The sequence below is a fragment of the Macaca mulatta genome, chromosome 14 (genome assembly GCF_049350105.2).
Source record: "Macaca mulatta isolate MMU2019108-1 chromosome 14, T2T-MMU8v2.0, whole genome shotgun sequence".
In the NCBI taxonomy this organism is placed as follows: domain Eukaryota; kingdom Metazoa; phylum Chordata; class Mammalia; order Primates; family Cercopithecidae; genus Macaca; species Macaca mulatta.
Genome location: NC_133419.1, coordinates 86,818,989 through 87,395,704, shown reverse-complemented (window position 1 = coordinate 87,395,704; position 576,716 = coordinate 86,818,989). Strand labels below are relative to the sequence as shown.

The 576,716-nt window shown below is 40.8% G+C and overlaps 5 protein-coding genes, 3 long non-coding RNA genes and 2 pseudogenes across 20 annotated transcripts; 3 read left to right on the top strand and 7 right to left on the bottom strand.

Annotated features, from left to right (window-relative positions):
* Window positions 1-3,638: 3,638 nt before the first annotated feature.
* Window positions 3,639-12,723, bottom strand: PRSS23 (serine protease 23). 2 transcript variants are annotated; one of them, XM_028832623.2, is made up of 2 exons: window positions 12,383-12,723; window positions 3,639-5,188 (listed from the first exon to the last, which is right to left on the bottom strand). In XM_028832623.2, the coding sequence occupies exons 1-2, from the start codon at window positions 12,721-12,723 to the stop codon at window positions 4,024-4,026; spliced, it is 1,506 nt and encodes a 501-aa protein (XP_028688456.2). In that variant the 3' UTR covers window positions 3,639-4,023. The 2 variants fall into 2 exon arrangements, with proteins under 2 accessions (XP_028688456.2, NP_001038202.1); NM_001044737.1 differs by lacking the exon at window positions 12,383-12,723 and adding an exon at window positions 12,139-12,192 and having other exon boundaries at window positions 3,925-5,188.
* On the top strand, window positions 12,323-23,585 carry LOC144334440 (uncharacterized). 2 transcript variants are annotated; one of them, XR_013404247.1, is made up of 3 exons: window positions 12,323-12,458; window positions 12,889-13,050; window positions 22,531-23,585. It is a non-coding gene; the product is annotated as an uncharacterized LOC144334440 (long non-coding RNA). The 2 variants fall into 2 exon arrangements; XR_013404246.1 differs by having other exon boundaries at window positions 12,411-12,803.
* Window positions 23,586-135,522: 111,937 nt separating this feature from the next.
* ME3 (malic enzyme 3) lies at window positions 135,523-360,011 on the top strand. Of its 3 annotated transcripts, none has more exons than XM_015115374.3 (15): window positions 135,523-135,682; window positions 136,048-136,245; window positions 241,271-241,404; window positions 244,401-244,550; window positions 287,293-287,368; window positions 298,356-298,517; window positions 309,123-309,226; window positions 336,804-336,913; window positions 351,706-351,803; window positions 352,104-352,217; window positions 353,859-353,964; window positions 354,922-355,064; window positions 355,613-355,786; window positions 358,295-358,393; window positions 359,765-360,011. In XM_015115374.3, the coding sequence occupies exons 2-15, from the start codon at window positions 136,063-136,065 to the stop codon at window positions 359,924-359,926; spliced, it is 1,815 nt and encodes a 604-aa protein (XP_014970860.1). In that variant the 5' UTR covers window positions 135,523-135,682; window positions 136,048-136,062; the 3' UTR covers window positions 359,927-360,011. The 3 variants fall into 3 exon arrangements, with proteins under 3 accessions (XP_014970860.1, XP_028689727.1, XP_077820293.1); XM_028833894.2 differs by having other exon boundaries at window positions 135,523-135,708; XM_077964167.1 differs by lacking the exons at window positions 135,523-135,682; window positions 136,048-136,245 and adding an exon at window positions 223,951-224,249.
* On the bottom strand, window positions 167,329-174,048 carry LOC144334439 (uncharacterized). The gene is made up of 2 exons (XR_013404245.1): window positions 171,250-174,048; window positions 167,329-169,553 (listed from the first exon to the last, which is right to left on the bottom strand). It is a non-coding gene; the product is annotated as an uncharacterized LOC144334439 (long non-coding RNA).
* Window positions 360,012-367,037: 7,026 nt separating the features above from the next.
* LOC144334438 (protein tyrosine phosphatase type IVA 1 pseudogene) lies at window positions 367,038-367,617 on the bottom strand (annotated as a pseudogene).
* Window positions 367,618-368,352: 735 nt separating this feature from the next.
* Window positions 368,353-450,358, top strand: LOC114672372 (uncharacterized). Its single transcript, XR_013404244.1, has 2 exons — window positions 368,353-368,496; window positions 450,228-450,358. It is a non-coding gene; the product is annotated as an uncharacterized LOC114672372 (long non-coding RNA).
* On the bottom strand, window positions 375,483-425,110 carry CCDC81 (coiled-coil domain containing 81). 2 transcript variants are annotated; one of them, XM_001103107.5, is made up of 15 exons: window positions 424,947-425,110; window positions 414,372-414,433; window positions 412,826-412,982; window positions 407,630-407,886; window positions 405,015-405,094; window positions 402,716-402,837; window positions 399,649-399,772; window positions 392,562-392,649; window positions 392,003-392,146; window positions 390,926-391,030; window positions 387,728-387,900; window positions 385,248-385,326; window positions 384,790-385,010; window positions 380,033-380,158; window positions 375,483-377,791 (listed from the first exon to the last, which is right to left on the bottom strand). In XM_001103107.5, the coding sequence occupies exons 1-15, from the start codon at window positions 425,023-425,025 to the stop codon at window positions 377,650-377,652; spliced, it is 1,959 nt and encodes a 652-aa protein (XP_001103107.4). In that variant the 5' UTR covers window positions 425,026-425,110; the 3' UTR covers window positions 375,483-377,649. The 2 variants fall into 2 exon arrangements, with proteins under 2 accessions (XP_001103107.4, XP_028689726.1); XM_028833893.2 differs by lacking the exons at window positions 412,826-412,982; window positions 414,372-414,433; window positions 424,947-425,110 and adding an exon at window positions 409,253-409,348.
* A 2,462-nt stretch (window positions 450,359-452,820) lies between the features above and the next one.
* HIKESHI (heat shock protein nuclear import factor hikeshi) lies at window positions 452,821-493,820 on the bottom strand. Of its 5 annotated transcripts, none has more exons than XM_015115296.3 (6): window positions 493,570-493,756; window positions 492,518-492,695; window positions 489,583-489,820; window positions 461,213-461,364; window positions 453,971-454,089; window positions 452,821-453,042 (listed from the first exon to the last, which is right to left on the bottom strand). In XM_015115296.3, exons 3-6 carry the CDS (start codon window positions 489,731-489,733, stop codon window positions 452,988-452,990), a joined length of 477 nt encoding a protein of 158 aa, XP_014970782.1. In that variant the 5' UTR covers window positions 489,734-489,820; window positions 492,518-492,695; window positions 493,570-493,756; the 3' UTR covers window positions 452,821-452,987. The 5 variants fall into 5 exon arrangements, 3 of the variants coding, with proteins under 3 accessions (XP_014970782.1, XP_077816683.1, NP_001247909.1); XR_003722290.2 differs by lacking the exon at window positions 492,518-492,695 and adding an exon at window positions 453,427-453,531 and having other exon boundaries at window positions 452,963-453,042; XR_013403198.1 differs by lacking the exon at window positions 492,518-492,695 and adding an exon at window positions 453,427-453,531 and having other exon boundaries at window positions 452,963-453,042; window positions 453,971-454,029.
* A 5,796-nt stretch (window positions 493,821-499,616) lies between these two features.
* Window positions 499,617-500,697, bottom strand: LOC106993412 (protein SET-like; annotated as a pseudogene).
* Window positions 500,698-519,645: 18,948 nt separating this feature from the next.
* EED (embryonic ectoderm development) lies at window positions 519,646-555,352 on the bottom strand. 4 transcript variants are annotated; one of them, XM_015115295.3, is made up of 13 exons: window positions 554,762-555,352; window positions 549,454-549,606; window positions 547,671-547,763; window positions 544,518-544,583; window positions 542,960-543,085; window positions 541,876-541,957; window positions 534,872-534,963; window positions 532,923-533,056; window positions 530,572-530,677; window positions 528,972-529,046; window positions 521,562-521,720; window positions 520,708-520,781; window positions 519,646-519,986 (listed from the first exon to the last, which is right to left on the bottom strand). In XM_015115295.3, the coding sequence occupies exons 1-13, from the start codon at window positions 554,873-554,875 to the stop codon at window positions 519,860-519,862; spliced, it is 1,401 nt and encodes a 466-aa protein (XP_014970781.1). In that variant the 5' UTR covers window positions 554,876-555,352; the 3' UTR covers window positions 519,646-519,859. The 4 variants fall into 4 exon arrangements, 3 of the variants coding, with proteins under 3 accessions (XP_014970781.1, NP_001248195.1, XP_077816682.1); NM_001261266.2 differs by lacking the exon at window positions 528,972-529,046 and having other exon boundaries at window positions 519,675-519,986; window positions 554,762-555,003; XR_013403197.1 differs by lacking the exons at window positions 528,972-529,046; window positions 530,572-530,677.
* Between the last annotated feature and the right edge of the window lie 21,364 nt (window positions 555,353-576,716).

Sequence of the window (576,716 nt, the reverse complement as noted above, 5' to 3'; positions counted from 1 at the left end):
CCCATACCAGGCTGCTATCTCAGCTCTTAATCCTGTTTACCCTTTTTTTAAAATTAAAAAAAAAATTTTTTTTGAGACAGAGTCTCACTCTGTTGCCTAGGCTGGAGTGCAGTGGCATAATTTTGGCTCATTGCAACCACCGACTCCTAGATTCAAGCAATTCTCCTGCCTTAGCTTCCCTAGTAGCTGGGACTACAGGCATGTGCCACCATGCCCGGCCAATTTTTGTATTTTTAGTAGAGATGGGGTTTCACCATGTTAGCAGGGCTAATCTGGATCTCCTCACCTCAAGTGATCCACCTTCCTCGGCCTCCCAAAGTGCTAGGATTACAGGCATGAGCCACCATGCCCAGCCAACCCCTGTTTACTCTTGTTCTGGAAGCTGGTTTATTTCCTCCTCCGGGGGGAACCCCAGACTAAAAACAGATGTGTTGTTGATCTTCCAGAAATGGCCCCATGTCTATGTATATACGATGACCCCATCCCATCGAAAGGATTTTTAAATGCCCTTCCCCTATTGGAGGCCCTCAGAATGCCGAGCCAGGCAAAGAAGGTATCACAGGAATCACAATGGAAGCCCAGAGAGGAGAAACACAGGGAGTTGCAGCCCCACCTTTGTTCCTAGATTAGCAAGGATGGCTGCCAGTCTGCACTCTATACAGTGCTTTGAAAGGTTAATAATTAGGTGACCAAACATGCTTGTTGGCCAAAACATACCTGGCTTACAGCTGCTGCCCCAGCTTCATTATTCATAGCATTCTCAAAAGAATCCCATTCTGAATAAATGAAATGGCTGCCTTATCAAACATCCATAGAAATCAATGGTTAGAGGCAACTTCAAGGTATACTTGAGCTGGTTCATGACAAGAACAAAGAAAGTGCAAACATGAATAGCAGCAGAACCCAGGCAAAGTAAGAAGGAAGCCCTTAGTGTTGGGGATCACTGTCAGAATTCCCTGGATGGCTGCCATTTACCCTTCAGTTAGCAGAAAGTAGCCTAGAGTCATCATTCCAGGACAGGCTTAGTCATCCTTAACAAGTTCTGAGTTAAAGACTTCCTGTAGGGTTTGTTAGGGAAAGAGTGATTCCTTGAATACATGATCCAGGCATCACCGGGTGTTTCCTATCTCCCCAAGCAGGTAGACTGAGCTACAAAAGAACAGGGAATTGGGAGCATGACCTTGAGATATTTCAATCCCTTTTTGGTCCAAAAACAATAAAAAGAAAGAATACACATACAACTCTGCCATTTACTGGCTCATATTTCTTTACCTCTTTAAGGCTATTTCCCCACCTTTTAAAAACACTATCTCCTTTCCAAAATTCAAAATTTAAAGTCTATGTAAAATATGTGTCCCCAGTTCTGCCACAAACTTCTGATTCTCAGCGACTGATAATTTTCAAATTTATTATTTCTAATTTCACGCTGTGAAGACTTCCAAATCCTGGTTACAGGGTCTGGTTAAACCCTAAAGGCACCTGACCCCACTCGGACTCATCATTCTTTCTACATTATCACCTCAACGAAAAGGCTGTTACAGAGATCTCCAGAATGTGTTTATTAGAACACCAGATTGCTCATAGGCATTATATGAGAAAACAAGGGTTTTGTGATCAGAGATGTTTATTTAAATGCAGATTTTACAACCTCAACTTGTCCCTTTACAACAGGTCTTCCCAGAGCTTTTAATGTGCAGACAGGCATGCGAACCTCTGATAAAGAGAGGGAAAATGAAGAGGCATCTTCCTCTGACTTAATATGACCCTTTTTACTTTTGGTAGAAAATCGTAAGGCATGAGTGTTTACCTGCACACTTTGGGAAACGTGGTTCTACTAGTCGAACTAGGCAAATATGCTTCTAACGTGTATAACTAATACATGTAAAGCACTCATTACATTAATAACGCCATGAGTCCTTTTTTCTTTTTCTGTCAACTACTATGATAGTTTAATACCATGCTTTCTTTTACTATCACTAAAAAGATGGACATGTTGAATTATTTTACAATTTTCTTTTACGGTTCTATGAGTTAAGCTGTATACAGCATATGGGTGTATCATACTTTAGTAAATTACATCTACTTGTGAACTAAACATTGATTTCATTTTGACTTTGTGCCATTGTCTAACTTTGCAAAAAATCACAATCAAGGAATCAAGGTGCTTCATAAAAGGAGCGTCTATTTTTTAAAAAAATCCATTCTGGTCTTGGTGTTCAGTGACCTTTTTATCACTAAGCAAACAAAACCCCCAAATACCAGACATAGAAATGGAGACCTCTCTTCTTCCTCAGGCTAGATTCCTGTTAGATTCCAAAGAAAAATGTGTTGGAACTCAGAATTTTCCTGGCGGCTCTGCATCTCCCTGCTATGCATAGTATTTCTTATATGATTTGAAGAAAGCACTGTGGTTGTATATTCCTTGAGTGCCTTATCAGAATTATCCTTCCAAAAAGCTCAAGAAAGCCCTGGAGAATGTCTAAGTGACAGTGCTCCATCTGAATGTCCTCACAAATCGCTACAATGCAGGTTTACCTGGGGTGGAAGAACAGCAAACATGTGCCTTGTAGTCCATTTGCTTTTTTCTCCCTGATACATTTAGAAAGAAGTGCTTACTTAGGCTGAGAGCCATAAAATAAAAACATACAGTAAGTCCAAGTATTTTCTTTATATGCTGTAATTTGATAATATTGATAAAACATTTGTAAAGGCCTTTATTGGAAGGCATGATTCTGATCCATTTTTGCATTTTCCCAATTTTCATTTTTGCTATTATACCTAATCGTTTATCTATAACCTCGAGCATTCCAGCAAAAGGGGCCCTTTTAAAGCTAGTGGGGAAAAGGCTACACTGGTTTTCTTAAAGTAACTTCCAAGTATTTTTACTATAAATGAGAAAGAGAAGTTTCCAAATTGAAGACGTACATAGCTCCCAGAAAGCACACTGAAAACTATGCAGAATAATTTTTGATCAGGCTGGAGGACTGTGCCAGGCTCCAAACAAGTGGTTATTCTGTTGTGACATCTGCCAAGCAATGCTTCCATTGTTCTCTGGAATTTAATTCATTTTAAATTACTCCATCCAAATGATAAAACATGAGATGTGCTATAATCCAGGGGTAAAATGCTATGATTGTTTTTAGTGTGACCACAACTGTTTGCTGGAAGGAAATACAGCCTGTTCTAATTAAGCCCTGATTATTGTCTTCTGAAAAATAGCTAGTTCCAGAAACGTGAGTGAAATCCTGTTAAGTGGAAGAGTTGGGCTAAACAGTCTTGACCACTCTGGTATGACTTTAAAGTTGGGAGGGCCATCTGCAAAGACTTCCTACAAAGCAGAGCAACAGCCTTTGGAAGAGAAACTATTTTTGGAACTAAAAGCAGCTTGGGATACTGGTTTACTATAAGGTATAGTTTAATATGTGTATCAGTATAGTCAACACATTGTTTTACTGTTCAAAGACTACTGTGCAAATGCCTTAAACCCAAAATATTCTAACTTCCTAACAAATGTTGTCAAAGTTCCTAAATAGGAACACTACCTTATGGAAGCATCAATGATCAGGCACTGGAGAAAAAAACGAAAAAAACCCACCACGAAGATGAATCTCAGAAGAAAACACACATGCACACATGAATTCATATCTCTTGTATGCCAAATATTTAATATAAACCTTTGAAACAAGTTCAGATGAAATAAAAATCAAAGTTTTCAAAAATGTGAAGGATTAACTTAATTGTCAAATATTCCTCATTGCCCCAAACATCAGTATTTTTTTATTTCTATGCAAAAGTATGCCTTCAAACTGCTTAAATGATATATGGTATGATACACAAACCGGTTTTCAAATAATAAAGCCAGTCATCTTGCAATTTTAAGAAATTAGGTAAAAGATTATACGACATATTACACACACACACACACACACACACACGTGTGCACGCCAATGACAAAAAACAATTTGGCCTCTCCTAAAATAAGTCCATGAAGACTCTTAACTGTTGCCAGGAAGGAACACTGTGTCACCCCTCCCTACAATCCAGGTAGTTTCCTTTAATCCAATAGCAAATCTGGGCATATTTGAGTGGAGTGATTCTAACAGCCACGTTAAAATCCTGTGGGGAACCATTCATGTCCACCCACTGGTGCCCTGAAAAAATGCCAATAATTTTTCGCTCCCACTTCTGCTGCTGTCTCTTCCACATCCTCACATAGACCCCAGACCCGCTGGCCCCTGGCTGGGCATCACATTGCTGGTAGAGCAGGTCATAGGTCTCATCTTTGACGTCGCAGAAGCGATACACCAAATTGCCTGGTCGGTCATTATCATAACCAGAGAAGTGGATTCTGCCCCCTGGCAGCTGCTTAGCAGGAGGGCTCACCCCAATCTTCATAAATTTTCTCTTGTGGGGCTTTTTGAGTTCCAGGAGGGCATAGTCATAATCCATGCCGATGTCGTTGGCATTGCCCTTGATCCAACCCTTGGGCACATGGGTGCGTTTCACCCGGATCCACTGAAATTTCATCTTCTCGGGCATGGCTGAAGTGGAGTCATTGGCCCCTCGACCACCATCTTTAAACTTGGGCTTCAGGAAGCCCACTCGAAGCTTCTGGGTTCCTTTCACATAGGTTTTTCCATCGTGTATGCAGTGGGCAGCTGTGAGGACATGCTTCTCTGCCACCAGGGTGCCGGTGCAGCCTGTGGATAACTTCACTGATGTTGAGAAAGGGTAGTTGAGCAGGAAGTCCTTCCCAAAAATGCTGAACCTGCTGTCATAGCCATAAATCTGCCGCTTCCTCCGAGACTTTCCTGAAGACCCTGAGTCTCGGTGTTGGGCCCCACCTCCACTACTGCTGAGGATGTAGATGCCCACCTGTGTCTCCGTGCGACTGCCATTGGCATAGAGCGTTTCATAAGACAGATATTGCTTGGCCTCTTCATAAGTGGGCAGTGGAGTTCCCTTATGACACTGGGGTCCACATGAAGAAGATACTTCCAATTTGGCTTCGGCTCCAAAGTCTGGCTTGGCTAAACTGAGGGTAGACTGGGGCAAGACGACAGGGAGGCGGTATGCAGGCCAAGTGGGTTTCCAGGGGGCACTGTAAGGGCTCACTTGTCCAACAGCACAGAGCAGAAGGAAGAGAAGGAAGAGGAGCCCTGGAATCCCTGCCATGCCGAGCACTGTTCTGTAGAAACAAAGACAAGCAGGTCAGGAGGGCAAGGGCTGAACATTCATTTACTGCAGACAGCAAAGCCCAGCAACAGGCCTGTCATTGTTTCTGTCTTTGAACCCTCCTCAGGAATCAGGGTGTGGAGAGGAATCCTTAGATAACGGTCTCACTTTCAATGCAAAGGCTCGACCTTAGGAACGCTCCTGTGGCTGGGTGCCTGAAGTGAAATTGGGTGTTCCTTTTTTTTCTATGTTTAAGATGCCCCTAATGATGGTAGACTACAGAGCAGCATGCATAAAGTCATTAGTCCCCTGGCTAATTGAATGACTGGCCCCAATTTCCATGTGATTTTGAGCCCTCTTTGTGCTTGATTCTAAACCTCCTTCTCTTCTACCTTCCTGATGCCCCTGCCTTTCCCTCGTGCTTCTCTCATTCTCATTGTAACATGTACTTGGATATTTTCAGAGCAACTTCTCAGAGCTCACTCAGAGGGTCAATTTAAATTACATGGCTTACTGAGTGACTGAGACATCAAAGAAGGACCGCTCCACAGTGTCACAATTACCACCACTCCTATGGTTTTTAAATGATGGTGCATTCGAGAAAGGGTATGAGATTTTTTGTTTTTGTTTTGTTTTTTGCTTTGAATTTACAACAACCTTTACTATTATATATATTGAGTTCCAGAGTGGCTAGGCTTCTAATAAAATATTCCTTCTTCCTTTGGATTATGTCGTACACTACCAGGATCTTTGTCAATATCTAAAGTTCTAATGTTGCATCCAGCTATAACACTATGACTGTTACCATTGGTTACTTTTTCAGTTGTTGGTATCTGTATTTCCAGCTAAATCCCTTAAATTTGGGCATGTGCTAACACTTAACAAAGATTTGTTAAATGGATGCTTGTATTAATGGAAAAGTGAATGAATGTTGCATGCTGACTGCTTATGACAATGATGTACATGGATGATGTGGTAGCTCAGAGAAAGAGCTTGAGGCCAGTTGTGGGAGTAAGAACAAGAGAGGCCTTCTAGGGGAAGTGATGCTTGAGAAATAATATGCCACAGCCTCACTCCAACCTCTCAATATAGAGGACCAAATGTATAATTTGGCAAATGCACCCATTGTTTAGAAGCAATAGGAGTCCTAGTAAAGGTGACACTGTGGAGCTGTCCCTCCTTGATGCCTCGGTCATTCAGTAAGCTGTGTAATTTAAATTTACCCTCTAAATGAACAAATTGCCCTAGAAATTTTCCAGGCATCACCTGATGTTTCAGATGGGTACTGAAGTTGAAAAGAAGTCTGCTAACATAAGACAGAAGGGGATACTTAGGGAAGGGAAACAAGAGTCTGTGCAAGGGCACAGCAACATGCAACCATGTGAGTAATTTTGGGAATCACACTGAGCTCAACAAGGGTGGAGTAGAGGAAGTGGTGGAGGCAGCAGGTAAGAGCTAGATTCTGAAGGGCTATGTGTACTAAATGAAGAAGTTTGGATTTTACATTGCAAGGTATGTTTAAATGCCCCAGATCAATCATCCCACAACAAAAACAACAAGGAGGAAGACTGAAAGTGCTTTCGTAAATGTTTAAGCATCAGTTGGCTCTCAGTGGCTCTGACTCTTCTGGTTCAATAGAAGCTGACTCGGCAGGTAGGGTAACTCATTCACAACCAAGCATCCAAAAACAAGGAGCCCGAAGGGGTAGGTCGCGGGAGGCTCTCAGAACACAGCAGAAGTCAGGAAGAAACTGTTTTGTTATTCTCATTCTCTTCCTGTTTGAGAGTACAGATCTACTGACAACTGTGGGTGCCTTTTGCTCCCTTTTACATAAAACTAGAAAATCCCAATGACCTGACGTAGTATAGGGGAGTGTGCCTATTCTCATTCCCAATATCCACACTGTGTTTCTAAACTATGTGTGTGCCCCACCCACCTCTGGGACCTTTTTGCTTGACTCCTCTTGGCTTCCACTTCTGTCAGGGAGAATAGGGATAGGAAAAGAAAGAAATAAGGTCCTGGAAAAGCCGGTTCCTTGGGACTCCCTGATTCTTTGAAATTCTACTTGTCTCCATCTTTCCAAATAGGAAGGGTCCCTGAGCCCTTTTGTAGGAAGGACATACATTTATTTCTTTAAATCCTTGAAGTCATGGGACGCCTGCATATGTGCACACACGTGTTTATATGTGCTTGTTGGGAGTACTGCCAAGACTAAACGTTCTAAGTAGACTAGGAAGGGATGCCAACACTAGCTGAGTCCTCCTCACCAATGGAGAACTGGGCAGTGAGATGGGTGTGGTGACGACAACCCTTTAGGAGATCTGTGGGGCATGGTTCTGTCTGATTATTCCCACCTACTGGCTGAGGATTCATCCTTTGGCCTTATCCAGGACTTGAGCAGCCTTTTCTCTATGTAAGTTGCTGTCTAGGTGACCAAATGCCCCACTCACACCAGAATCCCTGCCAAGTGTGACATGGACTACGAGGAGTAATAGATCTCCCACACGGCTGTATCTTGGGCTCCAACGCACCATCCTCTCCTGCCTTTGAGTAATGTGGGGAATGGTAATGTGGCTTACATTGAGCAGCAGACGTGGTAAGCCAAGTTTTACTTCAGCTTATCTTAAGAAAGAAAACACAGAATGCAGAGGTCCAAGCTGCCAAGTGTTCTTGTTTTTAAAATATGATTCTTGGGGGAGACAGAGTAGGAGATGAGGTAGTATTATACTGTGTATTATCATTAGCTACAGAGAATATTTTCAATGTGCATGAAGAACATGGCAGTTACAATATCCTCTTTCATTAGCCACAGCCTTACTCCAACCTCTCAATATAGAGGACCAAATGTATTCTTTGGCAAAATGATGAATGATTATGTCTCAAGAAACTTTGCGATCAGTTATGAATCACAGAATCCTGTTAGAGAATGCTAAAGAGTCTACTGTATGATAGAATATGACTAATTCAGAGTTCTTACAACTTAAATTCTGTTCATTTAGCCAGGAGTGAAGGAGAAGCCAGCCATCTATAAGAAACAAAACAAAACAAACTGCTAACCCAACACGACAGTGTGAAGCTTTAACTTTGAAGAATAAACTTTTCGGAGACTCAAAAAGTCCTAATTTCTATTAGTTTGCAACTCTGCTTCCAAGTTCTCTACATTACTTACTTACTAACTTGTGTGATGACTTTGTTCTGACAGCATTATATATCTTGCTTAAAGCTTCCATGTAACCCTAAAAGTTATAAAATTGCATTTAAAACACTTTAATTCAGATTTAGAAATGAATGCAGACTTTTAGAAACGAATTCCCATCAAATTATTTCAAATGGTTAGGCTTAGATATTTTTAAAATATCTAATCAGAAATTAGAAGATACAGCTGTAGGTTCTCAAGCCCTTAAATGGGTTTAAACTGATGTCTGTATTAAAGCTACAAGCTTCTTAAGTTGCTTAGTCCATTACCAAATGTTTATTTAGGGTGGTTTAGAAATTCTTCTGAATAGCATCCTCAACCAGATGGTCTCTTTAGCTGGTCTTTTTAGCTCTGGTCTTTTCAGGTCCAGGATTCCCTAATTTTATAATTTTCCAGAATCACAGAAGTCCAGGTCAGGGACGATGCTGTCTACAGTGTCTGTACTGTCATTTATGTCTCAAGACCATTGATTCATGGAATTATGGAGGGTGGAGGCAGAGGAGGGGGAAAGGAAAAGGAAAATGTATCACGCTAATCTCTCACTTATCTGGCAGACAAGGTTTCCCTGATCAGTCTGCAAGAGGACCACTGTTTGAGAGAATGACTTAACTCCATAGCAAAAAAGCGCTGGGAGGGAAAACCTCATCTTTAGTTCATATATTCTCTATTGTACAAATTGTGACTCCAGCAGAAGGCAGCTTTCAAGAACGGAGTGGAGGGATGGCTGGGTGTGTATGCTCTTAAGACAGGCCCCAAAGAAAAGCCTGAGGAAGAAACAACACTCCTGTCCATTAAGGGTCCTTCCTGAGGCATTCGCAGCCTGCCCTGGCTCATCCTCATTAATAACACAACAAATGATGCGCAACTGTGACGCTTTAAAATTAGGTTTGTGGATTTACATGAATTTCTCAACTCACATGATAATGGATTAATTTCTCAGAAGACAAATAATTATTGCTCCCATTTGTATAAACGCTGGGTAAGCCTGTGCTATACCTGTTTATTTAAACATAAACACTCGTCTAAGGCATAAACAGATGTAATGAAAACATTCATAATCCCACACCTGGAAAGGTAACTAATGAGTTATATAATTTTAAATTCTCTCTCACCCTCATAAATGAATGAATCACCATATCCTTGCAGAGCTGCCTGAAAGACTCACACCTTAAAAATGGAATGAAGATTTTCAAATCTTCTCCTTTTACCTAAGTCTGGATGAAGAAAATTTAGGTCTATAACATTTCACCTCTAGGAATAAGCTTTTGCTGAATAAAGATTCCTCATATACATAAATTATCTGCTAAGATTTCCAACTAAGTGTTTCCGTGCATCATTTTACCTAACTGGCAGGGAAGAATGGAAAACGAAGGTAAGAAAATATTTTTTCACCATGCTTAGTAATACAGAAACTATTCATTTTCCAGCTTTGGGTATCTGATTCATAAATGGGTTACACATTCCACCCTCCATCACTCAATATGAGCCACTGTCTGAAAATATTTATACTTTTTGAGGATGCTGCCACTTCATAGGCCCTTGGTGGTGGGACTTCGCACATTTAACAGATATGCAAACAACAATCTCTTCGGAGTCTGGGTGCAGTGACTACTATCTCCTGCAAGGCACTTTAGTCTTGAAAACTGCAACAACACAGGTCTCCTCAAGAGGGCCACTGTTTGAGAGAATGATTTAACTCCTATAGCAAACAAGTGCTGGGAGGGAAAACCTAAGCCTTAGGCCATGTATTCTCTATTGTACAAATTGTGAATTCCTGCAGCTGCTATAGACAGTAATGACAGAAAGAAATGGCAGGAACGTTTGCAAAGATACAGGTTTTGGACACCATTTGGAGAGATGACAAAGGGTCTTCCATGGAATCAGTGGTCAGGGATATGGAACAGTGAAACCATGCTAAATCCTAAAGCAAATGGATAAAAATGAACCAAACTCTGTGAATACTCTGCAGTCAGGCTTGTTCTCGTTTTCCTGAGTCACAGACCCTGTTAAGGCAAAACAGACCTAATCACATAATAGTTTAAGAATTACAGTCTTGTACAGGAAACTGCAAGGCACTTAAAAGTCCAGCAACCCTAAACACAATCTTGTGGTCAAATGAAGTTTAGCTTCTTCTCTATCGGATTTTAGGTAAACTACATTGAGCCTGGGATAAACCTGGCAGGCGAATAAGAACAGAATGCAAAATAACCTCCTAATGTTGAGAACATGAGAAACAAATTCCCTGGAGTCTGTGGGAGTTAGGCATGAATAATGCCTGGTGGATGAAATCCTAAGGGATCTATGAGAAGAGAGATGTGGGAGAACCTGAGACTATTAACCATTGCAGACTGGGGACAAAAATGTTCTCAGACACATTAATGGACACTTACGCTACAGCCAGAAAATGCATCCATATTCACCATCCAGCTGAATAAGTCGTGTTACAAAAATGAGATCCGTATTAGCTACCTTGGAAAAAGGCTTCCTTCCCAGTTTAGACACAAGAAAGGACAAGTTACCACTTGACTTTAACTAGGAAAACTGCAGAGGAAAACTTTTCATATGCAGATGGGGTGCAAACGCTTTCACAAATAAACATAGTGGCTTCTGGGGGCATTTTCTCAGTTCCTTCTCCCCACTTCACCTCCAATCCACTCCTGACAGACTTCATGGTAGACACGGTTATAAACCTGTTGCAAATACCCTCATGCATAAGTAGGATCTTGAAACAACATGCAATAAATATCCTGATACTACTTTGACATAGGGCTTTTGGCCACAGCTGACTTCATCTATAAATTCAATTCTTTCTCACATGACCATGTGAAGAGGATTCCGGCATTGGTCTACCTGCTCCTAAGGAGCGCACAGGGAACCATCAAATTTAGTTTCAGGAGCTGAGAGAAGCAAGCCCTGTTCCAATACCTACACTGAGTTTCTGAATTCTTAAGGATGTCGCCCAGTAGGCAGTAAAACAAACAGAATTTTTATCAGCTGCTTTCTTCTGAGGTGCTGGAAAGCAAACCTAATTTGTATTCTGGAGGGGAGTGGTGGTGTTCCTTCATCTGAACAAGTCTTCTCCCGCTCCTTTTAAAACTTGAAAACTTTTATTTAAAAGTTAACTCGTGAATGCCTACAGGCAGAAGAACTATTTGCTTACAACAACTGTGGTTAGTTGAGACTGTAATGTCTAGGGTTAGCACCCCCGGAACGCACACGGGCATCCACTACGGCTCCAGAGAAAAGATTCTACTTCCCAGCCTGTATTTGCTGCACTTTTGCACTTCTCTTGCTTGCTCAGGTGTGTTCACAATCACATGCCCAGGGTTAAAAATTAATGTTCAGAACTTGATGGAATCGCGTATATGCAAAACTCAAGGAAAAGAAGTAGTGGTGGTGTGTTGGGGGGTGCATGGGGGTGTAGCCATCGCCCCTGCCGAAGGACAGCTTGCCGAGAGCCGGCTCTCTCGCTTCCCAACCAACATCCTGCACTCAAGACAGTAGTCTCAAAATCTTCTTTCCCCATCCGTTTCATGGGTAACACTGCATGAATCCAAATGCCCTGCAGCCCCCGCTGTCTCCCCAGAGCTCCTTCAGGCCCCCAGCCCGCGTCCTGGAACACCGAAGACGGCCCTGGCGAAGTCTCCGGTGCCTCCAGCAGCCCGCAGTTACCCCACCCCGTGCACACCCGGCCCTTTGTCCCGCTCCTCCCGGCGCCTCGCCTCTCCCGCTCCCGGGCGGACGCCCTAGTATGTGCCCGCACTCACCCGCGCCGAGCAGCCCGCCCGGGCCGCGGCTCGCTGCGCCGCTCAGACAGGTGTGGGCGCCGGGAGGGAGCGCGCGGCTCCCATGCCTGCCCCGCCGCACAGCCGAGTGCGAGCGAGCGGGCGAGCAGCGCAGGCAGCTGGCGGGTCCGCCCCCCGCGCCATTCGAGGCCCGCCCGCCCCGCCTCCGGCCTCGGGGAAGCCGCGCGGCCGCCGCCCGCCCCACCGCACACAGACCGTGCCCCACCTCCCCTCGCCGCCCGCCTGCGGCCGGAGCAGGGTCGCGCAGCCCAGAGGGCCCGAGGCCTCGCGGCCTCGCGCAGGTGGGCCCCGGTGGCGCGGCAACACTCGCCAGTCCCGGCCTCTCGGCGCCAGGCAGCGCCGGCTCTGGCGGTCTCTCCTGCCCGGGACCCGCGCGCCGTCACCCTTTGAACATTGCGCATCCCCGGGTCTGGGGCGCGGCCTCCTGAGCAAGACTAAGGCCTTCGCTGCTGGGAGCACGCTGCCAGCTCGCAAAAAGACCAGGTCCCCTACAAAAGGCGACCCCTCCCGCAGCAGCCTAGAACTACGGGGCCACACCTGATGCATGGGGAGCCCTGGGCAAATTTGAAGAATTTGTTCAGAACCTGTGTGCACCCCACCCCTACGTACACTTTTAGCGCCTTAAGGTGTTGACCGAACTCCTAGTTTCTCCGGAGAACAGAAACCTATATTCCCATGGTAGGGCCACCAATGCTTTGCATTTCCTTACAGCACCCAGTGTTCTGCGTGGAGCCCAAAGCACCGGGGGTGCTTGGCAGCTTCTGGGCGGCGGGCTGGCGGGCGAGCCCACTGGCCTCAGTTCTTCATCGGGGCACCAGCTGGTGGAGCCACCTCCTCGTCCAGTGGGCCTGCTTCCCTGAGTCACTCCAAGCGGTCGGTATCTTGGTGGTGGTGGTGGTTGGGGGCCAGGGTAGGGGGTGTGCGGGGAATTCTCTCCTAACCAGGCTGGAGACCTAGCCATTTAAGGTCCTAGTGTTAGAGCCTTCCTATTTAACATAGATTACCGTGTATTGTGCGTTTTCTGTCAACTAGCTTTACATATAGGCCATTGTGGTGAAGAAGGTGCAGAGATTACACTGATTTTATAAGGAACAGGAGGTTTGGAGAGGTTTAATGACTTGCCCAAAGTCACACAGCTACTGAATGGTAGGACAAGATTTTGCACCGAGCCTTGCTTTCTATCAAGCTACTTAGCTTTCCTTTCTCCTATCAAAGCCTGCTCTCAGAAAGGGAAGATGTAAAGTACTATTTCACAGCAAGGTGTTACTGATATGCCTAATACATTGGCGTTTACAATTACTTTTAAATAAGAAAGCCCTGAACACATTATTCTGTGGTCTTTTCTTTTTGAGACAGGTCTCCCTCTGTAGCTCATTCTTGAGTGCAGTAGCGGGATCATAGCTCACTGCAGCGTACACCTCCTGGGCTCAAGTATCCTCCCTTCTTAGCAAGGATTACAGGCGCAAGCCACTGCTCCCGACCTGGTGTTTCCTAAATAGAAAGGAAACTGGTATTTTCCACCATTTTAAGGGCAAAATTTTCTTAGACCTTTCCAGGCTTGGCTTCAATTGTTTTATTTTAAAATGTCACCTTAACATATATAGACAGGCCAGGCTCAGTGGCTCACACCTGTAATCATAGCACTTTGAAGACCAAGGTGGGCAGATTGCTTGAACTCAGGAGTTTGAGACCAGCCTGGGCAACATGGCAAAACCCCATCTCTATAAAAAATACAAAAATCCTAGCCAGTTGTGGTGGCACACGCCTGTGGTCTCAGCTATTTGGGAGGCTGAGGTGGGAGGGTGGCTTGAGCCCAGGAGGTGGAGGTTGCAGTGAGCTATGATCACCACTGCACTCCAACCTGGGTGACAGAGCAAGACCCTGTCTCAAAACACACACAAACACAAAACCAGATATAAGCTTATGTTACAGCTTTTGAGCAACTTACAAATAAAACCAAAACAGATAAAAATTTTCTTCCAGAATAATAACATTGAAATTAGTAACGTTTCCTGGACAACTACCAGCATTGCATGGTACTGACAGCTGAGGCGTGGGTACCTTTGAGTTCCCTGTGGCTCTACCACTCTCATGGTGTGTGAGGTGCCCAATGCAGACTCAATTCTCTCACCTCTTTCCTTCGTTCCATCTACCACATCTCCTTTGCCCACACCATATGTCATTGCAATGGTCTCTCTTGACTCTAATACATTATTTAGGTATTCGTGCTATTTCTTTCTTATTAACATAGCAAGTGAAGTGGTAACTCTTGCTGCCAAAGACTAGTACGCACAGGTGCTGCAATCAAGAGGCAGTACTTGGTATGAGATAGTCATCCCAATGATCCCGAATGTGTTTATATTTATCTTTTATTATAAACATTTTAAAAATTAAATTGAGGCACTCTAAGGGTCTGTAGCTCCCGATTGAAGAAACACCATTAAAAGATAAGTATCTTAATAGAGGAACTGGAGGTATAGCTGGAAGGAGGAGAAGAAGGGAGAGATTTATCAACCATGCTCAAGTCGTATTAGAGTTACTTCAATCCAACAAATATATATTGAACTAGACCTATTACATGGAAAACATTGCGCTAGGCACAAAATTAAAGAGATGGCAATAGGAGGACCATACAGCAACATAATTAAGAGTGGCCAGTGGCATCTGACTATGGGGTACCAATCCAGGGTCTGACGCTTACTAGTTGTGTGGCTTTTCGCTTAACTTTTCTGTACCTCAGTTTCGTCCACTGTAAAACCAGGACTTTCTCATGGAGTTCTTTTAAGAATTGAATGAATATACATAGTGTGCTTTGACAGTTTCTTACATGGAACAAGCCCTTAATGTTAGGAATTATTGTATTTATCACGCTTGGCTCTGCTTGGAGTGTAGTCCTCCAGTACCACCTCAACCAGCTTTGACATTCATTGCTCATTTTTTTTTCCTAGTAGTTGCAGTGTTTCAAGGTAGAGTCATGGAGAACAAGATGATTATTCCCATCATTCAGAGAGAAAAACTGAGGCACAGAAGGGCCCAGGAGCACAATAGTCCCTCAGCTGGTCTCAGGGACTACTGCCTACTATCCAAAGAGCTAATAGGCGGGACTCTAACTACAGATGTTCCACGGGGGCTCAGGGTTTGAACATTCACCACTGGCTTTTGTTCTTCCTTAGAGCTGCCAAGAGTAAAATGAGAGGCTACTTCCTGGCTGTTAGATTGTCACCACGATTGCCATAAGGATGAGGATAGAACTGTATTTTGACCTCTGAGACAAATGACCAGTGTAAACAGCAGTTGTCTTCAGGCTAAGCCTAGAGGTTTGCTTTTCTTTTTGTACTTGTCCCATTTCCCTCCCTGGCGGGGAAGGGGTAGGGGGAACCAAAGCTGAAATCCTTACTGCTTCTTAAGAACTCAGTTCAACTCTATAATTGTAATTCCCAAATACTTTTTATATGCATAGCAATCGAGTTGTTGAAAATGCATTCAGGGCAAAGCCCACACATTTTCTGATCATCCACTCTGTATAAGGTTATTTGGGCTGTCGGGGAGAGAAAGCAAATACCCCTCAGCTCGAGGAATTTATGCAACAGACATAAACAAAATCAAATATAGGAGAAAGCAAGATATTGGCTGGATCAGGATACAGACGTGAGCTAGAGAACATGAAAGAGGGAATCATTAATTCCCACTCTGGCAGGTGCTGAAAGCTTCTCTGAGGTAGAATTTTAGCTGAAGCTCAAAGCATAAAGATCTGGACATTATCTCACTGTGTTCACGAAACTACTTTGTAACATAGACAAGAAGAAAAATATACACTGTATAGATGAGAAAATCAATGCATAAATTAAGGGAGCAGAACTAGGACTAAATTGTAATTGTAGCTATGCTTAGGAAATGCATACTATATGCCAGGTACTGTTGAGTATATTTTATTATGTGTAATCTTTAAGACAAATAGAGAAGCTATGATTTTCTTCATTCTGCAGATGAGGATTCTGAGGTTCAAAGTTTTAAAATAGTATACTGGGTGCCACACTACAGTACAAAGGATCACAGCTGTGACCTCTGCCCAGTCTGCCCCATTCTTTTGCCAGATTCCATTGTGTTATATTGCTTCCCAGACTTGCCTTTTCCCGTGCTGACAATAAGGAGGTTGCATCAGTTTCTGATGTCACTCTAGCTCTAAGTATCCTTTTGATTCTATCTTGCTTTTGTTCCAATTATGTAATAACTCAATAATTACCTGTTAAATGACCCCAAAGCAGGAAACACGATGGGACTGAATGATACTTGGAAACTTAGGGTGGCATGACCAGCACCAACTCTAAACTCAACCTCAATTCAATTTTAGTGCTTATTTTTCGTAAGACCAAGATCCATATGTAGCCTCAACAATTTAAGTCAGTTTGAAAGTTATCAAAAAGGATTATTTCTAAGGAGATAAATGGGCATATTTCAAAATCATTTCCATATGGTTTCATATTTCTTTGATGATAATAACAAAGTATTATGTGGATTTTGTAGTTTAGTCAGTAAGTGGGGGTTTTCGGCTCTGTGTAGTGAGTGAAAAGAGAATTGGAATGAAAGTCAACACAGGGTGGGGCATTCTAAATGTGTCTTGGCCATAGAGGTGCTGTGTGACCTTGGGTAAATCACCACACTCATTGGCCTTAATTTCTTGTCTATAGAGAGCCCAGATAACCTGCTGTTACAGTCTATGAGCTTATGACATAGTAATCCTTATGGGAAGATGATCTACATCATTTTTAAATTTTGGGGCACCCATGGTGCCTACCGTGGGATCCTGGAGTAGTGAAGGATGTGAAATTCTGTGGTCAGACTGACTTGGATTCAACTTAGAATTCATTTATTTGTTGGATGAATGTGGGCAAGTTACGTGACCTTCCGAGCCTCACTTTTCTCATCTGCACGATGGGACTGATTTTGGGCTGTTGTAAAGATTCAGTGAGATAATCGGTACAAAACCCATAGCATCGAGCTCAGCACAAAGTAAATTCTAAATTGACAATACCTATTATTATTATTATTATCGTTACTATCTCTGCTGCTGCTGTTACTACTGTGAGTGCTCAATAAATGTTTTCACAAATTGTTGAATAAATAAATGAATATCATCAATACTAAAAAGTTTAATCCAGACTTTATAAGAAAAAATTTATCCCAGGACTCCTGTTGACACCCCCAAATCTTGTTGTCTTTGGTCTGGTCTATAGGCAAGAGAGTTTTAATACTGAATTTAGGAAGAATTATAGATTCAGATGAAAGCCATGGTTGTATTTTTTGTCTCCTCCTCCAATGTCCTCTGTCGTACCATCAGTTCATTCATTTAACAATTACCTATTGAACCATGAATATTACAAGGTTTATATACTTGTCAGTATTTTTTTTTTTTAGGGCAAAACCACATTTTTCTTATAATGCAGGTTTTAAATGTTTCTATGGTAAAAAAAATAAAACCCCCATAGTAAAATTCCATAATAAAAACAAATTTTACAAGATAAACCACTCAAATCTCTACAGCACTTAATACAGAAAACAAATATATTTGTATTACATTCAAAACTTTCTAAAAATTTCTATTTTTGTTAAGTATACTTATTACTCATTCTAAGTCTTTGGAAACATAGGTAGTCAGGCACTCTGAATGTAAATATATGAAGGTGTCATATATAAACGCTTAACAGGTAAAATCGTTGTAGGGTTAAATTGTCATATTGGTACATATGGTGGGAAAAAAAGAGCTGCACAGCAAGGAAAAGCTTTAATCCTACTTAGAATATGTCAATCTAAAATTATCAGAAAGAAAAATAGACTTGAGTACTCACAATTTCCTGTATACTCTGGGCACTATTGTAAACTGAAATATTAGGAACATTTTGGAATAACTATGTGTTTCTCATTTTCTCTGGTCAAGTATGAAGAGTCTCCAGTGACCTGCGTGGGGTTTCTCTGATCTACTCTAACTTGCATACTGGATCTTATGATCAAGAACAATAGAGAAAATGAAGATTTTATATTGGAATTTTTTTCTAAAATCTTTATAACTTTAAAAATCTTTTATGGAAAATTCTTGTTTTATGTTTATATTTATCCATAAATGTTGGATTCTCTCTTTACTCTTTTATAAGGAGTAAGCTTTCATGTGGTTCAATGTGGGGTCTGGATATTTGAAATTGGGTCTTTTATGAGGTTTCTCCTTTTCTTTCTGGAAAATTCTATTCATCCTTCAAGCTCAAATATCAGCTGTTCTCTGAAGTCTTCCAAACCCTTTGGTACGAGATTTGTAAATTTATGTTTTTTAGAGGGTTGTATTAAAATTATATCTTATGTTGTAATTATATGTATTTACCTGTTGAAACTCAAGCCGTCCAGAGCTCCTTGTGGGTAGGAAATCTGTCTTGTTTTCCTTTATAGTCTTTCTAGTTTTCTGCTATAGTCTAACAGAGAACCTGGCTCTTTGCAAAGGCTTATTTAATGTTAATAAATGATTAAATAAATTAATGAATAAAATTCTAATTAGTTAAAAATATTAGATCAGAAATAATTTAGCTTGCCAGCCACTAGGAACAGGACACAGTGAGTGTACATGAAATTTTACCACTGGGGCTCCCACACTCTCCAGAATGTAAATCTGAACTTCCGTTTAAGATCTGTTTCCCATTGTTTCCTTACAGGTCATGTCAGACAACAAATTCAGTTTCCACTTGGTCTGCTAATTACATTTCACTACTCATGCTATGGCTACATGTTGGCATTCTAGGTGCCATTTGTCCATGATTTATGGCATTTGACTGGCTTTCTGCAGAACTCTTTGCAGTATGCTCTGAATTTGGCCCCTGCAGGGTGTTCGGAGTTGCTCTATGAGGGAGTCCCACAGGATTATAGAATGCTGTTGGACAATATCTGTTTCTCAAACTCTATTCCCTCCCACACTTCTGGAAGAGTTCAACAAATTGTAAAAAAGGTAGTTAAATATGGATATTACCATTTCAAATACTCTAAGAAGTCTTGCATAAAGAAGTCTAGTTAAGTTTGTTTATCTCAAAGGTGCCCACTCTTATTTGACCAAGGAATCCTTTTTTCAATACAGAAGTAACATTTCATACTATATTAGCCTTCTAAGGAACAGAATTGGAGCTCAGGAGCTCAAGACCAGCCTGGGCAACATGATGAAACCCCATCTCTATAAAAAACACAAAAATTAGCTGAGCCTAGTGGCACATGCTTGTAGTCCCAGCTACTTGGGAGGCTTGAGCCTGGGGGGTCAAGGTTACAGTGAGCTGTGACTGTACCACTGTGCTTCAGCCTCGGTGACAAAGTGAGACCCTGTCTCAAAAAGAGAATGGAGTTTGAGAAACATCATCCATAAGTTTACTCCACTTCTGTGTTTTTGCCTTTCTTTCTTTGTTCATACTTGAAACTCTTTCTTTCATACCCATCTGTCTACCTTCTATCTGTTTTTCAAAGGCCTAACACAATGTTACATCTTCTACAAAGTATTTTTGTTGGCCTTTGTTTTCCCATAAGACTTTCTATAACTTTCTCATGGCTCTTGTAATTTTATTTGTTTTATTTTCAGCTTATGTTTCTTCTCCCCTATTGTTGAATACCATGAGTTTGCATCTCTGGCCTACACCTTTTTTGGTAGGGTGTATTATTCAGGGTCTTGGCAATAGCACATTTCACCCTAGATTGGTTCAAATGAAGATACTTTAATGAAGTGGCTACTTACGGAGGTGAAGACAGGGTAGAGGGAACAAACAAGCCAGAGAGGCATCCAGGGTCTAGCAACAGTGAGGAGCCATCACTCCTCTGGGCAAGAGGCAAAAAGGAGGAAATGCTGTCCCAGAGCCCAGTGAGCACGAGCACCTTGGAGGGAAGCCTGCTTCCAATTGCCAGGTAGTCCAGAGAGTTGCAGCTGCTGCAGAAAATGGCTCCCCAAGGATGGAGGGAGTTGGAAAGAAGCACCCTGACCTCTTCTCTTCCTACTCTGATCTCCCGAGGCCTACCAAAGTCAGCTCACAAGGGAGTCGGGTTGGCTGTCTACAAGGACCAGCCTTCTGGGCACAGTGCAGGGTAGAGAAGGTTGGAGAACTCATGAGAGGGAGGCAGACAGAAAATAATCAGCACACTTGGAAAGCCTGCTTCAAAATAGGGGTAGTGACCAGTACTTTCCTCACAGGGCTGTAAGGAGATTATAGGGATTTCATTAGAAAATGCATCCAAATATTAGCATATTGCACAGAGCCTGATTCTCACATTATTTTAGCTATTGATAACAACTCTGTGAATAGCTACTGGTATAGCTGATTGAGGAAGATGTCATGCATTGCTTATTTTGCAGCTCTTACACATACAGCACAGGCCCTCTGAGCAGCAGGGCCATGAATGGATGCCATCAGGTGTGCCATGGGTAGTCACTTTGAACAGAACTCACAGGGAAACTAGTTTGGCTGTTTTGACTGGAATCATCAGTCAGTCTGACCTTGAAAACAGACGGCAGTGAGCTGACTTTAAAACTTATTTTTAACTTTCAGCAGATTGTTCTGGCACTTCTTCCCCACAGTCCAGGCCTCTAGGTTTTCCTTTGTCTCTTTGTGGAGGTGGGAGCTGCTGAAAAACAAGTGAGCTTGTGAAGAGTGCCTCACAGCCATCACTGGAAATGGCACCAATTTGTCACATTTGAAAGCCAGCAAGAGGGGGCTGGCCCAGGGGTTCAGCAGGGGGATTTGTACCTATAGAAGCAAATTGCTTCCTCCTTTTTCAGAAGAGTCACCTGTTTTATTTCAAACACAGGATCACCTGGCTCCTTCAGCCCTCAGCACACAGATTAGGGAAACCACAAGAATAATCATCCTTGTTCTTTTCACTTCAAAGCCCTGCAGAATGCCACAAGGGCTGGTTCTCCCATCTGACACAAGAGAGGCCCTTCCAGGGCTGTGCTGGTTTAAGAAATCCCTTTCCTGGGAGCTGGGGGAGTGAGGTGGGACTTACCACATGAAGGCAAATCTGTGTCAGACAGGGAAGCCACACAGGTACCCTCCACTGCAGCTCTGCGCCTGTTCTCCTGGAGAAAGGGTGAGTTTGCAGAGTGACAGCTCTGTGGAACCTGTCACACTAACAGAGGCAATGAAGGTCACACTGGGACGAGATTCCAGTACTGACACCAGCAGCTGCAGGTAGGGACTTCCTTCAAGGAGGAGTGACTTTTTTCTCCCAGTTTCTGGCAGACAAAAATTACTGGGAAAAAGCCCCTAGATCCTGTGGGATCTGTAAGTAGTTGCTCACATTATCATCCCTGCCCCTGGGAAATCAAGACATAAACCCAAACTCTTAATAAATGGCTCTGATGTCACTGCACCCACAAGCCTCACACTTTCTTAGTGGGCCAATCTTGAGTCTTCTGGCTCTTCCTGGAGCACACAGATATTTGGTCTCTTTGCTCAAGGCTGGCAGGGGTGCTGTTTGGGGAATTGTGTGCAGTCAGGGTGAGCACAGAGTCTCCAGATGAGAAGTGGGTCCACTCCATCAAACAGCAGGGTGATAGGTAATACAGTGGTTTGAGGATCATGCTGCCAATAAAAATGGGCTCTTCCCAGCAATGTGACACCACTCCAAGATGACATGGCAATTTTCCTTGTAATGTGAAAATGAAAAAGTCACTTGGCTGCAATCCAGGAAGACCCAGGAAGTCTAAAGTACCTAAACTACCATGACCTCACAGTTGTATAAATAGCATTTTGGAAAATGAGGTTATCCAAGCTATTTACTCTTTCAGGACAAGAGATAGCAATCTCTCTCTCCCTCTCTCAGTGCAATAAAATTGAACTCTTAAATCCTTAAAAACCTTCCTGCAGGAAAATTAAAAACAAATAAATGACAAGCCTTTGATTTGTTAACCTAGCTTTGAAGGGTTGATTGCGGACTTCAAGGCAAATTCCAGTCTTGGTAGCAGTCCCCCAACCCCAGCTACAATCTGTGATTTTATTATCAACTCTTTCATCCTCTGCCCAATGATCTCCAAGCTTCAGGGAAATGAAGTTCACTCAAAGATTGGGTATTCTTGATCTAAGCATGATAGGTATCAACCTTTGCATTTAGTCTGATCCCTATCTGACAAGAGAAGAATGAGTTAGCTAATAAAATGGTTTCATGTAAAGTTATAGTTTTAAATAGTATAGGTTGGTGCAAAAGTTACTGCGGTTTTTCATTGTTGAAATTTGCCATTTGATACTGGAATACATTATTAAATGTTATGTTATATATCATTTTAATGTACATTCCTTAATGTTTTTTGCTAATGACTTACTTGCTATTTTATATTTATTTTAGACTATAAAAATGATGCCAGACAAAAAGCAAATTTAAGCAATTTTCTTATTTGAGTTCAAAATGGGTTATAAAACAGCAGAGACAATTTGCAACATCAACAACACATTTGGCTCAGGAACTGCTAACGAAGGTACAGTGCAGTGGTGGTTCAAGAAGTTTTGCAAAGGAGAAGAGAGCCTTGAAGATGAGGAGCATAGTGGCTGGCCATCGGAAGTTGACAACAACCAACTGAGAGCAGTCATTGAAGCTGAGCCTCTTACAATGACACGAGAAGTTGCTGAAAAACTCAACATCTACCTTTCTATGGTTGTTTGACATTTGAAGCAAATTGGAGAGGTGAAGAAGCTCAATAAGTACCCATTCATAGGTGCCTCATAAGCTGAGAAAAAAAAATGTCATTTTGTCGTTTCTCTTATTCTACACAACAACAATGAACCACTTCTTGATCAGATTGTGATGTGCAACAAAAATGGATTTCATATGACAACCGATGACGACCAGCTCAGTGGTTGGAACTAGATTCTTCTAGCTCCAAAGCACTTCCCAAAACCAAACTTGCACCAAAAAGTCATGGTCACTGTTTGGTGGTCTGCTGCCAGTCTGATCCACTACAGCTTTCTGAATCCCAGTGAAACCGTTACATCTGAGAAGTATGCTCAGCAAATTGATGAGATGCATCAAAAACTGAAAGGCCTGCAGAAAGGTCAACAGAAAGGGGCCCAATTCTTCTCCACGATGTCGCCCGAATACACATTGCACAACAAATGCTTCCAAACGTTGAGCAAACTGGGTTACAAAATTCTGCCTCATTTGCCATATTCCCCTGACCTCTCACCAGCCAACTACCACTTCTTCAAGGATCTCGACAGCCTTTTGCAGGAAAATGCTTCCTCGGCCAGCAGGATGCAGAAAATGCTCTCCAAGAGTTCACTGAATCCTGAAGCACGGATTTTTACACTACAGGAATAAACAAACTTATTACTTGTTGGCAAAAATGCGTTGATTGTAATGGTTCCTATTTTGTTTAATAAAGATATGTTTGAGCTTAACAATAATAACTTAGAATTCACGGTCCAAAACCGCAAATACTTTTGCACCAAATTTACTTTTGCACTTTTAAAAAAGTCCTTATGGCATTGATATAGTTGGAGTCCATCTTAATAATAATCACTTATAATTTACCACGTGCTAGATACTTCCCACTCCTTATTGCGTTTGACTGGATAACCCTGAGCAGTAGTAACTCAAATCCATCTTTTTACTGGCAAGAACCTGAGGCTCCAAACAGTTAAGTAACATTCTCTGTTCAGAGTGTTGGGAGAGAGGATGAAAACCCAGAACACTCTATCCCAGATTCTCATATAAAGTTCCCTATGTTGTTTCTGTTAAGATGCTTTTACATGCAAGTAATGGAAAACCCCAATTCATTCTAGCTTAAAAAATAATGAAATGAAAAATCAAACCAAGAAGTTCAAGGTCAGGGTGGCTGCAGGTGAGGGGCACTCAAGGCACCCTCTCTGCTTCTCTTGGGGTCCCCTCTTCTGTGTTGGCTCAGCCCTCAGGCTTGTGACAAGATGAAGGGAGAAACAAGCAAACATCGTGTATAATTATATCCAGGAGACAATCAAAAGGGGGCTTTTCTTGTATCTCTTAGGAGCAACAAATTTATACCACTCCCCACAGCTGTCCTCATATTGCAATGGCTGGAATTCAATGGTCATAATACATCCTTTGCTAAACCTGTTATTGGAAAGGGAATGAAGTTACTTTAGTTAGTCTAAGGTAGGTGGTATGGAATAATTAAAAGAGCTCTGGACTAGGGTTCAGAGATCTTGGGTTTTAGTCCTAGTTCTGTCATCTACTTAGTTATGGAAACTCGCTAACTGGGTAGCCTCTCTTAGACCTTACCTTTTCCTTATTGGTAAAACAGGGCCAACAATTCCCACCCTACTGATCTCACCAGGTTGTTGTGAAACAGGAATGAAGTCATGTCTGTAGAAACATTTTGTAAAGTGTAACACACTACTTAAATGCATGTTATGGCTTCTATTAACATGATTCAAAGAGAGCTGTTGATCATGAGACACTTTTTCAATTAAACTCATCTGTGGTACTTGATCTCATCAAGATGATAGTTTAGAATTTGTGAGTTTTGCCAAAGATTTACCTAAATTTTGCTTTTATGCTGGCAGATTTATGGTGTAAAATAGGGGGAAAGTGTGAAATTTAGTACTTAAAAAGCCAATTTTCAAGCATCCAGATGAACTTCAACAGGAAGTCTATATATAAATTAGGATAGGTGAATAAGATTGGTTATTTATAAGTTATTTTAAAGTAGTCATCAAAAAAGTAAGTTTTCTAAGAAGCTATTATACACTTTTCTCATCCCTTCATTTATACCAACTCAATAAACATGTATGGAATATTATCATGGGAGGAGGGGATGGAGTACACAAAAAAGTAAATCTGAAACAGATTTACTGCTGAAAGGACAGTGGCTATCTAGTAGTTAAAAATTCTAGAGAGCAGACTAGATAAAGCAGCTATAATAAAATATAGGAAGATAAGAGGAAGTAATAGCTCAGTAATGAAGGAATAAAGGGCTGTAACCACTCAGAGGGTGGAAACAATTTTCAGCTATGGTGTTAGGGAAGGCTTCATGGACAAGGTGTCACTTGAATTAGAAGCTGGTAGATTTGGATATGGAAATAGCAAGTTCACCTGTTCACGTATATCAAACTTGCTTCAAAAATTTGAATACCCAACTGGAAAGCAAAATCCTTTAGTATAAATTACATAAGAGATGCAGCAAAAAATAAAAGTTGGAAAGGTAAAGATTGCGGGTAGAATACAGAGGGGCTGAAATATTGGACCAGGGAATTTGAACTTTATTCGGTAGGCAATGGAAGTCAGTGAAAGCTTTTGGGCAGTGTGCCTTCATTATATCTGTGCTTTATGAGGATTAATCGGGCAGCTTCTGGAAAGATAGATGCAAGGGGAGAAAGTGAAGGTTGAGAGACAAACTAAGAGTTTGCACATTCAAGCAAGAGTTCATGAGAACCCGAAGTAGATTATGGACATTGAGATGGAGATGACATATGGATATGTGATATTCTGGAGGGAGAAACCTTAGGTCTTGGTAATTTATATAAAAAAGAGTTGGGGAAATGGGGGAGTCAGGGACTTTTCATTAGGAAGTAATTAAAAAAGTCACCCAAACTTGACTTGCCTAAACAGAGAAGTAAATTTGGCTGGGTGTGATGGCTCACGCCTGTAATCCCAACAGTTTGGGAGGCCAAGGCAGGAAGATCTTTTGAGGTCAGGAGTTTGAGACAAGCCTAGCCAACATGTTGAAACCCCATCTCTACTAAAAATACAAAAATTAGCCAGGCATGGTGGTGCACATCTGTAATCCCAACTACTTGGGGAGGCTGAGGCAGGAGAATTGCTTGAACCCAGGAGGCGGAGATTGCAGTGAGCTGAGATTGCACCATTGCAATCCAGCCTGGGCGACAGAGGGAGACTCCATCTCAAAAAAAAAAAAAAAAAAAAAAAGTAAATTTACCTATTAACTTAACTGAAAAGTCCCCAGAATAGGATCAGCCTTGGAACTGTTGAACTACAGGGCTCAAGAAACATCATCAGGATTTGGGTTTCTCTACTGCTCAGTTTTTCTTCTGTGCTGGTTTCACTTTAAGGTAATCCGCAGATGCTATTAACTTTTATTTTCTGAGAATTAAAACCAGCAGAAAAGAGAGTTTGTCTTCCCCATCAGTTCCAACAACTATCCTGGACCCTGATTCCCACTGGCCAGGCAGGGTCACCTGCACATTCCTGAAGTAATCCCTCTGGCTCTGAGATATCATTGCTGATTGGCTTGGACTCATGTCTGGTCTTTAATTTCTTATTCTTGTTTTAAATAATTTGCCCATGAAGACAGCCTAAGTGTAGGCCACTATAAAATGCTGCCCTGTGACCAAGATCAGATCTCATTCTGATGAATTCTTCCTAACCAAAAGACACGATTCAGAACAGTGACAGCTTTTCATTCCATTTCATCAACTGCAATATTTTTTAAGGCATTTCTTAAGGGCCTGGCACATGGCTAACCTCATAAAATGAATAAAACCAAACAGTATTCAAATTGGAGAGTACAAACCTACATAAACGCTAAAAAGATTTCAAGTCTGGGAAAAGGGTACAGATTATCTGAGAGGTGACAAAGGAGTAACTATTAACCTAAGCCTTGAAGCAGCTTTACATCAGAACAATCTAGGTAGGGCATGGTGATGCACACCTGTAGTCCCAGCTACTCAGGAGGCCAAGTTGGGAGAATTATTTGAGCCCAGGAGTTCACAGCCTGTGTAGCATAGTGAGACCCCATTACGTTTTAAAAAGAACAATCTAGGCAAGGCACTGAATGCCAACCAGATGTTGACAAATCATTTGAATTTCATTTGAAATAAGGTAATTGCTTGAAAAATAACATGCACCATCTGCCTGATCTGAGTCTTCTCTTTATACAGCACTTGACTAAAGAGTATACTTAAATTAAAAGTTTACTAAGTGTTTATGTGTATGAAGAAAGCTTATCCCTTCCAGAGAATACTATGAAAATTCCTCTGGTAAAGAAAAGAAGCATTCATTCTGTGAAGTGACCCTTGCCTCAGATCTGATGGGTACACATCCCCATTTCCATGTACTGGATTTGCTTTAAAGCCAGGTACTCACATCTGAGCTGTGTGAAGGAAAAATGTTGAATCCCATTATAAGACTGTTAAATTTGAGCTCTGTTTTATTAAAAAGAAAATGTCTACTTGAAAAGTGTTTAGCTTATGCCTGTAATCCCAGCACTTTGGGAGCCTGAGGCAGGCATATCACCTGAGGTCAGGAGTTCGAGACAAGCCTGGCCAACATGGTGAAGCCCCATCTCTACTAAAAGTACAAAAATTAGCTGGATGTGGTTGTGCCCATCTGTAATCCCAGCTACTTGGGAGGCTGAGACAGGAGAATCACTTGAACCTGGGAGGCAGAGGTTGCAGTGAGCCAAGATTGTGCCACTGTACTCCAGCCTGGTCGAAAGGGACTCCATCTCAAAAAAAAAAAAAAAAAATTTTTTTAAAAAGTGTTAAAGGCACAAATGCAGCTTGAATCAAGTTGTTACCAAAATCCACACTGCTGTGTGCATATTTTTAAACATATGGCAGAGCCACTCCTTCAGTTTTCCAAAGTGACTATCATCCTGCTGGTGCAAACTGCTGTAACGTGTAATTTGGAATGAGATCAGAAGTTTGAAAATTAGAAAAGAATCTGGGTGGAACACTTGATTTTTGATCCTGCAAAGCAGACGAGTGTACTGGTTTAGCCAGAGCTGGTTGTCCCAATACAATACAATCAACAGGTCTTGTAATCAGCAGTTCCCGGGAGGCTGCAGGCTTGCTGCAATATGTCAGCTGGATTTGTGAAGCCCAGGAAACCTCTTGGCCCTCATTAGACTCATAAAAGTCATCCTGAAGAGACACAGATGTTAACAACAACACTGATAGAAGGCCCAGGTTTGGAGGGAATCACTTTTTTCTTAATTATGCAACTTCCTAACTGGGCACTGGGAAGGCAAGGGACAGGTGGACAGGAAGGATGATGATTTTAGAGAGCTGTGTTTCCTTCATTTATGTGAGTGCCCCGACCAAGATATAAAAAGGAGAGGCCAGGGAAGAGTGTTTGCATTTGGTGATCTGCACCTACCATAGTGCCTGACACATAGTTCACGCTCAATAACAATTTGTTGAATAAATGAATGATTGAATAAATCAATAGTGTAATGTGAAAAGTCCCCCATGTTATGTTTCTGGGCATGAACTATACTTGAGCTCTCCACAGGACCACCAGATGGAGACTTATTACTGATTGGCTGGGAGACAAAAAGTTATGCAAAAAATTTACTCATTTTATTCATCTTAAATCTGTACAGGATTCAAACAACTCCTTTCCAAAGTTATTTTGAAATGTTTTCAACCCTTTTCCCACAATAAATAAATTCTAGGGAAAGAATTCAGGAGCCAAACCCAAAAAACAACAACAACAACAACATTCTATCCCTCTGTTGAATATACAACACTAAAAACAAATAGTTGTATACGTTGGATGGACTGTTAGTGATTTAACATTAGAGAACTAGAGAAACTATTCAAAGTCCAGTGCCCAAATGACTCCCTGTTATCCCTGATTCTGTATCTATACTTGATAAACAGCTAGGCTCTGGAGGACTTTTAATACAGGAGGGAAAATACAGATGCAGCTTGGAACAGCCAGGCTGATTTCAGTGTTCTGAGAATCTGATGAGTGATTAAGTGATCATCAGGATAACATCATCTCTTCTTTTCTCATCACTCAAAATTTTAATTTTTGTAGAGGGTCAGGTTTCAACTTTTAGTTTTGTCATTAAGTCTGAACATCAGGAATCAAAAAATTCTGAAGAAAGGACAAGTTAGGAGGAAAAAGGCAGAAGTAAATTCAAGAATCAAAGTGAGTCTGATTCATAGTGAAAGACCCTAAATGGAACGTGGGAAAGAATATTCACAAGCAAGTCTTGGGGTATATGTGTGTGAGTGAGAGACAGAGAGAGAGAGAGAGAAAGAGAACAAATGAATCTCTGAAGGCCTTGATCCATTCTGGTTCAGATGGAACCTGTAAGGAGGGACACACATCCATTTTAAGCAGGTGACTCAATGACTAAGGCCCATGAGGCCCCTCTGCCTTTGCTCTGAAAGTTTGTTTGCTTTAGCTGTTTAATAACCTGAGGCCTGCACTGGCATTCATGAACTTTTCTCTTATTGAATCCTCAGGGTCTCTCTTCAGGCGTTGGAAGTTTGTGAGTTCTGCTCCTTGTGTATCCAGAAAGTCACTTGGCAGCTCAGTGGAGAATGGCCTTCTCCATTCCCCACCCCAAGACCAGTGCCACTTACTCTGTCCCTGGGGAGTCCCAGTGTCCAAGGAACTAATCTCTCTAGTTATCTTGTCCTTGTTGCCCTCAAAGATGCACACATGAGTGGTTTCCACTTTGAGCTTTACTGCTTATTACTCCTGTAGTGTTTCTCAGCCTTCAGGGAACCTGCATGAGAATTATTGGGGTATTGTTTATCTTATGACGTTTGTTTAAAGGTCCAAAAACTGTTCTGATAATATTCTGTTTCTTGATCTAGGTGCTAGGTACATAGGTATATTCAGTTTGCAAAGGTTCAGTAAGGTATACACTTATGAGTACTTCCGGTTGTATATTATATTCTATAAATTTTTTTTTTTTTTTGAAGGAGAGATGGGGTTTCGCCATGTTGTCCAGGCTGGTCTTGCGCTCCTGACCTCAAGTGATCCACCTGCCTTGGCCTCCCAAAGTGCTGGAATTACAGGCATGAGCCATTGTGTGGGGCCCCTAGTAAAATGTTTCTTAAAAACCACATGAACTGGCCGGGGTGGTGGCTCACGCCTGTAATCCCAGCACTTTGGAAGGCAGAGGTGGGCGGATCACCTGAGGTCGGAGTTCGAGACCAGCCTGATCAACATGGAAAAACCCCGTCTCTACTAAAAATACAAAATTAGCCGGGCATGATGACACATGCCTGTAATCCCAGCTACTTGGGAGGTCAAGGTAGGAGAATTGCTTGAACCCGGGAGCCGGAGGTTGCAGTGAGCTGAGATCGTGCCATTGTACTCCAGCCTGGGCAACAAGAGTTAAACTCTTTCTCGGAAAAAAAACAAAAAACAAAAATACAACAACAAAACAAACAAACAAAAAACCATGAACCAGCTACTGATTCAGAATCTCAGTGGTTTTGGGCCCTCTTACCAAACTCCTCAGGTGATTCAAGTTTAAAGGCCTTTGTGCGGAGCGGAAACATATAAAAGGTAAAGAAATTAGAAATACTAAAGAAACATTATGCAAATGCTTATTGTGGTGTTTCCTGGCCTATTTCATCTACCCATTCATGAGCACTTATGCTGTGAGTGCATTGTTTTAGAGCCGAGGATCACTATAGTCCAGGTGATGGCCCAGGTTCCTGCCCTACTACCATTGGCCACTGTCTGCAGAGGGACCCCTGAGCTGACCTAGACACCAGCCCTGCCCTGGAGGAATCCACTGCCCCCTGGAGGACATAACTGAGCTAATAGTGTCAATGCAGGCTGGTTAGTGATCTGGGAACCCACAGGGGTGATCTGGGAGCCCTGGAGAGGGACTAGCCCCAACCCTCTTAGGTGGTGACTACAGGTACCACGGACTTCCGGCTTCTGCCTCTGTTCCTACAATGGCACTCCTGGACTCACCTCTACCCATAAGGCCCCATGCTTCCTTTCCCTGTCCTCTAAGATGGCCCCATCTCTCAACACTCGTGACTACGGGACAGGCAGAGAGGAATAACAGATGTCAGGAGAAGCCATGTGTTGTCATCCTTCAGAGCACAGGTTCTAGAGCCAAAGTCCTTTGGTTCCAATCCCAGCTCAGCTGCTTAGTAGCTATGGGAATGATTATTATAGTACCTGCCTAGGAGGATCATCTACTTCAGAGTGTGGTTATCATGGAAATAAAGGAATTAATATCTCGGTAGTGCTTAGAACAATGCCTGTTACATAGTGCTGTATAAGTGTCAGCTGTTATTATAATTTAGGCTACCTTCAGATGTCCATTGATCTCAAGTGGATAAATAACATTCCTGAGAACTTCCAGACAGGGTGACATCCATCTCAGTGGGATCCTGAGGCCACCTACTAGAACAATCCCCTTGAGATAATCATTCCCAGTCTGTAAGTAGAGCAAAGGAGCAAAAAACAAAACAAAACGAACAAAAACTTCATTCAAACAGAGCAAAAGCACAATGATTCAAATGAGAAAGCAGCAGAATATACTGGTCACAGCCTCTAAGGGCCTTTCCCATAGGCTGCATCACCCTGCTGGGATGGAGGCAGCTTTCTCGCGTGCTTAGCCACACAGCTGTTAATGTTATTCAGGGAAATACTCATAGCAACAAGACATTGGAATCATGTGGTGCTTTGACCATAAAGCATTTAGTGGACTTGTCAGAAGACTATTTTCTTTTTTCCCTCAACACCTGAAAGAAGTTCCTAGAATCATCTTCTATTACTGAGGTGGAAATGGAGGCACATCCAGAGCTGTTAAGTTATTGGCTCCAGGTCACAAAGGTACTGAAGCGCAAAGCCAGGCCTTGCACAATTAGCTTCCAACTCCAAGGAGAATGTGTGCCGTGAGAGAACCAGACAGGTGACCCCGGCAATGCATGAACCCTGGCCTGTAGTGGTTCAGGACAGGGCAGAGCGAGGGACCCAGAGGCAATATGACATCCTGATTCAGCAGTTAGGATATAGGCTTTGGAGCTGGACAAGTCTGGGTTTGGATCCTGGCTCTGTCAGTGTTATGGATTGAATATTTGTGTTCCTCCTACTCCCTGAATGTATATTGAATCCAAAAACCCCAGTGTGGCTGTATTTGGAGACGGTGTTTTTGAGAAAGTAATTAGGGTTAAACTCTTTCTCTCTGCCTGTGCACACTGATCTTGAACTTTCAACCCCCAGAATTGTGGAAAAAATAAATTTCTCCACTTAGTCTATGGTATTTTGTTATAGCAACCCATGCTGACTAATACAATTTGCATTATTTATGTGACTCTGAGCAAATAGCTCTTCTGAACCTCTGTTTCCTCATCTGTCAAAAGAATATGATAGTTATAATACCTGGTAAGATGGTTACAGGGATTAAATGAAACAAGACATTTGAAGAAGATAGCATATAACATATATCTTAAAACTCATTTATTTATTTAACAGATGTTGACTGAGTACCTGTTTTCTTCCAAGCATTGTTCTGGATGCTGGAGATCCAGGAATGACCAAAGGAAAGAAAGTCTCTGTTCTCAAGAAGCTCACAGTCTAGTTGGGAGACCTAGCACTCATAACCAAAGCCTTCAGTGAAAGAGGGGGATGAGCTACTGCCATCTAGGGAGGTAGATATTTGACAACTACAAGGTATTCTTGTAATCTCAAGGGAGGAGCTTCAGTTTTTGAGAGAGGATGGGGGACAAATGGTTTAAAACAGCAATTAGAGCAAAAAGGATACTTACTCCACATCCTAGCCCTTAGAGACACTTAGAATAAGAGAGACCATAGCCTTTAGAAATTTTAGGTGAAGTAGTGGCCTTGGGGGATAACCAAGTTTCAACAAGGCCAGGAGAGGGAGTGGTCAGAGCAATGAGGATGTACTGGAGTTTGTTGATCACAGATCTAGCTCCAGAGGGTTCTAGAAAAGTTTGGGAGGAAAGGGAGGCATAAAGGACTGGATTGAATGATGTACACAGCACCAGCCTTGAACTTCTGTGAGCTCCTGAGATGACTTAATGACTTCTCCCTCGGTAGCTTAATGGGACAGCCCAGAGAGGGCTATGCCATGTCCCCCTTCGAGGTCATCCTGTTATCATTAAGTACAATTTTCATCACATAGCTCATCTCCATGCCTCTGTGCATAACTAAATATTGTTCTATTTTTAAAGTTACTGAAGAGAAAGAAATTTTGTAATTTCTCTCAATAATGCATCCATTCCCTCATTTAACAATTAGTACCAAGAACAGTGCCTGACACACAGTAGGTGCTCAATAAGTATTTTTTTGATCAAATAAATTCATAGTATCAAGATTTCCTTTTAATCTTTTTGAGTGTACTCATGTTCTAACGCAAGTCCATTGTATGGCTTGACAAAATGGATACTACAATTATTTTCCCATTTTGTGATTTCTGGTATCAGAGATAAGCTGTTCTATGCGATCTTGTACTCAAATGTTGATTCTATTGTTATTTGATGGTGTCGTGTCTGTATCTTAAATCTCCTTAGCTAGATTGTGTCATATCTATACGTGTAGATCTTCTCAGCTAGATTTAATTCCCTGAAGCATAGATATTGGTTTGCTGAATCTCTTTCCATGGAGTGTATCATAATAGAGGCATTGATTCAATGCTTAATAAGTGCACTTTGAATAAATGAACACATTCGGTAACTCCTCAGAGAATACATACTTATTTGAAAGTTCATGTATATATCTAGAGAGTCACTGACATGTCCTATGAACGAACACTAACACAACACTCAGCCTGCCTAGGTACAAACTGTGGCCATATCTTTTACTAGCTATGTGAACTTGGGCAATATACTTAGTATTTCTATATGTGAGTATCATCATAAAATAATAATTAAGTTATCACAGATTTGTTGTGATAAATTATGTCAAGTGCTTAGAAAAATGCCTAGCACATAAACACTCCAAAAAAGTGACTTTTGTTATTAGACATATAGTATAGATTCATGGAATACTTTAATACTGTAATAAGTAATAATAATTAACCAAGGATTATAAGTATCAATTGGTCTATTCAATAGACTCTACTGTGACTAAACAGTGAGGCACAACCTCTACAAATAAAATTTGATTAAATGGTTCATTTTTTTTGGTAATTAAAGCAGGATCATATCTGGGAACTTAGCATAAAAAAGCAATGCCCTCACTTCATAAAAAGGAGAAGCATGAGAAAATCTAGTAACCTATACTGAGGCACCCAGAAAAAGGGTCAGGGATTACTGAGAAATGAAGGAGTCAACAGTATGAGGTTTAGAGTTTAGGGAAAAATGTAATTACAAAAACAGAAAATGCTGCATTAAGTCAAACTCTGTAGAGAAAAGAATAGTAATCTAAACAAAGAAAAATGCAATTGCCCCAATTATTATTTGCTTTTTCTCACAAGGATCCCAGAGCCCAGTAGTATGGATAATGAAGAAGTAGTGAAAACACTGTTGTAACTTTTGATGGAAAGCAGGCTGGGGAGCACTTCGCAAATGAGAACTTTGCAGAATCAGCAGAGCTAGATCTAAGTTCTCAGGGGTGTTGGAAGTGGGTGTTTGCATTAACTTGTGTAAAGTAAAGAAAAATGAAGACAATTCTAGAGGACAGAATTAGGAAACTGATTTATATTCAAGGAGGAATGTAGACCCTGTCTTATCTGGTAATAAACTTAATGAAACGAGTATGAAGGTAACAAGTAACCCTAGAGACTTAAACAACATAATAAGCAAAATGCAATAAGGTTTTTTTTTTTTTTTCCCCAAAGAAAATGTATCGAACCAGAGAAAATGCTTATAAATTAGTAGGTCCCTAATGCATTTAATATACTCATTTTGTAATATTAGATATAAAATCTTTAAGCTATTTCTAGGAACATTTTAATTTCAGAGTAACTTTCTCTGGTTTTCTGGGTGATGAAATTAAATGTGATTTTAAATGTATTTTTTAACACTTGATGTATTATTTTTGAAATAAAAAAGTTTACTTATGAAAAGTCACACTGACAATAAAAAAAAACTGATTGAAAAATGGGCAAAGGACAGGCATAGACATTTCTCCAAGGAAGTTATACAAATGGTTAATAATCAGTAGAGCTGTAAATCAAAACCGCAATGAGATACTGCTTCACACTCACTAGGAGAGCTATCATCAGAAAGATAGAACATAATGTGTTGGCAAGGATGAGGAGAAATTAGAACCCTGTGCCCTGTGTACTGCTGATGGGAATCAAAATGTTGCAGCCACTGTGGAAAACAGAATGGCAGTTCCTTTAATAATTAAATATAGATGCGGTGAGCCGAGATGGTGCCACTGCACTCCACCCAAGGCAACAGAGCAAGATGCTGTCTCAGAAAAAAAAAAAAAAAAAAAAAAAAATTAAACATAGACTTACCATGTGATCCAGCAATTCTACTTCTGAGAAGGTATATCCCAAAGAATTGAAAGTAGGAACTTGATAAGTATACACCAGTGTTTATGGTAGCATTGTTCCCAATAGCCAAAATGTGAAAGCACCTCATGTCCATTGATTGATGAATAATCAGTATGTGCTATATATACAATTAAATATTATTCAGCCTTAAAAAGGAATGAAATTCTGACACAGCATGGATGAATCTTGAAGACATTATGCCAAGTGAAATAAGCCAGTCACAAAAGGACAAATATTGTATGATTCCACTTACATGAGATACCTGAAAGTAGTCAAATTCATAGAGAAAGACAGTAGAATGGTGGTTGCCAGAGGCTGGAAGGAGGGGAAATGGGGAGTTTCCATCTGGGTAAGATGAAGGAGTGTGGAGTGTGGGGTTTCCAACTGGGAAAGATGAAAAAGTTCCAGAGAAGTATAATGGTGATGGTTGTGCAACAAGGTGAATGTACCTAATACCACTGAACTACACTTGTAAATGGTTAAAATGGTAAATACTGAGGATATTTTACAACATTTTAAAAAGTCATGTTGACTTAAAATTGACCAAAAGTTCCTAAACAAAGGGGAATTTGATCTGGTTTATCTGTGGGTGGAGGGGCCTAGAGGCTTTAGAAGCTGATGTCGGAACCTGTTTCATTCCCTATATCTAGGCGTGTTATCTGGGAGAAGTCAGCGTGACACAAAAGCAATTTGCAATTGACCCAGAACTGGGAGGTGTGGCACGTATAATCAAGACAGAGAAACGAGAGAGAGAAACGAGAAAGAGAGAGAACACAAGCCTGAAGCTGCGTAACATTTAATTCATCAACATTGATTGGAACTAGCTGTGATATAGTGGAAAAAACACTGTTTATGTAGTAAGAAATCCTGAGCTGAAATCCTAATGGTGTCTCTCTGGGACTGTGTGAACTTTAAAATTAGGATAATAAAACCTTCCTTAAAAGGTTGCCATGAGTGTGAGCTACTCTCTAAAGGGCTATAAAATGTTCATTGTAATGATGACAAAGGTGATATTTACGAGAAACACCAAAATATAGTGGAAATAACAACAAATTTACAATCAAGCAGACCTGAATCCACCAGGAATCATATCACAGATTTTCCTCTTAGAGGCTCTTGGACATTGGATAAGTTTTTCTCCTCTGAGATATCTATAAAAAAGTGCCTCTCTACCCCATAGGGTTCTTAATAAGAGTAAAATAAAATGATTTGTGTGCACAGGGCCTGAAACAGAGAAACTCTGAGTATTAATTGTCCTTTCCCCTCCCAACCAGCAGAGAAAACAGTCTTATAAATACACAGTCTGTAAAATATAGATGTGTCCTTCTGTGGAGTTGGGAAGACAACAGGTAGTAAGTGGCTTGAGCAGAATACAGATTTGGAAGGAGGAAAGCATATAATTTTGTTCTCTGGAAGTTCAAGGCTGACTGATGCTCATAGAAGGGTCATGACAAACAACATAAAAGAGGTGGATTTGAACAAGGCTTCGAAGATAGTTATTTGAGTCAAAGAATTTTCCCACAACTAGAAGAAGGCAGATGAACTGGGGAATCTTAGGCCAGTGTGGCGGGCAAATCATAGTCAATATTGCTTAGCAATGGATTCATTTTCTATTGCTGCCATCACAAATTATCACAAATTAACAGCTAAAATAAATTACCTCAGTTTCTGTAGGACAGAAGCCTAACATGGGTCTCTCCAAGCTAAAATTAAAGTGTTAGCAGGGCTGCATTTCTCACTGGAGGCTCGGAGGAAGAACCTACTTCCAAGCTTGTTGGCTGAACCTGTTCGTTAGAGTTATAGGACTAAGGTCCCTGCTTCCATTCTGGCTGTCAGCTGGGGACCACTCTTACCTCTTAGAGGTCTATCTGCAGTCCACATCCATGGCCCACTCCATTCTTCAGACCACAACACTGAGTCTTTCTCTCATATTTTGAATCTTTCTAACTTCTCCTTCTGCATCCTTCTGCCTCTAATAAGAGAACGTTTTCTGCTTTTAAGGATTCATGTGATTAGATTTGGCCCAATCAGATAATCCAGGAAAATCTCCCTGTTTGAGGATTCTTAAACTTAATTACATCTGAATTTTTTTTTCTTTCTCAGGTTCCAGGGATTAAGGCATGGACCTCTTTGAGGGGCCATTCTGCTCTCCAAAAGCAATTATTATGGTCCAGGCACTTCGCTAAATGCTTTCCATGCATTATATCATTTAAATCTCTTAATGATGCTATGCAATTTAATTCTGTCAGTCACTCCATGACAGAAGAAACTTAGACTCTGAGATATTAATTGGCCTTTCCAAAGTCACATAGTTAGGAAGTATATCCATCACAATCTGAACTAAGGTCATCTGAGTCCAGAGCACATGTCCTTGTAGGGGCTAAAGAATGAAATGCGCATAGCTTCTAGAAGGAAAGGACGTCAGACTGTAGGACCCTGAATGCCAGATTGAGATGTGTGAATGCCAGATTTTTATGTGAAGCAATGCTCCATGTAATTATGTGGAGAGAAAAACATCTCAACTATAGGTACTCTGTGGAGATTGAATGGTATTTGGAAAGCACGGGTTAGAGATTTTCATGGGTCACAGGAGGCAGATTAAAATATTAATAAGACATTGAATTGGTCTCAAGAAATTATATTCTTGGAAGGGATCCAGAGAGGTCTGTCAAGGTGCAGTGTGAAACTATGACCACAGAATACCTAGAAATACAGTTTCCAGGCTGGATTCTAGGAGGGTCTCAAGAGGATATGAAGAAGCCTGTGGTTCAATCTTATTCCATTTAACGTCTCTGCTAGTGATCTTGGAACTTGAAATATTCATCCTTTTTAATGAATTTCACTGAAGATAACATAACAGCTGAAGTTACAGTCACCAGAGAAGACAGAAGAAATGTTGACAGGAAATATTTCTCATTAAACTTGGGGGAAAAAAAGCAAGGAATTCAAAACATTGATAGTCACCAAGATAAGGAGATCTAAACGGAGCCACCATAATTAAAGAGCCCTACAAGAGACAGAAAGGGCAGGAGCAAATCATACTCAAAGCCAAATGTAGCTGGCCTGAGCACTGTTTCCCAAATGTGCAAATTTCCAGATGTCACAAACTTCTGCACTTTGGGGCACAGCTGGAGGGAGGCCTCTGCGCTGTGCAGGCTTCTCGGGCACTGGAGAGCTAGGAATAGTTTTGGGAGAAGCTGAGGTAGAGCTGCCCAGGACTGGGTTAGGAGAACAGGGTTAAAGAATGAAATGCACATCAAGGAGAGCAGCTGTACCTTCTCTCAACTTGCCTGCCCTCCCTCCCTACTCAGTTAAGTCATGCTGGGCCAGTCCGCAGGGCAGTGTAAGAGGACCTTGTGTTTCTCCCTAAAGAATCTTGCAGGGACCACCTACATTTTCCTGATGTCATTTCATGAATCAGTTTGGTGGGTAATTACTGGGTCATTTGACTTTCTCCTCCAAACCATAAGTTCCGCAAGGCCACTTGAGGAAAACACAGGTCAGGAGACTGTCCGATAGAAATGGCTCTTAATCTTCCTGGAGATCCTAGATACCTAGATGTGATCACACAATATTTGCACATAACTCCAGGGGATTCATGAAGCCCTGGGGTCACTTTGAAACCCTCAGGGCATCTCCTAACCTATATCCTCCAGATTAAGAAACTCTGGTTATAGCAATGGCAAATGTTTGGCTCTCTTGCTACGATTTTTAGCATTTTCCTTCCCCACCCACCATGTGTCAGTACATTGGGAAACATTGTTAATTATTGATCACACATTCTCCTGCCAAGCTTTGTTGCTATTTAAAAAACTGTTCACAACTACTGGGACTCCTCCCAGTAGTCCTACCAGTTCTTCAGAATTGGTGCCCAAATTCAACCCTGGAAGTAGGAATAGGAGCTGGGAGAAAGACTTATTGAAGCCCAAGAGGATTTTATAGATAGAAGGAATGTGAATAGGTTGAACAGAATGAGGATGATAAAATAATTGCTGGAATAGGCAATGAGGAAACGTTTGGTGCCCTAGCAGAGGGCAGTTTAAGCACAGTTGTGGGGCTGCAGCCAGATTGCAGTAGGCTGAATTGATGAGTTTCTTTGGATGTATTCTAAATAATACATTAGAATGTATTCTAAATATATTTCTTTGAATGTGTTTTAAATTATCAGTAATATGCATAGGGATATATGTACAAGGATGTTTACTATGGTATTATTAAAATAGTACAAGTTGTAAACAGTCCAAAGACTCAACATTAGGGAATGTGGTTAATTTTATTTTAATGCATCCATATTATGGAATAATATTTTATTAGTGAAGACTCTTTATTTTAAGTAACAGAAACATGAATCAAATTAGTTCAAGCAAAGGAAGAAAAAGAATTTATTGGCTAATGCTTGTGGGGGGGCGCCTGTAGTCCCAGCTACTTGGGAGGCTAAGGCAGGAGAATGGCATGAACCCTGGAGGCAGAGCTTGCAGTGAGCTGAGATCGCGCCCTTGCACTTCAGCCCGGGCAACAGAGCGAGACTCCATCTCAGAAAAAAAAAAAAAGAATTTATTGGCTTGTGCAATTGAAGAGTCTAGAACTTGTCTGGCTTTAGGCAGGCTGGAATAAATGTTCAGATGCTATCCTCTGATCTCTCTCTCTCTCACTCTCTCAATTCTCTCCTCTGGGATGGCTCCCTTTTTAGACAGGATTTCTCTAGATGTAAGAAAGATAGCCCCCAGTGGTTCCAGCATTTCTAGAGCTCACAGTATTTATTAGTAGTTTGCACAGTATCAACAACTAGAGCTTCCTTGGCTTGGCATCCAGACCAGGCCCCTCCCACGAAGAGTCAGATTGGCCCTGCTGGGGTCACTTGCCCATTGTTCAACCAGTAACTGTGCCCCAAGGAGTGGGGTACTGTGACTAGTCAACCTGATCACATGTGCCTTTCTTCCATGACAAACCTTCTGGAATCACATGCTGTGGGAAAAAGGTATCTTCCAAGAAGAAGAAAGATTGAGTTCACACACACAAAAATGTCCATAATAGCTACCAACTTATTTTTTTAAAGAGAGTTTAGATCTATATTTATCAGCATGGAGGCTTTGGGAGTGGGGAGGGAATGAGGTCCCATTACACTTTACTGTTCCCTGTGCCTGGAATCCTCCAACTACCACTCTGCCCCCTTCCACTTCCCTAGGCTACTGACGACTTGTGATAGGCAGAATAATGCCACCCTCCCCCAGAGATGTCTTTGTCCTAATTCCTGCTGGAACATGCGAATATGTTACTTTACATGGCAAAACGGACTTTGCAAATGAGTTTAAGAATCTTGAGATGGGAGATTATTATCTGGGTGACCCCAAAGCAAAGATGTTGAGTAGACTGAATCAAAGAAAAGCAAGTTACAGCATACAATGTAGAATGTGATTTTATCTTTATTTTAAAATCAGTTTAACCTATTTTTGTACATAAATGAATGGAAAACCTTTAGAAGATATATTTCAAGATGATAACAAAGTTATTCCTGAGGGGTTATGGCAGATTTTTTTCTTTTGCTAATATGCAGCTTCTAACTTTTCTATACCATGAATATAGATTACTTACATAATTTAAAACTATAAAGTCCAAGAGGTGAAGAAAAGAAAGTAGCCATAAAGGGAAAGTTGGGATGGTGTTTTCAGAAGAAAATACTGAAAAAAAAAAAGTTGCTGATTCATTTCTGTATTTATTTGCATGGGGAGCCCTGGAACCTGTTTATAAACTGAGGTGATGGGCTGGTGAAGCTAAAGGAGAAGATTCAAGAACAAGGGGGAAGAGACAGGGAGTATGATCTTTAGGACTAGGGTTAGGGATGGGGGAGAGTATCTCATAAAGCCTGGGAGATAGGCCTCCCTGAGAGGGCAGGGAGGAGACAGGAAAAGATGGGAAGAAATGAGGAGGTTTTAACGGGAGAGAAGGACGTCAACCCCAATCTGCTAAGCAAGGAAAGGGAGGTGGGTAAGGAGGCTGGAGTGGGTTGGGCGTTTAACAAAAGGAAAACAGTTAGAAAATGTGCCATGGGGAATGTGATGGGAAGTCACTCAGGATCAATAAAAACTTCTGCGTGTCACTGAGGGCCCAGCTGAGATTAGATAACAGAGATTTGTAGTCATGCTAATCATAGCAGCTGCATGACCTTTTCCAGTGACACTGAGCAGCTTGGGGAGGGAGAACGAAGCCAGCAGAGAGAAACGGAGAGTGCCTGGCTGCATCATGGCTTTGGATTCTGGGTCAGGGGCTCCCACTGAACCTCAGTGGTTCCAGCTGGGCCTCCTGATTCTGCCTGCTCCATGCACATTGATTAGCCCTTAATCAACGACAGAAATTATTCCTGTTCAAGGTGAATCTTGAAGGCACATATTTGGGGCCTAACTTCAAAGGAACAAGTCCTGGAGGGTGTAGTGATGGTTCTGCAGGCCAATCACACATTGGAATTTGAAGATGGATCTAAAGAAAAGATTATTAATTATTAATAGTTTTCAGATTGTTCTCTAGCTGAGATTTGGAAAGAAGAAGTCGTTCTGCAAAATAGGAAAAAATTGCAAAGTAAGGGGCCATTTTATACTTCCGGAGGCAGAAATAACTCCCAACTCAGTCTCTGCTTTTAGGGACTGACCTTGTTGCCACAGTGACAACTGACTTACTGGAAATTAAGAAAGACTAAACTGATAGTTAATGCCACACTGCAACCTGAGGTAATGTGGCTCAAAATAGAAAAAAAAAAAAAAAAAAAAAAAAGATTCTATTATTGGGATTGGTTGAGTGGCTAGTTATACTTCAATCTGTTTCTTATCTTTTCTCTGATTTCTGAATAAATGTTTAGTCAGCGTTCTAATAAGGCAGTATGCTGAGCCCCGCTCCCTTTTTTGCTTATGGCACTGTGGTTAAGAGGTTAAGAGTGCCAGCTCTGCTGCTACACAAACTGGGTTTGATCCCAGCTATCCCTGTCTAAAAGTGTGACCTTGGCAAGTCACATCACTCTCCAAGCCTCAGTTTTCTCACCTATAAAATGCAGATAATATCAGTCTCTGTTCCTAAGGGTCCTTGCGGGAGTTAAATGAAGTAACGTACATATAGCACTTAGCACAATGCCCAGTGTCTTAGTCCATTTTCTATTGCTTATAATAGAATACCTCAAACTGGGTGATTTTTAAAGGAAAATAATCCATTTCTTATAGTTATGGAGGCAGAGAAGTCCAAGGTCAAGGGGCCACATCTGGTGAGGGCCTTCTTGCTGGTGGGGACTATGCAGAATCCCAAAGTGTTATAGGGCATCACATGGCAAAGGGGCTGAGCGTGCTAGCCCAGGTCTCTCTCAAAGCCCCGGTCCTATGCCTATGATAACCCATTAATTTATTAACTCATTAATATATGACTATTAGCTTCAGACTTCCCTATAACTTGTTCTCAGGTTTTTAATGATCTTCCACCTGCTAAGTTGCTCCATTGGTCCATGAGCCACAATCAGACATGGCTCCAGAAGATAAGGCAGCCCCATAGCCACTCTTTTTTGTTTGTTTGACTTTTATTGTTGCTGTTGTTTTCACAATATTACCAGTTACTAAGCTCTGTGGGTTTCTGGGATGACAAATAGATGTCATTCACAGACAAGAATCATCTACATGCATCTCATTAGCATCAGTGTTATAAGAAGGAAAAAGCATGGTCTCTCCTCTGTTAGAGGGGAGGAGGCCACATGATTCCAGCTGAACCCAGTGAATATCTCCCAAGTCCAAAGTCAAAACCAGGTTGCAGCCTCAGTCTCTCTACAGTGTGAGGGAACCATACTCTTCTAGGTAAAGTCTGAGTAAGAATGTGGCTTCTAGTATGGGAGGTTGTTAGGAGGAGACAGAATTTAATAATTATTTATTCATTTATTCACTCATTTATTTATTTATTTACTTTTCAACACTTACTGATTATCTACTATGTGCCAGGAACTGAGGCCACAGAGATAAATCTAATACCTTTGGAGGCTAAGAACATTGTAAAAGTTCTATAGGGCCTATGGCCATACCACCCTGAACATGCCCCATCTCATCTGTAGTAGTTCTAAAGGCTGCTGCCATTTATTGAGTACCAGCTATGTTCCAGACATATACTAGGAAGTCCAGACATATACTAGGAAGTCAACATTTTATTTCAGTGTTCCTTACATCTAGACCTTTGTACATGTGGTTTCCTCTCCTCATTCTTGATCAAATACTACTGCTTCAGAATTAAACTGAGGTGCTATTTTTTTTAAATATTTCTTTGCCTACCCCCTCACCCAAGACCAAGTCCAAGTTAGCCATCCCTCTAAAGTGTCTGCCCAGCATTCCAGATGCCCCCAGTGGCACTTATCACAGTATATAAATAAATTGTCTGTTTATCTATATCTCCCTCTAGATTGGAAGATCAATGAGAATGAATATATCATTTGCCTGGTTCACCACTGTATTCCACCATGCAGCCTGGAACATAGAAGTCACTCAATAAATACATCAGAATAAATTCACGTTAATCCTCATGAATAAAGGAAGTTTGTTGTCAAATAATTTGTCCAAACATACAGAAAATGATACAGGTAGAGATGGAAACCACACAAATTCATAGCATTAATTCTAGCTAGGTACTATTGTTGGCTAAAGGTTCTGAGCTTGTGGTTGGCTATCTCTTAATATTGGGGTCCTAGGAGGAAAAAGAGAGGAGTTAAAGATGTATTGACCCCAAATTGAGACTTTTCCCCTAAAGAATCAGAACAGTTAAAAGAGAACTGAAGAGGGAATAGCTTTTTAAAAATTATTGGTATCAGTATTACTTAATGTTATGTCTTTATGCCACTTAAAATCATCTCACATACTACCAGTTGTATGCCTCTCATGCTGTTTTAATACAGTAGATTTTACTCCATGCTCTGGGAGTACTAGGTTCTTCTGGGGTAGGAGTGAGTAGGTCAAGATGTGGATGTAGCTAAGCAGGTGGGGCTCTGGGGCTGCACCCCTAAGTTACAGTAGCTCTGCTCTTACCTAGTTCTATGAAATATTTCATTTTGTAAAGGTTTACACTGAGGATAAAGAAAAATCTGGGGCCGGGCGCGGTGGCTCACGCCTGTAATCCCAGCACTTTGGGAGGCGGAGGCGGGCGGATCATAAGGTCAGGAGATCGAGACCACAGTGAAACCCCGTCTCTACTAAAAATACAAAAAATTAGCCGGGCGCGGTGGCGGGCACCTGTAGTCCCAGCTACTTGGGAGGCTGAGGCGGGAGAATGGCGTGAACCCGGGAGGCGGAGCTTGCAGTGAGCCGCGATCGCGCCACTGCACTCCAGCCTGGGGGACAGAGCGAGACTCCATCTCAAAAAAAAAAAAAAAATAAAATAAAATAAAATAAAATAAATAAAAATCTGGGAAGCCCCTGGCCTACTAATTAAAAGCGACTACTGGGACCAGATACTCTATATGCTTTCAACTTCTCTCTCCAAAGTACCATTGTTGATGGATGAAGCAATTGACACTGAGAGATTAAGGAACTTGTCCAAAGTCGTCAAGCTAGTAAGTGGCAGAATTGCCGTTCCAACTCTGTCTGTCTGTTCCTTTTCTGTTTTAACATCAATCTTTGGAATCATTTTAATTCAACAAACATTCATTGAGATTCTACTACTTTTTAAGCACTTAGTGGGTTCTGGGGTTGAAAACTCACAAAATCTATTAGGAGAGCCAAGCATGTCAATAAATATTTACACAAAATGATCTGGAATGCTCTGCTCTGAAGAGACAGAGGAGAGTAGTTTGTTTTCCTTGGTGGGGTTAGAGCGTTGTCATTTAGGTGTCTTGCAAATGGTAATGCTGTAGCATGCAGTGGCATGGCAGTGTGTGGGAGAAATGACAATGGAGAGGTGGGAGGCCAGATTTGAAAGGGCTTTTTGTGTCATCCATACAAAGACTCAGAGCCCTATAGCAGGAGGTAGCATCATTTAAATGATTTATACTTTCTTTTTTCCTTTTACTCTCCCTTAATACTTAGTTGTTTTGAAAATTCCAGCCTTAGCTATTGAATCTGTGAGAGGAACTGTTGCCATTTTCAGAGGAAAATGGAAAAAAATGTTTGAAGCAAGAAAGTTTGGAGCAGCAGCACCTCTCCTGCCAAGGAGTATGGACTTAGACAACGGGTAGCCAGTGAAGGATTGAAATGCCAATTTATCATGTTGTAGTTCTGGTCAGCTAGAGCCTCCTAGACCCACAAGATGCAGCCAAACACGAGCCTCACATCTCCATTTCACAGCTTGGGGAAACCATGCCCCTACGTCCAACACCTGTTTCCTGAGGAATTAAACTCTCATGGCCCATTTGCCTCCAGACTTTGTTTCCCTCCAGTGCCACCTTTGTGTTGCACCAAGGATGACCCAACCTGACATGAAAGTCAATGCCCAATAGAATTCACTTGCACAAAAGTACCAAAGAGCATTGTAGACTTTATTAAAGATTTTGTAGGGGAGTTAAAGGAAGAATTTATAACAGTCATGCCAAAGTCCATTTTGAGATATTACTGCTGTCTTCAAATTCCTCCTTTATGTAGCACCCAAACCTAGTAATCTTTCCTCATTTCTTGAATCATCTGTTGGAACGTCAAATTCTTCTCTTTATTACTGAAAAATGCATCCATTGCCCAGGTCCAGGAACAGACCTGGACAGAGGGTAAGGGATTAAGATAAACTTCAAGCTCCAGGGATTCATAAAAGCGTTTTCACCCTACCTCTCACAGCCTTCAGGCCAAATATAATGCTCTTCATAAACCTTATATTTCAATTTACAATTTCCCCCATCTGGTTTTAAAAGAATGGAGACAATGATAGACTCTGACCTGAAAGGATAAACTCATATCAATGTTTACAGTAGAAAATCTACCTTGAAGACTGAAATCTTCCTTGCCAATTCCCGAAGAAGAAATGTGCCTCCGGACCAACCTTAGGTAGGAAGAAGAGACGACTGATTTTTGGTTTTGTCAATGGAAAGAGTCAAGATGTCTAAGAAGAGGTCCTGGGGGTGGGGGTGGCAACAGGATGGGAATTTTGAAGTGAGGGCTTAAGCAAAGGCTCTGGAGGTGATCTGGCCCTTTGGATAGTTACCTTACAGCCACTCATGGATCCCACATGAAATGAGAAGGGGTGAAATCCCAGGGGAATAATTCAGTTTAGGTGGAATAAGACCCCCGTGCTTGAAAGTTCAGGTGGATTAGAGCCATGTGCTTGAAAGTTGCATCATTTAAATGATTTGTATTCCCCCTCCATTTTGCTTCCCCTTAATATATAATTGATTCTTGAAAATTCCAGTCTTATCTCAGCTGAGGAATCTGTGGAGGTGACGTGTTGCCATTTTAAGAGGAAATGGAAAGACATTTGAAGACAGATAGATGCTGAGGAGCAGCACTTCTGCTGCCAGGCATAGTAGGGGAATGCTGCAGAGTAGAAACACTGAGCAACTGAGAAAACCCAAAGAGGAAAATGATACACAGAACCCAGAAGAACAGAAAAAGTGTTTCTAGGTCTAATTCACATTCTCTACCTGGAGATTCTCCTTCCAGGCCAAAGTTTGGAGGGTCTGAGTTTTATTTTATTGGGAGAAGGTAACAGTAAATTTCTTTATCAAGACAACCATTTCTTCATAGTTGCTATAAGCTGAGACAGGCTATATCCTTCTCCCGACCTTTAATAATGTTAGTGAGGTACCTGAAACTTGTGTGCCTGGTGCCCATTCCCACCCTCTGCCATGTACCACCTCCTTCAAAGTCTGCCTGAGTGTGGGGATGTGATAGGGATACTGAGATGCATCCTCCAGCTCAGAGGTTTAAAAATAGTTTTTCTAGCATTGGAAGCTTTTTGCAGATAAAATTTTACCCGAAAACCCAAAATATAAAACAGATAGACTACTCTGGTTGACTTGGGACTGGGGATCAGGAGCCTATCCGTCCTGTTTGGCCTCCTTGTTGCTTACGTGGAGACACTAAGGTTTCTCTTGGGAACTCTAGAGACCGAAGGAGCTCAGTTTGAAGACCAGTACTCTAGAGAGTCATCTTCAAAACCCTCCCTCATGAGTTTGGAGATAGTTATGGATACGCTTTTTGAAATATCCTTTGGTGGAAAGACCGGAGGCTGCTGGGAAAAGAGATTAGGGGTCTGAATTGTGGGGACTTTGGTCACATAGATTCTGTGTCTAAGTGACCTGAAGGGTTTTGGAAGAGGACTTTGTATCTCACTGGTCTGTAAAGCAATCTGGTGAGGTCCCTTGTTGTGTCCCCATGTCCTTGGATGAGGCTGAGTGGAATGGCTCTCTCCATCAGGTCACTATGGAGAAAGCGGAATCCATTACGTATCTTTCTGGCCTTCTTTTGGTTCTTTCTCCCTTGTCGGGCTTTCTGTAGACACTTTCTAAGTTGGAGGAGGCTGAGTTACCTTCTCCCATGATCTAAACCTCTTTTGAATACCCCGGTCATCCGGCATGTCTTTTCCTTCAAGTGGGACTTGGTGTGGACTGTTGGAGAAGAGGAGGAGGAAGGGATGGAAGTGTCCTTCGTGCCTCTGTGGGTCCTGAATCCCATGGGCCTTGCTCTGGTCCTAGATCAGATACATGAGATCCATGGGAGTCTGATATGATGAGACCAGCCCACTGGAGTTTTCTTAGTCCCAGGAGTAGTCCTTGGCACTGAGTCCAGGAACACAGCCTGAAGAGCTGGTGCAGAGCTCAGAACTCCACTGGCAGGAATGTTGGTTTTAACCTTGACCAGTAGCCAGCTGTGGCCCTGTGTCCCTCCTCCTCACCTTCCCCAACTCCCTCACACAGGAAAAAAAAAAAAAAAAAAAAAAAGGGGGTTTGGGAATTTCCTTGCAGATGATCCCTTGAGATGCTAGGGAAGTACCCAAAAGTATTTCATGAAAGAAGGAAACCGATAGGTTGGAAGACACAGTAAGAAACAGGAAGGCTTCACTCTGAAGCAGTGTGGTCTCATATACACGAAATAAGTCACAAGTAACACAAATTTTCCCAAATTCTTGCTTATTTTCATATTCCATGAGAAAGATTGCACTAATAAAGCCCTGTGTTACTTTTCTGCTTCCCAGTTAGAAAAATTGATGTGACATCTCAAATTGTCATAAAGGTGAAGGTCAAGGTCAGGTGACTTGACCTCTCACCAGAGTCAGAACCCACACTAGCTGTGGCCACCAGGACTCTGCCAACACAGGCTCATATTAGGTCACTAGAGCCTCAAGCCCAGACAATTCTGTTCTCACTCTGCATACTAATTACTGTATCTCTTACATCCGCAGCCTTGATCACTATAGTGTAAAGATTTGGGGTTGTATTGTGTTTTGCTTTTGCATCCAGTTGAAGGGTAGCGACTTAACATGTATAATGGGTTCAAATAATCTACAAATATCTTTCTTTTCTGTAACTGTATGTAATTTCTGTTTTGAGCTATCATCCTATCTGGTAGTAAGTCAAAACAGAGCTAAAACAGAGCATGTCCATTTGGTCATGCCTGCTTTTCCCTGGAGGTGCTTCTAAGTGCTAAGTGAGAGTGGATAGTGCATTTGATCTGTGAGTTTATGTGCCTGAGCTGGAATCTGCTGAGATGTCCAGTGGTTCTTTGGGCCCTCAATTGCCTGTCCACTCAGGTATCTAAATTATTCTCCGTTCATATCTGAAATCTCCTTTAGAGCCTGTGGGTTTCATTCCTACATCTCTGCCAGTTTTGATCTCTCAGGAATGATTCTGCGAGTTCAGTGGAGCATAGAGATACGGGAAACTCTGGGAGGCTCTCTAAAGCCCTATCTGCCTACACATAGCAGGCCATCCTTTCTTCTCATAGGTCTCTCTAGCTTCCTGGGCACAAGGAACATCATTCTTTCTCATGCATGGTCTGCAGTGATGGTGAGTCCTTCCAGATTTATATCAAGTTGTCCAGCTTTGGTCTGCAGGCCTTCTTCAAATCCTAGGAAAAAAAGACCAACTGCATGGCAACCTAAGGTCCCAATATGGACATAGAGAGGTTTTGGTCCTCAGGAATGCCATTGGGGCAGTGGGTGATAAACCAAAAATGTTAGTTGGAAAGTTGTAGCCAGATATGGAAGGAATCTGGAAGAATTGAAAATTTGGGCAAGGTAACAGGATCCAGTCCAACTTGCAACTAGGTACCAACCTGGGTTTTCCACAGGAAGGTAGGAAGTCAGTTAATCTCTACCAGACAAGACAAAGTTCGCATATCCATCACCTACAATTTACAGAGAGGTATAAAATAGCTCAAAGACCATGACAATCTCATAAATAAACTGATCAAACCTTAGCCAGCTTTGGCCATGATACATAAAATCCCCTTTTCACAACCCTTCCATAGCGTTCTATACTCATTACATATCCTTTATAGCATAACTTTTCAAAGTGGCAAAAAAAAAAAAAGCACAGTTGTTAACAATTCAAACATATATAGCTCCTCTTCAGTGTCTAAAAATAAGAGGCAAATGTATGTAAACTTAAATTATACTTAGTAACATTCTTTCAGTATTCTATCTTTTTATAAATGATCTATGTATCTATTAAACATCCATTCATTAATTTAGTGTTAGTCCAAGGTTTTAAGTTACATAAACATCTTGGAAATTATCTTCTAGCTAAACACTAAAAATCATAATTCCTATTGAAATAAAGTTTGTCAGAATAATGATTCGATGTGGTTAAATACAAATGTATCTTTTTCATAATTCTTAAATATTTAGTAGAAGTAATGCTAGCTTATTTTATCAGTAAACCTAGATAAATTTAAGACAACCTTAAGTAGAATAAAAATATATACTTATACTTAATTCTAACTCAGAGAAAACAAAGCTGTTTTTATTAAACCAAAATTATTCAACTAGTTTTGTTTGCCAAAGATTTACCGACATCATATAAACGTAATTTTAAAAAGGTTTTGAGTTAGTTTCTATAAGAATATCTATTTTTTCACATTGAAAATATTCGAGGCTCATTTTCCTTTATTTCAGAGCATTTTAGGAATGTTCAATTTATATATGAGCTTACTCATCTCAAATTCAATCAGAGTACACTCAGCTCCATTAAGGAATTTTAGAATTTAATTTGGGTAATACTGCCAGAGGTAGGAAAATACTACATACTCGCATAATGAGAGGTTTTTGAGGCCTGTCTGAATTACAGACATATAAACATGCAGACAGAGAAAGAGACACTTAGAGCTTTGTTTCTAATTTTCAGCTTCATTTTCAGTCATGGGTTAAGCTTTGCTCCATATTGCACTTTGAGGCCCCACCCATTTCTCTAAGCTCATTCTAAATGCAGCTCTCCTTTAAAGCTTCGTCTCAACCCCTAGTAGGACATAGTTGCTTCCATAATCCTTGCACCTTTCTGATCACTTCATCAGTTAACCAGAAATTATAGTTATCTGTATATATTCCTCATCTTTTCTTCAAATCCAAACTCAGGGCCGGGCGCGGTGGCTCACGCCTGTAATCCCAGTACTTTGGGAGGCCGAGGCGGGCAGATGACGAGGTCAGGAGATCAAGACCATCCTGGCTAACACGGTGAAACCCTGTCTCTACTAAAAATACAAAAAAATTAGCCGGGCGTGGTGGTGGGTGCCTGTAGTCCCAGCTACTCGGGAGGCTGAGGCAGGAGAATGGTAAGAACTCGGAAAGTGGAGCTTGCAGTGAGCCGAGATGGAGCCACTGCACTCCAACCTGGGCGACAGGGCAAGACTCCATCTCAAAAAAAAAAAAAAATTTCAAACTTAGTTATGGCAGAGACTATGTTATCTTTTCTTCAACAGACATTTATTCTGTACCTACTATGTTCCAGGCACTATACTAGAAACTTTCTAAAGAGTGAGGGACCAAAGGCAGGACCCCTGTCTTCATGGAGCAAACAGTTGGGAATTCAGTATACATTTTTCATTTCCCACAGGATCAGCAGTGGTTTGTTGAATGAATTAATTAATTAATGAAAATCCTCAGGCTTAGATTCACCAAGATACTGAAAGGGAAGTAGCATTTCCTTGAGGGCTTACTATATACCATGCCTTGGACACTTTGTGCAAATTATGTAACTTAATCCTCCTCATATTCATACTCTGTGCTTTATATGCTTACTTCTAATCTTGACAGCAGCCCTGCAAAGGAAAAAAAGACTGTCCCATTTTACAGAGGAAACAACTGAGAGACTCAATGAGGATATCTACTTGCCCTATGTCATGATGCTATAGGTGTCAACATAGGGATTTGAATCCATGTCTTCCTGACTCCAAAGCCTTGAGACACACTGCTGAGTATGGTTTAATTGCCTTGGAGAAAGCTTAGGTCATATATTCCAGAGAGCAAGTCACAGGTAAGTCTTGACCTAGGGAGTCTGTGCACCTCAGGCACTTAACAGCAGATTGGCCCACACCAGCGACCTGAGGTCCCCTCTAGCCCTCAGTTCCATGAGTCCAGATTGGAGACAAGACCAGGAAGTGGTGGCATGCTGTATGTAGATGGGGTTGGGTTCCTGGGGGTGGAGGGCTGCTCTCACCTGGAACCATGCTCAACTAGGCATTCAGGAGCCAGGGCCTGCCAAGGCACAAAGGGGCCATTCATGCCAGAAGCACACTCCTCCCACTGAGGCTGTAAGTCACATTCGTTGTTTTAAGATCAGTGCCCAAAACTGGGCCTTTCATGGAAGAGATGCTGTGTATGTGAATGAGCAAAATGATAATCAGTTCAACTGAACTTTAACCCACTGGGTTTACAACAGAAGGTTAAGGGACTCCATGTTCAAAACCTTAAGTGGTCATAGTTAGTCTAACTGATGCTGATGTGGAGAAGGAGGGAGACAAAAGTTGTTGCCTTAGTTGAGGGATGAAGTGGCTCCCTCACCTCCTGCAGAAAAGCAGGGTCAGTAGGAAGAGCAGAGAGCTTTTAGGACACATTCACTGTGTGCTAGGAATTTGATGACTGATCACCCTTAATTATCATAGCCACCCTATGAGGAGTTCACTATTAATATCCTCCTCAATTTACCCATGAGGAGACAGGCAAAGAGTGATTTAAGCCCCTTGCCCAGCATGATAAGGCTAGTAAGTGTGACTGGCAAGATTTGAAACTAGACTATGTGAATTCAAAGATTGTGCTCTTAACCACTATATCATATGCTATTTCCAGGCAAAAATAATATGGAGAATTACAATAAGGACCACCCATGAATCACGCTTCCCTTTGTCCTCATCCTTTTGCAACATGTCATTGCTGCCTCTCTCATCAAGATGTGGTCTACTGGTCCACCCTCTTGAAGTTGGGATGATCCTGTGACTTACATTGACTAATAGAATATTGTAGCAGCGACACTGTAAGAGTTCTGGAAATGAGACCTCAAAATGTTTTCCTAGCTTCCACTGTCACCCTTCTGGGATGCTGAGTCCACCATGTTATAAAGAAGTCCAGTGTATCCTCCTGGCATATGAGAGGTCATGTGGAGCAGAGCCAAGGCTTTCCAGCCAATAGCCAGCACCAGTTACCAATTGAGCAAACCCTCTTGGGTGACCCAACTTCAGTTGAGCTCCCTCTGCCTGCATCTGCACTTGAGAGCCCAGGAAAGATCTGCAGAACAATCTCCAGTCAATCTACAGAATTGAAAATAATAATAATAATAATAATCATCATCATCATCATAAACCATTGTTGTTTTAAGCCACTAAGTTTTGGGATGATTTGTTATGTAGCAATAGATAATTGAAATACATCGGTTTTAAATTTCTTTTCTTTTTCTTTCTTTTTTTTTTTTTTTGATATGGAGTCTCGCCCTGTGGCCCAGGCTGGAGTGCAGTGGCACAATCTTGACTCACTGCAACCACCGCCTCCCAGGTTCAAGCGATTCTCCTGCCTCAGCCTCCAGAGTAGCTGGGATTACAGGCATGTGCCACGACAGCCAGCTAATTTTGTATTTTTAGTAGAGATGGGGTTTCACCATGTTGGTCAGGCTGGTATCAAACTCCTGACCTGAGGTGATCCACCCGCCTCGGCCTCCCAAAGTGTTGGGATTACAGGCATGAGCCACACGCCTAGCGGTTTTAAATTTCTTATCTATCTGAGACTAACCACTTGCTTTTTAACAATCTAGAGTTATATAATGTATAGAATCATAGGAAATATGAGCTGGAGAGACCTTAGAGCAGCATCTAATTTGATTCTTCTGTTTTACAGAGGAAGAAACTGAGAGCCAGAGAGGAGAGACAACTTGTCCCGAATCTTACAGCTTGAGCCACGGCTGGACCTAGGTCTTCAGAGTCCTGTGTTTAGAGTTCTCTTTGCTACATGGTCCTGCCTAACTACATATCCAGTGAGAGGAAGAAAAAGTTATTTCCAGCTAATTTCAAAGATAGACTCTAAATGCTGTTTATGGTCTTAAATTCTCAAGACATCCATGCAAAGAGATCCACATACCAAGACCCATAAAATGCCAGAAGCAATTACTGGAAACAAAGCAGTGAATTGTCATAATTGAGTGTATATTGTCTTTCACAGGATCTGTGTATTTATAGATGTGCCAGTTCCCCAGCAGATCAGTTGTTCTCATCTTGGCTGCTCACTGGATCATCTGGGAAGTTTTAAAGAACACTGAAGTGTAAGCCAGGCACTAGCAGTTCAAAAATCTCCCTAGAGAGAATCTAATGAGCAGCGGGGGTTGAGAACCCCTACTCTCGATTGTGAGTTCTTGGAAGGCAGAATTTTCATCCTTGCACCACCCCCCCGGAGCACCATGCCATAGAGTAATTTCTAATCGAAACTGGGGACACAATGCTGAAAGTGCTTACAGAGAGCAGCTATGGCAGAGTGGAAAGGACATGGCCTTTGACATCAAAAATACCTATTTGAGTCTCAATTTTGCATTTAGTACCTGTGACTTCACACAGGACAGTTGCTCTGAGCCATCTATAAAATGAATATAAAGATGATAGCAACTTCCCAGGGACATTATGAAGCTCAGCTAAGATTATTTAGCTTTTAAAAAGGTCCTTGGTAACAGCGAATACTTTGTCAAGTATTGTTACTTCCATTCAAAATGGAAATAGAGTATCTTTTAAAAAAGTGTGTGTGTGGGGAGGAAGCAATGAAAGATGATTGTAATAATTTAGGCAATACAGAGTTATAAAGAAAAATCAAGTAAAATTACCCACAATTCCTCCATAAGTATGATTCAGCATTTTGTTGTTTTTTCTTTCAGAATTTTCTCTTGTCTACATGTGTGTCTGGACACACACACACACATATGCACAAAACACAATATTAAAAAAAAAAAACAAATACAGGATTGCATTGTGTCCGTCTTCCCTGTTACTAGCTAGAGTTCTCCATAACCATGAGTTATAATTACTGTGATACTTTTCTAGCCTAATGATTTTGTGAGTAATTGAAGGAAGATATATAGGATAAAATGGAAACGAGAGCAAAGCCAGTGAAAATCTGCAGAAAAATTACACATTTTGGGGGCCTAGTGAGGCCTGAAAATTATTGCAAGACTCCATTGAGGCTTACCTATTTCTTCATCTGAGAAGACTAATATTTTCCATAGGAGCTTGTGAATTGGCATGGATAAAATGAAGATCTCAGTCCTGCCCTCCCAGAGAAACTTCCCTCTCTAAAAGGCCTTGGCCACAGCCTGCACATCCTTCTGGTCAGCAACGTTTATTTGCACCTGATTTCAAAAGTACCTGATTTCAAAAGGGCCAGGTGCGGTGGCTCACACCTATAATCTCAGCACTTTTGGAGGTTGAGACGGGCAGATCACCTGAGGTGAGGAGTTCAAGACCAGCCTGACCAACATGGAGAAACCCCATCTCTACCAAAAATACAAAATTAGCCAGCTGTGGTGGTGCATGCCTGTAATCCCAGCCACTTGGGAGGCAGGAGAATAGCTTGAACCTGGGAAGTGGAGGTTGCGGTGAGCTGAGATCACACCATTGCACTCCAGCCCGGGCAACAAGAATGAAACTCTATCTCAAAAAAAAAAAAAAGGTAGCAAGAAAGAGAATGGAAGGAAGACCAAAAAGTGCTTATTCAAGTTAACTATTAATTTGGGGAAAGCAATTTTCATATCCAAGCCAACCTAGAGTTGATCCAAAAGTCAACAGTTAAAAGAGCCAGAGCAAACACACAGACCAAATCTCCAAGGCTGATATTGTCTGGCAAGGAATCCAGCTTTAGAAAGAACCTGAAGACATTTGAACCCTTTCCGGCTCAAGCCTCCCCTTTTCCTGGACCTAATCCCTAACAACATCAGAACCTCAACGTGTCTGTTGGCTGGGGGCCTTGCCCATAAGGAGCCTGTGTTTACAGAATCAATGAGGAACAGATGAAGGGTGACTGTAATCTGGAACAAGGAGGCCCTGTTAAGGACGTGCCCAGCATGGGCATGCCAAGTGAGTGTAGCTCCATCAAAACCAGGCCTTTGCAAAAGGGATGGCTTATTTTGCCTGGACACCACTGCTCTCAACAGCTTTGGATTCCTCTTTGCAATCTGTCTTTACAGCCTTACAAGAAATATCCAACTCAATTTTTAAAATAATATCCCCTGATATCTTTTTTTTTTTTTTTTTTGGTGGGGGGCGGGGCATGAGGATCTTGTTTAGAAAAAAAAAGAAAAAAAGATTAGGCTTGAAGTTGGAGAAACCTGTGTGTGAATCCCAATTAATTCACCTAATTGCTGTGTGACCTTAGAGAAGTCACACACCTTTTTTATTTCTTAATTTCCTTTTCTTTAAATAGGAGATCATGAGCCTTACCTACCTCTCATCATTTGTCAAGTGGAAGATTACCTTGATGCAATGGTAACCTCCAAGGTCAAGCTGGTACTTCTTATCAGGAGTCACAGAACAGAAAGGCTCAGTAACCAAATTAAAATGCTCAAATCATACAAGTTATAACGTCAAATTGAAACAGTGACAAGCAAAAGGAATGACATGGGGCATGTTAGCTCTCTGATATAGGGTGTGATCAGCACAGAAGGACCATACTATCCAAGTACTGGGGTAAGCAGTTCATATGTCCTGTCTCCCTGTCTGCCACATCAGCCTTCCCCACTGATGGTTTGGTTACCGGACAAAAGTTGAGGTTTGAACAAAGGGGCCCACAGACAGAAATTGCCCTGGCCAAGGACCCATGCTTACACTATTGGAGAGACACAGGGACAGGTACATCTGAACAATAGCTGTAGCTTGCTTAGCCTGCTGAGCAGCCATGAGTTTCATTTGTGTTTCTTGGGCAAAGAACATGGAGTAAGAAAGGATGCCCTTAATTTATGGCTGAATTAAGGCCTTGTGAACATTGATTGCTCATGTATATTTACCACATCCAGAATATTTAGTGCCTCATATATCTCATATATACTTAAATATCATTTATATATAATATATAAATTTATTACATATAATAAATATATATATATTTATATTTAGTGCACTGTGCATTTATATGCACATTTATATTTAGTGCACAGTGAATATTCAGTGCCTTATTAATATTAGGTGTTTTTTGGTCCCTCTATCACTTTCTATGTTAAATATACCCATGCCATTGTTTCTAACATATTTTATGAATTCCATGGATCTAATTTGTTTTCTCCTCTTCTACAGCATAATTGCATATGCTGAAATAATACAACAAATACATACTACATCATTCTATTGGAAGGCTGGAGTGAAAAAGCACTTTGTAAAGATCTATATAATTTTAAGGGATTATTATTTTCATTAATATAATGAACAAAAACAACTATGGCCATTTACAGAAAATAAAATTTATCCTCAAAGGATAAAGAGGAGGCAGTTTAGCCTAATAACTAAGAGCCACGAACTCTGCCAATAACTGGCTTTGCTAACTTTGGGAAGTTACATAACTTCCTTGAAACTCCATTTCCTCATCTGTAAAATGGGGATAATAACAATAGCTACTTTGTAAGGCTATTTTGAAGACTGAATAAGATGATGTGTGTAAAATACTTAGGGAATTGTTTGGCCCATCATAATGATGATACCTAGCCTTCATTGAGTGCTGACTCTTTCAGAGGCACTTTACGACCTAGGTCCTATTATCATGATCACTTTACAGATGAGGGGTTTCAGACAGAATCTGAATTCAACCCAGGTAATATGACTATAAGCCTATGCTCTTAACCATTTTGCAATATTGACACCTATGTAGTAAGTTTTCAATACATGTTACATCATCATTTTAATAAGGTTGGCTACTAGAGCATATATTCAATATCATGTGCTAAATAAATGACATTGGTGTTGATATTTTGAATTAATTCCCTCAACATTGATTCTACCTTCCCCATGATTCTCCTCTTCCCTGCAGTGTGGGCAGGACTTTGATGTGCTTCTAACCAATAGAATACGGAAAGGTGATGGAACTGTGTGTATAAGATTATGTGGTATAAGATTATAACATCCATCTTACTAGGAGATGCTGTCTTCCTTGCTGGCTTTCAGGTAGCAAGTAACTATGTGGCAAGAAGTTGAGGGTGACCTCTGGCTAATAACCAGCAAGAAACTGATACCCCTATTCTGACATCTTGCAAGGAACTGAACGTACCACCAGCAGCCATATGAACTTGGAGGCAGATCCTGCTCCAATTGAGACTCAGCTGAGACTGCAGCCCCAGTTGACACCTTGATTGCAGCTTCATAAGATCCTGAATCAGGGAATCCATCTCAGCTGTGCCTAGACTCCCAACCCATAGAAATGGTGAGATAATAAATGTGTATTGTTTTCAGCTGCTAAGCTTCTGGTAAAATTGTCATGCAGCAATAGAAAATGAACACACAAGGTTTCAGAGACTAGAGATTACCAGGCAGTTGTGGCGACATGTGTGACGGCAGCAGCAGCAGCAGCCTCCTGACGTGGGCTGCAGCCATGGTGGACTAAATGTCCTTGAACTCAAAAGTCCAGCGGTGGCCCTCAATATTCACTCTTCCAGACCTTTCAACAATTTTATATTTATTTAATTCTCTGCATCAAATCCCTTTCTTCTTGAATTACCCAAAGTGATTTATATTTCCTGTACTGAATCTTAGTTTATATCCTCATCCTGCTACAAAGCCATGGTTCATCTATCCCAATATTTAATCCTGCTGATTACCCAAAACATTTTAAGGAAAAATAGAGTAGTTTCTCTTCAAAATATCAGGTAGGAAGGAAATGATAGTCATTAATCAATGCTATTTCTTTGAATAGCCACAAAAAACCTTTAAGGAAGGTAATACAAATCCCATTTTATAGAGGAGAAAACTGAAGCTCTTCATGTGCTTCTTTAAAATCACACATCTTGTGAGTAGCACATAGGGATGTAATTCTAGGTCTAACAGACAACTGACTGCAAATTCTTTCCGCTACCCCATGCCATAAGGACATCTGCATTGCTATATGTCTTTTCACTCATTCATTCCTCAAATTTCTATTGCATTTCTGCCATGATGGATGCAGGCACAGAATGCTCAGTGTGCAGTGAAGGGGACATCAGAGAAGATTTTAGGAAGAAGGGGCTCAGAGTGGTGGCTGACACAGCTCGAAGAACTCTAGAGCAGTGCTGCCAGGCAGAGACACTGGCAGAAATGCTCACATGCCTCAGCAAGAACTCAGGCAGCCTTGAGCAGACACAGAGCTGACCCCAGTGATGCTCTGTTCACACTACCTAGCCACGATGCCGTTCCCGGAGGCCTCTCGCTCCTTCTCCAAGGCTGCCAGCTGCCAAGCTCCAGCAGGCCATAGGCTTGTTTTATTTAGTGTTGGCTCTTTGCAATTAATGTGCTTCTCATTAATTATGTTTTTCAAAAATGAAATTGAAAGCCTTTGATTTACTTTAAAGACAGATCTGGCTAACCCATTAAAGCTTACTCAGCTCTGCTATTAGGAAAGAAAAAGAGGTTTGAGAATTCAAATCTCAGGCAGAGCTTAAATTAGGTAGAATGCCAAAATAGCTCAGCTTTAAGAATCTATTTTTTTTAACTCTTGTAATACTCAATTTTCTCATCAGAGAAATGGGATAACAATAATTCCTACCTGAGAATATGACTGTGTGTGGACTAAATAAGGTAATATGAACGTTCCTGCCCCTGGTGTGCCTCCATTGGAGATATTTCATGCCCTTCTCCTTCACTCTGTGATGAGCTGCAAGCTGCATCTCTCAGCTCCTGTTTCAGCTCTTCCACCTGGGTGTGGTCAATGGGAGGCACTGGTGGGCAATTGTAGGGGGGAGGATTGTAGAGTGGGAGGCAGGGAGCAGCAGAGTATTACTCCTCCTCCCTTCTGATGAAATCTCTAGCAGCCACTGCCTCTCCTTCATGGGGCCATCTTCTTGGAGGGATGTCCTCCACGGTCTGGTTTTGGCAAGTAAGCCCTTTGCCCGAGGAACACCATGCTACCTCCTCCCTTTCTCCCTCTGCCTAGGGTGCCAATGGCTTCTGGGCAGCCTCATCACTGCTTGTTTAGCTTCTCCCATCTTCCACCTCTCCTTTAGCCATTTTCTGGGTTTTGTTTGTTTGTTTTGAGATAGAGTCTCACTTTGTCACCCAGGCTGGAGTGCAGTGGTGTGATCTCGGCTCACTGCAACCTCTGCCTCCAGGATTCAAGTGATTCCCCTGCCTCAACTCCTGAACAGCTGGGATTACAGGTGCCTGCCACCATGCCTGGCTAATTTTTGTATTTTCAGTAGAGACAGGTTTTCACCACGTTGGCCAGGCTGGTCTTAAACTTCTGACCTCAAGCAATCCGCCCACCTCGGCCTCCCAAAGTGCTGGGATTACAAGCGTAAGCCACCGTGCCCAGCCTGTTTTCTGGTATTAAATTCTCTGTTTTAAGTACTTAAAGACAGCTCTCTTTTCCTTGCTGGACCCTGTCTGCTGCAATGAGTGAAATGCACTTGCCTGGTGGGATTTATTTTCTCAATGAATGATTAGGCAAGATAGCAGGCAAAAGAAAGGGGATAAAGATTAGAACGTGAAGAAGATTGCTTAGAGACGCTGTGGCTTCATAGCCCGGTGTTTGGTGAATAGGTGTTCAATAAAGAAACACTATGATGAAGAGGATTGGTCCCCTTCTGCTTATGAAGAATAGATTGAGAAAAATGCTTTTGAGTGGAATAGAAGGGTAAAGAGACCTCATGTTTCTGTTGACAATTAGCAGCCCTATCCAATGCCTGGAGCCTGGTTCTGGGTGCTGGGAAGAGCTGACCTCAGCCATTGAGCACCCAGGCTGTGATCACTGAGCCTCCTGGAAGGGCTGGTCCCTCCGCACACAGTGTACCCCTAATGAAAAGCAGATTTTTCCACCCCCACAATTGGGGTGAGATCTCCTCCTCCTCACCCTAAGAACAGAGGAAGAATGTTCCAAGAATATTTGCCATAGCTATTCAACCAAGATCTTGTTTTCACATTCCTGTCGACACCTTTCCAGCCCTGGGCCAGTCTGTTGTTTTCGTCCTGTGGCCACCCAACTTCCATTCCGAGCACAACCTCAGTCAGAGGCATCCAGAATGACCCCCATCTCCAGAGCAGTAAGCGCTTGGCAGTCTATGCCACTGGGAAGGAAACAGGACTGTTCCTGGCCTGAGCTTGTGCTGTGAAAGGGAAAGGGGAGGTGAGTTAGTGCATCCTTATAACCAAGTGCCCAGGATGGTGTTTGGCACACTGGGAAGGTAAAAGGATAAACAGTCCCATGGTGTAGTCTCTGAAATAAGCTTTCCTCTGTGGTATCTGAATATCACTAAACTGCCTGAGCAATGACTCTGCAAGTCGCCTTACATACACTGTTGCTTAACCTCATAATCACCCTATAAGGTGGGGTTTTTGAGTCTATTTTGCAGACAATGGAACAGAGACTCAGAGAGGTCACATCTTTCAGATGCCAAAACCTGCATTATTTTAACAATTCCATGCCTCCTCCCTGACATTTTTGTGGCCGAATACTCTGGGCCAGGCCTGGTGTCTCACACCTGTAATCCCAGCCCTTTGGGTGACTGAAGCGAGTGGATTACTTTGAGCCCGGTAGTTTGAGACCAGTCTGGCCAACATGGTGAAACCCTGTCTCTACAGAAAATACAAAAATCAGCTGGGCATGGTGGCAGGTGCCTGTAATCCCAGCTACTCAGGAGGTTGAGGCAGGAGAATTGCTTGAATCTGGGAGGGGGAGGTTGCAGTGAGCTGAAATTTCATCACTGCACTCCAGCCTGGGCGACAGAGTGAGACTCTGTCTCCAAAAAAAAAAAGAAAGAAAGAGAGAAAGAAAGACTCTGTGTGCAGACATATCACATACTTTGAAGCTGCCCTCATCTAAAGCTTGGGTGGACCCCAGTTGACAAAGCAAAAGAAAGAATGTCTCTGAACCCAGTGGAATCCACTGCAATCACTCCCCAGGGTCTCTCCTACAACTTTAAAGCTAAATGCCAGCCATTCCCTGAGAAACCAGAAGCCATCTGCAGAGAGCGTGAGCTCAATGGAAAGAAGGTTCACTTGGATATGCTTCCCACCACCCTGAGATTGCAGTTGTGGGTGCCTTAATGGCTGCGTGAGAACCAGGCTTTTGTTTCTGAGACCAGTTACCATTATACTGAACAACCATTAGAGTAAAAGAAATCTAAAGAACTAAACAACAGCCAATAAATATCTGTTTGAGGAACATTGTCTCCAACTTTCCATTTCTAAAGTCTGAACATTCAGTCATTGCAAAGGCAATCACATTTAAGTGTAGTACTCAAATCTTTAGGGCACTGAGCCTCCACCTATGTCAATGTAGGAGACTGGTCTTTGACAGAAACCCATCCCAAACAATTCTGAGAAGCCCCAGGGATGCTTCCAGGTGTCCAAGAAGCAGTGCTGGTGGTTTCTTGCCAAATGTAGCAGCTGCTGCCTGAGGCTGCATGTGCTACCACTCTAATGAAGAGAGTGAGTTTCTTACATGTCGCACTCAGTGAGGGGTTCATAGCTTCAGCCACAGAGTTGATATGTTTTCTAAAACACCTATTTAAGTTCATACATATATTCCTTTTACAGCTGTGCATCATGACTGGGAAAGGCATGGTCTAATATCAGCTAACAGAGTGGATCTGGAAACACTCCAGATCCCCTCCAGCCCTGTACTGGTTCTGGCTGCCTGCTGGACCCTTTTTCTCTGATGGATGATTCAATTACAGGAGAATTCATAGCCCCTTTTCGCAAAACTGGCTATTAAGTGACAGTTCATATATTGTATTTAAACCCCCTGGTAAAAAGATTGAAGTCCTTTTCCTGTCCTAGTGGACTCCTCAGCCCTCTTGCAAATCAGGGGATAAAAATGAATCTATGGGGAAAGGAGCAGTGCCACTTTTTTGGGGAGGTGGGGCAGTATTACCTGAAGCAGCAGTTCTTGCTCAGCCAGGATTTTTTGTTGTTGTTGTTAGATTTCAAACACAGGCAAAAGAACCAATGCTTAGCAAACTAGTCATAGGCCTCTAATTAAAATTACAGGTTAGTTCTGAGGTGGAAACTAACAGTTAATTTAGGTCAGTGGTTTCCAATTGTGAGCTATATACTCAGAGTCTGTGGATTACAATAGTTCAATGCAGAGGATGCCAAACGTCACCTAGACTATGAAGAAATAGCACATCTTCCCCACTCCACATGCATAGAATACTATTTTTCAAATATATGTGCCACTGCTGAGATTAATAAACTACAAATGCATCGCAAAGTGTTACCACATTCATGATAGTTTTAAACTGTTATGTGTTTTCCTTTTTTTTTTTTTTCGGTTATGTGTTTTCTCAAACAATGAATATAAAAATTCATCTACATATACATAGAGGTGGTTTTGGAAATTTTTTGATGTAAAAAATTCATCCTTATATTGGAAAAGTTTATGAAACTTTGCGCTAGAATTCTACCTGTTGGGGCGGCAGAGGGGGCATTGTAAAATGCAACCCAAGTCTAGGAATCTGTATCTAGCAGTCAAGCCCAGGGATCTGTGTTTTAGTTCAATCTCCCAGTGATTCATCTGCATACTGAAGTGTAGAACCTCAGATCAGGTCAACCCACTTATTCCATGGCTGAGGGAATTCAAGCTCCAGAGAGGGGATGTAACTGGGCCAACATCATAAAACATGTGGCCTCCTCTATCTTGTGTCTCCACCCCACAGCAAAAGGCAGAGCAAGCTACTCCCACCTGGGAGTCCAGCTGGTGAAGGACCCACAGGGTCCTCAGCACATGAGCAAGAGACTGTCTCCAGTGGGTGAGGTGTTCTCCCTCCAAGGCTTTTACTATTCACCCTCATCTCTTACAAATGCCCCAGTTCAGGCTGGCCTGGCCACTGCCTCACTGATCTCTATATGTTCAGCGTTTTCTGTCTCTCCCAGCCCTTGCCAGAGCTTCTCCTGCTTCCTGATGTCCTACCTCATCCTGCCTATTCTCTCCAGTCCCAGTTCTGAATTGCTATGTTCTGAATGCTGTGTCCCCCTCAAATCTGTAGGTTGAAACCTATTCACCAAGTGATGGTGCCAGGTGGCGGGGTCTTTGGGAAGTGACTAGGTTACAGGGCAGAGCCCTCATGAATGGGACTCATACCCTTAGGAAAGAGCCTTGAGGGAGCTCATTTACCTCTTCCACATGTGCGGTCACAGAAAGAGGCATCATCTATGAACAAGAATACAGGCCCTCACCAGACACCAAATCTGCTGGTTCCTTGATCTTGGACTTCCCAACCTCTGGAGCTGTGAGGAATAAATTTCTGTTGTTCATAAGCCATCCAGTTTCTGATGTTTTTGTTATTGCAGCCCAAACGGATTCAAATACCAATTCTGTCTCAAAAATGTTTTTCAGGACCATCCTAAGCTTAAGTATCACTTTGTGGCCTTGAAACCCCTCCACACCCTGGAGTGTGCTTGCGTTTATACTGCTTTGTGTGTGGCGGATGGCTAGGTTGTGTTTCACATAATGTCTAATGCAGAGATGTGCTGAAGTTTCTTACCTGATGAATGAATGTGCCCAAATATGCATGACACAAACTCCAAAACTGTTCAATGTGGAAATAAGCACCATTTAGCCTTTTATTTATTTATAACCACTTTCTGAGCACTTTGTATCATGCCCAAAGATGCAAAATGGACCAACTGTGGTCCTTCTCTTAAGGGCTATGTGTGCTGAGGGTGGTTGAGATCTCTGCTGCTGTTTGATTTTTTTGTATATTAGCATAAACTTAATTTTTTTGTACCCTAATGATTATTTAACATTATAAACAATTAGCAAAATTGTGAGAAAGAGCAGTCATTAATGGAAATAAATCCTTTAATGAATAATATAATATTTAATCAATTATAAAGCATATCCTGTATTCCAGGCTGTTTATGAACAGGATTTCATTTATTCCTCCATTCAACTCTTCAAGTGCACTGTTATTTCTGTTTTAATAATGGAAAAAATGAAGCAAGTGATTTGCCTAAAATCCTGTCAAATGTGACACCAGAATTTAAATCCAGGTTTGTGTAATAACCAAGCCTGTGACCTTAACCACTGTTCTGTCACCTCCCCTGTCCCCAGACAGCCTTTCTGCATCAGGGTTTCATAAACACTGAAGCATAAGCAGTTGCTAGGGGATAATGAATGACATGGAGTCACTAAGGGCAGCCAGCAGATCTGAAGTGATTGATGAATTTGTTATCAGTAAGTGGGGTTAGGGATTACAAAACAACATTAGAATCTTTTGCACACAACTGCAAGCTCTCAGTGAGGTGAGACATGCAACAAGTCAAGGTATGTCTTTATTCTCTGACGCAGTGTTTGGTGTCTCAACAAGTCTTCCCAGCCATTTACCCCAGAGCCTGCTCTTTTTCAAGGGTGGTTCTTTAGAGGCAGTCTGGAGAACTTAGATTATAAAAATTTGTCCCCAGCCTTTTTTGCCTGACTCATTGTGTGGTCTCAAGCCAGTGAGTCACCAATCTGTGACTCAGTTTTCACAGCCTACGCAGGGCTCAGAGTTTGACTGTTGGGCTCCCAGGGATGGCTTTATATGGAGGTGACATAAGGCTAGGAATATGTGGAGAAGCTGGGAGTCCTGGGCTATACTTCTCTCCTTTGGCTTGTAAGAGTATCTTTTAAACTGTCAGAGGTGCTCATGGGTGGCCCAAGAACAAGGAAACTGAAGTGGCCTCACCAAGGGGGTCAGCCTCCATTTCTGCTAATGCTGTGTAACACTGAGTGTGGATCCTCTGCTCTGTGGGTGGTGCTCTGTGGCAATGGGCTGTCAGAGTGGACCAGTACTCTGAAGAGGAAAAAATTATCCGTGTGAAGAAACATGGATTCACTTCATATCTGTCCTTTCTGAGCTACACTGAGTAAACTGGGACAGCTTCCCATCCTCCATCCAGGTCATACCCCCACCCCCACAGTCCTCTGGGTAAACTCTGGTGTGAAATATTCATTTGGGATTTGACCAAGGAGCTCAGAAGTTTATGTGATGGGTAGCATAGACTATATCTTGGAAACAATTAGATCTTCAAGAGGTCCCCATCCTCTGCCTACTTGCAAACAGAACACAGCTCAGGTGAGCATCCTGGGAGACACCACTCCCAGTACGGGTTGTTTCAGCGATGAGACATAAGATGTTTGGAATGGGTTACTTCTTGCCATTAGTTCACCTGATATACCAAATATGATCAATATCAAGATTTGAAAAATGAGCATGACAATATAGCCCCAATATGTGGATTTTCAAAGAAAAGGGCTCATGTACCTTCAGTCTTGGACCTCAGCCAGGTCAAGAGTAGAGGAAAGGGTCAGAAGGACCAACTTGGAGACAGGATTAGAGAAGAGATTCCTTTACAGAGAGCTGTTACAGCCCTTTCCCTTAGAGGGAGGCAGGGAGGTGCTGCAGGAGAACATGAAAAGATATTCCTTGCAGGAGGGACCATAGAGAACTAGTGCCTGAGTAATGTCTGGGAGAGCAGACGATGACTGGGACCTGACTCCTGCCCGCTGTGGGCAGAGGATGAGAGAGGAGTGACTTGCTGTCTAGGTTCAGGAACCAGGAGGTGTGCTGGGTGGGTTTGGAATGCATTCCCAGAGTTGTTCAGGGCAATGAATCCAGTTATTTCTTGTGTACTAGATGTGGGACCATTCTGCGGGCCATCTTAGATCTTGTCTGAAAGTGCCTGCAAGAGAAGTGAAGGGATTTTGGCAGGAACACTGGAAATGTGCTTCTCCTCAATGCCTCAAGTGGCTCCAGGAATAGCGACACATCTATCAGGGTCAAGGCAACTTCAGGACAGAGGTTCCACAAAGGGACCTGGGAGCAACCCATGGCATGGCCCCTATGAGAAGAGTCCTGCTCTGGCTCCTCCAGGGGATGCTTTCTTTGGCCAAAGACCAGGCTCAAGTCAAATCTGTACTATCCCCTTACCTCTTTTCCTGCCCATAGTTTTAACTGTGTTGGATCTGAAACAGGAGAGAGCAAGAGAGTGGGGCAGGAGAGCTCCAGGACAGGAGAAGTCAACAGTGTGTTATGCCACGAGTCATGCTTGTTCAATGTACTGGTTATACAAACCAGAAAAGGTTTTGTCTGTTTTTTCTTGGTTTGTTGACTTAATTACTAATACACATCTTTACTTTTCTCTTAGAGCCTGATCACATCCCTACCTTTCCATTCCTTCTTTCTGCATCTCATGTTTTATATAGGCTTCTATGATAGCACTCCATCTTGCATTATAACTGATTGCTTACCAGTATTTCCATATTAAAAGATGTGTTCCTTGTGGCAGCAGCTGTATTTTATTTATGTTAATATTCTCTGTATCCAGATCAGTGATGCCATATGGCTGGTATGCAATCAATTCTTGTTAAATGAAAGACTAAATGAATATATGCATATTGATAGGAAGAACTTGGCAAAACGGAGATATATTTAGCCTTTTGAAGCTTCTCGACTCTCACCAGCTGCGCTGGGCTCACAGTTCTTACTTGTAGTTCTAATCACATTCCCTGAAGACCTAGGTAGCTCTTTGAATAATTGGATTTGTTGAGGGGAATCCCAATTATACTCATTAGCCAGCACATCCCTGAGGAGTGATGGAAACATTGAGAACAAGCTCTCCATCAGGGTAAATAAAGGAAGGGAACTGAGCCACGCCTGTCCAATCTCAACAGAACCCTCTGTTGTACAGGGAACAGTGGAGAAATTGTTCATTTACATCTCATTCCTGATGGAAATATTCCAACTGCAAAGCCAGTGTCAGCTTTGATTTCCTGCCCTGAGAGGAGGCGTGGACAAAAGGCACAAAGTGGGCCTGTGCAGTCAGAGGAATTAGGTTGGGTAAGAAGAGACCCTCACATACCCATCTTTGTTCAATGGTGGAACTTCTAGCTGGGGTGGTCAACCCAACCCAGCCCAACCTTAGCCTTGGGCGCCTGTGAGGACTCCATTCTCATAGAACCACAAGATATTAGGCGGAAGAGCGAAGGTCAGACCAGGCCTGAGGGTCAGTGCCCCAGTCCTTAGCTTGCTTCCTTGAAAAGAGCAAGCACTGAGAGGCCCTGGAGTTTTGGGAATCTGAGGGACCAAGGGCAGGCAAACGAGAAGCCCATTCTCGGGCCTCCATTCCCAACCATTCCAGGTCCCATGAAAAAGGAGAAATTCAAATAACCTGGAAAAGGCGCTTACAGAGCAAAAGCACAGCCAGTTGCTGTCTTACAGCTAATTTTAAGAATGTCCTTTTCTCTTGAAATTTCATCACCATGACTCATCGCACTGCAGGCCAAAATTCTGAAGCTCTGAGTCAGACTGGGCACTGGGAGCTGAAGCTCAATGGGAGTTTTACCTAAATAAAGCCTGCAAGCCCAGCCTGCTGTGATACATGCTTAGAAATTTGCTGTTTCAGCAATGCACATGCCCTTGCACCTCTGCTGTTCATACAGTTGCCCATTTCTTCCTTCTTCTCTTAGACATGAAACCCCCTTCCCCTTTTTTCTGAACCTTCAGTTAGTATGCTATATCTTCTGTGATAATTTAGTTCCTTTTCCACATCCAGTCTGCACTGCTATAGGTACTTTGGTGCTACTTGCTGCCCGAACAGGTGTGATGATAAAGCACACGTTTCAGAAGAATCTAGGGTTCCCTTCTCTAAATGCCGATCAAACTGATTGGTATTTAAATTTGGATCTTAGAATGTCAGAGTGGGAAAGAGCATCACTCTCATGTCATCCACCCTCCCTGTCACTGTATAGGTAAGAAATCCAAGACTCAGAGATATCAGCCAACTTGCCCAAGGTAACATAGTCAGTTAGGAAGAGAATCTAGACAAGAAGCCAGGGTTTGCTGATGTCTACATCTCTTTATTAGACTGCCTCTTTTTTCTTTATTATATGTCCCAATTAATTCCTAAAAACCCACATCTGGGTACTGGAGGAGGGGGGTCATTGTTTGGGGACCTCTAGGAAAGAGAGTGGAAGGCAATGTTCAGGGCTGAATACCTCTCTTTGATATCCCTTGAGCTCCAGACTGGCGACCTGAGAAGGTGGCTGCTGCACCTGTGGAGGCAGGAGTCCTGGAGATAGGTCATATGAGAAAAGATGGAACTGGTAGGGAGTGGCCTGGAGGCTGAAGACACATTCTCTGCTCAAGGATGGTGGCAGTAGCAGGTTAATCAAAGCAACAGAGATGAGGAACTGGACCTATGGAAACTTTGGCTTGTCAACTGTCCTGGGGCACATGGTGGGTGTGGCTGTTATTGTAAATGAAGACGGGGGCTTGCAGACAGATGGTAAGGTAGCTGTTGCATCAGGCTGTTGAAATCAGAATTTTGGGGGTTGCAACAGAGGCCCATTCATTCACATGAGCTCGGGTGGAAGGAATCATTGTAAGAATATGGAGACCTCACAGGAAGCCAAGGATAGGTGCCATAGTGCAGCCAGAACTCCTTGGGCCTAAAATCAAGACTCTGTCAGGAGCCAAGGTGGCTAGCTCTAGGCTCCATTCTCTTTGGCTCTGTGTCTCTGTCTCTGATTTCTCTCTCCCTCTGTCTCTTGGTGCCTTGTCTTCCCCTTTCTTCTGCCTGCAGGGCTCCTCACTGTAGTTTGCTTGTGGCCCAGAATTGCTGCGCCTATATTGAGTCCATCTCATTAACCTTTGGCTCAACCTCCATAGCTAACTGGCTATGATTTTTCCAGACTCTAAATTGTAAGAGAGGAAGAAAATTGGCCCAGATCTCATATTTGAGTCTGGCCACAGACATCCCAGTGCTCCCCATGGATTAGCTGCTTTATGTCAGATGTCCAATCAGCTGTAACTGTAGGGGTAGAGTCTTCAGGCCACAGCCTGTCAGTAGGGAATGGAAGAAGTTTAGACCATGGAGATACACATTCCAGCTCTGCCATTTACGGGATCTGTGACTTCGGTCAACGCTCTTTACTTCTCTGAGCCTTATACTCCTCCTCATCTGTAAAATAATACCCACTTCACGAGGTTGTAATTGCCTGTCTGTTGGGTTCTTCCTGCCTTCTGCACAGTCAAAATCAGTTCACTGAGACTGGGGCATTGTAGTAGAGAAAGAGTTTAATTGACACAAGGCCAGTCCATACAGGAGAACTGGAGTTCTCACTCAATTCAGTCTCCCTGAAGGCTCAGAGCTTAGGGGTTTTATGCACAAGTTGGTGGGCAGGGGTCTGGGAAGTGGGTGCTGCTTATTGGTTGGGGATGAAAGAACAGAGGTGTGGAAAATGGTCCTCATGCACTGAGTTTTCCTCTGGGTAGAACCACAGGATTAGCTGCGTCATGAGTCAGAGTCCCGGAGGGGTCAGTCTGAAAGATATCTCAAAAAATCAATTTTAGGTTCTACAGTAGTGATGCTATCTATAGAAGCAATTAGGGAAGCCACAAATCTTATAGCCTCTGGCCACATGACTCCTGAGCAGTAAGGGATTATAGAAACTATGCCTACATTTTAGCAGAGTTGGGGCCCTTCCCAGAATTCTATTCTAGTTTACAAAGATAGTTTTCAAAAAAAAAAAAAAAAAATCCACAAAGGGAGTTTTCAGTCCCTGAGCAAGGAGGGAGTTCATTTTAGGGAGGGACTATTATCATCCTTGCTTTCAAGTTAAACTATAAACTAAATTCCATGCAAGGTTATCTTGGCCTACGCCCAGGAATGACCAAGGGCAGGTTGGAGGTCAGAAGCAAGATGGAGACAACTATGTTAGATTTCTCTTACTGTTGTAAGTTTGCAAAGGTGGTTTCAGTGTTGTTGAGAAGACCAAATAAATATGTATCAGATCAACCCATGTCTTGTATACAGCAAATACTCAATAAATGTTTGCTGTCATGCACTAGTATTGATTTAAGAGAACCAGAGTCTCGGGCATTCACAGCATATCTTGGCCTACTGCTTTTTGAACTTCTCTCTCTTTTGTCTTATTCCATTTGGAATCTTTTTTCTTCTCCCTCTTTATGTTTCTTAATTTTTCCTTTGTTGTCAGTGCTGCAACACAATGCATGAGGATTTCACAATAGGATGCACTGGAGCCAATGTTTTCCACTTGGATATGACTTATACACTCTGTCCTGCTGTTGTCAATAACAATAAAGGGGTAGATGGTGTGTTTTACTGTACTGAATAATGCTGTGATCTGTGTTTTTGAAAATTGCTCCAACAAAGGAAGGAAATTGTCTATGGTGACACTGCTGGCTTTTATAATATAAATATGAAGTTCTGTGTTATTGTTTGGCAAAAATCCCAAAATTTCCCTCAAGAATCTCAGGCCAAGTTGAGAGCCATCTACAAAATGCAGAGCTATATTTAATAAAAAGCAAAAATTACTCCAGATGCCAAAAATCCTTATAAACAAATACTTTGCCAAACATACACAGTCTTTTCTCTCTCCTGATCCGTCTCCTATCTGTATACAGTGCAAGGTCACTGGCTGGAAAGCTCAGTGTGTGAGATGTCCATGAGAATGTCAGAGAGTTAGGACTGGTCTGAGGGTAGACAGACTACTGGGAACTTAGGAAATTAGAGAATTAGGTTACAATGGGTAAAAGGGCCAAGAGATGGAGAACAAGTGCTACCAGAGCCATGGTGAAAGTTGACCTGTTCCAGGTTACAGCAGGGAGGTGTGATGCAAAAACAGAAGAAGAATCTATGGTAAAAATCTGGGCCATTCCAAAAATTTCATTAAAAACTGTGCCAGGGCCGGGGCTGGCTTCATGTGCATGTAACTTGTTTAAACACACAGGGTTTCACACTCAGAAAAGCCTCATTCTTGACTCAATGTCCTGTTGCTGCTATCTTCAAATTTGTAATAATTTTTGAACAAGAAAGTCTACATTTTAATTTTGCACTGGGCCCTAAAAATGATGTTACCAATCCTGACCAGGGAGAATTGAACCAAAGACTCATTTCCAGAAATTAAAGCTGGAAGACTGAGGGAAGGATAAATGAGTGACCACTGTTGGCTATCAGAGCAGGGAGCAAGTACAGCCATCAAGTGACTTAGGAACTTGAACAAATGAGGCAGAGGTCAGTGACCCATCTTGAATGGGCAAGGACTGCGGCAACAGCTGACACCCCACAGTCCAGTATGGACTGTGCCCTGAAGTGTGCCTGGATCAGGGTGCTACAGAGCACTGGTCTTAGGAAAGCTGCCCTGTGGCAGGTGTCAATCACTATTCAACCAGCTGTGGCCACGTGGACAGGGTCTCATGCACACAGGCAATTAGCAGGGAGGGAGAGAAGCAGAGGCAAAGTACAGGCAAAGGAGGGTTCCAGACAGACAGAGCCAGATAGAGATTTCAGCCCTGCCACTTACACATGTTGTGACTTTGGGCAAGGCTCCTGACTTCTCTAAACCTTGGTTTCTTCATATGTAAGATGAGGGAAACAATACCTATTCACAATGTTGATGGGAAGATCAGATGAGATATAGTATATAAAGTTCTTACTACTTTGCCTGACACATGTAAATCATCAACAGTTACTATGATAACCTAGGGTTGGCTTAATAGAACCGGGTTTAAGAAAAGTATGTTCAAATTCCACTGACCATGATCATGGGCACGCTACTTTACATTTCTGAGCCTCAGTTTTCTCCTAAGAAACAGGGAGATAGAAATCTAACACCTAAGACAGTGCCTTGTATGTAACATGTACTCACTAAATATACATTAAATGAGTGAATGAAGCTATGCATCCTGCTCCACTGCAATAGGGAATCTGAAAGCTATTTGCAAAGCTGCAAAGAGCTTTACAACCATAATAATTACCTTTTTCTTGTCTCCAGAGAGTCAGATTTATAACTTCTGGGGGGTAGAAATCAAATATGTTTGTGGTCACCTCTCCCTGAAAATAAAATAACTTTCTGAGCATTTGCCTGCTTGGGGATCTGGGTCACTCTTTTGTTACTGGCATCATTGCATAGCTAACTAATCCCAATGTAACCACATTGGGCTGGGAGTTTTTGTATTGCTTCCCTGCCTTCCCCCAAGTGTTTCTTTCTAGCATAAAAGGGAAATAATGTGATCATAAGGATATTACACATCAAAAAATATACTTAATGGCAAGACATTCAATATGCCTGTGCCTAAATCAGATGAATTCAGAGCATGTCATTTCTTTTCATTATAGCTCATGAAGCATGAAGAGTATTTAGGGAGAAAAAAATTCATTCATCAGCCCCAGAGATGCCAAGAAAGGAAATGCCTTATGTATGAATGATAAAAAGCACGTATTTTTCTTGTTCTGAGTTTACATATCTCATACAGGATGAAAGGAAATCCAAGTGTCACCACCATACCAAGTGCCTCGGATAAGAAGAGTTTCTCAATCTTCAAGGATTAATAACAGTGTGGACACCAAAAGGCCAAAGGTGAGCTTTACCAAACTGGTGGGACCTTGAGACTCAGTAGATTCTTAAGGCATTCCATATGTTCTGCTTTGGATGATGGCAGTGTGACATGGTTAACAATTGCAACTGAGGTACATCTGGCTAAATCTCCACGAAAAATCTGTGCTCTTTCTTCCATTCTATAGAGTTGTGGTTTCTCAGGCAAGGGCTATGTCTCCTAGGCCTCTAGCATTAGGTGTGGTTGTACAGGTAAGTTCTCACAATGGAATGTGAGTGGAAATGATGTGTGTATATCTTTGGAGAAATGTCAATACAAATTTTTTGCCCATTTTTATTTGGGTTGTCTTTTTATTGTTGAATTGTAATAGTTCTTTATTGGTCCCTTATCAGATATATGATTTGCAATTTTTTTTCCCATTTTGAAAGTTACTGCTTGCTTTCTTGATAGCATTCTATGAAACACACAGTTTTAAACTGTGAAAATCCAATTTATCTTTTTTTTGTTGTTGCTTGTGCTTTTGGTGTTACATTTAAGAAATCGTTGCCTAATTCAAGTTCACAAAGATTTGCACCTATGTTTTATTCTAAGAATTTCATATATTTAGGCCGGGCGCGGTGGCTCAAGCCTGTAATCCCAGCACTTTGGCAGGCCGAGACGGGCGGATCTTGAGGTCAGGAGATCCAGACCATCCTGGCTAACACGGTGAAACCCCGTCTCTACTAAAAAATACAAAAAAACTAGCCGGGCGAGGTGGCGGGCGCTTGTGGTCCCAGCTACTCGGGAGGCTGAGGCAGGAGAATGGCGTGAACCCAGGAGGTGGAGCTTGCAGTGAGCTGAGGTCGCGCCACTGCACTCCAGCCTGGGCGGCAGAGCGAGACTCCGTCTCAAAATAGCACTTACATTTTGGTCTTTGAGCCATTTTGAGTTAATTTTTGTATATGGTGTAAAGTAGGAGTCCACGTTTATTTTGCATATGGATATCCAGTTGCCCCAGCACCATTTGGCGAAATAACCTTTCACCATTTGTCGAAATAACCTTTTTCTATTGAACATGTTGGCACCCTTTTTGAAAATCAATGGACTAGGCTTTATTTCTTGGTCTGAATTCCATTTATACATATATATAGAGAGAGAGAGAGCGAGAGAGAGAGAATCTTATACTAGTACCACACTGACTTGATTGCTGTAGCTTTGTAGTAAGTTTCGAAATCAGAAACTGAATGAGTCTTTCTATTTTGTTCTTTTTCAAGATTGTTTTGCTTTTTCTGAATCTTTGCATTTCCATCTGAATTTAGGATAAGCTTGTTTGTTGAATTCTGTAAAAAAAAAAAAAAAAATTAGCTAGGATTTTGTTAGGATTGTGTTGACTCTGTAGATCAATTTGGGAAGTATTGCCATCTTAATAACACTGTCTTCCAGTCCCTGAACATAGAATGTCTTTCCATTTATTTAGATCTTTAAATTCTCTCCATAGTCTTTTATAATTTTTAATATGTATTTCTTGTGACTGGGCGCAGTGGCTCACGCCTGTAATCCCAGCACTTTGGGAGGCCGAGGTGGGTGGATCACCCGAGGTCAGGAGTTCAAGACCAGCCTGGCCAATATGGTGAAACCCTGTCTCTACTAAAAATGCAAAAATTAACTGGGTGTGGTGATGGGCCCCTATAGTCCTAGCTACTTGTGAGGCTGAGGCAGGACAATTGCTTGAACCCAGGAGGTGGAGGTTGCAGTGGGCTGAGATCACCCCGCTGCACTCCAGCCTGGGTGACAGAGCAAGACTCTGTCTCAAAAATACCTCTCTCTATATATATAGATATTTATTTTGGTTACATTTATTCTTAGGCATTTCATTCTTTTTGATGCTGTTATAAATGGAATTGTTTTCTTAATTTTAAGATTATTCATTGCTAGTATATAAAAATACAACTGATTTTTTTTTTATCCTGAAACCTTGCTATACTTATTTATTGGCTCTTATAGTTTTATTTTGGTTTTGGTTTTTAGCTCTTTGTTTCTTTGCTTGTTTATATTCCTTAGGATTTTTATATACAAGTTCATTTCGTTTGTTAGTGGAGACAGTTTTACTTCTTCATTTCCACTATGGATGCCTTTTTTTTTTTTCTTGCCTAATTCAATACAACGTTGAATTGAAGTGGCAAGACTGTATACATTCTTGCCTTGTTTTTGATTTTAGAGGGAAAGTCTTGAGTCTTTCACCATTAATCATGATGACAGCTGTGGGTTTTTCATAGGTGCCCTTCATCAGGTTGAGGAACTTACCTTCTATTCTCAGTTGAATTTTTTTTTTTTTTTTAATGAAAGGTAGTTAGATTTTGTTGAATATATTTTCTGCATCTACTGAAATGATTATGTGATATCAATCTCTATTGATATAATGTATTACATTGTTTAATGTTTGTATATTAAGCCAAACTTACATTCCTGGGATAAATTCAGGTCATGGTATATAATCATCTTTTTATGTTGTTAAATTTGGTTTGCTAATATTTTGTTGAAGACTCTTGCATCTATATTCATAAAAGATATTTGTCTATAATTTTCTTTTTTTGTGATATCTTTGGTTCTGCTATCAGGTAATACTGGCCTTAAAAATGAGCTGGGAAATGTTTCCTAATTTTTGGAAGAGTTTGTGAAGGATTAGTGTTAATTCTTCTTAAAGGAAGTTTTTGCACCAATACATCTATCTAGTTTTGGGATTTTCTTTGAGTAAAGTGATTACTAATTCAATCTCTTTATTTGTTATAGGCCTATCCAAATATTTATTCCTTCTTGAATCAGTTTCAGTAGTTTGTGGCTTTCTAAGAATTTCTCCATTTCATTTAGGTTATCCAATTTGTTTACTTACAATAGTTCATAGTATTCATTTACAATTCTATTTCTGTAAGGTTGATAACAATATCTCCTCTATCACTGCCGATTGTAGTACTTTGGGTCTTCTCTCTCTTTCTTCTCCTGGTCTAGTTAAATAAGGTTTGTGGATTTATTCATTTAAAGGTTCATTCTTAATAACTAATTTTTGGTTTTGTTAATTTTTTTTCTATTAGTTTTCTATTGTCTATTTAGTTTATTTTCATTCTGGTCTTTATTATTTCGTTTTTTCTACCTGCTTGGGTTTAGTTTGTTCTTGACGTGAAGCTTTTCTTTTTTGAGGTCTTTATTCTTTTTTTTAATATAGAAATTTATAGCCCTTGTGAATTCTTGCAGCAAACTTAGAAGGGAGTAGAATTATCCCTATTTTCAATGTGGAAACTGAGATAATCTAAAGGACTTATTTAAGGTAATGTAACCAGTCAGTGGCAGAGCAGAAATTATAATACCAGTCTTCTAAATTGAAAATAGGGATTAAAATTTAAACTCTTATATTTTCTCTTTGCTACCATGCTTCTAGAAACATTAACATACACCTCTGAAGAAATGATTCCGTATTTAATAAGTGGTGTTGGGAAAACTGGCTAGCCATATGCAGAAAACTGAAACTGAACCCCTTCCTTACACCTTATACAAAAATTAACTCAAGATGGATTAAAGACTTAAGCATAAGACCTAAAACCATAAAAATCCTAGAAGAAAACCTTGGCAATACCATTCAGGACATAGGCATGGGCAAAGACTTCATGTCTAAAACACCGAAAGTAATGGCAACAAAAGTCAAAATTGACAAATGGGAGCTAATTAAACTAAAGAACATCTGCACAGCAAAAGAAACTAACATCAGAGTTAACAGGCAACCTACAGAATGGGAGAAAATTTTTGCAATCTACCCATCTGACAAATTAATACCCAGAATCTACAAAGAACTTAAACAAATTTACAAGAAAAAAACAAAACAAAACAAAACAAAAAAAACCCCATCAGGAAGTGGGCAAAAGATATGAACAGACACTTCTCAAAAGAAGACATTTACGCAGCCAACAAACATGAAAAATGCTCATCATCACTGGTTATTAGAGAAATGCAAATCAAAACCACAATGAGATACCATCTCACGCCAGTTAGAATGGTGATCATTATAAAGGCAGGAAACAACATATGCTGGAGAGGATGTGGAGAAATAGGAATACTTTTACACTGTTGGTGGGAGTGTAAATTAGTGCAACCATTGTGGAAAACAGTGTGGCGATTCCTCAGGGATCTAGAACTAGAAATACCATTTGACCCAGCCATCCCATTACTGGGTATATACCTGAAGGATTATAAATCATTCTACTATAAAGACTCACGTACACATATGTCTATTGCAGCACTATTCACAATAGCAAAGACTTGGAACCAATTCAAACGTCCATCAATGATAGACTGGATCAAGGAAATGCGGCACATATACACTATGGAATACTATGCAGCCATAAAAGAAGGATGAGTTCACGTCCTTTGCAGGGACATGGATGAAGCTGGAGACCATCATTCTCAGCAAACTAACACAGGAACGGAAAACCAAACACTGCATGTTCTCACTCATAAGTGGGAGTTGAACAATGAGAACACATGGACACAGGGAGGGGAACATCACACACTGGGGCCTGTCAGGGGATGGGGGGCTTGGGGAGGGATATAGCATTAGGAGAAATACCTAGTGTAGGTGATGGGTTGATGGGTGCAGCAAACTGCCATGGCACGTGTATACCTATGTAACAAAACTGCATGTTCTGCACTTGTACTACAGAACTTAAAGTATTATAATAATAATAAATTAAATTTAATTTAAATTTTAAAAAGTCCCCCTGAAAATTGTAGCACCACGTTTTATGCCACACTGTTTCATACTATTCTGTAACCATTGTGATCATTGTGTGTATGTGTGTGAGTGTATTTTGAAAGTTCCAGGAAAATATATTCTTTGAGGACAGAAAGTATTCTATGAACTCCTGTATGTGACCAACTCAGAACAATAATTAGTGTAACATATGTATACACCAATAGAATATACACATTACTCTTTCCCTTGTATTATACTATTTAATTTTCACCTAAATCCTATTGATAAGTGATACTACTGGATCCAGAAGCTCAAAAATGTTAGCATGTGGCCAGACCATAAGAGGTGGGTTATAGACATAAATCCAGGTGCACAATTTCAAATTTTGTGCTCTTTCTATTCTGCATATTTATAATGAAGATAAAATGGAGCACCTTAAAATTATGTTTAATTCATTCATTCATTTATGTATTCTAAAAATATTTATTGATCCTATTATGTGCCAGGCATTGTGCAAAGTACTGGTGATAAGTGGTGAGCAAAATCAGGTGTGATCCTTTTACTCATGGTTCTTACCATCTAGTGGGCAAGACAGGTATTAATCAAGTGGTCACACCAATAAATGTATAGTTACAACTGTGATAAACTGTAGGACATAGACTTGTATCAGATGAGTAAATAATGAGGCAATCTGACTGGTAAACTAAACAGAGTAAGGCTTCCCTATGAAATACTGCTTCATAGAATTCTGAAGTTAAGTAAGTAGAAGCTAAGAGGAGAGCACGTAAAGAGCATTCCAGCTAGAAATAACAGCCTGTGCAAATATTCCGTCGTGGCCTCAGCTATTTGAGAAATCCAAGTGTTTTGTTTACTCTATTTAAGACATTGTATTCAAAACCAATATGACATGTCACAACTGAACAGGAAAACAATGCAATGTATGAAAAAGGCAAGTTAATTCCAGCTTTTGCAAAGCCTGACTTATCTACCCTTCTGCTTAACAAGCACTCACATTAAGGGTAAGGAAAGGAACAAAAGAGGAGGCAATATTACTAAAAATTTTTAAATACAAATCTGTGCATGTCACTCCCTGCTTAAAACATTTCTATCTCTTCATTGTATACAATAAGGGTTTTACACATAAACAAGTTTTAGGAAGCAGAGGGTTGAACAATTTTAATTTTAATAGTAGTATATTTATTTTAAGGTCTAATTATTAAAATTACACTAGTGATTTCACATTTTTTTTTCTTAGGGGGAAGTTCAAGTAGTTATGCCTATGGTAATTCATCTTACAAAGTTGACATGGATTACAGGAACATTTTTTCAGCCGTGCCCAGTAATTTTTTAAAAACCTCAGTAACCAAATCTCTGCCTCTACATTCCAGGGGTATACATTGTGCAGATGATATAAATTGTTACTGTGGATCTTCACATCCTGAATTTCCATGTACAGTGCTATGTTTTTCTAAACCATATATTAAAACATCACTTCCAATGGTACACAGGTATAAAGATACCAGCCAAAGGTTTTTGAATTCTTTTTAGGTGCCAGGCACTGTTTGTAAGCACTTGACATGTAGTAACACATTGAGCCTTTATAACATTTCTGTGAGGTATCATCTCCATTCTGCAATGAAGAATTGAGGCACAGAGAGATTAGGTAATTTTCCTAAGGTCACGCTGCCAGTAAGCAGCAAAGCACAGATACAAACTTGGACTGGCAGCCCTGGTGGCCCTGCTGTTAACCACCATAGCATAGAGTTGGCCAAAACAGTGATGGTGGGACAAAAAGGAACAAAGTTGGGGTAACAGGAATACAGGATGGAGTCTAAATTCCTCATGAGGTACAGAAGCACCCCCTCCCCTGCTATTTTTTAGCCTTGTTTCCTGCCCTTCATCTCATGCTCCACTAAAGTACTCACCCACCCCCAGCTGTGTCAGGACCCATGAGGCCTCTGGCTTCACTGGAGCACTGGCCCAGTGCTCAGGCTCTCAGTGTTTACAGACCCAGACCCTGATCCTCCACTCACTGCTGTATCTGCAGCTTCCGGTGCAGAGCTCCACACATAGCATCTTGTCCAGTGTTGCATCAAAGAATATTATAGCAGAAGGAAAAGTCATGCAGGGCAGTTTTTTGATTTTCTAGATAAGGAAACGGATGAACAGGGAAGGAGAGCACATTGCCCAAAGTCATACATCAAGTCACAGACAGAAATGAGCTGGGTCCTGCTTCTTAAGCAGAGGCCCTTGCTTATACATGTGGCTGTCAACCATTTGTCCCTTTAAGAAACTTGGGGAAAATCCAAGACAAAAAAAAAAAAAAAGAACTAGGACACAGGTAGAAGGGCACTTTGGTTGCCTATTTCAGTGCTTTCATTAACTCTTCAACACATTCCAAGTACATCGAAGTGATTTAGAAACCCCAGAGTAGCCTGGAAGTTGAAGCTGCTGTGAAAGGGATGGATCTCTCTCTTGCCTGTGGGGCATATCTTAAGCAGAAGTACAGCACCTATAGTGTTAATGCACACTACTAATTCGTGAATGAATCCATAATGCATGTGGGAAGATATGAAAGTTTCACTCATGCCAAGGAGAAAACCTTCATGTAGAAAGTAAGAGATTTGCCCAAAGGCACATAAGGACTCACGGGCAGGGATTAAGCTTTAGGTGCCCTTCAACCTGACTCCATCTGACTATCTACCAAAATCACTATCCCTGCAGTGAAGACACAATTCATTCATTCTTCATTCATTTAACACACTGGTTGGGTGACCACTCTGTATCAGGCACTGTACCTGACACAGGAAATTCAGATGACTAAGTAACATTATAGGCAGGAAAGCCACCAGGACACCTACCCACAAGAGAGTGGTGAAAGACAGAACCAGAATTTGAGTAAGGTGCACATGGGATTCCAGAGGAGGGAGTCATTCTGGTGTAGTCTTCACATACTACCTGGTTTGAATTCTTTCTGTCCAACTTTCTAGCTCTGGGACCCTTAGTGGGCTACTTAGCAGCTCTTGGTCTCATTTCACTTGATTTAAAATGGAAAGAAAGTGAAATAATAGTATCTCCTGCATAAGGTTGATATGAGGATTAAGTGAAAAAACACCTGTAAAGCAGTTAGAGCTGTGGTGACTCGTTGGTGCTAATGAAAGGGCTTGTTCATCATCAGAGGTCAAAGGCTTCCTGTGCTAGTCCTATCTCTACCATAGCCATGTTACACAAGTCAGAGACTTAACTTTCCAGTTGGACTCATCTTTAGTAGCAGGATGGTCCACCAAAGACCAAAGATATGTTTTCTCCCCATTCTTGAGCAAAGAAACTACCATAAAAGCACTTTAAATTTTTTTTTTAAATTTCCATAGCTTTGTGAACTGTAGGTGGTAATTGGTTACATGAGTAGGTTCTTTAGTGATGATTTGTGAGATTTTGGTGCACCCATCACCCAAGCAGGATACACTGAACCCCATTTGTAGTCTTTTATCCCTCACCCACTTCCCACCTTTTCCCCCTGAGTCCCCGAAGTCCATTGTATCATTCTTACGCCTTTGCATCCTCATCAGAAAACCACTTTGGACTCCCAGAGGACAGCCTCTAACAAAAAGTAGGTATAGGGTACCCCGTGAGTCTTCCTTCAAAGGTGTATTAGTTTGCTAAGGCTGCTGTAAGAAAGTACCTCAGATGAGTGGCTCAACAACAGACATTTTTCTCACAGTTCTAGGGGCGCGAAGTTCTCTAGAAATCAAGAAGCTAGCAGGGTTGGTTTCTTCTGAGGCTCGTGAGGGAAGAATCTGTTCCAAGCCACTCTTGTTGGCTTATAGATGGTCATCTTCTTCTTAGAACGCATCACACTGTCTTCCCTCTATGTGTGTCTCTGTTTCTAAATGTTCCATTTTTATAAGGACCCTAGTCATACTGGATTAGAGCCTACCCTAATGACCTCACATTAACTTGATTACCTCTGGAAAGACCCATTTGCAAATAAGGTCACATTCTGAGGTGCTGGAGGTTAAGACTTGAACATATGAAATTTGAAGGAACACAATTCAACCCATAATGGAAGGGAAGATAATATTGGAATCTTCAGAAAAGAACTGTTTTAATATAAACATATGGGAGAGTATTACTATTCACTAATACCTATTTCTCTTCTTTGGGATAATTAAATTTCCCTGCTCTCTTAAGTTAGTTTTGCCCATGTAATTGGTTTTGGTCCATAAATGCAAGAAGAGATGACATTGTGTCATTTCTAGGCAGAAATGTATGAGCCAGTTGTACTTTTTCTTGCCACTACTGTTGGCAATGTTTCGAGTGATTCCTGCTCTATCGGCCTGGGTCCCAGAGTGAGGATGACTGTTATGAGTAGAGTCGTGGGAGTGAGTGAAAACTAAATCCTTATTTGTATAAGCAACTAAATTTTTTCAGGTTCTTTGTTACCTCAGCATACCCTAGAAAAGAGACAAACTCTGGCTCTTGGACCTAATCCTGCTTGCCACTGGTTTTGTAAATAAAGTTTTATTAGAACACAATCATTCTCATTCCTTTGCCTATTGTCTATGGCTGCTTTCAAACTATAGTAGTCTTCACTTACCCTTGGTATACATTCCAAGACCTCCACTGGATGCCTGAAACCATAAATAGTACCAAAACCTACATATGCTATGTTTTATTCCTATTCTGTACATACATATGTAAGATAAAGTTTAATTTATAATCTGGCACAGTAAGAGATTAACAATAACTAATAATCAAATAGAATAATTATAATGATATATGCTAATAAAAGTTTTTTTTGCTCTCTCTTAAATCAAGAACTTTCACCTTTTGACTTAAAGGAAGCATTTCACTGTTTCTCTTTGGCTTATCAGAACTATCGGTATCACTATTCTTGTGCATTGGAGCCATTATTAAGTAAAATCAAAGGTTACTTGAACACAAGCTCTGTGTTATCAATCTGATAATAAAAAAGGCTACTAAGTAATTAATGGCCATGTAGTGTCTACAGCATGGATGTGCTGGACAAAAGGATGATTGACATCTTGGTGTGCAGAGTGGAACAGGACGAGCTTTCATCATGCTACTCAGAAAGGTGAGCAATTTAAAATTTATGAATTGTTTATGACTAGAACTTTTCATTCAATATTTTCATACCTCATTTGACCACAGATAACTGAAACTATGGGAAGCAAAATTGTGGATAAGAGGTGACTACTGTATAACGGCAGAGTTAGTTCAGTAAATGTGATAGAGACTATATGGTCTGCAAATACTAAAATATTAACTATCTATGGTTTTAGAGAAAAATTTCACAAGCCCCAGCCTAGGTAATTTTTATTGATACAATCTATTTAAGGCTTTAATTTTTTTAAATTTTTTCGAGATGGAGTCTTGCTCTGTCACCCAGCCTGGAGTGCAGTGGCACAATCTCAGCTCACTGCAACCTCTGCCTCCCGGGTTCAAGCAATTCGCTTGCCTCAGCTTCCCGAGTAGCTGTGATTACAGGCATGCGCCACCACACCTAGCTAATTTTTGTATTTTTAGAAGAGATGAGATTTCACCATGTTGGCCAGGCTGGTCTTGAACTGGCTGGTCTCTAATTCCTAACCTTGTGATCTGCCTGCCTTGGCCTCCCAAAGTGCTGGGATTACAGGCGTGAGCCACCACACCCACCCTAATTTTTCTTTTGAGTTTTGCTATGGCAACATTTCACAAATTTTGATATGTAGTATAATAATTATTTACTTATAAACAGTTCATAATTTGCTTCTAATTCTCTTTTTAATCTCAGTTGTTTAAGAATAGAATTAGTTTGATTTTCTTGTGGATGACTATCTTTCTGTTGCTAATAAGTACTATTACACTGTGGCCAGAGAATGTGGTAGGTATTATTCTATTTTGGAAATTTATTGAATTTTTTGGGGCCAAATTTATATCCTATATTTGCAAATGATCCACATGCTTTTGAAAGGAATGTGTAGTTTCCTATATAAGATGGTGAGTTCTTTCTCTGTCTCCGACTCTTTCTTCCTCTCTCTCTTTATATATATGATCAAGATTGTTAATAGTGTTGTTCAGATCATGTTCATTCTTACTTTTTTTTGGCTTTTTGACTTGCCTATTTCTAAGACAATATGTTAACTTCCTCCTGTATTATTTTGAATTTGTCAATAATTACTTTATAATTTTTTTCTTCATATATTTTGAAGTTATGGTTTTATGTACATACAAGTTGATGCCTCTTATATCTTCCTGGTGAATTGTACTTTTAGCGAGTTTAAAACATCTTTTTTTGGCATTAACATCTTTTACTCTTGAAATGTGCTTTGTCTGGTATTAATGCTTTTATGACTTGCTTTCATTTTGTTAGCATTTGTCTGGTTTGTTTCTTAACATTTCTAACTTTTACATTGATCTTGTTATTGTTTAATTTAGGAGTGTCTTTGGACATTCTTAAAAACCAGGCTGAGAGTCTTTGTCTTCTACTCGAAAAAGTTAATCCATTCATCTTTATTGCCATTACAAATATATTGGGATTTATTTTTTGTATTTTTGTTTTCTATTTAAGTTGTTTTTTGTTTTCAGTTTCTCTTTTCTGCTTTAATTAAATTATTGAAAAAATTTTCATTTCTTTCTTTTTTCTTCTGCTGGTTGGATTAGATCAAACTCCAGTTCTATTCCTCTTGGTTATGGAAGTTAGAATGACACAGTCCTTCTACAGTACAAAGGTTGCTATAAATAAGATCAACTGGGGAAATTAGATTTCCAGCTAGTAAGACAAGTGGATCTCAAAGTATGAATTGTAAAAATAGGAGATGTGATCATATTTGTGCACAAAATTTATAGGAAATTTTTATTACATATAAAATGGAGATAATAATTTGATATGCTTTTCCTGTGTTACAGGAGGAAAAGAAGATAAAAAGGAAAATAAAAGCAAGCTCTATTCTGTTGATGTTTATGTTAAGCTAGCTAGAGTTTTATTTAAGCAAATTATTTAAACTAATGCTCAAAGCTTTAGCCTTACCTATTAATTAAAAGTGATTGGACAAATTTCCAGCACAAGAAAATACATAAGCCTCTCTCTAGGTCAATATTGACTTTTCCCTACCTGCAAAGTTTCCTTTCTACACTGAAACCCCCTGAGCAGATGAAAAGCTACAAATTAAGAGAAATGACTCAGTGTGGTTGCCAAATTAAGAGAAATGACTCAGTGTGGTTGCCTCCCTTAAGGGTTCTAATTACATTTCCTAACCAATTTTCATGAGAAACCTGTGTGATGTTTTTATAAATCAAAAGAGGGAATTGTATCTGTTTAACGGTTGCTTTAGTTTTGTTTATACAGCTCAAAAATTTGTTTACATGTCCTAGCTTTTTACTTTTTCGTCTCTACTCACATCCAGTTCATTCTCCTTTCCTAATGTTTCATCTCACATTTCACTGATTAATTCATTTGTTTATGTGGTCAAGATTGACTGAGTGCCTTTAAAAATGGCAGATACTAATGATACACAGATAAACAAAATGTACTTCTTTCCCTTGTTAAGGCTTGGGAAACAGTACCCTAAAGTATGGCGCTTTGGCATGCTGCGTTCTTGGAACTAAAGGAGATTGGAAGGCCTCAGAAGCATCTTTCTGACCTTTGCCTGCCCTCCTGCCTCCCACTCTTCTTTCTCTTCCAAAGCAAATCATTGAAATCAGAATTCTTCTTCCCAAGATGGGTCATGGAAACTAGAACTCCTCTTCTGCAAAGCAAGCTACAAAAGATGGAAAGAGTTCTCCGTCCCTTCTCCCTTAAAGACCATCATTCCAGACAGGTCCTGCCCCATGCCACAGAGAAATGAATGCTACCCAGAGAGCCCAAGAAAAATCTGGAGAGCCCTTGCTGAGTTTCCCACCTCCCCCTAAGTCTATTTCTGTTAGATCATATCCTTTTGCCCAATCACACTTCTACATGGTTGACCATTCTTCATCAAACCTAAGCATAAGAATGGACAGTTTTCTCCAGGTCTTTGCGTCTTCATTTCTGAAGACTCCCATGACACATAAAACTGTGATTAAATACATGTGTTATGCTTTTCTCTTTTTAACCTCTCTTTTGCTACAGGGGTAATGGCTGTGGTCCTTATCATGGATGAAGAAAGGTATCCCACTTTCCAGTCCCTACACCCTTCAAGGTACAGAAGCTGGTTCTTAAGGGATGAATAGTAGGAATTTTATAGAAATTCTGGAAGTCCAGGCAGAGTTAAAAGTATGTACAGAATCCTTCTCTACCACCATGGTTCTTTTCTAATATGTCTGGGATGACTTTAGGGTACCAGGTGATGACAAAGAGAAGTTTAGGAAAGTCCCTTTACTGAGGAGATGACAAGAAATTCATTCCTCAGCTGACCATTCAGTGTGGGAAAGAGCCCTACTGCCTGGTACTCATTTCCACTCTTGGGAGCACTGGTAGATGGTTCCTGAAATCAGTGTCAGAGACACCAAAGAGGATAAAGATACAGGAGGCAAGAGATGGATTTAAATCATTAACTCTGGGATCATCTGGAGAGATGGAGCCACAATCCTCTAAGTCCAATATTGATTTCTATGCAGAAAAATTCTGCCCAGACCTGGGACAGATCCAAGTTCTGTGGAGCCTGATGATTTTACAACTGGGGGCAGGGATGAGGGGGAGGAGGGAAACTTATAAAGAAAATGAATACAAAGTTACAAGTTGAAAACAGAGGCAGAACCTTAGAAGGGGTCCATATAAGTGAGTGTCCCTGGAGCTCAGATTTTATTGGCTTCCTGGTAAATCTGCTTCTGACCAGAGCTTCATCATTGGAGGGAGGGAAACATTTGGAGTCTTCTTGGGTATCTGTGCTGTGAAGACACTGGGATTTGTTTTGTTAGCATGTTTCACACGATGCAGCCCATTCAGGTATTCTTTAGCATCAACTTTATCCAACTCTTTTGGGTACCAAAGTTTGGATCCATGCAAGTGGCCAAGAAGAATGTGTTTCTTGAGTATCACAGGGACCTTGGGATGCAAGTCTCTTCTCTAGGAGGGTTGTTAGTCCTCAGAAAAACACCACCATTCCTTTCATGGCCTGTGAGAGCTGTGGACCTGCACAAGCCTTCAGAGCCACCAGAAAAGTCTCCAAGGTCTTCCTACTGTGCAGAGTAAGCTGCTTTGTCTTGGGGTGTCAGGCATGCCCCCACATGCAGTTGTGTTAATCAGCTCAAGTTCTGGCTTAAAGGCAGTGATTTACCTTGAGGACAGATTGTGCTGTTGGCGCTTGCAGAAGTTTAGATGGCCAACTTGGAATCCAACACTGTGTTGAATTTAGAGGAAAAAAAATGATATATAAGAAGCATGTTTCTCTCTCCCACCAAAGAAAACAGGATTAATCCTTATTAAGAAGGAGGAGACCTCCCATGATTGGCAGGGAAAGAATGTTTGCGGGAAATAGTAATTTGCTAATTTACTTGATATCTTCACTCCTATTTGACTTTCTTCTTCGTCTAGGAATTTTGGTTGGCATTGTATGTGCTTAGTCATCATTTCCTCTGACTGATGAATGACAGTTGAATACAGGTTCCAAGCACTGGCTGGGGCTACACGGAAGCCTAGGAAAGAGGTTCTGCCTTACAGGGAGTCTTCAGGAGAGAATCTGACTCTGAGAGGTACTTAAAAAGGATCTATAGAAATGAATAGGATTGAGTTAAATTAAATGAGCTCATGGCTTGGAGGAGAGTAAAATATAAAAATGTAGTTATTCTACATGGTAATAATTTTTTTTTCCTTTCCTAAATTAAGGGCTCTAGATTTAGAGAGGATGGCATGAAATCCAGGTTCAAATCCTAGTTGTTATTAATCATCAGTGTGACCTTGAGCTAACTGCTTAATATCTATATGACCATTTCCTCATCTGTCCAATGAGAGAGATTAAGGCTAGTACTTACCTCAAAGTGTTGTAAAGTTGCAAGAAATAATATAAGTAAAGCACATATTAATATTAAGATACCTGATACATATGTTCAATATTAAGAGCATTTTGAGTAGCAAAATATTTATAAGGGCTAAGGGAACACAGAGAAATGGGAGAGAAGGATGTCTTGTATGTGGATGGCAGGGGACTAGGAAGTACCTTGGAATGGATGAGAGGATGGATGGACGGATGGATGGATAGATAGATAGATAGATAGATAGATAGATAGATAGATAGATAGATAGATAGTTGGATATATGGATGGATGGTTGGATGGATGGACAGACGGACGGATGGATGGATGGATGGATGGATGGATGTGTGGATGGATCAGTGGATGATTGGATGGATGGATGGGTGGAGGCAGGGTAATGGTGGTGCAGGAGAGGGGTTAGCACAGGATCTGTTGTTTAATATGGTCTTGACAGAAGCTGTTTTTATGTCCCACTAGCTTTCATGTCATCCAGAGGATGAACAAGGTGTGAAAAAATAATGGTACAAGGGCTCCTTTTCCATTTCTGTATAATCCACAACACATAACTCTGATACAGTGAGACAACAACACACCAGGGATTTGGGGTTTGGGAAGGGAGAGGCAGACAGAGAAACAATGTTGTCAGGGAAGGCATTGGCAGTGGTGGAGAAATTCAGGTGCTTTGGGACAATGAACATTAACAAGGAGGCTGAGGCAGTGGTACACGTTTGGACCTATTCCTGAGTACTGGTAAGACTCAGGGACTCCATCACATAGTTAACAGGCTCTTTGAGGAAGAGTTGAGATCCTGCAGGTGGGGCTGTGAGATTGCAAAATTTGGGTATTAATAACTTATTCATTCCCTCGGGTTGGTGGAACTGAGGACATTTGGGTTACATAAAGTTTTAAGTATTCGCAAGATTATTTATTCCCTTTAGTGGGTCTCCTGTGAATTTTAATCATCTTTTTCACTTGTTTCTGTGATATTTCCAGAAGGAAGAAAACTAACATCAAAGTGCCTCACTACATACTATGTTAGGTTTAGTCAGGTTACCCATATGATGTCTCTTTTTTACAAACAAATGAGAAATTGGGGGATAAAATGGGTCAAATAACTTACCCAAGGCCATGGCTGTTTATTAACAGACTATGATGAATTATTCCCAATGTGTGACACAATCCTGTTGGGGCTCAGACCATGATTCCCCAAAGCACAGAGCTTTGGCATGCTGAGTACTTTGCACTGAAGGAAAATGGGAGGCCCTCAGAGGCAAGAAGTTGTCTCTGACCTTTTCCTGCTCTCCTTTCCTCACCTATTTCTCCTTCAAAGCAGCTCATAGAAACAATAATTCCTCTTCCCCAAAGAAAGCCATAAAACCTGGAAATGTCACTCTCTGTCCTTCTGTCTTCTTCCCTGAAAACCCTCATGTTACAGGTGTCCTGTCCCATACCAGGAGGAAGGAATGCTACACAGAGAGGCTGAAAAGAATCTGAACAAACAGGCCTTGCTGGATTTCCCCTTCAGTTTATTGCCATTTGCGTGTACTTTTTGTCCTATCTCATTTCTACACAGTGTTAACCAAACATAAAATACAGTTTTCTCCGGGTCTTTGCATCTTCATTTCTGAAGGTTCCCCTCTCACGTAAAATGTTGATTAAATAAATTTGTTACGTTTTTCCCTTGCTAATCTGTCTTTTATTATAGGAGAGTTGGCTGTGACCCTTGTGATGAATGAGAAGAGATATTACTTTTTCACCCCTACACTCCCATGGGTATGTCCAGGGTCACACAATTCCTCACATGCTAACTAAGACACAATCCCACAAGAAAGCCTATCAGTAGACAATTGCATGACACTGACATTATTATAATTGGAAACTTAAATCTACTGTTATGTATATTAAATTGTGTTAAAATACACATAAGATAAAGTTTACCATCTTAACCATTTTAAAATGAACAGTTTGGTGATGGTATTAAGTGCATTCACATTATCGTGCAACCATTACCACGATCCATCTCCAGAACTCTTTTCACCTTGCAAAGCTGAAACTCTGTACCCATTTAATACTGTAATATATCTTCAAGAAAATAACTTGCCAACATTGCTTATCTATCTATTATTTCTAATACATTAATTGTGGTGACCACAATCCACTTCTATGTTATGACACCTCAGCTGGAGAGGCTGCTCTGCCATATGCCATTCAAGATGTATAGTAAAAATCTGAAGACCCACTAAGTTACCCACCCATGATGGACCAAACACCCAGGCATTGCCTTGAAAACACAGGGGTGGACTCGCAGAGCCTTTTGTGTACCGGTGCCATGTTCAAAGTTCAGGCCCGGAGTTAGATGGCCTCCCATAGGGAATGGAGCATGGCTACTTTGATTGAGAACTCTTCTCTGAGCAAGAGTCTTTAAACAAAGTCAGTTAAGTTAGAAAAACAAGCCAACTCTCCATACGTTGTGGCCCTAAATATGACAGAAATAGATTCATGTGTACATTCAATTTATTCATGCCCTAGAGACAGACCTAGGAAAAGGATGCACAGTCTTGAATATGGATTCCCTGTCCTGGGATTTTCCTTTCTGGGTCCCTCTACCCTCACTGCAAATTGGGGGACAGGAGTACGGGTCTTCCTCTAATTTTTGCATTCATTTCTCATCCATTGCTCTCTTGGTGTCTTTCTCCCTGCCTTCCATTTCTGAAAACATGGAGGAAATATGTTCATCACTGCATGAAATTGTCCAGCTAAATTAAAACTTCTTGAAGGCAAACACTGTATTTTTTATTTAAATATTTTCAGTATGCATTAGTATTCAATAATAAAGACACAGAATAGAAACCAAAGTACTCCTCTTTCCTCTTTGTATAAACAATCTCTCATTGCTGGTAAGGGATCATGTATAAGTCAGATAAGAATAATAATAGCAGGCATGAATTAAGAACTACCCCTTGATCTAAGGGTCTTTTATATATCAAGGAATCCTGTGTTCCCAAGCCTCACATGTCAGTCAGACTCCAGCTAATCTCATGCCAGGTTTATCAGAAAGAATTCAGGAGTTACAAGAAACATGGGAGCTTAACTACAACATCTGTTACAGTTGTATCAAGCAATTTCAACCTTGAAATGAAGTCTGAGGGTTAAAAAACTGTCCAAGTATATATATTTTATTTTGCTTTTTTGAGACAGAATCTCTCTGTCACCTAGGTTGGAGTGCATTGGCACAATCATAGCTTACTACAGCCTCGACCTCCCAGACTCCAGCAATCTTTCCACCTCAACCTTCTGAGTAGCTGGGACCACAGGCATGCACCACCACACTTGGCTAATTTTTTTATTTTTTGTAGAGATAGGGTCTCACTGTGTTGCCCAGGCTGGTATCGAATTCCCGGGCTCAAGTGATCCTCCTGCCTCCACCTCCCAAACTGCTGGGATTACAGGGATGGGCCACTGTGCCTGGTGTAAGCATATTTTTAAGAGTCTTGTTTCACTATGGAACCTGATTGTCTTGCTCTAGAAAGGCATTTTGATTTCACAGATTCTATGCTTACCTCCCTCACTTTTCTCCTCAGTGAATTATTGAAATATGGAACCAATAAATAGTCTTTAGCATCTAAATCAAACACATTGCAAACCTGGTATCATTAATAGTGTTAATTCATTTGAACGTCACAATAACCCTATGAGGCAGGTACCATCATTACACCCATTTACAAATAAGAGCTCTAAGTAACAAGAGATGAGGACTTATTCAAAAATACAGCTCCAGATAGCATAACTTCAGGTCTTGTGCTTTTAACCCCTATCCATTGTACTTCTGAGTTGGGTCTACTTATGTACATTGCAAAAAAAAAAAAAAAAAAAATCTACTAACTAGAATAGAAAGAAAGGATTGCTCTTATTATATTCTTCAGGTAGATAGAATTATGCATCAAATCGTTTAAAATTTTAGTCATCATCAAAAATCTTGCTTTAGGAAACACAGCGGTTATAATAATGGATTCTTTATTAGACGAAGCTCTGACCACAATAGTTGATCCCTTTGGTTTTCCCATCCTCTTTCTTCTCCATGCCTTCTCTTTGGCCCTATCAGGAACTCAGGTCCTTCTAGCCTTCCTCAAGGCCTCATTCTTTACCAGAGCAAACCTATCCCTTCAGATGAATCACTAACAGCTTTCCTGCTGTGTCTTCAACATCCCAGCAGGCTTATCATTTTGCTAGTGCGATGAGAAATTCACAACCTCTGACCTCAGCTGGGCCTCAGTATCACTGTGCAATGCTTTCCTGTGTTTCTGCTTTCTTGCAAGGGATACCTAAACTCTCCCCACGTTCTTTACACCTCTACCCACTTCCTTTAAACCTCTAGTCCTGTCCTCATTGAGTTGAGTGACGGGCAAGTCATGTAAAAGCTCTATGTCTTACTCTCTTAATCTATAAGAAGATTAACTTAGATTAGTATTTTTCAAATTTCATCCAGATCTATGAACATTGTATGTCTTTTCTAGTATTGGAGCCTTCTTTTGTTTTCCGCTGCAATATTTTGTAGCTTTCAGTGTATCTGTATTGTATTTTCATTTATTCCCAAGTATTTCAGTTTTCATTTATTCCCAAGTATTTTGCATGTTTGATGTTGTTATAAATAAACTTGTAAAATATTTTAATTGCTTGTTGATAGTATATAAGAAGTATAAGTATATTGACTTTGTAACCTACAGCCTTGCTAAATCCACTTATTTGTTCAGTTGGTTGTTACAGATTCTTTACTTTTTTTTTTTTAAGAAGCAGATGTATTTTACCATGGAGCTCACTAAGAAATCCTTAAATAGACAACTGAGAATGGTATACATTGGGTTGTAAGAGACAATTCTACCTCCTGATCACTCAGGAAGTAATGAAAACCAGTTCATTATCAGTTAGTTTGAGTTCCGATGTGTTCAGGTTTCTCTTCTAGAGTTGCTCAAGACTGGTGATGCCTTCACTGTGGGTGGGCTACCTGCCCTTGCCTCTTGCCAGTCTGAGATGCTGCTTCTTGCCTCCAACACTCTGCACCATGCTGGCTGCCAGCTGGGTCTCTACCTCTCATTTGAAGATTAGCTTCTCATACACCCTCTCTTTGCCTCGAAAGCTGGTTGGGCAGTATATTCTGACTCGACAAGCACTTTGTTCCATGCTTCACACTCTGGTAGTCATGGAAGAGAAGAATGTGAGGAAAGAATGGTTTCTAGTGCTTAGAAACTGAGATAAAAAAGAATCCTAGGCTGGGCATAGTGGCTTATGCCCATAATCCCAGCACTTTGAGAGGCTGAGGCAGGAGAATCACTTGAGTGCAGGAGTTTGAGACCAGCCTGGGCAACAGAGCAAGACCCCATCAACAAAAAAAATTAGCCAGATGTGGTGGTGTGCACCTGTAGTCCCGCCTACTCGGGAGGCTGAGGCAGGAGGATCCCTTGAGCCAGGGAGTTTGAGGGTGCAGTGAGCCATGATTTTGCCACTGCACTCCAGTTTGGGAGACAGAAACAGAGCAAGATCCCGTCTCAAGAGAAAAAAAAAAAAAGAATCACGCCTTGAGCAGAACAGACTTCTGATACTTTCTGTGTGAACCATTAAGCTTCCAGGCTGCAGGAGTCCAGTGGCTTTTCTACTTCGCCTTTGCGATCAGTTATCATGTAGGCAGGGTAGGGATGGAGGAGTGAAAGGAGTTACCTAGGAAATCACAATAGAAGGTACACAGAAAAGCAGCCATTGTATTTGACCCCACCCCACACTCTTTCAGTTCTCTTCATTACTCAGTAACAGGAGAATAATCTGAACACTGTACACATATATTCACAGTATTTTAAGATGTGAAAGTATATTCAGGACTTTTCATGAATTTTAATTGGGTTCACCAATATTAAAAACTGGATCTTCTTCTTGCTCTTTGTTTTTGATCTTTCACTTCCGTGGCCTGTTGTCTTTCCTCCTTCACAACATTGGTCGCACTCTATCATAACTGCCTATCCACTACAAGACTGAGTTTTGAGGGGCAGGCCTTATATGTGATATGGTCAGAGGTTATCCCTGTGCCCAGCACACTACCAGGAACAATGGGAGGGGATCATTCCTTAGGATTTTCCATGCAAGCAATCATGTTGTCTGTGAAGAAAGGCGATTTTACTTTGTTCGTATCAATCTTCATGACTTCTTTTTCTTGCCTATGGCACTGGCTAATTCCTTCTAAATGTCATACGGAAGTGATAAGAGCAGACATCCTTACTTTGTCTTTCATTGCAGGGAAAAAACATTTAGTACTTTACTATTAAGAATTATGTTAAACGTAAGATTTCTTCATAAATGCCTTTTATCATCTTAAAGGGCCTTTAGGACACCCTTCCTATTTTAGCATTTAAGCTTCTTCCTATTTTGCCAACCCTTTTAAAAATAAATGAATGCTGGATTTTGTCAAAAACTTTTTTGACATCTATTTTGTTAATCATATGCTTTTCCTCCTTTATCTTCTTAGTCTGGCTAATTAAAATAATTGATTTTTTTAATGTTAAACTACCCTTACATTTCTGAGATAAATCCTATTTTTGTTATAATGTATTATTTGCTGGGTTTTATTTGGAAATATTTTATTAGACATGTTTTTATGTACATTCATAAGGTATACTGATTTTTAGATTTTTTTGAAAATGAAATGTTTTGGTATCAAGGCCATCTGCCCTCTTAAAACAAATTGGAAATTATTTTTCCATTTTCTAAAAAGAAATGTGTAAGATTACTATTATTTCCCTTTAAATGTTTGATACAACTCACTGGTGAAGCAATTTGGACCTCAAATTTTCTTTGTAGAAGGTTTTTAGTTATTCATTTTTTAATGGAGACAGGATTTCATCATGTTGTCCAAGCTGGTCTTGAACTCCTGGGCTCAAGCTATCTGCCTGCTTTATCTACAGGCTCAGCCTGTAGAAGATTTTTAATTATGCATTTTTTTTCACAGATATAGGGCTATTAACAATTTTTTACCATTTCAAAAAGTACCTTTTGGTAAATCATGCTTTCTAGGAAAATTTTTCACTGTCAAATTAAGTGACATAAAGCTTTTGTAATATTTCTTTAATAACTGTAGGATCTGCATATATCCCTTTTTTCATTACTGAAATTGGTAATTTGTGATTTCCCTCCTTCTCCCTCCACTTTTTTTAAAAACCAGTCTAGGTAAAAGTTTAGTAATTTTATTCATCTTTTTACAGAACGAACTTATGGCTTTTTTTTTTTTTTTTTTTTACTTTGTTTCTACTCGTATTTATCATATGCTTTCTTCCATGTACTTTGGGTTTAATTTGCTTTTCATTTTCCAGCTATTTAAGATGAGAAGTTATAGCACTGATTTTCGTCCTTCCTCTAGCCCTCCTTCTCTCTTTCTCTCTGTATCTCTCTCTTAAAAAAGTATTTAAACTATAAATGTCCCTCTAAGTACTGATTTACCTGCATCTCATAAATTTGGATAGACTGCATTTTTATTATTCATTTTGAAATATTTCCAAATTTCTCATGTGATTTATCCTTTGAATCATGAGCTATTCAGAAGATTATTAATTTATTTCCAAATAATTGGAGATTTTTCTAGATATTTTAAATTGAAATTTTATTCTGTTTATTCCATTGTGGTCAGATAACTCATAGTCAGTATGATTTCAGTCTTTCAAAATTTATTGAGACTTGTTTTATAGCCCAGAACATAGCCTATTTTGGTGAATTTCCTGTCCCATTGAAAAGAGTGTGTATTCTGGAATTAATGGTTAGATTTACACGGATTTGTCTACTTGCTCCATCAATTATTCATAGTGAAATGTTAAAATTTCCATCTATAATTTTGGATTTATTTATCCCTTATTTCTGTCAGTTTTAATGCATGTAGTTTGAAAATCTGTTATTAGGTGAAATCCTTTCATCTTTATTAAAAGATCTCTTTAATGTTGATATTATTTCTTATCTAGATACTTACTTTGAGATTACTACAGACACACTGAATATCTTATGATTGGTGTTTGATAGGGTTTAGCTCTGTGTTCCTATCCAAATCTCATCTTGAATTATAATTCAAATTGTAATTCCCACGTGTTGGAGGAGGGACCTCGTGGGAGGTGATTAGATCATGGGGGCAGTTCCCTCATGCTGTTCTCATGATAACAAGTGAGTTCTCATGAGATCTTATGGTTTTGTGAGGGGCTTTTCCCTGCTTCACTTGGTGCTTCTCTCTCCTGCTGCCATGTGAAGAAGGACGAATTTGCTTCCCCTTCCGCCATGATTGCAAGTTTCCTGAGGCCTCCCCAGCCATGCTGAACTGTGAGTCAGTTATACCTCTACCTTTATAATTTATCCAGTCTTGGGTATTTCTTCATAGCAGCATGAAAACGAACTAATGCAGTGTTTGCATGGTACATCTTTTTCCATTTTTGCTTTTAATCTGTTTGAGTCTTTACATTTAACATAAGTTCTTGTAAACTGTATGAAGTTGGACCTAGCTTCTTTTTAGATCTGGCAATCTCTTCCTTTTATTTTAATAATCTAGTTCATTTACCTTTAATGTAATTATTGCTATGATTTGGTTGTAATATTTCTATTTGTTTTTCTTTTCCTGGGTTTTTTTCCCTCCGTTTTTATTTTGGGTTCATTCAATGTTTTTTAGTATTTCATTCTAACTCTTTAATTGGATTTTAGCTATTCCTTTTTCTATTTTTTTTTAAATGACTGCTCTAGGAACTGCAATATGCAGCATTTTGTCACTATCTTTCTTGAATTAATATTATCCCACTTCACATATTAGACACTTAACAACGGTATAATTTTGTTTATATCCTCTCTTGTCTTTGTACTATTGTTATGTGTTCTATGTCTATACATGCTTTAAATCCCACGTTAGTTTGTATTATTTCTCCTTAAACTGTCAAATAACTTTTAAAGAGTTTAAGTAAGCACTTTAAACCATTTGTTTATCATTTCTTTGCTCTTTATTCCTTCCTGTAGATACAAATTTGTTATTATATTCCTTCAATTTGAAAAATTTTCTTTAGAATTTCTTATAGTGCAAGTGAAGTGTGACTAACTGTATTTATTTTACCTTCAGTTTTGCCAGACATTTTCACTGACTAAAACACAGATGCTCCTCACCTTGGAGGACCATCTTGGAGTAACATCCTGATAATCCCATTGCAAATTTAAAATACCATAAATTGAAAATGCATTCAAATGCACCTAATCTGCCTAACATCACAGCTTAGACTAGCCTACCTTAAACATGCTCAGAACATTCACATTGGTCTACAGCTGGGAAAAATCATTCAATGCAAAGCCAATTTTATAATAAGGTATTGAATATCTCATGTAATTTATGGAATATTGTACTGAAAGTAAAAAACAGAATGGTTGTATGGGTACATGAAGTACAGTTTCTGCTGAATGCATATCACTTTCGTACCATCATAAAATTGAAAAATCCTAAGTCAAACCATCATAAGTCAAGGACTGTCTGTATTTTGTAAAATTCAGCTTTCTTTTCAGTCATTCTATTCTCTTCTGACCTTCACTGATTCTGATCTGAGTCAACTCATTCATATTATTGGTTTCCTATATATGTCTTTTCTCTCTCTCTTTTGTCATGTTAGAATTTTCTGTTTACCTTTTATTTTCAACAGTGCTTTCTTTGTATATCCTGCTTGAGGTTTGCTGAGCTTTCTGGGTCTATGGCTGACAAAATGTGTAAAAATTTCAGCCAGTATTTTTTTAACAGCTTTATAAAGATTTAGTTTATGTACTAAACAATTCACCTACTTAAAATGTACAATTGAATGGTTTTTAGTCTACTTACAGATTTGTACAATGATCGCCACACTTATTTTATAACATTTTAATTACTCCCAAAAGAGATCCTGTACCTGTTAGCAGCCACTCCCTGTTCCTCTTCTCCACATTCCAGCTGTAGGCAACCACTACTCTACTTTGTCTCTCTATAAATTTGCCTATTCTGGACATGTCTCAGTCAATGTATTTTTAATTAACTATCTGATTGATACTGTTTCACATCTTACTGAGATTCTGCTTATGCCTATTCTGTTTTAACTTTATTCTTCAGATTCAATTATTTCTATTGATCTAACTAAAAGTTTACTAACTCTTTATTCAACTATTACGCTCATCCTGTGAATCTTAAAATCTGAGATAGTCTTCTTTGTAGTTATAAAATTTTCATTTTTTTCTTTTTAGTTTCTATGTCTCTGCTAAGATTTCTCTTCTATTTATTGATTATGGTAATTTTTAAGTTCCCTGAATGTATTCATAAAAACATCTTTAAAGTCCTTATTCACTTATTTCAACATAGGAATCCTCTTAGGTTGGTTTCTATTTGCTGATTCCTCAGTTTACTATGGGTCACATTTCCCTGTTTTGTTTTCACATGTCTAATTTTTAATGTACACTGGTCAATGTGGATAATATGTCATAGAGGTTCTGGGCTTTATTATCTCTTTCCTTTTTTTTTTTTTTTTTTTTTTAAGGGACAGGGTCTTGCTCTGTTGCCTAGGCTGGAGTGCAGTTGCATGATTATAGCTCACTGTAGCCTTGAACTCCTGGGCTCAAGTAATCCTCCCACCTCAGCCTCGCAGGTAGCTGGGGCTACAGGTGCACACCACTACACCTGGAAAATTTTTAAATATTTTGTAGAGAAAGAGTCTATGTTACACAGGCTGGTCTCAAACTCCTCGCCTTAATGATCTTCCTGATACAGCTTTCCAAAGCACTGGTATCACAGGTGTGAGCCACTGTGCCCAGCCTTTATTATCTCCTTCTGAAGAGTGTTTTGTTCTAGCAAAAACTTAAATTACCAGTAGTTCGCCTTGATATTGTGAAGTTTTGGTTTTAGTCTTTGTTAGAGCATGTCTATTTTGGTTCTGCACTTAGTCCTAGGTCAGTTCCCTTAGTCCTCCTGGCACATGAACTTTATTCCAAACCACTGCCTTTCTGAGATTCTGATGGACAACCCAAGCTTTCTGCCATGCCTCTTTAACATTGTGGAACTCAAACTCCAGAATCTGTCTTGTGGCAGGCAGTTGCTAAAACCTCCGTTGAGCCCTTTTGGCTCTCCAGCTATTATTTGCCCCTCTGCACAACTTGGTGCTTTTCTCTAAACATTCGTGTCAGAGGTGAGCTGAGGATTTGAGGGCATTTTATTTGGGGAGCCATTTCTGTGGCTCCTTCCTTCCAGGATTTCTGACCTCAATTTCTTGCTACTGTGGAAGCCCTGAACTCTGTCATCTGATTTTTAAGGCCAATAAGACTTTGCCTTTCTGCTGGAACTGTAGCCTCTGAATGCTGTAGAGATAAGGGAATGTCTTCAGGTGGAATATCACTAAATTTGGATCTCACCCAACGTGGTTCCTTCTTTCAAGGGCCAAACTGTCTCCAATTTATACCAGGTGTTTGTTGCTGTTGTTATTGTTGTTTGTTTGTTTGTTTAACTCTCTGGGACCTTTATACAGTTGTTTTAGGAAGTATTTTATCCAGAGTTTGTAATTGTCAAAATTATAACACCAGTGTCTTTTACAGTACAATAAAGATTTTATATTTTAAATAGCCAGCTTATCAATGCTATAGAAGGAGAATATCAGAAAGAAAATAACTTCAATGTGAAGGAACGATTTTAAATTAGAAATAACACAGCCAATAACAATATAACAACGATTATACTTCGTTAAGTATTTACTAAGTGCCAGGGGGCTCTGCTAAGTGCTTTATCTTTATTGGTTTATTTGCTAATCATAGCAGCCCAAAAAGTGAGTATCATCAGAACCATTTTAGAGATGAAAAAACTGAAGCATAGAGAGATTCAGGAACTTTCCCAGGAATCGCAACAAGTAAGCTGCAGAACCAGGAGCCTAGCTTGCATGGTGACAGAAGAAGTTCTACGAGCTTTGATGAGCTCTTTAACTTTGGGATTGGTGAGGCTTATTTAGTATGGTTATTTTGAAAAAGCATTTTACGCCAGCGTCTCAGGGTTTCTTGTTGCCCTCTAGGAGAAGACAATGTTGCAAATCCAAGAGATGTTCTTATTCTGGCTCTGGGACATAAGAATTGCTGTATTTTCTGACCACAAAAAGTACCAGCTTCTGCAACCCAGAGGCTCAGGGCTTACGTCTTTTTCTAGTCTCCAAAATGTGCTGAAGGCTAGAATGTAAACAGTCCTTCAGGATGAAACAGAGCAGGGCAAATACATCTGCAGGCACACACAGGCTAAAAAGTTTGCTCAACACACAGAGCTCTAATGGCAAACACAGCAAAGCAAACATGACAATGAGAAGGGGAAAGAAGATGAAACTGAAGAAAGTCTGCTGATCAGACCCAGGGGTTTATTAGCTTGAACATCTGGTTCCCTGGAGAAGTATAGGGAGGAAACTGGGAGACGCATATCTGCCTTCTTCAAACACTTGAACTAATTTTGACATAGCCTATAATTGGGACAGTGAAAGCCATTTGGAGAGGGCTTTGTCCATATCACAATTTGGCATCTAAGATGTAAATATCTTGAATGTTGTCATTCATCCCATCTGAGTCAAAAACAAAAAGATAATTATCAAATTAAGGCACTCTTAAAGTGAGCTCAACAGGCAATGCTCAAGTGGCCTGCTATGGACTAAGGAAAACTCAGCCTAATGCAATCTGGACTTATAACAACTTGGGACCACTTGGCCCAGGGGAACTCCATGGTACCAACTGTTAAAGGTACTTCTTTAGGTAAAGATTGCCTCCAATAGGGGCTCTGTAAATTAGGAGGAGGGACTTCCCCTCCTGTTTACCCACATACACTACCCCCATGATCTTCTTATCCATGCAAACTAATAAATCTTATAATACACAGGTGGCTTTTTCAGTGGATTGTTGATTAATTGGTACTGAAATCTTGAGTGTTGCCAGTTGGTTGTTAAGATAGAGGGTCTTTAATCCTCTTGGTTTTCTATTTACTAAAATGGAAAATGGCATCATTTAGGGATTGGTGAAATACATTTGTCGGCAAGACTGGAAAATGCCCATCACATGAATGGTCAATAGTACAAAAAGGCTAATTCTATAGGGTACAAAGAGACAAGGTGAAGATCAATGTACAAAGCACTGTGTCTCATAGCCCTACCTGCCCATTGGTCTGCCTTGAGAAGTAATGAGTCTCCAGGAGAAGAGGAGCAACACATTGTAGAGGGAGCCAATCATATGATGAGTGTGTGAGCTAATTGATTTTCAGGTGTCCTGCCAGCTCTGAGATCCAGTTTTTCTAAATTGTTCTGAAACATTTCTTGAGCTTTATCTATGGTCCAAGCACAATGCTACGTGTTGGGGGCATACAATTGAAGACAAAGTGCCCCCAAAAGCATGCAGGATGCCTGGGGAGACAGGCACATAGACCATTTCCATTGGGCTTGTAGGTGCTGGACTACGGTTTTTTGCAGGAGACTATGGGAACACAATATAGGGGGCAGCTTAGCCCAGTCTTGGGTACTGGCAAGAGAAGGGGTGGAGAAATGATTCCTGTGAATAAGCTGAGTCTGGAAAAGTTAATAGGAGAGGGATAAATGGAGATGGGGACAATCTGGAAATGAAGGTGGGATAAAAAGTGGGGCCAGGTAAGACAGAAGTATACATGACATAGACATTATTATCTGCATGCACAGATGACAAAAGTGATGCTAGAGCAGGTTGAATTAAATGCCTAAGATTTGAAGTCAAACAGTCCTGAATTCCAGTCTCAGTTCTGCAATTTTCTCATTGAGGCAATACCTAGCAAATTATTTAGCTTCTCTGAGTCCCAATTTCCTCATCTACACACTAGAGCAAATGAAACTGCCCACCTAATAAGGCTGTTGTAAGGATCATATGAAGCAGTGTATGGAAAGCACTCAAAGCCTTCAGTGTCTGTCTCAGCACATTGTAAGCACACAATAATTATGAAAACTAACTTTTAAAAATATCCGTTCAAGATTACACAGAAAATGACACTGTGTGGATCTGAACTTATTTGTATTAAATAGCCAGCACCAACAGTGGAGTGATCTGCTCTGGGTGGCAGCAAGGAGAGGTGCAGGGTCGGTAGAGAATTTCAAAATAATAAAACTGAATAAATATTGGCCTGCATTTCATTATTGTCAAGCCTAGAAAATTCCAAACAACATCAGTGATAAGATACTCTGTCACCAAATATCTTTTATTGGTCTAAAAAATTCTAAACAATTTCTGTGTTGTTACTGTTGGGTTTTAATAATATATTGAAAGCCACAGTGGCCTCTGACAGGTTATAAACCAGAGAGGGTTCCCTGGATCGCATTCAGCTGAGCATAGTTTTCACATTTGAAAGTGTGATGTTTCTTTATTCCCTCCTGATCCCACAGGGCCTCAACAGTCTCCATATCTCTTTTCTTTTTTCCTAGAAAAAAACAACTGACACCCCAACCAGTGGAATGAGTTGTTTGGATTAAATTGTGTCCATCTGAAGCCTCACAGAATTGCAAAGATGTCACCCTGAGATGGGCAACATGTTCATGCTTAGTGACCACGGACAGCTTTGGATGGTGGAGCTCCCCAGAGTAGAGAGTTCTAGATGAGGAGCTAAAATAGGGGATGTGGAAAGAGGACAGACGCAAGGTTTAGAAAGAGGAAGCTGGTCATCTAAGGGTGGGAGTGGAGAAGATGATCCAAGTGGGGAGAGAGAGTAAGCCCAGAAAAGGGAGACAGATGATAGGGTGGGGTCAGGACGAAGCATCACCAATATTCTTCCACCTCACAGTTTTCACCAAAGCAAAGGGCTATACATTTGTTTTTAGTGTTCTGCTGGGTTGGAAGAATTAAAAAAATAGAAATAAAAATCCCCAAAGTCTTGGAACTAATTACAGCAGATGATGGGCACTCTTGTAAACACAGGAGAAGAGAGGAACAGTGCTCTTTTGAAAAGATCATTTGAATAAAGTAGCCAAAAAATTGATAGGGACAAGATTATGGTATTTAGGCACAGAGATCCTACAAACCCTCCTTGTGAAAAGCATATATGTGTGCCTAATCATCTAAGTAGTTGGATTTTAGGAGTTGATGGAAGATAAATGAAAGATCATTGCAGATTTTACAGACATGGTCTACAAAATGGCAGGATACTCCTGTGATGGTCAATGCCACCAACTCTCTTCACTATTTCTTCACATGAAAATATAAATCAATTAGTTAATCAATCACCTTGTATTTGTTGGGCATTTACTTTGCTTCAGGTACTTTACTAAACCCTGAGGCTACAGTTACCTACACAATCCCTAGCCTCACCAAGATTAGTCTAGCAGTGGTGAAAGGCCTTAAACAAACTATTGTATATACAATAACAAATTAAATGACTTCAAGGAGGTAAAGTGCTGTGAAGGAAAAGTACAGGGTGCTAAGGGAGTTTATGGTGGAGTGAGGTCAAAGAGGCTTTACCCAACCACCCTGTGATTAGATATAATGGGTTGGAATAATTCAACCATGGCCAATCTTAATGACAAAGCAAGAGTAACATGAGCCTCAGAGTAACCTGGTGGGATCATATGTGCCAAAATGAAACCCCTGACATTTGCCAAGGGCAACTCCAGGAAGTTCTTTAACACATTCAGACTAAGGTATATTTAGGAGTTATCTGTACTCACATAACTTTATCTTGTACAATGCAACATATCTGGATAAAAAATAGAAATCCAAATTACACACAGGCAATTATATACAATGGTAGCAACTTGCATAGTGGAAAAGCCAACACTGGACAAAATACTTTAAGTGAGTACTAGATACAATTGGCGCTAGGCTCGGGGCCCTAGGACTAGCCAAATGAACTTACAGTGAAAAAAGACACAGTGAAGAAAAAGACTTAGTGGACAGACTCACAGATTCAGAAAAAGACTTACTGGAAGGGGTGTTATTCCAGAAGGGAGGGAAAGGATGCCAAATAGCCTGGATCAACCATTGAGCATTTGAAAATTGGGTACAACAAACTCAACAAATAATTAACCAATATGCTAGTGCTTTTTTTCTCTTTAGCCATGGGTCAAAGACTGCACTGGGGAGCCAAACCTCCGAAAATCATCTGCAAAGCAGCAGCAAAAATAGGGCCCTGCTGAGGTAGGAGGCAGGGCTCCCTTCTGGACAAGATTGAAGACTTGGGAAACAGGGAGGAGGGGAAAGCACCTCTCTGTAAGACACACCCACCAGTGACAGTTTACCATTGCCCTAGCAGCACGCAGAAGTTACCACCCCTTTCCATGGTGATGATCTGGAAGTTACCACCCTTTTTATAGAAATTTCTGAATCACTTGTCCCTTAATTTGCATGTAATTAAAAGTGGGTATAAACGTGATTGCAGAACTGCCGCTGAGCTGCTACTCTCAACACGCTGCTTGTGGGGTAGCCCTGCTCTGCAGGCGCAGCCATGGAGCTGTAACACTGCTGCCTCAGTAAAGCTGGCTTTTTCCTCCACCTGCTCGCTCTTGAATTTCTTCCTGTGTAAAACCAAGAATCTTCCCAAGTGGATCCCCAATTTTGGGACTTGCCTGACCTGCAATATTGCCACCTTAGGAGAGCCTCTTAACATGGCTATTTATTAAGGTCTTTCTGAATGAGCAATCCTGCGCTAAAAGTTTTATATACAGTATTCCATTTAAAGCCTATAACACATATTTTGTGGTAGCAGAGCCAGTAGGTACACAAAACAACAAATTACAGTCATGACTCCATGATTGAACTCAGTAAGTGCATTCCAAAACTAGAACTATAAATTTCAACTTTATGAAGACAAACATTTTTCCATTAGAAAACTTCTGTTAATTTTAGCTGGAAAAATCTAATCCTGCTGTTGATTTGCTAGAGTTTGCTTAAGTGTTCCCTAAGGCAATGGAACAAAGAGATATGCATTTAAAGGCTTCAGTGAAATAATTAATTGCTGCTCTAAAGATATACCAACATTATTTCATGATTTTTGGCGTTCTTCCTCTTTGCGTGTAAGGATAGACAAGGACTGCATGTTTTTCTTTTTTTTTTTTTTTTTTTTGAGACGGAGTCTCACGCTGTTGCCCAGGCTGGAGGTTTTTCTTTTTCAATTATTTAGGAGTGAAAAGAAGTCTATTTTTGGCTCAATATGCTATACTACTGAAAAACTGATCCTTATTTTACACGTTACAGTAACATTTGTGAGAACTGGGTGAGCAGTATTTTTACCCAAGAACTTTCTTTTGTGTCTTGTGTATAGTAACATCATTATAAGGAAAGAAGAATCGCCTTGCTTTGCCAGCTTATGTCTCATAACAGGGCAAGGGCATCTCTGTGGCAGGCTTTTGATGTTCTAGAATGATGTAGGAGGTTTTAAGCCAGCTAGAAGAGGATCCATGAACCTGTAAAATTGCAAATGGTATGTTTTTGTTATGTACATGCTTTTTATCTAGGATGGGTCCATAGCTTCCATCTGAATCTCAAAGATGTCTTGAACAAACCAATGATTAAGAGCACTGCTGTAGAACTTTCTAAAGGCATAAGTAACCAAATTTATGAAATAGAGAATTCTTGTTGTACTAATTATATGTAAATGTAGTGTCACACTTCTTGTTCTCAAAAGAGTATCAAATGAGTTACAAGGTCCATGTTTGTGACTTAAATGTTTTCTCTCTCTGAGGTTCTCTAAGTCTACCCATTTGTTATAAATATCCTATCTTCACCCTTGATATCATATAAGAAGGTTGTCTTTTGTTTGCTGAGATTGTCTAGAGGTGGTATTTTGATTTTTTTCTTCCAATAGAGAAGATGCACTTGTTCCAATACAATCACTTTCACTTGTCAGTTCTTCTTGAATATCAGAAAGCATCTGTAGGTAACTGATCAGGCTACATGATGTATGTGCATATGAAAGCATATGGGTGTATACATGATAACTAATGTTGAAAATGAGTACCACTTACTAATCAATATATAAACCATGTATGTCTCAACTACCTACTGACTCCATCTTTACATGGTTTCACATTGAAAGAAGTTTAATCCTTCATCTAAAATAATCAAAGAGAAATCTACATTTTTATTGACGTCTCTTAAAGAGCACCAAATGGGAAGCACTAATGCAAAACAAAAATGACTTGACATTCTCATTTTCCATCCCATGCACTTTTAACATGTATGTGGTACCTGCTCTAAAGTATTTCTCCTCTCCCACTCCAGGTTCTCTAAAATTTCCCACAGTTCAGTCTATTTAGGCTCTGATATCGCCTCTCTTCTCTCTATCGTAATTCTATGCTATGTATCAATTTAATCTCTCTGGTTTCTTTCTTTTACCTGTTCTGTCACTACCCCAATTCCCCTCCCACCTCCCACTAGAAGCTGATCCAGCAAGCAGCAATGCTTTCTTGGGTGGGGTATTGGATAAAAGGTTTACATTTGAAATTCATTTTGTTTGTTCTGACACCAGTGCAAAGAAAAACAGCACATCAATTTGAGAGCTAAACATATAACGTCAATTTGAGATTTTATATTTCTTGACTAACTCGTCTAATAATTTAACAGTTTCACACCTGATTAATTTGCTAAAATGAACTGTTTATACACATTAGTCAATACATAGTTGCTTCGGATTATTCTCATCATATTAACTCACTATTTATAACAAACACACACACACATCCCACCACCACCCCCACTACCACCACCACCACCACCACCACCCTTTTAATGTTTAATTTTTTATTTTAATTGAACCTATCTTTTACTCTAAGTACCGTGGTACAGAGCTTGATCCAGGAAGGAAGAGCTTTAAGCTTCAGGCAGATGGAAAATTAATTTGAGTAAAAGCATCTCGGCATCAGTGAAAGTTTGGCACATCTAAATCCTGTAAGTACTTAGCCTCTCTTCTTTTCACCATTAAAACCTGGAAACCAAACCTCCAGGGAAAATGTCATGGTGGGGTACGTGGGGCAGGGCACATTGGTAAATGTAAGTTTAAGAAGCCTTCAGTCTTTGTTCCCACAGCAGGGGAGCCCTATATGCCACCTGACATGAGGCCAGGGACATGGACATGCACATACATGGATTTCAGAATGTGCCAGTCCAGAGTCCTGGAAGCCAGTAATCCCAGGAATGATTGCTGCTGAAACCTGCCTGGGTTTTAAGAGCAAAGAGAACAAACAGCACAGGCCCATTAAACCTGCAAATGTCCTTCTGAAGATATCCATCAGAAGTAAGAAACACTTGAACTTGATAAGTCAACAAGTGGCTTTCAGGTGATTGCATTAAGAGTTTCCTATTTGGGGCAGGACGTTTGTCTTGCCAGGAACAATGATCACTCATTGTAAACAGATTACAACCAATCGATCAATCAACAGTGACTAGAAACACCCACAGAAAAAGCCTCTGGTCACAGAAGAAGTACCAGACTGGGAGTTGGGAGGCCATTCTTTTCCTGGCTCTGTCATCAATTACCTGTGTGACCTTGGCCTTAAAGACACCTTTCAGGTCTAATATTCTCTGACACAAAAACCTTCATAGTCCACGATTTGAAACCAAAGTACACATGAAAACATTACATAAGAGAGTGAACAATAGTGACATTTCCTGGCTCTGGGCTTTGGTTTCATCATTTGTAAAATGAGTAGGAGGAGAAGGGGGATTAACATCTAAAGTGTGGTCCAGTTTAAATGTGTGTGTCTGTTTTTACAGAAAGCACCATAACAGAAACTCCGTGTAAAGAAGCATTAAAAAATACCTTCTGCCCGCAAGAGGGTTCCAGCCCAGCTAGCTAGGAAAGATTTACACGTACACACACGCGCAATCAAATAATTTATGAACAAAAATTTGACGATGTAATGTGTGTCAATATTAGCAAGCACTGATTGTTTGGAAATGGCTGTTAGAAATAATAGTAAAGTATAAAAAATGCGAAATGTGTAACACAGAAAACAATGTGAAAGATATTTGTTCTGCATTCCCGACCTGGCTCCCGGCCCTACTGTGTACTGGGTCTTAACTTTTACAGGTGAATCCTGCAATCCATATTTGCATGTAGCTGCAAGCACTGCAATCAGTGCCCTGGCTTAGGGAATGTGAAATGACATGGCAGTAGTTCTCTGTCACAGTAAAGTGTTGCTCCTGCTACTTGTCTTGAAGTTTCCCTTGCCTCCCACCTCATTCATTCATTTAACAGAGAAGGTAGGCACTTTGTTAGGTACTGGGAGTGCAAAGGAAGGTAAGTCTTAAACATCACTTCCTTAAAGATGTCAAATTACATGATGCCTCAGTGTAGGGTCCCATAGTTCCCCGGATTTCTCTTGAATTCCATACCAACTTGTTGCATGTAACAATAGTTCATTATTTTCTTATTGCTGACTAGTATTACAAGGTATAGATGTACCCGAGTTTGTTGAGCCATTCACTCATGGAATGGCACTTGGGTTTTATTTTCCAGTTTTCTGCTATGTACATTTGTATATAGGATTTTGTGTGAACATCAAGTGTACATTTCTCTGGGATAAATGCCAAAGAATGCAACCGCTAGGTTGTATGGCAAGTATATGTTCGTTTTGTAAGAAACAGCAAAACTATTCTCCAGAGTGGCTGTGTTACTCTACATTCTCACAATCAGTGAATGAAAGAGCCAGTCTCTCTATCTTTTCCAGCATTTGGTAAAATCACTATTTTTTATTTTAGCTGTTCTTGTAGGTTTGTAGTGATATCTCATTGTAATTTAATTTGCATTTCCCTAATGAGCAATGATGTTGACAATCTTTTCATATGCTTCTTTTGCTGTCCATATCTCTTTTATTTCACTTCATAATTGGATTGTTTTACTGATGAGTTTTAGAGATTTTTTACATTTCAAAATATAAGGTCTTTGTCAGGTGATTTATAAACATTTTCTTCCACTCTCTAGCATGTTTTCTTATTTTCTGTTAAGCGTGTCTTTTGAAAACTGAGGTTTCTAATTTTCATGAAGTTTCATTCATTTTTCCATTATGAATTGTGCTTTTGGTGTCATGTCTTATAACTCTTCACCTAGCCCTAGGTCCTGAAGATGTTCTTTTATTTTTTTTTCAAAAGTTGTATAGTTTTGTATTCTACATGTAAATCCATGATCCATTTTTGAATTAATTTTTCCATATGATGCGAGTTTTAGATTGAGTTCATTTTCTTTGCCCAAGGATATCCAATTGTTCCAGCACCATTTGTTGAAAAGACCATGTTTCTTCCTCCATCGGGTTGTTTTGCACCAGCAATCAACGTATTTTAAAATTGACTTCCACAAAAGCTGGCCCTCACAGAGCTCACAATCTCCAGAGGGAAACAGCAACAGTCATAGCACTTTAAGATAAAAGCTAGAACAGGGGTCTGCATAGGGTGCTGAGGAAGCCAAGGAGGCTATACCGCAGTAATGGGCTTCCTGTCCACTTCCTTGCATCCACAACTCCCTGTGGGTAACTATCTGTCCTTGAAGTCTGCTTGTAGACCTTCCTGGATTTCTCCTCTTTTGCCTCAGCTTAGAATAGTCGGATCTAACCACCTGCATTGGAACAACGGCTACTGAACTATGCTCCCAGGTTTTTACTCCAGATCCCTGCCACTCCAGGTCAACTAGACTCTCATTCTAGGTCTACTTCAGTCTTGGCCATCCAGTGTCACTTAACATACTGTATTCTAATTTTTTGTTTGTTTTGTTTTGTTTGTTTGTTTTTTGAGGCTGAGTCTCACTCTGTCACCCACACTGGAGTGCAGTAGCATGATCTTGGCTCACTGCAACCTCTGCCTCCTGGGTTCAAGTGATTTTCCTGCCTCAGCCTACCCAGTAGCTGAGATTACAGGCTCACACCACCATGCCTGGCTAATTTTGTATTTTTAGTAGAGACAGAGTGTCACCATGTTGGTCAGGCTGGTCTCGATCTTCTGACCTCAAGTGATCCCCCCGCCTCGGCCTCCCAAAGTGTTGGGATTAAAGGCATGAACCACCTCGCCCAGCCACTGTATTCCAATGTATAAGACCCATGGTTTCTCCCTATTTTGTTTGGGGTTTCCTGCCCAGACCAAGGACATCAGGATGGAGTAAAGCAGAGAGATATGCATTTTCCCATGAGTTGGTGCTGTGCAGGGAATCAGTCAGGTATATTCTAACTCCAGATTTAGGAGACAGTAGATAGAGAAGAAAGGGGTGTTTCTTGCTAGATTGACAGCCTACTCCATTTGAGCTCATGGGTCCTTAATGTGTAAAATGTACATTAATAACAATAATAGCAACAACAATAATCCATTATGTGGCTTAAACAATCTAAAGGGTTGGTCTACATAATTAAATGGATTAGCCGCAGAATTGCTCCACTCTCCCCATCTGAGGATTTGTTGGGCACTGATCACATTAAGCTATCTCTGCTTAACTATTTATGATCTGAACTCCTTTGAAGAAAACTCACCCTAAAACAACTAGTAGGGGTCCTGGCATGGGGGAGTTTCTCTTCTATGGTGACAGGGTCTGCTAGGAACTGAGGAATAATTTTTTTTTTGGCCAGGCTAATAGCTGGAAATGTGATTCATCAATTAAAGACTGGAAACACTGGTCTCTTTCATAACTCCAAATTCTCAGAATGTTAATCAAGCAGAGTCATCCTATTTCCCTGGCAGGCCTGGCATAGAATCAAGACTTAAAAGGAAAATTCTAAACATGACCTGTTAGCAGTGAAGAACTTTCTTTTTTAATAAGATGTATCCATTAATGAAGCTCTCCTGCTTTGGGACGTGTGCTAATTAATCGCAAATGGGGGAGATGATCCCTGTTATGGTAATGCCAGATGCTGTAACATATAAACCCCAAAATATTAATAGCTTAACAAAATTGAAATGTACCTCTTGCTCCCATACATGAGTGTTTCTACTTAAAGGGAGGTTCTAAGTAGTAATTCAGGAACTCAGGCTCCTTCTACCTTGGAGCTCCTCCAGCTTCAATATGTGGCTTCCAAAATTGTTGACCTGAGGGAAGAGCACAGAGGATGGCAATTAGGTGTTTTTATGGGCCAGGCCTGCAAGTAGCTCAGATCATTTCTGCTCATATTCTATTAGGTAGAATCTGGTCTCACGGCCTCACTAATTTCAAGAGTGTCTGGGAAATGTAGCAAATCTCTGTGTCCAGGAGAAAGAGGATCAGGTTTGGTGAACACACTATGGTGTCTGACACAGTCCTGAAGTAACTGCATGTCAGTGTTCTAAAACCAGATACGTGATTTGCAGAATAACTGGAGATCTTCCAGGGTATATAGTCCCATATAGTCTAGCTTGTTCAACATGATGATGATGATAATGAGAGTAGGGTTGTTAATACAGCAAACAGTTTCTGATGAGCCAGTGAGCCCATCACAAAATTTGTTCAATTGTCCTGCTTCTTTCAATCTGTACATGAGTGGGTGTATAAATTGGTGACATATTTCCTTTATCATTGAAATAAATTAATGATAAGTGGCCATTAGTGTGATTCTCATATCTTCACCCAGAACACTGTGCATGAGTTAAGCAATCCTTTAGAAAGGTAATGTAGTGTAGTAGCTACAAACATAACCTTGAATTATACCTGGGTTCAAATTCTGCCATATATTAGTTGTCTTAATTAATACTTCTTAATTGCAAATAATCAACTTTAGCTAGCTTATGCTAAAATGGGGGAAATTATTATAGGACTACCTTGTGGAATTCATGGGTAGAAATACAGCTAGAGCTCAAAAGGGCCATAAATTAGGATCTGCAAGGCTGTCATGACACCTCTCACCCCTGCTTCTCTCTTTGCAGCTGCTTCACTCTCATATTGTCTGCGTCTGATGCTTCTCCAACCACATTATCAGAATCTACTTCTCCAAGCCTGTCAAGCCTATATGTTTCAGCCATAAGCAGGGACTTGCAGTGTCTGAATTCCAGCTTCATATTTCTAGGAGAAAAAATATTTGTTTGGCTCAGGTTGGGTGATATATTCATTGCTGGCCCCAATCAATAATGAGGTTCTGTCCAAAAAATCTCTTTCAGAGACCAGCTTTTTTAGATGTGGGGTTAGTTCTTAGGAGACAGAGAAAGAGAGACAGAACTATGCTAGCAAGTATCTTACCTCTCAGAGCCTCCTTTTCTTCATCTGTAAAATGGAGATAACTACCAAACCCGAAGATTATTTTCAGGACTAAATGAGACAATGTATACGAAGTCTAACATAGGACAAGGCACAAAGGATATTTAATAAACAATGAATGAATGGATGTATATAAACTAACAGTGTATCACTCCATTTATCAAAGGCTGCAAGCTCAAGATAAAGTTGGATAAATAGGCAAAGTTCTGATATGAAGGTTACTGGGTTTCAATGTTATGCAACCGCATTGCTCGTGCTGCAGTCCTGAAAACCTGAGGGTGTTATGCATTAAACAATAAAAATATTAGGAATTTAAACTCTAATATAGATTTGCAGGCTAGCCAGATTCCACATCTGAGCTTTTAAACCGGAATTTATGGAAGTGCAAATACACCTATTACAAAAAAGGAAACTGTTATTGCTAACTCATATGATTTAATATACAATGGGTCAAGCAGATAGCAGTTTTAGAAAAACAATTCATTCCCAGGCCTCCAGACTGCCACTTAGTTGGAAGTTCCTACCCACGGCACTCTTTACTGCCATGTTTATTACTCTGATTTTCCATGCAAGCAAAATAATTAGAGGCAGAATTCCATCAAACTCTATGATGAACTCCATTTGGCTAAAACGATAGACAGCCTAGGTTTCCCTTCGTAACATCTACCACAATATGAGAGTCTCCTACAGAAAACAAAAAGCAGGAACCTCCAAAGCCATAAAAGTCTTGTTCAGAGATATTTCTGAGTTATCTCTGTAGTATTTTCATATTATCATGGAGTGTCAATATGGAAAATATATTCCTCCCTAAAAACATCTGCTATGCTTCCCTTCCATGAGAAAGATAACCCTAAAATTCACTTTCTGAAGACATATGAGGATTTGGCAGCCAAGCAAATATCTTTATTGCTATTCCAATCTCAAAGGAACTGGAGCAATTATTCATACTCATCCAACACACTTGCAATTGAAGGCCCCACAGAAGGCCCCTATCACATCAGTAACACAATTGTCGCTATTTGAAATAAATATATAAACGGAGGAGGTGGGGATTACAGAGTTTCTTTTTTTTCACTCTTGTTGCCCAAGCTGGAGTGCAATGGTGTAATCTCAGCTCACTGCAACCTCCGCCTCCCGGGTTCAAGGGATTTTCCTGCCTCAGCCTCCTGAGTAGCTGGGATTACAGGCGCCTGCCACCATGCCTGGCTAATTTTTGTATTTTTAGTAAAGACGGGGTTTTGGCATGTTAGCCAGGCTGATGTCGAACTCCTGACCTCAAGTGATCCACCTACCCCCGCCTCCCAAAGTGCTGGGATTACAGGCATCAGCCACGGCGCCTGGTCCAGAGTTGCAAAAAATATATGGAGCCATTTCCCTCTCAAGGGCATGGAGCTTAATTCCTCTCCACTTGAGAATGGGGGGCACTTAGTGACTCATATCCAAAGACTAGCTTATGGAAAGGGAAAAAATAGTAACTTTACAACAGAGAAATGTGGCAGACACCAGCTTAGCCAAATGATCAAAGTTAACACCACCCGTGATGAGTCACGACGTCACATACCCTTGTTATGATGGGTTGAGAAGAGTACCTCACCTTGTGTTATTGTTTCCAATAAACTTAGAGTTCATAGTCTAAATATGAGAATATTAGACATACCTAAATTGAGGGACATTCCTCAAAATAGCTGACTAGTACTCTTGAAAACTGTCAATGTCATCAGAAACAAAGAAAGAGAAACTACTACAAGTCAGAGGAGACTAAAGAGACATGATAACAAAATGCAATGTGGTATTGTGGATGGAATCCTTACACAGAAAGAGAATATACTATTGGAAAAACCAGTGACATTTGAATACAGTCTATAGGTGATGTTAACATTACGAAAAGTTAGGTGAAGAGTATATGGGAAGTCTCTGTACTAGCTTGTAAATGTAAAATTATTTTAAAAATTTGAATAGCAATACTATTCCTTACAAATAACCACAATTAAATTTTCTTTCTCAGTTCATTCTTGGCTCAGCAATTTGCTTTTATCATTATGTCTCCCTCCCAACTAAAATATGACCTAGAAATTCTGACTCAAACCTCTGGTATGATCAGAAAGTTGCTAGAACTTGATGGCAGCCCTGAAGCTTGTACCCAAGGGTCTGTTCTTTGAAGTATACAGTAATATTTCAGAGTACCTATATAGACCTTTCCATGAGACTCTAAAACCATCTTTCGTAGAAAACACAAATTCTAGCCTATAGCTAGAAGCAAACATCATGAGCCATCATCCTCCCAGGATCAAAAAGTCAAAGCTATTTTCAACTTCTCACTCTTCTCATTCTCCACATCCTAATGGTCGTCAGGGATTCTCCATCTGAAATGGCTCTTGCAGTGGTCCACACATCTTCAATCCTATTGCCAATGCCATGCACAGGGTCTCGTTGTATCTCTCCCGGGTCAGAGAAGTAGCCCAATCTGTGATTCTCTTTCTACTCCACTGCCACAAACCTTCCCAGGCTTCCCTCTGCATAAAAAGTAAACTTCATACTCTTCGGCTAGGCATTCCAGGTCTTTTGTCATCTGATCCCAGAATATTTTCTCACCTTGTTTCTCTTTACCCTTTATTCAACTCCAGTAGCCTCCTTTCCATTTTCTAAACACTCTTCAATGTTTAGCCTTTATAAATCTGCTTATGCTGAACATTCTAACTGGAATCTCCTATCTTACTTCCCTCTGTTTATTGAAGTCTCATCCACCTCGACTCAGACTTCAACCTCCCCACAAGACTTCCCATAATTACTTCAGTTAGTAATTTCTTTTCTCACCTCTCCAGATACATATTACCTACTGTGACATGTCAGTTGTTTGAATCAATTGTTAAGCTATTAAAATATTGATATTAAAAGTCATCATGAAAATGAAAATTTCATTATTCATTGGTTGGTAGGTCTCTGTTTAAATAAAATTCTGGATGCCAGTAACAAAATCCTGGTATGCTTCATGGGGGAACATAAGTCAATAAGACTTTGGACTACAACTTCTAAAAGTAAATTGCAAAAAAATAGATTAGTGTTGAATTTCTTATTTGCAACATACAGTAGCTAGAACAATATTCATAATTTAGACAAAAGGACTATAATCTAAGAATCTTCCACTTATGAATGCAAAGAGAGTACAAAAAGTTTTAAAGTCATGCAGTGATTAAAAAGGTATACCACCTGTGGCGGGCGCCTGTAGTCCCAGCTACTCGAGAGGCTGATACAGGAGAATGGCATGAACCCAGGAGGCAGAGCTTGCTGTGAGCTGAAATCACACCACTGCACTGCAGCCTGGGCGAAAGAGTGAGACTCAGTCTCAAAAAAAAAAAAAAAAAAGGCTTCATCCAACTCTTGGTTGAAACTGACAGAAACTCAACTAATATACTTACATGTCCATCGATAGACTTCAGACATGTACTGATATAGGTACCTCAGTGAATATCAACTTTGTATTAGTTCTGTCAAAGAAATGTTGAAAAAGTTCATATATATGAGACATATGAAAACCAAACAACAGTAAGGGGGCAAAATTAACATCAGATGAAGTAGAATTCAGAGCAAAAGGCTTAATTAGAACAGTATTTTTTTTTATTATACTTAAGTTCTAGGGTACATGTGCACAATAGGCAGGTTACATATGTATACACGTGCCGTGTTGGTGTGCTGCACCCATTAACTCGTCATTGACATTAGGTGTATCTCCTAATACTATCCCTCCCACCTCCCCCAACCCCACGACAGGCCCTGGTGTATGATGTTCCCCTTTCTGTGTCCAAGTGTTCTCATTGTTCAGTTCTCACCTATGAGTGAGAACATGCGGTGTTTGGTTTTCTGTCCTTGCGATAGTTTGCTGAAAATGATGGTTTCTAGCTTCATCCATGTCCCTACAAAGGACATGAACTCATCCTTTTTTATGGCTGCATAGTATTCCATGGTGTATATGTGCCACATTTTCTTAATCCAGTCTATCACTGATGGTCATTTGGGTTGATTCCAAGTCTTTGCTATTGTGAATAGTGCCGCAATAAACGTACGTGTGCATGTGTCTGTATTGCAGTGTGATTTATAATCCTTTGGGTATACACTGGGATGGGATGGGATGGCTGGGTCAAATGATATTTCTAGTTCTAGATCTTTGAGGAATCGTCACACTGTCTTCCACAATGGTTGAACTAGTTTACAGTCCCACCAACAGTGTAAAATTGTTCCTATTTCTCCACATCCTCTCCAGCACCTGTTGTTTCCTGACTTCTTAATGATCACCATTCTAACTGGTGTGAGATGGTATCTCAATATGGTTTTGATTTGCATTTCTCTGATGGCCAGTGATGATGAGCATTTTTCCATGTGTCTGTTGGCTGCATAAATGTCTTCTTTTGAGAAGCGTCTGTTCATATCCTTCGCCCACTTTTTGATGGGATTGTTTGATTTTTTCTTGTAAATTTGTTTCAGTTCTTTGCAGATTCTGGATATTAGCCCTTTGTCAGATAGGTAGATTGCAAAAATTTTCTCCCTTTCTGTAGGTTGCCTCAGAACAGGATATTTTGAATGACAGAAGGAAACTATAACTGCCACAAACCCTTATGTACCAAACAAAACAGGAATGACCTGTATAAGGTAAAGACTCTTAGTAATAAAAGAAGAATTTGATAAAGTCAAAATCAAAACCATATTTGGGTTCTTTCCAATTTTCAGCTATTTTATTCTTTTGAATAAGTCTGTTATGAACATTCAAAGTAAATATATTTGTGGATATATGTTTTTATTTATCAAGAATAAATATCTAGGAGTAGGATTGCTGGATCATACAATACATGTATGTTTAACTATATAAGAAACTGTCAAACTGTTTTCCAAAATGGTTGTACCATTTTGTATTTCCACCAACAATATGTAAGTCTCAATTGTTTCACTTCTTTGCCTATGCTTGGTATTACCAACTGTCTTTATTTCAGCCCTTCTAGTGAGTGCAGTAATAACATGAGCCTTTTCTAAAGACTTAATGAGAGGGTTTTTAAAGCATTAAGTCCAGGATAAGAAATATAAGCACTCAATGAATATTAGCCATTAGAATTATTATATAGCAGAAAAGGGGATAATAGACCTCCAGTACAAAGGATATCTATAAATTGTTTAAAAAAGATAACCCAGTATAAATATGGATGATAGAAACAAATAATCAGTTTTTAGAAAAGAAATTATGAAGAGACAATACAAATATAAAAAGATTCTCACTCTCACTAGTGGTCAGGAAAGTAAAAATTAAGACAGTAATGAAGTATTGTTGTTTTTCATTCAATTAACAAAAAGAGTACAACTGATAGTATCAGTGTTTTATGGGTATGGAAAGAGGGACATTTTTATGTACCATTAGTGAGAATATAAATTGCTGTAATTTTGAGGAAAGCATTTGGGCAGAATCTATAAAAAATTTTAAATGTGGATATATTTTAAATCAGCACTTGCATTCCTAGGATTTTTGTCATTCATTAAGAAAAGTATCTCAACGTGATAATGTAGTTAATAATGGAAAGCAATAAAAACACTCCTAGGTACCTATGAATAGTAGAATGGAGGAATAAATTAAATCCGACCTCACTAGGGAATACTATGCATCTATTAAATGAAAATGGAAGATTTACATATATTGTCTGGGGAAAATTTATGTGATATATTGTTAAGCAAGTCACAGAGTAATATAGTATGACCCATAGGCAGGAATGACCTCCATGGGTCCCAAACTCAGATGTGCAAAAATCGTCTTTAATTTTCTATGACTGAATGTAAGTTCTGTCTTTTTTAATGGCTAAAATGATAAATTTTACATTATGTAATTTTTTTAAAGTTTTGTCTTGAGTCCCCTTTTGGCCTGATGATAAGAACAGAGTCTTCAGTCGATTCAGAGTAAATTCAGTCAGTGCAGGTTTCCCACCCTCCACTCCTCCTCTTCTTTCTCTATGTTGAGTTTAAGGAGAGACAAGGCCTTGAAGTGTGTGAGGGGGGAGGCTCAGGGCACGTGGTCCTTGGTCATCCCCTGCTATTGTATCCTTCCCTTTAGATGGCCAGATCTCTGGGTCTGCCAGCAGCTGCTGCCACCTCCACACTGATCCCAGCACAAGGGCAAACATTCTGCTGCTCACTAAGGAACACGGTGGGGAGAGGGGCATAAAGACTGCATAGGGGTGCTGAAGACCTATTTTCAAAACACGATCTCTTCTAGTCACTATTCTCACTTCCATTTCTGACTATAACACTGAACCCAACCAAACTTCCCACTAAGGAACAACTGTAAGAGCTAGATAAATTTTTAAAAAATAAAATGCAAATCTGTTTGAAGGCATCTGAGCTCTACACAGGAGCCAGGATTAAGGTCCCAGAGCTGAGGTCCCATAGAGAAGGGAAAGCCTACGGTGAGCACATTCCACCCTGTGTTTCCTATGAGGCATTTACTCATTCGAAAGCAGTGAGGTGTGGAAAAAACCAAGCAGAAAAGCAGAAAGCAGCAGCTGAGCAGAGCAGCGACAGTCATTTGCAGATAGCATTCGAAAGGCAGAGTTTAGAGTTACCCAGTGCTAGACACCGAATGCTTGTGTATTCCCAAAATTCGTATGTTGAAACCCCAACCCTTAATGTGATGGTATTAGGAGGCAGGGCCTCTGGGAGGTGATTAGGCCATGAAGGGGGAGCCTTCACGAAGGGGCTACTGCCCTCATAAGAAGAGACAGGAGAGAGCTCACTCTTTCCTCTCTCTCTCCTTCTTCACCATGTGATGACACAATGAGAAGGTGGCGCCCATGAGGAAGATGGCCCTTGCCAAGAGCCAAATCATGCTGGCACCCTGATCTCAGACTTCAAGCCTCCGGAACTGTGAGAAATAAATGTTTGTTGCTTAAGCCACTCAGCCTATGATATTCTTGTTATAGCAGGCTGAGCTAAGACACAAAGGCATGTAAATATAGAGACCAAGAACCTTGAGGAAGGAAAGTGCAGTGAAGTGAGACCATGAGTCATCTGCCAGCCCTAAGTGGCCCCGAATGGGAAGCAATGGTTACAAGGCTTAGATGTCTAGATGAGCTTTTCCTTCACACCACGTTTTGAAGATAAAAATCAGAGTTCAGGGCCCTCTGAGGAGGAGGGGCACTAGTAGATATCCCCGGCTCTCAGTTGGGGACCCAAAAGGCTGTACTTTAGACATAAGTAAACTAGAAACAGGGAAGGTCTTTATTTTAAAAATATGAAATTGGGAATTGCTTGTCTTTCTTTAGACCATTAGTCCAGGAATTTATATGTTTTCTGTTGTGGGTCAAAATTTACTTTGAAAGTATTCTTCAAGCCTGTTGCTTAGGCTTTATAGATAAGAACCAATTCTCTTGATTCTCTTTTTGTTTCCGCTGCAGTAACCTTACTCTGTGGATACCCAGTGTCAAAGGTGGGTCTGAACACAGGAAGGGCACCAGATTTAAAGATGAAAAAATTAATCGCCCAAAAATATAAATCCATGTATGTTAGACTGAGATGATAGGACCCACTCTACAAAACTGTTGGAGGAACAGAGAGAACAGTTGTGAAATGTCTCATTCAGTGCCTGGCACACACAGTAGGACTACAATAAGTTATTACTCTTATAATTCTCTCTTTAATGATTGTTTCCATGACACTAAAGATAAGAAGTGTGTTCCTTTCAAACTCAGCCAAGTCAATGTTTGGGAATGCATGACACTAAAGTTCACTCTAAGTTTTTCCTTTGACAGTTACTAGTTGACATTTTAGACAGTCACCTATGAGCAATGTTTCCTGGAACCAGAACCTTTGAAATTACAACAGTGTTGAAAACAGCTAAGATTTGGTAACAGAATCAGAGAGACTTACAATAAAGGTTTCTCATTCTCACCTTGGTCTCTCCAGAACCTGAGCTTTTAGAAGACTTTAGGTTCAAAAGCTTTTTCAGCTTTGCAGAAACTGAAAGCGTGTCACACCAGCTAAAACAAAAGGTCAAATTTCTTTAGGCTGAAATAATATCAACTCTGTGTTAACACTACTTAGCTCATGGTCATTAGTAGCTTTGATTGTTTGTCAATGACATCTTTGAAATTTCGAGGAGACAGTCGGTGGGTGACATAATTTTACAGACTGACATTTGCGGTTTCAGTATTCCAATGGACTATGTCCAGAACAGGCATGACCTTGGATGCAAGTTCAGCACAACAGCTGGAGTTAGGCCACTGACTGCTGACTTAACGTTTCCCTCATTATTATAATTAGTGCCACATCTATGACAGAGACTCATGTGATTATCCAATTCATAATACTAAATAAAAATGACATTATTGATAGTCACACAATAACTGCCCAAACAAAAAGCACTGATCGAATAGATGAAAGTTTTCTTAATGAATGTGTTCTTAATTAAGCTGTTACTTGAGTAACATACTTTTTCAAAACGTGGAATTCATAGAAGAGAAAAGAGGGCTTGTTTGGGAGGTCTTGTTTGGGGGTAGGAGGAGGAAGATTTGGGAACTTACTCACTTGAAGTGTAGACCAATACCTTGAGTGATGTGAAAGTTCTGAGAGGAAAGATGTATTAGGCAAAGCTTGCAGGGTAAGGGGGCACATGAACTAGGCCTTAGAGAATGTTAATGGTTTAGACATTGGTGAGTAAAGGGTGCTCCAGGAGAAGGCAATTGCTTAAGCAAAAGCAAGGAGGAGCAAGAGAAAAACCTAGAACAGCAATCCTCAGTGACAAAGTTGGAGAGCACAGCATCAATGCATTCTGGGTGTTCCGCCTCAGAGAAGAAATTCCACGAAACTCAATTTTCAACATACCTTTTTCTGATGAATCTAAATTGCAGACATCTTAAAAGATAACTATGAAATTGTTAATGCCAAAGCAAGTAAAGGAGTATATTATATTTCTTATTCTGTAACTCCTGCCTATTTCTAAGGCACCTACTACTTTGGGTTGCCAATAAAAGAGTTATACCTATAATAAAACCAATAAAAATAATATGTAACTTGTTTATATGCCATTTATTTGTACACATATTTTACACACACACACACACAAACACACACACACGTCTGTTAGCTTTTCAATACCCTGGCTCCAAAGTAAAATGGTTTATATTTGCCCCAAGAAATAAGCAGTAATCTCATTAGGCTTTATAGATAAGAACCGATTCTCTTGATTCTCTTTTTGTTTCTGCTGCAGTAACCTTACTCTGTAGATAACCAGTGTCAGAGGTGGGTCTGAACACAGGAAAGGCACAAGATTTAAAGGTGAAAAAATTAATCACCCAAAAATATAAATCCATAATAATATAATATAGATAAACTTGAGTTACATATATCCAGTATTGGCTGGGTATGGTGGCTCATGTCTGTGATCTCAGCACTTTGAGAAGCCAAGGTGAGTGGATCACTTAAGGTCAGGAGCTTGAGACCAGTCTGGCCAACATGGCAAAACCTCATCTCTACTAAAAATACAAAAATTAGCTGGTTGTGGTTGTGTGTGTCTGTAATCCCAGCTACTCGCGAGGCTGAGGCAGGAGAATTGCTTGAACCTGGAAGGCAGAGGTTGAAGCGAGCTGACATCACACCACTGCACTCCAGTGCAGTGTCACTCTAGGCAAGAGTGATTGTCTCAATAAACAAATTATATACATATAAAAAATATATTATATATAATATATATGATATATGATACATGATATGATAATATAATATATATTATATAATTAAATATTATATTTATGTCATAATATATATTATCATAATATTCATTATAGTATATATTGATATAATATATAATATATAAACAAACTATATATTATATATAATATGATATTATATATATATAATTGAAAGAAACCAAACCTTAATATTGGATATCTGTGTAATCTATACACAGATATATGTATATATACATATATGTATACACACACGTAAGTGTATATATACATATATGTATCTGTGTATATGTATATATACACACACACACATATATATCTCCAGTATTAAGGTTTGGTTTCTTTCATCCTAAGCTTTTAAAGTATCCTAAAAACCAACTAACTCCTTGAACCTCTCATATATGTATGTGTGTGTATATATATATATACACACATACACACATATATATTTCCAGTATTAAGGTTTGTTTTCTTTCATCCTAAGCTTTTAAAGTATCCTAAAAACCAACTAACTCCTTGAACCTCTTAAGAGATCATTGTTGTCCATGGTTTTTCAGCATAGAAAACCCACAGTGCCTTCCATTGCAGCAATCAAAGTTTTAGAGTTAGGAGTCATTATATGCTCATCTTTTCTGCTTTATTAATTTTAGCATTTAGGTATATTTGCCTGTTGGGATTTATCATGTTCTGGCCCTAATGAGCCAGGCAGGATTATGATCAAATCTGCTTTGGGCTTCCCAAGGAACCATGACTGCCTGGAAGAGGCTATGTGGTCCAGGATCCCAGGCACTCTCAGGATATCCAGCGCAGAAGCATCCAAGGGTTTTCGTGTATATACATAATCCACCAATAACAATGGTAAGTCAAGAGGATCCATGCCTGACATGGATTATTGAATGTGATCCAAGCATTAGACACATGCATAGGAAAACTTACTTTAAATCTATATTTCTTGTACTCAGTAATCCTTTTTAAAGCCCTGGTATTATAACACAGCATTAATGGAAATAAACCTTAACACCTCCAAGTTAGACAATAGCATTCGCTTTCTTCCTAATGATTAATAAATTGATCCATGCCTGCTGGGGTGACACTTCCACACAACGGGAGAGTTGAACAGGGAATTATAGAACTCTGTCTTTCTAGTTCAGATGTGTCATCTAATTAGATAGCATTTTTTGTTTTGGCTAAAATTCTCACTCAGAAGGATGCTATCTGGTCCATGAGCTACATCTAACTAAGATGCCTGTGCTCAGAGTTCCTTGATCTCTGAACTTCATGTTTTAATATTATTTACTTCTCTTGTCAGTTCTTCCTTCTATTAAATTATCCCTGCCCTACAACCCCCCTTCCACGATACCTCCAACCATCCTTTAATGCATAGAAAAGAATAGCTTATTTATACCAAAAATCAGATAATAGGGTTATCTGGACAGATGACCCTATTCTCCAGTTAACTCGAGGTTAAATGGATTTTTGAGGGGTTTCACATCTTGTTGAAAATAGATTTATACACTCTTTTATTTTTTCCTTTTAATGATTAAAAGTTATTAAAGTAAAGAGGAATTCTCCCTTTGCAGACCTATAACTACTGTAGGGGCATAAGGGAAAGGAAAGATTGGGTAGAATGCAACCAAGTCCATCCTTACTATGTAGTTTTTTTCTTACTGACTTCTATATTAGCTTATTTTATTAGTGTTTCTCTTAAGAGCCCAATGCTGCAAAAATTACTAAATGAGGGCTTCCCAGTATTGATATTTTGGCTGACTGAATACTGTACCAACTGCCTTTGACCGTGTCCTGTCTCCAAAGTTCCTGGTAATGCAGTCCCAGAAGGCCAGTTTACCAAATGTGTACAATGTAAAACTCGGAGGGACCACCGACACATTGGATTACAAAGTCAATGTTATAAAGATTGCAACAAGCTGAAAACATGAGATGAAATAAACAAAGTTACAGTTAAAAGAAATAAAAGAACATAGAGGTATTTAGGTTTAAAGTTTTTGTAATCCCCAAAAAAGATTGTCAATTATTCAAATAGACAGCTGCCTCATTAGCTATTCATCTGACCTTTGGGCTTCCATTAATAACTCAATGTAGCCAGCAATGTGACAGAGCTCTTGCAAGTTTGAGGTGATTTGAGGCTGCATTACTGGAATTTTGATGGACTGAGGTAGGTAATAGTTCCACTATACTTTCCTTATCAGTCCACATCTGAAATTGGTGGTCAGGCAGGTGGACAAGAGTATCTGCTATTAAAAGAACCGCATTCTTACTCTTCTCACTTCAGTGATTGGCATTTAATACAATTTTATAGTTTAGATTTCCATAGATATTTGTTCCAAACACCTAGTCCTTTCCTAATGTGATATTCACTGAAAACACATATTAGCATGCTTTGCCTCTAAATTGTGCTTTTCTTATGAAAAACAAACAAATAAGCCAGATCTCTTATATTAGAAAAGAATGAGCTATTAGCTAATATTGGTGTAACTAGTTTATTGAATATACTGAACTCAATGGAATACAATAGGAAATGTATGCCTTATCCTTTCCCACCCCTGCCTTCAGTTATGCTTGGTCCAGTCTCTCCTTCATGACGGTTGAGAAAATCTCAGGCAGATCTCAAAACTTCAAAGTTCAGTTTGAAAGTTTAGTGAGGTACAATGTAAAGTTCCAATTTCATTCATTTCAGGGCTTCTTCTCCCAAGCTTGGGCCTGCTTCCCATGGAATGAGGAACCTCCATAGGAGTGAGGGAGGGACACAGTCTGTGCTTCCTTCCTCTTTCCCCTCATCCGGCTAATTCTGATTCCTGCATGGTTGGAGGAGGAAAGGGGGATGGGAATGTAGGCAGTTGAATTGTAACCTCCAAAAATATCTGTCCACATCCTAATTCCTAGAACTGTGATTGTGAATGTATTTGAAAACACAGATCTTTACAGAGGTAATGAAGTTAAAGATCTTGAGTTGAGATTATCCTGGATCATCCAGGAGGGTCCTAAATATAGGGACTTATTATAAGAATCAAAGAGAAGCACACAGAGAAGAGGAGGAGGCAATGTGACTGTGGAGATCATTTGGATGGGTGCTGCCACAAGCCAACACATACCTGGAGTCATCAAAAGCTGGAAGAGGCGAGGAACACATTGTCCCCTAGAGGCCTGACAGAGAGAGAGAGAGAGATTGAGAGAGAGAGAGAACAGTTCGGCCGACACCTTGAATGGCCTCCAGAATTGTGTGAAAATACATTTCTGATGTTTGAAGCCACCAAGTTTATAATAATTTGTTATAGCAGCCCTAGGAAATTAATTTAAGAGGCTAAAGGGCAAAAATCCTTTTCATTTAAATTGTGCTCTTTATAGTTCTCTCATGGCTGCCAATTCCCCATGGGCAAGTGTCCCAAAGCTGGCTATGTTGTTGGGTGCAAGAGCAGGTTTTCTTGGATGCCCTTGAAGGGGCCTGGCTTAGGTAAAGAGCTCCCTGGATGGCCTCTTGTGACCCTTTGCTCAGGTCTAGCTGGGGTGACAAGTTCTACAGCCTCTTACTGCTACAACTTCCTCCCCCAAACAGGCCCCCTCATGGGTACAAGACCCTCAAATGACTCAGCTACTTTCTGTGGTATTCCCTGGCTTTCAAGGATCTCCACTCACCCTAGCCAATGTGAAGAGGAGGTGGTCACTCCACCATGAAACTGCTCTCTTTCCTCCCACAGTCACGGACTTCTCTAGTCCGCCTCTGCCTACAGAATCCCCTACCTCCGGGGCCATGGTTCAGCCTCTCTCATGAGCTGCCTCATGGCAGTCCACCCTGGTGGCCCTCCCAAATTGGGCAGCTCGCTAAGCCTCGAGCCAGAGACTGAGACACCAGGTGCACTCTTACAGCAGACCTCATCTCCATGTGTGACCCCCTTGGAGGCTTCATTCTTTGTCTACACACTCTCTTCAGCCATAGGGTCCAGCCTTCTACTCATAGGGTGGTGGGGGTGAGAGTTGGAGGATCCCTTTGGCTACTCCTTAAAGTACGGGAGGCCATGTCTGGTGTCTCCTTGGTTTCTTTATAGAATGTGGGGCACCACCTATTGACCTTAGCTTGGAGCTTTAGCTGAAATCCTGAGATAATAAGAAAAATCCCATTCAATATCCTGTCGTACTCTCTATATAGAATAGTAAGCAAGATTTGACAAATGCAAACATACTGTTTCAATTTGATAGCTTTTCTACTTACTCTCATTTATTTTTAATCCTTTCTTATTTTCTCTAAGATTTTTATCTTCTTGGCTTGGCTAGAGCTTGTCAGTTCTTGTGATTAGATAAAAAAATTCTTAGAATCTATTAATTGCCATGAACTTTCTCTTTATGATAGCTCTAGTGCTCAGAATATGGGCTGTTTATCAATCGTCTCTCACATTTTTCTTATAAAGGAGAACATGTCTTTTTTTAACATGAGGCTTGATAAAAGCTGAAAAATAAGAGGGTAAAAATATGGCTACCAAGAGCAATCATCCTTTTTTAATGGTTTTCTTCCTGAAAGGAAGGGGTTTTCCCCCATTTCATTAGGTATCCCTCCACTGCTGGCTTGCTGAGCCTCCCTGCCTCTGGAAAACCTCTCAGGGAGCAAAGTCGCTATTCTTGGCAGCATCACTGATATATTATAAAACCTAGATCCCTTCCAACTTTAGAATTATGTAATTTCATATACCCTGTAATTAGCAGGAATTTCAGAAAGCTCAAATTCAATACTTCTGATTTGTGAAGAAACTCCATTCCTCTCCTCATCTCTGTCACATACATCTTGTTAAATGAAATGTTTTTAAAGATATGAGGCAGAGTATCTCAGATGGATATCTTCTGAATTACACAGCTTCCTCCAGAGGTCTGCCATGTGCCCGGAGCAGACAAACATCTTAAATGTGTCAGGGTAGTCAGGGATATCTACGGAGCCATCTGGGTACATCGTTGATTTACAGGGAGCCTTGGAGCCTTTTGAAGAGGAACTTGAGCCTCGTTACAATTGACCGACATGTATGTCTTCCAAACCTGATGGACCTACTGAAGCTTGAATGCAGAGATGGAGAATATCTCTTCTCCAGAAAAAAACATAGTAAGCAAAAAATGTTTGCAGGATAGGCTAGCATTAGAAGCAGGTCCTGGAGAAAGCAGAAGTTCACAATGTGGTATGAAGTTGTCCTGGAATCCACTTTGGTCTGGTCTTTCCCCAGGACCATCGTGTGCTCCGATAAGAAAAAGATGTAACAATGGAATCTGTAGAGGCCCATGCCGTTCTGCTGGGGATCTGCCCTCTTCTGAGAGGGTAGTAAATCTAAAGGGACCATGTTTCAAGGAGTTCTTGACTTTTCTCTCTCTCTTACCCTGCAACATCAGGAGAGCAAGAGTGAGGAACCACAGAAATGCAGAGAGAGGTATTATAGAAACAGCAGAGTTTCAAGCAGCACCAGCTGGGAAGCAGCTATCCAGAGGGCTGCAGAAGTTACGGTAACCAGGGACATAAGTGGGAATCTGGGCTGAGTTCCAGCAGTGCTGGGGGCTGAAAGAGGTGACCACAGCCCCAGTGAGCAAAAAGGGAGCAGAGGAGCTACACCTGTAGCTCAGATTATATAGAAAACTTGCCTATCTGCTAGGTGGACTCCCAGATATGCACAAAATTGGGGTGAGCCAAAGGGGAGCAGAGGAGCTACACCTGTAGCTCACATTATATAGAAAACTTGCCTATCTCTTTGGTGGACTCCCAGATATGCACAAAATTGGAGTGAGCTGAGGTCCTGGTATTTGATAGGTGGTAGAGGTAGAACTAATAAAGGCCAGTAGTGCAAGTAAACCTACCTGCAACGTGAGATGAGTGGGGCCCAGGGGACCTTCACCTGGCTTCCATTTTAATAGAGCCTGACATTGTAGCTAAACCTCTGTGTGTGTGTGTCTAAACCACATGCATTGTGATAATTTAAATATAAGGAAACTCTGAATATTCAACCTCTACCTCTGGGCATTAACCTGCCTTAGAGAGATTTCACATTAAGCCTTTGAAGCCTGGGCCTTTGAAAATTCACTTACGTGCATTTTAATCAATGTTTATTCAGCAATTATTACAAGTCCGGAACTGTTTTGTGGGAATACAGAAGAGGTATTGCAATAGTAATATTTAATATTTACTAAAGATCTGCTATGTGCCAGGCACTTAATCCTCACAACCACCTTATGAACTAAACACTATTATTGTTATCTTCATTTTATAGATAAGAAAATTAAGCTTCAGAGAAATCAAGTAAATCTCCCAGGATCACACAGCTAGTGAGTGGCAGAGTTGGGATCTAGACCCAGATGTATCTGACTTTAAAGAGAAAGCTCCTCGCTACTATACAAAGAACATAAAATTATTTATTTGTTTGTTTTGAGACAGGGTCTCACTCTGTCACCCAGGCTTCAGTGTGGTGGTGCGATCTTGGTCCCTGCAACCTCTGTCTCCCAGGCTCAAGGGATCCTCCCACCTCAGCCTCCTGCATAGCTGGGACTGCAGACGTATTTTTTGTAGAGATGGGGTTTTGCCCAGGCTGGTCTCAAACTCCTGAACTTAAGTGATCCACCTGTCTTGGCCTCCCAAAGTGCTGGGATTACAAGTGTGAGCCACCTTGCCTGGCCAGAACATGAAAATTATACTGGAAAAAATCTGAGCCGACAACCTTAAATGGCAACCTTGGTTTATAGCCTTGTGCAAATCAAGTGTTAAATAACATGCTGCTGGAGCTCAGATCTCAAAATCTGCTTTGCAACAGCAGTGTCAAGCCTGTAAAAAACACAAATAAATTAGTAAATAAAGTGTGTAGCTAATTACAATGCCTGAAAAGCAAAAAGATACCTCTCCACTCCGTATCACCTGTATGCTGCTTAATCAGTCTCCGCTTTTTAGCCTTAGTGAGTCAGTCTTTTAGATTTGATGCTAAACCCAAAATTCAAGCTAAGGAGAACTAAACCCACCTGCTCTTAGAAGCACAAGTATCCCTGAAAATAAAGTGCCTCTGGTGAACAATTGGTATGACCTGGAGGGAAAAACATTAGCTTTGTGGTCAAAATCTTTGCTCCATTCCACAGCTGAGTGAATGCCTGCTCTGTGGGCTGCCTGATGACACAGATAACATCCATTACAATAACAAACTACACAAGCTGAAGCTCAAAACCTGTGAATACGCAAAGGAAACAAACTGCGTCTCTTTGGGGGAATCCTCAGTGAATCAGGCCAAGGGATGGGAGGCTAAATGCAGACTGAGAGGGGGAGTCAAGTGGCTAAATCTGTGAGAATGGAAAACAAAAACCAATTGAGGTGATAAAGAGATGAAGAGAACCCAAATACAATGGGAACAGCCTGTCTTTATCTCACCAATTATACACATAGAAAACACAGTTTGAAAACACTTAAATCAAAAATCCTAGTAAGAACCCCAGGATTCCTCCAGATCACCGATGATTTTTGTCCCACCAAGAAATGACTGTCAACAAGGAAAACTATTAATATTTTTGTTTCCCATTATGGAAGTGTGTCAGGACTATTGCAAAGTTAATTAGGAAACTCAAGGATATACTCATTACAGCTTAACAAGCTTGGAGCCCATGGAAGAGCTAGTGAAGCTGGTGGCAGGGGTCATCTTGTCCAGGGGATGCTGAATGGGCCAGATGGGCAAATCACACCGTGAACAAAAAGCTCTACCCCTATCCTGCTGGGCCACCGCCCTGACCTTCAAACAAACACTAAGGGCACAAATTTGTTCCCCCTTATCAGCTGCTTAGCTCAGCAGCTGCTGCCATGGCTTTCTGTTTCTGCATCTTGCCTTTTTCTAACAGTTGCCTTTTTGTCTAACTTTTGTGTGAGGCAGGAGGCGGCCAAGGAACCCAGGGCATAATGAAGAAATGGTCGGTGGCTATCAGAGGACTGAGTTCTTGAATAGAGTGTTTCAAGAGGGACAGAAAATAGATTTTTTAAAATAACTTCTGGGAAATGTGGAGGCCTGGAAAATACACCAAAAGTACTGGTTACTAGTTCTCTCCCTGGTCACTCTGATTGAGGATAATATTTCCTTCTTGGAACTTCTACAACGCAGTAGAAGTGGGGGGCATGTCTAAAATGGATTGTAAATTGTGACTAAAGCAGCCACGAAAATAAGAGCTGGCCAGGCTAGGAACATAAGTGGGCCTTAAGAGTTAGCTTCAGACTAAATGAGAATCAGTCAGGGGGTCTGAGGGGTAATGCAGTCTATTGTATCCTTCTCTCTGGAAGCAATTATGTTTGGTGCAACCACGACTTGAACAGAAGCCTGAACTAGTTTATAAACAAACAATTCAAGGTGATTTTGTGATAACACTCTGCAGGGATAACTGAACCCCGTGGACCACCTCCATTAGGAATGTGGTATATTTAAAAAATATTTTCTTATTAAAATTGGGTATTAAAAATTATGACAATGCAACAGAAGAATAGGGAAATAGAATGTAATGCAACAGAGAAATAAGAAACATGTTTTCTGCTACCCAACAAAATGGCCTTTTTGTTTTTGCTTTTGATATTTTCAGAATGTCGGAGAATTGTTTATTCTTAATAAATAGAAAAACAGAAGACGCCAAAGCATAGGACAGGGAAAGCATGGCAGGGAGGTGGGGAGAGGGTCAAGAAGAGAGGGAGAATCAGTTACCTTGGAAACAACTCCAAAGGAAGAGTCAGAAGGACAGGATGTAGAAGCTTCGCGGCCCCATTGTCTCCTCCATGCCCTTTTCTAACTCAAGCCCCTTCTATGCCACAGTCCTCCCATATTTAGGTAATCAGACTCAATTTAGTAGGCATTGATTGCACACACCCTGTCCTAGGTGTTGGGTAGGATGAAAGGCTGAAGAGTGGTGATGAGGATGATGATTGGAGATCAGACAACCACTGTTCATTGAGTGCTGGCCATGCAGCAGGCCTGACCAAGCACTTTACAAACACGAGCCCCTAGTGTCCTGGGACTACCATGGCACCTGAGCCCGGGTTTAAATCCAAGCCCACTTCAGGTGAGTTATTTAACTTTCCTGGATTTTGTTTATTTGTAAAATGAGGATAATAATGGTACTGATCTATAACAGATGGGTCCAGTTGAGGAGACAGAACCACACAAAGTATATCTCAACAAGAGGAAGTTGATATAAAGAACTGGTTTCCCAGGTGCTGGAGGGCTGGAAGAGAAGAAAAGGAGTGCTGAGGCAATCACAGGTGGTAACCTGAGGACGCAGTTTCCATCCCCAGGGCTGGAGGAACAAAGGGAAGTGGTTGGACCATCAGAATCTGGACCTGAAGTGAAAAAGACTTGCTGCTAAGTCTGCAGAAGCCTGGGAAGCCTGTGAAAGGGGGCTGGGGGCTGGAGGCTGGGCCCTATGGCTGATGCCAGGTAAATGGCTGTTACTGGGGGGATGCTGCAAGGAGCCAACAGCAAGCCAACAGAAAGGAGAAAATTTCCTCTCTCCCGCACTCAGTCTCCCTCTAGTGCCCCCTATTGGCAGAAATCAACAGGAACCCTGCTGCCAAAGAACTGGTTTGCAGGCCCCAAGCTTCAGCTATAAGCCAGAGTAGAAAAAGGTAGATCTGGAGCTGAGCACAATGGCATAATAACTTATGAGGGTAAATGACTTAGCATTTATAAAGTGCTTAGAACAGTGCCTGGCATGTAGGTGGTAAGTGTGTATTATAATGCATTTTAAATAAATAAATCCTGCAAAAAACGTGAGAAGTGATGTTAGGATCTCAGTTTTATCCATGAGGATGGTGAGGCTTAAAGAGGTCACATAAAATGCTCAAAGTCACTCACTGGTGGAGTCCCGACCATCTGGATTTAAAGCTGTTCACCTCTATGAGCCTTTTTGCACAATAGGAGAGATTTTCAAAAGTGCAATAAAAGTAAATAGGAGAGATACAAATAGCAGAGTTTGTGGGCATCTAGGAGGGAGGGTAAGCTGCTGGTTGGGACTCTGGGGAGGCTCGTTGGAGGAGGTAGTGTTTGAGTGGAATTGTAAAGGACAGACAGGGCTTCAACTGGCAGATGCTGGAAGCAGAGGAAACTGCTGAGCAAAGGCCCAGAGTTCAGGACACGTAAGCAGAGTGATGAGTATGCAGACTAGGAAGAAATAAATGATCCCCATAATTCTCCTTTGCTGCAAATAATAATAATAGAGTTGAAGTGTTTACAAATATTACTAGCAGCAACATGAATTTAAAGAGTTATTTGGGGCAATCATGAACATTTAGTGTTGCGTAGAATGTTATGAGTAAGTTTGTGAAGCAATGGGATTAACTGAAAAATAATGAATTTTATATTCACCTCCTTTTTAAAATCCACGTGTAAGGTCATTATCTGCTTTTAGAAGATAAGAGATCTTGTTTTAAGATAGCTGACTGAGTTAAAAATCTAACTTGAAGCCACTTTGTGCCCTTTTAACAATGTACCAAATTTAGTTTCAATTCCACTTCTTGGAAGGTTATGCACAAATTTGAACCATAATTATATTTAATTCAACAAACTGAGTTAATTCTCAGTGCCAGGCACTTTTCCAGGGACTGGAGCTGCAAATAATTATAAATGGTGGTTCTAGTCCTCAAGGAATTCACAATCTAGTAGGGAAACAAGTAGATATTTAAATCTGTAATCACAATGGAAAAGCAAAAGTATTAACTATACCTGGAATGTAGAATCATTGGCTGGAGGGGATGGAATGCGATTCCTTCTCTGCCATCCCAAGAAGCATCATTACAACGATGGCAGAAGTCAGTAAATGGGATATGAAGGGAGAGAGGCCAAGACAAATTATAGAGACCCATTAGTTCTGTAGAGTGCTGGACCAGATTACCAGATCACAAGCCAACTTCCTGGCTGGCTAAGGAAGTCAGAGTTGTATGGAGTTGGAAAAAGTTCTGGAGTGTTTCCATGTTTCTGAACCTGGTCTCTGAAATCCTATATTCAGCTCTAAAAGTAAGGAAGTTGCCACGAAAGCAGAGATGGAAACCGCACGTGCCAATAATAACAGCTCACAGTTTCTGAGCACCCACTACGGGCTAAGCACTTCAACAGAAAATGAGTATTATATTTAGACTTCTAGTTAGTGGTCCCTAGGAACCATTCTCCTCTTCTTCCTTTTAGTAATAGACTCCCCACTGAGCATTAGTAGAGCACATACATGCCTTTCCTACTACAAACAATATTTTCCGGCCCTCCCTGTAGTTGATGTGAATGTGTGACTTAGTTTTTACCAATGGAATGTGAGTAGAAGAACTATATACAACTTTCATGTCACTTCCATAAAATAGAATTGCTTTGGCCAGGCACGGAGGTTCACGCCTGTAATCCCAGCACTTTGGGAGGCCGAGGCAGGAGGATTGCTTGAGCCCAGGAGTTCAAGACCAGCCTAAATAACACAGTGAGACCCTGTCTCAATTTAAAAAAAAAATAGATTTGCTTTCCCTCTGTTTCCTTGTTCCCCCTTTCCATGGCTGGGATGCTAACCTGATATTAGTGCTGTATAGATGCAAGCAACACCTAAAGAAGAGCCCAGCAGCAAAAGAGAAAACGTGGGTCCCTGGACAACTCTATGAAACTGAGAAGCCACCTCCTCTCGCTACTGCCTTCTGTCACTGTTCCTGGTGGACCTGCCTTGAACCTTTCCTTTCCTGTCACCAAAGAAAACACACACACACACACACACACACACACACACACAAAACAACATTGTAGAATTATGCCTGGGTTAAGAGAATATAGGCCACAGGTGAGGACATGTGAGAGCCTTTTATATGTAAACTGTACAAGCTTTAGTGAATTGATGCTATAAAAATTATATTTGCTTGTTTGGAAACCTTTGTTGTTTACATCCTGGTTTCAGATGACTAAAGTTACCTATTAAATACCCTCCAGGGGAGGGAAAGGTCATTGTATTCAGCAAAGGCAAACTGGTTCAACAATCAGCTTCCAATTATTTGTGTGCACTAGATACCAAAGGTGGGAACACACATGATCTCTGCCCCCCAAAGATGTTATTTGACTGGTGGGAATAAGTGCCAGTATAAAAATAGTGTTGAAAGGATTTAGTTAATACTATTGGTTGCACACAATCACACATCTGACACAAACTGGTTTAAGGCAGAAAAAATCATTTATAAGCTTATGTAAATATACAGTCCAAGAGTAAACCTGACTTCAGGGATGTAAACCCTACTGGATGAGAATCTTCATGGATGGGGCCTGGAAAACTGTATTTTTGCCCCATTCTTATTTCCTACCAGGTAATGGTAATTCTGTTTTGGAAAGAACTATTTTATGTAGATCATTCAAGTTGAAAATTGGATATTACACAGGGAGGGGAGAGACTGCAGGAGACAATTATTCCTGAAGGGATGAGGGAATCCTGAACTCAAGCAGGAGCAGTCCTTAGCACATTATGTGCCATGATGTCTGCTGGGTACTTACAACGGGGCTAATGCTGGCACGGGGAGCTTTGAAGGGGCATCAGCAGAGCACCGTGCCACCTGTCTGTCAGTAAGTCTCAGGGTTCACGATCCTTATGAAAGTGGCTGTCACTTCCCTCAGTTCACCCAACAACTATTTATAGTGCAACCACATACCAGGCAGTGAGCTCGGCAGTGAGGACACACAGGTCCACAGGCAAAGAGCCTCACCTCATGAAGCTTACATTCTAGACAGGAGACAGTCAGTAAACAATCAGAAAAACAGGTGCACTACTGACTGTTAAGTTCTCTAAAGAGAAAAACCCCTTCACTCTGTAGTTCCTAGTGCAGGCTGACATTGGATGGAATAGAGGAAAGGCCTTCGAGTTGACAACTTAGTGGAGAACTGAGAGGTGGGAATGAAGCAGTGGTTCGGAAGGCTGGAGGATGAGCCTTCCAAGGAGAGGCAAGAGCAAGTGCAAAGGCCCTGCAGTGGGAGGGAACCGAGTGGGGTGGAGACACAGGGAGGAGGAAGTATCGCCAGAGATCAGTGAGAAGGGAAGAGTAGAGTAGGGTAAGTTTGAAGAAGTTGGCAGGAGCCAGCTTATGGGAGATCTTGCAGGTCCCGAAAGTTTGGATTTTATTCCGCACACAACAAAGTGTTTGCTTTAAAAGGAATTTCCTGACTACTGTGTGGAGAAAGTATAAAATTAAGTTTGGGGCTAGATGGACCCCAAGATCCCTGTCTGGCCCCAATAACCCATGGCAAGCTCCATGGGGTCCTCAGGAGTCCTCTTAGTAACTGTGGCTCCTATATCAACGATGCTCAATAGAAGTATCTGCAAAAACAGAAATGTTCTGTATCTGCATACAAGTGGCTCTTGAACTTGAAATGTGGCTCGTGTGACTGCAGAACTGGAATGTTAAATTTTATTCTATTTAATTTATTTACATTTGCATAGCCACACGTGGCGAATGGCTATTATATCATTGTATCGGACAGCACAAGGCAGCTCTGAGCACCGAATGCCTGAGGATTTCGACTCCAAATCCTGAAGGCACGCCCTTCCCCCAATGTTGGGAGAGTGCGAGGGTATGCTGACCCCTAAACGCAAACGCAAATCCCCCTCTGTGCATTTAGTCTTGCCAAGATGGAGAGTCTCAGGCGGGCCTTCTGAGCTGCTGCTTGTCACTGGGGACAACCACGTGCACGCAGTGCTGAGGCGCCCCACGCGCGTCCTCAGGGGAAGCCACGCACTGAGAACAAAGGTTGTAGGACCGCTCTTTCAGGAACGCACCAGCTCCGCGAGCTCGCGGCAGCCAGCGCGGTCCACCCATTGGCGGGAGCGGACTAACCGCCTGCTCCGCAGCGGGACCGCGTAGACCTCAGCTCCCAGAGCAGCGCAGGTGGGCCAGGGAAGGAGGGAACCCAGGCAAGCCACCACGCGGGATTGAGGGTTCGGGGACCCCTCGCCGCGCAGTCGCCTCTTTTTCACAGGGATGGGGGCGGGGGTGGCGCCGGCTGTCACCCGCACCGGATCTGCTTCCAGGGCTTGGTTTCGCTTTGTCTGGCTCTTGGCTAGGCCTGGCGCACCGCACGGAGCCGACCAGGTGGCAGCGGAGGAGTGGCGGGGGCTGGAGCCTTTAACCCTTTGGGAGCCCCTGCCCTCTCCCAGAAGGGGCGTCCCCGGATCAGGCCCGGTGCCCCGCAGCGCGCGTGGGTCCTGGCTAGCTGGAAGGAGGCCCTGACCTTGCTTTATCTCCCGTGCCAGGTCTGCACAAGGACCATGGGCGCCGCGCTGGGGACAGGCACGCGGCTGGCTCCCTGGCCGGGCCGGGCCTGCGGCGCCCTCCCGCGCTGGGCACCCTCCACGCCCGCCCAAGGCTGCCACTCCAAGCCCGGCCCGGCGCGCCCTGTGCCCCTGAAGAAGCGCGGATACGATGTCACCAGGAACCCTCATCTCAACAAGGTAATGGGCCCGAGGGCAGGACTGCCCGCGTTGCGGTCCCGTGGCTGCCGGAAAATTGCGCCCCGCCCCCTGGACCTGGAAAGGATCCTCCCGGGAGCCCTTCCAGCGGTTTTTCTGTTTTTGCCTTGCAGGGGCTTGTTGTGACTTGGTTTGGCTTTCTTGTCCCTCCTCTCCCTTTTATGCGCGGAGAGAGGCGACCAGTAATGCAGGGAGCCTGATTTCTTCTGCAATAACAACATAGACCAGGTTTAGATCCTCGCGGTCAGTCTGACCTGCGGTCAGCTCTCCGCTTGATGCTTACTAATTTTGCTGGTCTGGGGCAGTTCATTTAACCTACATGAGTCCAGGTTTCCTTATCTGTAAAAGAGATATAATTGTCTCAGGAATGTCGTGAGATCTAAAGAGAAAAAGGGAGTAGAAAATGGGGGTACCTTAGCACAGTGCCTGGTACCCAGTGGGAGAATAAATAAGGTTGTGATTATTATTCTGGGAAAAAAATTAATTTCAGAGAAAGGACGGAAAACTCTAGACTTACAGAAATTTTAGAGCTTGCAGGAGCATTAGAGATCCTAGTTTAAACCTCTTCTTTTACAAAAAACAAGACAAAGGAAACTTGCCCAAGGTCACCAGCTAGTTAGTTCTGGCTCTGCCACTGGAATCCAGATTTCCAATGCTTTGGTCAAGTTGAACCCACCGCTAGCCCTTTTGTATTTGTTTCTGGGAATAGAGTTTAGTATATTTGGTTTAGAGGATTGGGTGAGAGAAATAGAAGCAAGAGACTGAGATTTAAGTCCTGTCTTCCCCTACCTCCTCAAATTAACTCACACATCTCATTGAACTTATCTGAGGCTCAACTTTCTCCAGCCTAAAATAGATATGATAGACTCAACATTTCTATCTCATTTGGTTATTGTGACAATAAAATGAATCACTGAACTTGAAATCATATTTTAAACTGTATAAAGTGCTGAATAACAATTACTGCAAAATAAAAAATGTTTTATAATTGCTCTGATTCTGGATTGTGAAATTCAGGTGAGGAAATCTGTGTGGAAAATATGTTTTTGAGAAGTAGGAGCAACTATATAATGTGAAGTATTGTGATTGTTTCCTGCAGAATTAATAGAAGCAGCTAAGGAAAAAAAAAAAAATCAACCTCTATCACATTGGACTCCTGCTCTTTCCAAAAGAAACCTTAAATTTTTTGGACACTACCACTTTCCAAAGTGTTCAAGGTATTTGTTATCACCTTGAATTACTTCGCTAGTAAGCATTAGAAAATACAAACTGGCTTAAGCCCACAAAGGCTCCTTTAAAGAATCTAGAGGAAGGGTTGCAGGCAGGGCTTGAACCAGAAGCCCAGATGGCGTTGCTCAAGATGCAGATTCTCTCTGGCTCTCTACTCTGCCTCTGCAAGGTCAGCTTCATCCTCAAGCTCTATCCAGTGAAGTCTCTCACCTCGTTATTGCCACAGTCCTCCATCTCCTGTTCTCACTCCACATCATCCAGGAATAGAAAGATACTCTTTTCTGGTAGCTCTTGTGGAAGAGAAAAGACTCTTTCTCTGACGCCTCAGAAAGCGAATCCTTCTGCCTTATTGACTCTGATTAGACTCTCTTCCCAGTCCCCAACCAAAACCAATCACCAGTAATTAAAGCCAGTCAGAGCCCACCCCTGGAGTTAAAATAGGGTTTAAGGTAGGGCCACCCACACCATCTGGCTTGGAATAAAGGGAATATAGATCCTCACAGTAAATATGGATACTGTCAGCAGAAAGAGGAGGAATGGATGTGGAAAGCAAAACAATAAATTTCCACTACAGGTTCCAATCATTGTGAAAATAATTGCCTTAGAAGTACTGGCATGTTACTAACCAGCACTTATTGCTTTGTGAGTAGTTAAGAAAATGAAGGAAGATCTTTAAGTCTTTCTTTAAAACTTAGGTTTTGGTCCCCTGAAATCACTCTTGCCCCTGTCGTTTGCTTCTGATGTAAATTTTTTTTCTCCCAAGTACTATAAATAAGCTGTTGATATGGTTTGGCTGTGTCTCCATCCAAATCTCAACTTGAATTGTAATCCCCATAATCCCCACGTGTTGTTGAAGGAACCCTGTAGGAGGTAATTGAATCTCAGGGGTGGTTTCCCCCATGCTGTTCTCGTGATAATGAGTGAGTTCTCCTGAGATCTGATGGTTTTATAAGTGCCTGGCACATTTCCCCTGCTGGCACTCATTCTCTCTCCTACCACCCTGTGAAGAGGTACCTTCCGCCAGGATTGTAAGTTTATTGAGACCTTTCCGGCCATGTGGAACTGTGAGTCGATCAAACCTCTTTCCTTATCAATTACCCAGTCTTGGGTATTTCTTCACAGCAGTATGAGAACAGACTAATACAGGTGTTATCCATAAATCTAGTGACCTGACCTTTCCATGATGTTAAACAACGTCTTTTATATATTCCTGAAGTCAGCTGATGCTTGTCTAGAATGAGAAGGGTATGTAGAAGGAGGCTGACAGCCTGTTGGCATCCCCTATTCACTTACCCTTTAGGGACAGAAGGGGAGCAACAGAGGGAGTACTTCCTGGGAGGTGCTGTGAGTGCCCTTCTCTTCCCACTGGAGTGCCACCCTCTGGCTGTTCTGTTGGTCTCCAGTGCTCAGAGAGTCTCCATGGAAGGCTTGAGCCTTGGTACTTTCCATCAGCCAGATGGGAAGATAGTGCTGAGGTTAAATCGAACAATGAGCTTATTACTGAGGAAGCAAAATGGAAGTGCAGTTTTGAAAGAGTCTTCAGTGCCATGCTTAGTGTTCAGGTCTGTGGGTGGATTTTTTTCTGTTAGAAGGAGAGCCCTTCCAGGCCAGGGAATGAGTTTCATCCACCTGTGTTTGGCATGGGGTAGTGCCTGAAAGATCCAGCAAGGGCATTAATATAAAAATTAACATTAAATTCTTGGAATGTGTTCACTAGATTTGCATCTCATTTCGACAGATTAGGAGTGGCATTTAAGTTGCAGCTGTATGACAGAGGGTGGTCAGGAGGTGGAATTCTCTGAGAGAAGAGGTGCCAACCAGGGCAAGCATTGCTGCTATTGTGTGTTCTCTGGGTTCTGGTACCAGCTCTGTCATGCTCTGGCTGCGGGATCTGTGATGAATCTCATAATCTCCTCTGTCCGTGTTATACTACTGCTTTAAGGATCATAGGAGACAGCCCCTGTGTGGTAGATATTAGGTGATAATGAGGATGATTTCCATAATTGGGGTAGGAAGGCCCCTCAGGGATGATCTAGTCTGGAATTGTTCAGACTGTAAGTTACAAACTATGAGACATGAAATTAGCTTAGTGGATCTACCAGCAATTTTCTTAAAAGAAATGTATTAGAATGAAATAGAAAAATAGCAAATGCACTGAAATTAATGAAGATGGATATTTTATCAGGTCAGCATGTAAAATGACTATTTTTACTGTGGATTGTAGTAACAAAAAGTTTTTGAAAATCATTGTTCTCATCCAACATTCTCATTTTCCAAAGAAAAGACAAGCCAAGGAGGAAGCCAAGCAACTCCACAGAGATTATCATTGGTCATAGAAGTGGACAGAGGCAACCTGCCTGCTGTATTTGAGTCTACTGAATAATGATGACAATTCACAACCACACAGACTGATTTAGGCATATTCCTGATGGTGACAGAACTGATACTAGATGATTCCAAACTCCCTCGAGGAGTCTAGATTTTCCAAATGATGCAAATTAACTACCCATGAGCTTCTATTTTCTTTTTAAGACTAATATTCTGCCTTTCTTCTAAAATTTATGTAATAACCTCTTCTATTGTCCATATGGATTTGGCAACAGAGTAAATCTTTGGTTATATGAGCCATCTTTTACTCGCATTAAATAGGCAACTATCAGCCCCATTTCACAGGGATACCTTCATAGGAAGATGCCATCCCCATTCTGTAAATGTAGCAACGTGTTGATGGGCCATCAACATATTTCTGACCTCCATTTACCTATAGCATCTTTTAGGAAGAGCTGTCCTGTTCCCCACTTGCCAAACTAGATCTGAGTCCCCTCCTATTTTTCTTATCACACTGTTTCCTTCTGGCACTGAGCACACTACTAAAATGGCTTGTTGGTTTGTCTTCCACACTAGACCATGAGGACAGAGACTCTGTCTTGTCATGTGGCATTCTCTCTGTCTGACTTGAAATGCTCAATAAACATTTGTTCTTTAAATGATTTCAGTCATGTCACGGCCCCTTTCCTCTCAACTTTATTAGTCTTAATGTCACTACTTTATAGCCCAAAGATCTTGCTGCCTAAATAAATGCCTACATATGGCCCATTTTGGAGGAAATGCACCCACTTGACTCTCATCTTCCCAGACTTCAGGTCATTTAACTGAAGGGGTGCGTTATTTCCCAGAACGCACCAATCTTCCCCCTTTGATCCGTGTGCCAGCAGTGATGTTTTTGCTATGAAATTCCACTGATCCTTCACCTGCTTCTCTGCAGTTTTTTGACCTCTTGAGCTTGATAGTCAGGGAAAGAATGAATGGAAAGTGTGCTTAGTGAAATCACTGTGATTATGGACCAGGACATTTCATGTAGTGGGGCCTCAGAGACTGCAAGGCACCATGGGTGATGGCCTTCCCAGGTGGACTTGATATATTTAGAGCAGTAAACCTGCAAAGGCTTGATGCACAGTGCTGCAGTGTTGGCTGTACATCTGAGACTGCACAGGTTTCAGCTGAATCCCTTCTGTATTCAATGATGATTTATTAGACTCCCACACAGCTAGGATTTGCCTTTGAATAAAGTATATGATTTTGTTCTCTGCTAGCTTAGAACTTGATCTTGTCTCCTTTGGATAAGGGGAGGTTGTTTTCATGGACTTTGGCTCATCAATCAATCAGGAGATGGTAAGTGGGTTGTATGGATAATTAGAAGTTTATTGGTGATGCTGTTTTTTGCCTGGAAGGCAGATTACATAATATATCTTCTTGAGACCTCAGCTTCAGGTATGATGTAGAATTGTACCTCCCAGTTGAGAGAAGCAGCGGATTATTGGGTAAATATTAGCTCCATAAGTGGCAATTTACTCTAGATTTGAGCTTGTGCCATTAATGACTCGGGGCATTGAAGCTCAAATACTGTTCAGATATGTTGGAACAAACTAGCAGAGGCAGGTTGAAATTAAACTTTACTCTGTTGAATACTGTCCTAACTTCACAGGATTGGTAAGTATTGGTATTGGGGCTTTGTTTTTAGAACAGCTCAAAGAATGTTTATTACTTGCTACAGGTTAGGCAGTGACAACAATGTGAACCCCAGATACAGAGGCTTAAACAAGATAGAAGTATATTTCTGTTATGAACAAGTCTGGGCAAGCAATCGTGAGTTGATGTGTGGTTTGACTTTCTTTGTTTCTCTGCCATCCAGTATGCATTTTACATTTCAAAGTCCAGTATGACAGGTCTCACCTCTGCTATCAATTCCATGCAGAAGTCAATTGGGAAGGGGAAATCCCTTTTTTTTTTTTTTTTTTTTGAGACGGAGTCTCGCTCTGCCGCCCGTGCTGGAGTGCAGTGGCCGGATCTCAGCTCACTGCAAGCTCCGCCTCCTGGATTCCCGCCATTCTCCTGCCTCAGCCTCCCGAGTAGCTGGGACTACAGGCGCCGCCACCTCGCCCGGCTAGTTTTTTTGTATTTTTTAATAGAGACGGGGTTTCACCGTGTTAGCCAGGATGGTCTCGATCTCCTGACCTCGTGATCCGCCCGTCTCGGCCTCCCAAAGTGCTGGGATTACAGGCTTGAACCACCGCGCCCGGCCGGAAATCCCTTTTAAGGGCACAACTTGGAAGTTATAAATATCACTTCCACTTACATTCAGTTGGCCAGAAGTTGGTCATATGCCACATTTAGCTGCAAGAGAACACAGAAAATGTAATCTTTGGCTGGGCACCCATGTATTCAGCTAAACATTCTACATTATTAAATAAAGGGAAAATGGAAATTGAAGAAACTACCACAAAATGTTGATATGAAGCTTTCATTGTTTTACTCTGTCAATTTTACCCCAGCCTTTAAAAATTTGTTTCTCTATATCCCCACTACCATCACCCTTTTTCACTCCTTTGCCATCTCATATCTAGATTATGCAAGAACCTCTGAATCGATCTCCCAATTTCCAGTCTTCTTCAGTCTTCTCCTGTGTCTGTTAACCATATCTTGAGATGCTAAGATCTTGGTCCTATCCTTGACCACTCTTTCTTTGAGACCCCTTATGGAATCCACCAGAAAATCCTGTTGCTCTGTCTTCAGAGTAAATCTGGAATCCAGCCCCTGTTCATCATGGGTCCCCACTGATTGAAACCACCAGTATCTCTCTGCTTAATGCCTGCAGCAGCCTCCTGGCTGGTCTCCTTTCTTTCCCTTTAGCTCCTTTTATTTTCAACACAATGGCCACAGTGATTTTTTTTAAACTAAGTTTCAACATGTCACTCTTTCTTAAAACCTGGCCACATCCAAGTCTAAATGATGCCTTTCACATTGACGGTCTCTAACTTCATTTCTTGCTAATCTTCTCTGCCTCACTCACTACCCCAACCCCACTGGCCTCCTCAGTCAGTTGTGCTCCTACCCAGACTTTGCACTGGCTGGTCCTCCTTCCTAGAGCACACCAGCCCTCCATAGCCACATAGTTAACTCCCTCCCTTTTTTAAGGTTTCTCATTTTCTCAATGGGAGCTGCTTTGACTGACACATGTCAAGTCATGAACAGTCCTTTCCACCTTCTTGCTCCCCCTACACATCCTACTATCCCCCATAGTATTTGACACTTCCTCACATGCTGTCTGCTTACTTAGTATGTCTACTGCTTATTGTCCGTTCATTCCTACTGTGATTTAAGATCCACTTAGTCAGGGACTTTGTCTATTTGTTCATTGATATATCACAGGTACTTAGTTGGTGCTCATAAGCAGTTAGTGAATGAGTGAGTCATTCAAAGAGACGACTGCTGAGGCTCCCTCCTCTCATCTCTTCCCTTCACCCTTCCTTTTGCCAGAGCCCCTTCTTTCACCCTGGTGACTCTTGTCCCCCAATGCCCCCATCTGTGGTGCTGACATGCCCATCTGGAGTGTGTATACGTCTTACATCAGCCCTTTGGGTGCCCAAAGGCCCACTACAGAATGAAGTACTGGAGGAGCAGAGCACAGAGATGTTAACTCTATCTCCAGCTTTAAGCAGAGCCCAGGGAAGAAGGAGCTCCTATTCAGAAGACACAGGTGGTGCCTTGGAACCAGAGGTGGACAGGGACAATTCTCGAGCCTACGGAAACCACAAAAGGAGATGTTTAGGAAATAGACCAGAGGTAGGAGACCCCAGCATCTGTCAGCATCTCTAACTTCCTGGAACTCCCACCCTCCATTCTGAATCCTTGGAGACTTCATTCCCGCTCAGAATTTCTGTATTTCCACTGTTCTGTGGGACCCCTATAAAAGTCAAAGGAAACCACTCAGAGCCTTTTCTCCTAGGGGTCCGAAAATCAAGGAAGTATGGAATGGGGTGCCAGGAACACAAGAGGGAGATTTGCTGTTCCTGGAACCTGAAGATGATACTCAGAAAGTGTTTTCTCATAGGCATGTTGTAAATAATTGAATCATCCTCCAGAGAAAGTATATCATGTGTTAAGTAAGCATTTGTGTAATCATTATTAAGACTTTAGAAACATTGGCTTATGCTAATGAATGCTTAATTCAAATTGCAAAATACTAAGTGGAGTGTATACTCATGAATGTTATTGTAAAATGATAGAAATATTAAAGGGCTTGGAAGTAAATGTGTGAACATGATTGTGTTACGTCAGTGAGATTACGGGAGATTTATTTCCTCCTTATGTACTTATCCTTTAATGTTCCATTTTCTTTTCAATTTTAGGTTATAGTTTCTGTTGGGAATTGTTTCTAGAGCCAAGTAAATAATATTCAGACCAACTTTGGGAAACTGGCCCATCTGTAATATATACGTGGAGATCCCTCTGAAGTAGTCTCCTTTCAAGCTTTTATTATTAGTTATCTTCAAGAGGCAATAAAGTAATAACAAAATGTAATAACAAAATGTTAACAGAAGAGCCTGCTGCCTGTTCTAATAGCAATTGTAAACAGCAATATCTAGATTACATCAGCAGCAGCGCTGAAGGGCAAATCCCATACAGAAATATGTGTTTTGCCCATCTTAAGTCAGTCTAAGTCTGGGCTCTATATATGGCATAATTTTGGACACTTTTTCAGGATCATCTCTAGTCTCCCTGTTTCCAATTTATCTTGGCCTTTGTGGACTCTGAGGTTTATGACCTTATTTTGCTTCACATTTTTGTCATTTCTACCAAAGGTTTCTTTTATCATCTACTCTCTTCTTTCCAAATGTCAGTATTATAGTGAGAGGAGGGGGAAAGGCCTTTTGGTTTCTATGGCCATTGCAAAAGGATCTCTAATGTGCAGCACTTTTGTTTGTAAAGTCATGGATTACAGTGAGTTTCAAAAACCTTCACTTTGATGTGTAGAAAGTATATCGGGAAATCCTTTGGGGTGGTGTCCGACTGCCTCTCTGATGTAGAGCACAAAAGATGCTCTATGATTGTGATGAAAATGTGATGGATATCCTACAGTTGGGGGTGCCGAGGTCAGTGGTTAAAAGCATGCATTCATTTTGTATCTGAAAGGTTGCCATGCAGCCTGGTTAAAACACAATTCCTACCAAAAGGACACAGTAAAGAGTAAAATCCACCCAGTCATTTGAGGAGAGGGATTTTTGATGGAAAGATCCACAGCTTTTGAGAAACTTGAATAAGAGAAAGTCAGAGCTGCATTGGCTTTCTAAAAGTGATTCTTGAAAACTAGAGGGATTTTAGAAGATACAGTTGAATGATAAGCAACATGAGATTATTATTTTTTAAAAGCATCGTGTCTGGATTCTGTGTCGTCGTTTGGTAGTGAGCTACCTGAAGTCCATTACTTTATTGGTCCTGAAACATCTTCCCCTATGGTGTGGAATTCTGGAGAAGGCAGGCTCTGTTGATTCCTTTGTTTTGGTCTATTTTGCTTTGCTCTTTTAGAAAACTGAAGGAGGGAGTCCACATCTCTACAAATTGGCATAGCTTCTGAATTATAAGGCTGCCCAGGGACTTCCCCAACAGGAGAGGGATTGCCAAGTGTACAGTGGAGCTAGGGTTCCAATGAAAATAGACATTCTCCATTCCTCTTTCTCTGGTTTTGACAGAGGTGTTGAAGATTCCAATCCAGATTCCTATTATACTGAGTTTTCTTTGGTAACATTATGGAGGGAAGTCAAGTAATAACAGCTAATGTTTTTAGGTCATACATTGTGCCAGGAATTGTTCTAAGCAGTTTATATATGTTAACCCATTTAATACAATACTACAACATTTTGAGGTAGACACTGTTATTATATTATTCCCGTTTTAAATTTTATTTCCATTTTTACTTTTTTAGAGACAGGGTCTTGCTCTGTCACCCAGGCTGGAGTGCAGTGGCACAATCACAGTTCACTGCAGCCTCGAACTCTTGGGCTCAAGCGACCCTCCCACCTCAGCCACCCAAGTAGCTGGGACTACAGGGGCAAGCTACCATGCTCAGCTAATTTATTGGCCAGGCTGGTCTTGAACTCCTGGCCTCAAGTGATCCTCCCACCTCAGCCCTCAGACACTGTTATTGTTCTTATATTACAGACGAGAAAACTGAGGCATAAGGTTAGCTAACTTGTCCCAGGTCATACAACTCATAGTGGCAGAACTGAGTCTTGAACCCAGGCCATCTGATTTTAGGGCGCATCCCTAGGCTGCACTAGCACTTCTAGTGTGCAGGTTCCCTCTGGCTTGGGACTAGTGCATGAAGTCTGATGTGCTGTGGTCTTTCCAGAGAAATACCTAGGGTATTCCCTGCTCCCTACTGTGGGCTTCTGACTAGCTTTTTTCACTTCCACTGGCTCTGTTAGAATTGTAGATTCTTAGAGCTGGAGAGAACTTTAAAGATCACTGGATACCTTTTTCTCACCCTCTAAATTTGTGTAATTCTCCCAAGACTCATTTGTTTGTTTAATTTATTCAATAGTTATTTTCTGAGTTCCTGTTTAGTTTTAGGCAGTGGAGACACTGTGGTCAATATAATACAATTCTCTGCCTTGAAGGAGCTTATAGTGTAGGAAGGGTACGGGTGAGGACCAGTTAGTAAGGGGCAGTTCTAATTCAGCGGGTAGATGTAACAAGAGGTGCATTCATACAAGGACTATGGAAGCATGGAAGAGAGGGGCAGAAACACTTCCAATGGCAGTGTTGGCAAAGCTGACACCCATGGAAGTGTCAGAGGTGGTAGATGAAGATGGTGGAGGAGAAGCTATTTAGGTCAGATCATGAGAGAGAATGGCATTGTCTCTGAGTATAGTCACCCATTACTTTTGTAGCTGAATGTGCAGAAATTGAGCAATAGACATGTACCCTGTAAGAGACCTCATCTTCAGAGAACTGAATAATATGACATTTCTAATTCTACAAATAGAATTAAAGACATCTCTCCAGTACTTTGACATGCTCTTTGGTCTTGTTCTTTCCTTCACTTTTATGTTGTACAATGCCTGGGTGCCCCATCTACACTGGGTCCACTTAAAAACTTTGGCATGCTTCAGGGTTCGGCATCTCCAGGGTCACCTCCGCTATGATGGCCTCCTCAATAATGCCACATGGAAGTGACTCATTCATCCTCTACATTCCTTTGACATTTAGCATTTGTAGTAGTCATGGCTCTTTCCACATTTGGCCTCAGTGTACACTTATTAGCACATGTATCGCCATCAGGTGCATGTGTTTTCTTCAGATCCAGGATACTGTCTTGGGCATCTCATAGCCAGCATGCAATGTCTTCCTCATAGTATAACCTCAATAAAAATTAGTTACATGAATTACTTCTACATCCCCTTCTCCTTGATGTATCAGAAACTATGTGGTGAAGACTGATGATACACCAGCCCCATCTGTCAGCTGTTTTGAAAAGATGGTGAAAATCTTGACCTGACACTTTTAGATCACTCCATAGGGCTCGGAGAATTCTGAAAGCCACAAAAATCTTTTGTTTTATCATACAAATTTTGGAGATACATTTCTTTAAGAGAGTTTTCTGCTCTGATGCTATGCCAGGTGCACTTCGTCTAAAGAATAGCATCTTTGTGATGAGATTATCAATTCTCATCCTTGGGCTGCTTTAAAGACGTTAAATTTAGACCTGTTGTAACTTGCAACAGGTTAGAGGATTTGGGGAGGAAAGGAAAGTAGTCAGCTAGAATCAATTTTGTGTGACCCCCTCAAGGGGCATAGCTGTGACCAGGCATTAGGCAGCAGAGCTCACTGGCTAAAAATCGAGGGATTTCGAGTCAGAAAAATCCAAGATTCCAATCCCAGCCCTGCCATTCACTAGATATGGTTTATTTCTCTGAACCTCCATTTCCTTGTTCGTGAAAGGGATGACAGTAAAACATATCTACTTGACAAGTTGCTATAATGATTAAGTGAAATAATGTGTGTAAAGCAGATGGTAAGTGTCCAATTAGTTCTTGATTAATCCACATCCTAAAGCTTCTGTTCCATTCCTAACACATTGTGAAGCCCTGTGTGGGCTGCAGAAGTCACAGATGTGATAGAGTTTAGATCTGCTACATGCCCCCTGAGAACATCCAGTCCAGAGGGAGAGGGAAAGACTGAAGGATCAAACTCATTCTCCATGGCCATGGGCTACATCTAATTTTGGCAGACTTGATGGAGAGGAGTGAGTCAGAAGAGGCAGACTGGGTGGAGACTTCAGTGATGATTTCCCAGTACTGGATAGAGCTTAAGCCTGGATAATCCAGACATTTGCCTGAGAGAAGCCTAAATTAAAATGTCACTAGCAGCAGAAATTCAAGTGTCATTTAAAGAGCTAGTAGTTTTGGAAGTTGAAGCTGGTGTTGAGGATAGTGGATATCATCAGTAGTCTCAGGATTTTGTCCCAGCATTTTGGCACATTCTAACCAATGTTTAAAAACTAACTTTAAAAAAATAGATCCAGCTAAATTTGGATCCATCTATCGATCCATCCATCCATCCATCCATTCAGCTATCATCTATGTCTCTATCTACTTATCTGCCTGTCACTATTATAATGCTTCCAGTCTCATGAGATTCTGACAGTGAGAGAGCAAGTTAAGAGAATGTCTATTATGGTAATTTAGGATAAAAGTTAAAATGTTGTTTCATAGCCAGCTAAATAGGGCATGGCTGGGCCAACTTCACCCAGCTAGCAGTTAGATTGGGCAGGAAGTTTTAAGATAGTCTCCATCCACACTGCTACGGGTAGTTAATAAATACTTGCATACGCAGCGTGAACCAAACTTTTCTCCTCTGTTGGAACACAAGATGATCATCCCCCCAGAAGACAAAACGGTCATCTTGACTAGGCTTTAGGCTTTGGGCAGATAATATCCTAGCATTTAATCACTATTCTACATAAGTTTTCAGAGGCCCTGAGGGGTTGATGTCCTGTCCAGGAAGTAAGTGGTAGAGGGTAACTCCCTCCTTGAGTGATGTCTGTCTCTTATATCTATCATCTTTGAAAGGTAGCTCTTTGCCTGCCATCCTGAAATAGGGTCTTGAATCAGCCTCAGTCAACTTAGGCAGAGGGCTTTTGAGTCTCTCCATAGAAAAACTTGAATATTAAACAATGCAGATGAAGTGCTTTAATATTAAACAATGTTGTATGTTGCAAACCTAAGCGTCTGTTGAGGTAGCTCCTGCTGTCACTCTTGTGTGTCCATTTGTGATGACTGTATGAGTTCCCAGTTACCACCCTCCTTTTGAATTTTATGTATTTCTTTGCAGTAACATGATCTTGAAAACATTCCACAAACTGACAGAAAGCTTAGCCCTCATGTCATACTCTCCTTTCTTATCTCTTTTATTTTTGGTCTATTCTAGGCAGTAGGTATTTGTTTTGACTGGTAAAATCACTTGAGGTCACAAGGACAGTGAATAGCAATGCAGTTGCTGTTGATGAAACAGGAGTAGGGATGGTTGGTGTAGAGAAAAACCTATTAATAGCCATTTTTAGAAACAGACTTTTAAATCCACCCATCAGAGCTGAATGATTTCCCCCGTTCTCACACTCCCAGAGCTGGCAGCAGTTTCTCCTAACATCTGAGAAGCCTCGGGAGATGCCTAGCCATGCTTATGGGAGGTGATGACATGGGTGCCAGTGGGGCAGCTGGCCAGGTGGTGCCAGGAGCGAGGGCCTGCCAAGCAGAGGGGCAGTCCTGCCTCTGGTAACTGGCCTTGACTGCAGGACTGGAGGGCCCAAGCTGCTCTCTTGTTGACTGAGCTATTCAGTGTTCTGTGATCTACTACTGTCAACTGGACAAAGAGTCAGCTGCCTCCTCTGGGGGCTCAAAATTACTGGCACAATCACATTAAAAATAACAATCACTTATATAATGCCTACTGTGCCAGTTACTCTTATAGGTATGTTACATATATTATTTGCAAGCAGAGGAAAAATTGCAGGCCGGGTGCAGTGGCTCACGCCTATAATCCAAGCATTTTGGGAGGCCGAGGTGGGTGGATCACTTGAGCTCTGGAGTTAGAGACCAGGCTGGACAACATGATGAAACTCCATCTCTACTAAAAATACAAAAATTAGTTGAGCCGGTGGAGCATGCCTGTAATCCTAGCTACTCAGGTGGCTGACGCAGGAGAATCACTTGAACTTGGGAGGCGGAGGTTGCAGTAAGCCAAGATCGCGCCACTGCACTCCAGCCTGGGCAAAAACATGAGACTCTGTCTCAAAAATTAAAAAAAAGATTTGTAAGGAAGGTAAATTTTGCCGGCATCTCTCCCATCTCCTGTTTTCATGGCCTCTTCTTCCTTATAGACTGCCTCATATATGAGGCATATCCTGAGGTTCTTCATGGTACCCCTAAGATGCCGAGGGTTGCCAACCTAAGACCTATTCATCTTACATTATTCTGCTTCCTGTCCTAGAACTCATGTCTTCTTTACTTTCACCCCTGAATCCTTGTCCATCCAATCATCCAACCAATGTTTATTGAGCACCTGCTATCTTCTAGGTGCTGTGAGGTATCGAGAATAACATCATAGGCTTGCCAGCTATGATTCTTCTTATTGTTCAGTGTACAATCTAGTGAGAAAGACAGATAATAAATAAGTGAACAAACAACATTATAAAATGGTTATTATTATTTTTTCCAAAGGAAAATGGTACCTCAGGAGTCTTTCTTCTAGTTTGACCACAAGTTAATACTGTGGCCAGCATGTAATTGGGAACTGCAGATAGGCATTATCTTTTTTTATTATTATTTTTATTATTATTATTATTCTGAAGTTCTGGGATACGTGTGCAGAATGTGCAGTTTTGTTACATAGGTATACATGTGCCATGGTGGTTTGCTGCACCCATCAACCCATCATCTACATTAGGTATTTCTCCTAATGCTATCCCTCCCCTTGCTCCCACCCCCCACTGACAGGCCCCAATGTGTGATATTCCCCTCCTTGTGTCCATGTGTCCTCATTGTTCAACTCTCACTTATGAGTGAGAACATGCGGTGTTTGGTTTTCTGTTCCTGTGTTAGTTTGCTGAGAATGATGACTTCCAGCTTCATCCATGTCCCTGCAAATAACATGAATTCATTCTTTTTATGGCTCATAGTATTCAATGGTATGTATGTGCCATATTTTCTTTATCCAACCTATCATTGATGGGCATTTGGGTTGGTTCCAAGTCTTTGCTATTGTGAATAGTGCTGCAATAAACATAGTTTGCATGTGTCTTTATAGCAGAATGATTTATAATCCTTTGGGTATATACCCAGTAATGGCATGGATGGGTCAAATGGTATTTCTAATTCTAGATCCTTGAGGAATCCCACACTGTCTTCCACAATGGTTGAATTAATTTACACTCCCACCAACAGTGTAAAAGTATTCCTTTTTCTCCACATCCTCTCCAGCATCTGTTGTTTCCTGACTTTTTAATGATCACTATTCTAACTGGCATGAGACGATATTTTAGTTTTGATTTACATTTCTCTAACGACCAGTGATGATAAGGTTTTTTTTCATATGTTTATTGGCTGCATTAATGTCTTCTTCTGAGAAGTGTTTGTTGATATCCTTTGCCCACTTTTTGATGGGGTTGTTTTTTCCTTGTAAATTTGTTTAACTTCCTTGTAGATTCTAGATATTAGCCCTTTGTCAGATTGATAGATTGCAAAAATTTTCTCCCATTCTGTAGGATGTCTGTTCACTCTGATGGTAGTTTCTTTTGCTGTGCAGAAGCTCTTTAGTTTAATTAGATCCCATTTGTCAATTTTGGCTTTTGTTGCCATTGCTTTTGGTGCTTTAGTCATGAAGTCTTTGCCCATACATATGTCCTGAATGGTATTGCCTAGGTTTTCTTCTAGGGTTTTTATGGTTTTAGTCTTATGTTTAAATATTTAATCCATCTTGAGTTAATTTTTGTAGAAGATATAAGGAAGGGATCCAGTTTCAGTTTTCTGCATATGGCTACCCAGTTTCCCCAACACCATTTATTAAATAGGGAATCCTTTCCCCATTGCTTGTTTTCGTCAAGTTTGTCAAAGATCAGATAGTTGTAGATGTGTGGTATTATTTCTGAGGTCTCTGTTCTGTTCCATTGGTCTATATCTCTGTTTTGGTACCAGTACCAAGCTGTTTTGGTTACTGTAGCCTTGTAGTGTAGCTTGAAGTCAGGTAGCATAATACCTCCAACTTTGTTCTTTTTGCTTGGGATTGTCTTGGCTATGTGGGCTCTTTTCTGGTTCCATATGAAATTTAAAGTAGTTTTTTTCTAATTCTGTGAAGAAAGTCAGTGGTAGTTTGATGGGGATAGCATTGAATCTATAAATTACTTTGGGCAGTATGGCCGTTTTCACAACATTGATTGTTCCTATCCAGGAGCATGGAATGTTTTTCAATTTGTTTGTGTCTTCTCTTATTTCCTTAAGCAGTGGTTTGTAGTTCTCCTTGAAGGAGTCCTTCACATCCCTTGTAAGTTGTATTTGTAGATATTTTATTCCCTTTGTAGGAACGGTCAGTGGGAGTTCACTCATTATTTGGCTCTCTATTATTGGTGTATACGAATGCTTGTGATTTTTGCACATTGATTTTGTATCCCGAGACTTTGCTAAAGTTGCTTATTAGCTTAAGGAGTTTTTGGGTTGAGATGATGAGGTTTTCTAAATATACAATCATGTCATCGGTAAACAGAGACAATTTGACTTCCTCTCTTCCTATTTGAATACACTTTATTTCTTTCTCTTGCCAGATTGCCCTGGCCAGAACTTTCAATATTATGTTGAATAGGAGTGGTGAGAGAGGGCATCCTTGTCTTGTGCCAGTTTTCAAAGGAAATGATTCCAGCTTTTGCCCATTCAGTATGATATTGGCTATGGGTTTGTCATAAGTAACTCATTATTTTGAGATATGTTCCATCAATACATAGTTTATGGAGTGTTTTTAGTATGAAAGATGTGTTGAATTTTATCAAAGGCCTTTTCTGCATCTATTGAGATAATCATGTGGTTTTTGTCTTTGGTTCTGTTTATGTGATGAATAACTTATTGATTTGTGTATGTTGAACCAGGCTTGCATCCCAGGGATGAAGCCGACTTGATGGTGGTGGATAAGCTTTTTAGTGTGCTGCTAGATTCAGTTTGCCAGTATTTAATTAAGAATTTTCGCATCGATGTTCTTCAGGGATATTGGCCCGAAATTTTCTTTTTTTGTTGTGTCTCTGCCAGGTTTTGGTATCACAATGATGCTGGCCTCATGAAAACAGTTAGGGCAGAGTCCTTCTTTTTCTGTTGCTTGGAATCATTTTAGAAGCAATGGTACCAGCTCCTCTTAGAATTTGGCTGTGAATCTGTCTGGTCCTGGGCTTTTCTTGGTTGGTAGGCTATTAATTACTGTCTCAATTTCAGAACTTGTTATTGGTCTAATCAGGGATTCAACTTCTACCTGGTTATTGGTCTAATCATTGATTTGACTTCTGGGAGGGCATATGTGTCCAGGAATTTATTCTTTTTTTTTTCTGGATTTTCTAGTTTACATGCGTAAAGGTGTTTATAGTATTCCCTGATGGTAGTTTATATTTCTGTGGGATCAGTAGTGATATCTCCTTTATCATTTTTTTGTTGTGTCTATTTGAGTCTTCTCTCTTTTCTTCTTTATTAATCTAGCTAGTAGTCCATCTATTTTGCTAATCTTTTCAAAGAGCCAGTTCCTGGATTCATTGATTTTTTTTTTTTTTGAAAGGTTTTTCGTGTCTCTATCTCCTTCAGTTCTGCTCTTATCTTAGTTATTTCTTGTCTTCTGCTAGCTTTTGAATTTGTTTGCTTTTGCTTCTCTAGGTCTTTATATTGTGATTTTAGGGTATCGATTTGAGATCTTTCCAGCTTTCTGATGTGGGCATTTAGTGCTATACATTTTCCTCTTAACACTGCTTTAGCTGTGTCCCATAGATTCTGGTATGTTATGTCTTTGTTCTCACTGGTTTCAAAGAACTTCCTGATTTCTGCCTTAGTTCTGTTATTTACCCAGTAGTCATTCAGGAGTACATTGTTCTGTTTCCACGTAGTTCTGTGGTTTGGACTGAGTTTCTTAATCCTAAGTTCTAATTTGATTGCATTGTGGTCTGAGAGACAGTTTGTTATTATTTCCATTCTGATGCATTTGCTGAGGAGTGTTTTACTTCCAATTATGTGGTCAATTTTAGAATAAGTGCAATGTGGTTCTGAGAAGAATGTATATTCTGTTGATTTGGGGTGGAGAGTTCTGTAGATGTCTATTAGGTCTGCTTGGTCCAGAGCTGAGTTCAAGTCCTGAATATCCTTGTTAATTTTATGTCTTGTTGATCTGTCTAATATTGACAGTGGGGTGTCAAAGTCTCCCACTATTATTGTGTGGGAATCTAAGTCTCTTTGTAGGTCTCTAAGAACTTGCTTTATGAATCTGGGTGCTCCTGTACTGGGTACGTATATATTTAGGATAGTTAGCTCTTCTTGTTGCATTGATCCATTTACCATTATTCAATGCCCTTCTTTGTCTTTTTTGATCTTTGTTGGTTTAAAGTCTGTTTTATCAGAGGCTAGGATTGTAATCCTTACTTTCTTTTGCTTTGCACTTGCTTGATAAATCTTCCTCCATCCCTTTATTTTGAGCCTATGTGTGTCTTTGCATGTGAGATGGGTTCTCCTGAATACAGCACACCAATGGGTCTTGACTCTTTATCCAATTTGCCAGTCTGTGTCTTTTAATTGGGGCATTTAGCTCATTTACATTTAAAGTTAATATTGTTATGTGTGAATCTGATCCTGTCATTATGATGCTAGCTGATTATTTTGCCCATTAGTTGATGCAGTTTCTTCATAGTGTCAATGGTCTTTACATTTTGGTATGTTTTTGCAGGGGCTGGTACCAGTTTTTCCTTTCTGTATTTAATGCTTCCTTCAGGAGCTCTTGTAAGGCAAGCCTGGTAGTGACAAAATCCCTCAGCATTTGTTTGTCTATAAAGGATTTTATTTCTCCCTCACTTATGAACCTTGGTTGGCTAGATATGAAATTCTTTTTTTTTTATTTTTTTATTTTATTTTATTTTTTATTATTATTATACTTTAAGTTCTAGCCAGGGGAACTGAGATAGATATGAAATTCTGAGTTGAGAATTCTTTTCTTTAAGAATGTTGAATGTTGGCCCTCACTATCTTTTGACTTGTAGGGTTTCTGCAGAGAGATCCACTGTTAGTCTGATGGGCTTCCCTTTATGAGTAACTCTACCTTTCTCTCTGGCTGCCCTTAACATTTTTTCCTTGATTTCAACCTTGGTGAATCTGATGATTATGTGTCTTGGGGTTGCTGTTCTCGAGGATTATCTCTGTGGTGTTCTCTGTATTTCCGAATTTGAATGTTGGCCTGTCTTTCTAAGTTGGGGAAGTTCTCCTGGATAATATCCTGAAGTGTGTTTTCCAACTTGGTTCCATTCTCCTCGTCACTTTCAGGTACGCCGATTGTAGGTTTAGTCTCTTCACATAGTCCTATATTTCTTGGAGGTTTTGTTCATTCTTTTTCATTTTTTTTTCTCTAATCTTGTCTTCATGCTTTGTTTTATTAAGTTAATCTACAGTCTCTGATATCCTTTCTCCCACTTGATTGATTTCACTATTGATACTTGTGTATGTTTCATGAAATTCTCGTGCTGTGTTTTTCAGCTCCATTAGGTCATTTATATTCTTCTGTAAACTGGTTATTCTAGTTAGCAGTTCCTGTAACCTTTTATCAAGGTTCTTAGCTTCCTCGCATTAGGTTAGAACATGCGCCTTTAGCTTGGAGGAGTTTGTTATTACCCACCTTCTGAAGCCTACTTCTGTCAATTCATCAAACTCATTCTCTGTCCAGTTTTGTTCCCTTGCTGGCAAGGAGTTGTGATCTTTTTGAGGAGAAGCAGCATTCCGGTTTTTGGAATTTTCAGCCTTTTTGCCCTGGTTTTTCCTCATTTTTGTGGATTTGTGTACCTTTGGTCTTTGATTTTGGTGACCTTCAGATGGGGTTTTTGAGTGGTTGTCCTTTTTGTTGATGTTGATGCTATTGCTTCTTGTTTGTTAGTTTTCCTTCTAACAGTCAGGCCCCTCTTCTTCAGGTCTGCTGGAGTTTCCTGGAGGGCCACTCCAGACCCTGTTTGCCTGGGTATCACTAGCAGAGGCTGCAGAACAGCAAAGATTGCTGCCTGTTCTTTCTCTGGAAGCTTCGTCACAGAGGGACACCTCCCAGATGCCAGCTGGTGCTCTCCTGTATGAGGTGTCTGTTGACCCCTGCTGGAAGGTGTCTGTTGACCCCTGCTGGAAGGTGTCTCTCCATCAGGAGGCATGGGGGTCAGGGACCCACTTGAGGAGGCAGCCTGTCCCTTAGCAGAGCTGGAGCGCTGTGCTGGGAGGTCTGCTGCTCTCTTCAGAGCCAGCAGGCAGGAACATTAAATCTTCTGAAGCTGCACCCACAGCCACACTTTCCTTCAGATGCTCTGTCCCAGGGAGATGGAAGTTTTATCTATAAGCCCCTGACTGGGGCTGCTGACTTTTTCTCAGAGATGCCCTGCCCAGAGGGGAGAAATCTGGAGAGTCTGGCTACAGTGAGCTGTGGTGGCTTTGTTTACACTGTGAGGGGAAAACAGCCTACTCAAGCCTCAGTAATAGTGGACACCCCTCCCCCCACCAAGCTGGAGTGTCCCAGGTTGACTTCAGACTGCTGTGCTGGCAGTGAGAATTTCAAGCCAGTGAATCTTAGCTTGCTGGGTTCCATGGGGGTGGGATCCGCTGAGCTAGACCACTTGGCTCCCTGGCTTCAACCCCCTTTCCAGGGCAGTGAACAGTTCTGTATCGCTGGTGTTCCAGGCACCACTAGGTTACAAAAAAAGAAAAAAAGAAAGAAAAATAATCCTGCAGCTAGCTTGGTGTCTGCCCAAATGGCCACCTGGCTTTGTGCTTGAAACCCAGGGCCCTGGTGGTGTAGACACCTGAGAGAATCTCCTGGTCTGTGGGTTGTGAAGACAGTGGGAAAAGCGTAGTATCTGGGCCACATACCTTCATCCATCATGGCACAGTCCCTCATGGCTTCCCTTGGCTAGGGGAGGGATTTCCCCGACCCCTTGCACTTCCCAGGTGAGGCAACGCCCCACCCTGCTTCAGCTCGGTCTCCATGGGCTGCACCCACTGTCTAATAAGTCCTAGTGAGATAAGCCAGGTACCTCAGTTGGAAATGCAGAAATCACCCACCTTCTGCATTGGTCTCACTGGAAGCTGCAGACTGGAGCAGTTCCTATTTGGCCATCTTGCCCGGGAATCCTAAAGATGGTTATTGGTGGTAGGGAATAAATAAACAGAGTACATGTAAGAGAATAACAGGGAATCAACAGAGGACCTCTTAAGGAAGTGATATTTAAGAGGAGACCTAAAGAAAGAGCCAGCCAGGGGAGAAGTCACAGTAAGACTGTTTGGGGCAGAAGGAACAGCTCATATCACGTAGAGTCTGGAGACCACAAATAGCTTGGCATGGAAGGTTCTGGGAGCTGACAATAGACAGTCTAATAGGAGTGTGATTAGTAAAGGGAAATTGTATAATATCAGAGTGGAAAGAACTCAGGGTCTGATTGTCCCAGGCCTGGGAGTCTGCGTATGTGGGCTGGGTTTCATCCTCTGTAAAGCAGGACACTATTTTAAAAAATTATTTATTTATTTATTTTTAAGTTCTAGGGTACATGTGCACAACATGCAGGTTTGTTACATGTGTATACATGTGCCATGTTGGTGTGCTGTATCCATTAACTCGTCATTTACATTAGGTATATCTCCTAATGCTATCCCTCCCCTTCTCCCCACCACCCCACAACAGGCCCCGGTGTGTGATGACTGTTAAATGGTTCTAGCAAGGAAGTGCTTCTGACTTACATTAGTAAAAGATCTCTCTGGCTGCTGTATAGAGAATAGATTGGAGGAGGGAAAGAGTGGAAGCAGCAAGACCAGTTAGAGGTCAGTGCAGTCATTGGAGCAGGAGAAGATGGGTGCTGGGATGGAGGGGTCAGGGAGAAGCAGGAGCGGTCAGATTAGAAATAGAATTAGAAGGTAGAGCAACTGGGGCTGCCCACTGTGTTCTTGGGATTCACCAGAACCCGGTCTGTGTGTTCCGCCCTCTGCCCTCCACACCCCTCACAGTCACCATCACTGCTTATTGCAGTTACTTTCCATGCTTCCTCAGCATTCTTCATAATAATAAGGAAATCAAATATTTTTGTTTTACCTTTATAAAGTGCTCCTGATTGGTCATCTCATCTGATCCCCACAAAAAGCTTGAGAGGCAGGTGTTACTACCTTTGTTATACAGGGCACGATGCTGGGACCCAGAGGACTGAGTTGCCCATGGTCTCCCAGACAGTAAGGGGCATCAGCAAGCCTCAATTCCAGATTCCCTGAGACCATTCACTGACTTATTCAATAAACACTTGTGGAGCACCTACTGTGTTCCAGGCACTGTGCTGGGTTCATGGTCCTTGCTCTCAAGGAACCTAGAGTGCAAAGAAGAGACAGAATAGCAAGCTCATAAGAGTAAAGCAATATAGTAGGTTTCATATTATATTAAAAGTATGTTATTAATAATTTGTCCAAGTTTTGCATTCGTGGGGAGAAAGAAGGGTAAGAAGGTTTCTTAAAGTAGCTGGCCTTTGATCTTAAATTACATAAATAATGTGTTGCACCAGGTGAAAAGGAAGGTTGCTGTAACCTCTTTCCAAGGGTGATTACTTTTTCTTGGTGTGTTAGGGCTAAGACCTAAAAGATTGGGATTTCCTGGGAAGAGAAGATGGGGGAAAGATGTTCCAAGCAGATACAGCAAAGCGGTATGGTTTGAAAGGATTTGTGGGTGGTTCTGAATGGAGCACAGAGTGTGTGGAAGGACGGGGCAGGAGGGAAAGTCATGGGAGTGGGGTGGGGGCTGCTGTTTGCCTACATGAAGAATTGAACCTTAGTTCTGAAGATGAACACTGAAGAGTGACACTATAGGATTTGAACTTTAGACAGATCATCTGGCCCCAGGTAGGAGACAGAAACAGAGTCTGGGAGGCTAGTGAAGAAAGAATTCAGTCTCTGAGGGAGATGAGGACCTTGTATGACCAATAGTGAGGCAAACGCAGACATGAGAGTCCTAAGGAAGCAAAAGACTGGGTTCTTTTCAGAATTCCTTGAGCTCCATAATAGCAGTAATAGGAGTCCAAGAGTTATTGTCAACATGCCAAAAAAACTAATGGAAACCTTACATTTATCCATCATAAATTTACACAGCTTAATCAAGATATCACATTCCTGTCTTTGCCTAGAATTAAACAAAATAAAACTATTAATACTGGTTATCTCATGCGAGTATCAAAAGTTCTGGTTGGCAGTTGTATGTGTCTTAAACATTGGAAAATAACTATTAATAAATGCAGGATTTTTCAAAACATGAAATTCATGAAGGAGTACTTTGAGACTGAGGAATATGTGAGGAATTACGTACTTGAGCCCTTTTTATTTGATTTTATTTTATAAGACAGGGTCTCGCTCTGCCACCCAGGCTGGAGTGCAAGTGGCACGATCACGACTCACTGCAGCCTCTGCCTCCCAGGTTTAAAGGATCCATTCCCACTTCAGTCCCCCAAGTAGCTGGGACCAAAGGCACATGCCACCACACATGGCAAATTTTTATTTTAAGAATTTTATTGTGAATATTGGGGTCATTGATCTTTAACCATCTTTGCTCTGGTTCTGTTTTCATAAAGCAACACTCTGGTTATAATTTTATCTCCCAAAATAGATGGAAAGCACCAATTTGCTGAGTACACTATTGCATGAGATGGCATTTTTGTCATTTTGTGGGCATTGATCAGCCTCCCATGCAGTAGTTGGCATCACTGCCCACAATCACAAACACATGGGTGGGATTCTATTTTCACACCTGTAAAAGCTCAAGAGACTTCCTTCTTTTTCTTAGTCCCATGGAAAACCAATAACTTCCTATACTAAAAATGGAAGTAGTGTTTGTAGTTCAGAAAGTATATTTTCTAGATGAGAATTTCCTTGGCTCTAGTTTTTTAGAAGACTTAGGGTGGAATAAAGACAGGATTTAGAGTTTATGCAACATGAACCTTTCACAAATTTGGCCCTCCATGGGCTAAGTGTTGTCACTTTCTCCATTGGGTTGAATTTTAGCTTGCCTTTCTCTTTTCCAAGTCTTAGTTTGTCTTTATGAACCATGATTCCTGGGGAATAAAAATAGAAAATCAGAAGCTTGCAGGAATGATTTTCTTGGCTAGTTTGATCCAGTATCAGCCACTTGTCCAAGTAAAAAGCTGTTTAAAGTTTTTTTTTAAAAAAAGAGGTGAAGTTTTAATAGCATCAGGAACAAAAATACCATTGTAAGCCAGCTCTTATTTTTTGACATTTTTTTGGTATCATCTGGACAAGGTCATTTGTCACATGGTATGACTCTAACCATGATGCTGCAGACATCATAGAAAGTCCAATGAGGAAAACAAGTTTTCCAGAATGAAAAATCCTTGGGAGACTAGAAGTCTTGTAGTTCTTGCACAATTGTAAAAGATCTTTGGTTTTACACCATGAGTTTTCCAAGTCTTTGATCCTGTATAACTTACTCTGTGTAGTATAACTATAGTGGTTTTCTTTAATTCACTTCCTCTTCAAAAGAACAAATTTTTATAATGGGGTCTAACACTGTAAACATTTCTTAATATTGTAGCTTCAAAGAAGTCAGGCTGTAAACACATTTGCATCCAGTTAGCTGATGGTTTATAGATCTGAGAGACTCTTGGGTCCTTGCTTTCCATGAGGAAGCATTTATTTCACTGGCTTTGCCTCTGAGGTGCAGTTCCCATCATCCCACTCAGAGAGGAAGTGCTTCATTAACATCTTTGGTCAAATAACCTTTTCTGTGGTACTTTCCTTTGATTTTTGATGTATAATTCCATTTCTGTCTTGAGTTATTTTGTTAATTTTGCTGCTGTTTTCTGTTTTTTTCTTTTCAAGTGGGTTAGAAGAAGACTTTTCTCCTCTTTTGTCCTTTTCTACTTGGGGTCAGGACATGGTATTTAGCCCAGAGAATTGCATAAGGGTTAGTAAAAACTATACTTAATTTAAATATATATTATGCATTCATTTTTTTTAGATCTACTCACATGTGCCTTTCATTGACCTCCCAGTGAAATTGAGAGCAGGTTATATGTGTGCTTTGCTTGCTCCCCAGTTGTTGAACATGATGATGTTGGCCTCTGGGAAGTTGGGAACACCTTCTTCCCCATCTTTCCCTCTGGGGAGATGGGGAAAGGGCAACATCCTGGAGATGAGATCCTGGGAGCTGGGCTAAGATAGAGGTAAGTCTCCTAGGTATATCAGTGGGGAAACACTGAATCAGGGAGGAGAGAAAAGAAACTGAATGGATAGGTGGGCCAGTGGGAGAGGCCAGGAATTGGATTCTGTATCATGGAGAGCATAACTGAAGGTATAACATGGCACATAGGAAGAGAGGTGATGAGAGAGAGGAATAAGGATCAAGATCTGCAATAGGCAAAGTGAGATAGTTCAGGATCAGAATGAGTGACTGCTGAATACCCATTGGACATTATTGTTTAGGTGCATCTTGAAAACAACTAGGCCAGATGGCTAAGGCCTGTTCAGTCCGTGTGAGAACCTGTGGCCCCAGGTGGGGTTCTGAGCACGTGTTAGTCATGTGCTAAAGCTGTTGTTCAAATACTGGGACCACAGCCACTTACCTTCACAGACCATGGTAGAATCACCCTGTGCAGCTGCAGCTTGAAGGACTTCAGGGCCACCGAGGTCCATAGAAATAAAAATCAGAGGCCGTCTAGCCTTGGGAAACCGTATATTCTCTTTCTTTCCATACTTTGCTGGCCTTTTGTGCTAGAAGCTAATGTGTTCTGTGGATCTCCACCAAGCTTGAACTCTCCGATTGCAGCATCCTATGTACCAGAAGATGGCCTTGAGGAGTTTGGCCTAAGCTCCAAAACACTGTCATGCAGTCTTATTTTTGTTGTTTCCTCTTCCTATATCAGGGACCTCTCAAATGGTTATTTAATTGTACCTCCTGCTTACTAATAGGAGAATGGTAGAAGCTGGGACAGAAGCCCCTTAGCTATACGGTGGCTAAAGTTTGGCCTTGAGGCCAAAGGTCAATTCTGGTCTCACCCCCACTCTCTGCTCAATAGAAGATGTTGATATCACATGCCCAGAGGTGGGCTTTGATTCCCATCAGCTCTGCTCACTCAGTTGTCTCATACATCCTGCCCCCAATCACCCACTCATGCCAAACATAGTTGGAAGACTGTGTCCCAATTATCTGCCCTTCTTAGAGACTTTGAACCATGTAACCCTTAAAGCAAAACTATGGTTATAGCCTAATTTGAAAGGATATTCAGGTTTCTTTTACCTTGAAGTTTTCTACTTCATTTTTATTCCATTTAGTATCTCAGTTTATAGAAAATAGGAAGCATTTCTGTTCAAGATATCATCAAGATCAACACAACTGAGTTTATGAATTATATTCTCATTTGAGAGAGAATTAGCTTTGAATCCAGACCCAATATAAAGCTTAGATCCAGGATTCTAGGAGAGGCACCACTACACAAGGGTGTCCTCTGAACCCTTGCTTTGGAAGGCATCATTTTATATCCCGGATACAGATGCTTAGATGTATGTTTTTGTGCCAGCAGGAACTGGTTATGGCAACGTGTGGGGGAGATGTTTATCCTTTGGATGAATATTTGGGTGGGAGGTTTGTGTTTCAAGAAACTGAGCACTAATTGTAAATACAACCATTTTGCTGTGATTGAATCACTTCTTTTTCATTCTCTTATAGGATCTTCTGGAAGCACATTATGTACATTAGGGAGACTCAGCTCATGCATTTCCATTGAATAAATCTGCTAAAGGAAAAGGCATTACTCCTCTAGCTCCTTTTCAGACAGGCAAGAATGTAAATCTTGTGATTAAAACAACAATAACAGCAAACTTTTGTGGGAAACCATTAATTCCTGAGACAGGAGATCTCAGATAGATATAGTAATAAGAACATTTGCCACGGAGAGAGAAGACATTAATATAGAGTGAGAGGCTCTGCTTCTCAGCTGTGTTACCTGCAAACTTCTGTTTCTGGGTTATTATAGTTGATCACCCAAGGCTCCTTCCAATCTAACATTCTCTAGACATAGAATGGACACGATGACAGTGACTTCTGGCAGGGCTTTCAAGACAGGTTTGGAAGTACAGTGGTTCACATTTTGGTGAGGAGTTAAGTGGGAGAGTAAAGTGGAAGGAGCTCAGGCTTAGGAACTCAAGGGACATGGATTTACATCCTGACCCTGCCACTTACTAGCAGTGTGATCTTGGGAAGGCTACTTGATCTAGCTTTCCTGAAGTTTGCTATCTATAGAAAGAGGATAACAGTTCTAACCTCCTAAGGTTGTTTTGAGGATTAAAGAGATATTATAGCTATTTAAAGTGCTTGTTTAACACAATATCTGACATATTGTAGGCCCCCAGTAAATGCTAGTTTAAGCTCCCTTACCCTTTACTAGCGATGATGTCATATTAGTAAGAGTTCTAGAAACTTGAAAGATAATGTGTCATCCACCCTCACCCTACACTTCACATGAGTTTTCATCCTTTTCTGAGCAGGAGCTTTTATTTTAACAAAGACACATTAAGTACTACTTATTTATTTAAGTGTGTATTGTGGTTGTGATTTTTTTTGGATTTGTATATGAAAAATCAATAGTAAATGCTGATTTCCTTTCCCTGTAGCTGTAATTGTTATGTAATTTAAAGGTCTGATTACAGAAATGAATGCAGCTGTGTTGCTCTTGCGCTGCACGGCCCTGGATGTGCTGTGCGTATACCCAGGCATGCTGCACTCCCTGTACTTACATCATTTGGGAGGAAATTTCCAGTACCACAACCTCACAGGCAGTATTTAATCACCTCAAACTCTAGCTTTGAGGTTAGCCTGGAAATGGAAACACTTGGGTTTACCACAACAGAAAAGTCAGAGGGTATACCATTTCTAAGACAGCATGTTGGGAGGCACAGCCAGGCCTGGGGGGCTCCTGTGGGAAGCTGGGAGCCATGTGAGTTTCATACCCAGGTGCCATAGTAAAGACAGAACCAGCTTCCTTATGTGTGTGTATGCATGGGCATGTCTGCACATATATATTAATATATTTGCATAAATTCATAGATATATTATTTCTACATGTCAAGCCCGTGCACTGTAATCATCAGTGACTATTTTTCTGTGTGTGCATAGTTCAGGATCTCATCCGGACATTTCTATGGTCTCCGTATTGATTTCCTTATCTCCAATTTATCCTACTCCCAGTTTAACTTCATCAACCTCTACCAGATGAAATTGGTAATACATGAACTCCCTTTCTTAAAAAGCTTCCTGTGCTTCTTCCCACCTACAGCACAAAGTTAAACTCCTTAGCACAATACACGAGGGCCTTCTCGAGGGATGTCTCAATCAAGCCTCATCATCCCTACTACCTAGTCTGTGCCATGCCTGCTACACCAGACTCACCGCTCCCAAGTGCGCACCAGGCTCTCTTGTTCCACATCTTTGTGCCGCCTGCTCCCTTGCTTCTCTTAGCCCTGATGGCTCTAACGTCAGTTCCCATGGAAATCTTCCCTGAGAGCTCTAGACCAAATATGGGCTTTCTCATTGTGTCTGGGTGTTTATTCCACTGCCATGGCATTTATCACACTCCTGTAATGAGTTTTGCTTTTTGTTTTGTTGTTGTTGTTATTGTTGTTTAAGTTTTACTTTCAGTACTATAATAGGATCTCCCAAGGACAGTGACTGTTCTGTCCATTTTTATAACCCTAAGAACCTCGCTTGGTGCTTCACACACATGGTAGATGCTTCATAGTGTTTGTTAACTGAAAGAGTTAATGAAAACTCCCTGAATGTACATGTATAGATATTAGTTATGTATAAGACCCAGCCACTGTTAGTCTTGAAACTAATTGGGGATTCTGGATACAGGTACCATTACTGATTTGCTCATTTTTTTCGCCATTTTTTGCTTCTTTTACTCTCACATAGATTCAAGAATGAAGGAATGCAAACGGTAGATTCTTAACACACCCTTGTCCAGATCTTTGGCTTCTCACTTTCTCTGTAATTCTACTCCTGTGGCCTCACAGCATCCTAAAGCCTAGCTTTTAGACCCTACTCTGCTACTTCTCAGCTGCTGTGTGACTATAAGCAAAGCACTTAAGGAAAAACAGAAACTAACCTTCTTAGGAACACCTTCACATATATTTCTCTTTTAATTCCCATAACACCCTTTTAGATAATCATTTATCAATTCTCTTTTTTAGGATGAAGAAACTGAGGATTTGAGAAGTTAAGTAACTTGTTCAAGATCACACACAGCAAATAGAAAAGCCAGAGTACAAATGCAGCTCCGATTCCAAAACTTGTGCATGTTCTACTGGACTGCTTTGTCCTCTCCAGATCTCACTTTCTCCATCTGAAACATCACCAGGTTGTTAGGGAAGTAAGTCAGGAATGAGGGCTATACATGTCCTGCAGGCTGTCATGTGTGTCTGGGCATAGGGAGTGTTGTCACTCTGGATGTGCACCAAGTGATGCTTCTCCTGAACCAGCGTTGCTTGCAGTAGTCGGGCAGTGCTCAGCCACTACTCTCCAGACCTGGCCATGACCTCAGTCCCTCTCTTTATGAGTATTTATGCCAGGCAGTGTCCTAAAAGCACTTCACAGATGTTATCTCATTTTAAAGACTCTATAAAAGCTCCAAGGGGCAAATACCTTAGTTAGTCTCATATAGATTAAAACAAACAGACACACACAAAAAAACTGGGTTCAGAGAATACAATAGGCATCCCTAAGCTCTCACAGAGGATTTAACCCAGAAAGTCTCAAACCAGACATCCCCCGCCCTGCCCCCAGCACATTTCCCACTACACTGAATTGCCTCCTATTCCTTCAACCAACCCTTCAGAAGCTTCAGGCTTCCACAGGGTCCAGGTTTCTTTCTAGGACTCTTGTAGGCTGGTAAATGATCTCTACCATCTCCCCTGAAAATGTGTGAGCTTTAGCCCAAAACTTCCCAGGATATGGGGACTAGGTTAAACAAAGCAGCCCCAGAAGAACCAGGCAAAGAAATTATCAAGCCAAAAGACCAGGATTCCAGTTCTGGCTCTGCCATTTAACCAGACTGTGCTTATCCCTCAACTTCCCTAAGTCTGTTTCCTCATCTGCAAGATGAGTATCAACATCACTGAGTTGTTCTGGAAAATGACATAGGCTGTGTTAATCCATTTGCTGCTGCTGTAACAGAATATCACAGACCAGGTAATTTATAAAGAAAAAAAAGGTATTTCCTCACAGCTCTGGAGCTGGGAAGTCCAAGAACATGGTTCTGGAATCTGGCGATAGCAAGCCTGCAAGACAGAGACAGGAAATAAAGTAGAACTCATCCTTTCTTTAGAAACCTACTCCTGAGATAACTAACCCACACCCAAGATAATGGCATTCATCTATTCTTTAGGGCTCTAATCATCTCTTAATGGTCCCACCTTTAAATACCATTACAATGGAGGTAAGTAAATTTCCAATACATGAAATTTGGGGGACACATTCAAACCACAGCAGGCTATCATAATAAAATACCATAGACTGGGTGGCTTATTCTCACAGTTCTGGAGGCTGGAAGTCCAGGCTTGGGGTACCATCGTGGTTAGTTTCTGGTGAGGGCCCTCTTCCTGCCTTGCGGACATCCACCTTCTCACTGCGTCCTCACGTGGCCCTCCCGCAGTGTATGTGGGTGGAGAGAGAAAGCTTTGATGTCCTTCCCTCTTCTTATAGAGCCAATCACCCAATCCTCTTCTTATAGGGCCCAGACTCAAGTGATCCTCCCGCTTCAGCCTCCTGAGTAGCTGTGACTACAGGTGTGCACCACCACACCTGGCTAATTATTGTAGAGATGAGATTTCATCATGTTGCCCAGACTGGTCTGGAACTCCTGGGCTCAAATGATCCATCTGCCTTGGCCTTCCAAAGTTCTGAGATTACAGGTGTGAGCCAGCATGTCCAGCCTGTTCCTAATTTTTTTAATGGTGGCTGATGATATCTAGAATGGAGCAAAGATACAATTTCACCCCTCAAGAATTATCATGTGGAGGTTCTGTTTGTTGTTGTTATTGTATTCTCACAATCACAAGTCAATAAAAATGGATAATCCTGTTTAAATTAAATTTTATTGTTTATTATCATCAATCACAGTTTCAGTTTGCCCTAACAGAGAAGCCAAGGATAGTGTTCAAAGGAACCTGCCATAAGGTTTCCAAGAAAGAAGACAATGGACAAACCAGCTGCTATCTATGATGTTTTATTTTCAGAATAAAACACAAAACAAACAAAAAAACCCCAGAACCATTTTCTAGCACGGGAATGTGATACTGTCTCTAACATGAGCTTTCATTCATAGTAGACAGTGCCCCAGGTACACGACTAAAATGCTACCAGTCATTCTTTGTTTTTTGGATGATTTTCTTTTGGCAGCATGATAATTTATTTCAAACCAAATCCATGGCTTTGCTGAGAGACAGGTAAGCTGAGTGACAGTAAGAAAGACAATCTCATGATCTGATTGTGAGCTAAGAAAACTGGGAAGTCTAGAGTTTAAGAAGCTGTCCCACGGGCACGCTGACCATTAGCTGACATGCTACTCACAGTCCGGATGTCAGGAAGGAGGCTGGGAACATCATACCACTCTACATGGCACCCATGTAGAGACATGAACCCAGGCTCTGGCTCCATACAACCCAGTCCATTTGGGAGGGGGATTTAAATCAGGGCCCCCACTTCTGACTGACCAGATGGAGGCCTCCCTGAATACCCCTCTCAGGTTTCCCAATCTCTCCTCCCTCTACTTTTCCTTCTCCTTTTTTTCTTCCTTCTTCCCTTCCTTATGCCCAAGATGGCTATTTGTTGGAATGGAAGGAGAGGGGTGTATTTTGGGAGGGATTTGGGGACTGAGTTAATGGAACATATCAAGGTTAAGGGAGATAATTACAAGAAGGAAATTCTGGTTCCTTTTATTTCCTCCTATCTGGACTCCAAAGGCACCATCATGGCAGAATCAGCACGGGACTGTGAGCCAGTGGCCCTATTCTCATCTCAGCTCTGCCACTGATGGTGGGCCTGTCATTTAACTGCTTGGAGCCCAGGTTTCCCCTCTAGATGGTGGACATGTAACCTCACAGCATCACCATGATACCCTCCCCAAAAGACCCCACGAGGTCTATGGTAGATGCTTCTGTTTGTGAAGCCCTTCATGATTGCATCTGATGGACATACTCTCCTCCTCCTCTGGGCCCCTCTAGCATCGTCTTCTGTTGACCTCTGGCCTATAGAACAGCATGCATTTGGGTTTGAGAGCAACCTGGATTTGCAGCCAAGACACCCATGAGAGTATCTTCCTCTCCCTCACAACCACCCGTCTCATACCAATCAAGTCTCAATGTCCCTAAGTGTCCTGTCTAGCACCTTTTCATTTCTCTTATTACATTCCTCCACCATGCCCTTACTTTCCAGCTATTTTAATGTGCGCAGTGGAATGTGGCATTTAATAGCACAGGCTCTAGAAGCAGCATTACCTGGGTTCAGATTCTGGCTTTGCCTCCCTAGACTGTGGCACCTTTGGGCCAATTATGTAAGCATGTTGTACTCGGTTTCCTGATCTGCAAAGGAGAGTTAATGAATCAAAACATATAAAGCCCAGGAAAGTACTTAGCAAATAGTAAGTGACTAAATGTCAGTCTGTCACTGTGCTTATGTCCTTGGTCACATCTCTCTTGTGGGTGAATGAGCTGCTTGGAGACTGTAATGTGGCCTTGGACTTTACAGAGAGGAGCTTCTGTGGCTAGAGAATAAGCAACCAAACCCTCAGCCTGGCCACACAATGCTGGATGGTGACTCAGTGGTCATTACTGAAATGCATATCAGACCCACAGCAGTTTTCTGTGGGAACCCTCGACATCCTGACTCTGTGTCCCTGGGCACAGGGGCTGTGCGGTGCTCGGGAGGAGAGTGACTAAGTGCTACCATCCAGCCATGGTGGCTGACTCATGCATGAGGACTGAGGGATGCGGATTCTGAAAGCCCTTCCTCACTGTATGTTTCCTGTCCATACAGCCCTGCCCCAGGGCCTGGGGCTTCCATGGAGGACCAGTGCCCAGGAGAGATTCATGTGACTGCAGAGTACCCTGGGTTGCCCTGAAGGAAACCATGGCCTTCACTACCACTCACCACACTTGGGCCCACCCAAGGTCTCTGGAGCGCAGTTCTGCCCCTGTGGCCTCATCTGTCCCCTCCTTCGCAGCGTGGGCTGTCACACATATGGCAGGTTCTCTAACACATAGCCAGAGAATCGGTGTATGCAGTGCTGGAGGGGCCTGAGGATGGTGTCCAGGGCTGTTCCTCATTTTGCAGACATGGATACTAATGTCTGAAGGAGGCAGGGTCTTCAGCAGTACAGTCAGGACTGGAATTCTGAGGACTAATTCCCAAGTCCATGTTCTTTTCAGGAAACCCTGCTAAAGTAAAAGAACATATCTTCTTGGCTGTAGTGTGAGGAACAGGCAGAAGCAGGCACAGGGAAGCGAGTCTGAGATACCTGGTTCCAGAGCCTGCTCTACCCAGCTCCCCTCGGCCATTTTGTCTCCCTTCTTCACTCCCCCATTTAGGCTCTCGGATCAGGCAGTTCCCCACTACTTCCCCAGCAAACCGTGAGGCCCCTGTGAAGCTGCTCTCCCAGAGGCCCTCTGCTCAGGCTGTACTCTCTTGCACCCAGCAGCCCTTGAACACATCACTTCTAGAGGTCTCCAGTCCACACCACTATGCTGTTGGAGTCAGGCAGGTCTGAGCTGGAATCACAACCACTATGTGGCCATGGGCAAGGTACTTAGCCTCTTTAAGCCTCAGTTTCTTCATCTGCAGTCTTCTTCATATAGGTGAAATAAAATAATTTGGCTGGGCGTGTTGGCTCACACCTGTAATCCCAGCCCTTTGGGAGGCTGAGGCAGGAGGATCACCTGAGGTCAGGAGTTCGAGACCAGCCTGGCCAACATGATGAAACCCTGTCTCTACTAAAAATACAAAACTTAGCCAGTCATGGTGGTGGGCGCCTGTAATCCCCGCTATTCAGGAGGTTAAGCCAGGAGAATTGCTTGAACCCGAGAGGCGGAGGTTGCAGTGAGCTGAGATTGTGCCACTATACTCCAGCCTGGGTGACAAGAGTAAAACTCGATCTCAAAATAATAATTTATAGCTATCAGAACAATGCCTGGCAGCCCATAGGCATCCAATGTGCCATGCCTGTTATTATTATTGCCTGTTGTTTTTAAAGCTTCACTCAAATTGTCTTTGTTATGCCCATGGCTCTAGATGCATCAGAATTATCTGAGGAGTTTTATAAACAAGTCAGTCTGATCTATTAGGTCGGAGAAGAAGCTAAGAAATTTTTTTTTTAAGTTCACCGAGGAGATTCTGATATGTATTTGGATTTGGGAACCACTAAAACCCCTTCATTGCCCACGGTTTTCTTATGAGTTTGGCACTAGTTCTCTCACATTCTTGTCACTGCCTACAAGTTACAGGCAATTTTGTAGGTGGACTGACCTTAGCTTTGGAAGACCCCAACTTAGATCTGTAACTTATCTATCCCTCCTAATGAGCTACATCTAACCAAGACATTAATGTGCAGAGAAGGGGGAGGCAGGAGAGTACAGGGACTGTGACCACTGGGCTTCAAAATTGGAAATCCCTGTGTTCAAGTTTTGGAACTTACTGGCTATAGCTCTTCAGGTCAAGCTCCATGACCACTATTTTGTAACTGCTTGTTAAGAGAGATTTTGTTCAACCTAACATCTGCAATTCAGTACATAGCATCCTTCCCCTAATCCAGCAGTTCCTCCAACCTCATGTTTCCCAGGGCCTCAGGTCCCAGACCTGGGCTCATCTGTGACTCGGTTGGTCCTCCCACCCCAGCCCTCCCCCATTTACGTCCTTCCCGCCATCCCTGCCGCCTCCATCAGAAATGAGACTTCCACAAACACCATCTAACCACCGACCCTCTCTCACCCTGCTCCTTTCCAGGTTTCCTCAGGGGCTCCTGATTAGCTATGGCTCCCTTCACTGCCTCCCCACTGCCTGCACACTCTGTGCGGCACTGCACGGGCACTGGCCTCAGCCTTTGAAAGTCCTGACTCAGGTTTCTAACGTTCTACTCACACTTAGTAACATGGTCGTTCAAGAATAACAACAGCTTCTGAGGAGACACTGGGGGTTGGTATTCCGAGAAGATGCCGAAGAGTGTGTTGTCTCCAGACCACAGGCCTGATTTGATCAAATCTGCTTCATCCTTTTGATTTCTCTTGGCATTTGGACTTGTTTGAGGCAAACACTGCAGGAGGTTTGGTTTTTACCTAAAATTATGATGTTGCTTTTGGGTTTGGAAGCTTGTGTGTAAAGTACTTGTGGCTGTTTAAACTCTGTAGCAAAGAAAAGGCCAGGAACACATTCCCGGTGCTCTGTTTCGTGGCAACCCAGAGACAGCACAATCCATAACATCATGAAGGATACAGGAGAGGCTCTGGAGACCAAACCCACTCAGGTGTCAGGCCCCCAGAGATGTCACTGGAGTGGGAGCCTGCCAAGTCCAGCTGCATTCGGAAAATACTTCAAACAAGTGCTGTCAGTCAGGGCCTCGTGACCAGAAATTAACGCTTCTGCTGCTTGCTTTTTCCCTTTATTGATAATAGAGGTAACTCAAACCTTTAGCTCATATGTTATTAGCATGGCCTTGAACTCTCTTCTTCAAAAGAACATTTCTGGGGGGGACATATTGTATGTAAAATAGATCAAAACAACAAAAGGTTCATCAGGGGTTGTAGATCTCTGTTGTTGGTGGCAAGTAAATCACTGCAGAACCTCCGAAGTTCCTCCAGGTCTACAGTTCTGAAACAAGTGCTTGTGTAGGCATTATTCAGACTCAGTTTCCTCTTCTGCATGCTTCATACCGCCTCACTGTCATGGTGCAGGTATAGCAGAATTAAACCTCAACAGTGCACATTTAGAGTGTTATTTACATCCAACTTCAATCACAAGTTCTCAGCCATCTAAGCTGCTAGTGAGGCACCTGGCAGTAGCGGGTGGGTGGTAGTAAGCCCAGCTAGCAGGGTAAGTTCTGTAAGCTGCCTCATTAGATAAGAATGGCTGCTTTGCTCAAAGCCTCAAATACCCCTGGCCTGTGTCCGCAGGGCTACTCTTGAACTCTGGAAACAAACAATGGGACACCAAGACACAGAAGATACCCAAGACAGGAAGAGTTGACTTTAATATTGGAGGACAGCATAGACTGGCTGATATGTTTTCTCTCAGAGAGTAAAACTTCAAGTAGTTTTATCTTCATACAGTGCCTCAGGCTCCAAGTGATGAAGGGAGTTGTAACCAGTATAAGTATACCAGTTCCTGGTGGGAGGAAATGTGTCCTTTACCCACGGGGGGAGGGGAGGGTCTTACCCAAAACGTATTTAGTCAACCTCCCTTCTTCAGCAAAAGAGATTGTTTCTCTGTTTTTAAAAACTGTTTTTAAGTTAAGGGCTTCTTTAGGAAAACAAATAAATGAGTGCGAACCCTGCATCTTTCTCTCGAAATGTGTTTTGAAACCCCACAGACAAAGCCATGCCTCTGGGAATAGTCCAGCTGCTCTGAATGTTATGACAAAGGAATACAAGTTCAGGGACATGAACTCGAGATGCTAGACATTCTCATGACCTGGTGAGAAAGATAGCAGGGTTCCAGTTTCCAGGCCTGGGTTTTCTTTCACCAAAAGACAAATCATCAGTCAGACCCATTGAATTCTCTGTATCACCATTAGGTTTTGCAGGAACAAGGGGCATGCACGTAGCTCCCAGGCCTCTCTTTGCAGACCCTGTTTAATTGGAATTGTTAATGCAAGACCGCGAGGAAGAAGAGCAGACTGGTTCTGTGCTTTGGGAGAATCAGCTAACAAGCACAGCACTTTCTTTATCTTTGATTTTTCCATCCCTTGCTTGTCAATACTAGATTTGGAGGTTTCTCTCCATGTGAAGTTTCTCCTTCTTCCTTACAGACATTTCTGGAAGTAGGACTATGAAACTGAAGCTCACAGGCCCCATAATTGGGTCAAGGCCTACCCAGTGCAGGAGTTGCAACTGTGGTCTGCACGAATCTAAAGTCTGTATTTCCGTTTTCTGATGTGGTTACCTAACCCATTACCTAGAAAGGAGCAGAGTTCCTAGGCAGGTGACCAGAACAGAAACATTATTAAGAGCTTCCAGGTAAGACTGATGTCTAGATCAGAAAATAGACCTTAGTATCAAATAGTCTACGAGGACAGAGCCACTGTAGGACACTGATTCTCAGCCTTGACTGTACCTTACAGTCATTTGAGAAATTTTAAAAAATACTAATGGCCGTCTCACCTGCAGAGATTCTGAACAAATCGGTCTAGCTTATGGCCTAGGCATCAGAATTTTTAAAAGCTCCCCAAGTAACGCAAATATGCAGCCAAAACTGAGAACAACTGCTTAGGAAAGACAGAAATAACATCTTAGATGGGGGAGATGGAGCTGCTTAAACATCTGCTGCCCCAGGAGTAGGGCCCAGAACGGGCTCCAGTGTCTCCCAAAGTATTGGGAGGAGGCTGGAGATGGAGGCAGGCAAGGGAGCTCAGCCAAGGCTGGGAGCCACACGCCACACTGACTGTGTCTCACAGTGGGAGCCAAAGGATTGACTCCTATATACTGGCATGTAATTATTTTATGAACTTAAATCTTAACTCTCCAGATAGAGTATAAGTTCCCTCAGAGTTTGAGATGCAAGCACCCAAAAGATGTCTGGCGTCTTCCCCATTGAATCATCTGCACCGGGGGGCAGGACCTGTTGCTGTTCTTCTTTGCATTCTCTCAGGCCGCGTAGCACAGGACCGCACACATGGTGACTGGACATGGAGGGTGGGGGGACTTCAGCTGGAAGCATAGACATCCTGGAAAGGGTGATATTTTCATCTTAATTGATTCCAGAAGCCATTCTGCTTTTACATCTGAAACTGGGAATTGCTTATACGTGGTGTAACTGAAGCCACCCTTTCCTTGCGAGCCCACAGGCCTCTTGCCCCACATTCAGCTTCCTGTGCTTTTTCTTTAGTACAAGTATGAAGGCTTCTGCTGCACATTAAATCTGCCAGTGAGATGGCCTTGGCAGAGGGGCCTTAAGGATATTCATTGGGTCCTGAGGGTTGTGATTTTGAGGTTGATACTGAATCCTTCAGAGTAAGGAGAGTGGGCAGACTTCATAAATCAGCAGAAAAGCTGCCAAGACTGTGCTTGCCAAATGGGTGTGTACATGATTCTCAGAATCTTGGTAACTTCATTGTGTGTCTGATTGAAAAATTATATTCATGGTCTTGGGCAAGACAAGAATAAAGAAAATACACTTAATATTTGTATGCATATGGATAGAAAGACTTTCACTATTTGAAAAAGCCAACTTTGAAAAGCCAAAGTTGAAAACCACAAAGGGCAAGCAAATTTGGTTGCAATTTTGTCAGAAATCCAGCAACAGTCCTTATAGCCATGGTACAGAAAGGAGATAAAAATGAGAAATTGAGATTTCTTGAGCATCTATTAGATTTATACAAGTTGTTTTCTAAATGTTAGATCATTTAATCCTTGCCACACTCTATTTTACCCATGAAGATATTTTCAAAATACAAATAGGAGCCTATAACCCATGTTCTTAAAACACTTCTCGACTTTCCAGAGCTTTTAGAATAGAAAGCCAAATCTCTAACATTGTCTCCAAGGTCTTGCATGGGCTAACCCCATACTGCCTGTGGTTCTGTCTGCTCTGACCACAGCAGTTCTTAAGTGAGCCTTGCTTCTTTCCACTGCAGGGCATTTATGCACCTACTTTCCTCTTTTGGGAAACCCTTCTCCCTCTTTCCACATCCAAATTCTCCTATCAGCCTTTACCTACTTAGTTCCAACTCTTCCTTCAGATCCCAAGGAAAATACGCCAGTCAGGGTCTAGGCAGGAGACAAAAACCACACCAGCTATTTGAAACAGAGGGGATATAATATAATGAATGATTAAACAAGTGCAAAGTTGTTGGCCAGGTAACAGAAGAAAAAGGAAAACTCTAAGCTGAGATTGGCAAACTGTGGCCCATGGGCCAAATTCAGTTCATGGCCTATTTGTATGACTGGTGAGCTAAGAACGGGTTTTACCTTTATAAAGCTTGTTAGAAAGAAAATGCAACGAAGTTTTTATGTGGCCCTCCAAGTTTGAAATATTCACTATCTGGCCCTTTACAGAAAAAGTTTGACAGTCTTTGCTCTAAGGTATCACAGGGATAGCAACTCTAGGAAGTATCTACCACCTTTAGGTCTACAGGGACAAAAGTTGGAATTGTTAAAAGGCAGAAAATTAGAGAAGAGGCCAAGAGGTCTGAGACCCAGACTTCTGAGGAGAGGGTACCAACTGGCTGGTGCAGGTGTCTATGAGATAGGGTACGATGAGGCTGGTTTTACAAATAGCAGAAAAACTGCTCACTACACTGAGCTGTTGCCACAGGAGGGAACTGCTACTGCCCAGGTGAAGAAGCATTCCCTAGGTGCCACTCACAGGTAGAGGATGCCACAGAAATGTCTCAGGAAGTAGACAGAAAGGAGCCAGTTTCTTCTTTCTTTTCCAGGCTTTTGGTCTCTCTCTATTGTACTCTCTTGGCAGAGCCAAGCATAAAGGCAGTTTGCAATGTGGTTTACAGGGTTCCAGCCCCAACATTGCAACACAGACAATAGAGGAGTAGGTTTGGAGCAATGAGACAATAATTTAATAATGGGCACAGGAAGCCTTCCCTGAACTTCCTGATGTAGTCAGTCCCCTCTATCATATCTATATTGCACTGTATATCTTTTCTCCATATCATTTACTATAATTAGTGAAAATAAAGATGAATACTTATATAGCACAATACGTACCAGCACAATTCTAGGCACTTTTCAAGATTTAATCCTGTAAAAACCCTGTGGAGGTATATACTCATATTATCCCCATTTTACAGATAACGATACAGAGACACAGAGAGGGAAATACCTACTTACTCAAAGTTATGCTGAGGTAGAAAGCGGAAGAACCAGACCTTGAACTCAGACAATCTTGTTTCAGGCTCTGTGCTCTTAATTCTATACTATAGAGCCTCTTAATTTCAGTTTTACATTAATTTGTGAATTCTGACTCAATGTCTGTCTCTCTCATTAGGCTGGCTTCGTGACGGCAGTGACTGGGTTTCTTTCTGCTGATCCTCTGTGCCTGGCACAAAGTCTGACACTTAGAAGGCTCTGGATAAATATTTATTGCATGGTTGAATACATGGAGAAGGAATCTGAGTTACAGAAAGGTTAAGCCAACAGTTACCTGTAAGAGCTGGGATTCAAACCCAGGTCTCTTTGACTCCAGAGCCCATATTCTCCCTAGTCATGAGCTGGCAGACGAGTTCTTTCTAGCCAGTGATACGGGAGGTTCCTGATTATGTAATTGAGGCACTGCAAATTCATCATTGTTCCTGTATTTTGAACAAATGTTGATGTTCCTTGGGGTCTTTGAGTTATCTAGGATGTATGATCAGCTATGCTTCTTCATTCTTGGATCTTGCTGCATGGAAACAATACCTATACTCTGTAGCTATGGTCACCAAACCCAGGGTGCTGGATCTTCTACCCAAGCTTTCTCAGACATACTTTGTAAACAATAGTTAATGTCTGGTGAGGAGTTTGGCAATGGGTGTAAGAACACTTCTATTTTTTATTCTATGTACTGTTTAACTATTTGGATTTCTTATAATGAGAATACTAAAGAAAAATATTTAATTAAAAATACTGAAAACAGAAGTGTTTCTTCTAGCAAATTTGAACATGACTAAATGGTATTCTGTTACTTCAGGACAATGTCCTTTCTCCTAAGCCTGTCATTTTCCAACTCCTATCTACCTCTCTGGTCTCATCTCTCTACACATAGTCCAAATACTTGCAGGGCTCCACATGCTACATTTTCTCTTTTCTCTGTGGCTTTTGCAATACTGTTCTCCAAGTAAAGCCAATGTCCTGACAATGGTACACGAGACCCTCTGTGATCTGGTCCTTAGAGCAGCCCATTTGCCCTTTCTCTCCCACTATCTGATGCCAGAGGAGAAGTGTGGAGGAACCAGATGGAAATAACAGAGAAAAGCAGAAGAATGGTATGTTTCGCAAACATTTATTCATGCAGTTTACCTATTCACCAGCTAATAAAATTGAATCACTCAATGTAATCAGCTAAGTTTTCCACATAGGCTGTTTTTAAATCAACAAAATCAATCTTAGGCAATTTTCTGTGACCAGTTATTTCAGATGTTCCTATCAATAGTAGCCACACCAGAAACTCTGCGTGAGGTATGGCCTAGGGCAGTAATCTGGTTGAGTGGGGCATTGGGAGTAAGGAGAATAGAGGAGTGTTCTCAAACTTATATTTGTATGGTAAACATATTGTTTTTATTTGATTCTGTTTGTCGGCTTGGAGGTGATTTGTCAGAGAATCCACAAATTTCACAGCAACTGCTAGCGAAAGTAAATGCTAAATCTCTGCCGGTTTAAACAAAAACAAACGTATCTAGATTAAGAGGAATAGAGAATAGGAGGTTATAGGGGTGTCTGACAAGAGCCAGTTAGTGGAATTCAGGCAGGCTCAGGGGAACTCAGGGCTAGAAGCCCTCAGAATTGTCCAGCTTCTTTCTTACGGTCGATAAGCCAGCTTCGACTTCCCAGCATCGTGGGGAACATGGCTGCCCCAGAGCTCCCAAAATTTATATTCAACTTCCAACCTCAGAGGTATAAACTCCTGGTCTCAAAAATAAACCATAAGGGAAAGAATGGATTGGCCCAGCTGGAGTTAGGTGGCTACTCCTGGTTTAGTCAGCAGCTGGAGGGAAGGGGTCACATTGTACATCAAGCCTGCTGGAGAGGGAGTGGGCATGTGTGTGTGGGCGGGTGGGGAGGTGTGATTTTGATCTGAGCAGACACTCCAGAAGACGTCTACTCTATTAAGTAAAGGCATTCATCATCTCCAGAGGGGAAAAGTATGTTCTACAACACAGCTGGGCACACACACAACATTTCATTACTGCTTGCTGCTGAACTGGAAAGGCCCTCAGAGGTACCTGTGAAATGATTGGTTGATTGAGCCTTGGATTAAGTTGTAATTTCTATAACGTTGCTATTTCTATAACAATGCCTTGGTTATTTTATTCTCCACTGTCTGGTAGCCTTAAACAGTATGAAGCCAAAAATAATAATAATAGCAACAACTTACATAACACCTTAATATACCACACCCTGTTCTAAGCACTTTAACTTTTGTTAACTCATTTAAATTAATCTTCATAACAATCATGTGGTAGTATATTAGTCAGTGTTCTCCAAAGAAACAAAACCAACAGGACATATACAGATATGCAAGAGGAGATTTATTATAGGAATTTGCTCATGCAATTACAGAAGCCGAAAAGAACACACAATATACCATCTGCAAGTTGGAGCACCAGGTAAGCCAGTGGTGTGATTCAGTCTGAGTTCAAAGGCCTGAGAAAGAGGGGAGCCAGGGTGTAAGTCCCAGAGTCTGAAGACCCAAGAACCAGGAGCTCTGATATCCAAGGGCAGGAGAAGATGAATGTCCTGGCTCAAGAGCAGAGTGACAATGCACCCTTCCTCTGCCTTTTTATTCTATTTAAGTGAGCCCTCAATGGATTGGATGATTCCAGATGAGACTACGCAGAACTTCTTGACTCATTCTACTGATTCAAATGCTAATCTCTTTCAGACACACCCTCATAGACACTCAGAAATAATGTTTTACCAGCTGTCTGGGTATTCCCTGACTCAGTCAAGTTGGCACATAAAACTAACCATCACAGGTAGATACGATTTCCATTTTACAGATGTGTTAACTGAGACACAGAAGTGATGTCATTTACACAAGGTCACTCTGCCAATAAGAGGTGGAGGTAGGGTTTGAATTCAGGTAGTCTGCCTTCAGGGTCCATGCTCTTAACAGTACAGGAAACAAGCTTCCAGGGGGAGTGGTTGGGAATAGGTGAAAACTTCAAAGACAAGACTTGAAGGATCAAACTTAATGGATCAATTCACCAAATAAATAAAAGGAACTCTTTCATCAGCCAATGATGGCAGCCAGAGTCAGGAATAAGAGAAGCTGCACCAAAAAGTTGGAGAAGAAACAAGAAAACATCAAAAAATATACACAGGAGAAAAAGATCCATAGACAGAAGAGGTGGTAAAAAGGACAGTGTGAAGTGGGAAAACCAGGGAACATAACTGTCAGGAAGAAACAAGATATTGTCTCAGGGTTTTTCAACTGTGGTCCACAGACCTTCTGAGCTCTTGATAAAAATATAGTTGCTGAGGCCTCACCTTTGACTGAATCAGTAATCTATCAGATATACCAGAAAGCCACCTGTTTTAACAGACACTATTAGGTACTCTCATCTCAAGAGAGCACTGAGTGAGCAGCAAACAACCTTTTTTTTTTGTTTTTTTAATGCCCTCCCACAATCCCTGTAGATATATCAGGGATATGGCAGTGTCTGAACCATGTAATGCATTTTTAAATGACTCCCATTGATAGGGAGGTGTAAAATGAGAATCCACATGCACAGCTTTTGTTTTAGCTGTGGCACAACCTATCCATGTGACTATTGGCAGACAATTTCTCTGCAGTCTAAGATTTTACCGCTGTCAAGATTGTAGTTTAGACCAGATCTGTGAAAGGTATCTGGAACGTGTCCCTCCACACATATCCTTCCACAAGTCCTGCACCACCTACATTCTCACCTGGCCATGGCAAACATCATTAATCAATCATGACCCTCCTCGCTGAGGCCTGATGAGGCTGCCCAATACAATATTTAACATAGAGCCCTAGGCACCCACTAACAACGCTGGAAGTTGAAACTTTCTTGTTATCTCTGGACTAGAGATAATCCATAAAGCTCCTGGAAGCTCTAAAAATAAACAACTCTCTTAAAGGAAAAAGTAATTTCACATTCTGCTTTACAGGGTTCGTTTTCATTTATATAAAAGTGCATTTAAGACATATTTTTATATTCTGATTTATTTCAAATCTCACTCAGACCTTCCCTCTCCCCATTATTCCAACCTCAATTGTAATTATGATTTGAATGTTATTTCTCCTGAAAGCCCACTAGATCTTCATTATCAAATTATGCTGAGGTTAGACTAACTTTGCCTTAAACTTATATTTTAAGTCAGCTTGAATTTGAATACAACCCTATTCACAAAAACAAGTTTAAAGTTGAGGAATTTGTAGGAGAGAAAGAAAGGAATGAAGGAAAGAAAAAGAATGGAAGGAGAGAAAGAAAAGAAAGACTCCTGATTTAACTTTAGAGAGAGAAAAAAAAAACTTTTTGAAGTGATGAAACCAGTCCTGGCCTGATGATTACTCAAGAGACATTCTCAGGCCAATTGTAAATAATTCAGAGTTCTGCATTTTTGTTTAAGAATTCTGAGAATCATGCTAACAAATTAGCCAAGACTAAGGCGGAAAAAACTTTAAAAACTATGATGCAGCTGACCTTAATTGTTCTTAAATCCATGAATTCTATGCCAATAAAAACAATGTTTTCTTACTGGCCTTAGACCTGGACTGAAATTGTTGAAAAGAGTGACTTTATTACCTCTTATTACCTCAAAGAACATTGTGTCAGGACGGGAAATAAATATTTCAAGTTGGCAAACAATTTTCCCAAAGCAATTCTAGCAAAATTTGGAGATGGCAGGAATAGGTGGATTTTAATTTTCTGATCTGGACTCAAAACTGAAACATTTTGGTCTGGACACTTTATCGTGAGGCTTGGAAGAGTTCCCGCGACATCATTTGTCCTCTGGATCCAAACCCAGACCTTACTTTGGTGGAGGCCTGGTCAGGAGCCTGGGCTGTCTTGTATTAGTTAACCAATCACAAGCATGAGAAACCTCATGCTGTGCTGGGAAAATGCACCAAGACAAGTGGGCCTAGGTCAGATGGAGCCCATTTTTTAAAAACCTCAGGAAACTGGATTGAGGCCCTAGAGGACAGAGAGATTGGCTGAATTAGCAAAATGTCTGAATTTTAAAATATTTGATCAAAAAAAGATGTATGATATTAAGGCACACAAATAGCTGAAATTAACTCCTCAAAATGGGCTACCTGGTAGAGGTGCCGGTATCTTCTTGAAGGCATAAAGGTAACCCCTTTGTAAGCTTCAGAACAAATGTGCAAATGAATGTGAGATAAACTCCCTTTAATGATTGTTCCCTTACATGTGGTTGACATTTTCTCTGTGATCATATAGCATAGTGCTGCAGTTTTAATCCAAAGATCTGATTTCACATGCTAACTCCAAAGCCCCTTGCATATCACTCTTATTTTTAGATGTCATCCTAACAAGTTGATTCTCTGAGTTCCCAATATACAACATATTAGAAAAGAGTAGACCCTCAAAGGAGGCAATGTGACAACAGCAGTGATCACTGATGTCTTTTCAATAAAAGAAGAGATAGAAAACTTTAAAAACAAGCTGGAAAAATTAAAATATTACATGTCTGAGACAATTTCATGAAGGCAAATTGCCCAAAGGACTTCACTCACCTGAAATGATATATAGTTATTGAGTTAAGAATAATTATTATAGTCATTGATAAGATTGGATCATATTCATTAACTCTGTTTAAGAAAGTAGGGATATATGTCATACACTTTAGTTTAATAAAATGTTTTTTGAACATCTAGTACATGCCAGGCGCTGTGCTAAGTGTAGAGATTTAAGGGAAAATAGGATTTGTGTTTGTAATCTAGAATATGAAACAGATAATGTAACTAACTTTTTATTTTTTATTTTTGTCCAAAAAATATTGACATTTTAGCACTGAACAGGGTAAGATAATTACACTGGAAAATTTACTTGTATGGAAGAGCTTATTCCCTGGATAAATGGTTTGTAGCTGTGAATTACTGTGAATCCCATAGTTGGAAGAACATTAATAAGTTAATCAGGCTCACACTTAAGGGATGAATTTGTTGCCCTAATTAATGTATAATATTTAATCCAAGCCCTTCCTTATTTTCACTTATAAAAGGTATCATGTTGACAAGTGTATTAGTCTGTTTTCATGTACCTGATAAAGACATACCCAAGACGGGGTAATTTATAAAGAAAAAGAGGTTTTTTTTTTTTTTGTTTTTTGTTTTTTGAGACGGAGTCTCACTCTGTTGCCCAGGCTGGAGTGCAGTGGCGCGATTTCGGCTCACTGCAAGCTCCACCTCCTGGGTTCACACCATTCTCCTGCCTCAGCCTCCCAAGTAGTTGGGACTACAGGCGCCCGCCACCAGGCCCGGCTAATTTTTTTTTTTTATTTTTAGTAGAGACGGGGTTTCACCGTGTTAGCCAGGATGGTCTCGATCTGCTGACCTTGTGATCCGCCTGCCTTGGCCTCCCAAAGTAAAGGTTTAATGGACTCACAGTTCCACATGGCTGAGGAGGCCTCACAGTCATGGCAGAAGGCAAAAGCATTTCTTAATGGCAGAGGGCAAGAAAGAATGAGAACCAAGCAAAAGGAGTTTCCCCTTATAAAACCATCAGATCTCATGAGACTTATTCATTACCACGAGAACAGTATAGGGGAAACCGCCCCTGTGATTCAATTATCTCCCACCAGGTGCCTCCCACAACATGTGGGAATTATGGGAGCTACAATTCAAGATGAGATTTGGGTGGGGACACAGCCAAACCATATCAACAAGTAAGATCAAATTTGGCAGCCAGAAGAAAACTGAAGTTAATTAGTACCTTATTTTTAACCCTCAATTTAGTACTTTATTATACGATTTCAGTATTCTATAATTTCTCATATTAATAGTATTTTTCACCAACAAGATTGCATATTTAACATTAGAAACTGTATTAGGCTGTTCTTGCACTGCTATAAAGAAATACCTGAGACTGGGTAATTTATAAGAAAAGAGGTTTAATTGGCTCATGGTTCTGTAAGCTGTACAGGAAGCATAGTGCTGACATCTGCTCCTGGGGAGGCCTCACGGAGCTTCTACTCATGGTGGAAGGCAAAGTGGGGGCTTAGCAAGAGCAATGGTGGGCTGGGGAAAGAAGATGCCACACACTTAGAAATGACCAGATCTCGACCAGGCATGGTGGCTCATACCTATAATCCCAGCACTTTGGGAGGCCGAGGCGGGCAGATCACAAGGTCAGGAGTTTGAGAACAGCCTGACCAACATGGTCAAACCCCGTCTCTACTAAAAATACAAAACTTAGCTGGGTGTGGTGGCATGTGCCTGTAATCCCAGCTACTCAGGAGGCTGAGGCAGGAGAATCGCTTGAACCCAGGAGGCGGAGGTTGCGTGAGCCAAGATCATGCCATTGCTCTCCAGCCTGGGCAACAGAGTGAGACTCCATCTCAAAAAAAAAAAAAAAAAAGACCAGATCTCATGATAACTCATTTACTATCATGAGGATAGCACCAAGCCATGAGGGATCTGCCCCATAACCTAAACACCTTGCACCAGGCCCCACCTCCAACATTGAGGATTACAGTTCAACATGAGATTTGGGCAGGGACAACTATCCAAACTATATCAGCAACAATGTTATATATGTGACCAGCTCTAGGCTGTGTATGTTTAGATTTTGACTTAGCTAATATTTCTTCATTGCTTCCTATATGTGACATCTGTGGAAGGTGTTTTTCATAGACATTATGTCATTTAATCCTTGTATTAGCTCTATAAGAATTTTTGATGTGAATATTACCACAATTTTTGGAGTAAGAAAACTGAAGCTAGGTGATTCATGTTAGGTAGTTTATGATCCTACTTTTTTTTTTTTTTTTTTTTTTGAGACAAGGTGGGAGTGCAGTGGTACAATCTCAGCTCACTGCAGCCTCCACCTCCCAGGCTCAGGTTATTCTCTCACCTCAGCCTCCCAAGTAGCTGGGATTAAAGGTGCGTGCCACCATGCCCAGCTAATTTGTTGTATTTTTAGTACAGATGGGGTTTTGCTATGTTGCCCAGGCTGGTCTGGAACTCCTGGACTCAGGAAATCTGCCCACCTTGGTCTCCCAGAGCGATGGCATGAGCCACTGTGCCCAGCCATGATCCTACATCTTGTAAGTGAATTTGAACTCAGGTCCGAGACTCCAGGTCCAATATTGAATAATAGATTTTGACCATGGTCATTTATAGTCTTTGACTGCAGTTTAATGTCATCTCAAAATAGTTTTTAGATTTTTGGATTATTTATTTTTCCTTTGTCATTTAGACCCTAACTTGTAGATAAGGTTTCACATCTGTGCTGCGGTTTAGCACCCAAAAAAGAAATTTTATATATGAAAGAGCCAGAGTATATTTTTCTTTATCCTTTGGTTATTTTTCCTTTCCTCTTCACATAGCTTGTGGTTAAATTATTTTCCTTAGACTTTCATACTAAAATAATTTGCCTTTGGGTAGAGGCCAAGCACAGACCATTTTCAATTCTCTACAAGATTGTTTTTCTAAGCAGCTCAAATGAAAAAATTCCCATGTCTTACAGTGGGCATTTGTAAGTTGGTTATTTTGGGCAATCTGTGCTAAAATGTAGAGTCTCTTCAAAATCTTGCATCTTCTCAGTATACCTACCCTTAGGAAGCAACCTAAAACATAGAAAACAAGAGCAATGACCCCAAAGCCCACATCAGTTATTCTTTCCAGATTCATGCAACAGTTTTTCTTCTTTATATTGAGTTTAACTTTTAAATGAGACTTTAATTTTCTACTTTTTACATAGTTGTGCATTTGTTTTATAAAATTCTTAGTTACCTTAGAGGAAACTAAAAATTGGAAAGAAGAACCTTCAAACTAAACAAAATAAACATATGGCTTACATTTGTTGAGTGCTCACCTTGTGTCAGGAATAATGCTCAGTGCTTTAACTGCATTATTATTTTCAAAACCTACAATCCCCTGTAGTAGGTAATTTTTTATGTATATACTAGATGAACTAAAGCTCAAGGAAATAATTTGTCCAAGGCCACTCAGCAGTAATAAATGCCAGGCCCAGAACTGAAAACCAAATCAGACTGGCTCCAGATCCTTTGTTCTTCATCTTTTTTTTTGTTGTTTGTTTTTAAACTAAACTTCTATTTTGGAGTATTTTAGTTGTATAGAAAAGTTGCAAAGCTAGTACAAGAGTTCATGTACACCCCTTACCCAGTTTTCTCGCATTGTTGACATTTCCGTGGTCTTATCATTTAACATTTATCAAAACTAAGAAATTAATATTGCTACATGACTATGAACTAAACTCCAGACTTTCTTTGGATTTCACCAGTTTTTCTACTGGTGTCCCTTTTCTGTTCTAGGATCTAATCCAAGGTACCACATTCCATTTGGCTGCCATGTCTCCCCATCTCCTCTGGTTTATGACAGTGTCTCAATCTTTCCTTATTTTTCATGACCTTGACAGTCCTGAAGGGCACTGGCTAGGTATCTTGTAGAATGTCCCCCAACTAGGTTTATATGATGTTTTCCTCATTATTAGACTGGGGTTATGAGTTTTTTAAAGGACTGTCACAAAGGTAGAATTCTTATTCTTAACCACTTTCTAATACTGTGTGACTTTCAGATGTGCCTGTGCTATTAGTAATTCTATTTGTCATTCTACCAAAGAATGAACTATAATACTGGTATGATTTAGGGAAAAAATAGTTCATTTAAGAAGACAATATAATTTAAAATCCCAAAATGACTTGCTTATTTCCATATAGACAGTTAACAGTTTAAGAATTAACATCAGCACTGACAAGTTCCTCATAAAGTGATGTTTCCAGTGAAGAGAAATTCCAGTATTTTCATGTTGAAAATATGTCCAAGATAAGTAAGCCTAAATATCATAAAAGCTTTATTCATAAAAGTTCTTTACAGCTATTTATGATAATGAAACATTTAGAAAATAGCACAAATGCCTAACAATAAAGGAATAATTAAGTAAATTCTGGCATATCCCCCATCATGGTATATTATACAAACTTTAAAAAAGATATTTACCAAAGGTGGGTCATAATGCAGACAATATTTAATGGAAAAAGCAGGATATAACATTGCTTTTTGTTTATAGTCACAACTAACAATATATGTGCTGTCTTAAAGTGACAAGAAGAACATATACCAAAATGTCCAATAGTGGTTGTGCTTTGGTGGTGAGACTATAAGTTTTACTTCCTTCTGCTTATCCATGCATTCTATGCAATTAGGATGTTTATGAGGGTTTTTTTTGTTGTTGTTGTTGTTGTTAGTGATGGTTTTTAATCTTTTCAAAGAAGTATGCTCTGAAATCACTGCAAGAACATTTTGTGACTTTAAGAAGTGGTTACACAAGAAAATCTTTAGGAGCAAAACCCGTGACTTAGGTTTCACTCTGTCCCCCAGTCCCAACCCCCAAGCCATAGCACTCTCAAGGTCAGCGTGCTGAGATTCTGAGTATAGGAAGTTGAGAAGAGGAAGGAGGTGCTTCACTACTGCTTACCTCACACCACCACCAACACCCCCATGTATATGGGGTAAGTAGTAATGAAGTACCTCCTCAGTAGCTTTCTGAAAGCAAGGTGCAGACTCAGACAGAGGTGAACTCTTACTAGCTCTGTGATCTGGAATAAGTCATCCCACCTTGAGGCCTGTATTTCTACCTTGATCAAGATGCAGTATAAAGATATGGTTAAGTGGAGTGTTACTACCTGACGTTGAGTCTTGGACAGGTTACTTAATTCTCTGTTTCTCCATTTCTTCATCCATAAAATGGGAATAATACCAGAATATATGTTATGAGAATTGGGGGAGCACAAAATAAGTTTATGTATGTAAAGTGCCATTCATGATTGAATCCTTACTCACCAGACGTTTCAGAATCCTGTACTAGATGATTTCTTGGATAACCTCCAACTCAAAAATTCCATAATTCCAATTATCCAGAGGCTAAAGCTTCTCAAATTGTGGCCTTGAAAAAATATGTGTAGGGTCCAGATGTGGCTAGAAGCTCACTAAGATTTGTACCTATGGAAGAATAGTTCATAAATTCCTGTTTTGATTTCTGAAAGTAAAAAAAAGTCCCAAAAGGACCTCCAGCCAAAGTCTACAGCTCTTGGTTTTTCATACTCCATCATATTTTTTTAAAAAAAGGATTTGGTTCTGCCAGAATGTGTGTATTCTTATGGGCAAAAACTCTAAAAGTCATCTCATGGCCACATGTGACACGATTTAGTATGTTAGACATTTCATTAAAAAGCAGCTCATTAATTTATTGGAAGTGGTAAGTGGTATGGAGCTGGGAGTACCAAGCTCTTAATATGCAATACAATATGAAAAATAATACCAGTATCAGAGAAGTGGTTGGACCTGTTTATAGGCTAGGGGGATACAGAGAAGATATTGAAAAGCTTAATTTCCAAAACACTTAACTCAGGGAAGTGTTGGCAAATCAAGTGAATATTTGGCGTATGAGGACTTAGCTTTGAGAGACTATGAAAAAAAATCCATAGGCACCTGGTTGGTGCCTGTTGCTAAGAAGCTAAGACAAGGAACTGAGGTCGAAGATAAGGCACCACCCTGGGAATTTGGAGACCTGGGTCCCTCCGAGAAGGTTGTGCCTGCTTTGAGAAGGGGTTGGTGTCTGTTTGACCCATTGAGGGCCCAGACAGAAAGGAAAACAGATCCCCAGTCTGCTCAGATGGAGCAAAGAGGGGTTCTGGACTCACAGCAAAGGCAAAATTCATCCTGTGTATTTTGGGTTTAAGTTAACTCCAAATCAGGTCAGTTCAAGAGGGGATGTTTTAACTGGCTGAAATGAGTTTATAATTTCTACATAAGTAGTGAAAATACATTCTTAAAGTACTTTGCAGTCTCCAGTGCTGTAATAGTCTTTGGAGTCAGCCAGACATGAGTTTGAATGCCAGCTCCACACTCTGTATTAGCTGAGGCAATAAGTGACTGGGGCAAATCATTTAAGCTCTGTCTCCTCCAGTTCCTTTTTAGAGGTCCTGGGAAGATGATGTGAGATTCTGATTCAAAGTGCTGAGCATATGTCTGTTTTGGTACCAGTACCATGCTGTTTTGGTTGCTGTAGCCTTGTAGTATAGTTTGAAGTCACATAGGGTGATGCCACCAGCTTTGTTCTTTTTGCTTAGGATTGTCTTGACTATACAGTCTCTCTATTGGTTCCATATGAAATTTAAAGTAGTTTTTTTCTAATTCTGGGGAGAATATCAATGGTAGTTTGATGGGTATAGCATTGAATCTGTGAATTACTTTGGGCAGTATGACCATTTTCACGATATTGATTCTTCCTACCGATGAGGATGGAATGTTTCTCCATTTTTTAATGTCCTCTCTTACTTCCTTGAGCAGTGGTCTGTAGTCCTCCTTGAAAATGTCCTTCACATCCCTTGTTAGCTGTATTCCTAGGTATTTTATTCTCTTTGTAGCAATGGTGACTGGGATTTCATTCATGATTTGACTCTTTGCTGTCTACTGTTGAAAGAAATGGTTGTGATTTTTGGACATTGGTTTTGTATCCTGAGACTTTGCTGAAGCTGCTTATAAGTTTAAGTTTAGGGGCTGAGATGATGGGGTTTTCTAAATATAAAATCGTGTCATCTGCAAATAGAGACAATTTGGCTTCCTCTCTTCCTATTTGAATACCCTTTATTTCTTTCTCTTGCCTGATACCCTGGCCAGAACGTCCAATACTATGTTGAATAGGAGTGGTGAGACAGGGCATCCTTGTCTTGTGCCAGTTTTCAAAGGGAATGCTTCCAGCTTTTGCCCATTCAATATGATATTGGCTGTGGGTTTGTCATAAATACCTCTTATTATTTTGAGATATGTTCCATCAATACTTAGTTTATTGAGAGTTTTTAACATGAAGGGACATATAGATCAATGGAACAGAACGGAGACCTCAGAAATAACACCACACCTCTACAACCATCTGATCTTCGACAAACCTGACAAAAATAAGCAGTGGGGAAAGGGTCACTTTCCCTGCAAATGGTGCAGGGAAAATTGGCTAGCCATATGCAGAAAACTGAAACTGGACCCCTTCCTTTCACCTTACAAAAATGAACTCAAGATGGATTAAAGACTTAAATGCAAAACCCAAAACCATAAAAATCCTAGAAGAAAATCTAGACAATACCATTCAGGACATAGGCATGGGCAAAGACTTCATGACTAAAACACCAAAAGCAATGGCAACATAAGCTAAAATTGACAAATGGGATCTAACTAAACTAAAGAGCTTCTGCACAGCGAAAGAAACTGGCACCAGAGTGAACAGGCAACCTACAGAATGGGAGAAGATTTTTGCAATCTACCTATCTGACAAAGGTCTAATATCCAGAATTTACAAGGAACTTAAACAAATTTACAAGAAAAAAACCACACCATCAAAAAGTGGGCAAAGGATATGAACAGACACTTCTCAAAAGAAGACATTTACATGGCCAACAATCATATGAAAAAAAAAGCTAAACATCACTGATCATCAGAGAAATGCAAATCAAAACCACAAGGAGATACCATCTCACGCCAGTCAGAATGACAATTATTAAAAAGTCAGGAAACAATAGATGGTTGCGAGACTGTGGAGAAATAGGAACACTTTACACTGTTGGTGGGAATGTAAATTAGTTTAACCATTGTGGAAGACAGTATGGCAATTCCTCGAGGATCTAGAACAAGAAATACCATTTGACCCAGCAATCCCATTACTGGATATATATCCAAAGGAATATAAATCATTCTACTATAAAGACATGTGCACACATATGTTTACTGCAGCACTATTTTCAATAGCAAAGATTTGGAACCAACCCAAATGCTCATCAATAATAGACTGGATAAAGAAAATGTGGTACATGTATACCATGGAATATTATGCAGCCATAAAAAAGAATGAGTTCATGTTCTTTGCAGGGACATGGATGAAGTTGGAAGCCATCATTCTCAGCAAACTAACACAGGAACAGAAAACCAAACACTGTATGTTCTCACTCATAAGCTGGAGTTGAACAATGAGAACACATAGACACAGGGAGTGGAACATCACACACCAGGGCCTGTCGTGGGGGAAGGGGGCAAGGGGAGGGAGAGCATTAGGACAAATACCTAAGCATGCAGGGCTTAAAATCTAGATGATGGGTTGATAGGTGCAGCAAACCACCTTTTTTTGTGTGTTGAGAACACTTAAGATCTACTGTCTTAGCAAATTTCAAGTATGCAATTCTTATTAACTATAGTCACCATACTGTACATTAGATCTTCAGAACTTACTCATCTTTTTTTCTCTTTTTGTTTACAAGTGTCTGCCATAAGGAGAGGCTTTATTCATAATTAAAAGTTTATATCCTTTGACCAACATCTCCCCATTTCCCCACACCCCAGGCCCTGGCAACCACAATTCTATTTTCTGTTATGAGTTCAACTTGTTTAGATTCCTCAAGTGACTGAGATCATGCAGCATTTGTCTTTCTATGTCTGGCTTATTTCACTTAGCTTAATGTCCTCCAGGTTCATCCATGTTATGGCAGATGGCAAGATTTCTCTCTCTTTGGGGCTAAATAATATTCACATATATATGAGGTTGAGACCCAAATTCAGAACTGTGTCTGGGAAGTCAGGTTGGCTCGAAGCGATATCTGGGGTTTGGGACTGTCCAGACCCCAGTGCTACAGCTGCCTGACAACTGGATCGTCTGCAGTCGTCCACTGTGCCTGGCTTTTCTGGCCAACAGTTGGTGCTGTTTTGTTCAGCAAAACACTTTTCACCTATTTGTTGTCAGCCAGTCCCTGACTGAGTCTTGAGGTGCAACAAGTCCTCATTGTTTCTTCCAAAGCTCAAAAGCAAATACTCTGTCAGTTATTGTTTGTGCTTGTGAGCACAGACCCTGTCCCCTGCCACCCCCCATTGCAGCAATCTGCCTTTGAGTAGCAGACAAGAGTACTGCCCCCACAACAGCCCAAAAGAGAACTACAGGATGCCAATAGATTCATGCATGCACAGCCACCCTAGCAGCGAGGGATGTGAGTCCCTCAGGCTGGGCTTCCCAGGGCCCATGGAATGGAAAGTGGAATTTCCTTCTGCTGCACTTTCTACCTTTGTGCACGGCATCACTCCCATGGCATATGCACTGATTTCCACGTTTGCTAAATTTTTAGCACTGTCCTGCCCATAATATCTAGTCTCAACTTAAATGCCCCTTTCTCCATGAAATATCAGGAGTAATGGTGCTTTCCTTTGAGGTCTCGAGGTATTTAGTTTCTGGCTGCAAATCACTTCATTATAAAGTATTTCAGACACAGGAAAAAATAAAAGATAATATGAAAAATACTCATATACCAATCATCCAATTTTTTAAATGAAACATTATAAATACATCTGCTGCCCCCTCTATTCACCTCTCTGGTCATGTTCCTCTTCCTTTCAGCACCGCTAATGTAATCACTGTCATAAATTTGGTGTTTAATGATCCTCTTCCATGTTTTTACACTTCTACTACACATGGAGGAATTCTTAAACTATAGCCTTTTTGCATATGTTTAAACATTTTAGACATTACACCAAATGTATGTAGCCTTCCTCAACTTCCTCACTTCTAGGATGGGTCTGATGATAGTTTATACCCTTGAAGGGTTGTGAGGACTAAATGGGTTAACAAATGCAGCACACATAAAGAAATGCTTGGTGCATAATGTGTTGAATAAGTGTTAGCTATTATTATCATTATATTTATATATAATTTTGCTTATTGTGCTTCTAGAGTTATCCATTTTATACATTTGGTTTTAGACCATTTATTTAGCATTCCATCATATCAGTAAACTGAAACGTACTTCTCCATGACTGTGTTGAAGAACATTTAAGTTGTTCCCAATTTTTGCTATTACAATTTTGTAATCAATATTCTTGTACATGTCTTTGTATACATGGGCAAGTTTTCTGGCTTAAGAGTGCAGAATTGCTGATATATGTTCTTCAGTATGTTTTCACTCACTTCTGACTAGTATTATACTAGGATTTGGTTAGGGGGGTGTGTGTGTGCATGCATACGTATGTGCACACTTATCATTCCTAGCAGATTGTAAGCTCCTTGAAGAGAGGCCTAATTCAATCATTCACTGATTCGTTGAGCAAATATTCATTTGGCAACCAGTATAGGCAGTGTACAGGTCTAGGTGACAGAATGCTAAGATTAAATGGCACAGGCTATCTCCCAGGAATTTTTCTGCTCTGGAAGACACACTCAGGACACATGTAGTCAGAATTGTGGTCATTTCAGAGGGTAAGGGACTTGATTTTCACTGAATATTCATGACGGACCAGGCACTGTATATACAGTCTCAATCAACCACACGTTAATGGTACCACTTACTAGTTGGGTACCTGGGACTACTCATTAATCTTGCTGAGTCCTGTACCTCTGGTGAGAAAACACTATTTTATTGTGTTTAAGAGAATAAACCTGAGTTCAAATCCAGGCATCACTGCATGTCAGCTGTATGACCTTGTATGAAGGAATTAACTTCTGTAAGTTCTTGCTTCCTGGTCTGTAAAATGGTGCTAACTATAGAATCTATCTAAAAGGGATTTTTGAAGATTACATGAGAAAAATGCCAATAAAGTGTTTACACAGTGCCTGACACATAAGAGCTCAATAATTGGTGGCTATAATCATGATCATGTCAATTTCTATCCATTATCCCAAAAAATACGTGCCTTTTTAGAAGTAAGCATATCTGGGAAGTCATTATGGAATTTTTGCTTTCTTCATTGCACCGAGACTTACCAGTGAATTATCTGATATACCAATTAATTATCTGATATACCAGTTACTACTACTTCTATATGAATGTATATTCACAATGTATTTTATCTCAGCCTTACTGTATTTAGAGAATAGTAAAGTTTTACTTTATTTTTAATTTTTTCAGCCAACAGATTTTGCTCTAATTGACAGAAAGAACCGATAACTGCTTGTATTCATCTTGACTGCCCTCTGGACATGGGCCGGCTTCCAAGCCCACAGGTTTTGCCAGCAGCTGCACATTTTAGCCTCTAGAGGGAGTTGAGAGGGAATTTGAGTCCCTTGCTCTGACTGAGCAAAATGGCATTTAAATCACACCTGAAAACATCACTATCCACTATTGTGAGTGCATCCTCAGAGAAAAATTCTGGGATCATTTCCCCAAATCGATTCAACATTGCCCACATTGCTTCCATCTCATGCATACTTCGTTTTAGTAGAACTGGGCTTCATTACAGAGTGGTCTCCAGCTCCCCACAGTGGCCCCTCCTAGGAATTTTTTCTAAATTAAGCAAGCGTGCGTGGACTCAAGAGCTATACGGCCGTATTTCTTGGCTGCTGCAAGAAACAGGAATAACATTTCACAAATAATGAGCTACAGCTGAACTTTAATCTGCTAGATCCATTTAAAAATATTTGGAACCTTCCCTTCTCTCTAAGAATTACCTTCTGGGTTTTTTTAGCTTTGTTTTTTGGTTTCTTTTGCATTGTAACTTTATATTAAGGAGTATACTGCTTATGTTTAAGTTAATCAATCCTGAAATAAAATGTATTTACTTTCTCCCCAAACAACAGCCTGGTGCCAAGCATGTGGGAAATGCCTGATAGGTACTTTTGGCGCCCGGGGACAGTCATTGCGTGATCAGTGTCCCAACAGGCCAGAAAGAATGATTCCAGGGCCCCATTCTCTTTCTGAAGGTCAAAAGGCAGATGGGTGCCCTCCTCTAATATCTGAAGGGCCATCATGTAGAATGGGGAGTAGACATATTCTGCATGGCTCCAGAGGCCGACCAAGGACATATAAGTAGAGTTCACTGTGAGACCAACTTTTGCTCAATGTAAAAAAAATATATATATATATATATATTTCTTTAAAAAAAAAACACTGACTTCCCTCTCTCTAGATGTGCTCTGTTGGAAGCTGGAAAAAAAAAAATCTATCAAAGAGATTGCAGAAGGGAGTGGGAAGTACCTACACTCTTAAGTCCCCTCCCACTCTAAGATTCTGCAAGACTTTACAGGAAGGCCTTACTCTCCTAGTTTGCCTTTTTTCTGATGATAGTCACTTGGCTCTATTTGGAGATTTTCCCCTGAAATTAAAAAAAGAAAAAAAAACCTACGTCTCTCAACTCATTGTACGTGTATGCAGCTATGAATCAGAGAGGAAGGAATGCCCAACAATGTGTATGGTGGGAAAAGGGAAAGAGAAAGGGGTTAGGGAAAATTTTGTATGCCTGAGAACACTGAAGGATGAGAGGAGTTAAAGTTCAGCCCCGCCAGTATGTCTGAAGTATCCCAGTTACATCCAGGATATCCCAAATAAGAAGTAGCACCATCACATTTGCAAATTTAGAAAGATCATTCAGAGGGGAGAATAGATTGCTAGATTTCTTAATGGCTGTGAATATGTTAAGTTGATGGAATTTATTCAGCAAGTTGTTTCAGGAAGCAGTGCTGCACTTAGTAATAAACTCAGCTATGAAAATAAGCCTGTACCTCTATCCAGATCAACAACAGTAACAACAACAATAACAAAACCCGCGATGTGTCAATGAAAATCAGGCTGTTGGTTTACAAGAAATGTAACCCTATCTCCTCTTTTTGGTGCTTGTTGTTGGTTTTCAGGCAAAGCCTGGTTTGGCATTGAATCCTGAATGAATTTGCTGAAAACAGCAACCTCACATATTTACATTTCTTTCTCCTGGTGACACATGGATTAGAAAAAGAGGTAGGAATGATTAAAACAGGAAGGGTAAGCATTAGTTAACCCACAGTCAGCTCTTCAAGACAAATAACATCTAAATCAAAACCAATCAACCAACCAAAGACACCACATTCCTCCACTGAAATTCCTCCACACTTTTCTGTATGGGGAGAGTCATAAGCACCATGGACTATTGGTCGCTTCCCAGTATGTAATGATTTTCCCATTATACCCATGTAAGAACATGAGGCCTGAGCAGCATCTGATGAACATCACTCACTGGGGTTGTTAGAAATATTTTGGAAGACTGTCAAGCTCATGGGGCCAAGGGGGACTCCTGGTGGAATGTGAGAGCACCAAAAGGGCCCTGAAAATAGCTTAACTGGAGGCAGACCACTAATTGATTCTTTAGGGTCAGGGCCAGTGTTCTAAGAGGCACTTGTGTGTGTGGCTATAAGTGGCCAGAAATGCACCTATCCCTTTGCTGTCCACAACAGACAACTGTGATGGTCACGTACCTGGCTCCAAGTACACTATTTCCCTCCAGGGCCTTTGCCATGCTGTGTTGAGCTGCAATTGGGGAAAAATCTCAGGGACATGCCTCATCAGGGTTGTCTGTTATATATATATATATCCCCATTATATAGTGGAGATCAATGGATAAATTGACCATTGCTATGTAAGGGTCACATGATGTTGTTGTAAGCTGCGGTAGCTTTGGGGAGGGAGGAGGGGTGGAGTCTTCTCTCTGCAACACAGGGTGAACTCCCAGATCCTTCACTGGAAGGGATGCACACAGGCTCCAGAAGCTCTTAGAAAATGGCTGGAATGGAGAAATAGTCCGATTTTTCTGGGCACTTGTGAGAGACCCAGGGGACTTGGGGTGAGGTTGGGGGTAGGCAAACTTAGAGAATAGAAAATAATTGAAAGAGTGTCCTGGAGGCAGGGATTTGAAGTGAAAAAACAAAACAAAACTGGTGTTTGGAATCGGGCTGTCTGGGTTTGAGCTCTAGCCCTTCCCCCTCTGACTGTGTGACTCAGGGAAGTTACTTGTCCATTCCATTTGTAAAATGGGTGTGATTTTTAATAAATCTATTTTAAAGGGTTGTTACAAAGATTTTAAATAATAAAGTTAAACAGAGTCTAAAATAAAAAACTTTAATTATTAATGACTATTTTAAGGATCATTGACTTCAATGTAATTCAACAAAAAATACTTGTTCATACAGAAAATGCCAGATCATAGATTGTCATGGCTAGAAGGGACTCTGAATATATGAGATAGCTAATGTCCAGAGAGACTGGCCTTATGCTAAATTAAGCAATTTTTGGTGGCAAAGCTGAGCCCCCAACAAGAGTCTTCTAAAACCAGAGTAATTTTTTCTATATGACACCCCTAAAATGCTTTTCACGACCAATACCTGGTCACAGGTTCTTAAGTCAAAGGCCCCATGACTCAGAAGCACATTCAACTTTCTAATTGTGAATAGCATGTGCAGATGCCCTGAGGAGGAACTGGTAGTGTAGATTGAAAATCATATTGGTACAGTGAAAACCAAAAATAAAATTTGAAGCCCTCCACCTCACCCCACAACCATCTGAATGGACTCCCTCCTTGACCAGGGCATTCTAAAATTTAACCTGAAAGACTGATTCACGACCCAACAAGAAATGGGGGCTGGGCACACCTCATTTTACCCCTCCAGTTTTAACAGCAACACAGACCTTAAACCTGATAAGAAACATTTACAGCCTGTTCTCTCTGAAGTCTGGAGACTTCATCTGCATAATGAAACTTTGGTCTCTAGAACTTCTTATCGCCACCCAGACATTCCTTTCTATTGATAACTCTTTCAACCAATTGCCAGTTAAAGACATTCTAAATCTCCCTATAGATTTAGACATGAGACATCAATCAAATACATATAAGATACATATAAGAGATGTCTCATGTCTCCCTAAAATGTATAAGACCAAGCTGCACCCCAACCACTTTGGGCACATGTTGTCAGGATCTCCTGAGGGTCCTGTCACGGGCCGTGGTCACTCATATTTGGCTCGGAATAAATCTCTTCAAGTATTTTAAAGAATTTGATTCTTTTTGTCAACAGTAGCAAGATATACTTTCTTGCTCAAAGGCATTTCCCATGTAGGTATTAACAGGTAAAAAGGTCATGCTGTGTCTAAAGCTGCACATGCTCCAGAGAGCATACTTCACAGAGTTGGGGTGAGAGGGACAAGGAGCTAACAACAGGCTTGTTCCCAAAGACTTCTAGTGTTCCTCCTTCCCTTTCCAACAAAAAGAGGTTTGGTTGTCATGGTTTCTACTTCCTCTCAAAGTCCTTTGACCAAAAATAGTCACATGGCCCCAATCCAGCTACAAGAGAGGGTGGGAGATGTGTGGAAGTATATGGACTATTTGTTAAGCTGCTAAATGTCTCTACCACATTGCTCTGAGATAATGTAAGGAACTCTGGACCAGAAGCTCATTGCTGGTTCTGCTGTGACTTTGGAACGTGTTCCTTGGAACTGAGCTCCAGATTTTGATTCCAGGTCCCTGGGGACCCTGCGATCATATCCCTGCCTTGGCAACGCACCTTAGTTCTTATGAAGTGGAGTCCTGCTGCTGAAATGTCATTCACAAGTCTGGGGCCCTGCTACCTGCTGTTACCTAATCTGCTTACAGCACTTCCATGACCTGATGTCAGATTCCCTGCTCTGCCTGTGCCATCTGTCTAACCAGGGCCTCTGCCTTTTGCTGGATTTCTCAGCCAGACTTGTTCTGGCTGCCTGTTACCAGAGGCTTCCGTCTATGATCTGCTTTCCTTTGCTGAATTTGATGTTCTCCACAACCTGGTCCACTTTGGTTTGGCCCATCCCATCATCATCTATGACCTGGTTCTGACAGGGAAAATGGAAAACATAAAGAAAAAAGAGGGAAATAACAGAAAAGGAGAGCAGAAGGGAGGCCAAGTGATATAATGAGTTACACATGGAATAAGGTTCAAGTCTAACCCTTGTCACTTCTTACCTATGTGACCTTGGCCAAGTCATCAAACCTTTCTGAAATTTCAGTTTCTTTATCTATAACATGAAAAAGGTAGGGGGGGCGGAGCAAGATGGCCGAATAGGAACAGCTCCAGTCTCCAACTCCCAGCGCGAGCGACACAGAAGACCGGCGATTTCTGCATTTTCAACTGAGGTACTGGGTTCATCTCACTGGGGAGTGCCGGACGATCGGTGCTGGTCAGCTGCTGCGGCCCGACCAGCGAGAGCTGAAGCAGGGCGAGGCATCGCCTCACCTGGGAAGCGCAAGGGGGAAGGGAATCCCTTTTCCTAGCCAGGGGAACTGAGACACACAACACCTGGAAAATCGGGTAACTCCCACCCCAATACTGTGCTTTAAGCAAACAGGCACACCAGGAGATCATATCCCACACCTGGCCGGGAGGGTCCCACACCCACGGAGCCTCCCTCATTGCTAGCACAGCAGTCTGTGATCTACCAGCAAGGCAGCAGCGAGGCTGGGGGAGGGGCGCCCGCCATTGCTGAGGCTTAAGTAGGTAAACAAAGCCGCTGGGAAGCTCGAACTGGGTGGAGCTCACAGCAGCTCAAGGAAACTTGCCTGTCTCTGTAGACTCCAGCTCTGGGGACAGGGCAATAGCAAACACAGCCGAAACCTCTGCAGACGCAAACGACTCTGTCTGACAGCTTTGAAGAGAGCAGTGGATCTCCCAACACGGAGGTTGAGATCTGAGAAGGGACAGACTCCCTGCTCAAGTGGGTCCCTGACCCCTGAGTAGCCTAAGTGGGAGACATCCCCCACTAGGGGCAGTCTGACACCCCACACCTCACAGGGTGGAGTACACCCCTGAGAGGAAGCTTCCAAAGCAAGAATCAGACAGGTACACTCGCTGTTCAGAAATATTCTATCTTCTGCAGCCTCTGCTGCTGATACCCAGGCAAACAGGGTCCGGAGTGGACCTCAAGCAATCTCCAACAGACCTACAGCTGAGGGTCCTGACTGTTAGAAGGAAAACTATCAAACAGGAAGGACACCTACACCAAAACCCCATCAGTACATCACCATCATCAAAGACCAGAGGCAGATAAAACCACAAAGATGGAGAAAAAGCAGGGCAGAAAAGCTGGAAATTCAAAAAATAAGAGCGCATCTCCCCGGGCAAAGGAGCGCAGCTCATCGCCAGCAACGGATCAAAGCTGGATGGAGAATGACTTTGATGAGATGAGAGAAGAAGGCTTCAGTCCATCAAATTTCTCAGAGCTAAAGGAGGAATTACGTACCCAGCGCAAAGAAACTAAAAATCTTGATAAAAAAGTGGAAGAATTGATGGCTAGAGTAATTAATGCAGAGAAGGTCATAAACGAAATGAAAGAGATGAAAACCATGACACGAGAAATACGTGACAAATGCACAAGCTTCAGTAACCGACTCGATCAACTGGAAGAAAGAGTATCTGCGATTGAGGATCAAATGAATGAAATGAAGCGAGAAGAGAAACCAAAAGAAAAAAGAAGAAAAAGAAATGAACAAAGCCTGCAAGAAGTATGGGATTATGTAAAAAGACCAAATCTACGTCTGATTGGGGTGCCTGAAAGTGAGGGGGAAAATGGAACCAAGTTGGAAAACACTCTTCAGGATATCATCCAGGAGAACTTCCCCAACCTAGTAGGGCAGGCCAACATTCAAATCCAGGAAATACAGAGAACGCCACAAAGATACTCCTTGAGAAGAGCAACTCCAAGACACATAATTGCCAGATTCACCAAAGTTGAAATGAAGGAAAAAATCTTAAGGGCAGCCAGAGAGAAAGGTCGGGTCACCCACAAAGGGAAGCCCATCAGACTAACAGCAGATCTCTCGGCAGAAACTCTCCAAGCCAGAAGAGAGTGGGGGCCAATATTCAACATTCTTAAAGAAAAGAATTTTAAACCCAGAATTTCATATCCAGCCAAACTAAGTTTCATAAGTGAAGGAGAAATAAAATCCTTTACAGATAAGCAAATGCTTAGAGATTTTGTCACCACCAGGCCTGCCTTACAAGAGACCCTGAAAGAAGCACTAAACATGGAAAGGAACAACCGGTACCAGCCATTGCAAAAACATGCCAAAATGTAAAGACCATCGAGGCTAGGAAGAAACTGCATCAACTAACAAGCAAAATAACCAGTTAATATCATAATGGCAGGATCAAGTTCACACATAACAATCTTAACCTTAAATGTAAATGGACCAAATGCTCCAATTAAGAGACACAGACTGGCAAACTGGATAAAGAGTCAAGACCCATCAGTCTGCTGTATTCAGGAGACCCATCTCACACACAGAGACATACATAGGCTCAAAATAAAGGGATGGAGGAAGATTTACCAAGCAAATGGAGAACAAAAAAAAGCAGGGGTTGCAATACTAGTCTCTGATAAAACAGACTTTAAACCATCAAAGATCAAAAGAGACAAAGAAGGCCATTACATAATGGTAAAGGGATCAATTCAACAGGAAGAGCTAACTATCCTAAATATATATGCACCCAATACAGGAGCACCCAGATTCATCAAGCAAGTCCTTAGAGACTTACAAAGAGACTTAGACTCCCATACAATAATAATGGGAGACTTCAACACTCCACTGTCAACATTAGACAGATCAACGAGACAGAAAGTTAACAAGGATATCCAGGAATTGAACTCATCTCTGCAGCAAGCAGACCTAATAGACATCTATAGAACTCTCCACCCCAAATCAACAGAATATACATTCTTCTCAGCACCACATCGTACTTACTCCAAAATCGACCACGTAATTGGAAGTAAAGCACTCCTCAGCAAATGTACAAGAACAGAAATTATAACAAACTGTCTCTCAGACCACAGTGCAATCAAACTAGAACTCAGGACTAAGAAACTCAATCAAAACCGCTCAACTACATGGAAACTGAACAACCTGCTCCTGAATGACTACTGGGTACATAACGAAATGAAGGCAGAAATAAAGATGTTCTTTGAAACCAATGAGAACAAAGATACAACATACCAGAATCTCTGGGACACATTTAAAGCAGTGTGTAGAGGGAAATTTATAGCACTAAATGTCCACAAGAGAAAGCAGGAAAGATCTAAAATTGACACTCTAACATCGCAATTAAAAGAACTAGAGAAGCAAGAGCAAACACATTCGAAAGCTAGCAGAAGGCAAGAAATAACTAAGATCAGAGCAGAACTGAAGGAGATAGAGACACAAAAAACTCTCCAAAAAATCAATGAATCCAGGAGTTGGTTTTTTGAAAAGATCAACAAAATTGACAGACCACTAGCAAGACTAATAAAGAAGAAAAGAGAGAAGAATCAAATCGACGCAATTAAAAATGATAAAGGGGATATCACCACCGACCCCACAGAAATACAAAGTACCATCAGAGAATACTATAAACACCTCTATGCAAATAAACTGGAAAATCTAGAAGAAATGGATAATTTCCTGGACACTTACACTCTTCCAAGACTAAACCAGGAAGAAGTTGAATCCCTGAATAGACCAATAGCAGGCTCTGAAATTGAGGCAATAATTAATAGCCTACCAACCAAAAAAAGTCCAGGACCAGATGGATTCACAGCTGAATTCTACCAGAGGTATAAGGAGGAGTTGGTACCATTCCTTCTGAAACTATTCCAATCAATAGAAAAAGAGGGAATCCTCCCTAACTCATTTTATGAGGCCAACATCATCCTGATACCAAAGCCTGGCAGAGACACAACAAAAAAAGAGAATTTTAGACCAATATCCCTGATGAACATCGATGCAAAAATCCTCAATAAAATACTGGCAAACCGGATTCAGCAACACATCAAAAAGCTTATCCACCATGATCAAGTGGGCTTCATCCCTGGGATGCAAGGCTGGTTCAACATTCGCAAATCAATAAACATAATCCAGCATATAAACAGAATCAAAGACAAGAACCACATGATTATCTCAATTGATGCAGAAAAGGCTTTTGACAAAATTCAACAGCCCTTCATGCTAAAAATGCTCAATAAATTCGGTATTGATGGAACGTACCTCAAAATAATAAGAGCTATTTATGACAAACCCACAGCCAATATCATACTGAATGGGCAAAAACTGGAAAAATTCCCTTTGAAAACTGGCACAAGACAGGGATGCCCTCTCTCACCACTCCTATTCAACATAGTGTTGGAAGTTCTGGCTAGGGCAATTAGGCAAGAGAAAGAAATCAAGGGTATTCAGTTAGGTAAAGAAGAAGTCAAATTGTCCCTGTTTGCAGATGACATGATTGTATATTTAGAAAACCCCATTGTCTCAGCCCAAAATCTCCTTAAGCTGATAAGCAACTTCAGCAAAGTCTCAGGATACAAAATTAATGTGCAAAAATCACAAGCATTCTTATACACCAGTAACAGACAAACAGAGAGCCAAATCATGAATGAACTTCCATTCACAATTGCTTCAAAGAGAATAAAATACCTAGGAATCCAACTTACAAGGGATGTAAAGGACCTCTTCAAGGAGAACTACAAACCACTGCTCAGTGAAATAAAAGAGGACACAAACAAATGGAAGAACATACCATGCTCATGGATAGGAAGAATCAATATCGTGAAAATGGCCATACTGCCCAAGGTAATTTATAGATTCAATGCCATCCCCATCAAGCTACCAATGAGTTTCTTCACAGAATTGGAAAAAACTGCTTTAAAGTTCATATGGAACCAAAAAAGAGCCCGCATCTCCAAGACAATCCTAACTCAAAAGGACAAAGCTGGAGGCATCACGCTACCTGACTTCAAACTATACTACAAGGCTACAGTAACCAAAACAGCATGGTACTGGTACCAAAACAGAGATCTAGACCAATGGAACAGAACAGAGTCCTCAGAAATAATACCACACATCTACAGCCATCTGATCTTTGACAAACCTGAGAGAAACAAGAAATGGGGAAAGGATTCCCTATTTAATAAATGGTGCTGGGAAAATTGGCTAGCCATAAGTAGAAAGCTGAAACTGGATCCTTTCCTTACTCCTTATACGAAAATTAATTCAAGATGGATTAGAGACTTAAATGTTAGACCTAATACCATAAAAATCCTAGAGGAAAACCTAGGTAGTACCATTCAGGACATAGGCATGGGCAAAGACTTCATGTCTAAAACACCAAAAGCAATGGCAGCAAAAGCCAAAATTGACAAATGGGATCTCATTAAACTAAAGAGCTTCTGCACAGCAAAAGAAACTACCATCAGAGTGAACAGGCAACCTACAGAATGGGAGAAAATTTTTGCAATCTACTCATCTGACAAAGGGCTAATATCCAGAACCTACAAAGAACTGAAACAAATTTACAAGAAAAAAACAAACAACCCCATCAAAAAGTGGGCAAAGGATATGAACAGACATTTCTCAAAAGAAGACATTCATACAGCCAACAGACACATGAAAAAATGCTCATCATCACTGGCCATCAGAGAAATGCAAATCAAAACCACAATGAGATACCATCTCACACCAGTTAGAATGGCGATCATTAAAAAGTCAGGAAACAACAGGTGCTGGAGAGGATGTGGAGAAATAGGAACACTTTTACACTGTTGGTGGGATTGTAAACTAGTTCAACCATTATGGAAAACAGTATGGCGATTCCTCAAGGATCTAGAACTAGATGTACCATATGACCCAGCCATCCCATTACTGGGTATATACCCAAAGGATTATAAATTATGCTGCTATAAAGACACATGCACACGTATGTTTATTGCAGCACTATTCACAATAGCAAAGACTTGGAATCAACCCAAATGTCCATCAGTGACAGATTGGATTAAGAAAATGTGGCACATATACACCATGGAATACTATGCAGCCATCAAAAAGGATGAGTTTGTGTCCTTTGTAGGAACATGGATGCAGCTGGAAACCATCATTCTTAGCAAACTATCACAAGAACAGAAAACCAAACACCGCATGTTCTCACTCATAGGTGGGAACTGAACAATGAGATCACTTGGACTCAGGAAGGGGAACATCACACACCGGGGCCTATCATGGGGAGGGGGTAGGGGGGAGGGATTGCATTGGGAGTTATACCTGATGTAAATGACGAGTTGATGGGTGCAGCACACCAACATGGCACAAGTATACATATGTAACAAACCTGCACGTTATGCACATGTACCCTACAACTTAAAGTATAATAATAATAAATACATTTAAAAAAAAAAAAGATAATAGTAGATATTAAAAAAAAAAAAAGAAAAAGGTAGACCAGGTGATCCTTAAGGTCCCTTCCAGCCCTAGCTCCTCATGATTCTACATGAAGGTGAGAAGTCTTCTTAAAGTCTCAAGGGCTCCTCTGAGAGTAAGGGAGAAGGAGGTCAAGGCATAAGCACTGATTGGGAAGTAATTTTGGCAGAATTTTGAGTGGGAACTACTTAGGAGTATCCAGTACTCCTGGTTAAACATTTTCCTGGGCTTCACTGAAAAAGCCTGAAACCTGTACTTTGAAAATAGAGGGAGGAGACAGTTAGCTTTAATTACATTTCATCTGACCATGATGAAAGTATTAAAATTGTACAAGTAGGAAATTTACAGGGCGCTTTACATTCTGCCCATTTTTTTCACTAGTCAAAAGAGACTGAAATTCAGTATGTTCTCAAATTAGCTAAAGAAAAACCTTGTCAAAGACCCCTCTATCCATCTGGTTATCATTATTAAAGCATTATGGAGTATGTATGCTTTCCATTGGAAAAACATGAATAATCCCTTCAAATATATAATTTCATAGGTTTTGAAATACAAAGTCAACTGCTAAGGGAACTATCAAAGCAGTCTGAAGTACAGTGTGAGTTGTCAAGGGAAAAATATAAAAGAATTTTTAATAACTGAAAGTTCAACAAATTCTAATTCCAAAGCCTGGGATTGTGAGAACACTTCTTGGAATTTCTAAAGACTGTTGTTTATTGCATGGAGGCATCTGAACCCAAAAGGTAAATTCTGAATCACCTGGACCATATTAGAGTATCTGAGGCCGAGAAGGTATGGTGAGGGGCCCACCCAGAGGCGCCCTCTAACACAATTACTTTTCCCATAACAGCATACCTGGGAGCTTCTGTTCTCGCCGTGGCATTTTGTTCCAAGAGCACTGCACCCTGTGCCAGCCTTGCCTCTTACACATCAACCCATATGCAGAAGCATTTCCCTTTAAGCAGAGTGTAATAGAAGTCGTGAGGGCCTGGAGTCAGGCAGATCTTGAGCCAGATCCCAGTTCCCAGCATTTCCCCTCATGAGCTTTGTGACCTTGAGCCAGCACGGTGCCTGATTTATAGCAGACACTCAATCAATCCTTCTTGCCTGACCTTTTGTACCACGGCACGCATTTACTCGATCTGATCATCAGTTTCCTTCTTACAGGGTAGTGTTTAAGAGCACAGACTCTAAAAGCAGACTAATTGGGATCAGATCCTGGTTTTATAAGTACTTAACTCTATGCTTCAGTTTCTTCATCTGTCAAATGGAGAGAATGCTAGTATTTACCTTATAAGCCAATTATGGTTACATGAGTCAAAGTGCTTGGACCAGTGACTGATACATAATAAGCTCTCTCTGTCTCTCTCTCTCTCTATATATATATGTATGTATATATCTATATGTATATATGTAAAATAGAATATTCTGAAAATTGCTAACATGTGATAACACCCCAAAAATATTAAATACATATTTTTACTTATTTTATTAATATTTTATTTACTTATTTTTATATTTCCATACATATGCTTATCCCCTTTTTCTTATTATAAGCCCCTGTCAAAGTCCTCAACATCCTCCAAAGGCCTCCATTAAAAAAGAGCAAAGCTCCCTTCTATTGTTAATGCTCTATAGTTGACCAGGAGCTTTCATGAAAGAGCTTCATTTGGTCCTGACCTTACCACCCCTGCAGAGTCCCCACCTGGCTTGTCCTAGCTCATCCCCCACAGAAGTCTGTCATTTGATTGGAGAAACTCATTGATGACTCAGTCCCCAGACATATCAGACCCTAACAAGGCACGGATTTGTTATCATTATTTTTTGCTACCTTCAAGGGCTACCTTGCAAAGTATCAGAGGCATTTCCACTCTTGCCATCCCTGCTTTGGGGCTGGGATTATTTTCTCACTGCAGGCAGGAAAAATCCTTTGAAATTTGACATTTGGAGAGCACACTTTGGTTTTTTTGTTGTTTGTGTTTTTTGTATTGTTCTTTGAAAAAGGGTCTTGCTCTGTCAGTGGTGCAATCACAGCTCACTACAGCGTTGACCTCTCGGGCTCAAGTGATCCTCCCATCTCAGCCTTCCAAGTAGCTGGGACTACAAGCGTGCATCACCACACCTGGCTGATTTTTTTATTATTATTTTGTAGAGACGGGGTCTTTTTATGTTGCCCAGGCTGGTCTCAAACTCCTGGGTTCAAGTACTCCACGCACCTTGGCCTCCCAAAGTGCTGGGATTACAGGTGTGAGTCATTATGTCCAGCCAGGAGACCAACTTTGGATAAGAACTTAAATGTCTCTTCAGTGTACTTGTATTTTATGAAGAGGTGAATATATGGGGGTAGAGAGCAAAGGAGAAAAATCTCTAAGGAATGCAATATTTTTATTAAATGTTACACATTTGTAAAAATATTTAAATCATAATACTCAGTATTGGTGAAAATGTAGTAAGACAGCTACTTATGTACTGAGAGTAGAGTTTAAAATAGCTCCACCTTTCTAAAAGTGATTTGACAATATGCCTAAAGATACTTAAAATTGTTGATATCTCTCTAGAATGTAAGATTCATGAAGGCAGGGATATCTTGTCTGTTTTTTTTTACTTTGTTTCCTTATTACTGTATCGTCAGTTTATAATGGTGTCCAACACCTAGTGGGTGCTTATTAAATATTTGTTGAATGAATGAATGAGTCATCAGTCTCTTAAGTACACTTACAGTTCAATCTAAAGAAAAATCACAAACAAAAAGTTTTGTGCTCATTACAGCACAATTCATAGTTGTTGAAGTTTGGAAACAATTACATAAAACAGGAATTACTAGATAGAGCATGCTGTGTTTTTCTGTTTTTTAATAACATTTTAGGCTGAAGTTTTAGTATGTGGGAAAATGCTAATCATAACATTTTTAGTGGGGAAAAAAGAGTATAACATTTTATACTTAGTATGATCTCAAGTTTGTTTAAATAAAATCTTTTGAAGCATAGAAAAAAGATTGGAAGAAAATAGAACAAAACAAAATGATACAGTGGCTATCTCTGGGTGATGAAAATAAGATGTGTTTTTGTTTTGTTTTGTTTTGTGTTTTTGTGGGTTTTTTTTTTTTTTTTTTTTTTTTTTTTTTAGACAGAGTCTTGCTCTGTTGCCCAGGCTGGAGTGCCGTGGCGCGATCTCGGCTCACTGCAAGCTCCACCTCCCGGGTTCCCACCATTCTCCTGCCTCAGCCTCCTGAGTAGCTGGGATTACAGGCACCCGCCAACATTTTTTTAGTAGAGACAGGGTTTTTGTATTTTTAGTAGAGACAGGGTTTCACCATGTTAGCCAGGATGGTCTCGATCTCCTGACCTTGTGATCTGCCTGCCTTGGCCTCCCAAAGTGCTGGGATTACAGGCATGAGCCACCACGCCCGGCCAAGATGTGGTTATTTTTTTTCCAACTTTTCTGTGTGTAATAAGCATATATTACTTTCAAACTTGGGAGAAAATGTATCAGAAAATTCCTACTGAACTTAGGGAGATGGAGGCCGGGCTTGTGATCCAGTTCTGCAACTTACTGGTTGTATGTTGAGGTTCTGGAGCCTTTGTGGGGCTCTTATGATACATGTGAAAGTATTGTTTTACAAAATATTAAACATGAAACCCAAGTACGAAATGATAGCTGTTGCTGTCCTTACTACTCTTGCAGCAAGTGACAGCTTTTGAGAAAGTATCCAAAGCATCATGAGATCCTTTTATGACAGGTGTTAAAATTCCAACAGGTTGCGAATGACTTTGTCAGTTCCTGGAGGAGGAGCCTACAGTTTCATGTGGTACAGTGCCTGGTATGTTGCAGGCAGTAGCTAACTTTTACTATGTGAGTGAAGGAGGGTGGAGGAAATCATGGGTCTTCCACATTCATTTGTCAGGGTAACAGTGAACTATAACCCTGGCATACAGAAATGAGTCATTTTCCTGGCAGTGAGCCGAGGCCACAGTCATCTCCATGAAGCTTCTTTGTTCTCTTTTCATACACAGTCATGCTGAAACCTTGTAACCCTATGCAGAGGGGTCTGCATTTCACCAGGTTAATAGATAAGGGAGCTGAGGCCCATGGAAGGTTAAATAACTGGCCCATGGTCACACACTTAGTAACTCATGGAGCCAGGACTCAAATGCAGTGTGTTTGACGCCTGAGTTCTGTGCTGTCCCCCATCACTGTGCCCCTTTCTGGAGGAGGGACTAGGTGGTATATTCCCCAAATCTTGCTGAATTTGGGGGTTCCTGGGATATTCCAGATTGAGCTGTTTTAATTTCTTCTGTTGTTGCTAGTCAGAAACAGGGGAAACTTGGCATCTCTAAATCTGAGTGGGAATTGGGTAAAGTGCTCCTTTTTGCTGGCTTAAGTAGTAACCCTTAGATAAATGGTTTAATCTCAGATCTGGAGACCCACCTAATCACATCCAGCAATTGTCTATGAAAACCTTGCCTTCGCACTGGTTACAATGAGATTCCCAAACACTGTCTCTATGTTTACCTAATTAAGCTCACACTTCTCTCCCCTCAGATGTAGTAATGAAGTCACTGTGGCTAGAGAAACATGGGTTTTGTGAAGTGCTCCTTGACCTTTGCTTCCTTGAAGATGGATTCCATTTACATTATTCTTCCAAGTGGTATTTTGTCAGCAAAGCTCAATAGTCATTTGAGTTTAAATAGGGTATTTTTCCCCCTCAAGGCCTAAGAAACTGGCTTTGAGCAAGTGGTGAGAGCTGAGTTATTGGGAGCTTTGTGAACGAATTGACTGGTGCTTTAGAAAAAAAAGCAGCAGCCTGAATGTTATAACCCAGGGACATTCTTGTTTAAGTGATTGAATTCCCAACACACCTGCCCATCATTGTCATCGTGTTCATGTCTGTAATGCTAGAGTAAGTTAGTGGAGAAGCTGGACTAGCTGGAGCAATTAGAACAAAGAATGTGTTGGCTGGGCGCGGTGGCTCACGCCTGAATTCCCAGCACTTTGGGAGGCCGAAGTCAGCAGATCATGAGGTCAGGAGATCGAGACCATCCTGGCTAACATGGTGAAACTCTGTCTCTACTAAAAATACAAAAATAAAATTAGCCGGGCGTGGTGGCGGGCGCCTGTAGTCCCAGCTCCTCAGGAGGCTGAGGCAGGAGAATGGCATGAACCCGGGAGGCGAAGCTTGCAGTGAGCCAAGATCGTGCCACTGCACTCCAGCCTGGGTGACAGAGCGAGACTCCGTCAAAAAAAAAAAAAAAAAAAAAAAAAGTCCCAGTTCCCAGGTGGTGCCTTTTATCTCCTGGACCAGACAGGCTTGGACTTCATGTGCGATTTTCTTCATAGGAAGTGCATTAGTTTGCTCAGGCTCCCATAACAGAACACTACAGACTGGGTGGCTTAAACAATAGAAATTTATATTCTCACAGTTCTGGACTCTAGATGTCTGATAAGGTTTGGCTGTGTCCCCACCCAAATCTCATCTGGAATTCCCACGTGTAGTGGGGGGGACCTAGTGGGAGGTAACTGAATCACGGGAGCAGGTCTTTCTCATGCTGTTCTCGTGATAGCAAGTCAGTCTCACGAAATCTGATGGTTTTAAAAAAGGGGAGTTTCCCCCACAAGCTCTTTTTGCCTGTTGTTATCCACATAAAATGTGACTCGCTCCTCCTTGTCTTCTACCATGACTGTGAGGCCTCCCCAGCCATGTGGAACTGTAAGTCCATTAAACCTCTTTCTTTTGTAAATTGCCCAGTCTCAGGTATATCCTTATCAGCAGCAGGAGAACAGAGTAATACAATCTCCAAGATCAAGATACTGACAGCTTTGGTTTCTCCTGAAGCCTCTCTCCTTGGCTTGCAGATGGCCACCTTCCTGCTGTGACCTCACATGGTCCTTGTCCCTCTGTCTGTGTTGTCTGTGTTCTAATCGCCTCTTGCTATGACACCCATTATATTGGATTTAGGTTTACTCTAACAACCCCATTTTAATGCATCTGCCTTTTTAAATGACTTATCTCTAAATACAGTCACATTGTGAGGTACTAGGGGCAAGCACTTCATCTCATGAATTTTGGGAGGACCCAATTCAGCCCATAACAGGGGCCTGTGGAGAATCCAGATAAAGTAGTATTGCCATATTCCAGACCCTAAGGGCTGATGTCAGCAACTCCTCCAGAGCTATGGCAGCTAATCTGACCCCTACAAAAGGAAAAATATCTTATTGACCCATAGGATTCCAGCATAAACGCCAAAGCAGTGCTTAGGAACATAAATGGGACCAGCTCTAGCCCCCTAGGTTTGAAACATCCAAGGCTTGCATGTCTTCTGCCTTGCCCACGTCGCCCAACACACAAGAAGGAACCTTGTCTTGTTTTCTCTTTCTCTGAAATGTACCTTGATTCTATCTTTTCACCTCTACTCCATTTGCACTGGTAGAGCATCTTCTTCCTTCACATGGACTGTGGCAGCAGCCTTATCACTGCCTCACAGGGCTAGTGGGCTCATCAAAGGGAAAACTGGAAAAATCCTTGCCTGCTTGACGGCCTTCACCATTGCCTTCAGTATTATTAGCTGTTGCTTAGCATGGCACAGGAGGCCATGCTTTAAAACCTTTAAAACCTGGCTGTGTTGCCCTTCAGTGGCTCCCCACTGCCTCCAAAGTAATGTAATTAACAAAGCATTCAGGACCCATGTCATTCTGGTCCGACCTACCCCTCCAGCTTCCCTGCCTGATGCACAGTTGTCCTATCAGCCTCACCTCCCAGATAGCACAGCACTCAAATCTCCTCTGCCTTGAGGTGCTCTGTGGCTGGTGCCTCCATGCCTGTCCTACTTCCCTTCTCCCACCTCCAGCTTTGAAGAACTGTCCAAAATTAAAGCCTAATTGAAAAGGTACTCTTCTGTGAAGCCTTCCCCACCGCTCCTCCCAGCCCGCAGGGAGAACTATTCTCTCCCTTCTCTGCAGTCCCATAGCATGTGACACATTTCTGTGTCTGTGCTTATCATCTTGAATTGTATCACTTTCTTAACCTTGCTTTCTCACTGGGATGTGAGCTCCTTAACAAAGGCACTCTCTCTTTCTCATGTCTGTATCTTCAGTGCCACAGTTAGCCCCACATAGTAGATGCTGGGTAGGTAGGTGCAGCATAAGTAGATAGATGAAGTCATGGAAGCCTCTGCAGGACCATGCTGCTGTGGGATTGTTGGGTTGTCTAATAACGTCCTTTGCAAACTTGAGTTACAAACTCCCCTTTGATACTGTCTATGACCAACCCATCTGTGGCAACGCTTTAGTCCTCCATGGGCCAACTCTCTTGCCTGGTTTGGGAGAGTCAGCAGAAGAGATATAAAGTGCTGAATAAGTTATATTAAAATTAGATGTGAGAAAACAGAGCTGGAGATAGAGGCTAAAAACACCACTCACCTCAAAAGTCCCCACATCCCATCACTGTGATGTAGGGCAGTGCACACTTAAAAACACCAGGACATGCAGGTGTCAGGCAGCAGCTGTTGGAGCTCTGGTCCAAAGAGAACATGTGGATATTTACAAGCAGGCCCCTTATTTGTGTCATGCTTCATCAGAATGAGATGCAGAAATGTTTTCCAATAGTGGTCAAACACAGAAGCCGTACATGTACTTGCCCATCACAGAAAACATCCCAGTTGGAAGAGACCTAAGGCGGGGGGAAAAGTCTAGCCCAATAGATTTTTCAAATAGTTCTCTTGGTCACAGAATCTTTTATTAGAACAAAATCTCAAATAGAGAGACCAATGTCTAAGACAGATTAATATCATAAAAGCTGGGTTAAACCACAGTTGGGGAAGTAAGACAGGCCTCTGTTTTCCTGACATGCCTTTTCCCACTCCCCACTTGACACCTCTGTAGAATCTCTGAGGATACGCTAGAGTCTTAATGTCCTTGGTTGGCATCTCCTAATCAAGTTGAGGACTGATATTCATTCATTCATTCATTCATCATTCATTCATATATTCTCTCTCTTTCTTTCTCCCTCTCCCTCCCACAACCCCACCCCCATTTATTTAGCTCCTACTACAAGCCAGGCACTAAGGTAAAAATAAATAAGACATAGTACCTGCCCTGAGGAAACCTAAGAGTTTAAATGGGGAGACAGACTTGTAAACAAACACTTGCAGTAAATCTGATAAATATTTTTAGAGCTCTAGGGCTGTGCAGGTGGCAGCAAGTTTACCAAGAAAGGAAAGGGCAATTGATTCTCCAGTCTGCACCCAAAATGAGGTTGCCTGGATTCCCAGGCCAATGAGATTTCTTCCCCACCCTGCTGCTGCTAAAGGAATAAAAGAGGAAGCTTTTCTATTAAGGGCCTTCCAGCTCAGCCGTTATCCCCAGTGGTGCAGAGTGCATGGAGCAGACCCTGGGAGGTGAGGGAGGGCAGGGGGAGGAAATCTCTCTCCAGCATTGGGGACACACAGCTGCCACCTTACAATGAGCAGGGCCAGCGCCTCAGCCCAACTCTTTTGTCTCAGGCTCTGGGGAGTTAGGAAAGGCATTGTGCCCAGAGATCTTTAAATAATGTTGTCACTCATGAGTAAACCTTAGGGAAACCCAGGCTTTCTTTCACTAGAAATGAATTGAGCCCATTAATAGGGGAAAGGGCCCTCCCCTGCCCTTCATACTTTAGTGGATGGACAGGCTATGGAGCGGGTTAGGCCTCTGCATTCAGTAGCCGCGTTCCAAGGCTCCACTTGAGGCGGCTGTTTTTCCTCCACAGCCTGAGTCCTGAAACAATGGCTCACCCTGCAGCTTGCTGTGTTGCCCTTTCTGCTCTAGTGAGCCAAACGTATTGGGGTTGAAATATGGCATTTTCTATGGGGTCTCCTTTGACTTAGGAGCCTTGGTAGGACATGAATTTAGTCACCTTTCCATAGTTTCCCCAGCACATCATCTGTATTTGTGTGAGCCTGAGATAGGCCCCACTTAGAGTGTGAGAGCCTCTGACAATTAGTTAAGTAATTAATGTGTGTTAGCAAACAGCTTTTTATATTACTTGTTATATTATTATTACTTGTTATAGTACTTTGAGAGAACTTAAGAACAGAAGGGGACTAATGGATATTAAAGGTGTATTGTTGCCAGGCTTTCTACACTATGATACTGCCAATTAATTGTGAAACTGTTTGTCTCTCTCTCTCTCTGGTCTATAGGCTCCAGGAGGGCAAGACTGTGCCTGTCTTGTACATGCCACAGCTTAGCTCCTAGCACAATGCCTGGCACATAGTAAGGCATACAATTAATATGATGCATAAACACACAAATGACTTTGTATGATCTTCTGGTGATCTTGTGGAATTAGTATTATTAGCCCATTTTACAGATGAGAAAATTGAGGTTCTAAGAAGTTGAGTAACTTGCTTAAGGCCACACATCCAGGCATTAACTGAGACAGTATTAATCCAGGACTTTCAAACAGAACCCTTATTTATACTTGAGCCAGAAGGCACTCATTTTTGGCAGTGAAAAGAAAAAAGAAGGAAATCCTTTATTTTCTGTTGTTCTAAGAGTAACTCAATTTGTGTTCTGTTATCTTACTAAATGAGAGAGACCGGTTATTCTCCCTTAATTACAGTAATTTTATGTCCTACCAGGTTTCTCTCTAGCTAGGTGGGGAGGATGCTTGCTAACACAAACCATGAATGACAACTTTTTCCACTGTCTTTCTCTTGAAGTGTGATTCTAACTGGAAGAATAAAAACATTTGGGGGAAATGAGGAAGGTGTGGGCTACAGTAGTCATGAAGGGCTTTATTCCAGGGGTAAGACTTGAGTTAGGCCTCAGGGATGAGTAAGATTTACCCAGAGGGTTGCACATCACAGCGATCGTGTGAGCACAGCATGGTGGGGCCATGAGGAAAGCGAAGAGACCCACCCATCTGGAACAATGACAATCACATCTCGGCCCTGCTTAAAAGTCCACCCCTAAGCCACAAGGCTCCCCAGCTGGACACCAAAGCTCTCCTTGACCTGTGCCTGCCTGCATCATGCCCGCCCAGGCCTGATGAAAATGGTCTCAGGGAAAGACCTCCTCCTTTACCACTGGTCCTCTGGGAGTCTGCAGAGCAGCCATTCTGAAGCAAACTGCACTGGCCTCAAGCCGCGTGCCTCCTGGGCCTCCGCATCTTTGTGCCTACTGATTCTTCTACTTGGATGCTTTTCTTCTCCTTTGCTCATCAGCAGAACTTCTACTTGATCTCAGCTCAGCTAAGACCTCCTTTGCAAAACCTTTCCATCTACCTCCTTTGTAACCCTAAGCAGTTAGTCCCATTCTTCACACTCTTGACTCATTCTTTATTTGCATCTATTTCTCTGTCAGACATTCAGATCTGCACATCCTTGCCACTTCCATTCTCCACCCCATTTTACTTGGCTTTTAGGAACACTTTTCTGTTATATCTTCAGTTATTTTCACAAGTTCTATCCAACTCTGTGTATCAACTAAAACCTACCCTTACCCTGAGTGACTGCTTCATCCAAACCCCTCTCTTATGGAGGTTATCGTTTCACTCTTCAACTCCCAAGTCAGGACACAGCTAGGTATCCTTTCTTTCCCTAAAACCATTTTCAGAGCTGTATTCCCCCATCCTCTTATTTAGAAAAACAGCCACCACCACAACAAAATCTGTTTTTCTACTCCTATTTGAAGAGTTGTGCCATTTAGAGATATTGACCTTTTGTCCTTTTCATCACTGTCATTTGCCACCTTTCAATTATTCAGGACTTTGGCACCAGCTTATAGACCTTCTCCACCCAGTCTTGCCATCACCCTGGGTGACTTCAGCATCAATATGTTGGCTCCTCCAACACCCTAGTCTTGACTAACTGGAATACCTTTCCTCAGCTTCTCCCAGATGGACCTTGGCATCTTGTGAAATTCCACCATGTCAGAAATCAGTGATTCTAACAACACACTGTCGACCAGAGATGCTGCTGGGTCAGCTATGCCCTCAGACCCCGCCACAGTCTCCAATCCTACTCAGCCCTCCACTTTACATTTTCCCATTCACTTACTCCAGCCATTGCTCCTATCCACTAACCTAATCCAACCCAGCTTGGGTTCCATAGGCCATCATTCCCACTTTTCCTGACAACACCATAAACTGTTTGCTCCTATACCTGTGAGGATTCCATCCCATAAGCATTTAAACATGCTCATATATCTCCACCTTAAACTACCCCCTTTAGTAGCCAAGCTTTTTGAAAAAGTTTTGTGCATTTGCTGTTTCCATTTTGTCACAACTTTCCTCAAACCACTCCAGTATAACTCCATCAACTCTTCACTGGGTTACGGAGAACCTCACTTTTCCAAATCCAGTAGATGATTTTCAGTCATCCAAATGATTTGACCTTTCAGAGCAACTCAGCAGTGTTGGTCACGCCTTCCTTCCTGAAACACATCCTCCTTTGTAACCTGGTGACAACCCATCTTATCGTTCTTCTTCTTCCTGTCCACTGTTCCATCTCAGTCTCCTCCTTTATCCAGCCTTCAAAAGCTGGAGCTTCTCAAAGCTCAGGCCAGGCTCTGTTTTTGATCTAAGCTCTCTCCATAGAGTAACACATACATCCCCATTACGGTTTCAATTGCCATCTTTTTGTTCACCATTTTCAACTTATTTCTTTACCCTCTAAGACCCAGACTTATAGATATGCAACTGTCCACTGACACCTCCAGATAAATGTCTCAAAGGAAAACTCAATGTATATAAAGTAAAACTTGAGATGCGCTCCTCTCCTTCCACTCCCACCCAAAACCAGTCCTGGTCCTCACATTAGTGTCGCGTTTCAGTGAACCCCACAACCATTCACCCAGTTGTGATGGCAGTGATCCTTGACCCCTTTTCCTCACTCGACCCCCAAATCTCATCTATCACCAGATCCTGTGCATTTTTCCCCGCATGTATCTCTTATCCTCCTTCTCTCCATCTGCATTCCACCATCCTAGCACAAGCTACCATTGCTTCTTAACTGGACCATTGCAGGAAACTCCTAATTTATCAGCACATTCTTGGACTCTTCCAAAAATTCTCCTCACTGCAGCCAAAATGATCTTTTCTAAAGAACACAGATTTAATTATGCCTCTTCTGTTCAAAAATTTCAGTAGTTTCTCATTGCCCTGTGGCTGAAAACCTAAGTCCTCAGCAAAGTCACCAGCACACTGCACTGTCTTGGTCCTGTCTGTGCACCTTCCCTTTTCCAAGCATTGAACGAGGTGTTTCTTTGCCTAGAAAGTTGCTCAACCCCACCCCCACCTCGAGCACCACCACTTGACCTAATTAACTTTTTTGTTGTTTTGTTTGAAGATATTTTATTAGTCTTTATCACAGTTTTTTTTTCACTGTGGTGAGAACATTTGCCATGAGCTCTACCCTCTTAACAGATTTTTAAGTGTATAATATAGTATTGTTCTCTGTAGACACAATGTTATAGAGCAGATCTCTAGAACTTCATTTTTCATAACTGAAATTGTATACCCATTGATTAGAAACTTCCCATTTCCTCCTACCCCTAATCCCTGGAAACCATTTTATTATTTGCTTCTATGAGTAGGATTATCTTAGATATCTCATATAAGTGGAATCATGCAGTATTTGTCCCTCTGTGACTGCGTCATTGCGTTTAGCATAATGTCCTCAAGATTCATCCATATTGTTGTATATTGCAGGCATTCCATATTTTTAAGGCTGAATAATATTCCATTTTATGTATAAGCCCTTTTTTCCTCCATTTATCTGTCAAGGGACATTTAGATCCTTTCCACATCTTGGCTGTTGTGAATAGTGCTAATATCTCTTTGAGATCTTGATTTTAATTATTCTGGTTAAATACTCAGAAGTGGCATTGCTGGATCATATGGTAGTTCCATTTTTAATTTTTCAAGGAACCTCCATACTGTTTTCCATGGTGGTTACTACCATTTTACACTCCTATCAACAGTGTACAAGGGTTTCATTTTTTCCATAGCCTCACCAACACTTGTTACCTTTTGTTTTGATAATATCCGCTCTAACAGAGGTGAGGTAATATCACGTTGTGGTTTTAATTTGCATTTCCTAATGATTAGTGATGTTGAGCATCTTTTCATGTACCTGTTGGATATTTGCGTCTTCTCTGGGAACATGTCTATTCAGGTCCTTAGCCCATTTTATAATCAGGTTATTGGGTGGGGGGGTTGCCATTGAGTTGTAAGAGTTCCTTATATATTTTGGAAATTAACCCCTTATCAAATATATGATTTCCAAATACTTTTTCCCATTCTGTAAGGTTGCATTTTCATGCTGTGAATTGTTTTCTTTGCTGTGTAGAGGCATTTTAGTTTGATACAGTCCCACTTCTTTATTTTTACTGTTTTTGCCTGTGCTTTTGATATTGTATCTATAAAATCATTGCCAAGTCCAATGTCATAAAGTTTTTCCCCTATGTTTACTTCTAGGAATTTTGTAGTTTCAGGTCTTACATTTTAAGTCTGTAATCCATTTTTGAATATAAGATAAGGGTTAATTTCATTATTTTACATGTGGATATACAGTTTTCTCAATACCACTGTTGAAGACAATTAACTCTTTATTTATCTGTCATATCTCATTTTGGATATTGCTTCCTCAGAGAAGTCTCTTCTAATCACATACCATTCCCAACACAAAAAAATGACATCAGGACTCCTGGAGTTCCTTATGTCCCTTAATAGCATCCTCTGCACCTGCTTTGTAGTATTTCTTTGAATGAATTAATTAATTGGGTGATTATTTATTTAATAGCTGTCTTTACTATTAGAAAATGAACCTTTGTTTTTCCCAGCTAACAACCACTGCCAGACATACTTCATTATACAAAGTAGGTGCTCTACAAATTTTTGAGGAATGAATAGCATCATTTTGTTTGATGACCATTTTTGTTTGAATGACAAATCACTACAGCTTGTATTAGGTTGGTGCAAAAGTAATTGCAGTTTTTGCATTACTTTTAATGGCAAAACCCACAATTACTTTTGCATCAACCTAATATCTTCTGTGTCAACTCCCTCTAATGGAATGTGAGATTTAGGCTTCATCATCTTTCTTTCCACCTATACCTAGCACTATGTATTTCACACAGTCTGTGCTCATTAAATGAAAGAGGGAATGAATGAATGAATGAATGAATGAATGAATGAATGAATGAATGATTAGGCTGAGCAAGCAGGGTGGGTCTGATGGTGGATAGCTCAAAAGAGACAGATAACCTTTCTAAGATCCTTATCTGTAAGCCTTGGGTTATCTGGTTTGTATTAACTTTCAGCCATAAAAATGCTTTAGAAATTTGTTCCCAATAAAAAGCCAGCCTCTGATCTTGGTTTCTCACCAAGTTTTAACTGCCACTAATGCCCAGATACTTAACTGGAAGCTTCTGTTCGTCGTCTTTTTTTTTTTTTTCTTACTGTGGAAAATACAGAGAAAGCCTTTTGTTTCAGACTCGGTGGAAACAACTGGGCCTCTGTGTTGTCTGTAGGTGAGGCAACTGATTTTCTCTTTGTTATAAAGTTAGCCAGTGACAGGACTCCTGTGGGGTTTTCAACTAGGGTAAAGAGATCTCACTACAACAGTGTCGGATCAGTGCCATCATTGTACTTTAGCACTATGCAGTTTTTATATTTTAAGGCAATAACATTAATAGATAATTACATTAAGTAGCAGTATTTTTCCTTCTTGTCATTGCTACTCATTTAAAAAGACCCATCTTTACTAATAAGTCAGCACTTATCCACTCCCCTTAGGAAATGCTCCAAATTGAATTTCTATTGAGATATTTCCCAAGGACAAGGTTGTTACCTCTACTCCTGCATGTGTGTTAAGGATTAGCATTTGTACAGAACTTTTATCTTTCTTCTGGTGCAGTTTCTCATAATCACCAGGGGTGCAGGCAAAAAGCCCTGGAATCAACATTTACAGGTAGGGGCCAAGGACTTGGATTTTAACCCACCAACTAAGGTGCTCCTGATGCACACTGAATTTTTAATTTTAAATGTAAGTTTGAATCAATGTCTTCTTCATCCTCTAATCCACTATACTGATTAGCAGATGGGCACAGAAGGCCATTCCCAACAGAGGAACTACCACGTGCACACAAAGAGCTATGAAAATGCCTGCTTCTTCTGGGAACGGTATCGTTTGCTATATTAAAGGCCACCTGTGGAAGAGTGGCTGGTGGCAAAGCCAGAAATGATGCACAGCTTATGAAGAGCCTTGCAGGCTTTGCTAAAGATGTTTTGAGTTAGCAAGAAAATGATCAGATTTGGTTTTTGGAAAATGGCAGTCTGGCAGAAGTTCTAAAATGTGTATTCCAGGGGCAGAACAGTGTGAGTGAAGACTAGAATTCAGGAGTTGCAGGATTTTAGTTTAATAACAGACAAGGTGTGATTTCAATATTGGAAAGAACAGGGATTATGAGGAGGATGGATAACAGAGGAGGAAATTAGAACTATGCAGGAGAGAGAAAATCACTGAACTTATTAATGACTTGACTGCATACATAGGTTGAGTGGTGAGGAATCCAGGGTGACTCTCCAGTTTTCACTGGGTTACTGGGTAGCTGGTGGTACCATCGTTGAGTAGGGAATGCAGGAGTGCTTAAGATGAGTTTGGTTTGGGGCATGTGGTGTTTGACATGCCTCTGAGACGTATGTGAGGATGGCCAGCAAGCAGATAAATGTATGCATCTGGAATTAAAATGATTCTGAGGCCATAATGCAAAGCATTGCTCTTGCTTGCCATCAACTTTTTGCCCAAACTGCTTCACTAAAACTCAATAGTTGACATTAATTTAGTGAGTCCTTTCTAAGCATCAGGTACTCTGTTGCACACTTTACACACATTATGAGTTATTTTTTTTTCCTAGGAGAGAAAACTGAAACTTGAAAAGTTAAAATATACATACCTAGGCCATGCACCTAGTAAGGGTCAGAGTTGACATTCAAACGTTGGCATTCTGATCCATCACTCATAATCATTATCCTATGCTACAGTATTCCTCAAAATGTTTAAATCACAACCCATCATTAAAAGTACACTTTATACCACAAGCTAGTACACACACATACATATTACACATGGATGCATGTGTATATACACACATACATATGCAATTAAGCCAAAGTTTAGCAAAACAGTACTTTTATTAAATGTGAGGCAACCTGATATTTTCTACTTAAGTCTATATTATTTTTTTAGATGTTGGTTTCTCCTTACTATTTCACAGCCAGAGTTGGATTGAGTTTGACAAACACTGCTGTATTTTATTCTCCTGGGGAGAATATTTCACTTCAACTCCCAGACTTTGTCATTCCCACCTTTTGGAAGAGAACATTTAAATGTTGTTGTATGCTTTCTCCTTTTCCTCTAGAGAAGGTATCCAAGGTTAAAAGCTGGGATATTGTGGGATAAGGCTGACCAGGAAACACCTACTTTGGTAGACTGATCAAACCTTGTCTCTAGTGTGGCTGACAAAGGTGGTTGCAAAATGTCCAAAATCATAACAAAGAATGCAGTGCTTAAAATTTGTGCAAAATAATGATTATTTTACACAAATGGACTTCAGTGGCCAGTATGGATGGCAGTGGTCAGAGGCACACACACCTGGGTTTACATTCCAGCTCTACTACTTATTAACTGTATAATCTTGGGTAGGTTTCCTATTTCGTAGGGATATGGCAGAAGAACAAAACTGAAATAGTGCCTTAGTTCATTCTATACCTACCACAAGAGTATTTGATAGTAAGACTGAAGAATAGTGTTAATATTTTTATTAATTTAAGTTATAAAATACAGACCCACAAATTGAGCATTCATCTATAAAAACAAATTAAAATTTCCACACTATTCAATGATGACCCAATCAATCATTCAGTCATGTATTTAGTCAATCAGCATTAATTTAGAATAAGCTATTAGTAGGTAATTAAAAAGAGACTTTAAATATTGACTTTACTTACCACAAGATATAGGTTTTAGAAGAACCTGGTAGCCAAATGGCACTAAATGTAGTCTCAGGCATGCCGTCATTTATTTTGAGGCATTTGGAGGAGAGGTCACTCTGCAGGTCTCTGTGAACGTCAACATCACTTCCTTCAGGGTCGACAATGTCAATCTAGAACAGCAGAGCCACACTTACAGGAATTCCAACGACCTTTCCAGAAACCGAGAATGGAAAAGAGCAATTTGACAAGGTGCATGTAGCCCCTAAACATATAGATTCTAGAGCTAATCATGTTCATGAAATGAGAAAAATATTTTTAAAGATTCTCAAATTCATAAGTGCAAGAATTAGATTCTATCTCAGAAAGGGACAAAGAAAACACCTCAATGTTGATTGTATCAGCTAAGCACTGGAAAGAAGGAAAACTCAAAAGTTTGAAGTTCCAAGGGTTCCATATTTTCGTTTCACTTTCTTTTAATATAAGTCTAATAAAAAATGGAAATGCCATTCAAAAAGCATTCCCAGTAGTTGAACTTCTAACTTGAAATCCAGTCACCTGTGAGTTTCTCTATTAATTTTAGATCTGCATTAAGTCACTATCACCAGCTAAAATTTATCAACCACCTATCCTTAAATTCCAAATAAGTGGTACCCAAACTGTGATTATTAAGGAAAATGAATAGAATGGATTGAGGATAGAGATTAAAGGAGGAGGAATAAACAGGGCAAGAAATTCTAAGGACATCCCTAGGCTGCTGTGCCTCTCAGAAACACCAGGTTCATGAATCGGTTGTTCTCCACAGTACTCAGCATCTAGTAATGATCTGGTCACAGCTGTGTTTAGTGAGTGCCTCAGATGTGCCAGCCAGTAGCCAGACACATGATACTCAGGGAGCTTGGCTATTACAATCTTCAGTCCCTCACTGAGGACACTGAGAACAGAGAGAGAACTTTAGAAAGTTCCTCGTGATCACATGGCCAGTTGGAGCAGAGACACTATTTGAAGCCAGGAACACCACCTTCAAGGCCTGATCTCCCTTCTCTGTGGCCGACTGCAGTTTGGACCTGCACACCTGAACTCTAGTAAATGTACCACTTGTGCTATTCTGCTGAGCATTGAGCCTGCTGGGCACTAACCCAGCCTACATAATTTGAAATTAATTCTGAAATATGAAAGAGTATAAAGAATACTGGTTCAAATGGAAAGATCATTAGACCGAAACTCAGTGAAGTCAGGGGCTACATATATTTAGTCTCTTAATGTATATCTAATGCCTAGTACATACCTGCTACTCAAAACATACTTGTTAAATGAATATTTCATTTAATATGAATGAATTAATGAGCCAACAAGGTGAAATAGAACTCCAAATTCAAGTCTCATTTCTGGAACTTGCTAGGGCCATGATTTTAGGCAAATCATCGAATTCTCTTAGCCTCAACTTTCCTATCTGCAAAATGGGAATGATACTTTCACAGCTACCACATAGGGCAGTGGTTCTAATGAGTAGCAAGGTTTCAGAACTACTATCATAGCAAATAAAACTGCTTTGTAGACCCTAACAAAGCAGTGAAGTGTAAACAGTTGTTATAAACTCAGTCCAAAATGGCCTCTGGATTTTGGAACTCCTGCTTCTTGGTGTCAAGACAGAGAGGGTGACTGATCGCTGTGATCTCCTGTGCACCACAGTGGTCCACGTTCTTCAGGGAAAAATGACTTCCTTCCTGGTTCACCTGATTAGGTGGCAGAGTTGAGACTGAAGCCCAGGAGAATGAGGATTTGGTTCATATTAGGGCTGGAACAGGTTAACAGCCTTCTGCTAGACAATTGCCCTGTCAGATGAGCTTGTCCTTGGTTGTCTCGTGTCCAGTTCTGGCACCCCGCCCATTTATTCGCACGCATCAGAAGTGCATGTACAGTGCCTATTCTGAGACCCTCCCAAAGTGTGTCTGTTTGTTTTCTTCCTTCTGGTCATAGTTCATCTTTTGACCCAGTCTTCCCAAGCTGAGCCCATCAAAGTGCTGTTGTGTTGCTGCAGGAAAGAGGCTACTTCCCTTGTTCTCAGCTGCTTCCCTGCCTGTAACCTTCCTCTGCTATTACCCTGTTGAGGTCCAGCTGACTCAGAGGGCCATTAGGGTGCCAAGAACAATATTATTTAAATTTTAAATAATAGTCTCTTGGGAGGAGAGGGTCATGAAACATTCAGACTAACAGGGAATTTTGCCAAGAGAGTGATTCATAATCTTTCCAATTATCCACCTCTGTTCCCTTGTTCAGTCGGGATGGACAAAATCTTAAAGTCACCAAGTATTTCAGGAGTAGATATGGAATTTCTCTTGAAGAGAAATGGAATCCCTTCCATGCTGGTTCTTATCCAACAACTTTGCAAAAACTAGTCTTTCAATAGCAAAACAATTGAAATAGCCATTATTCTCGCATGTATTTGTATGGCATTTACTAGCCACACACCCTTGACAAGTCATTGACCCATCTAAGCCTCAGTATATTCTCCTATAAATGGGGATAATAAAACCAGCCTGTCTAGGATCAAATGACGTAAGCCATATAAGAGCATTTTAGAAACAATGAAGCAGTAAAAATATGCAAGAAATTATGTATCATTGGCAAAGATATTGGGCAAGGCATATAGACACTTGTGTAATGAATTTTATTTTTATAAAGCACTTAAGTAAATAACATAGAATATAAAAATGAGCTCTTTTTTAAAAAAGTTATGATTCCTTTCACTTCCCCAGGAATGGGAAATTCTTCATTTTGGTTAATATGCTGCAGGAGGCACCAACTTAATACCAACACTGTGCCAAGTGGGGTTTTAGGAGCTGTGTGAGGAAAGTAGTGGTAAGGCACCCAGCACGGAGGAGGCAACCGACATTTGTTGAACAAACAAGTGAATGAATAAACAGGCTACAGAACTTTCACTCTTCCATGGAGGAAGACAGTGTTTAGGAAAGCAGCCTGAACCTCCAGAAATCCAAGGTTGGGATTGGCAGTCTTCTCATTCTCATTCAGCAGGGTACTGTGAGGACCCTAGCAGGTATGTGCATGTGGCCCCAAGGCCCTCCTCAGCTTTGCTTTTCTTATCCCCTATCTGTGCAATCTCTTTGGCAATGACCTGGATCAAAATGGACTCAGTGCTGTCTGAGTAACCTTGTTTCTCTAAATGATATTGGGTAATTTGCTTGTGTCCTAAAGCACAGTTGTGTCCATTGAAGGTAAAAACAGGCTTTAGAATGGGAACAGGGGAGGGGGAAATCCTGCCCAAAGAGTGGTGGGATAAGAAGCTTTCCATCCTACTTCTTCCACAGCAGGAATCCAGGGGACTTGGCTGATTATTTGAAAGGAAAGATGGCAGAATTAGGTTTGGAGCATAATGAGCTTAACGTTCAGGTAAAGAAAAGATGCAGCCTAGCAGTTTCCAAATCTGAATAGAATCAGAGCCAACTAAGGGAATTTAAAAAGATATACGTTCTCTGATTCCCCAGCATAACTATCAGTTTCTGGGGATGCTTTCAAGTGCTTCTGATGGTTTATCTGCCAGGCTGGGGCCCTTAGTCTACCAGGCAGAACCAAATGTGAGCCCTGAATGAAGAAGCACACAGCAAGAAATGTAGCTGAGGGGGACTTCAGGCTGGGCCCACGCTGAGGGGCACGCAGCAGTGGTGCAGCAAACCAGAGAGGACAGAAAGGCTCTTACCAGTATCTCCAGGAAGGGCACATAAAGGAAGGAAATGGGACCAGCAAATAAGTCAGTACTGCAGGGGACAGTGCAAGAGCTGATCTGCCCTGAGCTTGCTCAGGCAGGCAGCACATGGAAGAAGTGGTTCTCCTGAGCCCCACTCTGAGATTTCAGCTGCAGAAGGCCCCAGGAGGGTAGGGTGAATGGAAGCAGAGTGGACAGGAGAGGCTGGGTGCTGGGGATGGACACTGTTCCTCTCTCTACCTTGGCCTCCCCTCACCTCCAAAGGTTTGAAGTGCACCGAGGCAGAAGGGAGGCGGCAGTGCATGTTACTATCATTAAGATGTGTGTGGCAGCTTCTCTTGGCCTCCTCTCTTTAGTTACCTCCTGTCACCTCCTCCAAAAAGCCTTGGTTACCCTCCTCCCCCATCCACTTTCCTCTAAGCTTCTCACAGAGAATTAATTATATCCTCTCCTTTATTTTTAAGGAACAAAAAATGATATTAACTACCTACCACTCACTGAGTACTTTGTGCTGGAGACTTCACATATCTGATTACATATAATCATCATAAATTAGCATTTGAGGCAGGTATTATTATTCCAGCTTTGTCGATGAGCAAACTGCTGTTCAAGAGTTAAACGATATGCCCAATGTCACAAAGCTAGAAGTTGCAGACTTTCAGACCCAGAACTGCCTGATTCCAAAGCCCAGCTCTTACTCACAATTTCACACTCCACTTTATGAACCACTAAGGGCCCTCTACACCAACTTTCTTGATAAAGTGGAACTCACAGACTTTCATTCATTTGTTCATTTATTTAACACATGCTATAAAGTACCTATGTACTAGCATTTTGTTGGGGTTGCAAAAATGAATAAGACCAAGTCATGGCCCTGTCTTCACGGAGAACAGACTCATGAATAGATAGTTGCAAGGCAATATGTTGAAGCCTGGTAGAGGTGTGCATGAAGCTCTGAGGGAGCGTGAGTCACTGCATCCAACCTGGTGGGGAGCACATGATCCACTTCATCTCTGTCTCCTCTAAAAGGCAACCAAGGCCTCTCAGAAATGATTGCCAACAGTCCCAAGTTTATTCTTACCTCAGAGAAAGGGGCAATGATGCTACATTAGTTATTACTATCACTGTTAATACCTTTAATATTTATATTCCAAATCACTTCCTTGCACATTATCCTTGCTGAATCATCTACATCTCTGTGAAGTAGATGAGGTACATATTATTCCCATTTCCCAAACAGATAAAACCAAGGTCTATAGAAATAACTCCCTTTCGTAATGTGACAAAAGGGTAAGAACGTTAGCTAAAGTGGACCCTCTACATCTTTGCCACATTTATCCTAGAAACTTGGAACCAGAAGCTTACCTGGGATGGAGGTGACAGCAAGCATGGGGAGTTGACCCCGGAGCACATTTTTCAAAGGGTTTTATCTCCGATGGCTGTTTAATGCATTGGCCCAACAGTTATTAGAAGCATATTTTTAAAATGTTAGAAGAAGCTGTATGAAGACCTTGAGATATGTTTCAAGGGCAGAGAGTGATGCCTTTTTACTATGACTGCTTCACATGCACTGAAAGCAGGCTGTGTCCATACCCACACCTTGCTGCATCTGAGAACAAGTTGGCCCCTGCCCAGGCTAGACACCCCGTCAGGGTTGCATGCTGCCAGTGTTCACAGAAAATGGAGTGAACAGCCTTGGAACTTTCAGATACCTTCACATGGAAGGCTTTTTAAAGTGGTACCTCCTTTGAAACTCAGAGGCTTATAAAGAAAACTTCGTCAGCAGCTGTTTCACAGAGTTTTATTGACTTTACAAACTTTCCCGCCCCTTCCTTTTAAGAGCGACTATGAGAAAGTTGACGTACTGAGTCTTGTCTCAGGTTACAGGAGCAAGCCTCCACATGGGAAGCCTTGCAGTTGTCTGGACTGCTGTGACTTATGACTCTTCTGTAGTCATATGTCACATAGGAGCTCTGCCAGAAAAAGAGCTCTGGCTGGCATCAGGCCAGTGCCCCTCTGGGACAAAGCTTCCAGAGGAAGGAGCAGGCAGCAATCTTTGCTGATCTGCAAACTCCACTGGTGATACCCAGGTGAACAGAGCTTGGAGTGGATCTCCAGCAAACTGCAGGAGACCTACAGAAGAGGAGCCTGAGTGTTAGAAGAAAAATAAACAGAAAGCAAAGACAACAACAACATCAACAAAAAAGACCCCCACCAACAAATACCCCATCCAAAGGTCATCAGCCTCAAAGATCAAAGGTAGATAAATCCATGAAGATGAGGAAAAACCAGGGCAAAAAGCTGAAAATTCCAAATGCCAAAATGCCTCTTCTCCTCCAAATGGTCTCAACACCTCTCCAGCTAGGGCACAAAACTGGATGAAGAAAGAGATTGACGAATTGACAGAAATAGGCTTCAGAAGGTGGGTAATAACAAACACCTCTGAGCTAAAGGTGCATGTTCTAACCCAAAGGAAAGAAGCTAAGAACTTTGATAAAATGTTCCAGGACCTGCTAACTAGAATAACCGGTTTAGAGAGGAATATAAATGACCTGACGGAGCTGGAAAACACAGCATGAGAACTTCAAAAACCACATGATTATCTAATCGATGCAGAAAAGGCCTTCAATAAAATTCAACATCCTTTTATGTTAAAAACACTCATTAAACTAGGTATTGATGGAACATATCTCAAAATAAGAGCTATTTATGACAAACCCATAGCCAATATCATACCGAATGGGCAAAACCTGGAAGCATTCCCTTTGAAAACTGACACAAGACAAGGATGGTCTCTCTCACCACTCCTATTCAACGTAGTATTAGAAGTTCTGGCCAGGGCAATCAGACAAGAGAAAGAAATAAAGTATATTCAGATAAGAAGACAGGAAGTCAAATTGTCTCTGTTTGCAGATGACATGATTCTATATTTAGAACACTTCAGTGTGTCAGACCAAAAGCTCCTTGAGCTGATAAGCAACTTTAGCAAAGTCTCAGGATCCAAAATCAATGTGCAAAAATCACAAGCATTCATATACACCAAAAAAAAAAAGACCCAAAACTATAAAATATAAAAATGTAAAACCCAAAACTATAAAAACCCTAGAAGAAAACCTAGGCAATACCATTCAGGACATAGGCATGGGCAAAGACTTTATGACTAAAACACCAAAAGCAATTGCAACAAAAGTCAGAATTGACAAATGGGATCTAATTAAACTAAAGAGCTTCTGGACAGCAAAAGAAACTGGCATCAGAGTGAATAGGCAACCTACAGAATGGGAGGAAATTTTTGCAATTTATCCATCTGACCAAGGTTTAATATCCAGAATCTACAAGGAACTTAAACAAAATTACAAGAGAAAAACTACCAACCCCATTAAAAAGTGGGCAAAGGATATGAACAGACACTTCTCAAAAGAAGACATTTATGCGGCCAACAAACATATAAGAAAAAACTAAACATCACTGATCATTACAGAAATGCAAATCATCTCTATAAGATATCATCTCATGCCAGTCAGAATGGCAACTATTAAAATGTCAGGAAACAATAGATGATGGAGAGGCTATGGAGAAACAGGAACACTTTTACACTGTTGGTGGGATTGTAAATTAGTTCAACCGTTGTGGAAGACAGTGTGGCAATTCCTCAAGGATCTAGAACCAGAAATATCATTTGACCCAGCAATCCCATTACTGGTATATACCCAAAGGTATATAAATCATTCTACTATAAAGACACATGAACACATATGTTTATGGTAGCACCATTTACAATAGCAAAGGCATGGAGCCAACCCAAATGCTCATCAGTGATAGACTGGATAAAGAAAATGTGGTAGATATATATGATGGAATACTGTGCAGCCATAAAAAAATGAGATCATATCCTTTGCAGAGACATGGATGAAGCTGGAAGCCATCATCCTTAGCAAACTAACACAGGAACAGTAAACCAAACACCGCATGTTCTCCATCATAAGTGGGAGTTGAACAATGAGAACACATGGACACAGGGAGGGGAACGACATACACCAAGGCCTATTGGGTGGTGGGAGGCAAGGGGAGGGAGAGCATTAGGAGAAATACCTAATGCATCAGGGCTTGAAGCCTAGATGATGGGTTGATAGGTGCAGCAAACAACCATGGCACATGTATACCTATGTAACAAACCTGCACACTCTACACATGTATCCCAGAGGTTTAAAAAAAAAAAAAAATCCCTTTAGTTATTTTGTCCAGGGCTGCCTGCAAATAAGAGCCTTCATACACCAGGTTGTAGACTATTTCAGAGCTTTACTGGATGCAACAAAACCCATCTGTGACATGTACTAGTTGTTTCCGGTATATACCCACGAGGGCTTCTGGGAAGAAAGATTCATTCTTTGTTCCACCTGTTATAGGAATTCCTGTCCCTTGGATTTTATTTGATTCTATTTTACATTCAGTCATTTTGTGTTAAGTTGTTTCCTCATCCTTGACTTTTAAAATCACTCACTGTGAAAGTTGTGCTGCCTCTTCTGAAGTTTCCCCTTAGCCTCACATCATTAAACTTCCCTTCTCTGGAGGAGCTGGGCTGGCCAGAATGAGGATCCCAAGCTCCTCTGAAGGCCTCTCCTGCCTGCTGCCTCCTAGGTGTGGTCACAGGCCCTTAGGGCTCTTCCCTGCCAAGCTCCCGCCTTTCCCTTGCATGACATTCATCTCTAACTCCTATTTACCCTGCCCTCCCCAGCCTACTCCACACAACAAACCGTCACTCTGCATCAAGGTGGATCAGGGTGTCTCCACCACGTGGCCAGAGCCGGACCCAAAGTCAGGATTCTGAGTCCGCAGTTCCCATGCTTTCCATTAGGCCAGGCTGGGAGTGATCCCAAGTGTGGGAAAGATCTGCACTGTCCAATACAGTATGTGACTCTTTATATTTAAATTAATTAAAATTAAAGGAAATACAAAATTCAATTTCTCAGTTGTACTGGCCACATTTCAAGTGCTCAATAGCCACAGTGTGGTATAGTGAGGGCAGGCTGCCATAAACTAGTTATAGGAATGGCTCACCTAGAGCCTACAGAGAACTGGAACTTTCTATATCTTTCCACTGCTGGTTCCACAGGATCTAAAATAGGACCAAGCACACAGAAGACACTTAATACTTTTTTGTTGAAGAAATGAATGAATCCATCCATCCACTTATTTATTGAATACTTATCCTGTATCAGTTACTGTGTGAGGCAAAAGGAACATGCAGTTCATTGAGACAGAGTCCCTGACCTCAAAAAACTTACTGTCTTGCAGGGAAAAGAGTCAGGAAGGGACTCTGAAGTGCAATTGCCAAATTGCTTATAACCTTTAACCTAAAAAGATTTAAAACTGCAATACGCACAGCCTTTTAAAAACTTTTTAAAACCCCATCTTTGAATTCACAGAATTTTAACATTCTCCTTTGACACAATGACCCAAGTAAAGGCAGCAGAGTCAGAGAAGTCAAGTGATTTCTCTAGTATCACACAGCCAGGGGAAGAACTGAATGTAGAACCTTTGTTGTCCAGTTCCCTTCCCACTCCCCCATGCTGGCTGTGTGAGCACAGCACCTCCATGTACTGGCTGAATCCCATGGAAGGAAAATTGAATCTTATCTCCCAACCAGAACAAGAACTTCTATGTATGTCACACATGGAAGGTTGAAGGCAGTCCAGCCCATGGCATCAGAGCCCAATCTTTGAGATTTAGGCTGGTTTAGGGTTGGTTCTGGGCAGTAATGAGCAGCGTATCCTCCACTCCCCTCTTAGGAATTTATGATGTGTTTCTGGATCTGTAACATTGCACCTGATCACAGAAATATTTCTGTAAGGAAGGCCATTCTCAGGTCTGTGTCTGCGGAGACTTCCCAATGCTGTGTTTCTAAGATCCCCATATATCCATCTCAGGAGTGTGCTCAGGGGCCCTCATAAAGCTGGGGTTCAGTGCAGAGAACAGCAGCCTCAGTAATCCCACTTCCTGTCTCCAACCAGAATCCACATCACCCTAACCCATAAAAATCCCAAACAAATAAAGTCAAGAAGGAATATGCCCAAGAAGGAGGAAATGCCTTCTGGTCCCCTAATAGCTCATCAGCTTAAATTGTACAATCTCAGAGCTAATTGCCCACAGCCCTACCCTCTATGCTGCCATGGTTGATTGATGGAGGAAGCCAGTTATAGCATAAACAGTCAGTTCAGAGCATGACGTAATGATGTATGGAACAGAAAACATTTACTGTTATACAGTGTCTGCTAATCCTTCCTTCCAGTAACGATGCTGGTAAAAGGAAACATGGCTGTGTGTGTGCCGTGGGCCAAGTGCATGAACTCAGAGGTGCAGGCATACCTGTCTGCAGATGGGCTGACTGATCTGAGGCAAATACAGAGGAATGCTCAACAGTAGCTGAAATCTAAGATACCTGACTCTGTAGGTAAAAAAGTCACATCCCTAATAAAAAAAAACCCAATTCAGTCAACAACTTTTACAATCTTTCAAGTCTTGAAGCTGTTGATTAGCTCAGAGGAAAGACTCAGAACTTTGGAAATATTTAGGCCTGGGTTCTACTCCTGGTTTTCCCACCAGCTTGCTGTGTGACCTTGGGCAAGTTACTTACCCCTCTAACCTCAGTTTCCTAGTCCACAAAGTAGGGATAATAATCATCATGCCTTCCTGCCAAAGTCAGAGGATGAGAGTGTAAAGTATCTGTCTCAGTGCCTGACCCAACCTAGTGGGTGTCCAATAAAAGGTCATCATTGTTATTATGGATGATGATAATATTATTTGCAATAACCTTGCATTAGCTTCTTCAAAGCATCTGCCTCCCCACCACCCTGAGTTTATTATCTAGTGGTTACAACTCAAGAAATCAAATAGGAGACACATTACATGTGCTAAACTGTGTGACACTGACTCTGAGAGAAGGGGGAGAGCTGTGTGGAACGGTGGAGGCAGGGAGGCCTCCTGGAGGTTGCAGGTGGTTGACTGTGGATTGGAAGCAGGGGAGGAGGAAGCAGTCAGAGAATGGGGAACAGGGGTGCTGGTGTGAGTCAAAGCACAACAGCCAGAATGCGTGTGGGGAGAACACATAGGGCCGCAAAGGCCGGCATGGTGGCTGAGCCCATGGACAAGCAGTTATGTTGTGATGTGGTGATGTCACTTCAGCCCCTGGCTTGCAGCCCCTTCTGCCAGACTAGCTCTGGACCATCCTTCAAGGCTCCTCTCCAGCATCTGCTCATGAGTTCTGTTATGCCACCCTGTCCCGTGAACACAATACTAATAGTAATAAGGAGAACTGCTGGTGTTCACTGAGCACTTCCTATGTGCCAATATCTGTGCTAAGCATGTTACCTGCATTATTTCATTTAATCCCACAACACATGAAATGGGCAGCACTTCATTTAATAAGTGAGAGAAGCAGCTTGCCCAAGGCAGAGGCCCAGGATTGCTATGGTATGTTAACCCACATGTCTCCTCTAGTAGACGCTTGAGGGTAGTGACCAGGACCTGTTCTGTTCAACAATCCCCGGTGTCTAACATGGCAGACCTGGCCTAAAGTAGGAGCTCATGGATGTTTGTTGAATGAACGAGAAGAGATTGTCAGGTACACAGTAGGACTCTGGGTCTAGGGGCACTAGGCAGATCACAAAGCAGTACTGGGAGACTGAACCCTGGAGAAACTCAGACATAAGGAATGGGCACTGGGAAGCCCGGACATCTGAACAGCAGGAGGCTGGAACAGAAGCACCATCTAAGGGGCTTGCTGCCTTTGCGCCCTGCCATTTGATGGTGGGAGCTATTGAAATATCCTCTCTCCGATGCCGGTAAATTTCATCCTGGTAACTTGGGCAGGGCCAAGCCCATGGGTAGAGTTCAGTAGCTGAACCAGTAATGATCATTCTAAAAGCTGATGAAATAGGTAAAGTCAGGAGTGATAGTTAAAAGATTTAAAATGATTCAGCATAAGCACTAACCAGTCAAAATGGTCACAGGTCTTTAGTGCTAGGGAACGGTCTCGAGGCCTCCTACTATTCCAGACATTAACCCATTGGTTGTTAGATCTTGAGGAGATCCAAAGTTTCCCTGGGAGAATCCAGAGCAGGTGGGGACTACACCTGACTTGGAGAGGTCAGAGCAGTGGCACTGTAACAGATGAGACATTTAAAACTAATAACAATAGGCAGGTCCCTACCAGCATGTCCTCGCTGAATTCCACAAGCGTATGAGGTTAAAATATCACTGTGAGAGTCAGCCATTTTTCAAAAGCCGCCTATCCTATATTGAGAGTTTTGTTAAAACTAGATAATATAATCTGTAACTCTATTTACTAGACACACAGAAACTGTAACTTCTCAACTCCTCTGACTTGTACATGTTGTATAGTCCCTACTCTTACCTTCGGACCCCTCATATACCCTATGACTTTTTTACATACACAGAACAAGCACCTGAGTGCCGATTACCAAAGTTCATTTCTTTTGTAGAGAAATGTAAGTTCTCACACTTCCCCCTTAAGCTCTAGTGAACTGTCTTGTGCTTGTCCTATGTTGGAGGCCGTGGTGCAACTACAGTGTGCCTGCATTTCTGCTTTGCAGACTTGTAAATCTGAGGTTGCCTTATTATTAGCTTCAGGATGAAAAGTAGCTTCAAGAAGTATTATTTTGTAATCCCTGAAATTACCAGTTGCTAAACAGTCATCCCTTTTCTTCAAATAAAAAAGAAGTTGGTGGCAGTCAGCCAAGAAAAACATTTCTCCTTGTAGAGAGAAGTGGACTGTTGTTAAAAGCCACGGTGATCATTAACAAAGATGATGTCATAATTAGATACCTGGGCCTCCCTAGGATGCTCTGGGCCAAGGAAAGGTGATCATAGTCTTTACCGAGGCAGTGAACAGTCACCTGCCTAAAGGCATTTGGTGAAAGTGCCCAGTCTCCGGCACTCTTCTATCGTAAGTTGTCCTTATTACTTTGTAAAAACACAAAAGAAGTCCAGTATTCAAAGTTTTAAAGATCCAAAATTACAAAACAAAGAGGAAATTGGGAGTAGCCAAGGAGTCTTTTATTCACTCTTTTTTTCTCTGTCTCTCTTTGTTTTTTTTTTTTTTTTTTGAGACAGAGTTTCACTCTTTTTTTTTTTTTTTTTTTTTTTTTTTGAGACGGAGTCTCGCTCTGCCGCCCAGGCTGGAGTGCAGTGGCCGGATCTCAGCTCACTGCAAGCTCCGCCTCCCGGGTTCACGCCATTCTCCTGCCTCAGCCTCCGGAGTAGCTGGGACTACAGGCGCCCGCCACCGCGCCCGGCTAGTTTTTTGTATTTTTTTAGTAGAGACGGGGTTTCACCGTGTTAGCCAGGATGGTCTCGATCTCCTGACCTCGTGATCCGCCCGTCTCGGCCTCCCAAAGTGCTGGGATTACAGGCTTGAGCCACCGCGCCCGGCCTTGACAGAGTTTCACTTTTGTTGCCCAGGCTGGAGTGCAATGGCATGATCTCAGCTCACTACAACTTCCGCCTCCCAGGTTCATGCAATTCTCCTGCCTCAGCCTTCTGAGTAGCTGGGATTACAGGCAAGTACCATCATGCCTGACTAATTTTGTGTTTTTAGTACAGATGGGGTTTCTCCATGTTGGTCAGGCTGGTCTTGAACTCCCAACCTCAGGTGATCTACCTGCCTCAGCCTCTCAAAGTGCTGGGATTACAGGTGTGAGCCACTGCGCCCGGCCACTCTCTTTCTTTTTTTATCCATTCCTTTTGCACAACTCCCCTGACACCCCATCACATTTTCTGAGGTCCGTCTCACCAAAGTCCTGGGAGGATGTGCACTATAGTGGCAAGAATACAAATGGTTTTATCACATACCTCTAGTCAAAGAAAATCATCAGGAAAAAAATTATCACACCAAATATACTTATTGATTATAAAATGCCTCCTGGTTTAAGAAGCAATAGAGTATGAAGTAATAGCCATGGAACTTCAGGAACATTATGTAACCTCTCTTGTTTAGCCTTCTCAACTGTAAAGGGAAGGTTGTAAAATCTTCCTCACAATGTGGTTGTAAGGAAAGTTAGAATAAGATTAGATATTCATTAAAGTCTTCTTTAGAGCTGATGATAGCAACACCTCTAAGGTGAGGATAATCAATATATGGGTTTGAATCTCCCTATGGTTAGTAATTCCCTATCAAAGGGCTTGTAATAATTTTGGATGAAATCATTTTGAGGTGGTGGAGGAATGAAGGGAGCTCTGATGCTCCCTACCTTTGTGGGTTTCCTCTCCCCACCTTTGTGGGTTTCCTCTCCCCAAGGAAATCTGGGGGAAGCTGCCTGTCAACAGCATAATTGAGGTCTCATTTATCACCCGCACAGTTTTCTACACTTTTAGGAGGAAACGTGCATTATTTGGGACTCAGTATAGATAAAAGACTTAACCAGAGTTGCCCCAGCTATGATCAGCCTTGAATTCAACAGGGGTCACATTAGCAGGCCTGCGCAATCCCCCCATGGGGATTCTGGCCCCTTCCTTCTTGATGTCTGCCGCCCATGGAGCCACTCAGGGGATCACTCTTGTCAGTGTTGCTAGCGCCTCCCATGAGAAAGCTGAGTGTGTCCAGGAGCTCCAGTGCCAGAGCAGCCCTCACTCCAGCAGGGCCACCCTGAGTTCTACACAGAAAAAGCATCTGTTTTTCACCATGTTTTGCACCTTCTCATCTTGGGATAAATGTGGGGCAGCTTATGTCCCTTTCTCACAGTGTCTTTTATGAGAACAGTTCCTGCAACTTCTTCCAGCAAACATTGTCTCTCCAGGGCTTGACTGTGACCAGGTCAGAGACTCCATGACATCTTATTCCCCATCTCTCTCCCCAGCATTCAAACTAGAAAATGCTGGTCTGTGAAAGACACTGCCAAGAGAATGAAAACACAAGCCACAGACTAGGAAAAATATTTACATAATACATGTCCAGTAAAAGGCTTATATTCAAAACATGCAAAGAACTATTAAAAAAATTTTTTTTGAAATAAATTTATATACCATACAATTCACCCATTTAAGGTTGTATAATTCAACAGTTTGGGATATATTACCTTAGTAGTTTTGTAAGCTGTAGTAAAATATATGTAACATAAAATTAGCCATTTTGACAATTTGAATTGTACAATTAAGTGGCACTAAGTACTTTCACAATGTTGTAAAACCATCACCATTATCCATTTTTAAAACTTTTTCTCACTCCAAACAGAAACTCTGTAACCAATCATCAATAGCCATCACTTCCCTTACTTCAAGTCCATGGTAACTTCAAAGCTACTTTCTGTCTTTATGAATTTTCCTGTTCCAGACATTTCATATAAGTAGAATCACACAATATTTGCCCTTTTGTGTCTGGCTTATTTTACTTAGCATAGTGTTTTCAAGGTTTATCCATGAGGCAGCACAGAGCAGAACTTCATTCCTTTTTATAGCTGAATAAATTTTCGTTGCATGTATATATATTTTGTTCATCCATTCATATGTTGATGAACACCTGGGTTATTTCCACTTTTTGGCTATAGTAAATAATGCTGCAATGAACATTGACATATAATTATTTGTTCAAGTCCATGCTTTCAATTCCTTTGGGTATATGCCTAGGAGCAGAATTGCTGGGTCATATGGTAATTCTATGTTTAGCTTTTTGAGGACCACTACAATTTCCATACAGGCTGCAATATTTTACATTCTCACCAGCAATGTACCAGCCAGAGTTTTCATTTCTCCACATGTTCACCAACACTTGTTTCCTGGTGTGTGTGTGTGTATGTGTGTGTACGTGTGTATTTTAATTTCAGCCATTCTAGTGGGTGTAAAGTGGTACAGTGTATCATATTGTGGCTTTGATGTGCATTTCCCTACTGACTTTACCAAAGAAGATATACAGATAGAAAATAAATGTATGAAATACCTAGGAATACAGCTAACCAAGGAAAAGTAAGATCTCTACCAGGAGAACTACAAAACCCTGCTGAAAGGAATCAGAGACAACACAAATAAATGGAAAAACATTCCATGCTAATGGATTGGAAGAATCAGTATTGTAAAAATGGCCACACTGCCCAAAGCAATGTACAAGTTCAATGCTATTCTTATTAAGCTGCCAATGTCATTCTTCACAGAACTAGAAAAGTTATTCTAAAATTCATGTGGAAGCAAAAAAGAGTCCAACTAGCCAAGCAATCCTAAGCTAAAACAGCAAAGTTGGAAGCATCATACTGCCTGACTTCAAACAATACTATAAAGCTGCAGTAACCAAAACAGCATGGTACTGGTACAAAAACAGACTTGGAGACCAATGGAACAGAATAGAAAACTCAGAAATAAAGCCATACACGTATAACCATCTGATCATCAACAAGGCTGACAAAGACAAGTAATGGGGAAAGGGATCCCTATTCAATAAATGGTGCTGGTCTAACTGGCTAGCCATATGCAGAAGATTAAAACTGGACCTCTTCCTTTTACCATATATAAAAATTAACTTAGTGCATCAAAGATTTAAATATAAAACATCAAACTGTAAAAAAAATCCTAGAAGACAACGTAAGAAATACTCTTTTCAACTTCAACCTTGGTGAAGAACGTTTGACTAAGTCCTCAACTGCAGCAAAAACATACAAGAAGACATACAAGTGTCCAACAAACATGAAAAAATGCTCAACATCACTGATCATCAGAGAAATGTGAATTAAAACCACAATGAGATACCATCTCACACCAGTCAGCACGGCTATTATCAAAAAGTCAATAAACAACAGATACTGGAGAGGCTGATGAGAAAAGAGAATGCTTATACACTGTAAATGTAAATGTAGTGTAAATTAGTCCAGCCACTATGGAAAGCAGTCCGGAGATTTCTCAAACTTAAAACAGAGCTACCATTGGACCCAGCAATCCCATTACTGAGTATATTCCCAAAGGAAAATAAATCATTCTACCAAAAAGACACATGCACTTGTATGTTCATCTCTGTGCTATTCACAATAGCAAAAACATGGGATCAACTCAGGTGCCCCTCAATGATAGAGTGGATGAAGAAAATGTGGTACATATATACCATGGAATACTATGCAGCCTTAAAAAAGAGTGAAGTCCTGTTTTGCAGCAACATGAATGCAGTTGGAGGCCATAATTCTTAGTGAATTAATGCAGGAATAGAAAACCAAATGCCACATGTTCTCATTTACAAGTGGGAGCTAAATATTGAGCACACATGGACTTAAACATGGGAAGAATAGACAGTGCAGATTACTAGATGGGGAAGAAAGGAGGATACTGGAGGTTGAAAACCTACATATCAGGTACTATACACACTACCTGGGTGATAGGATCTCTACCCTAAACCTCAGCATCATGCAATATTCCTGTGTAACAAACCTGTACATGTACCCCTGTATCTAAAATAAAGACTGAAATTTAAGGGAAAAAAAGAAAAGATACTCAGCATTATATGTCAATAGAGGATTGCCAATTAAAGCAATAATGACATATCACTGTACACCTATTAGAACAACTAAAATCCAAAAAACTGACAATATCAGTTGCTGGAGAGGATGTAGAGCAACAGAAACTCTCATTCACTTCTAGCAGGAATGCAAAATGGTACAGCCAGTTTAGAAAAGTTTGGCAGTTTCTTACAAAGCTAAGCATAGTTTTACCATATGATCCAGCAGTTGCACTCCAACATATTTATCAAACTGATTTAAAAACGTATGTTCACATAAAAACCTGCACAGGAATATTTACAGCAACTTTATTTATAATCACCAAAAGCTGGAAGCAACCAAGCTTTCTTCAATAAGTGGAGAAACAAACTATGGTACAAATGTACAGTGGAATGTTATTCAATGATAATAAATGAGTTATCAGGAGATGAAAATACATGGATGAACTCTAGGTGCATATTTTTAAGTAAAAGAAGCCAGTCTGAAAAAGTTACATACTTTATGGTTCCAATTGTATGACATTCTGGAAAAGATGAAACTGTAGAGTCAGTAAAGAAGGTCAGTGGTCACCAGAGGTTTGGGGGAGGAAAGAGAGATGAACAAGTAAAGCCCATGGAATTTTTAAAGCAGTGAAACTATTTTGTATGATACTGTAGTGGTGGATGCATGACATGCATTTGTCCAAACCCATAGAACTTTACAGCATAAAGAATGAACCTTAATGTGTCCAGATTTTTTAAAAATTATTTAATAGGTTGGGGGATTCCAGAAAGGATGCAGACTATGATAGGAGAATCTAATTGTATTACAGATGTATGTAACAATCTCAGTGAAGAGAGTAGAGGGAAAAAGTTTTGACTTAAGTAACTTTGGAAATGAGTGGAGTCTGTTAGAATAAAGGCAAGGAGAACTGCACATAACCACTGTACTCTATAAAGTTGTTTCCCACAGTGGTTCAGGTTAACAATTTTGACACTGCTATACGGGTATACTGAAAATAAGCAATTAAGTACATAAATGGGAGATGGTCAAAGCCAAACTTTTTATTGTTGGAGTGGGAATTCACAGTTTAGCAAGGTGATGGGGTTAAAATGATCCATGTGGTAATGAATTCACATTGGAGACATTAGTATGAACTTATGTTCAGCTTAATACAGGTTCAGATGGTTAAATATAGAAAACTTCATAGATATGTGGTTATACTCCAGTTTTAATATACACATGTATATTTCCTTGCTCTGTTAACTGACAGGGACTAGAAATAAGCAAGGGACACAAGTAGTAAATAGTGCCCAAATCTTGCCTTCTAATAACCATGCTCCGAAAAAGGAATTGGGGATCCTTGGAGAAATGGTTTAGTCTAGGACCACGGCTGGCAATGTACAAGAGGAACCTGGAGCATCTTGTAGTGCCAGAAAGTAAGGAATTTCAGAACAAAAACAAAAAAAAACAACAAACCCACTACTGTTACATTATGAGTAGTATGTCAAAGAAATGCAAGAGCCAACCGAAAACACTCCCAATGGCCAAGACTAGGAGTAACTTTAGAGTGGAGAAACCTGACAAGCATGACTTTTGGCCACTCATCGAGGTCCATATCAACAGTGATAATCACATTTATTATATGTACCCATGGTCTGATGTGATGAAAATGGCACTCTACTTCTGTGATCTTCCTTCCAAAAACCCATGACCACAATCCAACCATGAGAAAAACATCAGACAAGTTCCAGTAGAGGAGTATGTGCAAAATACCTAACCAGGGCTTCTCCAAACTGTCAAGGTTGTCAAAAACAAGGGACATCTGGGAAACTGTCAAAGCCAAGAGGAGCCTAAAGAGACATGATGACTAAACTTAATATAGGATCCTGGATGGGGTCCCGGAATTACATATATGTATATATGTATATGTGTGTATATATATACACACACACACACACATATTTTTACATATATATATACACACACACACATATATTTATATATATCTGTATATGTATTAGATAAAAACTTTAAAAAATCTGAATAAACTGAAGGCTTTAGTTAATAATAATGGATCATTACTGGTTCATTGACTCTAATGAAAGTATAATACTAATGTCAAATGTTAATAATCAGGGACACTGGTTGAGGGGGTATATGGGAACTCTGTACTGTCTTCTCAGGTTTTCTGTAAATACTGTTTGTATTAGTCCGTTTTTACACTGCTATAAAGATACTACCTGAGACTGGGTAATTTACAAACAAAAGAGGCTTAATTGACTCCAAGTTCCACATGGCTGAGGAGGCCTCATGAAACTTACAATCATGGTAGAAAGTGAAGGGGAAGCAGGCACATCTTACATGGCGGCAGGAGAGAGAGAAAAGGGGGAAGCACCAGACACTTATCAAACAACCAGATCTCATTAGAACTCACTCACTACCACAAGAATAGCATGGGGAAAACAGCCCCTGTGATCCAATCACCTCCCATCAGGTCCCTCCCTCAACACATGGGGACTATGAATTTGGATTACAATTCAAAATGAGATTTGGGTGGGGACACAGAGACAAACCATATCACTGTTCTAAAAAATAAAATAAAACATATGTATATAAAAACAAAACAACAACAACAAAAAAAAAAACAGAAAAACCCTGATGATACAGTTTTCGCATTTTTTCCAATGAGGAAGCTGAAGTTCAGAAGTGTCAAAGTAACTGGCACAAGATGACCCTCCTACTTAAACAGCAGAGGTGGGATTTGAGTTGAGGGATCTTTCTACTGAGTCACACTGACTTTTACCTGTCTGTAGGTGGGACCCCTTCTGTTTCTTTGTTTCCTGTGTATGCACTTATGTGTGGGTGTTTTTTTCTTGTTCTTGCCAGGGGATGGCCTTTACCCTTGAAGAAAGACTGCAGCTTGGAATCCACGGCTTAATCCCACCCTGCTTTCTGAGTCAGGATGTCCAGCTCCTCCGAATCATGAGATATTATGAGCGGCAGCAGAGTGACCTGGACAAGTCAGTACCTAGCGTCTGTTCTCTCTGCTTGGTCCTTGGGCTGAGCTGTCTGTTTCCTATGCTTCACAGAGGGTTTTCTGGAAACTCTCCAGCTAAAAAAGGCTGAGAGCCCAAAGAGATCCCAGACTCAGCCCTACCTTCTAAAGGATTCATAGTCTCCCTGAGAGACAAGGCTTGTTATGACTGAGCCACAGCCAACATGTCCTGGAGGAACTGGAAAGGGAAACTGCATTCCAACCAGTGGAATCTGAAGGGCCTCTGGGAAGTGGTAGAAGCTGAGTCAGCATAAGAAGCACTGATAAGACTTCAGCAGACAGCAGTGGGGTTCAGGGAGAATGTTTCACTGAGAGGGACGAAATGGAGCAAAGACGTAGAGACAGGCATGTTAAGGAAGTGGTACATAGCTTGGGTTCCTGGAATTAGGAGGACGTGGTGGGGGAGAGGGAAATGGACAGGGGACGCCTTAGGATAGACCTAGATGTCATTTGTTGGAGGCTATGGGCAACAGTTAATAACCCTGTCTCCTCTCTGAGTTCTCCTCCAATAGAGATCCAGACATAAAGAGCCAATGGGGAATCATGGGGTCAACTTTATCAGCTTTACTAAACAAGGGAGTCACTTCCCAGGTCGCATGGCTATAAATGGGCACAGCTGGAATTTGAACACAGAGACCTGGCTCCAGAGTCTATGCTTTTCATTTCTCTGGTATGCCACAGCTAAGATGCAGCAGAGACCAGTGGCTACAAGACTAGACTCTAGTACTAGACCGAGTTCAAATCCATATTCTACCCCTTAATAGCAAAAGTTACTTAGCAAAAGTTACTTAGCCTCTATGGGTCTTTTCCCATTAGTACAATGAGTACCATAGGGAAAACTCATAGGGTTGTTACGAGGATTAAATGCCTTAGTATTTGTGTTGTGCTTAGAACAGTGCCTGGCACATAGTAGGCAGTATGTCAGTGTTTGTCAAGTAAATATGTCACCTTGTTATTGGCTCTAGCAGAAGTGTAGGAAGAAGATAAGGAATCCCCCTCTTAGAACAAACAAACTCTAGAACTTGGCCAGTTCAATCTATAGAACAAACTGGCCAAGACTTTGGGTCCTTGAGGGTGTGGCTGTCCCCCTAGGGGCAGAGCTCAGCAGCATGCCAGGGTCACCCTGCACTCATATTCCTCTGTTTCCCTCATACCATCCATTGCTTCTGAGTGGTGATGAGCACAGAAGCCTCTGTTCATACCTCCACCCCTACTCCCAAAGCTCTAAACTCAAAGGGTGTTAGTCACATTAACTCCAAGGCCATACTGTAGTCAGGCCAAATATCCTCTCCCTCTTTTTTATCTAACTCTAATTGGGTCTAGCTAAGTCACTCTGAAGAGCAAGCCAGAAATGACACAATGAATTCAACTAACAGGATGAGACACGCCCTAAATTTGAATAATCTGAACCTTCTCCTTTTGTTATATTTATAAAGAAAAAATCAAGTCCAAAGTGAAATCCGCTTCCTACAGATATTAAGCTCTAAACGTTAAATTAAAAAATCCTTCCCTCCCAGTTATTTCCAGCTAGATGGGCCTCACTCATAGATCTGGGGAAACATTCCAGGCTCAGGGACAGAAGAGTGTGCCCATTCCTGGGAGTTCTAGAGGCTCATCCCTGATGCTGCTTGACCACCTTGACCCGCTTATTTCCAGGAGTCCCTCATTTTACAGGGTGCTTGGGGACATGCTAAGAAAACTCCTCATGTTCTTTCGAGTAAGGGCAGTGGTGTGCTGGTAAATCTTTAATAACTGGTTCTCTGTGTGGGGTGAGGAATGGGGTAGGAAATTACGGCATCCGCCAGATTCCATAGTGTAAATACTTGTATGATGGCTAGTTTCAGCTTACCAGTTTGACATAACTGAAGGTAGAACTGAGAAAAGATGTGCACAAATGGCTATTGGGTAAGAGAATCCCACACTGGCAATGGGCTGAGATCCTGGCTCTTCCTGAGTATCAGTCCTCTCTTGCTAGAAACACCTTCCAGAGCACAGTTTTTAGTTTTCCACCAAAGGACCAATTCCTTTGGTAGAGAGGAGAAGGCTGAGACCCAAGAGGTCACACAAGACTTTCCCAAGTTCACACAGCTAATAAATGGCAGCGCTGGGATTCAAACCCAGGATCCTGATGTCATGCCCAGTGATCATTTCACCAGACCACAGATGTTTTCCCCCTGTTAGAGCATTTCTCCCATCCCTCCTGATGCCAGAGCATCAAGTACCTTGGTACTCTCCCCAAGATTATTATCCAGAAAGGTTGTGATATTAGCAGTCACACTTAATTGTGAATTTCAACCCCTAGGTTTTCTCTCACAGAGGTTTTTGCATTCTTAGGAGTCTGAATGGAAGGCTCTTTTCCTGGCTTAGTGATTTCAGGTTTCAGGGATCAGGTAAAAGAGAGATTATTTTTACAAATCACAATTTGTAACAGGAACCAGCCCAGTGTGGTAGGAGAGGCCAGTCCATAGAGTGCTTACATGCCCAGGATTTTCCTTTACCCTACCCCACCCCCAGAATGTTACTATGCTATTGTTATTTCATTAATGTTCATAAGCATCTTGAACAATGGTTGAGAGCACAGATTCCAGAGTCAGACTGCTTAGATTCAAATTCCCACCCTGCCATGGACCTGGGGTGAGTCAGTTTCTCTCTACATTAGTCTCCTTGCCTCTAAAATAGCAAGAATTATAATCCCTACTTCACAAGCCATCGGAGGTTTTAAAGGAGTTATTGTAAAATATTTAGAACCGTACCTTCACCATGTATAATAATAAGCACCACAAGCAGGTCATCTTCACATTTCGTAGCTGTTGAAGCTCGTACTCAGGGCAGATGGCTTGCCCATGAAGGTGCCCTTGTAGCTGGGCAGGAGCGGGAGCTCTGGGTCTTTGCACCACACCACAGAGGCACCAGGGCCTGCTGCTACCCCATGTCAGCTTGCTTTTTCTCTCCCTTTCCAAGGTACATAATTCTCATGACACTCCAAGACCGGAACGAGAAGCTCTTCTACCGAGTGCTGACTTCAGATGTGGAGAAGTTCATGCCTATCGTGTACACACCTACCGTGGGGCTGGCCTGTCAGCACTATGGCCTCACCTTCCGCAGGCCCCGGTGAGCCCCCGTGGAGTGAGGGCTCCGGGAGGGGCTGCCTCATAGAGGGGAATAAATTCTTTCCACCGTTCATGCATGTATTGGGACCCTGGAGGCTAACTCCTGAATGGGTCAGTGGTCCAACAAAAAGACATTTGATTTGAAGCATTTGCTCAGGAAAATGACCCCGTAAGCAGATAAATGAGCGGAAAGAGTAGCTAGCAAGGGGATATCGAATCTTCTTCACTTCCAAATAATAAATGCCCAGCATGCTCAGAGTTGACCTGAGAGAGTTCAGGTTGTATTTCTCTCATTATCAACCTGTCACTTCTCTCGCCCTCTCTGGTCATCTCCAAAGTACCAACAGCTCTCCTGCCAATTCAGGCCAATGAATAATAGAACGTTGGATACCAAAGACTGAATTTTTTTGCTGTCTCGAAAAACCAGCATATCTTCCTTCAGGCTTGACTCAGATTCTACTTTAAATGTCATTTTATTAGACAAAATTTTGGCACTCCGTTTTCTTTCAAAGCCAAAGAATTTTGAGCAGTTTTCTAAAGCAATCAGTTTTTTTTTTTTCATAATGACTTCAGAATATATGTTTAAAAAAAAGAAAAAATGGTAGGGTCCTCAGGGGAAGTTGCCTTATAATCATAAATACATAGTTCTAGCACTAATGTTAAAAGAGCTACCTGGTTTATTATATGTAATGGAACATTGTTCTAGTCTGCGTTCAAATATGTAACATACTGTGCACAGATGTGTAATTTACATTTATGTAGAATTTATAAGTCAGTGTTTGTAAATCACACATTATATGGGGAACATGTAATCATGAATTCAAAACGGCTTTAATTTAGAAAAACAATCTTCTAGTTTTGTAGCCAGCATTTGGGTTAAATATTGCAAGATGGTTACAGTGTGTTCCCAATGCCAGTCCTGTTTCTTTCTGGGTCCCACTGTTACCATTGGCAAAGGACAGCACATCAAACCCCATCCTGATGGTGGTGCGTCTGGCTGTTGCAGCAGACACGTCCTCATCACTCAGAACAGCTAAGCTTTTGCAAACCTATAGAGGCCCACTATGCCAGGGCCCCATAGCAGTTCTGGTCTTCAACATGCTTCTTTCAACAGGAAAGAGACTCCTATTCTCTTATTCCCATTCCCGAAACCAATAGTGGCAGAGACATTAGGAGCTGATGGTACATTTCTGAAGGATGCAGGACTGTATGTACTTCCCTGTTCCTATGCAGAAATGATCCTTTCTGCACAGATCAGCTCATGGCATTTCATCTGAGGCATTTAGCAGCTCCCTAGGGCTTAAAGAATCAAGACCAACACTTTGATAGATCTAAGCCTGTCACAGCCCAGCTCCAAAATTCAATGTCCTAGCTACTCTGATCTGTTCTCCATGCCCAAGTACACCGATGTTCTTCTCCATGCCTATGCACATATGGTCCTGTCTGCCTCAAACTCCTGCATCTCCCCTTTCCTTGGTCTCCACTCATCATAATTCAGGTTATCCTTCAAGGCCCACCCCAAGGGTCAACTTCTCCATGGAGCCCTCTCCATCCCCTCAGGCTGAACTGATCACCCCTTTTTTGGCCTCCTCAAAATCCATTACACATACTTCTTCTATCCTACAGTTTTCTTTTTTGTTTTTCATGTTTTTAGTTATTGTTTGTATATAACTCTCTTCTACTAGAATACAAACTTCTTGAAAGGGCAAGAAACATGATGGATCAGTTGTGTATTCTAGACCAATACTTGGCAAGTAATTGTCACTTAGTTGGGAAAGTAATGCTGTGTACTCACTGTGAAGAATTGGTTCTTTGCAGTCCGCCCCGAATTTTAATCTCCTTGACCCTGGGTGATTTTCTTATTTTCTCTCTGCCTTAATTTCCACATTTATAAAATCGAGGTAACAATACTACCTACTTCAATCATTATGAGGGTAAAATGAGAAGTGTGGATCAGGTACCTGGCAGAAAATTGGAACCAGATAAATGTCAGTGTCTATTTCTCTTCAGTAACTATTGTAGAAAGGAGAAAGGATTAATAGATGTAGAGTCATATTATACATTGCATGTTTAAATATTTACCAAGAAAGTAGAATCATTGAACATGTAACAAACTAAGACTTTTAACTTCAGAAGGAAACCGAACCCAAGATTATGCAAACATACACAATTTTGCTTTTCCAGAACCAGCTTTTTCCTGAAGAGGACCTTTATCCCCCTAAGGCAAGATTAACCATCTCCCCTGACTAAGATCTTATGGAAATTCAAGTGTATCCCACTCTGGCCCCTATTGCCAGGATGTGTGGAAGCCCTCACTCCATAAGCTCCTATGGAAACTAGATTGTAGTGGCTTCATTTGGTTCCAGATAAACTAGTATCAGGGTCAGGACCTTGCATATGCAACAGGCTTGTGAAAGTAGAATTTGCCTCCAGAGCCCACTCCAGAATCCAGGGAAACCACCAGGACTGAATTTACATATCTTAACTCATTTAATTATTACAACCTCCCTAGGAGGTAGGCCCTATTTTTATCTCAATTGCAGATGGGAAAACTGAGGCACAGGGAAATAACTTACCCAAAGTCACATATAGTTTATAACCAGCAAAGCCAGGGCCCAACCCAATCTGAACCAAAGTGTAGACAGGCAACCACCACACTACACTGACTCTTATAGTTTAGGACTGTGCACAGCTGGTGGGCATTCTGGGTGGGATGTCGTTGCAGCTCCAGGAATGTTTGACTGCCCAGGGGTCTCAGGTGGGGATTGCTAGATACCATTTCTAGAGCTCTCCTGGGAGGAATTGATCCAGCAAGGTCCCAGGGCCTGCAGCTGGGTGAGCTTGAGGCAGGCTTGGGCAGACTTAACCGTCTTCTTGAATTAGTCCCTCACACTCTTGGTTCAGACTTCCCGAATATGTTATGCACAAACCCTTCTTCAGATGATTACCCAATTAAGTTATTTGACATGTGACATTCTGAGTTGTTGCTCTAGGTTTCCATCTGGCTGCTTTCCAGGTGTGGATTCCACACCTGCCTTGTTCCTGAGAGAAATAAAAGTCTGGGCTCCGCCCAAGCCCTGAACTTCATCTGAGACCTGGCTTGGACTTACTTTGTGGATTAGCATCTGAAGGGAGGACAGTCCCGAGGCTGAGAGGGAGAGAGCCAGCGCCTTCTCAGTTTCTGAAATGATAAACACTCCTGCCAGGTTCCCAAGAACAATGAAGTCCTCTGTAAAAGTGTCTGGCCCCCCACCAAAGCTAATTACATCCAGCTGATGCTAAAATGGAGCCATCAACCTGCCTGGGGCTCTGCATCACCTCACAACCAGGGAAAGAGTATCTCAGGGGCACCTGAGCGTCCCTGGGCAGATAGGCACCACAGAAGGTTCTGGGCTCTGGTGGAGCCTCCTCTGCCTCATCCTGCCTCTCACCTGACACATTCTCTGCATGCGCCTCCATGAGCCTGGCTTAGGGGAATGCCCCCTGAAGGTCAGTCACTAGTGTGTGAGCTGGAAGAGGTGAAAGCCAGAGGTGAGGCTGGGTGGAGGCTGAGATAGAACTCAACCCAGAGGAAGAGGATGGGGAGGAAGCCAATATGGGGTCCAGTGTCAGTGAATACTCTCCCTTTCCCAGGCCACATCACTCTTGACCAGCCCTGTCTTCACACGCCTTATCCTCTTGGGCTCCAAGCAATGTGCTGCACCCGCCTGTAAACCTAACATTTCCTGGCTTTGGTATAGGTCTAACCTGTATGGATGATGGAGATCTGAAAGAAAACATTATGACACTTGTTAAAGATGGTAAGGCAGACTTTATTCAGGAGCTGGAGAGCAGGGGACTACGATAGACATATAACTATGGCAGAGGAGTCTTGCAGTGAGGGAGAGAGATTGGGCTCAACTCTGACTCCAATAAGGACAAATGGGGATTTATAACCCAGGAACAGCATGGGGGGCAGTGCTTGGAAAATTACTAGGAGGAAACATCAAGAATAGGGGGTTTCCGGTTAAATTGATAGGATGGGATTATTGCTGAAGGCAGGCCAGAGTCCTGAGATAACAAGGGTGGCGAGTTACCAAAGGTAGGTGGAAGATTTTAGCCAAAACGACTTAGCAGGATTCTTGCTCAAACTGGATTCTACAAGGACAGGGAGGGAAGCCCAATGTCTGACCTAGTCAAAGGAGACTCAGGAGCCCAACTAAAGTTTTGGTCGAAGGAGAGTCTTTGTCAGAGGGCTGGGTTGTAGGTAGTAGAAGCAGCACAGACTTTGAAGCCAGGCAGTCTTGGCCTTGAATCTCAGCTCCTGATGACTTTTGGCAATTAATTTAGCACCTCCTCAGCCTCCTCATATGTAAAATGGAAATAACACCTATTCACATGTCTGCTTGGGAAGATTCAGTGAGATTCCAAATGTAAAGGGCCTGGCGCTAGTAAGAGCTCAGCAGCTGTGATCTGCTTGATCCAGGACCCCCAGGAGTTGTCATCTACTCAGTCACCCCACCGAAGAATACACACTGTAAACCTGCTGAGGCCACCCCAGTCCTCTGAAGTACTGCCACACTCTGTTGTTTGATTCAGACCTGAAATCATCTGTACTTGCACTTAACTAGCAAATCATTAGTAAGTATGTGTGAGGAATTAGAGATCGGGCTGTGATGAGTTAGAAAGGTGAGGCTGGGAAGTGGGACTTGGTTTTATATAGTCAGAGGCTCTGTGGAAAGTACCTGAAGATGTATTTGGACAAAGCCAGCAACCCTTGGCCCTGAGCCAAGCTGCTGTCTTTCTTATCTGCAAACAGGTGGTCTTCTGCACACCAGCCAATAACATATATACAGGATATTAATAGTTACCATTTATTGAATGCATGTACTTCTCATGGGAGGGACGTGGTCTAGCTATTTTGTGTGCATTATTATTGAGCCCTACAACAACCCCTCGAGGTGCTTATTATTTCACTGAGATGAAAATGAAAGCTAACTTATCTAAGACAATCACAGCTGACCCAGAGCCAATTTCCTGTGCTATATTCCTGAATTCATAGTCCAGTTTCTGCTTGGCCCTGGTAAACATGACACCTCATTCTGGCCTTCACTTAAACTCCCTTGCCAGACAGGTCTGCACCCAGGAGGGGCACACACATGTGTGCACACACACACTCTCACACTTGGGAGGCATAGCATATCACGTTGGACAGAGCACTTGGGCTGGAGTCAGAGGTAGTGGTTCAGCCCGCTCATCTAAATACCATGTGGTCTTGGAGCCTAGCTACTCCACTGCAAGTTCAGATCACAGGAACTATCCACCTTGTGGGATCATTATGAGGGTCAGAAGGGCTAAACGCATGTGAACATGCTTTATCAATTGTAAAGTTCCTCATAAGCTTAAAGCAGGAGTATTACTTTTTCATCTCTTCTTCCCCCTCACCCCATACCTGTAAGAGGATATGGTTAAGGTTCACATTTACCTCCTTGGAGTTTCCTGCTTCCTGCTCAATATGTCTGGTATGCTTCATTTTCTTGCATTGGAACCTTCTTGTCTTCAACCACCTCCACCAGCAACCCTCACGTGCACATGCATGTGCACGTACACCCAGAGCGACCCCTGGACACGAATCACATGCCTCTGCTTCCTAAATACCCACTGGAGCTCATTTCCAACTCTACGCAAGACCAATGAATGTCAACACTTTGACCAAAGCCACTCTGGAAAACAAAGACAGCCTTGCCCCAGTAAATGGAGAGATCCCTGACACCCAGGGCATGGTTTTTGAGCACATCACAACACAGTTCCAACCCAGCTGTCCATTGATTGGGAATATGCACAAACACACACACATACTCCCAGGACAACTGGGAGGCAAGCAGAAAGCAAGAACTAGCATCATCAAACCAGCCTCCTGACCAATCTCAGGGCACCAAAGCACTGATTCCTTTGGCCAAGACTGCTTGACATTCCAATTCCACCCAGACTCTGCTGCCAGACTTTCAGCTATGCTGCTGGAAAGGCTTTCTTGAGTAGAGTGTGTGCAAGGCCTGCAGCCGGTTCTGGTTAATGTCTCATCTGGCTCTTTTAGTCCCTTGTCCTTGGCTGTTATAGGGAGAGCACTGGATTGGGAGTCAGGAGATCTGGGTTCTACCCCTCAACCATCCCCTTTCTGGCTACAACTCCTTAGGCAAGTCACTTAGCTCATTAGCCTCTAGTAACAGTGGTAGGGTTCTGCTGCATGGCTTCCATGATCTCCTCTAGCTCTAACATTTTATGATCTAGTAACCCAAACTCTATAACCAAGTTAGAAATAGATCTTTAAGTGATCCATGGTAATATTATGCAGCCAAACCTAAGTTTCCCCACCTGTAAAATTAAGAGGGTCTAGTTAGAGCACCAATTCTCAGTCCTGGCTGTGCACTTGAAGTGTCTAGGGAGCTGTAAATCAGAATCCCTGAAGTGGAGCCCAGGCATCTCTGGTTTTCAGAAGCTCTTCAGAGGACTCTAATGGGCAGCAAGGGCTGAGAACTGCTGAGCTGGATGTTCCCTGAAATTCCTTACAGCTTGAATCTTCTGTGACTTTTAGGGAGTTGATAAACTGCATCCCGTATATTCCAGCCCATCCAAACCTGGAAGTACTCTTGAAGGTTGAGGTCATAATAAGATAACAGAACCTTCGTTTCCAACTCAACCTTCAGTAAGCCAAATTGTTCAGCCCCACCACCCAAGCTCCCTCATCTCATTCACAGGGTTGGTGGGGGGAGTTCTACATCTGCCATCCTCCTCTCTCCCCCAATTTCCTCTCAGTACACAAGTTCCTATCACTACACAGAAGTCTCACTTCCAAGTTTCACTCTTATTCTCTTGACTCCCCCATGTAATCGCCTACTTTGTAATGGTAATAGCTGCCCACTCATGTGATGGCAATAATTGATTAGATAGGAGCAAACATCTGGCTCAAGTGTGGTTAATCATTTAGGTAACCGTGTGACCAGTGTGGCCTGGCTCAAGAGATGCACTGGGCCAGTTAATGTCCTTTTCAGGAATTTGAAATGAGATATGATAGAAGTCATATAGAAAGAATTTTCCACTTGGGAAGAAAAATTAAAGCAAAAAGGATACCGTGGTTTAGACTTTAGAGTTAGGTTGTGGTAGGCCAATGGCAAGTGCCAGCTAAGAAGGAACAGAAAATAATAGAGCTGGAAGTAAAGGAATATTTTGGAGAAAGGAGATAAGAGCAGATGGGAGAGAAACAGGGAAAAACACAGAGAGAGTGGTCCCTCGAGCTGCCTCAGTTCATGACAGCTTTCCATTCCAGTTCCTGTCCAAAACTTTACAATAGGCACTCTTTCTCCAGAGGTAACTTAAGTGAACTTCTGCCTTAGGTAACTAGAACAGCCAAACTGAAAAAGAGCTATGAAATCAGATGGATCTGATCCCTTGTGAATAGGCTGGATGGAGCTAACAGGTTAAAGTAAGTATCTCAACTTTAATGAGCATTAAATTCACCTGGAGGGCTTGTTAAAACAGCGTGAGCAAGTCTGGGAGGAGACCAGAGAATTTATGTATTAACAAGGTCCAGGTTATGTTGATGCTTCTGGCCAGGGACCACACTTTGAGAAGCACCAGACGAAAGGATGATGAAAGGCAGCTCACTGCAAAGTGAACAGAGACCATCAGAAGGAGGTAGGAGTAGTAGATATTTCCACAGTCCACTGTACATTAGTAGATGGAGCTGGAAGTCATGAAATATGGGTTCCTGTCATGAACTAGCAGCATGACCTATAATCCTCCCCCTTTCTGGACCTCACTTTCCTCATCTATAAAGTGACGATATTGGTAGATGATCTCAGGGCTCCTTCCAGCCCTTGCAGTCTTTCATTTTTCTTGCAGATTGGAGCACCGTGGCTACAAATTTGCCTCTGAGGTTTCTGGCATTTAAGGGAGGAAAATGCAAAAGTTAATGAAAACACATACTTTTCATTTTCTGACAAGAAAAAGCTTGCAGGCTTATCTGCAGAAGTGTCATTTTTTTGCTAAGAGCTCTGATTCACAAATGGGCACCTTCCCAGACAGACCAGCTGGGCAATCCAGAATCTGTCATGGATTATTTGATGCCGCGACTTGGGAATCGATGCCGGAATAGATCTTAGGAAGGTGGCAGGAGAAGGAGTCCTTCCAAAGCATAAGGTTGTTCAGCTGTTATTTGACATGAATGTCACATGGAGTAAGTGAATTGTATCTAGATCCCACATTGCTGAAATACTTTGGAACAGAGGTAGAGGAGAGAAGGAACATTTATTTTTGTGTCTGAATTATATAGATTTCAATCACTGAGGGAATTAGCTTATTTTTTTTAGTGAAAGCTTTGAGATTTGCATCTGAAAAAGGGAGTTTGTGCTTAAATGCACGTGTCCTGCCTGGGACTTTAATATTCAGAAGGAGCAGCTTGCTCTCGGGAAAGGACAGACACTCCTCAGCCATCCGCAAGTTTGGGTGGGAGTGAAGGTGGCAATGTCTGAGCAGCCCTCACAAATGCAGAGATTGTTTTCCTTACTTAAATGGGAGACAGACGCACTTTATTAACTAGAACAGGATGTTCTGGGTTGACTTCCTTTAGCCAAAGGCATTATTCCCTGGCAATTTAAACAAACTGACTTTTGTTTCTTTTTTATCTGGCTCTGTCCTTTTCCTCCTTTGTCCCTGGCAATCACAGCCATGGTGATCAAAAGGATAGGTGGGGAGAATTTCCTAGCCCTGACAAGGAAATACGTACATGCAAGCAGGAGTTGAGTGGACCATTCCTCAGATAACCTTCATCTCCCATTGACCTATAAAATGCACTAAGTGTTCCGTTTGCTCACACTGAGTTTCGTCTAAAAAGAGTGGCTTCTTTTGTTGTTGTTTTGTTTTGAATTATTTAATTTATTTTTATTTTATTTTATTATACTTTAAGTTCTGGGATACATGTGCAGAACGTGCAGGTTTGTTACATAGGTATATACATGCCATGGTGGTTTACTGCACCCATCAACCCATCATCTACATTAGGTATTTCTCCTAATGTTATCCCTCCCGCAGCCCTCCATCCCCTGACAGGCCCCAGTGTGTGATGTTCTCCTCCCTGTGTCCATGTGTTCTCATTGTTAAACTCTCACTTATAAGTGAAAACATGTTTCATTTTCTGTGCCTGTGTTAGTATGCTGAAAATGATAATTTCCAGCTTCACCCATGTCCCTGCAAAGAACATGAACTTATCCTTTTTTATGGCTGCATAGTATTCCATGGTGTATATGTGTCACATTTTCTTTATCCAGTCTATCATTGATGGGCATTTGGATTGGTTCCAAGTCTTTGCTATAGTGAATAGTGCTGCAATAAACACATGCATGAATGTGTCTTTATGCTGGAATGATTTATAATCCTTTGGGTATATACCCAGTAATGGGATTGCTGGGTCAAATTGTATTTCTGGTTCTAGATCCTTGAGGAATCGCCACACTGTCTTCCGCAATGGTTGAACTAATTTACACTCCCACCAACAGTGTAAAAGTGTTCCTATTTCTCCACATCCTCCAGCATCTGTTGTTTCCTGACTTTTTAATGATCACCATTCTAACTGGTGTGAGATGGTATCTCATTGTGGTTTTGATTTGCATTTATCTAATGACCAGAGATGATGAGCTTTTTTTCATATTTTTGTTGGTGGCATTAATGTCTTCTTTTGAGAAGTGTCTGTTCATATCTGTCACCCACTTTTTGATGGGGTTGTCTGTTTTCTTCTTGTAAATTTGTTTAAGTTCTTTGTAGATTCTGGATATTAGCCCTTTGTCAGATGGATAGATTGCAAAATTTTTCTCCCATTCTGTAGGTTGTCTGTTCACTCTGATGATAGTTTTTTTGGCTGTGCAGAAGCTTTTTAGTTTTACTAGATCCTGGTTATCAATTTTGGCTTTTGTTGCCACTGCTTTTGGTGTTTTAGTGATGAAGTCTTTGCCCTTGCCTGTGTCCTGAATGGTATTGCCTAGGTTTTCTTCTAGGGTTTTTATGGTTTTAGGTCTTGTATTTAAGTCTTTAATCCACCTTGAGTAAATTTTTGTATAAGGTGTAAGGAAGGGGTCCAGTTTCAGTTTTCTGCATATGGCTAGCCAGTTTTCCCAACACCATTTATTAAATAAGGAATCCTTTCCCTATTGCTTGTTTTTGTCAGGTTTGTCAAAGATCAGAGGGTTGTAGATGTGTGGCATTATTTCTGAGGCCTCTGTTCTGTTCCATTGGCCTATATGTCTGTTTTAGTACCAGTACCATGCTATTTTGGTTACTGAAGCCTTGTAGTATTTGAAGTCAGGTAGCATGATGCCTCCAGCTTTGTTCTTTTTGCTTAGGATTGTCTTGGCTATGTGGGCTCTTTTTTGGTTCCATATGTAATTTAAAGTAGTTTTTTTCTAATTCTGTGAAAAAAGTCAATGGTAGCTTGATGGGGATAACATTGAACCTGTAAACTACTTTGGGCAGTATGGCCATTTTTCACAATATTGATTCTTCCTATCCCTGAGCATGCTTGATGGGGATAGCATTGAATCTGTAAACTACTTTGGGCAGTATGGCCATTTTCACAATATTGATTCTTCCTATCCATGAGCATGCTTGGTGGGGATAGCATTGAATCTGTAAACTACTTTGGGCAGTATGGCCATTTTCACAATATTGATTCTTCCTATCCGTGAGCATGGAATGTTTTTCCATTTGTTTGTGTCCTGTCTCATTTCCTTGAGCAGTGGTTTGTAGTTCCCCTTGAATGGGTCCTTCACCTCCCTTGTAAGTTGTATTTCTAGGTATTTTATTCTCTTTGTAGCAATTGTGAATGGGAGTTCACTCATGATTTGGCTTTCTGTTTGTTTATTATTGGTGTATAGGAATGCTTCCGATTTTTGCACACTGATTTTGTATCCTCACACTTTGCTGAAGTTGCTTATCAGCTTAAGGAGATTTTGGACTGAGATGATGGAGTTTTCTAAATATACACCATGTTATTTGCAAACAGAGACAATCTGACTTCCTCTCTTCCGATTTGAATACCCTTTATTTCTTTCTCTTGCCTGATTGCCCTGGCCAGAACTTCCAACAGTATGTTGAATAGGAGTGATGAAAGAGGGCATCCTTGTCTTGTGCTGGTTTTCAAAGGGAATGCTTCCAGCTTTTGCTCATTCAGTATGATATTGGCTGTGGGTTTGTCATACATAGCTCTTATTATTTTGAGATACATTCCATCGATAGTTCATTGAGAGTTTTTAACAGGAAGCGGTGTTGAATTTTATCGAAGGCCTTTTTTACATCTATGAGATAATCATGTGGTTTTTGTCATTGGTTCTGTTTATGTGGTGGATTACGTTTATTGATTTGTATATGTTGAACCAGTCTTGCATCCCTGGGATGAAGCCAACTTGATCATGGTGGATAAGCTTCTTGATGTGCTGCTGGATTTGGTTTGCCAGTATTTTACTGAGGATTTTTGCATCGATGTTTATCAGGGATATTGGCCTGAAAATGTCTTTTTTTTGTTGTTGTGTCTTTGCCAAGTTTTGGTATCAGGATGATGCTGGCCTAATAAAATGAGTTAGGGAGAAATCCCTCTTTTTCTATTGTTTGGAATAGTTTCAGAACGAATGGTACCATTTCCTCTTTGTACCTCTGGTAGAATTTGGCTGTGAATCTGTCTGGTCCCAGGCTGTTTTTGGTTGGTAGGCTATTAATTAGTGCCTTAATTTCAGAACTTATTATTGGTCTATTCAGGGATTGCACTTCTTCCTTGTCTAGTCTTGGGAAAAGGGTGTATGTGTTCAGGAATTTATGAATTTCTTCTAGACTTTCTAGTTTATTTGTGTAGATGTGTTTATAGTACTCTGATGGTAGTTTGTACTTCTGTGGAATCAGTGGTGATATCTCCTTCATCATTTTTTATTGTGTCTATTTGATTCTTCTCTCTTTTCTTCTTTATTAGTCTGCCCAGCAGTGTATTTATTTTGTTAACGTTTTCAAAAAACCAGCTCCTGGATTCACTGATTTTTTTTTAATGGTTTTTTGTGTCTCTATCTCCTTCAGTTCTGCTCTGATCTTAGTTATTTCTTGTCTTCTGTTAGCTTTTGAATTTGTTTGCTCTTGCTTCTCTAGTTCTTTTAATTGTGATATTAGGGTGTCAATTTTAGATATCACCTGCTTTCCATGTGGGCATTTAGTGCTATAAGTTTCCCTCTAAACACTGCTTTAGCTGTGTCCGAGAGATTCTGGTACGTTGTGTCTTTGTTCTCGTGATTTCAAAGAACTTATTTATTTCTGCCTTTATTTTGTTATTTACCCAGTAGTCATTCTGGGTAAATTGTTCAGTTTACATGTAGTTGTGCAGTTTTGAGTGAGCTTCTTAATCCTGAGTTCTAATTTGACTGCACTGTGGTCTGAGAGACTGTTATTATTCCAGTTCTCTTGCATTTGCTGAGGAGTGTTTTACTTCCAATTATGTGGTCAATTTTAGAATAAGTGCAATGTGGTGCTGAGAAGAATGTATATTCTATTGATTTAGGGTGGAGAGTTCTGTAGATGTCTATTAGCTCCACTTGGTCCAGAGCTGAGTTCAAGTTCTGAATATCCTTATTAATTTTATGTCTCGTTGATCTGTCTAATATGACAGTGGGGTGTTAAAGTCTCCCACTATTATTGTGTGGGAGTCTAAGTCTCTTTGTAGGTCTCTAAGAACTTGCTTTATGAATCTGGGTGCTCCTGTATTGGGTGCATATATATTTAGGATAGTTAGCTCTTCTCGTTGCATCAATCCCCTTTACCATTATGCAATGCCCTTCTTTGTCTTTTTTGATCTTTCTAGGTTTAAAGTCTGTTTTATCAGAGACTAGGATTGCAACCCCTGCTTTTTTTGCTTTCAATTTGCTTGGTAAATCTTCCTCCATCCCTTTATTTTGAGCCTATGTGCATCTTTGCATGTGAGATGGGTCTCCTGGATACAGCACACTGATGGGTCTTGACTCTTTATCCAATTTGTCAGTCTGTGTCTTTTAATTGGGGCATTTAGCCCATTTACATTTAAGATTAATATGGTTATGTGTGAATCTGATCCTGTCATTATGATGCTAGCTTGTTATTTTGCCCATTAGTTGATGCAGTTTGTTCATAATGTCGATGGACTTTACATTTTGGTATGTTTGTGCAGTGGTTGGTACCTGTTTTTAATTTCCATATTTAGTGCTTCCTTCAGGAGCTCTTGTAAAGCAGGCCTAGTGGTGACAAAAACTCTCAGCATTTGCTTGTCTGTAAAGGATTTTATTTCTCCTTCACTTATGAAGCTTAGTTTGGCTGGATATGACATTCTGTATTGAAAAATGTTTTCTTTAAGAATGTTGAATATTGGCTCCCATTCTCTTCTGGCTTGTAGGGCTTCTGCAGAAAGATCCACTGTTAGTCTGATGGGCTTCCCTTTATGGGTAACCCGACCTTTCTCTCTGGCTGCCCTTAACATTTTTTCCTTCATTTCAACCTTGGTGAATCTGATGATTATGTGTCTTGGGGTTGCTCTTCTTGAGGAGTATCTTTGTAGTGTTCTGTATATTTCCCGAATTTGAAAGTTGGCCTACGTTGCTAGGTTTGGAAAGTTCTCCTAGATAACATCCTGAAGAGTGTTGTCCAACTTGGTTCCATTCTCCTCATCACTTTCAGGTACACCAATCAAACATAGGTTTGGTCTTTTCACATATCCCATGTTTCTTGGAGGCTTTCTTCATTCCTTTTCATTATTTTTTCTCTAATCTTGTCATCACATCTTTTTTCATTAAGTTGATCTTCAATCTTTGATATCCTTTCTTCCGCTTGATCAATTCTGCTATTGATACTTGTGTATTGTTCACGAAGTTCTCATGCTGTGTGTTTCAGCTCCATCAGGTCATTTATGTTCTTCTCTAAACGGTTATTCTAGTTAGCAATTCATCTAACTTTTTTCAAGGTTCTTAGCTTCCTTGCATTGTGTTAGAGCATGCTTCTTTAGCTCAGAGGAGTTTGTTATTACTCACCTTCTGAAGCCTACTTCTGTCAATTAATCAAACTCATTCTCTGTCTAGTTTTGTTTCCTTGCTGGCAAGGAGTTGTGATCCTTTGGAGGAGAAGAGGCATTCTGGCTTTTGGAATTTTCAGCGTTTTTGTGCTGGTTTTTCCTCATCTTCGTGGATTTTTCTACCTTTGGTCTTTGATTTTGGTGACCTTCAGATGGGGTTTCTGTGTGGACGTCCTTTTTGTTTATGTTGATGCTATTCCTTTCTGTTTATTTGTTTTCCTTCTACCAGTCAGGCTCCTCTGCTGCAGGTCTGCTGGAGTTTGCTGGAGGTCCACTCCAGACCCTGTTTGCCTGGGTATCACCAGTGGAGGCTGCAGACCAGCAAAGATTGCTGCCTGCCCCTTCCTCTGGAAGCTTCATCCCAGAGGGGCACCCACCAGATGCCAGCCAGAGCTCTCCTGTATGAGGTGTCTGTTGACCCCTGCTGGGAAGTGTCTCCCAGTCAGGAGGCATGAGGGGTCAGGGACCCACTTGAGGAGGCAGTCTTTTCCTTAGCAGAGCTCGAGCACTATGCTGGGAGATTTGCTGCTGTCTTCAGACCCAGCAGGCAGGAACATTTAAGTCTGCTGAAGCTGTGCCCACAGCTGCCCCTTCCCTGAGGTGCTCTGTCCCAGGGAGATGGGAGTTTTATCTATAAGCCCCTGACTGGGGCTGCTGCCTTTCTTTCAGAGATGCCCTGCCCAGAGAAGAGGAATCTAGAGAGGCAGTCTGGCTACAGTGGCTTTGCAGTGCTGCAGTGGTCTCCACCCAGTCCGAACTTCCCAGCAGCTTTGTTTACACTGTGAGGGGAAAACCACCTACTCAAGCCTCAGTAATGGCAGATGCCCCGCCCCCCACCAAGCTCAAGTGTCCCAGGTTGACTTCAGACTGCTGTGCTGGCAGTGAGAATTTCAAGCCCGTGGATGTTAGCTTGCTGGGCTCTGTGGGGATGGGATCCACTGAGATAGACCCCTTGGCTCCCTGGCTTCAGCCGCTTTTCCAGTCGAGTGAACAGTTCTCTCTCGCTGGTGTTCCAGGCGCCACTGGGGTGTGAAAAAAAAAAACACCTGCAGCTAGCTCGGTGTCTGCCTAAACAGTCGTCCAGTTTTGTGCTTGAAACCCAGGGCCCTAGTGGCATAGGCACCGGAAGGAATCTCCTGGTCTGAAGGTTGTGAAGACTGTGGGGAAAAGCATAGTATCTGGGCCACAGTGCATTGTTCCTCATGGCACATTCCCTCATGGCTTCCCTTGGCTAGGGAAGGGAGTTCCCTGACCCCTTGCACTTTTTGGGTGAGGTGACGCCCCACCCTGCTTCAGCTCGTCTCCATGGGCTGCACCCACTGTCTAACCAGTCCCAATGAGGTTAGCCAGGTATCTCAGTTGGAAATGCAGAAATCGCCCGCCTTCTGCATTGATCTCACTGGGAGCTGCAGACTGGAGCTGTTCCTGTTTGGCCATCTTGCCAGCCACTTTGATAGCAGCTTCTTAAGAGAAGCTGCAAGCAGGGGTAGAGGAAGAGTAAAGGGTCATTGAAAAGTGAAGGTTGCCTTGCCAGAACCTCAGCTGAGCAGCCCTTAAAATGCATTATTATTTTCATGTCCTTGTGTTAATCCATTGTACCTACTGTAAATTTCCCTTGCAAATTTCCTTTGTGCTCTGGAGTGGTAACATTGAAATCTTTATCTATGAACTGATTTCTTATAGACTATTAATCCAGCATTTCCCAAGCCCATAGGGATTTGGATTTAGGAAGGACTGGTTTTGTTTTATAGAGGGATGTGAAGGAATAGATCAAGAAGGTCCTATCTGGGGTGTATCATACCAAACCCCTATCCACTCCACTAGGGGTGGCATCAGGTTCAAGAGGCCGAAGAAGAGACCCAGAGCCTTGGGTCAAGACATGGGGCTTACATATAAGAGAGAGTGTCCAGTAGCGGTAGGCTGGATAGGAGAACCACTGTTCCAGTGGTGGCAGGCTGAACAGTAGAACTGCAACCGCTTGCAACAACAACAACAAAAAAGCATGCAGTTTATGTAGCATTTTCACTTAACCACCTTTCCCTAACAACCTCCACCTGGCAACCATCATTCAACCCAGAACTTGGGGCCTCTATTCCCTGTATGGCCTGTGTTCCATGAGACAAGACAGGGGCTCAGATGTTCCTTATAGACAAGGAATGAATCTCCAGATTGGCCACTTCCAGATTCCCTAGCTCAGAACAGACATTCAGGTGCATCTGCCATACTGAGTCATTCAGGGTATGCTTAAGTTATTGCTATCAGATATGTTTACCATACAGCTTGCCGGAGATGGAAACAAGGCTCAGGCAGAGTACTCTAGTGAGGTGTTGTCAGCATTGTCCAGATTTTTTTTTTTTAAGCTCATCAGCTATCTTTAGTGTTACTATATTTTATTTGGGGCCCAAGACAATTCTTCTGTTTTCAATGTGATCCAGTGAAGCCAAAAGGTTGGACAGCCGTAGTCCAGAAGATTACTGATGGGGACATATGAAAAGACTAAAAGGACAAAGAATAATGTGGATGGTGGAAGATGGACTTCTGTAGCTTCACACAGTGTATGTGATCTCGTCTCCTGAAATACAAGCTATAGGAGAGGAGGAGCTATATCTGCCATGGTGCTAAGCATGATGTCTTCAAGCACCTACCAGAGAAAGAGCATAGAGACTGTCTTCTTATTAAATTCAACAAGCATTGGTTAAGCACCGTCTTTGTGGTTGGCCACCACAAGCACATGTATGATCCAAATGAAATAAGGATATTCATTGATGGTCTCTGTTTTTGAGGAGTTTACAGCTCAACTGAGAAAATTCTAAGCCAATATAAGCCAATGTGTGAAGTGTGGCATGGGTTGTCAAGTTTACTTTGCAAGTAATGAGGTAATTCATTTTGGGAGGAAATCCCTCCATTGAATTGTTGGTTCTTGATCTGAACCTTGAGAGAAGGATTTTGATTCACATTGGGAAGATGGCCCAGCAGAGTATCTGACATACAAAGATTTACTGGATGAGTTCCAAGCAGGAGAAAATGCATGGGCAAGGCTATAGGCTGGAACAAGCCAAGAATCATAGACTCTCAGGATTGGGAGTGTAAGGGACACTGCTGGTTGCCCCTTCCTCCTTATTAACAATGCCAATTTTTTCAGTTATCCATCTTCCTCCAAATGGTCATGCACTTTGAGAGAAGTCTTGGCCCTTTCCAGAATCAACCTTAGGTCTCAAATCCCAGCCATCATAGTGTTGTGGTCTCTTGTCAGTGATTACTTTAGGTGTAGATATATAACCTAATTCTGGCCAAAGAAATGTGAGAGTGATTTGCCAGAGGACTTCTGGGAAAAGCTTTCTTCATCACAAGAAAGCCCCTCTTCTTCCCTGGACATTTCCTGGGTAATGGCTCCACTAGCCAGGGTAGGGAAGGTAAGGCCGGATGTAGGGCAAAGTGAGGAGTTTGGATTGGATCAGGGATCATGATGCACTTTCCAGTGGGGTAGGCTGTAATTTGAAAGCAAGTTTTGAGCAGGTTAATTCTCAAGAAGACTAAAGAGGAGAGTCCACTGGGAACTAGAGTACTAACTGAAGTATGAAGAGGGAAGAGCCTGATGGGTTCCTAGGTGTGGAAATGAGAGGTGGAAATCCGAGAGGCCAAGAAAGAGGAGTCTGTGGTATGTGGGGGTGAGCTGGATGTGAAGGTGAAAGTGAGAGGAAGAATTGTCAGATTGCGAACTGTGTTGTGGTGGACTGACAGTTGTGGGAAGTTGAGCTTGGGCTCCAGAAATGGAACAATGATTATAACAACTACTACCACCTCCTTTTACTGAGTGGCCATTACTCAGTAAAAGATAATAAAGTTGTGTTTATTATCACCTAAGGCCATATGACAAGCAAGTGGCAGGATTCAAATCTGAATCTATTCTATTCCAAGGACTTTCCTTGTTCCATACTGAAATCCCTCAGTCCTATATTGTTAAAACTCAGCATTTCTGAATTATGTGTGTCCCCATAAATATGCTCCTTCTCCCCAAATAACCACAAGAAAGCAAACACATTCCTAAAGTGAATGAAATGAGCAACAGGTATCTGAAGGAGTCCATGTGTATCAGTCTTAGGGCTAGAGTCCCTTGCAGGGAAATGGAGTGAAATGGGTTTGTGAATTTCCATGCCACACCAAGGTGCCATGTTAAAGAGCCTCAGCAAGAAAGCCAGGGCTTGCACCTTGGGCAGGTTCTTCAGACCTGCATAGGCAGAGCCTTTTAAGTACACACCAAAAACTTCATGGAGCTCCTGCTGCCATGATGCCCCCTTGAGTGGGTGTCAGGATGTTTAATGGCCTCCACATTTTGAAACCTCCCTGCACAGCTTGTGGAGCCCTCTAGCCAACACAGATGTTACCTGTGTGCCCCTGCAGCCCACTCCTGAACACTCCTAGACAACTCCCTGCACTGGATTCCAAGACAGGCTGAGATATTTGCCTCCTAAGAGACCTTTGAAAAGAAAGATCTCTTCAGGAAGCCTGACATGCAAACAGATGGAATTGATGAGCTTTTAAGAGACACTTGAGCTCTGCATTTCTGCAGGTTTGCCTTTCCTAATAGCATACACTGAGAGGTTCATGAAGCTATAAATCAATCAGCTCAAATCAAGGCCAAGGGGAGAAATGGCTCCTTGCCCCATGGGCAGGGCACAGGCACAAGTCAGTGGAAATGATAGGACTAGAATTCAGGTGTCCTCCCTCTTATTTCAAAAGTTTTACTTCTCTCCATTGTGCACGTGATAGTTATTCTCTCCACTATTTAAATCAAACTTAATTTGCAATTATTATATTTATGTAGCACTTCAAACTGTTAGGGTGAACTCAAATGCAATCCTGCCAACTGCCCTCTGCAACAGACAAGGCAGCCCCCTTCCACACAAGGAAATAGAGAATTCAGGAAATTCACTGACTCCCCCAACCTGTACAAATAGAGAGAGAGCTGAACCTAGGGTTGGAATTTCTGTTTGCCTCCAGCACTTTTTCTGCTACTAAGCTATAAACTTCCAATGGTCAGGAGACAAATTTGTTTGCTCATCATTTTATACCCAGCATCTAGCACAGGGCCTTCCACACAGTTCTTGTCAGATGGAAGGAAGGATGGATGGAAGGAGTAGTGGATAGATAGAAGAAATTCTGAGTTTTATTTTTCTGATGACTTCCGATAGAATCCTAAAGGAGTGAGCGTCTATTATCCATGGCTCCTTACTTAAAGACAGAGCTCTAACTCTGTAACTTTGTTTAAAATGCATTGCCTGTTAAATTTTTTAAAAAATGAATGTAAAAACGGGTTTGATTCCTTTAAGGATCTTCAGCAAGAAGACTTGTGTAGGGCTTAGTGGGCACTCAGTAAATGTTTCTGAAACTTAATTGGATTTAAATGCTAGGATGGGTAGATAAAAGTAGTTTCAAAAAGTTTCTGTTACCAGGATAAAGGATAGACTTTATCCATTATTTGCAAAGTAACTTTATCCCCAAATCCAGCCTATCAGTTGGGGAGAAATCAATAGCTAGAGTGAAATGAGATTATGTCCTACACTTCCAGAATCCTTGGTTCTGGAAAATTAATAACAATGTCCAATCCTCATCACAAATGAGGTTCCATAGATTTTCCTGGCCTGCCGCTGCAGGATGGACCCTGGGTAAGTCAATCCGTGCTTCTCATGTGCAGCCAAGTGGAGGACATAGATGTGACGTTGTCATGGTAACATTTTTACTAACTAGAAGAATAGATGAAGTTGAGTGAACCTCCTTGGATTGTAAGGGGGTGGGAGTGGAGGTAACACGTAGCAAGGAGCAGAGAAAATTACATTTTACTAGACAAAGAAGATGCAGGAAGCTTGAATTCAACTAATAGCAAAACAAATACAGGTAAAATGCTGGCTAAAATAATTAAGATAAATAGGTAAATGATTTTGATTATTGAGCTGAGAAGGCAGTGTTTGAGAGTAAATCTCTGCCTAGGCCAGTGGTTTTAAACCTCCGTTAAGAATCCACTCATGAAAAATTACAGACTCCAGCCCTCTTGCCAATTCTGATTCATTGTGTCAGGAGTAGGGCCCAAGATTCTCCATTTTAAAACTACTTACAACTTATTATCCTGCAGGAAGCTTACTCTCCACACAGCTAACAGATGGGCCATATTTTCTTAAACATTACCCTGGGAAAACACAAAGCATCAGAGAGCAAACCCAAGTGGAAGTCCACTCAACTATTCTCTTGTGGAAAAACTTAGGGAGGATAAAGGCTGTTCTCTACTAAGGCCTACTTTAAAAAAAAAAAAAAAAAAAAGACAAAGGCAGAGCTTAATTAGTTGGTGATCGATAAGAGTTGTTTCCCAAATAAGCGACTTTAGTTTATACATTGTACCTTCTTTTGATTTTACATTCTATCATATACTTCATTAATTGATTAACTGATAGAACCCAGCAGTTGTTTGCTTTGCCTGATGCCCTTTCTCCACTCTCCCCAACTGACAAACCCTGTTTAACCTTCCTCAAATGTCCTCATCTCTTGCCACCTCCTTAGTCTCGGATCGTCCTCCCTCCCTCGGAGAATACTTTGCTCGCTCTTCTATGTCTGTTCATGGTGCCATTTGCTAATACTTCATTGTAGAGCTGCTGTATTATAATACAGTAGCTATTTACAGATCTACTCTATCACTCTCCGCTTTGTCAGACAAGGAGCTTATCAGACAGTGTATCATATTCCTCTTTGTATCTTTGTCTTTTCCTTTTCATAATCCTACTATGGCATTTGCCATATGGTAAGATGAATGAATAAATAAATAAATGGAGTGGATATAAGTTACATGAGGGCAGGAACTTTTGTCTCTTTTTTTTTCATCAAAATAAATAAACGTCCCAAGTGCTTAAAAGGGTACCTATTACATAGAAGACTTTAATAATTCATAAACCGGTACTTTAGCTTACACAGCCAAGAGAAAAAAAAGAATGCGCTTGTTGTGTTTCTCAGCATTACAGCATAAATTGTTCAGAGTGGCACCAATATTGTCACAGTGTCTTGCACAGATTAAGAATGAGATCCTTATTTGACATTTCTGTCATTGAAGAGTTTAGGGTTTGGCAGTATAGACCTAAGGTGTTCTAATACCAAAAAAAAAATAGTAATATTGCAAGCATATTGCTCATACCCACATAACATAATTTAGATCAGGTCAACCTTTTTTAAGCCTTATTCATTATATTCCTCTACTAATGAGACACCTGGGATGTGAAGAATTATCTAAGATAGTTTATATGGAATAAAAGTAAAAATAGCTTTATTTACTGAATATTTACTATTAGGTTGGTGCCAAAGTAATTGTGTTTTTTGCTATAATGCATTTCCAGTGATATGAAATGTAGCACATACAATTATGTACAATATATATCTGATAATGATAAACAACTCTGTTATTAGTTTATTTACTATACTATGCTATATCATTATTTTAGAGCGTACTCCTTTTGCCATTAAAGTAATGGCAAAAGCCACAATTACTTTTGCACCAAGCTAATAAATGTGATGGGCATTCATTTATTTGTGTTATCTTCCATCAATGTTTCATAATTTTCAGTATACAGATCTTTCACCTCCTTGTTTAAGTTTATTCCTTAAGCATTTTTTATGATATTATAAATGGGATTGTTTTCTTAATTTGTTTTCTGGACAGTTCATTGTTAGTGTATAGAAACACTACTACAGATTTTGTGTTTATTTTGTGTCCTGTAACTTTAGTGAATTTATCAAACAGTTTTTTAACAGAATCATTAAGGTTTTCCATGTATAAGATGATATCGTCAGCAAAGAGAGACAATTTCACTTCTTCCTTTCCTATTTGGATGCTTTTTTTTTCCCCCCTTGCCTAATTGTTCTGGCTAGGACTTCCAGCACAATGTTGAATAGAAGTAAGAGTGGGCATCCTTGTCTTGTTCTTGATCTTAGAGGAAAAGCTTTCAACTTCTCACCATTGAGTATGATGTTAGCCATGGGTCTTTAGTACAGTATGATGCTAGCATATAATTTTTATTGTGTTGAGGAACATCCCTTCTATACCTAATTTGTTGACGGTTTTAATGGTGAAAAAATGTTGAATTTTCTCAAATGCTTTTTCTGTATCTATTGAGATGATCATATGTGTTTTGTCCTTCTTTCTGTTAATATGGTGAATCACATTAATTGATTTACCTATGTTGTACTATCCTTGCATCTCAGGGATAAATCCCATTTCATCATGGCGAATGATCCTTTTAATGCACTGCTGAATTTGATTTGCTAGTACAGTCATACACCACATAACAATGTTTTGGTCAATGAAGGATCACATATACAATAGTTGTCCCATAAGATTATAATGGAGCTGAAAAATTCCTATCACCTAGTGATGCCACAGCACGAAGCATTACTCATGTGTTTGTGGTGATGCTGACATAAATCCAGTGTGTTTCTAATCATATAAAATACAGCCCAAACAATTATGTACAAAACATAATATCTGATAATGATAAACAACTCTGTTATTGGTTTATTTACTATACTAAACTATATCATTATTTTAAAGTGTACTCCTTTTACTTATTTAAAAAAAAAAAAAAGTTAGCTGTAAAACAGCCTCAGGTAGATGCTTCAGAGGGCATTTCAGAAGAAGCCATTGTTATCATAGGAGATGGCAGCTCCGTGCATATTATTGCCCCTGAACGCCTTTCAGTGGGACAAGGTATAGAGTTAGAAGATAGCGATATTGGCCGGGCGCTGTAGCGCACGCCTGTAATCCCAGCACATTGGGAGACCGAGGCGGGCGGATCACAAGGTCAGGAGATTGAGACCACGGTGAAACCCAGTCTCTACTAAAAATACAAAAAATTAGCCGGGTGTGGTGGCGGGCGCCTGTAGTCCCAGCTACTCGGGAGCCTGAGGCAGGAGAATGGCGTGAACCCGGGAGGCGGAGCTTGCAGTGAGCCGAGATCGCGCCACTGCACTCCAGCCTAGGGGACAGAGAGAGACTCCGTCTCAAAAAAAAAAAAAAAAAAAAAAAAAAAAAGAAGATAGCGATATTGATGATCCTGACCTTGTGTAGGCCTGGGCTAATGTATATGTTTGTGTCTTCATTTTTAACAGGAAAAAAAAAAAACATTTAAAAAGTAGAAGAAAATTAAATAGAAAAAAGCTTATAGAATAGGGATATAAGGAAAGAAAATATATTTGCACAGCTGTGCAGTGTGTCTTTTAAGCTGTTATTATTATTATTATTATTATTATTATTATTATTATTTTGAGATAGAGTCTTGCTCTGTTGCCCAGGCTGGAGTGTAATGGCATGATCTCGGCTCACTGCAACCTCCACCTCCCGGGTTCAAGCAATTCTCCTGCCTCAGTCTCCTGAGTAGCTGGGATTACAGGCTTGCGCCACCCTGTCCCACTAATTTTTGTATTTTTAGTAGAGGAGGGGTTTCGCCATGTTGGCCAGGCTGGTCTCGAACGCCTGACCTCAGGTGATCTGTGAGCCTCAGCCTCCCACAGTGCTGGGATTACAGGGGTGAGTCACCTCGCCCAGCCTAAGCTAAGTGTTATTTTAAAAGTGTCAAAAAGAAAAAAATTAACTTAAAACTGTATAAAGTAGAAAAGTTACAGTAAGCTAAGGTTAATTTATTATTAAAGAAAATTGTTTTGGAAAAACTTAGTGTAGCCTAAGTATACAGTGTTATAAAGTCTACAGTAGTATACAATAATGTCCTAGGCCTTCACATTCACTCACCTCTCACTTACTGACTCACCCAGGGCAACTTCCAGCTCTGCAAATTTCAATCATTGTAGGTGCCCTATACAGGTGCACCATTTTATATATATGTGCCACATTTTTACCATACTTTTTAAATGTTTGGGTGTTCAGATACACAAATATTTACTATTTTGTTACAATTACATATAGTAGTCAGTACAGTAACATGCTGTACATGTTTGCAGCCTAGGAGCAATAGGCTATATCACGTAGCCTAGGTGTGTAATAGGCTATACCACGTAGCCTAGGTGTGTAATAGGCTATACCACATAGCATAGGTGTGTAATAGCCTATACCATCTAGGTTTGTGTAAGTGCACTTTATGGTAACTGCACACAATGATGAAATTGTCTAATGATGTATTTTCCAAAACATATATCCATTGTGATTGTATTTTATTGAAGATTTTTATATCTGTGTTCATCAAAGATATTAGCCTATAGTCTTCTTTTCTTTGTAGTGTCCTTGTCTGGCTTTAGTATCAAAGTAATGCTGGCCTTGTAAATGAGTTTGGAAGTATTTCCTCCTCTTTTTGGAAGAATTTGAGAAAGACTGTTATTAGCTCTTCTTTAAATATTTGATAGAATTCAGCAGTGAAGCTATCTGCTCCTGGGTTTTTCTTTGATGGGTGACTTTTGATCACAGATTCCATATCCTTACTCACTCTTAGATCTTTTCGTATTTTCTATTTCTTCATGATTCAGTCCTGGCAGGTAATATGTTGCCAAGAATTCATCTGTTTCTTGTAGGTTATCCAATTATTTGATATATAATTGTTCATAACAGTCTTTTATGATCTTTTGTATTTCTGTAGTATCAGTCATAATATCTTCTCTTTCATTTCTGATTTTGAGTCTTCTTTTTCTTTTTCATAGTATAGCTAAGGGTTTGTCAATTTTGCTTATCTTTTCAAAAAACCCAACTCTCAGTTTTGTTGATTTTTTCGATTATTTTTCTAGTCTTTACTTCTGTTCTCATCTTTGTTATTTCCTTCCTTATGCTAACTTTGGGCTCAGTTTGTTCTTCTTTTTCTAGTTCCTTGAGGTATAAGATTAGGTTACTGCTTTACGAGTCCTTTTTTTTTTTTTTTTTTTTTTGGAGACCCCATCTTGCTCTGTCACCCAGGCTGGAGTGCAGTGATGCGATCCCAGCTCACTGCAACCTCTGCCTCCTGGATTCAAACGATTCTCCCACCTCAGCCTCCTGAGTAGCCGGGATTACAGGAGCCTGCAACCATGCCCAGCTAATTTTTTAGTAGAGATGGGGTTTTGCCATGTTGGCCAGGCTGGTCTGGACCTCCTGACCTCAGGTGATCCACCCACCTTGGCCTCTCAAAATGCTGGGGTTACAGGTGTAAGCCACCGTGCCAGGCCCCTTTCTTCTTTTCTGATGTAGGAGTTTATTGCTATAAACCTTCCTCTTAGAATTGCTTTTATTGCATCTCATAAGTTACATTATGCTATGTTTCCAGTTTCATTTATCTCAAGGTATTTTTAAATTTCCCTTTTGAATTTCTTCTTTGACCCAAGGGTTGTTCAGAGTTCGTTGTTTAATTTCCACATATTTGAATTTTCCAAAATTCCTCCTGTTACTGATTTCTAGTTTTATATCATAGTAATTAGAAAAGATACTTTCCATAGATAGGATTTCAACATCCTTAAATTTGTTAAGACTTGTTTTGTGGCCTAACATATGATCTATCCAGGAGAATGTTATGTGTGCATTGGAGAAGAATGTATATTCTGTTGCTGTTGAAAGAAATGTTCTGTATATGTCTGTAGATCCATTTTGTTCAAAGTGTAGTTGAAGTCGAATGTTTTCTTATTTATTTTCTGTCTGTCTGATCCGTCTATTATTGAAAGTTGGATATTGAGGTCTTCCGCTATTATTGTATTGCAGTCTATCTCACCCTTCAGATATTTTAATATTTACTTTATGTATTTAAGTTCTCCAAGATTAGGTGCAAATATATTTATAGAAGTTATATCTTCTTGATGAATTGACTCCTTTATCATTATATAATGATCTTTGTCTCTTTTTTACATATTAAGTTTTTGACTTAACATCTATTTTGTCTGATATAACTAACCCATGTTCTTCTTTGGTTTACGTTTGCATGGAATATCTTTTTCCATCCTTCCACTTTCAATCTCCGTTGTTTTTTTTTTGTTTGTTTGTTTGTTTTTTGAGGCAGAGTTTTGCCCTTGTTGCCCAGGCTGGAGTACAATGGTACAATCTTGGCTCACTGCAACCTCTGCCTCCCGTGTTCAAGCAATTCTCTTACTCCATTCTCCTTCAGTAACTGAGATTATATGTGCCTGACATCACGCCTGGCTAATTTTTGTATTTTAATAGAGACAGGGTTCACCATATTGGTCAGGCTGGTCTCGAACTCCTGACCTCAGTTGATCCACCCACCTTGGCCTCCCAAAGTGCTGGGATTACAGGCATAAGCCACCACACCACCACACCCAGCCTCTGTGCATTCTTAAAGGTGAACTGAATCTCTCGTAGGCAAAATATAGTTGGGTCTTTTTTTTTTTTTTTTTTTTAAACCATTTAGCCACTCTATGCCTTTTGATAGGAGAATAATTTAATTCATTTACATTCAAAGTAATTATTGGTAAGTAAGGACTCACTACTGCTATTTTGTTAATGGTTTCCTGGTTGTTTTGTGGATCCTCTATTCCTTTCTTCCTCTCTTGCTGTTGTGGTTTGATGGTTTTCTGTCAACATCAAAAGTTTCTGTTAGAAACTTTCTTCAAAGAATTAGGTATTTTAATCCAAATATATCAGGCATTGTGCTCACTGCTTTTCATATATTATCTTTTAATTGTCACTACTTTATTGGAAACATTTCATTACCCCTATTTTACAGATGAGAAAACAGGCTCAACTGTAGTCATTTGTCAAGGTCACTACTAACCAAATGACCTAGAATCTGGGTCTAAGTCTGTCTGAACCTCTGCTCTTAGGCTTCTCACTAACATCAATGTTTTGAAACTTGGAGTGGGTCTCACTGGAACTTATGCCTGACCAGAAACACACACATCTTTTCTCAATCATTTCAAAGCAAATACTTTTTTGGCCTTTAACATTTCTGATCTTAAATGTTCTGAGATTCCTTCCTTTCAAGGCATTTGTAGTTTGGAGGCTGAACTTAGTCAAAACAACACATTAGGTCAAATGCGTGCTTCTCCCCTTCCCCGTGCTTAATTGCATCTGATGAGTAGTTCTTTCAGACATCTAATTCCAGGCACTTAGCTGTCTCTTCCATTTGCTTCCAGGGATCATGGTCCCTGAAGTTTAAGCATATGTTTTCCCAGTGAACTTTTGTGCACTCTGAAAACTGCATTCTGTTCTCTCATTAAATTCCAGCTTTCATGACTAATATGCGATGATAGCTCCAGAAATGTTTATCTGGTAAATTAAAGTGGGCGGGGTCTTCTGCTTACAAATTACTTCAGGATAGGACTCAGATGCCTGTCCATAGAATTGCCTCATAAATGCTAGTATAAAATGGATTCGAGCTTTTACAATTTCAGCTTGTCCTTGGCATAGGGGACTGTTATCTTGGTGTATCTTCATAGGGTTCTGAGCTCCTAGCCTATTTCTTAAACTGAGGCTGCAGATTTATGATTCAGTGGAAAAAAATGTGTGACTACTTCTCAAACCTGCTTTGGAAAAACAAGCAGATAGGATGTTTTTCTGTCCCTATCTTGTACTTACATGTAAATAAGTGACTCATTGGCTGTGCCTCTGAGTCAGGGGGACAGTAATTTCAGAATCGCGGTTTGATGATTATTTGCTTTGGATATCAAATGTTTGTATTAGAACAGAGACACATTCCAAAAAACTTACTGCCCAGAGACCCAGATCCACTAGAGGCCTTCTAGACGTCAGGAAGGTGTTTGTTTTATAAAGTGGAGGCATATGTGGGTCTGTGCCATGTTCACAGCCATAAAAGAAAGTGAAGAGTGTTAAGTGTGACTTTTTAGGGAAAGGGGCCTAAAGCCTCTGATTATTATTTCTGAAGGAGTAAATATTTTAGTAGAAAAAGAAACTTCTTTGTACCAACTCTCTGAGTTTCTTGGCACATTTTAATATTTTAAGTAACAGCTGAAACTACATTAACCATCTCTGTTCTAATTGGAAGCATCCGTGACTTGCGGAATTAGGATTTTCAGATTCTGAAGTGATTTTCTATTTGGACAGAGGTGTCAATTTCAGCTGAAATTTCCTTCTATTTGGCTTTTTTTCCCTCCTGATTATAAAATGTTCAGTCAGCTAATGATGTGATGGAGGTTCAAGGCCTTCTTCATCAGCTTTTCCAGGTACTCAGGATTTTTAGTGAAAATTGCACTTATACTTCTTCAACCATTTGCACACCTTATCAGGATTCTTCTTATTCAAGGAGAATAGAAGGAGAAACTCTTTTAACCCTTGGAACTCAACTCGAACAATTATTTTCTGCCAAAAAAAAATCTCATAATCAACAAAGAGGCTAGAGCAATATCTGAGATTTGCAAATTCCAGGAAGAAAAAAAGAGTACAAACAATTATAAACCTATTTCAGTTTTTTTGTGTTAATAGAAGCCTGTCTTCTACAGGGCTTAGTGTTTTACAATCATCACCTGAAACTCCAACAAGAAAGGCGGGAAGGCACAATGGTTTCTTACCTGCTTTCCCTTACTACTTTGGCAACTTATCTCAGTGATATTACCTCATCTTATTGAGCTTCGCTAATCTCAGGTGTAAATGGGAACAACAACCTATACTTCCTGGACTTGTGGCAGTAAGTAAATGGTGTCGCATTTATAAAATGTTCCCAATAGGAGCTAAATAAGTGTTGGCTTCTTTTTTTTTTCTTTCTTACTTTTTACATATGGTAACTAAGGCAATAATGACATGACTTGCCTCAGTCCAAAGATCAGGCCTTCAAGGAGCCAAGACCAGGCCTGAGGTTTGCTGGTTTAACACCTTTAAGTCTTTCTCCAGAGAGTCTGGCAAAGAGTGAATTGTAGACTACCAAAAAGTCATGAAGAGCAAAAGACTGTGGGTAATATATAGTCAACCTCCTGGACCTCCTTCCCCACTGGATACCAAAATCCACAGATGCTCAAATCCCTGATATAAAATGGTATGGTATTCGCCCATAACATACATATCCTACAATATACTTTAAATAATCTCTAGCTTACTTACAATACCTAACAAAATGTAAATTCTATGTAAATAGTTGTACAAGACTTGGAACCAATCCAAATGGCCATCAATAATAGACTGGATAAAGAAAATGTGGTACATGTATACCATGGAATACTATGCAGCCATAAAAAAGAATGAGCTTGTATCCTTTGCAGGGACATGGATGAAGCTGGAACCCATCATTCTCAGCAAACACAGAAACAGAAAACCAAACTCTACATGTTCTTGCTCTTATGTGAGAGTTGAACAATGAGAACACATGGACATAGGGAGGGGAATAACACACACCGGGGCCTGTCAGGGGGTGAGGGGTGGGTAAGGGAAAGGAGAGCATTAGGACAAATACCTAATGCATGCGGGGCTTAAAACCTAGATGACAGGTTGATAGGTGCAGCAAACCACCATGGCACATGTATACCTATGTAACAATACATTCTGCACATATAGCCTTTAACATATAATGTTAAAAAAAAAAAAGAAAAAAATAGTCTTTACACTACATTTTTAATTTGTGTTATTTTTTATCATTGTGTTTTTTATATTTGGACTTTTTTTCTTAATCTGTTTTCGTTTGTTTGTTTGTTTGTTTGTTTGTTTGAGACAGAGTCTTGTTCTGTCACCCACGCTGGAATGCAATGACGTGGTCTCGGCTCACTGCAACCTCCGCCTCCTGGGTTCAAGCAATTCTCCTGCCTCAGCCTCCCAAGTAGCTGGGACTACAGGCACCCGCCACCACACCCAGCTAATTTTTGTATTTTTAGTAGAGGTGGGGTTTTGCCATGTTGGTCAGGCTTGTCTCAAACTCCCGACCTCAGGTGATCTACCCACCTCGGCCTCCCAAAGTGCTGGGATTGCAGGTGTGAGCCACAATGCCCGGACTTTTTTCCTGATATTTTCAATCCATGGTAGGTTGAATCCAAGATGTAGAACCTGTGGATATGGATGGTCAACTGTAAGCCACTTCACAGAAGCTTTGTGTTGTTACCAGGATTTTAATTAATGACTACACAGGGAAAGAACTCAAAATAATGCCACTAAGAGAATGAGTTTGACTTTCTATAGTAGGCACCTAGCAAATGTAGTTTTGAAATTAGTAGACTGGCTCTACAGATCAATGAGTTTTTGAGAGTGAAAAGGAAAATAAATAATAATTGTGTTAATAATTGTGTCAAGACACAGGGGAACCAAAGTATGTGGCTGCCCTGTCCATGAACCATTGCATGAAATTCTGTGTCTCTTGGAGAGGCAGTGACATTCATACCTTTGACAAACATTTCTTAAATTCCACCTTAAAATTTATAGAGAGGCTCTTTTATGACTGACTTTGTACATGTATTATTTTATTTAATGCTCATACCAGCTTAGTGAAATAGATTTAATGATTACAGCTCCATTTAATAATGAACAATGGAGATTCGGTGGAGTTAAATAATTTGCCAAGGTTGCACAACAAATAAGGGTTGGGTCTGGCCTTTGAACCCAGGTCTGTCTAGCTCCAAGTCACAGATAACTGTGTGCCTTGCTAGATTATAGTCATGGAACTCTAAAGTTTTGGAAGTTATATGATCTACCTTCTTCATCTTACCGACTGAGGAACAGGCTCAGAGAGGTCTGGTAACTTTTCCAAACTCACGTAGTTAGATACAGTCGTAGAAAAACTTAGATTGTGCTTGTCCTAAATGCTCCACTCCCACATTCAGAGAAAGGAATTGACCATCTATGCAGAAATCCCTTTCTGAAGTAGACACTATGTTTGCAGGGCTGCATTAGGGGACCCATGCAATCAACGGAAGTGGAGGATAGAGTTCCTGCCCTTCTGAGCTTGGAGTCCACTGGAGGAAAATCATCCTGCAGGAACAAGAGGGAAGCAGAGAAAGGGGAGGGCCAAGGGGCCCTAGAAGGGACTCTAGGCCCAGCTCTGCAGCTCTCTCACTCTGTGAATTAGCCATTCTGGGCCTGCTTGTTCTCTAATTCTCCTCGGTCTTCAAATAATATTTCTGTCATACCCCATTGTAAGGTTTTTGGGGGTTTTTTGTTTGTTGTTTGTTTCTGATCTGACTGGATCAGAAAACCCCTCTGGATCAGAGATAAAGTCTCCCTCATACTTGTTTTCCATGTGCTCAGCACAGTGCCTGGCGCAAAGCAGAATGCATGAAGTCAGTACAGGGCCTAGGCACTTGTTAATCTCAAGTGTGGGAAATTGAGGAACTCCCACCCATTCCAGGGAGGTCCCACTGATGGAGTCACATGGACAGATGGACAGAGGTCCCACTGATGGAGTCACCTTTACACCTGGGCTCTAAAATCAGGAGCACTCCACATCCACTGGTTATCTGGGAGGATCAGAAGGAAAGGGGGACTCCATGGGGCTGGGAGGGGGACATAGCCACTCCCTCTGTAACCTCCCACCTCAGAGGCAAACAGGATGGGCTTTCCAAGGTACGGGATGTTAGCTATGGTTGTTCAGTGTGTTCAAATAATCAAAATATTCTTCAGGATAAAAATAACACCAAAGAAGGATTACGAATGACCTACCATTAACATGTTGAGTTGGCTGTGGCCACCCCATCCCGCACTTCAGTCACACTTCCCTGAGGACATTCCACAGAAAGCAGTGGAAAGTGGGATTTTAAAGCTCTTCCAAGGCGTGGACAGTTACCTCACTTGAGTCTCTCCAGTTCTGCCCTCCAGTCCTACAGAGCCTTCGAGGATTTCTTAGATCTGCTTCCTGGGCTTCTTAGACCTACCTATGTTTTCTTGCTGTACTGTTGACTGTGGAAGACTGCAACTGAACTCTAAAAATAGCCTCTTGCAGGTTCTCAGAGGACAGGTTCCCTTCCTGCCAAAAAATGTGTGGAATGAGGGTTTTGTTGGCAACAGCGAGCCTTTGTTAGAGTCGACAGTGCATATCCCTCCTCCTGAGCCCAACTGCAGTGGTTTGCCTAACATCGCTGACTCTGTTTTAATTAAGCCCTTTATTGTTGGACTTGGTGCCAAGAAGCCTAAATGAACATTGTCTACTTGAGTGGGTGTTGTTGAGGGTTCTTTTTTTCAGTTCTATTTTAGGAAATTTCCAAGAATCACTCTTCTACAGGCCGAGATAAGGGTTAAGATTCTTTTTCTCAAGAAATAACATTCTCCTAAGTGAACATTATCTTTGTTTTTCTTTCTCTCTCGTGTAACTGAATTCAAACATTCAAGAGGAATTTTCTGGCTCCTGATGGAAGCTGGAGATAGTGAAGTAATTTGCATGCCTTTGTTGGATGGAGGAAACTTCACCTATACTTGCCCTGATGAAATTCCAGTAGACTTTGAGCTTTAAGAAATGTACAGGGAAGGAATTGTGATATCGCCGCTACTCATGGCTACTACACAAAAATTGGATGGTTGGCATATTTGCTTGCTAGGGCTACTGTATGTAACAAAATACTACAAATTGGATGGCTTAAAGCAATAGACATTTATTTTCTCATAGTTCTAGCGGCAAGAAATCCAAAATCAGATGTCAGCAGGTCGTGCTCCCTCTGACGCCCATTGGGTACACTCCTTGCTGCCCCTTCTAGCTTCTGTTATTTGCTGGCAATCCTTGGCATTCCTGACCTCTGGATGCATCACTCCAATCTCTGCTTCTATCATCCCATGGGTATTTCTCCCTGCATGTCCCTGTCTTCTCCTCTTATTATAAGGATACCAGTGCTTTTAGATTAGGGCCCACACTAATAACTTCATCTTAACTTGACCACATCTGCAAAGACCCTTTTCCAAATAGGGTCACAGGCACCCGACATTAGAATCTGTGCGGAGCTGGAGATCACCTCTACCACCCTCCTATAGCTTTCAGTGGGCTCTTCAGCTGGTTCTAGAAGTCAAATTGACACCAGGCAGATAAGCAAGAGAAAAATATACAAATCGTGTTAATTTTACCTATACAGGGACTTCTTAAGAGAGTGAAGTCTGTAGAAGTGGCCAAAGCAAGATGCTTTTGTGCATTTTGGACGAAGAATGATAAATTTGAGAAGAAATGATAGTACAAAGAAAATCTGGCTGGGGGAGCCAATGTCCTAGGGGAGTCATTGGGAGATACATGGGGAATGTAAAACAGGTGGACGATGATAAGCGTTACTTTGTTAAGTACGTTTATTTAAGTTGATCGCAGCCTCCATTTCCCAGTCTCTCATGATAAGGGCATTTTCTCCCCTTGTATGGAGAGGTTACCCCTCCCAGAGGAATCTTTGTCATAGGCTGCATGCAGGAAAAGACAGGTCAGCTCTCCCTTTCTGAAACTACAATTTCTCCAAGTGTTTTCAACTCTAAATAATCGATTCACGAGATGGCATATTTGGGGATGGGACAGCCTTCACAACTTCAGATTTCAACATATTTTCTTGAGGGATATAACTCAAATGGCTGGAAATTTTTCTCACTCAGAAAAGGTTTGGGTATTTTCCCACTCTCTACCATAAGTAACCAATATAGCTACCACTTTTGGAGCATTTACCACATGCTAAGCCCTAGGCCAGGTTCCTGATATATATTCTTTTATTTAATCATCACAGAAATACTTCGAAGTAAACATTATTATATGTCTATTTACAACTGTCAAAATAAAGACCCAGCTCTGCCTCCTTCCAGCACCCATATTCTGAACAACTCACCATACCTAACACATACGTCGTTTATAGAGTACCTGCCATGTGCCTGGTGCTACGCTAGGCCCTGGGAACAAATGTCGTCCTGCCCTCATGGAACATGAGTCTAGTGGGAGGACATATGCATCAGAGATATAATTTCCTAAATAGCAATTACTATCTTCCAGTGTCATAGCATCATTTCCCACAAGAAGTACTTGTCCTTTGCTCTCATTGCCAGAGGTCTGTTGAAAGAACAGTGGCTGCTGAGATGAAAAGCAGTGCAAAGTCCCTCAAAACGGGGGTTCTCTCACTTCCACTTTCAACCTGTCGACAGGTTGGAGCTCTGATTAAAGTGGAAGTGAGCATCTCTGGACATTGTTATTGAACAAACAAATCGTTTCCTGGCCATATCATGCTGAGAAACAAACAACCCTAAAATCTCAATGCCTAAAGCACAGTTTATTCTGTGCTCTGCCCCATGCATGTCTGACCCCCACATCTAGGAGCTGTGCTCTGTGTCACCCTCACACTGGATGCAGGCTAATGAAGTACTCTTATCTGGAACTCTACAGGTTATGTGGCAAAAAGAAAAAGAGAAGATGGTAAATCACACTGACTCTGAAACACTCGCACCCAGAGGGGTCAGGTTGCATTTTATTGGCCAACTCAGGTCACCAGGCTGTGCTTTATTTCAACAAATCATGGAAGGGCAGCCTGCCTTGTGCCTGCAAGAGAGAACAGAATATATTTAGATAACAGAATGAATTGCTTCCACAAATGGACAGAAAGAAGTTCCAACCCTGTTCCAGGATGAACAGCCCATAACATATATGTCTTTCAGACCAAATGAATTAAGTATTTGAAGGAGTAGATCAGGTACTCAGTGCAATTTTTGTTGAATGACCATTCCCTTCCCTCTCTGCATACTTAACCCAAAGCTCCATGCAGCAGAAGCTATGCCCCTTCTCTGAACACTCCTTTTGTCAGTGGGCCCTGATGACCAAGCACCGGCTAAGAGAGAACCTGTGGTCTTTCTTGGAAATGAAAATAGGAAAGTCCAAATGTGAAAGCCATGAATCAGGGGACAGTGATATATGTTCCTGAGCAATTCCCTGTAGCTTCCCTTTAAACAGCAACCTCCTGAGTACACATACAATATAATTTTAGATATAGATATTAGGCCAGGTGCGGTGGCTCACGCCTGTAATCCCAGCACTTTGGGAGGCTGAGGTGGGTGGATCACTTGAGGTCAGGAGTTCAAGACCAGCCTGGCCAACATACAGTGAAATCCCATCTCTACTAAAAATACAAAAATTAGCTGGGCATAGTGGCGCATGCTTGTAGTCCCAGCTACTTGGGAAGCTGAGGCAGGAGAATCACTTGAATCCAGGAGGCAGAGGTTGCAGTGAGCAGAGATCATGCCACTGCACTCCAACCTGGGTGACAGAGTGAGACACTGTCTCTCAAAACATATATATACAGAGAGAGAGAGAGAGAGAGAGAGAGTTTATTTACTTACAACTTTTCAGGAAAAAACTATATCTGATGTAAAACAAGACATCCATTTGTTTAAACCTTGGATTCCATAGGTAGGCAGCATGCCATATTCACTATATATTTTTCCATCCCTCAGGTTCCAAAATTGATTCCCTGAAGTAAACAGGAAAAACTTGGGAGAAGTAATCAGTAGCTAAAATTATTTTTGTTTTTGTCCTGTTCCAGTTAATGGCTATTAAAAGCAAGATTTCCATGACTGCTTCTATTCCAGATGGCCATGTTCTCAGCTCCAGGGGTAGCAAAAGAAGTTGTGTTCTAATGACTCAGAGGAGTCATTAGCCTTGATGAGTGTTCAGGTTGCAGTAACTCACTGCAGGATGTTTAGTGCTTTGGGATCCCTGGGCAGCCTATAATTTGCTCAAAAGCTGGAAATGTGTCTGCACCTCTGCTGATCCAGGCCCGTGGCTTCCTGTGTCTTCCCACCTTCCTGCCTCCCATTGTGCCTCAGAGCAGGATAATGCCACTTTAAACATGTCACATTAGCTGTCAAAGGCAGCGCCTCACAGGACATCATTCATTCCCAGGGGTTTTGACTCATTCTCAAGGAGAGAAGACTGACACAGACCCAGCTGTGGAATACAGAGAGCTCCTTGGCACCTAAATCACTAACCCAATCATCCGTAAATAGCTGCCAGGAAACCGTAGCAGCGGGATCTTAGGGAGCCTCACTCTAACACCCCCTTCAGACTTACCATACTGGACAAGGTTAGACAAATATTAAGATTCACGTGTCTACAGGGTTTTACAGCGTGCAGGGATTTTGCAAACTTGCCTTGTTTGATTCTCACAGTCATTCCTGTAATGGAGAAACCATTGTCCCCATTTTACTGATGAGAAAACTAAGGCACAGACAGGTAAAGTGACTAGTCCCAAGTCACACACCTATAGGGGCCATGTTTCAGGGATCCAAGAGACCTGTGTTCTAATCTCACCTCCACCTTCACAGATCCACCTCTTAATCTCATCTGTAAAATGATGGTGATGTCCTCTGGATAGTGTTGCATGAGCATTATGACAATGTACATAAAGGGCCTGCCAGTGTCCCTGGAACAGAGATACTCAAGAAAGCTCATTAAATAAACATAAATATTGCCTTTCTGTGACATGTTTTCCCTTGATCTCTTTCTCATTGAATATTAGCTTTTTCGGGTAACATGGAAAATTAGTCCCAATTGTGTATCACCAAAGATCCTTCTATTTTGTTCTTACTCAGTCACCCACATAATGAAAGATTTTCTACCTGCTATACTTTATTTACAACTGTCTTCTTATTTCAGTAACACGTATAACTATTCATCATGACTCCTGACAAACATGCATATTGAAATGGATGATTCTAGCTAAAACGCTAATTTATAATTATTTACAAACATTTACCAAACACTTACTATAAGCCAAATATCTCTCTGGACATTTTGCCAGCATTTGAGCCCAGGCGACCTGACTCCCGAGCCCACACTTCTAACCTCTGTGCTAAGATCAACAACATTAAGAGCTACCATTTGTTAAGTATTTACTATGGGCCAGCAGCACTGTAACATATTCTTTAAAGTTACATTGTCTTATTTAATCATTGTAACAAGTGTATGGTGCAGGTGGTGTCACTTCCATTTTACACATGAGGAACTGAAGCTTGAGGAAGGGAAGTAACTTATTCATAGCCGTGTAGCTAGGAAGGCACAGAGCTGGGCTTCGAGCCTGCATTTGCAAAGCATATACATTAAACTCCTAGTCTATGCTACATTCTAACATTTCTGTGAACCATCACTTGAATTGTTTGAAGCCTCATCACTTTTCAGTGCTTTGTATGATGGGAAATCATTTGAAAATCCCCATTCCAGCCTCAGGGACTCCTTTCTCAGGGTCTGAGATCTTAGGGTGAAACTAAGCAGGCCTAGGTAGGAGCACCCCCGAGGCACCTAAATGTTCTTCCTGAAGCCACTAAGAAGGAATGCAGAGGGCTGAGTGCATTCCTCAGGTGATCAGAATCTCATGTGTATCAGTCTGTTCTCATGCTGCTATAAAGAAATAGCAGAGGCTGGGTAATTTATAAAGAAAAGAGATTTAATTGACTTGCAGTTCTGCATGGCTGGGGAGGCCTCAGGAAACTTATAATCATGGCAGAAGGCAAAGGGGAAGCAGGCACCTTCTTCACAAGGCGGCAGGAGAGAGAAGTGCAAGCAGGGGAAATACCAGATGCTTATTAAACTATCAGATCTCATGAGAACTCACTCACTATCACAAGAACAGCATGTAGGAAACTGCCCCCATAATTCATTCACCTCCTTCTCTCCACACGTGGGGATTACAGGTTCCTCCCTTGACACATGGAGATTACAATTCAAGATGAGATTTGGATGGGGACCCAAAACCACTATATCATCATGGAAACAGATAAGAACCAACCCCATCACTAGTTACTGCTGGAGAAAATGGTAGCCTCTGAGTGAAAATAGGCTAAATCTGTAAATACATTGCTGAGGTCATTGAAGAGGTGTTCTTCCCGGGGGGTACTGTATCTTCTTTGAGCTGCTTTAGATGCAGTACTGCCAGGAAATGGAAGGATGGGCAGGGTTCTGGCTGGGACCTGCAATACATCTGCTTATCATAATAATCCGTAGCCCTGCACATTTTACTTCCTCAATATACATCAAAGAAAACTATTAGGGACCCCAAAGTGCTTCTGTTTGGCACACTTCCCTCCTCTAGGTCTCTGTCAAGAACTACATCCTTGAGAAAACCAATATTCTGCATTAGTGGAAAGTGCATCGGGCTCAGGATCCTGCTTCAGGCAGACCCAGCTGCTTATGAGCTGTGTGACCTTGGACAAGTCACTTCACCTATCTGGACTTTAATGTCCTTATTTACAAAATAAAGTCTTTGGACTTTATTTTATAAATAAAATAAAGATTTGGACATCTCAAAATCCCCAGCCAGGGCAATCCTTTCAAAATCCTTTGTAGCTACCTGCAGTTTAGGCAATAGATGGGAAAGCACTTTGAGAAGTGGTTAAAAACTCTTAATGCATTTCAAAAGGTGTTATTTTTGCAGTGTAGAGCATGAAATTGTACATGTAGAAAAAGAAAAAAGAGTCCTTTGAAATTTTAGTAGCTCTAATTTAAATGTAAAAATGTTCATTTTAAGTGTCCCTCCTCCGTCTCCTTATCTTCAACAAAGAGGGCCTATTTTGATGTACATAGATAATTTAAGTATTCACACCTATCCTGTGTTTAATTAATCACACCAGAGCTTTGGTAAGGTCTAAAATAGTGCATGGATCTTACCCGTTTGTTTGCCTTCTCCATTGATAGGAGTTGTTAAGAGTCTTCCTCTTCCTGGTAAGGGAGAAGCAGACATCTCTGCAAGTGGAGATTTCCTTTATAAAAGTAAATTTCCTTTACAAAAGAAAAACTTGTGTCCTGTTTTTAGAGCTTTTCCTGCCTCTGGTTATTCTAGATGGTCTTTAGCTCAAAATAATCTACAGGTCAAACAGGCGCATTTTAGGATGGCATATTCTGGTACCCTTCACCTGGACCTTGCTCTCAAACTTTATGAGTAAGTTAATTCAAATACCTACCCTGCCCCACTTCAGTGTGATAAATGGAGCCTTGCACTCCCCAAGTCTTAAATTCTGGTGTTTTCCTCTTTCCTCATTCATCCACCATCTCCACGTGTTCATTTTCCTGCTCTAAGCCACAGGCAACAGCACAACCCACATGATCCCTTGAACATGATACAACATAGCACACACACAAGTTGCCTTTGTTCCAACTCTCTTCCAGCTTTATTCAACACTTTTCATCCTTATCCCTCAGCTATCATTATCGTCATTCATGTATTCATTTTCCATTTCTTCAGAAATTGTGCACTGAGTATCTATTATGGACTAAGCTTAGGGATAACAGTGGTAAACAATAACAACCAAAATAGATGCACACTTTGCCCTCTGCAGTTCAGTCTAATGAATGGGATGGGGATTATTAATCAAATAGCCACACAAATACATGTGATAAGTTTGTTTATGTAGGGATGGAGTACTTTAAGAGCATATAGCAGAGAGCCTCTACTTTGAATTGGAAGTTATCAAGAGCATGAGTATGAATTAACTAAAGAGTGAGGAGAAGCATGTGTATTAGGCAGAAGGAATGGTATGTGAACTTGTAATTGCCCAGTGGGTTCTTCTTGCCAACTGTACAGACAAAAGCAATTCACGAAGACCATGGTATTGCAGTAAAGGAAGGGTTTAATTAACACAAGGCAGCTGAGAGGAGGGAGTGACTCAGCCTCCTGAGAACTCAGAAGCTAGGGATTTTATGGATAATTCGGTGGGCAGGAGGCTAGCGAATGGGCACTGCTGATTGATTGGGGATGGAATGATAAGAGTGTGGAAAATGGTTCTTGTGCACCGAGCCCACCTCTGGGTAGGGGCCACAGGACCATTTGAGTCATGAGTCATGGGTCTTGGTGGGGTCAGTTGGTTGCCAGAATGCAAAAATCTGAAAAACATCTCAAAAGACCAATCTTAGGTCCTGCAATAGTGATGTTATCTATAGAAACAACTAGGGAAGTCAAAAATCTTGTGATCTCAAGCCACATGGCTGCTGAGCAGTAAGGGATTATAGAAACTATGCCTATGTTTTAGCAGAGGTCAGGCCCTTTCCATAATCCTAATCTTGTGGCCTTTCCTTAGTCTTACAAAGGCTGTTTCAGCCCACAAAACTGAACACAGAAGGGATCAATTTCAGGGAGACACTATTATCACACTTGCTTCAAAGTTAAATTAAAAACTAAATTCCTCCCATGGTTAGCCTGGCCCCACGCCCAATAATCAGTGAGGACAGCCAACCTGCAAGACTAGAAGCAAAATGAAGACAGCCATGCTAGATTTCTCTCACTGTCATAATCTTTGCAAAGGTGATTTCAAAGTAGCACTGGGGTAGGAAGAACATGGCACATAAAGGAATGGAAAAAGACCAGTGTGGCTGAAGAATGTGGAGTGAGAAGAGGAGTGGAACAAGATGAAGTAAGGAAGTTGGCAAGAGCCAGACAAGAGTCTGTAGGCATGTTGAGGACTTTGGTCTTTATTCTATTTTTAGCACAAGAAGTAAAACAATGAGTCATTGATTTCAAGAATATCACTCTCACTAGCATATAGAAAATAGGAGAGAGGCAAGAGTGGATGTTACAAAGTTATTGCAGCACGTCAGGCAACAGATATTGGAAGCCTGGATAAAGGAGGTAGTGTTACTGATGAAAGAAGTGTTTGAACCAGGAGTTATTGAGAAAGTACAAATGAAGAACTTGGCAATGGGTTGTATAAACGAAGGGAGGAGACCATCAAGGATGATTTCAAGGGGTTGGAATTGTTAAATTAGATATGTAAGGGGAAATATTCACTGAGAAAGGGAGTAGGAAAGAGAATCAGTTTTGTCTTGAGTCTTTGTTTTGTCTTGTATTTGAGTCATAATGATGGAAGATTAGATGATAAATTTGTTTTGCTACATGCTAAGTTTGAAGTACCTTTGAGGTATGCACAGGGAAATGTCAGGTAGGCAGTTAAATAAAAGGTCTAGTGCAGTGGCTCTAAAATCAGGGATAATTTTTTTTCCTCCAGGGGACATTTGCCAATGTCTGGAGATATTCTTGGTTGTCACAATGTAGTGAGAGGTGCTACTGGTATCTGGAAAGTAGAGGCCAAGGATGTTGCCAACATGCTGCAATGTACAGGACAACCACACCCTTCACAGCAAAGAATTATCCAACCCAAAATGTCAATAGTGCCAAAGGTGAGAAACGCTGATCTATAGATATTTGAAAGTCATTGGCCAAAAGCCTTGGGTATTGATAAGATCACAAATAGAAAGAATAAGAGTAAGAAAAAAAGTGGGATAGTACAGATTTTTGAGGAACTTTAATGCATAATGGCTGGATGACTTACCCAACATAAGAGACTGAGAAGGAGCAGCAGAGAAGTAGGAGGAAAACTCAAAGAAAATGGAGTCACAAAAGACAAAAGTTGGGTAGGGGAGTGATGAAAAGTGTTGGATGCTACCAAGAAGACAAAGGAAATGGGGACTGATGAGTGTCCATTGCATTTAGGAATATGAAGGTCATTGGTAGCCTTTGCAAGAGCAGTTTTGGCAGCATGATGTTGAGACAAGATACGCTGCAGTGGGTTGAGGAATGAATGGGGGATGAACAAATGGAAGCAGTTAGTGTAGGCAATACTTTTAGGAAGTTTGGCAATGGAAGGGAGGAGAGTGAAAGAACAGTCCTGGCAAGAAATATGGAGGCCAAGAACAGTTTGGGGTTCAGTGGTGTTTTTGTAGTTGTTTTATTTTGTTTTAATTTTTTTATTATGGAAAATTTCTAACATATATAAAGTAAGCAGAATATTATAATGGACTTCAATGTACCCTAGATTCTATGGACTCTGGATTCTGTTTTATTTCTCAGTTGAGTAATGTTTGTTCTAGGAGGGAGTTGATTTGGCTGGACTCAAATTCCCAACTCTGTCTCTCCTAATCAGCAATAACTGAAATCTCTGCTTGGTTCTTTCAGATTCCAGCTGTACTTATTTTTTTGCCAGTCCCCCTGTGTGTATATACTTTAGTGGTCAGCCAATAATTTGGGTAGATTTGGGAGTTTATCCTTTCTGTGGCTTGTCCCCTTCCAGAATCCACCCCCTCTTCATTTCCTGGCTTCTCTTCTAGCCCCAGCTCTATTATCTGATACCTCTAGCTATTAAGACTTTGGTCTCTGTTGCCCCAAGTTGCCTGCAGATTGGACTGCCTTCAGGCAAAAAGCTGCAAACTTGCAAATCCCAAAAGGTATAATTCCTGCTTTCAAAGCTTGATTCCCCTCCAGTATCTGTCTGTTCTTGGCCAACCCCCATTGCCTTCACACACGCAGCACGCGCGCGCGCGTGTGTGTGTGTGTGTGTGTGATGATGGAGTAGCTCAAGACTGTCACTCACCTCTCTTCCTATCCCCAACTCCATCCCCCACTGCAAGAACCTCATGCACATGTGTCTGAACATCCCAACTCACACGTCCAAGTTTCAGTCATGGACTCAGCCCTAGGGATCCAGCCACTGCAGTGTGGTCTGTACTTGGGAGAAGGGACCTGGAGAAGAGGCTGTCCCTCTTCCAGTCCCTGGAATCAGCCTTGGGGCCATTCGGTCAGGGAATTCTGGTATCCTGGGTATTGGTCTAGAGGAAGGAAAGAAGGGCACAGACTCTGGGGAGCACAGGCTCCAGGCAGGCACACCCCTTGGCCCCATGGACTCCTTGACCTGTGGAGAGAAGCAATTGGAAGAAAGCCTGAGGATGACCCTCTAAACTGCTGGGGCTCTGGGCAGGAGACTACCTAGTACTATGGACTTTGCTCAGTTCCTAGTCTGACTGCCTGGTTTCTCTGTGTGTACATGTTTTGTTTCTTTTAGTGGACTGTTCATCACCATTCATGACAAGGGCCATCTTGCAACAATGCTGAACTCTTGGCCAGAAGACAATATTAAGGTATGATCCCATTTTCATTGCTATTTAATCATTGTTGGGTGAATCCTTCCAGCCTGAACCAGAGTCATTTCCAGCTATAAAATGAGCCATTATGACACCGAAGGAAGCATACTACCACCCATTCCTAAGCCACAGACCTGTTATAGCCAAGTACAAACACACCACAGAGCAGAGGTTTGCATGAACCAGGCATCCATGTGACATTGCCCTTCATTATTGTGATTATTAGTCTGAAGATATGTTCAGCATGTGTTGAGTCCCTGCTAAATATATGGTGCCAGTTTCCATGGTAGACACAGAGAGAAATCAGGCATAGACCCTCTTCTCAAGTAGCTGACATGTGATGCGGAAAATAAGCCAAAGGCACAAAAGGCTAACAAGGCGGTACTTGTCCAGGGATAAATAAAGTACACGAAAAGAACTGAGGGTGTTCTTCTAGAGGCAATGATGATTTTTAGCCTGAGGAGATTCTGGGATGACTTCATGGGGGAAGTGACAGTGGAGCTAGGCCTTGAATTTAGGGGTAGGCTGTGGACAGTTAGGTAGTGGAGAGACTAGGCTGTGGAGTGAGGACATTCTGCACCAAGAGTAAAAGCCTATGATGGACAATATCTTCACACTTGGGTACGTGTACCCCGGGTGTACACAGCAGTGGGGGGTGGGGATGTGGGACATAAATGTAGAGTGACAAAATAAACCTGCCACTTCTTCCAGGAGCATCCATTTTACTCAAAAATTTAAGAAGAAAACATTTCTATATACCAAACAATATACATTATAGAATGCAAAAGTTGCCCTAATTTTTTTTTTTTTTTTTTTTTTTTGAGACAGAGTATCACTTGGTTATCCAGGCTGGAGTGCAGTCATGGATTATTGCAACCTCAATCTCCTGGGCTCAGGTGATCCTCCCACCTCAGCCTCCCCCATAGTTGGGACTACAGGCGTGGGCCACTGTGCCTGGGTGATTTTTTGTGTGTGTTTTTTTGTTTTGTTTTGTTTTTTTGCAGAGATGGGGTTTTACCATGTTGCCCTGGCTGGCCTTGAACTTCTGGGCTCAAATGATCTGTCCATTGAGGCCTCCCAAAGTCCTGGGATTACAGGCATGAGCCACCATGCCTAGTGATGTTAATTTTTATATATAAAACATGCAAATTTGTAGAAATGTATTAGCCTCTGGCTAAATCCCCAGAGCTCCTGCTATAGAGATATCTATGGAGGACTTTGAGGGGTTCTGGTATCTAAGATCATTGTTGCTTCTGAAACAAAATGGGTGAGGCAAAAATGCAGAACATCCACTGGCTGGTGGGTGAGGGCATTTTTGGCACCTGAGCTGGGGAGGTGTTGGTGCTGACCAAGTATAGTACAAGGAACTCTCAGGGCCAATGAGTGCTCACATCACCCTGCCTTGCCTGGGAGGCCGTGGTACTCCAACACATCTACTCTGGAAGAGCTCCCCGGAGATTCAGATACAGAGAAGGTATACGGGCCCATACTTGAGGAGCTCGAAGTCTAGTTAGAAAGCCTCATCCGGAAACAATGACAGTACACTGTGTCTCTGCTGCCAACGAGAGAACCATGCACCTCTCTCTCTTTTTCCCTGCCCATTCCCTGAGCCCCTCCACCCTTTTCCATTGGACACCAAATACAGCTTCTTTCTATCTACCTCTCTTTGTGTCCCACCCACTCCTGGCTCTCTCCAGGGAATGATATTATTTAAAAACAGACCAGAATGGGGACAGAACCTTGGCCCTCAGGAGCCAGGCTCGAGCCACAGCCAAGGCCCTGGGACTTTAGTCCTCGCTCGTTTTTTGCATCTGTGTCTGGGTATCATTTTGCCTTGTGCTTCTCCCTCCTGCTTATCTGCTTCAACTTCAGTTATATGTCCTGCAGGCCCTGCAGGTTTTGGTCCCAGGCCCAGAGAAGCGAATTTCCAGAGCATGTCTAGCATGAATCTATAATAAAACCGTGAGGACATTAAGGGAAGCCAGCTTACTGGATGGACTAATCTTAGTGGATATGCTGCTGGGGTCCTGTAAAGTTACCTCTTTCACTCACTTTCCTGGACAGTTCAACCATGGGGAAACCTTGGACATAGGAGGCACTCAGTAGATGCCTACAGAGTTGAATGAATTCAGCTGATAGACATACTGAGCATCTTCCATGTCACAGATACTGTGCTGGGAGGTTCTCCACTAATATATTCGGTGCTTTTGTGCAAATTATGAGGAACTAGAAAGAATGATGAAAAGGTACCTCTGTTTAACAAAAAGGCACCCTTTCCTCCAAGCTGACACAGGGACTTGGTGAGGGGATCATGGACTGGATTTCAGGTTTCAATTGTTCCTCTTATCAGAGCACAACTGTATCAAGGGCCTTGCTGTGAGGGATGCAAAATGAGAAAAACATGGACCCTGCCCTCAAATTGCCTCGTATTGTGGTTAAGAAACCAAGATGTAAATTCAAAATAGAACCTTAGGAGCTAAATAGCTATTGACTTAATAACATATTTTGAGAACCTTCTAAATACTGAATGCTAATTGCCAAAGAGATGGTGACCACAACTGTTATGATTCTAGAGGAAGAGAAACAGGGCTTTGGGCATCCTGGAAGAGGTAGGACTCCAGCAGTCTCCAAATAAGAGAGACATCCAGAGCCTCTAAGGAGAATGTTAAGTTGCCTGAGCAGATCTGGGCCCGTGATACTGAATTCAGTTGCATTCAACCATCTTTTAGAAAACATCTACTCTGGAAGAGCTCCCTGGAGGTTCAGATACAGAGAATGTATACGGGCCCATACTCAAGGAGCTCAAAGTCTAGTTAGAAAGACTGATCCAGAAACAGTGACAGTACACTGCATCTGTGCTGCCAAACAGAGGACCCCAGAGGACAAGGAGCAGACAGGCGACTGGCTGCCCCCCCACCCTGTGGTACCGCAGAGTACACAGGTGAGTGCCTGGGACCACCTCCATCCTTTATTCCTGTCTCACTTTGAAGAAACCTGGAGATCAGTCCCAGTGACTGTGTAGGGGAATCAGACCAGGCTTTGCAATAAGACAGCCCCGGATTCTGGCCTTGAAGCTTCACTTACCTGCTACGTGTGCCGATATTCTCTCTGAGCTTTGCTTTCCTATTGTGAGGATTAACTGTGATAAAGTCTATACACATCGAAGGGCACTTGAATGGATACTGTCATCACTGGAGGTGGTGGAGGCAGCTATAGCCCAAACAGCAGTGCAGGCAGGGCCTGAGGGGGCTGCCTTACCTGGGAATCACAGGCCACAAATGAGCAATCAAACGATTTGACCCCTAGACATATTTGATTTGGCTCTTAGTGGTTTTCTAACATTTTGAATTTGTAGGCAATATTTTTAAATCAGGAGATTTCATGAGAAATATATATCCAAGGACTTGGATTTCTGGCTTCTCTGGAAAAGCCAGGAGCTCTGAATATTGGGCCTGTAGTTTGGCATGTAAATAGGTCCACTGGAGCTGATTGGACTGCCTGTGGCTTACCCCGGACCCCTCCTTGCCGTACTCACTGGCCTTTATCTGGAGGTTCCTCTCCCCCCACCCCCAGGGTGCCCTTTCAAAGGTTTAGAACTTCCAAGCCACAGTCTTTCTTGTTTTCTGATGTGTATTTTCCAGTTATTTTAGCAAGTGGAGAGGAAGGTCTCCCTACCTAGGTAGGGAATCTCTGCTCATTATTCTTTCATAGCACTTGGGAACTGATGCAGAACCTCTCCTTCACTACTTAATTCTATTCCCACAGTCACTGGGAGAAGTTGGACTAAGGACATCTGAAACCCTCAATGTGGGTCCTGAAGAATGTGTAGGCGTGAGACCAGGTGGGCGTGGTTCACGCCTGTAATCCCAGCACTTTGGGAGGCCAAGGCAGGCGGATCACTTGAGGTCAGGTGTTTGAGACCAGCCTGGCCAACATGGTGAAACCTCATGTCTACTAAAAACACAAAAATGAGTTAGGCATGGTGGCAGGCACCTGTAGTCCCAACTATTCAGGAGGCTGAGGCAGGAGAATCACTTGAACCCAGAAGGTGGAGGTTGCAGTGAGCCTTGTGCCACTGTACTCCATCCTGGGCAACAGAGCAAGACTCTGTCTATAAAACAAACAAACAAACAACAAAGGGTCGGGCATGGTGGCTCATGCCTGTAATCCCAGCACTTTCGGAGGCTGAGGTGGGCAGATCACCTGAGGTCAGCAGTTGAAGACCAGCCTGGTCAACATGGTGAAACCCTGTCTCTTCTAAAAATACAAATAGTTGGGCGTGGTGGCACGCACCTGTAGTCCCAGCTTCTCGGGAGGCTGAGGCAGGAGAATCACTTGAGCCTGGGAGGCAGAGGTTGCAGTGAGTGGAGATCGGGCCATTGCATTTCAGTCTGGGTGAGAAAGTGAGATCCTGTCTCAAAAAAAAAAATAAAAAAAACAAAGACTGTATAGGGTTGTGTCTTTTGTCAGATGAGCAAGCTGAGGTTAAGTGACTTGTCTGAGGTTACCCACAATTAAGTGTTGGTGCCCAGCCCAGAGCTGTGGTCCTAAATCACTTCTCTAGCATCTGCTAAGTCGGGGAGACAGAGTTTTTCAAGGTATACGTATCTTTAGACCTGTTGCTAGCTGCTTGCCTAGAGAAGAGGAGTGGTTTAGAGGAGCTTCTGAATCGACTCAGAATGTAAAAAATGACTTTCTATGGTTTCCCAGCAAGAAAGTAGAGTTGAAAACTGCAGTGTAAGAAAAGTAGGCTGCGAGGGAAATGGGGCCAAAGCCCAGGGCTGGGGAGACCACGAAGTTTTGTGGGCCTTGCTTTTCAGGAAGGAGGGGGCGGGCCAGGCCAGGCTGCCTTGAGCTATCCAGCGTAAATCACAAAAAGGAGTGAGAACTGCTTTTCTGACTCTTTCCCACACTGGCCACTGCCTGGAGCCTATAGGAAGGTCCAGCTGAGAATAGCCTCCTCCCTAACAGTTTTCCCAAGCTCCTAAATCTCTCCCTCACCCCAGTCCCAGGAGCTTCGCGGGAGGAGGTGCTGAGAGCCAAGGGATCCTCCTCTGCTACTGGGTACATCCTCTGTAAACAGGCACTTAGGTTTTTACACTTACAGCAGATTGCTCATGCCAAGTGCCTACCTACCATGCATTGGCCCACTTCGTGTTAAAGCCCACTCTGTGCTTATTTTCAGGTTAGAATTCCCGAAAAACAGTCTCAGAGACGTATTCGGGGGTGCTCTTGTGTCGGTCAACACTTGTGGGAAGGAAGGAAACAGGATAGAGCAGAAGGAGAGGTTGGGCTGCAGTAAGATCTCAAGCAAGGTTCCGCTGAGCCCCTGACGAGGCTCTGGAGCTGGGATGGCCCTTCAAAGGCATCCAGAAGTGAGGCAGCGGAGTGGACCTTTAGATTCCTGTATTGGGCTGCCCTTGGAAGGAGGTGTGGCTTTGGGCAAGGTGGCTCTTTTCAGTAGAGGAAATTCCCCTAAGTGGGCTGATATCCAAGGATACAGCTGGGAAAATAACTCTTTCATTCCTGCAGGAGGATCTGGGCAGCACATGGTCGTATCCATCTCATGAGGTATGATGCCAAGTGCTCTACATAGATTAACTCATTGGATTTTCATGGCAACCCCGTAAGAGGTAGGGACTATTGTTATCCCCATTTTCTAGACAAGGAAGCTGAGAGGTTAGGTTCTTTGCAAGGGAGGGGTGGAACCAAGATTTGAAACTAAGAAGTGTGCATTATTTTTGTTGTGGAAAGAGGGAGAGGGAGAAGCAGAAGAAGAGGAGGAGGAGGAGGATAAAAGGAAAGATGAGAAGGAAGGATGAAACAAAAGGAAGAGGAAGAAGAGGGTTGTATAAACAGTGCTGTGGGCAACGCTTGTAGCTATGACTATAGCTACAAGTCCAAGGAAGCTCCAGAGCAAGCAAGACATTTGATCATCAGGTCAGTCTTGGGTCAGTCCCATTGGGTCCACCCAAACTAAAGGGTGTGGGCAATAATTCAGAAAAGGCCTTAGGTCTGAGGCAGGTGGGCAAAGGAAGAATATGGCACAGCATTCCCCAAACCTCCCCATAGTCATAGAGAGACAGGGGAGTTATGAATTATAAAACTCTTCCAAACAAGGAAAATGGGATTCTGTTGTTCTAGAAAAGGTTGCTTGGCTTTAAAGCTCAAGGATGCTGCCCAGGTTTGCCCTCAGCCTTTTGACAATTTACAGAACTAGTGGCTCCCAGCATAAGGTCCATTGATGTTATGAAAACCAAGGTGCAGTGTCTTCTCTCTGAACTTGTTAATCCACAGCAGGTCTGAACTCTGTTCAGTGCCGAAGACACTTTGTTCTCTCTGTTGGATCTATCACATTGCCCGCCATGTGTGAGTGCCTATCACATTACAGACACCAAGTTAAGTGCTGATGAATCAAAGATGACACAACCCATTACTGGCCCCAGAAGAGCTTCAAGCTACCGTGAAGCACAAGGAAATGTACAACTGTAATACAAGGAAGAGAATGATAGGTTTTGTAGGTGAGGAAAATGCTGTGGGAATTCAGAGAAGGAAGTGATAAAATTCAGAAGGGAAGCTTCATGGAAGGAAATGCTTTTTGAACTGTTCCTTGAAACATGCAAGGGTGGTAAGATTTGTATCAAGGAGATAAAGAAATTGAGAAGTAAAATAGCATGTATCCAAGAAAGTACAAGCCTTGTGCAAAATTGGAAATATTTCAGTTTGGATGGAGCATGGAAAGAATAAAGGGGAAATTCAAAGGGCAGCTTGCGCCTAGCCCATGGAAGGCTTTAGGTGCCAGTCTAAGATGTTTGGGCTTTGTTTTACAGACATTGGGAACCATTAGAGATCTGGGGGCAAAAAAAAGTGATATATCTGGGTGTGCTTCGGAAAAAATGAAATGGAATGGGGAAAATCCAGTAGAGAGACCAGTCAGGAGAACTGGAGTCAGGAGAACACTGTAGTGGCTCAAGTGAAGATGGATGATCCGATCCGAGGCAGTAGCAATAATATGAAGATAATGGAACAGATGTTTAAAATAGGGAGCAGGCACAATCAGCAGAACTTGGTGACCAATTGGCTGTGGTTGACTAACAGAGAAGAATCAAAGAAGACTGGACGTTTTTGAACTTGGAAGATACAGGGTCACAGAGCAGGAGGACAGCAGAGTAAAAAGGATCAAAAGGAGTAAGAGGGAAAAGAGGATTCCTTTGGTTAGGGAATTGTGGGATTTGGGAAGAATACTGGACATTTGAGTGGCAATGTCCAGCAGACAGTTATCTATAGGTGTCATCTACTTAGAGAGGACAGTAGGAGCCATAGCAATGGATGAGGATGCCAAGGTTAAAGCTGTTAAGTTTCACATGGCCAGACTTTCTTAAATGTTGCATTTGCCATGGTCTCCCCTTGGTTTCTTTTTCATTCATTCATTTAACAGATAATTATTGCATGGTCTTTCTGTGTTTAATGTTAAACTGGAGAGATCAGAAATAATTTCAAAGTCTGAGATATAATCTTTGCCCTAAATAATCATCATCATTACAATCATAAGAGCAGCAACCATTTATTCATCATTCTTTTTTTTTTTTTTTTTTGAGACGGAGTCTCGCTCTGTCACCCAGGCTGGAGTGCAGTGGCGCAATCTCGGCTCACTGCAAGCTCCGCCTCCCGGGTTCACGCCATTCTCCGGCCTCAGCCTCCCGAGTAGCTGGGACTACAGGCGCCTGCCACTGCGCCCGGCTAATTTTTTCTATTTTTAGTAGAGACGGGGTTTCACCATGGTCTCGATCTCCTGACCTTGTGATCCGCCCGCCTCGGCCTTCCAAAGTGCTGGGATTACAGGCGTGAGCCACCGCGCCCGGCCTTATTCATCATTCTTACTTTATACAAGGCACCAGGTTAAAATGAGACATATATTATTATATTTCATCATTACAACAACCTGAGGAGTTAAGTATTATTATTATTATACCCATTTTATGGAGAATTGAAGCTCTGAATAGTTATCTATTTATCTAAAATTACACATGGCACATCATCAAGGATCCTAGATTCAAAAACTGGTTATCAGATTCCAAAGCACCTGCCATTAACCACTAAGGCTGTTTGGTGAGATAAAATGTGCATTTTAAAACAAAGTTAATAACAACCCAGCTGCTTTCACCATCAAAGGATTAAATAACACCTTGTGCAGGTCTTGGCAGGCAGTGGGTCCTTAACACATGCTTGCGAAAGGCAGGCAAATGGACAGGAAGGGTATGTGGTAGATACGGCAATTCAGGGGAAGGAGAAATTTCAGTAGATTATAATGAGCAGAATTTATGCTGCTGAAGAATGGGGAGAACAACCCTCCAGGAGAAAGGAATAGACAGGTTGAGATGGAGAGGTGGTAGGCAAATTCAGAGTGTGTCTGGGAAGAATGAGAAGGCCAGCACAGCCAGAGAAGGCAATTGTGTACAGATGTGTAGCAGGAAATAAGTTTCAGAAGGTCAGTTGGATTCAGGTCATTAAAGAGTTAAGTATTTTGGACTCTATTCTACGGACAGTTCAAAGTCACTAAAGGTCTTTGAGCCTGGGAATGGCATAATGAAAATGGGCTTTTGACACAATGAATCCGACATTGGTTAGCAGGAGAGAATGGAAGGAAGGAAGGTGAGAGGTAAGCAGTCTCGTTGTGAAACTGTTGCAATAACTCAACTATAACCGTGCTAAGATTGTGGGTGGACAGTAGATGGAGGTGAGACACTCATTCAGAGGAGCTGGGCATGCAGTAGAATGCCCTGGGGCATGTCCAGGCTGGGAGAGTGCCACTGCAGAGCCCTGTCCCATCCTAGGGTTGTGGGGATAACAGCCTGGAGTAGCAGATTTCCTCCGTTTAACTTCATGTCACTCACTGCCCCTTCAGCACAGAGAAGGATTCTGAGAGAATGGGAACCATAATAAGGAAGCTCTAATTAGGAGAGACGATAGAGAAATGCCCCGAGTTTGGACACCCAGGGGCAGCATGAGGGCATAGTCTCCAACAGGGAGAGCTACCAAGAGGAGGTCAGATGCAGGTTGCAGAGAGGGTGGCGCCAAAGCAGGGCAGGACTTTGCCAAGATCACAGGCACTTTACCCCAGCCAGTTGGGGTGGTAGAAGGAGCCCTGAACCAGGAACCTTGCCCTGTCACATTCACTAGCAAGATGACCTTGCTAAGTCACCTAATCTTTTAAGATAACTGATGTGGAAACATCCAGCCAGTGCCTGGCATGTGGCCGACACTTAACAAATATATGGAGGAAATAAAGGTTTCTGTTTGCTCACCTGTGAAGCAGAGATAACAGCCTCAGATCCACCTACCTGCTCAAGTTATGGGGAGGGTCACATGAGATGCAGTCTGTGAGCACTCTCCAAAGAGGCAGTCGAGCAATCTAAGGGAGAATATCATGATTTTCATGGATCTCTTGCACTCTCCAGAGACCCCTTTCCAGAAGCAGAGGAGTGTTTTTAAAACTGTCTACACCCATTTCCACTAAAAGAGAGAATAGAAGTGAGAAGAAACCATAAGCCCTTTGGGTACCAGATCATAAACTCTTCCAGGGAAAGAATGGATCTTCATCTCTTTACCCCCAATGCCCAGCAATGTACCTTCATGGATTTAACCAAACCCTATGGTGCCCATAGCCCATCAGGACACCTGTAGCCTAGAGTAGATTCAAAGCCAGGTTCCAATGAAGGGATGAGGGACCTATAAACTTAACTGTTTTAGAGATAGAGAGAGCTGGCGCTGGTGAGCAGGTGAGAGTGGCCTACAAATAATTTCACCGTTACCCTGAGGGGCTCTCCTTGGCCAGACATTCAAGGCCTTTCAGTCTGACTCCTGCCTGACTTTCCATTCTTTCCCTTCCTGCAACCTACACCTCCTCGTTCCCCAAACACACCCTACATTCTCCCCACCCCCAGCACCTCCACCCTGGATTTTAACTTTCTTTTGTATCAAATGCCCTTCTCCCGACCCATGCCCCACAATCTCCACCTGTCCAACGTAGGGCATGTGGGTCCCTTCACCCATGAAGGGTTACCTTCCCATCTTCTAATCTCTGCCACCCTGTATGCTATTCTGCTGCTGTCCGGCTTCCCTCCCAGAATCATGATTATTAATATACACATTCCATCTCTCCTTTGGCCCATTAATCCTTTAAGGACTGGGTCCGTGCATATTTGTTTTTGTAGATGTGCAAACTGAAGCTCCCCCAGAATTTGTCAGTGTCTTATGCAAAGTATGTGCTTCATAAATATGCATTACATGAATAAAAGAATAACCATTATAATAATACAATTATTCCTCTCATCACCATCAGCTTCATTCACATCTATTAATTCACAGTAGGTAAGCCTTGAAGTAGCACGACATCTAGTACATCAGCAATTCTTTGCCAAATGCAAAAGGTAAATCCCAGTGCAGCTTGAAACTCTTCCTGATTTCATGTGCAATAATGATCCTAGAAGATGTCACAAGGAGTCCTGTTCTTTGCAAGTCGGATTTTCCATAATCCAGGAGTAGGTCGGAGAGCATTTAGATTAGCCTCTAAATCCTGGAGCAGCACGAACACTTATTTTTCATTTTCTCCTTTAATTATGCCCTTCCCTCCCCACCACCCCAAGTCTCAGGCTGAGAGTGTCTGTTTAGTTTCCTTGAGGAAGAGTGAAGTGACTTGATGTGGTTTCCCTCTAGCTGTTTCTGCAGCCCCCACCTGAAGCTCAGAATGCAAGGCAGGCATCTCTCTGTCATCTCCTCTCAGTAGGGTTTCTCACCAGCCTGCCAGGAAGGACCGGCCACCCGCAGGTGAATAAATGCTCTGGCCTTATCCCAGACAAACTCTTCCACACCGGCAAAGTCGGTGGGCATCCAGTCGCCAAGCCTGATGGGCCGGGGCTGCTAAAATGAGCACTCTGTCACGGGAAGTGCTGTCCCTGATTGATGGTGCCCTGCTGTTTTTCAGGCCGTGGTGGTGACTGATGGGGAGCGCATCCTGGGCCTGGGAGACCTGGGCTGCTACGGCATGGGCATCCCTGTGGGCAAGCTGGCCCTGTACACAGCGTGCGGAGGAGTGAACCCACAGCAGTGCCTCCCTGTGCTACTGGATGTCGGCACCAACAATGAGGTAACACACTGCCCAGGCCAGGAGCTCTGGGGCCAGAAGGTGGCAACTGGGACAGGGTGAGGAGCATGTTTGTGGGTGGTTATATCTACACAGCAATGGGCCATTTCTTTCTTGGCATCCCCTTGACCAGGGCACTCCTCCTACACAGTTGTGGAGTAGAGGACCTTCTTCCCTGGTTGCCCACCCATAGCTCCATTCTGTTCCCTCTCCCACTCCTGGGTCCCCTTGATCCTCTACCTCTATGAGGCCCTCTATACCCACAATGACCCCTGCCTCGGCTTCCTTCCTCTTTGACCCCCATTACCCCATGCAGTTTCCATTTCCCTTGAGGTAGGAGTGACCCCTGGGCTGTGTTTTTTAGCATTCTCAAGGCAGTCTGCCCCAGTGGAAGGATTAGAATTCAAAGTACCAGGGGCCAAAATGTCTGACTCAGACAGATTAGTGTCCTGCAAACCCACTGAGAGAAACCGAGTCAAGCTGTAGGTGAGATCCATCTGCACGATTCCTAGCAGTTTGTGGTTTAAGGAGTTCAGGCCCCAGCCAAGAGTTTCTCTGCTCTGGGAACCACCATGGGCACGTCTGTGATTCGCAGCTCTGTCTCTGTGTCAGAAAACATGAAAAAATATCCAAGGATTCCCTCTTAATGATATTTATCTTTGAGATCAGTGCATGTTCATCTTTTCAAAATTGAGGCCAGGCACAGTCACTCACGCCTGTATTCCCAGCACTTTGGGAGGCTGATCGGGGTGGGATCACCTGAGGCCAGGAGTTTGAGACCAGCCTGACCAACATGGTGAAATCCCATCTCTACTAAAAATACAAAAATTAGCTGGGTGTGGTGGCACACACCTGTAATCCCAGCTACTGGGGAGGCTGAGACAGGAGAATCCCAGGAGAACCTGGGAGGCAGAGCTTGCAGTGAGCTGAGATCACACCACTGCACTCCAGCCTGGGTGACAGAGCAAGACTCTGTCTTAAATAAATAAATAAATAAATAAATAAACAAACAAATAAATAAATAAATAGAGACAATTCAGAGAAGTGTTAAAAATAAGGTATCAGCCACACAACAAGTGCTAATCGTTGTTTACATATTGGTATATTTTCTCCCAGCCTTTTTTTTTCCCATGAACTTATAAAACAAAAGTTGTGTTCTTATTATATATACAGTATTTTATATTTCTTTTTCAAATTTAATTATCTGTCATGAGTTTTCTTTCAGGTCATTAACCATTCTTCCATAGTGTCTGTTTAATAGCTACCTGGTGTATCATAATTTACATAAGAAAACCCCCACAGTTGGGCACTTAGGTTGTTTCTAGTCTTTTTAAAATATAAATTGTGCTCTGAAACCCATTTTGGCAGATGAGTCTTTGTTACTATCTTTGAGTATTTCCTTAGGATAAATTTCTAGAAATGTAAGTATTGAAGCAAAAGGAATGGTCATTTTTTAAATTCTTGATTCACATTGTCAAAAAGTTATTCTTATTTGCATTCTGCAGTGATCTCTCTTAAGAAAATTTGCCAAGACTCTTTACATTGCCTTCCTCTTCCCTAAACACAGTGCATCCCCATTTCTTTTCTTTTCTTTTTTTTTTTTTTTTTTTTTTTGAGACGGACTCTCTCTGTGTTGCCCAGGCTAGAATGCAGTGGTGTGATCTTGGCTCGCTGTAACCTCTGCTTTCCTGGTTCAAGCAATTCTCCTGTCTCAGCCTCCTGAGTAGCAGGGATTACAGGCATGCGCCACCAGGCTCAGCTAATTTTTGTATTTTTAGTAGAGATGGGGTTTCACCATGTTGGCCAGGCTGGTCTCAAACTCCTGACCTCAGTGATCCACTGGCCTCGGCCTCCCAAAATGCTGGGATTGCAGACATGAGCCACCATGCCCAGCCCAGGCATCCCCATTTCAAACAAAAGCAAGCACTTTAGATCCTAGTAAGGAATGATGCTTATTCAGGCTTCATCTGCAGGTACGATCAAATGATGGAATGGTGGGCAGACCTTGCTGGGAAATCCTGGGGGTAGGAATGAGATGAGGGAGGGCAAGAAAGTGGGAAAACTATTGGTTTGGGACCTTGGTTCCCAGTACCATGACGAGCCAGGGACCTTGGTTCCAGTACCATGACAAGCCAGGGACCTTGGTTCCAGTACCATGATGAGCCAGATAAGTCACTGCACCTCCTTAGACTTAATTCCCTTTCAGTTTATTGAGAGACTAGACCAGAAAGTTACTAAGCATCCTTCAACCTCTAAAACTGCCTGGTCTCCATGTGTCTCCTCACCAGCTCAGGAGACAGGAGGTTGGATCAGGATACATGCTTTACAGCTGCTCATCAAAACCAGTCTTCAAGTTTTGCTCTGCACAGTGATGCCCTTCCCCCAGCCAGATATCTAAGTTTTGCTGAAATTGTCTTTTGGCCTCACAGAATGCTTCTTTGCAGACGTGGATGAGTGCAGCAAACTTTGTTTTATTCTTCCTCTCGAACACCTCCTGCTGTGTTCCAACTGGATTTAATTGAGACCTTCATTCCTTCTAAAAGCTGGCTTTAGGCAAGAATTAGAACAGATTGAGTCTGATTCTGAGGCCACTGCATCCACTGGAAGGGTGCTGGCTGTGCTGATGCATTGGGATCCTTTGTCATTGAAGGTCCAGCACACAGCAATGATACGCTGAAGTTTAGAGCTGGCTCTAACTTGTAACAAACCCACCAGAAAAAAATGACTGGAAGGTAGCAGTAATTGTGGATCAGGCCCTTTTTATGGACCACTCAGTTTAAGCCTTGCAATAACCCTGTGAGTGGAGCATCTGTCATTACCCTGTTTTTTACAGCATAGGAAACTGAGGCCCAGAGAGTTTTATTTACCCAAGAAGATCTGCTAGAAGAGGCAGGGCTAGGAGCCAAATCCAAGTTTGTGCTCCTCTCCCCATGTTATACCTGTGCCTAGTTTCTGTTGCTTTATAAGTAAAGATTTTTTTCTTGATTTTCAGAATTTTTATTGCTAAAATAAATTTAGAACATTATTCAAAATTTTAAAGAAAAAGGAAATGGTATTTCTCCCACAATGCTGCATTTGTGTTTCTTCTCAATATTTTTCTATGCCTATACATAAAGGTAGTTATTACCTAGGTGTAATCATAATGTAATTTTGTTCTAATTTCTTCAATTAAGATTCTTTTGTGAACACTTTGCCTAGTTAATAAAAGTTTATTGAGTGTTTAGTGGGTGTCAGGCACCCTGCTGAGCCTGAAGGAGATAAATGCGGGTCAGCCTGAATAGAATATTCTACTTGTCAGTGTTTCAACACTGTCACCTAATTGGTCACTTTAATGAGTCGTGTGTCACATCTACTCAAAGCGTCTACTTCTTCTGGTGCTTTAGGCCTCTAGAATCACCTCTCCCTCCTGGATGTGGAGGGGAGAGAACCTCCCCTAGGTCTGCATCTTATGTCAGGGAGGGACCAGAGTACCCCCATCTGGGAGGAGGGAACATGCCCTGATCTGCCCTCTGTATGTGCCCCGGGGGTGAGAGGAAGCCGTTCTTCCCCAATGTATTATTCTCCCCATTTTCAGATAAGGAAACTGAGACTGAAACATGTCAACTACTTACCTCAGGTCCCACAGCTCTAAGTGTCAGAGCTGGGATTGGAACCCAGCTCTCTGGCTCCACAGCTGCCTTGCCCAACATGGTGCACTGCTCCAAGGGGTCTGGTGTTTGCATTATAGACTGGGAAATGGGGGCCGAGAATGGGTGTTTCACACAGGCAGGATCCCACGGACATTCAGAATCAAGTCAGAAGATAGCAATACTGTTTACACCATCCTCCCCTCCAGGGAATGGTGGGCCCCCCTCCAGACCCATTTGAGGAAACTCAGGACACAAAATTTTCAAAGTTATAAAGTGACCAACATTAGCAAGATGATGATTTTTCTCTTTTCAAATGGATTTACTATGTGATCTCCCAACTACAGTTCCTTTTTTTTTTTTTTTTTTTTTTTTTTCAATGAATCCGTTTGCAAGACATTCCCCCCAGAAGTCCCAGGGCACACCTTTTGCTCAGAGCAAGCCTGAGATGTTACAGAGGGAAGCTTGGCCTTTTACCATTTTAATCTCACATGTCCACGCAGGGAGGAAGCTGTCATGGGGGTTTTTAGTGTCAGAATAACTTGCCCATCTGTGTGTATGTCTCCATTAAAAACTCCTGAGGCAACAGGAGCTTTAATCACAGTCAAAGACAACACCCCTCCAGGTTTCCTGTTGAAGGAAAACATCTGCTGTCCACAGCCCTGAAACTCTGCGTCACTTTTACCTGCCGACAACAAGGAGATTTGGACAAATAAATACGTGGGGCCGTGATCCCATGAAGAAAGGACATCCCATGATTAAGTTCCAAGGGGGTAGGGGGAGGGAGTGCCTGCTCAACCTTCCATCGTGGCTGCGTGTGAACTGGATTTATTTTGTTTTATCCATACGCAGCCAGTCACAGACTATTCAGGTTAGAAGGCGCCTGAGTACCATCTTGTTCAACCCCCTTGTTTTACATGGGAAAAGAGACTCAGAGCAGAAAGGGCTTCCCCAAGGTTTGACTCCAAACCCAGCACTCATCCCACCCTGTGCTAAGGCAGGGTGGGGGAATCCCGGGGGATGGGGCTTGGCTTTAAAATGACCCGGCTGAGCCTTGGAGGTCTTCTCCTGGCAGAAGTCTTGAGCCTCTATGAATTCACCTCAGAAGGAGATGCTGTGTGATCTTCTGGAACTGAAGAATGGGAGGAGGGAGGGGAGTGATGTCTGCTTAGGGAAACAAACATGGGAGCAGAGCATCAGCAGAGCCTGGTAAATACTGCTTTGGATGTTATTGGATTGCCAAGGAAGCATGGAGTTGACAACCAGGCTGGGTGTTGCAGGGTTTCTTCTACCTTGCAAGATTATCATTATTTAGCCTTCACCATGTGGTGCCATCATAGAGATCACTCTCTACACATGTGTAACCTATGAGGATACCCTTGCTAGGATCTTTGTAGCTTACCCCAGGCTTAGCTGAGCTTCCCAAGGAATGAGTGGTAGGTGGGACTGCCACTGTGAGGAGAAAGCATGCTGTGCCCACATCATGAATCCAATCCCGTGACCTCCCAGACCCCCAGGTTCCCTGAGTAACATCACAGCATGCCTGTTGCTATGCAAGATAAATATTTTTTCAACCAGGAGGTTTATCTGTGTTCCAGCTGAAATGCAATGCTCACTGATATGGGCAGTGAAGAGGAGGAAACTGTTTAGTTTTCCATGACATTTTGTCTCCAAGACAAACCTTACGGGAGGCAGAGCTGGGCAAATAGCCACAGAGAGCACATTCGACCCTCTAACTCCCACGGCAGAGGAGAAAGTTCTGCTTCACCCACTTTGAATAAAGGCCTTCACCTAAAATTATAATCATTGACTTACTTGGTTCCAAAGGGGACTTAGTAACTAACAGAGGGGAAAGATTTCATCACTCAATATTTAGGTGCCTGGCACCCTACTGAACACTAAAGTTTGGAAGTGAATAAACCTGGTTCCCACCCTGGGAAGAGTCCTGGTCTAGAAACCATGATTTCTGCTGTGTCGTTTCCACCAATGTGTTTTGTGACTTTGGGCAGCTCGTTGATTCTTTCCAACCTTCAAAAACTCATTTGGAGGAAGCTGAACCAAGTGATTTCTAAGACCTTCCTAGTTTTTAATTCAGCATCTCCTTAGCCCAGTCCCAGGACTCTGGCAATCATATCACTAAATGCTTCTCAAGGGCTTATGTGTTCCATCACTGTACAATTAGCTGGGGAGATGCAGATGAATGAGGAGCTCAAAGAGCTTGCATTGTGTGATAGAAATCATTATTATCCCTATTTAACAGAGAGCAGAGAAAAGTTAAATACCTTCCCCAAAGCCACAGAGCTAGTCAAGTGACAAAGCCTCAATTCCAACCCAGGTCTATCTGATTTGAAAGCCTAGAGCCCCTTTGGGCCCTACCGAGGACGCTCAGAGGGGAGCATCCTGACCACAGCCACCAGGTCCAGCAGCGTCCTTTCCCCCACGGCATGTTGCCTCCAAACTTGAAGATTCCTCTGCCTCTATTGATAGGGTTACCAGATTTAGCAAATAAAAATACTGGACACCAGTGACATTTAAATTTCAGATAAGCAATTCAACATTTTTTTAGCGTAAGTGTGTTCCATGTAATACATAGGTCACACTTAATTCTAAACATTTCTTTTTAATTATTGCCTGTCTGAAATTCAAATTTAACTGGGCATCCCATATTTTATCTGGCAATACTATCTGCTGAAATCTTCTCTTCTCTTCTAAATCATATGAAGAAGTCAAGATAGAGGAGGGCTGCAAGGAGGGGGTCCAGGCAAGTTACTACTCCTACTCCTTACTGGCAGGCATTCTTATATCTGAATCAGTTGGCAGATACAGAGCAGAATGTGGGCTGCTTGTTCCATGTTGTGCCAAGTCAGCCGTGGGAGCTCTGCCCACTACTCTTTTAGAGAAGCCATTTCCACTCCTGCTAAAGGAGAACCAGTTGACTAGAGATGTGGACACAGCCTTTCCTCTGAATTCATTCCAGCTCTCCCCGTTCCCCAGCCTGGTCTGCAGGTCAAGAGCCTGGACCTTCCCAGCCACTACTGACCTCTTCCAGGAGGACCAGGCAGAGGGTAAGGAGCTGCCCCTTGGCTCCCTGGTTCCCTGGCCCCCACAATGCCAAGGGATGGGACAAAGAGGACGCTTCATCATGAGACCCAGACAAAGCTCAATCTCAGCATAGCTACTTTCTGGCTCTGTGAGCTTGGGCAGTTGATTTAAACCCTTGAACTCCAACTTCCTCTAAAATGGGACGAGAAGAGGTCAGACTATTAGAAGGAACAAATGAGTGCATTACTTGAGAGCTCTAAATAAACAAGCTATTTTTTAACGTCATATCCATAAGGGAACTTTTTTTCATGTTTTGTGGTTAAAGTATCTGAGACATAGAACATTTTATTATGGAAGCAAAATATAAGGACTTTTAAAAAGCTTTTTATAGTTGCCCTTGTATCTCAGCAGTATCTCTTTATGGTTGACCTTTGATCTTTACTGCAGTATACTGAGAAATTTTTTGAAAATCTAAAAATCCCTTAGCACCACTGGGGAACTTAACTTACCCTAGAAATTGCATATGCAGGATTGAGAAATTCACTCTATGCTGCCTGATGCACTAAGATTCAAATCTGTGAGTTGGCAACATTCCAAATTATAACTCACCACGGACCCTTTTAATCTTTGTAAGAACTGGCAAAGTTAATGTTTTCTGCCAGTGCCAAGAGTAACACTATTTTCAGTCATTTTTTATGTATGTCCTTCTAAGCTCTGTATGTGTGTGTTTCAGAGAGTTATAATTATGATATCTGTGTAATTTTGTATCCTGCTTTTTCCACTTTAAATAATCTCTTACAAATTTGTCCAGGTGATTGCAAAGTCTTAAAACCACCAATTTTAATTACTGCCTAGCTATTCATCATGTTACTGTACTATCATTTATCATTTCTTCTTTCTGGATGTTTGATGCTTCTAAGTGGCTTTTGATGGTCACTTTGAAGGTAGCATGTGGAAGGGTGGGCACCATGTATGCACCACTTTCACCCTTTAGGTCCCCCCCACTGACACACACATGCACATACCCCTACCAGTGAAGAATCCTAAACAGTTTCAAGGGTGTCCAATCCAGGGGATTAGGAGAGGGAGAGAGGAGGCCAGGATCCACCATCTTTCTAAACGTAAACCTGTGGTATCTTTGACAAAGTGCTAAATCCACCTCAGATCTTATGTGTACCCAAGATTTGGGGTGAAGGGTTAACAGATATTTCCTGTTCTTTTCTGTCCCTTAAACTACACCCTCCCCCACACCTACTACAGTGATATCAAAGCAGTATGGACCCAGAACAGTGTCCTTAAAAAGAAAAATTGATTCTTGTTGGTATGCAGAAGAGCCACCCATGCAGCACGACTGAGTGCTTAAGACCATAGACTCTGGACCCAACAGCCCAGCTTTGAATCCTGACGCCTGCACTTACGAGTCCAAGGTCTTAAGCAGGCTGCTTCACCTCTCTGAGTCTTGTTGCCTCTTTAAAAATGGGGGAAATAGATGTGTGAGAGAGGTGCTGGGTAGACACCTGTGAAGAATAAAGGGGGAGGGAGTGGGGCCTTCAGACTGTAGTACAAGTCAGACACCTGTGAATGGAGAGCAGGAGGGAGTGAGGACTGAGTAAGAGAGCCCAGGGAGAGTCTCCCCAGCTCCGTCAGGCCTGTGGGAAGTTCCTGCCCCAGCAGAGTCTCAGTTGGGCAGGAATGGTTTCCCCCACCCCCCTCCATGCTCAATCATTAAGCAATCCAGGGAGAGTGTGCAAACTGAAGGCTGTCCACCAATTGCCCTCCGTCAGCAGGTTCCCTTAAGATAGTTCCGAGCCATACACCTCCATGGCTGATACGTCCTCACTGGGTTAAGTAAAGCACTTAGGGCAGTACATGATACATTGGAGGCACTGTGAAAGCTAAAATTGCTACCACTGTTTTATAGCATATATTATAATTCACCAAGCTCTTTCATATATATTTTTCCACTAGATCATCACAATCATCCCCATGCAGCCCATATTTTATCCCCACTTGATAGATGAGAATAAGGTGTCAAGAGGCCCCATGACTTGCCCAAAGTCACACAGCTCACAGTGATGGAGGTGAGACTTGACTGTAAGCCCCCAAGGGCTGAGGGTCAGAGTGTAGGCCCACTGGTCCTTATCTTTGTATCTTTGTGTGTAGCAGCAGTTCAGATGGAGATGAAGATAACAAAAACTTTGTCCTCTAGGAATATATATTTTTGGTGAGTTAGACAAAAAAGTAGATAATTCCAGGAAACTCTAACACATGGAATTACCTCCCATTTCCCAAATACACCAGGTATTTCCTCCTCTTGCCTCCAGCCCTCAACCTTTCTTTGTGCTGACTTCTCAGCCTTGAGGCTCACCTGCTGAAATCTGCCTATCTCTTCCTACCTGACCATTTTCTCCATGACACAATCCCAATCTGCCCCCCAGGGGGAATTTCTTCACTCATCACTGTCCCTCCGTGTGCCACACTTTGTTCCAAAACAGTGCCACTCTGCCCTGCAGTAGAATGTGTTTGTTTACTCAGCAGCCACCTGTCAAGCACCTACAAGGCAACAACCATTTCTTGCTCCTCTACAAATCCCCCACTGGGTCCAGTGTCAGCAATAGTAGATGAGAAATAAATGTGTCATGCATGAATGAGTCCACTGACTCTGTATAGGGGTGGGAGGAATGGAAGATGTGGCAAGTCGGCCAGCAGGAGTGGTCATTCACACCAACGCAGACACAGATAACCCAATAGCATATGACTGCTGTGATGGAAAGAGCTGCAGAAGGTCAGTTGGAGGGTCCCTGAACACAGGCTAGGTGTTAAGGTGAGCATCTCTCATGAATTGAAATTCCTGGTTGTTTCATTCTATGCTTGTATCCCCAGGGCCCAGTACAATGTGAGGCACATGGTAGGTATTCAGATTTCAAGGAGGGAGGGAGAGAAGTAAAGAAGAGAAGAAGGGAGAGGAAGAGAGAGGAATGGAAAGGAAAGGAGGGTGGGTTGGTTTTCTAACATGAGTCCAGACCAGGGACTCTGGATGCGACCCAATACTTCAATGCAGATGCTGCCTGAAGTCAGCTGCAGTGGTTTTCAACCAGTGACAGTTTTGTCCCTAAGAAGACTTTTGGCAATGTCTCAAAACATTCATTTTTTCTTTTTTGTTTTTGTGTTTGTTTGTTTGTTTGTTTGTTTGTTTGAGACAGGGTCTCAATCTGTTGCCCCGGCTAGAGTGCAGTGGCGCGATCATGGCTCACTGCAGCCTTGACCTCCCAAGGTCAAGTGACCCTCCCACCTCAGCCTCCTGAGCAGCTGGGACCAAAGGCACACACCACCATGCCCAGCTAACTTTTAAAAATTTTTTGTAGAGATGGGGTCTCACTGTGTTGGCCAGGAAAGCCTCAAACTCCTAGGCTCAAGCAATCCTTCCACCTTGGCCTCCCAAAGTGCTGAGATTACAGGCGTGAGCCACCACATCAGGCCTTGAAGTCATTTTTGATGGCCACAACTGCGAGTGTTACTGGCATCTAGTGGCTAGAGGCCAGAGATGCTGATAAATATCCTGCAGTGTGCACATCAGGCCTCACGTTAAAGAATTATCCCAGCCAAAATGTCAGTAATGCCACTGTTGAGAAATCCTGAAAAAACCCTAAAGCCTGTAGACGGAGGTTGAAAGACTGTGTCTGAGAGAGGCTTGCCTGGTTCAAAGCATCCATGGTTTCCAAATGAGGATCATCTGAGGGTCCAACCTCAATCACTGGCTTAGCCTCCAGACCCTTTCAGAAATGACACCTTGCGGGGTGAAGATCCAGTCAGCTTCCTACTCCTCCCTCTCCTCCCACCTTCTGGTTCTTCCCAACAATCCTGGATACTTGTTGGAAAAAAAAAAAAAAAAACAGGAACACTGGGAGTAGGCTTAGTCAATGGGTGCTGTCTGTTCCAGGAGCTGCTCAGAGACCCTCTGTACATCGGCCTGAAACACCAGCGTGTGCGCGGGAAGGCGTACGATGACTTGCTGGACGAGTTCATGCAGGCTGTGACAGACAAGTAAGTGGACCAGTCTGTCCCTTTTGAAAGAGGACTTTTAAGAGATGCCATGACTAAAGCCAACACTGGTTTTGGCCGATACACAAAGCAAAGGCAGTAGATGCATGCTTTCCCAGGTATTCTGAAAATTCTAACTTGACCCCTTGAAGTGATAAGACTGGATGCCAAATGGGCTCATTCTCTGAGAGAATCTCTGGGAGCAGAGAGGGGAGGGAATGAGAGAGTTGATGGCTGAAGGTTGTGATCTGGAGGTAGTTAAGTATCGTTTTCCCAGGAGAAAAAACCCCTTAGCCTGAGCTGTTTAGGGTTCTCAGCACAAGTAGGGTTGTTGCAAGTGATGGAGGAAAGATGTGTACCCTTCTGATGAAATGGTTTTGGAAGACAGCTTGTCACATTTGGTTATTTTCCACCTCTATGTGAGAACAAGGAAGTGTTAATGAGGCACTGTGGCAGACCACATGGGCTCTGGGCCTGCAAGATTTATGAGGTGTCATGTCTTCACTGGGGAAGCTTCACAATGCTGGCAGCTTCCACCCCACTTGCCTGCCCCATCTGTCTGCCATCGTGGCCACGCGCTCACACTGCTGTGGCTGACGTGCCACTGGAATGGAGGCCTGATGACAGCCCTCACGCACCCATGTTTACTCTGAGAGAAAAGCTGATTAGGCCAGAGTTTCAGCAGCTCAGTGGGCCTCTGAAGACAAAGCAGGTTCCCTTCTCACTTGCAAAGCTCCAGCCTTCTTGCTGCCCCAAGATTGCACAGGTTTGGCAGAGATGACCTGCCCATCCTTGGCGAAGTGCTCCCTTGCCCAAGCTCAGCCTCTCCAACCAGAGCAGCGGGCTGGAGCCCACAAACTGCACAAAGTCTCATCTGGGTGGGCTTCAGGGGTGGGCAAACTGTAATTTGACCTCTGACCCTTCCACTTTTCAGATATGTGACCTTGGGCAGGTTACTAAACTTTTCTGAGTCTCTTTATCTAGTTTCCTTATCTGGAGATAAGAAAAGAGTTTTGTTGGTGTTCTGTTTTGTTTTTTAAGATGAGAGCAAAATAATATTGTGGTTATATAAGGTGGAAATGATCCCGTCGAAAGAGGAAATGAATGGTGGACTGTAGGATGGGGGGCAAAAGTCCTTAAGTAAGCAAGCAGGAAAAAGGATCCAGTGCACACCTGAAGAGCTTAGTCTGGGAGCACAGAAAATCATCCACAGGGAAAAAGGGAAGGCAGAGTACTGGTCACTGATGGGGCAGGTGGGTAGATGCATGGTGGGAGTGAGGGAGGAGTCCCATCTGCTTGAAGACAAGGTCATTGGCATAGAGTGAGGATGGGGAGGTTTAAGGATAGAGGAAGTGGGACCTAGTTATCTATGAGACTGGGAGAATGTCCGGACTGGGAAGCTGGATCATGATCACCAGGCAGCTCTCTGGGCCCCCTTGGGGTTACTGTTTATGAATTTAACTTAAGCTAGTTAACCTGTTTCTGTGTTTTCTGAAGCCAAGTTCAACTGTCTTGGTCCAAGGGCAGGAAGACAAAGAGAGCAGGGTGTAATCAGGGTTGGGGATTTTGCCAGGCAAGAGAAAATGGGAAAGAGCAAGGAGTTGAGAGGGAATGGTTATAATTGTGTCATGAGCTCCAGGCTGGGTAAAAGGGGAGAGAATGGGAAGATATGGTAGAGGGGAGGGACAAGGGACAGTGAAAGGGTGAGCAATGGATAGTAAGTCCTGGTGAGGTTTAGAAACTGTTGAATTGGATGATAGATGGAATAAGCTGGAAAGAAAGGAAGTGGTGATCAGAAAGTTAGACGTTTGCAGCTAAGATTATGGAGGAAGGGCTGCTATTGGGATGTGGCCACTAAATAAAGCAAATTCAAGGGTCAGCTGCATTAATAGAGGCATAGCATCTAGGACAAGGGAGACGAATGTCGCACTTCATTCTCTCCCTTTCAGAAATCCTGAATACCACATCCAGTGCTAGAGAAGCTACACTGAGGCTTAAAAATTACCTAAAATGCCTCTGGAGCGTGCAATAACCATGATAGTGAAGAGAACCAAAAGCTGAGCCTGGTAGAGAGAAGACTCAGAGACTGCTCTGTCTATATCAGGGACGTGCTAGCACCTCCAGATTCTAAAAGCTCTTCTTTCAGAAGAGAATTGGACTTGTTTGTATATATTTACTTGGAGAAGAACCAATTGGTGGAATGCTAAAGGAAGCAGTTTTCAGCTCAAAATAAATCAGAGCTGTCTCACATTGCACTGGACCGTCTGTGGGAATGAGTTCCCTGTCACAGAAGAGTTCAAGGATAGGTTGCATGGCTTATTTTTGGTGATATTGTAGGAAGGAATTCAAGCATCAGATGTTCTTTAAACTGCCTTCCCACCCCAGTATTCTATTCTAACCTCTTAAAAAATCCTCTGTAGCCAGCCAGATAGGTATTATTATTCCCATTTTATGCAAGAGAAAACTGAGACTCAGAGAGGCCAAGTTAGCTATCTCAGGTCTCACAGTACCTGTCGGGACTACAAGCTGAACCCAGGACTACTGACTCCAAGTACAGACTCTTTCTACAATGCTGTGTCACCTGTGGATGAAAAGAGAAGGGAATGAAATTGGCTTTGAAAGCCCACTTTTTGCTTCCTGTTTCCAGAGTTCACTGCTTATCTAATGAGTCAGTAATCATTCTGTGATTCCCCAAAGAAAAGTATTGCTATTCGTGTGAGAAGGTTAAATAAACTAGGATGTAAGAAGCTGTGCAAATTATCATCAAAATCAGTTCACAGTTTTACAGACACACACAGGCAGTCTGGGGCGGGGAGGGGGGATCCTTGGGGAGGGACATGCGTCAGCCAACAGGAATGTGTCCTTAAACAGAAAAGATGATGGATTGATGGTTGGTTGTTTTGACTTTCTAATAAGCTATAGCAGATGTTTCTGTGGATACTGTAGGTGAGGAATGAGTTGGTCTCCCCAAGCACTCTTGGGAATACAGTAGCTCCAGGACAGAATGCCCGGCCTGGGGATGAGTCAGGAGTTCCAAAGTCAAACACAACGTATTTTAAGAAAGAACCTTGGGAAATGTTGACTCCTGCTTTCAACATCCTCATCTCTGTCCAAACTTCCTGCTAATAAAAAGCTCCACCTTCCTACCCCTACCCACTAATGGGGTGTATGTTAAGATTTTTTGGCCTGAAATAAACTTACTATGGCTCAGTTCCTGTCATGGAGCTTGGCCACTGAGAAGAACCTTCCAGGACAGAAGGAATCTCAATTTAAGTCTGTGAACCACAACAACAGACAGCTGGGAGTGTCCTTCTCAAAGCAGAGACAAAGACTGATGGCAAGGACTGACTGCCCCACTCTTCCTGCCATGCAGTGGATGGGTGCATTGTACCCAAGCACCACCTCCTGCTGCCACAAGTTTTCCCTGACAGCTTCCATTCACATTTTTCATTTCTGTTGCTTACAGTAGAATGGATGGGAATTGACTGTATTTTAAGTTTGCACCTGGAGCCCTAGTTCTGTCTGATAAATGTCCTGGGCTGGACAGAAGCTTGATGTCATCAGCAGCTTTGGCCTTTAGGCAGACCAGGAAAGGAAACCACCTGCTCCTTCCCTAGTTCCCAAACCCTAAATACAGGGATTCTTAAGCTGCTTAGATCAGAGTGTTAAAGAAGGGAAATAATAAAAAAGCTTACTTTTTAAAAAGTCATCTACTTTTTAGCTCTAGGAAAAATTCTTTTTTTTTTTTTTTAGTCTCTCCATTTTTTAATCTCCGTGCATTCATTCATTCTCTCTCCCTCTTTCTCTCCTCTCACCATAATCACACACACACACAGCTGCTTTCAGCTGGCTAACTAGCTGGGAGCAGGCTCAGCTGGGACACTGGAAAAGTTGGGCTCCTCTGTCTTTCCATTGAGTCTTAGGGTCTCTCTTTCACATGGCCTCTTTTCTTTACAGGATAGCTGAACTTTTTATGTGACAGTCTAGGGTTCCTAAGAACACAAGAGTGGAAGCTGCCAGGCCTTCTTAAGGATGAGACCTGGAACTGGCACAGTCTAACTTCCACCACATTATACTGGTTGAAGAAAATCATAGGTCCATACTAGATTCCAAGGGAGGAGGTTATACAAGGAAATAAATACTAGGAGGCATGGTGCATGGGGGGCCACCAGTGTCAGAGACTGCCACGCCCCATCTAGACTGGGGGGGTTAAGGAATGGGGCAGCCCTCACTATAGGAGGGTATGAGAAAAGAATAACTCAGTTATGCAGATAAGCAGGGGAATGGTGTATAAAATCAATAAGCATATCTACCTAGTACCTGCTGTATACCAGACACTGAGCCAGGCATAGTGAGCAATACACACAGAAATAAGCAGTCCTCCTCTCAAAGAGCTAGTCAAAAATATTTCGTATGTATCTATTGAAGTTTAGAGAACCTGAGACTCTACACTTTCTTAACCTCTAAGTGTCCATGTAAGTCTGGAGCTCAAGAAGAGTTCTGGGGCAGAAACATAAAGTTGGGAGTTGCCAACCTATAGATAGTATTAATATCAAGGGAATGATCGAGTTTCCCCAAAGAGAAGAGAAAAGAATATGACTCACCATGGTTTTCTGAACTGTGTCCTATGGATAATTGCAAGTCAAAGTGCCCAACAAATTTTAGGACTAGACTAGGATATTGTTGGTAAGAATGGCAAGGAGGGTAAAAGGTTTCATTCCTTGTGCCAGCTCTGATTGCTTAGGACTCTGAACCTCTCTGGGTTCAACAGGGATGAGTGTCATGGTTGATTAGCAATGTCTGCCCTGAGCAGGGAATAAGGGGTGGCAGCACTGTGCTATCCTTTACCTTCCTTGGAGCTGTGAGGAGCCTTGTAACCTAAGTATCTGTGACTCTGTGAACACTCATGCCGGCTGGTCCTGCGACTCCCACAGCTAAATAGCAACTCCAAGGCTAAAGGAGCCTCTGGGTTATTTTTCTCCAGGTGTTCAGGATATTTCAAGAGCTAAAGTAGGCCTCTATTTTAGTCCACATGAAGCTGCAGCTGCTTCTTCTGAGTTACAAAAACATGCAGGAATATGCTCTCTTGGGTACACTCCACCCCCACACCCACTCCCAATCCACTCTGGGGCAAAGCTGTGGGTCTAATAAAAGTAGGCATGCTAATACTGACCTACGGTTCCTAAATCTGGCTTTGCTTCTGAGTCATCAAGGAAACTTGTCAAGAATACAGACTTCAGGCTCCTATGCCACAGAAGGCCTGGGTTGAGACCCGGACATCTGTATTTTTGAAGCTGTCCTAATGATTCTCATAGGGCTGTGCAAAGACTGAAATTTGAGAAACTCTTCGGCTGAGCAGTGGCTCACACCTATAATCTCAGCACTTTCGGGGGCCAAGGTGGGAGGATTATTTGAGGCCAGGAGTTCAAGACCAGCCCAGGCAACATAGTGATACCTCCGTCTCTCCAAAAAACATAAAGAAAAAAGAAATCAGCTGGGTGTGGTGGCACTCCCTTTTATTGCCAGCTACTTAGAAAGCTGAAGCAAGAGGATCACTTAAGCCCAGGGGTTCAAAGCTGCAGTGAGCTATGATGATACCACTGCACTCCAGCGTAGGCAACAGAATGATACCCCGTCTCTTAAAGAAAATAAAATAAAAAGAGAAACTAATGGACCACATCCCCAGAAGAGGCATCTTGTGTGGCCCCAGCTCCTCCCACTTTCAGAGCCAGACTGAAACCCAAGGTGAGGGTGTAAGGACCAGTACACGGAGACTTTCCACAGTTTTATCAGCAGGGACCTACATTAGGAAAGACCCAGCATGTTCTCTGGGCTCACCCTGCCATGGAGGTCTACCTTGCAATACACCTACCTATAGCTCTGGCAGCTTCCTGTTAGTCTGGAAACTTCCCAAGCAAGGCTGTGCCCATTGTTTCTGCTGGAATCGCCTTTGCCCTGAGGAATTTCAGCTGCTTTCATGCGGGGAATAATTGCAGTTCTACAAGTGGGGAAAGCACTCACACATCCAGATAGCCCCGCCCCGAAGACACGTCATGGGCAAGAATCAGGCCTGCCTTTCCCCACAAGCAGGCACATGCTGGGCCCGATTCCCCACAAAGTGCCTTGACTTCATGACAGTGAAACTTCCTGCTTGAGAAGTTTCTGGACAGTGAGCTTGGAAGAGGGAGATGGCAAATTCATTAGTTAGGTAAAGACAGTGGTGACTGCCTTGTTTGGGGAATTTCTTCTAAAAGGCTTCCTGTGAAAGTACACAAATCATATCACCTTTCCAAAAAATATGCCTATTTGGGAATTTGACTCTTCAAACTGGAAAGGGTATACTTATCCCATGAGGGAATGCATTTTGCCAGCAAAGAGATAGAAACAGTAGGTACTACAACCAGAACTCTGGGAACTAACTTTATTTTCATAACTGAGGTGAGAAAACTCATCATAGAAGCTTGAAGCAGCACTAACAAAGCATGTATCTGATCATACATTTCCAGTGCTTCTGAATAATGACTACATATCCAGCATTCTACTAGGCACTGTAATGAGATTCAAAAAAAATAAAAGACATCAGCTAGGCCAGGCACGATGGCTCATGCCTATGATCCCAGCAATTTGGAAGGCTGAGGCAGGTGCATCACTTGAGGTCAAGAGTTCAAGACCAGCCTGGCCAACATGGCAAAACCCCATCTGTACCAAAAATACAAAAAATAATTAGCCAGGTATGGTGGCATACACCTGTAGTCTCAGCTACTCAGGAGACTGAGGCACAAGAATTGCTTGAACCCAGGAGGTGGAGGTTGCAGTGAGCCGAGATGGCACCACTACACTCCAGCCTGGGCGACAGAGTGCAACTCCATCACAAAAAAAAAGAAAAAAAAAATGACATCAGCTGTGTCCTCAACAACCTTACCATCCTTCCAAGAAGACATTTTTGAATAGAAAATAATTAGGGAAGAGTTAAGTACCCAACTATTTGGTGTTGACCCTCAGTTCAATGGAAATTCAGAGATGGGGCAATCAGGGATGATTGGGAAGAAATGGAAGTTGTATAAATTTAGGGCCGAATTCAAGTAAGCAGCAGGAGAAAAAGTGATGTTCCATAGAGAAGGTATATCATGAGAAAAGCAAGAACACAAGAAAAGCAATGAATATGCAGGGAAGGCAATGAGTATCTAGAAGAATGGCCCAACTAGAGATGAATGTTTAGTGGTTTGAAATAAGGTTAAATAAGAATGGTGCTGGCTACATCTATTATTTAGGTTTCTCCAGAGTAACAGAACTAATCGGATATCAGGTATTTAGATAGATGAGAGTGGATTTATTATGAGAATTGGCTAACATGATTATGGAGGCAAAGAAATCCCATGATACGGTATCTGCAAGTGAGAACCAGGGAAGCCGGTGGCATAGCTCAGTATAAATCCAAAGTGGGGTCATTGGTGCACATCCTGGAGTCAGAAGGCTAAAGAGTCTGGAGTTCTGATGCCCAAGGGCCAGAGAAGATGGGTGTTCCAAATTCAGAAGAGAGAACGAATTCACCCTTCCTCTGCCTTTTTGTTCTATCTGAGTCATCAATTAATTGGATGGTGCCTGCCCATATTGGGTGAGGGTGAATCTTCCTTATTCAATTCACTAATACAAATGCCAGTCTCTTCCAGAAGCACCCTCACAGACATACCCAGAAATAATGCTTTACCAGCAAGTGTCCCCTAAACCAGCCAAGTTGACACCTAAAATTAACCATCACACTATGATAGGCAGGCAAAAGGTCATGATTATTAGAGCTCAAAAGTGGGAAGAGCTACAGTCATCTAATCCAGTGGTTTTTCAACCAAGCTTCCCTGGGTCCCAGGACTCCAAAGAAGCATATCAGGAGTGCTAGAAATGAAATACTTTCCACCAACCATAAAAAATTTAAACCACTTGAAGAAACACTTTATTGTTTTTCATTGCCTTCTATATCTGGTTTCTGCTCAATATTTTATTAAATAATTATTCTGCTAAAAATGTTTGAAAATTACCAATCCACTATTGGGACTTGATGTAGTGAGCAACAGGGAGCCATGGTAGGTTCTTGAGTAACAAAAGTATTGTATTAAAATTGACAAGATGTGGGAAGAGATTAGAAGCAGAACCCATAACAAGGCCCCAATTCAAATTCTGCCTTCCCTAGGGAAATCTACTCTGACCAGCCTGGCCTTAAACTCTTGCCCTGACTGTAATCTTACTGGCTGTATAATTCATTTGCTAATTAATCATGCTCTGTTTTGTGACACTGCTTCTAAAATGGCCTATTGCTTTTCTTTAAACTTTTGTGTTTTTTTTTTTTTTTTTTTTTTTTTTTTTTTTTTTTTTGGTCTTTAGGCTTTCATTGTCAGAGGAGAGATTGGGCAAAGATGTGTCTGGACTGTTGTAGAAAGGTTCAAGAACCAGCATGGATGGCCTTTATAGATCATTCCTACCTCAGGTCCTATGACTCAGTAACATCTCTACCAGTGGTAGTTCCTAGGAAGCGTGGCTTTACTCATGGAGCAAATGGTGAAGGTGGGAGTTGGTTGATTGGTGGGTGGTCAAAAGTCCACACCAAGCTAGCTACCAATTAGAATAGACTGAAGGCTGTGAATCTGACCACATCGGAGGAAGCACAGAGGAAAGAACTTTGGAACTCATTCTGGCTTGTCTTGACCCTGAAGAAGCTGAATAGTTTCCCAGTTTCAGCCTGATATGGCTCATTGTTGACAGTCAGACTCCTCCATGTTCTCAGCAGAACAAGAGCCAGGTTTTGCATGGTGACAAACTCCCATGTGTGCAAGGAATCTGTCCTGGGTCACAGGCTAGGAGACCGTATCAAAATGCATACTAGCACCCAACTCTCTAGGACCTTTTCACTTCCATCGCACCAAGCAGACTGCATACTTGAGTGAGTTTGCAGTTCACTAGCTAAGGTCTGGCTCAGGACTGAGGCCAAAATGTGCTGGAAGAAGCTCACCACCTGGGGATATGATTCAATGACACTAGCTGGCTATTTCCTTTTCATTTTCTCTTAGCAGCCTGATTTTATCGCTTGGTATCAAGAATAGGAACAAAATCATTCCCAGACCTGAAGCTTTTAGATTGTGGCAGAAGAGATGAAGGAATATAAGGGTCTTATGGTGGCAGGGAGTGGGGATCTGATTTCTCTTAATGAATAAGTACCAATAATAACAATAATAACCCTTATTTATTTAATTGTTTACCATAAGCAGACACTAATATAAGCACTTCACACAATATTAACTTGTCTAATTCTCACAACAACTGTATGAGATGGGTACTATTATTCGCTTTATTTTAAGAGATGAAGAAACTGAAGTTTACAAAGAACAAGTACCTCATCTAAGAAAGGGGACTCTAATTAAGACCCTACCCACTAACTGCAGTTGTTAAAAGCATGAATTCTAGAGCTAGACTGCCTGAGTTCCAACCTTTTATTAACAAGCTACTTACTCACACTTCTCAACAAGCGACTTAATTCATCTGTGCCTCAGTTTCCTCCTCTCTAAAATGCATTTTTAAGACTGGTAGAGCATTTATGATGGATAAATGAGGCCATCCATGTAAAATGTTTAACATACACCTGAGTGATAGTAAAAAAATCATGTTTGCTATTATTATTAATTTAGGCAGTCTCCAAAGCCACCCTCCTTTAGGCAGCGCTTCAGTGTGCCCACATTCCTGCATTCATGTTTGAGTTAATATATCCATTCACATGTCTACCACTGCTGTCCGCAATCCCTCACCCATCCCTGCCCTTCCTTCCAATATTACTTTCTTCTCTTCCCCAGTGCTAAACCTAGGAAGGAAAAAACAAAAACAAAAACAAAACAGCCCTAGGTGTGATCCATTTCCATTTTAGATCCCTGGTATGTGCAATTAGTAAATGCTTGGTCTTCATCCTCACCCCCAACATACACCTATTCAGTTTGGTTCTCCCTCCTCCAGTGGACGGTGTTGTGTAGAGTCATGTGTACATAGAGGTGAGCAGTATGGTCCGTGTGTTCCTGGGGTTGAGGTGTTCTTATATTGTTTGGCAGCTGTTTGAAGCTGTGTGTTACTTGGGCCTTTCAAACTCACCACTCAGAGGGAGTCACCCCCTCAAGTAACCAAACATCTTTTCATGAGACACATTTCTCAGTATAGAAATGAGAAACAGAAGCTTGCCCAACAGAAAGCTGCAAAATTGCTCTGAGATCACCTACTAATACTGACCTATTCAGAGGCTCCGCATATAGCAGCCTTGTACTTTGCCCTCAGAGCTGGAAGGATGCCTTTGATGGCTCCAACTCCCACCCCTCTTCCTGCTGCTCCTTAAACGTGTTGTCTTTGTTACAGTGGCAGAGGCTTCGTGCTTGCTATTTCCCCAGCCTTGAATGTCCTTTCATTTTCAGGGTTGTTTCCATCTCATCATTCAGGCCTGCAGCTATCTCCACAGCAGGCAAGGTCAAGTGTGGAAGTCCGTACAAGACAGGATGTTAGAACCAAGTGTCCTGCCAAAAGCTTAGCTGAGACTCTGTAGCTCCAAGCTTCTCCTGTTGGTTTTAACACAACGGACGCAAAGAAAAACCCCTAGGCATATAGCATCCAGACTACAAAGGAAGTTTGAGGATTTTATTTTAATTTTAAAAGATTGTGAAAAGCTGTTAGCTCTAAGCCCTGACTGCAATGTTTCACAGGGGTGTTCACATTCTGAGTCCCTCTCAGCATAGAGGGTCACTGCTCAGTTTTCTTTATATATATACTAAAAATTAGGAATGCCTTCTGTGGTTCAATCTGTATCTTAGCATTCTCATTTTCCAACTGGATTCAGCCTAGGACTTGAATCTCGCATTCTTGGAATATCTGAGCAAGAAACAATCCACTCACTTTTTAGATGAGGAAACTGAGACTCAAAGAGAACATTATTTCCCCAAGGCCAGATAATGAGAAAAGCTGTGGGAAATTAAGGAAAACCTATCCAATTATGTGCCCTCCTTCACGTAATTCGTGAAATTTCCTCCAAATTTTCATTCAGGCTATATTTATCATGTGCCTTCCCTGTGCCCCACAATGTGGCCAATACAAATGTATTAGTTCCTTCTCACATTATTATAAAGAAATACCTGAGACTGGGTAATTTACAAAGAAAAGAGGTGTAATTGGCTCATGGTTCTGCAGGCTTTACAGGAAGCATGGTGCCAACATCTGCTCAGCTTCTAGGGAGGCCTCAGGAAGCTTACAATAATGGCAGAAGGCAAAGCGGGAGAAGGTATATCACATGGTGAAAACAGAAACAGGAGAGCGAGGGGGGAGGTACTATGCGCTTTTGAACAACCAGATCTCATGACAACTCACTATCACGAGGACAGTACCCAGAGGGATGGTGCTAAACCATTCATGAGAACTCTGCCCCCATAATCCAATCACTTCCCCGCAGGCCCCAACTCCAACATTGGGAATTACATTTCAATATGAGAGTTGGGTGGCAACACAAATCCAAACTCTATCAACAAAGAAAAGACTTGTCCTGAAGAATTCAATTTTCCCTGTGATTATAACATGGACACATAAAGTCACCAGAAAAATAATTTAAGACCACATTCAGTTATTTGTTTTCCTATTTATTCACGTATTCATCCATCCATTTATTCACTCATTTATTGAACATGGCAGGAAGTCAGAAATAGACTTTGCTGTCAAGGAATTTATAAACTACAAGGGAAATTCCCAAATAATTACTGCTGGGTTTGCATAGATTTAATGTGTATGCAGCCAATGGTCCTGCCTGCAGTGTTAATCAAGGCTGATAAAGGGCATAAGGTGGTCAAAAGATCTGAGACATTTACTTGGACTTTAAAAGTCATGACTTTATTCCCAGGAAAGCACTAGCAACTGAACAGAACACTCAGAGTGGGCCTCATTAATCAAAGAACCTTCATGGAGGACACCCATGGCCTCATGCCAACCTGATATGCACAATCTAAGGACAAATATGGGCTGACATAAATGCTGAAGCCCCCAAGCCAGCCAGTGGGTTGGTGGCCAAGAAAAGTGCATGGGCTTTATAAGCAGGAGGTTGAGGAGTGAGTTGCCATGCCCTAGAGGAAAACCTCTGTGCTGCCACTGATCTTTGGGAGGTTGAGAGGTCAGCAGGTCAGCCACCATCCCCTCCCCAGCACTGAGATTTCTGGCGCCATTTGGTGTACTTGCCCCGGAACTCAGACAAACAGGGAAAATCAGGAGGAAAGCCAAGCTGTTCCTGAGTGTTTTCTGTCTGGCCAGGACTTGCCGTCAGAGCCGTGACTAAGGAATGGCCACATTATCCTGGGACTTTACCTTAGAAGTTACTGCTTCCTGTGACTATGTTGCGAGTCAATGGGAGTTTTCCCCCTTAGGCCAGAATCCCAGTCACAGGAGCCCGCCAGTCTGGCTGCCAGACCCCAGCACACCAGGGAATCTCGCAGTCTGGGAGCTGGGAAGGGAAGGGCCTCCTCGGCAGTCCACCCTCACATCGTGGGCTGAAATCCCTTCCACGACTTCCGTGCCAAGTGGAGCTCCAGTGACCATGGACTCACCTCCAGTGACCAGCAATCTCTTTCCAACCAGTGTTTGAAATCTCTGCCTTATATGGCACTGGAATCTGTGTCCTTCTGACTTCCACCCATTGGCTCTGCTTTTGCCTCAAAGTCATACAAAATCAATCTGCTTAAGTCCTTGTCCACAGACGGTCGTTCCTACGATTGAAGATAACCATTATGCCAAATTCCACTTGCCCTTCTCAGGCTCCGTATTCCCTCTTTCTCCAATCCACGGTATCCAGTTTTTTCACCCATGGAATAGATTCCCTGTCATCCTTGTGAATCCCTCCCCAAACCCTGACCCCCTCTTCTCATTCCCACCCCCAGTAGAATAAGTCACTCCTCACGAAAGTCTGTGGCAGAGTTGTGCAGTGATGGCCTTTTATCTGTCCTATGGTATCTGACTGTGTCTTCTTCCCATTCTAACTGCGCTCTAGCCCCCACCTCCTCCCAGCTCCTCAGGATCTCGCCAGCCCTGTCATCTCTCATTTTCCCTCCATCCTGACTCCTGTATCTCATATGTACACCTCCCATTCCCAAAATAAATTCACCTTTCAGTCCCACTTCCCCCAATGGCTGTCACCCTACGTACTTCACAGCCAAGCTTCTTGAAATTTGTGATGACTGACCTTTCCTCCCCTTCCATTTTCAGTTTAACCCCATACCAGACGGTTTCCTCCCTTCCACTGCACCAAAAGTGGTCTGTGAAGATCACCAATGATCCTCTAAACAATGACTCCAATGGACACTTTGTGGTCCCTGTTTCACTTGACATCTTGGCAGTATTTGATGCTCCTGACCACGGCCCATTGTGTGGCTGTGGTAGCAGCTGCTGTGTAGGCCCAACCTTGTCGCTCTCCATGGCTGGACTTTCTTCCACTGCCTCTCTCTGCTCCATGGATGCAGGGTGTCCCGGGGTTGTGTCCTTGCCCTGCTCCCTGCTCCATGCACAGGTGCTGCCTGAGAACCCTCATCCAATGCCATGGCTTCAACTGCTCACAGTGCCCTGAGCTGCCTATTGCCCTCCCCTGACCTCATGTATAGCCCAGTGCTTCATGAACATGTTCATTAGGACATTCCACAGAACCTGGGACTCTTCATGTGCCAACCCCGCCTTATTGAGTAAGTTTGCCTTTCTTTCCCTATCCCCAACCTTGATAAGTAAAGGACTCCATCCTCTATCCTCCGCCCTTCCTGGGCTCCTCCTTCTCATTCATCTCCACATCTGGCCTATTATTAAATCCTGTCCTTAATAATCATTGCGTCTGTGGACTCAGTGCCTACAGTATGCAGGATTTTTATATACATTATCTCATTTAATTTGCACAACAGGACTGCAAGAGAGGTATTATTAGCCCACTATTATCAGTGAAGACTGCAATTTGTATCAAGTACCTTTCCTTAGGTCATGCATTTAGTAAGTGATGGAGCCACGCCTGTTTGATCTCAAAGCTCTCTATGCTCTGCCACACTCTGCCTTTCCTCCAGGCAACTCTTTTCAATTCCTTAACATCTTTTACGCAGCTGCTTCTCTGCCTACGTGTCCACATTGCCTTACATTAATACCAGGACTTCAAAATCTCTCACTGCAGTTCCATGCCTCCTTGTCTCCAGTCTGTCCTCCCAGCTGTCCATCCCATCATCCACTCTGCTGCCAGAATGAACTCCCTAAAACACACGCCACCTTCCTGCCTAAAGCCCTCAGTTGGTCCCCCTTGCCCTCCAGATTGCTTAGGCTCTTTACATGGACATGGAAAGGGGTGGCTCCTGGATTCCACCAAGGCTCATCTCTCCCCATCTTCAGCTTCCTCTGGCAAGATCCAACTCTGTATTTTCCTGCACCTCCAGAAAGGCACCATAGTCAGTCCTCTTGCATATGCTGTTCCCTCTCCTTGAGATGCCGTTCTCCCTCCTTCCATCCCCACCCATTCACAGTCTGTCTGGGAACCTCTGCTCTTCCTTCAAGCCCCACCTCCTAATCTCCTGCCCTGTGAAGCCCTCACTGCTTCTCCCCACTGCAGAGTTGCCTGCCCTCTTTGAGGATTCCCATGTACCTGGCACATATCTTTATTATTACTGCTGCCACAGAGTATTGCAACTGCTTTTTTGTTTTCTTGTGTCCCCATTCAACTGTGAAATCTGTGAGGTTTTAGCGAGTAGTACAGTCCCTTGTTCATAGTGGACACTTTGAAATGTTTGTTTTGTTTTGCTTTGTTTTTCTAAGAGATGGGTCTCACTAGGTTACCCAGGCTGGCCTTGAACTTCTGGGCTCAAATGGTCTTTCCACCTTAGCCTCTTGAGTAGCAGGGATGTCTGGTATGTGGCACCACATCAAGCATAATGTTTGTTGAGGGTGCATACAAGATGGCCAAATAGGAACAGCTCCAGCCTCCAGCTCCCAGCGTGAGTGACACAGAAGACGGGTGATTTCTGCATTTTCAACTGAGGTACTGGGTTCAACTCACTGGGGAGTGCTGGACAATCGGTGCTGGTCACCTGGTGCAGCCCGACCAGCAAGAGCTGAAGCAGGGCGAGGCATCGCCTCACCTGGGAAGCTCAAGGAGGAAGGGAATCCCTTTTCCTAGCCAAGGGAAACTGAGACACACAACACCTGGAAAATTGGGTAACTTCCACCCTAATACTGCACTTTACCAAGGATCTTAGCAAACGGCACACTAGGAGATTATATCCCACACCTGGCCCGGAGGGTCCCACGCCCACGGAGCCTCCCTCATTGCTGGCACAGCAGTCTGAGATCTAACTGCAAGGCGGCAGCGAGGCGGGGGGAGGGGCGCCCGCCATTGCTGAGGCTTAAGTGGGTAAACAAAGCCACCGGGAAGCTCAAATTGGGTGGAACCCACCGCAGCTCAAGGAGGCTGGCCTGCCTCTGTAGACTCCTCCTCTGGGGACAGGGCATAGCTAAACAAAAAGCAGCAGAAACCTCGGCACACGTAAATGCTACTGTCTGATAGCTTTGAAGAGAGCAGTGGATCTCCCAGCATGGAGGTTGAGATCTGAGAATGGACAGACTGCCTGCTCAAGTGGGTCCCTGACCCCTGAGTAGCCTAACTGGGAGACATCCCCCACTAGGTGCAGACCGACACCTCACACCTCACATGGTGGGGTACACCCGAGACAAAGCTTCCAGAGCAAGAATCAGACAGCAACACTCACTCTGCAGCAATATTCTATCTTCTGCAGCCTCCGCTGCTGATACCCAGCCAAACAGAGTCTGGAGTGAACCTCAAGCAAACTCCAACAGACCTACAGCTGAGGGTCCTGACTGTTAGAAGGAAAACTAACAAACAGAAAGGACACGCACACCAAAACCCCATTAGTACGTCACCATCATCAAAGACCAAAGGCAGATAAAACCATAAAGATGGGGAAAAAGCAGTGCAGAAAAGCTGGAAATTCAAAAAATCAGAGCACATCTCCCCCTCCAAAGGAACGCAGCTCATTGCCAGCAACGGAACAAAGATGGACAGAGAATGACTTCGAGGAGTTGAGAGAAGAAGGCTTCAGTTGATCAAACTTCTCAGAGCTAAAGGAGGAACTACGTAAACAACTCAAAGAAACTAAAAACCTTGAAAAAAGAATGGATGAATGGATAACTAGAATAATCAATGCAGAGAAGACCTTAAAAGAACTGATAGAGATGAGAATCATAACACGAGAAATACGTGACAAATGCACAAGCTTCAGTAACTGACCTGATCAACTGGAAGAAAGAGTATCAGCGATTGAAGATCAAATGAATGAAATGAAGTGAGAAGAGAAGTGTGAAGAAAAAAGAGTAAAAAGAAATGAACAAAGCCTCTAAGAAGTATGGGATTATGTGAAAAGACCAAATCTACATCTGATTGGTGTGCCTGAAAGTGATGGGGAAAATGGAACCACGTTGGAAAACACTCTGTAGGATATCATCCAGGAGAACTTCTCCAACCTAGTAAGGCAAGCCAACATGCAAATTCAGGAAATACAGAGAACGCCACAAAGATACTCTTCGAGAAGAGCAACTCCAAGACACATAATTGTCAGATTCACCAAAGTTGAAATGAAGGAAAAAATCTTAAGGGCAGCCAGAGAGAAAGGTCGGGTTACACACAAAGGGAAGCCCATCAGACTAACAGCAGATCTCTCGGCAGAAACTCTCCAAGCCAGAAGAGAGTGGAGGCCAATATTCAACATTCTTAAAGAAAAGAATTTTAAACCCAGAATTTCATATCCAGCCAAACTAAGTTTCATAAGTGAAGGAGAAATAAAATCCTTTACAGACAAGCAAATGCTTAGAGATTTTGTCACCACCAGGCCTGCCCTACAAGAGATCCTGAAGGAAGCACTAAACATGGAAAGGAACAACAGGTACCAGCCATTGCAAAAACATGCCAAAATGTAAAGTCCATCGATGCTAGGAAGAAACTACATCAACTAGCGAGCAAATCCAGCTAATATCATAATGACTAGTTAAAGTTCACACATAACAATATTAACCTTAAATGTAAATGGACTAAATGGTCCAATTAAAAGACACAGACTGGCAAATTGGATAAAGAGTCAAGACCCATCAGTTTGCTGTATTCAGGAGACCCACCTCACATGCAGAGACACACATAGGCTCAAAATAAAGGGATGAGGAAGATCTACCAAGCAAATGGAGAACAAAAAAAAAGCAGGGGTTGCAATCCTAGTCTCTGATAAAACAGACTTTAAACCATCAAAGATCAAAAGAGACGAAGAAGGCCATTACATAATGGTAAATGGATCAGTTCATCAGGAAGAGCTAAGTATCCTAAATATATATGCACCCAATACAGAAGCACCTAGATTCATAAAGCAAGTCCTTAGAGACTTACAAAGAGACTTAGACTCCCATACAATAATAATGAGAGACTTTAACACCCCACTGTCAACATTATACAGATCAATGAGACAGAAAGTTAACAAGGATATCCAGGAATTGAACTCATCCCTGCAGCAAGCAGACCTAATAGACATCTACAGAACTCTCTACCCCAAATCAACAGAATATACATTCTTCTCAGCACCACATCGCACTTATTCCAAAATTGACCACATAGTTGGAAGCAAAACACTCCTCAGCAAATGTAAAAGAACAGAAATTATAACAAACTGTCTCTCAGACCACAGTGCAATTAAACTAGAACTCAGGACTAAGAAACTCAACCAAAACCGCTCAACTACATGGAAACTGAACAACCTGCTCCTGAGTGACTACTGGGTACATAATGAAATGAAGGCAGAAATAAAGATATTCTTTGAAACCAATGAGAACAAAGATACAACATACCAGAATCTCTGGGACACACTTAAAGCAGTGTGTAGAGGGAAATTTATAGCACTAAATGCCCACAAGAGAAAGCAGGAAATATCTAAACTTGACACCCTAACATCACAATTAAAAGAACTAGAGAAGCAAGAGCAAACACATTCAAAAGCTAGCAGAAGGCAAGAAATAACCAAGATCAGAGCAGAACTGAAGGAGATAGAGACACAAAAAACCCTCCAAAAAAATCAATGAATCCAGGAGCTGGTTTTTTGAAAAGATCAACAAAATTGATAGACTGCTAGCAAGACAAATAAAGAAGAAAAGAGAGAAAAATCAAATAGATGCAATAAAAAAATGATAAAGGGGATATCACCACCGACCCCACAGAAATACAAACTACCATCAGAGAATACTATAAACACCTCTACGCAAATAAACTAGAAAACCTAGAAGAAATGGATAATTTCCTGGACACTTACACTGTCCCAAGACTAAACCAGGAAGAAGTTGAATCCCTGAATAGACCAATAGCAGGCTCTGAAATTGAGGCAATAATTAATAGCCTACCAACCAAAAAAAGTCCAGGACCAGATGGATTCACAGCCGAATTCTACCAGAGGTACAAGGAGGAGTTGGTACCATTCCTTCTGAAACTATTCCAATCAATAGAAAAAGAGGGAATCCTCCCTAACTCATTTTACTAGGCCAACATCATCCTGATACCAAAGCCTGACAGAGATACAACAAAAAAAGAGAATTTTAGACCAATATCCCTGATGAACATCAATGCAAAAATCCTCAATAAAATACTGGCAAACCGAATCCAGCAACACATCAAAAAGCTTATCCACCATGATCAAGTGGGCTTCATCCCTGGGATGCAAGGCTGGTTCAACATATGCAAATCAATAAACGTAATCCAGCATATAAACAGAACCAAAGACAAATACCACATGATTATCTCAATAGATGCAGAAAAGGCCTTTGACAAAATTCAAGAGCCCTTCATGCTAAAAACTCTCAATAAATTCAGTATTGATGGAACGTATCTCAAAATAATAAGAGCTATTTATGACAAACCCACAGTCAATATCATACTGAATGGGCAAAAACTGGAAGCATTCCCTTTGAAAACTGGCACAAGACAGGGATGCCCTCTCTCACCACTCCTATTCAACATAGTGTTGGAAGTTCTGGCTAGGGCAATCAGGCAAGAGAAAGAAATAAAGGGTATTCAGTTAAGAAAAGAAGAAGTCAAATTGTCCCTGTTTGCAGATGACATGATTGTGTATTTAGAAAACCCCATTGTCTCAGCCCAAAATCTCCTTAAGCTGATAAGCAACTTCAGCAAGGTCTCAGGATACAAAATCAATGTGCAAAAATCACAAGCATTTTTATACACCAGTAACAGACAAACAGAGAGCCAAATCATGAATGAACTCCCATTCACAATAGCTTCAAAGAGAATAAAATACCTAGGAATCCAACTTACAAGGGATGTAAAGGATCTCTTCAAGGAGAACTACAAACCACTGGTCAGTGAAATAAAAGAGGACACAAACAAATAGAAGAACATACCATGCTCATGGATAGGAAGAAACAATATTGTGAAAATGGTCATACTGCCCAAGGTAATTTATAGATTCAATGCCATTCCCATTGAGCTACCAATGACTTTCTTCACAGAATTGGAAAAAAACTGCTTTAAAGTTCATATGGAACCAAAACAGACCCCGCATTGCCAAGACAATCCTAAGCCAAAAGAACAAAGCTGGAGGCATCACGCTCCCTGACTTCAAATTATACTACAAGTCTACAGTAACCAAAACAGCATGGTACTGATACCAAAACAGAGATATAGACCAATGGAACAGAACAGAGTCCTCAGAAATAATACCACACATCTACAGCCATCTGATCTTTGACAAACCTGACAAAAACAAGAAATGGGGAAAGGATTCCCTATTTAATAAATGGTGCTGGGAAAATTGGCTAGCCATAAGTAGAAAGCTGAAACTGGATCCTTTCCTTACTCCTTATACGAAAATTAATTCAAGATGAATTAGAGGCTTAAATGTTAGAACTAAAACCATAAAAACCAGAAGAAAACCTAGGTAATACCACTCAGGACATAGGCATGGGAAAGGACTTCATGTCTAAAACACCAAAAGCAATGGCAACAAAAGCCAAAATTGACAAATGGGATCTAATTAAACTAAAGAGCTTCTGCATAGCAAAAGAAACTACCATCAGAGTGAACAGGCAACCTACAGAATGGGAGAAAAATTTTGCAATCTACTCATCTGACAAAGGGCTAATATCCAGAACCTATGAAGAACTCAAACAAATTTACAAGAAAAAAACAAACAACCCCATCAAAAAGTGGGCAAAGGATATGAACAGACACTTCTCAAAAGAAGACATTCATACAGCCAACAGACACTTGAAAAAATGCTCATCATCACTTGCCATCAGAGAAATGCAAATCAAAACCACAATGAGATACCATCTCACACCAGTTAGAATGGCAATTATTAAAAAATCAGGAAACAACAGGTGCTGGAGAGGATGTGGAGAAATAGGAGCACTTTTACACTGTTGGTGGGACTGTAAACTAGTTCAACCATTGTGGAAAACAGTGTGGTGATTCCTCAAGGATCTAGAACTAGAAATACCATTTGACCCAGCCATCCCATTACTGGGGATATACCCAAAGGATTATAAGTCATGCTGCTATAAAGACACATGCACATGTATGTTTATTGTGGCACTATTCACAATAGCAAAGACTTGGAATCAACCCAAATGTCCATCAGTGACAGACTGGATTAAGAAAACATGGCACATATACACCATGGAATACTATGCAGCCATTAAAAAGGATGAGTTCGTGTCCTTTGCAGGGACATGGATGCAGCTGGAAACCATCATTCTCAGCAAACTGTCACAAGAACAGAAAACCAAATACCACATGTTCTCACTCATAGGTGGGAATTAAACAATGAGATCACTTGGACACAGGAAGGGGAGCATCACACACTGGGTCCTATTGTGGGGAGGGGGTAGTGGGGACGGATAGCATTAGGAGATATACTTAATGTAAATGATGAGTTAATGGGTGCAGCACACCAACATGACACATGTATACATATGTAACAAACCTGCACATTGTGCACATGTACCCTAGAACTTAAAGTGTAATAAAAAATAAAATAAAATAAAACGTTTGTTGAATTGAATTTTTATTATGTCATACTTAGTATAGTTTCTGGCACAAAGAAGATAACTTGCCCAATACATTTCTTGAATTGAAACAGAAATGTCAATAAATAGTTGTAATACAATGTGACATATATTGTTACAGATGTGTCCAGAATATCGTGGGAGCCCAGAGAAGAGAAGAATTAGCACTATTTTAAGGGTGGGGAAAGAGATATGTCAAGAAAGCCTTCTTAGAAGAGGTTACAGTTTAAGATCTGGGCCTACATCTGTAATCCCAGCACTTTGGGAGGCCAAAGCGGGTGGATCATGAGGTCGAGAAATCAAGACCATCCTGGCCAACATGGTGAAATCCCGTCTCTACTAAAATTACAAAACTTAGCTGGGCATGGTGGTGCGCACCTGTAGTCCCAGCTACAGGAGACTGAGGCAGGAGAATTGCTTGAACCTGGGATGTGCCGGTTGCAGTGAGCCAAGATTGCGCCACTGCACTCCAGCCTGGTGACAGAGCAAGACTGTCTCAAAAAAAAAAAAAAAAAAAAAAAAAAAAAAAAAAAAAAAACTGGTTCTGGGCCTTACAGTTTAAGTAGGGGTTGGCCTGGACAAAAAGAGGCCTTCTAGGTGGAGAGAACCAGAAACTTGAGCAAAGACAGGGGACCGTGCAAGGGCCCACAGTGGTTAAGAAGCATCAAAATGTGCCTACAGTGTCAGCAGACCTGAGTAGGTGTTCAGCAATAGAGCTGGGGCCAAAGCAAACACCACCTAAGGAATTTGGATATAACCCCACAGGCAGTGGAAGCCCTCTTAGGATTTTCAGAAAATAAGTAGCCGACATAAACTTGTGTTTAGAAATATGTGGAAGATGGATTGGGGGAGGGGAAATAAACTTGAAGGAGATGCGATCAGTCACTGCAGGGTTCTGGACAGAAGCAGCAATGGCAGTAATCCTGGGGAGAGATGGCCTCGCCCTGAATCCACCCAGTCCCACCTGCACAAAGTTCTTCCTGCAGAGCCATGTCTCCCAAAGTGTGTTCCACCATAGATGGTGAGGGTGGGATGCAATAGGGTAAGGTCTCTGGTCAAATAAGTGTTGAACATGTTGGGTTAAAAAGGTTTCTTACTGCAAGATTTCTCAGAGCTTTTAATATACATTGTATATACTATGTGTAACACACAGAGTTTTCCAAATTTACTTAACCACAGAACCTCTCTCTGTGACCATCTCAAGGGACTAGAGTTTAATGGAATATGTAAAATAGAAAAAAAAAAGACCAAGAGTTTTAATGATTCTGTCAGATCTAGTTCCTGGAAGGAAATAAAAGAAGAAATAGTTTTCCACTGGGTGACAACTGATAATCTCACTGAACACTCTGCTGTGGAAGTCTTGCCTGTGAGATTTTTCTGCGGGGAGGGGAGCAGAATGGACTCCCATGGAAATACTAGAGGTAGCTTTTAGTCATTCTATTTAGAGGCAGGTTGAGCAAGTTCACCTGTTCCTCCCAGTCCTCATGTTTGTTCAGGCCTGAAAGATGTCAGACCTAGGTGTTTGAAAAAATGGCAGGTCCTGACCTATGGAAAAGAGAAACTAGGTCTGCAGTCCCTGGAATGTTCTGCACCACCAACATCCCTCACTCTGCATTTGGTTCACACGTTGGGGAAAAGGGCAGAACAGCCACCTCAGACCCTCCTACCCATGGAAGGATGTGTCCCAGGTGGCAAGTGCTGGCACTGTTGGTCGTGGCCTGGGTATCATCACACTGTCACACACAGCTCACCAGGACTCCCAGGCACAGGTCACTGTTTGCTGGCTTCCCCTTGCCTGAGTGCTGAGGAAGAAAAGAAATCAAACATCCACTCATTAGCCTTGTGTCTCTAAGTGATCCCTGGCTTTGGAATGCCTTCCCTGGCTGCTCCAAGGCCGTTTCCCAGCTGAGCCCCCAGGGTTGGGAAGTCTGGGAAGCTATCTGTGTGGCTTGGGAAGGTGCCTCTTTCTCCATTGCAGGAATTCTCCACTGGAGAAGCATCAGTGTTCCTCGGCCCCTGCCAGGGTTGGAGGGTGAAGAGTTCAAAATTGCAAAACGGGGGCAGATGAGCAGGACCCTCTCTGGTACGGGGGAGCTTCTCACAGGACAGAAAGTCAGACAACAGGCTGCTGCCAGCACTAGAATTGGGAAGCTGCCCAGAGCCCTGAGTAGGGAGCTGAGAGCAGGACTTCTTGGGAGGGGTCCTGCCTCTGTTCCACAGTATGACCTGGAGGGTGGCTGCCTCGCCCAGGTCACTCAGCTGGTCCGGTTTGTGTAAGCACGAAGGGCTCTAAGACACTGACCCCCCATATGTTCCTCACATGTTGCTCTCATAGAGAAATATCTGACCTCCCTGCTCTGGACTTGTAGGAATATCTGAGTGAAGCTTCTAGTATTCAATTCCAGTCCCAAATATTAAGTAGGTTGTGCTACTCCTCCAATGCTCTCAGACCAGCAAACTGAGACCCAGACAGAGAGAGGGGACTCAGCCAAGACTCCTGCATTTTCTCTGTCTCCCTGGTCAATGTTTTCTTCACCACACCTGTGATCTTTCTCAGTGGAGAAAGAAATCCAGCTTTATTACCTATTTAGCCTTATTTTTTTAAGAACCTGTAAGGCTATTAAAAATAAACTGAGGCTGGTTCTTGAGTCAGATAGAACCAGATTTAAATTCCATCTCCACCACTTACCAAGCGCAATAGAGTAAATAGCCTGTGGGCAAATAATTTGCAATCTGTAGCTCTAGATGCCTTCTCTGGAAACAGCACCTCCATCATAAAGTGATGTGAAGATAAATTAAGATAATGTATGTAAAGAGCTCTGCATGATGCCCAGCAGGTAACAAACACTTGATAAAAGCTAGCTTTTTTTTTTTATCGTTGTTGTTAGTATTTTAATGAATATGTAAGGCAATTGATAATTAACATTTAGATTAGTGTTACAGTGAAAGCTCATTACCTGTATTTGGATATACAGGGATGAACTGAAAAATGTTTTTTTTATCCACTAAGCCATTTAAATTTCCACTTTGAAATTTTCTGTTCTTAATTGGTTTTTAATTAGTTTAAAGAGTTAGCAGGCAAACTCCAAACACTAAGCTTCCACCAACTCCTTCACAGATCCACCCCTTCCTAAAACATTAAACTATAGTACAGATCATCATAGGTGCTCAATAAATGTTTTTGGATGCATGAATTTATGGATGGGTTAATGGATGGATGGATGGATGGATGGATGGATGGATGGATGGATGGATAAATGAATGATGGATGGATGGATGGATGGATGGATGGATGGATGGATGGTTGGATGAAGATAGATGAATAGGTGGATGATGGTTGAATGGATGGTGCTAAGACAGTAGCACCATGAAGTAACCACCTTTGGCTCAGACTGGATAGTGGTCTGGTTTCATGAAAAGCCATAATGGAGAGTCTGAGGGACTAGAATAATACGGTGAAGGGCCTAGAGGTCTTGGTGCAGACAAACAGCAGGTGCAGTGGAAGGAAAGGACATAGAAGGAAAGGTTGTGGTCAGAGACTGAGATGGGATAGTGTGAAATCCTAGAGTAGGAGTAGTTCCTGGTGATAAAAGGTTCAGGAAGCAGCCAGGGGATGGGTACCTAAGACAGAGGAGTTCTGGGGGTCTTTAAATCCAGTGAGTTCTAGGAACTCTGAGTCCAGATTATTGGATGGGTGATTCACATGGTCTTTTATGCAATTCCAAGCTAGGATTAAAGTGACCTCAATTAATGAGGTTTTATTCTCTATTCCATCAAATTGCTCCATGGAAGGGAAGGGGGGTTTCTTATCTAAAACTGAATTAAATATAAATAATAATCATGCACTGAACAAAGGTATTTATTTATAATTGTTGCCTTATTTTTACCTCAGTGAGTGAATGGTGTTGTTGCTTAAAGGGGTGTGCGTGTATGTGTGTGTATGTGAGAGATAGAGACACACACACACACACATACACACACACAGAGAGAGAGAGATTGAGAGAGAGAGAGAGAGAGAGAGAGACAAAACGTTCATCACGTTGTTTTGTTGTCTGACCTTTTCAGCGTTTTAGCTCCAGGCCAGTTGTGGGGCAACACTGGGAATCTTGTAGAAATTATATATAGCAAAATGTCACCAGCAACCAAAGACATTCTGTTCCTCCCCACCCAGTCCAAATACTTGAAATTCACAATAAATTTTGGCTTGGTGAGCATGGCATTATATTTGTGCATGGGAGGTTTTATTTATCATTTCTATTCATAGTGCAAGGAAAAGAGGGCTGGATGGTGGGTGGGGAGACACAGTGAGCCCCCCACCCGACCTCCATTAGCATTTATTCTGTGATTGTGAATAAGAATTGTGGCCAGAATGGCATTTGTGTTTAGCATTTTACGGTCTAAAAATTACCCTCAGGCTTCAGTTAGTAATACTGTATTGTATAGTCGAAATTTGCTAAGAAAGTAGATCTTGAGTTTTCTTACCACACACAAAATAGTAACTATGTGAGGTGATGGATATGGTAATTAGCATGGTTGTGGTTATCATTTCACATTGTACACATATATCAAATCATCACATTGTATACCTTAAATATATGCAATTTGTATTTGTTAATTATGCCTCAGTAAAGCTGGAGGAAAACTTTACCCTCAGCTTTTAACCCTCACAACAGTTCACAGATGTTGGCCAGGCAGATATTGTTGTGCCCATTGACGGATGGGAAACTGAGGTAGAATAGAGAGGTGAAGTGACATGTGCAGGTAACTCAGTTGAATGTGGAGAGACAGGTCTGGCCTATGGCCTTCTGACCCACGCCCAGCACTCTAAGCACTGGGCTGTGGCAAGTCACTGCCCCTGTGCTTCCGCCCCTGTAATATGAATCCATCTCCCAGTCCTTCCACCAACAGCCTTTACTAGCTAAGGTTCTGGAAGGACCATGACAGGAACAAATATTTGCCCACCCATTGGTATTTCTGCTGGAGGGCGTAAGTCATGCACAAAATTATAAGGTTGGAAAAAAATGTTTTGTGGGCCATTTCAGTGCTCCTCACGCCTTCATAGCCACCAACCTCATCAGAAAGATACCCCGAGAGCACAGGAAGCCCACCGAGCATGTGCCCCACCCACCCTCTCTAACAAGGTAAAAAATCTTTCCACAGCTGGTCCCAAGCTGGTTCCAAGCCTATAAGTCACACTCAGTTGGAAGGGCAGGCCACTTCTACCTGTTACATGCCCTGACACCTCTTATGGATCAATCAGGACTTTTTTTTCTTGATGACATGACCTCAGATACTGTTACTCAGTCACAAATTGACCCATGAGATGAAGCCTATTTTTATCCATGTATTAAGTAGTTTTTAATAATCCATACTACATTTGCTTCCAGAAAGACTAAGAAACACAAACAAAACTACCAAACACCAGGATCAAAGAGCAAGAATGGAGTAAAGGGGAAATCTGTGTGCAGAAGCCCAGGCTGAGGTGGCCTGTTGCAAATGAGCAAAAACTTCACTCTCAGCTTCCTTTCAGGCAATGTTAAAAGGAAAAATAGGTTACAAAACTCTAACGAACTCAGTCATTTTTAAGGGAAGGCCATAAAATCTAGGAGGCAATGCTAGCATGGATTTTAAATAAGGCATATCAAGCATCTTAATGGCCATTGTCTTCAACCACAAGGCATTGTTTCTCAGGGTTCTCTGGGCTCTCAGAATCAGAACCATCTGGGGTGTTTGTTCAAAATGCAGGTTCCTGACCCCATCCCACACTCACCGAGTGAGACTCTGTGAGATGGGCCTGGTGACCTGCTTTTTAAACAAGGTCAGTCACTGACTCTTCTACACCTGCAAGTTGGAGAACAATTTCACCAAGATGTTAGTAGATAACAGTGTCTTATTGTACTAGCCTTTCCTAACCATCTTTTCATCTTACCAGAGAACAATGCCTGGTGCCAGAGGAGTCTCTAGTGGAGGAACTCCAGGTGTCAGGGTCCAGCAAGAGAGATATTTGGAGGATGCAGGGGCTCCCCACCTACTTGTGGTGGGGAAGCTGGTCTGTCTGCATGCACTTGGATGTGGAGTGAGCTTTCTTCTGGGATCTCAGGTGGCCACAGGCTACAGAGAGGGCAGGCCCCTCCTTGGCCCTCTTGTCACTCCCAGGGCTGGCCATGGAAGCCATGGAAGCCACCAGCACAGCTTAGCTACAGTGATGCTGGCTTGGCTGGCCACCAAACCCAGGGTCCTACTCTCTCCCTTCACCATGCTCATCCATGATAGGGCAGGCAGAGCTCCAAGCCCAGGAGTCCAGTGGCAAAAACACAGATGAAGGAGCCATGCCACTTCCCACCCCCTGGCCTGCTCCTCCCCACCCCACGGTGCAAGCTGGGATCTGTCAGGGATCTGCCTCAGGGAGGCAATCATGGGTTCTTCCTCTCCCTCCACACAGGTTTGGAATAAATTGCCTCATCCAATTTGAAGACTTTGCAAATGCCAATGCCTTCCGCCTTCTCAACAAATACCGCAACAAGTACTGCATGTTCAATGATGATATCCAAGGTAGGTTTCCACCCCACCTGATGAAGCCACAGGGGACTAACTTATATTCTCAAACCTCACTGGGATGCCAAAGGGGTGGGGAAGGGCTGTCACCTCATAGCTGGTTTGCTGCCAGCAGCTGTTGAAGAAAGAACATTCAACTTAGATTCAACTCCTACTTGGCTAATTCTTAATTCTTTGAATTCAGTTTCCTTTTTTACAAAATAAAGATCATTACTACTTCAGAGGTAGGTAAGAATTATGTAATTTAATGTATGTAAGAAATTCTAAACAATACTGTAATTTACTAGCAAGTTAAATGTGAACCAGTCAATTCTCTGACCACAGTTTCATCATCTAGTCAATAGAGAGGATGATAACAACTGCCTTGAAAGAGCATGCTGAAAATTTACAAAGCTAATACTATAGAAAGTACTAACCCATAAAACTCATCAGACAAAGCATCAATCACCATAAAAATGGCCTTCCTCAACCATAATAACTTGCTTTTAGGCTTTCCAAATATAAGGCATGTCTCAGTCGGGAAGTCAGGACAATTCCTTCTCTGGTTTTGACTGAAGTGTTTGTTGCTCATAATGACCCTGAGAGAGACACTGACACCAGGAACCCAGAGCCTTCCAAAGTCAACATGAAGCAGCTTCTAGTTCAGGTTCCCTTTGGTCATCTATTCTGTGACCCAGAAATATCTGAAGGTGCTTGCTTCTTACTGTGGAGTTACCAGTGTCCGAAGCTGGAGTGGAAAGGGATTCATTTCACTTGATCTAGGAGTGCACAGGAAGGAGCATTGTGAGCTGTTCCTAGCATTTTGTAAAGTCCAAGAGAAACCTTGATGATTTTTTAACAAGTTTGCGAAGCAATCTTTTTAAACCAAAGATCCATGTCAGGTGGAAAGAATAAGTTGGCAAGAGACAGGTATTGGCCCTGGATTGTTAAAGGTTGGCCAACTTCTCATTTTACAGATGACTTCTCCAGAGGCCTGAAGAGGTCATAACTTTTCTTCAAGTGAGTCAGGGATAGATCTCAGAGAACTCAAACTCAGGTAATAATAGCTAAGATTAATCGCTGAATGCTTATTGTATATCGGGCTCTGTTCTAAGCACTCTACACTTTTAAACCGATGAGACATTAGCATCTCTGTCTTATGAATGAAGACACGAAACAGAAAAAGAGTAAGTAACTTTTATAGCCATTAAGCATAGAGTTGAGATTTGGGCCCAGGCATTCAGACTCTAAATTGCAGTCTATAACCATTCACCATGCCACTCCCAGGTCTTATATTATAAACTAAGTTGCCTTTTTTTCCCCATTATGGTCCATATTACAAAGTATAAGAAATGTGATAGATGATTTTTTGTATTTGTCATAAATTTTCAAGAGGCAAGATAGTACAGTTAGAACACACTATTAGAAAATTGAGTTTAAAATATATGACTTCAGTGCCTGAAGAGTGGGTATCCAGAGAGAGGGGAGACACAAAAGGAGAAAGCTGGGACATGGCACTCCCTGCCAGCCTGTCTCCATTCTGTCTCTCCTTTACCCTGCTGTATAGACCTGGGACAGGCATTGGCTGAGCTAGGCCAGCCTCACCCACATAAGCCAGGACACAGCACAGATGGGACTGTGCAGTCCAGGAAGATGCGCTGGTAGAGGGAAGCATTTTCTCACTGCCCTCATTCACCTCAGTGTCAGACCAGCAGGTGGGAGTGTGCCTGTGGCCCTGAGGAAGCACCTGCCTGCTAGACCCTGACCAGCTCCCCAGCATGAATTCACCCATGAATCAGCAGAAGGACAGCCAGTCCCCTGAGCCCACTGGGCTGCCAAGGCCAGAGGGTGGAAGTGGAAAACAAGTCCATGCAGGCAGCACACCTGGTGCACAGCCTCCAGCTGTATAGACACACAGACAGCCACATGTGTATACATCCTCCTAAACACAGGCACAGGAACACAGCCAGGCCCTGCAGCCCCCCAGCCCCATCCGCCCCTGCACTGCTGCCAGAACGTGCCTCGGAGATGAAAGTATCAGTCACCATGCCACCCTCTCTTCATGAGAAAGTTTGCACCCCTTCAATGAAAATATAAGACTTCGGGATCTCTCCTCTGCTCTCTGCCCTTCCTTTTATTTTACTCCTCTCACCTCCTACCTGCCATTTCTTTCTGTGTTTGAAAGCCCTGCTCGCCCCTTCCCATCATCTTTACCTGAGTAACTCCTACTCACCCTTAAAGACTCAGCTCCAGGGTTTCCTGCCCAGGGAAGGCCCATCAGTCTGATTTGGGTATCCCTCAGGTGTCCCCCTCTGTCAGTTCTCTTACCTCATTGCACCCCAAAAGCCTGTAATGCATTGTCTGCCTTCCCAGAAGATAATAAGCTTCTGGAGGCAGGAACAATTGCCTTATCCATTCTTGTTCCCCAACTCCCAGCACTGCGCTTGCTACATGATAGACACCTAATAAATGTTTAAAGAATATACGAATGATGTCTACACACACAAACTGACATCCTCATAAGCACACTCACCTGTTCATGTGGGTGTGTCTACACTGGACGCCTGCCCCTGCAGCCTCTCTGTTGTCCAGGTCATCATTCATGTACAGCTGACCCTTGAACAAGGTGATGGTTACAGGTGCCAACACTCCACACAGTCAAAAATATGCATAACTTTTGCCTCTCCAGAAACTTAGCTACTAAGAGCCTACTGTTGACCAGAAGCCTTACTAATAACATAAAAATAGTGGACTAACACATAAATAGACTTGTATCTACCCCTATTTTATGTGTGCATGACATACTTCTTAATTTTTTTGATATTTCTAGGCTACACAGTTCATCTGTGAGTTTTTTCAAATTGTTAGAAACCTCCAAAATTTTAAAAAATATATGTATTGAAAAAATCTGCATGTAAGTGGACTCACGCAGCTCAACCCCATGTTGTTCAAGGACTGATTGTGCTCACACATAAATGCACCTCTGCACGTGCTCATACATATTCCCATGTGTAACCCCACATGCAGACACAGAGAGCTGTTTGTTTTTAATTAAATCAATTCATTTGTTTACATTCATTGGTTTTTGCGTCTTGCCTCTACAGTCAATTTTGCTCCCAGGCAAAACCAAGTGGGATAGTTTTCTGGGTCCCAGAGCAAAGAGAAGAGGGATTTACTATTCTTTTCTCAGAAATTCAAGACTAAAGCCATCAATCTAGAACTCATGAGGACAGCTGGCAAATAGTGCTGGAATGGCAGGAGCCCTATAATAACCAGCCTTTGATCAGCTCAGCCTGATGTTTAGGTGTGACCATATCATTAACAACCATGAAGAGGTGGGCATGGGCATGCACCACCCAGATCCTCCTTCAAGGAAAGACTTGTTGCCCATCTGACAGCAGGCTGTCAGCACAATCTGCAGAGCCTCAGAGAGAGAGAGCCACCTCGCCACCCCACCAGGAGCTGGCCTCACCAGTGATGAGGGAATATAAAGGCTTAACTATTTTAGCCCAGTGCAGGACAACTCAAGCTCCCCATGGAGTTGACTGAGGCTTTGGGGCCTGCATCCCAGCTCAACTTCCCCTCAACCCATTCTGCTTCCTTCCCTTCCTTCCCACAAGGGCAATTCCTAAAAACATCCTGAACACTCCAGTATATCTCAGAATCTGCGTCCAGGGGACCCAAACTGTACCAAGTAACATTTTGCATGCACATAGAACTTTAGGTTGAAAGTGCTTTTCATCCTCACTATCTTACAAGTGCCTGGCAACATCTCCCCCTCCCTCACTGGGGGACAAACACAGCTGTCCCATGTCACTAATGAGGAAACTGAAGCCTGGGGGTTAAAGGTTGCTCACGGCCACACAGTCAGACAGACACAAAGCTGGAACTGGAACCCCATTATGTCTGACTTGGAATTCTCCACTCTCTCCATGGCATCAGGCTGCCTGTTGCTCCTGCACGTGTGAGGTGGTCGAGGGTATCTTCTCGTTAAGGATGAAATTCCAGACCCTGCTGGAACAGTGCGGGTGTTGCTGCTCCCTGGCATCCTGCTGCTCTCATCCTGTCCTCCCCATCGTTCCCATTCCTTCCTCTAACTCCTACAGAATGCAGACCTGAAGATGAGGCCCACGGTCCCAAGCTGGTTAGGGATGAGTCCAGACCAGAAGCCTGTAATGTGTGTTCTCATTGTTAAATGGACAATGAGAAGACTAGTAAGGAATTCCAGTACTAATGAGCCAACACGGAAGATACAGCCCATGCTGGAATTGTCCCCCTTTATCTCCAAATACAAAGTAAGGAGCAATGCCACTTAAGACTACAGGCCATGCTCATAATGGGAGAGGAGCACCTCCATGCACAGAACCACAGAAAGTTGGGAGTGAAGGGGCGAGAGGGAGTGTGGGAGGGAGGAGGAAGCAATGCAGAATCACAGTTGTAAACAGAAACCAAATCACACCGCACGTGGGAGCTGGAGACAGATTATCAGAATCTTCTTGGGAACCACACATGGAGGGGGCTGGAACCGAGCGACCCACATGAAAATGAGACTAGGGTCATGCTACCTACTCTGACACCAGCCTAGCCTTACATCCTCAGTGGATAGATAGAATTAAATCCTCGAAAGCTCCACTCTACTGACCTCCCAGAGGGCAGGGCCACGCCTGGTGCAGATCAGGAGCCCAGGGCACATTATTTGACTGTCTCCCAACCAGTCCCACTGTACCATGTGCTCAGAATCACTGACCCCACAGGGCTGGGCCTCTGGAGCCCCAGCACTTGAAGGAAAGAGAGATCGCCAGGGCTTCTGATCATCTTTGCCTCCCGCCCCAGCTCAGACCCACATAAAGCCTCGGCCCAGGCCCAGGCTGGTCCTTGGTGATCAGAGCCGCCAATGCACTGACTTGTTGCTGGCAGCCTCTCAGGAATTTTGGAAAAGGCAGAGGCTCAGGTGACTTTTGTTGTTTCAGCTGGGACCAGAGAAGCATCTCTGCTCTTAGGGAGGAAAGAAAGACCTAGAAGGGGAAAGGAAGTGGGAATGCTCACACTGGGGACAAGGGAAGGAAGAAGAGCCACACAAAGGGCCAGGTCCAGGGTGCTGCTGGCCCAGTTTCTGTGGGTCTCTGGCCTCCACGTGCAAGCTGACCACACAGCATGGCTGGAGCCAGGAAAGCCCCACTGGCTCATTAGCTCTGCAGCATCCTCCACCTGGCCAGCCTTCACTGGACCTGCCTTGCCCACCAATCCTGCTAAATCTCCAGGCCAGACAGCACATCAAGGTTCCTGTGTGTTATGTTAGGCTAGTAGCACCCCCTGTGAGCCCAATGCTTAACAATCAGGCATTGCACCAAGACAAGCCTAGGTCTGAATCCCCATTTTCCTATTTTGTGGCTTTGGCCAAGTGGCTGAAATTCTCAGTACCTTCCTTTCCTTATCTGTAAAATGGACTTAACAGTTTTAACAGCCATAACTGCTCATCAGCTAGTACCACCAGAATGGTCAGGGTGCTTTTATAAGGCCAGCATCTGTTATGGTTGGTTGTAGTATATGCCAATTCCTTGATAAGTATTTCCAGCACCCATTTATGGCACTGAATTGTTGTAAGGATTGCAGTGATGTATAGGTAGGGACAGGCACGTAGCAGTACTCAGTTCATGGTACCTATTACTAAAATCTCTGATGCTTAGTAGGCTCCTGACACATAGATATGGGAGGGAAGAAGGAAAGAGGAGACTTAAGGCAGAGAATTTGGTGGAGGTGAGGAGAGGGCCACATGTGAGCACAGGACTGGGGAACTCTGGGGAGAAGAGAGGCCACCTCACTTTTCTCCCCTTTTCCCCATATACCCTATTATTCCAGCCCATTGTATTAGTCACTCTTCTGTGAGTTTTCTGCCAACTCCATGATTTTGAATGTGCTGGTCCCTCTGCCTAGAATTCTCTTTCTGTTCTTCACTACTTTCTGTTTGTCCCTAAAGGCTCATTTCACTTTCCCCAGGATAATGCACCCAGCGCTAAGCCACAGACTCTAAATGATCCCACTCTTCCCCAGGATCTGGGAGTGACACTGGATGGTGGTCACCCACTTTACAGAATGCTTCAAAGTTCCCCAGGGAGAGGAGTGGGGCTCTTAGCCAAGAAATGCAAAATACATCCCTGGAAGATGATGACCTTGTTGGAGCGGGAAGGTGTGGGGGACTTTGCGTAGGCTTCAGATGCCACAATAAGGAAGAGGCAGACAGGCAGGAATGGCTCATCTCTGAAGACTTCGTGCAGTTCATTTGTCTTGTTTACAAGATGCCAGGGATTATTTCCAGCTGTCGGGGGTCACCTGCCCTCTCTGTCACCCACCACCACCACTACACACACTGAGTAGCAGTTCCAGGCCTTTCCTTGATTTCTCCCCCTGCAGTGAAACTTCTCCTGGTCTCTTTAACCTTTTCTCTCCCCTGTTCCCAAAGCCTTCCTTTTCACTAAGTCCTGTGTTCTGAGGCTGTTCTTCACTTCCAGGGCTGTCCCTAGTCCTGAAATTCATGTGGATCTCGTGTATCTGGCTCCTCCGAGACCTCCCCTGTTAGCTGCTGCAACAGTCAAAACTTCAGAGAAGTCAAGAAGATGATCATTATTCCTTCGGGTTCCTTCCAAATTGTGGCAAAATACGCCTAACCCTACCTTCTCCATGGGCCAGGGAACTGCCCTCTAGAGAGTCCAGGAGCTCCAGAAAATTCCCTTATGACACAGAAATTGCAGAGAAGTAGTCTAGAAGGCCTTTGCTTGGTGTCCAATAAAGGGGAACCTGAATTTTTGGAACACTTGTGCTGGCAACTCCTTGAGAGTTTTATTTGAGAACAAGACTTTTATTTGTCTTTATTTATTCAAAGCCTAGTCCAGAGAAGGCCCAGAACAAACACTCAGCACATACTAATGAATAAATGAATGGCAGTAGCTACCGTAGAAATGTAATTCTTATGGATCGTGGAAGCAGGTGTGGCCTCATAGCAGAGGTTGTTCTGTCCCAATAGGAACCCAGACCTCCAAAGCCACCGTGGCCAGACCCTGACAGAGCCTAACTCTATCCTTCTTGCTGCCTGGGTCAGAAGTCTTCCCTTATCTGATAAAGAGTAAATTCTTTCCTCCAATAATATGTTGTTCAGCATGGAAACTCCTTTAACGTTGTCAAATCTGACTATTAAAAGCAGAAACTACATTTTCAGCATGTCCTTTTGTGCTATTTCCTGAACCTACAACCTCAAGTACTCAGTTGGCAGAAAATGTAATTATAGAAAGCTCCCTCTGAAAAGAAAACTTTTTCTTTCATCATGAATAGGAACAACCAGTCACACTTTCAGCTGCCCATGGCATTTATGGGCACAAGCCATGTTCCAGCATATCCCTGGACCCATGGGCTTCTCAAAGTGCTTACCTTGAAACAGCTAAGTAGCTTCCTCTCCAGTTTTAAATCCCTAGTGCATAGCCCAAGAGCACCCCAAAAATGCAGATAACTTTATTTGCCAAACTTTGTAATTTGGAGCTTAAGAACCACTGTTTCTCCTCTTGAGTTCTAACCTGTAGTTAGAACAGCTTGCTACCTCAGAGGATGGCCTCAGAGCAGGATGCCAGGGAGGAGAGCAGGGAGAAGTAGCCAGTGAGGTACCCAATGAGTGTGGGGTTCCAGAAGCCAAGTGCAGAAATAGTTTCCCAAAGGAAAGAATGGGCAACAGTACCAAATGCTGCTAAGAGGTCAAGAAAGAAGAAGGCTGAGAATTGATTACTGAATTTGGTCACCTGGAGGTACTTGGGGACCCTGACAAGAGGTGGGTCAGTCATTTGATTGGACTGGGTTTCATGGGGACCAAGGAGGAAGGAACTAGATGTAGTTAATATATTCAGCTCTTTAGAAGAGTTTGGCTATAAAGGAGAGTGAGAAATAGGGTGGGACACATAGGGCCAAGGGAGGGCTTTTTAAAGATGGAAGTTTTACAGTGTATTTGTATGCTGATGAGAATGATACAGTAGAGAGGGCAAAATTGAATATGCAGGCAATAGGAGTGGGAATAACAGGAAAAGTAGGCAAGAATGATGGGATCCAGTAGACAAGTGGTGCTTTAGCTAGGAGCAGGGAGGCATCGATGGTAATGGGGAAAGGCAAGTACGTGGACATGGAGGCAGTGGGTCTGAAGACTTGGTGGTGATAGGATTCAGAAGTTCTGTCCTGATTAGTTCTATTTCCTTTGAGCCTCACTCTCCACTTTTAAGGGCAAAAAATAGGAGCACAGTAGTCCCTACTTCATGGAGTTGTTGGGAAGATTAATTGAGCCAATGCTGTGCTGGTAAGCACACAGCACAGAGCCAAGGCCACAGCAAGAGTGATCAATAAATGGCAGCTGACCTTGCATCCTTTTATTGTAATGTGTGACTGTTTCCCATCAGATTTCCCATTGTTTTGAGTTCCCCTCCCCTTCCAGAGGTACAGCTGAATGTTGACATCTACTGCCTAAGTTCACTTCCCTCTGCCTCTGCTAACACCCTGCTCCGTCCTTCCCCAGAGAAACCCCATAACACCTCTCCTGCTGCCTTCAACTATAGTCAGGAAGGGCTGTCCGAGCAGCAGAGATGGTGAAGGGATGGAAGCAAACCTAGGAAGGAAACCCCCAGGTCTCCCTGCTTTGGGTGACTGACAGGGCCAAGCCACCTTTCTCTGTCAGTTTCCTCATTTGTACAGCTGTTAAATGCCATTATCTCCAATCTCCATCCAGCACTGAATTTCTGTGAGTAGGCCCAGTTATTCAACCTGCAAATAACCCCAGAAGACAGTTGACATCCAAAAAGAAAAAGACCCATCCAGAGTGTAGTGTCTGGGGGATCATCTCTGATGAAATACCTTTGGCGCCATCTGGTGGCAAATGCTTTGCGCAACGCCTCCTTTCAGGGAGGCAAAAGGCTGTCCTGAAACAGACTCGGAAGAGCAGAAAACTCCCTCTAGCCAATGGCAGGAAACTAGTACCTCACCTAGAGAGGCCATCTAGTTCAGTGCATCTCAAACTTGAATGGCATACACATCATCTGGAGATCTCTTCGAATACAAATTCTGACTCCGTAGAACTGAAATGAAAGAGGGTTTTATGGGCAGAGAGTAAGAAGTATGGAGTTATTTGCAGGGAGGCAGAGAAAATGGGGAGTTCCACATAATAAATGAACTTTGGAGAAAATTAAGGACAAAGGGGATTTGGAGATTTCAGGAGAGGGTCATACAATTCATTTCTCCTCGCCCTCTCTTTAAGTGATTTAAATACTTATTTAAATTGCTTGTTGATACTTTCTTGGATGTCAGCTTGGTGTTTCTTGTGAATGCAGTACAGTCCTGAGCCTGACCATGATACAGCCCAGCTTCATTCAGGTTACATTCAGGTTAGATGAAAAAGTAGATATGGGAAAAGGAGGAGTGGTTAAGGATGCCTGGGGTAGCAAGGAATGTCTTGCTGATCATTTGGGCTGAGTCTTAAGGAATAATGAACTGCAAAAGGGTCTTCTAGATAGGGAGAATAGCAGGGAAATGTACATAAGCATAAACATGCATGGTATGTTTAGGCAACAAGGAATAATGCTACTGGTACATGGAGTACACGGGGAGGCACTGCAGAGGTAAGTTGATACTGATAACTTACTTTTCTGTACATAAACTAACAAAAAGTATGTAATGAACAACGGTTTTATAATAGCCATCACACTTGCAATCATTTAGTAATTTCTTTCCTTACAAACAGAAATGAGCTTGGTCTATTTTGTTACTATGGTATCCTCAGTACCTGAGCCTGGTTCATAACTAATGCTCAAAAAATAAATGAATGTAACAATTTCCAGTGATCTCTGACTACCCAGACTACCCACTGTGTTCTACTGTTTTGTGCCCAAATTTTCATAAACTGGGAGTTCCCTGATGGCAGGGATCATGTCTGATTCATCTCCGTCTTCCACAGTGCCTGGCATGGTGCCTGTCACTTTCTAGGCCCTCAGAAGGTGCACAATGCATACTTTGGGGACCATGGGAAGGATGTTAGGAAGTCCCAGTATCCTCAGCCCTGTCCCTGTGACACTGCCAACAGTTCAACACTCCCTCTAGGTAACAGCTGTGTGAAGACAGGGGTGCCTGCACCCCATCTTCTGACAAGTATGATCCTGCATAGAGTCCCACCTTCTGATGTCCACAATGATGAATGTGCACTTATTGGCCACCAACTATTTGCTGTACCCCCATCTCAGCCACTGAGCCAAGTATAAATCTAGGAGAAGGCCCACCCCAGAGCTAGCAAAAAATAAGCCACCTAGAAAACTGGAAACAGAGAATATAGAAAATTCACTCATACCCCCACCCTGCAACCATTAGTATTTTGTAAGTTCCTTCTGGATTCTATGTGTGTCATACATTACAATTAGAATCATCACATGCATACCATTTAATGTTCTCTTCCTTCCAGCCAACTCAATGGAACATAGGTTAGTGCTTAAGCACACAGGTCCTAGAGCTTGAGTCCCTGGATTCACATCCTGGCTCTCTTATATGATCTTGTACAGTTCAGCAAACCATACCTTATTTTCCCAATCTGTAAAGTGAAGATGGCAACAATGAGGATTAAATAAATAACTGTCTTCATGTTAAGACATATAAAGTACTTGGAACAATATCTGATGTTAGTGACTAGCTTCATAGCATTTTCCATGTTGCTGCATAATATTCATGATGATCATTTTTAATAGCTATAAAACAGTCTACTGTGTCTACCCTGGCTACTTTACTTAATCATTACTCCTTTGTTAGATGTGTAGGTTATTTCCAGCCATTCTGTATTAAAAATAACACTGTCATAAATATCCTAGTATATACATTTTGGATTTTACCATATATAGATTCTCAAAAGTAGAAGTATAAGGTCAAAGGGCAAATATATTTTATGCCTTTGCTCCAGATGGGGAAACAGTTCTCCACAAAAGATTGTAGCACTTCAAAACACAAAGGATATTGGGACATTTTACTTTTCATTCCTCCCTCACCAGTCATAGATGACAACCTTTTTTTTAATTATCCAAATGTAATAAGCCATAAATAGTCCTACTTTAATTTTCTTTTGTTTTGTTTTGTTTTGGTTTCACCATCGTGGGGGCTTAGCGTTGCTGATTGTGATTACTTCATTGTGAGCTCTCTGTATCAGTCTATACCACTTGCTTTAACAGAGAACACTTAATATTTTAAAAAATGTTAATTGTCTATTAAAGAATTCAAAAGCCAAAAAAGAAACACTAAGGATCTGCTACGACTCCTGAGGCTAAGGGAACAAAGGAAAGAGGAGGTGGCAGTTAGTGGCATTGGTGTCACTTAGTGGCAGCTATGAGGCTAGTTCTCTCAGTGATGGCCAAACTGCAAACTGCGTTCAACTTCTGCTTCAAGAACAAACTGCTGCTGGGAAGTTGAAGAACTAAGACTGTGGGGCTGGCAGATTTAGCAAAACCAAATGCAGAACACTCAGTTAAATTTCGGTGATAGAAACAAATAATTTTTAGTGTATTTATGCTCATATTGCATAGGACATACTTATACTAAAAAAAAACTTGTTGTTTATCTAAAAATCAAATTTTACAAAGTGTCCTACATTTTACCTTGCAATCCTAAGAAGACGGATGATGCTGGGGGAGGGGGGAACACATTATCCCCCTCACCTAGCCCTTTTCTCCCTCTAGCACCTACTATTGGCAGAGCCCAGCATAGAGCAAGTTGGCAAAGCTGAAAAGTGGTTTGCAGACAAAGCAGTGTAAAGAAGCTGAGAAACAATTACCCAATAATTGGTACAGTCCACCCTTCTGGCTATTCAGCATCCACATACACTGTCTGGCACGTATGTACTTCCACACAACAAAAACAACTCTGGCCAGGTGTGGTGGCTGACGCCTGTAATCCCAGCACTTTGGGAGGTCAAGGCTGGCAGATCACCTTAGGTCAGGAGTTTGAGACCAGCCTGGCCAATATGCCAAAACCCTGTCTCTACTAAAAATACAAAAAATTAGCTTGGCTTTTTGGTGGCTGCCTGTAATCCCAGCTACTTGGAAGGCTGAGGCAGGAGAATTGCTTGAATCCAGGAGGCAGAGGTTGCAGTGAGCTAAGATCATGCCATTGCACTTCAGCCTGGGTGACAGAGTGAGATTCTGTCTAAAATTTAAAAAAAAAAAAAAAAAAAAAACTTCTAACAAAATGCCTCACAACATTTAACTAGTTTTCCAACAAATGAAGACATTCTCACCTTCTCTCCGACATGGGGATAGACAATGTCCCAACAGACATTTTAGTCAGCTCTGGAAGATAGTCGTGCTATCCACCTCTAAGCAGAATTAATAGCTCATAAAATTCAGTCACATTTGAAAACTCTGTTATCTAAAGACTAACATGTGGAATTAACCTCCAACAGAACTTACATAAAATAATAGGGAGGAGAAGGGAGAAGAAATTAGCTCATGTATACCATTATAGTCACATTATGATCAAGGAAGAAAAATATGCATGGCTGCTATATTCCTTGTTTCTGTAACCAGTCATGATGTCAAAGGTGACTTTTGTAAATTTTTTCTTCAACCTTCCGTTCCATGTTTTCTTGTCCTCAGACAGGACCTCAGGTGGCCAGGATTCTTTACCCAGTAGAGTGACCCAAACCTTCATTTCTGAAGGATCTGAATCCTCCATAGGCCTGAATCTCCTTCGTTGCAATAGTATTTATTAATATTTGCTATTGAGCATGGAAATATGAAGATACTCCCCTAGAAGACTCCCCTAGGCTTCAGACATAGTCCTCCTTGTCCTCACTGTCCCTTTGATTATCAGGATGAATCACAACAGCCAGAAAAGTAATCCCCTTCTTTGCCCACTTATTTAGCAGCATGAAGAGCCCCAGCTAGCCAGGGAGCTGTTTCAACTCCCAATTCAATAGAACCATGTCATAAATCCTAATGGAAGTATTTCCTTCTTGGCAACTGAGACCTCCAATCCAGCAGGGCACAAAATTAAAGAGACAGGAAGCAAAAATTCTGTATGTGGGTTATTAGGTGAAATGGTGAGAAGAGCCACTCCCATTTCCACCTCGCAATTTCTAGACCCATACATTTTGGCTATGAGAGAAAAACACAATGTCTTGCTTGCTAAGTCATCATACATTGCATCCCATAAAAGAGAAGCTCATTATCTCCATAAGGTGTTGCTTCGACTTAAGTCTTAAGTAATTCTTCAGTAGGCCATTCTACTGATCTACTAAGCCTGCTGCTCCTGAGTGGCTGAGCACAAGTTAAGACCAGTGAATTTCATGGCGTGAGCATATTGCTGCCCATCTTTTACTGTGAAGTAAACTCCTTGATTAAAAGCCTTGCTGTCTGTAATATATCTGGATGACAAACAGGTATTTCAAACATCCATAAATGATGGTGCTGGCAGAAGCATTATAGACAAGGAAAGAAATCCATATCCAGAATGTATATCTGCTCCAGTTAGGACAGATTTCTTTCCTGTCCATGATGGGAGCAGTCTAGTGTAATCATCCTGCCACCAGGTGAATGGTCCCCCCAGGGAACGGTGCCCATCAGGAGCTCAGCATTGTTCTCTGTGTTTGACAGGTTAATCATTCAACAGTAACAGGCCAGCTTGGTAAGATGAAGCCCATGCATAGCCTCCATCCTTACCACCATGGCTGTTTTATGCATAAGTCCATTAAGCTAACCCTGGGTGACTAAAGAAAGATGCTGTCTAACATACCCAGGCCATGCCATTTTGTTCACCTGATTATTGAAAGACTGTTTTCATCATGTCCTTTGATAAACTCTCACATGGGGCACAAATATCCTCTTACTCTGTATCTATCCCAAGAGGTCCATCACCTACCTTTTCCCCAGACCTCCTTATCACCAATCTTACTATTTTGTTCTTTCCAAGTCCCTGACCATTCAGCTAAACCATTAGCAACTGCTCATGAATCAATGTTGTGCTAACCATCCCTTGGACGAAAGCATACAACTAAATTTACCACATGAAGTCATGTCCACTGTCCTTCACCATTACCTTTGAAGGCTACCTTTTACTGGGGCTGTGAAGCTGCCACCACCTTACACTTCTAGTTGGTACCAGCATATTATTCACAACAACTTGTAAACCAAGCCCAAGTTTTTTCTCCTTGGTCAGCTACTCTTAAGGAATCCCCAATGAGGCCTTAGATGTGGATTCAAGGAAAAGTCATGTAGCAGTGGTTCAAATGAATCTGAGCCACCTACTCATACGACTTACTTATTCCTTCCAGACATACTCAAGCTATTTGATGATGGTGTGTGACCAGACACACCCAACCTTATGACTTGGTGGATAAGATACGCAGCTCAGGCCATATGGTCATTTAATGTCACATGGCCAGGTTGTGTTCTCATTTTTTAAATGTTTTTATGCATTTAGCCCTTATATAATTCTGAGAGGCTCGTGATTTTTTTGTCTTCCATTATATTTATCATTTTCTTTATGAATGATGGTGGTAGCAGCACCTGGCTATCTGATCCCATCTTATGGGGTCAAGTAACAAACCAGGAGCTGTTTCTCAACTTCAACAACAAAAAAAGTTATCTGCAAAAAAGAGCATGGATTTGCACCAAAACTTGCATGCCTACAGGGCATAAGGGCTAAGAAAAGTTGCCTGTTCCTCCACTGGTCCAAGGTGTGGGGAACTCTGCCAAGGGTCTTATCTTGGGAGCTGGGGGCCTGTGGCCAGAGGTTGATCTCAGGCCACTCTGTTTCAGGCACAGCCTCCGTTGCTGTGGCAGGGATCCTGGCTGCTCTGCGAATCACCAAGAACAAGCTTTCCAATCACGTGTTTGTTTTCCAAGGTGCAGGCGAGGTAGGTGGCATTAAGGGTTTCTTTTGTTGCTCCAGGAAGAGAATAAGAATGGATGGAAGTATATCAAAAAAGGGAGGCCTTCTGGGGTTCTGAAGAGAGGAAGCAGAACAGACATATTGTGATCATTGCAGCTGCCTAGGCTCTGACAATTGGGTGTCTCAAGACAAGGACTTAATTGGGCCTCCTGGGAGTCATGGAGGTGGGGGAAAGAAGAGGGGGTCATTATGGTGAGACATCAGATAAAAATGTTCAGCAGCTGTTTGCCCTGTGTCTGAACGTCCACCCTATGGTACCTTCCAGGCAGCTATGGGCATTGCCCACCTCCTTGTCATGGCCCTAGAGAAAGAAGGTGTACCGAAGGCAGAGGCCACAAGAAAGATCTGGATGGTGGACTCTAAAGGGCTCATTGTCAAGGTACTGTCAGTCTGGAGACCTGGAGGTTTCCTGACACCTTACAGCTTCCAGGAACTGGACTGGAAGAGGTCCCCAAGAAGTAAACTGCTCAATCAGAATAGAGAGCAAAACGAGGGCAATGGCCTAAACTCCAAAGCAGAAGATTCATCCCTAAGTAGCCTTAATTGTTTCTGTCCAAAAGTTTGTGCAAATGTGTAGATGTGTGCCCCTTTAGTCTTGTCCCCCACCACTTCCTGACTTGCACTAGCCTCCAGCCACATTAAATCATAGTTTCCAAAAGCAGCCTGCTCTCTGTCTTTCACATCTTTACACATCTTGTTATTCTGCCTGAATTGCTTTCCTCCGTTTTTCCACATGCCAACTCTCAACCCTTAACCCCTTCCCAGTTTCCTCCTTATCTTCTGATAGTGCTCAAATATTACCTCCTCCAAAAAGCTTATTTCCTGCATCTATGCTCCATACATTGTACTTACCACACTGTACAGAAGTTGTCCTTTTCCAGTTTCCCCACTAGACTACAGTCTTGATATCAATGCCTGGCACATAGTAAGTGCATAATTAATGTGTGAGGCATGAATGAAAGAATGAATGAGAGAGAAATAGTCCAGCTTCCAGCTAGCATGTGTTGAGAGACACAACTGAAGGACCCCTCCGTTAGAGCTATACTCGGTGCTTTAATTCCCAGAATTTCACTAACATAGAGTGTCAGTGAGAGACAAAAAATTATGGCAGAGATGGGAAAAGGGGAAGTGCATAAGGACATTGACCAAGAATGGCAGAGATCCTCAGCATAACTGACCTTCTTATTGTTCCATATGGGGCCAGATTTCTTCTGGAAGGAACTTAGCCTTGGAGATTCCTCTTCCCATCCCCACGTCTTTCCAGAGCATAATCTGGCCACAGGTGTAGGCTGCCAGAGACTGCCACTCTTCCCTCTTATCCATCTTTCAACATCATTCTTCTCACTCCATCAAGCTCAACCCTAGCCAAGGAGCTCTCAAAGCTGACATCTTTGCACTGGTTCCCATGAGGCCAGCTAACCCAAAGAAGTCATCAGAAGCATCTGAACCCATTTACCAGCACTTATGCCAGCCTGTCACCCACCCACTTCCATTTGAAGAAATGTGAAGAACTGGAGCTGTTTGGGCATGGCCAGTCATTCTAAGACCTTCCTGGAGCTTAGTTTAGTATTATTCACAGAGGAATTAATGGCTTTTATAAGCATATTCAAATAAGCTCCCTGACCCTGGGTGGCACAGGTCCCCATCCCTCAACTGAGCTTGGGTGGTGGGTGCCTTGGGCCAAAGGGTCTCGGTGAGACTCAGGCATTGCCCGAAAGCCTTTCTCTCCTGGCCCAGGAAGCCAGAATCCTAACAGCTCAAAGAAATTCTTTATGGATTCTCCATATGTGGTTTGGGTTAAAGAAACGTGCACACAAACACACATACCCCACTCTCACACTTAGGTCCCACCATGGGTTCTGCCAGGAAATGTAGTCAAGAAGATGGGCCCCAAAACATCTGACAGCTCAGACCAAAGCATGGGGATCAGCAGGAAATGCTCTCAGAGTTTCCAAATGCATCTGTACTCCTGCCCAACAGGCCATCATGACCACAGCTGCTCTGTGTTCTTTTCCTATAGGGGAGGAGCCACCTGAACCATGAAAAGGAGATGTTTGCCCAAGACCATCCTGAAGTGAACTCCCTGGAGGAGGTGGTGAGGCTGGTGAAGCCCACAGCCATCATAGGTAGGAGGAGGGAGGGTACCCACTGCCCAGCCCAGCTAACCCTCTTGACTTGCAGATGGAGAGACAGAAGCTCAGCCAGGAAGTCTAAGTAACCCATGGAAACAGCTATTTTCCCTATCCCAAGTGCAATTCAATGCCACAAACTGTTATTGAGTGGCTACTATATAGAAACCATAGAACTAAGGCACCAGAGTTAGGGGTCAATGATGCAGAAATATACAATACAATGAAAAAGTGCAAGGCTGGTCTCTCTCTTTCTCTTTCTCTCTCTTTTTTTCTCTCTTTTTTTTTTTTTTTTTTTTTTTTTGAGACAGAGTTTTGCTCTTTCATCCAGGCTGGAGCACAATGGTGCAATCTCAGGTCACTGCAACCTCTGCCCCCTAGGTTCAACTGATTCTCCTGCCTCAGCCTCCAAAGTAGCTGGCATTATAGGTGCCCGCTACCATGCCCAGCTAATTTTTGTATTTTTAGTAGAGACTGATTTTCACCATTTGGGCCGGGCTGGTCTCAAACTCCTGACCTCAGGTGAACTGCCCCTGCCCCACTGCCCCCCGGCCTCCCAAAGTGCTAGGATTTCAGGCATGAGCCACCACACCCAGCCTGGTCTCTCTAACCACAATGAGATGGGCATTCCTCTCCCAAAGCAGACCCTGGCATCTCCCTGTGTCCTGAGGAGCAGCTCACTGTCCATGGAAATGCCCAGGAATGCCTTCACAGGAGCAGCTTAACTGGCAGGGACCTGAGGTGGACCAGTAGTCCCTTAGAGATGAAAAGGAGGTCTCAGGCAGCTCAAGCAGGAAGATTATTTTCCGTTCTGCTCCCTCAGTCCTTGTGGCAAATGCTGGGCCCAAGACCAAGTCTTTCATGGTGTTCCTAGTTCCCCCACCACCACCGGCAGAAGAGGAATAGGTTGTTTTTAAAGAGTAGGCATCCCCACTACCCCCCTTTTCCCTGTAGGTGTTGCTGCCATCGCAGGAGCCTTCACGGAGCAGATTCTGAGGGACATGGCCTCCTTCCACGAGCGCCCTATCATCTTTGCCCTGAGCAACCCCACCAGCAAGGCCGAGTGCACGGCTGAGAAGTGCTACCGGGTCACCGAGGTCAGCGGGGAGTCCTTCCTTCCCCCGGCTGAGAGGACATAGTAACAATTACTATGAGTAACCCCATGAGGGTGAAAAATATTCGTACATTGCTGATGAGCAAACTGAGTTTCAGAAAGATGAAGTAACATGCCCAAGGTCACAGAACTAATAAGGAGTGGAGCTGGCTGTCAAACCCAGGTCTGACTCCAAAGCCCAAGCTCTTAATAACACAGAGGTTTGACCAGAACCCAGAACCTGAGGCACTTGTACACTCTAGGCTACATTCTGTCATGTCCTGGGTTGGCCCTGCCAGGAGGTGACAAAAATGTTACTGTGAACACCATCACCTTTCAGCAGTTTCTTGGCTGCTAAATAGCAGGTGAGGGCTGAGCTTTCTGGTCAAATGAACAAATGTGCTTTAAATACCTGCCATGTTCTCAGCACAGTGCTGGGCATTTGGGAGAGGATGAAGAAGGGTCCAACATTTGGAAAATAAGAATAGGGGGCCACGATTATTACCCCAAACCAATCTCCAAGTTCATCTCTGGTTTTCTTCCTGCCTCCAGGGCCGGGGGATTTTTGCCAGTGGAAGTCCTTTTAAGAGTGTGACTCTGGAAGATGGCAAGACCTTCATTCCTGGGCAGGGAAACAATGCTTACGTGTTCCCTGGGGTGGCACTGGGAGTCATCGCCGGCGGGATCCGGCACATCCCAGATGAGATCTTCCTCCTGACAGCAGAGGTATCACTGTCCTTGCTCCTTCAAATGCTTGCAGTAGGGTTTGTGGGTTAACACTGGGTCCTATACTGGATCTCTCTTATCTCTGCTGCCCATCTGCCCCAACGTTGCCAGTGGATTCCCAAAGTGCTTAAACCTCAAGCATCTCTCATGTCCACCCTGAAGCTTGACCTCTTCAATCACACATGGGGCTTTTGACAGGGAATGAGGAATAGTGGTGAAGGGTATTAGCAAGAGGCACTAACAGAGGAGGAGACATGCCTCATTCTGCCCCCTGCCTCCTAGCAATGCCATCTAGATGCCTAGACAGAGGAGATGCCATCAAAGCCACCTAAAACTGAGGGCTTGTGGACTATGATAGGTGATGGCTTCTTCTAGCCACAGGCCTTAACCAAATCACTAGAGTAACTGGCGATAGTAAGCCCCACTAGGACAGTTTTCTGTGAGGGAGGGGGTGGGTGTCATACCTGGTTTTTTCTCCTTGGAAGACCCAGATCTTGAACACTGATATGAGTGTTGGAGATGTACCTGTTCCAGATATTTTACTAGAAAAGTGCACAAAAGAGTTCTTTACTAGACATGATGAAAACCATGAAATAATTAATTAAGAATGACAACCTATATTCACACTAATGGTTATTGATAACAGTTACAGTGGCTGAAATTACCAGGTGGTTACCAAGTGCCAGGCACCTGACATTTATCCTTGCCCTGACAAAAGCAAGGCACAGAAATGTCTCTGTTGGGAGGTTAAGCTAATCAAAGCCATATATAAATATTAAACATATTTACACGTAATAAGCTCCAAAGGCTCTCCTGTGACTTCTAACATCCTTCTGCATTTCCTCCTCACTGAGGCACTGGTGAAAGCCTGAAGCCAATGAGACATGTGTATGGCTTCCACACAGCCCTGTCTGGATCCATTTCTGTGAGTCCCACAGGGAGCTAACCTCATGCACCAGGTCCCTTCTTACTATGTCTAGTCTTTGAGCCCTGGCTCTCCAAGGCTGTGCAAATAATGTCTCCTAAAGGCTCTTCAGCTGCCCCCTGCCCCATGCACACTAATTATGACTTTGTGTTACAGTTCTCTCTTCCTCTTGTCTGAGTACTCTGTTTGTCTTTCTTCTCACTGCTATGGTGGGTGTTCTTGTCCTGTAGCTGTGAGCAGAGCTGTGTGAAGCCCCCATCAGATGGAAAGAGTCACTTTCTGCTTGAAGTCAGCCTGAAAGCAAAGTCCCCTGTTGAGTAGAAACACAATTGCTAGAGTCCTTCCTGTGCAATACCATGAGACATCCACACATCTGCCCCACTACCTCCAGTACAGTGAGACAGTTCAGCTCCATCATTTCATGAACAGTGTCCATCAATTATACAGGAACCTCTCCTGGATCTACTTGTTATCACCCATTGTGAGGAAGATAAAGCCCCTCCCCTATAGGAGCTCACATTATGGTCTTCAAAGGCCTGGCAAGTTATATTTCTGAAAAGGGTATTTTTAGTGAAGATAATTTAAGTTGAATTTGATTTTCAATTAATATAGGCTTTAAGGAGATGTGCATGCACCACCTCATTTCATTGTAACAACTCTGTAAAATAGGTCAAGCTTGACCTATGACCAGTGAGCATTTGACTGAATGAATGGAAAAGAAAGATGGAAGTGTGAGAAGGAGGTAGAGGGGGAGGCTCACTTCCATCATATCTGAAAACATTGAGGAGAGACCAACTTCTCAGTCTTGTCACTTCTAAGACACACAGTTCTCAGAGAGCACAAGTGGCATTTCTCAAGTTTAAATTTAACACCAGAAGACTGGGTGGGAGTAGATTCAGAGCCACAACATTAAAGAGGTTGATTTGCAAGGCTGAACAAACTCCAGCGTCTTAGCCTGGAGGATGAGGGCCTGTGGCAGATGAGGCTTAATCCTCAGAGGCAAGCTCTGAACCTGGAAGGGAAGCTATGGGAGGCTCTGTTCTCAGGATGATGTGCTTAGGACATTTATTTCAATAAGGTATGAGGCTTAGTCACTCACTGGAGGAGAGGCCTTCCTCAGACTGAGACCAGGGCTGGAAGGAAGAGCTCCAGGAGACTGAACAAAAAGATATAACACAGGCTAGATGGTCACTCAAGATGGTACCAAGCACGTAGAAGGAGGCTGGGACCCAGGAAGTGAGGGACCCAGGGATCCCCATGCAATAGGCTGGACCAGCCAAGAGGAGATCTCATAGCCTTTGCTTTGCAGGCCACAAATTTATTCATCTTGGCTCTAGTGATTTTCCTTTGGAATTCAGAGACACTTAATGTTGTTTTAAGCCTCAGCCAGTCTTACAGTACAGAAAGGATGTGTCCTCTCTTAAGCCCAAGCATTAAGCTTCCCTGGTAACAGAGCCAACAGTTGGAACTGCAGTGTTTGACTAACTATGCAGGGTGGGGTGAGTCTCTAGGGTAATGGGTTGGGCTTGTTTTGGGAAGGCAGAGACTCAGCTTATTCCTCTCGGTTCTCTCCTTCTCCCCAGCAAATTGCCCAGGAAGTCTCTGAGCAGCATCTGTCCCAAGGGAGACTGTACCCACCACTGAGCACCATCCGAGACGTGTCTTTGAGAATTGCCATCAAAGTAAGGGGCATCCTACCCCTGTAATATGGGTAGTGAGGCTCAAACACTTTCTCTGTCTGTGACTTTAGGAGGGTTAAGGGGATGGAAACTATGGAGACATTGGATCTTCTTGAGCTGCACTACACGTAACCCAGAGGCTGGGTGACAAACTCTTGTTTGCAGCTTGAGCTCCACCCCAAACACCCACCCAGGCCAGTTCTGGGAAAGCTCCTGGATTTCCCCTAATACACCAAGCAGAAAGGTCATCAAAGTCCATGGACCAGAATATGGGAATATTTTAGAAATGACTCATAAGCGCCCATTTATAAGAAAGGTCAGCTTGCATAGCATCATGGAAAAAGCTCAGACTTTGGGGTCCCAGCTCTGCCAATCAGCAATGGTATAACATTGGCCCAATCACTTCACTTCCCTGAGCCTCAGTTTCCTCCTTCTTCAAAGGGCCAGTAGTTCCTCTCCCAGAATTCTGGAGATTGGCAGAGAACAGTGAAAAAGCTCCATACCCAGTGCTCTCTCGGCCAGGGTAAATCTCTTCCTTCCCCTTTTTCTCAGAATGGCTGGCTATGGGGTGATCAGTTTCATGGAATATTCCAAACTATAAAACTGTGCAGAGATGATGGGTTTTCAAAGAATCAGAACATGGTGCAATAAAGACTGGCCCAACATTGATAACTGTTAAAGCTGGATAATAGATACATGAGGGTTTATCATACTATTATTTCTATTAGTGTGCATGTTTTACATTTTCTATAAGTTTAAAAATAATTTCAGAAAATGCATTGTACAACAGCACACACTACTCACGAGTTGTCAGAATTCAGAATCAAGCCTCAAGATTAACAGTCCAGCTCAGGGTCCAGCTTCACCCTGTCAGTTTCTTCCTTTGGGCGATATTTAGATTCACATTCTCCTGAAGCCAAATCTAATACCCAAAGAACAGTGTCTAGGCTGTTCATCCAATTTAACCCATATTCTAGTGGAAAAAAAAATCAGGTTCTAGACACATTTGCCTGTTGTCTAATTTTATCAACACTGCTCCAGAGAAAAGTCTCTTTACTCCCATTTTACAGATGAGGAAACTGAGGCTCAGCAAGGATAATATCACCTCTGAGGACCCACAGGCCTTTGGAAGCAGGCAGAATTTATGCTGAAGCCTCTTGATCCTGGCTCAGTATTTATTCCGCTATGTTGAAGCTGCCTGTTCAGAAAGAAAGCTTAAAATCCTTCCTATCCAGTTGTTTCATGAGTGATACTCATGAAAGGAACAAATCTGGTTCCTTAAGGTGTATTCCCCTCCCTCATGATCCCAAGCAAGGATCCTTACGCAGGTTTCCCCTTAGATTCGGTTCCTTAGCCAAACATGTTTTTCTCTAGGTTCTCGACTACGCGTACAAACACAACCTGGCTTCCTACTACCCAGAGCCTAAGGACAAGGAGGCTTTTGTAAGATCCCTGGTCTACACTCCAGACTATGACTCCTTTACACTGGACAGCTATACTTGGCCCAAGGAAGCCATGAATGTTCAGACGGTCTGATGCAGTCTCAGAGCCTGGTATGGGGCTAGATGAAGCCCAGAGTAACACCCACAATATAAATGGGTTCCAAAATGGCCCAAGTGAATCCTTGTCGCTGTGTTTTTTCTTTTAAACTTTCTGGTATGAGAGGAGGTGCCAAGGCATACAGTGAATAAAAGCCTTGTCTCTGAAGGCCCTGGGAGTTCACTTTTCTGAACCCTCCTCTGAGTTCCTTCCTAAGCATTTCTTCATCCATTAATCACCAACTATTGGCCAGGCCTTGTGGGAAATGCAGAATCTCACCTAGAATCCTACCTTTACAGAGCTCTGGCTCTAGTGGAGGAAACTGGACACAATTCATTTTGCCATAAGGGAGAAAGTGGTAAGTTCATGAAAGAAGAGCAGATAAAAACTGAGGGCAGTCAGAAAAGGGAGAGGATGCTTCCTATGGAAATGTAAGAGAAGGCTTCAGGGACAGCAGTGTTTGCACTGAGTCCCAAGAAGAAAAGATGGGTGGGAGTCATGGGGAGATGAATAATGTGAGCACAGCCACTAGCCAGAAAGCACAGTCCACCCATCAGGGAGTTTAGTCCATGTCAGCAACACACGCCCTTCAAGACTCGGCAGTGCGTGAAATTAAGAGTGGCTAGGGGCAGCTCGCTAACTATTCAGGTCACTGCCCTTAGGTTGCTGAGTCTTAGACATTCTTTTTTCTAAAAGGAAAACCAGAGAAATGTGGGTGGGGATGGTCAGCCTGCCAAGGAGTGAGGAGGAAGAGAGGCAGTGAGAGGAAGAGCACCACAGGGAGTTCTAGGGAAGACTTCATTTCATTTTCCTGGCTCTGGAACACACTCTGGCTTCCATCCTTCATTCTCTGAAGTAGTTGAGCAATCCAAAGCAGTTTTCTTAGTGAGTAATATCAGTCCATCCTGGGTGTTTCTTAGACCAAGTTCAGTGCTAGCCTTCATCTCTCTCATGTTCAGCAGAGCCCATATCATAGGGGTGGGGGCAGGAGAGAGCTTGCAGCCCCCTGAAATTAGATACTACTAAGATGTTAAGACATGTTGAGATGGCAGCTTCCAGCCTCTAATTTCATTGTATAATAAAGGAATCAATAAATCATGCTTAGGGCCCTACTCCTGCTGCCACCTCAGCCTCAGGATCTCCACTGCCAGCAACGAATAGGTCCTATATGACCAACTCTCAAGGACAGACTAGATGGACTATTAGACTTATAGAGGAGTAATTAGCAGAGATACCACTCACCTCTTGCTCAGGTCTTATTCTTCCAAGAACTGCTTCCTCGGTGCTGATGTTTCCTCGGTGCTGATGAAGAATATCCTGAGAAAACATCCCTCCTCTACGATCCTTGGGCTCATAGAGAATGAAAAACTATTCAGAAGAGAGTTTGAAGAGTGAAGCTGGAATCTGAACACCATGGAATTTTTGACACTATCTTTTTACATCATGTCCCACAACTTCTTCTGTACCTCTGCTACATATCCTTTATAATCAATATAGTAGAAAAGAAAAGCAATAGTAGAGAAAATCAATGAAAGCAAAATAGGTTTTTTGAAATGATTAAACAAACTTCCGCTATACTAAACAAGACAAAAAGAAAGAAGATACAAATTACACTTCCTTTGTTCCAGCCACACTGACCATCTTGCCAGCACTAAGCACATGTGCTTTCAAGCCTGTGCTGATATTATCCATGCTTGGTCTCTCCTTCTGGGAAGTCCTTCCCTTCCCCTTTTTTCTCTTTACCGATTAAATTTTAGTTCACTCTAACTTTCTGCCTGGAAACAGCATTCACCCTTACAATTCAAATGCAATTGGCTCTATAGAGTAACAGAATCAATAACTAAATTAGAAATCAATAAACAGAAAACTATGGGAAATTCCAAAATACTGGAAAACAGTACATTTCAAAATAACCCACAGATCAAAGAAGAAATCACAAGCCAAGTTATATATGTTGAACTGAGTTTTTAAAATCATATGAAAATTAATAAGATATAGCTAAAGCAGTATTTAGAAAGAAACTTTATAGCTTTAAAGGTTGTCATGGTTAATTTTACGGCACCACAGGGTGCCCAGATATTTGATCAAATGTTATTCTGGGTGTTTCTGTGAGGGTATCTTTGGATGAGATTAACATTTAAATCATTAAACTAAGTAAAGTAGATTGCCCTCCACTAATTGCCCTCATCCAATTAGTTGAAGGCCTGAATAGAAAAAATGGATTGACCCTCCCTTGAGTAAGAGAGACTTACTCCTACCTGATGCCCTTCTAACTGGGATATTGGCTTTTTCCTGCGTTTAGACAGGAACTATACCATCATCTCTCCTAGGTCTCCAGCTTGCTGACTCACCCTATAGATCTTAGAATTTGACAGCTTCCATAATCATGTGAGCCAAGCCAATTCCTTATAATAAATCAACAGAGAGAGAGAGAAAGATCCTATTGATTCTGTTTCTCTGGAGTACCCTGACTAATGCAAATTTCTATATCAGAAGAGAAAGAAAGAAAGAAAGGAAAGAACAAAAGTCTCAAGTGAATAATTTAAACTTCCTCCTTAAGAAACTGGGGGTGGGGGACAGCAAACGAAATTCAAAGCAAGTAAAGATTAGAGCACAAATCAATATATCTATAATAAGTAATGAAATTAGTAATTAAAAAATCTTTCCCCCAAGAAAAGCCATGTCCAGATGGCTTCATTTGCTGGAATTTATCAAATACTGAAGTAATAACACCAATTATTCAGAAACTCTTTCAGAAAATAGGGGAGGGAACACTTCCCAAATCATTCTATGATACTCGTATTGCCATATCAAAGCCAGATAAAGGTAGCACAAGAAAAGTACAGGCCAATATCCTTCATGAATATAGATGCAAAAATCCTAAACAAAATATTAGCAAACCAAATTCAGCAACATGAAATTTTAAAATTACATACAACAAACAAGTGGGCTTTATCCTCAGAAATATAGTTTTTTAACATTCAAAAATTGTTCAGTATGGTTGTTCAACAATATTAATAGAATGAAAGACAAAAAATCATACAATCATGCCAATAGATATGAAGAAAGCATTTGAAAAACATCAACGCCTGTTTATGAAAAAACTCTAAACAAAGTAGAAATAGAAAAGAACATCCTCAACTTAACAAAGGACATCTATAAAGAGCCAAAGATAATATTTAATAGCAAAAGAATGAACACTTTCTCCCTAAGATCTGGAACAAGGCAAGGATGTTGTTTTTACCACTTCTAGTCAACACGGAGGGTGTTTAGCCAGTGCAACGAAGCAAGAAAGAGAAGCTAAAGGTGTCAAGACTGGAAACAGAGTTAATACTGCCTTGATTCACAGAGGACCTAATCCTGCATGTAAAAAATGCTAAAGAACACATACACATTCATTCATTCATTCATTCATTCATTCATTCATTCTCTCTCCTCTCTCTCTCTCTCTCTCTCTCTCTCTGTTTACTGGAACTAATAAATTAATTTTGAAAGGTCACCAAACACAAGGTCAACATACAAAAACCAGTTGTATTTCTATATGCTGGCAGCAAATGATCTAAAAATAAAATTAAGAAAACAATTTCATTTACAACTGCATCAAAAAGAAAAGATACTTAGGAATAAATTTTAGAAGTGCAAGTATAGTATACCGAACACTACAAAACATTGCTGATAGAAATTAAAGGTCTAAATAAATTGAGAGAGATTCTTTGTTCATGGATTCGAAGACTCAATATTGTCAAAATTGCAATTCTCTTCATATTGATCTATAAAGTCAACACTATACCTATCAAAACCCTTGTAGGCTTTTTTGGTGAAAACTTACAGGCTGATTCTAAAATGTATATGGAAATGTAAAGGATCTCAAAGAGTCAAAAAAAAAGTATAAAGAAGAACAAAGTGCCCTATTCAATGTCAAGAACCTTCCATAAAGATACAATGATCAAGACTGTGTGGTCCAATAGCAGAGCCGTGAAATCAATCTAAGTTTTCATCAGTCGATGGTTGGATAAAGAAAATGGAGAAGAAAATGAATATATATGTACAATGGAATACTATTCAGCCATAAAAAAGGAATAAAATCATGTGTTTTGCAGCAACATAAATAGAACTGGAGGCCCTTACGTGAAACAATTCAGAAACAGAAAGTGAAATGCCATATGTTCTCATAATTGGGAACTAAATAACGCATACACAGGAACAAAGAATGTGGAATCTCACTGGAGAACTGGAAGGGTGGGAGGGTGGAAGAGGAGTGAGGCATAAGAATTTACTTAATGGGTATAATGTGCACTATTTGAGTAATGATTACACTAAAAGCCCATACTTCACCACTATGCAATATATGCATGTAACAAAACTGCACTTGTACACCTTAAATTTATACCAAAAAAAGACTGTGTGGTCATATAAACAAATGAAGCAGAACTGAGAGTTCACAAATAAGTTTTTACATTTATGGTAAATTGGCTTTTAATCAGAATTACTAAGGTAATTCATTGGGGGAAAGAGAGTCTTTTGAACAAATTGTGCTGAAACAATTGAATAGCCACATGCAAAATAAAGTTAACTTAGCCACCTCACACTAAACACAAAAATTAACCTTTACACATCTCAAAACAAACAAAAACTAACCTGAAACGGATCACAGACCTAAATGTGAGAGCTAAAACTGTAAAATTTCTAGGAGAAATTATAGCAGAAAATCTTTATGACTTAGGTTGAGGAGAGTTCTGAGATACAACTTTAAAAGCATGATTCATGAAAGAAATAAATTGTGTTTCATCAAAATTTAAAATTTTGCACTTTGAAACACTTTTTTGGGGAGGAAAAAAGACAAGCAGCAGACTGGGAGAAAATAATTGCAAATCATATATCTGATAAAGACATTGGATCCAGAATATATAAAGAACTACTTCAACTTAATAAGATGACAATTCAAATTTTAAAATGAGGAAAATATTTAAATCAGCATTTTATCCAAAAAGATAGGTGAATGGCTAACAAGCACATGAAAAAATGCTTAACATTATTAGTAATATGAAAATTAAAACCACAATGGTATAACTACGCTCACCAGAATGGCTATAATAAAAAAGAGATGCGTTGGTAAGAATGTGGAGAACTTTGTCTCCTAAGCACTATTAGATTGAGGGGGAGTTCCTTTGCCTTTTAAGTCTTCACTCTAACTCCCCAGCCTCCCATACATAGCCCCAGTATTCAGCAAGTATCATTTAAGAGAGTGGATGCTGTGGTTGCACCACCTAGATCCTGCCTTGGGTCTGAAACACTCATTCTTCCAGATGCCATTATCAGCTGAGGGCCCACAGCTGCATTGCTCTCTAGGCATTGCCCTCAACAGAAGGTGAACGCTTCACCCAAGATTATGCCGTCATCCCCAAGGGAAGCCTACAGGCAATGACTGGTTGATTCAAGGGCCCAAAGGCCCAGCTTCCTAGCCTCAATTGAGAACACCTCTAAATAGCCATCCCATCCTCAGAGCTCCCTATGAGACTGCCTGAGGCTACTGTTGCAACTGCTATGTATCACCATTCAACTTCTTATGCCCTATCCTATTTCTCTTGCTCCCCCATAGGTGTGGTTCCCTGAGAAGACACCCTAATAATCCTTTGGATGCCAATCTCAGATTCAGTGTCTGTTTCCTGGGGAACCCAACTTATAACAGGTAGAGGAAACTGGCCAAAGTTCTTAATTTTCCAATTTGTTGCACCAGCCCCACGTGACCACCAAAAGCTTTTCTGGGTTTCCCTTTCCCTCAGGACAGACCCTCTTCATGGACCAAGCTTGATCCTTATTAGTCCATGTCCAGAATCAGTAAATGTCCCTAGAAAATAAAATGGTCACTTACCTCAGGAGGCCTCCTCCCTGTCTGGAATTCCCATTCACCTAGTCCTTATTGCTTTCATAGCTCTCACATATCTTTAAATATGATCTTTGTAATTTTTCCATCTTTTTCTAGTTGTTGCAGGAAAAGTTTTAGGCTGCCATGACCTACTACATCCTATTTAGAAGTGGAAGGCTCTAGAGAGATTTTCAAAATTACAGATGTGTGGATATTAACTTCTTTCCTAATTTAATTGAATTGTGGTGATAAAAGGTGTTCTGTATTTTTCAAATAGCTTAAAATGTGCTGAAATGGGTTTATAGTCAAATATATGGTCAAAAGTAATAGTTCATGTACTCTTATAAATACGTATTCTCCCACTGTTGGATGCAATGCCCTTTGTATGTTCATGGGATTGAGTTTGTTGACTGTTTTGTGTAGATCTATATCCAGAATCTTGATTTTGTGTACTTGATCTGCTTCTGAAAGAGGGACAATAAAATTTCCCACTGCTATAGTAAACTTGTCAATTTTCCTTGTAATTCTGTCCATATTTGCTCTATTTACCTTGGACCAATGCATATTTACCTTTTAAAATACATTTACTAAATTAAAAGTCCTAGTTCATATGTTCTGCACAAGATCAAAACAACATTTTACTAGAAATATTTCATAGTCTCCTCTAATTTTGTCTTCGGGGCCCTCCCTGTTAAGTTACACCCCAACCGTAAACATCAATGATAAGGCCTTTTTATCTGAAGACATTCAACACATATGCTTCTGTACAACGTGGATTTTGCATGAACTTTCAATCAGACGTTGATTTTTCAAAATGGAGGTTTTCATAACAAAATGAGATTAGAGAAAGACATCAGATAATCACAAGATGTGTAAAGACTCCAACAAAATCACCTGTTGGACAAACTTCATGTATACTGTGACCCATGTGGGATGGTAAACATGAAGCAGGCAAATAATCATATAGGCCCTACTTGCAGTGTTTGATATGACTTAAGGCATGAACTACATAAAGTTATAGTTCCTGGAGTTTTAATTCTGTATGACACTAAAAATACACAAATTTTGTACTGAGGATCTTGGCATCTAATCTGCAGATTTCTTATGTATTTTTTCTGGCATGGGAATAGCACTAAGCCAAACATAGAAGTCGCATTTCTGTTAAATTCGTGACTTTTCAATATCCCTGTGGAAGCTTCATCAGACTTATTCACTAAGCCCATATGTTGGCTAAAATGTACAATAAATTAGGTCTTGTCTGAAGTCCCACTTTCAAGGCAATAGCATCAGGCAGTCAGGTTTATTGAATACAACAATTGTTTCTGTGACCACTGGAGTCTTTGAAGCAAAGCCGCATTTGAGAACGATATTTCTCCAAATACAAAAGTTGCTTGCTGTTAAAAGCGCCGCGCCGTTTTTCTCTTATAAACCGTACTGCATCTTCGTTTTTCATTCCACTTTCAATTAATGCTAGGGCAACAAGCACCGGAGTCCTCCCAAGACCTGCAACACAGTGAACGGCAATACAACAACCAGGTTCTTCACGAAACTTAACGTCTACAAGACTTAACCAGTCATCAACAATCCGGTTGGATGGTGATGAACCATCATCAAAAGGCCAATCCAGAAACTGGATGCCTTCTTTCTCCACAAGAGCAGGGTCATAAGTTGCTTCACATACTCTTACCATTGTGGTAACCCCATATTTCTTAAGTTCTTCTATAAATCTGTTTAAGGTCGAATTGGTTGGGTTATGTATGATTAGAAATCTCATGTTCCCGTATATGACTTCCACTGGAGCTGGGTGATTCATTAGAGCCATGTTAATTTAGTTTTAAAAAAAAAAAAAAGACACTGATATGGTTATGAAAAAAATTAAAAATTTTTGAATACAGAAATGATGTCAAGAAACTGAAGTCTATGCCAATATACTCCACTTGAAATTCACAGAGCTTTGAATATGAAGTTGGTACTGACAGGAAATGAAATGAACCTTCCAACAAGAAGCCGCGGTTCTTCAATTCAGTAATTCTCAGCCAATGGAAAGGAAGTGCGCCAAGGGTTACCCCATCTAGGTCAGAACTCTTGTAAAATGCTCTGATGATCTCAGTTCTACACTTCTGTGTCCAGGTGACCTGCTTTGCGGGGGCTTCTTGGTGGGGCAGTAACGACTCTCCACCATTCATTTGTCCTCATAAAGGTCGTGCTGAACCTGGCAGTAATCTCCAGGGCCCTTCAGAAACTCCATAAACACGCGATCAAGAATACCACAGAAAGGAATATGTTTACTCAGAACAATGGTGGCCTAACCATACAGCTGGGCCCGCGGGCGGCCGCAGCACTGCCTGGAGCAGCCGCAGGCGTCGCGGTGAAGCTGCAGTGGGATAACAAACTCTAGGAGGACCAGCTGAGCGCCTCCACTGAACCAACATGCGCACGCCGAGGTGCCGTTGCGTCACAAGCCCTCTCTTTCGTAGACGGCGCGCGACGCGCGAACCCCTTCACTAATCGCGGTTGGGCGGACCAGTGAGGACGTCATCACTGCCGCCGCCGACGTGAGCCGGTTGCTGAAGCGAAGAAGCGCTGGATGAATTCAGAGTTTCCTTGTCTCCCACTCGAGAGGAGAGGGACTGAGGAGCGACGCGCGGGTGGTGGGATAGGAAGCATGGAAGAGGCTGGACAGAAACTGCAGGAAGACAAGGTAAGGTTGCGGAAGATTTCCCAGCCGTTGACTCTGACTAGTGTATCTTTTCCTACCTGTTTCATGTTTGTGTCTCTTGGGAACAACATAATATTTGGCGCTTTTTTTTTTCCGCATAAATCCAGTCTGACAAACTTTTTTAGCTGAAAAAGCACGTATGCATTTTTGCCCTCTTATTTTATGCTATTTGACCTATATTTCTATATTTTTTACCCTTTCTTGACTTGTCTTGGATTAAGGTTTTCCCTCTACTCTTTTGGAAGTTTTTATTGGGGCTAATACTTCCGTAGCACTTATTTTAGGGTAAGCGCTGTTCGAAGCTTAATCTAAATGTAATACAAAACCCCTATGAATTAGATACTAGTGTCATTTCTACTGTCCTGTCTTTAAAAACCTAGGGATAGAACGGTAATTTGCCTAAGGTCACACAGCTAGTAAATGGCAGGGATGAGACTGTTTTTAAAAAAACTAATTTTTACTTTTATTATAAATTCAGAGGGTGCACGTGCACATTTGTTACATGGGTATATTGCGTGACCCAGACTATGAATGATGATTCTGTCACCCAGATAGTGAGCATAGTACCCAATAGGTAGTTTTGCAAGGCTAAGATCTGAATCCCGGAATTTTGGCTCTGGAGTCTGCCTCTCTAATACATATGGTCTATTATATACCCTATTTGTGTTCTTTTAGTGCTTAAATAACTTAGAAAAAGTCAAACATGGTTCAGAATCTTTTCCTGTCTCTTGAAGGAATTCAGTATGCTTTAACTATTAACGTTGTCAAGCATCTTAATCTTTTAATGCCACAAATTGGACATTATTGTTTATACAAATCAATGTTTGTTTACGTTTATTCATATTATCAGTTTCTTTGCTCACTATTCCTTCTTGCAGCTCGATTCTTTCTGAGGTTACTTTCTTTTTTCCAAAAGCATTTTTTTGGAGGTTCCTTTGAATATCTGATCAACTTTGATAAATGTTTTATATATGCTAGAAAATCTCTCACTGTTGAATCCATTTCCCTTATTGTTAGTAAACCATTATTTTGTTTTTTTCTTTAGGTTTCTTTTTTGGCTTTATTCTAAAATTCTTTTACTTTCCCTTCATTGTTAAAAGTTTTGCTGGGTACACAATTCTACCTTGACATTTTCTCTCAGCCCTTTGAAGGAAGGAAGAAAGGGGCCATGTGAAGGCCAGGAAGCAAAGTCTAGACATTTTAGAAAATTCTAACAGTTGTTAGAGAAGAAACCTGAGAATAAGAATATCTTCAGAGGGCTGAGAGAAAATGTCAGTATAGAATTGTGTACCCAGCAAAACTATGTAAAAATCAAGGCAAAGTAACAGAATTTTAGGAGAGAAAAAGCCAAAAAAGAAAAGTGAAAGGGAAGTTTCAAGAGCAAATTAAATCCTTTACTTTTGATAGCCTAAGCTTGTAAAAATGGTGAAGGAAAGCCATCTAGAACAGGGATTCGTGGCCTGTGGTCCAGGGGGCCTAGGAAACTTGTAACTGCGTGCAGAATGTTGTATAGGAATATGTACCTGTTTTTAGGAAAAGGGTATATATTTTTCATCAGATTCTTAGAAGACTCCATGACTGCCCAAAACATTGAAAACCACTGAAATAGGAAATCCTTTGATACATTAATCGGTCTGGCTGTGCTGTATTTCTGGAAAAGACAGAACTTGATGATAGCAAGTTGGGGCTAATTACAGAGTTAGACTAATACAAGAATAGTAGTTAACAAGGAGGATCATTGAAGAAGATCCAAATTAGAAAGACTTGCTCAGAAATCTGCTGTTTAGTGAAGGACTATAAAAAAGCTTGATTCTTAAAATGGTTGAATGATAGAAAACATTTTAGACCTTATGTGTATATAATTCATATAATTCATATAACCATGCCTCTATCTCAGTCTTGATAGACTGGAGCACACAGCCTTGACATCTGTTGTCATGACCCCTTCTTCTCTTCACCTGGCTTTTTCCTGTTTATCCTTAAAATTCAGTTTGGGCTTCATCTCCTCAAAAAGCTTTCCGCTCTGTGCCATGGTAAACTTACCAGAAGGAATCTGCCTTGTTCTTCTAACAACCAATGCACAATGCTATTAGGTTTTTACCTTGTTATACAGGGGTTTTCTAGTTTTTACCTTGTTATACCAGAGGTTTCACAATGGTATGAAACTAGAAATCATTAACAGGAGGAATTTTGGAAAATTCACAAATACATGGAAATTAAACATGCTCATGAACAATCAGTGTGCCAGTGAAGAAAATAAAAGGGAAATCTAAAAATATCTTGAGACAAAAAGGAAAACACAATATACCAAACTTTATGGAATGCAGCAAAAGCAGTTCTAAGAGGGAAGTTTATAGCAATAAATGCCTACACCAAGAAAGAAAATTACAAATAACTAAAAGTTACACCTCAAGGAATTTTTTTAAAAACCCTAAGCCCAGGTTAGTGGAAGGAAAGAAATAATAAAGATCAGACCAGAAATAATCTAATCTCTATTTTATTTCTGCTCTGGAGATTAGAAAAACAATACAAAAGAAACTAAAAGGTCATTTTTTGAAAAGATAAAATCAACCAGCCTTTAGCTAGAAAAGAAAAAGAGAAAAGATTCAAATAAAATCAGAAATAAAGAGATGTTACAGTTGACAACACAGAAGTACAATGGATCATGAGAGACTATTATGAATAATTATTTGCCAAAAACTTGTGTAACCTAGAAGAAATGGATGTATTCCTACACACACAAACTGCCAAGACTGAATCATGAAGAAATAGAAAAATCTGAGCAAACCAATAATGAGTAAGGAAATTGAATCAGTAGTAAAAAGTATCTCACCAAAGAAAAGCCCAAGAACAGATGGCTTCGCTGCTGAATTCTACCAAACATTTAAAGAAGAACTAATACCAATTCTCTACAAACTGTCTCAGGAAAAAACAAAAACAAAAACGAAAACAAACAAACAAAAAGAATGGGAGATAATACTTTCAATACTGGTCTTTTTAGGACCAGTATTACCCTAATACCAAAGCCACACAGGCACATCACAAGAAATGAAAACTACAGGCCAATATCCTTGATGAGCATAGATGCAAAAATCCTCAACAAAATAGCAAACCAAATCCGACAACACATTAATAGGATTATTCACCATGATCAAGTGGGATTTATCCCTGGGTTGCAAGAATGGTTCAATATTCTCAAATCAATAAATGTGATATATCACATGAACAGAATGAAGGACAAAAATCATATGACCATCTCATTAAATGCAGAAAAAGCATTTGACAAACTCAGCATCCTTTCATGACAAAAACACTCAACAAATTAATTGCAGAATGAATATACTTCAGCACAACAAAGGCCATATATAATAAGCCTACAGCTAACATTATACTCAACAGTAAAAACTTGGAACTCTTTCTTCTAAGATCTGGACCAAGGATGTACACTCTTGCCACTTCTGTTCAATGTTATATTGAAAGTCCTTAGAGCAATAAAGCAGAAGAAAGAAAAGACATCCAAATAGGAAATGAAGAAATAAAACTATTATTATTTGCTGACAACATAATTTTGCATACAGAAAACCTTAGGCCAAGTGTGGTGGCTCAAGCCTGTAATCCCAACCCTTTGGGAAGCCAAGGCAGGAGGATCACTTAAGGCCAGGAGTTAGAAACCAGCCTGGTCAACATTATGAGACCCCCATTTCTACAAAAAAAAGAAAAACCCTTAAGATTCTAACAAAAAGCCATTAGAATTGATCAACAAATTCAGGAAACTTGCAGGACACAAATCAACACACAGAAGTCAGTAACATTTCTTTACATTAACAAGGAACTTTCCAAAAAAGAAATCAAGAGAACTATCATTTATAGTTGCTACTAGAAATAAATTACTGAGGAATATGTTTAACCAATTAGGCAAAAGATTTATATAAAGAAAACTATAAAACATTAACAAAAGAAATTGAAGAAGACAAATAAATTGAAATAGATCCCATGTTCATGGACTGGAAGAATTGATATTGTTAAAATGTCCATACTACATGAATGATCTGCAGATTTCAGTTCGATATCTATCAAAATTCCAATGTTATTTTTCATAGATATAGAAAAAACAATCCTAAAATTCATACGGAACTACAAAACAAACAAACAAATAGCCAAGGCAATTGTGACCAAAAAGAACAAAGCTTGAGGTATCACACTACCTACTTTCAAACTATACTATAAACTGATGGTAACTGAACAGCATGGTACTGGCATTAAAATAGACATACGAACCAATGGACAGAATAAAGAACCCAGAAATGAACCCATGTATCTACAGTCAATTGATACTCACCAAAAGTGCCAAGAATATACAATGGGAAAAGGACAGGCTATTCTATATATGGTGCTGGGAAAACTGGATATCCATACACAAGAGAATGAAATTGGACCCTTATCTCACACCATATACAAAAATCAACTCAAAATGAATTAAAGACATAAACATAAAACCGGAAACTGTAAACTACTAGAAGAAGACACAGGGAAAACTACATGACATTGGTCTGGGCAATGATTTTTTAGGTTTGACCCAAAACTACAGGCAACATATGCAGTAAACAAATGGGATTACATCAAAATAAAAAATTCCTACACAACAAAGAGAGCATTTAATAGAGTGAAGAGACAGCCTACAGATTGGGAGAAAAATATTTGCAACCCATACATATGATAAGGGATTAATATCCAAAATATATAAGGAACTCAACTCTATTAAAAAAAAAAAAAAAAGAGAGACATGGGCAAGGAACCTGAATAAACATTTCTCAAAGGAAGATATATGAATGGCTAACAAATACATGAAAAAATGCTCAACATCACTAGTCATTGGAGAGATGAAAATTAAAACTGCAATAAGCTATGACTTCACACCTATTAGAAAGGCTATTATCAAAAAGAAAAGATAACAAGTGTTGGCTAAGATATGGGAAAAACCTTGTACACTGTTGGTGGGAAATATAAATTAGTATAGCCATTATGAAACACTGTATGAAGATTCCTCAAAAAACTAAAAATACAGTTACCATATGACCCCAGTTACCATATGACTCAGCACTCTCGCTTCTGGTTATTTGTCCCAAAGATTTGAAGTCAAATATGAATATGTCAAAAGAGATGTTCTTTGCAGCACTATTCACAATAGCCAGGATGTGGAATCAACCCAAGTGTCCAACAATAGATGAATGAATAAAGAAAATGTGTTATATATACATAATGGAATAATATTTAGCCATGAAAAAGAATGAAATGCCGTCATTTATGGCAACATGGATGGAACTGGAATTTAGTGAAGTAAGCCAAGAACAGAAAGTTAAACGCTGAATGTTCTCACTCATGTGTGGAAGCTAAAAAATAGCTGATCTTGGCTGGGCATGGTGGCTCATGCCTGTAATCCCAGCACTTTGGGAGGCTGAGGCAGGCAGATCACGAGGTCAGGAGATCGAGACCATCCTGGCTAACACAGTGAAACCCTGTCTCTACTAAAAATACAAAAAATGAGCCGGGCGTGGTGGTGGGCGCCTGTAGTCCCAGCTACTCGGGAGGCTGAGGCAGGAAAATGGCATGAACCCAGGAGGTAGAGCTTGCAGTGAGCCAAGATTGCACCACTGCACTCCAGCCTGGACAACAGAGCGAGACTCTGTCTCAAAAAAAAAAAAAAAAAAAAAAAAGTTGATCTCATAGAAATAAAAAGTAAAGGTATTGTGGATAGCATTGGAGAACATTATGCTAAGTGAAGTACACCAAACACAAACAAATGCCAGATCTTCTCATATGTGGAATCTAAAACTCATATAAGCAGAGAGTAGAATGATAGTTCCCAGAGGGTGGGGGATGGGAGGAATGGGGAGATGATTGTTGAAGTGTACAAAGCCTCAGATAGGAAAAATAAGTTTGATTGTGTGTGTGTGTGTGTGTGTGTGTGTGTGTGACAGTCTTGCTCTGTCACTCAGGTTGGAGTGTGGTGGCACGATCTCAGCTCACTGCAACCTCCGCCTCCTGGATTCAAGCGATTTTCCTGCCTCAGCTTCTTGAGTAGCTGGGACTACAGGTGTGTGCCACAATGCCCAGCTAATTTTTTGTATTTTTAGTAGAGACAGAGTTTCACCATGTTGTCTAGGCTGGTCTTGAACTCCTGACCTCAGGTGATCTGCCTGCCTTGGCCTCCCAAAGTGCCGAGTTTACAGGTGTGAGCCACCACGCCCAGCCAAGTTTGATAACGTTTTGAGATCTGTTGCACAGTGTGGTGAATATAATGAGCACTTTACGTGTCAATGTCTCTAAAAGAATAAATTTCAAATATTCTTATCACAAAAAGTTAAATATTTAAGGTGATGGACATTTTAATTCACTTGATTTAATCATTCCACATTGTATCCAAAAATCACAATATCACTTTATACCCCGTAAATATATACAACTATAATTTGTCAATATATAATTTTTAAAAACAATTTTTAAGGGTCTGACTGTAGTACTGACTGCTACCCATGACAGTAAATTATAAATTCAATTCCTCCAGTAAAAAGGTCTATGAAGTTAAATCTGCTCACCTGAACATACCAAAATTAACTTATTTTTCTTTAACAAGGAATTCTACTTTTTTTCTTTTTGAGACGGAGTCTCGCTTTGTCACCAGGCTGCAATGTGGTAGTGTGATCTCAGCTCACTGCAACCACCACCCCTGGGTTCAAGTGATTCTCCTGCCTCAGCCTCCCGAGTAGCTGGGACTACAGGCACGTGCCACCACACCCAGCTAATGTTTGTATTTTTAGTAGAGACGGGGTTTCACCATGTTGGCCAGGACGGTCTCAATCTTTTGACCTCACGATCCACCCACCTCGGCCTCCCAAAGTGCTGGGATTACAGGCGTGTGCCACTGCCCCCAGCCAGCATTCTATATTTTTAAAAAATATATTAGTATAACACTATTATAGTAATTTATTACATATTAGAGACAAATTACTTCAAGGGTGCAGCAGATGTAGATTCAGGCAGGTCAGGCAGTGTTGGGGAAAGCCTGTTGTTTTAAATATTGGTTAACGATGATTGGTATTGCGGGATCTGGCCAGCAGTCTGCAATGCAAAGGGGCTCTTTGTTCCCAGGCGGATTGGCAGGTCGAGAAATAATAGACACACGCAAGGTAGTGAAAGCTGGGTCCAGAGGGGTCACTGCCTTCTGGTCCCGCGATGCCGCCAATGCAGTGGATATGCCAGCATTTATTATTAAGTTTAGTGAGGGCGGGGGTAGGTTAGTGAGGGATTTAGGGTCATTGGATTATGAGGTGAGATGGTCACATGGGGATAAAGTAATTCTTTAACATAACATCTGTATGCAGAAGTACAGTATACAGAGATAAGAATTTACAATATAGTGTGTGCATCAGTAATTTCTAACACAGCCTTAAAACAGAAACACAGTCTTTCCATAACCTATGATTAGCAAGATATTAATCAGCAGTAACAGTTGCAGCAAAAGCTGGTTACAAACAATCCATAGAAACAGGATGTGAAGCTAGACAACTGGTTAGAACAGAAATTCTCAGAAGGGAGTATGCCTTGACCCTAAAGAGACCCAGAAGAGCCATGGCAAGATGAGGGCGTTTATAACCCTATCTTATCCATATGAACAGGTGCCCCTCATGAATCTGTTTATAGGCTCTCCACAAGGGTCGCATTCCATTCCCAGAGGTGTGAACATCTGCTTTTCTGGGATAGGAATCTTGGTGATGTGAAACCTCCCTGACTGCACGTTTGTTCGTAGGCTCTCTGCAGGGGGAAGCACTGTTGGCTTATTCTGGTAGTCCAACCTGGCATTGTCTTTACACAATCCTACATGCAACTTTGTATTTACAATAATCAGGAGCATTTCATCTTTTATTCCATAGCAATAGTTTCATGGGGTCTCCCTACAGATTGGCCCTCCATAGAATGATTTTTTGGGGAAATGAAAGGCAGAAATGGAGAAAGATTAGAGAAGAGGTTCCAAAAAATTGTGATCATCAGCAGGTATGCTTGTTTTCATAGAAAAAGATAACATTAGCAACAAAATTTGTCCAGTATCAGCTTGAGTGAATATTTTCTCCTTAACTTTTCAGGGCTCAACACATTCCTATTTTGTATTTGTAGTAGGGCAAAATGAAAGTTTAAATGTTCACAAACATCTTCCCACATAAACTTTCCCTCATTTCCCAAGGGAGAGATGTGGCAGGCAGAAAACAAATAGTCTAAGAGACTTCCTTCTTAGCTTTTGTATTTCAGAAATCTAGACTTCACTCTATTTTACCTCAATTAGTCGGACAGGGCAGGGAGAGAAGAAAGTATGCAGATAAATGAAGAAAGTTTTTAGTTGAGAACAGCCATACCTTAACTGAAAGTCAGTCTTCTGACAGGGAGATGAGTCCTCTTGAACAGCACCTACAGCTCAAGAATGAAGTGAAGTAGTGGGAGACTCACCTCACAGTGCACAGTTATTCCAAGGGCATGGAAATAGCTGGACAAGGGAATGATATCTTGGGAGGCCCCACTAAAGTCCCAGGTATGTCATCAATGAGAAAACTCAGGGAGCATTTTTCTGGCCTCCTAGGTAAATAGTCAAACCCATCTCTGTGATGTTCACACATATACCCCTCTGGAAAAGTCTAGGGTTGGGGGAGGGGAGAGGGGTAAAATGTACCATTATGAATTGTCGTGCACAGTCGGGCACTTAGAAAATATTTATTATTGCCACTATTCATTACAGACGAAAAAAGTTTTGTACACAAATTCACGAAGCAGCAGCAGGGCTGGGTCAGCAGTACCCCAGCAGCCATAATGAATCTGGGTCCCCTTCCCAGCCCCTGTGCAGCAGGTTGTAGCCCTCAGGACCATTTAGACACCTTCACTGCCATCAGAGACGAGTATAGGAAATAAGTGGGGGTGGGAGAAAGGCAGGAGTGAATTCAATAAGGGCTTAACAAGCAATCTAATGAAAGCACCAAACCTAAACAATGATTTTTTTCTCTGAGGTAAAAATATGCAGTTTCACAATCACCCCCAGACATGTAAAAGATAAAAACTTTCCCCAGGAAACACAGATCCAAACTTTGAGTTTTACACAAGCAACCGGGAGCCTGGCAGGAACTTGTTCAGGGGCCACAGGTTGCTCTCGCCCACATTGGAGGTGCGCCTCTGGCACTGCTTGCAGCGCCGATACTTCTCACACTGGTCTAGGAGAAACAGCTTGTCTGAAGCCCTGAGGAGAGGAGAGCAAATGCAGATTAGCAGGTTTCTGGAGCCTCTAGAGGCCCAACTTGGAAGCTGGTATGGCAGGAGGTACACAAAAGTAACACCTTGTGTTCCCTGCTTGCCATGTGGCAGTTCACCCCCTCCTGACATCCCCTGCTTCCAAACCTCTGCTGGCTTGTCATTCTCCACTTAATAAAAAGCCCCAACTTGTGCCTTCACAGCAGTCTGACTCTACCCCTCCCAGCCTCAGCCACCCAAGCCCACAGAGAACTTGCTGAAGGTCACACAGCCAGCCGACAGTGGCTCCAAAGCCTCTGTATTGACTGTTTTGCCATGTGGATTATACCTCTACCTGCTGAGCTCCCAGGAGACAGTGTTTGAGAGGAAGATCAACCATTAAGTTGCTGGTTATCAGCTAACAACAGCAGAGAGTTAAGTGGACTTAAAATGAAATATCCCAGGAGCCTCTGGAGAATTAAGGGCAGGAGAGGGAGTGGAGACAAAGAGGAAGACGAAAGCAACTAAAAGCAGAGATAAACAGGCAGTAGTAACTGATTTTCCCCTTTGATAGTTTTTCTTCATTATGAAAGAGTCCCTCATGTGCTCTTCCACCCCATCAAAATTTCTCCATAGGTGGATTTTCCTTTTCTTTTCTTTTCTTTTTTTTTTTTTTTTTTTTTTTTGATACTGGGTCTCCCTCTGTCACCAGGCTGGAATGCAGTGGGTCGATCACAGCTCACTGCAGCCTCGACTTCCTGGGCTCCAGCGATCCACCCACCTCAGCCTCCTGAGTAGCTGGAATGCCAGGTGTGTACTACCACACCAAGCTAATTTTTGTATTTTTGGTAGAGACAGGGTTTCACCATATTTGCTCAGGCTAGTCTCAAACTTCTGAACTCTAGCAGTCCATCCGCCTCAGCCTTCCAAAGTGCTGGGATTACAGGCATGAGTCATGGCATCCAGCCAGAATTCTGTTTAAGAAGGATTATCAAGGGCAGTCTTAAAAGAAAAAAGAATAAACTACCTTGGAAGTGAGCAGGGGAAGACCTAACTGGCTGGAACAGAGTATCATGTGCTAACTGCATGCATATGGACTTTGGTTTTACTTTTGCTTTATTTTCTTTTTATACCAACCAATTCCTTCTTCCTACTGCTGCCTGCTCAAGTATCTGTCCACACTTGGCCTAGGTCCTCAGACAAGTCTGCTTCACGATATACCTGGAGTAGATTTGTTAGCCTGCCACTCAACATTATTTTCTGGGTCTCCTCAATCCTTTATCACCATGTTGGCCAAGCACTCTTCCCAAACACAACTGAAATCTTCCTAGCATTAATCTCACTGACTTTTACCTGCCTTCCCAGATCATTGAGAAAATAGCTTGAAATCCCCAACTGCCCTTTCCTCTCCTTTTTTCTAAGCCAAATGACTCCACTTCTCCTTTGGATCCTATTTTCCACATCATCACTCATACTTTCATTGTCACAAAATATGGGTTCTACTCATTAGAAAGATAGGTGAGAAATGCTTTACAAGAAAACCTAAAAGGAAAAGGAGAGTTACAGATCAAGATCCATTCTACAGATTTTATCCATGATTAAAAATTAATTGATAATTGGCAATTTAAACTATTATTTTGGTATATTTGGCTTTTAATAATTTGGTTGTATAGACTTGATCTGTTTCATCACATTTTTAACATGCTATAAAATCATACCTTACATTCGTATGTTAATTTTGTTTTCAAGGTGTAATACAACAGCAGTGATGTGAATAGTTAAGCTGAGGAGAGGTCAGGCATATAATAATTTCAGAAAGATGCTCTTGGTTGGCTCCATAATAGGCATCTTACTTTTCCAATTGCCAATCTTACGACCCCTGACCCTGCTCTTAAATAACCATTCCCTAAGCCTTGAAAATGTTCAGATTGGAAACTCACTCCCCCTACTTCCAAATAGTTATTTCCAAAGAGAATCTTCACTCTCCACAAAAAGCAAATAAAGCCACCCTAAGCAGAGGCAAATATTAGAGCAGGGTTAGTAAATACCTAGCATACAACGCAGCATTCTTCAATCCCATGTCTATAACAGACATTTCTAATCAATCATGGCAGTATTTCCCATGGAATACAGACTTGCTTTCTTCACAGAGTTCTCTAGGCAGCCACTACTAATCAAGTGGAGTTCCACTTGAAACCCATTGCCGTCCCACAAGAAGCGGGAGAATTTTGGGGTTCCAATCAGGCATTACCGTTCAAAAGCCTTCTCCTCCAGGTCTCGCTGCTTCTTCATCACAGCACTCCTTTCCCAGTCCTCCTGTAAGCATTGGTTGATTCTATTTACTCGCTCCAGCTCAGCGGTTCTGTCTGCCACATGCCTGGAGAGAAAAGAACAGTCTGACTCCATAATACTTGGTAAGAGCATGCACCAACTTTGGGAGCCCCATTCCTTTTATGTTAAACAGAAAAACCTTCTGGTTTTGTTCACTACTCTGAAATATACTAAAAAGTGTGAACACTGTAAAAGCATACTGAAATTCCTAGCTCTCAAATAATTTATGGGTCAGAGGTCTTTCATCTTCAATCCTGCTTTGATTTAATAGGATTGAAACCTTTTTTCAATTAACAACTTCAGCCTGTAAAACTATTAATTTCCTTTGAGGCTAATGTAACTTATCTGAAGAATCATCCCAAATGGATTTCCTATACTCTGTTTCTTTCCTTTTAGTCCAGCCTCTAAGCTGCCAGTACTCAGCCTACCAGTCACTGCAGACATTTTACAAGGGAAAATAGATAGGTATACAAATGAAAGTCTACAAAAAGAGAAAATAAACACAAGTGACTAAGCAATGGAAAAGCAAATAGAGAAAACATTAACATTGTGAAGAAGGCAAGAAAAAAAAAAACAACAGGAATGTTTGGTGAAGGCCATGTCATCGAAGAAGTGACTGCAGTATAATCTCTCTCTTCATAGGGAGATATTCCCAGTGTTGTGTTTCTATCACTGGTCTCCAAACACTCCATCACTACTGTTGTGAATCACCTTAAGCCTGGTTCAGATTATGTGTCTATTTCTTGCCAAACTGAAACGTTTACTGTCAGTTCTCATTGAAATCTAGAAGGAGCTTCACAAAATGTAACTGTTGATGTAGCCTGCTCTGAAGGGCTTTGTGTTACAGGTAGCAGCAGCCACTGGGTGTCAGGATCCTCCAATAAAAATCAGTTAATGTCCTCTCTACTGTCTCACTTTTTCCTAAAACGGCACACCTTTTCATCTAACAAGCATTGATTGAGCAGCTATTGTGTGGTTATTATAAAGACCAAATGATACACAGGAAGTGCCAGTGCCTATCACATAGTTGGAGCTCAGTGACTGAAGAGTACCTATTACTTTTTTCATAAGTTATTTTTCTTTTCGTAGATTTTTTATTGTGGTTTTAAAAAAAATGCATAACAAAATTTACTATCTTAACCATTTTCAAGTGTACAGTTACTTAGTGTTAAGTACATTCATGTGATGCAACCAATCTCCAGAACGCTTCCATATTACAAAACCGAAACTATACCATTAAACAGCTCCCCATTTCTGCCTCCTCTAGTGCTTGGCAACCACCATTCTGCTTTCTGTTTCTGTGATTTTTACTTCTCTGGATAACTCATATAAGTGGAGTCATACAGTTTTTTGTCTTATTGTGACTGGTTTATTTCACTTAACGTAATGACCTTGAGGTTCATCCACAGTGTAGCATGTGTTAGAACTTTCTTCCTTTTTAAGAGTGAATAACAATTCCATTGTACAGTGTGTATATATACACACACTACATTTTGTTTATCCATTCATCTGTCAATGGACACTTGGAATGCTTCTACTTCTTGGCTGTTATAAAAAGTACTGCTATGAACATGGCTGTACAGATAACTTTTGAGATCAGCTTTCAATTTTTTTGAATACATAGCCAGAAGGGGAATTACTGGATGATGTAGTAGTTCTATTTTTAATTTTTTGAGGAACCACCATACTGTTTTCCATAGCAACTGTACCATTTTATGTTCATACCAACAGTACACAAAGGTTTCTACTTCTCACCAACGCTTGTTATTTTTTTTTCATAGTAGCTATCCTGATGGATGTGACATGGTATCTCACTGTGATTTTGGTTTGCACTTTCATAATAATTCATGTTGTTAATCATTTTTCATTTGCTTGTTGGCCATTATTATGTTATTTTTTAAACGATAGGTTAAAAGCATTTTAAATGCCTAGAAAGTAAGAAAATGAGGCAGAGGTTATGTGGGGGACAACTGGCATTCTCACAACACTGCTGAGAAACAAGTTGCTATGCCTTCTTAGCAATTTAACTGTCAGTTTCTGGTAATATTTCAAATGTATCATATATTAGCCAGGAGTGGTGGCGTGTGCCTCTAGTCCCAGCTACTGTGAGACTGAGGCATGAGAATTACCCGAACCTAGGAGGCAGAGGTTTCAGTGAGCCAAGATTGCACCACTGTACTCCAGCCTGGGTGACAGATTGAGCCTCTGTCTCAAAAAAAAAAAAAAAAAAGGAAAATTAAATGTACCATACACTTGACCCAGCAGCCCCACTTTTGGGAATTTATCTGATAGAAACAAGAACCACTATATTAAAAATGTTTAATTCAGAATTGTTGTAATAGCAAAATATCTGGAAACAAAGTGAATGTTCATCAATAATGCAAAAGTTAAATTGTTATACATCTGTATTATAGATAATATGCTGCTATTAAAGAAGATGATTCTTATATATATGTACTGACTTGTATATGATATTGTTAGGTTAAAGAAAGATTAGTTTGCAGAGTAATAGATAAGATCTCATAGACTATTTCATTTACAAAAGTGGAAGGAAAAATATGTGTGCATATTGCTTAAACAGGAAAAATTGTTTAAATTTTTTTGTAAAAAATAAGGTTAATATGTATCCTATTTTTTAATTTTTTTTTACAAAAAAATTTTTAAACATTTCCTATTTAAGCAATATGCACATATATATTGGCTACTTAGTAGGGGAGATTATTAGCCTTTTTTTTTTTTTTTTTTTTTTTTGAGGCAATCTCTCTCGCCCAGGCTGAAGTGCCGTGGCGCAATCTCAGCTCACTGCAACCTCTGCCTCCCAGGTTCAAGCATTCTTGTGCCTCAGCCACCCGAATAGCTGGGATTACAGGCACGCACCATCACGCCCAGCTAATTTTTGTATTTTTAGTAATGACGGAGTTTCACCATGTTGCCTAGGCTGTTCTCAAACTCCTGGGCTCAAGTGATCTGCCTGCCTTGGTCTCCCAAAGTGGTAGGATTACAGGCGTGAGCCATCGTGCCCAGCTAGCCTTCAGTTGATTTCTTTTAATGAGAATGAATTGTTATTTTTGAAAATAAGAGCAAAAAGAAAAAAAACAAGTATAAATAGCTTAGAGTCCTGTCTGGATCACTCTGACTAAATTATCCCCTTTGAAAGAAAGTGGCCGCCTATTTGTCACAAGAGAATCTAAGATCACATGTTGAGATGAACCAGAGAGGGACCAGGGAAGGGAGTTGGAAAAGATAAGGGAAGTGAGAGAATCTGCAATAACCAGTAAAGAATATGTAAACAGAAAACAAGATCTGACCAATACAGAAATAGGGATTTGTACAGTTTCTGCAAATGCTCTCACATACATAATCTCATCTAATTCTCCCAGTAAGGATAGGAGGGGCAGATGTGATTATTCTTCTTTCTCATATGAGGACAATAAGGCTCAGAGACCTTACATGTGATATGGCCCAAGTCATACAACTTAAAAGTGACAGAGTTTAACCCTCCTGATTCCAAGCTTAGGAAATAACTAGAGAAGCTAACAGAAGCAGGAAGTAGCAATAGTCTTAGCAACAAATACAGAGGTCCCATATCTGGCTATGGAAAGCACACTTTGCTTCCCACTATGGGACAAGTGATGGTGGTTCTGCTGTTATAAAACAGAAGCTAAAGAGGAGCTGAATGCTTACCTAAGGGATTACATTTTTTAAAAAAAATCAGTGGGAAAGACATCTTCCTTTCAGGCATGTTTAGGCTTTACAAATATATCAGATAAAGGACTTGTACACAAAATATATGAAGAACTTTCAAAACTCAACAATGAGAAAAGAGTTTATAAAATAAGCAAAAGATTTGGATTGATACTTTATACCCTTAACCAAAGAAGATACACGGATGGCAAATAGGCATATGAAATGATGTTCAACATCACTAGTCATTAAAGAAATGCAAATTAAAGCATGAGACACCACTATACACCTGTTAGAACAGCTAAAATTAAAAAGACCGATCGGGCTGGGTGCTGTGGCTCACACCTATAATCCCAACACTTTGGGAAGCTGAGGCAGGAGGATTGCTTGAACTCAGAAGTTCAAGACCAGCCTGGGCAACATAGTGAGACCCTGTCTCCCCAAAAGGGTTAAAAATTAGCTGGGCATGGTGGCACTCGCCTGTAGTTCCAGATACTCCAGAGGCTGAGGTGGGAGAACTGCTTGAGTCCAGGATGTTGAGGCTGCAGTGAGCCATGATCATGCCACTGCACTCCAGTCTGGGTGACAGAGCAAAACCCTGTCTCAATCAATAAAATAAAATAAAATAAAGACTGATTACCCCAAGTGCTGGGAATGATGGGGAGGACTGGAATTCTCATACACTATTGGTTGGGAATGTAAAGTAGTACAACCACTTTGGAAAACACTAAAGTGTCAAGAGAGGTTTTTAAAATTTTACTTAGTAACTTTTTGTTCAGATAAGGAATTAGGATAAAACAAGATGAAGCATGTAATAAGTTTAAAACAATGTCTCACACAAATAACTCCTCAATGTGTTAGCTATTATTCTTCCTATTCTTCTCTACTATTGTATGAGAAAGATGAGGGGCAGGGACAGGGTGGAGAAAGAGAGAGAAAGGAAGCGGAATAAGTGAGGAAAGGTGGAGGGAGAAAGATCAGGGGTCTCCTTACTCTCTTTGTGTCCTCTGAAGCATTTGCAAATCCCGCCTCTGGTCCACTAGTTGATGCAGGATGGCTTTCCTCTTGTGGTTAGCAGCTGCCTCCAGCTGGTGTTTCATGTAATTTTGTTCTCGCTTTTGCTTTTCCACCATCAGTTCACCTTCATTCTTACCAAAGATGGGCTCAGAGGAGTCTGGCTCAAAGGGCGGCAGCCGAGAGGGTTTGTTCTTTATCTTAAACAAAGATACACATAATGCAGAGATACACATAATGCACATAAGCATTCTATCAGGGAATAAACTTTATGCACAACCCTGTAACGTGGTAAAATACCAGTGTCTTACAGGAAGGAATGTGGGACACAAAAACTACCAAATGCACAACACATAAAAATATAACAACTTATACATATTTTAGGATGTTATTGAAGCATTGCATAATTTTAAAAACAGTAATATTTGTCCCCTTACCTGTGCATCCAAAGCTCTCTTGTAACACTGTGTTTCTTCCATCTTATCTTTTAAAAATTTCGCTCTTTGCACAGCAAGTCTGGCAGTTAAGAACAGGAGAAGATGGACCACAGTTTTGCAGTCTTTAGTAATACGGATTAACATCATCAAAACAGGTTTAATAAATATTAAATAGGAATAAGAGTCTGGTAAATAAAAATGGATGTTTTATTCTGGTAGCTTTCATTTTAAGAAAGAAAAGAGTAACTCAAATCCATAGGCGACCGGGCACAGTGGCTCATGTGTGTAATCCCAGCACTTTGGGAGGCTGCAGTGGGCAGATCACTTGAGGTCAGGAGTCCGAGACCAACCTGGCCAACATGGTGAAACCTTGTCTCTACTAAAAATACAAAAATTAGCCGGGGGTGGTGGTGGGTGCCTGTAATCCCAGCTACTCAGGAGGCTAAGGCAGGAGAATTGCATGAACCTGGGAGGTGGAGGTTGCAGTAAGCCAAAATCACACCACTGCACTCCAGCCTGGGCAACAGAGCGAGACTCCAGCAAAAAAAAAAAACAAAAAAAACAAAACAAAAACTCCATAGGCTAGTGAACAGTGTGTTGAACACAGGACAGGACAGGTATAGATAGGTGACTGACCATATTGTCCAAATGGCTTACTACTAAAACAGCAGACACATCACCACCACTCCACCTCTTCCTACACCCACCAGTTATTTTAAAAATCTAGATAAGAAAGCAGGAAGTGACTATTCATTCTATAAACTGATTCTATTTTGAAATCTCTTAAGTTACCTATCCTATTAAAAATTATGGTTCTATTATATGTAACTTCTAAAGAACCTATATACGATCTTTCAAGTGAGTATAATGGAACATATACATTTTATAGAAATACATTTTTTCATCACGGAAGCTTGCTTCTTATTTGTTTTAGGAGTTTCTGTTCACACTATAACAGCCTCCATAGTTGTTCTCCCAATCTCAGCAGCAAAAATGTGGGCCCCCTTAGGCATATATAAACTCCATGTCCCTGACCCTATCCCAGGCCTCAGATAGCCCAATCTGGACCAATCAGATGCTCTTTCCTGAAAATGTGGAATTGAGAGTACCACTCTCCAAGTTTGAGCTGGAACACAGACAGTGTTAACTAAGGGGCTGTGTATGTAAGCAGAGGGAAAGCCGCTTTACGTGGCTTTTTAGTCACTGGTTCCAGTCCTTCCTATGTTCCCTGTACATTCCTGCCCTCAGGTTCCATTGGACACCCCTACATAATTATAATAAAACCTCAGCTTTGCCATGAGGTCATTTGAACATCTAATAGCTAGGAACAGCTGCTCAAGACAAGTCCCTTTCTTCATCTACTGGTATTGGCGATTGCAAAAACAATACAAGATTATGCTCTGTATTATAGTAATTACAGATTGACTATCACTACTATAATTATAACTATGACAGCTTTTTCATTTTTGTAATAAAAAATTATGGTACTGATACAGAAGGGAAGTGCTGGGAAGGGAAGAGCGTGGTCCCTTTAAATGATATGGAAGTGGGGGAAGGGCATGGTTCCTGGCTAGGACTCCACCCTAGGACATGGTCCCTGGCTAGGGTTCCACCTGTGCCCATGGACCTAGATAAGGACAGGCATTTTTGTTTTCCTGCCTAAATGTTGCATTTCTCAAGACCACCCTGGTCTGCCACACCCCCATCCTGTGCCTCTAAAAACCCCTGAGACCCTAGCAGGCAGGCACACAAGCGGCTGGACGTCAAGAGAAACACATCAGCAGAGGAACACACAAGGGGCTGGACGTTGAGAGGATGTCCAGAGCACACCAACAGGCACTGGCACGCCAGCAGGCCGTCAACCTGCAGAATAACGTGGAGTTTGGCTGAGGTGGTTGGAGGGGAACCCGGGCTGCACAGCAGCCCGACCCCAGGGGAAAACCATCTCCTTTCTGGCTCATCCATCTGTTGAAAGCTACTTCCACTCAGTAAAACCTTGCACTCATTCTCCAAGCCCACATGTGATCCGATTCTTCTGGTATACCAAGGCAAGAACCCTTGGATACAGAAAGCCCTCTCCTTGCGATAAGGCAGGGGTCTAATTGCCCTAACATAAGCCCCCGACAGACGGCTAAACTAAAAGAGCTGTCTGTAACACATGCCCGCTGGGGCTTCAGGAGCTGTAAACATTCACCCCTAGATGCCGCTGTGTGGCCAGAGCCCCACAGCCTGCCCGTCTGTATGCTCTCCTAGAGGTTTGAGCAGCAGGGCACTGAAGAAGCAAGCCACACCCCCATTGCGTGCCCTGCGAGGGGGACAAGAGAACTTTTCCCATTTCAGTACTGGCTGCTAACTGGGTTAGTCTGCTCAGTTGGTTACAGCGTGCTAATGAAACTACCAATGCTGATTCAATCCTACATGGAAAGTAACCACATGAAAATTCCAAATCCATCTTTCAGAGCGTGTGTAGCTGGACTTACTCCTCTGTGAGTTGCACTTGTTCCAGGCGATCCATCAACTCTCTGTATTGTCTTTGCTTTATTTCGTTTTCCTGTCTGTTATCCATTTGTTTCAGGAGACTCCGGGAATATTCCTCTTGCTTAAGAGCATTAAACGCAGGACTGAGTGGCCGTTTGTCAAATAGGAAGGATTTCTAGAATGAAAGAGAAGCAATTCATTTATGCTAGAATACCAAAAAACAACGTTAATAATTCAGAATACTAAAGTCAAACAGAAAATATTTCTTAATTTATAATATTTGCCCAGCCCTCAACACACTGACCAGCTAGTGTTGAGGTAACCCACAGAATCATATGAGTGTGTTCAAGGATAAAGCTGAGCTGAGCTGACTATGTTACGAAAACACCAGGGGTTTGGTCTAGGTCCTCACCGCTCAGGAAGCCAATCACTGAGACAATGATTATTGCCCAGGAAGAAGGCTTTAATTGGGTGCTGTAGCCAAGGAGATGAGAGATCAGTCTCAAATCCATCTCCTTGACCAACTAAAAGTAGGGGTTTATATAGCAGGGAAGAATTGAAACTATGTATGGGAAAACCAGAATTCGGGAGGGATAAGGAAGCAATCATGGTCAGTGGAGGGGCCTGGCTCATTGTCTGAATGCAATAATCTGATGAGTTTCAATTCTTTGATACTTTTTGGAAGGCCTAGTGGTTTTTTCCTGAGGAAGAAACTCAGATAAAACAAATGTTAAGTTTCAAGCTTTAAGACCAAAAGGGTCAATTTCTATGTTTATTTAAAATAAAAACAAAAATAAACAAACAAAAAAACCTGTCTGTGGGACAATTGGGTCAATTTCAACTGGAATCCCATTGCTGAGACAGAGGAAAAAGGACTCCATGGAGTAGGTTGTGAGTTAGCATTTACAACATCCAGATGGAAGGAAGAAGGAATTCTGAGTGCGTGCAAAATCATGCAAGGACAGAGAGGAGCTGGAAAGAGGGCAAACTGAATACCTACTGTGGGCCTGGCCATTCCAGACCCTGGTGATCCAACAGTGAGCAACAACAGAGATCCTCACACTCATCAAGCCTGCATGCTGGTGCAGGAGACAGACAAGGAACAAGAAACGGTACATCGGGTCATTTAAGATAGTGCTAAGTGCTAGGAAGCCCTTATGATAGCAAGTGGCTGGGTGGGAAAAGAGCTAAACTGGTTGGTTATTAAGGGAAGGTTTTTCCATGGAGAAGATGAATCACCCTCACTGTAAATATCAGGGAGACCTGTGTTCCATACAGAAGGAACATTAAGTGCAAAGATACTAGATGGAAACAAGCTACGCATGTTCAGTGAGCAGGAAAAAAGTCTCTGTGGCTGAGGCATAGTGACCAAGGGAAAGGAGAAGGCATAGTGACCAAGAGGAAGGCAGGAGTCAAAGTGTGTAGAATTTGACAGTTGAAGGTGAGGAGTCTAAATTTCATTTTAACTCAATGGGAGGCCAGTGGAGGTTTTCAATGGGAGAATAGTATGTTTTGGTTAACAATATTATAGTATCACTTTGGCTGCTGTGTGGAGAATAAATTATAGGAGAGCAAGAATGCAAGCAGTGAATCTAAGGGAAGTATTGCAGAAGTTGAGCATAACAGTGTGGCTTAGCAGCACTTTCAGTGTGGCAACATTAAAGACGAAGACATTTGGATAGATATTGGATACATTTTGGAGGTAAAGGCAACTGGACTTGCAAATGATCAGATGTCAGGAACAGAGAAAGGAATACTGAGATCGTGACTAGATAACACGTTTGTGCAAAATGGCTGGTGTGTGATACCACTTACATGAGAAGAAAGAAAGGAACAAGTTAAGGAGGGAATCAGAAGTTCTGTTTGGGTCTTTTTAAATTTAAGATATGTATAGATAAATCAAAGAAGAGATACACAGCAGTGATAAATATAATCTGGAGCTTATATGTAAGAAGAGAGAACGATCATGCCTAAATTTCAGAAGCCCCATGCTCTCTCTCTCCTTCCTTCCCTGCTTCCCTGCCTGGAATGCTCTTCCTCCCTTGGTTTCTCTAGCTAACTCTTGTATACCAGAAAGTCTTCCCAAATCTCTGGTCTAAGTTAATGAATCTCTTCTTTTGCTCATATAGTGCCCTTTTTCAGAGATTTATCATCGCATTGGTTATACCACACAGTTGTCTCTTTAAGTGTCTGTCTCTCCCACTAGAGACCTCTTCAGAAGAGGGAACCTTGAATTCTTAGACACCAGCACAGTGGCCGGCATGGAGGAATTCAATAAATGTTTGATGATGAATAAATGAATTATATTTTATTAGATTTACGTCCAGAGTGTCGACTGCCTAGATGGTGGTATATAAAGAGAAAGATTCAGGCAGAAATAAAGGTAGGCACATGATGATTGAAAACATTAAATCAAGCAGTGAAGCAGTTGGCTCACCACCATCTGAATCTGGGTTTCCCAAACATTAATGCAAATACAAATCACCTGGGGATCTTATTACACCATAGATGCCCATTCAGGGAGTCTGGGGTGGGGCCCTAGATTCAGCATTTCCAGCAAGCTCCCAGGCGATGCTGATAGTGCTGGTTCTCTTGGGTCCTTGGGCTGGACTTTAGTAGTATATTGCTCCCTCCTCTCCACCCATCCCACATCCTGGTTGAGAATTACCATAATTAACAAGAACTGCAGTGACTAGTGGGAACAGTACAGTGAATGTGAGTGGTGTGGCTATAGACACCAGACAAGGCCTGCCCTAGAAGAAAGCTTCAAACTGCACCACCCACTTTTCAACTCCGCTGCTTAAAAAAAATGGCACAACTGGCCGGGCGCAGTGGCTCACACTTGTAATCCCAGCACTTTGGGAAGCCAAGACAGGCTGATCATGAGACCAGGGGTTCAAGACCAGCCTGGCCAACATGGTGAAACCCTGTCGCTACTAAAAATACAAAAGTTAGCGGGGCATGGTGGCAGGCACCTATAATCCCAGCTACTCGGGAGGCTGAGGCAGGAGAATGGCTTGAACCTGGGAGGCAGAGGTTGCAGTGAGCCGAGACCGCACCATTGCACTCCAGCCTGGGTGATGGAGCAAGACTCCGTCTCAAAAAAAAAAAAAAAAAAGGCACAACCTGCAACACAGGGAGTGGATCCAAAGACTCACAATGGGCCAGGTGTTAGCAATAGAAATTTTAAAAAGACTTACATAAAATTCTGGTTTCTCATTCTTGTGGCTTCTTATAGCTTCAGCAACTCCAAGATTATAGGCAGCATTTTTCTGATTCTGTTCTCTAGTAGCCAGACTTTTCAGCTATTGTATATAAAAAAGTTTTAAATTAAATTTTTAATTACATATTGAAGTGGAGCCTTGAAAAATTTTAATTCTATTACATTAAAATAATCCAGCCATGGTAGAAACCTGCCTTTTGGAGGCAGTGGTACTTTCTGATATCTCTATAGATTTATAAAAGTAGATTGGGAAAGGTATTTTATTTCCTATTCTTGGCCTTTAGGTACCACTAGAGGGATCTAAGGAATGGAAGAACTCATCACAAATGCAGGAAAGGGCAGTCAGTAGGGTCAATTATTAGAAACCACATAAATCTGGATACAGCAAGTGTAAAAGTGCCTTTCTGTCTTTGCTTGAAATAAGACATGAATATGAAGGGTAAAAGCCTTCACCAGAGTTGTATTTTATCAGAAATAAAGAAACATAAATCCAATAATTTCACCTTTAAAATTCAGATCTTAGGTTAAAGAAAATCAGTGATATGTGCAAACATTCGACTACATGGATATTCATCTGATTGTTGTTTATTATTAGTGAAAACGTCAACACAAGTTTTAGTCTAACAGTAAATACATGATTAGATATGTCACAGTACAGACATATGATGGAACATTTTTAAATTACATTATAGGCTGGGCTCAGTGGGTCATGCCTGTAATCCCAGCACTTTGGGAGGCAGAGGCAGGAGGAATGCTTGAACCCAGGAGTTGGAGACCACCCTGGGCAACATGGTGAAACTCCATCTCTACAAAAAATACATAAATTAGCCAGGTGTAGTGACATGTGCCTGTAGTCCCAGCTAATCTGGAGGCTGAGGTAGAAGGATCACCTGAGCCCAAGTAGGTCGAGGCTGCAGTGAGCGGAGGTTGTGCCACTGCATTTCAACCTGGGTGACAGAGTGAGACCCTGTGCCAATAAAAAATAATAATAAATTACATTATATAATCATGTTCTACTGCCCCATATTAAAGACTGATCGAGGTGTCGGACTACCTGGTGTCTGAAGAGAGCCTCCTGATCTTTCAACATCTGATACTGCTGTATGAGTCTCTCATCTTCTATCTCTCTCCTCCTTTCCTCACCGTAGTACAACGGGGAATTTCGTTGTGCTCGTTGCAAACATACATAGCACATTTCCTACAATCCCAAATTTCAGGACAAATAAATTTTTACATTTTACCTTTTTGCTTTCACATTCCCTTCACAAGCTCTCCAAAGGCTAGGTATATCAAGAAACCTGTTATTAATGGATATATTAATGACAGCAAAATGAGATTTGCAGAGTGGACCCCAGAAATACTCTAAAGGATCTTCTGAACTCGCACTTCATCAGAAGCAGCTGAAACTTAGAAAGGGATTTCTCAATTTTTTTTTTTGTTTACCAGTGCATCTTGACTAGTAGATAGATTTATCACAGTTCAGTTTTGAGCCTGAGTACTTAAGTACTTCAGCCATACTCATATAATTAAGCAAGAGATTCCCAGAACTCTCTTTCAGAAACAAAAATCAGTATAAGATTTTGATGGGGCTTATTTGTTTGGAAACACTGTACCTGTCCTGCCTTATCATGATCCTGACAAGCTGGAGATGTTTGGGGCTTCATGTCACTGTCATGTTTCAGACAACTTGGAGATGATAAGCTGTAAAAACAATGCAACATTAATTAATGTTTAATACAGTCTGACCTCAAGAGCAATAATAATTATAGAGGCCAAGTATAAGATGAAGAAAAATACCTCAGTGGTTTAGTTCAGAACAGCTGTATGTGTAGAGGTTAAGAATATGTACCACAGAATCTGAATTTGTGTCAGATAAAGGTGGGTTTGAATCCCAGCTTTCTTGCTTACAAGATGACTGACATCAGACCAGCTGTGTAATCTTACAAAATCTCAGTTACCAATTGTGTGAAATGGTGATGAAATTTATTCATTCCACAGAAATGTATTGAGTGCTTAGCATGTACACTGTTCTAAGCACAGGAGAAGCAATGAAGAACAAAATACACACATAGAAAAGTCCCTGCCCTCATGGAATTAACATTCTGATGGAGATAGAGAGCCCAGTGACAAGATAAATAAGTGAACTCTATAGTATGTTCCATGATGATAAATGCCTTGCAATGCTGGAGCAATGAAGTGTTAAACTGTAAAGAGAATGGCCAGGGAAGTTCTTACCAAGGAAGTGACATATGAGTAAATACCTGAAGGAAGTAAGGGAACAACGGTGTAGATATCTGATAGAAAAGACATTCCAAGCAAACAAACCAGTGCAGTCCTTCAGTTGGAAGGTGCCTGTGGTCATTGTGGTGGAGGGACATGAATTAGGGGTGAGTATTAATATTAATACTAGTATTCATTAGAAAATAGGACTGATATTATCACCTAAAAAGCAGCTCGAAGAATGAAAATATTTATTTTTTAACTCTATTTATTTTATTTTAATTTTTGAGACAGAGTCTCGCTCTGTCACCCAGGCTGAAGTACAATGGCGCGATCTCAGCTCACTGCAAACTCTGCCTCCCAAGTTCAAGCGATTCTCCTGCCTCAGCCTCTGGAGTAGCTGGGATTACAGGTGCATACCACCACACTCAGCTAATTTTTGTATTTTTAGTAGACACGGGGCTTCACCATGTTTGTCAGACTGGTCTCAGACTCCTGACCTCATAGTCTGCCCACCTTGGCCTCCCAAAGTGCTGGTATTACAGGCATGAGCCACCTCGCCAGGCCAAGAATGAAACCATTTAAAAGTAGAGAAATAGAGAATAGATTCAGACGCTCAAACATGCATTGAATAGGAGTGCTGAGTTTTTAGGATAAAGGAAATGGCAAAGAACAATATTCTAGAAAATAACAGATAAGAATTTTCCAGAAAGTCATGACTCCTAAGAACAATCATGCAGAACATCAAGAAATAAGAAAAATTCTTAAAAGCTACAAGAAAGAATGACAACCAGATTGACTCAGACGTTGCATCAGGACAACTGTCAGGAGAAAATGGAGCAATATCATTAAAATGCTAAAAGAAAATAACTATGAACCAAGAATCAGCATTCAAGAGCGATAACACAATAAGAATCATTTTAAGCAATACAAAGAACAAGTGTACTGAAAAGATAGGGAACCATTACAGGATATACTTTAGCAAGAAGAAAAACGAACCCAGGAGGAAGGACAGGGATATAAGAAACAGGCAAAGCGTGGTGGCCCACGCCTGTAATCCCAGCACTTTGGGAGGCCAAGGCAGGAGGATCACTTGAGGTCAGGAGCTCGAGACCAGCCTGGCCAACATGGTGAAACCCTGTCTCTACTAAAAATACAAAAATAACGAGACATGGTGGTGTGCGCCTGTAATCCAACTACTCGGGAGGCTGAGGCAGGAGAATTGGTTGAGTGCGGGAGGCAGAGGTTGCAGTGAGCCAAGATCGTGCCACTGTGCTCCAGCCTGGGAAAAAAAATAAAAAGGAAGAAAAGAAAAAGAAAAAAGAGGAAATGATGGTGACCAAAGAAATTGGTAAACGTGTTGGCAAATCCAAATTAATCATTGACCATAAAATAATACAAATTTTTTAACACTTAAAACCAATTTGGAACAAAAGTTCTAGACAACAAAAATACAGGTTTGGAAGGGGATGCAGTTTGAAGGAAATTGAAAGCATACTGAAGAAATGTGGTCAAAGGAAATTCAAAGCATACTAAAGAAATGTGATCAGTCCAACAGAAAAAGGGTAATAATGAAGTTAAATGCACAGTAAATAGAAAATACAAAATAAGACAGTAAAGATAGGTTCAAATATACCAATAATTACAACTGAAATTAAAGTCTAGATTGAGTTTTAAAACATCCAAATATAAGCTATTTAGTAGAGACACACATGAAATAATAAAAACACACACAAAAATTCTTAAAATGGCATTAAAAGGCTATTCCAGGTAAAATACTAATCAAATGTTGCATTGTTAATTATGTACTACAGAAATGAAGGGAAAAGATTTTAGTAGAGACAAAGGAAAATATTTCATAATGATAAAAGGAACTATCTACCAAAAAATCCCAGACGTGTAGAATTTAATATTGCTTAAGAAGCAAAAATTGACATAATTACTGAAAAATATACCATCATGGTTAAAGATTTTTAATATCTCTCTCAAAAAGTAAGGATTTTAAAGCTTTTAATAACTTATTTTAACAAGGTTTAGCTAATATCTAAATATCTAGAAATTTACGTCTAAGGCATAGTAGTATACAGTGTCTTCAAGTATACATAAAACAATTACCGTAAAAGTACTCAAGCTAGAAAAGAAGGTTCAGCAAATTACAAAGTACCAAATAACTGACACTAAATGAACCACAGCATAAAATGAGAAAGTGCCCCTACTAAAAACCTCTATTCATTTGGAAAAAGTAATACAACTTGAGTCTTCTGAATAACCAATGAATTAAGTATTGTATAAGTCTATACTCCCTTACTGCAATTCCAAAATGCAAATGCTCGACTCTGACCTCACTGGTCATGTTTTCTAATTTCTTATAACTTGTTCATACTTTCCATTCTTTTAATTCATGTAAAGATTTAAAACATCTTATTCTATATTCTGTATTTTATAATGGTCAGGATCCAAAATCCTTGAGAGCTCAATTCTTCCGTCTTTTGTTTCTGATGGCTCTCATTATGTGGCAGCTTATTTCCACGTGGTCTTTGTAATTTTGGATTCTGACCTCATTTTTAGCCCAACTCTATCTGTCAGAAGTCAGGAGCCTGAGATGAAAATAAGATCCTTTAGAGCAGGGGTTGGCAAACTTTTTATGAAAAGGGCCAGAGAGTGAATATTTTAGGCTTTGAGGGCCACACAGTCCCTGACGCAAGTAGCAGGTGCAGATAATATGCAAATGGAGGGGCATAGCAGTGTTTCGGTGAAACTATTTATAAAAACATGTGGTGGACTAGATTTGGCTCTCAGTAGAGGACCTTTTCAGATTATTTAGAACACCATATTGCTAGATGCAGAACCCTTTATTTATTTATTTTTTTTATTTTTTATTTTTTGAGACGGAGTCTCGCTGTGTCTCCCAGGCTGGAGTGCAGTGGCGTGATCTCGGCTCACTGCAAGCTCCGCCTCCCGGGTTCACGCCATTCTCCCGCCTCAGCCTCCCAAGTAGCTGAGACTACAGGCGCCCGCCACCACGCCCGGCTAGTTTTTTTTTTGTATTTTTAGTAGAGACGGGGTAGAACCCTTTATTTTTTAATAACTTCTCTTAGGCCTCAAAATCTGGGGTTGAGCGAATGCTGATTCCCTAAAAGTTTGATTTAAATAACCTGTTAGATGCAACTGACATGAGGAAGCAATAAGAAATATGTCTCAATCTGGATTCTTATGATCCAAGACAATTCACTTGTATTTTTTTTAATCCTCTAACTTGGAGTGAAAATTTTACAGAATCACTAACCACTACATGCCCTTCAGCACCAGCCAAATTTGCACTTCCTATAGTAGTCACTATTTTGAATAATGCCATCTTCTCCCAGTTACCTAAGCCAAAATCTGGGGTCATCTTTGACATCTCCTCCTTAACCTCCCTTAACTAATCCCCAACAGTCAAAGCTAAAGCTTTCCGTCTGATCTTTGTTTCATACCCTTATTACCTTTCCCTAGATGAGTTATACTCAACTGTTAAACAATGAAAGTACTATCCTTCTTAGTTTAAACAAATCTTACTCAAACCCCAATATATAAAACAGAAAAGCAGCACACATCCTCCAGTGGAAGTGAGGACATAGAGCCCAGAGTCCCACCCATATGACCTCACTCTCAGTTTTTGATGTGCTCTTAAGGCCCTCTGAGGCCTTAGGGTCATTTGTTGGAAACAGATTGCCTAGACTACTGCCTTGATCTGCTAAATTGTGCACACTTTTCCATTTTATTACACCCCTTCCCCTGCTGCTAATCTTATCCCTCTAGATCATTCTTTACTCTTCTAAAAGAATATTTTTCTTCAAAATGAAAATGTAATTATGGACTGACATTCCCAAACATGGTGTTTGGGGACTTGGACAGGTTGGTAAATCAGAAAATATATATTTTAAACTTCTGTACACTAAATGGTGCAGAAACAAAATTAAAAAGAAAAAAAGAATTAGGAAAATGTTTAAAACATACACATCAGAAAACTATTCATACCTATGATATATGAAGTTCTCTTTATAAGAAATACCACTTGTTTTTAAGAAAAATTAAAGCTCCCAGCTGAAAAAGGACACAGGATTCAAGCAGGAAATTTGTAAAAGAACTACAAATGGCTAAGAAACAAGGTAAAAATAAATGCAGGCCAGGTGTGTTGGCTCACGCCTGTAATCCCAGCACTTTGAGAGACCTAAGTGGGAGAATTGCTTGAGGCCAGGAGTTCTAGACCAGCGACCAGCCTACACAACATACTAAGACCCCATCTCTTAAAAAAAAAAAAAATCAAAAAAATTAGCTGGTGTGGGGGTGTACACCTATAGTCCCAGCTACTTGGGGGTCTGAGGCAGTAAAATCACTTGAGCCCAGCAGGTTGAGCTGCAGTGAGCCATGATCATGCCACTGTTCTTTAGCGTTGGTGACAGAGTGAGATGCTGTCTCAAAAACAAAACAAGAAAAAACCCACTAGAAGTCAAACAAACACAGGTTAAAAACAATAATGAATACCATCATTTCACTTTGCTAAAGTATTAGCAAAACTGTAGAAAAGATAGCACTCTGTCATATTACTGTTGCTGACAGGATAATTTGCTACAATCATGAAGAAGATAATTGGCAATGTGTATCAAAAGCATGAAAATGGACTCACCTTTTATCTCTGAAATTTAAAGTTTTATCCTATGGAATATCCAGATGTATGCAAGGAATTATGTTTAATTATATTTTCACAACATTATTTATAGTACTTAAAAACTGGAAGCCATCTAAATATCCAATAGCAGATTGGTTAAACAAAAGGTTTAATCTTTCATTAAGATGATGTGCAATTATTTGTTAAGGTTTTGGAATATTTAATATCATGGGGAAATCACCACTTATTAAATGTAACAAAAATTCATATAATATGATCTAATTTTATTTAAAAAGTATGTATATTCCAAGTGTAAGTACTGTATATATTGTATATGCATTGAAATAAACGACATGTACCATAAGGTTAATACAAAGTTTCCTCTATGTAGAGGGATTATGGGTGATTTTTTGTAACTCTTGCTTTTTTGGTTTCCCCAAAATTTCTGTGATAAACATGTATTGTTTTAGTAATCGCACAAAAAATATTTTTTGGTTAACTTTTTTTTTTTTTTTTTTTGAGACAGAGTCTTGCTCTGTCGCCCAGGCTGGAGTGCAGTGGCGCAGTCTCGGCTCACTGCAAGCTCTGCCTCCCAGGTTCACGCCATTCTCCTGCCTCAGCCTCCCAAGTGGCTGGGAATACAGATGCCTGCCACCACACCCGACTAATTTTTTGTATTTTTAGTAGAGATGGGGTTTCACCGTATTAGCCAGGATGGTCTCAATCTCCTGACCTCGTGATCCGCCCTCCTCAGCCTCCCATAGTGCTGGGATTACAGGCATGAGCCACTGCACCTGGCCTATTTTTTGGTTAACTTCTACAGGAAACAACATTTTTGGGTCAACTTCTATAGGAAACCTTTACCAACAACTTCCAACAATTACGCTCTCCTTTTGCAGCCTCTATACTTTTGTTATCTTCATCGCATGCACTGTTTTTTTAATTTCAGTCTTCCTACAAGACTGTAAGTTTTATAAAAGCAGGTTAATATGTCTGTAACTCTGAATCTTCAGTGCCTAGAACAGTACCTGGCACATGGTAATACTCAATGTTTGTTGTATTGAATTAAAGGACTATACATCTAATTCTCAATTATCTTTCATAACAGTGATATTACCCAAAACAAGCATTTCTAGAGTTTTAAACATGACTTTAGTAATCCACAAAGTACATAAATTGCACATATGATAGCTGATAAATTTTGACACATTAATAAATTAAAGGTTGGTGGCACAATGCAAAGTACATAGGTGCTCAGTAAACAATGAATGAGCATGGTTAAATATGGTTGACTGATTTGAGGTCTTAAAAAGTATCCTACTCAAAGACACAAGGATAAAATATTATAGAAATCTTTTGACATACCATCACAAGAAGAAAACGACCATGATAAATTGTAATACACTCATTCATTCAAGTAATGTTTATTGAGAACTAATGGAGTGCTGGCTATGTTTGGCAAAACTACTTTCCAATTTGATGTAAATATAACACTGTGTCACATCATAATATCCAAGCACTCAGAAAACAGGAAAGTTTTGTAGATTTGGGAAGCCCGAATCTACAAAATACTCTGTGCTATTTTGTTTCCGCCTGCGTCATAACATATATTCTGCTGAATCATAATTTATCCCTCTGCATATGTCTGACTTCCCCACTAGATGGTGAACCTTGGTCACCTTTATTATTCCCATCATGTTGCATGTAGAAAGCTGTCAAGAACACTGGATAAATAAATTAATGAACAATTACAGTTCCCTGCATTAAGCAATGACTCAAAAATATATTTAGTAAAGTACAACAGAAAAAAAAAAAAAAAGTCAGTGCATTACCTTTCAGAGGTCATAATCTTCTCACCACTCTCACTTCGGTCAGTCTTTTCCAGCAAGCTGACATTTGTCACTTTGGCAGGGAACAAAGCTTGTCTATCTCGAAGTCTCTTGGGTGATGAGATATCTGTAGAATAAAGAATGAATGAAAACGAGTTTCCTTTCAACTCTCAAACCACTAACCGTGTAGTTTTTACCAAGGGAAATTTTCATATAAGATACACTCCCTTATCTTTAAATAATCACCCCTTGTTCTATTGTGATGTAAAAAAATGTTTTTGCTGTATATTTGCAAAGAAAGCACTGTGCTAAGTATTTAGAGGACAAAAAGGGGCAACTAACATAAATGCAAGAAGTGGGCTGGATATAACACGACCAGGAGACATGTTAGTTTAGTTAACATTTCTTATGAAAAATGAACAGTGCAGTTTTACAACTTTGATATCTGTAGATTTAGACATTTTGCCTGTAAAGATCTTTCAGTAGATATAGTTGAAGAGAAAAATAAGATATAAACAAAAAAGTGAGAGCTTCCATTTGGAGGTCATCTTATGTGCTAACAGTGCTAAGTGCTTTGTAATACACATTTACTAAATAACAACTTAGGACAACGATGCAAAATGTGTAAGTCAAAAATAAATGTTACAATCTTTTTTTTTTTTTTTTTGAGATGGAGTCTTACTCTGTCACCAGGCTGGAGTGCAGTAACCCAATCTCAGGTCATTGCAACTTGTGCCTCCCAGGTTCAAGCAATTCTCCCATCTCAGCCTCCTGAGTAGCTGGGATAACAGGTGCATGCCACTACTCCCAACTAACTTTTTTTTTTTACTTTTTTTTTTTTTGTAGTAGAGACGGGGTTTTGCCATGTTGGCCAGGCTGGCTTCAAACTCCTGATCTCAGGTGATCCACCCACCTCAGCCTGCCAAAGTGCTAGGATTACAGGCGTGAGCCACTGTGCCCAGCCAAATGTTGTAGTCTTTAAGGATCTGACATGTTCAGAGGAGAGAAGCCACTCCAGAATTCAGTGGTAAGTTTTCCTGGAGGAAGCGAGATGTGAAAAGGGTACTAAAAGGTGAGTAGGATGGAGATAGATTGAAATAAAAGGAAGGACAGTTCAGGCTGCAGGAAAGAAAAATGAACAAAGGATGAAACTGGGGAAGGGCAGGCATGTTAGAAGAGCATGAATAGGCCAAGCATAGCGGCTCACGCCTGTAATCCCAGCACTTTGGGAGGCCAAGGTGGGCAGATCATTTGAGCTCAGGAGTTCAAAACCAGCCTAGGCAACATGGCAAAACCCTGTCTCTACAAAAAGTACAAAAATTAGCTAGGCATGGTGATGCACACCTGTGGTCCTAGCTACTCAGGAGGCTGAAGTGGGAGGATCACCTGAGCCCAGGAGGTTGAGGCTGCAGTGAGCCAAGACTGTGTCAATGCACTCCTCCCTGGGTGACAGAGCAAGACCCCACCTCAAAGAAAAAAAAACATGAATAGATAATTTTGCCCAAAGAAGGGGGTCTGTGTAGGGCACAGTGGGGGATGAGTCTATAGAAATGAGAAAGCATGTGAATATTAGGCTAGAAGTTGATACGCAATCCTGTAGGCCACACATAGAAAACAGACATCCACAAGCCAGTGTTCACCCATTGGTATGTTTTGTTAGGCCTAATTAGCATTTTTTGTTTCAACAAGTCAACATTTAACAACCAATAGATTTCACATTAAAGTCAGGATCTCTGCTTCTTTTGAAAAATCAGAAGATTGTGCTCACTTTGGTAGCACATATACTAAAATTAGAAAAATTAGAAGATTTGATACCACTTGGGCCACATTTCCACAAAGCAACAATCTCCTAGAGGAACAGTCCTCAAAGTGTGGCCTGGCAAGCCATACTTTTTGGGGTCCCTAGGACCCTTTGAAAATGTCTGTGGCTGTGTTTGGTGGCTCCCACCTGTAATTGTAGCACTCTGGGAGGCCAAGGCAGGCAGATCACCTGAGGTCAAGAGTTTGAGACCAGCCTGGCCAATATGGTGAAACCCCATCTATACTAAAAATACAAAAATTAGCTGGGCATGGTGGCGCACATCTTTAGTCCCAACTACTTAGGGGGAGGATGATGCAGGAGAATCGCTTGAACCCAGGAGGCGGAGGTTGCAGTGAGCCCAGATTGTGCCACTGAACTCCAGCCTGGGTGACAGAGCGAGACTCCATCTCAAAAAGAAAATAAAAAGTCTTTGGTTAAAAAAAACAAAAAATCTTTGGAGTCCTAGGATGTTCTTCATTTGCTTCCACCAAAACAACTATCACAACAGATTAGTGCAGACATAGGTATGAGAATCCAGCTTTTTTCTACAAACATCAGAGTGATAAAACTGCCACTCTTCGTTTTTCATAAGAAATGTTAAGTAAGCTAACATGTCTCCAACCCACTTATATCCAGATCACTTCCTGCATTTGCGTTACCTGCCTGGACCCTATAGTCATCTGAGTTTTGGCCCCTTTGAGCAATGGGGAGCCAGCAAAGAGATGATGATCTAAGAGCCTGAGAGTCATAGGACCTGAGGTCCATAAAGTAAGTAAGCTCATAGTTAAGGTCAGATGCAGGATTCTAGGACTAGAATGTATTTGTTAGAAATAATATAGTGATTATTTGTGGCTGGGTGCAGTGGTTCACGCCTGTAATCCCAGCACTTTGGATGGCCTAGATGGGCGGATCACTTCAGGTCAGGAGTTCGAGACCAGCCTGGCCAATATGGTGAAACCCCATCTATACAAAAACTAAAAAAATTAGCCAGGCATGGTGGCACATGACATTAATCCCAGCTACTCGGGAGGCTGAGGCAGGAGAGTCGCTTGAACCTGGGAGGTGGAAGTTGCAGTGAGCTGAGATTATGCCACTGCACTCCAGCCTGGGCAACAGTGAGACTCCATCTCAAAAAAAAAAAAAAAAGTAATAATAATAATAATATAGTGATTATTTGTAAATTTAACTTTATTTACCCTTGGCTAAGCAATATGACTGGGCTCATAGCAGTAAAGAGTGACAGATTGTATTCAGAAATCATTGGCCTACCTCTGATGCCTTCTTCTTTGTCTGACTGGTCTTTTAACTTGCACTTCCTTTCTCTATTCTCTCCACATTCTTCTACAAGGGTCTCCATAGGCAGTTTGTTTTCCGTCTGCTTGAGCTCAATCCTAGGAATGAGCCAATATGTTTTTCTGCTGCACTGAACCTGAACAGGTGACTGTGTGAACTTTCAAGTCTTGGAAGCAACCCAGCCAGCTGGCTGAGTCTGAAATAAGCCCACTTTCTTCAAGGAGTGAGTGCTCTGATGTGCTGAGTACATATCATAGATTAATTTTTTCCAAGGTTTTCTGGGAGCTGACCAAGACCTTCCCCTCTATACCGTAGTCTCAAAAGCAGCTTGCATATAAAGAAATTGCCTTAAAGTCCTTTATTTAGGTTATTGGGTTTTGTTTCCATTTGAATTTTTATATCCTAGTTCTATAACTAGATGATCTGGGGTGATACAGTGAGAAAAGGTTGTTGGATAGCTTGAAGGCAAAAGATTCATAGTCTGGTAGAGTATGCCCCAAAATAACCATTTGTCTCCTCCCTCCTTTGCCACTTTTCCCCAGGCAAAAGTGAAGGACTTGCACAGCTACAATTTGCAGCAGGGAGGAAGGGGGTTGTTCAGTTGGTGTGTGTAGTTGTAGGATTTCTTTAGTCTCAGGTATGGTGTACTAGGTTGGAGTAGGGAGTGGGGTTGGGAGTACCTTCAGTCAATTCGGGGCCAAATGTCACATAAATAAAACATGAACAGTTGTTTTGAGTATTTATGTCCCCTTGTCCATTTCTAGGCCCTTGACTTGATGGAGCCTCCATCTCTGTTCTTTGACCCACTACAATTATTTCCCTCCTGGAGTGCCTAAGCCAAAATATGTCAAAGGAACAGCCACATTTGCCTTCCAAAACAATCAAAATTATTTTCAAACTGCTGATTTATTTTTAGTGTAAGGTAATATGGTGCAATGGAAAGAACACTGGACCAGGAGCCACAGTCTTATTTCTATAAGCTTGGCTGCTTATTAGTTGCATGGCCATTTCATGTGCAAGATGAGATGGCTGGAAAACAACCTCTAAGGCTTACTCTTGACTTCACACTGAATCTTCTGAGGTATTTGTCAAACAGCTCTTCCAGGAGGGGGTTGTTCCAAAGCAACAAGCACAAGAGAATGTCACACTCAAAACATCTGAGAAATTCTCATACTTTTATACTGTACTCATACTTCCTAAAGTAAGAATGCTTTAGGAAGCTAGTTGTTATTCCCCAAACTTCCTCCACCTGAAATGCACAGTGGTTAATGGCACAGCAATTAAGATTATTAACATAATTAAGGGCACACAATGAATAAGTGATGGCCAAACTGGAAATAAAACTGAAGTCTCCTGACTCCTACTCCAGTGTTCTCAATAGTGCACCATGTTGCTTCATTCATGTAAAAGAAAAAAATTAAAATTAATTTTGTATCGTGATAAAATGGAGAATTATAATACATATGTCACATGAATGTCGTGAAGATTAAATGAAGTAATATGCAACCACCAGTAACAACCACTGTGCTCATGGAGTAAAGCTGTTTCCTTATTCTAACTTACCTGTTTAACTCGTTTAGTGGTAAAAATCCAAGCTCTGACAGGAAATGGGCTGAACTGAAGGAAGAAGCAGCAGCTAGGGCAGAAGAAGTGCTACAAAGTAGGGGAAAGCTCAGCAGGTGAGAAGAGTTTTACTAATACTGCAGGGACTAAGGTTGATGGAAGGTAGTATCAGAATTTCCAGGAGCCAAGGGTAGTTTTATAAATGGGCTGGGCAAGGTGGCTCATGCCTGTAATCCCAGCACTTTGGGAGGTCGAGGCAGATGGATCACTTGAGATCAGGAGTTTGAGACCAGCCTGGCCAATATGGTGAAACCCCATCTCTACTAAAAGTACAAAAATTAGCCAGGCATGGTGTCGTGCGCCTGTAATCTCAGCTACTCGAAAGGCTGAGGCAGGAGAGAATTGCTTGAACCCAGGAGACAGAGGCTTCAGTGAGCAGAGATCATGCCACTGCACTCCAGCCTGGGTGACACAGCAATACTCCGTCTCAGTGAGGGAGGATAAAAAAGAATAAATATCCATTGTTATTTAACTTAACTACAGAAAGTGTATGCAATAAACTCTTCTTTGTTGGTGCATTTAGAGAGGGAGAGACAGAGAATACATTAAAAGGAGCATGAGCTACAAAACATTGAGAAATACCGCCCAATGAGATCAGCAGATCAGCAAGGAGTGCTAGTGCCTGGAGGAACCCATGAAGCAAAGCACTTACCTTGGAAACGCAAGCACACTGCTGGGCCACTTCCTCAAGGCCTCTCTGCTGGACAACACCGAGTCCACAGTGCCAGGCCTCTAGAGGACAGCGACAGAGCAAAGTTACATATAGGCTGCCGGCCAGGACTCAGACAAATTAAAAACTGCAGGCTGTCTCACAGGCAAGGCTACAACAATACTTTTCTTGTTGTTTATGTTTAGCGCTTAAAAGTCCAGAGCTTAAAAATCCAATGAGGAATGATCTCATTCATCAAAGTAATCACCCTGGGTAACTGCACAGCAATTATTTTGGGGTTGCCTTTTCTCAAACCATTTCCTTTTTGGGAATTGCCTTCAGGGTTGACAGATTCTTTTAGATATCTTTAAGAAGATAGCAGACTTTGTAAAAATACATGGAAAGTGAGCAAGCTGTCTAATTCCACTCTTGACCCAAATAACTAAAATTAGGCAATTAAGAGAAAAGCTTTCGAGTCAGGTGGGCTCATGTTCAAATCCCCACACTGCTAACAGGTATGTGGCCTTAGGCACTAGGTTTCTGGGGATAATAAAAGGATCTAATAGCATTTCCATGAGGTCCTCTGTGTAAGTAGCTAGCCCATAGTAAATACTGAACAAATGGCTATTTTAATTCTCATATAACTATAAACATAATAGTCACATTGTCACATTTTTACTGTAGAATAATATATAAAATGATTATTTTTGCATGAGTACTACCCCTTACAAAAGCCTTTGAAGGGAATTCTCACAAAGAAGTATAGAAAATATTTCTAATAAAAGCAGCATCATTGAAATAAGCACACAGCTTTCCAAGGGGACTACTCTACAAGATGTTTTAAGTTACGGGTCATTTGGGAATAAACTTTCACTGACACCACTTTACAGCAGTTTTCCAAAATGTGTCTTACAGAGCTAATGAGATATTGGATTAACCTAGAATTCCATGATTAAATACATCCAGGCAGTTAAACTGACTGCTTTCCAACCGGACTTCTCAGCTCCTTTAACATGCTGATGTGCTCTGTCCCTCTGTCCGTGAGGGCTATTGATTCAATCAGCAGTTTTCAGTCAGCTTTGACCTCCACACCCTTTTTTCAGAGTATCTCTCAGGACTAGTTCTTTTGGAAAATTTCCATTCTTTAAAAGATGTGCTTTAGAGTTCAGCAGGTCAAGGAAAATGCTATCTTCTCTTTTAAACACATAGTGAAGCTACAAAGTTCTGCAGAATCCCTGAGGGTTAGAGATGAGCTAGCCACTTTGGCCTTGCTTATAGACTTGTAAACCTTGCCTTGCATTTTCATGGAAAAGCAAGGGTTTTTCCTGCATTTATTTCCCACTTTCCACACACAGGGTTGGCAATCCTTTTAGCAATCCTGTATGAAACCAGATTGTGTAAAAAAAACCCCAGGAGTTTCATTATGCACAACTCCATTTCATAAATCCCTATCCCAAAGCTTCATAAAAGGAGAAATGGGTAGACCGAGATGATACAATAGCCTTTTCATTAAAAAAAGAAGGGTTTGGCTTTATGGGATATAGGATTATATCACATTCCATAATAATTCAATTCATTCATGTCTACTTTGTTAGTTCCCAGAGGAGTACCTGAGGCACACTAAGTATTCAGTAAATCCTGTAGATTGACTATGTCATTTGTTTAAACTGCTGTATCCAGCTTAGCATGAAGGTCACACCAGCTACTTAATGGTTGACAATAATGATGCCAATTAGGAAATTTCTTCTACAACATGCCATATTAAAAGCTAAAGATTCAAAAACTCCATGACTCAAATTAAATTTTGTTACAGACTTTCATTAAAATAAAATAGTCGAACCAACATTAAAAAAGTAAAATAGTAGAACTAGCAAAAACTGAGTGGTTAGGAAGTCTGGGCTTGAATTCCAGTTCTAGTTCACCTTGGGATTCCCACATAGCCTCTCTGAGCCCCTACTTTTCTCACTTGTAAAATTAGGATGATAATAATGCTGCTTGTATATTTCGAGACTCAAATGAAATAATACATGTGGAAGACGTTTTTAAATTATAGGCTGGGCACGGAGGCTCATGCCTGTAATCTCAGCACTTTGTGAGGTCAGGGCGGGCAGATCACTTGAGACCAGGAGTTCAAGACCATCCTGGCCAACATGGTGAAACTCCATCTCTACTGAAAATACAAAAATTAGCTGGGCATGGTGGCGCGCACCTGTAATTCCAGGTACTGAGAAGCTGAGGGAGGAGAATCACTCAAACCCAGGAGATGGAGGTTGCAGTGAGCCAACATCATGCCACTGCACTCCAACCTGGGTGATGGAGTGAGACTCTGTCTCAAAAAACGAACAAACAAAAAACCTATAAGATACCATAAAATGTTCAGAATTTGAAGAGTTTCCATTACTATTTATATCCCTCAGTTGACTTTGACTCTTAATGTTCGTTTGCCTTCCTAATCTTTTTGTCAAAGAGTTAATCAAGTATAAACAAGCACTTCCATGTACTTCAGGTAACTGTCACCCAAATATGTCAATCTTCATTTTTCTTAATTACAACACACCTATAGATAAATCAGAACTACAATTAGGAGAAGACTTAGGAGAAGGAAAATATTAATTTACGTTTGCTAGGGCCTTTGCCAAAGCCCCACTTCCATCCATGGTACAAAGGAAGTCTTTATAAAACCTCATCTTCACTTTGTTGTCTCTGATCATGAGGACCCCAATTCCTTTGAATGTAAACTCCACATTTTGTTTCATGGAAATGGATCGCGATAAAAAAAGCAACGTCTCCTTCACACATCCTTCCACTACATCTCTGTTAAATGGACCCTCCAGGGATATCATGACAAAATTAAGTGGAACAATTGGGATATCACCTAGAGGAGAAAAGACAGTTGGGGTGGGAGAAAGTGGTGATTACGATAAGGATATATACACACTCACAAATAATTATCTGATTCTCAGTACCCTAAAATAGAACCTTCTGGATGAAGCCTTTAGTTGTACCCAATGTAATAATATTACTGCAGACAATTAAGTAGTTACTAACATATTAATCAGTACAATTTTCTGAAAGTATTTCTCTCAAAGTGTTCTCTAAAAGTGTAAGTTCAATGCTCAAAATAAGAACAGTTAGCTTTCTAAATAACACTGTGGACAAGCTTTTGATTTTCTGCAGGACACATATAATAACTAATTCTCTTCCTCAGAGGGTTTCCTAAAGTTTTCATCCCCCTTATATTTTAGGACATACTGGAGCAATATTTGCTGATATGATTTGGATCTGTGTCCCCACCCAAATCTCATGTTGAATTGTATTCCCCAATGTTGGAGGTGGGGCCTATTGGGAGGTGATTGGATCATGGGGGTGGATCCTTAATGTATGGTTTAACACCATTCCCCTGGGTGCTGTCCTCATGATAGTGAGTGAGCTATCATGAAATCTGGTTGTTTGAAAGTGTGTAGCACCTCCCTCCATTCTCCCTTTTACTCCTGCTCCAGCCTTGTAAGACATGACTGCTTCCCCTTTGCCTTCCACCATGATTGTACGTTTCCTGAGGCCTCCCCAGCCATACTTCTGTACAGCCTGTAGAACCATGGGCCAATTAAACCTCTTTTCTTTATAAATTACCCAGTCTCAGGTATTTCTTTATAGCAGTACAAGAATTAACTGATATATTTGCCTATCTCCTCCAGTTATGCCATTTTTACATGATTACAAATACCTACAAGTGTTAAATATTTTGAAAAGAGAACCATCTTCACTAGAAGTTATCATTTAAATGAAATAGGGTCTTATACAAGGGCATCAGACTGAATGACTCACAGAAAGCTTTTCCTCTCTAATGAGCCCATATATGACATTTCAGAGGAATATGATTATATCTAGCTTGAAGGAAGCACAGGATCTATTCAACTAGAACAGATGTAGGAGCAATATAAGGTTCACAAGTCAGAAAAAGGATAAATAGCATAGAGAATAAAGATGACAAAGCCAAAGAGAGACAACAACAAGCTTCACTGATAAATAGGACATAGATAAGATAAGAATATTCTAAAGATTCACTCAGTAAGCATGAGTTATATGCTTTCAAATGTCCACCACTGCTGAACGATGAAAATTAACAAGACATGAGCTTCACTGCATCAGCCTGCCGTCTCCTGCACAATTTAACAGTAATTCCAACCACCTCCCTCCATTTTTTAAAAAATACACATTTCTTAAAAAGAAGGCTGTCTTACCTGCCTCCGGATTTTCCCCTCCCATTTGTCTGCTGCCTCTCTGCAATCTGTCTTTCAGACCACTCATCTGAGTCAGGACACTGTCATCTCATGATTGCCAAGTCAATGGATACTTTGCAAATATTATTTCTCATGACCTCCCTATAACTTCTGCCAGCCATGCCCTTTCTTTTCCTTGTATACATGATACCACTCTTGGTTCTCCAGTTTCGTCCTCCTTGGCCCCCTTTGCTGGCTTTCCTCCTCTTCTACTTCTTATAAGATACTGAGATTTACTTGTTTTATAGGATTTTGTCCTTGTTTATCTCTTCTGCTGAGTGTGTATCCTCTCCAAGGTAAACATCCAAATCTTGATCTCTAGTCTCCACCCCTCTCCTAAGCTCTGGAATCACCTCTACCTAAATATCCCCACATGTATCTCAAATTCAGCACGTGCAAAAGCAAATTCACTATTTTATCCACCACCAAAATCCACCTTTCCCCTTCATTCTGTACAAAGGTAGTTGATAGCATGAGCATCCATCTGTTCTCCAACCAAAAAATCTGAGTCATACTAAACGCCTTCCTTCCTCTTCCTACCCGCCACTCTCAACTTAAGCCATACCAGTTCTACATCTGAAATGTCTCATGAGTAATGTCTCATGAGTAGATACCCTCACTTCCCCTCCTGATGATCACTGTCTTCATTCAGGCTTTTACTGCATTTTACCAAACTACTGTAACTGAAAAGAGTATCTTTCTAAACTAATCCTATCTGTACAGATAATTCCCTGCTCAAAAACTTTCAATGGCTCCTCAGTGCCTACAGGATGAATTATAAAGTCCTGTCACACCATATAAGGCCCCTCATAATTGGCCCCTACCTACCATTTTCATCTTATCTTCCTCTGCCTGCCTTCACAATCATATGCCTCAGCTGTACAGAAGTACCTGTTACTTCCTTAACAGGCTTCATTCTTTCCTATATTCTTGACTTGTTAATATTGTTCATGAAATACCTTCCAACAGCTTCTCTGCTCACAGAGTCCTATCATCCTTTAAGACGTCTTTACATGTCATCTTCCTAAAGCAGAGTTAGGCATGCTCTCCTCTGAGCGTCATAGCATTTGATCCAGTTCTGATCAATTCGGCTTTTATAGCACTTAATCATGTTTCATCATTTCTTTTTTTTTTCTTTTTTTTAAGACTCTGTCACCAGGCTGGAGTGCAGTGGTATGATCTCAGCTCATTGCAACCTCCGCCTCCCGGTTCAAGGAATTCTCCTGCCTCAGCTTCCTGAGTAGCTGCGACTACAGGCACATGCCACCACACCCAGCTTGTTTTTTGTATTTTTAGTAGTGATGGAGTTTCACCATGTTGGCCAGGATGGTCTTGATCTCTTGACCTTGTGATGTGCCTGACTCGGCCTTCCAAATTGCTGGGATTACAGGCATGAGCCACTGCACCCAGCCCATTTCTTGTATATTAATTATCTATACTAGATTCAAAAGAACTATGTCTTACTCATATTTAAAAACCCCTATAAAATGTTTGCTTAGTTACTGATATGGTCTGAATTTGTGTCCCTGCCCAAATCTCATGTCTAATTGGAGGAGGGGCCTGGTGGGAGGTGATTGGGTCATGGGGGTGAATTTCCCCCTTGCTGTTCTCATGATAGTGAGTGAGTTCTCATGAGATCTGATGGTTTAAAAGTGTGTGGCACCTCCCCATTTCGCGCTCGCTCTCTCCTGCTCCGCCATAGTAAGATGTGCTTGCTTCCCCTTTGCCTTCCGCCGTGATTGTAACTTTCCTGAGGCCTCTTGGCCATGCTTCCTGTTAAGCCTGCAGAACTGTGAGTCAATTAAGCCTCTTTTCTTCATAAATTACCCAGTCTTAGGTAGTTATTTATAACAGTGTGAGAACAAATACAGTTACCTAGTTAATTAATAATGAAGAATCATAACCCCAAAGCTAAACGTAGACAGAAATTTTTCTTTGGGGGTTTTAAATTTTTATTTATTTCCCTATTTATCTTATTATTATTATTATTATTTTGCAGCCTCCAACTCCTGGGCTAAAGTGATCCTCTTGCCTCAGCCTCCCAAGTAGTTGAGACTGCTGGTGTCAACCATCACGCCTAAGTTCTTTGAAATAATTTTTTGTAGAGACAGGATCTTGCTATGTTGCCAAGGCTGGTCTTGAACTTCTGGCCTCAAGTGATCCTCCCGCCTTAGCCTCCAAAATTCTGGGATTACAGGCATGTGCCACCATTGCATGTGCCATCATGCCCGGCCTAGAATTATTCTTTTGAACTAATTCAGTCATATATGTCTAATTCTGAAATTGCCTCACCCAGTAAAAAATACAATTTTAGATCTAAACTACTTTTTTGGACTACAGTACAAGATCCAAGATGGAAAATGAGCTTTAATTCTAAGGCACAGATGTTTTTGCAAAAATGTTAGCTTTATTTTCATTTTCTTAGATAGGTTTTTGATGAAATAGGATATATTTCTTCTGACATAAAACTCTAGGTATTTCTTTTTGTTCCCATGAAAGGGGGAAAAAAAGAAAAGAAAAAAAAAAAACTCTAGGTAAAAATAGCTGAAAAGTTCATCAAGCCCACCATACTGAATATATACCTAAGAAATTCTAAGTATGGTTTGTTGGCATTTGTTCTTCTAATATATCATTCTTTTGAAAGTAGAAAGTTAACTCAAGTGACTCTGAAAATTAACTTTTAGGAACATTAACTTAGAGGACAGTTACAGCCTTTTCGCCTGTTGCCATCGGAGATAGACTGTCTCCATTCATCCAGGTGTGAGTCTGATGCAGGGGGCGGGGACAATCAGGAAGGTCAAAAGGAACACAGCCAGGAATCAGAAAGTATGCACCCAAAGGCTGCTAAGTAACCAAGGGAGGTGTTAGGAAGCCCACACACTAAAGCTGGATGGAAGCAGTCTGTGGCAGGGATTATGCCTATTTTGTTTACCACTATGTCTCAAGCACCTGGAACAAGGTCTGACACATAGTTGGCTCTCAATCAATATTTAAGGAAGGGAGGGAGGGAGGGAGGCAGGGAGGTTGGCTTTAGGGTGTGAGAAAGGTATGTAAGGTATGCATTAAGTCTTTATGGAATTACTCAACTTCTAACTTTCAAATTTTAATGATTTGGATTATACGTATGATAGAAAGGTATCTTTTTGACAGCTGATACTGATTGTAGTTCTCCCAACTAGAAATCCTAATTAACCTTCTCTTCTTTATAACCACTTTTAATTTCTTACGATCTGAAATAAAGGGCTTACAGCTCTGTGGTGTGGCTTTTACATAAATTTTCTGTTACGTTACATCAGGTTTTTTCACTCCTACCTCTTAGGTTACTGGGGTTTAAAATAGCCTTCAGGAAGACTCTATTATTTTTCCACTTTGGCCCCTCCCTGTGCCAAAAGCACCTTATGAAAAGTGAGTTCCTCAAATCAGAAGGTAAGACAGCAGCACTGGCTATGCTTTGCCCTTTCATTTTTTTTTTTTTTTTTTTAATCCCCAGGACAGTAACCTTCTGGGAAAATCCTACATATCAGAATTATTTACCAGGAGTATATATTTTGTTTTGTTTGAGTCCATGGATCTGCACTAGCTTCTCCGCCATAATAAACACAGGCCTCTGGATTAAGATAAATTTGTTGTTTCCCACCTCAAGTTTTTGTCTCATGAAAGTGAAAGTTCCAAATCCTGGAATCTGAACCCCCTGAAAGGAAAAAAAAAAAAATCATTGAAGGAGTGAAGAAAAAATAATCTTTAATATTATTATCCAAAAAACATGAAGAGAAGTAAGCTTAGGGCTTAAAAATTCAGTGATCTCTAGGACTCTTCAGAGTGATAGCATTTTATAATTCTAAGTTTTCAAAGAAGCTGAGTATAAAATGTAATATATTGGTCCATGATGATTTACAGACATCAGATCGCTCATCTCTGTATCATCAAAAGGCTAAGAAAATTTGTGTGAATGTCATAGCATCTTTTAATCTTTAACCAAGATTACTCCTGTCCTAAATTGTGTGACATTTTAAATTTTAATCATCTGCCATTAGAGGAATTTAAGAGGGCATGAGAATCTCTGCTTTCTCATTCCTACTTTTAGATTTTATGTCTGCCACTTAGACAACCCAGCATCCAAATCATATGCTGCAATGTAGTGATCCTGGCTGATGGGTAGAAGCAAATGTTTTTAGCTCTCATACTGGGTTTCTGTTTCCCTGGAGATATCATATATCAAGGACTACAAACTCAAATGCCTATAGGAGCCAAAAAAGAAAGCAAGAGAGTGAAAGTAGCCAGCCAGGGAATATGATGGCTATGGACTGCACACCCCATCTAAAGGGAAGAACACATCTTGAGCTCCAAATGTGTCACCACGTAGTAATGGAAGACTAGTATCGTTAGATCTGCTGATTTTTCAATGAAAGGGAGGGGAAAAATCCAAAACATTATATAATTTCTCCCAAGTTTAAGTGCTGATAACAAATGCAAATTCTCAAGCCAAACAAAATAAATTTGAAGTATGAATTCTGCCCAAGGGCTCTCACAGTAGGACCTCTGAATGGGGTATAAAAGTTTCACAACTTCCCAGCTTCCCCCAAGCTCATCCCCAAATCTCCATGTAGTTTTATGGCATCTAAAGTCAAGACTTAACAGGAGGGAACAGTCCAGCCCTGGGCAAAGTTTCTCATTTTGGTAAGTCTTCTATTTCAATTAAAATCCATTCCCTGCAAGGAGGCAAGACAAGAAGCGTTATATCTTTCTACAGCTATGCCAGGAACTATCAGATCACAGACAAACAGAACTCATCTAGTTTCCTTACACACACCCAGGCTGATCAGCACTACACTCTGTAACACTAGAAGAGCAGAACTTACAAATTCATTACCTAAAAATAAAATTCATGTTTGTTACATCTATTATCCACAAGTCCGAAGCATGAGCATCATAAAATCACAGGACTGGAAGTTAAATGGGATGGCTCTAAAGTCTACTGCCCTGCTCCCAGCAACATTATATAAGACTATGGAGGAAAGATCCTTTAGATGCCTACATTAAAATTAATAAATAAATTTATTAATAAATTAATAAATATTACCTTGTGCAGGGTTAACTGCCGTCCCACAAATTCTGATACATTCCCCCAGATAATAGAGACTTCTGAAATTCAAAAGTAATGAGAAATTATTTAATTTATATGACCACCCATGTGGTAGTATCTTAGTGCTAATAAATAAAAATGTAAATATGAAATGTGGAAACAAATGACACTAATTCCTGATTAATTTAGAATTAAGAAAAAACAAGGCTATTCCCAAAAGTTAATTTTCTTGGTAGCTAAGGTTTACTCCCTTAAGTTTGGAAGATGTGATTTAAAATAATAATAATAATAAATTTTTAAAGAAAATCTTTCTACAGCAAAGGGAACTCTGTCACACCCTTTTCTTTATTCTATAAAGAGAGTTAATCAAGTATAACCCAGCCTTTTCTTAAAGACCCATTCAGCAACCGTTTATCGGGTGTCTACTCTGTGCCATCTGATTAATAAGAACGTTCATTCTCACGCCATTCCATAACACAGGAATAAGGCAAAAGGCCACTAAGGCATGAAAGGCTGTTTTGTGTACATTAACTTTTCCTACACTTCCATTTTTGCTAAATCCTCAAATCTGCTTTTTATTTTCATTTTTCACTGCTAAGCTACCAGCTGTCACTTGTGCTACTAGTACTCTGTGGGCTCCTGGACCAGTCATAATTCATTGCTTCATATCTACTGTGTTCTGGAAATAACAAATACTAATAATATGTCTAAAAAAAATTTTTTTTTTTGAGACAGGGTGTCACTGATGCCCAGGGTGGAGTGCAGTGGTGCGATCTCGGCTCACTGTAACCTCCGCCTCCCAAGTTCAAACGAGTCTCCTGCCTCAGCCTCCTGAGTAGCTGGGATTACAGGCGCCAGCCACCATGCCTTGCTAATTGTATTTTTAGTAGAGATGGGGTTTCGCCACATCGGCCAGGCTGGTCTGCAACTCCTGACCTCAGGTGATCCACCTGCCTTGGCCTCCCGAAGTGCTGGGATTACAGGCATGAGCCACCATGCCCGGCCTAAAATAATAATTTTTAAAAACACACTTTGAGTAGGACAAGGAGCTTTACTTTGAATTAATGCATACATTTTGCACTATCAATTTTGACTGATTGGAGGGAAGCCTTCCAAGTTTATCTTCTTGTTCTGTGTCTCAAAAAACTGTGGTAGAAAAACAGGTAGTTGCCAATAACTAAAGTGTTAATGTATGATATGAACCTATACTGTAGGTATGACTAATATTTCAAAGCCTAGAAAATTATATCTGTATTAACATCACCCTTCCAAACCTAATCATGTGTTTATCAAAGATACTATTCAATTAAGAACTCTTTGCAACTCAAGAGTGTTAAGTTTTAATTCTCAAAATAAAAAATCAACAACAGTGACATTAACCAGCTTGTCATTTGGGGACATAGATGCAGGTGGTGACAAAAGCCCAATCCTTTTTCTACTTTGGAAACTGCTTGTTTTATTGGTTTATTTGGTTTATCTTTTTTTCTAACAATTTAAACCACTAACTAAAGCACGGAGAGTGCAATCTTTTAATTCTGGTATATCAGAGTTATAAATATTTTTATTAATAGGCCAGGGAAGGGGCAGGTTTAATGGCTGAAAGTAGCAGTGACTTTTATGAATATCTGGGATCAAGTTTGGTGATGGAAATTCACCCATTAATAAAATTAGGGCTGCAGGCTCCAATGAGCACGAGGGCCAAGATTCTGCCCCTCATTAATCACTTTCTGTAATCAGGCATTTCCCCTATTCTGCCCACCCTACTTTGTTCTCCACTCCTCCCCACCCCCACAGCCCATAGAATTCTACTACAGGCTGCTGAGAACTAATAACCAGTTCTAACTGTATACTGAATCAAAATTTTCATCATGACCAAACATTTCATTAATTCACGAATGCAAAATCTCAGTATCCAGATGTACATGGAGAACTTTCAAAGTTATTAAGTCAAAATTGTTAAATGTATGACTCTAAAAGTCTTTCACCTCTGAAAGCTCGTATGTTAGGAAAACAACTACTCTGAAGATGAAATGATTTCATTAGAGCCAGAAGAAAGTGTATAGTTTGCAACGAAACCCCAGTGAAAAGACTCAGCTGAGTTTAATTGAAAATTTGAGGATTTTGTCTTTCTTCATTTGGATAATATATTCAAGCCCACTGTATTGTTTTATTCCATACAGCCTAATAGACAACATTATATAAGAGCAGAACTAATTAGTCTAAACTAAAATTTGCTATTTCTCACTGAAGAGAAAGGAAACTATGCATATCATTTGCCTTAGGAAGCTTTAGGCCCCTGCAATCCAATCGGAATAGACTTGGAAAGCTTACAGACTGTAATTTCTAAATTTGACTTTTTCTGACATCCCAAAGAGTCAGAGAGGATATCATTAAATCTCAAAATGAAAAATATCAAGTCTAAAAAGCAAATTGAAGGATATACTACTTTCATATTTTAAGGGAGGCCAGGGTTCTTACTTATTTCAATCAAACACTGAAGTGCCAAGAATCACTCTTATAAAGAACTAATCCCTAGACATATACTCTATATTCAGTTCAACCTTCATTTGGCTTCAAATTCTTACCATTCCATGCACTCAAAACCATATGCTTAAACAGAGTGCCAAGTAACAGGAATACTGTATCTTGTATATGATCACTATAAAAAAAAAACAAACTACATGCCTGTTCTGTAAATTATACAATACTATATGCTTGAATAAGACATTAATGTCAAAAAAACAGATATGTTTCCTGATGTTATAAAACTTATCTTCTAAAATTAAAATACTGATATATGGAATAGTATAGCAGAATAGTAAAGGATGATTTGAACAAAGAAACATATTCCCAGAGCATAATGCAATGGAAAGAACAGTGTGCTGCGTGGAAGGCCCACAGCCTTCCTGCCTCCATGGACTCAAGTTTTACCCAGTTCACATCTGTAAAATGATGACAGGGCCTTCTAAGCACTATAATTACATAATATTAAACTTTGCTAAAAGATACAGAAGCAGCAGGAATATGCAATGATGAATATATACACTAATGAAAGTTAATTTCTGTGTTTTGCTGAGTTTTATCTTCATCCTTGTTGCAATAGATCATTTGTGAAAGTTAATAAACAGTAGTTTGACTTTGACTTCTGTTATTCTACCAGTAAAGCCCTTGCTGAAGTCACCAATGGTCTCTTTGTCAATACATTCAATAAACGTATTTAATTCTGAGCCCTCAGCCATGTCTGACACTATTGATCACTCCCTCCCCCTTTAAGCACCTCTCCTTTTAGCTTTTATACTACTACTCTCATTTGGGTTTTCTCCTAACTGGCCATTTCTTCAGTCTCCCTTGCAGGCTTATCCTCCTCAACCCAACCATTAAATGGTAGGGTTTTTCAAGGTACATTCCTAGGCTGCTTCTCTTTTCACTCTGTACTCTCTACTCCAGCAGTCACACCCACACAGAAGATGATTCCCAAATGTTTATTTACAGACCCAGACTCCTTGCCACCCCCTATTTGAGATTCTGGACCTTTATCCAACCGCCTACTTAGATAACACACAAAGGCCCTTCAACTTGCCCAAAACCACAATCTTTCTTCCCTTAAATCTTGTCTTTTATCTGGCATATCAGTCTCAGTGAATGGCACCACTATCTATTAATTTATATGAGCCAGGAACTCAGAAGTCATCCTTTAGACTTCTCTTATCCCTCACCCCTAACATCCAGTCCATCACCATAATCTGTAGATTTTACTTCCAAGTTGCCCTTCATTCATTGCACTCCTCTCTATTTCTACTGTTACCAGTTTTAGACCAAGCTACCATTTGTTCTCACCAAGACTATTGCTATAGGTATTCTTGACCCTCCTATTCCTTTCCCACCTAGCAACCGGAGTGATCTTTTCCAAATATAAACTGATCGCATCATTCAACTTCTTCTTGACCTCCAGCTCAGAACACTTAATGGCTTCCCATCAGGCTTAACATAAAGGTCAACATCCTTAATATGACTTACAAGGCCCTGCATTACTTGACCCCTTCCTTTCTCTCTAGCCTGCTTTAGAATACACTCCCTCCCCAAATCTACAGAGCAGCCAGTCCACTGTCTTTCAGTTGCTCCTTTACATCATACCCTCACTGTAAGTTTTTGCCCTTGTCATTCCCTTTGCCAAAATCATTTTCACCTCACTTCCACTCTCTACCTCTCTGATCCATTTCATCTACTTAATTCCAACTCGTTCTTCACAACTCAGCTCAAATTATCCCTTCTTTAGTCATTCTTGGCACACACCTCCATCCTTACTCTCTATTAAAAGTTCTCATTTGACTTCCATTTCTTGGTGCTGTATGTAAGGAAGTCACCACTCCATCCTAAAAACTAAAAAGTTGACCGGACTGAAAAATCAACAACTCTTCTTGGATCCATAAGATGAGGGAGGACACAGGGCAGACTGCTGCCCCTAAAAATTAGAGAGACAGAAATGCAAATACCAGGAGGAATGGCTTCCTGAAACAGACGCACATGCAGAAACAGCATCAAGAACCAATGCTGGGTAAGAAAACCCAAAGTGTAATTGACAAATTTCTGGAGGCTTAGTGTGGACAACACCAAGAGTTAAAACCTCCAGGGGAACCCAGTCATGGAGGGAGGGTTCCCACATAGGGGAAGGTTTACTTCCCAGAGCTCAACCAGATTCCCACAGCTAAATATCCAGTAAATAGGAGAGAAAAATCTCCTTGTGCTTCTGGTGGGGGGAAGAAAAAAATTACCATTTTTAAATATGCCAGAGCACTCTGTTGTTCTTAATGACCTGCCCTCAGAAGAAACTAGTTCACCAGAGCCTAACCTGCTGGGATATTATCCGAGCCTAACTGACCTGGGAGAAGGGAAATGACCAACTCCAGTCCACTTTAGTCATTCTGTCCCACCTAAGGAGAAAGGAAAAATCTGAGAAACATTTGTAAAGTTCACAGTCCAGAGGCACAGGCTCACTGAAAGACTGAGACCTGATCATAGGACTATAGACTGCTTTCCCACCCCCGCACACTCTACCCCTACAGTACTAAAGGTTTATTTATAGAAGTTACCTTTACCCAGTACATCACATCCAGCTATCAAGAAAAAATTATAAGGCATACTAAAAGGCAAAACACACAATATGAAGAGACAGAGCAACCATCAGAGCCAGACATGGCGGGGATGTTGGAACGATCACACTGGCAATTTAAAACAACTATGGTTAATATGCTAAGGGCTCTAATGGATATAGTAGATGGCATGCAAGAACAGATGGGCAACATAAGCAGAGAGATTGAAATCCTAAGAAAGAACCAAAAATAAATGCTAGCAACTAAAAACACTGTAACAGCAGTGAAGAATGCCTTTGAAAGGCTTGCTAGTGGACTGGATATGACTTAGTAAAGAATCTCTGAGCTTGAAAATGTGACAAGGAAACTTCAAAAGGAAAGCGAACAAAGACTGGGAAAAAAAAAAACCCAGAGTATCCAAGGATTGTGAGGCAGCCACAGAAGGGGTGTACTCAGAATGGGAATACCAGAAGAGGGAGAAATAATAGAAGAAATACTTGAAACAATTACTGAGAATTTCCCTCTAATGTCAGACGTGAAACCACAGATCCAGGAAGCTCAAATAACACCAAGCTGGATAAATGCCCAAAAAAGACACCTAGGAATATCATTTTCAAAGTACAGAAAATCAGAGCTAAAAACAAATCCTGAAAGAAGCTGGGGCAGAGGGAGGGGAAGGAACACCTCATCTATAGAGAAACAAAGATAATAATTATATTGAACTACTTCTCAGAAACCAAGCAAAAAGAGAGTACAGTAAGACATTTCAAGTGTTGATAAAAAGAAAACACCAACCTAAAATTCTGCATCCTGTAAAATTATTTTTCAAAAGCAAAGGAGAAATTGTTTTTCAGACAAACAAAAATTAATGGAATTAATTGCTAGTAGACCTGCTTTTCAAGAAATGTTGAAAGATGTTCCTTAGAAAAAAGGAAAATTATGTAGGTCAGAAACGTGAATCTACATTTAAAAAGAAAAAAAAAGGAAAGAAAAGGAGGACCATCAAAGAAGGAATAAGTAAAGGTAAAATAAAAACTTATTTTTTCTTTGAGACAGGGTCTCACTCTGTCGCCCAGCCTGGAGTGCAGTGGTGCAGTCTTGGCTCACTTTAACCTCCACCTGCTAGGCTCTCAAGCGATCCTCCTACCTCAGCCTCCTGAGTAGCTGGGACTACAGTCGTGTGCCACCATATCCATCTTTTTTTGTTTTAATTTTTTGTAGACAAGGTCTCACTATATTGCCCAGGCTGATCCTGGACTCCTGGACTCCTGGACTCAAGTGATTCTCACACCTTGGCCTCCTAAAGTGCTGGGATTACAAGCATAAGCCACTGCACCTGTTTTTATTATTCTTAGCTGACCTAATAGATAGCAGTTTGTCCAATAATAGCAATAATTATTCAATTATGTATGCTTATTCATATATGTATTTATGTTTATATATAAGTGAAATGAAATGAATGACAGCAATGATACAAGGGATGGGAGGAAGGAATTAAGGTTTTGTTATTATAAAACAATCACACTACCTGTGAAGTGGTACAGTGTTATTTGGAAGTGGACTTGAATTGATTGTAAATATATATTGTAGTCTAAGGCAATTTTTTTAAAAAGTATAACTGATATGCTAAAAAAGGAGAAAATGGAATCATAAAATGCTCAGTTGAAAATAAAGATAGATACAAAAAACCAGGGAAAAAAGTAGAAAACAAAAACAAATATGGTAGATATTAATCTAGCTATATCAGTAATCACTTTGAACATAGGCTAAATGTACCAATTAAAAGACAGAGATTTTTGGAGTGGACCAAAAAACAAAACCCAACTATATGTTGTCTAAAAGAAACCCAATCTAAATCTGAAAACATATAGGTTAAAAGTAGATGGATGGAGGAAATATAGCATGGTAATACTAATCAAAAGAAAGCAAGAGTGGCTATATTAATTTTAGACAGAACAGACTTCAAATCAAGGAGAGTTGTCAGAAACAAGGAGCATTACATAATAATAGGGGGGTCAATTCTTCAAGAAGACATAAGAATTTTTTATATGTATACACCTAAAAATAGTTGTCAAATTTATGAGGCAAAAACTAATAGAATTGCAAGAAGAGATAAATGAATCCATTATCATACTTGAAGACTTCAGTACTGACCTATCAGAAATGAACAGATCCAGCAGGCAGAAAATCAGTAAAGGCATAGTTGAACTCAACAGCACCATCTGTCAAATGGATATAGTTGATATCTACAGACTAATTCATCCAACAGCAGTAGAATGCACATTCTTCTCAAGCTCACATGGAACATTGACCAAGACAGACCATGTTCTGGGCCATAAAACACACCTTAACAAATAGGATAGAAATCATACAATGCCTGCTCCAGATTACAACGGGATTAAAGTAGAAATGAATAAGAGAAAGATAAGTGGAAAATCCCAAAATACATGGGGACTAAATAATATGCATCTAGATAACACATGGGACAAGTCAGAGGACTGTCACTACCCAACTTCAAGATTTACAATAAAGCCGAGTCATCAAGACAGTGTGTTATTGACAAAAGAATAGACAAATAGATTAATAGGACACAAAAGAGAGCCCAGGAATAGACCCATATAAATACAGTCAACTTATCCATACAAAGAAGCAAAAGCAATACAATGGAGCAGAATGTCTTTTAAACAAACATTGCTAGAACAACTGGACATCCACATGCAAAAAAATTAAAAAAAAATGAACCTAGACACAGACCTTACATCTTTCACAAAAATTAACTTAAAATGAATCATAGACCTAAATATGAAGTGCAAAACCATAGAACTCCTAGAAGATAACATAGGACAAAACTTAGATGATCTTGGGTATAGAAAAGACTTTAGATGAAACACCAAAGGCATAATCCAAGCAAGAAATAATAAGATGGACTTCATTAAAATTTAAAACTTCTGCTCTGTGAAAAACAATGTCAAGAGAATGAGAAGACAAGCCACAGACTGGAAAAAAATATTTGCAAAAGACACTGTCATGCAAAATATACAAATAACTCTTAAAACTTAACACTAAGAAAAGAAAAACTCAATTTAAAAATGAGCCAAAGCCCTTTATATATATATCATCAAAACACGACAAGCATATTAAAAGGTGCTCTCCATTATATATCATCAGGAAAATGCAAATTAAAACAATGAGATAACAATGCACACATCTATTAGAATGACCAAAATCTAAAATACAACAACAAATGCTGACAATAACATGGAGCAACAAGAATTCTCACTCATTGCTCTTGGGAATGCAACATGGTACAGCCCCTTTGAAAGACAGTCTGGCAGTTTCTCACAAAACTAAACATCCACTTACCATACAATCTAGCAGTTATGTCCCTGTGTATTTACCCAAGTGAATTGAAAACTTACATCCAATTTTTTAAAACCTGCACACAGATTTTTAAAGCAGCTTTATTCATCATTGCCAAAACTTGGAAGCAACCAAGACATTTTTCAGTGGGTGAATAGATTTAAAAAAAAAAAAAAAAAAAAAAACCTGTGGTACATCTAGATAATGGAATATTATTCAGAACTAAAAAGAAATGAGCTATCAAGCCACAAAAAGACATGGAGGAACATTAAATGCATATTGCTAAGTGAAGGAAGCCAATCTGAAAAGGCTTACACTGTACGATTCCGACTATATTACATTCTGGAACTGGCAAAACTATGAAGACAGTGGAAAGATCAGTGGTTTCCAGAGTTTGGGACTGGGGGTAGGGGTGAATAGGCAGAATAAAGGGGAGTGAAAATACTCTATATGACTGCAATGATAAATACATGTCATTTTACATTTGTCCAAACTCATAGAATGTACAACACCAAGAAAGAACTCTAATGTAAACTATGAACCTTGGGTGATTTTGATGTGTCAATGAAAGTTCAATTGTAACTCAAGTACCACTCTGGTGGGGGATGTTGACAATAGGAGAGCCTATCCAAGTGTGAAGTTAGAGAGTATGTGGGACATCTCTATCTGATACGGTTAGGCTTTGTGTCCCCACCCAAATCTCATCTTGAATTGTAATCCCTAGGTGTTGAGGGAGAGGCCTGGTGGGAGGTGATTGGATCCTGAGAGCAGTTTTCCTCAGGCTGTTTTCATGATGGTGAGGGATTTCTCACAAGATCTGAGAGTATTATAAATGGCGGTTTCCCCTAGTCCCCTGGGCTTCTCTCTCTCTCTCTCCTGCCGTCATGTAAGACATGCCTGCTTCCCCTTCTGCCATGATTTTAAGTTTCCCGAGGGCTCCCAGCCATGCAGAGCTGTGAGTCAATTAAACCTCTTTCCTTTATAATGACCCAGTCTGGGATAGTATCTTCATAGCAGTGTAAGAATAAACTAATACATTGTCCCTCCTTCTTAATTTACTGTGAACCTGCAACTGCTCTAAAAAATCATTTTTTAAAAAAATTCTTACTGTACCATTTACCTCCTCCCTGGTAGCATTTACCCAAATGGTAAATTTACATTGATTTGTGTAATTATTTGATTAATGTGTATCTTCCCCACTAAACAGTAAATTCCAAGATTTTTGTTCACCATAAATTAACTAGTGCTCAGCATATAGCAAGGTTTCAAAATTACTTGAATGACTATATATAAATTTACAAATATAGCATATGTTTTTAAATTCATTAAACCATTATCTTCAATGCTTCTTTCATGATGATTTTCAGAGGAAAAGATAGGAGTGATGCAGGGGAAGAGAAAGAAGTATCTGTTCGTATTTGTTTCCTGTGGTCATTTGGTTAAAGCCTAAGCAACATCTCTGTTATAGTGGTTTGATAATAATAAGAGTTTGCATTCCTGCAGCACTTTTCTTCCAAAGTGCTCCTATGGTTTGCAGACAGATCTCAGCCTCACTTTGGGGTGACTCTTCTACAAACGATGCTAAAAACAGATCTTGTCTTGCTACTAACCAAGCGTAATGAATTTTCTCTGAGAAGGTGCCAGGTCCCCTTCCAAAGTACTTACCCTGTATCTTTTTATGATCATCTCATTTTCTTAATACAACCACATGACGTCAAAGGCAATAAAAGCAACCATCTTTGCAGGAACTCTCAAAAGGAGCCATTTAGGGTCTCTGCACCTCTTTTCTCTAGGTAGGCAAAAGGGTTGTGATCCATCCCAGTGGGTGGGGTGGGAATGCTTGTTTTTACCTAACCTTTATTGAGCACTTACTTTGTGCTAGTCCCTTTATTGATCACTTACTTTGCGCTGTCTATGCATCACCTGGTTTAATCAAAACCAGAAAAGGGTCTCTGGGCGTCCAGGGTGGGTCTGATGTGATTACCAGCTGGTTGTCAAGGCAACTTAGCCACTTGCAGGCCAGGCCTGAGCCAGGGAATAGGGAAGTGGGTCTCCCCGCTTCCCCTGCAAGCAGGTGAAGGTTCAGTCTCCAGGGCCACCCCCCACTACCCAACACGCTTACCCTCCTGGCTCAGCGAGGGCAGAGTGGGCAGCACCTGCCTGCCCAGGTCCTGCAGGGCACGGGCGATCGTATCCAACATCTCCAATTTCCAGGTGACTCCGTACTGAATCTTCGATGGGTCTCTTCTCTCTTATATGGAGTGTATACAAAAATGATTCTCCCACCCTCCAGCCCCTTCTCCACGGAGCTTTGGATGTGCCTTAAAAATCAGAATGACGAAAATCCTGGATCTGTTGACTCTTTTTTCCTCTTTCTTAAATAAACTTAAACATTCTTTATCGCCGTCCCTCGCCACTGCCTTGGCTCTCGGGCAGCTCCCACCACAGGAGCCGCAGGAACTGCTCTCCGGCACTGAGTGAGAGTGTGCAGACCCGCGCCCTCCGGACCAGGGAGAGACCCAGTGAGGGGTGAGCGGCAGCCTCGAGGAAGGGAGGGGCACCAGGGAGAATGGGCCCGACAGGAAAGGGCCGGGCGCGTTGCTGGGACGCGAGAAAGACTCGCTCGGTTGCTAAGGCGTCAAGGCTGGGATTCGACCTCACCCCCTTAGATGGGCAGCTTCCAGGTTGCCTAGGTGATTCGGAAGCTCGAGGAAGCAAGGTTGGAAGTAACTTAAAGATAAATAAATAATTGATTTTTACTTATCTGACCCCGGGCAGCGAAGAAACGTGGTTAGAGTGGTAGTTTTTGTACCTTGGACAAATCTAGGAATGCCTTTTGCCCAGAGCGATGGATATTTGAGTCTCCAGATCTGTTTGAGAGTTTGAGCTCGAATTTATTTCTTTGTTTACTTTTCCCTGGGCTCTCTTCCTAGGAAATGGAGAGCTGGAGAAGTGGGGAGGAGGGAATTGACTTTTTTTAAACTACAGTCATTTCTCCCTTTTCTCTACATGTCACCAGTCTCATCCTGAAGAATTGTGTGCATACTCTCCCCTCTGCTGATAATTATCACAAGCTGAAGATACCTATGCAAAACCCATCCAAGTCAAAAAATAGAATGCTAGCACATTGCACAGATCAGCACCTCATTACCCCTCCAGTCATTAGCCAACACATACTGCAGATTCATTTTTCCTGTTGATTCTTTGGAATCATATATTATGTATTCCTTTGTGTCTGGCTCTATTCAAATTCACATTATGTTCATGAGGTTCATCCGTAGTTTCTATGGTAATAATTTCTTCATTTACACTGTTATGTATTATTCCTTTTTATGAGTATGGCACAATTTATGCATTCCACTGTTGAAGGGCATTTGTGTTGTTTCCCTTTGAGGCTACTGGGAATAATGCTGCTGCAAACATTCTCATAGAACACTTTTGACAGATACATGTACTCATTTCTGATGTGTATATAGGGGTAGATTCATGGGTCATGAGAAATGCATGTGATCAATTTTAATAGATAATGCCAGCTAATTTTTAGTGGCAATATCAGCATTATTGTTCCATATTAAGATAATGGAATTATAAAAATAATTGTTTTACAATGCATTCGATTTTGAATTAAATATGGTGATACTTTTAATCTGTAGAAAAGCTGTCTTCAGTTCCAGGAGATGGTGGTGGATGCTAATTGTCAGTGAATTGCAGATGGCTAAAGGAAGCTCTAAAAGAATAAGGACAAATTTGTCGACTTTTCTTCCAAGGTCTTATTTTCCTTTTGTCAAAGGTCCCTTGACAAACGAGGAGGTGTAGATATGTGTAACCCTGTGTTGACTAGAAACTTTTAATGAGCTATAAATATTATATATCCTGAAAATACACTTTTCAGTTGCTAACAAAACCCAGGCAAACCATGTACTTCCACCGCTACAAATTTACTCCTTGGCTATATTGGCATGATACATGCAAAGATATATGTATATGCAACATTGTTTATAATGTTAATTCTTAGAATCAGCCTCAGATGACCATCATAGGGAACTGGTTAAATTGTGACTACATACATTGGAATACATTTCAAGAGTTTACTTAAAAGAAAACTGCACATTTATGTGCTGATGTTGAAAAAGTTTCAAAATATCATAAGTAAAAACCAGTAGCAGCATAGTATTTTTATGTAATGTAATCCTGTTTCCTTCAAATATAAGCATATAAGTATGCATACATATTCGTATATATTTTTGTAAATATATGGAATATTTGAGGAAAGATACATTCAAAAAATATCAACAGTGAAATTTTGAATCACACAAAATTGTGTATGGCAGAGGAGGCATTTCAAGAACTTTTATATTCACTTTTCTCCTTTATTTACTGTTTAACAAGAGCATGAATTACTTTATAATATTTAAGATAATTTATCAAAGAGAGGAAGAGAGAGAGGTACAGGTAGAGTGTAGGAATTTATGCAAACACTGAAGGAAACAAACAGGGCCAAAATTTTCCCAAGTATTTCAATGTACATTTACTTTTCTGCAAGCTCCAACTTGCCTTGCAAAACCCACACTGAATGGGCGGTCATTTTTACCGAAGCCCCAAGGCACACACAATATTAAGTGGTTTATGTTAAAGGCAACTTGGAAAACTACTGAAAAAGAAAGCGTAATACTCATTTTACAACACCAGAATAGAAATTTGCAATAAATAATTTAACCCACATCTATATGGAGTACTTAATTTGTGCCAAGCACTTTGCTAGTTGCTAAAAGGAATACAGACACTTACCAGAAAATCCCTACAGATAAGAAATTCACAATTCATTTTTCACCATTTTAACAAATATTTATTGCAGGAGGTTCTAAAATCAGGATTGGGTTTCAAAGTCAAAGTGTAAATTGAAAATTGGATGTGGGAAAACTACTCTAGAAATCCCTTCTTAGGAGGGGACCATATCAGAGACCCACATATGCCATCTCTCAGTTTATAGACCCAATGCAAACAGTCTTTCTCCCCTCACACTGGTGCAGATCACTTTCTTCAGGAGAGGTGTAATGAAACAGTTGGCTAGAGTTTAGGAAAGCAGTCTTATTCTAAAAATTCAACCAAATAGAATTAATTGTATGTACTCAACATTGTGCCATGCTAACACTATGATACGCACTCATGAACTGAGACAGTTTGAAAATATAGCAGATGTATATCTTCTGTCCCTTGCTTACTCAAGGATTTATGCAGAAACAGACTTGCAGTAGCTTCATAGAGTGTCGACTTAGCTAAGATAGAACTACATTTTCCAGAATTCCCTTTCCTGTATGATTCTAGGTTAGGGTTAGTCAAAAGAGAATGTGCGTGAGATTTGGAAGGCAGAAGTAAAGCAGCAGCCATTTGATCTGAAGCCCTAAAGGTCATCATGGGGCTAGGCACTGATCTGCTGGCTCACCATGTAGGCATGGGCCAGCAGCCTGGCCTGCAGCTCTGCAACTCCTGCCAGATCTCCTCTTTCTGCTTCTCTCAATCTTAGACCAGGTACATGTGCAGCAGTGTTGCCAAAGGCACTGCCTAATCCTGTAAGTCCCTCACCTCACTGAAGTTGGATGCAAGGAAATACAGATGTAGGCTGCAATTTGTCCTCACAGGATCTAGTTTGCCTGTGTGTAACCGCCCAATGGGTTCTTCTTGCCCTCTGGAATGAAACCAATTTATCAAGATGCGGGAGTTGCAATAGAGAAAGAGTTTAATACAGGTAGAGCTGGCTAAATGGAAGACTAGAGTATTCTTATTACTCAGATTAGCCTCCTTGAAAATTCAAAGGCTAGGGTTTTTTAGTTTGGTGGGAAAGGAGCTAGGGAGTGCTGATAGTTTGGGTCAGGGATGAAAACATAGGAAGTTGAAGCTGTCCTTTTGTGCTGAGTCAGTTCCTGGTGGAGGCCACAAGACCAGATGAGCCGGTTTTTCAGTCTGGGATGTGCCAGCTAATCCATCAGAATGCTGGGTCAGAAAAGTCGCTCAAACATCAATCTTAGGTTTTACAATAGTAATGTTATCTATAGGGGCAATTGGGGAGGTTAGCAATCTTGTGGCCTCTGGCTGCATGACTCCTAGGCCATGGTTTCTGAGCTTGTGGCTAATTTGTTGGTTTTACAAAGGCCAATCTGGTCCCCATGAAAGGAGGAAGTTTGTTTCAGGGAGGGACTGTTACCATCTTTGTTTCAAAGTTGAACTATAAATTCCTCCCATGTTAGTTAGTTCAGCCTATGTCCGGGAACGAACAAGGGCAGCTTGGAGGTTAGAAGCAAGATGGAGTTAATTAGGACAGATTTCTTTTACTGCCATAATTTTACTATGTCAGATTTTTCTCACTGTCATAATTTTTGCAAAGGCAATTTCACTTGTGGGTTCCAGATTGTTCTCACCAGTTCCAATCTTTCCTTATTCTTCCCCATTTCATGACCATATTTTCTTCCTATTAGCCTTGCTGGCTTTAGGCCTTACACCAGACACAGAGGCCAACACCAGACAGAGATGACTTAATCAGCTCCTACAACTATTAAGGGCTAGTGCTCATAATAAATTTTATATTTTCTATCACTCTTACAGGTCCTGCTTCTCTGATTGAACCTGAATGATACAGGACTGGTAGTTAAAACTGAACTATTTCAATTTAAAGTATTCTCTTTAAGTTTTACTTAGACTTGAATCCACATAAATTATGTGTTTGTGCACTGCAACTGTATTGTAAAGATTTGTTACCTTAGTCTGTTTTGTGTTGCAAAGGACTACCTGAGAGACTGAGTAATTTATAAAGACAACATATTTATTTGGTTCACAATTAAGAATGGCTGGAAGGTTCAAGATTGGGTATCTGCATCTGGTGAGGGCCTCAGGCTGCTTCTACTCATGGCAAAAGGCCAAGGCAAAGGGGAGCCGGCTGTGTAGAGATCACTTGGTGACAGAGGAAACAAAAGACAGGTAAGGGAGATGCCAGCCTCTTTTTAACAGCCAGCTCTGAGGAATTAATAGAGTGAGCACTCCCTACCTAGGGAGGTCATATATCTATTCATGGGTTTCGCTCCCATGACCAAAACACCTGCCATTAAGCCTCATCTCCAACATTGGGGATCAAATTTCAACATGAGGTTTGGAGGGGACAAATATCCAAACCATAGCGTATGTTTAATGTCATGTTTGAGACATGAAGACAGTGTAATGGGAATTCAAGGGGAGGAAATTTATATCTCTAGTAGGCCATTCTTGCATTGCTATAAAGAAATACCTGAGACTGGGTAATTTATTTTAAAAAGAGGTTTAATTGGCTCATGGTTCTGCAGCTGTACAAGCATGGTGCTGGCATCTGTCCAGCTTCTGGGGATGCCTCAGGGAGCTTTTACTCATAGAGAAGGCAAAGCAAGAGTAGGCTCATCACATGGTGAAAGCAGGAGCAAGAGAGAGAGTGGGTGGGGGAAGGTGCCACACACTTAAACAGCCAGATCTCACAAGAACTCATTCACTATTATGAGGATAGCACCAAGTTATGAGGGATCCACCCCCATGATCCAAATGCTCCCTGCCAGGCCCCACCTACATACAACATGGGGATTACAATTCGACATGAGATTTGGCGGGGACAAATATTCAAACTGTATCAACTTCTAACTGGGATGATTAGCCTGAATGCTAAACAAAGAAGCTTGAATTTTATTTGGAAGGTGTGGATAGTTCCTGAAGGCCTTGAATAAGAAAATGACCTAATCACCACTATATTCTTCTGTATTATATTAAAAAGAAGCTTGAATTTCATTATATAAGTAATCCATATGTCAGATAACAACTAATCAGAGAAATTTCTCAGAGAGATGGGGAAAGCTACCAAATAACTAAAAGGATAACCACAGAAAGACTGGCTACGGAATGATTAATGTGATTGAGTGACAGCCATTTAGAAGCTTTTGACAGATGAAACTGCAAAGATGCATTCATTTTCTTACAACACAAATGAAAAAAGGTAAATTAGCTAAGGTGATAAATGAGATTACCTTGAAATTAAGCTGTGGAATGATCTCCCAAAGAAAAAATATAGAAAACTCATCAAGTCAGACTATTTGAAAATAGACCATTTCAAGTAGGAGTTAACACACTATCGTTATTCTACCTGGACTCTTTGCAGAATAAAAGTCATACAGTCTGGCTTTCTCATGTTTAATAGATGTTATCTCAATGAATAATAAATATGATAATGATACCCATGCATATAACATTATCTATTTATGAATAGAAGAGAAAGTTAATATTTAAACTGTACTCATCTGACCTACACCTTTTATAAACACTTTGCAGCTTTTTTCCATTTCACTTAAACTAAAGTGAGGAATTTGGCATTTGGAAATCTGAGCTCAAGTCTAGTATTAACATAAATAGGTTTGTGTTTATAACTGAATAAAATCTTAATATTTCTGAGCCTGCTTGTTGTTAAAGTAGTAATAATGACTATAAATGTTAACAAGTATATCCCAGTAAACTTAAAGAAATAATGATAAAAGTAAAAATAGGAAAAAAGTCTTTTTGGAGCCCCAAAATTCTAAGCCTGCAGATACTTGCCCCATTTTACCATAAGATTATACCACTTTACGTAGGCAAAACCAAATGTATATTCTATAAACAAAAGAATGCCTCTTGACTTAAAATGGAGACTACTGATAAATAAATATATTTTGAAAAATTGTAAAATAAGTGACTTTAGGCAATGTATGGTAAGTTGGTCAGCCAGTTCACTTCACACAATATACAAAAATTAACTTAAGATAGGCATAGACCTAAATCTAAAAGATATAAAAGTTCTAGAATAAAACATAAGAGAAAAATTTTGTGATCTTGAGGTTAAGCAAATATTTAAGACACAAAGCATGAATGATAAAGTTGGACTTTATCAAAATTCAAAACTTTTGCTCTTTAAAGGCATCATTAAAAAATGAAAAGTCACAGAATCGTAGAAAGTATTCACACTACAAATACCTGACAACTGATATACAAAATGTATTTTTAAAATCTCCCAAAGCTCAGTAATAAGAAAATAATTCAATTTATTTAATGGACAAAATATTTGAACATACATTTTACAAAAGCAGATATGTAAATGGCCAGTAAGGAGATGGAAAGGTTTTCAACATGGTTAGTCATTAGGAAAACACATATTAAAACCACAATGAGACAGCACTACATTAGGATGGCTACAATTAAAAAGACTGATAATACCAAATGTTAGTGAAGATGTGGAACAATTGGAGCTTATACTCAAGGTGTGAATGTAAAGTAGTTCAAAAAACTGGCAGTTTCTTATAAAGTTAAACATATACCTACCATATGACCAGCCATTCTAGTTCTAAGCATTCAACCTATAGAGATAAAAAATATGTGTTCACACAAAGTGTTAAATGCAAATATTCATAGCAGCCTTATTCACAGCAGCCAAAAATGTAAAACAGCCCATGTGTCTATCAAATGGAAAATGGATAAACAAGTAATAGTATATCCATACAAAGTAACACTACTTAGTAATAAAAAGAAATGAACTACTGACATAGGTAACATGGATGAACCTCAGAGTCATCATGCTGGCTGATAGAAACAAGACAGAAAGAATACATACTGTGTGGTTTCATTTATATAAATTCTAGAAAATGCAAACTAATTTATAGTGAGTCCAGCAAATCAGTGATTGGCTGGGGCCAGGATCAGAAGGAGAAATGAACTGCCAAGGGGGCATAGGAAATATTTTGGGGTAATGGATATATTCTGTATCTTGAATGTGGTAGTGATTTCACAGGAGCCTACAGTTGTAAAAATTCGTCAAAGTGTGCACTCAAAATGGATACAGCTTATTGTATGTATCTTGATGAAGATTTTTTTTAAAAGAAGCAACCCAGAATTCTAGGAAAGTAAACTTAAAAGCTTAATAAAGGCAAACTTAAATAAAATTTAGTTAATTCATAAGTTGACTAAAAAGTAAAGAACTTACTTGAGGATTTTAACAGTAGACAGAAAACAACATAAGACAAATGAACTTAATGAAATTATCCAAATTGAACCTCAAAAAGGAAAAAGGTAAAAAGAACCTCACACAGTAAGAAATGTGAAATATATGAAGTTCCAGGAAGAGAAGAAAGACAGAATAAGAAAGAAGTAATCATTTGGGAAAAATGTATGATAATTTTCCAAATTGTTGAGAAGTATTAAAATCTTCAAGAAGCTTAGCAAGTCCCAAATAGGATAAATACAATGGAAATGACATGTAGGTACATAAAAGTCAAACTTATTAAACCAAATATTAAAAAAAAAAACCTTTAAAGCTGCTAGAGAAAAAAAAGACAATCACAAGAAATGCCACTGACATCATAATTAAAACATCAAAGTGCAACACTGTATGTAATGATAACTTTAAAGTGCTGAAAGAAAAAACTGCCAAACTTGTACTTTATACTCAGGAAAAATATTTTTCAAAGTCAAGAACAAAGTTTTAAAACTTTATCAGGCAAATAAAATATAAGAAAAAAGCAGAGGATGTTTTCGGATTGAAGGAAAATGATCCCAGATAGAATATGAAAGTGGAAAAAAGAATGAACAGCTCTAGGGAGGTTAAATTAATAGATAAAAATAAAACAAAATTGGCTATTGAAAGCAATAATAATAACTATATCATCCAAGGTTTTAACATGTAAAAATAAAATATATAACAAGAAAATCAGAATAAGGCATCAGGCAACAAAGGAATCGCTGAGAGATGGGAAGCACATGAGGTAAATCCTACAATTGCCCCAGCTTACTGCCTGGAGAAAATTTTCAGGCTGCAATGCAGGGATGGGAGAAAACCACAAACCCACAGAGAGAGAGAGAAAGTTCCAGAGATCTTCAGAGGGTCCCCTAAAGTATTCAGTTGAGGACTGATTTGTACATGCATGTGAGAAAGCTACCCATGGCCAGAGAAAAGAACTATCCAGAAGAATCAAAGGAAACAGTTTCCATAGATCACAGAGATCCAAGAAAACACCGTTTCCCAACAGCCAAAATAGAAAACCTCATAATTCATGGGGTATTGGAGAGGAGTACAAAGAATGGTCTTGGCTCAGTAGGGGGGAAAGTTAACCTTAGACTAAACACTGCTTCATTTCTTCCCAATAAAGCTAGAAGGAAGACCTAAAACTTCATTTTAGCCAACCTGTTTTAAAGTAACTTGACTGCATCCCGAAAGCAAGTTCAGTAATATTTACAGGAATACAAAAGTATCAAGAACCAAACAAGGTAAAATTCATAATGTATGACATCCCCCAAAAAATTACCAGGCATGCAAGGAAGCAAGAAAGTATGATCCATAATGAGGAAAGAGAAAATCATTCAATTTAAACCTGACCAAGAAATGACACAAATAATAGAATTAGTAGACAAGAACACTAAAACAGTTATCGTATTAGTAGTTAATATGTTCAAGAAGCAAAAATAAAATATTAAACATGTTAACTGGCAACACTGGAGATATTAAAAACAAAGAACTTCCAGACATTAAAACCACAATGCCTGAGATGAAAAGAATACATTGGATGGGATTAGTGTCAGAAGAAAGGTTGGTGAACTTGAAGACATAGTAAAAAAAAAAATCCGTAATGAACTACAGAGAGAAAAACTACTGAAAAAAAAGAACAGAATATCAGTTAGCTGTGGGACAGCTTATAAGGAAACAAATATAGGCCAAGCGCGGTGGCTCACACCTATAATCCCAACACTTTGGGAGGCCAAGGTGGGTGGATCACAAGGTCAGGAGTTTGAGACTAGCCTTGCCAACATGGTGAAACCCCATCTCTACTAAAAATACAAAAATTAGCCGGGTGTTGTGTGTGTCTGTAATCCCAGCTACTTGGGAGACTGAGGCAGGAGAATCGCTTGAACCTGGGAGGTGGAGGTTGCAGTGAGCCAAGATTACACCATTGCACTCCAGCCTGGGCAATAGAGTGAGACTCCATCTCAAAAAAAAAAAAAAGAAGACAAATATATATACAATTCAAGTCCCTGCATAAGGAGAGAAACTTGCAGACAGAAAAATAGTTTAAAGAGATAATTACCAAAATTTTTCCAAGATAGATGGTGATAAATATGTATATTATGAACCCTGTAGTTAACAACTAAAGTAATACAACAAAGACTTATAGCAAATAGGCCGACAAAGAAGATAAAATGAAGTCATAAAAATATAATCAGTTTAAAACAAGACAGAAAAAGAGAACAAAGAGAACAAAAACCAGATAAGACAAATAAAAAACAAATAGCAAGATGGTAGATTTAAACCTAATCATATCAATGTTAATGATATATAAATTCCCTAAATGTAATATAAATTGTCCCATAAATGGTTTAAATACCCCAACTAAAAGTCAGAAGTTGTTGAATTGGTTAAAATGCGTAACATAACTATACTGCCTACACGAAATATATTTTAAATATAAATAAATGGATGAAAACTCAAGGGGTGATAACAAATATACCATGCTGACCTTGACCAACAGAAAACTGGAGTGGGTATATTAATATCAGACACATTAGACTTCAGAGCAAACAGTGTTACCAGAGATAAAGAGTGTCATTTCATAATAAAAAAAGGTTTCAGTTCATCAAGAAAACATAAAAATTATAAACATTTATTCTCCTAATAACTGAGCCTCAAAATACATAAAGTAAAATCTGATAAGGATAAGTTTGAGGATTAACAATTTTTTTTTTTTTTTGAGATGGAATCTTGCTCTGTCGCCCAGGCTGGAGTTCAGTGGCATGATCTCGGCTTGCTGCAACCTCCACCTCCCAGGTTCAAGCAATTCTCCTGCCTCAGCCTGCCAAGTAGCTAGGACTACAGGCGCCCACCACCACGCCCAGCTAATTTTTTGTATTTTTAGTAGAGACGGAGTTTCACCATGTTAGCCAGGATGGTCTTGATCTCCTGACTTCATGATCCGCCTGCCTCAGCCTCCCAAAGTGCTGGGATTACAGGTGTGAGCCACCGTGCCCAGTCAAACAATTTTTAACTTTCTTTTTTTTTTTTTTTTGGGACACAGTCTCGCTCTGTCTCCCAGGATGGAGTGCCGTGGCGTAATCTCAGCTCACTTCAACCTCTTCCTCCTGGGTTACAGTGATTCTCCTGCCTCAGCTTCCTGAGTAGCTGGGAATACAGGCATGTACCACCACGTTCAGCAAATTTTTATATTTTTAGTAGAGATGGGGTTTCGCCATATTGTCCAGGCTGGTCTCAAACTCCTGACCTCAAGCGATCTGCCTGCTTCTATCTCCCAAAGTGTTGGGATTACAGGTGTGAGCCACTGTACCTGACAGTTTTTAACTTTCTTAATGCAAAGACATATCTATAGCTTATTATTTTATATAAACTTTACATTTATTACTTAAGATATAATAACTTTTATCTTGACCAAGGAAATGAGCCATAGAAAATGACTAAGTTGAAAATGATTACAGACATGGTGGCTCACACCTGTAATCCCAGCACTTTGGGAGGTCGAAAAGGGTGGATCACTGGAGGTCAGGAGTTGGAGACCAGCCTGGCCAACATAGTGAAACCCCATCTCTACTAAAAATACAAAAATTAGCCAGTCATGGTGACTTACACCTGTAATCCCAGCTACTTGGAAGGCTGAGGCAGGAGAATCGCTTGAACCCGGAAGGCAGAGGTTGCAGTGAGCCAAGATTGTGCCACAGCATTCCAGCCTGGGTGACAGAACAAGACTCCGTCTCAAAAAACAAGAAAAAGACTACGTTTTGTTTTTGTTTTTGTTTTTTTTTTGATGGGGGGATGAGTTCCTTTGTTGTTTTTATTTTTTATTTTATTATACTTTAAGTTCTAGGGTACATGTGCACAACATGCAGGTTTGTTAGATATGTATACATGTGCCATGTTGGTGTGCTGCACCCATTAACTCTTCATTTACATTAGGTATTTCTCCTAATGTTATCCCTCCCTGTCCTCCCAGGCCCCGGTGTGTGATGTTCCCCACCCTGTGTCCAAGTGTTCTCATTGTTCAGTTCCCACCTATGAGTGAGAACATGCAGTGTTTTGTTTTCTGTCCTTGCAATAGTTTGCTCAGAATGATGGTTTCCAGCTTCATCCATGTCCCTGCAAAGGACATGAACTCGTCCTTTTTTATGGCTGCATAGTATTCCATGGTGTATATGTGCCACATTTTCTTAATCCAGTCTGTCATTGATGGACATTTGGGTTGGTTCCAAGTCTTTGCTATTGTGAATTGTGCTGCAATAAACATACATGTGCATGTGTCTTTATAGTAGCACGATTTATAATCCTTTGGGTATATACCCAGTAATGGGATCACTGGGTGGTCAAATGGTATTTCTAGTTCTAGATCCTTGAGGAATCACTACACTGTTTTCCACAATGGTTGAACTAGTTTACAGTCCCACCAACAGTGTAAAAGTGTTCCTCTTTCTACACATCCTCTCTAGCACCTGTTGTTTCCTGACTTTTTCATGATCGCCATTCTAACTGGTGTGAGATGGTATCGCATTGTGGTTTTGATTTGCATTTCTCTGATGGCAAGTGATGATGAGCATTTTTTCCTGTGTCTGTTGGCTGCGTAAATGTCTTCTTTTGAGAAATGTCTGTTCATATCCTTTGCCCACGTTTTGATGGGGTTGTTTTTTTTCTTGTAAATTTGTTTGAGTTCTTTGTAGATTCTGGATATTAGCCCTTTGTCAGATGGGTAGATTGCAAAACTTTTCTCCCATTCTGTAGGTCGCCTGTTCACTCTGATGGTAGTTTCTTTTGTTGTGCTCTTTAGTTTAATTAGATCCCATTTGTCAATTTTGGCTTTTGTTGCCATTGCTTTTAGTGTTTTAGTCATGAGTTCCTTGCCTATGCCTATGTCCTGAATGGTATTGCCTAGGTTTTCTCCTAGGGTTTTTATGGTTTTTAGTCTAGCATTTAAGTCTTTAATCCATCTTGAATTAATTTTTGTATGAGGTGTAAGGAAGGGATCCAGTTTCAGCTTTCCATATTTGACTAGCCAGTTTTCCCAGCACCATTTATTAAATAGGGAATCCTTTTCCCATTTCTTGTTTTTGTAAGGTTTGTCAAAGATCAGATAGTTGTAGATGTGTGGTATTATTTCTGAGGGCTCTGTTCTCTTCCATTGGTCTATATCTCTGTTTTGGTACCAGTACCATGCTGTTTTCCCTGGTAGTATAGTTTGAAGTCAGGTAGCGTGATGCCTCCAGCTTTGTTCTTTTTGCTTAGGATTGTCTTGGCAATGCAGGCTCTTTTTTGGTTCCATATGAACTTTAAAGTAGTTTTTTCCAGTTCTGTGAAGAAACTCATTGGTAGCTTGATGGGGATGGCATTGAATCTCTAAATTACACTTGGGAAATACGGCCATTTTCATGATATTAATTCTTCCTATCCATGAGCATGGAATGTTCTTCCATTTGTTTGTGTCCTCTTTTATTTCATTGAGCAGTGGTTTGTAGTTCTCCTTGAAGAGGTCCTTCACATCTCTTGTAAGTTGGATTCCTAGGTATTTTATTCTCTTTGAAGCAATTGTGAATGGGAGTTCACTCATGATTTGGCTCTCTGTTTGTTATTGGTGTATAGGAATGCTTGTGATTTTTGCACATTGGTTTTGTATCCTGAGAGTTTGCTGAAGTTGCTTATCAGCTTAAGGAGATTTGGGGCTAAGCCGATGGGGTTTTCTAAATATACAATCATGTCATCTGCAAACAGGGACAATTTGACTCCCTCTTTTCCTAACTGAATACCCTTTATTTCTTTCTCTTGCCTCATTGCCCTGGCCAGAACTTCCAACACTATGTTGAATAGGAGTGGTGAGAGAGGGCATGCCTGTCTTGTGCCAGTTTTCAAAGGGAATGCTTCCAGGTTTTGCCCATTCAGTATGATATTGGCTGTGGGTTTGTCATAAATAGCTCTTATTATTTTGAGATACATCCGATCACTACCTAGTTTATTCAGAGTTTTTAGCATGAAGGGCTGTTGAATTTTGTCAAAGGCCTTTTCTGCATCTATTGAGATAATCATGTGGTTTTTGTCTTGGTTCTGTTTATATGATCGATTACGTTTATTGATTTGTGTATGTTGAACCAGCCTTGCATCCCAGGGATGAAACCAACTTGATCGTGGTGGATACACTTTTTGATGTGCTGTTGGATTCAGTTTGCCAGTATTTTATTGAGGATTTTTGCATCGATGTTCATCAGTGATATTGGTCTAAAATTCTCTTTTTTTGTTGTGTTCTGCCAGGCTTTGGTATCAGGATGATGCTGGCCTCATAAAATGAGTTGGGGAGGATTCCCTCTTTTTCTGTTGATTGGAATAGTTTCAGAAGGAATGGTACGAGCTCCTCTTTGTACCTCTGGTAGAATTTGGCTGTGAATCCGTCTGGTCCTGGACTTTTTTTGGTTGGTAGGCTAGTAATTATTGCCTCTATTTCAGAGCCTGTTATTGGTCTGTTCTGGGATTCAACTTCTTCCTGGTTTAGTCTTGGGAGGGTGTATGTGGAAAATGACTAAGTTTGTGCTGACATAAACAAAGCAAATTACTTCCATATGTTTATTTAAAAAAAAAAAAAACTTCCTGCAAATAAATGTCAGATTTTTATGGCTTTAATGCTGAGTTCTTACAAATAATTCAAGAACAAATAATACTGGATTTACACAAACTATTCCAGAGAATTAAAAAAGAAAGGACATGTCTGCACTCACTTTTTAAGATTGGCAAAACATTGATACCAAAATATGACATTACAAGTAAGGAAATTTATAGTCTAGAATCTCTCTTGAACATAGATGTAAAAATCCTAACAAAATATCAATAAATTGGCAGGGTGTAGTGGCTCATGCCTGTAATCCCAGTACTTTGGGAAGTCAAAAGTGAGAGGATTGCTTGAGCCCATGAGTTTGAGACCAGCCTGGGCAACATAGTGAGATCCTGTTTCTAAAAATGTGTTTACATTAGCTGTGTGTAGTGGCATGCCTCTGTAGGCCTAGCTATTCAGGAGGCTGACGTGGGAGGATCAGTTGAGCCCAGGAGTATGTGGTTATAGTGGGCTATGATCATACCACTGCACTCCAGTCTGGGTGACAGAGCAAGACCCTGTCTCTAAAAACAAAACCAAAAAAATCAATAAATGGGATTCCAGGAATGTAAAAAATACATAATATACCATAACAAAGAAAGATGTACTCAAGGAATAAAAGATTGATTTAACATTTTAAAATTCTGTCATTAGAATTCACCATGTTAACAGCATAATATTGAAAGAAGGGGCACAATAAGATCATCTTAATAGGTGAAGAAAACATATTTGATAAAGCTGAACATGCATTGGTGATTTTAGAAAAAAAATCCACAACAAAGGAGAAATTGAATAAAACATCCTTAATCTCAAAGGGTTATCTAGTAATAAAACCCTGTAGCGGTGTCATTATCAGTGGTTAAAGTTTTCTCCCCAAAGTCAAGAAAAGATGGTGATCTCTACTACCACTATGGTTGTTCATCATTATGCTGTAGGCCCAAGACAGTTCTGTAAGGCAAGAAAGAGAAATAAAAGGTATAAAGATTGAAAACAAAAAGTAAAACTATTTTCATTTATGTATTACATGATTGTGAAGACAGAAAATCTGAAACTATACAGACTATTAGAATTAATTTAGCAAACTCTCTGGATACAAAGTCAACACATGAAAACGAAGCATATTTCTATATACTATCAAGAAATGATCAGAAAATGAAATATTTTAAAATGTAATTTATAGTAACATTAAAAATCAAATATTTAGAAACAAATTTAAGAAGAGTTCCACAAAGCTAATAGTGAAAACTACAAAATACTGCTGAGAGAAATTAAAAGTGACCTAAATAAATAAAGAACTATATCATGTGCATGAATCAAATGACTGAAAATTGATAAGATGGCAATTTCCCCAAATTTGATAAGTGGATTCGATGCAAACCCAATCTATAAAAACTCATTTAAAATATTTGGTCAACATCAACAGGATAAATCTTAAATTTATATGGAAATGCAAAGAACCTAAAATAGCCAAGAATAATCTTTAAGAAGAATAAAGTTGACAACTTTACTATCAGAGTTCGAGACCAAGTATAAAGCGGCAGCAATTAAGACAATGTGGTATTGGTGCAAGGTTAGGCAAATAGGCCAATGTAACAAAACGGAGTCCATAAATACCCTGTACATATATATTCATTTAGTTTATAACAAAGGTGTTACTACAATTCAATGGAGAGGTGACAGTGTTTTTATTAAATGGTGCTTCAACAACTGTATATCCATATGGGGAAGAAAATAAACTCTTAACTCACAACAAATCCAAAACTTAATTCAAGGTGGAACATATACTCAAATGTGAAATATGAACCAAGCTTTAGAAGAAAACAGAATAACTTCACAACTTTGGGGTAGACAATGATTTCTTAAACTTCACAACTTTGGGGTAGACAGTGACAGAAAAAGCACTAACCTTAAGAGACAAAATTGATACATTTGACTTCATTAAAATTGAGAACCTCTGTTATCAAAATACATTAGCAGGAAACTGAATAGGCAATTACAAAGTAGGAGAATATATTTGCGATACTTACATCTGATAAAGGATTATATACATAAATAACTCTACAGATCAATAACAAAGCTTTTTAAATGGGCAAAACACTTGAACAGGCACTTTTCAGAAAAGAAAGCTAAACAAACATCTACCTTATGATGCAGCAATTCTATTCCTCAGTATATACCCCCTAAAATAACATGCCAAGTACAATTTATAAGAATATTTAAAGCAGCTTTATACTTAATAACCCAAACTTGGCAACAACCTAAACATCCACTAGCAGGTGAATGTATAAACAAATTGTTATTTATTTATACAATGGAATATAACACAACAATAAAAAAGAATAAACTACCACTGATATACAGAACATAGATAAATCTCCAAAATATTATGGTGAGCAAAAGAAGGGAGACATAAGAGTACAAACTATATGATTGCATTTATGTGAAGCTCAGGACCCAGCACCTAACCTATGTGATAGAAGTAGAGTAGTTATCTCTGGGAAGTAGGGTATTGACTGGAAGTTATTACAAGACAGCTTCCTTGGGAGCTAAAAAATGTTCTATATCTTGATACGATTGGTGGTTACAAGAGTATGCATTTGTAAAAATATATACATACTTAAGATTTATTTATTTTGGCCGGGCACAGTGGCTAACGCCTGTAATCCCAGCACTTTGGGAGGCATGGGCGGGCAGATCACGAGGTCAAGAGATCAAGACCATCCTGGCTAACACAGTGAAACCCCATCTCTACTGAAAAAAATACAAAAAATCAGCCCGGCATGGCAGCGTGTGCCTGTAGTCCCAGCTACTGGGAAGGCTGAGGCAGGAGAATGGCGTGAACCCAGGAGGAGGAGCTTGCAGTGAGCTGAGAGAGCACCACTGCACTCCAGCCTGGGAGACAGAGCAAGACTCCATCTAAAAAAAAAATTATTTATTTTACTGTATGTGAATTAAACTCGAATTTTAAGAGTATAGACTGGCAGTTTACATACTTTTTTTTTTTTTTTTCCCCGAGAGAGGGTCTCACTCTGTCGTCCAGGCTGGAGTACAGTGGCACGATCTCAGCTCACTGCAAGCTCTGCCTCCCGGGTTCACGCCATTCTCCTGCCTCAACCTTCCCAGTAACTGGGACTACTACAGGCGCACGCCACCACGCCCTGCTAATTTTTTTTTTTTTTTTTTTAAGTAGAGACGGGATTTCACCGAGTTAGCGAGCATGGTCTCAATCTCCTGATCTGGTGATCCACCCACCTTGGCCTCCCAAAGTGCTGGGATTGCAGGTGTGAGTCACCACACCTGGCCTAGTTTACATACTATTTGGCACGTTCCATGCACAGACTTTGTGCAGCATGCTCTTTGGTATCAGAATATTCAAAATGTAAACCTTCTTAATCCTGTCTGGGGACAAAATATAGCATAGTGGCTAAGAGTTTGGATCTAAGAGTCAATTATTCCTAACAAAAATTTGTTGAGCTCCTTATTATGTGCCAGGCTCTGTTCTGGGTAGTGTGGTAATAAGCAGCAAACACAACCAAGAGCCTGCCCTAACAGAGACCATAGTCTAGTAGGAGATACAGACAATACAAATATAAATAATATAATAACGTTACAAAGAAAAATAAGGCAGGACAATTGGATGCACAGTGAGGTGTCTATTTCAGATAGAATAATGTAGCTTCTCTAAGATTACATTTGAGCAGAGACCTAAATGATGTGAAGCCAGTCATGAGAATCTTTAGTGGAAAACTAAACCCTAGGCCTTTAATTTTGCTATTCTGGAAACCCTGAGCAGGCTATTCAATTTCTCTGCATTTCTGTTTCACCATCCATAAAATGTTTATTATTTTATTTCCACATTGTATTAAGGATTAAGTGAGATACATGTAAAGTGCTAACAGTATCTGACATATAAGGACACAATACATAATGTTTGCTTAAATCACGGAATAAGATACAAACAGAATGCATCAGTGTTATAGGGTAGGGGCTTTTGTTTATTCTTTCTTTCTTTTCTTTCTTTCTTTCTTTCTTTCTTTCTTTCTTTCTTTCTTTCTTTCTCTCTCTCTCTCTCTCTCTTTCTTTCTCTCTCTCTCTTTCTTTCTTTCTTTCTTTCTTTCTTTCTTTCTTTCTTTCTTTCTTTCTTTCTTTCTTTCTTTCTTTCTTTCTTTCATTTTTTGAGATAGAGTCTCTCTATGTTGCCCAGGCTGCAGTGCAGTAGCACAAACTTGGCTCACTGCAACCTCCACCTCCTGGGTTCAAGCCATTCCCCTGCCTCAGCCTCCTGAGTAGCTGAGATTACAGGCACCTGCCACCACAGCCTGCTAATTTTTGTATTTTTAGTAGAGACACGGTTTCACCATGTTGGCCAGAATGTTTTAGAACTCCTGACCTCACATGATCCTTGGCCTCCCAAAATGCTGAGATTACAGGCATGAGCCACTGTGCCCGGACACTTTTGCTTATTCTTCTGTATAAATAGTGTAAGTGTTCCATAAGCATTTGGGGTTCAGTGTATTTAATGTAATACCAGTTTTGCAATGCGTCAGTTTCAACACACCTATAGGACAGAAAAGGACAAGAAAATGGGGAAGCTAAAGAGCAAGGACTGGCTAAGGAAAACTGAGTATTCTGAGGGATAGAATCAGATCATTACCCTAAACAGATGGCCCACTTTTCCAAGGTCAGGTCATATGATGCAGAATTGAGACAATCCCAATAACAAGCTAAACAGTTGAATAGCCGTAGTTTAAATCTGTTTGTACATTTTTCACACCTTTGTTCATTCTGTTTCCTCCACCTGAAATACTGTCCATTCCCAGCCCACCACCTGTGTTTCCTAGAGGGCAATGTGCTTTCTCAAGCCTCTCTGCTTCTGGTGGTTCTTTCTTAAATTGGAATTCACCTCCCAATCTCTATCCTGTCCTTGGGTGCAAGCCTCAGCTGTTGTAAGGAAACCCTCCCCTCCCTATCTGTACAGCTAGGTTAGGTGTCCCTCATCTGGGCTTGCATTTACCCAATATTTCTTGAATCATTGTTAAGTAAAAGAGCTTCATAAACATGCAAGTGTTTGGGAACATCCTCAGGATCCTTGTCCTCCATTCTATACATAAAGCACCATCTGGTGGTGAAAGAAGATGACTATACTTCTAGATCACCAAGATGTGCTTTCTGTTCTCTGAGCTTTCAGAGAGCTTTTAAAATCACGTTAGAGGAAAAAAGCCACGCTGACTTGCATAGAGATGTACCTATTGCCAAAGGACAATTTTTCTTGACTGAATGTTTCCTGCTTTCTTGCTCACTTCCATTTTCTTCCACCCTCCTCCCTGTTTCCTTCCATGCTTATTTCTGAATTCCTTTCTCCTACATTTCAGTTGGCCCATTGAAAACACAGTTCTGGCCAGGCACAGTGGCTCACACCTGTAATCCCAGGACTTTGGGAGGCTGAGGCGGGTGGATCACTTGAGGTCAGAAGTTCGAGACCAGCCCGGCCAGCCTGATGAAACCCTATCTCTACTAAAAATACAAAAATTAGCCTGGCGTGGTGGTGTGTGCCTGTAGTCCCAGCTACTTGGGAGGCTGAGGCAGGAGAATGGCTTTAACCCAGGAGGCGGAGGTTGCGGTGAGCCGAGATCGTGCCATTGCACTCCAGCCTGGGTGACAGAGCTAGACTCTGTCTCAAAAGAAAAAAACAGTTTTGGTTGGCATTTGTTTTGTTTTGGCTGCCCTAAGAGCCTCCATATTTCCTTTTGGAATTCACAGATCTACATTGTGTATAATCTTAGTGGGGCTGCCATTCCTGGTAACTACATTCCATTACCAAAGCCGAAGGAAACAGACCCTTGCCCTCCTTGACTCTGCAGGACCGGGGGCCAGGTATGTGACCTAATATCAGTCATCAGATGCTCTTTCTGGGGCTCAGACTGTTGAGCTGTTGACAGGCAGACAGCAGGAAAATGTGGAAGTTATTCCCACAGGGATGGTATACACTTTTCACTATCTTGCTTTAAAAAAATTGCCTGGGTTCCTAATGGCCAATCCCCCAGATCCCCTCTTGATTCCTGCCCATTTCCAGGTCTGATTGTCCTAGCTCCCATCACTCTGAGCGTCTCAACAGTCTTCCAGTAATTTCCTTCTGCTTAATATCTGTGGACTTGTCTGCTTAGAAGTTTATAAAACAACTAAATATCCAACTTGTGTGGTGGCATAAAAGGAGACTATCCACCCTTCCACCCCATTATCAGAGGATTAAACTTGAGGATTAAAGAGAAACATTTAAATCCTAGCTTTAGTTAACCAGGTTGCTTAAGTAGAGCCATGTGCCATTAATGTGAGAGTCCTTTGAAATGAAAACCAGAAAAAGAAAGGGACAAATGTCAATAGGAAGATTAGATGCTTCTAATGTAGATTAGATTGCATAGTGATGGAATGAAAATTAATCCTCATAATGGCACATTGATTTGTGGTACTTTAGGGGGAAACCAGCTGCAGCTGGAAAGCACTCAGTGCACTCCCCCTGTTCTTCTCTCTTTACAGAATCTCTCTCCCTGTAGAGACAAATGGAGACAAAAAAGCAGGAAGAACACATGTGTACATTCAGTGGGTATATTAAGCAAGAAAATCTATGAAATGCAAAAGAAACTAGGGGCTGAAACTTTATTCTGAGGGCTAAAGCGTGGCTTGTCTAAAAGAAACGGAGAATTGCTCCTGAGATAGCCTGTCATCTGATGGCTTATGAGGTGAGGTCCTGCCCTCCTCTTGCTTAGAGGTGGGAGAGACCAGACCAAAAGCTGAATGCCTGATCTCTGCCTATGGACTCCAAGTGACTCAGGAACGTTCACTTGACTCTTTAGTAAAGAGCAGCTTGAAGCTCTATAAAGGTCTAGTTTGTACACAGAGACAATAACCTCTTTGGATCAGGGAAGCAGAACCCCACTCCATATGGCTGCCGACTGCCCGCCCCCTCACTGTGGCTCACTGTAGAGAAGTATCAGTAGCTGGAGAGATTGTAAGGCTGATTCCCTTTCTGACTCCCCGGGCCATCCCTTTCTCAGAAACACAGATACACTGTCAATGAAAGAGTTGACACTAGAAAATAAGTAGTGCATACCCAAGGGCATACTCAGTCACTGTGTCAGAGACGTTTGAACCAGAGCGACTCCATTTTGAGTGAGGGCTAGGAAAATAAGACTGGGACTTGCTGGGCTGCATTCTCAGAAAATTAGGCATTCCTAGCCTCGAAATGTTTACGGTTAAGGGAACAAGTTAATAATGTTTCCTAAACAGACCCACACTTGGGAATGTCCAGATGCCCAGATATCTGGAGAACAAAGGCATTCCTGATTTTGCTTTAAAGATGATAATATCAATTCTTGCAAAATATAGTAATTAAGAAAATTAATCCTTTATCACAAACCCTTGTAGTGGAGCACATCTCCCCATATATACAAGCATTGTACCTAGAGCAGACACATTCCTCCTCTTACTTTCAGGAACATCCTACTCTGTCAATGGAGTAGCTGCTCTGTCACCACTTTATTTTTTTAATAAACTTGCTTTCACTTTGTACTGCGAACTCGCCCTGAATTCTTTTTTGCATGATATCCAAGAACCCTCTCTTGGGGTCTGGATTGGGACCCCTTTCCTGTAACAACTGGTCCTCACTTCAGTGCTTTATTGGACTGCTTTTGTTATTTGAGGCTTGAAGGTTGACCAAAAAAAAGCCAAACTCTAAAATATTTGAAGTGGTTTAGTCTAAGCCAAATATGAGTGTCATGGCCTGTGACACAGCCTCAGGAGGTCCTGAAAACATGTGCCCAAGGTAGTTGGATTATAGCTTGGTTTTATACATTTTAGAGAGACAGACGTTATAGGCAAAGACAAAAATCAATACATGTAAAGTATAAAAGGCAGGTTATCTCAAAGCAGGGAGTAGGGGATGTGGGCGTGTTACCGGGGGTCCTTGCTCACAGAGCTCCCAAGATGGTGGCGAGCCGCTTCCAAGATGGTGGCAAGCCTCATGTTCTCTGACCTGGGGTTCTTGGCCTCACGGATTCCAAGGAATGGAATCTTGGGCCATGTGGTGAGTGTTATAGCTCTATTAGAAGCCGTCACGGAAGAGAACCGTGGAACCCAGTGACTAGTGTTCAGCTCGATTAGGAAGAACCTGGGCACTTAGCCATGCAGGAACAATGGCAAGTCTTTAGCCTGATCAGGAGCAGCAATGAGTGCCTCGCTGGATCAGGAGCACAGCGGTCACCCTGCCGGATCCAGAGGGATGGAAGTCAGCAGCGGGTCTGTGATGGTGGCAGACAGCGGTGGTGGACAGCGAGCGAAAGCTCAGCTCAAACCGTAACAAACACAGACCAGAAGAGTGCAGTTGCAAGATTTAATAGAGTGAAATAGACTGGAAACAGAGTTCCCATACAATGGGAGGGGACCCAAAGAGGGTAGCCCTTGCTGGCTCGAATGCCTGGGTTTATATCCCGATTCTTGTCCCTCCCGCTGTGCTCTCTCAGGCAATAGATGATTGGCTATTTCTTTACCTCCTGCTTTTGCCTAACTAGCATTTAGTGAGATCTCTTTACTATCTGATTGGTTGAGTGTGAGCTAACTTGTAAACCCTAAGTGTTTAAAGGTGGAAGCGGTCACCTTCCCAGCTAGGCTTAGGGATTCTTAGTTGGCCTAAGAAATCCAGCTAGTCCTGTCTCTCAGGTGGAGGGGTGCTTCCAGATCATAGATGCATTCAAAGATTTTCTGATTGACAGTTGGTTAAAAGGATTAAGCTTTGCTTGAGAAATGGAAGTCGACATAAAGAAATGCTTAAGATAAGGGGGGTTGTGGAAGCCAAGGTTCTTTTTATTTATTTATTATGTTTTTTTTGAGACAAGTCTCACTCTGTTGCCCAAGCTGGAGTGCAGTGGTGCGATCTTGGCTCCCTGCAACCTCCACCTCCCAGGTTCAAGCAATTCTTCTGCCTCAGCCTCCCAAGTAGCAAGGACTATAGGCACACACCACTATGCCTGGCTAATTTTTGTATTTTTTAGTAGAGACAGGGTTTCACTGGTTCCACCAGGCTGGTCTTGAGCTCCTGACCTCGTGATCCACCTGCTTTGGCCTCCCAAAGTGCTGGGATTATAAGCATGAGCTACCTCACCACGTGGAAGCCAAGGTTCTTGTTATGTAGATGAAGCCTCTAAGTAACAGGCTTCTGGGAGAATAGATAATAAATGTCTATCAGACCTTAAAATATATTAAATCTCTCCTGGATTAGGAAAAGACTTGTAAAGAGAAGGGGATTCTCTAAAGAATGCAAATTTCCCCCACAGGAGACAGCTTTGCAGGGCCATTCCAAAATATGTCAAAGAAATATATTTTGGAATAAAATACTTTGATTTCCTTTAGGGCCACTGTCATGTGATGTTATACCAGAGAGTCAGGCTGGAGTCGGGTATCTTATTACTAACAACAGCCTGTTTTATCAGTCTTATGATTTCTATTTTAATGTTAATGCTGGTCAGTTGTGCCTAAACTCCAAAGGGAAGAGGGCATAACAAAGCATGTCTGACCTCAACCTCCACTTCCCATCATGGCCTTAACAAGTTTTTTATTTGGGATCCCCTTGGCCAAAAGGAGTCCATTCAGTAAGCTGAGTGGCTTAGAATTTTATTCTTGGTTTACAAGGGTATTGTTACCGGAAAGCGGTCTGGATCCAGACCCCAAGAGAGGGTTCTTGGATCTCCCACAAGAAGTAATTCAAGATGAGCCCCATAAAGTGAAAGCAAGTTTATGAGGAAAGTAAAGAAATAAAAGAATGGCTACTCCACAGACAGAGCAGCCCTGAGGGCTGCTGGTTGCCCATTTTTATGGTTATTTCTTGATGATATGCTAAACAAGGGGTGGATTATTCCTGCCTCCCATTTTTTAGACCATATACGGTAACTTCCTGATGTTGCCATGGCATGACATTGTCATGGTACTGGTGGGAGTGTAGCAGTGAGAACAACCAGAGGTAACTCTCATTGCCGTCTTGGTTTTGGTGGGTTTTAGCCAGCTTCTTTAATACAACCTATTTTATCAGCAAGGTCTTTATGACCTGTATCTTGTGCCAACCTCCTATCTCATCCTGGGACTAAGAATGCCTTAACCATCTGGGAATGCAGCCCCATTTTTGCCTAGTTCCTATTTAAAATGGAGTTGCTCTGGTTCACATGCCTCTGACAGCATCAAACATTTGTTGGGACTGAACCTCAGTGCTCAATTAGATATTTGATGAAGTTCATGAAAACAGGAGATTAAAGAAAAAACCTACAGCACTAAAACTGGTAATGGATTCTCTGGGTCAGGCTCTAACAAAATAATCAGTTGTGGCCAGGCACAGTGGCTCATGCCTGTAATCCCAGCACTTTGGGAGGCTGAGGCAAGTGGATCACTTGAGGTCAGGAGTTTGAGACCAGCCTGGCCAACATGTTGAAACCCCATCTCTACTAAAACTACAAAAATTAGTTGGGTGTGGTAGCACACACCTGTAATCCCAGCTACTTGGGAGGCTGCGGCAAGAGAATCCCTTGAACCTCGGAGGAAGAAGTTGCAGTGAGCTGAGACTGCACCATTGCACTCCAGCCTGGGCAACAGAGCAAGAACCTATCTCAAAAACAAACAAATAATCAGTTGTGACAGAATGGTCAGTTGTAATTTGGGCTTGTCATTATTGAGAATCATCATCATCACATAAGCAAACCCTTTTGTTACAGGTGACGAATCCATACAGGTCTGCAGCAACCTCAACTCTTGCATCCTCAGAAGAAAGAATTTGACTGTGGGGCATGAAGTAGAAGGAGAAACAAAGGCAAGTTTTAGAGCAGGAGTGAAAGTTTATTAAAAAGCTTTAGAGCAAGAACAAAAGGAAGGAAAGTACACTTGGCAGAGGGCCAAGTGGACAACTTGAAGGACAAGTATGCACTTTGACCTTTTGACTTGGGGTTTTATATGCTGGCATACTTTCAGGGTCTTGCATCCCTTCTCCCCTGATTCTTCCCTTGGGGTGGGTTGCCGCATGCACAGTGGCCTGCCAGCACTTGGGAGGTGAGCATGTGCAGCGTGCATATTGGAGTTGTAGGCACGCTCACCTGAGGCGTTCTTCCCTTTACTGGTGGAATGCCCCCAGAAGGTCACATACCAGTTAAACCCCGCCATTTCACCTGTCAATGCACAAACTTCAGCCCATTTGCCAGCTCCTGAGATCCTATTGGGAAGGTACTGATCACCAGTTTCAATTTTTTTCTATCTATAAGGAGACTGACTTTCCCTGGTGCTGGCTGTGACCAATTATTATTTCAGAGAGACAGTTAATAATGCCTTGACCATCACCTCGTGGTTGCCTGACATACTTGGTCAGGCGAAGCCCTCTCCTGCCCTGCTCATGCCTGACTAGCCACCTACTGTAACAGTTTGACTGAGAAACTGACAAAAGCACAGGCATAAAACAGTAATGGCATTTAAAAATTATAAAATGCTATTTTACTTTTAAGTGTACACATAATTGTACTTCACAATTCAGATACTAAAAAGGTTTTTTGAATTTTTGTGAAATAAATGTAAAAGCCAATAAAAATAATCAAAGGCCTTCCAAGTTCTCTAGGAAAAACATCAATTAAAAAATAGCATAATTATTTTGTAAAGTCATTTTAATTTCATTTGTGTATCTTACATGTAGCATGTGTCAAAAATTCCTTCCTTTTTAAGGTTGAGTGATAATTTCATTGTATGTATATACTACATTTTGTTTATTCATTCATCTGTCAATGGAGGCAAACCTACTTTTACATGGCTGAAAAAACCTGATAAAAGCCTAATGGTTCAGTCGTTTCACCACAAAGGTCCTTCTTTTCTTTTTTTCTTTTTTTAATAGACTTTTTTTTTTTTTGAGACGGAGTCTCGCTCTGTCACCCAGGCTGGAGTGCAGTGGCGCAATCTCGGCTCACTGCAAGCTCCGCCTTCCGGGCTTACGTCATTCTCCTGCCTCAGCCTCCCGAGTAGCTGGAACTACAGGCGCCTGCCACCTCGCCCGGCTAGTTTTTTGTACTTTTTAGTAGAGACGGGGTTTCACCGTGTTAGCCAGGATGGTCTCGATCTCCTGACCTCGTGATCCGCCTGTCTCCGCCTCCCAAAGTGCTGGGATTACAGGCTTGAGCCACCGCGCCCGGCCAATAGACTATTTTTAAGAGCAGTTTTAGATTCCAAAACTTATGTTGAAATTTTAACCCCAATGTGGCAGTACTGAGAGGTGGGGCCTTTAAGAGGTGATTGGATCATGAGGGCTCTGCCCAAAGGTTAATAAGTTATCATCACAGGAGGGGAACTGGTGGCTTTTAAGAAGAGGAAGAGTGACCTGAGCTGGCACAAAAGCATGCTCAGCCCCCTCACGGTGTGATAGGTAGCACTGCCTAATGACTTCAGAGTTTCTTCCCCACCAGCAAGAAGGCTCTCACCAGCTGCAGCTCCTTGGCCTTGGAATTCTCAGTCTCCATCATTGTAGGAAAAAAAAAAAAAATCCTTTTCTTTATCAATTACCAACCCAGCACTTTGGGAGGCTGAAGTGGGAGGATTGCTTGAGCCCAGGAGTTCGAGCCTAGTCTGGGCAACACAGTAAGACAAAACAAAAACATCAAAAAAATTAGCTGGATGTGGGGGTGCACGTCTGCAGTCCCAGCTACATGGAAAGCTGAAGCAGGATGAGCACTTGAGCCCAGGAGGTCATGGCTGGAATAAGCTGTGATCACGCCACTGCGCTCCAGTTGGGACAAGAGAGCAAAACTTCGTCTAAAAAAAAAAAAATTAAGTCAATAAATTACCCAGTTTTGGGTATTGTTGTAATCAACAAAAAATGAACTACTAACCGTCCATTAACAAGAAGAATCCTATATTCTACACATAAATGCCTACCAGTGTTAAATGAAAGCTCACCAATATGGCAATTTTATTAAACACATATGAATCTGCAGATATAAAAAGTGACAGCCAACCTGCATTAATTGGAAAAACTGACAATCTTAGGAAATAATCTCTGAAAACAATTTTTCCATATTTAAAAATGTATATTTCATATGTTTTTCAAGTCTCCCAAATTTTGAGATAGGTAATTGAAAAGTTAACTACTCCAGCAAACCACTGTTTCATTTCAATAAATGAATGATTACACATGCAATGGTTATTGGCACACTACTGTTGGGCATAGGCTTTATTTTTAAGTAAAAAAATGAATCATAGCCAAAACAAAATGTTTTGCCCCTGAATAGTATTTTAAGCTTAAGGGGAAAAAAGTCTTTAATGATGAACATATTTTCATTTTTCAATGTTTTTAATTTTTAATAAAGATTTTTAATTAAGCTTCAGTCACTAAGCAGTTTTTACACTTAGGTTTCATGATCCTTTGACTTCGTACTTTCAGATAGAGTCAGTTATCTTCAAAACATGACAAATTTCAGAATCCATTAAAAATTATTTTATTCAAATTATGTTTTCCAAAAGAGAGGGTTCTGTGCTAGTCGTCTTTGAAAGTTTTCATACCTAGAAAAGAAAACACATATATTTACATTCACAAGAAAATTAAAATAGGATCTTTCATTAACTGCCAAATGACTTATCCAAAACAATTTTACATGTCATTTCTAAAAAGCTATAAAAAAACTAAATAGGTAATCTGGAAATGTAATTATTCTTATAAAAAGATGGCAAGCATAGAATTTAAATATCAGAGCAGTTTTGATTAGCTTTTACCAGAGAGCACAAATCATAAGAAATTTTAGTAGTTGTTTATCTTCTGCAAATTTAAGAGCTAGAAGGGACCTAAGGGAAAAAATCAAATTGAACTCCTATTTCCTCATTCCATAGATGAGCAGATGAGAGAAATTTGCTCAGGGTCACATAGCTACATTATGCCAAAATTCAAACCTAGTGCATTCCAATGCTGTCCATGCTACACCATGGTACCACTTCTCAACAAACTCTTCCTAGGCATCCTCCCATCACTAGGATACTCAAAGTGAAAAGAAATATCTATAAAACACAGGAAAGTTGGAAAATAGATTCATTAGCCATTCATGTTCAGGGTGCAGTATAAACTACTCTTGTACCCTAAAGGTACATGTTTACTACAGATCAAGATCTTCAAAACAGCAGAAAAAAATGTTTTGATTGATATTTCAAGTCTCATAGATGGTACCTCTAAGTGAAAATATGCAAATATTTATAAGCTTTAATAGTGGTCCCTAAAACAAAGGCAGTTATATTTTCCTGTCTTTATAAATTCATAACAAAATATTTAGGGTAAGAACTGTTTCTCATCAGATCTCTATAGTATATACTTCAATAGCATGCAGTGCTGATGTTCATAATAAAAGAATATGTTTAAATGTCAAAAAAGGAATATATTCACAGGCAAAATAGATATTCAGTTACAAAAGCCTTAATATTAGAGACAGAAAATGCCTCATACCATTTCAGAACCACATTTGCTGGAATGAACATTTCAGATGGGCTTGGTGTCATCTGGGCCTGAGAGACAGCAAATGATGAAGCAAAATTGTAGAAATTGTCCAACATCTTTTGTGTGAACTGAAAAGTTGATAATAGATTAATGGATTGTACTAAATACTTCATTTAGAACTCAATATTTTTAAATTAAAAATGTTCTCACATTAACTTGTTTATAAGGAGTGTCAGTTCTAAGACAGTCTAATGCTGAAAGTTGGCTGGGTGCAGTGGCTCATGCCTGTAATCCCAAAACTTTGGGAGGCTGAGGCAGGAGAATCACTTGAGGCCAGGCGTTCAAGACCAGCCTGTGCAACATAGCAAGGCCCTGTCTCAAAAAAACAAAATTAAACAAATGAATAAAAAAGAATGTTAAGAGTAATCATACATACAATGACATTGTGACAATGCTACTCACTTTGGGGCAAAAAAATTTTTTTCTTCAAAATATTTTCTTTCATCTCCACGTCTCCATCCACTATGTCCCTCCTCAACTGTCACTCTCCTCAAATCAACCTATTTTCTCATATAAAATAGTAACCATCTCTAAGAAGTGTTTTACCTGCCAGAAAGATAAGAGTTTTCATATTATAAAGTAGCAACTGGTTATTTCCATTGCTGGAAAGAAGATGAAGGCAGCACTATTCCGTTTCCTCTGTTTCCTAATCTGTTTCTTTTCCTTGACTCTAAAATGATCAAATTCACTAACATACTCCAAGTCTCCTTGGTAGAAGCTAGAAGTAAATGGATTCATATTTCCTGAGAATCAAATGGGCTTAAGTACTAACCCTAAAAGTAACTGAACTTCTGAAGGTAATACTGCCTTTTACTCACTCAAAAATAATCTTTCCAGCATCACTTTCTCAAAAATACGAAATCAGCCATGCTATCTCTTCTCTACACCAGAGAAGTGGTCTTATTAGGTTTTTTTATTTGGTTGCTTAATAATATGAAGGCAGTATAATCCAAGAGACTCTACTGTGAAGGCACTTGATTAATATCAAAAGTTCAGTAAAGTCACTATCAGTTTGTTTGTTTTTGAGAGAAGATCCCACTCTGTCACCCAGGCTGGAATGCAGTGGCACAATCATGGCTCACTGCAGCCTTGACCTCCCAGGTTCAAGTGATCCTTCTGCCTCAGCCTCCCAAGTAGCTGAGACTATAAGCATGCACCACCATGCCTGGGTAATTTTTTATCTTTTTATAAAGACAGGGTCTCACTATGTTACCCAGGCTGGTCTCAAAATTCTAGGCTCAAGCAATCCTCTCAACTCAGCCTACCAAAGAGCTGGAGTTACAGGCATGTGCCACTGTACCCAGACTCAAGTCACAACTAAAAGATCAATGTTAGGAAAAAAAAAACAAATCAACAGCAGTCCTCCACACCAGTGACAATAATTTTTAAGTTAACTTTAAAAAGATTCCATTCAGAATATAAACAAAGCATTTTCTCCAATACCTAGAAAAAATGCTAAGACAAACTAATAAGATTTTTATGGAAAATACAAAGACTACTGACGGAAAAGAAAACAAAAGGACCTATATATACCATATTCAATGGAAAGATATACCATGTTCAATGGAAAGATACAATATGTCACAAATGGGAAGACAATGTGGTAAAAGTGGCTGGCCAAATCTCCCAAAATTAAACCTATATATCCAATGTTATTACCAACAAAATTCCAACAAGGTTCGTCATGAAACTTGACAAGCTAATACTATTTCATGAAACTCAACAAGCTGATATAATTATTATGAAGAATACCTACACAATTATTATGAAGAATACCTATACATATTTTGATGACCATGAGGAGGAACTTGCCCTACTGGCAAAGAGACAGGCAAATAAACTAATTGGAATAAAAGACAGAGCCCAGAAATAAACCTAAGCATATATGACAAAGATGCTATTACTCATGGTAAAAAAAAAAAAAAAAAAATGGGACTAATTACTCAATTAATGGGGCTAGGACTAGCTTTCCATAAGGGGAAAAATAAATTTAATTCCCTTACCATACTGCACACAAACATATTCGAAAAGTAAACCTTAAGGCTTTAAGAACTGTAAGAGAACATCTTAGGCTCTGCTTGAGGCCAGGAGTTCAAGACCAGCCTGGGCAACATAGCAAGACCCCATCTCCACACACACACACACACACACACACACACACACACACACACACAGACACACACAAAGGGGGCGGAGAGAGAGAAGAGAACATCTTTATAGCTTTACATATCAGGGTAGAAAAGGATTTCTCAAACATTAAAAAACTCACAAATCCACAAATCATAAAAGAAACAATACATTTATCTATATACAAATATAGTATATCTGTATGTAAAAGTCACTATAAGCAATATTAAAAGACAAGCACCATGCTAGAAGGAGAAAAATGCAATGTATTTATAAAGGATTATTATCCAGAACACATAAAGGCATCTTAGGTTCTTTTCCCAAAAGACTAAATTTAAAAAGTGCCAAAAGCAATACAACAGAAAATTGGACAAAATATATAAAGTCAATTCTTATAAAAGGAAACACAAACACAGTCCAAAAGTGTGCAAAGATGCTCAATATCACCAGTAATCAAGAAATACAAACTAAATATGATATTCTAATTTTCACTCATCAGTTTGGCAAAATTTTAAAGGTCTGATAAATGTTAGTGAGAACATATGGAAAAGGAAATGAAAAAAACGGTGGCTCATTTATACAATGGCACACTATGAAGCAATCAAAACAAAGTCTGTTCCATATATCAACATAGATAAATCTTTAAAATAATGTTGAGTGAACAACAGCAAGTTGTACACAATAATACTATTTATATTCATTTTTAAAACAAACAAAAGAACAAATCAACAAGAAGGAAAAACAGAGGAACCAGAAAACAAAGGATTCAACACAAAAGAGAAACAAAAAGAATTTCTGTAGTAATGCTGAAAGGAAATAATACCTTGTCTAAGGCTATTCGACAGGTCCAGAGAATAGTCAGTCAACAGTAGAACAAAAAAGAAAGGACAGCCTGGGCAACATAATGAGGCCCCATCTCTACAAAAAATTAACTGTGGGTTTGGTGATTCCTGCCTGTAGTCCCAGCTACTCGTGGGAAGATTGCTTGAACCCAGGAGTTTGAGGCTGCAGTGAGTGAGCTGTGATCACACCACTGCATTCCAGCCTAGTCGACAGAGCGAGACCTTGTCTCAAAAAAAAAAAAAAAAAAAAGAATTCCAAGTGGAATGTTTCCAAGACCAATCTGAAACTGCTATGTTTAAATAATAAACTGAATGTGAATTTACACTTAGTAGAGTTTGAGCATAAATTAGAAGTGGAAACATAGAAATCTATGCAAAGGAAAAAAAAGAGGAAAATGAAAAATGAGGAAAAATTAAAAGTTATACAAGAAATTTAATCATTGTACTACACATAGCTCAGTTCTGAAAAATATTTAATTTCTCATAATATTGTAAACTTTTAATACTGATTTAACAAAAATGTATACTGACAAGGTGGGGAGAAAAGAAGTGTGTACATGTTGGGAAGCGGGGAAGTGAGAGTTTCATCATGTCTTATATTAGTAAATAAATAGAAAACATCTAGAACAGAAAAACTAATAGATTAAGCAAGGTTTTTTCTGATACATGGAAATAATAGACACTAGGAAAAATAGGTTAAAAAAGGGAGGGGAGTTGAAGATCATAGCTTCTAAAGAAGCAGAATAGAAGCAGAATGTAAGAGTCATAACAGAGGACAGCTATTTCACATATAAAACTATTTGAGGCCGGGTGCAGTGGCTCACGCCTGCAATCCCAACACTTTGGGAGGCCAAGGTGGGTGGATCAAGAGGTCAGGAGTTGAGACCAGCCTGACCAACATGGTGAAACCCCATCTCTACTAAAAATACAAAAATTAGCCAGGCCTGGTGGCACACGCCTGTAATCCCAGCTATTTGGGAGGCTGAGACAGGAGAATCACTTGAACCCGGAAGACGGAGGTTGCAGGAGCCGAGATCGCACCATTGCACTACAGCCTAGGCAACAGAGTGAAACTCCGTCTCGAAAAAACCATTTGACTAATATCCAGAATCTACATAGAACTTAAGCAAATTTACAAGAAAAAAATCAAACAACCCCATCAAAAAGGCTATGAACAGACAATTCTCAAAAGAAGACATTTATGCAGCCAACAGATGCAGGGAAAAATGTTCATCATCACTGGTCATCAGAGAAATGCAAATCAAAACCACAATGAGATACCATCTCACACCAGTCAGAATGGTGATCATTAAAAAGTCAGGAAACAACAGGTGCTAGAGAGGATGTGGAGAAATAGGAATGTTTTTACACTGTTGGTGGGCGTATAAACTAGTTCAACCATTGTGGAGGACAGTGTGGCGATTCCTCAAGGATCTAGAACTAGAAATACCATTTGACCCAGCCATCCCATTACTGGGTATATACCCAAAGGATTATAAATCGTGCTACTATAAAGACATGTGCACACGTATGTTTAATGTGGCACTATTCATAATAGCAAAGACTTGGAACAAACCCAAATGTCCATCAATGATAGACTGGATTAAGAAAATGTGGCACATACACACCATGGAATACTACGCAGCCATGAAAAAGGATGAGTTCATGTCCTTTGCAGGGACTTGGATGAAGCTGGAAACCATCATTCTGAGCAAACTATCAAAAGGACAGAAAACCAAACTCCACATGTTCTCACTCATAGGTGGGAATTGAACAATGAGAACACTTGGAAACAGGGCGGAGAACATCACACATGCGGTGGGGGGCTTGTCGTGGGGTAGGGGGCAAGGGGAGGGATATAGCATTAGGAGAAATGCCTAATGTAAATGACGAGTTAACGGGTGCAGCAAACCAACATGGGACATGTATACCTATGTAACAAACCTGCACGTTGTGCACATGTACCCTAAAACTTAAATTAAAACAAAAACAAAAACTATTTGACTATTTAAACCAAATACATGCAATACTCCTAAAAATTTGGGGTAACTAAGTAATTAAATTAGAAACATGTTTAAACACATACAGATAGTACTATATATAGTTTGTGGATACACAGGAATGTTTTAAGTACTAAAATATGAATAGGAAAGATATAAAATGTTAGAAGGTAAAAGGAAGAGAAGCAGGCAGCAGTGGGCTATACCTATAACGTCTTAATTTCTTTTTTAAAAATTAGTGGCAAATAAGACAAAAATATAACAGTTAAATCCAGGGGGAAGACAATGGAAGTCTTAATGTATACCCCATTATAAAGAGAGCTCTGTAAAGACAGGTATTACTCTATAAAGACAGGTATTACTCTATTTTGTGGACCTATCTGTATCTATGCGTGCTTAGAAATGCCTGGTACAGACCGGGCGCGGTGGCTCACGTCTGTAATCCCAGCACTTTGGGAGGCCAAGGCGGGTGGCTCACAAGGTCAGGAGATCGAGACCATCCTGGCTAACACAGTGAAACCCCATCTCTACTAAAAAATACAAAAAAAATTAGCCAGGCATGGTGGCCGGCACCTGTAGTCCCAGCTATCTCGGGAGGCTGAGGCAGAAGAATGGCGTGAACCCGGGAGGCGGAGCTTGCAATGAGCCAAGATCGCACCACTGCACTCCAGCCTGGGTGGGTGACAGAGTGAGACTCTGTCTCAGAAAAAAAAAAAAAGGCATGCCTGGCACAGAGTAGTTACATAATAACTATTTGTGGAATACATACGTTACTCTGTTTTCTCTGTATTTAAAATACTTCATAATACATTTAATTAAAACTATAGTTTTATTTAAAAAACTCAAATAATTTATAAACATGTACAATAAAAAAGTCTTCTTACCCTTCTCCAGGGATAACATTTTAATGTGTATTTTCCAGACACTTTTTAAATATTGTCTACACAGGATACTATGATTATTTTATATTTTCTTTTCAGCACAGCAATTTATTTGTAAAATTATGGGGAAAAAAACATTTTTGAGACCCAGAGTCTGTCATTCTCAATTTAGTCCATTTTCAAAGATGTGACAAATCTACCTTTAAATTCACGACCACAACCTTCAAAAGTGCTCCTCTGGTACTGCCAGGCAAACACATATGGTTTCCCTAATCCATTCACTCCTCCTCTGCTAGAAGACTTATTTAACAGTCTTTTTTAATTTCAATTTCTACTATCTCAATCTTAGCTGATGATCTTCCTTTCTACTTCACTAAGAAAGAAGAAGAAATCAGGAGACAGCCTGCACAAGTTCTCATCACCACATCTACCATATCTGAATCTGTACCCATATATCCGTTATACTGTCTAAAGTGAACACCTCCATATATGCTGCTATTTTCTACTCAAAGACACTGCTTTAGTAGTTCTCCCTGCTCTCCTACATCATCAGTTTTTCCTCTCGACAATAGGCTAGTAAGTCAGGAACAGAAAGACAAATAGCATGATTGATCTCACTTATATGTGGAATCTAAAAGTTGAACTTACAGAAGTAGAGAGTAGAATGGTGGTTGCCAGGGGTTGAAAGTGGAGGGGAAAGGAAAATGAGGACATGTTGGTCAAAGGGCACAAAGTTTCAGTTCAACAGGATGAATAAATTCTGAAAGTTTATTGTACAGCATGGAGAGTACAGTTACTAATAATGTATTGTATACTTTTAATTTGCTAAGAGATTAGATCTTAAGTGTTCTCTACAAAAAAATGACTGTGTGAGGTGACAGACATGTTAAGTAGCTTGATTTTATTTCAAAATACAGGCCAGGTGGAGTGGCTCACACCTGTATTCCCAGCACTTTGGGAGGCCAAGGCAGGCAGATCACCTGAGGTCTGGAGTTCAAGACCAGCCTGGCCAACATGGCAATACCCTGTCTCTACTAAAAAAAAAAATACAAAACTTAGCCAGGTGTGGTGGCATGTGCCTGTAGTCCCCGCTACTCAGGAGACTGAGGCGGGAGAATCGCTTGAACCCAGGAGGCGGAGATGGCAGTCAGCCGAGATGGCACCACTGCACTCCAGCCTGGGCAACAGAGCAAGACTCCATCTCTCAAAAACAAAACAAAATGTAAACATGTATCAAAAACGTATTGTATACCATACGTTATATATGATTTTAACTTGTATATTATACCTTAATAAAGCGGTGGAGGGGGGAGATAAAGAATGAAATGCGTGTTGCATTACCTGAGTGAATGAGTCAACTGAGGATACAGCAGCATTACCTACGGGAGTCTGCTGAGCCATACTGTCCAATAATTCCACTGAAATTCCAATCTGAGCAACAGATGGAGTTCGGACAATATTCATGGCTCCAAAAGGATGTTGGCTTCCTTCTCCTGCAAGAAATTAACATATACCACACATTTCAAATTTAACTTGTAGTCACACAATTTCCTTTGTAAATCTGTAAAGAACCTCTGATTTATATACATGAAAAAGTTTTCTTATGTCCAAGTTTGTCTCTTTTTAGATAAATGGAAAAGGCTAGTTTTTAGCATATTAACAAAGAATAAAAGAACTAAAAGTTTCCCACCAGAAAAATAGCTGTCATTCTAAAATGTATTAAAACTACTGCAGCTAGACACAGACAGTAACAGAGTGTAGGAAAAAATAAATAATTAGATAGAGAAGCCTCCCTTTAGCATTTCTTATAGAGCAGGTCTGCCAGCAATAACTTAGTTTTTGTTTATCTGGGAAAGTATTTCTCATTCATCTCTAAAGACAGTTTTGCTGAATATAAAATTCCTGGTTGATGGCTTTTTTTTTTCCTTTCAGAACTCTGAATATGCCAATCTACTACCCTCTAGAAGACTATGGAGTCTCTGATGAGAAATCAGCTATTAATCTTATCAAGGATCCTTGTATGTGATGAGTTACTTCTCTTGATGCTTTCAACATTCTCTCTTTGCCTTTTGACAATTTGATTATCATGTGTCTTGGTATAGTTTATCCTACTTGGAGTTTCTTGAGCTTCTTAAATGTGGTTAATGTTTTTCCTCAAATGTGAGAAGTTTCTGAGCATTATTTATTTAAATAGTTTTAGTCTCTTCAGGCTGTGATAACAAAACACCATAAACTGGGTAGCTTATAAACAACAGAAATTTATTTCTCACAGTTCTGGAGGTTGGGAAGTCCAAGATCAAGGAACCAACAGACTTGCTATCTGGTGAAGGCCCATTTTCTGATTCAGAGAGTGCCTTCTCACTGTGTTCTCACATGGTAGAAGGGCAAGTGATCTTACTACTCTAAGAGTGCTAATCCCATTCATGAGAGCTCTACTCCCATGACCCAGTCACCACCCAGGTCCCTATCTCCCAATACCTTGGGGGTTAGGATTTCATCATATAAATTTAAAAGACATCATATAAAAAGACACAAACATTCACACCATAGCAAATGCTCTTTCCAGCTCTCTCGCCTTTCCTTATGTTACTCTCATTACACTGTGTTGGTGTGCATGTTGGTGCACTTGACAGTGTCTCACAGGTCTCTAAGGGTCTGCTCTTCAAATTGGATATTTCAATTAATTTACCTTCAGAATCACTGATTCTTCTGTCTACTCAATTCTGCTATCTAAACCTTTAGTGAACCTTTCAGTTACTGTACTTTTCAGCTATAAACTCTGTTTAGTTCCTTTTTATAATTTCTATATTGATATTCTCTATTTGATGGTGTATCATTCTCCTGGTTTCCTTTAGCAATTTGAGCATTAATAATGACAGCTTACTTAAAGTCTTTGTGCTTCCTTGGGGGCAGTTTTTGTTCGTTTCTTCTGTATAAGAGCCTTACTTTGTTTATTTATATGTTTCATTATTTTTTGTAGAAAACTGGCCATTTCGAATATTACAGTGTGACAACTCTATAAATCAGATGTTTCCCCCTTCTAGGGATTTGTTGTTGCTGTTTGTTGTAGTTGTTTCCTTATTTAATGACTTATCTGAACTAATTTTGTAAAGTCTGTTTCTTTGTCATGTGTGGCCAGTGAACTCTCTGTTCCATTAGTTAGTAGTCTGCTGGTGATTAGAAAGAAATTTCCTTAAACCTCCGCAACCAAAAAATTCTGCCCGTCTTTGCACATGGGCTCTGCGTGTTGGGACATGCCTTCAATATTCAGCCAGGCAGTTTATAACTCCACCTTAGTCTTCACTTCCTGCTTGTGCAGAGACTTAAAGTGAGCCAGAGAGAGAGCTCTGGGTCTTCTCGGGTCTTTCTGAGCATGTACAAAGCTCTGGGCATGCATGTACCCTTCAAGATTCCCAAGAATATGTCAGAGAATTTCAAAGCCCTTATTCCCCAAAGCATCTCATTCCCAACCTTTCTGATTAGTTTTGGTTTGCTCCAACTGTTTTCCTTTGCCTCAGGCAACAGTAACTAAACATATGTCTGTAAATACTTTTAACAAACACCCCCAAGGTAGTTACTTTTCCATCAAAAGAGTTCCAAGTTAGGTGACATAAAGGCAGACCTCTTTTTTTAAAAACAGCCTTCTAGCAAGCCACCAGATAGAAGAACAAGTTAATTACAATTCTTTCTGAATTAGGTCTATCCCGCTCCCTGTATCAGTACCAGGAATGGAGACTGTTATTTTCAAGGCTACCACTGAGCTGAGAAGCAGATGGGACCAGGGTAGGCAAATGCCACAAAGCTCACTGTTCTTACTGAGATTCAGTGTGTTTTCTTAAGCGTTCCCCTGATTGCTACAAACTTTTGATGAGTTACCAGAGTTCCAAAAAAGTTGACTCTGGGTCAGACACAGTTGCTCATATCCTGTAATCCCAATACTTTCAGAGGCTGAGGCAGGAGGATCGCTTGAGCCCAGAAGTTTGAGAATAGCCTGGGCAACATGGGGAGACCCCATCTCTACAAAAATTTTAAAAAGTAGCCAGGCGAGGTGCTGCATGCTTGTGGTCCTAGCTACTAGGGAGGCTGAGGTGGGAGGATCGCTTAGGCCTAGGAGATTGAGGCTACAGTGAGCTGTGATCTTCTGACAGTGTTGTTGTTGCTTTTATGGAAGACTGGATTTTCTGGAGCTCCTTACTCTACCATTTGATTTATTTAAAATCTAGAATTATGCTAAAATCCAGAAAGCATATCATTATCAAAGCATATCATTATCACAAAAATGCAAAAATAATAAATTATAAATCATAATACAAAAACAGAAGAGCAAGCAAAATATATGACCTAGTCTTAATATAAAAAACAAATGTAAATTAGATCAAGTTCTTTAAAACACTGTAACAGTAAATGCAGCAGCTAATTTTTTTAAGACTCTTTCTCAAAGTATCCCTCCTCCATGTAAATCAAGAGCCTAAGACAAAACACAACTCAGAGGAAAAAAATCCTACAGGGAGCTAGTTCTTTACTCTCAGTATATAAGGAAAAGCAGTCATCATCATTTGTTATTTGCATCTAACGGAAACTTTACACACACACACACATATTTTACAGAGAATGTTGAGAAGAATCAGGATATAGTGGAAAACATTATTTGATTTTTTTCTAAGTATTTAAATACAGCAAATCCAGATAGTCATTTCACATTTTCCTTGTTTTTAAGATAGAGCCAAAATGGGCTATGTCCTGTGAATACAACTGCCCATCAACCATCATGGATAAACATGGAACACATCCATCTTATGGAACATATCCATTTCATAAATGTTATAAGTCAGGTATCTAATAAGTTATAGCTTATGGTTATACCTTGTTCTTTTTTTGGCATCTACATTGGCAAAATATAATACCTGAAAGCTTGAAGTTTTGAAACTTTTAATGGTTCACAATTTGTTGAAGTAAGGATTGCTATCCTCTGATCTATATTTTGCAAAATATTTTTAGATTTATAACCATTATTTAGAATAATCAAGCCAGTGATTTTTCATTTTGACACCTATTTCCTTCCAGTCACTTTTGTACACACCCCTGCTTTCAGCATTTGTCTACTTATAAAACCATATCCAGTCTATTTTGGAGCACAAATATAAGAGATAAAAGAATAGCAGAACACATCCTTTACTACTTGTCTATGACAAAATATTGTGTGAGAAATTCCTTCCTCTTAAATGACTGAGTAGAATACCATATTTTCTTTTCTTTTTTTTTTCTTTTTTCCTTTTTTTTTTTGAGACAGAGTCTCGCTCTGTCGCCCAGGCTGGAGTGCAGTGGGACGATCTCGGCTCACCGCAACCTCCACCTCCCAGGTTCAAGCAATTCTCATGCCTCAGCCTCCCGAGTAGCTGGGATTACAGGCCTATGCTACTACACCCAGCTAATTTTCAAATTTTTGGTGGAGACAGGGTTTCACCATGTTGGCCAGGCCAATCTGGAACTCCTGACCTCAAGTGATCCACCCATCTCGGCCTCCCAAAGTGCAGGAATTACAGGCATGAGCCACCACACCTGGCCTCATATTTTCTCTTGATCCTTAAAAATATACTGTTCAATCATCAAAGTTTTAGTTGAGAAAACTCAGAAGATGAGATCTTATTTGAAGATTCATAGTACGTATTTTTGCTTATATGATCCACTTTACCATCGTCATCAGTATAGAATTTACCGTTTTGTATTCATTTTCTGATTTGTCTAATAATTGTGAAACTTCTTCCTCTGTCAATTTTCTTCTCTTTGCCATTATGACCAAAATATTTAAAAGTATGAATTTACATTCTGTTCAATAAAAGCTAAAAAGAGACCATAAAGATGGTGTCTCCAGTCTCCTTTTATATGACTTAAAAGATGGCATAATCTTTTGGGCAATGCAATATGAAAATTGTACGTTAATGCAATGACAAACCAAGGTCCACAGGCCAAATCGGTCCCACAACCTATTTCGTATGATATGGGAGCTAAGAATGGTTTTTGAATATTTAAAGGTTGTTTAAGAATAATAATATGCCACAGAGATCATATGTAGCCCACAATGCCTACAATATTTTCTAACTGACCCTTCACAAAAAAGTTTGTCCACTTCTACTCTAGCCAATTCCAACATTTTTCTTTTTTTATTTTAGCCTCCTTTTTGTAAGTACAGTTTTGATGAGTACTGATACAATAATTTCCTGGATGAAATAACAAAATGCTTCAATATATAGGTAAAACAAGACCAGTAATATCCCCAAATGCTTCCTAGATTTACAAAGTGGTCCATATGGTAATTACAAGATAAAATGAGTTTTATTCTATTAAAAAACATGTAAGTAAATTTTATCTCTATTCTTTTTTTTTTTTTCCCTCTCTGTTCTTTAGAAGACCTCTACAAAAGAATAAAACTCATGAAGTACCAATCCTTCTAATGGGTAAAAATGCTCAAAAGGGAAATTTAAAAATTAAAAGTAAGTCCACTGGTTGAGATGTTTGTAAGTGTGCATAGCAGCAAACAGATGAGGACTAAAGAAAACAGTTATGGCAAAAGGAAGGAATTCACCATGCAGTAGCATTTGACTATGATGACATAGCTAAAAAACTACACAGAAACAACTTAAATATGCCTGCTTGAAAGCATTCCTAGTACTGAATATACAAATTTAGAAATCCATATTTCTAAAACTCCTTGCTTCATTTCTATTAATAACTAGACAAGCCTGAAATTACATTTTCACTAATGTATATTCTTAGAGCTATGTGACTCTCAAAGGTTTATCAATAATTTTAAATCAAATAAAAACAATTTATCTGACATTGTAGTATGTCTGAAATGTACTTAATGAAGCAAGTATCTAAAGTCCATCACTGTGCTCTATAAAGCACAAAATAAAAGATAAAACATCCCTATTCTCAAAGAGCTTACACCCTTATGTGGCAGGGGAGGGAGGGCAGTAACAGTCACTTAACCATTCTGAACTGGTTTCATTATCTGGGTAATTTATTTTCCTTTTGAGACAGAGTCTAGCTTTGTTGCCCAGGCTGGAGTGCTGTGGTACAATCTTAGCTCGCTGCAACCTCCACCTCTCAGGTTCAAGTGATACTCCTGCCGCATCTTCCTGAGTAGCTGAAATTACAGGTGCGTGCCACCACGCCCAGTGAATTTTTGTATTTTTAGTAGAGACGGGGTTTTACCATGTTGGCCAGGCTGGTCTCGAGCTCCTGACCTCAAGTGATCTGCCCGCCTTGGCCTCCTAAAGTGCTGGGATTACAGGCGTGAGCCACTGCACCCAGCCCTATCTGGGTAATTTCTAACATCCTTTCTAGTGCTGACATTCTATGATTTTACATAGATATAATAACCATTTATTGAGTACCCACTGTGTACAAGGTACTACTATGCATTTGTGTACATTACCCCTAATTAAAAAAACTTGCACTGCAGGTATTATCTCCATTTTACCTGAATTCTCCTCTGTAATTAAAGGCCTTGGTCAAGATTATACAACCAGTAATGAGTATCACTGAGATCCATAATGTAGCATATCACTGTTCATAGGTGTTACAGGTTTTAACAGATGTTTATGTTGTTATAACTGGAAACCAATATTCAGTTGACCCTCTATCTGAATACTGAAAAGACTATCAAGTTTTCTTATGCATCTGACAATTTATGATGCTAAGGCTAGAAACTACTTTCAGAACTTTGGTAAGGTATTTTAAGAAAAAAATTTCAAAAAGTACTGACAGTACAAATATAGAACTAGAAAAAAATACTTTAGGTACATGTGATTTCTAATTTGTAAGAAAAGCAGGCTAAGGCTAGCCAAAGAACTTCACTGAGGAGACTTATGTAGTCCATTGAGAAAATTCTCAGGACAACCTGGACCTGATCATGAAATCCTTCTCTGGACCAGATTAAATCAAAATAAAAGTGAGTAAATGATCCTTTTTGCTTCTTGTTATTCAACTCTGAAGGATGTGCAAATTCTAGACTTTGAAGAAAATATGCAGAGTATCTAAATAGAGCTTTTGGCTTCCTGTTATCTAACTCCCTTGCATGCTATCAAGGGCTGCAATGTTGAATTTTGGTACAAATATGATGAGAATGAAGAGAAATAGCTTTAATTCAAAATAAGTCACCAAGATTTTTGCCCTAGAGTTTTTGTCATTATATTCAGAACTTCACTAAGTGGGGTGACAAACAAGGAAAACTTGCTTGTAGGAGACGAGACCCTATAAAAATTACCAAGTCTGGTTTCACAGTTGTCAAATATAAAAGTTTATTTCTGTAATATTAATTCTTGGAACACCATGAAAAGTTAGCAGTGTATATTGTAATCCCTAGAGGAACCACTAAAAAATGAATGCAAAGGTATACAGCTAAAGAAGCAAAGATTAATGGGCTAAAAAACACTCAATCCAAAAGAATGCCAAAAAAGGGAAGAAAAAAAAATAACAGCAAGATAAAAATATAAACCTAACCATATAAATAACTGTAAATATTAATGGACTAAACACCTTACTTAAAAAGCAGAGACTGTAAGAATAAATTTTAAAAAAAAGGCAGCACCAAACTACATGCTATTTAAGAGACAAAGATTTACATTAAAAGTAAAGGTGAAAGTATGTTATAAAGGAAATTTATGTTAAAAGAAAAAATATAGTATGTAAAAACACTATAAGAAAGCTGGAGAAGCTGTAAATTTTAGATGAAGCAGACTTTGAGACAGTATTATTACTGGAGATAAAGGACATTTCATATTGGTAAAAGAAAATTCATCAATTTATACAAACTCAGAAAGCAGAGGAAAAGAAAACCATTGTTATGCATTTATTTTTACTTCAATTGCACTCTTACCACTTCTATTCAAAATGGGTTTGAAGGCCTAGACAACACCATAAGGCAAAAAAAAAAAAGAAAGAAAAGAAAAGAAAAGAAATCAAAGGCATAAAAATTGAAAAGAGAGAAGTAAAAAGTTTTTTTCATAGACACGATCATCTGTAGAGAAAATCCTAAAGCTACTAGAGCTAATTAGGGAGTTTAACAAGATATTCGGTATATATTATACCCTTTCCTTCATCCTTCAGGATACAAAGCCAAATCCAAAATCAATTGTACCTCTATAATACTAGCAACAAGTAATTGTAAATTTAAAATGTTTTGAGATTTGGAAAAAAAAAGCCAATATGCCCAATAAGGAATGGGTAATTAAACCATACCTTACCAACAAAATATAATTCTAGATTACCAATTTAAAACAAATAGCAAAAAAAGTGGGTGGACTATATCCTCCAGATCACTGTTTCTGAAATCTTTTTTTTTTTTTGTAACTCATCGCGTTTTCCTTTTAAATAAAGATAAAAATCTCATCTTCTTTTCCCATCTTAACTCATCTAAACATAAGAATGTACCTGTTTATCACTTTACTTGGTTAATAGGAAAGGAGCGGAGGAAAAGAAAGGGTAACTAAACATTTAATACTTTTGGAATCCATCAAAATTTCATAACCCATTATGAGGTAATATTAAGTAAAAATGGCAGAAAACAGCACTTACAAGCATGTGAGGCGTGCGCACATGCACACACACACACAAACACAGTGGAAAGAAATGTGGGGCTGAGCGCAGTGGCTCATGCCTGTAATCCCAGCAATTTGGGAGGCCAAGGCAAGTGGATTACTCAAGACCAGGAGTTCAAGACCCGCCTGGCCAACATGGTGAAACCTCGTCTCTACTGAAAATACAAAATAGGGTCAGGTGTGGTGGCTTACACCTGTAATCCCAGCACTTTGGGAGGCCGAGGTGGGTGGATCATGAGGTCAGGAGTTCAAACCAGCCTGGCCAAGATGGTGAAACCCCATCTCTACTAAAAAGATAAAAATTAGCTGGGCGTGGTGGCAGGTACCTGTAATCCCAGCTACTCAGGTGGCTGAGGCAGAAAATTGCTTGAACTTGGGAGGCAGAGGTTGCAGTGAGCTGAGATCACGCCATTGCACTCCAGCCTGGGCAACAGACCAAGACTTCCTCTCAAAAAAAAAAAAAAAAAAATTAGCTGGGCATGGTGGCACGTGCCTGTAGTCCCAGCTACTCAGGAGGCTGAGGCACAAGAATCACTTGAACCCGGGAGGCGGAAGTTGCAGTGAGCTGAGATTGCGCCACTGCACTCCAGCCTGGGTGACAAAGTGAGACTCCGTCTCAAATAAAAAAAAGAAAAGAAATGTAAATGTTGTTTTCTCCTTAAATTTACTTTAGGAAAGGAAAACACTACACTTAGAATAGTAAACGAAAAATCTGAGTATCTAGATCCTAATCCCTGGTCTATTTCAGGAACACTAAAAACTTTCTAGATTTCAAGAGCCTTAACAGTAAAATTAAGGAATTAATTATTTTAGGGCCTTTCATTCTAATATTTCATGGCTTTATGTTATACTTGGCAGGGATATGCTCTATTATTTTTTCATGTAGTACCAAGTACACTGTACCTTTAACTAAGATTCTAAAAATTGTCACGACAATCATGATCCATTACCCATTCAGGATACTCCCTCCTATATCATTTGTTTTAAAGGCCATTTTAATCCAGGAACTTAGTTCCACTTCTAGGAGTTTCTTCCACAGAAATACAGTACTAGAAACTATGTACAAAGATATGTGTAAGAATATTTATCGTAGCATTACTAGTAAAACAATTAAAAAATGGAAACCCAGATTTCCATTAATAGGGAATTAAAGTACAGTATTGCCATATAACATGTACCTGTTTGAAAGAAGTAGATCTATGCATACCCACTAAAAGTTAGCAGACTCTTTGAGCAAAAAAATTAACTTCACTGAAATTCAGTGTCTTGAAAACCAGAGGCTTATTAACACCAACCTCTTAAGGTTGCTGTGAAAGATAATATATAATACATATGAAAACCTAGCACACTGCATTGCACATAGCAGATATTCAATATGCTACCCTTTCATTCATTTTTCAATCATTATGAAATCTTCGTAATTGGTTTCTCTGCCCCTAGTCCTAATAAGATTCTCCAAGCCATTCCAGACAATTATTTTCCCAAAACACCATTTTGTTTTGTTTTGGTTTGGTTTTAGAGATGAGATCTCACTATGTTGGCCCACGCCAGTCTCAAACTCCTAGGCTCAAGCAATCCTCCCACCTCAGCTTCCCGAGTAGTTAGGACTACAGGCACACGCCACCATGCCCAGCTGTAAAACACCATATTAAGATCTTGCTCAAATACTTGCTTACAAGAAAAAATTTAAACCCCACATAGCATGACCATCCATACAACAGTCCCAATTTACTTTAAAGCCTTACCTTTCACTCCACCCAAACAGGAACCTATCATGCCACCCTTAAAAGTCTCCTCCTCACTGTCACTTGAAGATGCACTGTATATTACCAGTTTTATGAATTTAATCATCTCCAAATGTGATTCCCACCCACCCACTTCCATCCCATCCAAATCTTACTCATAGTTCAAGTTCATGCTCCAGTCTAATCTTCCACAGAGACATTCTCATTTATCTCACCTCACTATTCTGTCTCCTCTGAACAATGTCTTGGTGTGATATTTAATATTCACACACACATGCAGATGCTGAAAGTAGGTAGATGTTCAATAATTACCTGATGAATGAGAACACAACAACGTCTTAACTACATAAACAGATACTTTTTTTCTTCTGTAATTTAGTTAACAGAAAGGCCTAAAGTAACTTCCCAAGCTTTCACAATGTACATGGATAGTTACATAATGTAACAAAATACCTTATAGCCACATATAGTATCTGCAGGTTCCCACTTTTTATTTTATATTTTATTTACTTATTATTTTGAGACGGAGTCTCCCTCTGTCGCCCAGGCTGGAGTGTGGTGGCACAATCTTGGCTCACTGCAACCTCCACCACCTGGGTTCAAGTGATTCTCCCGCCTCAACCTCGAGAGTAGCTGGGATTACAACCGTGCAACCACCACGCCCAGCTAATTTTTGTATTTTTAGTAGAGACAGGGTTTTGCCATGTTGGCCAGGCTACTCTTGAACTCCTGACCTCAAGTGATCTGCCCCCTTCAGCCTCCCAAAGTGCTGGGATTACAGGCATGAGCCATGGTGCCTGGCCTGAAGTTTTTAGTTAAATGTCCCTTCCATATTACAGAGACCAAAACCAGCATCTAAAGCCAAAACTATAAGGAACCTCTTTAAACCTTCCCAAATTGTCCAACTACCAAACCTTATCTACTAGGCACGTGTCATTTTTTTTTTTTTTCTGAGACGGAGTCTTGCTCTGTTGCTCAGGCTGGAGTGCAGTGGCGCCACCTCGGCTCACAGCAATCTCTGCCTCCCGGGTTCAAGCCATTCTCCTGCTTCAGCCTCCTGAGTAGCTGGGACTACAGGCGCACACCACCACACCCAGCTAATTTTTGTATTTCTAGTAGAGATGGGGTTTCACCACATTGGCCAGGCCAGTCTCGAACCCCTGACCTCGTGATCCACCTGCCTAGGCCTCCCAAAGTGCTGGGATTACAGGTGTAAGCCACTGCACCAGGACACATGTGCCACTTTTTTGTTATTTTAGGATTTCTTATCCCATGTTCAAAGGAAAAAAAAAAAAAGAAGTTTCTTCTTATTTCTTAGTATCAAAACATTTATTTTATGTTTTCAAATTTAGTCCTACCTGAGTTCTTAACCATCACCCACAGATTGTTCCAGCATCACAGTAAAATGTATTTATCACAATTTATCACGTAACTCCTTTTCAGAACCCAGGAGTTACAAAGAATCATCCCTCAAGCAAAACAAAACTCACAGTAACTGGCTTTAAGATACCCTACAAATACATGTAATTCTCCCAACAGAGCTCTCTTGACCTCCCCAACCAAAACTGTTCTGTGTGAAGTTAAGAAATCTGTTCACATCATTCAGTACAGAATCATAAGCACTGCCAACATTTTTCTTTTTCTTTTTTTTTTTTGAGACAGGGTCTCACTCTGTCACCCAGGCTGAAGTACAGTGGTGCGATCTTGGCTCACTGCAGCTTCATCCTCCTAGGCTCAAGTGATCTTTCCACCTCAGCCTCCCAAGTAGTGGGACTATAGGCATGTACCACCATGCCTGGATAGTTTTTTTATTTTTTGTAGACATGGATTCTCACTGTGTTAGGCAGGCTGGTCTGGAACTCCTTGGCTCAAGTGATCCATCCACCTCAACCTCCCAAAGTGCTGGAATTACAGGCGTGAGCCACCACGCCTGGCCCCCAATTTTTTAACATGAAATTTGTTTCACTTGAGTAACTCTCTATTCTCCAGCTCCCATAAAATTCTGCTAGACTTGTTACATAATAAATTCTCAGTTCAATCAATTGCCTGAAGTTACTTCAGCAAGCCTCTCCCTAACCCTGATGTGCTAGTTAGCTAGGTTTTCCCAATATAATCAAACTTAAACCCACAAGCTTGAAAGGGCACCTGAAAGGCTGAAAATACAAACCTATTACAAATTAACCTATTCTTATATTTTAATGATACACCATTTCCTACTATGAATACTAGGTCTAATCTTTTATATATAAATTAAGAATTCTGATAGTTTAAACATTCAAAAAGTTTTCCAAACAACTAGTAAAGAACCACTCAAAACATTTTAATAGCATTTTATCATTGTTTAATGTTGGTATGCACTAAGTCTCTAATTATACTAAATTGCTTTATTTTTCCCTAATAAAGCATTGTGCTTTATCATCACAAATATTGCCTTGAAAATTTGTTTTCATGAATAAAACTATGAATAGTCTTGTTATAATGGAAATGATGACAAACAATTTATTTTTTAAAAAGCCAGTGGGCCAGACATGTTGGCATCCATCTGCGGTCCTACCTACTTGGGAAGCTGAGGTGGCAGTACTGATTGAGCCCAGGAGTTCTGGGTTGTAGTGCACTATGCTGGTCGGGTGTCCACACTACGTTCGGTAGCAATATGGTGACCTCCTAGGAATGAGAGGCCATCAGGCTGCCTAAGAAGGGATGAAACAGCCCAGTTCAGAATGGAGCAGGTTCAAAACTTCATGCTGATCAATAGTGGGATCATATCTGTAAACAGCCACTGCACTCCAGCCTGGGCAACATAGTGAGACCCCATCTCTTAAAAAAAAAATAAAAATAAATGTAAAAATAAAATAAAAAGCAGACAATAAAAGAACTAGTATTATCATAATGAAAATAAATCCATCTTCCCCTACTGGATCAAGCATTACCCTGGGATTGGGTTTTAGACTGTTTAACTCTACAACAGAAAACATATGTAACTGAGAAACTATTAAAGTTTCAGATGCAGTAATTGGATTAATTCATTTTTACTGAATTTTTAAATTGGATGAAATAATACAATAAGGAAATGTCTGGGTTCTTACGATCCTGAAGTGCCTCCCCAATCTCTTAGGTATCACAAGAGAAAAGACAGCCAAATGCAGTACAAAAAGGATAGAACACTTTTCACTGTTCCCTAAGCATCTCCTGTAGGGAATAACCAAAAAGAAATACTTTGTCCCATTCCAAACTCAAAACATTGGCAAAACTGTGGCAAGAACAGGGAAAGATGGGGGCAATTAAATTGACAATTTAATTGGTATGTCTCCAAAAACAACCACTTTGTCCTGGTCTAGTGGCTGGTGATCAATTTCACCTTAATCAATGCAGTGTACTCTGGGTACAAATTAGCTTGCTTCTCCTACTCTATTGCTTATGATTATTATTATAAATAGATGTAAGTATCCATTTAATTTTTCATGTTTTCCAACTGAATCATGTTTTCCAACTGGTATCATGTTTAATTGTCAAAAAAGCTATAAAAGTATCTATTTACATTTATTTCTTTCCTTTTAAAATCAATACATAAATACTCATATATTTATATTTGACTTTTTTTTTTTTAAAGACAGAGTCTTGCTGTGTCCCCCAGGCTGGAGTGCAATGGTGTGATCACAGGTCACTGCAACCTCTGCCTCCTGGGCTCAAGCAGTCCTCCTGAGGCCTCAGCCTCCCAAGTAGCTGGGACCAGAGGCGTGAGCCACCACAGCCAGCTGATTTATGAATTTTTGTAGAGATGGGGTTTTGTTATATTGCCCAGGCTGGTCTTGAACTCCTGAATTCAAGTGATCCACCTGCCCTGGCCTCCCTAAGTGCTAGGATTACAGGCATGAGTCACCATGTCCAGCCTATATTTTACTTTAAAATAAGCAGTTGAGAGCTCCCAAGTGAGTATCAAGAGAACATGCTTGATGATGGATGCAGAAAAATATGTTCATGATTTTGTCTTTTCAACAAATGTTGGAACCACTAAATAACCATTTGCCGAAAAAAAAATTTTTTTTTGACAGATACCTTGAATAAATATTAAATTTAATTCAAATTGGATCTCAGTTATAAATATAAAATCTAACTAAAACCTCTGGGAGAAAATCTTTGCAACCTTGGGTTAGGCAGAGATTTCTTACATCAAAAGCACAACCCAGAAAAGAACAAACTGAAAAATTAGACTTCATCAAAATCTAAAACTTCTGTACAAAAAACACTGTTAGAAGGGATGGGCACTGTTAGAAAAAAGACCAGCCAAAGACTGGGAAAAAAATATTTTCAAATCACATATCTGATAAGGAACTTGTATCAAGTATATATATACACACACTATAATATACACGTACATATATACATACACACACATATACACATACACATATACACATACACACACACACACATATAGATCTCTCAAAACAACTTTAAGAAAACAACCCAATTAAAAACATGCAAATGATTTAGATATTAACCAGAAAAGATACATAAATAGCAAGTAACAACACTAAAAAATGCTCGGAGGCCAGGCATGGTGGCTCACACCTATAATCCCAGCACTCTGGGAGGCTGAGGTGGGTGTATCACTTGAAGTCAGGAGTTCGAGACCAGCCTAGCCAGCATGGTAAAACCCCATCTCTACTAAAAAAAATATAAAAATCAGCTGGGTGTGGCAGTGCTCACCTGTAATCCCAGTTACTCGGGAGGCTAAGGCAGGAGAATTGCTTGAACTCGGAAGATGGAGGTTACAGTGAGCTGGGATGGTGCCACTGCACTCCAGCCTGGGTGACAGAGTGAGACTCGGTCTCAAAAAGAAAAAAAAAAAAAAACTGCTCAGTATCACTGGTCATTGGAAAAATGCAAATTAAAACGACAAGGTCATACTACCACCCCTATTAGAATGGTCAAAACTGACCATACCAAGTGTTAATGAGAACATGGAAGAATTGGAACTTTCATACACTGTTGGTTGAAATGTAAAACAAGGCCAGACGTGGAGACTTATGTCTGTAATCCCAGTACTTTGGGAGGCTGAGGCAGGCAGATCACCTGAGGTCAGGAGTTCAAGACTAGCCTGGCCAACATGGTGAAACCCCATCTCTACTAAAAATACAAAAATTAGCCAGGCATTAATGGCAAGTGCCAGTAATTCCAACTACTCAGGAAGCTGAGGCAGGAGAATCACTTGAACCTGGGAGGCAGAGGTTGTGGTAAACCAAGATCATACCATTAGGGTGACAGTGACATGTGGTCTCAAAAAAAAAAAAAAAAAAAAGAAATGTAAAACAAAACAACCATGTTGGAACATAGTTTGGCAATTTCTTAAAAGGTAAAACATTTAATTACCATATGATGCAGCCATTCTATTCCTAGATATTAACCCAAGAGAAATGAAAGCATAGGTCCATACAAAGATGTACAGACAACTGTTCACAGTAGTTTTATTTTTATGAGCCCAAAACTAGTAACAACCCAAATGTTCATCAGCAGGCAAACAGCTAAACAAATTGTGGCATATCCATACAATGGAATACTACCCAGCAATAAAAAGGAATGAACACCACATAAAAGTGAAAAAAATGGGCCGGGTGCGGTGGCTCACACCTATATAATCTCAGCAGTTTGGGAGGCCAAGGTGGGTGAATCACGAAGTCAGGAGTTCGAGACCAGCCTGGCCAACATGGTAAAACCCCGTCTCTACTAAAAATACAAAAATTAGCCAGGCATAGTGGTGCATGCCTGTAATCCCAGCTACTTAAGAGGCTGAGGCAGGAGAATCACTTGAACCCAGGAGGCAGAGGTTGCAGTGAGCTGAGATCACACCATTGCACTCCAGCCTGGGCAACAGCATGAGACTCTGTCTCAAAAAAAAAAAAAAAAAAGTGAAAAAAATGAACACCACAATCAAAGGATCCACATAACATGAATGACTGTAAAAATAATTATTCTGAGTAAAAAAAGCCAGACAAAAAAAAAGAGTGCATACTGTATGATTCATCTATATAAAACTCTAGAAAATGCAAACTATTTTATAGTGACATAAAGTACATCAGGAGTTGCCTACAGTGGAGAAAAGGTGGTGGAAACAGATCCATTCATTGATTGTGGTGACAGTTTCACAAGTGTAGATATATCAAAATTTATCAAGCCACTTCAAATATGTGCAATTAACTGTGTGTCAATTATACATCAATAAAGCTACTATAATCTGTTAATAAAAAATAAATTTTCTTTGTTTTCTTGAGACAGAGTTTCACTGTTGTCACCCAGGCTGGATTGCAATGGCACAATCTCAGCTCATTCTAACCTCGCCTCCCAGGTTCAAACAATTCTCCTACCTCAGCCTCCCGAGTAGCTGGGATTACAGGCACCTGCCAGCATGCCCAGCTAATTTTTGTATTTTTAGTAGACAGAGTTTCACCATGTTGGCCAGGCTGGTCTGAAACTCCTGACCTCAAGTGATCCACCTGCCTCAGCCTCCCAAAGTGCTGGGATTACAGGCGTGAGCCACCGTGCCCAGCCCTCTTTGTTCTTCACAAGATTTCTTAACACAGGATAAAAGCCTGCTTAAAAAAGAAACTCAAAAATTAAAATTGGGTCCAGTGGATTCTGATGGTATGTATATCAATAGTCAAAATACATCATATATAAACCAAATATATCTAAACACATATATCCATGATTCATAATTCTTTTAAAAATTGTTTTAAGTAGCTTTGAAGGATGCTAGGGAATCAACTCATTTTTGAACATTCACACATAAAGAGAAAGAATGAAGCATTTATCCTGCGTTTCCTATGGCAACTCCATCTCTGGGTAACAAAACAGTAGATATACAAGTTTATCTCTACAGATTTTACAGATAATAAATAAAATGACAAAATTAGAACACTATCATTTTGAACCCCTACTGAATTAATAAATTACAAACAAATGGCTGCTAAGTTTCACACAAAAACATATCCATATATGTAATTCCTGGTGGAAAAACACACCACCACCTATAAGAACCCTGCCAAAACTTAAAAAACTAAAATCTGATTAAACCTCTAAGTCCCAGTAATTTCTTGGAAATGGAGAAGAGAGAATACATTATCTTTGTATAAAAGATACTTGAGAGATCAACCAATTGCCCTGTAAGGACCTTACATGGATGTTGATTTAAAGTATTTTAAAACTTAAACATAAAACTTTTGAGACCATTGACAATTTGAACACTGATTACAGATATTCAATTTGATATTTAAAAAAATCATTTTGGGGCTAGGTGTGATAACTCAGCCCTGTAATCCTAGCACTTTGAGAGATTAAGGGGTGGACTGCTTGAGCCTAGGAGTTTGAGACCAGCCTGGGCAGCATGGCAAAACCCCATCTCTACAAAAAAAAAAAAAAAAAAAAAAAAGACACAAATTAGCCAGGTGTGGTGATGAGCGCTTGTGATCCCAGCTCCTCAGGAAGCTGAGGTGGGAGAATCACTTGAGCCCTGGAGCTTGAGGCTACAGTGAGCTGAAATCTTGCCACTGCACTCTGGCCTGGGCGACAGAGTGAGACTGATCTCAAAAAAATAAATATATAAATAAATAATTATTTTTAGGCCAGGCACAGTGGCTCATGCCTATAATCCCAGCACTTTTGGAAGGCCAAGGCAAGAGGATCACTTGAGGCCAGGAATTTGAGACCAGCCTGGGCAACATGGCAAGACCCTATCTCTACCAAAAATAAATTAGCCAAAGGGGTGGTGCAAACCTGTAGTCCTAGCTACTCAGGAAGCTAAGGCAGGAGGATTGCTTGAGCCCAGGAGTTTGAAGCTATAGTGAGCTATAATCTGGACACTGCACTCCAGCCTAGAAAACAGAGTAAGACCCTGTCTCTAAAACAAACAAAAAAGTATCTTTAGATGTAATAATAGTATTATAGTTTTTTTACCTGTCTTTTAAAGACATACATTAAAATATTTACAGATTGCATGTGGTAATTATAGAATCTGCTCTCAAATAATATGAAAAGAGAAGTAAATGGGCATCTAAATAAAATAACATTAACCATGAGGTGGTCATTTCTGAAGCTGGATGATGAGTAGAATGGGGTTCAATATTCCACTTAGATCTGCTTTTCTATATGCTTGAATTTTCTATTAATACAAATTTTTTAAATAACTTAAATTTATTTTATAACTAAGGTACCTAGATAAAAATTCTAAACAAATAAAATTGACAAAGGCCAATATCCTCTCTCATACTGTCTTTGGCCATTGCTGGTATGAGGGTTATACTGGCTTCAAAATTTATTAAACTGAGTAACTTTTCCTCTTTCTCTATTCTTTGAAAATTATATAAAATATGAACAATTTGTGTCTTAACGGTATAGTACAACTTCGTAAACTCATCTGATGGCTCTATGTGGAAGGAAGAGGTATATTTTTAATTACTGATTTTAATTTTATTGATATTACATCTATTCAGGATTTCAATCTATTCTTGAAATAAATTATTTCAGTTTTGTTTGGTATATTTTTCTAGAAAATAGCCAGTTTTGTCTGTTCCTATGTCATTTCAAATGTACTGGCATAAAACTTTATATATTTTATTTGAAGCTCTATTAAACTTGTAGTTATTGTTCTTCACATTTTAAATAACATTACTTGTGCCTTCTTTTTCCTTGATTCTTCGTTGTTTGTTTTTGTTTTTTTTCTATCACCCAGGTTGGAGTACAGTGGCGCGATGTCGGCTCACTGCAACCTCTGCCTCCCTGGCTCAAGTGATTCTCCTGCCTCAGTCTCTCAAGTGTTAGGACAACAGGCGCACACCACCACACCTGGCTAATTTTTTGTATTTTTAGTAGAAATGGAGTTTCATCATATTGGCCAGGCTGGTCTCGAACTCCCGACCTCAGGTGATCCACCTGCCTCAGCCTCCCAAAGCGATGGTGTTACAGGAATGAGCCACCACACCTGGCCCTTGATTCATCTTTTTAGAGGCTCATCTTTTCATCAGTCTTTTCAAAGAAACAGATTTTGGTTTCATTGAGCCTCTCTATTGTTTGTTTTCTATCATTAATTTCTACTTTTAGCATCATCATTTTCTTCTTTCTTTGGAATGCTTATGTTAAATACTTAGATCATTCACTTCAACCTCACTTCTTTTTGTTTCTGATTTTGAGACAGAGTCTTGCTCTGTTGCCCAGGCTGGAGTGCAGTGTTGCCATCTCCGCTCACTGCAACCTCCTAGAAATACTTAAGTCTTCCTAGTAAATTATCTCATTCCTTGTGAATGAATCTCTTTATCCTTGACTATACTTCTGCCTAGTCTAATTTTTCTCAAAATTCATATACTTATGCCAGCTTTCTTTTGGTTCCTTGTGTTAGAATGTTTCAGATTCACGGCCGGGCATGGTGGCTCACATCTGTAATCCCAGCACTCTGGGAGGCCGAGGCAGGCAGATCATGAGGTCAGGAGATCGAGACCATCCTGGCTAACAAGGTGAAACCCCGTCTCTACTAAAAATACAAAAATTAGCCGGGCGCGGTGGTGGGCGCCTGTAGTCCCAGGTACTCAGGAGGCTGATGCAGGAGAATGGCATGAACCCGGGAGGCGGAGCTTGCAGTGAGCCAAGATTGCACCACTGCACTCCAGCCTGTGCAACAGAGCGAGACTCCGTCTCAAAAGAAAAAAAAAAAAAACAGAATGTTTCAGATTCCTTACTCATAAATAGCAATATAATTATTTTGTTTGCTGCCTTTAAATAAAACAATCTCATTCTGGCATCTCTGTTTTCTCTGGTAAGTTTAATCTGTTTACATTTATATAAACTGATTTATATAACTCATAAAGTTGAAATTATTTCCAATGCCTTACTTTGTTTATACTATACTATGTGTTTTCTTTGCTTTCCCGCCCCCCCTTTTTAAATTTTATTTATGTATTTATTTATTTTTGAAGACAGAATCTCACTCTCTCGCCCAGGCTGGAGTGCCGTGGTGGGGTCTCGACTCACTGCAACCTCCACTCGTGGGTTCAAGCGATTCTCCTGCCTCAGACTGCCAAGTAGCTGGGATTACAGGCGCCCGCCACCACGTCTGGCTAATTTTTGTATTTTTAGTGGAGACGGGGTTTTAACATGTTGGCCAGGTTGGTCTCAAACTTCTGACCTTAAAGTGATCCACCTGCCTCGGCCTCCCAAAGTGTTGGGATTACAGGCATGAGCCACCGCACCCAGCCTTCTTTTTCCTCTTTTCCTACATTCTAGTGGACTGTTTTCTCTACTGCCTTTCCTCCACTTACTCTAATGACATGGAAGGTGCACTTTTTTTTTTTTTTTAATGAAGACAGTCTTGCTATGTTGCCCAAGCTGGTCTTGGACTCCTAGGCTCAAGCAATCCTCTCACCTTGATCTCCTGAGTAGCTGGGACTATTGGCACGTGCCACCACAGCCAGCTTAGTTTTACTTAAATTTTTAATAGGATTACTTGTAAGTAGAATCAGTATTATTACTCTCCTTTTTAAGAACCAGACCTCAAAAAACAGTAATTCAGATTAACACCCCTCCTGTCTTACATTTTTTTTTCTAGAACAGTAATTAATTCTTGTGTGTTTGTTATGCTGTTGTATACAATCAAGTTGTCCAAATTTGTCTATAGGTTTATCAATTTCTGTGCTAACTTTGTGTCTTGCATCATTTTCTAAGCTCTGAGTTCAACCTCCTCTTATAAAGTACAACTACCTCCGGTAAGTAGTTCTTTAGCTAATGGTCTATGAGTGGTAAACTCTTCATCTCCATCTGAAAATATATTTCTTCCTTTAGAATGACAGTTTTGAAAGTTATTTTATTTTTCCTTGGCACTTTAATGATATTATTCTATTGGGTTTTGGCTTCTATTAATGCTCTTGCTAAGTATGCTAAATTAACGGCTGTTCAGTTATAAATGACTTTTCTCTCTCTGGCTGCTTTATTACTTTATATTTAATGTTCAGTAATTTTACTAGAATATACTGAATTATCTATTTATATTTTTCTACTTACGGATACACTGTTTACTTCTAGGCACAACCAAAATGAAGAATAAAAAATGATTTAAGAGTGACTACCATCGTAATTTTCCCAAAGATTGTTCAAATGCTATGCCATATGTATAAGGGGTATGTGTACCATGAATGCCCTAGAGCAGAAGTTCTCAAACTTTAGCTTGCAACACAAACATTTGGGAACTTATTACAGTACAGACTTCTAGATTCCACACCCAATTTCTGAGTCACCAGGTCTGGGGTCTTGCCAGGAATCGGCATTTCTAATACATTCCCAGGTGATGTTGATCCTACAGATCAGGAAGGAGCTCCTGCTTTAAGAACCATAGCCTTAGGAATATATGATAATTATCTCATGAAACCCCCCACTGAGAAGGACTATAGGGACTTAATCTGCTCCTTACAATTCTAAACAATTTTTAGCTTTAAATATTGCTCTCTCCAATTTCTCTCTTTTTTTTTTTTGAGATGAAGTCTCACTCTGTCGCCCACGCTGGAGTGCAGTGCAGTGGCATGATCGTGGCTCACTGCAACTGCAATCTCCACCTCCTGGGTTCAAGCGATTCTCATTCCTCAGTCTCCCAAGTAGCTGGGACTACAGGCACATGCCACCACGCCTGATTAATTTTTTTGTATTTTACTATAGGGGGGTTCCACCATGTTGCTTAGGCTGGTCTCAAACTCTTGAGCTCAAGCAATTCGCCTCCTCAGCCTCCCAAAATGCTAGGATTACAGGCGTGAGCCACCACACCCAGCCTCCCATTTCTCCTTGTAGAACACCAACTATATAAAACAGTAACAGCTACCTCCTCTGTGAGGAGGTACAACTGTTGCAGTTCATTCTTCACAGAGGCCCCACAGCAAAATAAAATCTGATATCATTCCTTTACTCAAAATTGTTCACTGGCTTCTCTACACCTACAAGAGCAGTTGTTTTGCGGGAGGGATACATCAATGGGCTTCAGAGTAGATGCAAATATTTGAGTATTTACATTATGGTACACATACTTTCTAGAATACTATGGAATACGTCTGTGACCTAAGCATGTTAAAAACTGCTGACCTATTACATTTCCAATGAGTCAGTGTGCTACATAAAACTTCATAATCCATGCCTGTCTTTCTCACATATACCCTGATGTCACTCTGAGCACACCACGCTTTCAAACTTTCACCTTATGCCCCTATTACCTCCACCAAGAAAAGAATACCCAATAGATCTCTTATAGGCCTGACAAAGTCCTACTTGTCTGCCTAAGAGCTCCAATGTCACCTCTTCCAGGAAAGCTTCCCCAACCCACTTACGAGTTAATTGCTACCTTTTCTATTCTCCTTCTGCACTCTGTACAAACATCCACTATTACTTTTCACCATTCCAATTACTGGTCTACAGAAATGTCTTCCTCTATGAGTTATCTCAGGCAAGAACTTAATCATCACCTTTATATCCCCATAATAGATACACAAATGTTTGGTAAATATATGAACAAGTTACCTACATGGTACCTAAATACAATTTTACTTTGGACACCATAAACAGTTTCTAGGAGAATATATATTTATATTTTAATAATTTTCACACCTGTAATCCCAGCACTTTGGGAGGCTGAGGCGGGTGAATCACCTAAGGTCAGGAGTTCAAGACCAGCCTGGCCAACATGGTGAAACCCTGTCTTTACTAAAAAAAACAAAAAATTAGCCAAGTGTGGTGGTGGGCACCTGTAATCCCAACTACTCAGCAGCCTCAGGGAGCAGAATCACTTGAACCCGGGAGGCGGAAATTGCAGTGAGCCAAGATTGTGCCATTGCACTCAGCCTGGGCAACTAGAGCAAAACTCCATCTCAAAAATAAATAAAATAATTAAAAATTTTTAAAAAGGAACTTTCAGGTCTGTCTTCATCTAGATTTTCAAGGGAACCAGAGATTCAATAGGTATAAATAGCACCTAATCTAGTTTCATTCTCACATTTCTTCACAAAATGCCTCAAAGTATCAAAGCAAAGAATTATGGCAAACACCACAAAGATACTCCTTGAGAAGAGCAACTCCAACACACATAATTGTCAGACTCACCAAAGTTGAAATGAAGGAAAAAATGTTAAGGGCAGTCACAGAGAAAGGTCGGGATACCCACAAAGGGAAGCCCATCAGAGTAATAGCAGATCTCTCGGCAAAAACTCTGCAAGCCAGAAGAGAGTGGGGGCCAATATTCAACATTCTTAAAGAAAATAATTTTCAACCCAGAATTTCATATCCAAACTAAGCTTCATAAGTGAAGGAGAAATAAAATCCTTTACAGACAAACAAATGCTGAGAGATTTTGTCACCACCAGGCCTGCCTTACAAGAGCTCCTGAAGGAAGCACTAAACATGGAAAGGAACAACTGGTACCAGCTACTGCAAAAACGTGCTACATTGGAAAGACCATCAATGCTAGGAAGAAACTGCATCAACTAATGAGCAAAATAACCAGCTAATATCATAATGAGAGGATCAAATTCACACATAACAATATTAATCTTAAATGTAATGGGCTAAATGCTCCAATTAAAAGACACAGACTGGCAAATTGGATAAAGAGTCAAGACCTATGAGTGTGCTGTATTCAGGAGACGCATCTCATGTGCAGAGACGCACATAGGCTCAAAATAAAGAGATAAAGGAAGACCTACCAAGCAAATGGAAAACAAAGAAAAGGCAGGGGTGGCAATCCTAGTCTCTTATGATAAAACAAACTTTAAAGCAACAAAGATCAAAAGAGACAAGGCCATTACATAATGGTAAAGGGATCAATTCAACAAGAGCTAACTATCCTAAACATATATGCACCCAATACAAGAACACCCAGATTCATAAAGCAAGTCCTTAGAGACCTACAAAGAGACTTAGACTCCCACACAATAATAATGGGAGACTTTAACACCTCACTGTCAACATTAGACAGATCAACGAGACAGAAAGTTAACAAGGATATCCAGGACGTGAACTCAGCTCTGGACCAAGTGGACCAAATAGACATCTACAGAACTCTCCACCCCAAATCAACAGAATATACATTCTTCTCAGCACCACATAGTACTTATTCCAAAATTGACCACATAGTTGGAAGTAAAGCACTCCTCAGCAAATGTAAAAGAACAGAAATTATAACAAACTGTCTCTCAGACCACAGTGCAATCAAACTAGAACTCAGGAAGAAGAAACTCGCTCAAAACCACTCAACTACATGGAAATTGAACAACCTGCTCTTGAATGACTACTGGGTACATAACGAAATGAAGGCAGAAATAAAGATGTTCTTTGAAACCAATGAGAACAAAGACACAACATACCAGAATCTCTGGGACACATTTAAAGCAGTGTATAGAGGGAAATTTGTAGCACTAACTGCCCTCAAAAGAAAGCAGGAAAGATCTAAAATTGATACCCTAACATCACAATTAAAAGAACTAGAGAAGCAAGAGCAAACACATTCAAAAGCTAGCAGAAGGCAAGAAATAACTAAGATCAGAGCAGAACTGAAAGAGATAGAGACACAAAAAACCCTTCAAAAAAATCGGTGAATCCAGGAGCTGGTTTTTTGAAAAGATCAACAAAATTGATAGACCACTAAAGAGACTAATAAAGAAGAGAGAAGAATCAAATAGATGGAATAAAAAATGATAAAGGGGATATCACCACCGATCCCACAGAAACACAAACTACCATCAAAGAACGCTATAAACACCTCTACGCAAATAAACTAGAAAATCTAGAAGAAATGGAGAAATTCCTGGACACATATACAACCTCCCAAGACTAAACCAGGAAGAAGCTGAATCCCTGAATAGACCAACATCAGGTTCTGAAATTGAGGCAATACCAATAGCCTACCAACCAAAAAAAGTTCAGGACCAGACAGATTCACCGCTAAATTCTACCAGAGGTACAAAGAAGAGCTTTCCTTCTGAAACTATTCCAATCAACAGAAAAAGAGGGAATCCTTCCTAATTCATTTCATGAGGCCAACATCATCCTCATACCAAAGCCTCGCAGAAAGACACAAAAAAAGAATTTTAGACCAATATCACTGATGAACATCGATGCAAAAATCCTCAATAAAATACTGGCAAACTGAATCCAACAGCACATCAAAAAGTGTATCCACCACGATCAAGTTGGCTTCATCCCTGGGATGCAAGGCTGGTTCAACATACCCAAATCAATAAACGTAATCCATCATATAAACAGAATCAAAGACAAAAACCACATGATTATCTCAATAGATACAGAAAAGGCCTTTGATAAAATTCAACAGCCCTTCATGCTAAAACTCTCAATAAATTAGTTACTGATGGGACGTACCTCAAAATATTAAGAGCTATTTATGACAAACCCACAGCCAATATCATACTGAATGGGCAAAAACTGGAAACATCCCCTTTGAAAACTGGCACAAGACAGGGATGCCCTCTTTCATCACTCCTATTCAACACAGTATTGGAAGTTCTGGCTAGGGCAATCAGGCAAGAGAAAGAAATAAAGGGTATTCAATTAGGAAAAGAGGAAGTCAAATTGTCCCTGTTTGGAGGTGACATGATTATATGCTTAGAAAACCCCATCGTCTCAGCCCAAAATTTCCTTAAGCTGATAAGCAACTTCAGCAAAGTCTCAGGATATAAAATCAATGTCCAAAAATCACAAACATTCTTATACACCAATAACAGAGAAACAGCCAAATCATGAGTGAACTCCCATTCACAATTGCTTCAAAGAGAATAAAATACCTAGGAATCCAACTTACAAGGGATGTGAAGGACCTCTTCAAGGAGAACTACAGAGCATTGCTCAACGAAATAAAAGAGGACACAAACAAATGGAAGAACATTCCGTGCTCATGGATAGGAAGAATCAATATTGTGAAAATGGCCATACTGCCCAAGGTAATTTATAGATTCAATGCCATCCCCATTAAGCTACCAATGACTTTCTTCACAGAATTGGAAAAAACTACTTTAAAGCTCATATGGAACCAGATAAGAGCCAGCATTGCCAAAACAATCCTAAGCAAAAAGAACAAAGCTGGAGGCATCATGCTACCTGACTTCAAACTATACTACAAGGCTACTGTAACCAAAACAGCAGGGTACTGGTATCAAAACAGAGATATAGACCAATGGAACAGAATAGAGCCCTCAGAAATAATACCACACATCTACAACCATCTGATCTTTGACAAACCTGACAAAAACAAGAAATGGGGAAAGGATTCCCTGTTTAATAAATGGTGCTGGGAAAACTGACTAGCCATATGTAGAAAGCTGATACTGGATCCCTTCCTTACACCTCATACAAAAATTAATTCAAGATGGATTAAAGACTTAAATGCTAGACTAAAAACCATAAAAACCCTAGAAGAAAATCTAGGCAATACCATTCAGGACACAGGCATGGGCACAGGACTTCATGTCTAAAACACCAAAAGCAATGGCAACCAAAGCCAAAATTGACAAATGGGATCTAATTAAACTAAAGAGCTTCTGCACAGCAAAAGAAACTACCATCAGAGTGAACAGGCAACCTACAGAATGGGAGAAAATTTTTACCATCTACCCATCTGACAAAGGGCTAATATCCGGAACCTACAAAGAACTTAAACAAATTTACAAGAAAAAATCAACCCCATCAAAAAGTGGGCAGAGGATATGAGCAGACACTTCTCAAAAGAAGATCCCATTTATGCAGCCAACAGACACATGAAAAAATGCTCATCATCACTGGCCATCAGAGAAATGCAAATCAAAACCACAATGAGATACCATCTCACACCAGTTAGAATGGTGATCATTAAAAAGTCAGGAAACAACAGGTGCTGGAAAGGATGTGGAGAAACAGGAACACTTTTACACTGCTGGTGGGACTGTAAACTAGTTGAACCATTGTGGAAGACAGTGTGGCGATTCCTCAAGGATCTAGAACTAGAAATATCGTTTGACCCAGCAATCCCATTACTGGGGATATTCCCAAAGGATTATAAATCATGCTGCTATAAAGACACATGCACATGTATGTTTATTGCGGCACTATTCACAGTAGCAAAGACTTGGAACCAACCCAAATGTCCATCAATGATAGACTGGATTAAGAAAATGTGGCACATACACACCATGGAATACTATGCAGCCATAAAAAAAGATGAGTTCATGTCCTCTGTAGGGACATGGATGAAGGTGGAAACCATCATTCTGAGCAAACTATTGCAAGGATAGGTAACCAAACACTGCATGTTCTCACTCATAGGTGGGAATTGAACAACAAGAACACTTTGACCTAGGATGGGAACATCACACACTGGGGCCTGTTGTGGGGTGGGGAGAGGGGGAGGGATAGCATTAGGAGATATACCTAAGTAAATGACAAGTCAACAGGTGCAGCATACTAACATGGCACATGTATACATATGTAACAAACCTGCACGTTGTGCAAATGTACCCTAGAACTTAAAGTATAATAAAAAATAAATAAATAAATAAATAAATAAATAAATAAATGTCAACCGAACCAAAAGAAGAACATTGGAGGGGTGATCAAATCTAATTCAACAATCTTAAAGGAAAAAAATAAGTACTTCCATTCTATTTGCTATACAAGTCTATCTGGTTTATCTTCTCACTTAACACATGTAGGTTAATATTATAAATTATGAGAAGATTCCTCTCATTATTTGCTAAAATGCCCACAGGCTACCAAAAAAAAAAAAATATATATATATATATGTGTGTGTGTGTGACAGAGTCTTGCTGTCCCTCAGGTTGGAGAGCAGTGGCACGATCTCAGCTCACTGCAAGCTCCGCCTCACAGGTTCACACCATTCTTCTGCCTCAGCCTCTCGAGTAGCTGGGACTACAAGCACCCACCACCACACTCGGCTAATTTTTTTGTATTATTTAGTAGAGACGGGGCTTCACCTTGTTAGACAGGATGGTCTCGATCTCCTGACCTCGTGATCTGCCCACCTCGGCCTCCCAAAGTGCTCGGATTACAGGCGTGAGACACCGTGCCAGGCCAAAAAAAATATTTTTATGAAGGTGTATACTACACAAAAAGAACGAAGACTTAGGTTCTCTCTAGGGGGAGAAGGAAGGAGTGAGGAACCAATGAAGTCTTTCACTATTTTTCAAATGTTTCTGTATTGTCTTTTATAAAAAATAATGTTTTGTATTACTTTAACAACCAGAAAAACACAATCGAAAGGGGGAAAAGCCATATTCCATGTTATGCTATTTAAGAAAAAGGTTTGATTAATTATAAAACTACTTTAACATATTATTCTTACCAGATTTAAGACCTGAAATTTTGAAGATGGCACTTGGCTTCCCATTCGTGACAAATCCTAGGAGTTGCCATACTGGCATTCCATTGGAATCAGGATAAGAAAAGTAGACAGATCCTCCCATTCCCTCAGGAAATGGGATTGTTCCCAGCATAAAAACCACAACATGGTTGATACTTTCATAATCAGGTAAGTCAAAAACAAATTTATCCTCTGCCACTTGCTGTGCAGCTGTTTGCACCTAGAAAATAAGAAACTTGTCTTAGTTCAATAGTTCTATGAGTTTCTGTAACTCTTAACACTATCGTTTATAAGTTATATTACCAGCATAATTCATTGTAGTCTTTTTACCAAATAAAATGTTAAACCTGATAGTCTTAAACACATACTTAATTTTACAATCATAATCTACTAAATGCAATCTTTTAAAAATATAACTCAGGCCGAGCACAGTGGCTCACATCTGTAATCTCAGCACTTTGGGAGGCCAAGGCACGCAGATCACCTGAGGTCAGGAGTTCAAAACCAGCTTGGCCAACAGGGCAAACCCCATCTCTCCTAAAAATACAAAAATTAGCCAGGTATGGTGGCTCATGCACAAGTATTCCCAGCTACTTGGGAGGCTGAGGCAGGAGAATCGCTTGAACCCAGGAGGCGGATGTTGCAGTGAGCTGAGACCACACTGCACTCCAGCCTGGTAACAAGAGTGAAACTCTGTCTAAAAAAATAAAAATTAAATTAAAATAAATTATTTCACAGGTGCCCTGAAAGGATTCTACTTACATAAAAAATAACAAGGCCAGGCGTGCCAGCTCATGCCTGTAATCCTGGCAATTTGGGAGGCCAAGGCAGGCAGATCACCTGAGGTCAGGAGTTCAAGACCAGTCTGGCCAACATGGAGAAACCCCATTTCTACTAAAAATACAAAATTAGCCAGGTGTGGTGGCACATGCCTATAATCCCAGGTACTCGGGAGGCTAAGGCAGGAGAATCACTTGAACCCGGGAGGTGGAGGTTGTGGTGAGCCGAGATCGCGCCATTGCACTCCAGCCTGGACTAAACGCTGTCTCAAAAAATAAATAAATAAAAATAACTGTAGCTTTAGAATGCTGTAAAGATGAAAGGTTGTTCAAAACACATCACCTAAGCTCTCACCCTACAGTTTAAAGATAAAGGGGCCAGGTACAATGGCTCATGCCTGTAATCCCAGCACTCTGGGAGGCCGAGGCAGGCAGCTGGCTTGAGTTCAGGAGTTGGAGACTAGCCAGGGCAACACAGCAAAATCCCATCTCTACAAAAAATACAGAAATTAGCCAGGGGTAGTGGCATGCACCTTTGGTCCCAGCTACTCGGGAGGCTAAGGACAGATAATCACTTGAACTTGGGATGTCAAGGCTGCAGTGAGCCGAGGTCCCACCACTGCACTCCAGCCTGGATGACAGAGCGGGACCCTGTCCCAAAAATAAATAAAAGAAAGAATATCAGGTAATTAAAACAGGTAAGCAATCCAGAAGTAATTAGGCAATCCTCCTTATTCACAAATCCTTTATCTGAATTCGTCTACTCACTAAAATTTGTAATCCCAAATCAATGCTTGCTGCATTTCTGCAGTCATTCATGGACACACTCATATGAACAGTAGCAAAAAATGTGAGTTGTAGGCCTGGCACGGAGGCTCACGCCTGTAATCCCAGCACTTTGGGAGGCTAAGGCAGGTGAATCACCTAAGGTCAGGAGTTCCAGATCAGCCTGGCCAACATGGCGAAACGCGGTCTCTACTAAAAATACAAATATTAGCTGAACATGGGGGCACAAGCCTGTAGTCTCAGCTACTTAGGAGGCTGAGGCATGAGAATCGCTTGAACCTGGACGCGGAGGTTACAATGAGCCGAGATCATACCATTGCACTCCAGTCTGGATGACAGAGTAAGACTCCATCTCAAAAAAAAAAAAAAAAGAGTGTGCAACTCACACACTGGCAGCTGAGGTAGAACATGCCATCTTGTTTCAGTCCTCATAATATGAAAAAGTGTCCTTTTCACAGTCTAATCTATTTAAAGCATTTTTGTGATTTTTGTTGGTGATTGTGCTGTTTAAAATGACCAAGTTCAAGTGCTGGCTAGCCTTCCTAAGTGCAAGAAGGCCATGGCATGCCTTACAGAGAAAATATGTGTGTTAGATAAGTTTTCCTTCTATAATATCCTATCTACTGATACAAAGAAACTTAAGAAAAATATACTGCTATGTAATTTCAACTACCTATTAGTTATAAAGTAGTATCACCTGCCTGCCCTAAATTAAGTCCCAAGATACAAAGGCTGAGAGTTCCTAAAGTCAAATTCTGATTCCCTCTTCAGAAGTATTCTGACCCAATTTAAAATCCTCCAGCTTTAGTACAAAGAATAAAACAAAGGAAGAACATAAACCAAATGGCCAGTATTAGTATTAAATTCAATTTCACCAGTCTTTGGCATGCATATAACCTAAAAAGCGTGGGAAACTATTATTTGTGAGTCTTGAAATAACCACCAGGCAAAATAAGTATTTCTTAAGTGTCAACTTTGTATGGGTACTGAACAGTCTGCAAATCTGTATCATCACACTCTAATTTTTCACATTAAGAAAAGGTATTATCTCTTTAAGAAAAAAATCTCAAGAAATAAAAACTGGGTTCGTAAGTTTAGATAAGTAAATTTTTCCTATAACAGAGTAATGTAGTTAAGTTTTGAGATGCCACTAGGTCTATTTGTCCTTCACTTTGATATGTCCTAATATCCCATAATTAAAGGACCAAGTATCTCTAATATATAGAGACAGGTATTACTACAATTGAATTTTCTTCCAAATTAGTTGACAACATGAGAGATACATGGATTCCAAATAGGTTTTTTATTCTCTGAGAAACACAATTTTAATGTCATTAATTAATAACACTCACTCGTCTGAGTCACACAATCATTCCAGGGTTGTCCTTTCTTTTTCCCTATTAAGAGCAGGGTAGAATTATCTCACCAGGATTATGAATTACCACCATCACCACAGGGGTCTCACAGTCATTCAAGAGACAAACTTTATGAGGCTAGTCATCTCCAATTTATCTTTCTGGCTTCTTAGAACTGTATATGTACAGAATACAATACATTATCAAAACTTGATGGGAAAAAAAGACAATTCAACAAAGGGATTGCAACATTTAAAAAAGCCAGAAGAAAAAAGAAGGAAAAATACTTCTAGGGGAAAGGAGTCAGGCCTGAAAATTGATGTCTGTGTGGTTTCTAAGGAAACAAAAAAGATTCACCTTCCAGATTATTCCTAAAGAATTCCAGGTGCTGATCTCATTTACTCTAACAATTTGGCAATGTAGGTTATCTATTTTGACCAATAAGGAAACACACTACTTGCATCCTTCTCTGGTTATCTCAGATACGGTTCACACGTTAAGTTTCTGCCAACTTCCAATTAAATTAAGCATATTTTTACTGGGGTTCTTCCAAAGGGACCCAGCAGATATACACTGCCTGAGCACCTTAATCTTTGAAAAACCGTTTGCTATAGACCAGATTCAATCCCAAATTCACCTCTACCTCACGGTAATAAGGGAGGCATTTATACTGGCGATTGAACTTAGTTCCTTAACTGCAAAATGTCAAAGATAAAGACCATCTCACGAGTTACGAGGATTAAGTTCAAAGTGCCAAATAAGCGCCACACATAAGGCTGAGTGACCAAAGGCGTACACTGCACTTAGCCCAGTACTTGTACAAAATGCACACTTAATAAATGCCAATACTGTGACTACTATTCGAAAGAATCTGAACGGAGCTGGGCATAGGAGAGCACCCAGCTTCCCACGCTCCATCCTCACATACCCAGCCAAAATACAGTTAAGTGGGCTTCCCCGCATCCCTAGAGCCTGCGTACCCTCCCCGCCGCAGGGCTTCGCCCTCGATATCCTGACCCCTTCCTGATACCACTCGGTCCCATCCTCACCAGCCTCCCCGCCACCAAGCAGCCAAACATGGCGACGGCAGCTCCGTTCAGCCGGCAGTGACCTGAAGCCGGCGACTAGGAGTCCTGGGGCTACTGCCCTAGTCGAGACTAAGAACCTTCCAGAATTTGTGAGAGGGTGTCTGCCCCTCCACTACATAGTGACTGGGCCAGCGGCTGGAACGCCTCTGCCCCGCGACCTCTGACCTTCTCTTCCTAAGCAGCACGCTGCTCAGGCAACAAGTACTTCCGGGGCTTACACCCGGTTTCCCCACTGAGGAAGAAAGGTGGGCCAGCGCCGGTACAAGACTACAAGTCCCAGAACAAGTCCCAGAGGGCACTGCGCCGGTTTCCGGGAAAGTAAGCCCGGAGGCTTTGCACACTGGGATCGGTAGTCCGAGTGTTCTATAGCCACACCATGTGTGGATCTCTCATTTCCATGTACAATCCTGGGAGGAGATACTTCTAACGTTTCTGTAACATCTGAGAGATAGTGCACTTTTACAATAATCACGTCACTAGATCTTTACAAAAACCCTATGAGGTAAGTATTATAATCCAAATTTTATAGGAGTGAGCAACCTCAAATCTTTACACAGCAGTAAATGTTGGAGGCTGATTTCAAGTCCTAATCCAAATCCGGGTTTCTTTCTGCTACACAGTATCTCACAAGTACTAATCTTTAACCAATTGTTTTGTACTTGTCTACAGTTTATAGTTCTTTCCAGCTTCACTTAGTTGTCACGCTCATTTGCTGTACAATTGTGGAAAAGTTGTAGATGTCTTTGTGCTTCAGTGTCCCTCCTTTGCAAAAGAAAAATAATGTGCCTATCTCCTAGGGTTGCTGTGAGGATTAAATGAGCTAATATGTATAAAACACTTAGCATAGTGCCTGGCTGTGCTTAATTAGTGGGAGTTTTGTTGTAAAAATATCTATTTTTTTTTTCTATATGCATTTGCAGAAAAGGTTCATAGGAAATACAAAACAATAGCCAAAAAAAAAAAAAAAAAAAAAAACTGGCATCAAGTACTGATTGCCACCAATACTTATTCTCCCTTTCACAACTCCAATTTCTTTTCATCTTGAATAGGATAGTAAAGGGTCTCTGTCCAATTTAAATATCTGAGCTTGGCCACCAGCCATAAAGCAGGTCTGTCTTCCCTGTCCTTAGTTTATATACGGGGGATCAGTGTTTGGAACAGTCTTCTGGCCTCCACTGTGGATCCCTAAACTGATCACCTATCTTATCACTGATACTCCTTTGAGATAGCTGAGCCAAAGATGAAGAGGTAGGAAAGGATCTACCAATGTCTCCAACTTGCTACCTAAAAAGTCCTAGAACCTTCCGAATAAAAAGGCCATTCATATGAAGACCACTTCATAAATTAAGGCACCCACTACCTGGCTTCAGAGCCCATCTCTGCCATTTATTAGTTACATAATCTTAGGCAAGTTAACCTAACACTCCCATACCTCCTTTTCCCCATCTTTAAAATGAAGTAATAATAGTATCTACCTCATAAAGTTGTTTCGAGGGTTCTTACATGTAAAGTACCCAGTAGTGGCCAGAATGTAGCTTACTCAATAAATGTTAATATTTAGCATTATTGCCTTTCCTAACTAATTTTCCATGTCTTCTTCACACCCACCTTGTGCACTAGCCATACTTTTGAATTCTCTGAGCAACTCCTACTTTTAAATTTGTATGTGCTTATACAACTTGTTTTATCTCCCTGTAATATTCACTTGGTTATTTCTTACATATCCTCTCAGTTTTCTTCACTAATCTTCCTATGACCCACCTGATAGTCATTTCTTCTCCTACCCAGCAATCTTATTTAATGGATTGAGAACTAGCTAGCTTAGAATTTTTTTTTTAATTACAGTTGCTGTTTATTAATTGTCTCAATCTCTGTTATGTGAGAGTGGAGCTTTTTCTCCATTTTGCTGGTGAACTGTCTTAGTTATAGATTGTACATAGAGGCAGTGAGTATAGTATCATACCTCTAGAGTAGCCAGTATTCCAGCTACCAAACTATATTATTTGTACATACAGTAGTTCTTTGTAACTTCTGTGGGCAGAACGAGATACAGTGTGAAGAAGTGAAGAAAAAATGTTTCAGGGAAAAAATCTTTCCAATAATCAGAGCTCTCTGAAATAAGAATAGATAGTCATGGAATAGAGTGAATGCTCCCATTCACATTGATATTTTAACCAATGCTGAAATCCACTTACATTGTTGAGGAGACTTACAGAAAATTCGGGAAATTGGCTGAAAACTTCAGAGGTACTTACCCCCTCTCAAACTATATGATTCTATGGAGTAAGAACCAATTATAATTTAATCGTGGCCAGGGTATCAGGGATTCTGAATCCTGGTTTTAGCTCTTCATTAATTAACCTAATGATGTGATCATTTATTTTATCATTTTGGCCATTACATTTCTTCCAATTCTAGGACTGAATTCTGACTTGAAGACAGCAAAAATATATTTTTTCTCTCCTCTGAAAAATTTTTATTTACAAAATAAGGAGAACAACAAATAGACACACAAACTCTGTCTTCCCTGAACTGGGAGATATCTGTAACTCCAAGTCACAATAGATATCAATGGAAAGTAGATAAAAGAAAGGCAAATGACTTAGCAGAGGAGTGGAAGATCAAAGTCAGGTACTTACAGAGAAAGATAAATATCAGAGAAGCCCAGGAATTGGAGATACCAGGGGCCACAGAAGGCAAGAGTAAGACAGGCAGATTGCTTAAAATCAATGTTAAGATGTTTATATCTGTTCCTCATCCACACCTTGCAAAAGCCCACTGGTATGAATCTCTGTGGAAAAAAAATTAAATCAGAGGCACCCTGGGTAGTAGGAAACCATATACTGAGAAAAAGTGGTTGTAGATTAAGGCCACCATATATATATAGATTAGGTCCTGCTTTTACTCAACATTGTACTGGAAATTCCAGCCAAGGCAATTAGGCAAGATAAATAAAACTGGAGATGAAAAAGTAAAACAATCTCTAGTCACAGATGACATAATCTTTTTGGTTTTTTTTGTTTGTTTGTTTTGTTTTGTTTTTAGACAGAGTCTTACTCAATTGCCCAGGCTGGAGTGCAGTGGCAATCTCAGCTCACCACAACCTCCACCTCGCAACGTCAAGCGATTGTCCTGCCTCAGCCTCCCAATTAGCTGGAATTACAGGCACGCACCACCATGCCTGGCTAATTTTTGTATTTTTTGGTAGAGATGGGGTTTCACCATGTTGGCAAAGCTGGTCTCAAACTCCTGACCTCAAATGATCTGCCCACCTCATCCTTCCAAGGTGCTAGGATTACAGGTGTGAGCCACCATGCCTGGACATTGTGTATATAGAAAATCCTAAGGGATCCACTAAAAAAACTATTAGAACCAGTAAACAATTTCAGCAAGATTGAAGGATAGGTCAATATACAAAAATAGTGTTGCTATACACTTGCAGTGAACAATCCAAAAGTGAAATTAAGAAGATAATTTCATTTAAAATTCTCATTTAACAAAAGAAGTATAAAGTATATACTCTGAAAACTACAAAAAAGTTGTTGTAAGAAATTGATCTGGCTTGAACATTTGTCTCCTCCAAATCTCATGCTGAAATGTGAACTTCATTGTTGGAGGTTGGCCTAGTGGGAGGTGTTTGGAGCATGGAGGCAGATCCCTCACAAATGGCTTGGTGCTATCCTTGCAGTAGTGAGTTCTCACTGTATTATTTCATTCGAGAGATGATTGTTTAAAAAAAAATAAAAAATATATTTAAAAAAAAGAGCCTGGCATCTCCCTTGCTCCCTCTCACCATGTGAATGCCTGCTCCCCCTTCAGCTTCCATCACGATTGTAAGCTTCCTGAGGCCCTTACCAGAAGCTGGACATATATTGCCACCATGCTGGTACAGCCTGCAGAACTGAGTCAAAATAAACCTCTTTTCACTCAGCCTCAGTTACTTCTTTTTAGCAATGCAAATGGAATAACACAGAAATTAAAGGATATCTAAATAAATGGGAAAATGTCCCATATTCTTGCGTCAGAAGACTTAATATTGTTTAGAAGGCTGTACTCCCCAAATTGATCTACAGATTCAGTGCAATTCCCATCAGAATCCTAGCTGACTTCTTTGTAGAAATTGACAAGCTGATTCTAAAACTCTTAAGCAAAGGATCTAGAATAGCCAAAACAATCTTGAAAAGAACAAACTAATATCCATACTTCCTGATTTCAAAACTTGCTACAAAGAAACAGTCATCAAAGCAGTATAGTATTTAAAAGGCTGGACAGGGTGGCTCATGCCTGTAATCCTAGCACTTTGGGAGGCCAAGGTGGGCGGATCACTTGAGGCTGGGAGTTCAAGGTAACACAGTATGGTATTGGCACAAGGGTAGACATATAGATTAGATTCAAGAGTCCAGAAATAAAACCATATGTCTATGGTCAACTGATTTTCAACAGGAGCACTAATACCATTCAATGGGGGGAAAGAATAGTCTTTTCAGTAAATGATGCTGGGACAACTAGATGGCCACATGCAAAAAAATAAACTTGGACCCTTACCTCGTAACATATATAACAACCCAAAATGAATCAAAGATCTAGATATACAAGTCAAAATTATAAAATTCTTTGAAGAAAACAGGGTTAAATCTTCATGACCTTGGATTTAGAAAAGGATTCTTAAATATGACATCAAAACCATGAGCAAGAAAAGCAAAATTTATAATCTCTACTTCATCAAAATTTACAATATGCTTCAAAAGATCCATGAAAAAAACCCACGGAATTGGAGAAAATATTTACAAATCATATGTCTGATAAGGGACTTGTATCCAGAATATTTAAAGGACTTAACAGCTCAATAAGAAGATAACACTAAGCTGGGAACAGTGGCACGTCTATAGTACCAGCTACTCAGGAGGCTGAGGCAGGAGGATCACATGTGCCTGCGAGTTCAAGGCCAGCCTGAGTAATACAGTGAGACCCCCATCTTTAAAAAATAATAAGACAGCCCAATGTAAAAATGGGCCATGGGTTTTTATTAATTTCCTAGAGCTGCTGTAACAAATTACTACAAACTGGGAGGTTTAAAACCACAGAAATTTATTTTCTTATAGTTCTGGAGGCTAGAAGTTTGAAGTCAAAGTAGGTGTTGGGAGGGCCATGTGCCCTCTGCAGGCTCCAGAGGAGAATCTATTCCATGATTCTCTCCTAGCTTCTGGGTGTTGCCAGCAGTTGGCATTTCTTAACGTATAGATAAATTTCAAACTCTGCCTCACTGGCTTGTTTCACATGGTAGTCCTCACTGTGTCTCTGTGTCTTCTTGTATGAACCCCAGTCATTATATTTAGGGCCCACCCTACTTCAGTATGGATTCAACTTAAATTGGTTACATCTGCAAAGATGGTATTTCCAAAAAGGCAACATTCGCAGGTACCAAATGGTCATGAATTTAGGGGAGTGGGGAGGGTCTATTCAGTCCTCTACTAATCTGAGTAGACATTTCTCCAAGTTAAATATATAAGTGGCCTATAAGCATATGAGAAGATGCTGGATATCATCAGGGAAATGAAAATCAAAACTGCAATAGACCACTTTAAACCCACTAGGAAGTAAGGATGTGGAATTGGAATCCTCATCCACTGCTGATGGGAATGTAAAATGGTGCAGTCGCTGTGGAAACAGCTACCATGTGACCCTGTGGACCTACTCCTAAGATATAGGAGAAATGAAAACATGTCCAAACCAAAACTTGTACATGAAGGCTTACAGCATCATTATTCATAATAGCTAAAAGGTGAAAATCCAGTCTCTACCAACAGATGAATGAATGAATGAATAAAATGTGGTATATCCATACAATGGAATATTATTCAGCATAAAAAAATAGAGTACTGATACATGCTACAATATGGATATACCTTCAAAATATTGTGCTAGGTGAAAGAAGCCACAAAAGACCACATATATGATTCCATCCATATGAAAGAAGTCATGCTGTCAAAATGCCCACCTCTGCTCAATATATTTCTCCCCAAAATAACTTAGGAACCATGGTATAGAGAAAATACCTCAACAACAGGGTGACTGAGCACAAGAGGAAAAAAACAGACTGCAAGTTGCTCCCAGGGATTGGAGAAAATGTTTTAAAAGAAAGGTTGGAATCCATTGGTGTTCTGTTGGTCATCTCCTCCATCTTCCTGTCCTTCCTCCCCTTCATCATCATCTTTATCTTCGCTTTCATCCTCATCCCTGTCTTCATCATCTTCTTTTTCTCTTTCCCCTTCCTTGTCATCCATATTGGGACCCAAGTAATACTGTAGTTGATTTGGCCAAATACCATCTTTGATGACCTTTCCTCACTCATCAGAATGGTCAGTAAGCCAGTTAAAGAAGCTCTCTGGTTCCCCATGCTGCCTCTTCCTGCTGGCATTATTCTGCATTTGACTTGCATTTTTCATGAAATCCTTTCCAGATTTCCACTTGATTTTAGTGAGTTTGAAGATGGAGCACCACTCTCATTCAGATTAAAGTTTTTGGAGAGAACTTTATTTTTGAAGTAAGGATTTTTGTCAGAATGAAAATATTCTGTAACCTGGTTTAATATCTTCAAATTCTGTCACTTCAACACTGGTTAAATGAGGTAGTGCCTCTTCATCCTCCTCCACAAGCAGTGCAGACACTTGTCAATGGTTGACAAATGCTGTTACCCCTTTGGGATTTTGGCTATCAATTCAGACCTCATCTGAAAAAATAGTTGGCCGAGTTTGTTATATTTCTGTTCTGGTTTCAAAGTCTCCTCATTGGCTTGTTTATTAAGTCTACTTCATTTTGTACTTCATCAATATGTGCAGTTGCTTCTTGCTGTTCTTTTTCTCCCTTCTTCAGCAAGACCAGAGAGACTGATGTCTCTTCCGGCCTCGAGGCAGAAGGTGCTCTTGGTTTCTTCTTTTGAAGCAGAAATAGAAAGCATGGCATTTGGGGGGCCATGCAGTGAAGAAAGGCCAAAAGCGAGACCACCGATCTCCTTGCCCATCAGGAAGAAGCTCAGAAAACCCTAATATTATTGTTTTAAATCACAGCATCACAACCTCTGAACTTCTGCTACCTAGAACAGTGTAATGAAATCATCAGTAACAGTTATACTAGTATAAGAATTTCAGCTCAGAGTAGACATATTGCTGATGTGAAACTTTACAAATGATAGTTCTCTCTTGAAGGCAGACCCAGGTAGCTTTCCCTATTACTCTTAGCACCTGTGATAAATTGCCAAAGTGTCACAAGTTCTTTCCCTACCTGGGTCCATGCCCTTGCAATGTGACTTTGAAGCTCCTCCTCTCAAGAGATGGAATCTATTTCTTCACCCTCTTGGCCTTCTTACTTAATTTGACCTAAAGAATGCAGCAGAACTGATAATGTTCCAGTTCCAAGCTTAGGTTTCAAAACTACTTGCAAGCATCTGCTCTAGTTCTTGGAAGTTTGCTGATTTACTACTGGAATAAGCCAAGGAGAGCCTGCTGGATAAGTAAAGACACCTGGACTCATTTCCTCAGCTAACAGCCAGATCCCATGAGCAAAGCTACCTAGCTGACTTGCAGCTGACCACAGTCATGAGTAAGTCCAGTCAATTCCAAAAGAACCACCCAACTGAGCTCAGCCCAAATAGAATCATGAGTTAAATAAATTGCTGTCTTAAGCCATAGAAGTTGTAGGTGTTTTGTTCAGCAGCAAAAGCTAACTTCTTTGTAATTCCTTCATCATATGAAAAAAATTTTTTTGAGACAGAGTTTCACTCTTGTTGCCCAGGCTGGAGTGCAATGGCACAATCTCGGCTCACAGCAACCTCTGCCTCCCAGGTTCAAGCGATTCTCCTGCCTCAGCCTCCCAAGTAGCTGGGATTACAGGTGCCCGCCACCATGCCCAGCCAATTTTTTGTATTTTTAATACAGACAGGAGTTCACCATGTTGGCCAGGCTGGTCTCAAACTCTTGACCTCAGGTGATCCACCCGCCTCTGCTTCCCAAAGTGCTGGAATTACAGGCATGAGCCACTGTGCTTGGCCCATGAAAATAATTTTTATGTATTCGTTTCCCTTTCCTATAGCAGATGCTGGCAGATATCTATTTAACATCCACTTCTCCCCTTCTTCCTTGTTAACAGAACCCCAATTTTGTCCTGGCATCCATCTCTCCTCTCTATGACTCAGGAGCCCCAGGGGAAGCCCTTACTTTAATCAACAATTTTCTCTTCTCTTTGCAGTGATGTGTTTAGGATCAGTCCCATAACCTGAAAGGAAGTTTTCTGGGAGCCTCTGAGAAAAGTGTCTTCATCGTGAGAAGGCCACAGTAAAAAATTAGCCAAGTGTTGTGGCACAGGCCTGTAGTCTCAGCTACTCCGGAAGCTAAAGCAGGAAGATCGCTTGAGCCTAGGAGGTTGAGGCTGCAGTGAACTGTGATTGTGCCACTGCACGCTAGCCTGGATGACGGAGTGAGACCCTGTCTCAAAAAAAAAAAAAAAAAGAAGAAGAAGAAAAAGAAAGTTACACAGCCAGGCATAGTGGCTTACGCCTGTAATCCCAGAAATTTGGGAGGCTGAGGTCAGAGGATCTCTTGATCCTAGGAGTTCAAGGCTGCAGTGAGTTATGACTGTGCCACTGCACTCCAGCCTGGGCAACAAGTCAGACCCTGTCTCTTTAAACAAAATAGAAAAAGCCACACAAAGAGATGATCACTTTCTGTCTCTGTACTTTGATGAATCTGAAGGTGATACTTCGAGTTGTAGCAAGCATTTTGAAACTTCAAAAGGAACAACCTGAGGCCTGTGTGGTGGCTCACGCCTATAATCCCAGCACTTTGGGAGACCGAGGCTCAATCACTGGAGCCCAGGAGTTCAAGACCAGCCTAGGCAACATCACAAACCCCATCTCTACCAAAAAAAATTACAAAATACAAAAATTAGTTGGTGGTTGGCTCATGCCTGTAGTCTCAGCTACTCAGGAGGCTGAGGTGGGAGGGCCTGGGCCCAGGAGGTGGAGGCCCTGACCTGGGGCCAGGAGACAGAAGTTGCAGTGAGCTGAAATCACATCACTGTACTCCAGCCTGGGAGACAGTGAGACGTCTCCAAAAAAAGAAAATAATAATAAAAATAATAAAGGAACAACCTGAGGAAAATGCCAGCACAATCAGAAAGGCAGAGAATGAGATGAAAATAACTTGTCTTTATTGATGTCTTGTGCTGTTGAATCAACTAGCCCTGAAGCCTATCCTACCTTTGTACTTACGGTTATGTGAGGTAATATATTCCTTATTGCTTAAGCCAATTTTAGTTGGTTTTGTTGTTACTTACAACTGATGTTATAATTAACACAACATCCACTAGAATATAAGCTCCAAGAGGGCAGGGAATGTGTCTATTTTGTTTACCACTCTATCTCCAGTGTGTAGTCCAACACCTATCCCCTAACAAACATGTAATAGTTATTTACTGAATGACTATAACCATATTATATCAATTATCATTTATTAAGTACGACTGCAATTGACACTTGACTAGACAGCATAAAGATCTAATTAGGGAGCTTGACTACTCTTGACTGTGAGTCAGTCCTTTAAGAGAAGAACTTTACCTTTGCTCTCCACAATCTGGCATACAGTAGACTTCTACACATTTGCTAACTAAATGACCTATGTCACAGAATTTTGCCAACTCTCCAGCAGGGGGTGCCCATAACCAGCTGTTCTGGGCTCTGGGAACTTTTTTTTTTTTTTTTTTATCATCAGCCCCTCCTTTTCTGCATTCCCCTTGATCTTCCCCCGACCCCCTCTTGGAGCCAAGGAACACAGCAATGCAAGGAAGCTCAGAAGGGACTTTTCAATTTTCAGAACCTCAGTGTCTGTCCTATCCCAGCTTCCAGCACCTGTTAGAGAGGGCTGAGAATATGCTTCTATGATCAGAGGATGCTCTCTTAGGTCAGGGTTAAGCAAACATTATCTGTAAAAGGCCAGATAGTAAACATTCTAGGGCCGTAAGGTCTTTATCCTGTCATGCTCTTGTAACACAAAGAACTGCTGAGCCAAGCATCCCTGCAGCCTCTGTATTTCTGGCTATGCAAGATCATGTATTCCTTTATTACTTAAGCCAATTTTAGTTTGCTTTATTGTTACTTACACCTGAAGATATAATTAACTGTCCACAGCTAGACTATATAAGCTCCAAGAGGGCAAGGAACTTAATAAGTAAATGAATACAAGAATAAGCAAAAGAATGGATGTGGGTATAACTGTGTTTCAAAAAAAAATTATTGACAAAAACAGACAGCTGGCCAGATTTGGCTAACCCCTGCTTTAGGTGAACAAGGCATTGCCTAGGTCATTGGTTTTCAAACTTGAAGGTGCATCAGAATCACCTGTAGGGCCTATTTAAACACTGATGGCTGGGACTCACTTGAGTTTCTAATTCAGTAAGTCTGGGCTAGGGCTGGAGAATTTCAATTTCTAATAGTTTAGTCTTGCCAAATAAAATACAGAATTCCCATATATCAGATTCTTGAATTTCAGATAAATGATGAATAACTTTTAGTATATGTATGTCTCAAAGATTTATTATTCATCGTTTATCTGAAATTCAATTTAATCTGACATCCCTAAATCCCTAAATCTGGCAGTCTTAGACAAGTTTTCAGGTGATGTTCACGCTGCTGGTTCAGGAACCACAATTTGAGAAACAATGGCAATATAGTCTCATGCATAAAGTTGCCTTGCTAATTCAGAAGTCTTGAGTTGGAGTGAAGTAAATACCCATCACTCTAACACAGGATTTCTGCACACTCAGTCTGTATATGTGAACATGTATCTACTTGGTTCACAAGTTTGAGGTTTGCCTAGATACTTTCTGCGTTCGGTAGATACTTTCTGTGTTCGTTTTCAACAATTATGTATTTGTTGTGCACTTACTATGACTCAGAATTTACTTCGAATTTCAGTCCTGTACTTAAGATACTAGGCAAGTTTTTTAACAACTCTATTCCTCAGATTCTTCATTTGTAAAATTGAGATGACAATTTCTCCTTCATGGAGTTGTTGAATGGAAATGAAATAACATATATAAAGAATTTACCACAGTGCGTGGTAAGGAATAAGCTGGTCAGTACTCAACTAATAGTGTAGCTACTACTATCGAAAATACAGGCCAGCCACAGTAGCTCATGCCTGTTATCCCAGCACTCTGGGAGGCTGAGGCGGGTGGATCACCTGAGGTCAGGAGTTCGAGACCAGCCTGGCCAACAAGGTGAAACCCCATCTCTACTAAAAACAAAAATTAGCTGAGCATGGTGGCAGGCGCCTGTAATCCCAGCTGTTCAGGAGGCTGAGGCAGGCTGAGATCTTACCACTGCACTCCAGCCTGGGCGACAGAGTGAAACTCCATCTCAAAAAAAAGAAAAAGAAAAAAAAAATACAGTAATTCTCAAAAAAAGTATGAACCCTGGAAAGTGTGGACCCTGAGCCAGCAGCATCAACAGACCTAGGAACTTACTAAAACTCCAAATTGTCTGGCCCCACACTAAACCTACTGCATCAGAAATTCTAGGATGTTGCACAGCAATCTGATTTAACAAGCCCTCCAGATGATCCCAATGCATGCTAACATTTGAAAAACACTGCTGAAGAAAATAGAGAGGCTGTGTGTGCTTGGGGCTAAGAATACTGGGGCAAATGGGGCACAAATCTTCCCCTTCTTTTCCCAGAACAGTTTTACATAAGGGACTAGACCTAGTGGTGTTCCAGCATGCCTTCACCTCCCCTATATTCTCTTCTATATAGCCTGAAAATCATCAGAAATTCACTTAAGCAAAGATCGTTTAGCTGATTTTTTCATTCGACATTTCTTTGAATGCCTATTATGAGCCATATAGTATGTTAAGCAATGAGCATTCAAAAAATAAGGAAAGGGCCAGGCACGGTGGCTTATGCCTGTAATCCCAACACTTTGGGAGGCCGAGGCGGGTGGATCACCTGAGATCAGGAGTTCGAGACCAGCCTGACCAATATGGTGAAACCCCAACTCAACTAAAAATACAAAAATTAGCTGGGTGTGGTGGTGTGCACCTGTAGTCCCAGCTACTTGGGAGGCTGAGACAGGAGAACTGCTTGAACCTGGGAGGCGGAGGTTTCAGTGAACTGAGATCGTACCACTGCACTGCACTCCAACCTGGGCAACAGAGCAATAATCTGTCTCAAAAAAAAAAAAAAAAAAAAAAAAGGGGAAAGGCTCCTGTTTGAAGAGCTCTTAGTCTGGCACTGATTTTAGAGCATAGGAAACCACAAGATGTGTGCATTTCAATGGATACTAAAATGAGCAGGTTATTAAATGAGGTAGAAGAGAGGCAGTAATTCAGAAAGGCAGAGCCCTTTCCAGAGGAAATTTGTTTTACAAATATTAACTGAACCCAACATCATGCATGCAGAAAGCAGCCTGACTACCTGAGAAGCCTCTACTACCAGGAAGGCAGCCTAGCAGGATCTAGTTCTAAACCTGGCAAGGCCACCAGAAAGAGGCATCCGGCAGTGAGGGGCCATATCAAATCCCAGTCTGTTCACAGCTGGCTTCTTGGACGTACTGGCCTTGACTATGGCCCAGAAGACTAGAAAGCACAGCCACAGACAAGAAGAGTCCTGGTAGAAAGCTGAGTCAGGCCCCATCTGGGACAGGAACTGCTAAATCCTAGACACAGAAGCAATTCAATAGGCGGCAGAGCTAGTGACAATTCTCTAGCGCTCCCACCCATAACCTCGGACATGGGTTTGGAAGACACCAGTTAGTAACAGTGAGAAAATTTCAAGTTGACTGTGGAAAGTTGGGCTGCGCTGGGCTGAAATAGACTTTATATAACTAGATCTACTTTGGGCTGTTTTGTGTTGTGCCCAGCCAATATAAAATTGCAGTTTAGCAAAACGTTGGAGAGTTTATTATTAAAATACTCCCTAAATGATTATGGTACATTCACTCTTTTCACATGTGGGAACCATTGCATGATACAGGTCTATATAGGGGCATCACTAATACAATGCTTTGCACACCTGGCCAATTAAATGCATGAATAAATGATTCTCTGCTGTCTACTAGGAGCTTACATTTTAGAGCAAAGGCAAAAAAGTATTTTGAAGGACCCTTCACAGACACTTTTGACTTCCCAAGGGTCACAAACTCTGTATTTCAGCCAGATTTATTCAGGGATTAAGGGAATAATGCAGAACTCTTACATAAGGTATTCATTTTATTATTTTTCATTAGAGTCAGGGTCTCACTCTGTCACCAGGGCCGGAGTGCAGTGGCGGGATCATGGCTCACTGCCGTCTTGAACTCTTGGGCTCAAGCAATCCTCCTGCCTCAGCCTTCCAAGTAGCTAAGACTACAGGCATGTGCCACCACACCTGGCTAGTTGTTTTTTGTAGAGATGGAATCTCACTATGTTGCCAGGGCTGGTCTCAAATTCTTGGGCTCAAGTGATCTTCCTGCGTCAGCCTCCTAAAGTGCTGGAATTACAGGCTTGAGCCACCGCCCCCTGCAGGTTGCTATTCAGAACTGGGAATATTAAGACTTAATTTGCAACCAGATTCAGTAAGATAAACCAAGCCTTTCTTATATGAAATATTAACAGTTTAAAAAGTGATTTTGCATGGCTGAGTGCAGTGGCTCACGCCTGTAATTCCAGCACTTTGGGAGGTCAAGGCGGGCAGATCATCTGAGGTCGGGAGTTCGAGACCAGCCTGACCCATATGTAGAAACCCCATCTCTACCAAAAATACAAAATTAGCCAGGCGTGGAGGTGCATGCCTGTAATCCCAGCTACTCGGTAGGCTGAGGCAGGAGACTCGCTTGAACCCGGGAGGCAGAGGTTGCCATGAGCTGAGATCGCGCCATTGCACTCCAGCCTGGGCAACAAGAGCAAAACTCCGTCTCAAAAAAAAAAAAAAAAAGTGATTTTGCAATGAAGAAAAATAATGGCCCAAATAGTACAGGTGTCAATTCAATGCCATACAGTTCTTATGATCAGTGGTTTTCTGGCAACCCAAAATTTAATGGTTTTGGAATTAAACACACATACTTCCCTCACTCATTATGCAGAAATGTAACAGAAATCACCCAACAATTTTTTATTCCACATCAGTCTGGTGTACCCAAAGCAAGAAAGGCAAAAGGAATCTGCTTTCATTCACATGAAGTCTTCCTCTGCATCAGAAAATAACCATGAAATACCAAGAATCTTTGTAGAAATCCACCAGCTCAATTCCAAAGTGATAGTCATTTTCTATAAATCACAACAGGGGAAAACCAGAGGTGACCACTGAAAGCAGGGGAAGTTACAGACTTTACAGTGTTGGCACTGTGCTCTCTGGTTAAAGACAGGCCATCTAGCACTTTTTACTGATGGTTGTATTTCTGACAATGTGGTCCCCACTCCCAATAGCTTTGGTAAAAGCCATCTAGACTCATTTTCCCTAGGTTATTGTATTTCAGACTGCAGGCTGAGATCCATAGGTAGGTTGCGAAATCAATTTAGTGAGTTACAATCAGCATTACAAAAAGAAAAAAAAAAGAAATAAAAAATTTCAGAATGCATCATACTTGGTAAGTATATTGTTTCATGGGACTTTCTATATGTGTGTATGATTGGGGTATTATGTATAGTCTATTTCTTACTGTAGGTCACATTAAAAAACATTTAAGACCTACTGTCCTAAATGATACCTTGTTCAAGCCTGAAGATGCAATTAAGCAGAATGACTGTCCCCTTTGCCTCAAGGGAGCATTTTAATTCTTCAAGCACTTCTGGAAAAGTGACCATCATTTCTTTAGATTTTTGCCTTTCTCAGAATTTGCTTAAAGATAACTTTAAAATCACTGAGTTTCTTTTTGTTGTTGTTGTTGTTATTGTACTTTAAGTTCCAGGGTACATGTACACAACGTGCAGGTTTGTTACACATGTATACATGTGCCATGTTGGTGTGCTGCACCCATTAACTCCTCATTTACATTAGGTATATCTCCTAATGCTATCCCTCCCCCTCTCCCTCCACCCCACAAGAGGCCCCAGTGTGTGATGTTGCCCTTCCTGTGTCCCAAGTGTTCTCACTGTTCAAATCACACCTATGAGTGAGAACATGTGGTGTCTGGTTTTCTGTTCTTGCGATAGTTTGCTCAGAATAATGGTTTCCAGCTTCATCCATGTCCCTACAAAGGACATTAACTCATCCTTTTTTATGGCTGCATAGTATTCCATGGTGTGTATGTGCCACATTTTCTTAATCCAGTCTGTCATTGATGGACATTTGGGTTGGTTCCAAGTCTTTGCTATTGTGAATAGTGCCACAATAAACCTATGTTTATTGTGGTTTAGTCTTGGGAGAGTGTATGTGTCCAGGAATTTATCCATTTTTTCTGGATTTTCTAGTTTACTTGTGTAGAGGTGTTTATAGTATTCTCTGATGGTACTTTGTATTTCTGTGGGATTGGTGGTGATATCCCCTTTATCATTTTTTATTGCGTCTATTTGATTCTTCTCTCTTTTCTTATTAGTCTTGCTAGCAGTCTATCAATTTTGTTGATCTTTTCAAAAAAAACCAGCTCCTGCATTCATTGATTTTTTGAAGGGTTTTTTGTGTCTCTATCTCCTTCAGTTCTGCTCTGATCTTAGTTATTTCTTGCCTTCTGCTAGCTTTTGAATGTGTTTTCTCTTGCTTCTCTAGTTCTTTTAATTGTGATGTTACAGTGTCGATTTTAGATCTTTCCTGCTTTCTCTTGTGGATATTTAGTGCTATAAATTTCCCTCTACACACTGCTTTAAATGTGTCCCAGAGATTCTGGTATGTTGTATCTTTGTTCTCATTGGTTTCAAAGAACATCTTTATTTCTGCCTTCATTTTGTTATGTACCCAATAGTCATTCAGGAGCAGGTTGTTCAGTTTCTATGTAGTTGAGCAGTTTTGAGTGAGTTTCATAATCCTGAGTTCTAGTTTGGTTGCACTGTGGTCTGAGAGATAGTTTGTTATAATTTCTGTTCTTTTACATTTGCTGAGTGCTTTACTTCCAATTATGTGGTCAGTTTTGGAATAAGTGCGATGTGGTGCTGAGAAGAATGTATATTCTGTTGATTTGGGGTGGAGAGTTCTGTAGATGTCTATTAGGTCCACTTGGTCCAGAGCTCAGTTCACGTCCTGGATATCCTTGTTAACTTTCTGTCTCGTTGATCTGTCTAATGTTGACAGTGAGGTGTTAAAGTCTTCCATTATTATTGTGTGGGAGTCTAAGTCTGTAGGTCTCTAAGGACTTGCTTTATGAATCTGGGTGTTCTTGTATTGGGTGCATATATCTTTAGGATAGTTAGGTCTTGTTGTTGAATTGATCCCTTTACCATTATGTAATGGCCTTGTCTCTTTTGATCTTTGTTGCTTTAAAGTCTGTTTTATCAGCGACTAGGATTGCCACCCATGCTTTTTTTTTTGTTTTCCATTTGCTTGGTAGATCTGCCTCCATCTCTTTATTTTGAGCCTATGTGTGTCTCTGCACATGAGATGGGTCTCCTGAATACAGCATACTGATGGGTCTTGACTCTTTATCCAATTTGCCAGTCTGTGTCTTTTAATTGGAGCTTTTAGCCTATTTACATTTAATGTTAATATTGTTATGTGTGAATTTGATCATGTCATTATGATGTTAACTGGTTATTTCGCTTGTTAGTTGATGCAGTTTCTTCGTGGCATCGATGATCTTTACCATTTGGCATGTTTTTGCAGTGGCTGGTACCAGTTGTTCCTTTCCATGTTTAGTGCTTCCTTCAGGATCTCTTGTAGAGCAGGTCTGGGGGTGAAGAAATCTCTCAGCATTTGCTTGTCTGTAAAGGATTTTATTTCTCCTTCACTTATGAAACTTAGTTTGCCTGGATATGAAATTCTGGGTTGAAAATTATTTTCTTTAAGAACGTTGAATATTGGCCCCCACTCTTCTGGCTTATAGTTTCTGCCAAGAGATCCGCTGTTAATCTGATGGGCTTCCCTTTGTGGGTAAGCCAACCTCTCTCTCTGGCTGCCCTTAACATTTTTTCCTTCATTTCAACTTTGGTGAATCTGACAATTATGTGTCTTGGAGTTGCTCTTCTCAAGGAGCATCTTTGTGGCATTCTTTGTATTTCTTGAATTTGAATGTTGGCCTGCTTTGGTAGGTTGGGGAAGTTCTCCTGGATAATATCCTGCAGAGTGGCCGGGCGCGGTGGCTCAAGCCTGTAATCCCAGCACTTTGGGAGGCCGAGACGGGCGGATCACGAGGTCAGGAGATCGAGACCATCCTGGCTAACACGGTGAAACCCCGTCTCTAATAAAAAATACAAAAAAAAAAACTAGCCGGGCGAGGTGGCGGGTGCCTGTAGTCCCAGCTACTCGGGAGGCTGAGGCAGGAGAATGGCGTGAACCCGGGAGGCGGAGCTTGCAGTGAGCCGAGATCTGGCCATTGCACTCCAGCCTGGGTGACACAGCAAGACTCTGTCTCAAAAAAAAAAAAAAAAAAATATCCTGCAGAGTGTTTTCCAACTTGGTTCCATTCTCCCCATCATTTTCAGGTACATCAATCAGATGTAGATTTAGTCTTTTCACATAGTCTCATATTTCTTGGAGGCTTTGTTTCTTTTTACTGTTTTCTCTAAACCTCTCTTCTTGCTTCATTTCATTCATTTTGATCTTTAATCACTGATACCCTTTCTTCCACTTGATCGAATCATCTACTGAAGCGTGTGCATTCGTCATGTAGTTCTCATGCCATGGTTTTCAGCTCCATCAGGTCATTTAAGGACTTCTCTACACTGGTTAATCTAGTTAGCCATGCGTCAAATCTTTTTTCAAGGTTTTCAGCTTCTTTGCAATGGGTTCGAACTTCCTCCTTTAGCTTGGAGAAGTTTCATCATCTGAAGCCTTCTCTCAACTCGTCAGTCATTCTCCATCCAGCTTTGTTCTGTTGCTGGCGAGGAGCTGCATTCTTTAAAGTCACTGAGTTTCTACCAGCCTTTTTCCAGTATTTTGTAGTAGATGATATACTCAAAGCCACATCTTATTCCTTTCTCACCCCATTTTTTTCTTCTAAACACTCCAAACTTCATCCTATTTGTCATCTCAGCCAGGCACAGTGGTTCACACCTGTAATCACAGCACTTTGGGAGGCTGAAGCAGGAGGATCACTTGAGGCCAGGAGTTCCAGACAGCCTGGCCAACATGGCAAAACCCCATCTGTACTAATGATACGAAAAAAAAAAAAATTAGCTGGCTGTGGTGGCACACACTTGTAATCCCAGCTACTCGGGAGGCTGAGACAGGAGAATCGCTTGAACCTGAGAGGTGGAGGTTGCAGTGAGCCGAGATTTCACCACTGCATTCCAGTCTGGGCGACAGAGTGAGACTTTGTCTCAAATAAAAGTTGAGTTACTTTTGTGCAGTGTTTCCACTCCCCTGGTAAGAACAAAATATTTGTGTGTATAAGACAAATACCAATTTTGTAATTTCTAGTATTTCACGTAAGAGGTAAAGGCTCTTATGTTTGTATTTAAAATGATCATTACACCAGGTGTGGTGGCTCACACCTGTAATCCCAGCACTTTGGGAGGCCGAGGTGGGTGGATCACTTGAGGTCAAGAGTTCAAGACCAGCCTGGCCAACATGGTGAAACCCCATCTCTACTAAAAATACAAAAATTAGCTGGGCGTGGTGGCACACAGCTGTAATCCCAACTACTCGGGAGGCTGAGGCAGGAGAATCGCTTGAAACTGGAAGGCACAAGTTGCAGTGAGCTGAAATCACACCATTGCACTCCAGCCTGGGCAACAAGAGTGAAACTGTCTCAAAAAAATAAAATGATCATTACACAATATGAAAATGAATACTAAAATTCATGCTAACAATTTAACTTTACTTAGAATGGCATTAAATAGCAAAATTTAAAACCACGACCAGTTGAGAAATTGTTAAAGAATGGAAAAAGCTTTATAATTAGTACCTTTAACCTAATTTTTCCTTTTTTTTTTCTTTTCTTTTGAGATAGGGTCTTGCTCTGTCACCCTGGCTGGATTGCAGTGGTGTGATCACAACTCACTGCAGCCTCAGCCTCCTGGGCTCCAGTGATACTCCCACCTTAGCCTCCCCAGTAGCTGGGACAACAGGTGCACACTACCACACCCAGCTAATTTTAAAATATTTTGTAGAGACAGGGTCTTGCTATGTTGCGTAGGCTGGTCGCAAACTCCTGAGCTCAAGCAGTCCTCCTGCCTTGGCCTCCCAAAGTGCTGTGATTACAGGCATGAACCACCTCTCCCAGCCTTTTCTGTTTTTGTTTTTGAGACGGAGTCTCATTCTGTTGCCCAGGCTGGAGTGCAGTGGCGCAATCTCAGCTCACCACAACCTCTGCCTCACGGGCTCAAGTGATTCTCATGTTTCAGCCTCCTGAGTAGCTGTGATTATAGGTACATGCCATCATGCCTAGCTAAGTTTTGTATTTTTGGTGGAGACGAGGTTTCACCATGTTGGCCAGGCTGGTCTCAAACTCCTGACCTCAGATGATCCACCCACCTCGGCCTCCCAAAGTGCTGGGATTACAGGCATGAACCACCACACCTGGCCCAAGGAGTTTGCCTTTTCATTTTGCACTGGGCCCTGGAAATTACATAGCTGACCTTGTCTTCAGGACTAGAAACAGGACCAATAGCATCCTGTGTTCCTCTTGAATTAATCTACGTTTCTTTGACAACCAGCTGGAGACAGGCTTCATGAAGTACAGGGGGCTCCAGGAAGACTTTGTTCTGAAATCCAAGAATCCTCACTGTATCCTTTACCCAAGCTCTGGCATAGTCATCATGACTTTGGTTCCCTTGGGGCAAAGAGCATACTTTTGGCCTGAATGGACATTGAGTGTGGGGGTGCTTAACACCTCTGCTGAACAGGTCTTGTACACTTTTGAGTTGGAGGGCAGGTCAGCTAGCTAGGTGTGCACTTCCAAAAGAGCCCTCACTGTCTAAGGTACAGTTGTAATCCAGGAAGGAAATGAGCTCCATGATGTGCCACTATGTGGAGAACTCATGGGTTATCACAACACTGAAACTCTTGATGAATGATTACGGGAGGAGGGAGTTTAGATCGTGTCAGGCCCTACACTATGGAGTGTGGGGATGCCACCCTTGGTTCCCATTGTCCAAAAGCAAAACCCAGGAACTTCCACATCGTACTGTCCTTCACATCAGTGTAGAAGGCTTTGAAAAACCTGCTGTCCTGATGAGAGCCTTGTCTCACCACAAAAGGCTACAACAGGGATATGGCATCAATTGGATCCTCATCCAGCTTGAAATAAACTGTGGAAGCTGCTTTTCCTCAAGACCTGATAGAGAGTGAAGTTTTTGGGCTTGGTAGAGACTGAAGCAGACTGGCACATCAGCAGCCAAGACTGCAGTCAAAGTGGGAGACATGATGGTAAGGAAGATGCCAGAACCACCTGCCATTTCTCCTAGCTCTATCATACATGCCCACATGGCACTCAAGTATCCTGGTAGCGAGTAAGATGATTACCTCTTCAAATATTGCCGTCACTTCATTCTTTTTTTGTTTTTCTGGATCTCCAATTAAATATTAATCTCCAATTAAATGTTAGATCTTTTCAGTTTATCCTCTTTATTTCTTAACCTCTCATATTCTACATTTTCTTGATTCTCTGTGCCACATTCTAGGTAATTTCTAAAGATCGCCTCCAATTCACTAATCTCTATTCAGCTGTGACTAACCTGTCTAACCCGTCAGTTGAATTTTTTACTTCAACAAATGTATTTTTCATTTCAAAAAGTTCTATTTGTTTCCCTCTCATATTCACCTTGTCAGTCATCATAGCCTCTTACTGTTTGCTTATTTTTATGACTGTCTAATTCTGTTTCATTTATTCAACCAATAGTTATTGGACCCCTGTTACATGAAAGACACTGCTCTAGGTGCTGGGGTTATACCAGTGAAATAAAAACCCTGCTGTTATATAGACTACATCACAGTAGCAGAAGAAATACAATAAACCAAATAAGCAAATTATGCAGTATAGTATGTGGTAATTAAAATGGAGAATAACAAGGAGAAAGTACAGAGAGGGAGAGTTGCAATTTTAAAATAAGGTGGCTGTTTTATATTATCTGAAAATTGCAATATCTAAAGTCTTTGGTGGTCTAAGTTTTTATTATTATTATTATTATTGTTGTTTCAACTCTCAGCCATAGAACTTGCTTCATTGTCTATCTGGTGATCTTTGATTGTAAACTATTCGGTTGACTTAAATCTTCAATAACTTTAGGGGCCTCCTTCAGTCTTACTTTGTTTTGCTTTGTTTAGTAACTAGTATCCACTGAAGGAGTTATCAAACTATGGCTTGTGGACAGAATCTAGCCAACTGCCTGTTGTTTGTTGTTCTTTTTTTAACTTCTGCCTCGCCTCCCAAGTAGCTGGGAATACAGGCATGCACCACCATGCCTGGCTAATTTTTTTTGTATTTGCAGTAGAGGCGGGGTTTCACCACGTTGCCTGGCTGGTCTTGAACTCCTGGGCTCAAGGAATCTGTCCACCTTAGCCTCTCAGAGTGCTGGGATTACAAGCATGAGCCACCATGCCCCGCCACTGCCTGTTTTGGTTAGTAAAGTTTATTGGTACACAGCCATACTCAGTTGTCTATGGCTGCTTTCACCCTACAGCAGCAGAGTTGAATAGTTACAATGAGACTGTATGGCAAAGCCTAAAATAGTACTATCTAGCTCTTTACAGAAAAAGCACCCTGATCTACAGAGATAATACACAGGAAACAAGTAACAACAAAACTGAAATGGGCCTACCATATGCTGTTGGCCCAAGTGTAATTTGGTACAAACTTAATAAGAAAGAAATATCCTATCTAATTATAAAATGAGCCTGAGAGTTACACAAAGACTTGTGTACTGGCCTGTTAATCAAAATATTATCTATAATAGCAAAACTCTGGAAGCAATGAACATGTCCAACAAAGGCATTAAATAGATAATGGTACATTCATGGAAATGTATTAAAAGATATGCAAACAGAATAATCTGTTAAGAATTACTGGGAATCTGAAAATGCAGCATATAAACAATATATTCAGACAATCACAATTCCTTAAACTTACACACACAAAGTATATCCCATCACAAAAAGCAATTATTTCTGGGTAGTAAACGGTAGTTTTTACTTTTTTCTTTATACTTCTAAATAAACTGCATATATAATTTAGAAATTACTTTTTAAAGTGTGAGCATGGTATTGATATTTTGTTTAAAGTCTTTCTTGGAAATACAGAGTAAATTTTTACAGATAAAATGAAGTCTGGGATGTGCTTCAAAACAATCTGGCGTGGATGTATAAATAAATCAGTATTGGCTATGTACTGATAATTGTTGAAGCTTGACTTGGTACATCGTATTCACTACTTTCTTCACTCTTTTATATGTTTGAAACTTTCAAGTATAGAGTTAAGAAAAACAACCCTGTCTTGTCTTTTCAGAAACATAATAGCCAACATATCAAAGCTGGTTTTATCCTTCCTAAGACATTGTGTAAGAAATACACTGGACAATTATTGGGTCAAAGAAGAAACTAAAAGAGAAATTGAAAGATCTCTTGAAAGCCTGGCAAAGTGATGCATGCCTACAGTCGTAGCTACTTGGGAAGCTGAGGCAGGAATGGATCACTTGGGCCCAGGAGTTCGAGGCTGCCGTGAGAGCTATAACTGCATCTGCGAAGTCACTGAACTCTAAGCCTGAACAACATATAGCAAGACCCCAACTCTAAAAACATATATAAAGATACCTTAAGACAAAGGAAAATGGAAACACATGTCAAAACTTATGAGATGCAGTAAAAGTAGTTTTAAGAGAGAAGTTTATAGCATTAAAAAAGTTTGCAAACCAACAACCTAAACCTCAAACACCTCAAGGAACTAGAAAAAGAACAAACTAAACCTCAAGTTAGTGGAAGGAAAAAACAAAGATCAGAGCAGAAATAAATGAAATAGAAAACAAAAAAAAATGAAAGAAAAAAAGCTAAACAAAATTGACAAACCCTTATAACACTTAATAAGAAAAAAAGGACTCAAATCAGAAATGGAAGAGGAAATATTACAACTGTTAACAAATAAAGTCTCCCAAAAGCCCAAGACTGGGCTTTTCTGTTTCTACTAAACATTTAAAGAATTAATGCCAATGCTCACATTCTTCCCAAAAATGAAGAGCACGGAATACTTCCAAACTCATCTTACAAGGCCAGTATTAGCCTGATACCAAAGCCAGACCAAGGACACTAGCAGAAACAATATCCCTGATGAACATAAATACAAAAATACTCAACAAAATACTAGCAAACCATCATCTTCAGCAATACATTAAAAGAATCATCTGCCATGACCACGTGAGATTTATCCCTGGGAAGCAAGGATGTTTGAACATATGCACATTAATAAATGTGATTCACCATATGAACAGAATGAAGGACAAAAACTGTACATTATCTCAATAGATGCAGAAAAAGCATTTGACAAAATTCAACACCCTTTCATGATAACCCCCAACAAAATAGGTATAGAAGGAATGAATGTTCCTCAACCCAATAAAGGCCATGTGTGACAAGCCAATAACTAACATCATATTCAATAGTGAAAAGTTGGAGGCTTTTCCTTTGAGGAACAAAGTGATGGATATATTAACCCAATTTGCTCATTCTACATTGTATACATGTATAAAGCATCACATTGTACCCTATAAATATATACAATTGTCAATTAAAAACAATTTCTTCTTGATTTCCATTTCCTGATACAACTTCTAAGAACCTTGAGAATATAATTTCTTCTTGATTTACATTTCCTGATACAACTTCTAAGAACCTTGAGATCACTTGAGTGAAAAGAATGTTTTTGTAGGCTAATGAGATAACTGGTAACTGGGGCCCTCTGGATAGCATCCATTAGGAAAAGAGATGTTACTTCCTCAGTATTTCAGGGAAAGGGGAGGGGGCAAAAATAAGAGTATAAAGAATGTGGCTGATAACTGGCCTGTGAGTTCACTCCTAGACCTTTCATTATCTGCACTTTTTTTTTTTTTTTTTTAGACAGAGTCTGGCTCTGTTGCCCAGGCTGGAATGTAGTGGCACGATCTCGGCTCACTGCAAGCTCCACCTCCTGGGTTCACGTCATTCTCCTGCTTCAGCCTCCCAAGCAGCTGGGACTACAGGCGCCCGCCACCACGCCTAATTTTTTTTTTTTTTTTTTGTATTTTTAGTAGAGACTGGGTTTCACTGTGTTAGCCAGGATGGTCTCGATTTCCTGACCTCGTGATCCACCCACCCACGCCTCCCAAAGTGCTGGGATTACAGGCGTTGAGCCACCGCACCCAGCCCATCTGCACTAACTTTATAACACTCGATATTCTAGCCTAGCCAACATGGTGAAACTCCGTCTCTACTAAAAATACAAAAATTAGCTGGGCATGGTGGCACACACCCGTAATCCAAGCTACTTGGGAGGCTGAGGCACGAGAATCACTTGAGCCTGGGAGGCAGAGGTTGCAGCGAGACCTGAGACGGCACCACTACACTCCAGACTGGGCAAAAGAGTGAGATTGTCTCCAAAAAAATTAAAACTAACCTCAAGAATGGAGTAGTGAATAATACATTTCTAAGAACCAAAAGGAAAGATGACATTCTCACCTAGTTAATCATGCAACAGGAAGGATTTCATCATGCAGTATTTTGCAAGAAGAACCTAGGAAATCTCATTTTGCTAAAAGGCTATGCCAGTATTCCTCGTCTTTTGATGTTTGTACATAAGAATTTACTTGCTATAAAGGTTTACTTCTTAAAGTTCCTATTTAAATTTCTAAAAAACAATTGAAGGGTCCATTGGACGCAGACAGTAAAAGGCAGTTAGTTTTCCTGTTTACTCAGACTTAAGCATTATACTATCACCAGGGAAGTAAAAATCTTCAGAGATAGCTCAAGAAGGGGCAGTGTTTCAAATACTGTACAAGATATCAAAACCAAACTTTAAAAATACACATATTTATAGAAACAAGGTTCAGGAATCTTCTTAAAAACCTGAAAAAATTCAGTATTTTGTATTTTTCTCTGGCTCGCCTCATTTCACCTCCAACCTTAGCTTTATGATCATTCAGGCTTTCTTCACTCCTCTGCTTCAAGTTAAACCCTCCACATGTGATCTTGGTCTTCACTCTTTAGGGAATTTTTGCCCACAAATAAATGCAATGTGCCTTATGTTGGAGACAAAATAACCAACTATTCCCAACCTTATGATCTCAATCTACTTAATCTCTCTTAGCCAGTAACAACTTTCTAGAAAAGGGGCAACAACTCACTACATGAACATACTTGCCATCTCTTTCATGATCCAACCCACTGAATTTAAGCTTCTATATCCTCTCCTCCTTTGCTCTAATGACATCTCCTGTAAGGTTACCAATGGCCTAGTTGCAAATCTAACGGCAATAATATTTTTTTAAACTATAAAGAAAGGTTACAGTTAAACATTATCATAGGTTCTAAATCTGTAGAATTTTAAGTATTACTTATGAAACCATTACATAAGAAAACATTAAAAAATATAAAACCATAGGAAATATAATCTCCAATAATTATAAACACTTAAAATATATTTAGGGCTTATTATATGTCAATACTGTTCTAACTGCCTCACACATAACGAATCATTTGATCCTCACAATAACCCTGAGGCAAGTAGTATTATCTCTGTTTTATACACAAGGAACCAAGCATTGAGAAGTTGTTTATCCAAGGTCATGTAGTAGCAGAGCCAAGATTTGAATTCAGTTTAGTTCTAGAGCCTATACTTAATCTCTGTATTATAAAACTTTCTCTGGTTAAGAGAACTACAAAAAACAAGCATTATAAAAAGATAAGGCATGATTTTATTACTTTTTTTTTTCACCACAATGAAAATAACTAAACACAGAGCTTTACAAAAATAAATTTTTATTAAAAGCAGTAGAGTCTGAGCAGGAAGACAGTACAAAGAATGTAAACAATGTAAACATCACTACATTCAGCTCAGCCTGATTGAATGCTGAAAGACAACTCTAAATGCTCTACGTGCCCTTACTAGCAAGATACATTAATTCTATTTTACACAGACAACAAACACACTCTAATTTTGATTAGGCAAAAGTATTTTATCGAAGTCGATCCCAGCGCCAAATACTGGCATCATCACAAACAGCTATAAGAATGCTGCTATCCCTGCTAAAACTGGTTTGTCGAATAGCAGCACCACATTTATGATGAGTCAGTGTTGTACATCTAGGGAAAAAAACATGACAACAGGTTAAAGACCACACATAACGTTGTCAGTGTCTACCCTAAAACAGTGGATTAGAAAATAAGCAGATGTGGCCGGGCGCGGTGGCTCAAGCCTGTAATCCCAGCACTTTGGGAGGCCGAGACGGGCGGATCACGAGGTCAGGAGATCGAGACCATCCTGGCTAACACAATGAAACCCCGTCTCCACTAAAAATACAAAAAAATTAGCCGGGCGTGGTGGCGGCTCCTGTAGTCCCAGCTACTCCGGAGGCTGAGTCAGGAGAATGGCGGGAACCCGGGAGGCGGAGCTTGCAGTGAGCCGAGATCGCGCCACTGCACTCCAGCCTGGGCGACAGAGCGAGACTCCGTCTCAAAAAAAAAAAAAAAAAAAAAAAAAAAAAATAAGCAGATGTTCCAACTCATATGAAAAGCATTTAAAACCAGAATTTACTTCACTAAGAGTCAGTCTCAAATTTTATAAAATTTGGATATATTTTAAGTTCAACAAGCACTATATAATTTGTATAAAAACGAGAAATAACTTGTCACCAAGGTACTTAGGAAAAAAATTATTGGAATAAAAAATAACTTCAACTCTGAAAACCGTAAATGTTAAAAATGACTTAAGGATGGCACTGCAAATATAAATGATCTTTTCTACATAGGCATACAATTGTGGAAAAAAGCCTGAAATTTTGAACAGAAATTTCTAAACACTTACTTGGCTTTATGAGGATCTTCTACTTCTAAATCCCAAACATAAAGTTTGCCAACTTGATTGCCCAATGCAAGCATCTGTATAAACATATTTTTAAAAACATCAAATTAATAAAATTACCAGGTTCTAAAGCACTGGAGGAATCCTCAGACAGCTTTCTTGTTTCAGAAAAAGCTCAGTTCCAGCCTCTGTGCTCTTGACTATTTCTTTGGGTCTTATACTTCTGATTTGTAAATATGAATAAAACCAATTAATACATCACAAGTGTCTTGAGCAAGTAAGAAGGCATTTTGCAAATTTATGAAGGGCCTTACAAATTTACGTTGTTAGCATGGTACTTACTTTTTCTTCTGCCTTCAAGAAATACAGCAAAAGCTGTGGAAAGCTCTTCCAAAGTTTTCTTACGGAAATAAATACCCAAGTAATTTGTTACCACAAAATCCTAACAATATATTTCTTTAAATTTTTAGGTAACTAATATTTTGTCTGTCTTCTATCCTGATTTTTCTCTAGGGAACAGTTATATACGTAGATTGACAATCTAATTACTAAAACATTAAGTCTTAGTAATGTTATGGTAATGTTTATGTTATGGAACATAAATACCTAATTTCCACCATTGATACCTAACTGCCAATTTAATTTAAAGTAAGCACTGCAGATCATATGCAGAGCCACAAAAGCAGAATGAGTAACACCAAAGTATTTGATGAATAACATCAAAGGGCAAAGTAATCAATACAAAACATCAGGGTAGATTTGTGAAGGAAAAAGAACATGGACACAACAGAAAAAGCTAGAATTACAATGGTCTTTCATAAGTCAGATCATTTCAAAATGTAAAAGTACGTTGATACCTTTTGCCAGAAATCCATAGAAAACCTCATGTACCAAATGTCACACTGGCTGTAATCAAATCGCCCAAGAATAGTCACATTAGACTCACTGGGTTTAATTTTATCTATATCATCTTCCATCTTGCCAGGTTTCCAGCACACAATGGCATTTTCACAAGACTAAAACAGAGAGAGAAATGAGAAAAAGAAATGTTAATGTGGAACTGAATCTTATAAAGTAAAAACAAGGCTTTTCTATTGTTTTGGAATTCACAGCTCTTAGAACCTGGTTAATCCTTCTATCAAGTACAGTGATGTACATTCATTTATATTTATACTCAATGCCCATACTTAAGGACAAGAAATCTGATTATCAACAGAATTTGATAATACAAAAGAATCACATTTTCTGAAATATTCATTTTGGAAGTCAACATTTCTCTTCCAAGTTAAACCAAGTTCAGCTCTAGATACTCTGACACCCAGAGACTTGTTTTATAGCAAAGGTATAATTACAAACATACAGAATTAGAATACATGGCTTTTCATAATCCGGCATTAATCTGGCTCTTGCTTACTTCACTAGTTTGCAGTTTCCCATTTCAATTCTAATCACAGGTGGTTTCCTTTACCTTATTAACTATTATTCCTTCATCCAGTATCTGTGCCACACAGTAGATACTCAACAGGTATCTTAGGAAATTTGATGAACTCACATAAATGGCCTTAGAACTCAGGTTATAAATAGGGCAATTGAAGGCAAGTAAAGCAGTTGTTTAACATCAAGACACTGATATGGGGACAGGATTGAAATAGGCTTCAAACTTATACTTTTCCTATCCTATAAAATCAAATTTGTATGCACACACCTAAGCAGTAAGTAGTAAAGAATACAATGAGAAAAAATTGCAAAACTGTGGGCACTATTCATATTACTATCTAGGTCAGTAGCTTGCCCACTAAGGGACATTTGGCAATGTGTCTGTGCTCTAATGAGTAGAGGCCAGAGATGCTACTAAACATCTTATAATGCACAGGAAACCCCCTTCAAAAAAGGAATTATCTGGCCTAAACTAAATAGCACCAGGATTCAGAAATCCTCGTGTAAGTGAACAGTGCCCCTAGAATTTTACTGGACAGCCTACATAATATAGTCACAGGTGGCAGCCCTGTGGGGTTCACAGGCATTTAAATAATTTAATAGTATGGCCACTTGAAGATTAGGGAGGAGACAACACATTCTTTTTTCTTCTCTACCTTTTTTATTTAGACTTTTTAAATCCTAGTGCTATATGACATCTGTTATTCAAGTTTTTAACTGTAAAGGACCTTAGAAACCACCTAGTGTGATGACTCTTGGCTAAATGCAAAATTTGATCAATAGTCTATGGAGTTTTCTCGAAAGACTCATCTCAGCCCCTACTGATTCAGTCTCTAAGAGAAAGGCCAAAGCAGAAGAACTATAAAAAAGCTCTTCAAGTGCTTCTTACTAACTGCACCGGTAAAGAATTTTTAAGTACTGGAGTCCCTAGATGGAACAACTAAAGCAAAGTGAGGTAAAAAGATGTTGCCAGAGCTAATGGATGGCTGCACTTCAAAATCATGTACTAAGAGCTTTTTAGAACTACCAATTCCCAGGGCCTTGTGCCAGATTTAGAATTTCTTAAGGTGAGGTCTAGGAAATCTATTTTTCTAACATTCTCCTAGTGATTCCAATGCAGAGTCAGATTTGAGACCACCAATATATTCCAGTTCAGCCTACCACCTAAAATTCAGAAATCCTTTCCAGAGATCTAAGTTCTAAGAGCAGAAATTTAAAAAACCTAATGGCTTTTTACTTCTGCTGCTGGAACAATAGAGCAGATGTATTTTTTCCTATCCGTCTGCTTAAAAGTCTGAGTATCATACACAAAGCAAACATAAGACTTGGAAAGGTAGAGAAAAGGCAAGCAAGTTAGAAACCTTGGAACATAACGATAACTGTTGAGTTTCCTGGGTTTTCTTTTGCCTTATGTATACCAGACTGGATGCGAGAGAAGGCAGCAACTCAGAAATGCTAATGAGTGAAGACAACAAAAACAACAACAACAAAAGCCTACCCTTTCTAGCCAAGGAACCAAAAAATGTAGCAGCCTAACAAGACAAAATTTTCAGATGACAATGCTCTACTCCAGCCAAACACCCTAGAAAAATCTGTGGACCCATCTCCACTTGAACCAGCAAAAGCCCAGTGAAAAACCCATGCTCAGGTTGTAACTAAGCACCCCAAGTGCCTATCCCATGACTCTCCCCATACCTCTTATAGCAATGGGGTGACCCTCCTCCTCTCGGGCTAGGCTGGTATCAGAGGAGGCCTAATCGAGTTAGGACATTCATAGCCACTCACTGGTAAAGCCACCAACTACCCACAGTGTCAATGGAGACCACTAGGGGGGCAGTAATTAGGCATCCTGGCCCTTCCCAGCTAGAGTGGTATCAGCTGAGGCCTACGGAGAGCCTTAACTCCCACCCCCACTGAGCAGTAATGAAGCACCAACACCAAGTCAACCGAGTGGGGAACCTGGACTTCCACCCCAACCTGTCACAACACAATGCGCCTCCCTTCCCCAGATGAAAAGGTATCAGAGAAAGCCTGCTGTAAGAGAAGATCTAAATAAGGTCCAGAGTCTCGTAATACCCAAAATACCCAGGTTTCAATCAAAAATCACTCTTCATACCAAGAATCATAAAAATCAACTTTAGAAAGACAAAAATCAGCTTTAAAAAGATAATCAACAGATATCAACACTGAGATAACACGGATGTCAGATCTGACATAGATTTAAGGCAGGAATATAAAAATGCTTCAATGAACACAAACATACTTAGAATGAACTGGAAGTTTTATAACTAAAATATACTATTATAACCCAAATAAAAAACTCAATTGATGGGTTCAATACCAAAAGAGGAGAGGGTCAAGAGTCAGTAAATTTAAAGACAGTACAATAGAAATTACCCAATCTAAACAAAAAGAAAAAAGAAAAAAGACAGTCCTGGGGACCAAACAAACGATCTAACATTCATATAATCAGAGTCCCAAAATGAGGGAAGAGAGCAGGGCTGAAAAACAATTTGAGTAATGGCTGAAAACTTTCCAAACCTGGGACAAAACATCAATCTACTACAGATTCAAGAATGTCAGTGAACCCCAAACAAGACAAACCCAGAGAAATCCACATCAAGTCATATCACACTCAAACCTCAAACTAAATACACTCCTGCTCAATCTGAAAACTAAAGGCAAAGAAAACAATCCTGAAAGCATTAAGACAGAAAGAACATCTTACCTAAAAAGGACAAACAATTCCAGCGACAGCAGATTTCTCATCAGAAACTATGGAGGCCAAAGAGGGAGCAAAAACATTTGTCAAGTGTTGAAAGAAAGTAACTGTGAAGCCAGAATCCTATATTCAGTGAATATATCCCTCAGAAATAAAGAAGAAATGAGGCCATGCTCAGATAAAGAAAAAATAGGAGAATCTGTTAACAGCAGACCTGCTCTAAAAGAATGGTTAAAGAAAGTTTTCGAAACAAAAAATTAAGATGATTTGAATTTATCAGTAAGGAAGAACAACAGAAAATGCAAAGTGAGTCAATACAATACTCTCCTTTTCCTTTTGGGTTTTCTAAATTGTGTTTGATGGTTGAAGAACAAAAAAACTGATATGGTTCTCAAATATAAATAAATATTTAAGACAATTATAAATGGAGAAGAATGAAGTGATGTAAAGGGAAGGAAGCACTCTAAATTTCACTTAAATGGCTTGTGTCTGTAATCCCAGGGCTTTGGGAGGCCAACGCAGGGGAATCACTTCAGGCCAGGAGTTTAAGACCAGCCTGAGGGACATAGCAAGATCCCCACCTCTACAAAAATTAAAGAAATTAGCTAAGTGTGGTGGTGCATGCCCATAGTCCTAGCTACTCGGGAGGCTGAAGCAGGAGGATTGCTTGAGGCCAGGAGTTTCAGGCTTCAGAGAGCTAAGACTGTGCCACTGCACTCCAGCCTGGGTGACTGAGCAAGATCTTATTTCTGAAGAAAAAAAAAATATTGTAAAATGCTGATAATACAGTAGACAAATGAGTTAATATAGATAAATAAAAATGGAATTCTAAAAACCATTCACATAACCCAGAAAGTTAGAGGGGAAAAAACTCAGAGAGAAATGAAAAAGACAAAAAGAAAAATGGCAGACTTAAAATAATAACTGATATTAAGGCTTAAATATAAATGGTCTAAATACACCAGTTAAAAGACATAGGCAGAATATATTTTAAAAATATATGACCCAACTATATCATCTACAAGAAACTTACTCAATGATAATATACATAGATTAAAAGTAAAAGTTTGAAAAAAGATGATGTAATGAAAAAAGAGTCAATTCCAAAGACATAGCAATACTAAATGTAGAATGCACCAACAACAGAACTGCAAAACATGACAGTACTGAAAGGAGAAAGAGAAAAATCCACATTGTAACTGAAGATTTCAACACCTGTCTCTCAATGGTTGATAAAACAGTAGACAGAGAACAAACAAGGATATAGAAGAATTCAACAACATCATCAATCAATAGTATCTAATAAACACTTATACAATATTCCACCCAACAGAACACATACTCTTTTCAAGTTCCCATCAAACATATCTAAAATAGAGCCATAAAACAAATTCTCAAAAACTCAACAACCTAAGCTACCATCTTAAGAAACTGATAAAAGTTGAGCAACATAAACCAATAGCAAACAAAAGGGAAGATATAAATAACATTTACAACAGAAAACAAACAGTAAAAAGCTAGTTCTTTGAAAAGATCAATAAAATTCACCAACTTCTAGCAAGACTGACCCAAAAAAAGACCTACACTGCCAATTTCAAAAATGAAACTGGCAATTTCAAAAATGAGACCAGCCCTGGCAACACAGCAAGACTTCATCTCTACAAAAATTTTTTTTTTAAATTAGCCAGGCATGGTGGCCCACGCCTATAGTCCCAGCTACTCAGGAGGCAGAGGTGAGCGGATTGCTTGGGAGGTCGAGGCTGCAGTGAGCACCACAGCCAGTTGCACCACAGCCACAGTAAGACCCTGTCTCAAAAAAAGAGAAAGAAACGGGCTATCACTACAGACCTAGCAGATGTTGAAAGGATAATAAGGGAATATTACAAACAACTCTGTATACATAGATTTTACCTTAGATGGAATGTACCGATTCCTCAAACAGCACAAACTACTATAGCTCACCCAGTATGACCCGAAATGAAGTAGTTAATTTGAACAGCCCTATAACCATTAAGTTAATGGACTTCATTAAAAAGTAACACTAGCAGGTGAGTGACTCACGCCTGTAATCCAAGCTACTCAGGAGGCTGAGGCGCGAGAATCACTTGAACCCAGGAGGTGGGGGGTTGCAGTGAGCTGAGACTGCACCACTGCACTCTAGGATGCACAACAGAGCAAGACTCTGTTTCAAAAAAAACAAAGTCACACTAATTTTGCACAATCTCTTCTGGAAAATGGGACAAACAGGTCATTTGCCAATCTGTTTTATAAAGTCAGTATTACTAATACCAAAACCGGAAAAAAACAGTACCAAAAAAAAAGTTCAGACCAGTATCACACCTCATGAATACAGACACAAAAGTCCTTAACAAAATATTAGCAAACAGAACTCAGCAATACAAAAAATTACACAGGATGATCAAGTAGGAATGTATTCCACGGTTCCAAGGCTGGGTCAATATTCAAAAAACCAATCAATATAATCCACTATATTAACAGGCAACAGCAGATAAACCACATGATCATATAAACTGATGAAGAAAATGCATCTGACAAAACACCAGTCATGAAAAAGCGCTCAAAAATTTAGGAACAGGAAACAGTTCTCAACTTTCCAACTTGATAGAGAATACCTACAAAACAAAACAACAACAAAAAACCCTAATATGCTTAATTGTGAAAGACTGAATGACAAGTCAAGAATATCTGTTCCTAACAATGCTATTCAACACAGAACTGAAAGTTTACCAGTGCAATAAGGCAAAAAAAGAAAAGGCATATAGATCACAAAGGAAGAAATAAAACTGTCCTTATTTGCAGATCACATGATAGTCTACAGAGAAAAATCACAAAACACACCTTGAATACGTAGTCTAGCTAGGGCACAAGATTCAAGATCAATATGCAAAAATCAATTATATTTCTATATATTAGTTATGAACACATAAAAATTGAAAATAATATACGATTTATAAATTGCTTAAAAAATACTTAGGTATAAATCTAATAGAGCAAAAACAGGACTCATATGCTAAAAACTATAAAATGCTGATGATAAAAGTCAAAGAAGATGTAAATAAATGAAGAGACATACCACAGTCGTGGATTAGAAGACTCAGCACAGTATTAGTTCTCCTCAAAATTATATATACAGGTTTAATACAATTCCACTCAAAAACTTCTCCTCAAAAAAACTGCCCGCAAGATTTTTATAAATGTAGAAAACATTTTTCTAAAATGTACACACAGAAAGGCAAAGGAATTAGGATAGCTCAAAACAATTATGAAAAAAATAAAGATGGGAGAAATCTATTAGATTCCAAGAAAAATTATAGAGCTACAATAATGAGGACTGTGTATGTAGTACTGGTGGAGGGGCAAATATACAGATCAATGAAACAGAACAAGAAAATCAGAAACAGCCCCACGCGAGTATAGCCAAACAATTTCTGATAGAGGTGCAAAAGCAATTCAATGGCGGAAGAACAGTCTTTCAACAAATGCTGATGAAACAATTGAGTATCTATAGGGGAAAAAGGAACTTCAACCTAAACCTCACACCTTCATAAGGAAATCAACTCAAAATGGATTACATATTCAATGTAAAACTAGCAGTATAAAACTTTTACAAGAGAACATGGGAGAAAATCTTTAAGGTCTATGGCTTGGTAAGGAGTTCTTACGCACAACATCAAAAGCATAATCCATAAAATAATTTTAAAAAATCAATATACTGGATTTAATAAAAATTAAAAACATTTGCTCTGTGAAAGACCCTATTAAAGAGGATGAAAAGACAAGCCACAGACTGAAAGAAAATATTTGCAAACTATGTATCTGATACAGGATTCATATTAGAATATATTCAAATTCTCAAAACTCAACAGTAAAAAAAAAAAACAAAAAACAACACAACAAAAAACCAATCCAATTAGAAAATGAGCAAAAGATATGAAGAGACATCACCAAAAAGGATATACAAATGGTAAATAAGCACATGAAAAAGATGTTCAACATCACTAGCCATCAGGGAAATGCAAATTAAGACCACGATGAGATATCACTACACACCTATCAGAACAGCTAAAATAAAAAATAATGACAATACCAAATGCTGGCGAAGATTCGGAGACACTGGATCTCTCATACATTGCTGGTGGGAATGTAAAATGGCACGGCCACTCTGGAAAATAGTTTGGCAGTTTCTTAAAAAACTAAACAAACTTAACCATGACCCAGCAATTGCCCTCCTAGGCATTTACCCAGAGAAATGAAAACTTAAGTCCACACAAAAACCTGGACACAACTGTTGATTTGCAGCTTTATTTGCAATAGCCCAAAACTGGAAACGACCAAAACCTCCTACCATAGATAGTTAAATAAACTATGATAATCCATACCATGGGATACTACTCAGCAATAAAAATGGCAAACTACTGATACAGGCAACAACTTGGATGGATCTCAAGGGTCTGAGTGGAAAAAAACAATCTTAAAAGGTCCCAAACTGTACCATTCTTGAAATGACAAAATTCACGTGATAAAATGACATAAAACTATACACACACATTGTACCAGTGTCAATTTTCTGGATTTGATACTGTATTACAGTTATATAAGATATAAACTTTGGATTCTGGATAAAGATCATATGGGACCTCTCTGAACAATCTTTGAAACAACCTATGAATCAAGTTATTTGAAGGTCAAAAGTTTAAAGAAAAAAGAAAAAAAAACAGTTTACACATAAAGCCAAGAAAAAAGTAAATCAGGCTCTGCCCAAGAAAATGTGAAGTGGCCTGAAATTCACATCAAGAAAAGAAGCTGGACAGCAATTTCACCAAATGTGATAATCCTAAATGCTCATGTAATATCACCAACAGCTTCTCTAAATTATCAGCTACAAAAAAATACAGACACACACACAAACACACACACACACACCCAGACACACACCTAGATGGTCCCTGACTTACAATGGTCTGATTTACAATTTTTCAACTTTACCAAAATGGTACAAAACAGCTGCAATTTTGAAGTATTTGGAATTTGGAATTTTGATCTTTTCCTGGGCTAGCAGTATGCAGTATGTGAGATGTTCAATGCTTTATTATAAAACAGGCTTTGTGTTAGATAATTTTGCCCAATCTGTAGGCTAATTCTGAGCACATTTAAGGTAGGCTGGGCTAAGCTGATAATCAGTAGGTTATGTGTATTAAATGCATTTTCAACTTATGATGGGTTTATCACGATGTAATCCCATCATAAATCGAGGAGCATCTGTATAAATCCATCAACAGGAGCAGGGATTGGCAAACTACAGCCCATAAGCCAACTCCAGGCACCTGTTTTTGTAAATAAAATTTTACTAAAATAGTCACAGAGATACAAAAAAATAAAAACAAAAGCCAATTCTGTTGGCTTTAGTTACCGGTTATCTTGTAATAATACTGAGTATCACAGAACACTATCACCTTATAAAACTATACTCATCTTACTGGAGCACAAAGAATTGTATTTCAATGGCATGTTTTATTCTTAAAACAAGTTTCTAAATATATCAAAATATGAGACTTTAAAAAAGGCAATTTCCCATCTGCCATTCAATTTAATAAACTACATAAACTGCTCCCTGCCAAGTTCCAACACACACACATACACGCACACACACACACGATGGAAGTACAGCTTAACTGCAGTTACCATACCTTAGAAAGTATCAAATCGCCTAACCATCGCACACAATCAACATAATTCCTATGTATGTCTCTGGTAGAAAAATCAGGAAAATGGATTTTCTGAGAAATAAATGGCCTGAAGGAAGAATGGAAATGTAAAAAGTTAAAAGAAAAAATTATAGTAGAATCATATTCTTTTTCATTTTTGGATTTATAAAACTTGGAAAAACAAAATGTAAGACTATTAATTCCTCTGTGTTCCTACATAACCAACCACCTTATCTATTTATTGAAAGCTAAAGTCTCATTCCACTTTTGTTTATTTTTCCCCATTATTAACAAATTTTATTTTTGTCTTATGATAGATACTTCATTTATAAACATTGTAGTATCCTGCCTTTTACTATATATAATCCAAAATTAATCACTTCAATTCTAGGTACCCTAACCAATAAAGGCCTGATCAGTTTCTCACAGAAAATATGCTAAGCTACCTACTCAGTCCTTAAAATTAAGCATTAATAGTCTATGAAAGTCAACATACCTACACTATTTCAAAAGATAGCCATCTTTCCAGGAACAACTAAACATCATTCCAAAGTCTGCTAAAGATAATTCTAGAGTCCTGCCTTGAGCAATAATTTCTGAAAATGATACCTTACTAATTTAAAATTTCTTAAGTGGGGCCGAGTGTGGTGGCTTACGCCTGTAATCCCAGCACTTTGGGAGGCTGAGGCAGGTGGATCATCTGAGGTCAGGAGTTCAAGACCACCCTACCCAATATGGTGAAACTCCATTTCTACTAAAAATACAAAAAAAAATTTATTAGCCAGGCGTGGTGGCAGGTGCCTGTAATCCAGCTACTTGGGAGGCCGAGGCAGGAGAATCTCTTGAAACTGGGAGGCAGAGGTTGCAGTAAGCCAAGATTGTGCCACTGCACTCCAGCCTGGGCAACAAGAGCGAAACTCCGTCTCAAAAAAATAAAAAAATAAAATAAAATAAAATTTCCTAGGACTTTTCCAAATAATTTCTGTATTTAGGAAACTAAATGGCACCATTGTTTTCATTAGAGATATCTGTGAGAAAAAAGCAAAACAAGCTGCTACTAATTCTGGAGTTATTTAATTAACAGTATAGTTAACATTCCTAATATACTCAGTTTTAAATCAGAAATAGCTGTATAAGTATAATATGCCCTGAATTAGTTGTCTTAGGCAATTCATATGTCCTCTCTTTACCTTTTCCCTCAGATATGTAAAAAATCACTTTGGATTCCATCAACTCAAAAAATCTTTCCAATGCAAATTCTGGGATATTTTGTTAAAACATTAAAATGTTATTCATGATCTTATATAAATTCTTAATTCTGCTATAATTATATTAATTGGTTTTCTGCCAAGTACAGATTATAATTGTATGGCCTCTCTCTCTCAAAAAAAAAAAAAAGTACAACTGTTATTTTTTGAAAACTGTGAAATATAGTTTGTATTTATTCCAGATACCTAGAAAATAATCTAAAAATATAAATTTAACATTGTACTACTAGTTCCTGGTGCTTTAAAGGGGAAAGGTAAAACTTTTAATAATTCTTAGAGGGCACTTATGTCTGATGAATGTTAGTGCATTGAAGTATTTACTGATGCTTACAAATTTAATAATCGATTAACAATCTGGCTTGATAACCAGAAAATGAACTCTAGATCTTTGCTAAAACAAAAGTACCAACAAAGTTAACATGCAGACATACAACGTTTACAGTGAAAGTGTTAATGACAGCCTGGTAAGATTCTAAAGACAGTTACTGCATTAAGAGTTGAGACATTTCAAAAACATACTAAGAAAACTGCAAAATTCCCCAACCTATACTACCATGAAGCGAGGCTCCTGCATTTGAATTCTCTCCATTTAATGAAGTGAGCATCATTTAGAGAAAAGCATTATCATGAATTAGAGCTAAGAACTCCATTGTTTAAAACTGTGGTTTACCATCCTGAATTAGAATTAGTATCATTTAAAAAATGTTAACATTATTCTAAAGTGTCCTTTACTCTCCCTAGTCCATAATAAGCTTAAGTGACTTAAAACTTTCACATTTCTAACTTAAAAGGCCAAGCATATGCATACCAAAATAGAAATAAGTAAAATGTGCTACTAAGTTAAGATGACAACACAATTTAAAGGGGATTTTGAAAAGTAAGTCACAAACACTGCAAATAAAGGACTTCTTAAAGGGGTGAATTTTATGGCATGTAAATTATGCCTTAAAGTTAAAAGACGATCTTCTGAACTCAATGTTGGGGCTTATATAGCACTTTTGAGAAAAAATAAAACATATATTCAACAGCACAAAACAAAATTGTTTTAAATACCACAACTGTTACCTGTTAGTTTTATTTGGATTATAATCATAAGATTCCTTAATTGCATTCATCATTCTCTTTGAATTGATCCTCCAAAGTTTAAGAGAGTGATCCATACCACAGGACATTATTTTTTCACCCAAAAGATCATAATCCTGTATGTAAAACCAAAAAGTTTTATATAAATTACAGTTCCAAATTTTATTTATCCAATTTTCACCTAATATGCAACATGGTGAAAACTGTATTTCACATCACAATACAAACTACATTTTGGGTTTCATCTAAACAGGCCATAAATCAGAGTTTACTACTTTCAAGATTTACAGTTTTAATTAGTTTGTCACCATCAGAATATATAAGCATTTACAATGTATAAATTAAGAAAAAATTACTTAATCTTAGTTTTATCTATTCAATGACACTAAAATATTCATTTTGCTTCTTCTGAAGGTAAATTGATTACTAAAGTAAAATAACTATTCTGACACGAAGAGCTGAAGAGTGTATTATTTTTCCTATCCAAACTCAACCGACCAATGAAACTGACACGTGCATGTGCAAATACATGAATCCTTAAAGAGCTGACATTTTACTTTATACTTCTAAGTTAGTCTTAGAGTTCACTTTTAAGTGAATTTTTAAAAGTCTGATAAAAAACAGATTTTAACTTTTTTCATTTGCTGTTTACTAATTTTTAACAGGCATGCAACAGATCATCTATTGTAATAACCTCAGTTCATAGGCAGACACTAAGGCTCAGAGATGCTATTTAATTTAGCGAAAGGCACAAAAATGAGTAATGAAAATCTCACACACCTATCCACCTATCAGTGAACTCCTGTATTAACAGAAGAGCTATATACTGTCTCCTGCTCTCATTCTAAGAAAAAACAGTAGAGAGTTCTATTGAAGGAGTATATTTTCCTTACTAACCTAGATATTGTATGTTAATCCAGCCTTTGAATTAATTATGAGTACCATTTTATACAAGCCTAAGAACTTTAGGCTTGATGTTTACTGAATCCACAGATGTGCTACTTCTAATTACCTCACTGTCAACAGCAACAAGACATCCTTAGAGACAATACCACTAATTTGGAGTTATTAATAAAGAACAGTTCACTTGGCTTTTACACACATAAAGCCAGATGTAGAATGCTACTGCAACTTTTAGGAAATCAAGGTTGACAAGGTATTCCAAGGAAGGTATGATTCTCACAAAGGAATCCAAATGTCAACATAGGAATATTTTAGTACCTTCAACTAACATGTTACATGCTGTAAAATATGGTGCCCCTTTACACAGTTTAATGGAAAACAACCTAAGAGGTGTGAAATTTCAGGAATTAAATGAGTTAAATATGGAACATAAGCTAAAATAATGTTAAAATCTGAAACCTGACTAAAAACACTTGTATAATAGACCAATGGATTATAATACATCAATATAAAGGTGGTATTTATCTTTAAACAAAATTAACTATTGGTCTTGTATTATACCACGCCAACCAAAAAGAATGGTTAGAAATAAGTTACCTAAAACAGTGTGAGCACAATAAAACACTTCCAAAAAGCAAAAATCTTATGTTTCAACTTCAAAGAAAAGATGGAAAAGTACTTTAATGGCTACATAGTTTAATTTTTTTTCTTTAATAACTGCAAAACAGCAAAACAAACATTAACTTAGTAATTTTAGATTAAAAGGAAAGGAGCAAGATCATAGTGCTCTCATGAGAATCCAGGGATTGGTATAGATAAAGTGCAAGTAATTTAAAAAATAAATAAATATAGTCTTTACTTGTTTTATTCCTTCATCTGGAGATTAAATCTTCTATGTCAAACGTAAGTGAATGTCTGCCTGACAGGCTACATGAAACAAACACGCTTTCTTACAAGGAAAGAGTTTCATGGAGACTGTTCACAGCTATGTAAACCTGAAAGTTACTGCCCTGCAGTTTTCAACTTACAGCACTTAGAACTTCATCTCTGTGCCCTTCTACGCCTCCAAATATTGCCACCAGAGTGTCCGTTTGGATATTCCATAATCGTAAAGCATGATCTAATATAAACATACAAAAATTAGGTGAATATTTTTTATTTACTGTGAACTTTCAATATCTTGTGAAAGAAAAACTACTAAAGTCTAGATGAAAGTTATGCACAGTAAAGCCTAAAAATGGAATCCATATTACATAGCAACTTAAAATATTTACATCAGATGTAGAATTAGCTAGGTAAGTGCTACAGTTTGAATAGGTCCCCCCAAAAGCATGTGCTAGAAACTCAATACCCAATGCAATAGTGGTGTGAGCTGGGGCCTAATGGGAGGTATTTAGGTCATGGGGACTCCATCCTCACAAATGGATTAATACTGATTATAAAAGGGCCTGAGGCTATAAATTCAATCTCTTGCTCCCTCACACTCTCTCCTGCCCTTTTGCTGAGACGATTCAGCATGAATGCCCTGACCAGATACCGGCAGTCTCCAGAACCATGAGCCAAATAAATTGTGTTCATTATAAATTACCCAGTCAGCCAGGCACGGTGGCTCATGCTTGTAACCCCAGCACTTCAGAAGGCCAAGATGGGAGAACTGCTTGAGTCCAGGAGTTTGAGACTAGCCCTAGCAATATAGGAAGACCCTGTCTCAACAAAAAATTTTAAAATTAGTGAAGCCTGAGCTTCACTAGGAATAGGAATTGAAAGAAATGAATGAATGAATCCATCAGTCAGTCACCTAGTGTGTGGTATTCTGTTACAGCAGCATAAAATGGACTCAGACAGAATGTTGGTACTCAAAAATGGGACTATTGCTATAAATACCTAAAAATGTGGAAATGACTTTGGAACTGGGTAATAAGGAGAGGCTGGAAGAATCTGGAGAAGCAGGCTAGAAAAAGCCTGTATTGATGTGAGTGGAGCATTGAGGGTAATTCCAGTGAGGACTGAAAAAAAGACAAAAGCTGCAGGGAGAGCCTTTATCTTCTTAGCGATTACTTAAGTGGTTGTGATCAGAATGTTGGTCGAACAATGTTGGTAGAACAATGGTAGAACATTGAATGATCTGTCTGAGACCATTCAACGAGGTCACAGACAGAAATGAGAAGGTATTGGAAAATGGAGTAAAAAGTATCCCTGTTGGCAGGGTGTGATGGTTCATGCCTGTAATCCCAGCACTTTGAGACTGAGGCAGGAGGATCACTTGAGGCCAGGAATTCAAGACCAGCCTGGGTAACATAGTGAGACCCCATTCCTACAAAAAATAAATTAGCCAGGTGTGGTGGTGTGTACCTGTAGTCCTAGCTCCTTGGGGGGCTGAGGCAAGAGGATCACTTGAGCCTAGGAGTTTGGGGCTGCAGTGAGCTATTATCACGCCACTGCACTCCAGCCTGGGTGACAGAGACCAACCCTGTCTTAAAAAAAAATAAAATAAAAAGCCAGGCCAGGTGCAGTAGCTCATGCCTGTAATTCCAGCAGCATGGGAGGCTGAGGCGGGTGGACAGTTGAGCTCAGGAATTCGAGACTAGCCTGGGCAACATGGTGAAACCCCATCTCTACAAAAAATACAAAAATTAGCTGGGTGTGGTGGCACGTGCCTGTAGTCCTGGCTACTTGGGAGGCTGAGGTGGAAGGATCGCTGGCATGGTGCTGGCATCTGATGAGGGCCTTCATGCTGAACTGTCTCATAGAAAAAGGGCAGGAGAGGGGGTGAGGGAGCAGAGGTTGTGCCACTGCATTCCAGCCTGGGTGACAAGAATGAGACCTTGCCTCAAAAAAATTAAATAAATAAATAAATAAATGCCATCCTTGCCATACAGTTGTGAAGAACTTGGCAGGATTGTGTCCATGCCCTAGGACTTTGTGGAAGGCAGAAGTTAAGAGCAATGAATTCGACACCTGGCAGAAGAAAAATCTAAGCATCAAAGCATTCACAGTGATGCATGGCTTCTTCTGGCTGCTTATCATAAAATGAGAAATGATCTAAAGGTAAACTTTGTAATTAAAAAGGAAAGCAAAACAGAAAAACTTGTAAACTCTCAGCCTGGCCACATAAAGAATAAAAAAGCAGGCTGGGTGTGGTGTCTCACACCTGTAATCCCAACGCTTTCGAAGGCTGAGGTGGGAGGATCATTTGAACCCAGGAGTTCAAGACTAGCCTAGGCAACATAGTCCTTGCCTCTTCAAAAAAAATATAAAATAAAAAAGCATGTTTAAGAGGGAATATTAAGGATGTGGCTAAGTGACTAATTGCTAAGGAGATTAATAGGGAATAGAAGGCAGGTTCTATTCACCAAGAAATGGGATAATGACCCCAGAGGCATTTCAGAGATCTTCAAGACATAGCTAGGACCTTGAGGACAAGGTTTCCAGAGTAGTACCCGTGGGACCTCTACATTCACTGTCCAGGGCCACTTCAGCACTTTGCTCCCCCTATTCCAAGGCAGTGCTCTTTGGTCACCCCACAGCTTGAGGGGGCTCCGGTATAGCTCAGGCCATAGCTTCTGAAGGTATAAGCAGCAAATCTTGGTAGTGTCCATGTGGTGTTAAGTGTGCAGATGCAGAGAATGCAGGAACTGTGGAGGAATGGCTTCCTCTCTAGATTTCAAAAGACATCACAAAGAGTCTGGGGCTCCAGGCAGAAACTTTTCAGAAGGGCAGAGCCACAAAGCAGTTCCCACTACAGCAATACCTGGTGGAGCCATGGGGGAAAAAGCCATCCCCCAAATCCCAGAACTGCTCAACTACCAGGGCACACCATCACCCTGGTGTGCTGCAGGCACCCGACTCCAACTCATAAGATGCTATGTGGGCTGCACGTGGCAAACCCATAAGGATGGGGCTGCCCAAGGCCTCTGGGGCCCAAACCCCACATCCAGCATGCCCAGAAGGCAAAACATGGAGTCAAGGAAGATTATTCTGGTGCCCTGGATTTAATCTTGTTTGTTCTGTTGGGTTTTGGACTTACTTGGGACCAGTTACCCTTATTCTTGCCCCTCTCTCCTGTTTGGAAGGGACTGTCTCTCCTATGCTTATCCTACCACTGTATTTTGGAAATAGGTAAGATGCCTGATTTCACAGACCCACAGATGGAGAATTTACTTCAGGAGGAATCCTGCCTTGAGTCTCACCCATATCTGATTGAGATGTAACCCTGACTTGATGCCAGAAGGAGTTAAGACTTTTGGGGTTATTGGATGTAATGAATGTATTTTATATGTGAGGATTTGAATTTTGGGGGCTAGGGGCAGAATGCTACAGCTTAAATGAGCCCCCCAAAAAGCATGTTGGGAAACTTAATCCCAATGCAGCAGTGTTGGGAGATGAGATCTAATGAGAAGTGTTAGGTCATGAGAGTGCCACCCTTATGAATGACTTAATTCCAATTATTAAACAAAAAAAAGGCTTGAAGTTCGTTTTCTTGTTCTTACTCTCTAATGCCAGGTTAAAATGGACTAAGACAGTAAGTTAAGAAATATTTATGTGGCCTGAAAAATATTTTAAGCATATTTATCTCAAATAACTTTCTGTAAATAACCTAATTGGATGGAAATACACTTTTGAGATAAAATACAGATTTGACATAAGCAATTTTATAACACAGAACAAGATACTAGCTTTTCCCTTCACCACACTCACATTAAAAAATTAAAAGGGGACTGAGATTTATGATTTTTATAGTAAGCCAAAAACATAACTACATATATCATGCACAATTTTATAGAATGATAGTCCTTCTTCAAAAATTATGCAGCTATAATTTGAGCAATGTTATATTAAACATTAATAAAGAATGTACAGCAGGCCAGGTGCAATAGCTCACACCTGTAATTCCAGCACTTTGGGAGGCCAAGGTGTGAGGATCTTTTGAGGCCAGGAGTTTGAGACCAGGTTGGACAACATAATGAAACCATATCTCTACAAAAAATTTTTAAAAATTAGCCAGGCATGGTGGTGTGCACATGTAGTCCCAGCTACTCAGAAGGATGAAGTGGGAACATTGCTTGAGGCCAGAAGTTCAAGGCTACAGTGATATGTGATCACAACACTCTACTATAGCCTGGTTGACAGAGTGAGATCCTGTCTCTAAAACAGTATTTAAAAAAAAAAAAAAAAGAATGTAAAGACATATAAGCTTCAAATACAACAATGTTCATTCTGTCTGTGAATATAAATGCATCACATAAATACCCCAAAGGCAGTAATACATGTGAAAATTAACAGTGCTGTAAAAATGATTCCTAGGCTGGGCGCAGTGGCTCGTGCCTGTTATCCCAGCACTTTGGGAGGTCGAGGCAGGCGGATCACAAGGTCAGGAGATCGAGACCGTCCTGGCTAACACGGTGAAACGCTGTCTCTACTAAAAATACAAAAATAAATAAATAAGCCGGGCGTAGCGGCAGGTGCCTGTAGTCCCAGCTACTCAGGAGGCTGAGGCAGGAGAATGGCGTGAATCTGGGAGGCAGCAGAGCTTGCAGTGAGCCGAGATCATGCCACTGCACTCCAGTCTGGGCGACAGAGCAAGACTGTCTCAAAAAAAAAAAAAAATTATTCCTTGATTTCAATTTTGTACAAGCTTTTGTATGGACATGTTATTTCTCTTCGGGATACATATGAACACCCCCACCCACACAACCCTAGGATATATATACATATGTAAACACCTAGGATTAGTGACTATAACATTTTGAGGAACTGCCAGATTGTTTTTCAAAGTAGTTACATTTTACATTCCCACCAGCAGTGCCTGAGGGCTCTGATTTCTTCTTGTGCCAGTCAATACTTGTTAGTATCTAAGGTTTTTATTACAGCCACCCTAAGTAGGTGTGAAATGGTATCTCATTGTGGTTTTGATTTGTATTTCCTTAATGATTAATATGTTAAACATCTTTTCATGTGGTCAGAGGCCATCTGTGTATGCTCTCTGAAGAAATGTCATTCACAACCGTTTTTAAATTGGGCTTTTTATTGTTGAGCTGTAAAAATTCTTGATACACGTCCCTTATTAGCTGAGAATCGGGGCTCATGCCTGTAATCCCAGCATTTTAGGAGGCCGAGGCAGGAGGACTGCTTGAGGCCAGGAGTTTGAGACCAGTCTAGGTAACACAGTAAGACCTCATCTCTACAAACACATTTTTTAACAAATTAGCCAGGTGTGGCATCACGTGCCTGTAGTCCTAACTACTTGGGAGGCTGAGGAGGTTGAAGCTATAGTAAGCCATGATCACTCCAGCCTGGGTGACTGGGCGAGACCCTGTCTCCAAAAACAAAAACTAAAAATCAAAGTCCTTTATTAGAATGATTTAGAAATATTTTTTCTCCTTTTGGATAGACTTTTTTACTTTCTTGATAGTATCATTTGCAGCAAAATTCTTATTCATGCTCAAACATCTCATTTTCAAAAATGCTCTTACTGACACAACAGGGGATGACTAGGGTTAAAAGTTGTGATATTGGGCTGGGCGCAGTGGCTCACACCTCTAATCCCAGCACTTTGGGAGGCTGATGCGGGTGGACCACCTGAGGTCAGGAGTTTGAGACCAGCCTGGCCAACATGGAGAAACCCCATCTCTACTAAAAATACAAAAAATTAGCCAGGCATGGTGGAGGGTACCTGTAATCCCAGCTACTCAGGAGGGTCAGGCAGGAGAACTACCTGCACCTGGAAGGCAGAGGTTGCAGTGAGCCGAGATAGAGCCACTGCACTCCAGCCTGGGTGCTAAAGCGAGACTCTGTCTCAAAACTAAATAAATAAATAAAGTGAGGCAGGACGCAGTGGCTCACACCTGTAATCCCAGCACTTTAGGAGGCTGAGGCAGGCGGATCAACTGAGGTCAGGGACCCCATCTCCACTAAAAATACAAAAATTAGCCTGGCACGGTGGTGCATGCCTATAATCCCAGCTACTCGGGAGGCTGAGGCAGGAGAATCGCTTGAACCTGGGAGGCAGAGGCTGCAGTCAGCCAAGATTGCACCATTGCACTCCAGCCTGGGCAACAAGAGTGAAACTCTGTCTCAAAAACAAAAAAAAAAAGAGAAAAAAAAAAGTTGTAATATTTAGAACAAGTGAGGCATTATGGCCTATACATTTGCTCAGAAATATCTGAGCCCCAATTAGTGTTTATCAAGAGACAAGAAAAAGTAATCAACTCTTCCTAGAGGTAGTGATTTCCAAAATGCAATGCTTTCCCTTTATGGCAATATTTCAAATAACTTATCCTGGAAAACTTAGCATTTTTAAGAAATTCTATAAGGAATCCTTTATAAAACAAAAGCTTTTCTAAAAAACAAAAAAGCAATATGAATTTTAATATGTAGTATTTATTATTACACGATTGGACAGAATGATTTGGATATGCTAACATAGCCTGGGATTTTCCTACTAAAATTTACTGTTGTAAAAATTTTTTTAATTTGGCTTTTTCCCCCTTAGAACACTATCTGTCCACACACTGGGGCCTACTGGAGGGTACAGAGTGGGAGGAGAGAGATCAGGAAAAATAACTATCAGATACTAGACTTGAAATAAAACAGGACTTGTTAACCTAAGTAACAGGCTCTCTAAAATCAAAGATGTTTATATGGAAATAAAGCACTGCAATGAGAATGTACATGCCAAAGTAAATTATGTGTGTTTTCCAAGAGGTAAAGGAAAGACAGAGGTTTTTAAAGAAAAAAAATGAGAAGGATTACATAATTGTTTTGAAATAAGATTGGCCACAAAATCAGTAACAAGGGTGATGCCAGTCTGAGAGTGGAAAGGCACTTACTGGCAGTATTTTCTGTGTAAGGTTGTGATGGCCTTTGTGCAAGGTTGTGGCTGTGTTTTTTTGTGAGTTATTATGATCAGACATACAACCATGTGAACTCTCTTCTCATGGCTTTTCCTATTTGTCAAGGTTCTCTTGACATTAGTGACTCCATCTTAATGCTGACAAACTGCACAGACTAAAGAAACATTTGCTTCTCTTACCTTTACTTACTGACAGGAGAAGATTTGGATCTCTTGGGTGAAATTTCAGCTCATTGATAGCATTTCCATGGCCAACATAGTGCTACAATAAATTTAAAACATTTCAAGTTTCCCATCTCAAAATCAGTACTTTCTTTTTCATAAATCTTTAGAGAACGTAAAAATAGTTTCACTTAAAGTAGTGGTTCTCAACCTTGGCTGCATACAAAATCAACCAACAAACTTGAAGTGAAAAGGAAAAAAAAAAAAAAAAGGGGGCCCAGGCACAGTGGGTGGCTCATGTCTTTAATCCAAGCACTTTGGAAAGCTAAGGCAGAATCGCTTGAGGTCAGGAGTTCAGGACCAGCCAAGGCAATGTAGCAAGACTCTGTCTTCATACACACACACAAAAAAAACTAAAAATTGGCCCCAGCTACTTGAGAGGCTGAGGCAGGAGGATCACTTGAGCCCAGGAGACGGGCTGCAGTGAGCTATAATCATGCCACTACATTCCAGCCCGGGCAAAGGAGTGAGACACTGTCTAAGAACAACAACAACAAAAAAAAGCAGAAAAAAAAAAGATGCTCAAAACTCCACCTGCAGATATTCTGATCGGATTAGCGGAGGCTCCAATATGTGTAGGGTTTAAAAGATCCTCAGGTGATTCTGATGTGTCCCCACAGTTAAAAACAGCTGATGAAAGTGATTTGAAAAACTTCTCTTCTTATCAACTTCCTAGGCTTCATCTTTATGTTCCTTACAAAGTCCCTTTGACAACCCCCCTCCAGTTTAGGTGTCTTGGAAAATGGACTCGCTCTTATTGTTCATTTAGAGCCTCTCAAGGCAAACCAAGACAAGGGTGAAGGAGGTAAATTATTTAAAAAGAAAACACTACAAATATTAACATTTCTCCACTTATTCCTCAATTTACATTACCCAAATGTGACAAAGGTCTCAAAAGATTCATCTAAAGAGAGCAGTAAGAAAAGTACAAATCAAATCAGAAATGTTACATTCATACCATTAGTTTTAAATTTAACATTACAAGCTTTTACAGTTGTGGATTCAAAAGAAGCAGATCTACAATTCAACCAGAAAAACCCACCTTTATACACTGCATTGTTATAGGATTAATTATCCTAATTATGCCTCTAGATCCAGCTACAGCCAGCAGAGGATGGCTTGTATTGCTATCGTAGGTCCATGCACAAGTGTAAAAGTTTTCATCAGCCTAAGAAATTCCACAGTTAAGAAACACAATGTTTTTGAAAAAGAAACATGTCAATAATTATAATAGAAATTTACAAAGAACTGCTAAAGGTTTTGACACAAAAGTTTTCAATTTTCCTTATACAACCAAATATATACAATGGTAATTTGAGGTCTAAAATCCATAACAAATGATCAAACAAAATTAGTCTCTCCACTCAATTTTGTTTACTCTTTAGCTGCTTGTACAACTACTCAACTCTGTAGTTGTAGTACCAAAATAACTGCAGACAATATACAAACGAATGGGCACGGTTGTGTTCCAACAAAACTTTACAAGAACAGGTGGCCAACCTGCAAGCTGTAGTTTAACCTCTGCTCTATCCCCATACGTCTATAAATATCTAAATAAGAACAATTCAGTTTTCCACTTCTTTCTTTGTGAGATATTCTCAATATAACAACAGGTCACATTTTAGTATCTTTCAGAGAAAACTGAATGTCCTTGCCTTGCCTTGTTTGCTAGGTTTTTCAAATTGATCTGGAAGAAATATCCTATTATTTAGCTTTTACTGCTCTAACTCTTGGGCTTTTCAAATTTTTCTGTTTCTTTATGAACCTGTTTTGCAATATGTTATTTCCTATTTTATTTTTTATATATTATATATATATAATATGCATATATTTTATTTTTCCTAAACTTTTTTTTTCTTCCTAGGCTTCACTGATCAAATACTTGGAATGACTACCAGTCACAACCCAAGTTCATCATTATAACTACAATGAAATGATATATTCTAGACAAGGTCAAAGAAAAAGGAGGTTTTAACCAGTCTTTGCTAACATTTTCTATTACTAGATTTCTAACGCTCCTATCTCTCTAGACATCTGCACCCAACCAGCACATCAATCCCACAATGGATTTTCTTCTTTTTCTTTTTGCCTAGCTGAGTTGACACATACCACAATGGATTTCTAAGGGTCAGGAAAACTAGATACCTGGATTCTCTTGGGTGATAGTGAAGAAATAGGTTAAGAAAGGACACTAACTTTAGGGAATTGATTAATTTATAAAAGTTTTGGTGCACTTATTGAAAATAAATTCCTGCCGGGCGCGGTGGCTCAAGCCTGTAATCCCAGCACTTTGGGAGGCCGAGACGGGCGGATCACGAGGTCAGGAGATCGAGACCATCCTGGCTAACACGGTGAAACCCCGTCTCTACTAAAAAAATACAAAAAACTAGCCGGGCGAGGTGGCAGGTGCCTGTAGTCCCAGCTACTCGGGAGGCTGAGGCAGGAGAATGGTGTAAACCTGGGAGGTGGAGCTTGCAGTGAGCTGAGATCTGGCCACTGCACTCCAGCCTGGGCGACAGAGTGAGACTCCGTCTCGGGGGGGAAAAAAAAAGAAAATAAATTCCTTTGACCAAAGATATTAAAAACCCAGGAAAGGATACATCAGCATCCACGTAAGATTGCAACAACCGGATTTCTCCTTGTGAATGACATTCGTACAAGGTAACCTAAAGAAAACAAAAATACAGTAAATTTCATCTCAAGTATAGAAACATACTCTCTCCAACTTTTAAACATATTTTAATCACAACCATATTTTAAATATACTATAGAAACTACTGCTTTAAAATACCTCCTGTGAGCTTAAAGAAGCCATTATAAAGCTGAATGTTTTACATAATACACAGAGTATATTAAATACTCCAGTAATAATGGTTTTGATTTCCAAACTTTTAAACTTATATTTCATCCATTTGATTGCACCAACTCTTCAAAGTGAATAAAGTTAAAAACCCCAAAGTAGTTGTGGTTTATCATCCCTTAATTCATAATTAAAAAGTTTTTGGAGACCAGGCACAGTGGCTCACTTAATGCCAGCACTGTGGGAGGCTGAGACAGGTGGATCGCTTGAGCCCAGGAGTTTGAGACCAGCCTAGGCGATACAGCAAAACCCCATCTCTATTAAAAAATAAAAATTAGGCCGGGCGTGGTGGCTCATGCCTGTAATCCCAGCACTTTGGGAGGCCAAGGCGGGCGGATCACGAGGTCAAGAGATCAAGACCGTCCTGGCCAACGTGCTGAAACCCTGTCTCTCCTAAAAATACAAAAATTAGCTAAACATGGTGGCATGCGCCTGTAATCCCAGCTACTCAGGAGGCTGAGGCTGAAGAATCACTTGAACCCGAGAGGCGGAGGTTGCAGTGAGCCGAGATTGCGCTATTGCACTCCAGCCTGGCAACAAGAGCGAAACTCTGCCTCAAAAAAAAAAAAAAAAAAAAAAAAGTCCACACACGGTGGCTCATGTCTGTAATCCCAGCACTTTGGGAGGCTGAGGCAGGCAGATCACGAGGTCGGGAGATCGAGACCATCCTGGGTAACACGGTGAAACCTCGTTTCTACTAAAAATATAAAAATTAGCTGGGTGTGGTGGTGTGCACCTGTAGTCCCAGCTACTTGGGAGGCTGAGACAGGAGAATCGCTAGAACCCAGGAGGCAGAGGTTGCAGTGAGCCAAGATCGGCAAAAGAGAGAGAGACTGTCTCCAAAAATAAAAAATAAAAATTCAAATAAAAATAACTCTTGGATAGTTTGAGTATTTACATATTAGTTACATACTTAAAAGTCTACAATTTGCCTAATGAATTATTTTCTCATGGGTGCAGATAATCAAATATTAACTTTAACATGTATGATACCTCTTTTCATTTGTCACATACTCTAAAATTAAAACTATACATACACCATATACAATTTTGTAATACTAAACTTTTGTAAATTCCTTTCTATTTTCTCTTTTTTTTTTTTTTTGAGACGGAGTTTCACTCTTGTCCAGACTGGAGTGCAATGGCGTGATCTTGGCTCACTGCAACCTCTGCCTCCCGGGTTCAAGTGATTCTCCTGCTTCAGCCTCCCGCGTGGCTGGGATTACAGGCACCCGCCATCATGCCCGGCTAATGTTTGTATTTTTAGTAGAGACAGGGTTTCACCATGTTGGTCAGACTGGTCTCGAACTCCTGACCTCAGGTGATCCACCTGCCTCAGCCTCCCAAAATGCTGGGATTACAGGCGTAAGCCACTGTGCCCGGTCCCATTTTTCTCATAGCTTATAGTCAGTCACATTAGCAAAAACCTATTAATATTTTATAATAGTATTTAAGACCTCTGAAGATCTTGTATATCATCACAACCTATTAATTCATTATCTCCTATGTTAATGTTCAAAAAAAATTATTTATATGGCTGCTAACTAGGTTGATTATGTCTTATGTGATAACTGTTTTCTTTTTCTTTCTTCCTTTTAAAGAAATTCTAACAGCAGAACTTTTTATAATTCAATTAACTATATGACATCCCTTTATGTCACTTTAAATAAATATAGGGATTCTTTTTGTTAGAAAACCTAAACTCTGCAATCAGCATACTGGAGCACAAACTATACCAAGTATAATACTATCAACGCTAATTATTAACTTAGGTTTACAGTGGTGTCTTAAAAGTCGATTCAAATTTAATTAATGGCTACATTCCCAACTAGGAAAAAAATAATCTCAACCTTTTCTTAAAACTGTGTAATTTTTCCTCTGAATTGTTGCTTTCAAAGAATCTAGGAACTAAACAGCTATAAGCAGACTACAGTATCTTAAAACCTACATTTGACTAAACACCAAAAAAAGAAATAAAAAGTTATTATTTCATGTTATCGACTTCAGTGGTAACTTACAAATTATTTAGAGTTTCAATGAATTGACCCTGTCAAACAGTAAAAGGCCTAAAGCCTTACATCTCATTATAAAATTTCCTTAAAAGGCTGGACATGGTGGCTCATGACTGCAACTCCAGCTCTTTGGGAGGCCAAGGCAGGTAGATTGCTTGAGCCCAAGAGTTCAAAACCAGCATGGGCAACATGGTGAAACCCCATCTCTACAAAAATATTAGCCAGGGATGGTAGTGCATGGTAGTGCATGCCTGTAGCTACTAAGAAGGCTGATGTGGGAGGATCACCTGAGCCCCAGAAGTTGAGGCTGCAGTAAGCCTTGATTAGCCACTGCACTCCATCCTGGAGGAAAGAGTAAGACTCTCTCTCAAAAACAAACACCACCACCACCAACAACAAAAACCACCACCAAACATTACCTGTCTCAAAAAAAAAAAAAAAAAAAAAAAAAAGCAAACTCAAATGTTTACTGCAAATAACTAAAACATCCCAATAACTTATTTAAATCTACTGGATTTATGCTTTCATTTACAGAGTCATTAATTACCTTAATTTTAAAAAATCACAGCCAGTTCTTATGCTATTTGAATGATAAATACCAAAATCACTTTAGAAAGGACACCAATTCTTTCAACCAAATATTTATGAAGACAAATACAAATATAAAACCTGTTTCATAATTAGGGGTAATATATTAAATAAAGATGTATTTTCAGCCATACATACCAGTTTTAATTAATTTCTAGAAAGCTTCATTTACATAAGAGAATCAATTTAAACCAGCTTCACAAAATGTACTTTGAAACTATTCTATTTCAATATTACATTAACACGAGATCTGGAAAGCAAGTCAAATACTAAATAGACCCCTTAACACTCACTCTGTTGCTTCCTACAGTTGCAAACACTAACGGATCTCCTTCTTTACTGTGCCAGTTAAATTGAACTCCAAACAATGGTTGGTTATGATCTTCCTATAAAATAATCATGAAATAAGAAAAAAATTAATGTAACTTACAAACCAGAAAATTATAGTAAACTAACCTATCCCCTTCTAACTTTTTTCCAAAATGCAATCCTTATTTTGTGTATCATACATAAGCTAACTTTTGACACTAAAATTAAAAGATGTCTACTAGTCTAGTTTTCACATTTTAAAATATTGTGTATGATAAAGTTTTATCACAACCAAAGGCTGAAATCACAAGTTAGGTAATAACCACTTACCTATGAAAACACTTATATTTGCCTTTTATTTTCTTAAGACAATCATATGCTGAATCACAATAAACCAGGTAATTTTGGTGGACACAAAAGGACACAATTTATTTTTCTGAAATAGGAAATTAACAAATGGCCTTAATAGCGTCTCTGGCATTCACTAAATTTTATAAGACTAAATTTTTCCCTTGTAAAGTGAAGCATAGCAGACTCCACTCAAAACACTGTTTTCTGTTAGTCAGAACCAGAATATCTGAACACTGGGGACTAGGGGAAGAAATAAACTGTAACTTCACAGTTACCAGGAGGCTATAGGAGATGTACAAAGAACAACTATTCACTTTTGTTCACAAAGTTATTTTTCAGCTTTAGGATTTTACTGGCCATCTTCTGGCATTTAACACTGACTTTCACGTTCAGTTTAAGGCATTGTTTTCACTTTTAAAGTACAACTTTCATTTTCTCATCATTTGAAAAGCCACAGCTTTAGGATTCTGAAATACTACCTTAAGTATAAAAGGCAGCTAAAAACATCTTCCAGGTACAATACTTAAAAGTAGTACGTTAATGTAAATAAGGATGCACATGAAACTATAATTCACTTTTAAAAAATAGGCTGAGATTAATTTCTCTTCTTTTACAGGAGTAAAATCTGACACACTGAGCATCGAATTTTTGCTACACAGACAGAAAAATGTTACAGTCATAGTTTCTTATGCTTTCCCAAGACTTTACTTATAAAAAAATATATTTCGATATTCAGGGGTTTTAACTTACATATGTACGAGATAATACACATTTTTCCTCAGTATAGAAAAAAGTAGCCTCACATTTAAAAAACAAACTGTACATATATAAAAGAAAATATGTTAAACACCAGTAACCCTTTTTATAAATAAAAATGCTATTGGGGACACATTAACTTAAATAACCCCAACCATCTTTTCCCCAAAAATTTAATATTAAAAAGTTTAAAAATTTTTACACCTTTTTATTTCAAAACAGTTACAAATAAAACAAAGGACAGAAACTGTACAAAAGTAAAACATCTGTTTCAATTTATACTTGCTCAAAGTTAATGGGTTACATTCAGTTCTTTTTAAAAACTGATGCCAGAAGTGGCTTTTTTAAGTTTTACCAAAATATGAAGAGTAATAGTTCCCCAAATCTTTAATTCAAATACAAACAGTAAAGCAAAAACATCCTGCAACACCCAGTGTCACATATTTAAATTAAAACAACAAAAAACAAAACCAAAAAACTAAACATGGAATGGACTGTAATAGATATGCAGTCTGAACTACAAAAAAAAACCCTTCAAAACACTGTAACTTTAATATATTTACAACTTGACAGAGTATCCTCAGTACGAAATGCATGCCACAGAGAAATAATTTCTGAAGCCTAGCATTCAGCCCAAAGGATCTGTCTTTTTGCACATACCTTGAGACTATTTACACATTTGAAAGAATATTTGCATTTCTTTGACTTCCATTTTCCCTTTCCCCAACTTTTCCTTCCAGGTGCATTTGGCGTGTTTGTAGGTGTATCAGGGCGTTCAGTGTTTGTACCACTTTCTATACTGACAGCGTCATCCTGTAAGCAATAAATGAGGAAAAATTACATGAAACAGCAATATTGTTTTTAGCAGTAAATAACTATTGGGAAGATGCTGACTGACCTAAGAGAAATAATTTCTGCAAGAAGAAAAAAATGTATTCATGCCTCCACATAAGCATAAACAAAATCCAGCTACACGTTAGAAGGTTTGTAGATATTTTATATTTCAGCAAAAATGAAAATGAAATAAATACTAATGAGAATAATGGAAGAGTAATACTGTCTTTAATAAGGCACTGGTCTGTTCCAGTCACTTTAATACACTGTAAAGATTAACTATCTTTACAGCTCTTTACAAAAGGTACTGGAAGTGTTGAAAAAGCCTAACTGGTCTCTTGGCTGGTAAGGGTTGCTGGAATTTCACCCCAAAGCTGTGACTCTTAAATCTGACTGATGTATATGTCTTCATAATTTATTTCACTGCTGCTCAGTCTGGAGCATGGAGCTGGGTAGCCGTTTGAAGCAGGAATGTTAATGGCTTCTACGTTAGATGTCACTTTTTAAAATCCTGTTATTCAAATTCTGCTTATAATGCAAACCATTTAGAATTTTTTAAAACTGCTACATATATTCTATGCCATTTACAAGTTAAAACTGTCTCGTTCTAAAGTGATAGTAATACTCATTTATCAGAACTCCAGAGACCCTCCATCACAATTAAAGTAAAATCCTTCCAAAGAAAGAAATGACTGCAGGAAACCTTGAAAATTCTCCTAATTCATACCTTATCTCACACACGAGTGGCCCTCTAATCTCAGCTCTCTAATCTCAGAAGAGGATTCCACTACCTCCTGATTACAGATTCCAATGTCTCCTTTGGAAAGAAAAGATTTATTTAAATCTATCACCTTAGGGCAGCAGTTCTAAAATACATTCCAGAGGAAGCCTTCTTTTCCATGAAATGCCTATTAAACAGTCTAGGAAACACTGCTTTAGGGGCTATTTCTAAATTATTGCTTCCTAAAGTTGGTTTTATATAGAAGGTTAAATAAATACCATAAATCAAATAGGTGTGTAGCAAGCAGTAGGTACTCAACAAATATTTGAATTGTAATTTAATGTAAATGTCATTAGTCTTTACAGAAATAGAAAATGGTATTTTAATCTCTTTTTCTCTTCACCCTTTCAGTCGTATTCACATAATTAAAATCAAATGTAGAAAACAATTCTATGTCTCAGTGGAAAACTATGCATTATCTATATAGAACACCCTTCCAAGTTAGCAGACTATAGCCCTCCACTATGTCTCTGAGCTATCTTATAACTCTTTTTTGAGACAGGCTCTCCCTCTGTAGCCCACTGTGTCTTTGGTTCAATGCAACCTCCACCTCCCAGACTCAAGTGATCCTCCCCCCACCTTAGCCTCCTGAGTACCTGGGACAACAGGAGCTGGCCACCACACCCAGCTAATTTTTGGTAGAGACGGAGTTTCACCATGTTGCCCAGGCTGGTCTCAAACTCCTGGACTCAAAGGATTCTCCCACCTCAGCCACCTAAAGTGCTGGGATTACAGGTATGAGCCACTGTACTCAGCCACAACTCTTTTTTCATTATGAATAACTGATAGACATGTAAATTTTGTCTCTACAGTAGAGGTTCAAAATGTCTTCCCTTCCACTCAAGGGAAAAAAAAGTTTCTGTCTCCATTTGGAACTCATCTCTCCATTCCTTACTCCATATGTTAATAAATTTGTACTGTTTTGATTCTGCGGGTTAACCATTACCATATTAACATTTGCCTGGTTCCCTCTGAGTAAAAGTTTTAACATGTGTTCACTTATCATTTTTTCCGTAAAATTACCTTTTAACACTAGAGAAATGAAATTTTAAAACCTCTAAGACATATTTATATACCAGTTTCTTTACATTCTGGCTAAACACTGAGCTTTACATTGTGTAAAGAGGCCACACAAAACACTCGTTAATAGGGCACATTGCTTATTTTACTTCTGACCACCTAATTTACCCATCTCCTCCAAAGGCAAATCAAGATGGAATCAAATGAAAATGTAATACAGCCAACATGCTTCCATTTTATCTTTAAACTAAAATCAAGTCTTTGCTGAGTGTCTAATGTATGCACAGGCTGACTTCCATCCTATTCCCTTCTCAAAGTAAAGAATGATACTGTGCAACAGACATGGTACTACCATCTTCACTTGCCCAACGAGGAAACAGACACAGGGCAGTAATTTGTACCTGCATCTCTGCTTTTGCTTAAGCAAAAAGACAAGTCTCTAGATTCAGTCCTCTGATCTTACTACCAAGGCATCCATTAGTACTCTTGCAGAAGCCAACTATTTTGCAGTCATATGATCTCAAAAAGTTCAATAAAATGGCAGATAACATACACAATAAATTTAAAATATGTGCCTATAATTCTCTGACTCACATTACCAGTAGTAACTGCTCAAGTTACCTTAACTCTAACTCAAAAACATATTCTTCCCCCATCTGCTTTGGCCTTTTGCCATTATTTGGCGCCCTGAAGAGTAAAACTATTGCTCTTATTTTTTCTGAACTCATTTTTATACAATGTTCTCTACTCCCTTACCTTACTACTGCCCCTAAGTCAGGGGTACATGGATGAAATTCAGAAGGCATGTGAACTCAAATGGGGAAAAAAATTTGCATCTTAATTTTTGCCACCTTTAAAATTTAGCACTTCCTTCTATTATTATCTAGGTAACATACATGCTTAATGTTACTGAAGTTGTGACTCTGTCACCAATGGAAATCAAATATTTTTATATTATACTTCGAAAAAGTGTTTATGCCCATTACTACTATCTGACCCACTGCTAGATCTTGTTACTTAATGTGCTAATAAACTACATATAGTATAGTGCTACATCTAAAATTTTAGAAATATTTTATAAAATGGTATACAATTTTATAACTGAATTTGTTTGCAACCTCATATCCTGTATTTCACACATCTGAAAATGTTATTTTGAAAAGACTCCCATCCTGGCTAAAACGGTGAAACCCCGTCTCTACTAAAAAATACAAAAAACTAGCCGGGCGCGGTGGCGGGCGCCTGTAGTCCCAGGTACTCGGGAGGCTGAGGGAGGAGAATGGCGTGAACCCGGGAGGCGGAGCTTGCAGTGAGCTGAGATCCGGCCACTGCACTCCAGCCTGGGCGACAGAGCGAGACTCCGTCTCAAAAAAAAAAAAAGAAAAAAAAGAAAAGACTCTACAAGATTAAGGCTTCCAAGGGATGCGCGCACACAAACACACACACACACAAAATTAAGTCTATCCAAATGGAGGAACCAAAACAAAAGCTAATCCAATCATTTGGTCTTGAACAGCTTTAAAACGGCAACAAAGAATATGTCTTCCTTTAAGGTCTGCAAGAAGAAAATAAGCTTTATTTTGTCTTCTGCAAGTTTCTTCATTCTAAACAGGTTTGACAGTTTCATTATATTTTGCTTGATTATTAAGTATGTGGAAGGACCAGAAATATTATTCTATGTAATCATAAATAAGTAGTAGTAATTATTATAAATAACACGTATATAGTACTTACCATGGGGCAGACACTCTTCTTAGTACTTTAGCTATATTAACTCATTTAATGCTTACAAATACTCTATGAGGTAAATACCACACAACACCATCCTCATTTTTAAGAAACTAAGACAATTATGTCAGTCAAGCTCAAGGTCAAGATTAAAATAGAGCAGAAATTTTAACCTATCACTTGGATCCAGCATCTGTGCTCTTAATTCTCTAATCTGCCTAGGGAAATTTAAGAAAATGCAGAAATAAAATGAACGGTCTCTAAATAATAAAAAGAGGGTAAAAAACCTTCGATCCCAATGTACAGGGAGACTGGGGCGCACAATCGGGGGAAAAATACAAAAGTAACACTTAACACCCAAGCTTCCTGAAATTTCAAGTCTAAGATCCCACAAACTGACAATCCCAAGAATATCTATCTTGTCTCTGCAAAAAGAATCCTTTCCCATCTTAGTCATGACACCATTACATGTTCCAGCTAGGAATTATGACATAGAATTTAGAAACTGAATGTGGAAGATGTAACATTTATTCCTAAAACTAGCCAAACTGAGAAAATGAAGAACTTAACGCCACTCTCTGAAACATTTTAAGGATTTTTAAGATAGTCACAAGTTGTCATATATCATGAGAAGGAGAATCACCTTTTGGAGTAATATCTTTGAATAAATTGTCAAGATATTTCGTTGACCCTACTGGTTATCAACCTAAAACATGAAACTGAAAGCTTATTTATGTCAATTCGGCTCTTACTGGTGAGTCAACTAAAACCCAGTTGGGTTAAATGTTGGTACCGAATGATTACGAATATCCATTTCAGAACTTAAAAAAAATCTGATTGTAAAACATCTCGCACTTGGCGAAGCCAGGAGCCCATCCTTAAATACATCTGCCTATACCACTGTTGCCTAAATTCTTCCAGGTCGCCCCCCCCCCCCCTTTATCTTAAGTAAAAACGTTCAAAGAAGAAATCGCCCACTCTTACTCCTTCCTCAAAAGTAGTCACTCCCCACCCCCAAATCAAAAATCGATCCTCTCAATTCGGCTCCTCCTACAGAAAAGGCGACCTTCAGGCGCACCCGGTCTCCGCGGACAGGACGGAGGCGGACACAAAACCCCCTTTAATAAAGTCCCCCAAACTCCGCAAATCGAAGATCTCTTTCCAACCTGAAAATTCCACAAGGGTCTTAGAGTGACAACCCTTAACGCTCCTTTAACAGGGTCTCTAACTCTGCCCCATCCTTCCAACTTTCTTAGAAAAGTCTCTAACTTGCCTTTTAAACTATTAGAATCTCAGACCCGCACTCTCCCCTTAAATCTCCCCAAAGGCCAAAACACTCCCCATCACAAGCAAACTGATTTCAGGGCAGACCTCTCAGACCCAGGCAAACACTAGAACCACTCTCCTTCGCCTAGTTTCTGTTTGCTCTCGGCCCCACATCAAAATCCCCGTAGACAATTTCGATTTTCTCCCGCACGCCCGCGTTTTCCTGAGTGACACCTCTCCCTCCCCCCCACAGCAGCCCGCTCGTCCCCGCGCCCCCCGTTTTAAAAGAATTTAAAACTTTTACTCCGGAGTCTCTTAACTGCCAGGAGCTGCACTTACATTCTCGTCTCCAGAGAGGTCTGGGTTGCTGTTCTCGTCACTGCTCAGCTTCTGCTTCTTCGCCGCAGGCATGTCTGTTCCCGCCGGCGCAGTCGACACTTCCCTCTCGGACATATTCCTCCGCCTCCCTCCAGGTTCCTGCCGCCTGGGGCGGGGCCTCCGCCACACCGCCGTCAAGCAAGCCCGGCCCGAGCTTGCCGCAAAGTTGCCGCTGCCGCCGCCACCTCCACCGCCCCCCCCACTGTCGCAAATCGCGCCCAGCCGCCGAGGCGGGCGTGCGTGCGACCCCGCCACACTGCTGAAAAAGGGGCGCGCGCGCGCGCCCTCCCGCGCGGCTTCCTGGCTCGTTCCCTTCCCCAATTCCCGTCTTGCCCTTTTCCCGCCGCCCTCCCGGCAGTCTACACGATGTAAGATCCGTTGGATTAAGAGGGCAGTATTAAGTATGTCTCCCTTCCCACCACCGCCTCGGGAAGAGGCGAAACTCAAAGGGATGCTCCCTCACCCCCTTCCTCCTTCCAAAGACGTTTCAGCCGCAATTGGCCCGTTCCTTCGATCTCCGACCCGCTGCTAGGGAGCGAAAGTCTGTGGAATGGGCTACACCACCAATGTCCCAGGAAATGGGGGAAGATACAAGACGTCACCTCTTGCTTTAGCTGTGCATGCCACGTTTCCTTAATCTTGGACTTGGATGATAGCGCTTCCTGACAATTCACAGAACTATTCATAATCTAATTCTTCCTTGAAGATAGAAATACAAAAACAGTAACCTGCTTCCCCCTGACTTCCCCCATCTGGCGAATGGAAAGTACCCTTCAGGGGATGCGCAGGCGCCGTGGCGTACTCTTGCGCTGGGTTCGTGGAGACCCGCCTCCTCCAAGCCCCTCCTCTGTTTGAATTCTCGTTTGCTGAACCAGGTAGTTTTCTCCCCGGTTTCCGAATCCCAGGGTGGATTTCAAAGCGCTGCAGATTATACTCTAGACGTTTCATAAATTCTTGTCGGATATTTATTCTGTTGACTATTTATTGTAATGAATGATTATCCTTCCCAGTTGCTGCCATTAATGGTTAAGACTTAAATAGAAATATCCGAAAATTACGAAGCTAGATTCCAATGAGTTACAGCCGAAGTGCTCTTTTTAGCTGCTAAAGTATGATAGGCCCTGAACTGCGCCAAGGCCTAAGAATCAGTGCTCATCTCCAACTATTATGAGACTGTGAGACTTAACCGACAATGTTTTGTTTGTTTTTGCACATTAGATACAATGAAATTCTAGAAGGCAACACAACTGTTATACTTCACCAAAATATTTGCCTCTGTTACTATATCTATTCTCTACCAGGTGGCAGATAACATTGGTGAGCCTTGTGGAATTATTATATGGGCCATGAAACCATAACTGAATGAGCAGCAGGAAACGGAGAATGATGAAAAATAAAATACGGCATCCGCCACCCCCCTTTTTTTTTTCTTAGAACATGATTGTGACTACTTATCTATTCGGGCTTCTGTAAAAATGTCCTCATCTGTAAAAATGAGGAGGTAGGCAGGGACCTACCATTTCTTGGGCACCTACTTGATGTTGTATATCTTTTCTCTTTTAGACGTCATTACCCACCTAGAGTGCACCATCCATAAAATTCCAGTATACATGAATTATTTCTGCATGATAACTTTATAACCAGGACATCAGTTTCCTTATCTGCAGATTGCAAGTCACTCTTTCTTTTGCAGATAAAGAGACAACTCTTGGTTGAGAATGAGAAAAGGAAGTAAAGCAACGGCAGGTCAGAATAAGAGGTTTTTGCAGTGAAGACTTTGAAATGAAGCTGAAAAAAATTAAAGTTGAGGTTTCAATGACTGCAGTCATTTGTTCAGCACTTCCAATGTTCCAGGCACTACTAAGCACTCCTCAGTTGGTGAGGAAGAGATGAGAGTAGAGTAGAGTAAGCTCCTGAGAAAGTAAGATGTGCTTTGGTATGACATTTTCATCAGCAGACAGAAACATCCTTCCCTTTGTTGAGAACATCTTTCCCAATAAAAGGAAGGATGTTTCTGAAATATAGTTCTACAAGTAAAGGATAATCAACTACAGCATTTCAAATTAAAATTACTCCGTGTGTGAGAGATTAGTGGGAGCTGGGAAGTGGGAGTCAACGTCTAGTCATAAAATTAGAAAAGTGCTGAACATTTGGATAAAGGACACATATGGTAGAAAAATGCCTTACAGCATTCATATTATCTGTAACAAAGCAAAAATATTTTAAAGAGGCTTATTAAAACTTGAATGTTTAAAAAACCGTTTTAAAAATGTTTCTGATGAATTGGGTGATAAATGGAAATTAGTTTATATTACTACATTATTGTTACTACATTAAAGAAAAAATATTCTGACACTTGTTAAAATAGTAAGGAACACTTAATTCAGGACTATTTTGATAGATGTCAAGACTATCACAATAGGAGAGAGATCAGGCTCAACTCCAAATTACAGCAAGGAGTGGGGATTTATAGTCAAGGAGCAGAGTTGGAGGGGTTGGTGGTTGGAAAATTACTAAGAAGAGACATCACGGATGGGGAAATTTTTGCTAAACCAACTTAACAGAATTTGTGCTGAAAAAAGGCCAGGGTGATCAGATATCAAGGGTGTGGGTTTCTCTCTAAACTGACTCAGAATTCTTGCTATAGCTGAGCGAGGCAAGCTAGACAGGATGAGGGAGAAGAGGGCTCAGAGGAGAGTCTTTGTTACTAATTTAAGATATGTAAAATGTCACAGGTATTCTATGCAGAGTACTACTTTTGTGGTATTAATTTAATAACCATAGAAGTCTAATTACCTATTAAAAATAAGTTTTGCTGAGTGCATTGATGTGTACCTGTAGTTCCAGCTACTCAAGAGACTAAGGCAGGAAGATTGCTTGAGCCCAGGATATCAAAGCCAGGCTGGGCTGCATAGGGAGACCTACTTCTCTAAAAAAGAAAAAATCATAAGTTTCTCAACACTGCATTCTCCTACTGTGAAAGATCTCAGGAACCATCACAGTTGGATAGGTCTACATTTTACAAATGAGAAAACTAAGACTTAGGATAAGTAAACAGTATGCCCAAAGATACACAGCTGTTCAAGTGACAGAACTAGAGATTGTGTTCTATTGATTGGAAAGCCAAAGCACTTTTACCTCAAGATGAGGGACCCAGGCAGGTCTAAATTTATGTAATTGTATGCACAGAGCTTGGTCTTTAGACCACAGATTTGTTTGTAAGGTATCAAAGAACTTTAAAAAGCTATCTCACTTGGGACAGAAAGAAGATACAACTGGGAAAACAAACAAAGAATCTATAGCATAGTTTATAGTAATGTACAGATTTCAGTATTAATTTTGACAAATGTACCATGGTAATATAAGATGTTAATAATGAGGGAAACTGGATGAGGGCAATACAGGAACCCTCTATGCTATCTTTGTTTTTAGTAAACTTTCTGTAATAGTATTCCAAAATAAAAACTTACTTTAAAATATCTATCTCGTATTTGACTGTTGAGAATTTAGTAAGAAATACCCCTTAGCCTTCAAGTAAGTGGTTGATCATCTTGGAACTTTCCAAGATCATTTAGTTATATAGAAAAAATTCACAGCCTTCCTTGGCATTGTCTCCTTGTATCTTGTAAGCTTCGTATCAGGAAATGAGTTTCAAAAGCTAAATTAAATCCTTCCCATTTCATCTGAAGTCTATTTCTCATTCATTCAACATTTTTGTCTCTTCTGCTTCATAAATAGCAGCTGTTCATCATCATTCATGCAATGTGTAATCATATGCTTGCAGATCTGGTTTTCTATGAACAGAACATCATATGGCTTCTTTGAACGTTTTCAAATCAATCAGGAAGAATTTACTGAATGCCATTTACGTGCAAAGCAGTATGGTAATTCCAGGGGCAATGGGGAGGAGGGGACAATAAAAAAAGAAAATAAGACATAGTCTCTACCTTCAAGCAACCTAATATTCATCCAGCATTAAGAAATAACGAATGGGGCGGCCGGGCGTGGTGGCTCATGCCTGTAATCCCAGCACTTTGAGAGGCCGAGGCAGGTGGCTCACCTGAGATCAAGAGTTCGAGACTAGCCTGGCTAACATGGTGAAACTCCATCTCTACTAAAAATACAAAAATTAGCCTGACATGGTGGCTGGTGCCTGTAATCCCTGCTACTCGGGAGGCTGAGGTGAGAGAATAGCTTGAAACCGGGAGGTGGAGGCTGCAGTGAGCTAAGATCATGCCATTGCACTCCAGCCTGGGCGACAAGAGTGAAACTCCGTCTAAAAAAAAAAAAGAAATAACGAATAGATTTAATATATATATATTTACTGGTAACTACTATGTGCCCAACACTGTTCCAGGTGCTGAGGAAACTTGACAATAAGCAAAACCAGACAATTTCCTGCTGTCATCATGCTTATTGACAAGTAGGGCAAACAAGCATTAACCAAATAAATGTGAAATTACTGTGGTAAGTGGTATGAAGGGGGAATACAAGGTCAGAGATGCTGCTAGCCCATATGGTATCTTTGTGCTGGTTTTTGAAAGGATATAACAGAAAGAGCCCAGAGTAGGTAAAGCTTGGCAAGCAAACAATGACTTTCGTAACTTAGAAAAAGCCACCCCCTTTTCCAGATTGTTACAACCCTGCTCCATGTGCAAGGCTTTGTGAGTGGAGCACAAACTTGATTTTAGTTTTAGTCGTCACCTCAGCTGGAAACCCTTGTTTAGATGAACAAGCTGCACAGGCATACACAGCAGCTGGACAAAGTTTCCATGGACATGTATAATGAGAAACAGAAGAGTGGAACTAAAAGAAGAATGGGAGTTAACCAGTCTCCCATTAAGACGAGCAGAAGAAACATTCTAGGGAGTGATAACAGCATGTGCAAAGGTCCTGGGGCAGGAATATAAGGAGGGTACAAATGCCATTGGTACACTGAAAGGTCAGTGTTGGTGAAGGACTGAAAAGAGAAGGTGACAAAAGTGTGGTAACAGATAAGGCTAGAAAAGGAGGTAAGGGGCCAGATCATGGAGGATCTTACAGACCTTCTTATATATCTCCTATTGGTGAGACTTATACAGAAGGAATTAGAATGGCATTATTTTATTTTAACTCTTTGTTTGTATTTATTTCACTTATATACAGTGAAATGTACAGATCTCAAGTATATAGTTCCATGTGTTTTGACACAGGCATACACCCATATAATCCACACACCATCAAGATACAGATGGAGCTTTCCGACACTTCAGAAAGTTCTCTCGTGCCTCTTCCCAGTCAAACCTCTCCTCTCTTTCTCCCCAGGCAGCCACTATTCTGTTTTGCCTATATTAGCATATTAGTTTGCCTATTGTAGAACTTTATATAAATAGAATAATTCAGTATGTTCTCTTTTGTATCTGGCTTCTTTTGCTCAGCATAATGTTTTCTAGATGTATAAAACAACATTAGCTTTTAAAGAAAAATACTGCCTTTAGCTTTCAATTACTACATTTAGCTTTTAAATATTGTCATTAGCTTTTATGGCTGGGCGTGGTGGCTCATGCCTGTAATCTCAGCACTTTGGGAGGCTGAGGCGGGCAGATCATTGGAGCTCAGGTGTTCGAGACCAGCCTGGCCAACATGGTGAAATCTGTCTGTATTAAAAATGTAAAAATTAGCTGGGCATGGTGGTGGGTGCCTGAAATCCCAGCTACTCAGGAGGCTGATACAGGAGAATCACTTGACCCCAGGATGTGGAGGTTGCAGTGAGCAGAGATTGAACCACTGCACTCCAGCCTGGGCAACAAAGCAAGACTCCATCTCAAAAACAAAAACAAAACCTGTTATTAGCTTTTAAAGAAAAATACTGTATTTTAAAGGAAAATACTGTCTAGTCAATGGTTCTGAAATTGTAACAGAATTCAGAATCATCTGGATAGCTTGTTAAATCACAGTTGCCTGGTCCCCATCTCCAGAGACTCTGATACACTGGGTTGGGATCCAGCCTCTCAATGTGCATGTCTAACAAACTCACAGGTGATACCAGTACTGCTGATTCAAAGATCACACTTTGACAACCACTGGTCTAAATGACAAAAGACCAGTGTCTTTTCTAAGACTAGTTGTCTTAGAAAATCTGTTCACTGACTAATGGCAAAAAAATCTTAAAAGAGAGAGAGTGCTTTTGCTTTCCAAAGTAGATAAACTGCCAGGCGCAGTGGCTCACGCCTATAATCCTAACAGAGGCAGGAGGATCGCTTGAGCCCAGGATTTCGAGACCAGCTTGGGTAACATAAGGAGACCTTGTGTCTATAAATAAAAATACAAAAAAATTAGCCGGGCATGGTGGCACACACCTGTAGTCCCAACTACTCGGGAGGCTGAGGTGAGAAGATCACCTAAACCTGGGAGGTCAAGGCTGCACTCCAGCTTGGGTGACAGAGTGAGGCCTTGTCGCAAAAAACAAACAAACAAAAAAACCAACCACATAAAAAAATAAACAACAACAACAACAAAACCAATGTAGATAAACCACTAAGAATAAAAGCAAGGCTGTATAATGGATGTCCTAGACATGGGATTCTTTACTGTCAAGCTAACTGCAAAGATGATCAGTAAGACCTACTTTACTAAGTGTTTTCTGTGTGTCTGGTACTGTGCAAAATGCTTTCTACACAGCATGCCATTTAATGCTCTCAATATCACAAATCTGGTACTATATTATCCACGTCTTACAGAGGCACTGTAGCTCACAGAGGTTAAGGGATTAGACAAAGGCCATTCAACAAGTAAGTGGGAGAATCAGAATTCAAACCCAGATCTCATTGACCCAAGTGCTGGTCCTTTTAAACACTAATACTTACAGCTCTCTGTTAGAAAACAACCTTCATAAATAATTTTAATGCTACCTAGTGCTATAATAGAAATATTCAACAGAGAATACAGTACTATGACAGAACAGGTAGGGGAGTAACTTGGTGGAAATATAAGAAGACGTCATGAAGAGGTGAGAATTAGCTTGGAAAGAAAATTTTTGTCAGTGTTACCCTGACAAAAGTCTGAGACACAGACAATCTACTGGATGCAAACACTACATTCCGAACATTAGCAAAGAACACTCTCTGTGGCTAAAGAAAAGTTGATTAGGGTCACTTATAGCTTGAGTGAAATCTCCCTTGTAATTATGCAGTGCCTTTGTTTACCACATACAGTCATGTGCTGCCTAATGACATTTCACACAATGATGGACTACATGCACAGCGGTCCCGTAAGATTATAATGGAGTTGAAAATTTCTTATCGCCTATTGATGTGATGGCAGTAACAACATGGTAGCGCAATGTAGCGCAATGCATAAAGCATTTCTTGTTGTTAAAGGGATGCATGACTCAGCTACTCGGGAGGCTGAGATGGGAGGATTGCTTGAGGCCTGAACTTTGAGACCAGCCTCAGTCACAGGGGGCACCTCATCTCTTAAAAAATACAATTAGAAAATTAGCCAGGCATGGTGGTGTGTGCCCGCAGTCCCAGCTACTCAGGAGGCTGAGTCAGGAGGATCACTTGAGTCCAGGCATTCGAGGTTGCAGCTTTGGAGACAGGGCAAGACCCTGTTGCTAAGAAAAAGAAAAAAGAGAGAGAGAGAGGCTATCTTATGAGTGCTAATTCAGCTTTCTGGTTTCCTCGATAATAGAAAGTGCCCTAAAGAATGGACATTCCAGGCCAGGTGCTGTGACTCAGGCCTGTAATCTCAGCACTTTGGGAGGCCGAGGCAGGCGGATCACCTGAGTTCAGGAGTTCGAAATCAGCCTGGCCAACATGGCGAAACCCCATCTCTAGTAAAAGTACAAAAATTAGCTAGGCATGGTGGTGGACACCTGTAATCCTAGCTACTCGGGAGGCTGAGGAAGGAGAATCACTTGAACCTGGGAGGCGGAGGTTGCAGTGAGCTGAGATTGCACCACTGCACTCCAGCCAGGGCAGCAGAGCAAGACTCCATCTCAAAAAAAAAAAAAAAAAAGAAAAAGAAAAAGAAAAGAAAAGAAAGAAAGAAAGAAGGAAGGAAGGAAGGAAGGAAGGAAGGAAGGAAGGAAGGAAGGCAGGCAGGCAGGCAGGCAGGAAGGAAGGAAGGAAGGAAGGAAGGAAGGAAGGAAGGACATTCATATTCCAGTCACTGGAATAGCATCTTTTCTATTTATTTATTTAAGACAAAGTGTTGCTCTGTAGCCAGACTAGAGTCCCGGGCTCAAACAATCCTCCAACCTCAGCCTCCTAAGTATCCACAGCATAACTTTAATATTTTGGCAAATGGTTCATGAATATGTTTCTTGTTAGTTTAGGAGGGGTCACATCATGAAAGACCTTATGCCATTGGTCTGTAATGTAATGGGTAGCCAAAGAAGGGTTTTCTCTTTGGCAAAGATCAGAGGGTAAGCTGGGAGATGGGCTCAGGGGCTATTTCAGCTATTTCAGTACTGCAGATCTGAACTAAAGCAGTGCCAATGAAGATGAAAAGCAAGGGGTTGGTTCCAGAGATATTTAAAAATACAATCAACAGGACTCAATAATTCGTGGAACATGAGGGGCTTAGGAGGACTCAGGTTTATAGTTTAGCTGACTTCCTGGATCACGGTATCTCTAATTAAGATAGAGACAATAGGAGGAGAAGTAGGTGGAATTTTTAACTTTTAGTGTTGAGAAGATAAGCATAATGTAATTTAACTTCTCCCAAACCCAAATATAGTCTTAAGGGGCAAAGACCAACAACAATGCTCTATCACTAATTAAAAGGAATAATTGGCTGAAAAAATGGATGTAATTCCAGTGTCTTGTACATTTTCTCTTTCCTTTTCTTTCTGTTTCTCTCTCTGTCTTTTCCTTCCTTTCTTCCATTCTTCCTTCCTTCTCTCTCTTTCTTTCCTTCTTTTTTTTTTTTCTTTTGAAACAGCGTCTGTGTTGCTCAGACTGGTCTCAAACTCCTAGGCTCAAGCAATCTTCCCACCTTGGCCTCTCAAAGTGATGACAGGCATGAGCCACCATGCCCAGCCAAATATTTTGTTCTTTCAAAAGATGTTTGTGTGAAAAAGTGTGTGAGACAATATGTATACGGAAAAGCTTAAATCATTTATTATTGGAGGAAAAATTGTTGAACAATAAATATATTTCAATTTTTGAAACAAAGGTTTGCTCCTGCTTTTAAATTACCAGCCTTGATTTTATGAATGATAAAATTTTATCCACAATCTTCCTCTTACGCAGTACGAAAAAGTCTGAAGAAAAATATATTTTAAGTGACTATCTTCTGAGATTCTCAGTGCTCTTTTCAAATGTAAATCAAAACCAGCAGTGGCCCTGTTTAAACACTAAGACAAAAAGGATCCAGAAAGTTGTACTGAGAGGTAATATTCATTGACGGGGCTTGCGCTATACAGGCACGTTTGCACAATTTATCTTATTTAATCCTCATAACATTCTTGCATCTGTATTCACAAATGAAAGCTCTCTCTTTCTCTCTTTCTTTCTTCCTTTCTTCCCTCTCTCCCTTCCTTCCTCTTTATAATTTAGGTCATAAGCATGTATTACTTTTGTATTAAGAAAAAAGCTTGCTTGAATTTAAAAATCAGTCAGATCAATGAATTTATTTTAAATATCCCTTCCCATTGATTCCCTGAAAAGATCACCTCTTTACCTTTAAGCATTGAGTACATTGCAGTTTGAAGGCAAAGGCTTGCCTGGTGCATGTACATAATTATTGTACATAATTCTCTGAAAAATAGACCACAATTACTACCAGGTTAATTAATTGTTATTATCTTAAAGTCTGGATTATTACAGATAAATGCTTAATTTTGAAATAAAACTGGGAATTAAAGCCAGATAAATGGGAGTTTTGTTGTTATTTTAACATTTTGTAAACTTTTTTTTTTGGGGGATGTATTCTTGCTCTCTCGTTCAGGCTGGAGTGCAGTGGCACAATCTCGGCTCACTGCAGCCTCCACCTCCCAGGTTCAAGCGATTCTCCTGCCTCAGCCTCCCAACATTTGAAATCTTTACATTGTCTGAAAGTTTATTAATCAGCCATAAGAAATTCACTCCTATCTATAAATTAAAGTCTGTGCCCAAAGAGTCCTGAGATCTGAAATTTATTTTTACTTTTCTTTTCTGTTTTTGTTTTGTTTTATTCTGTTTTTGAGACAGAGTCTTGTTCTGTTGCCCAGGCTAGAGTGCAGTGGTGCGATCTTGGCTCACTGCAACCTCTGCCTCCCGGGGTCAAGTGATTCTCCTGCCTCAGCCTCCTGAGTAGCTGTGATTACAGGCATGCGCCACCACGCCCGGCTAATTTTTTTGTATTTTTAGTAGAGACAGGGTTTCACCATTTTGGTCAGGCTGGTTTTGAACTCCTGATCTCCTGATCCGTCCGCCTCAGCTTCCCAAAGTGCTGGGATTACAGACATGAGCCACCGCGCCCGGCCACTTTTATTTTCTTTCTGTGAACTATGCAGAAAAGTTGAGATCTGAAAGTTAACTTAGCACTATGAGGCTAGCCCCTTAGAAGTGCAAAACTGTATTCCCAATTTCTTTGTAATTTTTTTTTTTTACGTTCATAGTGGTTTGTTACTATATGATGTCTCAGGAGAATTAGCCTGTTGGATCAGATATAATACTGTTTGTGTTGAAATACGCCAACATCAGGGAAGTTTTGTGTTGAAAGAGTAATTACATAGATGAAATTACACAGACTTTGCAAAACAATATGAGCACTAAAAGAAAAATAAATGAAAAAAACAACTTTTAAAATAGGTTGCATGTGATTTCACTGACCTTGACATTAATCTACCATCAGTACATATAAACAAAGCAAGAAAATAAACATACTTAATATGTTTTATGCACAAATTGCTTGCTGCTTTTAATTCAAAGATATGTGTATATTTAAAAACACGTCTGGGAGAAAATCTTCAATAGGGTTAAAACAACAAGTCTTTCCAAATGAAGATATTAGTAAAAATATATTTTCTTTAAAAAGGGGTAAATTAAAAATTTGAATATTTTTAATTTGTATCTTGAATTTACTGTAACATGGGTTATTACTTAATTTTCTTTCTTTGAGGGACCAAAAGGTGACTTAGAACAAAGACTTGATAGAGCGAGTTCAAGCATTAATAAGGTGCAGAAAGTCAAATAATTGTGAATCAAGATTTTGATGAGTTAAGTGTAAATGGATCAGAAACATGGGTTATAATCCTCAAAGTACACATGAGTTTAAAAGTGCAGAGGAAAACATGCTCAGTAAAATGCTCAGAGGCATCGGCATCCCGAAACCCAAATACTTCAAATGTTGCATTTCAGCATTTGAGGTGTGCACAAAATGAGACCATGGCAATCTGTATCCAGAGTAAACAGTAGAGATAATTTGCATTGTCTTCATTTTTCCTTCTATATTTTCTAAATCTTATGCCCAGAAATAAGGATGCCGTATTAGCGTTCCCCAGAGGAAAAGAACAAGTAGTGTATATGTACATATATATATACACACACACACACACACACACACACAGAGACAGAGACAGAGAGAGAGAGAGAGAGAGAGAGAGAGAGATTTATTTTAAGTAACTGGCTCATGCCATTATGGAGGCTGGAAAGTACAAAATTTACAGTTCTAATCTGAAGGTCATGTGCTGGCAGAATTCCTTCTTGCTCAGAAGGTCAGTCTTTTGCTCTAGTCAGATCTTCAACTGATTGAATAAAGCCCACCCACATTATGGAAGGTGATCTGCTTTCCTCAGAGTCCACTGATTTAAATGTCATTCTCATCCAAACACCCTCACAGAAATGTTCAGAATAATGTTGAATAATAACAGCTGAACACAGTGGCCCAGCCAAAATTAACCCTTACAGATGTTTAGTTGGTTCATATTGTCTTCCTGTTAATTAAATTTGACATTTAGAATACTAAAGCAATGCTAGTTCAAAGGGATGAATAGAATTCACTAACAAACTTGTAGAGCTGGAAAGGCCATTGGAGACCTTCTAATAGTATTTCTAATGGTATTTCTCAAAAGAAGTGCTATTAGCATTTAGGGCAGAACAGCTTTTGGATGTAGGGGATTGTCCTGAGCATGGCAGGACATTTAGCATCTCTGGCTCCAACCCGTAAATGCTAATAGCTCTCCCAATCATTGTGACAACTGAACAAAAGCATGCACAGATTTCCAAACACCCTGGGGTGGGTGGGGGGAGGATGGAGGTAATACTCTTCATTAAGAACTACCCCCTTACCCCAGTTTTGGAGGAGGAAACAGATTTAATAAGGTCAATTTACTATGTCTTCCATGTAGACTATTACTTTCTCTCTCTCTCTCTTTTTCTGATTTAGCAGGGTGATTATTTGTACCAGACTATTTTGTAATAACACTGCCTAAAATAAAGTTTAAAATGTAAACTCTGAGTGGTATGAAAAGCTACAATGTACAAACTTGGGTAAAGATTTTAGTCATTAAGTTACCAGGGTTTTGGTTAGCACACATATGTAATTTTTGGTATTAAACTAAAAGCACAGCTATATCTAAATGTTCTGAGCTTGGCGTGGTGGCACATACCTGTAGTCCCAGCAACTCAGGAGACTGAGGTGAGAGGATTGCTTGAGCAATCCAGCATGGGCAACACAGTGCAGCCTGGGAAACAGAGTGAGACCTCATCTCTAATAAAATTTAAAACAAAGAAAGAAAAAGTAGAATATCTAAATTCTCTCCTTCCACAAAGCCTTTTACCATCTTTTCAACCAGGACTGTGAGTTTTCTTGATCTCTCATGACACTTACTTTTCTCTCTTTTATGTTACTTACTATAGTAATATAATAGCTTTCATTCGTTGTTGCTTACTATGAGCAATATGGTTTGCTAAATACTTACTTAACATGTATTATAACTTTTACCCATCGTAGAAACATTATAAGCATATATTATTATGTTCTAATTGACCGATGAAGAAGTTGAGACACAAAGAGATTAAGTAATATAGCCAAGACCATATAATTAATACACTTCAGAGTTTGAATTTTAACTAAGATCTGTTTGCCTACAGAGTCTGTGTTCTAAAATTATGCTGTTCTGACTCCAAATAGAGCCCATTTTGCCAGTCTCTCTCAGAAACTCTGGGATATTACTCAAGGCCACCAATAAACCTACTTACACATGGCCACTTGGTATACTGGGAGATATGGCAGAGACTTTGGTATTGCTTGTGAGGCCCCAGAGATAACAGAATTAAAAATCCTTGAACAACAACAACAGAAAGATCTTTGAAGATTTCCTGCAGCTCCTGGTGAGTGTTCCCTAAGACAGCATAGGAAGTGACTCTTCTTTGCCTTCAGATACAAGTTCTCTGAGTAATGTTTTGAGTTGGCACAGTTGGCATCACTAAAATAGCTTTCTGTTCCAGCCCCTGGGGAATTTGGTGAAACTTCTTTGTCAAAGAGAGCTACAAAATAGGAAGAACTAGACCACTTTTTGTTTTTTCTTCTTAAAAACATAATTTTTTCAAATAGTGAAAGTAACACATGTACATTTTGGATAATTTGGAAAACACGAGAAAAGCACCAAGAAGAAAACTCATATAATTCTTTGCAGAGATAGCCACTATTAATATCAGAGTTTTCTATTTTTTTAGTCTTTTTCTGTCCACATACAAACATGAATACACACATATTTGGAAAATATAATTTATACCACATTATACTTTTATAAGCAATTTTTATAACAGCATATGATGGATATATATTCCTTTGTTTTCCTATAATAATCATTTTAATGGCTGCATAGTACTACACCATAAAGGTAGCCACAATTTATTTAACCACACCCCTGCTGTTTGTCATTTAGATGGTTCCTGATGTTTCCATGTATATTGACATACTTGCATGTGCATGTTTATATGAGCTCTGATTATTTCCTTAGGAGAAGGAAAAGAGAAGGAAGCCAAAGCACAGTTAGAAGTTACATTGTACTCTGGTAAATGTGTCCAGTTAACGCTCTCAGTGGAGCCAGTTGCCCTTTTGACTAAAAGATATGTAATCTCTCAGAGGCCACATCCTGAAAGTGTTGCTGGAATTGCAGGGAAGGACCCTTCCACCGGGAAGAGGAAGAGCAAGTGGCTCCAGGCAACAGTGAGAAAATACCAACTGAGCCTTTCAACATTCACATTAGGATGCCAACTTTGCTACATGCCATGTTTCTTGTTCTACACTCCTAAGACTGTGGATTAACAACACAAAATACCTGTACTTCAAGTTCCTAACAGAAATGTCAGCCTTAACCCAGCTAATTAGCTGCGCCACGTCCCCACCCCAGACTGTTATTTGTGGGCAGAATCCATTCCTCATTCATTGTGATATCTGTAGTGACTTCACATTCATTCAATGAATGTTTTCTTTTTCTTTTTCTTTCTTTCTTTCTTTTTTTTTTTTTTTTTTTTTGAGACGGAATCTCGCTGTGTTACCCAGGCTGAAGCTCTGTGGCACAGTCTCAGCTCACTGCACCCTCCTCCTGGGTTCAAGCTATTCTCTTAGCCCCCACCCCGCCCCCACCCCCGAGTACTTAGGATCACAGGTGCGTGCCACCATGCCCGGCTGATTTTTGTATTTTTAGTAGAGACGGGGTTTTGCCATGTTGGCCAGGCTGGTCTTGAACTCCTGACCTCAAGCAATTCTCCTGACTTGGCCCCCCAAAGTGCTGGGATTACAGGTGTGAGCCACTGTGTCTGGCCTCAACAAATATTTTCTGAACGAATGAAATCAGTATTATTTTTCTGCCTACTACCCTAATTTATATGGACTTGTTTAGAGGATTTAAAAGAGGTCAGCTCCTGAAATTTGCTATTGCAAGGACTGAAAGGCTTTTTCCCATGGTGAGAACACAGTTACTCCAGCTGAAACCACTTTTACAGGTTGGAGCTTCTGGGTTGAGAACTCTTCCTCAAGCTCGCTAATCCACATAAGGAAAGAGACCTTGAAATAATCTTGTTCAAACCTGCATTTGGAATCTACCCAATTGCAGTACACCAGTATATAACTCAGCTTTGTACTACACGTATTATTTTTTAAATTTTTTCTTCTGTTTGTGTATTTTCTTTTGTTTGTTTGTTTTGTTTGGTTTTGTTTTTTTTGAGACATGGTCTCGTTCTGTCACCCAGGCTGGAGTGCAGTGACACGAGCATGGCTCACTGCAGCCTTGACCTCCTAGGCTCAGGCGATCCTCCTATCTCAGGCTCCCAAGTAGCTAGGACCATAGGCACACAGCACCATGCCTGGCTAATTTTTTTTTTCTATCTTTTGTAGAGATGGGGTTTCGCCATGTTGCCCAGGCTGGTCTCAAACTCCTGGGATCAAGTGATCCTCCCACCTTGGCCTCCCAAAGTGCTGGAATTACAGGCATGAGTCACCATGCCCAACCTACACATTACTTAGAAAAAATTTTTTTTCATGTCAGCTGCAAAAATGTGCCCTTTCAACAAGATTGGAAACTTGATGACCAAGTTCTATTCTTTCAGGTCAAATTCCAGTAAAACAGGTATAATTATCACAAGATGGATTATAGTGAAAATATTTCTAAGGTGTTGCAGGGCCATAATAACACTGTTTTGCTAATATCTTTATAAGGAGATTGTCAACTTACCTCTAACACTCATGTCCTACTCATGAAAACGACATCTAATATCTCCCACAGCCAGTACATTTGCATAAAACAAAGAACATTTTGTGAGGTAGAACAAGGCTTAAGTAGCCTCATGGTTCTCCCTCTAATGACCATAGTACAGAAAAAGATACTATTTAGTTTCTGATGGCTTTATTATTAAAATCCCGAGCACACACATCCCTATGCAGAGTTAATGTTTCTTTGTATGTGAGTGCTAAAGGAGGAAAATTGCAGTTTTTTAGGATTTTATGGTAGGGTTTTTTTTTTTTGTTGTGGTTTTGTTGTTTTAACTTTTCTGAGATGTTATTTCCTAACGCGCAAAAACATGGGAATCGGAGTTATTGATGAGGTTGGTACTGTACTGGTATCATCTCTTTCCCATCTCTGCTTTCCTGGTTTTGATAGTCTGTGACCTTATTATTCAAATTCTTGGTTTTCTCGTTTGTGACCTTATTTTTCAAATTCCTATGCATAATAAGGAATTTGGAGCCAGTAAGGTGGAAAAATCATCTCTAGAATTTTGGAAAAGCTTGGGTTAAACTCAGCTTGGCTATTTTAATAGTTGAGCAATCCTGGGCTAGTCATCTCAGACCTTAAGTCACCAATCACATGAGACTCTGATAAGAATATCTGCCTTTGAAACCTTTATTATGCCAATGTAAGTTTTATTTAATTTTTGAATGTTCATCCAAGGCCTTGTCTTCCTTCCATGACTCCTTTTCCTTTGCCTCCCACCTAAAGGTCTCCTTTTCTAGTGTTCTCCCCACTTTTCCTTTTGTCCTATTAAGGTTATATAATCCTCAGGTGGCCTGTCCCATTCTCAGTTTCACCCATCATATACATACATGAATGTCTGCTTTTGGTATGTAGTGCTGTCGTTGAGCTTTGGACCTATATATTCTACTGCCTATTGGATATAACCACCTGTAGGCCCCAGACGGTCAAACATCCAAAACACAACTAATCATCTTTCTCCCTATACTTGTTCCTTTCTGATGTGGTGACTAATACTAAGTGGGCCAATCCAGAAACACAGTATTCATCCTAGATTCTGCCCATCCAATCAGACCCCTGTCAGATCAGCCAAAGGTCTGCAGATGTTATCCCTTCATGATTTTCTGATACCATATCCCCTCCTCTCCATTTCCATTGCCATCACCTCAGTTAAAATCCTCATAAATTATTTCTTGGATGACTTGAATAGTCCCTCTTTTGGCTGCTCTCTCTCTTTACTGGTTCCTCTCTAATCTATTCTTCTCATCGTAGTTACAGTAAACGTTTCTTATAATCCTGTCATTCTGCTTAACACCAATCTGGCTCTGCATGTCTTTTAGGATAAGGTCAAATTCTTTACGTTATTAGATGAAGCCCTTTATGAGCTTGCTAATTATTTTAAAATTATTATTATTATTAGAGACAATGTCCCATTCTGTCATTCAAGTTGGAGTGCAGTGGCACAATCATAGCTCACTATAACCTTGAACTCCTGGCCTCAAGTGATCCACCCACCTCAGCCTCCCAAAGTGCTGGGATTACAGGCACGAGCCACCACGCCCAGCCTAATTTTTATACTTGATCTTAGCCAAAAGGCTGAGAAGCAATCCTGGCCTAATTTTCTATTTAGTTTTCCTGCTGGGCATTCTGCCACATTTACCTCCCTCCACACAGTTCTTCTCTAGTAATGAACAAGTTCATTTCCAAATGGCTGTTTCTAAGTTTATTTGTTCTCAAGACCAAAAGAACTAAGGGACGTTTATGTTTGCAGGCACTGGCTGGAATTCCACCAAATAGGTTCTCTGAAGAGAACCAGCACACCTATTGTTTATAATAGCAAAATACTACAATATAGATCCATCAATCGGGTATTGATTATATAAGTTATAGTATATCTATAATGTAGTTTTTTTTTGTTGTTTTTTTTTTTTTTTTTGAGACGGAGTCTCGCGCTGTCGCCCGGGCTGGAGTGCAGTGGCCGGATCTCAGCTCACTGCAAGCTCCGCCTCCCGGGTTTGCGCCATTCTCCTGCCTCAGCCTCCCGAGTAGCTGGGACTACAGGCGCCCGCCACCTCGCCCGGCTAGTTTTTTGTATTTTTTAGTAGAGACGGGGTTTCACCGTGTTAGCCAGGATGGTCTCGATTTCCTGACCTCATGATCCGCCCGTCTCGGCCTCCCAAAGTGCTGGGATTACAGGCTTGAGCCACCGCGCCCGGCCTAGAATGTAGTTTTTAAAATAAATAAGGCATACCTATATGACTTGATATACAACAATCTCCAAAATATATTAAATGGGAAAAAAGTTACAGAACAGTGCATATAATGTGCACTTATGTGTAAGAAAGGAAATATTTAAATTCCTAATAACGGTCACCTTTAGGCAGGAAACTGGGGGCATAGGAAAAAAGGAAAACTTGGTTTTTACTGTGTCTTTTTTATACTATTTGAATTGTAAACATTTATAATTAATGCTTTAAAAAATTAGTTTGCCTTCAACATCACAGACTACACATGCTCTATTCTCCTCTTTCTGTATAATCTCTCAGCTATCTTTTCTCATATACTAGTTTCCACTATATTGAACATATGTTTAGGAAGGAAATCTCCCTCCTTGGTGATGGCTGCAAGTGTAGAAATCTCCTTGGCAGCTATGATGTCCTTAAACTACAGAACTTAAGTGTGGCTATGTAAAAAGTTCCAGCAGGTGCATTTTTATCATGTTCAGTCCTCAAGTTCCTTAACAAATGATGTTTTTATCCGGAATTAACTTGATTCCGGCATCTGACATTAATCTTCCTTCTCTAGCTGTACACCCATAAAGCCTTTCCTTCTGACAATTTTTTTATTCTTCTTCTTTATTATTGTTGATAGCATAGATATATGAGTGATTGCATGATCAGACCTTTGTTCCTCGGAATTGTCATTATTCCTGAATAATTTATCCCATCAGTACATACATTTATCATTTTCAATTTTTACTGCATCTATTTTTGTTTTGAAACTAATTGCATGTCTCTTCCTACTAACATTGTTAATAGTCTAGATGCATTTGATCTTGCTGAACATGAGGGTTAATAATAACGTTTGTAATTTTTGTAAAACATTGAAAATTAAGAGCAAATACATCAATTATACAAAAATCAAAGGCCATAAAGTTGTCCTCTGCAGGCTTCAGCCTGCATAGTTTTTTTGTTTGGCCCACATACCATTTTTTGTTTTATTTATCTATTTATTTAGGTTATTTTGTTTTTTAAATGTAATTTTTAAGTTCAGGAGTACATGTGCAGGTTTGTTATACAAGTAAATTTGTTGCATGGGAGTTTGTTGTACAGATTATTTCATCAGCCAGGTATTAGGCCTAGTAGCCATTAGTTAATTTTCCTGATCCTCTCCCTTCTCCTAGCCTCCACCCTCCAATAGGCCCAAGTGTGTTTTTTCTCTCTATGTAACCATGTATTCTCATCACTTAGCTCCCACTTATAAGTGAGAGCACGTGGTGTTTGGTTTTCTGTTCCTACATTAGTTTGCTAAGGATAATGGCCTCCAGCTCCATCCATGTTTCCTCAAAGGACATCATCTTGTTCTTTTTTATGGCTGCATAGTATTCCATGGTGTATATGTACCACATTTTCTTTATTCAGTCCACCACTGATGGGCATTTAGGTTGATTCCATGCCTTTGCTATTGTCAATAGCGCTGCAGTGAACATACATGTGCATGTGTCTTTATGATAGAATGATTTATATTTCTTTGGGTATATACTCAGTGATGGGATTGCTCGGTTGAATGGTATTTCTGTTTATAGGTCTTTGAGGAATCACCACACTGTCTTCCACAAAGGCTGAACTAATTTATCCTCCCACCAACAGTGTATAAGCATTCCTTTTCTTCCACAACCTCATTAGCATCTGTTATTTTTTGACTTTTTAATAATAGCCATTCTGGGTCAGGTGCGGTGGCTCATGCCTGTAATCCCAGCACTTTGGGAGGCTAAGGCGGGTGGATCCTTTTAAGTCAGGAGTTCAAGATTAGCCTGCCAACAGGGAGAAATCCCGTTTCTACTAAAAATACAAAAATTAGCTGGGCACAGTGGCATGTATCTGTAATCTCAGCTACTAGGGAAGCTGAGGCAGGAGAATCACTTGAACCTGGGAGGCAGAGGTTGCAGTGAGCTGAGATCGCACCACTGCACTGTAGCCTGGGTGACAGAGTAAGACTCTGTCTTAAAAAAAAAAAAAAATAGAACCATTTTTGACTGGTGTGAGATGCTATCTCATTGTGGTTTTGATTTGCATTTCTCTAATGATCAGTGACGTTGAGTTTTTTAATATGATTGTTGGCCACACATATGCCTTCTTTTGAAAAGTGCCTGTTCATGTTTTTTGCCGACTTTTTAATGGGGTTTTTTTTTTCTTGTAAATTTGTTTAAGTTCCTTATAGATGCTGGATATTATTAGACCTTTGTGAGGTGCATAGTTTGCAAAAATTTTCTTACATTCTGTAGGTTGTCTGTTTACTCTATTGATAGTTTCCTTTCCTGTGCAGAAGCTCTTTAGTTTAATTAGATCCCATTTGTCAATTTTTGCTTCTGTTGCAATTGCTTTTGGCATCTTCATCATGAAACCTAAGTCTTTAATCTATCTTCAGTTGATTTTTGTACATGGTATAAGGAAGGGAGTCCTGTTTCAATCTTCTGCATATGGCTAGTCAGTTATCCCAGCACCATTTATTGAATAGTAGTCCTTTCCCCATCGTTTTTGTCAGCTTTGTCAAAGACTAGATAGTTGAAGGTGTGTGGCCTTACTTCTGGGTTCACTATGCTGTTCCATTGGTCTCTGTGTCTGTTTTTGTACCATTATCATGCTGTTTTGGTTACTATAGCCCTCTAGTATAATTTGAAGTCGGGTAGAGTGACATTTCCAGCTTTTTTTTTTTTTTTTTTTTTTGCTTAGGATTGCCTTGCCTATTTGGGCTCTTTTTTGGTTCCATATGAACTTTAAAATTGTTTTTTCTAGTTCTGCGAAGAATGTCATTGGTAGTTTAATAGGAATAGCATTGAATCTATAAATTGCTTTGAGCAGTATGGCCATTTTAATGATATTGATTCTTCCTATCTGTAAGCATGGAATGTTTTTTTGTTTGTGTCATCTCTGATTTTTTTGACCAGTGTTTTGTAATTCTCCTTGTATAGATCTTTTACCTCCCTTAGCTGTATTTCTAGGTTGTGTGTGTGTGTGTGTGTGTGTGTGTGTGTCTGTGTGTGTGTGGCAATTGTGAATGGGATTACATTCCTGATTTGGCTTTCAACTTGACTGTTGTTGGTGTATAGGAATGCTACTTAGTTTTGCACATTTATTTTATATCCTGAGACTTTTCTGAAGTTGCTTATCAGCTGAAGGAGCTTTTGGACCAAGACTATGTTTGCAGACAACAGTTTAAAATTTTGTATTAGTTATCAGCATTTGCAAGTTGAGAGAAAAAGAAAGCCATAGCAACACTGAGACCACGTTCTGACAACATAACATCAGCTGGCACTGTGGCTACTCACCCTTGCAAGGGGCATATATGGTTCATTTCACACCTCACACTCCAGCTTACCTTCAGCTTACTTCAAGTCCTTGCTCTGCTGACTTCACTCATGGTAGGCATTTGAGTTTGCCACCCTATCACAGACTAAGGAATAACCCAGTGGTCACATGGCTAGGACTAAAATGACCCCACCTGACCACTAACTCCTGGCATGTCTGAAATAGTTGATGTACCTTTGCTCCAGAGCAGAGCTTTGTATTTCTGAATGTTCACAGGTTGAACATTTTTAAGGAGACATGTAATAAATCATAGCTTACTGGTTAAGTTGTGATCTCCATAATATATGTTTCCTGTTGTTTAAAATCTCCTCTTATTCCTACCTCGCTGTTTTCATTTAGCTCATCCTTCCAAATGTAGCTTGCCAGGAAATCTCTCCTAGCCACCTAACCTGATTTGGTTGCCTTTTTCCTACACTTTAGTAGAACCCTTCTTTTATCTTAGTTTTAATTATGGATTTTTTTCTCTCCTCAACAAGATTGGGAATTTCATGAAAGCAGATTACATGCTGAATTCACTTCATGTCCTATACACCTTGTATAGGTCTCCTGTATGTCTAGAGTCAGGTACATAGAAGGCATTCAACAAATATTCGTTGAGGGAATTAATGACTGGATGTCTCAATCTATAGATTGTATATGATTTGCTTTCTATTACTCTGTCAGT

Excerpts from the sequence above, each read along its gene's own strand:
- EED (XM_015115295.3), bottom strand. The coding sequence starts at position 554,875 with ATGTCCGAGAGGGAAGTGTCGACTGCGCCGGCGGGAACAGACATGCCT. Across the intron at positions 544,584-547,670 it reads CAACTGTAGGAAGCAACAGA|GTTACCTTGTACGAATGTCA; the intron begins GTGAGTGTTAAG and ends TGTTTTCTTTAG. Across the intron at positions 520,782-521,561 it reads CTATGGATTTCTGGCAAAAG|ATGCTTGCATTGGGCAATCA; the intron begins GTATCAACGTAC and ends ATGTTTATACAG.
- HIKESHI (NM_001260980.1), bottom strand. The coding sequence starts at position 493,599 with ATGTTTGGCTGCTTGGTGGCGGGGAGGCTG. Across the intron at positions 461,365-489,582 it reads AATTTCAGGTCTTAAATCTG|GAGAAGGAAGCCAACATCCT; the intron begins GTAAGAATAATA and ends AATTTCTTGCAG. Across the intron at positions 453,043-453,970 it reads GCAAATGTGGTTCTGAAATG|GTATGAAAACTTTCAAAGAC; the intron begins GTATGAGGCATT and ends TTTCTTTTCTAG.
- ME3 (XM_015115374.3), top strand. The coding sequence starts at position 136,063 with ATGGGCGCCGCGCTGGGGACAGGCACGCGGCTGGCTCCCTGGCCGGGC. Across the intron at positions 336,914-351,705 it reads GTTCAATGATGATATCCAAG|GCACAGCCTCCGTTGCTGTG; the intron begins GTAGGTTTCCAC and ends ACTCTGTTTCAG. Across the intron at positions 358,394-359,764 it reads CTTTGAGAATTGCCATCAAA|GTTCTCGACTACGCGTACAA; the intron begins GTAAGGGGCATC and ends GTTTTTCTCTAG.
- PRSS23 (XM_028832623.2), bottom strand. The coding sequence starts at position 12,723 with ATGCATCAGGTGTGGCCCCGTAGTTCTAGGCTGCTGCGGGAGGGGTCG. Across the intron at positions 5,189-12,382 it reads CAGGCGGGCGGCGAGGGGAG|AACAGTGCTCGGCATGGCAG; the intron begins GTGGGGCACGGT and ends TTGTTTCTACAG.
- CCDC81 (XM_001103107.5), bottom strand. The coding sequence starts at position 425,025 with ATGTTGGATACGATCGCCCGTGCCCTGCAGGACCTGGGCAGGCAGGTG. Across the intron at positions 412,983-414,371 it reads GGCAGTTAACCCTGCACAAG|GGGGTTCAGATTCCAGGATT; the intron begins GTAATATTTATT and ends TTTTCCTTTCAG. Across the intron at positions 377,792-380,032 it reads GAGGAGAAGGCTTTTGAACG|GGCTTCAGACAAGCTGTTTC; the intron begins GTAATGCCTGAT and ends TCCTCTCCTCAG.